General features: G+C 48.8%; 186 protein-coding genes across 186 annotated transcripts; 89 read left to right on the top strand and 97 right to left on the bottom strand.

Annotated features, from left to right (window-relative positions):
- Positions 1 to 807: 807 nt before the first annotated feature.
- Positions 808 to 2,203, bottom strand: N7477_001429 (RNA-binding protein; the record flags this gene model as incomplete). The annotated part of the gene is made up of 4 exons (XM_056963092.1): positions 808 to 1,585; positions 1,641 to 1,784; positions 1,848 to 1,952; positions 2,016 to 2,203. 4 exons carry the CDS (start codon positions 2,201 to 2,203, stop codon positions 808 to 810), a joined length of 1,215 nt encoding a protein of 404 aa, XP_056826011.1.
- A 3,075-nt stretch (positions 2,204 to 5,278) lies between these two features.
- Positions 5,279 to 6,097, bottom strand: N7477_001428 (uncharacterized protein; the record flags this gene model as incomplete). Its single annotated transcript, XM_056963091.1, has 1 exon — positions 5,279 to 6,097. The coding sequence occupies one exon, from the start codon at positions 6,095 to 6,097 to the stop codon at positions 5,279 to 5,281; it is 819 nt and encodes a 272-aa protein (XP_056826010.1).
- An 809-nt stretch (positions 6,098 to 6,906) lies between these two features.
- N7477_001427 (putative ribosomal small subunit assembly protein) lies at positions 6,907 to 7,833 on the bottom strand (the record flags this gene model as incomplete). The annotated part of the gene is made up of 1 exon (XM_056963090.1): positions 6,907 to 7,833. One exon carries the CDS (start codon positions 7,831 to 7,833, stop codon positions 6,907 to 6,909), a length of 927 nt encoding a protein of 308 aa, XP_056826009.1.
- A 645-nt stretch (positions 7,834 to 8,478) lies between these two features.
- N7477_001426 (recombinase DMC1) lies at positions 8,479 to 9,070 on the bottom strand (the record flags this gene model as incomplete). The annotated part of the gene is made up of 2 exons (XM_056963089.1): positions 8,479 to 8,944; positions 8,994 to 9,070. The coding sequence occupies 2 exons, from the start codon at positions 9,068 to 9,070 to the stop codon at positions 8,479 to 8,481; spliced, it is 543 nt and encodes a 180-aa protein (XP_056826008.1).
- A 1,118-nt stretch (positions 9,071 to 10,188) lies between these two features.
- gisB (putative zinc knuckle nucleic acid binding protein) lies at positions 10,189 to 11,204 on the bottom strand (the record flags this gene model as incomplete). Its single annotated transcript, XM_056963088.1, has 3 exons — positions 10,189 to 10,653; positions 10,707 to 10,825; positions 11,153 to 11,204. The coding sequence occupies 3 exons, from the start codon at positions 11,202 to 11,204 to the stop codon at positions 10,189 to 10,191; spliced, it is 636 nt and encodes a 211-aa protein (XP_056826007.1).
- Positions 11,205 to 12,052: 848 nt separating this feature from the next.
- N7477_001424 (UDP-N-acetylglucosamine diphosphorylase) lies at positions 12,053 to 13,689 on the bottom strand (the record flags this gene model as incomplete). The annotated part of the gene is made up of 4 exons (XM_056963087.1): positions 12,053 to 12,124; positions 12,175 to 12,522; positions 12,566 to 12,910; positions 12,964 to 13,689. 4 exons carry the CDS (start codon positions 13,687 to 13,689, stop codon positions 12,053 to 12,055), a joined length of 1,491 nt encoding a protein of 496 aa, XP_056826006.1.
- Positions 13,690 to 14,062: 373 nt separating this feature from the next.
- Positions 14,063 to 15,572, bottom strand: N7477_001423 (PPIL4 family peptidylprolyl isomerase; the record flags this gene model as incomplete). The annotated part of the gene is made up of 4 exons (XM_056963086.1): positions 14,063 to 14,443; positions 14,493 to 14,689; positions 14,743 to 15,443; positions 15,499 to 15,572. 4 exons carry the CDS (start codon positions 15,570 to 15,572, stop codon positions 14,063 to 14,065), a joined length of 1,353 nt encoding a protein of 450 aa, XP_056826005.1.
- Positions 15,573 to 17,584: 2,012 nt separating this feature from the next.
- On the top strand, positions 17,585 to 19,107 carry N7477_001422 (uncharacterized protein; the record flags this gene model as incomplete). The annotated part of the gene is made up of 3 exons (XM_056963085.1): positions 17,585 to 17,767; positions 17,815 to 17,922; positions 17,977 to 19,107. 3 exons carry the CDS (start codon positions 17,585 to 17,587, stop codon positions 19,105 to 19,107), a joined length of 1,422 nt encoding a protein of 473 aa, XP_056826004.1.
- A 2,544-nt stretch (positions 19,108 to 21,651) lies between these two features.
- N7477_001421 (40S ribosomal eS24 domain-containing protein) lies at positions 21,652 to 22,083 on the bottom strand (the record flags this gene model as incomplete). Its single annotated transcript, XM_056963084.1, has 2 exons — positions 21,652 to 21,823; positions 22,007 to 22,083. The coding sequence occupies 2 exons, from the start codon at positions 22,081 to 22,083 to the stop codon at positions 21,652 to 21,654; spliced, it is 249 nt and encodes an 82-aa protein (XP_056826003.1).
- A 247-nt stretch (positions 22,084 to 22,330) lies between these two features.
- N7477_001420 (protein-lysine N-methyltransferase) lies at positions 22,331 to 23,534 on the top strand (the record flags this gene model as incomplete). Its single annotated transcript, XM_056963083.1, has 3 exons — positions 22,331 to 22,561; positions 22,633 to 23,184; positions 23,280 to 23,534. 3 exons carry the CDS (start codon positions 22,331 to 22,333, stop codon positions 23,532 to 23,534), a joined length of 1,038 nt encoding a protein of 345 aa, XP_056826002.1.
- Positions 23,535 to 23,936: 402 nt separating this feature from the next.
- N7477_001419 (uncharacterized protein) lies at positions 23,937 to 26,646 on the bottom strand (the record flags this gene model as incomplete). The annotated part of the gene is made up of 2 exons (XM_056963082.1): positions 23,937 to 26,129; positions 26,479 to 26,646. 2 exons carry the CDS (start codon positions 26,644 to 26,646, stop codon positions 23,937 to 23,939), a joined length of 2,361 nt encoding a protein of 786 aa, XP_056826001.1.
- Positions 26,647 to 27,387: 741 nt separating this feature from the next.
- Positions 27,388 to 29,674, bottom strand: N7477_001418 (uncharacterized protein; the record flags this gene model as incomplete). Its single annotated transcript, XM_056963081.1, has 5 exons — positions 27,388 to 27,518; positions 27,585 to 28,082; positions 28,129 to 28,375; positions 28,436 to 28,850; positions 28,911 to 29,674. 5 exons carry the CDS (start codon positions 29,672 to 29,674, stop codon positions 27,388 to 27,390), a joined length of 2,055 nt encoding a protein of 684 aa, XP_056826000.1.
- Positions 29,675 to 30,483: 809 nt separating this feature from the next.
- Positions 30,484 to 31,337, bottom strand: N7477_001417 (uncharacterized protein; the record flags this gene model as incomplete). Its single annotated transcript, XM_056963080.1, has 3 exons — positions 30,484 to 30,892; positions 30,942 to 31,080; positions 31,136 to 31,337. 3 exons carry the CDS (start codon positions 31,335 to 31,337, stop codon positions 30,484 to 30,486), a joined length of 750 nt encoding a protein of 249 aa, XP_056825999.1.
- An 895-nt stretch (positions 31,338 to 32,232) lies between these two features.
- N7477_001416 (J domain-containing protein) lies at positions 32,233 to 33,423 on the bottom strand (the record flags this gene model as incomplete). Its single annotated transcript, XM_056963079.1, has 3 exons — positions 32,233 to 32,718; positions 32,797 to 33,321; positions 33,379 to 33,423. The coding sequence occupies 3 exons, from the start codon at positions 33,421 to 33,423 to the stop codon at positions 32,233 to 32,235; spliced, it is 1,056 nt and encodes a 351-aa protein (XP_056825998.1).
- A 223-nt stretch (positions 33,424 to 33,646) lies between these two features.
- N7477_001415 (DNA-directed RNA polymerase I subunit RPA43) lies at positions 33,647 to 34,801 on the top strand (the record flags this gene model as incomplete). The annotated part of the gene is made up of 1 exon (XM_056963078.1): positions 33,647 to 34,801. The coding sequence occupies one exon, from the start codon at positions 33,647 to 33,649 to the stop codon at positions 34,799 to 34,801; it is 1,155 nt and encodes a 384-aa protein (XP_056825997.1).
- Positions 34,802 to 34,940: 139 nt separating this feature from the next.
- On the bottom strand, positions 34,941 to 36,738 carry nfr1 (putative AIF-like mitochondrial oxidoreductase (Nfrl); the record flags this gene model as incomplete). The annotated part of the gene is made up of 4 exons (XM_056963077.1): positions 34,941 to 36,156; positions 36,238 to 36,358; positions 36,515 to 36,610; positions 36,669 to 36,738. 4 exons carry the CDS (start codon positions 36,736 to 36,738, stop codon positions 34,941 to 34,943), a joined length of 1,503 nt encoding a protein of 500 aa, XP_056825996.1.
- A 725-nt stretch (positions 36,739 to 37,463) lies between these two features.
- Positions 37,464 to 41,511, bottom strand: N7477_001413 (uncharacterized protein; the record flags this gene model as incomplete). Its single annotated transcript, XM_056963076.1, has 3 exons — positions 37,464 to 38,637; positions 38,686 to 41,097; positions 41,171 to 41,511. 3 exons carry the CDS (start codon positions 41,509 to 41,511, stop codon positions 37,464 to 37,466), a joined length of 3,927 nt encoding a protein of 1,308 aa, XP_056825995.1.
- Positions 41,512 to 42,264: 753 nt separating this feature from the next.
- Positions 42,265 to 46,632, bottom strand: N7477_001412 (arrestin (or S-antigen), N-terminal domain protein; the record flags this gene model as incomplete). The annotated part of the gene is made up of 8 exons (XM_056963075.1): positions 42,265 to 42,954; positions 43,003 to 43,566; positions 43,617 to 43,829; positions 43,883 to 43,996; positions 44,047 to 44,338; positions 45,970 to 46,245; positions 46,296 to 46,425; positions 46,566 to 46,632. The coding sequence occupies 8 exons, from the start codon at positions 46,630 to 46,632 to the stop codon at positions 42,265 to 42,267; spliced, it is 2,346 nt and encodes a 781-aa protein (XP_056825994.1).
- A 30-nt stretch (positions 46,633 to 46,662) lies between these two features.
- On the bottom strand, positions 46,663 to 47,258 carry N7477_001411 (triglyceride lipase; the record flags this gene model as incomplete). Its single annotated transcript, XM_056963074.1, has 2 exons — positions 46,663 to 47,015; positions 47,072 to 47,258. The coding sequence occupies 2 exons, from the start codon at positions 47,256 to 47,258 to the stop codon at positions 46,663 to 46,665; spliced, it is 540 nt and encodes a 179-aa protein (XP_056825993.1).
- Positions 47,259 to 47,686: 428 nt separating this feature from the next.
- N7477_001410 (uncharacterized protein) lies at positions 47,687 to 48,528 on the bottom strand (the record flags this gene model as incomplete). The annotated part of the gene is made up of 6 exons (XM_056963073.1): positions 47,687 to 47,854; positions 47,951 to 48,051; positions 48,105 to 48,113; positions 48,173 to 48,206; positions 48,261 to 48,299; positions 48,499 to 48,528. The coding sequence occupies 6 exons, from the start codon at positions 48,526 to 48,528 to the stop codon at positions 47,687 to 47,689; spliced, it is 381 nt and encodes a 126-aa protein (XP_056825992.1).
- A 62-nt stretch (positions 48,529 to 48,590) lies between these two features.
- On the top strand, positions 48,591 to 48,932 carry N7477_001409 (protein PET117; the record flags this gene model as incomplete). The annotated part of the gene is made up of 2 exons (XM_056963072.1): positions 48,591 to 48,686; positions 48,747 to 48,932. The coding sequence occupies 2 exons, from the start codon at positions 48,591 to 48,593 to the stop codon at positions 48,930 to 48,932; spliced, it is 282 nt and encodes a 93-aa protein (XP_056825991.1).
- Positions 48,933 to 50,478: 1,546 nt separating this feature from the next.
- Positions 50,479 to 52,227, top strand: N7477_001408 (indoleamine 2,3-dioxygenase family protein; the record flags this gene model as incomplete). Its single annotated transcript, XM_056963071.1, has 5 exons — positions 50,479 to 50,972; positions 51,060 to 51,376; positions 51,451 to 51,611; positions 51,657 to 51,959; positions 52,012 to 52,227. The coding sequence occupies 5 exons, from the start codon at positions 50,479 to 50,481 to the stop codon at positions 52,225 to 52,227; spliced, it is 1,491 nt and encodes a 496-aa protein (XP_056825990.1).
- Positions 52,228 to 52,436: 209 nt separating this feature from the next.
- N7477_001407 (uncharacterized protein) lies at positions 52,437 to 53,837 on the bottom strand (the record flags this gene model as incomplete). Its single annotated transcript, XM_056963070.1, has 4 exons — positions 52,437 to 52,709; positions 52,760 to 52,951; positions 53,022 to 53,457; positions 53,569 to 53,837. The coding sequence occupies 4 exons, from the start codon at positions 53,835 to 53,837 to the stop codon at positions 52,437 to 52,439; spliced, it is 1,170 nt and encodes a 389-aa protein (XP_056825989.1).
- A 596-nt stretch (positions 53,838 to 54,433) lies between these two features.
- N7477_001406 (Leucine Rich Repeat domain protein) lies at positions 54,434 to 56,355 on the bottom strand (the record flags this gene model as incomplete). The annotated part of the gene is made up of 7 exons (XM_056963069.1): positions 54,434 to 55,114; positions 55,164 to 55,634; positions 55,690 to 55,702; positions 55,750 to 55,874; positions 55,922 to 56,032; positions 56,081 to 56,215; positions 56,266 to 56,355. 7 exons carry the CDS (start codon positions 56,353 to 56,355, stop codon positions 54,434 to 54,436), a joined length of 1,626 nt encoding a protein of 541 aa, XP_056825988.1.
- A 247-nt stretch (positions 56,356 to 56,602) lies between these two features.
- Positions 56,603 to 58,414, top strand: N7477_001405 (uncharacterized protein; the record flags this gene model as incomplete). Its single annotated transcript, XM_056963068.1, has 4 exons — positions 56,603 to 56,782; positions 56,832 to 56,912; positions 56,978 to 58,162; positions 58,211 to 58,414. The coding sequence occupies 4 exons, from the start codon at positions 56,603 to 56,605 to the stop codon at positions 58,412 to 58,414; spliced, it is 1,650 nt and encodes a 549-aa protein (XP_056825987.1).
- A 332-nt stretch (positions 58,415 to 58,746) lies between these two features.
- N7477_001404 (NAD(P)-dependent alcohol dehydrogenase) lies at positions 58,747 to 59,854 on the top strand (the record flags this gene model as incomplete). Its single annotated transcript, XM_056963067.1, has 2 exons — positions 58,747 to 58,779; positions 58,832 to 59,854. The coding sequence occupies 2 exons, from the start codon at positions 58,747 to 58,749 to the stop codon at positions 59,852 to 59,854; spliced, it is 1,056 nt and encodes a 351-aa protein (XP_056825986.1).
- A 1,045-nt stretch (positions 59,855 to 60,899) lies between these two features.
- Positions 60,900 to 61,500, top strand: N7477_001403 (uncharacterized protein; the record flags this gene model as incomplete). The annotated part of the gene is given in 2 exon segments (XM_056963066.1): positions 60,900 to 61,065; positions 61,076 to 61,500. The coding sequence occupies 2 exon segments, from the start codon at positions 60,900 to 60,902 to the stop codon at positions 61,498 to 61,500; spliced, it is 591 nt and encodes a 196-aa protein (XP_056825985.1).
- A 591-nt stretch (positions 61,501 to 62,091) lies between these two features.
- On the top strand, positions 62,092 to 63,380 carry N7477_001402 (Zn(II)2Cys6 transcription factor domain-containing protein; the record flags this gene model as incomplete). The annotated part of the gene is made up of 2 exons (XM_056963065.1): positions 62,092 to 62,160; positions 62,220 to 63,380. 2 exons carry the CDS (start codon positions 62,092 to 62,094, stop codon positions 63,378 to 63,380), a joined length of 1,230 nt encoding a protein of 409 aa, XP_056825984.1.
- Positions 63,381 to 63,483: 103 nt separating this feature from the next.
- N7477_001401 (RTA1 domain-containing protein) lies at positions 63,484 to 64,452 on the bottom strand (the record flags this gene model as incomplete). The annotated part of the gene is made up of 3 exons (XM_056963064.1): positions 63,484 to 63,944; positions 63,995 to 64,243; positions 64,293 to 64,452. The coding sequence occupies 3 exons, from the start codon at positions 64,450 to 64,452 to the stop codon at positions 63,484 to 63,486; spliced, it is 870 nt and encodes a 289-aa protein (XP_056825983.1).
- A 1,270-nt stretch (positions 64,453 to 65,722) lies between these two features.
- N7477_001400 (putative nuclear pore complex subunit Nup85) lies at positions 65,723 to 69,218 on the top strand (the record flags this gene model as incomplete). The annotated part of the gene is made up of 4 exons (XM_056963063.1): positions 65,723 to 68,086; positions 68,130 to 68,195; positions 68,245 to 68,750; positions 68,798 to 69,218. The coding sequence occupies 4 exons, from the start codon at positions 65,723 to 65,725 to the stop codon at positions 69,216 to 69,218; spliced, it is 3,357 nt and encodes a 1,118-aa protein (XP_056825982.1).
- Positions 69,219 to 73,485: 4,267 nt separating this feature from the next.
- On the top strand, positions 73,486 to 74,607 carry N7477_001399 (uncharacterized protein; the record flags this gene model as incomplete). The annotated part of the gene is made up of 3 exons (XM_056963062.1): positions 73,486 to 73,597; positions 73,652 to 73,941; positions 74,017 to 74,607. 3 exons carry the CDS (start codon positions 73,486 to 73,488, stop codon positions 74,605 to 74,607), a joined length of 993 nt encoding a protein of 330 aa, XP_056825981.1.
- Positions 74,608 to 76,177: 1,570 nt separating this feature from the next.
- N7477_001398 (uncharacterized protein) lies at positions 76,178 to 77,834 on the top strand (the record flags this gene model as incomplete). The annotated part of the gene is made up of 4 exons (XM_056963061.1): positions 76,178 to 77,107; positions 77,172 to 77,297; positions 77,357 to 77,474; positions 77,503 to 77,834. The coding sequence occupies 4 exons, from the start codon at positions 76,178 to 76,180 to the stop codon at positions 77,832 to 77,834; spliced, it is 1,506 nt and encodes a 501-aa protein (XP_056825980.1).
- Positions 77,835 to 79,548: 1,714 nt separating this feature from the next.
- N7477_001397 (endo-1,4-beta-xylanase) lies at positions 79,549 to 80,702 on the bottom strand (the record flags this gene model as incomplete). The annotated part of the gene is made up of 2 exons (XM_056963060.1): positions 79,549 to 80,403; positions 80,466 to 80,702. 2 exons carry the CDS (start codon positions 80,700 to 80,702, stop codon positions 79,549 to 79,551), a joined length of 1,092 nt encoding a protein of 363 aa, XP_056825979.1.
- A 1,581-nt stretch (positions 80,703 to 82,283) lies between these two features.
- On the bottom strand, positions 82,284 to 83,068 carry esdC (GTP-binding protein EsdC; the record flags this gene model as incomplete). Its single annotated transcript, XM_056963059.1, has 2 exons — positions 82,284 to 82,469; positions 82,499 to 83,068. 2 exons carry the CDS (start codon positions 83,066 to 83,068, stop codon positions 82,284 to 82,286), a joined length of 756 nt encoding a protein of 251 aa, XP_056825978.1.
- Positions 83,069 to 84,972: 1,904 nt separating this feature from the next.
- N7477_001395 (DNA-directed RNA polymerase II subunit RPB2) lies at positions 84,973 to 88,790 on the bottom strand (the record flags this gene model as incomplete). Its single annotated transcript, XM_056963058.1, has 3 exons — positions 84,973 to 85,135; positions 85,187 to 88,625; positions 88,682 to 88,790. 3 exons carry the CDS (start codon positions 88,788 to 88,790, stop codon positions 84,973 to 84,975), a joined length of 3,711 nt encoding a protein of 1,236 aa, XP_056825977.1.
- A 744-nt stretch (positions 88,791 to 89,534) lies between these two features.
- N7477_001394 (beta-catenin-like protein 1) lies at positions 89,535 to 91,693 on the bottom strand (the record flags this gene model as incomplete). The annotated part of the gene is made up of 8 exons (XM_056963057.1): positions 89,535 to 89,617; positions 89,664 to 90,066; positions 90,114 to 90,628; positions 90,676 to 90,769; positions 90,816 to 91,050; positions 91,103 to 91,209; positions 91,267 to 91,620; positions 91,667 to 91,693. The coding sequence occupies 8 exons, from the start codon at positions 91,691 to 91,693 to the stop codon at positions 89,535 to 89,537; spliced, it is 1,818 nt and encodes a 605-aa protein (XP_056825976.1).
- A 283-nt stretch (positions 91,694 to 91,976) lies between these two features.
- N7477_001393 (uncharacterized protein) lies at positions 91,977 to 92,406 on the top strand (the record flags this gene model as incomplete). Its single annotated transcript, XM_056963056.1, has 4 exons — positions 91,977 to 92,010; positions 92,052 to 92,101; positions 92,156 to 92,206; positions 92,275 to 92,406. 4 exons carry the CDS (start codon positions 91,977 to 91,979, stop codon positions 92,404 to 92,406), a joined length of 267 nt encoding a protein of 88 aa, XP_056825975.1.
- Positions 92,407 to 93,750: 1,344 nt separating this feature from the next.
- Positions 93,751 to 96,046, top strand: N7477_001392 (transcription factor domain-containing protein; the record flags this gene model as incomplete). The annotated part of the gene is made up of 2 exons (XM_056963055.1): positions 93,751 to 94,338; positions 94,391 to 96,046. 2 exons carry the CDS (start codon positions 93,751 to 93,753, stop codon positions 96,044 to 96,046), a joined length of 2,244 nt encoding a protein of 747 aa, XP_056825974.1.
- Positions 96,047 to 96,318: 272 nt separating this feature from the next.
- N7477_001391 (nicotinate phosphoribosyltransferase) lies at positions 96,319 to 97,993 on the bottom strand (the record flags this gene model as incomplete). Its single annotated transcript, XM_056963054.1, has 5 exons — positions 96,319 to 96,539; positions 96,596 to 97,028; positions 97,080 to 97,699; positions 97,750 to 97,833; positions 97,885 to 97,993. 5 exons carry the CDS (start codon positions 97,991 to 97,993, stop codon positions 96,319 to 96,321), a joined length of 1,467 nt encoding a protein of 488 aa, XP_056825973.1.
- A 1,441-nt stretch (positions 97,994 to 99,434) lies between these two features.
- On the top strand, positions 99,435 to 100,680 carry N7477_001390 (putative PHD finger domain protein; the record flags this gene model as incomplete). The annotated part of the gene is made up of 2 exons (XM_056963053.1): positions 99,435 to 99,866; positions 99,955 to 100,680. The coding sequence occupies 2 exons, from the start codon at positions 99,435 to 99,437 to the stop codon at positions 100,678 to 100,680; spliced, it is 1,158 nt and encodes a 385-aa protein (XP_056825972.1).
- A 1,172-nt stretch (positions 100,681 to 101,852) lies between these two features.
- N7477_001389 (RPC34 RNA polymerase subunit family protein) lies at positions 101,853 to 102,917 on the bottom strand (the record flags this gene model as incomplete). Its single annotated transcript, XM_056963052.1, has 1 exon — positions 101,853 to 102,917. One exon carries the CDS (start codon positions 102,915 to 102,917, stop codon positions 101,853 to 101,855), a length of 1,065 nt encoding a protein of 354 aa, XP_056825971.1.
- A 383-nt stretch (positions 102,918 to 103,300) lies between these two features.
- sti1 (Hsp90 cochaperone STI1) lies at positions 103,301 to 105,153 on the top strand (the record flags this gene model as incomplete). Its single annotated transcript, XM_056963051.1, has 4 exons — positions 103,301 to 103,365; positions 103,416 to 103,609; positions 103,660 to 104,948; positions 105,001 to 105,153. 4 exons carry the CDS (start codon positions 103,301 to 103,303, stop codon positions 105,151 to 105,153), a joined length of 1,701 nt encoding a protein of 566 aa, XP_056825970.1.
- A 1,702-nt stretch (positions 105,154 to 106,855) lies between these two features.
- Positions 106,856 to 111,500, top strand: N7477_001387 (uncharacterized protein; the record flags this gene model as incomplete). Its single annotated transcript, XM_056963050.1, has 4 exons — positions 106,856 to 107,062; positions 107,116 to 107,178; positions 107,230 to 110,915; positions 110,969 to 111,500. The coding sequence occupies 4 exons, from the start codon at positions 106,856 to 106,858 to the stop codon at positions 111,498 to 111,500; spliced, it is 4,488 nt and encodes a 1,495-aa protein (XP_056825969.1).
- A 1,682-nt stretch (positions 111,501 to 113,182) lies between these two features.
- Positions 113,183 to 114,206, bottom strand: N7477_001386 (uncharacterized protein; the record flags this gene model as incomplete). Its single annotated transcript, XM_056963049.1, has 3 exons — positions 113,183 to 113,614; positions 113,909 to 114,034; positions 114,153 to 114,206. The coding sequence occupies 3 exons, from the start codon at positions 114,204 to 114,206 to the stop codon at positions 113,183 to 113,185; spliced, it is 612 nt and encodes a 203-aa protein (XP_056825968.1).
- Positions 114,126 to 116,011, top strand: ugp1 (UTP glucose-1-phosphate uridylyltransferase; the record flags this gene model as incomplete). Its single annotated transcript, XM_056963048.1, has 3 exons — positions 114,126 to 114,227; positions 114,547 to 115,072; positions 115,110 to 116,011. The coding sequence occupies 3 exons, from the start codon at positions 114,126 to 114,128 to the stop codon at positions 116,009 to 116,011; spliced, it is 1,530 nt and encodes a 509-aa protein (XP_056825967.1).
- A 1,205-nt stretch (positions 116,012 to 117,216) lies between these two features.
- N7477_001384 (Zn(II)2Cys6 transcription factor) lies at positions 117,217 to 119,572 on the top strand (the record flags this gene model as incomplete). The annotated part of the gene is made up of 5 exons (XM_056963047.1): positions 117,217 to 118,012; positions 118,086 to 118,218; positions 118,268 to 118,444; positions 118,510 to 118,854; positions 118,909 to 119,572. 5 exons carry the CDS (start codon positions 117,217 to 117,219, stop codon positions 119,570 to 119,572), a joined length of 2,115 nt encoding a protein of 704 aa, XP_056825966.1.
- Positions 119,573 to 120,063: 491 nt separating this feature from the next.
- N7477_001383 (uncharacterized protein) lies at positions 120,064 to 122,611 on the top strand (the record flags this gene model as incomplete). Its single annotated transcript, XM_056963046.1, has 2 exons — positions 120,064 to 120,544; positions 120,765 to 122,611. The coding sequence occupies 2 exons, from the start codon at positions 120,064 to 120,066 to the stop codon at positions 122,609 to 122,611; spliced, it is 2,328 nt and encodes a 775-aa protein (XP_056825965.1).
- A 972-nt stretch (positions 122,612 to 123,583) lies between these two features.
- On the bottom strand, positions 123,584 to 126,163 carry N7477_001382 (uncharacterized protein; the record flags this gene model as incomplete). The annotated part of the gene is made up of 1 exon (XM_056963045.1): positions 123,584 to 126,163. One exon carries the CDS (start codon positions 126,161 to 126,163, stop codon positions 123,584 to 123,586), a length of 2,580 nt encoding a protein of 859 aa, XP_056825964.1.
- Positions 126,164 to 126,835: 672 nt separating this feature from the next.
- N7477_001381 (TDT family transporter) lies at positions 126,836 to 128,114 on the bottom strand (the record flags this gene model as incomplete). The annotated part of the gene is made up of 5 exons (XM_056963044.1): positions 126,836 to 126,982; positions 127,104 to 127,153; positions 127,234 to 127,319; positions 127,375 to 127,671; positions 127,723 to 128,114. The coding sequence occupies 5 exons, from the start codon at positions 128,112 to 128,114 to the stop codon at positions 126,836 to 126,838; spliced, it is 972 nt and encodes a 323-aa protein (XP_056825963.1).
- Positions 128,115 to 129,014: 900 nt separating this feature from the next.
- On the bottom strand, positions 129,015 to 129,353 carry N7477_001380 (uncharacterized protein; the record flags this gene model as incomplete). The annotated part of the gene is made up of 2 exons (XM_056963043.1): positions 129,015 to 129,280; positions 129,338 to 129,353. The coding sequence occupies 2 exons, from the start codon at positions 129,351 to 129,353 to the stop codon at positions 129,015 to 129,017; spliced, it is 282 nt and encodes a 93-aa protein (XP_056825962.1).
- A 793-nt stretch (positions 129,354 to 130,146) lies between these two features.
- On the bottom strand, positions 130,147 to 131,744 carry N7477_001379 (putative sugar transporter; the record flags this gene model as incomplete). Its single annotated transcript, XM_056963042.1, has 2 exons — positions 130,147 to 130,970; positions 131,018 to 131,744. The coding sequence occupies 2 exons, from the start codon at positions 131,742 to 131,744 to the stop codon at positions 130,147 to 130,149; spliced, it is 1,551 nt and encodes a 516-aa protein (XP_056825961.1).
- A 432-nt stretch (positions 131,745 to 132,176) lies between these two features.
- Positions 132,177 to 133,617, bottom strand: rhgB (putative extracellular rhamnogalacturonase; the record flags this gene model as incomplete). The annotated part of the gene is made up of 3 exons (XM_056963041.1): positions 132,177 to 132,652; positions 132,706 to 132,907; positions 132,955 to 133,617. 3 exons carry the CDS (start codon positions 133,615 to 133,617, stop codon positions 132,177 to 132,179), a joined length of 1,341 nt encoding a protein of 446 aa, XP_056825960.1.
- A 1,045-nt stretch (positions 133,618 to 134,662) lies between these two features.
- Positions 134,663 to 135,096, bottom strand: N7477_001377 (uncharacterized protein; the record flags this gene model as incomplete). The annotated part of the gene is made up of 2 exons (XM_056963040.1): positions 134,663 to 135,021; positions 135,075 to 135,096. The coding sequence occupies 2 exons, from the start codon at positions 135,094 to 135,096 to the stop codon at positions 134,663 to 134,665; spliced, it is 381 nt and encodes a 126-aa protein (XP_056825959.1).
- A 422-nt stretch (positions 135,097 to 135,518) lies between these two features.
- On the bottom strand, positions 135,519 to 137,166 carry N7477_001376 (uncharacterized protein; the record flags this gene model as incomplete). The annotated part of the gene is made up of 2 exons (XM_056963039.1): positions 135,519 to 135,951; positions 135,983 to 137,166. 2 exons carry the CDS (start codon positions 137,164 to 137,166, stop codon positions 135,519 to 135,521), a joined length of 1,617 nt encoding a protein of 538 aa, XP_056825958.1.
- Positions 137,167 to 140,728: 3,562 nt separating this feature from the next.
- N7477_001375 (uncharacterized protein) lies at positions 140,729 to 142,117 on the top strand (the record flags this gene model as incomplete). Its single annotated transcript, XM_056963038.1, has 2 exons — positions 140,729 to 140,766; positions 140,824 to 142,117. 2 exons carry the CDS (start codon positions 140,729 to 140,731, stop codon positions 142,115 to 142,117), a joined length of 1,332 nt encoding a protein of 443 aa, XP_056825957.1.
- A 606-nt stretch (positions 142,118 to 142,723) lies between these two features.
- N7477_001374 (pirin family protein) lies at positions 142,724 to 143,642 on the top strand (the record flags this gene model as incomplete). Its single annotated transcript, XM_056963037.1, has 2 exons — positions 142,724 to 143,072; positions 143,128 to 143,642. 2 exons carry the CDS (start codon positions 142,724 to 142,726, stop codon positions 143,640 to 143,642), a joined length of 864 nt encoding a protein of 287 aa, XP_056825956.1.
- A 130-nt stretch (positions 143,643 to 143,772) lies between these two features.
- Positions 143,773 to 145,709, bottom strand: N7477_001373 (cytochrome P450; the record flags this gene model as incomplete). The annotated part of the gene is made up of 7 exons (XM_056963036.1): positions 143,773 to 144,157; positions 144,221 to 144,492; positions 144,552 to 144,796; positions 144,855 to 145,006; positions 145,068 to 145,259; positions 145,319 to 145,451; positions 145,514 to 145,709. 7 exons carry the CDS (start codon positions 145,707 to 145,709, stop codon positions 143,773 to 143,775), a joined length of 1,575 nt encoding a protein of 524 aa, XP_056825955.1.
- A 1,065-nt stretch (positions 145,710 to 146,774) lies between these two features.
- Positions 146,775 to 148,879, bottom strand: N7477_001372 (uncharacterized protein; the record flags this gene model as incomplete). The annotated part of the gene is made up of 4 exons (XM_056963035.1): positions 146,775 to 147,155; positions 147,224 to 147,669; positions 147,726 to 148,551; positions 148,607 to 148,879. 4 exons carry the CDS (start codon positions 148,877 to 148,879, stop codon positions 146,775 to 146,777), a joined length of 1,926 nt encoding a protein of 641 aa, XP_056825954.1.
- A 4,444-nt stretch (positions 148,880 to 153,323) lies between these two features.
- N7477_001371 (inorganic phosphate transporter) lies at positions 153,324 to 155,060 on the top strand (the record flags this gene model as incomplete). Its single annotated transcript, XM_056963034.1, has 1 exon — positions 153,324 to 155,060. One exon carries the CDS (start codon positions 153,324 to 153,326, stop codon positions 155,058 to 155,060), a length of 1,737 nt encoding a protein of 578 aa, XP_056825953.1.
- Positions 155,061 to 156,258: 1,198 nt separating this feature from the next.
- N7477_001370 (polysaccharide lyase family 20 protein) lies at positions 156,259 to 157,017 on the top strand (the record flags this gene model as incomplete). Its single annotated transcript, XM_056963033.1, has 1 exon — positions 156,259 to 157,017. One exon carries the CDS (start codon positions 156,259 to 156,261, stop codon positions 157,015 to 157,017), a length of 759 nt encoding a protein of 252 aa, XP_056825952.1.
- A 1,766-nt stretch (positions 157,018 to 158,783) lies between these two features.
- N7477_001369 (uncharacterized protein) lies at positions 158,784 to 160,293 on the top strand (the record flags this gene model as incomplete). Its single annotated transcript, XM_056963032.1, has 5 exons — positions 158,784 to 158,981; positions 159,024 to 159,293; positions 159,357 to 159,537; positions 159,587 to 160,182; positions 160,258 to 160,293. 5 exons carry the CDS (start codon positions 158,784 to 158,786, stop codon positions 160,291 to 160,293), a joined length of 1,281 nt encoding a protein of 426 aa, XP_056825951.1.
- A 652-nt stretch (positions 160,294 to 160,945) lies between these two features.
- N7477_001368 (potassium transporter) lies at positions 160,946 to 163,838 on the bottom strand (the record flags this gene model as incomplete). Its single annotated transcript, XM_056963031.1, has 10 exons — positions 160,946 to 161,878; positions 161,932 to 162,078; positions 162,135 to 162,290; positions 162,349 to 162,400; positions 162,454 to 162,620; positions 162,693 to 162,861; positions 162,909 to 162,954; positions 163,012 to 163,186; positions 163,245 to 163,466; positions 163,629 to 163,838. The coding sequence occupies 10 exons, from the start codon at positions 163,836 to 163,838 to the stop codon at positions 160,946 to 160,948; spliced, it is 2,277 nt and encodes a 758-aa protein (XP_056825950.1).
- A 924-nt stretch (positions 163,839 to 164,762) lies between these two features.
- N7477_001367 (kinase-like domain-containing protein) lies at positions 164,763 to 166,324 on the top strand (the record flags this gene model as incomplete). The annotated part of the gene is made up of 3 exons (XM_056963030.1): positions 164,763 to 166,049; positions 166,118 to 166,238; positions 166,311 to 166,324. The coding sequence occupies 3 exons, from the start codon at positions 164,763 to 164,765 to the stop codon at positions 166,322 to 166,324; spliced, it is 1,422 nt and encodes a 473-aa protein (XP_056825949.1).
- A 1,367-nt stretch (positions 166,325 to 167,691) lies between these two features.
- Positions 167,692 to 168,330, bottom strand: N7477_001366 (uncharacterized protein; the record flags this gene model as incomplete). Its single annotated transcript, XM_056963029.1, has 1 exon — positions 167,692 to 168,330. The coding sequence occupies one exon, from the start codon at positions 168,328 to 168,330 to the stop codon at positions 167,692 to 167,694; it is 639 nt and encodes a 212-aa protein (XP_056825948.1).
- Positions 168,331 to 169,301: 971 nt separating this feature from the next.
- On the bottom strand, positions 169,302 to 170,846 carry N7477_001365 (sugar porter family MFS transporter; the record flags this gene model as incomplete). The annotated part of the gene is made up of 1 exon (XM_056963028.1): positions 169,302 to 170,846. The coding sequence occupies one exon, from the start codon at positions 170,844 to 170,846 to the stop codon at positions 169,302 to 169,304; it is 1,545 nt and encodes a 514-aa protein (XP_056825947.1).
- Positions 170,847 to 172,629: 1,783 nt separating this feature from the next.
- mfs56 (uncharacterized protein) lies at positions 172,630 to 174,727 on the bottom strand (the record flags this gene model as incomplete). The annotated part of the gene is made up of 3 exons (XM_056963027.1): positions 172,630 to 173,234; positions 173,299 to 174,216; positions 174,304 to 174,727. The coding sequence occupies 3 exons, from the start codon at positions 174,725 to 174,727 to the stop codon at positions 172,630 to 172,632; spliced, it is 1,947 nt and encodes a 648-aa protein (XP_056825946.1).
- Positions 174,728 to 175,231: 504 nt separating this feature from the next.
- Positions 175,232 to 178,256, bottom strand: N7477_001363 (aromatic acid exporter family protein; the record flags this gene model as incomplete). The annotated part of the gene is made up of 4 exons (XM_056963026.1): positions 175,232 to 176,335; positions 176,399 to 176,430; positions 176,489 to 176,590; positions 176,657 to 178,256. The coding sequence occupies 4 exons, from the start codon at positions 178,254 to 178,256 to the stop codon at positions 175,232 to 175,234; spliced, it is 2,838 nt and encodes a 945-aa protein (XP_056825945.1).
- Positions 178,257 to 181,004: 2,748 nt separating this feature from the next.
- Positions 181,005 to 182,452, top strand: N7477_001362 (uncharacterized protein; the record flags this gene model as incomplete). Its single annotated transcript, XM_056963025.1, has 3 exons — positions 181,005 to 181,024; positions 181,226 to 181,775; positions 181,799 to 182,452. 3 exons carry the CDS (start codon positions 181,005 to 181,007, stop codon positions 182,450 to 182,452), a joined length of 1,224 nt encoding a protein of 407 aa, XP_056825944.1.
- A 1,891-nt stretch (positions 182,453 to 184,343) lies between these two features.
- N7477_001361 (uncharacterized protein) lies at positions 184,344 to 186,211 on the top strand (the record flags this gene model as incomplete). Its single annotated transcript, XM_056963024.1, has 3 exons — positions 184,344 to 184,346; positions 184,414 to 185,450; positions 185,530 to 186,211. 3 exons carry the CDS (start codon positions 184,344 to 184,346, stop codon positions 186,209 to 186,211), a joined length of 1,722 nt encoding a protein of 573 aa, XP_056825943.1.
- A 4,529-nt stretch (positions 186,212 to 190,740) lies between these two features.
- Positions 190,741 to 191,625, top strand: N7477_001360 (uncharacterized protein; the record flags this gene model as incomplete). The annotated part of the gene is made up of 3 exons (XM_056963023.1): positions 190,741 to 190,770; positions 191,140 to 191,460; positions 191,515 to 191,625. 3 exons carry the CDS (start codon positions 190,741 to 190,743, stop codon positions 191,623 to 191,625), a joined length of 462 nt encoding a protein of 153 aa, XP_056825942.1.
- Positions 191,626 to 191,987: 362 nt separating this feature from the next.
- On the bottom strand, positions 191,988 to 193,031 carry N7477_001359 (phosphotransferase family protein; the record flags this gene model as incomplete). Its single annotated transcript, XM_056963022.1, has 2 exons — positions 191,988 to 192,421; positions 192,488 to 193,031. 2 exons carry the CDS (start codon positions 193,029 to 193,031, stop codon positions 191,988 to 191,990), a joined length of 978 nt encoding a protein of 325 aa, XP_056825941.1.
- Positions 193,032 to 206,648: 13,617 nt separating this feature from the next.
- On the top strand, positions 206,649 to 208,868 carry N7477_001358 (putative cholinesterase; the record flags this gene model as incomplete). Its single annotated transcript, XM_056963021.1, has 1 exon — positions 206,649 to 208,868. The coding sequence occupies one exon, from the start codon at positions 206,649 to 206,651 to the stop codon at positions 208,866 to 208,868; it is 2,220 nt and encodes a 739-aa protein (XP_056825940.1).
- A 111-nt stretch (positions 208,869 to 208,979) lies between these two features.
- On the bottom strand, positions 208,980 to 209,808 carry N7477_001357 (uncharacterized protein; the record flags this gene model as incomplete). The annotated part of the gene is made up of 2 exons (XM_056963020.1): positions 208,980 to 209,747; positions 209,773 to 209,808. 2 exons carry the CDS (start codon positions 209,806 to 209,808, stop codon positions 208,980 to 208,982), a joined length of 804 nt encoding a protein of 267 aa, XP_056825939.1.
- A 5-nt stretch (positions 209,809 to 209,813) lies between these two features.
- On the bottom strand, positions 209,814 to 210,345 carry N7477_001356 (Zn(II)2Cys6 transcription factor domain-containing protein; the record flags this gene model as incomplete). Its single annotated transcript, XM_056963019.1, has 2 exons — positions 209,814 to 210,218; positions 210,301 to 210,345. 2 exons carry the CDS (start codon positions 210,343 to 210,345, stop codon positions 209,814 to 209,816), a joined length of 450 nt encoding a protein of 149 aa, XP_056825938.1.
- Positions 210,346 to 212,323: 1,978 nt separating this feature from the next.
- Positions 212,324 to 213,838, bottom strand: N7477_001355 (uncharacterized protein; the record flags this gene model as incomplete). Its single annotated transcript, XM_056963018.1, has 3 exons — positions 212,324 to 212,571; positions 212,640 to 213,579; positions 213,638 to 213,838. 3 exons carry the CDS (start codon positions 213,836 to 213,838, stop codon positions 212,324 to 212,326), a joined length of 1,389 nt encoding a protein of 462 aa, XP_056825937.1.
- Positions 213,839 to 220,196: 6,358 nt separating this feature from the next.
- N7477_001354 (cupin domain-containing protein) lies at positions 220,197 to 220,808 on the top strand (the record flags this gene model as incomplete). Its single annotated transcript, XM_056963017.1, has 1 exon — positions 220,197 to 220,808. One exon carries the CDS (start codon positions 220,197 to 220,199, stop codon positions 220,806 to 220,808), a length of 612 nt encoding a protein of 203 aa, XP_056825936.1.
- A 535-nt stretch (positions 220,809 to 221,343) lies between these two features.
- N7477_001353 (zinc-dependent alcohol dehydrogenase) lies at positions 221,344 to 222,915 on the bottom strand (the record flags this gene model as incomplete). Its single annotated transcript, XM_056963016.1, has 5 exons — positions 221,344 to 221,622; positions 221,675 to 222,255; positions 222,321 to 222,548; positions 222,622 to 222,717; positions 222,804 to 222,915. 5 exons carry the CDS (start codon positions 222,913 to 222,915, stop codon positions 221,344 to 221,346), a joined length of 1,296 nt encoding a protein of 431 aa, XP_056825935.1.
- A 2,165-nt stretch (positions 222,916 to 225,080) lies between these two features.
- On the bottom strand, positions 225,081 to 225,620 carry N7477_001352 (Rho-GDP dissociation inhibitor; the record flags this gene model as incomplete). The annotated part of the gene is made up of 3 exons (XM_056963015.1): positions 225,081 to 225,208; positions 225,266 to 225,314; positions 225,366 to 225,620. The coding sequence occupies 3 exons, from the start codon at positions 225,618 to 225,620 to the stop codon at positions 225,081 to 225,083; spliced, it is 432 nt and encodes a 143-aa protein (XP_056825934.1).
- A 596-nt stretch (positions 225,621 to 226,216) lies between these two features.
- Positions 226,217 to 228,511, bottom strand: N7477_001351 (acyclic terpene utilization AtuA family protein; the record flags this gene model as incomplete). Its single annotated transcript, XM_056963014.1, has 7 exons — positions 226,217 to 226,716; positions 226,878 to 227,017; positions 227,082 to 227,285; positions 227,381 to 228,018; positions 228,095 to 228,273; positions 228,335 to 228,409; positions 228,469 to 228,511. The coding sequence occupies 7 exons, from the start codon at positions 228,509 to 228,511 to the stop codon at positions 226,217 to 226,219; spliced, it is 1,779 nt and encodes a 592-aa protein (XP_056825933.1).
- An 824-nt stretch (positions 228,512 to 229,335) lies between these two features.
- N7477_001350 (CoA-transferase family III) lies at positions 229,336 to 231,131 on the top strand (the record flags this gene model as incomplete). The annotated part of the gene is made up of 2 exons (XM_056963013.1): positions 229,336 to 230,280; positions 230,322 to 231,131. 2 exons carry the CDS (start codon positions 229,336 to 229,338, stop codon positions 231,129 to 231,131), a joined length of 1,755 nt encoding a protein of 584 aa, XP_056825932.1.
- Positions 231,132 to 231,336: 205 nt separating this feature from the next.
- N7477_001349 (fungal specific transcription factor domain-containing protein) lies at positions 231,337 to 233,544 on the bottom strand (the record flags this gene model as incomplete). Its single annotated transcript, XM_056963012.1, has 4 exons — positions 231,337 to 231,799; positions 231,857 to 233,060; positions 233,113 to 233,396; positions 233,483 to 233,544. 4 exons carry the CDS (start codon positions 233,542 to 233,544, stop codon positions 231,337 to 231,339), a joined length of 2,013 nt encoding a protein of 670 aa, XP_056825931.1.
- A 4,607-nt stretch (positions 233,545 to 238,151) lies between these two features.
- Positions 238,152 to 240,062, top strand: N7477_001348 (sugar porter family MFS transporter; the record flags this gene model as incomplete). Its single annotated transcript, XM_056963011.1, has 7 exons — positions 238,152 to 238,275; positions 238,332 to 238,385; positions 238,441 to 238,676; positions 238,737 to 238,854; positions 238,909 to 238,999; positions 239,065 to 239,350; positions 239,403 to 240,062. The coding sequence occupies 7 exons, from the start codon at positions 238,152 to 238,154 to the stop codon at positions 240,060 to 240,062; spliced, it is 1,569 nt and encodes a 522-aa protein (XP_056825930.1).
- A 1,341-nt stretch (positions 240,063 to 241,403) lies between these two features.
- On the bottom strand, positions 241,404 to 242,118 carry N7477_001347 (glycoside hydrolase family 11 protein; the record flags this gene model as incomplete). The annotated part of the gene is made up of 2 exons (XM_056963010.1): positions 241,404 to 241,803; positions 241,862 to 242,118. 2 exons carry the CDS (start codon positions 242,116 to 242,118, stop codon positions 241,404 to 241,406), a joined length of 657 nt encoding a protein of 218 aa, XP_056825929.1.
- Positions 242,119 to 242,901: 783 nt separating this feature from the next.
- Positions 242,902 to 244,244, bottom strand: N7477_001346 (NAD(P)/FAD-dependent oxidoreductase; the record flags this gene model as incomplete). Its single annotated transcript, XM_056963009.1, has 2 exons — positions 242,902 to 243,839; positions 243,893 to 244,244. 2 exons carry the CDS (start codon positions 244,242 to 244,244, stop codon positions 242,902 to 242,904), a joined length of 1,290 nt encoding a protein of 429 aa, XP_056825928.1.
- A 622-nt stretch (positions 244,245 to 244,866) lies between these two features.
- Positions 244,867 to 245,383, bottom strand: N7477_001345 (uncharacterized protein; the record flags this gene model as incomplete). Its single annotated transcript, XM_056963008.1, has 2 exons — positions 244,867 to 245,218; positions 245,283 to 245,383. 2 exons carry the CDS (start codon positions 245,381 to 245,383, stop codon positions 244,867 to 244,869), a joined length of 453 nt encoding a protein of 150 aa, XP_056825927.1.
- A 4,762-nt stretch (positions 245,384 to 250,145) lies between these two features.
- On the top strand, positions 250,146 to 250,817 carry N7477_001344 (uncharacterized protein; the record flags this gene model as incomplete). The annotated part of the gene is made up of 3 exons (XM_056963007.1): positions 250,146 to 250,304; positions 250,352 to 250,680; positions 250,736 to 250,817. The coding sequence occupies 3 exons, from the start codon at positions 250,146 to 250,148 to the stop codon at positions 250,815 to 250,817; spliced, it is 570 nt and encodes a 189-aa protein (XP_056825926.1).
- A 304-nt stretch (positions 250,818 to 251,121) lies between these two features.
- Positions 251,122 to 251,415, bottom strand: N7477_001343 (MoaD/ThiS family protein; the record flags this gene model as incomplete). Its single annotated transcript, XM_056963006.1, has 1 exon — positions 251,122 to 251,415. The coding sequence occupies one exon, from the start codon at positions 251,413 to 251,415 to the stop codon at positions 251,122 to 251,124; it is 294 nt and encodes a 97-aa protein (XP_056825925.1).
- A 289-nt stretch (positions 251,416 to 251,704) lies between these two features.
- On the bottom strand, positions 251,705 to 252,937 carry N7477_001342 (cystathionine gamma-synthase; the record flags this gene model as incomplete). Its single annotated transcript, XM_056963005.1, has 2 exons — positions 251,705 to 252,748; positions 252,794 to 252,937. 2 exons carry the CDS (start codon positions 252,935 to 252,937, stop codon positions 251,705 to 251,707), a joined length of 1,188 nt encoding a protein of 395 aa, XP_056825924.1.
- Positions 252,938 to 253,243: 306 nt separating this feature from the next.
- N7477_001341 (uncharacterized protein) lies at positions 253,244 to 256,996 on the bottom strand (the record flags this gene model as incomplete). Its single annotated transcript, XM_056963004.1, is given in 5 exon segments — positions 253,244 to 253,317; positions 253,368 to 253,766; positions 253,817 to 254,014; positions 254,072 to 256,747; positions 256,765 to 256,996. The coding sequence occupies 5 exon segments, from the start codon at positions 256,994 to 256,996 to the stop codon at positions 253,244 to 253,246; spliced, it is 3,579 nt and encodes a 1,192-aa protein (XP_056825923.1).
- A 3,834-nt stretch (positions 256,997 to 260,830) lies between these two features.
- N7477_001340 (uncharacterized protein) lies at positions 260,831 to 264,262 on the top strand (the record flags this gene model as incomplete). The annotated part of the gene is made up of 2 exons (XM_056963003.1): positions 260,831 to 261,378; positions 261,433 to 264,262. The coding sequence occupies 2 exons, from the start codon at positions 260,831 to 260,833 to the stop codon at positions 264,260 to 264,262; spliced, it is 3,378 nt and encodes a 1,125-aa protein (XP_056825922.1).
- A 1,003-nt stretch (positions 264,263 to 265,265) lies between these two features.
- N7477_001339 (phosphatidylinositol-3-phosphate-binding ubiquitin-protein ligase) lies at positions 265,266 to 267,122 on the top strand (the record flags this gene model as incomplete). The annotated part of the gene is made up of 1 exon (XM_056963002.1): positions 265,266 to 267,122. One exon carries the CDS (start codon positions 265,266 to 265,268, stop codon positions 267,120 to 267,122), a length of 1,857 nt encoding a protein of 618 aa, XP_056825921.1.
- Positions 267,123 to 267,851: 729 nt separating this feature from the next.
- On the top strand, positions 267,852 to 270,302 carry N7477_001338 (putative C6 transcription factor (War1); the record flags this gene model as incomplete). Its single annotated transcript, XM_056963001.1, has 5 exons — positions 267,852 to 268,007; positions 268,076 to 268,409; positions 268,474 to 268,993; positions 269,040 to 269,323; positions 269,371 to 270,302. The coding sequence occupies 5 exons, from the start codon at positions 267,852 to 267,854 to the stop codon at positions 270,300 to 270,302; spliced, it is 2,226 nt and encodes a 741-aa protein (XP_056825920.1).
- Positions 270,303 to 272,365: 2,063 nt separating this feature from the next.
- N7477_001337 (uncharacterized protein) lies at positions 272,366 to 274,466 on the bottom strand (the record flags this gene model as incomplete). The annotated part of the gene is made up of 7 exons (XM_056963000.1): positions 272,366 to 272,502; positions 272,556 to 272,762; positions 272,844 to 273,302; positions 273,361 to 273,628; positions 273,676 to 274,029; positions 274,096 to 274,227; positions 274,392 to 274,466. Coding segments are annotated over 7 exons (1,632 nt in total), but the record flags the coding sequence as incomplete, so codon positions are not given.
- Positions 274,467 to 274,546: 80 nt separating this feature from the next.
- On the top strand, positions 274,547 to 274,960 carry N7477_001336 (uncharacterized protein; the record flags this gene model as incomplete). Its single annotated transcript, XM_056962999.1, has 2 exons — positions 274,547 to 274,645; positions 274,709 to 274,960. The coding sequence occupies 2 exons, from the start codon at positions 274,547 to 274,549 to the stop codon at positions 274,958 to 274,960; spliced, it is 351 nt and encodes a 116-aa protein (XP_056825918.1).
- A 1,193-nt stretch (positions 274,961 to 276,153) lies between these two features.
- N7477_001335 (putative MFS transporter Fmp42) lies at positions 276,154 to 278,328 on the top strand (the record flags this gene model as incomplete). Its single annotated transcript, XM_056962998.1, has 3 exons — positions 276,154 to 276,529; positions 276,649 to 276,775; positions 276,825 to 278,328. The coding sequence occupies 3 exons, from the start codon at positions 276,154 to 276,156 to the stop codon at positions 278,326 to 278,328; spliced, it is 2,007 nt and encodes a 668-aa protein (XP_056825917.1).
- Positions 278,329 to 283,908: 5,580 nt separating this feature from the next.
- N7477_001334 (uncharacterized protein) lies at positions 283,909 to 285,820 on the bottom strand (the record flags this gene model as incomplete). Its single annotated transcript, XM_056962997.1, is given in 4 exon segments — positions 283,909 to 284,114; positions 284,134 to 284,645; positions 284,706 to 285,198; positions 285,280 to 285,820. The coding sequence occupies 4 exon segments, from the start codon at positions 285,818 to 285,820 to the stop codon at positions 283,909 to 283,911; spliced, it is 1,752 nt and encodes a 583-aa protein (XP_056825916.1).
- Positions 285,821 to 286,555: 735 nt separating this feature from the next.
- Positions 286,556 to 288,445, bottom strand: N7477_001333 (putative acetamidase; the record flags this gene model as incomplete). Its single annotated transcript, XM_056962996.1, has 4 exons — positions 286,556 to 287,379; positions 287,427 to 287,897; positions 287,953 to 288,356; positions 288,405 to 288,445. 4 exons carry the CDS (start codon positions 288,443 to 288,445, stop codon positions 286,556 to 286,558), a joined length of 1,740 nt encoding a protein of 579 aa, XP_056825915.1.
- A 900-nt stretch (positions 288,446 to 289,345) lies between these two features.
- N7477_001332 (uncharacterized protein) lies at positions 289,346 to 289,660 on the bottom strand (the record flags this gene model as incomplete). The annotated part of the gene is made up of 2 exons (XM_056962995.1): positions 289,346 to 289,502; positions 289,551 to 289,660. The coding sequence occupies 2 exons, from the start codon at positions 289,658 to 289,660 to the stop codon at positions 289,346 to 289,348; spliced, it is 267 nt and encodes an 88-aa protein (XP_056825914.1).
- Positions 289,661 to 291,753: 2,093 nt separating this feature from the next.
- N7477_001331 (fungal specific transcription factor domain-containing protein) lies at positions 291,754 to 294,292 on the top strand (the record flags this gene model as incomplete). The annotated part of the gene is made up of 7 exons (XM_056962994.1): positions 291,754 to 291,770; positions 291,812 to 291,963; positions 292,189 to 292,255; positions 292,322 to 292,334; positions 292,514 to 292,544; positions 292,792 to 293,069; positions 293,117 to 294,292. The coding sequence occupies 7 exons, from the start codon at positions 291,754 to 291,756 to the stop codon at positions 294,290 to 294,292; spliced, it is 1,734 nt and encodes a 577-aa protein (XP_056825913.1).
- A 438-nt stretch (positions 294,293 to 294,730) lies between these two features.
- N7477_001330 (uncharacterized protein) lies at positions 294,731 to 296,321 on the top strand (the record flags this gene model as incomplete). Its single annotated transcript, XM_056962993.1, has 2 exons — positions 294,731 to 294,829; positions 294,885 to 296,321. The coding sequence occupies 2 exons, from the start codon at positions 294,731 to 294,733 to the stop codon at positions 296,319 to 296,321; spliced, it is 1,536 nt and encodes a 511-aa protein (XP_056825912.1).
- A 494-nt stretch (positions 296,322 to 296,815) lies between these two features.
- Positions 296,816 to 297,948, bottom strand: N7477_001329 (NmrA-like family protein; the record flags this gene model as incomplete). Its single annotated transcript, XM_056962992.1, has 4 exons — positions 296,816 to 297,227; positions 297,298 to 297,372; positions 297,436 to 297,669; positions 297,737 to 297,948. The coding sequence occupies 4 exons, from the start codon at positions 297,946 to 297,948 to the stop codon at positions 296,816 to 296,818; spliced, it is 933 nt and encodes a 310-aa protein (XP_056825911.1).
- A 991-nt stretch (positions 297,949 to 298,939) lies between these two features.
- On the bottom strand, positions 298,940 to 300,840 carry N7477_001328 (uncharacterized protein; the record flags this gene model as incomplete). The annotated part of the gene is made up of 4 exons (XM_056962991.1): positions 298,940 to 299,165; positions 299,918 to 299,942; positions 300,183 to 300,280; positions 300,332 to 300,840. The coding sequence occupies 4 exons, from the start codon at positions 300,838 to 300,840 to the stop codon at positions 298,940 to 298,942; spliced, it is 858 nt and encodes a 285-aa protein (XP_056825910.1).
- A 1,046-nt stretch (positions 300,841 to 301,886) lies between these two features.
- On the top strand, positions 301,887 to 303,729 carry N7477_001327 (ferric reductase family protein; the record flags this gene model as incomplete). The annotated part of the gene is made up of 2 exons (XM_056962990.1): positions 301,887 to 302,620; positions 302,685 to 303,729. 2 exons carry the CDS (start codon positions 301,887 to 301,889, stop codon positions 303,727 to 303,729), a joined length of 1,779 nt encoding a protein of 592 aa, XP_056825909.1.
- A 588-nt stretch (positions 303,730 to 304,317) lies between these two features.
- Positions 304,318 to 306,017, bottom strand: N7477_001326 (FAD-binding oxidoreductase; the record flags this gene model as incomplete). The annotated part of the gene is made up of 6 exons (XM_056962989.1): positions 304,318 to 304,644; positions 304,705 to 304,827; positions 304,863 to 304,899; positions 304,947 to 305,310; positions 305,364 to 305,477; positions 305,525 to 306,017. The coding sequence occupies 6 exons, from the start codon at positions 306,015 to 306,017 to the stop codon at positions 304,318 to 304,320; spliced, it is 1,458 nt and encodes a 485-aa protein (XP_056825908.1).
- Positions 306,018 to 308,169: 2,152 nt separating this feature from the next.
- N7477_001325 (exoribonuclease II) lies at positions 308,170 to 311,255 on the top strand (the record flags this gene model as incomplete). The annotated part of the gene is made up of 2 exons (XM_056962988.1): positions 308,170 to 308,181; positions 308,235 to 311,255. 2 exons carry the CDS (start codon positions 308,170 to 308,172, stop codon positions 311,253 to 311,255), a joined length of 3,033 nt encoding a protein of 1,010 aa, XP_056825907.1.
- A 1,338-nt stretch (positions 311,256 to 312,593) lies between these two features.
- N7477_001324 (acyl-CoA synthetase) lies at positions 312,594 to 314,557 on the bottom strand (the record flags this gene model as incomplete). The annotated part of the gene is made up of 5 exons (XM_056962987.1): positions 312,594 to 312,634; positions 312,712 to 312,938; positions 312,990 to 313,870; positions 313,921 to 314,219; positions 314,272 to 314,557. 5 exons carry the CDS (start codon positions 314,555 to 314,557, stop codon positions 312,594 to 312,596), a joined length of 1,734 nt encoding a protein of 577 aa, XP_056825906.1.
- A 284-nt stretch (positions 314,558 to 314,841) lies between these two features.
- N7477_001323 (uncharacterized protein) lies at positions 314,842 to 315,093 on the top strand (the record flags this gene model as incomplete). Its single annotated transcript, XM_056962986.1, has 2 exons — positions 314,842 to 314,883; positions 314,950 to 315,093. 2 exons carry the CDS (start codon positions 314,842 to 314,844, stop codon positions 315,091 to 315,093), a joined length of 186 nt encoding a protein of 61 aa, XP_056825905.1.
- Positions 315,094 to 315,901: 808 nt separating this feature from the next.
- On the bottom strand, positions 315,902 to 317,116 carry N7477_001322 (syntaxin; the record flags this gene model as incomplete). The annotated part of the gene is given in 6 exon segments (XM_056962985.1): positions 315,902 to 315,963; positions 316,022 to 316,301; positions 316,357 to 316,542; positions 316,557 to 316,825; positions 316,894 to 317,059; positions 317,111 to 317,116. The coding sequence occupies 6 exon segments, from the start codon at positions 317,114 to 317,116 to the stop codon at positions 315,902 to 315,904; spliced, it is 969 nt and encodes a 322-aa protein (XP_056825904.1).
- Positions 317,117 to 320,029: 2,913 nt separating this feature from the next.
- Positions 320,030 to 321,938, bottom strand: N7477_001321 (peptide MFS transporter; the record flags this gene model as incomplete). The annotated part of the gene is given in 6 exon segments (XM_056962984.1): positions 320,030 to 320,374; positions 320,386 to 320,946; positions 320,961 to 321,433; positions 321,491 to 321,755; positions 321,791 to 321,824; positions 321,850 to 321,938. 6 exon segments carry the CDS (start codon positions 321,936 to 321,938, stop codon positions 320,030 to 320,032), a joined length of 1,767 nt encoding a protein of 588 aa, XP_056825903.1.
- Positions 321,939 to 326,312: 4,374 nt separating this feature from the next.
- Positions 326,313 to 327,415, bottom strand: xanG (cytochrome P450 monooxygenase xanG; the record flags this gene model as incomplete). Its single annotated transcript, XM_056962983.1, has 2 exons — positions 326,313 to 326,762; positions 326,813 to 327,415. 2 exons carry the CDS (start codon positions 327,413 to 327,415, stop codon positions 326,313 to 326,315), a joined length of 1,053 nt encoding a protein of 350 aa, XP_056825902.1.
- Positions 327,416 to 328,606: 1,191 nt separating this feature from the next.
- N7477_001319 (eukaryotic translation initiation factor 4E) lies at positions 328,607 to 329,428 on the bottom strand (the record flags this gene model as incomplete). Its single annotated transcript, XM_056962982.1, has 3 exons — positions 328,607 to 329,074; positions 329,134 to 329,205; positions 329,267 to 329,428. 3 exons carry the CDS (start codon positions 329,426 to 329,428, stop codon positions 328,607 to 328,609), a joined length of 702 nt encoding a protein of 233 aa, XP_056825901.1.
- A 596-nt stretch (positions 329,429 to 330,024) lies between these two features.
- N7477_001318 (Mpv17/PMP22 family protein) lies at positions 330,025 to 330,790 on the bottom strand (the record flags this gene model as incomplete). Its single annotated transcript, XM_056962981.1, has 5 exons — positions 330,025 to 330,068; positions 330,122 to 330,427; positions 330,489 to 330,594; positions 330,647 to 330,701; positions 330,780 to 330,790. The coding sequence occupies 5 exons, from the start codon at positions 330,788 to 330,790 to the stop codon at positions 330,025 to 330,027; spliced, it is 522 nt and encodes a 173-aa protein (XP_056825900.1).
- Positions 330,791 to 331,332: 542 nt separating this feature from the next.
- Positions 331,333 to 332,300, top strand: N7477_001317 (40S ribosomal protein uS5; the record flags this gene model as incomplete). The annotated part of the gene is made up of 3 exons (XM_056962980.1): positions 331,333 to 331,596; positions 331,728 to 331,985; positions 332,043 to 332,300. The coding sequence occupies 3 exons, from the start codon at positions 331,333 to 331,335 to the stop codon at positions 332,298 to 332,300; spliced, it is 780 nt and encodes a 259-aa protein (XP_056825899.1).
- A 911-nt stretch (positions 332,301 to 333,211) lies between these two features.
- Positions 333,212 to 334,385, top strand: N7477_001316 (uncharacterized protein; the record flags this gene model as incomplete). Its single annotated transcript, XM_056962979.1, has 2 exons — positions 333,212 to 333,915; positions 333,959 to 334,385. The coding sequence occupies 2 exons, from the start codon at positions 333,212 to 333,214 to the stop codon at positions 334,383 to 334,385; spliced, it is 1,131 nt and encodes a 376-aa protein (XP_056825898.1).
- A 417-nt stretch (positions 334,386 to 334,802) lies between these two features.
- Positions 334,803 to 335,916, bottom strand: N7477_001315 (Opsin; the record flags this gene model as incomplete). Its single annotated transcript, XM_056962978.1, has 6 exons — positions 334,803 to 334,881; positions 334,933 to 335,067; positions 335,133 to 335,461; positions 335,520 to 335,621; positions 335,671 to 335,737; positions 335,789 to 335,916. The coding sequence occupies 6 exons, from the start codon at positions 335,914 to 335,916 to the stop codon at positions 334,803 to 334,805; spliced, it is 840 nt and encodes a 279-aa protein (XP_056825897.1).
- A 335-nt stretch (positions 335,917 to 336,251) lies between these two features.
- Positions 336,252 to 339,257, bottom strand: N7477_001314 (isoleucine--tRNA ligase ISM1; the record flags this gene model as incomplete). The annotated part of the gene is made up of 1 exon (XM_056962977.1): positions 336,252 to 339,257. One exon carries the CDS (start codon positions 339,255 to 339,257, stop codon positions 336,252 to 336,254), a length of 3,006 nt encoding a protein of 1,001 aa, XP_056825896.1.
- Positions 339,258 to 339,892: 635 nt separating this feature from the next.
- N7477_001313 (UPF0183 domain protein) lies at positions 339,893 to 341,458 on the bottom strand (the record flags this gene model as incomplete). The annotated part of the gene is made up of 2 exons (XM_056962976.1): positions 339,893 to 341,352; positions 341,401 to 341,458. 2 exons carry the CDS (start codon positions 341,456 to 341,458, stop codon positions 339,893 to 339,895), a joined length of 1,518 nt encoding a protein of 505 aa, XP_056825895.1.
- Positions 341,459 to 341,707: 249 nt separating this feature from the next.
- On the top strand, positions 341,708 to 345,359 carry N7477_001312 (putative kinesin family protein (BimC); the record flags this gene model as incomplete). The annotated part of the gene is given in 4 exon segments (XM_056962975.1): positions 341,708 to 342,163; positions 342,217 to 344,364; positions 344,408 to 344,896; positions 344,916 to 345,359. 4 exon segments carry the CDS (start codon positions 341,708 to 341,710, stop codon positions 345,357 to 345,359), a joined length of 3,537 nt encoding a protein of 1,178 aa, XP_056825894.1.
- A 363-nt stretch (positions 345,360 to 345,722) lies between these two features.
- N7477_001311 (uncharacterized protein) lies at positions 345,723 to 346,665 on the bottom strand (the record flags this gene model as incomplete). Its single annotated transcript, XM_056962974.1, has 2 exons — positions 345,723 to 345,836; positions 345,877 to 346,665. The coding sequence occupies 2 exons, from the start codon at positions 346,663 to 346,665 to the stop codon at positions 345,723 to 345,725; spliced, it is 903 nt and encodes a 300-aa protein (XP_056825893.1).
- A 799-nt stretch (positions 346,666 to 347,464) lies between these two features.
- N7477_001310 (anaphase promoting complex subunit 11) lies at positions 347,465 to 347,711 on the bottom strand (the record flags this gene model as incomplete). The annotated part of the gene is made up of 2 exons (XM_056962973.1): positions 347,465 to 347,520; positions 347,570 to 347,711. The coding sequence occupies 2 exons, from the start codon at positions 347,709 to 347,711 to the stop codon at positions 347,465 to 347,467; spliced, it is 198 nt and encodes a 65-aa protein (XP_056825892.1).
- Positions 347,712 to 347,845: 134 nt separating this feature from the next.
- Positions 347,846 to 348,928, top strand: N7477_001309 (sulfurtransferase; the record flags this gene model as incomplete). The annotated part of the gene is made up of 3 exons (XM_056962972.1): positions 347,846 to 348,020; positions 348,067 to 348,805; positions 348,871 to 348,928. 3 exons carry the CDS (start codon positions 347,846 to 347,848, stop codon positions 348,926 to 348,928), a joined length of 972 nt encoding a protein of 323 aa, XP_056825891.1.
- A 433-nt stretch (positions 348,929 to 349,361) lies between these two features.
- Positions 349,362 to 350,753, top strand: N7477_001308 (uncharacterized protein; the record flags this gene model as incomplete). The annotated part of the gene is made up of 2 exons (XM_056962971.1): positions 349,362 to 349,482; positions 349,570 to 350,753. The coding sequence occupies 2 exons, from the start codon at positions 349,362 to 349,364 to the stop codon at positions 350,751 to 350,753; spliced, it is 1,305 nt and encodes a 434-aa protein (XP_056825890.1).
- A 632-nt stretch (positions 350,754 to 351,385) lies between these two features.
- On the top strand, positions 351,386 to 351,944 carry N7477_001307 (RPEL repeat-containing protein; the record flags this gene model as incomplete). The annotated part of the gene is made up of 3 exons (XM_056962970.1): positions 351,386 to 351,516; positions 351,573 to 351,673; positions 351,772 to 351,944. The coding sequence occupies 3 exons, from the start codon at positions 351,386 to 351,388 to the stop codon at positions 351,942 to 351,944; spliced, it is 405 nt and encodes a 134-aa protein (XP_056825889.1).
- A 1,163-nt stretch (positions 351,945 to 353,107) lies between these two features.
- Positions 353,108 to 353,657, top strand: N7477_001306 (uncharacterized protein; the record flags this gene model as incomplete). Its single annotated transcript, XM_056962969.1, has 2 exons — positions 353,108 to 353,110; positions 353,163 to 353,657. 2 exons carry the CDS (start codon positions 353,108 to 353,110, stop codon positions 353,655 to 353,657), a joined length of 498 nt encoding a protein of 165 aa, XP_056825888.1.
- Positions 353,658 to 353,800: 143 nt separating this feature from the next.
- On the bottom strand, positions 353,801 to 354,702 carry N7477_001305 (translin family protein; the record flags this gene model as incomplete). Its single annotated transcript, XM_056962968.1, has 2 exons — positions 353,801 to 354,446; positions 354,506 to 354,702. The coding sequence occupies 2 exons, from the start codon at positions 354,700 to 354,702 to the stop codon at positions 353,801 to 353,803; spliced, it is 843 nt and encodes a 280-aa protein (XP_056825887.1).
- A 298-nt stretch (positions 354,703 to 355,000) lies between these two features.
- On the bottom strand, positions 355,001 to 356,205 carry N7477_001304 (zinc-dependent alcohol dehydrogenase; the record flags this gene model as incomplete). Its single annotated transcript, XM_056962967.1, has 3 exons — positions 355,001 to 355,185; positions 355,260 to 355,987; positions 356,051 to 356,205. 3 exons carry the CDS (start codon positions 356,203 to 356,205, stop codon positions 355,001 to 355,003), a joined length of 1,068 nt encoding a protein of 355 aa, XP_056825886.1.
- Positions 356,206 to 357,524: 1,319 nt separating this feature from the next.
- Positions 357,525 to 357,950, top strand: N7477_001303 (uncharacterized protein; the record flags this gene model as incomplete). The annotated part of the gene is made up of 1 exon (XM_056962966.1): positions 357,525 to 357,950. One exon carries the CDS (start codon positions 357,525 to 357,527, stop codon positions 357,948 to 357,950), a length of 426 nt encoding a protein of 141 aa, XP_056825885.1.
- Positions 357,951 to 360,126: 2,176 nt separating this feature from the next.
- Positions 360,127 to 360,543, top strand: N7477_001302 (uncharacterized protein; the record flags this gene model as incomplete). Its single annotated transcript, XM_056962965.1, has 1 exon — positions 360,127 to 360,543. The coding sequence occupies one exon, from the start codon at positions 360,127 to 360,129 to the stop codon at positions 360,541 to 360,543; it is 417 nt and encodes a 138-aa protein (XP_056825884.1).
- Positions 360,544 to 361,831: 1,288 nt separating this feature from the next.
- Positions 361,832 to 363,456, bottom strand: N7477_001301 (DUF895 domain membrane protein; the record flags this gene model as incomplete). Its single annotated transcript, XM_056962964.1, has 3 exons — positions 361,832 to 362,126; positions 362,179 to 363,125; positions 363,181 to 363,456. The coding sequence occupies 3 exons, from the start codon at positions 363,454 to 363,456 to the stop codon at positions 361,832 to 361,834; spliced, it is 1,518 nt and encodes a 505-aa protein (XP_056825883.1).
- Positions 363,457 to 364,457: 1,001 nt separating this feature from the next.
- On the bottom strand, positions 364,458 to 367,088 carry N7477_001300 (beta-mannosidase; the record flags this gene model as incomplete). Its single annotated transcript, XM_056962963.1, has 3 exons — positions 364,458 to 365,910; positions 365,958 to 366,911; positions 366,967 to 367,088. The coding sequence occupies 3 exons, from the start codon at positions 367,086 to 367,088 to the stop codon at positions 364,458 to 364,460; spliced, it is 2,529 nt and encodes an 842-aa protein (XP_056825882.1).
- Positions 367,089 to 368,891: 1,803 nt separating this feature from the next.
- Positions 368,892 to 371,275, top strand: N7477_001299 (uncharacterized protein; the record flags this gene model as incomplete). The annotated part of the gene is made up of 3 exons (XM_056962962.1): positions 368,892 to 369,118; positions 369,166 to 370,249; positions 370,298 to 371,275. 3 exons carry the CDS (start codon positions 368,892 to 368,894, stop codon positions 371,273 to 371,275), a joined length of 2,289 nt encoding a protein of 762 aa, XP_056825881.1.
- A 557-nt stretch (positions 371,276 to 371,832) lies between these two features.
- On the top strand, positions 371,833 to 373,211 carry N7477_001298 (glycosylphosphatidylinositol-alpha 1,4 mannosyltransferase I; the record flags this gene model as incomplete). Its single annotated transcript, XM_056962961.1, has 3 exons — positions 371,833 to 372,819; positions 372,874 to 372,981; positions 373,035 to 373,211. 3 exons carry the CDS (start codon positions 371,833 to 371,835, stop codon positions 373,209 to 373,211), a joined length of 1,272 nt encoding a protein of 423 aa, XP_056825880.1.
- Positions 373,212 to 373,412: 201 nt separating this feature from the next.
- N7477_001297 (DNA damage response protein RcaA) lies at positions 373,413 to 375,748 on the bottom strand (the record flags this gene model as incomplete). The annotated part of the gene is made up of 5 exons (XM_056962960.1): positions 373,413 to 375,213; positions 375,265 to 375,416; positions 375,465 to 375,544; positions 375,600 to 375,662; positions 375,712 to 375,748. 5 exons carry the CDS (start codon positions 375,746 to 375,748, stop codon positions 373,413 to 373,415), a joined length of 2,133 nt encoding a protein of 710 aa, XP_056825879.1.
- Positions 375,749 to 375,883: 135 nt separating this feature from the next.
- N7477_001296 (Y-family DNA polymerase) lies at positions 375,884 to 377,774 on the top strand (the record flags this gene model as incomplete). The annotated part of the gene is made up of 3 exons (XM_056962959.1): positions 375,884 to 376,033; positions 376,091 to 377,215; positions 377,247 to 377,774. 3 exons carry the CDS (start codon positions 375,884 to 375,886, stop codon positions 377,772 to 377,774), a joined length of 1,803 nt encoding a protein of 600 aa, XP_056825878.1.
- Positions 377,775 to 378,336: 562 nt separating this feature from the next.
- Positions 378,337 to 380,174, top strand: N7477_001295 (uncharacterized protein; the record flags this gene model as incomplete). The annotated part of the gene is made up of 2 exons (XM_056962958.1): positions 378,337 to 378,924; positions 378,972 to 380,174. 2 exons carry the CDS (start codon positions 378,337 to 378,339, stop codon positions 380,172 to 380,174), a joined length of 1,791 nt encoding a protein of 596 aa, XP_056825877.1.
- Positions 380,175 to 381,121: 947 nt separating this feature from the next.
- On the top strand, positions 381,122 to 382,395 carry N7477_001294 (iron-containing alcohol dehydrogenase; the record flags this gene model as incomplete). The annotated part of the gene is made up of 2 exons (XM_056962957.1): positions 381,122 to 381,973; positions 382,021 to 382,395. The coding sequence occupies 2 exons, from the start codon at positions 381,122 to 381,124 to the stop codon at positions 382,393 to 382,395; spliced, it is 1,227 nt and encodes a 408-aa protein (XP_056825876.1).
- Positions 382,396 to 382,427: 32 nt separating this feature from the next.
- On the bottom strand, positions 382,428 to 383,827 carry N7477_001293 (uncharacterized protein; the record flags this gene model as incomplete). Its single annotated transcript, XM_056962956.1, has 2 exons — positions 382,428 to 383,322; positions 383,493 to 383,827. Coding segments are annotated over 2 exons (1,230 nt in total), but the record flags the coding sequence as incomplete, so codon positions are not given.
- A 1,035-nt stretch (positions 383,828 to 384,862) lies between these two features.
- Positions 384,863 to 386,031, bottom strand: N7477_001292 (uncharacterized protein; the record flags this gene model as incomplete). Its single annotated transcript, XM_056962955.1, has 5 exons — positions 384,863 to 385,502; positions 385,552 to 385,630; positions 385,696 to 385,766; positions 385,827 to 385,849; positions 385,900 to 386,031. The coding sequence occupies 5 exons, from the start codon at positions 386,029 to 386,031 to the stop codon at positions 384,863 to 384,865; spliced, it is 945 nt and encodes a 314-aa protein (XP_056825874.1).
- Positions 386,032 to 386,672: 641 nt separating this feature from the next.
- On the bottom strand, positions 386,673 to 387,087 carry N7477_001291 (uncharacterized protein; the record flags this gene model as incomplete). The annotated part of the gene is made up of 3 exons (XM_056962954.1): positions 386,673 to 386,732; positions 386,784 to 386,875; positions 386,931 to 387,087. 3 exons carry the CDS (start codon positions 387,085 to 387,087, stop codon positions 386,673 to 386,675), a joined length of 309 nt encoding a protein of 102 aa, XP_056825873.1.
- A 1,456-nt stretch (positions 387,088 to 388,543) lies between these two features.
- On the top strand, positions 388,544 to 390,711 carry N7477_001290 (uncharacterized protein; the record flags this gene model as incomplete). The annotated part of the gene is made up of 6 exons (XM_056962953.1): positions 388,544 to 388,791; positions 388,844 to 389,088; positions 389,143 to 389,273; positions 389,531 to 389,658; positions 389,723 to 390,112; positions 390,165 to 390,711. The coding sequence occupies 6 exons, from the start codon at positions 388,544 to 388,546 to the stop codon at positions 390,709 to 390,711; spliced, it is 1,689 nt and encodes a 562-aa protein (XP_056825872.1).
- A 732-nt stretch (positions 390,712 to 391,443) lies between these two features.
- On the bottom strand, positions 391,444 to 391,895 carry N7477_001289 (uncharacterized protein; the record flags this gene model as incomplete). Its single annotated transcript, XM_056962952.1, has 2 exons — positions 391,444 to 391,500; positions 391,662 to 391,895. 2 exons carry the CDS (start codon positions 391,893 to 391,895, stop codon positions 391,444 to 391,446), a joined length of 291 nt encoding a protein of 96 aa, XP_056825871.1.
- Positions 391,896 to 393,481: 1,586 nt separating this feature from the next.
- Positions 393,482 to 394,317, top strand: N7477_001288 (MARVEL domain-containing protein; the record flags this gene model as incomplete). The annotated part of the gene is made up of 2 exons (XM_056962951.1): positions 393,482 to 393,921; positions 393,987 to 394,317. Coding segments are annotated over 2 exons (771 nt in total), but the record flags the coding sequence as incomplete, so codon positions are not given.
- Positions 394,318 to 394,722: 405 nt separating this feature from the next.
- Positions 394,723 to 396,422, bottom strand: N7477_001287 (DnaJ domain protein; the record flags this gene model as incomplete). Its single annotated transcript, XM_056962950.1, has 5 exons — positions 394,723 to 394,893; positions 394,978 to 396,012; positions 396,049 to 396,168; positions 396,223 to 396,266; positions 396,317 to 396,422. The coding sequence occupies 5 exons, from the start codon at positions 396,420 to 396,422 to the stop codon at positions 394,723 to 394,725; spliced, it is 1,476 nt and encodes a 491-aa protein (XP_056825869.1).
- Positions 396,423 to 396,704: 282 nt separating this feature from the next.
- Positions 396,705 to 398,320, top strand: erg9 (bifunctional farnesyl-diphosphate farnesyltransferase/squalene synthase; the record flags this gene model as incomplete). The annotated part of the gene is made up of 4 exons (XM_056962949.1): positions 396,705 to 396,772; positions 396,858 to 397,917; positions 397,971 to 398,153; positions 398,201 to 398,320. 4 exons carry the CDS (start codon positions 396,705 to 396,707, stop codon positions 398,318 to 398,320), a joined length of 1,431 nt encoding a protein of 476 aa, XP_056825868.1.
- A 927-nt stretch (positions 398,321 to 399,247) lies between these two features.
- N7477_001285 (hemerythrin domain-containing protein) lies at positions 399,248 to 399,844 on the top strand (the record flags this gene model as incomplete). The annotated part of the gene is made up of 2 exons (XM_056962948.1): positions 399,248 to 399,358; positions 399,413 to 399,844. 2 exons carry the CDS (start codon positions 399,248 to 399,250, stop codon positions 399,842 to 399,844), a joined length of 543 nt encoding a protein of 180 aa, XP_056825867.1.
- Positions 399,845 to 400,952: 1,108 nt separating this feature from the next.
- N7477_001284 (uncharacterized protein) lies at positions 400,953 to 401,222 on the top strand (the record flags this gene model as incomplete). The annotated part of the gene is made up of 1 exon (XM_056962947.1): positions 400,953 to 401,222. The coding sequence occupies one exon, from the start codon at positions 400,953 to 400,955 to the stop codon at positions 401,220 to 401,222; it is 270 nt and encodes an 89-aa protein (XP_056825866.1).
- A 53-nt stretch (positions 401,223 to 401,275) lies between these two features.
- Positions 401,276 to 402,262, top strand: N7477_001283 (A4/G1 family peptidase; the record flags this gene model as incomplete). Its single annotated transcript, XM_056962946.1, has 1 exon — positions 401,276 to 402,262. The coding sequence occupies one exon, from the start codon at positions 401,276 to 401,278 to the stop codon at positions 402,260 to 402,262; it is 987 nt and encodes a 328-aa protein (XP_056825865.1).
- A 238-nt stretch (positions 402,263 to 402,500) lies between these two features.
- N7477_001282 (FAD-binding domain-containing protein) lies at positions 402,501 to 403,002 on the bottom strand (the record flags this gene model as incomplete). The annotated part of the gene is made up of 2 exons (XM_056962945.1): positions 402,501 to 402,766; positions 402,813 to 403,002. 2 exons carry the CDS (start codon positions 403,000 to 403,002, stop codon positions 402,501 to 402,503), a joined length of 456 nt encoding a protein of 151 aa, XP_056825864.1.
- Positions 403,003 to 403,506: 504 nt separating this feature from the next.
- On the top strand, positions 403,507 to 403,783 carry N7477_001281 (aliphatic nitrilase; the record flags this gene model as incomplete). Its single annotated transcript, XM_056962944.1, has 2 exons — positions 403,507 to 403,516; positions 403,545 to 403,783. The coding sequence occupies 2 exons, from the start codon at positions 403,507 to 403,509 to the stop codon at positions 403,781 to 403,783; spliced, it is 249 nt and encodes an 82-aa protein (XP_056825863.1).
- A 139-nt stretch (positions 403,784 to 403,922) lies between these two features.
- N7477_001280 (uncharacterized protein) lies at positions 403,923 to 404,685 on the top strand (the record flags this gene model as incomplete). The annotated part of the gene is made up of 2 exons (XM_056962943.1): positions 403,923 to 404,292; positions 404,348 to 404,685. 2 exons carry the CDS (start codon positions 403,923 to 403,925, stop codon positions 404,683 to 404,685), a joined length of 708 nt encoding a protein of 235 aa, XP_056825862.1.
- A 1,504-nt stretch (positions 404,686 to 406,189) lies between these two features.
- N7477_001279 (uncharacterized protein) lies at positions 406,190 to 406,708 on the top strand (the record flags this gene model as incomplete). Its single annotated transcript, XM_056962942.1, has 3 exons — positions 406,190 to 406,339; positions 406,408 to 406,546; positions 406,596 to 406,708. 3 exons carry the CDS (start codon positions 406,190 to 406,192, stop codon positions 406,706 to 406,708), a joined length of 402 nt encoding a protein of 133 aa, XP_056825861.1.
- A 1,117-nt stretch (positions 406,709 to 407,825) lies between these two features.
- N7477_001278 (uncharacterized protein) lies at positions 407,826 to 409,564 on the top strand (the record flags this gene model as incomplete). Its single annotated transcript, XM_056962941.1, has 2 exons — positions 407,826 to 408,281; positions 408,386 to 409,564. The coding sequence occupies 2 exons, from the start codon at positions 407,826 to 407,828 to the stop codon at positions 409,562 to 409,564; spliced, it is 1,635 nt and encodes a 544-aa protein (XP_056825860.1).
- A 1,366-nt stretch (positions 409,565 to 410,930) lies between these two features.
- N7477_001277 (GNAT family N-acetyltransferase) lies at positions 410,931 to 411,482 on the top strand (the record flags this gene model as incomplete). The annotated part of the gene is made up of 1 exon (XM_056962940.1): positions 410,931 to 411,482. The coding sequence occupies one exon, from the start codon at positions 410,931 to 410,933 to the stop codon at positions 411,480 to 411,482; it is 552 nt and encodes a 183-aa protein (XP_056825859.1).
- Positions 411,483 to 412,186: 704 nt separating this feature from the next.
- On the top strand, positions 412,187 to 413,691 carry N7477_001276 (uncharacterized protein; the record flags this gene model as incomplete). The annotated part of the gene is made up of 6 exons (XM_056962939.1): positions 412,187 to 412,282; positions 412,539 to 412,613; positions 412,663 to 412,848; positions 412,904 to 413,162; positions 413,216 to 413,296; positions 413,459 to 413,691. The coding sequence occupies 6 exons, from the start codon at positions 412,187 to 412,189 to the stop codon at positions 413,689 to 413,691; spliced, it is 930 nt and encodes a 309-aa protein (XP_056825858.1).
- A 588-nt stretch (positions 413,692 to 414,279) lies between these two features.
- N7477_001275 (LipA and NB-ARC domain protein) lies at positions 414,280 to 416,094 on the top strand (the record flags this gene model as incomplete). The annotated part of the gene is made up of 1 exon (XM_056962938.1): positions 414,280 to 416,094. The coding sequence occupies one exon, from the start codon at positions 414,280 to 414,282 to the stop codon at positions 416,092 to 416,094; it is 1,815 nt and encodes a 604-aa protein (XP_056825857.1).
- A 357-nt stretch (positions 416,095 to 416,451) lies between these two features.
- N7477_001274 (TauD/TfdA dioxygenase family protein) lies at positions 416,452 to 417,680 on the bottom strand (the record flags this gene model as incomplete). Its single annotated transcript, XM_056962937.1, has 3 exons — positions 416,452 to 416,881; positions 416,948 to 417,527; positions 417,578 to 417,680. 3 exons carry the CDS (start codon positions 417,678 to 417,680, stop codon positions 416,452 to 416,454), a joined length of 1,113 nt encoding a protein of 370 aa, XP_056825856.1.
- A 388-nt stretch (positions 417,681 to 418,068) lies between these two features.
- On the bottom strand, positions 418,069 to 419,764 carry N7477_001273 (proline permease PrnB; the record flags this gene model as incomplete). Its single annotated transcript, XM_056962936.1, has 2 exons — positions 418,069 to 419,519; positions 419,587 to 419,764. The coding sequence occupies 2 exons, from the start codon at positions 419,762 to 419,764 to the stop codon at positions 418,069 to 418,071; spliced, it is 1,629 nt and encodes a 542-aa protein (XP_056825855.1).
- Positions 419,765 to 422,743: 2,979 nt separating this feature from the next.
- On the top strand, positions 422,744 to 423,809 carry N7477_001272 (uncharacterized protein; the record flags this gene model as incomplete). The annotated part of the gene is given in 3 exon segments (XM_056962935.1): positions 422,744 to 423,229; positions 423,240 to 423,593; positions 423,612 to 423,809. The coding sequence occupies 3 exon segments, from the start codon at positions 422,744 to 422,746 to the stop codon at positions 423,807 to 423,809; spliced, it is 1,038 nt and encodes a 345-aa protein (XP_056825854.1).
- A 1,033-nt stretch (positions 423,810 to 424,842) lies between these two features.
- On the top strand, positions 424,843 to 426,673 carry N7477_001271 (putative amino acid permease; the record flags this gene model as incomplete). Its single annotated transcript, XM_056962934.1, has 4 exons — positions 424,843 to 425,451; positions 425,521 to 425,720; positions 425,778 to 426,358; positions 426,414 to 426,673. The coding sequence occupies 4 exons, from the start codon at positions 424,843 to 424,845 to the stop codon at positions 426,671 to 426,673; spliced, it is 1,650 nt and encodes a 549-aa protein (XP_056825853.1).
- A 1,853-nt stretch (positions 426,674 to 428,526) lies between these two features.
- Positions 428,527 to 430,005, bottom strand: N7477_001270 (uncharacterized protein; the record flags this gene model as incomplete). Its single annotated transcript, XM_056962933.1, has 1 exon — positions 428,527 to 430,005. The coding sequence occupies one exon, from the start codon at positions 430,003 to 430,005 to the stop codon at positions 428,527 to 428,529; it is 1,479 nt and encodes a 492-aa protein (XP_056825852.1).
- Positions 430,006 to 432,216: 2,211 nt separating this feature from the next.
- Positions 432,217 to 433,932, top strand: N7477_001269 (sugar porter family MFS transporter; the record flags this gene model as incomplete). The annotated part of the gene is made up of 1 exon (XM_056962932.1): positions 432,217 to 433,932. One exon carries the CDS (start codon positions 432,217 to 432,219, stop codon positions 433,930 to 433,932), a length of 1,716 nt encoding a protein of 571 aa, XP_056825851.1.
- A 1,338-nt stretch (positions 433,933 to 435,270) lies between these two features.
- On the top strand, positions 435,271 to 435,886 carry N7477_001268 (uncharacterized protein; the record flags this gene model as incomplete). The annotated part of the gene is made up of 3 exons (XM_056962931.1): positions 435,271 to 435,524; positions 435,560 to 435,661; positions 435,757 to 435,886. 3 exons carry the CDS (start codon positions 435,271 to 435,273, stop codon positions 435,884 to 435,886), a joined length of 486 nt encoding a protein of 161 aa, XP_056825850.1.
- Positions 435,887 to 436,846: 960 nt separating this feature from the next.
- Positions 436,847 to 437,659, bottom strand: N7477_001267 (alpha/beta hydrolase; the record flags this gene model as incomplete). Its single annotated transcript, XM_056962930.1, has 1 exon — positions 436,847 to 437,659. The coding sequence occupies one exon, from the start codon at positions 437,657 to 437,659 to the stop codon at positions 436,847 to 436,849; it is 813 nt and encodes a 270-aa protein (XP_056825849.1).
- A 2,100-nt stretch (positions 437,660 to 439,759) lies between these two features.
- On the top strand, positions 439,760 to 442,292 carry tcsB (putative sensor histidine kinase/response regulator TcsB/Sln1; the record flags this gene model as incomplete). Its single annotated transcript, XM_056962929.1, has 3 exons — positions 439,760 to 439,778; positions 439,871 to 440,436; positions 440,535 to 442,292. 3 exons carry the CDS (start codon positions 439,760 to 439,762, stop codon positions 442,290 to 442,292), a joined length of 2,343 nt encoding a protein of 780 aa, XP_056825848.1.
- Positions 442,293 to 442,304: 12 nt separating this feature from the next.
- N7477_001265 (Two-component system protein B) lies at positions 442,305 to 442,907 on the top strand (the record flags this gene model as incomplete). Its single annotated transcript, XM_056962928.1, has 1 exon — positions 442,305 to 442,907. The coding sequence occupies one exon, from the start codon at positions 442,305 to 442,307 to the stop codon at positions 442,905 to 442,907; it is 603 nt and encodes a 200-aa protein (XP_056825847.1).
- Positions 442,908 to 450,388: 7,481 nt separating this feature from the next.
- N7477_001264 (metallo-beta-lactamase domain protein) lies at positions 450,389 to 450,919 on the bottom strand (the record flags this gene model as incomplete). The annotated part of the gene is made up of 1 exon (XM_056962927.1): positions 450,389 to 450,919. The coding sequence occupies one exon, from the start codon at positions 450,917 to 450,919 to the stop codon at positions 450,389 to 450,391; it is 531 nt and encodes a 176-aa protein (XP_056825846.1).
- Positions 450,920 to 453,652: 2,733 nt separating this feature from the next.
- N7477_001263 (uncharacterized protein) lies at positions 453,653 to 454,139 on the bottom strand (the record flags this gene model as incomplete). The annotated part of the gene is made up of 3 exons (XM_056962926.1): positions 453,653 to 453,763; positions 453,960 to 454,031; positions 454,131 to 454,139. 3 exons carry the CDS (start codon positions 454,137 to 454,139, stop codon positions 453,653 to 453,655), a joined length of 192 nt encoding a protein of 63 aa, XP_056825845.1.
- Positions 454,140 to 455,399: 1,260 nt separating this feature from the next.
- N7477_001262 (aromatic prenyltransferase) lies at positions 455,400 to 456,521 on the top strand (the record flags this gene model as incomplete). The annotated part of the gene is made up of 1 exon (XM_056962925.1): positions 455,400 to 456,521. One exon carries the CDS (start codon positions 455,400 to 455,402, stop codon positions 456,519 to 456,521), a length of 1,122 nt encoding a protein of 373 aa, XP_056825844.1.
- Positions 456,522 to 456,979: 458 nt separating this feature from the next.
- N7477_001261 (acetyl-CoA synthetase-like protein) lies at positions 456,980 to 464,047 on the bottom strand (the record flags this gene model as incomplete). The annotated part of the gene is made up of 1 exon (XM_056962924.1): positions 456,980 to 464,047. One exon carries the CDS (start codon positions 464,045 to 464,047, stop codon positions 456,980 to 456,982), a length of 7,068 nt encoding a protein of 2,355 aa, XP_056825843.1.
- A 775-nt stretch (positions 464,048 to 464,822) lies between these two features.
- N7477_001260 (gibberellin 20-oxidase) lies at positions 464,823 to 465,993 on the top strand (the record flags this gene model as incomplete). The annotated part of the gene is made up of 3 exons (XM_056962923.1): positions 464,823 to 465,032; positions 465,114 to 465,269; positions 465,322 to 465,993. 3 exons carry the CDS (start codon positions 464,823 to 464,825, stop codon positions 465,991 to 465,993), a joined length of 1,038 nt encoding a protein of 345 aa, XP_056825842.1.
- Positions 465,994 to 466,306: 313 nt separating this feature from the next.
- N7477_001259 (pyrroline-5-carboxylate reductase family protein) lies at positions 466,307 to 467,314 on the bottom strand (the record flags this gene model as incomplete). Its single annotated transcript, XM_056962922.1, has 2 exons — positions 466,307 to 467,088; positions 467,119 to 467,314. 2 exons carry the CDS (start codon positions 467,312 to 467,314, stop codon positions 466,307 to 466,309), a joined length of 978 nt encoding a protein of 325 aa, XP_056825841.1.
- Positions 467,315 to 468,875: 1,561 nt separating this feature from the next.
- N7477_001258 (NAD(P)-binding protein) lies at positions 468,876 to 469,673 on the top strand (the record flags this gene model as incomplete). The annotated part of the gene is made up of 1 exon (XM_056962921.1): positions 468,876 to 469,673. The coding sequence occupies one exon, from the start codon at positions 468,876 to 468,878 to the stop codon at positions 469,671 to 469,673; it is 798 nt and encodes a 265-aa protein (XP_056825840.1).
- Positions 469,674 to 471,740: 2,067 nt separating this feature from the next.
- N7477_001257 (NmrA/HSCARG family protein) lies at positions 471,741 to 473,014 on the top strand (the record flags this gene model as incomplete). Its single annotated transcript, XM_056962920.1, has 5 exons — positions 471,741 to 471,786; positions 471,841 to 472,091; positions 472,125 to 472,278; positions 472,332 to 472,664; positions 472,749 to 473,014. The coding sequence occupies 5 exons, from the start codon at positions 471,741 to 471,743 to the stop codon at positions 473,012 to 473,014; spliced, it is 1,050 nt and encodes a 349-aa protein (XP_056825839.1).
- Positions 473,015 to 473,988: 974 nt separating this feature from the next.
- On the top strand, positions 473,989 to 475,959 carry N7477_001256 (FAD-binding oxidoreductase; the record flags this gene model as incomplete). Its single annotated transcript, XM_056962919.1, has 3 exons — positions 473,989 to 474,265; positions 474,333 to 474,865; positions 474,937 to 475,959. 3 exons carry the CDS (start codon positions 473,989 to 473,991, stop codon positions 475,957 to 475,959), a joined length of 1,833 nt encoding a protein of 610 aa, XP_056825838.1.
- Positions 475,960 to 476,982: 1,023 nt separating this feature from the next.
- On the bottom strand, positions 476,983 to 478,371 carry N7477_001255 (Aromatic prenyltransferase DMATS type; the record flags this gene model as incomplete). Its single annotated transcript, XM_056962918.1, has 1 exon — positions 476,983 to 478,371. One exon carries the CDS (start codon positions 478,369 to 478,371, stop codon positions 476,983 to 476,985), a length of 1,389 nt encoding a protein of 462 aa, XP_056825837.1.
- Positions 478,372 to 481,283: 2,912 nt separating this feature from the next.
- N7477_001254 (DMATS type aromatic prenyltransferase) lies at positions 481,284 to 482,643 on the top strand (the record flags this gene model as incomplete). The annotated part of the gene is made up of 3 exons (XM_056962917.1): positions 481,284 to 482,231; positions 482,283 to 482,470; positions 482,538 to 482,643. 3 exons carry the CDS (start codon positions 481,284 to 481,286, stop codon positions 482,641 to 482,643), a joined length of 1,242 nt encoding a protein of 413 aa, XP_056825836.1.
- A 932-nt stretch (positions 482,644 to 483,575) lies between these two features.
- Positions 483,576 to 485,070, bottom strand: N7477_001253 (FAD-dependent oxidoreductase; the record flags this gene model as incomplete). The annotated part of the gene is made up of 4 exons (XM_056962916.1): positions 483,576 to 484,056; positions 484,095 to 484,219; positions 484,269 to 484,873; positions 484,935 to 485,070. 4 exons carry the CDS (start codon positions 485,068 to 485,070, stop codon positions 483,576 to 483,578), a joined length of 1,347 nt encoding a protein of 448 aa, XP_056825835.1.
- Positions 485,071 to 485,944: 874 nt separating this feature from the next.
- N7477_001252 (sterol methyltransferase family protein) lies at positions 485,945 to 487,111 on the top strand (the record flags this gene model as incomplete). The annotated part of the gene is made up of 3 exons (XM_056962915.1): positions 485,945 to 486,040; positions 486,101 to 486,135; positions 486,199 to 487,111. 3 exons carry the CDS (start codon positions 485,945 to 485,947, stop codon positions 487,109 to 487,111), a joined length of 1,044 nt encoding a protein of 347 aa, XP_056825834.1.
- Positions 487,112 to 495,324: 8,213 nt separating this feature from the next.
- N7477_001251 (cytochrome P450) lies at positions 495,325 to 497,364 on the top strand (the record flags this gene model as incomplete). Its single annotated transcript, XM_056962914.1, has 9 exons — positions 495,325 to 495,577; positions 495,638 to 495,701; positions 495,752 to 496,013; positions 496,085 to 496,199; positions 496,252 to 496,343; positions 496,393 to 496,506; positions 496,791 to 496,901; positions 496,958 to 497,118; positions 497,187 to 497,364. 9 exons carry the CDS (start codon positions 495,325 to 495,327, stop codon positions 497,362 to 497,364), a joined length of 1,350 nt encoding a protein of 449 aa, XP_056825833.1.
- A 569-nt stretch (positions 497,365 to 497,933) lies between these two features.
- Positions 497,934 to 499,750, top strand: N7477_001250 (cytochrome P450; the record flags this gene model as incomplete). Its single annotated transcript, XM_056962913.1, has 4 exons — positions 497,934 to 498,531; positions 498,585 to 498,703; positions 498,758 to 499,104; positions 499,162 to 499,750. The coding sequence occupies 4 exons, from the start codon at positions 497,934 to 497,936 to the stop codon at positions 499,748 to 499,750; spliced, it is 1,653 nt and encodes a 550-aa protein (XP_056825832.1).
- Positions 499,751 to 505,241: 5,491 nt separating this feature from the next.
- On the top strand, positions 505,242 to 506,275 carry N7477_001249 (cytochrome P450; the record flags this gene model as incomplete). Its single annotated transcript, XM_056962912.1, has 2 exons — positions 505,242 to 505,776; positions 505,854 to 506,275. The coding sequence occupies 2 exons, from the start codon at positions 505,242 to 505,244 to the stop codon at positions 506,273 to 506,275; spliced, it is 957 nt and encodes a 318-aa protein (XP_056825831.1).
- Positions 506,276 to 520,141: 13,866 nt separating this feature from the next.
- Positions 520,142 to 521,484, bottom strand: N7477_001248 (uncharacterized protein; the record flags this gene model as incomplete). The annotated part of the gene is made up of 6 exons (XM_056962911.1): positions 520,142 to 520,307; positions 520,360 to 520,466; positions 520,515 to 520,568; positions 520,628 to 521,253; positions 521,313 to 521,339; positions 521,397 to 521,484. 6 exons carry the CDS (start codon positions 521,482 to 521,484, stop codon positions 520,142 to 520,144), a joined length of 1,068 nt encoding a protein of 355 aa, XP_056825830.1.
- A 44-nt stretch (positions 521,485 to 521,528) lies between these two features.
- On the bottom strand, positions 521,529 to 522,054 carry N7477_001247 (FAD linked oxidase domain containing protein; the record flags this gene model as incomplete). Its single annotated transcript, XM_056962910.1, has 2 exons — positions 521,529 to 521,918; positions 521,986 to 522,054. The coding sequence occupies 2 exons, from the start codon at positions 522,052 to 522,054 to the stop codon at positions 521,529 to 521,531; spliced, it is 459 nt and encodes a 152-aa protein (XP_056825829.1).
- Positions 522,055 to 524,249: 2,195 nt separating this feature from the next.
- N7477_001246 (uncharacterized protein) lies at positions 524,250 to 524,690 on the bottom strand (the record flags this gene model as incomplete). The annotated part of the gene is made up of 2 exons (XM_056962909.1): positions 524,250 to 524,500; positions 524,579 to 524,690. 2 exons carry the CDS (start codon positions 524,688 to 524,690, stop codon positions 524,250 to 524,252), a joined length of 363 nt encoding a protein of 120 aa, XP_056825828.1.
- Positions 524,691 to 525,719: 1,029 nt separating this feature from the next.
- Positions 525,720 to 526,658, top strand: N7477_001245 (uncharacterized protein; the record flags this gene model as incomplete). The annotated part of the gene is made up of 3 exons (XM_056962908.1): positions 525,720 to 526,065; positions 526,152 to 526,399; positions 526,467 to 526,658. 3 exons carry the CDS (start codon positions 525,720 to 525,722, stop codon positions 526,656 to 526,658), a joined length of 786 nt encoding a protein of 261 aa, XP_056825827.1.
- A 7,429-nt stretch (positions 526,659 to 534,087) lies between these two features.
- Positions 534,088 to 534,415, top strand: N7477_001244 (uncharacterized protein; the record flags this gene model as incomplete). Its single annotated transcript, XM_056962907.1, has 2 exons — positions 534,088 to 534,201; positions 534,242 to 534,415. 2 exons carry the CDS (start codon positions 534,088 to 534,090, stop codon positions 534,413 to 534,415), a joined length of 288 nt encoding a protein of 95 aa, XP_056825826.1.
- Positions 534,416 to 540,603: the final 6,188 nt, after the last annotated feature.

The following is a 540,603-nucleotide window of genomic DNA, read 5'->3' as shown; positions in this document are numbered from 1 at the left end:
CAAACTCAGCGAAAGGGGGGAATCATCCGGCAAAACGCCTCCAGAGCGCACCTCGGCCAAGAATTACAGTACGGGCCTCTCTCCGTTTCTCTCGGAACCAGAAACAAACATCAGCTACACGCATAAGCATCGCCGGCTCATCATCTTCATCAAAACCCAAACATGACAAAGAGGTGTTGTACATTCTAGCAACCAAAAGAAAGAACAACACAACTCAGCGAACATAAAATTCAATTTGGCTTGCTCGATGTGACGGAACAAAGGAAAGGGGAAAGTGGAACTTTTCGCAGAATGCCTGCCCAAGGAGTATAGAGTAAAGAAGAAACGCATGAACAGTACGGACTTTCGTTACACGCGAACAGGACCCCCTAGGGCCGGGAGGAATCGTGAAAAAGAAAATAACAGCATAGCATAAGTGTTTGGAGAGGGACGTTGAGATAAAGAAAAAGAGGAAGCAGATACGATGGGGTAGGTGGAATACAGAAAGTTAAAAAGTGTTCGGGGAAAAGAAAAAAAGGAAAAAAATCCGGGTGAACATAAAGGGGGGAAAGAAAAATTGGGAGCTCAGATCTTGCTAAGATAAAAGCGCTCAGGGAAATGCGTAGCACAGGGACGTAGGAGAAAGATGCTCATCAAGAGCTATAGAGGAGCGCTCAGACTCGGCAAAAGGGAACTCAGGAATAGCAAATTTGTCATGACACAAAGGACCCATCATTGGAATGACGCAAACAACTCCTGCTGGTGCTTTCAATCAAAGGAACGCTTACTGGAGAGAGAAGAAATGAGTCAGCCGACCGAGCCTGTAACTCAAGAGTGTTCGGGGGCCGGGCTGCCGGGGTGGCTGCTAACCTTCATCGGGGCAAACCCGCCATACTGGTGGGCCGGGGCATGCCCATGGAGGGGTACATGGGAGGAGGCGGGGGAGCCGGGCGATAAGGGCTGCCAGCGGGACCAGAGTTGTTCTGGGAACGACCCCAGCTCAAACGCACGCGAGAGTTGCCGATGGGGTATCCCTGCATCTGGTTGATGGCCATCTCGGCAGCGTGGCGCTGGACGAACTGGACGAAGCCGCAGCCCTTTCCAGGGGGGGATCTTGACGTAGGTGATCTCACCGAAGCCCTGGAAGAAAGAGCGGAGCTCATCCTCGGTCACGTAGCCCGACAGACCACCGACGAAGACGGTGGTGTTGTTGGGGTCGGTGAACTGGTTCATGGGCTGAGGAGCACCGTAGAAGCCCATGGGGGGACCGCCCATCGGGGGGTACATGCCGGCAGGGCCGGGCATGCCCATGTTGGCAGCACCAACACCGGGACCCTTGTTCTTGGGGGTGGCAGTGGAGATGCGCATGGGGCGGTTGCCGCAGTAGACACCCTGCATTTCGGTGAGAGCACGCTGCTGGTCGTTCTCATCAGAGAAGCGAACGAAACCGTAGCCACGGGACATGCCGCTGATGGGATCGGTCATGATCTTGGCGGACTTGCACGAGGGGAAGCGGCTCTGGAAGAGCGAGACAAGGACATATTCGTTGACCTCGGGGCCGAGGTCACCAACGAAGATGGAGTACTCAGGACCACGGTCGTCGCGGCTAAGAAGAGTCAATATCAAGCTGTGTCAAAATTTCATGGCTAATTGTTTCTCACCTGCGGTCAGCGAGGCCGCCACCGGTAGCCCAGTTCAGCTTGAAGACCCGATTGGTGTTGGGCATGGGGGTGCCGTTCAGGGAGAGAGCCTTCGCAGCAGCGGCCGGGGAGGAGAAATCGACGAAGCAGTATCCAGCATTGCTCCTACTACCAACATTAGGACCTAGGTGTCTCGTATTGGGGGTGGGAGAAATGGTCTAGTCTTACCCAGAGAACTTGTCGCGGATCATCTTGACGTTGACCTGCTCGCCCATCTGGAACCACAGGTTGCGAATGAAGTTCTCGTCAATCCAGGGCTCAAGCTCACCCATCCTGGAATTAGGAGATTAGCATTCGCAGACGGAGACTACCGGATCGGGTCAAGAGAAGACGTACCAGAGGGTGGTCTTGCCATCAGCACCCTGCTGGGGAACGGGGGCACCAGCATTGGGCTCACCAGGAGCGGGACCCTGGAAACCAGCGCCCTCAGCGGTGCCAGCCATAGCAGTGTCGGCGGGAGCCGGAGCACCGGCAGCGGCGGCAGCGTCCTGGTTGGGGAAAGAATCAAAGTTCTGGAAAGACATCTTGAAAGCGAAATTCGAAAAAGTCGACGTAAGAATATAAAACGGTCTGCGACTGAAACTTCGTGGAGTCGTTAAAAAAAGACCGTAAGATCAAGCACACGTCGTGATGAATCCAGGAACAAAGGACGTGAAAGTTATCTGTGCCGAACCAGAGAGAGCGTTAGAATTTCTTTGTTCTTGGATTATAGCGCAAGCTAAATGAAAAAAAAAAATGAACGAAAGTCCGTGAATGACGCCTCGAAATGCAGAGTGGAGTGGGGAAAGAGATCGTGGACACGAGAGCCGAAGAGATTTGGGGGCCGAGCGAAGGCGGAATGAAGCGATTTCAGGCAGAGATCGCTAGATGGATATCGGGCGCGTGGAAGTGCCGGGAATCGCCAAGATCAATTTTCCTGGGAGGAAAAACAGCGCAGTTGATCAGGGACGGAGAGAGTCGTCGCTGGGACAGGTAGGGGAGGAGACAGGGCGATCGAAAGCAAGTTGCGCGTGAAGCGATGGGTCCGATGCGCCGGCCGTTTCCGTCTTCCCAGCGTCCCAGCGTCTCAGTGCCCCATCGATTGCGACCGTCCACCACGCAACACTCCACTCGCAGCCCACTCAACCGATGCGACCGCGACAGGTTTTCCGATCAGGGCGAAGGGCGTTGATGGACGAGGTGGAAGCCCGGGGGAGCAACAGCGAGGATGGGGCGGCGCGACCATCCGATGTGAACCCGAAAAAGCTGGATTCACCCGACGGATCTCGATCTCGATCTCCTTCTCATTCTCTCGAGCGCATGATATCGCTCATCGTTGGGCGAAGGCATCGATGACGATGCGCAATGAAGGGCAGGGCGGGGGGGAAGGAGGAGGGTGGGCGACTCACCAGGAAACAGAAGCTCGATAAACTAAAACAGAGCGTCTGAAAAAGCACAACTCCCGATGCGCAAGAACGAAATCCGCAAACCGTGGGAACAATAGGAAAGGGGAAGAGTGTAGGAGGGGGAAAGCGATGAAGAATGAAATCTCAGATTCTGATGAGGGGGGAAGACTGAGTGGGCTCGTCTGGTACGCCGTGATACGGCGTATGGTATTGCTGTTATTTTACATGATCTCACATATGCGGGGATTCGTCTTACTCTGTTCCAGGATCTCGGGATTACCATCAGAGTATGTATTATTGATTTGAAGTCTAGCTAGTGCTTTGCTATATTGCTGTTTCATCTAGTAGAAGTTGGAGATGCCGATCTAGGGTACAATTTGAGCCGTCTACCTCTGGACCTTAGGTATATGTCGTCGACCTAAGACCGAGGAATCTAAGGCAAGGTGCCTAAAAGGGAGGAGCAAGGACCTGCCGCCTTCCTTGCAATGTGACTCGTCCAAAGAGCGCCCGTAGGCCTTATCGGTGCGATCGAGATGAATCTTAGCAGAGCGTTCCTAGCTCCCAGGCAGGGACTCTCCTAGGGTCTCGGGCACTTAGTGATTCAGTGATGCATACCTATCCTCGGTGCCGAGATTCGAATTCATTACTTACACGAACCTAATGACGACGCGGACCGGAAAACCTGCAGACAAACGGCTCAAGCTCCACATGCCATTCTGTATGGAGTACAGAGCACAGAGCACAGAGTTCAGCGTACTCAGTCTTCATCCCCAAGTTATAGTCGTACATGACCTGCATCTTCTGGAAGCAAGGCGCTTCTCAGATCCATGTCCTTTCGCCCAAGGCAAGGGATCGATACGTCACCCGCGTCACGTAAACCAGAACCATGGGACCGTGGTTTAGCAGTATTAGGTTGGGCTGGTTGGGCTCGTATCGCAATTACGCACAGATTCCCGAGCTGTTTAACTCCGGATTTCTCGCTTGGGACGCGTTTTCGGGTTTTCAGGTTTGCAAGGGATCTACTGCCTAGCCTAGTCCTAGTCCATCCGGTACGTTTGCCCTGCCCTTTCCACCCTAGTGATATCGTAATTGAAGGCGGACCTGGCCTGTACTCGAGCTCTTATACTCCATAATTTGTACTTGGTATTCCGGACCTCCGTACTCTACACTTCTGAAGTAACCTATGTGGATAGCCGACCCTGCAGCATTCAGCACCCAGCACTGCAGCACTGCAGCTGGTGCAATCAACGCGCTCGCTCAACTTGGGCATATTAATAATGACGCGAACCATGGAACACAGCTTCGCAGCCCACCATGCCCTACTCACACGCAGTGCACCTCTAACCGTCCGCTGAATCTCACCATAACACTGGCAAAGAAAATGGGAAACTGGAAACACAAGAAAAACATGAGCAAAGCTAGCAGAAACAGGAATTCAGAATACATTCAGCTTGTAGGTGGCTCAGGCGCGAGGCTGAGTCCCCAAGCCAGGCTCCACATTCAGGGCTCGCATCCACACTAGTTTGCGACCTTCTATCCAAAGAGCGCGCTGGAACTCGCTTCTCTCAATACACAGTATTTTGCATACAACGGTCCTGGTGCATACTGCTTCTTACATGTAACTTTACTCTTTGTACCTGATTGCACCCCACTGCGTTCTTTTTTTGGGCAGTGCCTTACCTTTTCCTTTTCTAGAAGGTTCGTGGTGGACCCTAAGTGTATCCAGATCGGATAATACTAGATTCACATGGATTCATAATCAATGCATTGCTCTGGGTCCCGTGTCCTAGATTTTTCCCAGAACTGAACATGACCAAACCAAGTTTGTGGGCTTACTCGCACCTGTGCTAAAACTAAAATTGAAGACTAAAACTAAAGTATCCTAGGATGTCTCGTAAGCTAGCTCCGAGCTGCATTCCTGCAGTAATTAGCTACCGTATCCTCGGAACCAGGGCTAACTCATACACATCCGTTAAATCCATCCCCACCGGCAGATATACTTCACACCTCATATATCCCGAATCCCTGGATAATTCCAGGAAAAGGAATCCGTATCCCCACGCATGCTAGGTTAATATAAAAATAAAAAGACCTCACATTCTCATTCTCATACCTCATGACTCAGACAAGTCAAACTACAACCCGTCCCCCATACCATATTCATCGCCCCTTCCCCAAAATATTCAATTATCCCAAATCGAAATCAACCCAGAATCAACCCAGCCCCTCCCCTTCCCCTTCTAATAACATAAGCACCCCATCATAAACCCTCGCAACATCCTCCAACCAAGGCTGCTCCTCCTCCTCATCCTCCTCATCCGGCAACATCCCAAATACCGTATTCCTAGTCGTCTCCGCTAAACTTCGAATCCTAACCTTCTGCGTCTGCGTCACGAACTGCCTGTGGTCCCGAGCACCAGGAATCTCCTCATTCGTAAGCGGATGGCGCCCTGTGCACAAGGCGACGAAGACGGAGTCGAATTTGTGAAGGATTTCTAGAGTCGGGTAGGGATCGAAGGGGTATGTTTTGAGGGATTTTTCAAGAAGGCCTGCTAGGGTGAGAAGGGCTTCTGTTTGGATTGATGCTATATTCCATATTCGGATTGGGTTAGATGAAGTGTTCAATGGTACTGGTGGTAATGGGTGGGGGAATTGTGCTGGGCTGGACATACGCGTCGCCGAGACCCATAACATGTCAATCAGAGTATTGATATCATAAGCTAATTCTTCAAAACTCTTGTAGCGGCGTTCGGCGGGAGCTAAGTCTGTGTCTGTGTCGATGCCCATTTCGGCTTTCATTTGGCGGTAGGTGATCCGGTCTAGGCCGGCGGTTAGGCGGCCGCGAAGTTGAGTTTCTTCTTCTGAGCCGGGGGTTGCTGGGTGGTCTCTTTGCCTTGGAAGAGAAAGAGTTGGTGTCCATGGGACATGAGATATGTTGTTTTGGGGCTGGGTTTGGCTTTGGCGTTGACTGGGTTGGGAGAGGACGTCTTCAAATTCGACGTTTGAGTCGGAGTCCGGGTCGGCGCTGGGCATTTTGATGTATTTTTGTGGGTAGCGATAGGTGTGAAGATTTCGAGGTCCGTAAGATGAAGTATTTTGATGCTTTTGTAGAGCTTGGAGAGTCGATAGAGAAGAATCCTCGAGCTATTTAAAGCTGGAAGGTGTGAGAGATATTGCCGAATGTCATCACCTTGAAGCTTCGGAGTGGGGTATCTCTAAATCGACGTTAAGGTGGGGCAGTCACGGTTTGTATGCAGCTAAATGCAGACTTTAAAATTGTTGAACATCCACATTCATTGAAGCTCAGAATGTACAGAGAGATGATTTAGTGGGATGTCATGCCAAGCCTTGGTCTGTGCGGGGCCCGACAGTTCATGGACTTGTGTTATTTCACGACTATGTCAGGAATCTATACGTGTGTGAAAAACTGGATTTGAATGTGTAATACACTTTGATATCTCCCACCGTATCTGTGTTTTACGCCAACAGATAGGCAATACAATAACTCATCACTGAATCAATGTCAAAATCATCAGCATCCGCCTTCAAATCAATGCAAGACTCCAACAAAACCGACTCCATTCAGAAGGTGAGAAGATTATTTTAATGCTGGTGTTTGATGGCATGGCAGACAGCGAACAAAGCGCGTCTCGCTACACTGGCCCCAGCTCGTTCATCCCGGAAGACAAGGGTCCAAAAGAAAAACAGAACCAAACTTACTGCAAAAAGGACTTTTCAGAACAGTCCAGCAGAACTCCCAAAACGCCATGCTGATGCGGTATCTCACTCTGGCTGTAAATGTAAAAAGGAACTAGTTAGCACAATCCCGAAATCCGCTCATCTCAAGAGGAAAAGAAAAAACTCACGCGAATCTTTCCCCTCCGATCCCTCATATCCCTCAACTTCCTCTTATCCTCATCGAATCTCCTCAGCAATTGGTTCTGCCTCTCCTTCCTCTTCTCCCTAGACTGGAAGCGATAGAAGTCCTCCAAGCCCGCCGCCTTCTTCTTCTGCCTCTCAACCAACTCCTTCATCTCATCCTCCCTGGCAATAGAGTTAAGCTTAGGCCCATGCACAACAGTGACGAAGCCATCCTCGTCCGGCTCCGCAAGACGCTTCGTCTCCTCCCTCTTGCGCGCCTCGGACACCGCCTCGAAGACGGTCATGAACTCATTGACTGTACGCAAGAGTGTTGCGCGGTCTGGGTACCGCAAGCGCTCGTGTGCGATGTATCGCTGAAGTCCGAGAGGTGGGACACGGTCTGAGGGGAGACCTTCGCCCCAGACGATGGAAGTTCCTTTTCTAGCAGCCTTTGAGGCTGCCTTCAAGCTTGATTCCATGGAAGGGACATCGGGGAAGAAGACGATAGCGTGAGCCCCAGATTTTTGAAGTTCTCGGTTCCATGTTGATGGGAGCCAGATATTTTCTAGTTGGGACTGGAGGTCGTCGGCCGTAATGCGCTTCCGTTTCTTATGGCGGTGGGCGAGGTTGGAGTCGGTGACGACGGTATTCTTTTTCACGGGAACATCTTCGAAGGAGACTCGCTCGACACGGCCGGCGGAGAGCTGAGTGCCGAAGAGATGGCGGATGTGGGCTTCTGTTGCGTCGATGGGCACGTTGACGAGGAAGAGGCAGCGAGACGAGTCCGGGGTTGGGACTCTGGGCTCGTGGGGGCGGAGGTAAACGTAGTGGGTCGCTGGTATTTTGTCGGAGGGGAGCTGAAGTGGGAGGGTGGTATACCCGGGGACTTCCACTGTGACTTTCTTCATTCTTGGGGGTGGTTGTTGGATTGCGGAGTCCGTCGAACTTTTTTGAAGTTTTGCGCTTAGCGTGAAATTCTGCCGCATGTCGTGGGCGGCTCTGTAGGCGGTGGAGTGCTCTGAATGTATTAGGGCTTGGAATGGGCTCAAATGTCGTATGAATGCGATGTAAAATCTGCTGAATCTAACTCTACACCTGTATTAATATATGATGGGCGATGCCTATAAATTGGTGGTACTATCGTTCCGAAAATTCCCTTCATTGTCGGTCATTCAGCTCAGACTTTATCAGGATCACTGATGCCCCCGTTGGTAATGATATAAGTGGCCTCACGTTCAGGACAGTCTGCGACATAATCAGTACAAGCAATACGGTAGACAAGGGAGCTTACCAGGCGAATCCTGGATTTTAGCCACGCGCTCCTCCCCCGGCCTTTGCGAAGCAACACCCGGGTCGTCGACGCATGAGCAAGAACATGTCCACCAACAGGCTTGCGCCCATCAGCACCAGCAAAAAGCGCACTAGCACCAGGATCACTTTGAACCTGGTTTGTCTGCGACAAATTAGCAACCCAACCAGCATAATCATCGGGTAAACATACCATCAGAACACAGACATTGAACTCTACATGCAAGTCAGCTCATATCCAAAACTCAAAGATTCCTTCTCAAAGCAGCAAGAAATGTTTCACCTTCAGCCATATGCGCCAGCTTCATCAAAAACTGATTGAGCTTCTGCTGTCTCTCGGCAAGTTCGCCACGTCCACAATAATCAACCCGGAAACAGTTCATAATACTGTCGATCACCAGTAGTCGATAATCACCAGCGGCAAACTCGCGACTGAGTAAATTGAGCAATTCAAGTTGGTGCTCGCTGTTCAGAGCTCGAGCATATGCAATATTCTCCTGCGCGGTGTCAGGATCCACGCCGTAGCGTTCGGCGATTTGGGCGATTCGTTCAGGGCGAAAGGTTCCTTCTGTGTCGATGTAGGCTACTTTTCCGTCCGCGCCTCCCAGGGATTTGGGAAGTTGAGCGACGACAGCCATTGTGTGGGAGAGTTGAGTTTTGCCACAGCGAAATTCGCCGAAGACTTCACTGATGCTCATGCTTTGGAAGCCTCTGGTTTTGTCAGTAAGCTGGATGAACGGAAAGAGAAAAAACTACGCACCCATTGAGGATAGAGTCGAATTGCTTGCTGCCGGTTGAAATGCGAACCACTTTTTTGCGCTGATGGTGAAGTTCCATGGCAGTCATGAAACCTGACGCTGAAGGCTGTATGAACTGATTAGATCGGACGACGAGAGTTGGGGGTTGAATGGGTATACCAGGCACTTCTGGATTGCTTCTTTGACTTTCTCAACTTTAACCTCGCTGAAGCCCTTGATCTTCAGCAGCGTCCTTCGGGTCGCACCATGGACAGACTGTTTTGGTTAGGTGGGTGATACCAACAAAGTGACTGATGCTCACAGCGACAGTGTAGAAGCCATTGGCTTTGAGCTTGGTGATATCGGCTGCACCGATGCCGTGAGATTGGATGGTATCGATGTCGACGATGAAGTCCTGTGCATTGCAGTTAGTTGATGTCTTGAAGGCTCATATTGAACGATGTACATCAACAGTAAACTCGTCGCCAGTGTCTGACCCAGCCATGGTCAAGGTGATGATTTGAGATGGGAAGGCGAAAGAGGAAGATGGGACAAGTCACTGGCGGGATCAAAACACAGCAATGTAGCAAGACAGCAACATTACATCACAAGCTACAAGCTACAAATACATCTACAAAACACACAGTATTCGGAAGTAAGATTTGCGTTTTCATGTTCTCAGCACCGAGGAATCTTCCCATCGGACGGCCCCATCCAACACACTTCAATCCAATTTCTCTCTGCAACCACTCAACCTCACCACCATCATCTCTCGTCTCCTCTCTCCTCGGCCTGGAAAACCGCAATCAAGAGTAGAAATTCATCAATTCGAGAAAGATCATCCATGGGAGATCCAATAGACAAGACGCCAATCATGAGACTTGCTCATCAAGTCAAGGGGGGGCTAGGGCTTCGTGAATCGAAATGGAAACTTTTCTGTTTCGTCGTATACAAACATATGAAAATAATGAAAATAAAACAAGGCCATGACACGGGAATTTGGTCAAATATATGCAAAGGAAAGGAAAAGGAAGGGTGCAGAGACTCCGGAGAGAAGAAAGAACCAATCCCACCCTCACCCCCAAGGGCGAGGGGAGAAGACGGGGAGGAGGTGGATTTCGAAAGTGACCGTAATACAGAATGGAAGAAATGGACTCCGGACATTCCATGGAAATGACACGGTGGTGAGACAGTAGGATATATTCTCAAACAAGTCGCTTAAGCGACAGCAGTGGTAGGAGCCGCAGCCGGGATGGGAGCAGTCTCGGCAGGAGTCTCGACAGTAGCAGCAGCAGCAGCCGCCTCAACAGGAACGGCACCGGGGACGGCCGCATCAGCGACGACATCAACAGTGGGAGTAGCGACCGCCTCAGCGGAGTTGGTAGGGCAGTCACGGGAGATGTGACCGGCCTCGGCGCACTTGTAGCAGACCTTGCCAGCGGAGCTCAAGGGGCCACCGTTGGGCGCGGTGCAGTCACGGGAGATATGACCGAGCTTACCGCAGGCATAGCACTTCATAGCCTGAGCCTGGCAGTCACGGGCGAAGTGGTTGGGGCCACCGCACTTGTAGCAAGTAGCGGCACGGGGGTAGCCTTGGAAGCCGCCACGGAAACCACCCTGGAAGCCACCGCGGTGGCCAGTGGGACGGCCAGCGCCGGGGGCAGCGGGGTTGGTGCAGTTGCGCTGGATAAATCAGTATCAGGGAAACACATTATGGAAGTAGATCGTCCACGTACAGCAAGGTGGCCAGGCTGGCTACAGTTGTAGCAGCGGCCGTTGGCACCACCGTTCAGGCGCAAGGTGGGGCAGTCAGCCTGGACGTGGCCGACGCCCTGGCAGTTGTAGCACTGCTTAGCTGCGTGATGTTAGGAAGAAGCGTTAAAGACGGGCGAGAGTGCCTTACTCTCGGTGGTACGGGGAAGAGGGCAAGCGCTAGACTCATGTCCTGTTTTGAATGTATGAGACACGTTGATCGGCGACGTAGAGGTGTAAATAGACATTAGAATTGGAGGCGAACATACCAGGCTGCTTGCCTATGAAATCACCGTTAGTATTCGTCTTCACAATGGGTCAAAAGAATCACTCACAGTTGTAGCAGAGACGCTCAGAAGACGAGCAGACCTCTACGTCAGTTAGCGGGACCAATTCCAGTATCCAAAAAAAAAACAGATGCAGAACTAACCGGCATAGTGGCCAATGTTGCCACACTTGTAGCACGCACGACGGGACAACATCATCACGAACCTACCGCATTGTTAGTCCTCGGTTCAATCCCAAGCCCGATACCTGCCCAAGCTCGAACAACCCCGCCCCGAACAGAATCCCTCATGCCGCGTCTCGCCACAAATTATTTCCGTTGACTCGCAAATCAGGAAATTTTCCAGAATCAAGTGGTGTGGTCGCAGACTCGGCAGCGCGGGATGGAGGGGAACTGTCGACGATCCGCGGGGTTTCGAGGTTGGAGGTTGAAGGCTGGAATTTGCAGCTGGTCGCAGGCACAGTCGTCAAGGTTCTCACACGTACACTTAGTCAAATCAAATCTTTAAATCTTGTCAGCGAGGCTTAAAATGAGAACCTTGGAGAAATAATGCACGATGTTCACAGCCCACCAAAGAAAAAAAGGCCGCCGGAAAAAGTGGGACGCAGATGAAAATCAACGCACACAACGCAGGAACTTGACTTACCCTCAACAGACACAAACACACACACACACACACCTGAAGACGAAGATGGAGAAGAGCAAAAGAATCCAGAAACCAGCTAAAGAGAAAGTGGGTGCGAACTCGTCAAAAGTTTAGCTCCCGGGCTTTTCCGTATTGCGTAAGGTTGCTGATTCACCGGCCATGTGAAGCTTTGAGTGTCAAGCTGTCAATGTCTTGAATTTAGCTATATCTATAATGTACATTGCGTTTGGCTGCCTTCTTCTCTAGGATGAACCAATTGCTGCCCCTTCATTCCACGTCAAAAGCTACTCGGCTATGTCGATGCAACCTCGCAGATCAAAATGCTTTCATTTCGTCCTTCCAATATCTCTTTAGTACAAGCGCATAAAAATGGACAACAAAATAATCTAGGTTCGCTTTTACTCTTCCCTCTCCAAGATGGCGGGGGCCTTGATCTCCCGTCCCTTGAGGAATTCGAGGTTCTCTCCGCCCTGGTTTTGTTAGTCTTGAATAAGAGAAGACAGGGTTGAGGTTCACTTACGTAGCTGATCAGAGGAGACACCTCAACACCAAACGCCTCAGCCTCAGTAATGACAATGCCGCCAGCAGCCTCGACCCATCGCTGTCCGAGCTTCATAATGTCGTCACGGCTGGTATCGGGGTCATCCTCGCCCGTGCCGCGGGCATTCTTCAACGGGGAGAACTCCTCCTCGCGACGAACTTCAATGCTAGCAAACTTGTCTAGAGGAGTCATGGGGAAGACATCGAAGACGAATTGTTCAAGCTTAATTCCATTAGGCTTCTCAGGCTTGACAGCCTCGCCGTTGTCAGGGTTGACACAGCCAATCTTCTTGCGAGCGACGTGGTGGGGGAGCTTGTGAGCGAAGTTCTCAATGAGACTCGAGGAAGCGGAAAGAGTAGTAGTGGTTGACGATGTTGGCGGCGCGGAACTTGAGAACATCAGGCTGCTTAGGGTCCTTGGCTTCGGCGGTTTCCTTGTCGATCTCGGAATACTCTACGACATCAGGCTTGCCGTTCTTCTGGACGATCAAACCGACGGACTCGGTGGCGTTGCGCTTGCGCACGACCTTGGTGGCGATGTCGACGTCCTTCGCGGCTGAGAAACCCATGAAGACAGGGTCGGCAACCTTCACGAGGCAGTTGTCCACGCCGTACAGGTGGATGTGCTGAATTCCGCGGCGGCGCATGTCCTCACGGGCACCGGAGGTGATGAGGGCCTGGTAGATACCACCGTTTCCATCGGGAGCGACGGCGACCTGTGATTGTTAGCTTGCGTTTCCGGTTGGGGAAATGAAAATATCGCACGTACCTTGCTCTTGCTCTCGAGCATGATCTTGCCTTCATTGGAGATACAGGGGAGCACACCCTGCTCGAAAATGAAGACATTGCTCTTATCCAGACCGAAGTAATTCTTCTCGGCGAAGTATTCCTCAGTGGGCTTGCGGGTAGGACCGCTAGTCATGACATACCAGGGGATGGTGGCAGACTGACCACCATGGGCCTTAGCAGCGAGCTCCTGGAGCTTCAGGATACGCTCAGCCTGGAGTTGGAAGAGAGACTTCTCGCTCAGCAGACCAATGTCGTAGCAACCCTTGGGGGCGGAGCTACCCAGACGGGTACCCTGACCACCAGCCATCAGCACGACGGCGACCTTGTTCTCTGCGACTTGCTTGAGGCCAGCATCGTACCAGCGCTTAATATCGGCGGGGTCAGAGTCGAGGATGGAGGCGGTTGCGGATTCGGGCAGGGGCTCGACGGTGGCAGCGGCGGCTACCTCGGTCTTGGGCGGGTTGAGGGCGGTCTCGGCCAGCTCGTTAATGCGGACGGGATCGAAGTTGGTGAGCTGGTGGAAGAGCCGGGACTTCTCAGCGGTGGGCAATTCATCGATGAAGGCAAAGACCTGGCCCTGGTTGGCGTCATTGTACTTCTTCTGAAGCTGCTGGAACTCCTCGGCTGAGGGCTCGCGGGGAGCTTCCTCGGCGGAGCCCGAAAACTTGTTGATCAAGTTGGAGACGGTTTCTCTGATTGCCGCCATTGTGAATTGAGTGTTTGGGAAAAAGGTGGGGGGGGTTGGGCAGGAGAATAGAAAATGAGGGGGAGGGAAATGTAAATAAAGCGCGGGGTGAAGCTGAAGCTCTACACCGTAAGTTGAGGAATGCAAGTCGCACCCGCATATTATTTTTAGTCTTTTTAGCCCGACCACAAATCAGAAAACTGGAGACGAGCACTAGTCTTGGTCAGTGAGACCTGACCACTCATTAACATGATCTGACTCTTGTGCCCCGCTAGCGGAGCCTGATCCGGATTTACTAGGTTTTGCTACGATTTGGAGACAGGATTGGTACATGGCACATGTTGTATGCTACGTAAAATAAATACACTATATCCTTTTCATCATCATGAAACATTCATCGCCGATCCCTATCGCGCCGGTCCCGTTGTCGGTCTCGGTCACGCCGTGAGTCTCTTCGAGGACTCCGACTGTGTGACCGCCGACGATACCTATCCCGCTCGCCACGAGGACTGCGACTACCTCGTCGATCACGATGTGAGTCTCGGCGAGGACTGCGCTGGATGGGAGGAGGGCCTGACGAGTGGGTTCTCTGCTTCTCCTTCTCTTTGCGCTTGTCGAACATCATCCCGTAGGAACCGTCGTCCTCCTCCACTCGATCGTAATCAGAGTCTCGGTACTGACGTTTCTGCTCAAGATCTGCGACACCACCGAAGCCACCTCGTTGCTTGCGCTTGGTGACAGTGGCATTGCGCCAGCTTTCGGATAATTTAGAGACCTGGACTGGGGTCAGCTTAGCATGGAGAGGGAAGAGGGGTATGACGTACACTCTGTGAGAAGTCGACGTGGATGCGGTGGTCGTCGATCAGCACTCCTTGCATTTTAAAGTAGGCTTGTTCGCAGTCTTTCTGGTTTTCGAACTCGATAAACGCGTACTGCAGGCTGTCACCGGTGCGCTTGTCGCGAATGACCTCACACGACAGAATGGCACCGAAGCGGCTGAAGATGAGGTTGAGGTCCTCGTCTGATGAGCATTAGTAATGTCGCTAGTGCGTAAGCTGTAGAGAGAAAGCCTACCTTGCGTAACCGGGTTCAGTTTACAGACGAACAGCACGTTTTCCGGAGGCTTGACATCGGCGAATGGAAGGTCACCAACCATCTCCAGAGTCAAAGCTTGGGCGCGAGCCTCGCGCTCCCGGCGCAATTTCTCCATAGCCTCTTCATCCATGTCATCGTCCAGATCTTCATCATCTGCGATGCGTACCGTATCCAATTGCGCCTTGGAGGGCACAGGGCTCTCGGGCGGTTCCACCAGACCAGCTGGATCCTCGAACGGATCATCCAGCACGACTGTATGACGGATACGGATATCCTTCAGGGGTCGACCGCGATCATCGATGAAAGCGCTATTGATCTTCTCCAAGACATCGAATCCCTCAACGACCTTGCCAAAGATCGCCGCCTTCCCATCCAGATAGTCCAGATTATCTCCGAGCGTGATCAAAAATTGGCTACCGGCAAGGCGCTGGTCCGGATCGTTGGTCGCAGGCACCGTCGCCATACTCACGGTGCCGCGCTCGGTATGCTTGAGTTTGGGGTGTATCTCCACGGGGAATGTCCTCTTCGCAGGGCCGTCGAGGACTCCCCAGACAGAGGAGCCGCCATCGCTTCCTGGGGCATCGGGGCCCAGAGGATCGCCAGTCTGGAAGGAGAAGTTCTTTTGGACGCTGTGTACGGGAGAGAAATTGTAGTACTTGAGTTTGCACAACTTCAAGAAGCTAAGAAGGGTGAGTAAAGGTGTAGGTGGACTGGACTGGAAGGCGTACTTTTCACAGGCGCGGGGGGGAATCATCGACGAGCAAGTCGATCACAATGTCGCCCAGAGAGGTTTCGAGTAGGGCGCTCATCTTGAGGTGTGCGACTTCAATCGCTGGGCTGATGTCGCAGCTTTGCGCGAGTCAAGATCCGAGCTCGGACCAATCAGATGTCTTAGGGAAGCTGAACTTTGGACCTTTGGAGTTCAGGTTTTATTCCTTGTTGTTCTTCGCCTTTCTTTCTCTTTTTTCCCCTTTGCTTTTCTTGCTTTTTCCTATTCTCCATTTGTCCCACCAGCAGCCTTCAGGAGGATTTAAGGAGGGTTCCCGGATGATCGTTCCGGGCGCTGGTGTAACTTGACTTGCCAATATGGCGGCATATCTTCCGAGTGTCAGGTCTCTCTCTCTCTCTCGATCTGTGTTTGATTCTCCCCCTTTTACTTCCTGACACGAGGGCTCGCCTTGACCTGTCGTACGAAAACGGGGAAGGCAACGGGCGGACTCCTGCAGCGGGCAGAGCTTGCTGTTTTTTTTCTATACACGTGGATCCTTGAGAAGTCTGGTCTTGATCAGGATCGCGAGTCATGGAGGATATTGTTATGCATGGAATGTATTTGAGACTGTCTGTGTCTGCCCCGGCGTGGAGAGTCTAGGTTCCCAGGAGCTCCGGAGGATCAGAAGACGTCAGGGTTAGACGAGAAGGTGTAAACGTGTATTCAATCTCTACGTACCGGCGTTCACACTATGGCCTACTAAGCCCGTGAGATCCAAATGTCATGCATCTTTGGTCCTCCGATTCGCCCTCGTTGCAGATCTCAACTCCGAATCCCCAATAGTTCGCTGGGTTTTCTTTTTCCCCTTCCCCTTTCGATCTACCTGCAGCGCGCTAAAAAAGGCGCCCAAACCGGACCTCATCCATGTTGTCGATCAGGGCGCAACCTTAGCACGATCCTGGTCGGAATTGCTTTTCCAGGGCGCGCTTTGCGGGGCAAAGATCTCGGCGCTTGTTGATCAAAATGACAGGTTGACACCTGCCATTCTTTTCTTTTTTTTCCCCGGCTCTTCCTAGTCTTTGAGAACCGTTGAGACATGGTGGTCTGAGACAGGTCGTTTGCACTATTGACCGAGGAGAATACCCAGCTATCGACACAGAATACAGATTACCGGGCACAGGACGGATATAGACACAGACGTACACACATATATACACACACACACACAAATATACACACGTACAGAGAGCCACACAGAACGCACAGAACGCACAGACAGGAAGGCACACAGACACATAGATAGGTCCAGACCTAAGCCTCAACGTTGTTCTGCTTGCAGGACATGGCACCAATCCAAGTTTCGACCCAGCCTGATGATAGAGCAAACATCACTCGAACGGCCCACCAAACGATCCACCAGATTGCAGTGCCGGATCGACGCCAGGGCCTGGCGACAAACGTACGCGGCAGGCTTCCATTGCCTACTGTTCCTGGATCTCGGTCCAAGCACGCCCCGGTATAGCCCTAGTACAGCTAGACAGCTAGACCGCCAGCCTCCAAGTCCAAGCCCAAGCCCAAGTCCATGTCAACGTCCAAGGGAAAAAGAGAGATGGGGTTGGCTGAAACATTCCTGGCTCTTTGGCTGGACTTTTCTTCATGGTCATGTCCCGTGTGACGTTACTTTGTGAAACAACGTCTCGAAAAGGCCGGGTCCTGCTGGTCTTGCCTCAGGAAATCTGAATAGGATGCACTACGGTTCCGTGCATATCATTTCCCCTGGGTACACCAAGCAGAAAGGAAGTGTTCGAACGGCTTTGGGTACGGTTTTCCCCGGGGTTTTACGGGGAAAAGGCCTCCCTATTGTAGATGGAAACAAAACATATAAATTACGAAATTACTAAAAAGGGGGGGGGGGAAAGATGAGGGCAATCACACCGATTGTTACCATGATGTGGCCATAAATCGAACCCTACCGCCAGAGACATTCTTTCTCTTTCACTTGTTTCGCCTCCAATCCTCAAAATGACTGGGAACATCTAAGATCTGCTCAAAAAGTCTAGTCAATCGACCCCGGTGTGAAGTGGACTTGAGCGTGCTGACATTCTGCCAGTCATGGATTTCTTCTACTCCACAAAACAGTCCGGCTTTGAGTCCCGAGACTCTTCCCAATACATCTCCCGCTCCATGTGCGGTATGGCTCAAAATGAGCTGGCTGACCGGTCTGCCGGTTGTATCAGCCCTGCGGCCGACGACAGCAAGTTGCGCAATCCTCAGCGACGTCGTGTTCCGGTTGCAGTATGTACCTCTCTTTCACGATCTTAAGCCTCCTCTAACGAGTATAGTGTCGCCGGTGTCGAAAGAGAAAGATCAAGTGCAGTGGCGACACCGGCGATGGCCAGGGTTGCTCTAATTGCCGCGGTGCCGGCAATACGGACTGCCAATTCCTACGAGTAAGTTCGCCTTCAGATTATTTACTGTAGCGCTATAGACTTATTCCATTCAAGGTCCAGTCAGAGAGTCTGGGTACCTTCAGCCAGTTCCCTTATCCTTCCCCAGGAGCAGCGATAGCATCATCTCATCTTGGAGGCATCTTTACACCTCAAGCTACCAGAAAGTCTATGCTTCCGATGGGCTCACCTCAAACTCGTATGACTGGGTTTCCACGGACCCCAGAATTTGACCTGGCTGATTCTCACGTCTTTTCGCGGCCGATAGGCGTGGATTCGATTCCCTACGAGAACGAGCAATCGGTCAACTACAGCCAGTCTCCAGCGTACATGCTCCCCAACGCACCATCAGGGTCGAACATCGACTATGGAACGGCGCCATGGAACCCTAAAATCTGGGATTCTATTTTCAGCAGGCAAAACAATGGAGTCATATACCCAGATCCGGAGACTAACGACTCTCTCAATCAATCTCCCTATTCCTACATGATTCCCAGTCAAGGAATATCGTCGACCGATATTTCTCAGCCCAATTCTGCTGCCATGCCTGTGGTTTCTTCAGCAGAAGGTCCTGGGACGGATCGGACACTTCCAACTCCAACTTGCTCCAGTAATGCAGCAACTCTGAACATTCTTTCACCCGAGCCAAATCTAGTCCAACTCTCTGAGTACAAGGGCAATTATTGGAACCAGCGTGGTGGCACCTCGCCTGACTCACGAATACCCGCCCATACCGTCCCCAGCAACGCACCCAAGTGCACAACCAGCACAGCTCCGAATCTCCTTTTCACCTACGTGCCTATGCCAACAACAACCGACGAAAGAACACCCACTTTATCCACCCCAGCAACAGGCTCCTCCTCATCAACCAGCGCCACGTCATTTACTGGCCTAGATCTCGTCGATCACGAATACAGAAGTATACCTGACGACCGCCATTTATCGCACAAACACAGCGCCGGCCAACGTCTCGCTATGTTAAACGAGTGCACACCCGACATCTACGGCTACAGCAGCGAGAAGAAACCCCGCGACTCAGCAACCCTAATGAACGGCCTCTCCTACCAGCGTGTACGGCATCCAGACACCTCGGGCCCTTTCTCATTCAACATCCTCCCAGATACACTGCCAGAGTATCACCGCGTGGTCGAGAATGTCCATAGGCCCCCCCATCTCACCGCTGGGTAACCATGGCGCTTACTAGTTGACTATGGTAGAGCGGAGTCCATTCCACACCCGTACATTCTCCTGATACGGATATCGACATGTAGACCCCTGTATGCTTCGGGGGGGAATCCGGACCGGCTGAACGATTGGTCCTGCCGCAGCTTGACTAATGTATTTGGGGGCACTTCGTGCTCATGCGGCTTGTTTCCTATTTGCTTTTTTGCCTTTCGCCTTTTACCCTTTAGCATTTGTTCGTTTTCTGCTCTTGTCTACTCCTGTCCCGGTCCGCGGCTCTTTTTGTCTTTTTCTTTCTTCTTGTGCATGTGCTTCAAGTGAGAGTCCCTGTTTCTACCATTTGATTCCCCCTTTGAATCTCCATATTTATTATTTGCTTGCTACGTGCTTGTGTCTTACAAGCCTCGGTCCAAATTTATTTACCGTGCTTGATATGTCTTTACTTGGCTCGGCGGCGGATATCTTTCTATGTTTGACGCAATTGTCAATTCTACTCGAATCACCTAATACCCGGGTCACGTCTCCAATTCCTATACCTCTCATATCCATTCCATACGCTACCTTTGCGCATGTATACGACAATTTCCATGATTGACCATCGTCCTGATCTCTATCCCCTAATATTCATTTCATCTTCCAGAATCTCGCTATCATATCCAGATGAAATATCCCTATCCTAATATCGAGAGGGTCTGCCTCACCGGCCGGTTATTTTTTGATTTGCGGTAATTTGAAATATACTTTGAAGGGATCAGGGTCCCAGGATTGTACTAGCATAAGCGAGAACAAGAAAAACGCGTTGAACAAGTGAGAGCTGAGAGATCCCGAGCATCTTTCATTTTCCAGATCAAACCTCTTCGAGTGGTCACCAATCTCACTCTGCTCTTGAGCGTTCCTCAAAGGTAGATTTGGAGGTAGATAGTCTAAAATGAGGTTCTGTCTATGCCTTTCTTCTTTCCTTATCTCTAGCATCGGGACACCCCATCAGAATCTAGTGTCTAACGTCTCGTGTGCCGATAAGCGGTTCTAAGGCGTGGTCACTCGAAGGGCTATGTCATGGTATATCCGGACGAAGATTAGGTGCATATAGCTTAATACAGAAAATCACGCTCGAAAGAATGATACCTTGTTATATCAAATCATATATAGCAGTCTCAGTCGGCCAAGTCCGAAGGAGGTGGACATAGAGTTTGAGCTGAGTTTCTAACAAACCCAAACTAAACCCAATATATATGACCCATCACCTCTAATCAACCCCAACCACCTTTGAAACGTTCAGTCATTCAAGTTATCACCTTTGCCTATCAGCACGTGTAGAGAGTACAAGACATCAGAATCTCTGTGTAATCCTTTTCTAATTGATCCTGCACAATCTCGACCCCCACACCGGTCTTTGAAGCGGACTCTGCATCTTGTACGTCACGCGCAACTTTCTTGTCTAGAACTCTATCGCTGCAGATGAATATCTTCCGGTGAGGATCCTGGTAAATGTTGAAATAAGTTGAAATAACGTGAAGTGATACTTGGTACTTTGATATTTTGGTATTGGTCTTCGATCTGGATATAATTAACTCTATGAGAGAAATATATGGGAACTTGAATGTACTATGTCAGTATGATAAAGAATATAGATTGGACGTGGGAGATGTATAAAGTCCCAACCCAGTAAACCCTAAGATAGGCTTCGAATCGAGTTGAAAAGAGGCGTGTTGAATGGCTGTATGAGCTATCTCAAGAGATAGACTTGTCTCAATCAGTCTTAGCTTGGGTGTGTCTATGCAGACTCCATATGTCACTGGGTGAAAGATTAGTGCTTGGTTCTTAGTTAGGTGATCGTTAGACAGCGTACGCAAACTACAAACTACCCAAGGGATCTAGACTACGAGAAATCCCCCACCTGTGCGTACGATCCCCGTACGCACAGGTGGGGGATGAAGCACCCAGCACCAGCTACTTCCATTGCTTCTTGTGGACAAGGCAGATAATGCCATCGGTTGAGGTACCCGTCGACACAAGGAAGGCAAGGACTACATCTACACCTCTCAAATGACAGAAACAAAAATATGTATTTCATACCCGGGCAACAGCCGAAGCCCGGATTCTCATATCCCTTTTGATCCACGACGCCTTTGGGGAATCATCGATGGATGCAAGATCCTAACAAAGGCGGTTTCAGTTTCAACCACCTCCAGGAAAGATGGCCGAGTCCGAACAATTTTTGAAGTTTTTGTTTCTGTGTCAGGCAGGCCACCCTTCCCCACACCACCCATTCCAGAAGAAACCGGAACTGAAATAGATGGGCCACCGGACCACCGTCATCGCCATAATCATTACAGGTGAGACGTTTAGTCCTTGGACTTCTTGGGGCCCTTGGTCTTGGCAGTACCGCGGAACTTCTTGGAGCGGTTCTTCCGTTGCTTGCCTGTGTGGTTGTTAGACTTGTCCTAGATGAATGCAATATGAAGGGAGACGCACGCTGCTGGCGGGAAGCCTTCTCGATCTTGTCGGCGACACCGATACGGACGAGGCGGTAGTGGGGCTCGAACTTCTTCAGGGCCTCGCGGAGTCGTAGACGAGGGCGAAGCCGGTGGACTTGCCACCACCGTACTGTGTGCGGAAACCGAAGACGGAGACCTGGTCCTTGTTGGACTTGTACAGGTCGGCCAACTTCTCGCGGAGCTCATCCTTGGAGACGTTGGGGCGGTTGGGGTGGAGGACGTCCCTGGAAAAACAGAGATGTCAGTCGCGCGGTCATTAATTCGGTGTGTATATGTGTAGATGAGTGTTTGAGAATGCGATCGTGGTGGTCGTGTGTCGGAAAATGGTGTTTGTGTGCTCGGAGTCCAATTCTCAAAATCCTCCTCAAAAATGTCGCGAATCGAGGGGAATGGAAGGGGAAGCTTACACGACCATCTGCTTACGGGCAAGCAGAGGGTTGCGGATGAACTTGCGAGTCCGCAGAGTAACGGGAGTGTCGGCCATTTTGGTGGTGAGTGGTGATGCAAGAAAGGGAAGGGAGTGAATGTCGACTTTCAATTTTCGTGCGGTGCGCTCGGCTACGCGGTGCCACTAGCCCCGTTTGGGAAGGCTGACCTAAGTGATTAGTCAACTATCATTTAGATTGACACCTGAGGAAAGAGGCTTATTGAATCTTATCGATAAGAGATAGCGCTTCCTTATCGTCTCAAATTATCTTCAAGTCTTTCCCATCGACTGCGTGGGGTTAGCCATGGCGGACTCAATTCGCACACTAGCTGTGCAGTACTTCCAGCTAGTTGATCCGCCCAACCTGGCACTACCACCGGGCAATGTTCTCGTTCACCCAGCCGTACAGCAAGCCATATACGAGCAAATGTTCGACGAAACGCTCACCCCACTCCCGCCAGTCACGTACCGGACAAGAGTCTTGAAGCAGATCATCGCGCGAATTGAAGAAGCGATCACAGACCCAGAAAAAGATGTATGCCAAACCCTCTCCTATAGTTACAAGATAATGCCAAACGAAATTGAAACCCCGACTAACATACTCAGGAAATACTCGATAGCCTAATGGAAAGCTGGGGCAACCTAGTAATCCTCCCCAAACCCTCCGCCCTCGAACAAGCCCAACAACTATCCTCAATAAAATACACCGCGCCTATACAACCCCAAAACTCAACCTCAGCCACCAACGAACGAACAATCAACATCCTCGAATCCCGAGGCCTCATCCTCTCCGGCGGCACAACAGGAAATAGAACCTGGGAAGCAGCCCTCCACCTAGGCTCATTCCTCTCCACACCAACCGGAATGGCCCTAATCCACGACAAACGAGTAATCGAGCTCGGTGCGGGAACAGGGTTTCTCTCTCTTTTCTGCGCGCGTCATCTAGGCGTGAAGGGCGTTGTTGCAACAGATCGCGAGCTATTCCTTATTGAAAATATGCGCGCGTGCGCGAGACTCAATCGCACGGATGAAGATGGTGATATACCCTTTTACCCGGCAATTTGGGATTGGGGAACAACCCTTGAAAAGACAGAGGAAATGAATTCAATGACTGGAGGCGGGAAGTTGGAATTTGATGTTGCGCTTGGAGCTGATTTGGTATTTTCCCTTTTCACATTCACTCCCTTATCCCCATACTCCATCTCATGTAAGTTTTTTTGGTCGATAATGGCGATGCTAATTTCAAAATTCAGATCTACGATACAGACCTCGTCCCCCTTCTAATCTCAACCGTCCAAGACCTATTCTCGAATTACGGGGTCAGTCAATTTATTATTGCTGCGACGTTGCGGAATGAGAATACATTCCGGACCTTCCTTGATGCGTGCGAAGGAAATGCATTCAAGGTTGAGATGTTGCCGTTTGAGTCTACTGCGTCGGAGGAACAGACTGGGTTTTTCCATTCGACGAGTATTCCGATTCATACGTATTTGATTTCGAGGGCGTGAGCTGGAAAAGATGGGAAGGAGGTGTGATTTTGTAGACGAATACCCAGTTGAATTGATTCTTGAGCTGCTTGTACCTGGTATTGGATACTCTTCTGGGTAGATATATCTATGGAAACAAATAGAAAGACCACAACCGTAAAGGAGGGTTTAGAGCTAGTTGCCAGGTGGTCAGAAGATAATCAAATGGGTCTATACAGTGTTTATTGATGTGTGACGGCTTTGGATTCATCGCTGCCGCTCTGCGTAGATACGGACCATATAATGATGAAGAAAGAACATTTGGATTATTGTTATTTTTGATACATACAAAACCCGACAGCCTGTGTCGTACAGCTGGTGAACTCAAAGGAAACCAACGAATGTGGGTATCATGGATTGCGAATCAAGACATCATGCTCGCAGCTATACAGACCAATAGAGGTCGAACTGAATGAGGGGTATAATGCAAGGGAAAACAGGGATAGTAGCCTGTGTTCTATGTGCAGGATCGAGAATCACTCGGCGAGAGTTTCCCCTTAAAAGTTCTTCATCTACGCCTTGTGGATGGATGCGGATGGGAGGTTGAGGCGGAGGGCGAAGGCCCATTATGGGACCTTTTTGGTTCACGCCTGGATAGCGGAAACGGAGAGGATTGTGGGTTGGATTTGCCTTGAGGGTTGGAGTTGATGATCTAGGCGCTATATCCGTAGTAGGAGCCGGCGCTGGCGCTGGCGTTGTTGTCGGTATTGAATCAGAACCAACGTCAGATTCGGGAGGATGGATTTCGTCTGAAGTTGGAGCCATGCCCCAACGACCGAGGACCCAGCCTCCGACGCGGCGGCTCAGGGTTGCTGGTTTGCGCGGACCTAGGGTTGCAGTGGAGCTTGTGCTGTTGCTATCTGCTGATGCAATGGAAGCGGACTCCGAAGTAAGATTGTTTCCCGCGGCCATGGAAGCTAGCAACGAGCGAGAGGACTGATCAGGTGCTCTTGCGCGGTCTGCGATGATGATCGGAGCGGAGAGGACGGGTGGAGTCGAGAGCAGCTCGATACTGGGAGAGACGATGCGTTGGGGGATGCGCATGCCGGGGTGCCAGTCACCCATGCGTGATCGGCGGTTTGTGGGTGTGTGTATGTCCATGCCTGCTACTGAGAGAAGACTGTCGTGGGACGCGGACTTTCGGAGACTATATTGCATTTGCAAGTCGAAGACATTTTCAGAGTGGTCTGTGATGGCCTGGGAGTAGTCCCCTGTTGGGGACGATTCTGATTCTTCGGGGATAGAGGGATGATGGTTGATGCTCTCGCCTAAATTGAGGAAGCCTGAACGGTCGTTTTGGTCTTCATTCAAGAGACTCAAATTATCTGGTGGATCCATCATGGGACGGGTTGGCAAGTCGAAGGCTTTGAAGTTGCGCGCTGCCATTAGAGGTGAAGAGAAGACGGTGCTTTCAGGGCTGGTAGGTTGGGAGAATTCGGATCCACGGTCAATGCGGTCGAAGATGGATGATGATTGGAATGCGGATTGCGGAGAACTTGCTAATGAGCTTGCTGGAGGTGTTTGCAGGGACCAGCGGCGAGATTGCGGTGGGATCGAGACGGATGTTTGGGACAAAATAGTGTTCATAGATGAGCCAGAGGACTGAGAGCGATGAATGGAGCGACGGGGGGAGTTTCCCATAGCAGAATGTAGAGCTACAGGGCTTCCGAGAAGAGGACGTCTCTTCTTCACGCGTCGGTTGAGTGTAGCTTTGTCCTTTTTCGAAGATGTTGGTGGGTGATAGTGGTGATGGATATGGAACTCCTGTGACACACGGCGTTCCTTTAAATCTTCCTCTTTCGATTCCAGTTCTTCGCTCAGGGTCGTGGATGCAGAGAACTCGTTTCCATCTTCACCAATACCGGCCAGCGGTTGGTGATACATGACTTGATCCCGAAGATTTTGGACCTCGTTATTCGAACTCTCAAGCATTTCCCGCAACTCCATGATTCCGACCTGCAGATTCGCATTGTCCTGCAGGATATCCTTGACGAAGCGCGAGACCACATTGGTTCCCGGATTCCCCGATGCAGCAGCCGCGCCTTTTAGACGTCCAGCCGCATTGTCCAGTTCGCGCTCAACGATTCTCTTGCGCTCCATACGCTCCACAACCTCCTCATGCCTCTGACGCTCTTGCCTCGCCTCAGCCTCGATGCGCTCCACCTGATCCTCAAGATCTCTCAGAGTAACTTGCGCATTTCTCCATCTTTGCATAGCGCTCTTCTCATCCTCCTGCACGTTGGCCAAACTCTGCTGCAATCTCTCCTGTTCCGTTTCCATGAGCACAATCTGCGCCTCCAAATCCGCCGCTCTGGCGGCAGCAACAGTCAACACCCTCAACTCAGCTTGCGTATTTTCCAGCATAGCCGTAAGTGACTTGATAGTCTCATCGGACTCAGTCACCGACATATTAAGACCCTCGAGCTGCTCAAGTAACGCGCGATTCTCTTCAACAATACGCGTATTCTCCGCCTGGACAGCATGTTTCTCGCGTTCCAGCATATCGACGCTGTCCAGGAGACTTTGGCGGTCTTTTTCCGCCTCGGCCATGTAACTCTCATGACGGTGCAGCAGAGCCTGTAATGAAAACGTCAGCGACGAGGAGCCTAGACAATCTTCCTTCGGAGCATAATCGACACAAGTAAAGGCCATCACGGACGCCAAAGCAGCGAGTAAGGACGGGCGAGTCCATAGAAAAGTCAGGCATAGGTGGCCCAAGAATGGTGTAGAGCAGAGAAACAAAGCATGGGAGGAGAGATCAAGAGAGCGCCATAACCCAGATTCGACCCAGAGCCCAGGAATGACAAGAAAAAAGAAAAAGAAGATAAATCAGACATGCAGCTCTCAGCTCAGCCATCTCCCATACCGCCGATCCCCAAAATGAATACATCATACATAAAAAAGAAAAGAAAAAGCTCCAACATACCTGACCAAGTCTAGCAGCATTAGCAAGATCCTTCTCCAACCCCATCAGCGCAACATTATTATGCTCTAGCAGCGCACAGTCATCCCTGCCGCAACAGCAGCGCAGTGAGGGCGTGTTTTCGCTCTCATGCGCTGGAATGCTGGGGAACAAGTCCCGATCGGTATCCATGACGGGAATGTGACCCCCTGGAAAAAGGGGGTTTCTTGCATCCGATAGCAGTCCGCCTTGTTTACTGTACTTGACTGGGGCGGGGATGCAGTGTACAAGTCGCAAGACGGGGAAGTCCCGGCGTTTGGGCAGTTTGGGCAGCTGATTAGTGTAAAGTGCTCTGGGATCGGACCTCGGATGAGTAGCCTGCTTATGTAAGGCACACAGATTTCCTGATAGGGAGGTGGCGGAGGCTATAGATTGAAAGAGGAGGATAATAAGAGTGACCGTTAGATGAAGGAATCGAGAGGAGAGTAGTGAAGGGTGATATTTCCAGCCTTACTCGAATATTGAATGTGGCGAGGATCATCTCGGGTTAGAGCATTCTAAGTATCCCTTCAGGTACAAAGTACGAGGGATCCAATCTGTACCCAACCTTATTCGCGACCCGACCTGATAAGAAATCGACATCTATTTTTATTGGTAAGACTCACCAGTTGGTCTCAATTTCTGAAGTCTGATTGGCATCTCTACTACATTGTTGACTCGCTGTGCAGAAGTAGACGGCAAATTAATCAAGTACGCTAGAGCATTGGTGGGCTGGGTACAAATCAAACATTCTGGCTATCACGCAAGAAAGTAAGGAAGAGAATTAAAAGAGAATCAAATGGACTCAATGCATTCAAAACCCCAGATATCAAAGATAGTAAAACCCCCCCCCAGCGCCGATGGAACCGAGCCGCAAACCGCAACCCTCAAGCCTCAAAGCAAAATGTCATTTCGAACATTGATGAACGCCCCAGCGCCGCCGTCTTCACTGATCTCGTTTACTAGGACCTCTGTTTGCTGGTATAAACGCTCTAGAGCCGCAGAAGATGATTTTCCTAATGAGACTGTACACCGGTAGATTAGTTATCCATCCTATCCTTGGAATAGTGGAAACTAGCGTCAGAACATACCTAAAATCGCCGAGTTCAACTCCTCAGCAACAGCGACTCTCCCCGAGGGATCAAGATAATGACCATGTACCGAGCGCTTCGGATCAGAGTATGCAACCAGTGAAAAGATATCGTCCAGCATCTTCTTATCACCGCCATCCTCATCAGACGGATAATCCATCCTTAATTGCTGACCGTACTGCACCGCCTCGGTGAGTAGTTCATTGATCCGCGCTGTGGTCTCAGGCTCCTCGGTATCCATGCCATCTGCGCCCCAGGTTCCGTCATCGAGTTCCATTTCCTGATCGAAGACGGCATGCTCGTCGGGGATGCTTTGGGAGGAGCGTTTGTTTGGTTCCGGCGCGGAGAGCTCATTGTAGCGGCGCATTACTTCGAGAAATTTGCGGCAGCGGAGCTTGAAGTGGATGTGGGGGTAGTCTTCAAGGACGTTGGCGTAATAGGCTTTGGTGTGTTTGAGAGCTTTGTCAATGTCGCCATCAAGGATGGCGGCGCGGATTTCTGGGTGTGTTAGTGCTTGGTCTTCCACTTGTGGAGGAGAGCTTACTGTTACGGTTGATCGCTTCTCGGTCCTCTTCCACTTCGTATTTCTTCAGTGGTTCTTGCTGGCCATTTTGCAGCGCTGCTGTTTCGGTGGCAACCTCTTCGGCGAATGCACGCGCAGTCTCCACGTAGCCATCATGGGCGAGAAATTGAGCAACGAGTTCCTGAAGAAGTGTTGACTCAACCAGCGGGGGTTGTAAATCATCGGTGCTGGTGTTGTTGATCTCAGCCTGTATCGACGCTCTTTCTTGCTAGGAGGTTGTTAGCTTCACGTCAAAATGAAAATCCACAGAAAGTTCATCATCACATACCCTGACCATGCCGTCGATATCGAACACAAATGGTTCCTGTCCAAAGTTCGCTTTCAAATGTACGGGCGGCTGCTTCTTCATACCGACCGACGGATAGAGCTTCACATTGCGCAGATCATGAAAAGCGTTGCCTTTTGCTGTCAGTTCTCCTTCTGAAATTCGGGGGTTGCGAATGACGGGGTGCATACCCAAAAAGACGCCGTTCTTGGTAAAGAAAGCTGATCCGGTGGAGAAGTTGACTCCACATCCGACGGTATCTCCAACACCAAAAGTTGGCCCATATGAACGACCCTGTCCCTGACTCTCGCCAAAAAACGACTTGCCGTCGTCGCCGTGATAGGCCCAGGATTCCTGCTCCCAGCCAGGGAGTCTCTCAACGGAAGCTTTGGTACTCGAGAATCCGATACCGATCATTCTGGTTCATCGTCAGCATAATCTTCAAACTACCGGCAAATACATAATCATTCCAACATACCCCTCTTTCGGCTTCGACTCGATCTTTATCTCAAAGTAGTATATACCACATTGTGGCGGCATGGGATTATCCGCCCTTAGCGCCGCAGCTTCATGGTCGTGTTTGTGGACCGGGCCCGTGTATCGCACGTCGAGAGCATCATTCGATAGCTCCAACCCAGCATATTTATCCGATGAACTCCACTGACTCGGCAGAGGTGTGAGGGGGTCTGCTGTGGGGGGAGGCTCCTTCTCGATGATCTCGTAGGTCATGCCACGATGGGACGGGGCCATGCGGGGAAGATGAACATTGCTAGACGAGGTGGAGAGGGGCGGATTAGAAGCGGAAGTTGTGGAGGAGGTCTCGCGCTGCTGAGCTAGCTTAGCTCGATGAGCGGCGTCGAGGCGATGGATGTAGCGAGAGTTGCGAAGGTAGGAGGGGGTGAAAAAGGTCGGACCATCGGTCAAGCCGAGCGGGTTGTATTCGATCGGGCGCAGGTAGCTCGCATACTTGCGTGAGTATGGAGGCAGGGCATCGGGCGATGAGTTGGATCTCCAGACTGGGTTGAGCTGCATGTCTGAATCGAAGCCCCGGTGAAACCGGCCGTCGGGCAGAGAGGGCGGCGGGTAGGAAGATACGGGGTTCGAGTTGATTAGATGGGAGAAAGAGCTAGAGATCGGGGGAGAGAAAGCGGTGCCCGAGACGACGGAGGCGTAGGAGGAGCGGCCCTGGCCGGAGGTGTATGGAGCTCCTCGAGCTCCACCGGGGACAGGAACGTCGGCCATGTCGGTCACACCCTGAATTCACGACTTACCAAGGCGAAAATGAATCTTGGACTTTTTCTTTCTTTGGATTTCCTGAGAGGTTTGCTGACGTTGCGTGACAAGCGGGTCATCTGGTGACCGGAAGCAGCGAAAGGCCGCAACAGCCACGATCACAATCACGATCAACCGCGAAAGCTGCGGAAAATCAAAATGAATTGAAAGCAGAGAAAAACAACCGTTGAGCTTGACTGCGGGGAAAATCCGGGTGCAAGAAAAGGAGGGGAGATTGTCACGAGGGCCCCTCCCCAATGTGTCTATGAACTTGATTTCACTGCTTTCCACTGTTGATTCAAATCCATCTGCGTAATGTACGTATCTTTGGATAATTTTGCATTACATTGGCCTCGATTAGCGAGTACTCGAGCAGCAAGCCCTTATCATAGTTGACACCTAACTACGGAGCTTGTCACAAGACAGAACCATTTGTTATGCAGCGCTATGGTACCATCCACAGCAACCCAGATCCAGTCCAATAGAGAATAAAAACGTATCCGAGCCCAAACCCCAAACTATAATACAAAGAGTGCCCAAAATCCTGCCAAAGAAATGCCCGATAGCTTCCAGCTTCGGAACATGCGAGCCCAGACCCTCACACCAAAAGCCATATCACTTCCAAGACGCCGCTCCATAATCCAAAACCGAAACAAAGTATGCTCGTAGAGAGAGGGAAAAGATAAACCAAAAATAGGAACAAGAGAGCTGAAACCACCAAGAGAAAAGAAAAGAAACAAAGGAGGCGGAAAAACTAATGTACAACCTCCCCGGTGCCCTTATGCAGCCATAGCGATGGCAGGCGAAGAAGGCCCGACAATATTTGATGGAGCAGGTGTGCTATCTCCATCACCCGAATTGCTCTTCTCACTGGGAACGGCACTGCTGCCATTGAGGGTATCGGTACCCGGAGCAGTGAGTCCAGCCTTGGTGTCACTATCTCCGCTCTCCAGGACATCAACCTTGGACTCGACAGACTCGGACTTGCTGAAGCTGTGACCGCGCCATGAAGGCAGCTGCCAGAGAATACCGGTAAAACTTCTTAACTTCAAAGGCTGACGCTCCCATTTGCGACAGGGGGCACCAGTACGGTCGAGAGCGCGAAGCCCGGCATTGATAGCGCCAGTGTTGGCCTTGGGACCTAGTCGAGTCGCAGCCGCGACCTTGGCAGCATCGCCACCTTCTTCCCTGTGGTATGTTAGTATTGTTCTTGTTCTCGATTGACGAGGCAGCTTACAGTCGCGGCTTCTTCTTGGGCCCGGGTCTACCCCTAGCTCGCGAGCTAGGCTCAGTCTGTCCGTTTGCCCGCTTATTACCAGGCTTAGGACCGGGAACTCCCTTCCGACGTGGGGTGTCAGCTGGAGTAGTCCCAGCTGCTGGAGTCGAGTTTGCATCGGCGTTGGAGTCATTGTCGGCAGAGGAAGGGCGGACGGCCGGTACTTCGGTTGATGAGGCCGGGGAGAAGCGTTCGACACCCTTGGCCGGGGGGGGATAGGTGCGAGAGTTTGTTGTCGGTGGCATTGTCCATGAAGGACTGCAGCATGTCTGGGGACAGCTTCAGGGTGACGACTAGCGAGCTGGGAGGATTTTTGGAGCCCTTAGAGCGACCGTTGGGGGTTGAGCCAGCGGGCATGATGGCGGAGCGACGGGGCGCGATGTTGGCCTTGAAGAGAGAATCTCAATCTCGGAAGGGATTAAAGATGGTAAGGCGTAAGGGCGGCGATCGTGACGTGGTCCACCGCCCGGGCTATTTTCAGCTGTATGTAGATGGGTTCGAATTCACGAGGCTGAAGTGATGATGATGATCACGGAGGGAGGGGAAGAAGGAAGGGAGCAAGATGGGGGAATGTGGAACGGGGACACGGGAAGGGGGGAAAGGGAAAGGGACAGTGGATTTCATCTCGTTTAATTTTCTGGATAGCGAAAGGTTCTTGAGAGAGACACAGGAGGTGCGATGTGGTGAGGCCTCGCGTTGTTACCGTATCGGTATTTACCCTCATTGCCTGCGCCATCGGGCGTGGGTTACCGTATTGATACGTCCTCAACAGTGAAACCCGACTTTTGCTTCATTCTATCCCGATGAGATCTTTACTCTGTTATTTTTGTTTATTGATCCTATTATACTCCGGATAATACTCCCTTTTTTTCCCCCATTCTTGAGCATCTCTTGATATTCAATCCTCTATTCAAGTCGTGGAAGTGGACAAGCCCAACTTATTCCCTGGTCCGTGGATGGATCTCATTCCTGACTCCGCCGAATCCCGAAATGGCTCACTAGTGGTTCCCGGACAGTTTCGCAATAGCCTGATCAAAGCCTGTATGGGCCATACGCCCGCCTTACACTCGTCACAAAGACCTTGCAAGTGACCCAACGCGCCACTTCGGGGGCGAGATGCGAGATGAGAATAGTGTGACGCCTGACGGCTCTACACGGATTTGATCATCCGAGAGTCCTCCGGTCGAATCATTGAAGCACGGCAATGTATATTTCGGTACAAAGTCTAATCTACGAGGTCAAAAACTCAGCCCTACTCAGCCTTCTCCATCTTGCGCCGTTCTGCGACCTGCGCGACGGCGCGCTGTACCTCAGGACTCGATCGCACTCCGCCCAGGATCAGCCCCTCTTTCATCCCGCGGCGTAGCGCAGACACACTCTCGCGATCGCCTCGGAACGGCGCCAGGCCGACTCCCAGCATCCGCGTGGCCTCGAAGTCGGCCTGCCGCGTTCCTGCAACTAGTTGGCCCATTCGTTGCATGGTCTGTAGCGAGATCTTGTCTTCACCGGCGGCAGTGCGGGCGCTCGGCGGCGCAACCTGGGAGATGAAGATGTGAAGTAGAATGGATGCACGACGGGCTAGAGTCAGTGTCTGGAAGGGAAGAAGGTGGAAAGCTGGCTGGGGCATCCAGGCCCATAGCCATGTGGGGAGGTAGGCTGCAGGCATGAAGGCAGCCTGGGGATGGGTGATAAGAGCAAGTTCAAGGGTCAACATGGCGGCAAAGGTATAGAAACGCCACTGTAGAGAATGTCACTGTTAATGCTTGTTCTCAAAGTAGCCGAATCACTCAGGAAGTATGAAGCCGGGATCACTCACGTAGCGTCCCCAGTTGGCCCACCACAGCCAATTTAACACCAGCATGGTCACGAAACCTCCGATATAGTGCGGGACCAGAGACCGAGTAAAAGATACGGTGATGAAGTCGCGCATAGTCTTCTGGTCACCCCAATTGAGCATGTCTGGCCCAAAGCGGTCGTATGCAAATCGCTTCACTGGGTTCGCCAGTGTTTCCTGAGCTTGGCGCAGGTACATGAAATAAGCATCCGCGCCGTTGTCCACGCCAATTTTGTCAGGGTGGTGTTGGGCAGCTAGTCGGCGGAACTTTGACTTGATCGTGCGCTCGTCGGCGAAGGGTGATACTCCCAGTGCTTGGTAGAAGTCTCCCGCAAGTTGCACTTGGTGGAAGGTTTCGTACAGAGTGTAGAGAAGGTAACTTGTGACCACAAAGATAAAGATACGGCGACGGTGGACATCGTGTCGCGGGGTTCCTGGCATTGGACGAGGCTCGCCGGCACGGATGGTAATGCCATAGTAAACAGTCTGGAGGATCGCGGTTGCGTACTAAAATGTGTTAGCACAAACTTTCAGGAGAACCGTCCACATCAGGGGTCCACTTACATTGGGCAGAACAGCCCACCCGATGTAAGGGAGCACCGAGGCCATGGCAGTTGACCTCCTAAATTCACCAACTCCCAAAGTGTCTGAGATGCCAAGCTGGCTGAGGATCGCCCCAAACCCCGGCGGTTAACGGCGTCACCGCCCTTTCTTACCGCCTTCCTTTCACAGCGCAAAATGAAGAAGAAAAAAAGTTCTCGAAGTCTTCGAACCATAAAAAAAAGATCAACCATCCACCTTAAATACAGCTCCGCGGAGCCCCAATTGCGCCATGGCCGTCGACGCAATGGATATTGATACATCACCCCGGACAATAGACGAGCGCAAACGCAAGTCTAAGATCAAGGACGCCTCACCAACGAAAAAGCGCAAGGCCGAGAAGAGCAAGAAAGATGAATCCACGACGGCCTCAACCTCGAACTTCGAGTCCCCATTCTCTCTCACTACAGCTACATTGTACCTTCCGCTTTCGCCCATCTCCATCTCGGCCTCCCATGCGCAGAATTCACTCGTGGCAGAGCACCTCTCGCCGCTGCTCTTGACCTACTACCCACCATTGAAAGGTATCGTCATGGCTTTCTCCCAGGTCTCTATCGCCAGTCATCCACCATCATCCAAGCCGCGCCACTCAGGCGACCCGAACCCAAAGCCTTTGACGCTCGCCAAAACCGCCGATGAATACGGCGTGCTCTACGTCTATCTGACAGCAACCTTCCTCGTCTTCCGTCCCCGACGAGGCCAGATCCTCGACGGCTGGGTGAATGTTCAGTCGGAGGGATTCCTTGGCGCCGTCGTCTTCAATTTGTTCTCCGTGGGCATTGAACGCAAACGCCTCCCGACAAACTGGCGCTGGGTTCCGCCGGGCGAAGACGGCGAAGTACCCGAATCTGCTGGGAACGGAAACATGACCACAGATGATGAGTCTGGCACTCAGCGCGCACCACCAGGCTTTGACGCCGCCAAGGAACAATTCCAGCCCGCCCCACTGGCTGCCGACGAGCTGGATATTGACGGCGCAGACGAGGACGAGGAGGCTGCAGGTCACTTCCAGTCTGTATCTGGGCACAAGGTGCGCGGAAATGTGAAATTCCGTGTTGTGGATATTGATGTCATTCCTGGCTCGGAACGGGAGCGCGGGTTCATCAGTATCGAGGGGACGATGCTCACCCCGGAGGAAGAGGAGAACTTGGTGCAGGCCGAGAACAAGGGCCAGTCATTGCCTCCTTCGTTCCTAAACACTCCCGTTACAAAAACTACTCGGGTGATCCCCATTTCGAAAGAGCCGAGTGCGGCGAACTTTTCAAAGGCGGAGCTCGAGCCAGAGGTGACAGCCAAGAAGGAGAAGAAAGAGAAGAAGGAGAAAAAGGAGAAAAAGGAAAAGAAAGAGACAAAGGAAAAGAAGTCCAAGTCCAAGAAGGAGAAATAGAGGCTGTATGCATATCTTTTCGTGTTTCATTCGGCGGGCGTTCGGACTATATAAGAATTCCTTCAATCAACGTGTACATGCAATGTCCATTTGTCATTCTATTGCTTCCAATCCATATTAAAGACTTCAATCTTGAATCTTAGATCTTCAGAACATCAACACCGCTCTGTACCTCCTTCTTCCCAACCATCTTCCCCTCTCTCATCAACTCCGCACACTTCACCATAATCGGATCCATGCCCATGGTAGCAACCGCAACCACCGTCTCTCCCTTGGTGTAATAAGCCGTGAATTTCCCACTCTCAGGCTGCACCAGCACCACATCATCAAACCCGTTCCCGGTATTTCCACAATACCTCATCTGGCCTCCAACCGCACTCCAGAACACGGGAATAAAGTCCTTGACACCCACGCTCCTCACATCGTTCCGTTGCGCATGAGCAATGGCCCGGCCAACACTGCGTCCGGCATTCTGAGCGACATTCCAGTGTTCGATGCGCACCGGTTTGCCCTCTCCTCCAGGCCCGTTGTAAGGATAAGTCGCAATATCACCAATGGCAAAGATATCATCATGTCCACGAAGAAGGAAGTACTCATCCGTCGCCACCGACCCATCTTCCTCGAGCGCAATCCCACTCCCTTTCAAATAATCCGTAGCAGGTCTCACCCCAACACCTAAGATCACCACATCCGCCGGAAGAACCGTACCATCTTTCAAGTGAACCGCACCAACATCTTTCCCGCCCTCACTCGCCGTAGCCTTATCAACCGAAGCACCCAGTTTGAAGACAACACCATTCTTCTCCAGATTCTCCTGGAAGATCTTCCCAACTTGCGCACCCATGATCCGTTCCATGGGAACGTTCTCCATCCCAACAACAGTCACATCGTATTCCTTGCCTCGCAAAGCATTCCCGACTTCCATGCCAATGAACGAGCTTCCAATGACAACAACCTTGGGCTTCTCCTTCTTTTCCAGAGCAGAGAGGATCTCCTGTACATTATCCACACTACGCAATGTAAACACATTCCCCAGATCGAAGCCAGGAAGCGGAAGTCTGCGCGGGATTCCACCCGTCGCGAGCACGAGTTTCGTATACGGGATACTCTTTCCGGATTTGGTCGATACAGATTTCGACTCCAGATTGATCGATGTGACTTCGTCGACGAGAGTGGTGATCCCGGCGTCGGCGAACCATTGTTCTGGGCGGAGAGTTATCTTTGACGCGTCGGGGATGAGAGCTTTGGAGAGCTTTGGGCGGTCGATGGGGATTGATTCTTTGGAGATGCTTGTGATATTGCCTGAGAATTTCAGGGCACGGAGAGTTTGAAGGGTCGAGATTGTGCCGGAGCCTCTGATTTGGATGTTAGATTGTGTTTCAAATTCATGGCCATATACTATAATGGATATATGGGAATGGGGATAAAAGACGAACCCTCCAATAATGACGACCTTCTCCTCACTAGAAACAGAACACTTTCCAACGGGGTTCCGGTGTCCGGATTTAATATCATTCTCTGTACCGAGAATATAGACAGCGCCGTTCTTTTCTGGACCTCGAATTTGGTGAGTGAGTTCAGGGCTGGCGCGTCTTCGACGTCGCCGGTTGAGATATTGTAGCAGGCTATTTTTTTTTAACATCAAAGGTTAGTTATCGTACTCTTGCGTCCTCCTTTCGTAAACGGGGTAAAAAAACCCCCCATGAAACATACCACCGTGCCAGGGACAAGTCAGTCGACCATTAGCTCCAACAACGCCGTTCTTCAACGGAGCACCGTAGTGCGAGCACTTAGGGGTAAGGGCGTGGACTTTGCCATCGTAGTTTACAAGAAGGACTTTTCCATCCTGGACGCCTTCAACCTCAACCTCGATCTTGTCGTTGGGGGGCGAGGGAGGAGAGGGAAGTGAAGTCCTTGAGTTTGAATTCTTGGGACATTGTCGAGATGGTTCTGGTTCTTGTGCTTGTTTGGAATGTTGGACGTGGTAGATTTGAGGGAATCAATGAGCGGGTTACACTGTGGAAAGGTGCTCTGGGTTGGATGGGATTGACTCTGGCGATGGAGCTAGGAAGACGGAAATGGGCACAGCAAGAACACGGGCATGGATTAGCGGAGCGACAGCCACACCGACAAGTCCGGACTCGTGAGACGGTGATTGGTAAAGCTGGACGTGGACGTGGACGTGGCAGGGAGCGGGGGAGTGTGAGGGGCATTGGGATGCTATGGGAGGGGGGTGCATATCAACAGGAATGAAATAGTGGGAATGGGTTTAGGGTATGACTGATACGGCATTCAACCTTAGAAAATATCATACGAGTCTGCTAGCCAGGGCAATTGGGATCGGGTTTCATTCGATTTCACTCGATTTCACGATATACTTCGGTGACATCACGGTGAGACCAAGAGGCCAATCAGAAACCCCGGATGGTCACCAAAATCCTGCATTCTACTTGGTCCGCTGAGCTATGCAGCGACCTTGGCCTAGGCCGATCGGATGGGTTCGATCTTCGATCCCACTTGGAGTGATGATGTAGTTCGGATGCTTTGGTAGAAATATAGCGAGTGTACATAGGTGATATCCCGGCGTGACGCCTAGATAAGGTACAAAAGAATGACTAGTAAATACAGGGCTTGTATAGCCCAAATAGATAAGAGGAAGAGTTTAGAACTTCCGCGACAATCGCTTCTTCTTCTTCTTCTTGCTCGCTTTGTTGATCTCGGGACTGACGCTCACTTCTACGCGCTGCATCGTGTCCGTTGAAGCGCGAGTTGGTCGGTCCGATGTCTGTGGGGGATTGTCGTCCCCGTCGGCTATGGATAACCCGGTCACGTCGATCTTGGTCTTGCGAGTCGATTGGCTTGTTCCTGCCGAAGGGCTGGTCAGGTCGATGACTTCTGACAATTGTGAGCCGTTGGGCAGAGGCGAAGAGACGGGTTTCTTGGAGCGTGTCGAGGCAGCAGGTGCTTCGGAGGCCTCTATGCTGGCTTTCTGAGACCGAGATCGCTGGGCACTGGGGGGCGGCATGCGTGAGGAGTGTGAGGAGCGCGAGCTGGATGGAGGGGATGGTTGGGTCAGATGGAGGCTTTGCTCACTGTGGACCAGGCTATCATGGTCCTCGAGGTCCTCATCTTCCTTGTCGTGGTCTGTGTTGTCCTGGTCTGGATTTCTGCTTCTTAGCATGCCCAAAAGACTTTCCCAGGAGGCTGGTCCCTTGGGCGTGCCAGTCATGGGATGCTTCGGGCTGGAAGCGGTGCTGCGAGCGGGTGTCGACTTTCCCGAGTGACTTTTCGCTAGTGGGACCACGGACAACAGCGAGTCAGTGCCGCCAGATCCATTTGCAACGAACAGCGGCTCGTCAAAAACCTGGCGATTCTGCTGCTGGCTTTGAGGAGGGTATGGGGAGACAGATTGGTTGGCAGATAGAAATGACAGAGCCGAGTAGTCCGGATTGGGATTCTCCAAAACAGACGGTTCTTGTTCGATCAGAGTATGGCCGTCGAGGTTCACTTCGTCATTGCGGCGATTGAAACGACCGCTTAGCCTTGTCCCGGGAGAAGAGAACGCGGAATGAAAGCCAGAGAAGGAAGGCGAAGGCACAGCAGGTGTATCACTGTGCTCGTCATCCGCATCCAGACCTTGCATGTGTAGGCCTTGCGAGCGTAAAAGTCGACCATCGCCAGGGGTCTGGACCAAGGGCACGTCTGACCTCGCCGGCGACCCAACCTGACTAGCGGCGGTCACGAGCGTGACAAAAGTGGTTTCGTCCAGTTCCATATCAGCTGGATCGGGAGCGACGCCCTGGGCATTCGGCATGGAGTCCGCGACTACGGAAACACTTTGAATGGGTAAGCGCATGAAATCCAGACCGTTTCAGTTCACTGACATGCTACCTTCTGGCGCGTCTTGGTCCCCCGTGTCCTCATCGATAACTTGAGGCGCCGGTCGTAGAAGCTTCGGATCGCTCAGCTCTGCAAATGCAAGCTCGCGATAGCCATCATCCTCCTCCTCGTCAAATCCTGGCATCTCGAATCCGGCGTACTCGCGGGGCTCATCATCCTCGTCGACGGGTGCTTTGGGTCGTCGATCGCGGATTGCAAGTCGCACATTGATCGTCCCATTACCCATGATTTCGTGAACCTCGGCGACTCGGTATTCAGACATGCGGGGCTGCCAGTTCGTCGCCTTGGACATATCCAGTTGTCGGAAGGCGATGATTGCTCCGACCTTTACTTCAGATTCAAGCAAGTCTTTAACAGACGCCGGATCCTCAGGCAGAGCCGGGAGGTCAGAAGCGGCCGTTGTGTCGTTCTCTGCATTGGCAGGTTCGTCATCATAGTTGAGTTCCATGCCCTCCTCGTAGGCAGGCCAGTCGTAGTTTGCTTTTTCATACTCTTCCTCTTCTGGATATTCATCTTCGTGGTAGACTTGAATTCTCTGCTTTCTCTTCCGCTTCTTTCCCCAGCCATTTCGCTGGCGAATGAGCGTATCCGCATTCTTGTCCCATCGGTTCTCGAAGGGGAATGGAGGTGAAGTCAACTCGATATCATCGAAAATACATTCGGTAGCTTTGATGATCAGCTTGTTCTCCCAGTCAACTTCCGAGTCACTTTCCTCCTCTTCCCCTTCCTCTTCAGCTGGTTGCGCCTCTGCGTTCTGTCGTCCGGAATTGACTTTGGTAAACTGGGCCGCTAACTTTCGTCGCGTTGCCTCTTCGTCCTCCTTGGTCTTGGGTGTGCGCACCCCAAGAGATCCGAAAAGCAAACGCTTGGAACTGGCGACGTCCAGCTTCCGTCGAGCAGGAGCTTCTTTTGAAGATTTCACTTCAGGTGCTTCGTCTTCTTCAGGAGCAGGCTCTTCAGGCGCAGCTTTCGCTTCCGCTTCAGGCATACTCGTATCAGCAGTTTGAGGTGGAGCATTCTCTTTCTCGGAATGATCATCCACATCCACACCACCAGAAGCAATATCCCGGAGCAACTTCTGTCGCTTGGCTTCGAATTCCCGCTGCTCCTGCTCCTTTTTGGAAATTTTAGTCGATGCTGTGGACAGAACACTCAGCTCGTCAGGTAAAGGTAGATGAGCACCTCCATGCCAGCCTCCATGAGTCTCCTCCCATTCACGCAAAGCATTGAAGTCTGCAGAGGCAGGCAATACACCAAGCTCCTTAAGTTTAGAGAGACGGCGGCGCAACTTGCAGCGCGCATTGCTCTTCTTAGTCCGTACAGAGCCTTTGCCGGGAGCATTAACAATGGGAACATGTGCTGGTGTTGATGTTTCTTCGCCTCCAGACTCAGACTCAGACTCGGACTCGGACTCGGACTCAGACTCGGATGACGAATCATCGGAGCTGGAGTCGGAGCTGGAATCTTCCACTTCGGAAGTATGATGTAGCTTAGTTTCCACGTGCATCGTCCCCTTTTTGGGAGCTGTGTCATTTTTCGCTTCGTTAGTCTCCACATCCTCATCGGATGAGTCTTCTTCCTCTGATGATGTTTCGCTCGGGTCGCTGTAGTCACTTGAGGGGGCTGAGCCTGATTCGGAGTCGGATGTTACGGCAATAGCTTCTTCAGGCTGTTTTGTTTTCATAGCTTCTGACACAGGTTGACCTCCGTTGAATCGTACAGCCTTCGAGACTCTCGGAGAAGAGTCATCTCCACGGGACCGCTTGCTAGAGAGAGACGATGCTCCCACAAGCGACCCCGAGGAATTTGGTCTCTTGTCAGCAGACGAAGGCCTCTTTGCAATTAAACTGGAACGCAGTGCAGGACCACTGGAAGCTTGCGCCTGTGCCTGATTCCTGATATCAATGAATTGAGAGTCGGGCTCCTCAAAGTCTGCCTTCAAGGCCTTGAGCTCAGTATCCAGGTCATCTTCTTCGGGATCGGGGTCCGATGTGTCTTCTCCGCTGTCTGAGCCATCCGAATGATCGATGTGATGCCTGATGACAGTTCCCATTTCAGAGATATCATTATCTGCGGGTAGAACAGAAAGTTCTTTTCCAAAGCCAGTTTCACCGGGCGGAAGCCACTCTCCATCGCCCTCCTCGTCGGCATTAGCATTAGCGTTGTTGCCTCCGTAGTGCAATGTAGAGTCAGGCCCAAAGTCCCAATTAGAGGAGAAAATAGTCCGACGTTTCTTTCTTGGGGGAATGGTAATTGCTGGGCGGGAGGATGTACCCCGCTTCAGATACGGAGACCCAAATGCAACACCATCAATGAGATGCTTGCCATCGGCCGTAATCTGGTCTCGCCCGCACAGTCGGCGTGCACGAAGATCTGCTAGTTGAAGAGCTCGGATACTATAATGCAAGTTAGTCACTGCCCCATATTCACCAAAGTGAACGAGCATCGCGTTGGACCAGGAACACCTACACAACCTCGTCTCCATCACGAAGTAATCCGTCAACCTCCATGAAGTGTAAACACTCCGATCCAGCAACCTCAACCACGTAGTCCTCCAAGCCCCACTGACCCCCGATTTCAGGATCGAACATGCTGGGTTCTGTCTCGAGCGGTACGACCTCATTTACATCCTCGAGGAGTTGCGCGACTGTGTATCCACCATTCGAAAAAGCAAGATTCGGGGTGCGGGTCGAGGCAATGGCCGCCGCAGACGCAGCGCCGTGAGTGCCATATTCCGTGGAAGAGTCGGTGGTCCAGAGAATGCGCGTGGCTGGTAGGCCGTGGCGCGAGATTATAAGGTGAAGGCGCATTGTGCCACGAGGTCGGGTATGTGCGTTATATCATCGAGTCAGGAGGTAGAGGTGAATTTTAGAAATTGGTGTTGGTTGCGCGTGATGTTTTGCAGCTTCTTACAGAAGCGGTGTGGGGTTATTGGGGGTGACACCTCACAATAGAAACGCGCAGGGATATTCAATATGATGGAAGATATTGAAAGATTGTGGAAAGCGTCATACGGGGTGAATGGACAAGACTAGAGTTCGAGCAACTTCCTCGTGCAGCTCCGAAGAACTGAGCTCGGCGTGAAGTTCGCGCTAACCATCTTGGGACGTATGCCTCAGGCGCTACTGATCGGCGCTAAATCGATCTATATTATAATATCCATCATTGTGGACTTGCGAGCGCTTCTCTCTTACTCTATTCAGTCTTTCCTCTGTCACTGGGGATCATCCACATGAAATTGAAAGGTTTATTTGAAGATTGTTAACCTTTGCTGCTAGTGATTCTATCATGATGGCTAGAGGGTTGCTGAGCTGAGCAAAAGGTAAGACCGCCTTCGTAATGTATTATGTAGTTCCTGTTCACAGGATGATCCTCGAACACAGAACCAAAGGACCAAAGGCTTCAAGATGTAGAAGGGTATGAAGGATGCAATTGACGGCAATGGTGCGAGCAACTTTGACCGTAATAGCTGTACGGACCCACTGGGGTGCTTAGGCTCGACCAGTCGAGTCGCAGCTTTCTTAGTCCTATGCAGCATAACAATGATGATGCCAAACTCAGATTTATCTGTCTGCGCTTCGGGGAACTGGCTTTCGACTAGGTACGCCCAGATTCATAGGACGCATATTTGCATGTGACGGCTGGCGATTTACAATCTGAATCCTAGGCTGGTTATCCGCGACTTGTTGGTATTGCGGAGGGCTTTCTTCGTCAACTGGGTTCCGAGAAACTTTCATGATACTTTGGGCTTGTCTGACGGGCGAGGTAGGAGGAGATCCGGATATAGATTCGGGCGGAGTGGTGGGCAACATGTCAAAGGACTCAGAGGACGAGCGGCGTCCCCGTCCACGTTCCCGGGGTAGCGTAGAACCTTCTGCCGCACGGCCATCCTCATGGACCTTATCCGCTTGGACTGGGGATTTAGCATCAGTTCCTGGTTCCACTGTGCTGGCGTCTGGTGGGTGATACTCGCGGCGTGGTCCATCTACCGGGCTTAAGTTATCTGCCATAGCATCCTCGTAGCTGGGAGGGGCGTCATCATATGTGGGCCCAGCTTGAGCTGCGTTTGGGGCTCCGGATGGTCGGGGCGGGATGGCGGGTCTGTTGTTTGTGTCCGGTGAAATTGTTGCTGGTTGTTTGGGAGGGGTTGATTGTGATGCTGCTGCGGCGATGGCTTCCAAAAGGGCCTTAGGGGGAGCGATTCCAGAGTAGACCTTGACTGGCATTCGCAAGGGAAGAACAATGAGCTGGGGCTGCAAAAGTTAGTACATTGTAGGTGAGGACGGTACCTCAAGCGTTACCTTCATATTATAAGCGCTGCCGTGGGTCATGCCGACTCGAACTTCCAACTCATAAGCTCTCTCAATGTTGCAGGTTTCAAATGAGGGGGCCACGGAGTTGGGTAGAGGTACAGTGGCCCATAGCTTCGGATCAAGGGCCCATTCAGTACCCACTGGATCTTCTGGCCTGCCTAGTGGTATTGCCATATTGCTACGACTCATAACGACCCAAGAGGTGCTTTCCTGCCGAGTAAAATCATGCGCCAGGATCTTGGTGTAAGCTATGAGCTCAATTTGCAGCATTTGAAGGAAGATGATGTCCGGTGTATCTGTCAGCTTTTTGACCATGAGACGGAGTGGGACAGGTTCGTTGCAGGTGAGAATAGAAGGATTTGGGAGTCGAGCATCCACAGACACTCGCGGAGGTTCCGAAGTATCCCGGAACGCGTTAGTGCCTCTTGTGAAGATACCCTTTTTCCGGCTCTCCATAGGCTTGGAGAACTGATGTTGCCGTCGAGCATAGGTTTCTTCGTTGGGATCCCCTGTGCGAGGAGGTTCAATGGGAAGGAAGTTGATTGGCACAATCTATAGGAATTAGTCAAATTGGTACAGAATGCGCTTGTATGGAAACTCACAGCTCGAATATTTTCTTTGTAGAATTGTGGCCTAATGACTGTGGCCTTTACAAAGTATTTGATGTCAGCCATTCCAGGGAATCCACCAAATGATGGAGGAAGGGTCTTCTTGACGTGGCGGTTGCTTTCGCGAGCCATCTCCACCTTCAACCCACTGAAGTTGAGGTTGGTGAGCATGCTGTTACTGGGGTTGCATGCATTATTGAAAGGAAACTGAATGAATGTAAGAATAGGAGTGGTGGTACATCTCAAAGGCAATGATTTACCTTGAACTCAAATGGGTATTCATATGATCCAGCGGCGAAGGTGTAGGATGATGCGGGCGACCCGGATTGCATGACAGCCGCCGTGGGAAAGACGGTTGCAACTTTGTAAAGGATCTTTATAGTTTAGTACCTGTCTAGAAAAACCATCCAGCCTTCTATCTCACCTTGTGCACCTCCAGCTCTGTGATTTTCTTTTCTGAGTGCACATTGTGTGGGTTGCGAGGTCCAGACAGCCTGGTACGGCTCTCACCTTCCAGCTTGACCTGGATACCTCCAATCGCAGCTTCAGTAGGCAAATGTAAGATGACCCTGCCTGAAAGGAAGTCGAGATTTGTGTAATGGGTGTGTCGGCTGTCTAGCACGATCGTCGCGGACATGGCGGCGAGCGCCCGGGGCCCCTTCCCTTTTTCTTTCCGAGGTGGTCGGCACGGGTCGTCGATCGGCTGACTGGAGCTTCTGAGCCGGTCGCGAAGGTGTTCAAGCCCACTAGACGCGTATTCGGAGGGCTAAAAGGGACGAGGACTGGGATGTCGGAGGGGGTCAATGATGCGGAACAAATGCGAGGGGAGCCGGGAATGACGTTTTTCGGGCCGCAGGAACAACTGACCCCAACGCTCTCTTTGTATGCAAGCTTCCTAGCTACTCAATTCAAGACTCCAAGCTGCGCCTCAATGCGCTCAGCCACATTAATTTTCCTGAATCGAATCTGGACCCTGGCAACGCGAAAAAGTACAGGATTTCTCTGGATCCCATCAGTAGCTCTTCAATCCGGATCGCCTTATAGAAAGAGCATGGCCTCCGAATACCGATTGCAAAAGCGTTCTAGTCATTTCCAATGTCTACGCTAGTTCACGACCCGCATTCAGCCCTATCTGAACATTGAAAACCTGGAAAATCGGCACATGGGCTTGATAAACTGGGTCTCCAGGCACCAGAATTTCCGCGCCATCCGTAGTTGGCCTACGCCTATGACCGCCTCAATTGCGCCCCATCTAAAATAAAACATCCTTGAATATCGAAGATGTCATTACATCCCCCTTGACGAGAAAGAGGAGTCCGATTTTTATCCCTGCGTCTCTGAACCCGGGGTAAATTTCATTTGGTCTGTGCAGGGCGATCTTTGCTCTGTTGTGACCACTGTCATTTCGGCTCAGATAAAGATCGGATCCGAGAGCCCCTCTCCCGTGTCAAATGATACACATTAAACGACAAGTTACCAGGTGATTGAAAATGACTTTAGAATTGAATTTTGATGGGTTCGATTCTGCTATTCACCAAAGCCTAGAACTCAATATGTGTTCTCGAAGTAGGCACAATGGATGACTTGAAAGCCTAACGCGGAACCCTAGCTAATTGGTCTATATACTCGGATCGACATGCGTACATTTCGACAACGCCCTTGAATTGAGCTTAATATCTGCCTCATATAACTTTCTATATATAGCACTCCTAAGATGATGATGATACGAAGAGGTCCTTGCACTGTAATTTAGTGTTTTCTGAAAATTTTTCTCTGCACTCTCTGCAGCACAAGAAAGAATTTTTCTAAGACTCTTCTCATTCTCTTCCCATAACATCCTTCAAATCGCGTTACAAACATTATTGGATCAATGGGCTGGCCCATTCCGAGCTCGTGGAATTTTGGCAGTCGTCCTAAAGGAAGAGGCAGCGAGGTATGGTTCACAGAAGTTGGCCTCAGCAGAGTGGGAGGAAGAGACGGGTCGAAGAGAGAACATGGTAAAAGACGATGTGCGGCCGCTCTTACGCCGTCTCTATCATTGAAAGAAGTATCAAATGTGCCAACATCATACCCTTCGTGCGCAATTGTTCCCGTACCCGGATGCACCGACTTTGCTTCCACAATAGCTCAGGACACCTTTGATTCATCTACCCTCATTCACATGATACTAGATACACGCCTTCCAATTCCTTTGCTTCACCCTTGTATATACATGGCTGTCTATCATCTAGTTATTCACAGAGTCGATCGATTCCACGAAGAGCAACTATCAAAGTCCCTCCTTCGACAACATATCTGCATCATAAGTTGTCAGTCAGCCCAACACCGAAAACCACGATGGCCTCACTCACCAGCAATATCCAAATAGAATGCAATCGCATTGAATTTCCTCGGATTCCCTAACAGATCCCCTGCCAGAAACTTCAACCGATTCGTCCAGTTAATCAAATCCAAATGACTAACTCCCTCCAGCGTCCCCTTATACCCACGGTCTCCCCCCCACCGACTACTAGCGACACTGACCAAGCCATCATTCGGACCTTCCATTTGGGCTAAAATCTTGTGAGATAGTCGGAAGACGGACCAGATACTTGGCTGTACGGCTGCGCCGTAGGAAAAGTATCTGCCCCGATGTGTTAGAAACAGACTCAACAACGAAGACTTTGAACGTACCGAACTCCATCCACGTCGGGTGTGTTTGGGTTGAATGTCTCGGACATGTACTTTCTGGTCAGTTGGGAGAAGGCGCCTGTTTCAACTTTCATTCGGTTCAGGGTATAGTAGACCTGTGGGAGACGATCGGCTGAGATTCGTAAGCTTTAGATCCAAGTATTTTAGACTGTGAACAAACCTCCGATCTGATCTAAGACGTAGTCCGCCACGTATGATCCTATTTCAACATCAGCAAATACACTGTGAGTAACAGTCACCGGGCTGACAAACCTCGATGCGGAGTTGCGATGGTAGTCAAAGACAATACTTTGAACTGTGGTTGCAATTTGCTGATCATGTATCTAGAGTCAAGGCCACTAGATTTCCGTCAGATCTTGCATCGGGCGCGGGCGAGTTTCTCATAATGCCTCACCCCTAGCCATGTGTCAGTGACTGAAGATTTTTTGAATGGTCTATCAGGGGATCTCACCATGCTATGAGCAATGATATTAACATCTCTTCCCCGCGCTCCGGACTCAATATCCCGCGCCAGTTCTTCTGCACGCTCTTCTATCGTCGAAGATGGGGGCACGGAAGCTGTAATGACCTCGATGCCTTGTGCTGAAAGTGCCTCTCGAATTCCGCGCCAATATTGCACGCCAGGGAGGTACGGACCCGCTAAGCGCAGTTCATCGAATCCGAGGAGACCATGTGCAAGAACGATGGGGTGTTTAGGTGCGGCTGGAAAATGTGAGTAGATATACGAAATAGCTGAGATGGTAAAGTTCAACACGAACCATATTTGTCTCGAATCACCGAGTATTCATCGCGGATGACTCTGCCATGCTCTTCCAAACGCGGCTCGAGGATGGAACTTGGATTGCGCGAGGTTGCGCAGAAGGTTCGACGTGCCGTGGAAAAGTAATTGACTTGGAAATTTACTGGAGCCCTGCTTATCCTAAGGATAGCACCTGCATATCCCATCGTCGCTGGTGCGCAACGCGGTCATGACTGGAACAGAATGACGCAACGGGAAACATTCAGCTGGGTGCCTCAGGCTCCTAATCCCGGGGTATCTCCATCTTGCGTCGGTCTAGACTTATACAATACGTCTCGCCGGGGGAAGCATATATCCGATTTAGCTCCTTCAGAGATGGCCTGAGGTACCCTGAGTGTGGATTTGAGGCCGAGCAATAGCTAGGTCAACCAGATTACTGTCCTTCAAGCCTTACTCCTTCATGGACCTCTGAATCGCACCGATATGCTGTACGTAATGAAATTTCATTCTATGCAAAGCTCGCCCAGGACCCTGGAGTGAAACTCATATTTGACGTCGAAGCAATGGATATCGATGAAGAGCCACGAAAGTAAATCTTTATAGTGACAACCGAAGAAAAGCAGAAACCAAAACTCTATGCAGCAATCTTCTCGGGCACTTCAGGCTTGACATCAGTTGTAGCCTTGATCAAGTCTGAAACAACCTTTTCACCATGCTTCTTGCCAGCAGCCTGAATCTCCTTCAGCTTCGCTTCGGCCTCCTCATTCGCCTCGTCCTCGGACTTTTTGAAACCGCTCGAGTGCTGGAGTAACGTCAGCGGTTAGATCACAGAGAAGTTCCGACCAGGAACAGCGTCCCCCAGATATATCACTCTTGATCCTTTGGGAGTGGGTCTCACCTCAGCCTCGAACTTCTTGTATTCCTCTTCCTTCTGATTGCGGTACTCCTCAATCTCCTTCTGAGCCTCAGCCTTGGCGTCCCTTATCCGCTTGGTGCGGTCTGTCACAGAATAATTAGGTCATATATCGGTGATCGGGGAGTCTAAATCGTACATTCGCGCGCTGTAGAAGGCATGTGTCAGTAACGGCTCCACCAGACAGGGACAGATCAAGACACCTACCTTGTTGAACAATCTTCTGTGCCTCTCTCTCGGCCTGTAATCCTTATCAGTTCCAGCTGAGCAGATCCTACCACCCATTGAGACGTACATCGAGGAGGGTCTGAATACCCGCGGAGTTCTGAGCCGACTGAACAACCTTCGATCTTAGCAACTGAAACACATCCCGGAGGACCAGAAGACAGCAATCTCACCATTTTGTCTCGAGAACCCTCTTCAAGTCTGGTGAATCGTGGGGAACAAATAGATTGTGAGGGGAGGCCGGAGCTCGAGCTCGATCAGCCACGCATGACCCCCCAAGGCGGTGGGGCTATTCTGCCAGAACCCACCGCGTCGATAACCCGATAATCCGCCCCCATTTTCAACTTACTCTTTTGTTGCAGTTGCGGTCTTCAATTGTACCGGTCGTTTGTCGTTTATCATGTCTCGCGCATCTAAGCTGACTCTGGCGGCCACTGGGCTGGGTACCGCGGGAATCATCTACTTCGTGCACTGGGCGCAGGAAAATGACAGGGCAGTATGTGCCGAATTACCTTGTCTTTCTAGAAATGTTTGCTAACAGTTCGATGTGTCACAGGCTATGCACAGAGGGGTTGAACGCGATATGGAAAAACAGCGCATCCGAGCAGAGCGCCAGGCCGATTTCGAGATACAGAAACGCCTCGAAGAGGAATACCTCAAGCTTCAGACCGTAACGGCTATCGACACTCCGAGTTCCACGGGAAAGTCTTCAGGAGGCAATAATCCAGTGAATGGCTCATAGCACAAATGCAAATCCGAAAGCTGCCCGCTTCTCGAGGTGGCCACCTGGATTGCCTATATGCATATTTGGTGGGTTGATCCATGCTGAGAATCGCCCTCAGTGATTATTTGCTAATGACTACATAGGAGTTTGATATCTTCTGCGAAGCATGTGTATAAAGATGGCGTCATGTACGATATTCCTTGATGTATTATAAACAACAACTCGCCTCTATCCTCGATCGAAGGACTTATATCCGAAGACATGATTCTTATATTGACGGTGACATTTGTGCCAAGCTACTTGACTGGGAGCTCTGCGAATGTTTCCATGGCGCTTTTGTTGCTTGAAAGGAGACAGATGACGGTCTGAGCGACAAACCCTTGTTTCCTGAGATGTACATACCTGCTCAGGTTTCTGAATTAGGCCGCCATGACGGAAGCAGAAGATTGGCCGGTACTTGACATCGAGGATATACCACTGTAGTCAAAGCTTGGAGTAGCTCGATGTATATATTGTCGAACATTATACCTAACGTAACAATTCAATAGGGATGAGATTACGCATACTTAGTTGCACCACAAGGGCAAGGAGAAACAAAAAAGGGTCGATATCAACAGCATTGATAGAACTTCAATATGCAATCTTCGGGCAAAACCAATATTTGAAGCTCTGTACTACTTCTGTGGTCAAACCACCAGGTCGTACACTGCACAGATTATACCGAATCCGCCCGATGCACCCATCCAAGGCCGGCTACAATCGGAGGCCGGCTGAATTCCGGCCTCTGGACGCTAAGAAAGCCTATCTATGCCTTATCGTCCAATCAAAACTCAGTATATGAGCGCCAAATCTTGGCACTGGGTAAAATATAGAGGCTACAAAAGCACCTCGATGAAGAAAAGCATGTCTAATAGACCTTATCACCCGAATGGATGATAAAAATCGCCTCTCCAGGAATCAAGAGATCTACTCTGGGGTATTGATTAGTTCCCTAGGGTTCCGGTCCTTGTGGAAGGACGACTGCTAATCTCTGGAGACTGCTGGAAAAGGCTTAGCGCGTCCCCGTGACCGTTGGCTGCCCTCGCCGACTGGGCGGTTGTATAGAGCATCGCGAGATGTTGATGATGCTTAAATCTCTTATATTGACTCGGGGTATCTCTATGGGGCTCCCGAGTCAATTAAAGTATTTTGCAGAACCTTGAAGTCAAGCTAGATCGCCGATATCACCGGATCCACGCTATGTTGCGTTCTCTTTCGTAATGGTGGGAATGAGGCCGGAATTGATACCGGCCTCTGAGTATTATAAGAATCTGCTCCAAACCCGCCCAAATCCTCGAGCGATCTGTTCTCCTTTCATCTCCAGAGAAGCCTGAAATACTCCCTCCTCTTTTTTGGCCCATACACTTTCCTTTCTTAGTTCCCGACTTAGCCTTTTGACTTGGTCTAAGCCTTGATCACCCTACACAGCAAGCCTTCCCCTACCTGTGGCACGTACTCTCAACCTCCTACTTGAACATCTGCTCCATCCCTATCCTTTATCACTTGCCCATCGTTGTCTACCATCATGACTCGAACCCAGGTGCCCTACCCTTCCCCTACCACCCTGAAGAAGTTCCCTCATGTCCATGATGACCCGTCGTCCATGTCCCATGGCCTGGACCCCTTCACTATCACTACCTCCACTGGCTTTATGCCTTATGCTACTGCCCCTAGTGAGCTTCCTGAAGCCTTCAAGCCTCTTCAGTCTCTAGTGGAACGTCTTCCTGTCCTCAAGCTTGATGGGACACCTGGTCTGCTGGCGACGTATGAGCTTGGCCCTGTCGTCGACAATGACTTCCCTGACCTGACTGATGAGGTTAAGAAGCTGGTCCTACCTGATGGCACCCCCGATAAGTTCAACATCGCTGCCGTCTTCCGAGACTACACCTTCGTAGCCTCGTCGTACCTGCTTGAGCCCTGCTGGGAGAGCTGGAACAACAGCGCGGACAAGGGATACGGACTTGGTCGGGACTTCTTGCCCAAGTGTGTTGCTCGTCCTATGTACCTCTGTGCTCAGATGTAAGTACATCATACATCTCCTTTCTCATGCTTTGATCATACAAATTTGGATTTGTATTGTTGTTGGACCGCGCTAACACAACCTAGTCTGGACCTCCCTCCATTCATGTCTTATGCTGCCTCGTATGCTCTCTTCAACTATACCCTTGCTGATCCCTCTAAGGGCTTGGACGAGTACTCCAACCTGCGTTTGATCCGTGGTTTCGAGCGTGGTCTTGATCCCAAGAGTTCCGAAGCCGGCTTTATCCTGACTCACGTTGACATGGTCAAGGAGACTGGTGCACTCATCAGTGGGGCTCTGCGCGTGGTTGATAACATTGAGCAGAACGGCCGTCGTGAGGATATTAACGATGGCTTCCGTGAGATCCTCAATGCCATGGAGAAGATCGAAGCTTCGATGGAGAGTATGTTGTCCCTTTACCTGTTCAACCCCGAATCCACTTCTTCACCTGATTGAACCAAGCTCACAATCTCATAGCCATGTGGGGAAACTCTAAGCCAGCCGAGTATCTCTCTTTCCGCGTCTTCATCTTCGGCATCACAAACCAATCCATGTTCCCCAAAGGTGTGGTCTACGACGGCTGCGAAGACAACAAGCCTCTCCACTTCCGTGGCGAGAGTGGTGCCAACGACAGTATCGTACGTATATGACTACCCATCACCTATCAAAATCTAACCTTATAGATCCCCCTTCTCGATCATCTCTGCGAGATCCCCATGCCCTCGACCCCTCTCACCAAAATCCTTCACGAGTTCCGTGCCTACCGACCCCTTCCGCACCGCGAGTTCCTCACCTACATCCGCGAAAAGTCAGAGGAACTCGGTGTCCAGAAATATTCATGCCAAGACTCCGAGACGGCTGTCCTCTTCCTTAAGACTCTGAACCATGTTCGTAGCTTCCGCTGGCGTCATTGGCTATTCGCACGCGAGTACATTATCCGCCGCACCCCTCATCCTACTGCTACTGGTGGAAGTCCCATTGTTACTGTGAGTGTTCCGATCTCGCTATCGTTCATCGTACACAGGCTGACAGGTTCAGTGGCTCCCCAACCAATTGTCAGCAGTTATGGACCTCATGGTTACCATCTATGATAATCACCTCGCGCCTAAAGAGGGTGTTACCATTGTTGATGGTCATGAAGACCTGATCGCCTCACACCGTAAGCAGGTTGAACCTATGATGGAGCTTGTGCGGGATCAGAAGGAGAAGTTGGCCAAGGAAGTTGAGCGTTGGTGCAAGGAGCGTGGAGTCTGAAAGGTGCTTCCTCATTTCGTTTCGTTCATAGAGTACCCACGACTTTCTTTTCTCTCAAATGAAATGAACTATTTCAGCTTCTCGAAACCGCTGATCTTAAATCAATATCGCATTGTCAAGTCCAGAAGCCAATTGATGGGTATAGATTGTTCCATGCATACGTTTGTTAAACATTACATACCAGAATCATCAGAGCATTTTCAGTCAGTTCAGTACAAAGCGTGACTTTGAACCATGGCCGCGTCGCCTTCAACGTCCACAGCTGGCTTGGTTCCCCTCAGCTGATCAATGTGATCTTTCAAACCCTTGTTGAAGTTGAGAATACACATAATCGAGTTGATGATTGTGCAGGCCATCAACAAGATAGCTATTGAGGAGAACAGGCCCAAAGAGACTTTGTAGGATCCCAGCCCATCGGTGCTGTTGGTATACAATTTGTACAGCGTATTTATCTCACTAGCAATGAGACCGCAGATGAAGATCTATGGACGTTGAGCCTGAGACTTGTCCATAAAGGGCAATAGAGACTTACTACAGGAATCGACATGGATTTAGTCTTTTCATTTCGAGCGAATCTTGCAGCCAAAAAGAGTGCCAGGATAGCAATGGGTACCATGGCGGCGTTAATTATGAAATCATCATCGATGTGACCCATGGCGAGAAGGAGTTGAAGTTGACTTCCGAAGATGAAGAAAAAGTCAAATTTCAGCAAGGCGATGTATACCTAAAATTGTTCAATCATTCGTCTAACCCGCCCAACAAGGATCGCTCACACCGCAAGGATCTGGACTCACCTGATAAACATAATACCTCCGATTCATCTGCAAATCGGCACTGATGTTTTTATAAATCGACCACGAGAATTCCGCCCGCAATTTCCACGTCACTCCCATCATGATAATCGCCGCAACTCCCAATATCATCGGAACAAGCATTAGCTCGATATGATAATGATCGAACAGATCCAGACTGATTGTACTATTGGTCGCAAGACTCTTGATCGTCTTTTTCACTTCCCAGATTTGGATAATCCCATAGGTAAACAGTCCCAGATTACAAATGCATAATCCGACCAGCTGGAAGGTATTTTTGCGTCGCAAGGCATCGTAGGAGAGACCAAGTTCGTAGAGGAGAGCGAAAATGTATAATCCGAGAAAAGAGCGAAGCCGTAACGAGCCATCATCTGAGCCGAGATTGGAGAGGTGATCTGATATACTGATGAAGACCCATCTATCCAAAGGAAAAACGTTGAATTAGTTTTGATTCTCTGTTGATTTGGGTTTGTTGGTATCATTCATGATGATTCTCCGGGAAAAGGTTGGGCTGTGCGGGGAATCGTACGACTCGATTGCAACCGTAGCGATCGTCTCGATGATCACCGTTGTGAAGAACGTGCGCGTCCATAGCGTATTCGGAAAATACACCCTCGACCTGCGCTGTCCAGCCGCCGCGCGCAAGTTCTCATTCAAGGTTGCATCTAGAACGGGTGATTCAGGACGCGAAAAGTCGTCGAGTTCAATGTATCGGCCTGATTGAGGCAGTGGGGGTTTGGCATTGGGATCGTTATCAAAGGTAGTGCGCGCGATCACCGAGGACACCGTGTCTCGCATTGTCAATTAGAGGGTCTGTACCCCGGTGGAAGACATCGAGAGAATGAGGGAGAGGGAGAGAAGGCGAGGTCAAGTTCAAACTATAGTCAATAATGGCCGATAGTCTCATTTCCCATCGGCCATCTATCAAGACGATTAACCTTATTGGCGACGGCACGCAGAAAAGCAGTGTGGAACCTCAAGGCGCGAATTGGGGCGCAGACCGCACTAGAAGAAGCCACAGCTCGAAATTAAATGGATCGTCAAGGATCGGAGTTACTTATTTCGAAACTAGTCTTGGCGGGCCAGGCACACCACGTTAATTTTGGGCAATTCGTGCGTATTTTCTTTCCATTTGACGCTAGTTGGCACTATTATGGAGACCCGAAAAGAATACGAAAGTCCCGAAGATAGCGTGTCCACGCGTATGCTATTTACGCTAGCAGAGCGGGTCTACCCCCTTTATTCTTCGTCAGGGCTGAAAGATAAATTTGGAACTTCGTCGACACTGGGGTAAATACTACTTTTTCAGAGGCCACATTAATCTAGGCGATCGGTGATAGGGATGCATATTAAAATGAGATCTTGATGTCATTTAATTAGTGCGGATCTTGCAACTATGTTATCACCTCTAATTCTCTTTCGCGTCCATAAGCCACAGCATCGGACGATACATCTTCACAGCCGCCGACAAGCAGCCGATCGAGCTTGACTCCATCGGTGGTAGTTCTAGCATCGGCGCACATTCGGATTGTGACCCCACTGATGCGCGTGTGAGAAACGTTTAGGACTTTTACATCAGGGGCGATTCCCAGGATGTATCGCACAAAAGCATCATTAACATCGCGCATATGAGAGATACTCAGTTCAGAGAGCTTGAAGTTGGGATTATGATGTTTCATCGCCAGGATGGCTTTCAGGTCGGCGGCAGACACATTGAAGCACTGGTCAATGAACACGGTCTGGATCGGTGCTAGTGTACCGATGAGGAATGTGGCGAGAATTTCCCCAGTGACAAACCCCGCATCGAGGAAAATAACGGTGTTCAGATTTGGTAAATTATTATCCAAGGCATCCAAAACTATAGGCGTCGATTTCCCTCCCACGATGCGGAGGCACTCCAGACTGGTGGGCAGGTGGACAAACGTGTCCCGCTCGATACATAGCCCGCTAAGGTCGAGACGGCGGAGTGGTGGATAGAACCCCTCATAGTGTTGCATGAAGATTTGCTGGTACCGTGGTGGGTTCCAGTCAAGTCGGAGCTCTTCCAGGTTCGGGTAGGCGCGAGGTTCAATGTCCTGGGTACTTGTTAGCGTTGTAAACAGCACGGACCGATCGAATGCTTACCACAAGGAGGTTAGGCAGAAGCACGCCGGGCACAGTCATGGGTGGGGTTGGAATCTGCTGAGTGGCCAATGTGATGCTCTTGAGGTTGGAGAGACTCTTCGGCCAGTGTCCACCTTCAATAAAAGCTAATGTGGAGGGCCTCACGTTCCACAGGGCAATGCGCTCGAGGCGGGGGAGCTCAATTAGGAGTCTGCCGAAATTATCGTGCGTTACCGATATGTCAGGCGACAGAGTAAGATTCTTTAATTGTTTGTGACCTTTGAACTTTTGGAAGAAATCCTTGAAGTCGTAGTCAACCCACAATTCGAGATGTTCAATGCGCGGACATCTGCTCAAGAATTCCATGGTTTTAGGCGTAGATGGAGTGGCTAGGTTCTTGATGATGGCACGAGTGAGCATAGCCTTTGAGCGACGGATGTATGATCGGACTGCTGTCCATGGCACTTTGCCTCGCGCTCCAGACAAGTCGATCTCCATCCATAGGGTGGGTCATGGAGCCAAAGAAACGCTCCCAGTCTTTACATACCCGCAGGATCGCCCTAACGAAGATGAGCTTACGAAATTCTTGAGGGTCAATCGTACTGACACGATGTTTTTGAAAGTGAAGTGTTGAATCACCATAGCCGCGATTTCAAGAGGAAGCATGGTGAAGGGATCATTCCGATTGAGCATCATGCGATCGTGGAGCTTCTTGTGTAAAAGCTCCATCATCTACAGGATCAATAAATGATCGGGACGACCATGGGACAAAAACGAACCTCTCGACGCGGATGTTTGCGCGGGAGAACCTTCAAACCATATGCGTAGATCTCCAACGCCTTTTCTGGCTTTCCTTCTAAAAGTAGAACTTTGGCACAGCGCAGATAACCCTGAAGATGGTCAGATCCGTCATGAGAGATGAGTGACGAGCAGCTTACTCGGTCATCATCTTTGCCTTTCTTAATCATATGTTTCGCATCACGGCGTGCCAGATCATACTGTTCAAGCTTACAGTATGTAGCAGCACGGTTATCAAGAATACCGATCGCATCGGCATCTTTCACGTTCAACGCCTTAGTCGGTGATTAGCTACCATTTCGGGTTAGGATGATTGATGGACTACCTCGCCAAAGGCTTCGATAGCAGCCTTGAAGTCACCCTTCTGGTATAACTTTTGGCCTCGTTGATGAGGGCCAGAGATAGGAAGCGGCATGGTCTCCTGCCATCGACTCAGCTTTGCCGAACCGATGTTGACCGCGGTCAAGGCACGGTACGTGTTTATTGCGGTTGGCCTGAGGCGAATAGTGTCTTGTTACCGCCTTGACATTGTGCCGTTAATCACCGCTCACAGTAATATTGTTCTGCCGAACTGGTCTCAACGCCCCGACGTAGCGGGCCATGTTTACTTTCTTCCGCTTTGGTTTGGATCTTCGGACACTGCGACAGCTCCACAACACGACATGGAGGCGCAGAACTTGCAAGCCGCTTCGACTTATGTCAATAATATCTTGCTGGCGCGGGGATTACTGAAGACAGGTCATCCGATTGACTTTGCGCAGCCTGAAAATGAAGATGGGGGGACTGAAGCTACCATGGCGCGGATTATCAACCTGGTTAATGACCTCGTTTTGAGGAGAGACGTACGTCGTCTCTATTCTGCTTGTCGCATTGATTCTCAACCATTTATAGCGCGAATCCGAACACCGTGAAAACCTGGCGACAACTATTCGCACGCTGCGCGCGAACGAGTCGGAGCAGACCATGGAAATTGTATGTGCATGTCGACAGGTCTTCATACCTTCCAAGGCCACTGACTCATGAATATTTTTCTCTAGGGAAAACTCAAGACAAAAGCGTCAGAGCTGAGTCGTTCTCTCGCTCTCGCAGAAGCTCAGGAGCGAAATCTCAAAACCAACATGGCTAAAGCCGAATCGACCATCCGAGGACTGAAGGAACAAGTCCAGCGCCTGAAGACCACTGTACAAACAGTTCGCGCGCAATGCGCCAACGATATCCGGAAACGTGATCTCGAAATGCAGAGACTCAAGTCGCATCTAGCTGAGCGACAACGGGGGAAGCGGGAGGGGTTGGGTGTCACGACTATCAACATCAATCCCGGCGCAGACCGGTCACGCTTCGGGGCGAGTGGTGGAGATCATATCAACGATCCCGGATACAGTTTGAAGCAGGAGACGACTGATTTCTTGACAGAGCTATGTCAAAATTTGAGTGACGAAAATGATACCCTTATTGAGCTTGCCCGAAACACTATTGGGACGTTGAAGGAGCTACAAGGTCTACCGCATGCTGAACCGGAGCATGAGGAGGATGAGGTGTCCGGGTTGTCCATAAGCCTAGGACCAAAGATGTCGGGGCCCGTGTCTACGCTTCCTACGTCTTGTGAAGAGCTGTCTAGTAACATGGAAACGGTACTGGAGCACCTGCGCACACTACTCACCAACCCTTCTTTCGTGCCGTTAGAAGAGGTTGAAGTTCGAGACGAAGAAATTAAGTCCTTGCGTGAAAGCTGGGAGAAGATGGAAAAGCGGTGGAAGCAAGCTGTTGCCATGATGGATGGATGGCAACAGCGTCTAGCAGATGGCGGAGACGGTGTGCGCATGGAGGAGTTGAAGCGAGGCATGAATCTTGATCTAAGCTTCACTTCCAACGATGAGGCAAGCATGCTCAGCAGGGCTTCAAACATCTCGCCTATCCTGGAAGACCAGGAAGAGACGAGCGATGCCAAGGAACAAGTCACCGAGGAGCCAGAGGTCCCACAGACCCGATCAAAGCTTCGTAAGCTGCCCAAGCGCTCTGAACGGGCTCTGCAAGAGCGCAGCGACAACGCCCGGCCCAAGCGACTCCGCAAAGTATCCTTTACGCCGGGTCTGCAAGGATCACCATGCGAACCCACCCCCAACAAGACAGAAGATGAAACGCTTCTGATCAAAGCCTACAAAGCCAATACCGTGGCCCGCAGACCGTCACGACGAAAGACAGATTCCAAGCCCACTCGCCAGGTAGGGAAAGTCCTAATTTCCAGTGTGATCGAATATTAACTCATCTAGGCCGATGGCGCTGAACCACGAATGAGCGTCCGTCAGAAACTAGCCGCAGCCGAAGACGAGGCTCGCGATGCCGCACAATCACTCAAAGAAAAGGAAACGCGCAAGCGCAGCAGATCCGAGAAGTCATCGAGCCGATCGGGCGGTCGACGTCGGAGCACACTCACCAGCGACGAACTAGATGATCTCATGGGAATGTCTCGATGAGGGATAAAGAGGCTCATGTGAATACTGTATATACCGAGCGAGCATTGTAAATATGGAGTGGGCTCTATGGTAGATTTAGCTGTAATGCATAATTTCGGTGTTGCCATAAACCATGAAGATGATGGGTGAAAACGAACCTCGGCTCAGTCGGTTCTCCGCATATTTCAAATGTTAACGCAAGCTCCACCCCAAGCTTGCCGTGGTCCTTTCGATATCGAGAAGATTTTCAATCACCGTAACTCTTCCATACCAATTCCAAAGCCTCCCATAACTATCCAACCTCCAACTCAAAACTCTCCCATCTCCGCACCCAACATATCAACACTACCACAATGACGTCCCCAGCAAAAGAATTCCACGGCTGGGTCGCCCACGACTCTACAAGCCCCCCTAACATACACAACATTCACTCCCAAGCCATTCACCCCGACTGACATCGAGATCCGCATCACGCACTGCGGAATCTGCGGCACAGACGTCCACACTCTTCGCTCCGGCTGGGCACCAACAGACTACCCCTGCGTCGTCGGCCACGAAATAATCGGCTACGTCGAGCGCATTGGCTCGTCCGTCCCAACACTTCCCTCTTCGCCCGCATCCCGATCTATCAAAGTAGGTGATCGCGTCGGGGTCGGCGCGCAGAGCATGTCCTGTCTCAAGGCCGATTGTGAGGCATGCGCAGATGGACAGGAAAGTTACTGTGCGCGCATGACGGCGACTTATAATAGTCGGTATGCGGATAAGTCAAAATCCTATGGTGGGTTTGCGGAGCGGTGGCGCGGTCCTGCGCATTTCGTGGTGAAGATTCCTGAGTCGTTGCCTTCTGCTCAGGCTGCGCCGTTGCTATGTGGTGGTGTTACGGTGTATGCGCCTTTGAGAAAGTATGGCGCTGGGCCTGGGAAGAGTGTTGGGATTGTGGGGATCGGGGGGTTAGGACATATGGGTGTGTTGTTTGCGAAAGCGCTAGGTGCGGATCGGGTAGTTGCGATATCGCGATCCAGCTCGAAGAAGAAGGATGCTGTTGAGGGCCTTGGGGCGGATGGATTCATTGCCACTGGTGAGGATAAGGGGTGGGCGAAGAAGTATTCGCGGACCCTGGATGTGATTATTTGTACTGTTTCTGGGCCGGATATGCCGTTGGCGGGGTATTTGAGGTTGTTGAAGAGGGATGGGGTGTTTGTGCAGGTTGGAGCCCCGGAGGATGCTTTGCCGCCGTTGATGGCGTTTTCGTTGATTCAAAAGGGAGTCAAGATTACGGGGTCGAGTATTGGGAGTCCGGAGGATTTGAGGATGATGTTGAAGTTGGCGGAGGAGAAGAAGGTTTTGCCATGGATTCAGGAGAGAAGGATGGGAGATGTCAATCAGGCGTTGGTTGATATGCATGAGGGGAAGGCGAGGTATCGATATGTTTTGAAGAACGGGGAACAAGCGAAGCTGTAGATAGGATACTGGTTGTATATGGAATTGACTGTCTCTTGTACAGTTTTGATTTACACTGGGAGCTATTCAAGATATGAGGACGCAAGAAGAGAGAGGTTGAAGTAAGATCGAGGACCTTGGGAGTAGTTTTAGTACATCGAACCATTAAGCTCCTAAACAAAGCTCAATGATGGGGCCGTCGCCAGCTTCCATCTTCCTGCATCTCCCTCCTATTTTTTCAACCCCAGGAATAGATGTAATGAAAACTGCATAAGATTTGGCTGGGCCACGATCAAGATCATTCTCGTTTACGGCCAATTGGACCTTGTGGTTTTTTTTTTCCCCCCATGTTTGGCAATTCTTACTAGCATCATAAACTGTTAGGTTTGTCCGCTGCGCATCAAACATATTTGTACCTCTATGAAGGAATTCTTCACTCTATGTCCCGCAACGACGAATGTCACAGTCACCACTTCCTCTAAGCCTCAGGATTGGTTGCATTCTATTTCGGTGAAGACCAATTCGGGTATTCTCCATTGCAAGTCTACTTTGACCGAGACCCATCTATACTCCACCACGTGACCGTAAGGTTTAGCTCACTGTAACCTTGGTCTTGGCTGATGGAGAAGACAAGGTTGAGTGACCATCAAAATCATCGCCAGAATAGTTAGACCCACTCAGAATATCACCATACAGATCTCCAATGCTGAAGAAGCATCTACAAGGGGTCCCAATCAGAGAGCATCCGTACGGACCTGGCACGTGACCGTGACACTGTATTTGGGGGCCGCGCGAGTGATTGGCCCAGCACCGTGCACTGCCTTCCAGATGTGCTGAATTTGGGGCCATGCGGCGTATTGCGCCCGGTTCAAAACAATTCTGGTCCAGTGAAATGTATCGCCTCAGGCCTCTGAGCCTTGCGATGATCACTTGGTTTGTCGGTGCGTCTGACGTGTGCCCCATCTGACATCCGTCAGGACAATATATATAAAGTCCCCAGCGTTGCGGTAGACTGAATGCAAAGTAAGCATTTTCAAAGCAGAATCAGTTCGAAGGATTACACACGATGACTCCCCACCCACGCGTCTCAGCCCAATACCACATTGCCCATAGTGTCTGGCGGCATGACTACGAGGTCTCAGGGTCGCATGTTTTCCACGTGGATAACTCTAGTCTCCGACCGGGCAAGCCAGACCTGACGTTCCACGCCGGCCTGGACACAAACGCCCCCCGTCGCGGGAGTTTGCAAATTCCGACACTTTTCTTCCGACACCGAAATCGGGCTAGGCGACCCGAGCAAGCCAGGAATCAGTTGGGAGCGTATGAGCCGAGAAAGCCTGCGTAAAGTCCAATACGCCTTCGGGCTAAATTGTGGTGACGGCCGGCATCACCGCTTTACATGGAAAAAGACTAGTTCGCTAGGCGGCAGCCATTCTGGAAACCTAAAGCTGGTCGACGAGTCGAGTGGGAATGTGGTCGCCGTCTTTTCCTCGGGTGGATCCTTCTCGATGAAGACGGGCCAGCTAGACATTTATACGGATTATGGTGAACGATTCGCGATCATGGTGCTCATCTCAGGCATTGCGCTCCGCGAGAAGTTGAGACGGGCGAAGAACGCTTCTGGGAACAGCGTGGGCTCCGCGGGGGCCGCAGGTGGGGGCTGTTAGCCAAGAGCCAAGCATTTGAACCCTGAGAACTAATACGAAGTAACGAGACACGAACGTGGGGAATATGTAGCGGTATGGAATATAGCGTCTGTTAGGACTTGGCGTACTGTATTGTTTGTTTGTTTTTTACTTCTCTTGGGTGATACCGGCCCAGTGTTAGCCAATCTTCACTGCAGTTTGAACCTATTTCAGAGTGGATCCAACCCTAAGAGCTAATGAAAAAGCTTGGGAGTCGGCTAGCTCCGGCGCGGACCTTTGACCGGACCCTGCATACCAAGCCTTTGGTGCGAGGCAGTGCAAGCGATGCAAGACAATGTTTCAGACCATACAAGCTTCGCAGTTTGATCGACAGGGTTCATTAGGTCATCCACGGTGCCTGTGCCCCTCGGGGAGTATATCGTGTTGTGAATGCTGTTGCCTACGCATGGTCGACTTTGGGGCCATTGGGCGAAATTTTTCTAGTTTCCGTACCTTAATTTCCGTTTCTTATTTTCTTATTATTGCTTGGTGCCGAGCCTTATTCCGAGCCTCTTCTATTCAGGCTTTCTCGGCCATGAATATGAAGTTCGTTTCGGTTTCGGTTTCGTGACTATGGCGCTCCGACGACCGCACCGGAAATCCCGGCACGGGTGCATGGAATGCAAGCGGAGACGAGTCAAGGTGTGTTTTTTTTCCCCATCAACTCATAGGGCTGAGTTCGGTGTTGATATTGATGGCAGTGCGACGAGGCCAGGCCGACCTGCTCCAACTGCCAAAAACGACATGCGGAGTGTGAGTATGGTTCGTCCAGCTCCTTGCTCTGGGCTAATGAAGAGCCCTCGGGGAGATTATCGTCGCGTGCCTCGGGGTCGGACAGTGGACTGCACGGTGACCTTTCACTGGGAAGCCCCGGCTCCGATTCATTGGGATTATTAGGGAGACTGAGCGGCGATAGCTCGACCCCCGCTGCTCCCACCGCGTTGAATCTGCATGATCTCGAGCTGATGATGCAATGGTGCAATGCGACGTTCTACACGCTCTCTCGGAATGAGCGCACAGATGCAATCTGGCGAAAAGCAGTCCCGGAAGAAGGCCTTCGGCATCCATTCCTGATGCATGGTATTCTGGCTCTGTCTTCTCTGCATTTGGCGAGGACCGCGCCCGAGGCTTCGGGGCGGGCTGCGTACCTCAATCGTGCGGTGGCGCACCAAAACCAAGCATTGTCGCTGTTTCGCGAGCTTTTGGGCGATATTAATGAAGGAAATGCTAAAGCGATGTTTGCATTCGCCGGCATCGTCGTCGTCTACACTTTTGGCTTCCCCCATACACCTGATGTGCACGATCCATGGACCTGTGTGGACGACCTGTACCAGGTTCTCGTCTTGACCCGAGGTGTTTCACAAGTCATTCGATCTCCAGCCGACTTCCTCAGCCACGGATCCTTTGCACCAATTCTCCAAGTTGACGAAAACCCCGCGCCATTACCAGACGACGCGACCACAGCAATCCGACGCCTCCACGAAGCCAACGAGATATGTCGCGCCCGCGACCCACACCACGAGACAGACGCCTACACCGTAACAATCGACAATATCGCCGAAATGTTGAGCTGGGCTTATGGCGGCACGACCTCGACAGTCATCGCGGGCAGATGGGCCATCAAGCTGCCGCCACGGTTCTTGGACCTGCTACGCGAGCGGGAACCATTGGCACTCGTAATGTTAGCGCATTATGGCGTGCTTTTACAGCATCTGGAGCATCGTTGGTGCTTTGAAGAGTGGTGTGTGCGGGTTGCAAAAGCCGTGTGGGCGATTTTGGACGATCAGTGGAGACCGCTGGTTCATTGGGCGATGGGAAGGATCCTCGGCGAAAATTACCTCGAGCAGATTGACACCCTGTGATGGAAACGATGGGATACGATAGTCTCGCAAAAAATCCCCCCAAAATTCATTTGTTTTGGAAATTGCAGGCTAAATGTCATTAGCGAGGCCCGTCACACACGCTCTACACCAACATCGATCCGTCGGAGATGCTCAACCCGCCTTTTGTCGTCATGACATGTCCCCGACCAAGGAGACAGTTGACCTCGCTTGGATGAATCACAATGAAAATCACCATAAGAACAAACATCAACAATCCATCGAAAACATAAATAAATACCTCGTTACTCATGAGGGTCCCATCGGTACCCTGGGCGTACTCGACAACACGAACAACGGACCGAACGAGCACCAAGATGGACGACGTGTGCAAGGCATACATGTGTTTCCGCCAAGGCGTATGATCAGCCGCAATTACTGCACTCGGATGCGAGATCAACCTGCTCTGGAACACCAGGGTGCTGATCAGGAAGAACCCGAAGAAGAGGATCTGCACAATCAATCCGCCAACAATCACATTCTGCCCAGTATTGGAGGGTTTATAACTTCCAGAGTCACTCGAGCCGCTGACCATAATCCCGGCCCCTATCGACATGAATCAGCAAACATCTCACCATGAGATCTGGGAAGCATACCAGAAGCCTGCATCAAGAAACTCAACACATCCCCGCCCACAAAGATCTTCGTCATCCAATTCACTCTCACGAGGGCAAATCGCTCCCCCTTCACAAGGACAATAACTCTTCCAAGCTCCATATAGATACTCGCCGCAAATAGCGCTGGTGCGATCAGCAGCAATGTGCTCTGGATGATATACGGCCCTGTTGTCCAATTGGGTGATTGTTGCGCGGACATGGCACGTCCAATATACCCGACCGTTTCGACTGATATTGTTAGATGACCTCTTCTCAAAAGTTGGGGTTATGCACGTACAGTATCCGCCGAGAACGAGCGGGATGAAGAACCATGTGCGCGTGCGAAAGAGATGGTATGTGTGGAGTAGGGTAACAATAGCGAAGAGGATTATGAAGAGGACTGCGGCGCCCATTGAGGGGTAATACTGGTATGCTATCCAGCCATCGTGGGAAGACATTGTGTCTGTTTGCGTGCTGTCACTTGCTCTTGAGCCTGAGTTGGAAGCTAGAAAGGGATTCACAAGGAAATGAGATGTATAGCAGAGAAAACAATATAAAGGCAGACCAGCAGCTAGCCTGCTTAAATAATTAAACAAGCCTTCTCCAACATAACAATTCCCTCGAGTACTTCAACGCCTGAAATGAGAAAAGGCAACATCATTCCCTATCTGACCAATCCCTTTCGCATCTCCAATGCCACTTGCATGATTCCTTAGTGGATCTCGTATATCTCGTAACTAGCAACAGAACGGGTATAACCTTATTTATCTTCCACCAATCAGGATCCTTGTCGTGGACAGGGATCTATAGATCGATGGCCACTTGGTGTAAAACTGGGGCAAAAGGGGATTTAGTCGTTAGGCATCTGCTTTCTACATCTTATTCGTGTTGCGCTCTGCTTTAGGCTAGTGGCATTGGTGGGTCCTAATAATAGAACGAGTGCGCTCAGTTAGTTCACTATTGTTGTGCATCTCTTTCGATATTTCCTCGATCTTGATTACAGATTTTCTTACCCAAGACTTTCCTTTCTGTATATACCTGTAAGCACGAGTAGCGCGTTCTTATTAGGCATAGGTCAGAACAGTGTACATGAACTCATCTACAAAACCCTGTCTCTTCAGAGAATATCATACTTGAGACTGCTCAATACGAAGGTTGTATGTTTAGAGGAGCGAAGGAAACCCTCCCGCTCCATGTGATCACTGATAATAGAAGAAAAGTTGACTTCTTCATTCAAGATAGCTCCGTGGAAGCGAATCCCCGATTCCTTTGCTACCTGGAAACTCCTTCAAAACCACCGCAGCATATACACCAATATCTACGTGAACTTGAACGAATAGTGCACGAAATGAATGGATGAATTGAAAAATTGAGGGTTTCTTATCGTTTGGTTTCCTTTAATATCTTCGTTGGCATCTTTCCTGATCGATTGAATTTGAGCCTCGACACCTGAAGATGAAGGCGATAAGTATCAAACCACGTGACCTATATTTTCACGGGCTTCTCACGCGTCGACGAGTGAAATTCAGCGATTGCAAAACACCGAGCGCTTCGGTGGACAACTTCGCCTGACCTTACCGCATTGTCATTCATTTCTTCTCCATCGACTTGTGCCTTGTTTTGACTCCCCTTTGGGCAATTGCTGCCTCTGATCTTCAGTTGCGGCCCAAACTTGCGCTCTCTTTCCGACGCCATTGATTCACCACTCCGGCAACAACAACCGCCGAAATGACTTTCAAAGTCCCATACGATTCAAGCCCGCCGTCAACACCGGACAAGGGGAAGTCACAATGGAGTCATCTCTCTACAACCCCCGCCGGTCCTCCGCCTTCGGAAGGCGACTCCTTCACTCCCCAAGGACATCCGAACTCGAAGCTTTTCAACAGCTCTCAGATCGAGTCGCACTCGAATCAACCAGGCTTCAATAACTCCCTCTTCACCAAATCCGGCGGGTTCAACACAAATGACAGCATCTTCGGTTCCTCTTTCGGGTCTGAGTTTGCCCAGTCCAAACCAGCCAAGGCGGCCCCCAGGTCCTTCGTTGCATCCCAGTCTCACTTCGGCTCGACCAATGGAGGCGGATTCGCGCAGTCCACGAATTTCGGGCAGTCCAACGGCTTTGGACAATCAGGCGTAAGCCGATACGAGGAAGAATACGAAGAGGGGGAAGAGGAGAGGGAACCGGAAGAGGAGCTTGAAGAGGAGGAGGATGCTGAGGGGGATATGGACATGAGCAGTCGTGAACCCTCGACCCGTCTCAGCTTCCTAGATTCCAATTTCGGAAATCCGCTCCCAGCACAGCCTTCGGCGCTCGGCCAGCGCAAGCCAATTTACACGAACCCTACGGATGCGAAGCGACCGAAACTCGACGAGCGCTGGGCGCAGCAATCGCCGATTCGCAAGACCAAGCTCTCCCCGAAAAAGTCCTCTGCCATGCCTTCCATCCTGCATCAGCTTGCTGTTCGATCCCGCCAGGCTGCTGTCGACGAACCGGCTGACATGATTATCAACACAGAGGATACGCTCGGCCGAATGCATGACGAGCTTAGAGACATCCAGTACACACATCTCGATCTTGATCTCATCCTTTCATATACTGCGAACAAGTTGGCAGCGACTTGGGATATTTGTGCGGATCGCAGTGGGATTGTGCGGCCATATGGCTCTGGAGCCAGCATTGGTCCCGAAAAAATGGCTCCTAATCTCGTCAAGGCAAGCTTCTTGGCCTCTTTGATGCTGCAAATTCATCATCCGGGCCGTGCGTCTAACCCCATCGCCACTGCCTCTAACCCGGCTGCTCGAACCGGACACAACAGTATGGTCAAAGCCATGCAAAGATCTGTCGTGGCCACCCCATTGCCTCAGATTCTGCTCGACTGGTTGAACGGTAATCATGCATCCCAAGCTAATGACTTGCAAGCACTGCGCTACGTCGAGCCCAACCCGACAGCCTCCACAAACTTCTGGGATATTATCAATTCCGCTGTCCTTCGCGGCCGCTTTGCGGAGGCTGCCGAGATTCTTCGATCTGCCGATTTCAACTATGCGCGATCGGCGCTCGAGGACGGCCTACCACAGCCGGGCTACCGTGGTATTCAATTACAAAATATCCAGCGCTGCGTGAACAAGGCGCTTTCAGTGCTGGATTCTTGCCCGGGCTTCCAAGATGACGACTGGGACATAACCGGTCCTGACTGGAACCACTACCGCAAGCAGGTGCTTGCTGCGGTCAATGACCTAGAGGACTTTGCCGAGGGCGAGGAGAAGGATCAGCCAGTTCCTCTATTGCAAGAGAACCGTGGCTTCCAGGCCGTCAACTTTGGTCTTTCGAACTTCGGACAGAAGCCAATCTCCTTCAGCCAATCTGCGCGCATGGCCGAGAGTCGTGTCCCGTGGAGCATCTACCAGAGCTTGCGCTCTCTATACCGCATTATTCTCGGTGACCCGGCCACTATCAAGGCCCAGTCTCAAGATTGGGTCGAGGCGACTATCGGTCTGACTGCCTGGTGGGATGGTGAGGATGATGAAGGGACACCTGGAATCGACTTCCGCACCAGCACATCGAGCAACGACTTCAGGCGCTCACGCGGATCTCGAAGCCAAATTCGTTCCGTGGATCGCAACACTCGCGATGCCTATCTTCGACGCCTGGATCTTGCTTTCGGTAGCGCAACCAACGAGCCATCTGACAACACGGGATTCCGGGTGAACACCATGAACAGCGTTGAAGTTGGTCTGGCCAATGTGTTTGAGGGTAATGTGCAGGGTGTTGTCGAGTTGATGCAAACCTGGTCGCAGTGCGTTGCTTCTGCTGTTACAGAAGTTGCCTGCCTTGGTGGCTGGTTCACCTCTGCGGAGACGTCGAAGAAGATGCCTGGTTTGAGTGAAAAAGACTTGATGGTGTTATCCTACGGCCAGGACAACGGGCCGATTACTCACAAGCTCAACCGAGTTGATATCATACGTGATTATGCCTTTGGTTTGAATGACCGGGGATCGATCGAGAATGAGACCGGCACCCGAGAGGGCTGGGAAATGGCTTTAGAAGTATTGAGTCGTCTTGATGATGCTAGCGCGACGAAAAAAAGCCGTGTCTGAGATTGTGGACAAGCTACCGCTGGATGATGTGGCACAGATGGACAAGTTGGTCATGCTGTGCTCGGACTTGGGACTGGAGGAGACGGGACGAAAGATCTCCGAGGTATGCTTTTTCTACGAAGCCGATAGAAAACATGTGCTAATGATCTCAGCGATTTGGTGACTCGAATGCAGCCAAATCCGATAGTTTTGGCCTTGCGCTCATCTGCTATGCGCGTGCTCACAACCGCCGCAAAGTCAAGTCCGTCGTGGATCTTTTGATTTCCTACAGCTTAGTCCACTCTCGCGCATACCCTGCGACGGCCGACTTGGACGCCAACCTTCGTTCTTTGATCAAAGATCCCAAAGCGTGTTTGACATCCATTGCATCCATTGATGAAGACGCCGCTGCAATTCTTCAGTTCTACCTCAGTGGTTACGCAACGTTGCGTCGGTACTACGAGATCCGTGACGAGGCCTTGGACCTAGAGGAAGGCCAGCAACCCCGATTCAAGCCTCTTGCCCGACGTCGCGCCGCCGCCAAAGCGCTCACAGCTGTGGTGAGCAGCGCCGCTGACAACATCTACGGCGGTCTCTTCGATCCCAGCCGCGACTCCGCTGTCCAAGTTGACGGACTCCTCGCACTTCTGGGCGAGACCCTCATCTTCGTCAACCGTAAGTACGATCCGACATGCGCTTGGAATCCACGTATTGACGGCTGCCCAGAACCTACCTCCACCCTCACTGTCTCCCAACAATTCACGATTCTCTCCGCAATCGAGGATTTAGAAACAGTGACCCCCCTGTCTTCGCGCAATGCGAAGAATGCTTCCGCTCCACCCTGCTCGGCTACAACCACCTCCCCGAAGGCGCCGCTCTCTCCCCAAATACCATCCTCAAGAAATCCATCTCCAACCTCTCAGCCTCAACTTTCTCCCTTATCGGAAACGAGCTTTTATCAGGTCCCACCTCAGCTGGCAGCTCAGGTGTCCTTGTCCCTCGACCCGGTGACAAGGACTCGGGCCGAGCTCGGGGATGGGACTGGCGTGCCGGTCTGCCGGAGAGTACCAGGGGTGAGGATGTGTTGCGGATGCTTCGATTGGGTCTGGCTAAGGGTTTGAGCTTTGGGTCGTTGGGGGCCGTGTAGAAAGTCGAGCTGAAATGGGTCTCAGGGCTTGTATGATTAGCGGAATTTTTTGAGACCTTAGCATTAGCATAATGTCTGTTCAGGAATCCTGAATCGGGTTTGAACGTTGCACCTGCGGTCGAGGTGTAGATCGTCATTGAGGTCACGGACTGCGGATGATCAAGGATCGTCAGTCTGTATCTGTCATTAGACTCCAGTCTCTAAACTCTATGGTAATCGGCTAAGGCCATCAACATGTCTACTTGGTGTGTTGAAGTGAAGACACTCGTTCGTGATAAGAATCATCTCATGAAATGTAAAGATAGAACCATATGAACTACTCGGCCCTGTTTCATAGTTCAACCTTCCCTGTTTGTGCCCCAGTGGATCTCAGCCCTACGGGCCCCAGTCGCCAAGGTTCATCTCGTGCGTCAGCAGCTGAACGTGGGAGCCTAATCTCCACCAGAATCTCCCACGAACACTGAGCCTCCCCAAAGGACACCGCCAGATATCGATATGAATCACTCCAGAAACCAGAACTCGCTATAGTCAAGCAGCGAAGCAAGACGGTGTAGAAAAGAGTGACAATGAGGCGCAGTAGCGGGAATACAACGCCCCGATCCCTATCATTCAATCCGACTGGACTCTTTCGTCGAAGTGGAACCCTCAGCCTCGCACCAGCCCCTCACCGAATCCCACGTCTTTCCAAAGCTCCTTCTTTCCCGCTTGTTCTCTTCCGTCGTTGAGCCTCTGACGTGAGGTAACATGACCGGAAACTATGGACCAGGACTATAATTATGACTATGATTTTTGACCTCCCACTGGCACTCACTCACACTAACCTAATCAGTTCAAGCTTTAAGAACCGGGACCTCCAAAAATCAAAGCTTCCGCCTCCAAATGAAGACTACGGATCAGGCCCAAGTGGATCGACATAGCTCGTATTGGTTGAAGTCTTTTCGGTGATTTCCGTAGATTTCTGCCTGGGGCTCCCATAGGGCTGGACATTTGCGGGATGCCTTGCAGCTGCTTGTGGATCTGCAATTCCTCATGGCCCAGGACAATGAGGGGTCCTCTCTCATTCCGTTTTTTGTTTATATATCGACCCGGCCCAGGGCTTTTCCTCTTCAGCACTTCAGCGCCCTTCATTTCCATTGCATTCACACGGGCTGGATCTCGCTCTTTTTCTTCTTTTTGTCTGCTTTAAACCCCCCCCCCCTTCATTTTCACCAATCCACCATTGGATTTCCATTTCCAGCTCACAAGCGCATTACCAGTTCCATTGCTTCACCATCAACTCGATCACTACCATTACCACTATACCAATCTCATTCTCAATCTCATTCTCATACTCGTACTCACGCACTCCTTGAAGGAGAAAAGAGAAAAGATATTCGAAATGTGCTACAAAGTCGTCGAACGCTACTCCGTCTGCAAATGCATCTACCACCAACACTCCATCGACCCTTGTTCCGCATACGGTCAACGCGGCCACGCCGTGCAGGAAAAGACCGTGCTTGTGGGCTATGCGTGCTCAAGGCATTCTGCTAGGGGGGTCGACATCTTCGCCTGACGCTGGTCGTTGGCCGGATTCCGGGTATGAGAGTTCCAAGTCTTATCGCTAGACGGTGATTGAGGACTCAATGCCTGGAGGGGGTGAGTCGGTTGGATAGTTCTCTGGAATACAACTTGACTTGACTTGATTTGGCTTGACTATGGATTGAGGGTTCTGGCATGGATAATGGGTGAATATAAGGATCTCCCCTTGATGGAGAGTCCAGAATCAGGGCGGGATATGCTTATGTTCTCTTCTTGATGAAGAATAGGACGGTGAACTGATTTGATGGTACGATTGATGGATTACGAGAATGGGCGACGTCTGAAATGTCAAACTGCGGTCTCTGCCGGGCGCAGGGGCCGTGAGATGGAATGATGTGGTTCTCTGGTAGACCTACGAGTGATGGAGACAGTGTATACTACGTGGACCTTTCACTCCGGAGTGTGTGTTCTTTTGTTTTTGCGTTTCGTGGACTGGTTCTGCGTCTTTGCATGTGAGCGCGGAGTACATTGTTAGTTTAATATGATATTTTTGGTATTTGTTACAGATTCTTATTGGAGACTTGACGATGTAGATTCTCTTTCCATTGGAGCCTTGATTACTTTCCCAAATCTTTTCGTTGTTAGTGGTATTGAATTTTGTCAGTTTTCAGGTTTTACATGTAAAGTACGGTGGTTTTCGAAATCAAGTACATATTGACACACTTGCAACTTCTTTCACGTCCTACCGACGGATATTTTGAAAATGGTTCAGGGGAAGATGAGATCTGATAATCACTAATAGGTATAGGGAGACAACCATCCTGCAATTTCTACTTTCCCGCAATGCAAAGCGCTACATTTGAACATCGCCAATGAAGCGATGACGCACTCTTCAACATCTCTATCTTGAACACTATCTGTATCTCGAATGGGAATTATATGCACAAAGTTCAAGACCGAGCTTCCTACTTAAACACCCCATTTATCAAAAGTTGAGGTTCGATAAAGTGCAAAACTACAGCATCTCAACCATTCAGAATATGTTGGCTCAGTCAACCACAATAAAAAGCACTGATGCTTGTGGGAGGTATCATCTCCTTCGATCCTTGAATTAATGTTATAGAGATGAGAGGGTTGCTAGAACGTAACACTGCTGTATCCAAAACCCTCCATCGTCTCCTAATTTATTAAATGGAACCGGCACGCACTTCCCGTCACAGTCCGTCCTGTCACAATTAAGCCGGTCCTTGCAGCCGTCACCTTTGAGACACCACTTGCAGTCACCATCGTTTCGGCACCATTCACCCCGTTTATTTCCCCAGCCCCTCGCGCCAAATTTACTTACGCATAGACGCGGACAGCCATTTGAGCCATCACAGAAGCAAGACGCGTCGCCACAATGACATTCTGCATCATTAGAACAGGGCTCACCGTGCCCAGCTTTTTTTGCCCACGCGAAGACCACTGATATGGCCGTGATATATAAGACGGGAAAACGCATGATTTGTTGCGTGCTTGTGCTGATTCATTATCAAATGATGACAGTTGTAGAGAAGTGATTAGTGACTTACATAGGATATTAATTTCTTCGCTGTCGTCTAGGTATGTGGGATGGAATAGGAATGTCTAACTACCGGTTCCTAGCAGACGACTATATAGGAATGGTTTAGGATGCAAGCATAATGGGCAACTGGAGGAGCTGCGATTAGATGATTCATTACAAGTCGAGGGTTTCTGGTCAGATAATGATGAGTGCGTGATCACGATTGAAAGCTTACGACAGGCGCTTGACAGTCTTTTGCCGCACAGAAATTGCCAGGTACCATGGCATGCGCATATGGTGATTAGACATGAGCGTCATGTGTCATGGGCTGGGCGACATAGGAAGCACCGAGGATGTAGCGCCTTTCTCTAATGATTAATCAAAGCCGGTAGTAGAACAAAAAAAAGTTAGAGATCAGATGTCGCATGCTTGTCAATTCAGAAGATTAAAGCAGCTATATTGGGCTAGTCCTTCACTAAACATACCTCGTCATTTCAGATCGCCAATTCTAGATTGTCGTAGCCGTAGATCTCTTACCAATCAAAACATGGGTCCGACGAGCAAGCCAGATATCCTGACGTCCATTCAAGCGTAGCTCGTGACCTCATAAGGTATTTCCGCTTTCGGATAAATCTGGTGGAGACATTGCAGAACAAAGCCAGCGGGTGGACGTCTCGGACGGAACTACGTTGACCCTCGTCGTCAGATTACTCATCTTTCGTCTCCTGATCAAGTCGAGGAACCCGCATAGAGAACACACAGCGTGAGTCCGACGACCTTGACCGGATCAAGCCAGTGGTTCTGTGGGACAGGCTTGCCCAGAGAATCCGGAAATTAAGAAGATCAGTCAAGCAGTTAGACACTAAGCATGATTGGGAATAAACATTCCTGGGGTTTGGGTTGATGATCACCGACTTGACATGTAACCAGGATCGCCCTCGCTCTAATATGTACTTGATCAACCAGCGATACTCAAACATCATGAAACTCTTCTGCGCACACCAATCTCATTGATAAGAAATTGAAATGACGAGTTAGGATTCCCCACAATGCTTCAACAATTCACTTCACCAACACATTTCCCACATGGCACCCACTCGACCCGCCCGGAAAAGCCGAGCCCAGATCTGGGGAATTGCCGGCTATAAATTTCCCCCACATCCCATTGACCTCAGCACAAATTGACTCCGACATAGAATCACCACCATGTCTCTTAATCCCATCACAGTCCTCTACAAAGAGATCAATGGCAGCAAAATCAACACTGACATTTACCTGCCTGCGACCGCATCTTCAGAGAAGAAGCTATACCCCGTTAGTGAGTTCACACCTGCATTACATCCCTAAATAATACCAATACTGACCGGAACAGTAATCAATATCCATGGCGGCGCTTTCATGCTAGGCCATTCTCGCATGGTATCCATGCCGCAGATCACTGATTGCCTTGAGCGCGGCTGGATCGTACTGGTCCCTAACCACCGACTATGCCCTGGTGTGAACTTGCTCGAGGGACCAATGCAGGATATCCGAGACCTGCTCGCGTGGGTGTATGATGGACATCTCGACGCGGTTCTACAACAACAAGGTCCGTACGGCGCAGACTTGGACAATATCGCAGCATTCGGAACGTCAAGTGGTGGGCATTTGGCGATGTCGTTGGTATGTTACCCTTCTCACGCTCAAGTCGCCCAGCTATTCTCTTGGGTCAAAGTCAGGAAGAACTAACAAAGTAAGGGCTGGAATACTCCCAAATCACCCAAAGCAATCCTTTCATTCTATGGCGCCGTGCATTTCACTCACCCATTCTGGAAAACGCAACTCCCTCACGTGCAGGCCAAATTACCACCTCACCTCGATCCATCATTCTTGAACAAGATCTACGATGAGATCCCCATCCCAACTGACAGTTCCGTTTCACTGGAGGGACAATCCGAGTCAGGCGTCTCAAAGGGCCCGGACTTCTCCCGTCCCCGCGACGCATTCGCTTTCACGCAGATCGCGTCCGGCAATGTCTTGTCTGCCATCTACCCGGACTCGGAGACGAAGGATCCAACTTTCAAATCTGTGGATCCGCTGCAGAATGTTGCCTCGAAGTTCCCGCCGACTTATATTGTGCACGGGATGGCTGATACCATGGTGCCGATTGATTTGAGTCGTGAGCTTTTTGCTAAATTGAAGAAAGAGGGTGTCAAGTGTGGGATGACGGAGGTTCCGGATGAAGAGCATACTTTTGCTAATATTATGAAGGTTGGATCGAGGACTTGGTGGTTGCAGAGGAAGGGATTTGATTTCTTGGAGGATATTATTGGGCCGGGGCCTCAATGATTGTCTGGTGATAAGAGACATGTCATAGTCATATTTGCATTATCTCAAGCAGGGATTCACTGGCTTTGCTGCGTGTCTTGTGTGAAGGGGGTTGCAGCGAAAACAATCTCTCGTGGGGGTTAGGACAGCGACGAGGCGAAGCTGTGAGGTTTTCGGATCTGACCTAGACAGCGCTGTTGTGTAGAGCTGAATGAGACAAAGTCCGTTGATAGTATATTGATTCAAATGTATTATGTGAAATTTACGAATTTGCTTGGTGCAATACAAGCATCGTAAGTCAGAGTGTGGGGTACAGGGGGGCAGCACCTACGAGGAGTGAATGCGCGAGGTCAGAACCAAATTGGGTCTCCGACTTCCTCTCAAACTTTTTCTTCTCTTCGATTTGCTATATCCTTCGTATCTAGGCTTGTGCCCTTTTTATGACTCTTAGGGTAACACCTGAGAGCTGGAAGCGCTTTGAATTTTTCAGTATCCACGAAGCCTGTTTGGAAATTTCCCCGACCCGAACAGTCGAGCCAATTTTCAATCGTTCCACTGACCCCCACCTTCCCCGTCATGAAGACTGCCAACGCGTCCAAAAGTCTCTTCACCCGAACTCGAAGTCGAAGTCAGGTAGCCATGGAAAATAAATGGCTCGGGTGTCTATGTGCAGGGAACCTTCATTTATTTCCTGCACTCAGGGGAAATTCAATGTATTGATCTGTAGGAGAAGCTACAATTTGAATCAAAGAGGCCCGCGGGCAAAGGCGGTCAGGCTGCACACTGTACACCGCCTTTGCCGGCAAATGTGGCCCCCGCGAAACTAAGTGCCTCGCCCCGGTCCCTGTCCTGGAAATCCCACGTTAATTCTAACTCTGGTCAACACGAGCGTAATTCTCCTACCCCGGCTAGATGAGTAGATCTTTCCCCAATAGCTCTCACTAGTATCAGTACATATAATTCACCAGTCATTTTTTTCTTTTTTTTTTTCTTTAATCTCGGGGACCATCGAATTTCACTGTTGTGGGCGCGGGTGCCCGAGCCAAATATCCCTAGGGCGGGCCGAGAGCATACCACCATACAACCCGCCAACCATCCGGATAAACCATCGCTAGCTCTATACCTGTGAATGCACAGGCCAACACATGACGGTCTTCTCCGCGTCCCCGGAATGACCTAATTTCAGAATGCCGTTGCCAGGTGCCGGCGGAATGTTTCTGAATACATGATCCGGCGCACACGGGGGTCTCCTCCTCCTCGTGATCCCGAACCCGACCGCCCTGACGCCATGAATCGGACCGACTAGCCAAACAGCAGCCAATGCCAGAACCGAGAGTGGGAAAGAAAAAGCCTGCCATGTCTCAACCCCGACCTACCCCGACTGCCAAGGGGGAAAACCCCACTGGGGAACCCGCTTCTTAGGGTATTTCTCGCGTGGGGGTCACCCAATTCCGGAGCGAGGACAAAGTGCGCTTAGTAGTGTGGGGGTAAATCGTGCAACTTTGGTCATAAAAATGCAAAACCCTCTTTTTTATTTCCCCGGAATTTCTCTCTCGAGAAAGTGGCCTGGTTGAAAGAGACAGTCCTCACAATGGCGGACGATATCTCACGAAACACAAAAGATATGGGGATCGAGATTGAGAAGGAGAGGGTCGAGAATCTCGAGCACGTGGCTGAACAACACAATCTCCTGCCTCACATTGATCCGGCTCGTCGAATCGTGGTCGAGAAGAGTCTGAAGCGCAAGCTTGATGCTCGCTGCAGTCTGTTCGTGTTGATCTATATCATGAATTACCTCGACCGCAACAACATCTCTGCCGCCCGTTTGAAGGGACTGCAAACTGACCTCAACCTCACCGACAATCAGTACTCGACATGTCTGAGTATTCTGTACGTTGGCTACATTCTGATGCAGGTGCCTTCCAACATGTTCATCAACCGTATCTCGCGGCCATCATGGTACATTTCCATCGCAATGACCCTCTGGGGTATTGTTTCTACGTGTTCCGGATTCGCGAAGAGCTTCGGCGACATGGTGGGTATTCGCTTCCTGTTGGGTTTCGTCGAGGCGGCTTTCCTTCCTGGTGCCCTCCTCATTCTCTCCAAGTGGTACACTCGCAAGGAGCTGACCACTCGAAACGCCATCTTGTTCTGTGGTAACCTGATTTCGAACGCCTTCTCGTCGCTGGTAGCTGCTGGAGTCTTGTCCAACATGCAAGGCGTCTTGGGCCACGCAGCCTGGCGCTGGCTGTTCTGGATTGAAGGTTCCATCACCATGGTCATTGCCATCTCCTCTGGCTTTATCTTGCCTGACTTGCCCACCAACTCGAGCGGCTTCACCGAAGAAGAGCGTCTCGTTGCTCAGCTTCGTATCATTGAGGATGTTGGCGAGGCCGATACGGATGATGAAGAACAGAGTCCCTTCAGTGGCCTGATGATGGCCCTGAAAGATTTCAAGATCTACATTATGATGCTGGCTATCACTGCCTACGTCGTGGGATTGTCATTCAACGCCTTCTTCGTAAGTTTCATCCTCTGCTTCAACGAAAGTATGTCTCAGTGTTACTAATTTCTTCCCTTTATAGCCCACTCTCACCGGCACCCTGGGCTTCGGCTACGTCCCGACTCTGCTCATGAGTGCTCCGCCGTGGGTCTTCTCCTGCATCTTCTCCTTGATCATCGCCTGGCATGCCGATAGAACCCAAGAAAAGGTCACTATAGACCCATCACCCATAACCCAGCCAGCAAATCCAGCTAACAACACACCTAGATCTGGCACATTTACGGTCCAATCTTCATGGGTCTCGTCGGCTTCATCATTAGCATGTCAACCCTGAACGTAGCAGCCCGCTACGTCGCCCTCTTCTTGCAGGCAGGATCCTACGCAGGTTTCATCGTCTTCTATTCCTGGATCAGTTCCTCCTTCCCTCGCCCCCGCCAAACGAGCCGTCGCTCTGGCACTCATCAACGCCTTCAGTCAACTGGGTAACGTTGCCGGTTCATATGTCTGGAACCTGTCCGACAACGGCTACCGCAAGAGTTACGGAATCGTGACGGCCATGTACGGTTTCGCCATTATCGGATTCTGGATCTTCCGCATGATTCTCGTCAACTTGAATAAGAAACTTGAGAAGAGTGAGGCTGAGTGGGATGCTGGACATACCGATGCCCAGACTGGCGCTACTGTCGTCATGGAGAGTGCTGATGAGTCGCTGCGTATGCGCAAGGGCTTCAGATATCTGGTCTAATTTGCGAAATTGCTCTGATCAGGTTGTTTCCCCAGCAAGGACTTGGCGTTTGTTCCAATGCTGTTTGCTTTGATGATGGTGGCCGAAAATGAGGTCTCCGGCTCACTTGGCAAGCATGTACATATGGGAGTAGCGATGACGAGTCGGTAATCCCATGTTATCTCTTCTCTTCTCAGAAATGACAGTCACGAGATGATGAAAAGTAATTTACCATCCATAAACCCTCGTAGGTTCCGTTCACGAGTATCACGCAAGAAATGGAGATCGACATATTTTTCCCAGTCTTGAGGGATCGTGCCTATTGATAGCTATACAGTAATCTAAGTCTTGAATAAGGAACAGAAACGTCGAAGATCGTAAGGTGCAGTAACAGGAGAAACAGGAGACTCAATCGAGCGCCAGGGAGGGAGAATTAATTCATTACCGATATGGCTGAAGGTATTCCACAGCAAGCTCGCCACTCCCTGAACACTATTGTAAATACAATAATTTTATTGTTTATATCTCACCACTACCTTAATTATTCCAATCGCCTTTTGTTTAGAGATAGTATTATACCATATCTTTTATAAACTTAAGAGCTTTACGCATTAGAATAGAATGGTTCTATTTATCGATACCGCGAGTGTAATTTTTAGTAAAGCGATATAAAAGCGAAGTACTTCCTACGATATTCATAATCCTCACTAAACATTAAATCCCCGTTAGCTACAGGCAAAATTCGAAGTTCAAATACGAAAGGATTATTAAGATGTGAGGTTAAGAATCATTGTATTTACCATGGTGTTTGGCGGTGGCGAGCTTGGTGTGAATTACGTTAGAGGGACTCAAGAACTCTGGCTTTTGAATTGCTTGATCAATTGCCAGGGTAAATCACGAAGCACAGTTTGTGAGGAAAATATACAATCCATCGCACGTCATACAGTAGGATATTTAGCATCATGATTCCGGTAGATACAAGTAAAGATAACACCATGGATTTTTCTCAACATCGGGATCTGGCGTAGTATTTAAAAGTATTTTTTCGGGCGAAATGAATTGATGCGACTAAGAATAGATGTTGTCAACACGACGAAGACATGCTTGTCGAGCAGATCGAGAATGTATATTGCGACAAGTCTAAGGGCCCCTACAACGGTACAATACCTTGTGTAAGCTTCGACCTCAAAGTCTAGCTCCGTTGTCCCAGTGTTTGAATATGATCGATAACGATACTTCATTTCGAGTATAGGCAGAGCTGCAAAAAGCCAGCGCTACCACGATAAAGGGAGATGCAACTTTCCATATTGATCGGATATTGATGGCAATGATATTTTTTTTTCATCTCAGTCATCGCCTCTAGTCGACACGATTCAAATGCGCTCTTCCCATTCGCGCTTCTAGTGCTGAAAGTTTGATCCGTTGACAGAGCAGGCTGTAATACCAGTTGACCAGAGCCACCTGGCATTTGTTGCAGCGTTGTTGCTTTCCAGGCACTGTAGCAATTACGTGATGCAGTACGGAGAGCTCTCTTGATTGGGCCATAGAAAAGTCATTATAATAATCCCCTGTTCCATCCATTGCGAGAAGCTCAGCCTGTTGAAAAACAAATTTGTAAGAAAATACTACGATCGAAAAATCCTTTTAAAGCGACTTCTCATCCACTTCTCGTATTGTTTGCTAGAAGAGAGTGTTTTTTCCACTTTGCTCAATCTATCGCCGACGGGCAATCAATTCAGCATACACTGCAAGCTTTTCCCTGCAGGGCCTCTGCAACCGCATAATAAGCCGGCTTAGCCTGCAGAGTGCTGTTAAAGAGATCAGCAGCACCCTGACCCCCAAATGTGCCCGGCACCCAAGAATAAGCATCATCAAAGTCCCAAACAACCACACCAATACAACGGGGTCCAGCCTGCATGCAACTGGTGACACTGGTATAGTAATCAGCGGCCTGTTGCTGCTGAACACTTTCAGTGTAGAAAGGAGCCTCGGCAACGCGAACATCGAGCTCAGTCACAGCAACATCCAAGTTAGCCTTGATGTAAGCTTTCTTGGTGGAAAGCTGATCAGCAAGGGAAGGTGTCTCGCCAACAATAAAATGCGACTCAAGACCAACACCATCAATCCGGATTCCACGCTTGCGTAGATTACTGACGAGGCCGAGAACGGCATCTGCTTTGGTTCCGGGGTTCTCAATACCGTAGTCGTTGTAATAGAGCTTCACGTCATGGGCGCCAATCTCCGCCAGAGCCTGCTGAGCATACTGGAAGGCGAGGTAGAAATAGTCCTCTCCAATGGTATCGTACCAGACACTCGAGGAAAATGACCCATCGCCATTCAGGGCCTCGTTGACCACATCCCATGAATAGCAGCGTCGACCATAGTGCTGAACAGTCTTGTAGATATGGTTCTTCATCACCTTCTTGAGAGCTTCGGCTGTCCAAGTTGTCGATGTAACAAAGTCTGAAAGCTCGCTCACCCAGACTAAATTGTGGCAGCGTACACGAGCATTGTACTTCTCAGCCACATGTAGGAAGGCGTCTCCCTCGGTGAAATTGAACACGTTCTGCTCGGGCTCTGTGTACATGAACTATATTATGACACACGCTTGTAAGCCAGTATCGATACACAGATTATGACTCAATCACTTACCTTCATGGCATTGGCGGGCGTAATCTCGCCAAAGTTCTTCTGCAAGACATTCAAGTACGCAGGGTCAGTCGTCTCGCCTGTTCCAGGGATATCGGCCGCGGTGCCAAACCACAGCTTCCCATGGTGCTGTGCCAGGGAATTGAGGTCAATGTCGTCTTGGGGTTGGGGATGAGATTGGTGAGGAGCTGCGTGGCTAAGGCAGGCAAGAAGAGCCGTGGCAGCAATGACCGCGTGCATTCTGGCAAGGTTCTATAAAGTGGAGATTGGCTAGAGAAGAGTGTTTATCTAAATATGCCAAAATACCACAGTATTTAAATGCTTGAATCTAGAAAAAAAGGGTTCCCCGCAAAAACAAGCAGTCGGCAGTCCCAATCTGTGGAGTTAATTTCCCCACAGCCTGGGTCATGAGCTCTTCATCGCTTGCTGGGATGGACAATGCTTTCAGGCAAAAAGGGTCGGAGGATCAGGCTATATTCGATTGGAGAAAGGATCAGGGGACTGCACTAATTTCTATACCCTGAGCCAGAGAGACCACCTAGCCGTCGGTTGCGAGTCTCCGAACTTACACAGGACAAATTCACAGAGTTTCCTTTTAGGCTAAAATATAGATAATGAAAAGTCAGAGCGGTTGTCCGAGGTCTAATAGCAATTGCTGAGGAGTTGAAATTAGTGACCTGCCTAAAATAATGGGAGACAGACCGAGAGGGGTGTTTAGAAGCGATTGGTCTCGGCCAATTCGGTAGCGGACTGCAATTTGGCAGCAAATTCACCTAATTCATTTCCAGGATAGCGCCTGTGCTGAACGCTTGCGAACTATGACAAACTTGGAGAAGCGATGGTCCTTAGCGCATGACTGATATGGGGAACTTTTCCCCGCCTGAAGGTACATCTCGGCTATGCCTGAATTCTCCCAGGCACGACAGCCGACCTGCAAAGCACCCCCAACCCCGGTAGTTCCTGAATATCATTATATAGTTTAGAGTAATGGATTGCGCGTGTATATAGTACGTTAGCCTTTGAAAGATACTGTGCATGTAGAAAAGTTAGATCGTGAACTATTGAAGAAGGTACTTTGAGCTTCTTCTTTCCCATGTCTGTGACCTCAGTTTCTCTCGCATTAATGCAATGCACACACTGCATCATATGATGGTCAGCCATAGTCCTTATACTTGTACAGAGACAACTATCATTCTTTTCTACAAGGCAAAAGGTGTGTAATGGAGGGGTCCATATCTACACCTATATTTTGATCATTGTTTACAGCTCGAAAATGGATATTGCACCAAGAATTCAGGTCATTTCTCATTTCACATGCTAACCACCCACGCTAAGTACAGCACGGATTGAATTCAAGGATGAAAGATACCACAAGGCTGCATACCAACCCGGTGGAAGGGATCTGCAGAGCGGCATTGTCCTTATGGCTTGCACCTGCGAGATGCACAGGCAGATACAAGATAAGCTGGTCATCCACCCGGACTGAGTCCTTATCCCAAGGATTCGGGGGTCACAACTCAGGGCGGATAGTTGTCTGGTGCATCGGAGGGTCCATCGATGTCTAAATCTCCTGCTCTCCCCTTCACCACCACCACTCAACACCGAATTATCGTCCCCGCCCAGCCGTAGCGCAAAGCCTTTTCACCAACGGCAGAGGGCTGTTTTTGTTGTTTTGTATGTTATTTTGAAAGCAAAAGCAAGGATGCATGATGGCCGGTGTTATTTCCTGCGACCAAGACGAAGACCGGGCATGTTTGAATATCCGAATATGTTCCTTTCCGAAGGTAAGTTGGACAGGAGCAAATCCGGGCCGAGAACCATCTAGCGACGGACGACGATACCCTGGCGGCGGACACCGCTGCGGGCACGACGGTACTCCTCATCACTATCCTCAGACTCGGAGCATGAGGCATCCGAGGACTCAGTGACGTAGCCGCAGCGGCTGCCGCCACAGTCGAGCTTGACGCGGTCTCCCTTGCGGGTGATGCCGTAGCGTTCACAGCGGCACTGCACGGGGGGGGTCGCTCATGGATGACAGAGACGAGGGCGAAGTTGAGCCAGAGGAGCGCGAAGACAGCGATGAACCGGCGGAGCTGGGTGGGGAGTTGCTGTAGGGAGTACTCGTCAGATAGACGGGAGCCGGCGAAGCGGCGGGTCAGGTCATCGACAGTAGGAGCGAACTCGGCTTCACGGAGCTGGCGGGAAGCGTAGGGCTTGGACGGCTTGGGGTGCTGGATCTTGGAAGGCGAAAGAGCGCGGCCAGTGGCGACGTTGGTCGAACCACGGCGGGACTTGTGGGAGCTGCGCTCGGATTTGCCGCCTGGCACGTCCAGGATGTTGAGCTTGCGGCCAGTGGTAGGCTCGACGGTGTACTCGACGGCGGGGTCGTGGCTGACGTGGTACCCATCCATGATGTAGTAGTACCAGTAGCGGGCGCCGAGCTGGAGCATCGAAGTTTGGAAGCGGAACTTGCCATTCCAAGCACCGGGCTTCTCTTCGGCGGAGAGGGGCAGCTGGCGAGAGTAATTGTCCCAGGATCCGACGAGGTGGACAGTCTTGACGTTGGACGAGGTCCGCAGGGAGAACTTGAGTTGAACTGCGGCCATTGTGATAAAAGATGCGAATCACAGAAAACAAAAATAAAGTTTGTCGTAGACGTATAGCGTAAAGCGTAAAGAGTAAATTGGTGATAACAACTGAAACTACCCGAGTTCAATTGTCAGATTGTATGATTCACTCTTGAAGATGGAAACCAGTTCCACGACAACGAGAATATAAAGAATATATCCGAGCGAGATTAGATTAAGAAGATTTGTTGATAGAGCTGAAACAGCAAGGCAGACGTCGACCGGCGACGAAATAAGGCTGTAGTTGGAAAGTAGTCGAGTTGAAATCCGAGCAAGGCTGAATAACACAAAGAGCGCAGCTCGTAAGTGTTCAGAAAGGGTTTTGTGGGTGTTTGAGTTGTAAGAAGGTGAATTAAGAATAGTATAGTTGGAAAGAATAAAAGAACCTAGCAACCAGTGCTTAGGATTCGACTCGAAAGGGCAGCTCTAACAAACAAACGCTCGCTGAAGAAAAGAAAGAGAAAGTGCGCCTGGGCGGTTATGGCCAGTTTTAAGGGAATCAGATCGATCAGCGCTGCAGAATCGTGTTGGTTGTTGCCGTGGGCGCATATTCTTGGTCCATTATTGGCTATGAGGTGTGTCGCGCAGTGACGGGCTGCTTTGCTAGTCTCCCGCCAATGATCATCCCGGATTTGACGCTCGCGGTGAGACCGGATGAGGGTGGGTGATCGAATCAGCTTGGATCATGGGCTTCTGTCAAAGTGGTCGGATGCGACCTGCAGTCGACCTGCAGAGTCTGGGTTCTGGACAATGCCTGGTGCAGGGCCACTGCATTGTCCATGGGACGTCATGTCGTGGGATACTTCCAGGTGGAAGGGTGTTGGCCGGGCTTGTTGGAAACGTTGGGTCAACGACAGACTGCATCGAAGCAAAGCAAAGCTTGAGAGTCAAGGCACAAAACTCCATCTTGATTATTAGAATACCCCGCGCACAGCCCTGGAGTTGGCCGCGGGAGGATCCTGACGACCCCGCAAGATAAAGTGCCGGGACGTTCCCAACTCCGTCAGCATCGTCGAATCTCGCGAGGTCAATGCAAAGCCGGGAGCCGGACTTGCAGAGCTACTGAGGCTCTTGCGTTATTCATGGCATGCGCAGCCGGGGCTTCCAAGCTCACGCGGGTCATAACACTGGTTGGGGTGATGATTGGCGTAGCGGAAATGCCCCCGGAAGGTAGAAGACGTGTACGAATATGATCGGTCAAGGAATCTGTCCGGGCTGATGCGTGGCACAGATTGTATCGAAGTCTTGATAGAATCCCTGTTGTGGAGTGGAGGTGTGCAGGGGAGAGATAGACTACAGTGCGATCCATGGTTGGTTTTTCAGCCGAACCAACTTTCTACGGGATCCTTGACATTTGATTCTCTCTTCCCTCGACTTGGGAGCTATAGACCTCTTTGATATGTTCTCGGTACGAAAGAATGTCTTGATACAACACTCAAGTCAAATCATGTTCGACCGGCTTGTCCATGTATGTGCACTGACAGATGCTCTGAGCTGGCCTTGTCTGACAAGTACTAAAAGTCCTCGATGTTGTTCGTTAAATTATGGGCTATAGAAGTGTTAGTTGAGTGGTCAAGGTCTCGTCGACATATCGATTGGAGCGCTGACTACAATGTACAAATTATGATGGATTGAGTATGCAAGGACTGGGTCATTGGATTCCTAGCAGACGTCGTCGGCACTCGATGACTGGGATCGGACAAACACTCTTCTCTTACTCTACACAGCCAGCTGTTCTGAGTTACCAATGGATCATGAATACAAAGAAAGAATTCACTATGTATGACTATTTCTGTATCACCAGACGAAAGATGCTCTCAGATCCCCGACGCCGCAAAAGTCCAACGACGCATTTTTCAGCAAATCATTAAAATACAAAAAGATCACCGCACCGACACGCCGGACCGGTCGGTAAACATCCTCGCGGCAATGTTCATCGAGGCCAGCTCCTGGAACAAAAGCTTGGCGGCGTATGGAATGTGCACCTGCGAAATCCGGTGCTTATTGTTGCAGAGGCGGCACTCGAATAGGCCCTTCTTCAGTTTTCTGAAAGGAGTCAGTATTTTGAATTCACTCGCGGAAGGGAAGGGGACTCACGCAATAGGGGTCATCAGGCCGCAGTCGTCACAAATATGCACGCGGAAAGGATCGGACACGTCGAACAGACGCTCCTTCAAGAAAGCACTGGCTCCGTGGGCGATCATGCAATCACGTTCCATCTCTCCGAAACGGAGACCACCGTCACGAGCACGACCTTCCACGGGCTGGCGGGTCAGGATCTGCGTTGGGCCACGGGCACGCGCGTGGATCTTGTCGTCGACCATGTGGCGCAGACGCTGATAGTAGGTCGGGCCCAGGAAAACCTGTGCCACCATCTTGCGACCGGTGTATCCGTTGTACATGACCTCGAATCCACGGGACTGGTAGCCGTGCTCGCGGAGCAGACGGGAGACGGAATCGACTGTCACGTCGGTGAAGGGGGTGGCATCACCTTCGAATCCACGCAGCGAAGAAACCTTACTCAGTTGACACTCGATCAAGTGAGCAATTGTCATACGAGAGGGAATGGCGTGCGGGTTGATAATCAGATCAGGGACAATACCCTCGCGAGTGAAGGGCATGTCCTCCTGACGATAGGTGATACCGATGGTACCCTTCTGACCGTGACGAGAAGCGAACTTATCACCGATCTGGGGAATCTTGGTGGTACGCATGCGAACCTTGACGAACTTGAGCTCGTCACCACCAGTGGAGACCAACACCTGATCCACGATACCACTCTCAGTGCTGCGAAGAGGCGTAGAAACATCAATTTTGGTGTGAGCCTTAGTACGCTGTCCAAGCTCTTCGGCCTCGGGAGCCAAAGGTGCAGTCTTGCCGATGATGATATCCTCACCAGACACACGGACACCAGGGGCAATGATACCGTCATCATCAAGCTTGTCGTATGTCCCCTTGCGCATGCCAATGGTATCAGATCGCATTGGCTTCTCGAAGCGCTCCACAACTGTCAAGCCAACCATCTTCTCTGAGTCTGTGTATGTGCGGTAGAAGAGACTGCGGAACAGACCACGGTCGATACTGCTCTGGTTCATAATGACGGAATCTTCCTGGTTGTAGCCAGAGTAACAGGAGATAGCCACAATGGCGTTCTGACCGGCGGGCAACTCACGGAAACGCAAGAATTCCATTGATCGAGTTGTTGCGAGAGGCTTCTGAGGGTAGTAAAGAATGTTCATCATGGTCTCCATACGCTGTGCAAAATTCGTCAAGAAGACACCCATGGCTTGTTTACCCATGGCAGACTGGTAGGTGTTACGAGGAGACTGGTTGTGATCCGGGAAAGGAATAATACTGGCACAGACACCGAGAATCATACTGGGATGAATCTCGCAATGTGTCCATGTGTGTGCCCGCTGACTGAGAATAGAACGGACTCGCTTGTTGGGGTCATCCGAATCGGTCTCAGGCAGCGCGTAGCCGGCCTGGAGCTGCTTGGAAATTTCCAAGTCTTCAGGCGTCATGACAATCATGATGGTCTCTTCTTCCTCGGCGTCCACCAACTCCACAGCTCCGGAGCGGACCAAGCCCTCCCATCCGAAATAGCGCTCACGGCGATCTTCCGCGTCCATATCTGCCGGCAATTCTTTGTCCTGCTCGAGCTTTCGGATGTGCTCCTTATTGAGAACCAACGATCCAGCATTTTCACTCTTGGGATCATTGTCAATGGTGAAAAGAGGTCGACACACACGACCAGTATCCGTGAAAATCTTGAACTCTCGGTCACGAATGTCACGAACCAAGCTGACCTCGTGAGAGATCATGTTTCGACGGCGCAAAGACATCATGGTGGTGACAAGATGCGACGGATCGCGATGAATACCGACCCAAACACCATTGACGAAGACCTTGGTAGCGTTGGGTGTGACTTGGGGCTCAAACTCTTCAAGAACCTCCATATTACGCTGAATCATGAAGTCAATGATGGGCTCACTGGGCGTACCTACAGTAATGTAGCACATGAGGGCCAAATTCTTGACAAGACCACAAGCTTGACCTTCAGGAGTTTCAGCAGGGCACACAAGACCCCAGTGGGTGTTGTGAAGCTGTCGCGGCTTGGCGATCTTTCCATCTCTGCCAATGGGTGTATTGGTACGACGCAAATGTGACAAGGTCGAGGCATAAGTGTATCGACTCAGCACTTGAGACACACCGGCCTTGGCGCTGGCCGCCTTCTTCTGCTCGCCCCAGTTACCCGTTGCTAGCGCATACTTTAGACCACTTGTGAGGGTAGCGGCCTTGATACCCATGTTCAAGTAGATCTCTCTGTTGGTCTCAACACATCGCTGCACGTAGCGCTGCAAGTCACGAGTGACTCGGGTGAACAGAACTCGGAACAGACCCGCCAAGAGGGGTCCAGCGAGATCCAAACGCTTCTTGCCGAAATGATCACGATCGTCGACATCGCGGCGACCGAGAGCACACTGAAGAAGACGGTGCACCATGTAGCCAAGGAAGAAGGCTTTGCGAGTCTCACTGCCCTCGCTTTGTGAGATATGCGGCAACAACTCCTTCTGCATGATCTCCCGTGCGTAACGCACACGGCGCTCGTGGTTCAAATTCGACTGAGAGGATCCACGCTTAGCGATAAAGTCCAGGGCAACCTCACGATCTTGGATGACGAAGCCCTCCTCAATACACGGCTTCAACATCTCCAGCATCGGCGTATCGTTCTTATCATAGCAAATATGATTAAGAATGTCCTCGTCAGACACAACACCCAAAGCACGGAAGACAACGACGATAGGAATGTCGGTCTTGACGTAGGGCAGAGTTGAACGGATGGTAGGGCCGAAGCCGCCCTTGGCGCTGTCACCCTTGGCGAAGAGCTTGAGCGCAAGCTGCGACAGAAGTCGCGATCCCTTCTCGACTGCACTTCGAATTTCAGCAACGTAAGGTGTTGGGCTTGGGGGTGCCTTCTTGAAGACCTGAACGATGTTTCCGGCACTTCGCTCCTGTGCAATCAACACCTTCTCACTTCCGTTGATGACGAAGTAACCACCAGAGTCGTAGGGGCACTCATTCCAGGCGTAAAGGTCCTGCTCAGGCAAATCCTTCAAGATACAGTATTTGGACTTGAGCATGATGGGCATCTTGCCAATGAACACAGGTTCCTCCTTCTGCTGCTCCATGGGAAGCTCCTTCTGCTCCCACTGGAGGTATGTGCCACGGGTCTTGGGGTCCGCATCAAGATCGCCTTCTGCGTCCTCCGGGTCGGCAACCAGACGCTCTCGTCCTTCCATGATTTTTTTTGTGACGCCAAGGTAAAGGGGACTCGCATAGGTAAGGTTTCGGAGACGTGCCTCTTGCGGCAACATGATTGTGGTCGCTCCATCACCTTCTGTGACGGATGGTCGTGAAAGCATGACAGTTCCGAATTTCAGCTCGTAGCGGCGGACAACGATCGGCTCGACTTCGTCTTCGGCGGGGGGAGCGTTTGGTCGAGAACCACTTGTCCTTGTTCCTCCACCAGTTCCTGCATCGTTGAAGAAATGAATTCATCGAAGGAGTCGAGCTGCTGAGAGACGAGACCCTTGCTGTCGAAGAAAGAAGATATCACGGTCCAGCAGTCTTCCGAGGTAATTCCCTCATCGCCATCGTCGTAAAACTCATCTTCGTAGGCTTCGTCGTATTCAGCCATGTTTAAATTTGTCGAGGGCCCAGAAAGGAGCCCAGGTGCGAGTGTGAAAGAAGAAGAGGCTCCTCAGGTAGCGCAAGGCGCGTCGGCTGCGGAAAAGCGTGAGAAATACCCGCGCTGCAACACCCGCCCGTCAGAGACTGGAGAATCAGTATCTGCAGTCTGCACAGGCAAGTGAGGGGCAACCTGAGGGGTCCGGTAGGATGTGAAAGAGGCCCAGCGATTGCAGGATGAAGGGACTGATCTCCGAGGATCTTGATGCTTCAGCGCCATGAGGTGCGCTAGCCCGATGAGTAGATCACGTGCGATGCGTGGATAAAAGTCACGTGACATCATGCGACATGGACTGGCCGGAGTGACCCAATGTTGAGGACCCAAGGGACCATCCCAAAGGCTGTACTAATGAAAGCAGACGCTCTGATTGCTGGCCGCTGAGATTATTGTCGGGGGATCTTGTGAGGTATAGTTGTCAAATGCGTGAGCGACTAAGATGTTGAGACTGCAATGTATATTTTTGAAATACGCACATCTGCATGTGAACGCCACCACAACAAGCGTTGTCGATCGACGCACCAACATGATCAGAATTACGGACGCCGGCTGTGAAGGCTTCTCTATTACGCTGCATGGACGTCTTTAATCTGCAATCAGATAGTCTACCGTAGCGCAATCAAGAGTACTAGAAGATCCACGAAGTCTGTGCTTCAATGTATTACATTGCTGGCCACGATTGAGCCTGTCAGGCAATCACAAGAATTGCAGCAAGGTGCTTAGCATGTCCTTGAAATCTTTCTGGCCTTCTTCCTCCCCTTCAAGTCCATCGAGTTGTTCTATATCGGTCAGCATTGTGTGTTCTGTGGTGAGAATGTAACTTACCTTGCAAGGTACCCTTCACCAAAGACAAATCCTCATCCCGATCTGCCAGAAGCGAGACAACCTTTTTCTTAGCACCATCATCCTCGGCGATAAGCCATGCAAGGATGATATCGATCGTCTGCAGTGAGAACAGACCAGCGTCAAACCTCCGCGACAACCATTCACCAGCCATGAGTTCCTGATCCTCCGACGAAAAGCCCTCGCGTTCTTTCGCAATAGCCTGCTCAACCGGCGAGATACGAGCAGCATATTCCCGTCGAAGCTTGATAAGCTTCTCGATCTTCTCATAGTCCTTCTCCATAAACTTGGCCAGAGTCCTAATCCGCGCCGCAGAACCACCAGGCAAAAGTCGAAGAAGCGAGGCAAAGATGCCCAAAAGGTGCTCGATGCTTTCAGACTCTTGCTGCGAGCTGTAAGCAGATGTCCGGTGAGTATAGGGTTTGATATTACCTTTTTCATGAACATTCCGAATACTGTTCTCAAGCCTGCTGCTTCGATCAATCTTTCACAAGCCGGAGCACCTCCAGCTCCACCAAATGCGTGATCGAGAACGCGAAGAGCACGTGGCTTGCTGAACTTGCCTTCTTTGAGCATGATCAAGCCCAGTTCGATGCCCTCTGCTTCGATGAACTTTTCTTTGCCTAAATCTTCATCGACGAGGCAAACTAAGGAGGCGAAAAGGTTCTCTACATATTCCTCCTCGTCTGAGTCCCTCTCAGGATCACGTTTCCGGTATGCGCTGAGGAGCTGGAGAATGATGTCGACACCCTCGAGACCGATGAACTTCTCCCGGTTCTTGGAGGAAGATTGCAGGAGAATGGCCAAAATCTCGGCGGCATACTGCTTGTTTTGGCCTACGGGTGATTCTTTCTTTTGGATGCGTGTCAAGATCCAATGTAAGACTGAAGCGTCTTGCCCTATCTTCTCCGCGAGCGGGTTCTGCGAGGAGAGATTTTCTAGGACACCTGCATCGGATTAGCATTGAAGAAGCTTTGATTGAAATTTCACATACTTAGCACATAATAAACACCGGCACGATCAGTCTCTGAACTCTCATCCAGACGACCGAGATTTTGCGTCAAAAGTTCGATGAGATCGGCATCCATCTGGATATTTTAGTATTCAGTCAACATACGCACCAGTAGCACTCACCATAGCATTAACTAGGCTATCCCATTGCCCCTGCTCAGCTTCCACGTCTTCGTCAGTCAGCTCACTGATGATCTGAATGGCATCAATCGCAATATCCGCATTTTCGTGGGATAGCAACGATATTAAAGAGCCCACGCATCCCATCTTCGCGAATTCCTCATAGAGCTCAGGGTGCTCCGACAGAATTGAGAGTCCTTTGATCTCGGTGTCCAAATCGGCCTCGGATGCCATGAATCTAGCGCAATCAGTCAGTGTTTAATAATTTGTGTTCAATTTGATCGACGTACTTTTGTGGATCGCCTTCAAACTTCCCACGAAGCTCTGCATTCTTAGAAATCTTTCTCTCGAAGTTGAGCGCAAACCGGCGCACCCAAGCAGCGTCGAACTTCTCAGGCTGTGATTAAGCATTCCATCAGCACGAGGACTTTCCAAGCTTCTCAGGAACACATACCGCAGTCTCTTCCTCTTCATTTTGATCGATGTATTGCATAGCATCGGCAGTCTTCTGTTCCATGCCTCCGCCAAAGAAACGTCCTTCCTCGTCATCTGGTATATCCTCTTCACCAAAGTCGGGCGGCAGATCAGGACCAGCTTCTCCATCATCCTCAATGTCTTCCTCTTCCATGGGTTCCTTCCCTTTCGTCCTCACTTCGCCATTGGTGCCCAGCTTGGCCGCTTTGTATAGCTCATCTGGTCTTGTCAGTACGTTGCGTCGGGCGCGTTCGTGTGCGCGGGATGAATTGGACGCACTAGGATCATGGACGGGCTCGAATTTGCGCTTGGAACTTCCTGCCGTGGACGGTTTCTGGCTTGTCAGAATACGTACTTGCTTATGGTCTCCGGGGACTTACCTTGAAGAGCTCGTCGACGCTCGTCATGGCTGCGACGTGAGAATCTTATGAAATGATGGCGTCGCCCAGCCCAATTTGGAAAGACAACTTCAGAAGGAGAGATAAAATTGTGAAAGTGAGAAGCAAGGACTATTCACGAAGACGAAGTCGCATTGCCTGCGCGCAAATATGGTACGGGTGACGCTGCACGCCAAGAGTGCAGTGACGCCAAGCGGTGACCGGCCGCAGATTTCTCGATTCTCCGATTCTTCAACATCATCTACCTCTTTTACAATCTATCCTACCAACTACTTTCTTATCAACCGCTACAATGGCCCCCAACCGTGTTGTCGTCTCCAGCAATGGTCGCCCCCAGAAGGGTTTCATGAGCACCATCTACGATGAGGCTACCTCCCCGAGAATACCACCATCGTCCGCAGCCTCCTGATCTTCGGTGTACGTCTATCTAAACTCTTTCGATTGTATTGCCATGATACTAACATTTAATAGGCCGGTGTCGCGTTTCTCCACAGCAGCCTCGGCGAGTTCCTTCTTTCCTCCGTAAGTCGCGCCTCCCAACACAGTACACTGTCCCATTGAACGGATGAATTGGAACTGACTCGATGCAGCATGTAAACCGACTCCATACGCCTCAAATCGACTCGAACCATTTCTTTGGAACATGCGAAGCATACTGGCGTCGGTCTAGGGAACATGTTGGTAGATACGTCTCGTCCGATGCTTTCGATATCTCTGTATAATAGTTTGGGCATGCGCATCGCAGCAGCCCGGGTGGTTTGTTATGAATACCAAGAATTTTGACATTATCTTTGGAAACGGTTCTCTAAGACCCTGGTATCCTCGTTCCTGGTATGGCAGCGTCGAGTCATGACCAGGCCACACGAAGGGAAAACGTACGGACTGAAGCGACAGATAGACGGACAGGCGATATCCAGGAGTATACTGTCCACGAGCTCCGGGCTTCTATGCATTGTTTGGACTGGTGGTCATGTAGCCTGACATTGGTACACAAGGTCGCCAGGCGTGCACGACGACAGCGACACGCAGCAGTCAAAATCACGCGCCACAATACGCTGCGCTACATTAGGAGTGAGAGAGCATGTCCCCATCCAAGCTAGAGTTGAGCAGGTGCAAGAGCCTGATGATCTCATGAAGGACTTTACATTGATGACAAACCGAGCTGAGGAAGGAGAGAGGAAGAAGATGAAGCGATTAGGAAATCGAGGGGCCTTGTGTAGAGAATTTTGCAGACCTAGGTGCCTGGATCTCCTTGAATCTTTGTTTTTGAGACGGTCTTGTCATTTTATAGCCAGGCGTTCCATTCTCACATCAGGAAGGATAGTTTTATTCAAGGCGCTGAATTTTCCATTCTTTCTGTCCCTCATCCTTTGCCGTAGCAATTATTTGAGATATCTTTCCAGAGATGTTGAGATTCAGTCTCATGGCATCCGCCTCGTGAGACAGTTTTCTCGACAGAGAGACCTAGCCGGCGATCAAGACTCCCTTGTAATTTGGTCCGACTGTAGAAACCGAGTGTAAACCTGAAGTGTACAGTGACAGTCGTAGGGCCGAATCAATTGACGCTCTAGAGTTAAAGTAAGTCTCCTGTTCCAGCAATCAAATTTCGCGTATCTACCCCATGATGCAGTGCTGAAGGCAGTATCGAAGCAGCATCAGCTGGTGGTGAGGGTTAATTCCGTATAGTAGTGCACAAATAAACAAGGTCCTTTTCAACCCCTCCAAGGCTCGATTTTGTAGCTGGCGGTGGATGACCGCATATATACACAACCTGGGCTACTTTTCGGGATGGACCTCACCTGGGCTATCTCAATATTGAATCTCAAGCCGGATAAGCGTATGTGCCAGGTCAGGATGAAGGTATCCCCGCTAGGCCGAAAGGTTGTTGGTAAGCCTCCACAGAATACCCCACACCCCAGACCGAACACCGCCTTGGGATGAACCCGCATTCTCACTGCCGTTGACATGATCCGCTCTGTCGATCTCTAATCAGCCTAAGTCGCGTTCCGGTGTCAAGACTCACTGTCATCAAACTTCCTACCCCCAATGCAGGCCTCTGCGTAGCCATGCCTCTCTCTCCCTCTGGCAATACGCTGGCCTTGAAGCGCAAGTTGCAACAAGCGGGGCCTGCGACAAAGCGACATCATCTCCAAGGCTACGACCCGCAGGCCCCATGGCTATCAGAGACCAAACCGCCAAGTGGCTGGCGTACGCTTGGCGACCAGGCTCTTCAGAACTCGTTGCCCATAGCCAATATGGTCTCCGCCGTTCAGGATCTAATCGATCCGGATTTTGATCCGTTGACTGCCCTGTTAGACGAGGAGCCCCGGTTTTTGAAGCCACTGCCAGATCGCATATGCTCTGAAGACCTCGAATTCTTGCGCTTTCGTGGTGCGCTGTCCATTCCAGAGACTGGTCTGCGCAATGAGCTGCTGCGGTCGTACATTCAATGGGTGCACAGTTTCTTGCCCGTGTTGAATCTACAAGAGTTTCTACGATGCGTGGCGGAGAATGATCCAAATGGAAACGTCAGCGTTCTTCTTTTTCAGGCGGTTATGTTTGTTGGGACGGCTTTTATCGACCTGAAGCACTTGCAAGCCGCAGGGTACTCGACAAGGAAAAGTGCACGCAATGCCTTTTTCACTCGATTAAGAGTATAAAGTGATCCCTTCTCTTTTGACGACCTCTGTGCTAACCGCTCTGTAGCTTCTTTACTCCTTTGAATGCGAAGACGATCGTATTGTTATTGTCCAATCCCTGTTATTGATGACCTACTGGTCCGACCCCGAAAACAGCCCACAGCGGGATATCTGGGATTGGATTGGAGTGTGCAATACGCAAGCTCACTCTATCGGTCTAAACACCGACCCTGTCTCGAGCGATATGGATAGTCGGACTCGACGATTACGAAGCCGTCTATGGTGGTGCCTGTACTCCCGAGACCGTTTGATCGCCATGGGAATGCGACGCCCACTACAAGTGAACGAGGGGACAAGCAACGTGCCATTGCCTAAGTTGGAGGATTTTGACTTTGAGCCGTTCTCCCCTTCTGCGGTGGCTCTCTTCCGCTGTCGACAACTGGAAGATGTGTCGCATCAGAAGCGCCTGGCCACCATGTTCATCGAGAAAGCGAAGCTTTGCCAGTGCATTGGTCGGGTACTTTTTGCGCAGTATGCACCATCACAGCGTCAGTTCGGTGCCACTGACCGCACCACTGTAACTTTGATTCCTCGACAAGCCTCCGAGTCCGAGTTCATACGATGCACTCAAAAACTAGACTCGTGGCTGAGTGGTCTTCCGAAAGATGCCCAATTTATCCCGCAATCAAAAATCAATTTCGGCGATGGCGAGGATGTGCTACTTCTCCACGGCGCTATGCTTCGCATGCTATTCCATGCAACCACAAGCGCGCTGCACAGACCCTGGGCAGCCGGCTCAAAAGACCAGTCCAAATCTCGGTTGGAGATGCGCGATACAGCTCGCACTAAGATGCAAGACGCCGCCGCTGGCATTACACACATCATTCAAGGCCTCAACCAGCTTAACCTCACACGTTTCCTCCCCCAATCTGGCGTGACAGTAATTCTCCCAGCCGCAGTCGCCCACCTGTCAAACTCGATGTCCGACAATCCTGCCGTCCGCGAAAGCAGCATCTCCAACTTCCATCGCTGCATTCAAGTCCTCCACTGCCTGAAAGACATCTACCCAGCCGCCAACATCGAATTCGCCAACCTCGAAGCCGCCACCAAAGCCCAGTCCGCCAACTGCAACTCCAACACATTCTTCCAAATTATGCAATATAACTTTGCACCACCCACACCACCCACACCACTCACAAACATCAACACTCGAAACAAAAGCTCAGACTCTATGATCTCACCCCGCCCCGGGGCGGAATCCCATTCCACAACCTCCATCACGGAGTACCAAGATCACCGCAAACAAAGCACCTATGAAAGCCCCTCGAACACAAACCCATCTCGCCGCCCCTTCCCAAACGACTTCGACGACCACTTCGCCGAAACCACATCCGCCGAAAACCCATTCAACTTCTTCACCTTCGACTTTGACACTTTCCCGAACATTTCCAGTACCCCGGAACCAGCCCTCTCGCCCTCAAATGACATAGATAGCATTGACTGGACACAAGCCTTGTTCCGAGGACATCTCCCTGAGCTCGATAAGGATTCCCCCTTCGAGACGAAACAAAGCTCGCAGCAGGAACAGGAGCAAGAGCAGGATCCCTTTGATTTTGCCTTGAAGGATGATGACAATGGAATGGGGCATACTACGGCGCATCATGATATCACGGGTGACTTGGATCGAGATTTGGGATTTCAGACTGGGGATGAAATGTTCTAATCAAGGATGGGTGTAACACTTGATATTTGTGAGATGCAATTTGATGTGAAATTTAGCGTCAATCGAAATTGTACGATAAGAATCCCTTCCACTGGGCTGGAATTTGACGATGAAGGAGTATGAGTAGTAAATCCGAGACAGATCTTCCTTGCTATTGTCTACTTCTATTATGGATATCATTGCTATCATCTGCTCTCTATCGATCAACCAGAGCGACCTTTTCTAAAATACCTCCCCGTGCTCGTATTTCGTCAAGCAATGAACGGCACAGACTATGCCTTCTGCGCCCAGCGGTTCTGCTCATCGCCCTGTTCCCAATCTCTCTCCGTGTATCCAAGTACCTTCTTGACCTCCGCGACCTTCTCGGAGTCTCCGGTGTTCTTGCCCAGGTTATCACTCAGCTTGACAGCCGGGCTCCCATTCGCAGTTGAGATCTTGATGACAATGTTGAGGGGTTTGGACTTTTCGCCGTTCGATTTGTTCGTGAAGTCATCTATATGAATTAGATTTTGCCTGACCTAGAATGAGAAAGAATTTGGTGGAACTCACTTGTAAAGAATGTGCCCACGCCAAATGTAGGAGTAAGGTGTGCCTCCTCAGCAATCGTCTTGTATTCCAGACAGTGCTCGATATTCAACGAATCGGAGAACACGACAACCTTCTTGTCTGTGATACCTTCGCGATCGTAGAAGTCACGCACCATCTTAACGAAATACGTAGGGTCGCCTGAGTCCTGTCGCACGCCGGTGTATACCTGGGCGTACGTCTTGGTGGGGTGGCTGCCGCCGGTGGTGACAGGTGCGGCGATCGGGTTTTGCGCAGTGGTCAGACTCTGTGGTGAAGTTTCCACAGTTGTGTTGGCTCCAGATGGCGCAACAGTCACCGCGCCCACGCCCGCGCTTGTGTACTCTGGGACGGGCTTGCGGAAGGCATCAAGGAAAGCGGGTGTACCGAAAGTATCGGTGAGGGCAACGCCGAGGACCTGGTTCCAGATTAGCTTAATAATTGAAATATGCGCGAGGCACAAACATACCCCCTCTCCGAAGCAGCCAAGCCAGTATCGTAAAGCCAGCTCGTTTGCATTCTTGTAGTCATCCGTAATGGCCGCGATGGTCATGTACCACTCGTGCGCAACCGTTCCAACAGCATTGGTGCCGTACTTCATAGCAAAATGCACGTTGCTTGTTCCGGACAACACACCCTTCCACCCCTTCTGCTTTCCATGCTCGGCGGCACGCGTTAAGCCCTTCATGACCAGATCGTGGGTGTGGTAATCTCGTCGGCGGCGCGATCCAAACTCCGAAAAGACACATCCATGCTCTAGAAGCTCACAGCCTTTGCGATAAGCTTTCTCTTCCTGGCCCTCATAGTCCCAGTCTTTGTCCGAGAACATGAAATAGGCCTGGCTGGTTAATGCCAGCAGCGGGATCTCGTAGAGGATGGTGTCAAGCCACAGACCCTTGACAACGTATGACACGTCACCCTCGTCAACGTCGCTACCCGTGTCTTGCGTGGGAGTGAATTTGATCTCAATTTGCTCGGAGGGCTTGAGCTGAAAGGTTTCGAGGAAGGTGAGATAGGCTTCATTGAGGTAAGGGCATTTCTTGCGAAGCCAGTCGCGTTCTTCGGAGGTGACACGGATATTGGAGAGCTCTACGTATATCAGCACAGCTCATATAGAGCTAGATAATGGAGTCCTGTACTATCCATCTGTTGCAGAAGCCATTTGTATGCCCCGCGTCGCAACTTCATGTGCGGGGTTCGATTCGTGAAGCTGTACGTCACATCTACCAGAAATTAGCTTCACGCGCGTCAATGTCCAGATGTTGTTTACTTACAGACATCCGGGAAATACTTCAGAACCGCGCATTGCATCGTCAATTTGTAGAGATCAGTATCTAGAAGGGAGGAGATGCCCTCTGGTAGCGGGGTAGCTTCGTTGCCCATGGTGGTAGTCGACCGGAAGCACCGCTCAGTGGGCGAGATGTCAATTAGAATATTCTGAAGTCAAGGACAATGCCGGTCAATTCCGACAATTTGAGAGGGCGAGGTGAGTCCGCTCCAAGGTTTTCTTTCTGCGCAATTGTTAGACGAGGACAAAACCGAGATGGCTGTTTGCACCGTTTGCAGATGTTGGGAAGTGTATATAATTTGATCTCCCAGGTACGTTGTAGGATATGGACGTAGCTGTCTGGATGCAGTGACGCAAAAGCGATGGACACTTACGCAGTATTCTATAATGTTTTCCTAAGGATCAACGAATAGCCGCTCGCAATATACGCTCAGAGTCAAAGACCAAATCGGCTACGGACTGGGTTGGCCTCACCCCGCCATGACGCGTGTCATTTGCTCGGGAGTAAATACCTTATTCATTCAGATTAGTATTACTTGCAAGCCTGGATAGAGTAAAACTTTGCAGTTGATCCTATGTACACAGCTGAAGTTTGCCCGCCTAGGGTGCTTTCAAAGGTCGGGGTTAAAACGTGAAGCACACATGAGACTATGGTCATGACCTATGACATTATGGTCCTCAAACAGTATTTAGCTGGATGACAAATGCTTTTCGATAAATAAAATTGGAAAATAAAGAGCGTACGAGTGGGGAAGAAGAGATTACAAGGAGCGACGTCCAGAAGCAGATGCAGGCTGATGTGGCTACAGCTCGGCCATAACGATAACCTCCGAGAGCCACGGTATTGAACTCTTCATTTATTTCTTGGAACTCTCTTGAGCATCTCTCACGCACTTCTCGCTTCGTTCTCTGTTCCTTTCCTAATGAACCCTTGTAACTGACATTCTGTTCGAGGGGACAAGTCAAGCCCGTCTATTTAGACCCGTTCATGGTCTTTTTTTTCACACCAAAACGTAGCAATGTGATAGATTATTCCTAAAGCCACCGAAATCAAATCATACTTCGAGAAATCCGTTCATGAACTTCGCCGCTCAACCCAAGTGTTGCCTGCTGAAGGTACCTACGGGACAGTAACCTGGTACTTTGCTAATTTCCGAGCCTCTTCTATTGAATTTATTTATTGCAGCTTTCATCATATTTGAATACTTTTCTCATTAGAATAACCTGGTACGGGCATCTCAAACCTCCAATATCTAGCAGGCAAGGGTGCCACCCTGACTCAGCAGGCATGGCTGACTCAGCGGGAGATCAACGTCGCCCGTCCTGCGATTGACCCTGCGCCCGAAGTCTGAGTACGAAAAGAGCCCACAGACTCCAGCCGCGGAGCTTATCGCAGAAGAAAGCGGCTTAGAGAGGGACACAAGGCCCTTCGCAGGAAATACACGCAAATCCGACCGTACTCCATCCCGCGGCCGAGTTCCGCGACCCCGGCCCCAAAAAGCAAAGCGTCTGAAGAAAGCCGTATCCCCTGTGATAATGGCGCATGGCGCGGAGGATTGCGCAACTGTGCTAGAACAGTTTGTGCACGACGTGGCTAATTTGCCTCTCGAGATCAACCACTTGATGGAGGAGATCCAGGCCAAGGACAAGCTCATGCAGGAGTGCCGCGCCATCATCAACTCGCGCGACGGAAGCATCCAGAAGTTCATCAAACTCAACGGCAGCTTGACTCCAAATCCGAAGGAAGAGCAGTATAGCAAGGCGGTCTTGCAGAATCTCGACCGGTGCGAGGCTCTCCAAAGCGAGAAGATCCAGCTCAGTGAGAAAGCATGCGTGCTCCTCGACCGGCAAGTGAAGCGACTTGACGTGCGCATTCGGGACCTGCAGAATGAAGGTCTCCTCTCAACCGAACCGCCGCTTCCCTCACTTTTCGACAAAAATAGTCAGACGTACCGCGATCCGCCGAAGGTATTCTTTCCAGACTCCAACTCGAGCGAGTCTACTTCCTACTCTACACCTCTCAACCCGACTTCCGGCAACACAAACCCTATCCTAGCTGCTGCCCAGCGCCTCGCTCAGCAGTCAACCCCCCCGCGCCTCAGGTCTCTCTGCTCTGACAGCCCAACAAGCCGTCCGGAACTCCGCTCCAGCCACACCAACGGGCTCCGCCGCTATGCACCTCCAACAACGACAGCGCGAGTCCTCTGCCAGTGCAGTGGATAGCAAGCGCCGCCGCCTAAATCCATCTCTCAGCACCCTCCCTGCAGCATCCTCAAATCTCCGACAATCATCTCTGGGACCTGGAACCCCCAAAGCCGGTACTCCTGGCGTCAGCCGCGCAGGAAGCGCAGGTCCACGCTCTACCGGCATCGTTAAGAAAGCGTTGACTAAGAAAGTCGCACCTCATCACCAAATTAAGAAGATCAAAGCCTCAAATAAAGCCAGCAAGCGTTCCTCAAGTGGAAGCCGGCTCAAGAAGAAATCGCCTAATGGCGACGGCGACGAAGATGACGATTCCATGCTCAGTAGTGCTGACATGTCGGACTCGGATAAGAGCGGCGCGGAGGATGATGAGGATATGGATGATGACGATGACGATGAGGAGGGTGCTGAGGATACCAAGGTTTATTGTACTTGTCGTACGGTTAGCCATGGGGATATGGTGGCTTGTGACAATGATAGTTGTCCATATGAGTGGTTCCACTGGAAATGCGTGGGCTTGTCACGGGAACCGGTTGGGACGTGGTATTGTGATGAGTGCCGGAAGACGTTAGGGAAATAGTCTTGATTCTTGACTTTCCCTATCTCCTCTTCTCTCTTCCAGCTCATAATTTCCCTCACACGTTCCTATTTGCCCTTATATCTGTCTTTTATCTCATGTTAGGCGTCGACATGGTGTTGGTTCGGTTGATATACCCAGGCGAATATGAAACTCAAGGATTTATCGTTATTTAATCCATTCAATACTCAATGAATCTCTAAACTGTTGTGTAAGCAAGCCGTATGCTTGGGAAGACCGATTGGAAGAGTGCGATTTGGAGACCTTAGCCTCAGCCTCAGCCTCGAGGAACCGAGTATCCGATCAAATGGTCTTCCACATTTGAAATCTTTATCTAGCAAGTACTACGTAGCTATAACGACTACAGTCTCTCCATATGAACCGACTATCAATCTTAGGACCTCTTGTATATAGCCTTCAACGATTAGAAGTACAACTTCCACGTACTTTCCGATGCTGACACTGTCTCCATAAGGTATATTGTATGACCATCAGGTCTAGTAGATCCTGTTTTGCGTCCTGTGCACCGACAGAAGATCAGGTGTTGAGGTACATAATGACTGTGGTGAGTTTCGACTGCTTATTTTGACAAAAACTCTGTGCCCTAGAAGCCTTTTACTTGCCTAAGTGGTAACTTTTTACTGTCACTTTAGTCACAGGCTGTGTATTTCAGTGGATTCACTCTCATTTTTAATATCTCATACTATAGGTCAGTCTACGACCCAATGGGGACAATTGACCCAGACTGGATGTGCGTTTTTGGCTGATCCTGATACTGTCTTTCCGCTCCTGTCCAATTTGATACATTGACGATTCAGGGTAGGCAGTGACACTGTTTTTCAGAAGAACTGTGTATTCATCTATCTGAGACACGTCTTCCAAAATGTCATACTTTTCGTGCTCGCCAGAATGTCACATTGTCCAACTTCCATATACGAGATAGACATACAGCAACTGGGCAGCCAAAATCAAAAGTTACAACGCCATCGCTATGCACAAATCCCTTTTTGTGATCCACCATCGTCCATGCAAACATGAGCACATTTCATGCCGGTATCAGGTCATAGGGACACGAGAGCGGGAGAAGCTCCCGTGACCCAGGCTTGACAAAGTCCAGTTTCAAATCCCGCGCAGCTGTAGCATGCAAGGACGTTGAAACCTAGACCAATGTACAATCAGAAGGCGAGGTTCTTTTCCATCCACGGATCGAAGTACTCGCATGTTTCGGGGCTGATGGCACCACCCGGTGAGCAGAGTCGGAAGCTGGGGCAGGGTCCGCAAGGAGAGTCGGTCATGCCGTTGCTTTTTCCAGGTTCAGTGACTTGGACGGGCTCGTCACCTTCGGCGGGCTTGCGGGACTGCTTTTCCTTGACGGCCTCTGGGTTTTTGACGGATTTGTAGGCAGTGCCGTTCTTGAGGTTCAGCTCGACGAGCTTCTTGTCGAAGCAGAGCATCTGGAGGAGTTGAACGATGCTCTCCTCACCCAGACGCACTGGGGTGATACCGGATTCGTTGACGGCGTTGGTGATCGTCTGCACGGTCGGGTAGCCCTCATAGTTGAATGGGTAGGGTATATAGGTCTTTTCGGTGGCTTCGGACTTGACCTCGGCCTTACCGGTGGCGGTCTTGATGCGCTTAGCGGTGCGACCGCGGTCAGCCGGAACTTCGTACCAGCTCTTCCGGCTAACAGTATACTCGATGTAACCCGCGACACTATTAATGAAGTTGGCGTCGAGCACGCCGTCGGTAAACCAGGCGCCGCCCGTGATGTCTTCGCTTGGGGCTAGGCCTGCCAGCATATACATCTTGCGGGTGGGGAATTTCACATTATGCACGCTTTTGATGTAGTTCTTGCCCTCGAGCGACTTCAAGCATCGATCGAGGATCGATTTGTGCAGGTTTGTGCGAGTTTGGATGGCACGCACCCAGATGCCCGATCGGGCGGTGGAGTGGATGACATTGTACACTAGCCCCTCGTCGGCGCTGAGATTTTGGAGTTTGTCGGCATCTTCCCGGGAAATGAGCTTCCATGCAAGTCGCTCATTCCTGTCCTGATGCAGTCGCAGTAATTTCTGATCGACCAGTTGCTGGGTGCACTTGAGGAGGAGTTGCGGGTCATTCTTGGGGATGATGTTGAGGTTTAGGAAATCTGCCTGGTAGAAGAGGTGGTTGGTGTCATAGGATTCCAGGCAAGCATCGTAGAGCTGCGAGGCGAGCTCGCCGATTTGAGGCTCGGCCATGGTTGGAGAAGGATTGGAAAGACTATGTTAGGTCGAGGGGAGAGGATCATAGAAGGGAGGAGAGGTCATGACCGACTCAGGCTGCAATAGCAGGGGGTGAGGAGGTTAGAGAGGCATGGTCGGCTTTGTTCGTCGCCGTTGAGTCAGAAAATGAAGTTCGAGTGTGTTTTTTGTCGACTTTTTCGCAGCGGGGAGGCCGAAAGAGGTTTAGTGCAAGCGGAGCTTAAGTGTCACGCTGCGCCTGCCTCAGGCATGAATATGGTCTGCCGCGGAAATTTCGAGAAGCTCGCGGACGTCGGAGCTCATAACCTCATAATCTCAGGTCCTGGCTCATTGATTCTTACAAGACCACCAATTGATTTTTTTGCATATTCTCATCCATCATGTCTGACGCTTTGAAGGCTGAAGGCAACAAGGCCTTTGCGGCCAAGGACTACCCTACTGCCATGTATGTTGCTACCCCACTTTATTCTGATGGTGATGCTAATGAGAGTCTAGTGAGAAATTCACCGAGGCTATTGCTGTCGACTCCGAGAACCACATCCTCTACTCTAACCGTTCTGCCGTGTACGCTGCCCAAGCCGAATACCAAAAAGCCCTTGAGGATGCCGAGAAGTCCATCAGCATCAAGCCGGACTGGTCGAAGGGCCATCTTCGCAAGGGAGCTGCCTACCGCGGCTTGCAAGATTGGTGTAAGTGCAAGAATATACGCTGACTTGATTTGTGGCTAACGGGCTGGTAGTGGCCGCTTATGATGCATACGAGGAGGCACTGAAGCTGGAGCCAGGCAACGCCCAGGCCAAGTCCGGTCTGGATGCCGTCCAGCGAGCCATCCAGGCAGAGGCTACGGCTGATGGTGTCCAGGGTGACCCCATGGGCGGTCTCGGTGGCATGTTCAACGACCCCGGCATGTATGAGAAGCTAGCGAACAACCCCAAGACCGCGCCTCTGCTTGCCGACCCCGACTTTATGGCGAAGCTCAAGAAGATCCAGTCAAACCCCAACAGCGTTGGCGAGGAAATCCGTGACCCCCGCTTTTTGCAGGTTATGAGTGTGCTTCTGGGTATCGATATGAGCTTCGGCCAGGATGGTCCCTCCGGACAGGATACACCCATGCCCGATGCGAAGCCCGCGCCGCCTAAGAAGGAGCCTACCCCCGAGGCCGAACCCGAGGACGAGGAGGCTGTTGCCAAGCGCAAGGCTCAGGAGGCTGGTGATGCCGAGAAGAAGATTGGAAACGACTTTTACAAGAAGAAGCAGTTCGACCAGGCTATCGAGCACTACGAGAAGGCTTGGGAATTGAACAAGGATGTCACTTACTTGAACAACGTTGGTGCGGCCAAGTTCGAGAAGGGCGATTACGAGGGTGCCATTGAGGTCTGTCAGAAGGCCGTCGACGAGGGACGTGACCTGCGCGCCGACTTCAAGATCATTGCCAAATCCTACGCTCGCATTGGTAGCGCCTATGAAAAGATGGGCGACCTCACCAAGGCCATCGAGTCCTACAACAAGTCGCTCATGGAGCACCGCACACCCGACGCCCTGGCCAAGCTGCGCAATGCGGAGAAGATCAAGGACAAGGCCGAGAAGGATGCGTACCTCGACCCCGAAGAAGCCGAGAAGGCTCGTTTGCTCGGCCAGGAGAAGTATAAGGAAGCCGACTGGCCCGGTGCCGTGGAAGCCTTCACCGAGATGGTCAAGCGCGCGCCCAACGACCCCCGTGGCTACTCCAACCGTGCCGCAGCCCTCATCAAGCTTATGGCCTTCCCCGGTGCCGTGCAAGACTGCGACGAGGCTATCAAGCGCGATCCCAAGTTCTTCCGCGCGTACATGCGCAAGGGCCAGGCTCTGATCGCGATGAAGGAGTATAACCGCGCTTTGGACACCTTCACCGAAGCCGCCGAGCACGACGACGGTACCAATGCCCGCGAGATCGAGCAGCAACAGCAGAAGTGCTTGGATGCACAGTTCAGTGCCCGCGCTGGCGAGACTGAGCAGCAGACTATGGAGCGCATCCAGAATGACCCCGAGGTGAGTCGACCTAATTGAATCATGTATTAAACGACGTACTAATCATTCTCAGATCATGTCCGTCCTTCAGGACCCCGTCATGCAGAGCATTCTGCAGCAGGCCAAGAGCGACCCGGCTGCGCTGCAGGAGCACATGAAGAACCCGCAGGTGCGGATCAAGATCCAGAAGCTGATGGCTGCTGGAGTGATCCGTCTGGGCCGGTAAAGGCTCATTTTTACGAGATTGAAGATGTGACGAGCTGTGCTGCAGATTCTGTTTTCTAAAATATTGAGTTTTAGCATGTATCTCAATTGCCGATATGACTTCGAATATTAATGTGTTTCGTCCACATATTTCAGATCTCAAGTGCTTTAGACCCCTCGGGCCTCCGAAGGTTTGTACCTCTTTAGATCAGAGGCCACTGAGTAAAATGCAATTGAAACACATTTCAATTATGCTTTAAGATAGATATATATATACCTGAGAACCTGTGCGAAGCATAATTCCCCTTATATGAATACTTTTGGGATACCTTGTCATACACCTACTTTGTACCTCAATGCAAAGACACAAGTCCACATTCCGATGTTGGAAGTGACCATTGGGAGGGTCAAAGCAAAACCCTCCACAGACAGAAATTTTACCAACTCGCTCCCCACCGTCGGCCCACAAGGTCACACAACGCGAACACGCCAATTGGCAGATCTGCATGATGTACTGGAGCGGGGCGGGAAAGTCAAGGCAATCATGTTCACTGGCTCTCTAACATGCGTAGAAGAACTTCCAGCATCGCGTAGTGTATATGACAGGTCAAATTCAGACCGGCCCAAGATGGAACTCAATTCTACAAGTCAAGCGCCGATGACTGCAGTTTCACAGCTGATATCACAGCGCTAGAGAACTTTGGTGGAGAATTGACGACTAGCACCGGTTTTTCCGCAAGTTTGGGCCGATCGGGCAATCGGGCGGGGGTGCTGACACGTGTATGGGAGTATAATGTAGCCTTGAGGGCTGGATCTGGGCTTGCGATAGCTACGGGTGCATGGATCTTGTCAGTAATTACCTCCCCCCTAGATTTTACCCCAGACTCTTGAATTTAGGGGGTAATTAGACTCGGTCCGAACCTAGGGGTTGAACAAGAGGGAAATGAACATGGTAGGGCTGGTTTTCGCTATTTCCCCTGTCCAGCCACAGCTCCACCGAGAAAAGTGGACGCGAAAGCCCGATGTGACCGCGATCCCTAATCCAGAATTGGAACTGTGGCGGTGCTACACTATTGATTCGAGTGGGTTTTTCCCTCCTTTTTTCCCCCCTCAGATAAGATTACCATCAGTACAAACTGAATACCGATGTACCTGAGTAGGGTTGCTGCAGGCAGTGTCCTTGAGAATTAGTGATTTGTAGTACATACTGGTAAGCTGAATCCCAAGAGGTAGAACCGAGACACGGTAACCACGATCGGTATTAGCTCCGAGTACGTCACTGATCTGCGATCCGAGCTGATCGCTCCCTTTTCCTTCATTTTCTCCAAGCAGAGTAGGCTCCAGTGTATTACTAGGGCCTAAGCCATAGATGAGCTCCATAGCTCCCTGTATGGTGTATTACCGAGCCCAGCCACAGGTGCCTCGCTCTTGACGCAAGCGGCTGGGATTCGTTGTCTGAGCTGCCCCAACCGCCGCTCTCTCTCCTCTCCTCTTTTTCTCTCCCATCTTGTACGACTTCACCCTGGCATTCTTTTCAATCCCGGGTCTCGACGACCGTATGTGTTCAGTATCATTCCCTCCTCCTTTCTCACGAACCTCGTACCCGGTTCCGATCAGTGGGTCCCTCGGCTCAACCGCTCTGACGTTTGCCTAGTTTCCTCAGCACCAACCGACTCACGAACCACACATCCAGAGGCCCAGCGTGACCCTCGCCGACGGCCAACATGGCGTCCGTCGCCGCGGAGAAGACCGAGTTAAAGGAAAAGGGCATCATTGAGGCTGCGACTGACCTGGCCCAAGACCCCGAATCCAAGGTCAATCCCGACACAGTGGAAGAGAAATTGGTGGAGGAAACTCGAGAGGCTGGTGTACCTGCCTACCAATTCGATCCGGATGCCTCGCCAGAGGACAAGGCGGCCGCAGCGCAATCAGTATGTCATCCTGGAGAGATCGTCAGATCGCACACTAACCATGACCGAACTAGCGGCTGCCGCCTGGTTTCCACCACGACAAGAAGCCCAAGGGCATGGCCGTCATCACAGACCAGGTAGGAGTGGTCTGCGCCTGTAGCGATTCCATTTGACTGACCCGTAAGTAGGATGGTGGTAAAGCAGACTATGACCTCCCGCCCCCGAAATCGGCTACGGCGCTGCTGGCCGAGGATGCCAATGCCAATGGTGGTCTGAGTGCCCCGCAAATAGAAGAGGATATGAGGTGGGCGCGCGACCGTACTGGTTGGGCACCTAAGTTCGTAACCGAAAAGACAGCGGCCGACGATGAAGAGGGTACTTTGCTCGATCACCAGACTTTCTTAGAGGGTCGTTTGCCTGACAAATTCTTTGGTGATTGGTATCATAATGCCGCGGTCATTGTCTTTGCGTGCTTGGGCTCGTGGCTGATCGCTGCTTTGGGTGGTGGTGTCGGCTGGGTGCTTTTGATCATGGCAGCTTGCAGTACCTACTACCGTACATCAATTCGCCGAGTGCGTCGCAATTTCCGTGATGATATCCTCCGAGAGATGTCCAAGGCGCGCCTGGAGACCGACACCGAAAGTCTCGAGTGGATCAACAGCTTCCTCGTCAAGTTCTGGCCCATCTACGCTCCGGTTCTGTGTGACACCATCATCAGCTCCGTAGACCAGGTTCTGAGTACCTCGACTCCCGCGTTCCTGGATAGCTTGCGCCTGAAGACCTTCATCCTCGGTACTAAGCCTCCCCGCCTAGAGCACGTTAAGACATACCCAAAGACCGAACCAGACACTGTAATCATGGACTGGAAGTTTAGCTTCACCCCTAACGATACCATGGATTTGACCGCGCGTCAGCTGAAGAACAAGATCAATCCCAAGATCGTGCTTGAAGTCCGACTTGGTAAGGGTGTTGTCAGCAAAGGTCTGGATGTCATTGTCGAGGATATGGCTTGTTCTGGCTTGATGCGCGTCAAGGTCAAGCTGCAAATTCCCTTCCCTCACATCGAGCGCGTGGACGTCTGCTTCCTGGACAAGCCTGAGATCGACTATGTCTGCAAGCCCCTCGGTGGTGACACTCTGGGTTTCGATATCAACTTCATTCCGGGTCTGGAGAATTTCATCAAGGAGCAGATTCACAACAATCTGCAGCCTATGATGTACGACCCTAATGTGTTCCCGATTGAGATTGCCAAGATGCTGGCCGGAAACCCAGTTGACCAGGCTATTGGTGTCGTTGCAGTTACGCTGCACGGTGCTCAGCAGCTGAAGAATGCCGACAAATTTGCTGGTACTCCTGATCCGTATGCTGTCGTCTCTCTTAACAACCGCACTGAGCTCGGACGCACCAAGGTTGTTCACGACAACGACAGCCCCCGCTGGAACGAGACTATCTATGTTATCATCACTTCCTTCGCAGATGCCCTCACTATTACTCCCTATGATTGGAATGAGTACCGCAAGGACAAGGAGCTTGGAGTTGCCTCATTTGGCTTGGACAAGCTGGAGCAAGAACCTTTTCACGAGGGCCTTTACCTTGAAGTTAACGCTAGTGGCCGTCACCGCGGTGCCATCCACGCTGATATCCGCTTCTTCCCTGTGCTTGAAGGTCGCAAACTCGAAAATGGACAAACTGAGCCCGCGCCCGAGATGAACACCGGTATCGCACAATTCACCATCGAACAGGCTAAGGACCTGGACGGAAGCAAGAGTATGGTCGGCAAATTGAACCCCTACGGTGTTCTGCTTCTCAACGGCAAGGAAATTCACATTACCAACAAGCTGAAGCGCACAAACAATCCCATTTTCCAGAATGCTTCTAAGGAGTTCCTGGTTACCGACCGCAAGAATGCACGTCTGGGTCTCATTATCAAGGATGACCGTGATTTGATGGCCGATCCTATCATTGGCCGGTACCAGATCAAGATGACTGATATGCTCAAGATGATGGAACAAGGCAAGCAATGGTTCCACCTCCACGGAGCCAAAGAGGGTCGCGCCAAGCTGACCTTGAACTGGAAGCCCGTTGCCTTGGGTGCTCTTGCCGGGGGCGCTGGCTTTGTTGATCCCATCGGTGTGATGCGCTTCCACTTCAAGGGTGCCAAGGACTTACGCAACCTCGAATCCATGGGCAAGTCGGACCCTTACGCCCGCGTTCTCCTCTCTGGCGTTACTCGCGGCCGCACCGTCACTTTCCGTAGCAACCTTAACCCTGAGTGGGATGAGGTTGTCTACGTGCCTATCCGTAGTGCTCGGGAGAAGCTGTCTGTCGAGGTCATGGATGAGGAGACTATCAACAAGGATCGTTCGCTTGGCTGGGTTGAGTTAAACGCCGCTGACTTTGTGCATGAGACCGAAACTGGCGAATATGAGATCGATGACGAGAAGCAGGTTCTCAGCAGTGCTCTGAGTACGAGTGGAACTGGTTCTAAGAAGGGTACGATCAATTACACAGTCTCGTTCTTCCCCGCCATCCCCGTTGTCAATCCCGAGGATGAGGTTGAGGAGGAAGAGGAGATCGAAGGCACTGGTACTGAGACCGATGGTGCCCCACGCAAGAGCATGCACTCCAAATCCGCCAGTATTGATTCCAAGGCCTCGAAAGCCTCGAAGGCTTCTAAGGCCCTTTCAAACGGCGTTCCCAACGGCACCAACGGCGAGAGCTCTGGCCGTGCTAGTATCGAGACTACTGCTTCTCGTCCTCCTACTCGTGACTCCGATGCCACTTCTGTGCGCTCGGTCAAGTCTATCCCCAAGACTTACATCAGTGCTGAGGACCTTCCCAAGTACGAGTCTGGATTCATCGTGTTCAAGTTCCACGACGGCCAGCTGGCTCACTCCAACGTGCAGCTCGAGGTCTTGATGGACGACTATATGTTCCCTGCCTACACCTCGGCCAAAATTCACTCGACTACTCTGAATAACACCGACATTGGCGAGGCATTTGTTCGTGAGCTTGAGTTCTCCAAGATTACCCTACGCCTAGTCAACAAGGACAATCGCAAGGACAACAAAGAGGATAACATTGTCGCCAAGTTGACTGGTGATACTCTGCCCACGCTCCAGCGCATCTTGTACACTCCCACTGAACTCATACTTCGCTCGAACACCGGCCAGGTGAGCAAGGTCACCGTCAGCGGTCGCTACATCCCCGTCCGAATGAAGTTGGATCCCAAGGAAAGCATCAGCAACATGGGTTCCCTTCGCGTGGACATTCTCGACGCTGCCGACCTGCCATCTGCCGACCGCAACGGCTACTCGGATCCCTTCTGCAAGTTCCGCTTCGGTGAAGACGGCGACGTCGTCTTCAAAACCAAGGTGCAGAAGAAGACCCTGCACCCTGCCTGGAACGAGTTCTTCGAGACCCCCATTAAGACCCGTATCGATGCTCGCTTCCATGTCGATGTCTACGACTGGGACTTTGGAGACTCAGCCGATTGGCTTGGATCTGCTAAAATTGACCTGGAGGACCTCGAGCCTTTCGTCGGCAAAGAAGTCACTTTGCCCCTAGACGGAAAGTCTGGAGTGATCCGCTTGAAGCTTCTCTTCAAGCCCAGCTACGTCGTCCGCTCCCGGCAGGGCTCATCGACTTTCTCCGGCACTTTCGCAGTGCCCGGTAAGATCGTTGGTGCGCCAGTCAAGGGCGTCGGTTTCGTCGGCGGCAACGTCGTTCGTGGCGCCTCCTTCCTGAAGCACGGCGTGATGCGCATAGGCAAGAAAGACAAGCACGGCGACGACGCAGCCTCTATCGCCCCGTCCATCGTAGAGGAGAGCCCGAAAGCCGAACGCAATGGCAGCCTTGCCCCCGCCCACCTCTTGTCGATGGCGACTCTTCCCCGTCCACCCCCAAGGAACACTCTCGCAACCGCAGCACAGCATCCACGTATGGCGACCGCCTTGGCGCAATCGGCACAACAGGCCGTGGCGACGTGGGTACCGCGAATATTACCATCGTCTCGGCATCAGGCTTCCCAGCCAGCTCGAACTTGCGCATCGTCGTCCGCATGGCTGGATCGAAGGGCTGGAAAGAAGTCCACAAGACCAAGCCTCACAAGGGTTCCGATGTTACATTCGACGACTCCTTCAGGGTACCCCATGCTACCGCAGACGCGCAGTTCCAGATCCGCGTCTTCGATCACTCTACCTTCGGCTCAGATGGTAAGCTAGGCCAAGCGCCTTTCTTTGTCGCGGACCAGGCCGATGCCGCCGACCAGGATAAGACTATTCCTGTCGGTGGGGGCTCTGTTGTTATTCGATCCAACTTTGCTCCCTCTGAGTCTTCGCTCCGTCCGTCGACCTCGCATTCTACCGCCGGTGGCGGTGGTGATGATGGTGCGGACAGTCCCGCTAGTAAGAGGCGCAGTTTCTTGAGTAAGCGGAACCCTAGCGGGTCGCATGCTTAAGTTGCTTCCTTCAGTTTGAGCAGAGGGGGGACAGTGAGGATAGGATGGTATATGAAAAAGACCCATGATTGTTTACTGCTTTGCGATGTGATATCCTTTTCTCTGCGTTGAATTTGTGTTGCTGTTTTAATTCTCCTTGAGAGGTTACATTTCTAGATGCACAGTGTTTGTAGACTCTTGTCTAATGAATTGCTTTTAAACTGTTATTCCTTCAAGCATTGAACTACGAGCGCAAAATAAGATACAAAATAGCAGTATTTTCAAGACCCGATCGCGAAACCCTCCCTTTGAGTGTAGAATCTAGGTCCACAACCCTTCGGTCCCATCTGACAAGTTCTCGAAAGTAAAGAAAGTGAACATTTCTTGGGTGCAAGGGCAACTCTCATCCTGTCTAGAGCCACGATGAATTATGACCTGGACCCAAGGACCCATGGATTTAATCCGATGAAGTTATACATCCGCCTCGATAGTGAATAATGTAACGATCCCACTCGGAAACCAACCCGCGTCCACCTGTGCGTGTAGCCTCTACAAACATACGCCAGTCTTTAAACCAACAATGTCCACCAAACTCCCAATTAAGCCCCATCCAAGCTCCATCTACTAGAGTGATGCCATTCACATCAATTGGCATGAATAACCCCATTTGAAACCTGAGTCTCCAATTCAATAGTATGTTTCACGAATAACGGATTCCAATCCCCTAAAGGCATCCCCCTGACCCATCAAGACTATATGAGTCTCTATTTACCACCAGCGGACCCTCCCCCTGAATCTATCCATAGACCCGGCTTGACAGGTACATGGATATAGGGCTAGGCACCTCAAGGAACCACACCTTAACGAATCCCGTGCAAGACGGGCCCCAGAGCGGGTAATCGGGTACCCGGGTACCAAGTGGACATTCCACGGGGCTGGGTGAGTTCAGATACGCGTGTCTCCGTGTCAGAGAAATAGGGGTCCAGTAACCCTCGTGGAACGAACTTTGTTGCCTGCACTGCCCCCTTGAGATGATCTGCGCGCCGAAGCTTAGTCCTGGACGGAGTACTGAGTGCCGTGTGCGAGCGGGTCTGAGATGCTCGGGTCTTCTCTCATGGTTTTTGCGCTTACGATGTGGGTTTGGTGTGTTGGACTTTTTTTTTTTTGTATTTTCGTATTTAACACTGAATGTTTGTAGTTTGGATTCTATGTTCTGTAGATTTACATTACTGGGGTCGGTGTTAGCACTTAGGATGACGTTGATATGTAAGGGTCATGGTTGACAGAAAGGAGTATTTTGATATGAGATTGTCTATCCCAGACGGGAAGATTAGGAGCTATTTTGGTCGGCTTCGGTTCGGTGGAGGCTAATTTGCGTGGTGGGCCGAATAGGGCTTGGCGGGGATCTTGGAACTTGATTTTCTCGCATGAAGAGACTTGGTTTTGGTTGAGGTCGTATTGGGGGTTGCCCTTGTTTGTCAACGTGTTACTCATGTCCCGCACAATTACCTGAGTAGTACTCTCTCCATGGACTGTGGTACCTGAACACAGTGTTTTTTTCAAATGTACCGGTACCAGGTGAGATACACCCCAAGGTCCCTTGTACATCTCCTTAGTAAGGTGCACAGCTACAGCTTCCTTTCTCTCTCTCTCTCCAACTGGAACTGGGGATGGCCGCACGACATGATATTATTAGCCCGCATCTACAGATAGCGTTCCGGGCAAAGCGTCCCGAGCACGAATCGGTATGCAACGACGTCCACAATGGCGACGGTGGTGGGGCCGGCGGCGTCGCCTACCCACTGTGAAAAAGGGGGCCGAGTCCAGATTCTCTGTGTTGACCAGTCATTCTGGAATCTGCGTGGAATCCGGGCGATTCCCCACGGGCGAGTATTCAGCCAGGACCCCTGTGGGAGTTTGGGAGGGAATTGGGTTGAACGGGGATTCTCCGGTGGAGAGACATTGTCTCTGACCGAGGAAAGCTCACCGAGAATCAAGGTCGAGGGGAAGGTGGTGGGGGGTGGGGGGGAAGAGAAGAGAGACAGAGAGAGCTCCCCGACCGCTCCAAAGTTGCACGGGCCGTGATAGATGTCCGTGTTGACAGCTGCGGGACTGGGACTAGAAGTAGGACCAGACTGGAAATGGAATTGAAATTCAATTCGGAATTGGACTTTAGGAAATAGGGATAAATTGGGAAGAATTAGGGACAGTCGAAGAATAGGGACGCACGACGTAGACGGAGACGGAGACACGATAACATAACGGGGTGAGACACGTCCAGGTTCTGAACACCAAGAGGAATGCGATAAATATCACGTTACTCCCCCACCTCCCTTTCCTCGTTCTTCTTTCTTGGATCTATGATCATTTCTTTGTGATCTTCAGCTTTGGTGAGTACAGTATTTTCCCCTTCCAAGTATTGCATGTACCTTTCCCTTGTTCCCCTCAATGGCCCCTCCGCAAGTCCGAATGACGGAAGCTTGTCGAGCATGCACACGGTAGAGTGGCTTTCCACCCGAACTGATCGACACAAGCTGTGGCGACCCCTCCTTCTCCTGTTTTTCTGGAGCTAGCCACGTTTCCTTTTATTCCTGGCTTTCCCTAACTTTCTCTCAGTGAAAAAAATAATCCTATCGATCCTTCACAATGGCCTCCAAGGCTCTTCCTACACACCTCCGCGCCCCTGCGAACGAGGCCTCCGCCGGTTCCTTCGGGGGCAAGCACCATGGCAAGTCCCAGTCTCACATGGTAAGTGACCACAATATGAAGATAGAGAGGGGGGGAGGGGGGAAAAAGAGAAGGGGGGGATGTGAGATGTGAGATGTGAAAAGACGAGATATGAAATGAGACCTGGTGCGGCTTTGTTTCCCGTATTTATCGAGCTGGTGTTTACGGGTCGCTCCTTCTGAAGCTGGTTGCGCCCTTTGGGCTGGCTCTTATCGCGGCTTGCATCTCTGCCATGATCAACATCATCGCCCTCTTCGCTTTGCCTGCTTTGCTCGCTTTTTGATTTCATGATCTCTACTTTATGGCGTCCACCAGTTCCTCGCTAATGAAACACCTGCAGGCCTTCGAGAATGCCTCTACCAGTGTGGCTGCCTCGCAGATGCGCAATGCGCTGAACGCCCTCTCTGACACCGTCACCGACCCCTCCGAGAAGAAGCGCTTCGAGGCTGAGATGGACAACTTCTTCGCTCTGTTCCGTCGTTTCCTCAACGACAAGGCCAAGGGCAATGCCGTCAACTGGGAGCGCATCGCCCCTCCCCAGCCCTCGCAGGTCGTCGGCTACGACGAGCTCGGTGCTGACGCCTCTGTCGAGTTCCTGAACAAACTCGCCGTCGTCAAGCTCAACGGTGGTCTCGGTACCTCCATGGGCTGTGTTGGCCCCAAGTCCGTCATCGAGGTCCGTGAGGGTATGTCCTTCCTGGATTTGTCCGTTCGTCAGATCGAGCACCTCAACCGCAGCTTCAACGTCAACGTTCCCTTCGTCCTCATGAACTCCTTCAACACCGACCAGGACACTCAGTCTATCATCAAGAAGTACGAGGGTCACAATGTCGACATCATCACCTTCAACCAGTCCCGCTACCCCCGTATCATCAAGGACTCCCTCCTCCCCGCCCCCAAGAGCTTCGACTCTCCCCTTCAGGACTGGTATCCCCCCCGGTCACGGTGACGTTTTCGAGTCTCTGTACAACTCTGGTACTCTCGATAAGCTGATCGAGCGTGGCATCGAGTACATTTTCCTGTCCAACGCCGACAACCTCGGTGCCGTTGTGGATCTCCGCATTCTCCAGCACATGGTGGACTCCAACGCCGAGTACATCATGGAGTTGACTGATAAGACCAAGGCGGATGTCAAGGGTGGTACCATCATTGACCAGGATGGCAAGGTCCGCCTGCTCGAGATCGCCCAGGTGCCCAAGGAGCACGTCAACGAGTTCAAGTCTATCAAGAAGTTCAAGTACTTCAACACCAACAACATCTGGATGAACATCCGCGCTGTCAAGCGTGTTGTGGAGGAGAATGAGCTCGAGATGGAGATCATTGCCAACGAGAAGTCCATCCCCGCTGATAAGAAGGGTGAGGCCGATCAGGCTATCTACCAGCTTGAGACTGCTGTCGGTGCCGCTATCCGTCACTTCAAGAACGCTCACGGTGTCAACGTGCCCCGTCGCCGCTTCTTGCCCGTCAAGACTTGCTCCGATCTGATGGTTGTCAAGTCTGATCTTTACCGCCTCGAGCACGGCCAGCTGGTCATGGACCCCAACCGCTTCGGTGGTGTCCCCGTCATCAAGCTTGGCTCCGACTTCAAGAAGGTCTCTGACTTCCAGAAGCGCATTGCCAGCATTCCTCGCATCGTCGAGTTGGACCACCTGACTGTGACCGGTCCCGTCAACCTCGGCCGCAACGTGACCCTCAAGGGTACCGTCATTATCGTGGCCACCGAGGGCAGCACCATCGATATTCCCCCGGGTTCCGTCCTGGAGAACTGTGTTGTGCAGGGTAGCCTGAGAATCCTGGAGCACTAGACGACAGTGTCACGGACAAATTGATCAGGGTATGTTGTCGTTCTGGGAGGTGCATTCGTGGCTACGGAACCCTATGGAGTATGCAAAAGATGTGCTTGTATTACATTACAATAATCCAGCGTCTGTTCTTTCTTTCTTCGGCTGCATTGGGAATCGCGGTCTTTTCTTCCAAGTACTATCGTTATCCAGGTATCCGAGTCAATGCAACCCGTTCGTATCCAATTGCGTGCTCACACGTGTGCCCAGTATATTCAGATGTTATTAAAATGTCGCATATCGAGTTTTTTAAATATCGTAATGCCTAATGTTGCTCCAATAATGCTCCACGCACTCCATGTCCACATGTATCGACGAGGCAAGCCCAACTAACAACCCAGAAAGGCAAATTGACGCGTCACGTGCCCGGATGTTATCTCCGTCGACACAATACAACTTCCACTTCGCCAAAACCGGTTCCTTTCCTCAATTCTCGCAAACTAGCGTACAACCTAACACTTGTGCATTGACCAGACGCTCAAAACATTCGGCCACTAAAAGGGACCTATCTTGTCCCGGCAGTGCCCTCATCCTGGCATCAGCCCCGTCAGGTAGCTCAACAGCCCCATACTATCAACACTATAGGCGGAACTTTGTTCCTGATGAGCTCCTGATGACTGCTACCAACGTCATACGCCTCATGAGGCAATGCTTCGCAGTGTGGCTGTTAGTGTCAGGGGCATTGACTCCCGCAGGTCGAGGCATATAACCTAGCCCTGCGGACCCTGTGCATGTCAATCGATTATTCCTCATACTTCTGTTCTGCTCTGCTATGCATCTGTCCCCTTCTTTCAGCGCTCTCGCATTACTCAGGTGCTCACCAGTCCCCGAACTCTCATACGGTAGGTCTTGAAAGGCCCATAGATTAATCAAACAACGTTAGAATAACGCGGTCCAAACCCTCGCCGCCGCCTTCAAGTGCTGGGGGCGTCGATATCACAGTCCCACCTTGAGGCAGTCCACGTTCCAACGCCGCAAATCACGACTCGGTTATCATTGCCGCCGTCGTCATTGCCTGCATGTAGCCACCATAGCAATATAACCCACATCTGCATCTCATCCAACCAACTCCCTTACATCCATTCCAGTACATACAACACAAATACCCTTGGACATATCCCTCCAGTTGGCAGTTTGAAAAGATCCCCGACATACCAAACAGAAGGATAATGACCGAACAACGCACCATTCCCCCATCCTCCCCTCCCCCAGAAAGCCCTTCCAATTCCCACTATACCAAACCAGGCTCAACCTCCTCCTCTTCCTCCTCAAACCATCTCCAAAAACGCGTCTCCACAGCCTGTCTAGCATGCAAAAAATCAAAACGCAAATGCTCCGGCTCTGCACCCTGTGCAAACTGCACTGCATTCCATCGAACCTGCATATTCGACGAATCTCTCGACCAGCGCCGCCGCGTCGCCGCAAAACGAACAGCAGATGAACTCTCCTACCATCGCGATCTCCTAAATGATCTCTTCGAACTCATCAGATCAGCCGACGAGCCGAAATCTCTCACCTTACTTGATCTCATCCGAAGGAATGCACCGCTCAGTGAATTGCGTTCGTATATCGATGGCACTTTATCGGCTCTCGGCTCGAGGAACGGTGATCCCGAAACGTTGGCGAAACTCGAAGATGTGAGGAGTGTTATTAATGTTGAGGATCCGGTGCCTGCGTTTCGTAGTAAAGTTATGGATATTCATTATCTTTGCGATGAGGCTACTATCAAGGTTCCTGCGTGGCCTTGGACGAGTGTTAGTGGGGATGACGAGCTTGTAAGTCATCTTGTTAGTCTTTATTTTACGTGGGATCATCCTGTCAATGCGTTTATTGATGAGGCGATTTTCTTGAGACATATGGTTGCTAGGGATGTGGGGAGTTTGTTTTGTACTCCGTTTCTGGTTAATGCGCTGTTGAGTAATGCTTGTGTGAGTCTCTCCTCTCTTCGCTTGGCTTCGGTGGTTCGTTTTTAGGTGTGGAGACGAGGGTGGTGGTAATGGTGAAGGCTGATTGATACAGTATTACTCGGAGTTTTCAGAGGCATATGTCGTTCCGGGTGATATCTCATCGAAGGGGTGTGCATTCCTTGCTGAAGCAGAACGTTTGAAGAGGGAGCTGCCGGAGCAGCCGACTATAGCTTCGTTGCAGGGCACGTTGCTCATGTATGGAAGGTTTGTTTGACTGTTCAGCTCAAATTCGCGCCAGGGGCTGATTGAGTAGATACGCAATGTCCCGCAATGACGATCTCGGGTATATCACACTCCACGAGGCCATTCGCATGGGCGAGGCTTTAGGCTTGGTTGGTGATAGGGGCCCGCGCATTGACCCAAAGCAGTTGTCAAGAGACATGGACTCTTCGTGCAGAAGGATGGCTTGGGGCTTGTTTAATATCGATACGTGAGCTTACCATCAACGCCTTCCGTTGTCGCTTCCAGGCGTGATGCTTATACTGATTGGAATAGCACGGTCCACACTGGTTTTCTGCGGCCCTGTCATATTTCGCAAGTCAACCTGCCTCGCCTGGAACGCAATCGGGCGGAAGATCAAAGTGTTTGGAGACCTTATCCCACACATCGTGAAACACGTCCCTCGTTTCTAAGTCTTTACTTCGAGGAGGCGTGCAACTTGTCCATAATTGCGCGTGACATCTCACGCAGTATGTTTGCAGATGAACAGCGCAATTTGAATGAAGGCGAGCATCGGCAGAGCCGGCAGATGCTCTATGAGCGTTTGAATCAATGGAATGAGCTTTTGCCTGACGCATTTGAGGATAGATGCAAGCCGCCACCGTATATTATTCTTTTGAAGTGAGTTAATCTATGACATTAATCTAAATATACGAATGCTGATTTTAATGTTAGAATGCGTCATCATACTCTGACTATTCACTTGTTCAGCTGCAATTATAATCCAAACTCCGCCAATGGAGGACCCCGGAATCCCAAAAGTGCTCCCAGACACACTCCTGACTTCAACTACAATGCGTGGGAAATTGCACAGTCTGCAGCTCGCAATATTGCAGCACTTACACGCCTCATCCGGCGCGAATACGGCGTTAGTCGCGCGCATCATTTCGCAATGTACGCAATCAATGTTGCGCTATTTACGATGTTAGAGTCAGAATCCTGCGACCTCCTTGATACAGACTTTCTTTCGCTTACAAGCGCATTCTCCGTCGTGGCCAGTCGATCGGCACTAGGCCGCAACCTGTTCCATATCTTCCGACAATCCATTCGAGCTAAGACCCAGGGAGATGGAATCCGTGACTCGGACTCTGTTACCGACGATCTTAAGAATCTATTCGACGAGGAGACCTCGAATGAAGGCCATAGCCGGTATGATGAGTATGCAAATGGACTTGAGAAGCTCAATCAGAAGGAGAAGTATAATGGCATTGGGAAGGGCGCTCAAAGTCTCCAGAACTACGCTGGCCTGGGCCTATCAGACATGCTCGATCGCTATGAAAGCCTGAGTCTAGGCAAAGATGATGTTCTCTCTGAGCGACACCGCCTATCTGATTGTTAAGTACATACATGGCATTCCTGAGAAGCTGCGACCCTACCGGGTCATCATCACAACATAAGAAAAAAATTGGCGATTCTACTTCTATGGAGCATCTAACTATTCAGATTTACCAGTGACAGGTTGACGATGTTAATAATCTCGATTTGCCTCTTCTTTGCCTCCTACTTGATGGGTTGGTTGAGGTCCACGGGACTGACGTCAAAACTGGTCCCACGACCCACCACCCGCACGCCGGTGGCAAGTCAGATTCCACTATCTCTTCTCCGCACGGTAATCGCTATGGATCTTTACCAGACTTGGAAAGGAATACTGCATCTTGTCAGGTTCTAAGCAAGTTTGAACCGGTCGCTATGAGCTCATTGGTGGTGGTCGCCCTGGTCCGGACCTTGATGCCCCCCATTAGAAGCTACTGCCGTTCCCGTTGAACTTCATTCTCAGACTCCATTCGACTACGTTCAGGATTCTGCGACGAACACGGAATCGTTAGCCTCATGAACCCATCCAATACATTGGGAGATTCGACGCCCGACACCAACATCTCGGCGCCTTCCAACAACTCAGGCCCGGTATGGCTTTCTTCAATGAGTTCCATGTCGCCGCCGGCGCCGGAGAATATGTATGGCCAAAACGCATTCTACCCTCCGATGCCTGCCAATCCTGCATGGGAGAACCCTCCCGCGTCCCCTAGATCGGCGGGTCTGGCAGATGCGACAATGCACAAGGTCGCCATTCCCCGTCTTGCAGCTCCTATTAGTTCCCGTGGACGACGTCGTTCAGCACGGGCGTGCGAGGCTTGTCGGACAAGGAAAACAAAATGCGACGGTGCCCGACCAACGTGTGGGCAGTGTGCTTATCACAAAAACCGCTGCACTTACGAGGATGTGAAGCGCGTTCGCGATCAGAAGATGCTTGATGTCTTGGCGCGGAGAGTCGATCGGTACGAAACATTGTTGCGCAGCCTTGAGGGAGAGAGTGATCCAGTCACGACGCGTAGAATTCGAAAGGCGCTGAAGGTATGTTCATTCAATAAATGCTGAAGATCTTTTCAGCTTGTCGTCCTCTGTATCGATTGGCAGTCCGTGTTAATGTGAATTCTCAATCTAGGCCAAAGATGGTAAATGCTCAAAGAAGAGTGTCGACAATTCTGACTCGGATTCTTCCGTTGGCTCCCTCGAAGATGTGGACCTTGTAGATGAGGATATCAATCGAAATGAAAACACTCGTGCGGCAGGGTACTTTGGCAAGAACTCTGAGATTACATGGATGCAACGCCTGGAAGATGGAGTGGAGAATGATAGTCGACAGCAATCTGTGGCGACCTCACAGTCCGAGGATACCAGTGAAACGCTATCTCGCCCGCAAGAGACTACGGCCCGAGAGATTCCAATGGCAATGATGAACTATCATCTCGATAATATGGATATACCCATTATTGAGGATGTCGATCCCCTCGCCGTGCCGCCACGTGAGGTTGCTGATGGATACTTCCACGCGTATATGGCTTTCGTTCACCCCATTTTCAGCGCCGTTCGAAAACCAGCCTTTACATCCCAATATCGCCAATTCTTTGATCGATCGGCCAAACCGCCAAGGAAGTGGTTGGGTATTCTCAACATGATATTTGCGATCGGGTGTCGATATTTTAAACTCATGAATTTGACCAATGCTTCCAGTGAGAATGACCTAGTCTTCTTGTCGCGAGCTTGGAAGCTGGGCATGCAGAGCAATGTTCTTCTTGAGCATACTGATCTTCAGCAAATCCAGCTGGAGTTCCTCATTGCGGTTTACCTCCTTTGCCTAGGACAAGTCAACAGGGCTTCTACGTTTTCCGGCTTGGCCCTTCGATCTGCACTATCCCTGGGCATTAACCTCCGTTTGACAGATGACCGCACCCATAATGCTTCCAAAGAAGCGCGATGTCGCCTATGGTGGTCCATCTACTGCCTAGAGAACCTTCTTACCTCAATGCATGGCCGAGCCTCCGGCGTTGGCGAAGGAGTCTGCTCTGTACCCCTTCCCATCCCAGTTGAAGAGGAATACTTTGAGAAGCCCGACGTCCAGCGCCTTTTCCACGACTACCAAGCCCGCGACGACCATCTCCGCGCGACAATATTTGAGACACCAACCAATCACATCCCTCAACCTGCCGCAACAAGCTGGATTTCACAATGCAGTCCATCCCCCTCCCTCTTCTTCTACTACCTCGTCGACCTAGCCCTAATCTCTCAATCGGTCATCAACAAAATCTACAGCATTGAGGGCATCCGCGAAGGAACTTCCCAAATAGAATATCGCCTTCAAAAATACGCAACCCTGATGGACCGCTGGCTCGCCAAACTCCCCTCAAATTACCAATTCACCATTCCCTCCTCCGGTCCCTGGCACCTCAACCACCCAAAACTAGACGACACCTCCGCTCCCTATGTTCGTGAATGCGTCTGTCTAGCAATGTCCTACTTCTCCTCCCGAATCGCCCTCTGCCGCCCATGTCTCTCACACAGCCATTCCCAAAACCCAGGCGACTCCCGCACAAAACTTCGCTCAGAAATGGCTACACAATGTCTCCAAGCCGCATGTGCTCTCATCTCAATTCTTCCCGAAACACCCAATATCTCTTGGCTCGCCCGCGTCGCGCCATGGTGGAGTGTACTTCATTTCCTAATGCAAGCCACAACTGCACTTCTCCTCGGCCTTTCTCACGCCTCCGTTACAGATTACTCTACATCCACGTCTCCCATGTCCGTCCCTTTGAACGAAATTGATCTCAAGGCAGCCATCGTCGAGACTCGCAAGGTCTTCTTCTGGATCCATGCTATGGCTGTCGTGGATCCGGCGGCCAGACGGGCTTTCTTACTCGTTGAGAGCGTTATGAGGAGGATTGCAGGTTCTTTGAATGTGGATTTGAAGGACTGGCCTTCTTCAAACAATTTGGCAACGTTTAGTGCCGAGGGACGGGGAGGATGGATGGGTTGGATGAATTGGTTGATTTTGAGGGGTCGGGGTCGTTTGGGGACGGATTATGATGAAATTGGCAAATGATAAATGATGTATGAAAAGGTGGAATGGTGTTTCGGTTTCTGCTTTGACTTGTTATGGGGGGGTTTTTTTTCGTTACATGCTCTGTCTGGCTGCTGTGCCATGTATTATATGTCATGCTTGATGTCTGATGATCAACGATTTCGTACAGTAAACTTTCTCGGGCTTGTCCTCTTGTGTTGATAAAAATTGCGTTTTCGTGCGTCTTAAGTTTGGAAATTACTAGAACGTATCGTGCTCCGATGGAAATCTTGTTGGATTATAGGAGAGTGCTTAGCTAATAGGTTGAAATATTCTCTTTCACCGTCTGGACAAGCCCTACGTCCAGAACAATATCATTTTAATATTCTCACAGGAGTCACCATGTGGACGGTTATATGTACTGGCTCGTTATAATGTCCTGTCCACGCAGTCATCTTCTTGGGAAAATTTACACCTACGCAGTAGATAGATCATTCGACTGATTATTGAATGACGACGTCCGCAATCAAGAAAGATATCCAGAAGGACGTGTCCATTGTAGTAGCTTATACTCAATTGATCTACAGTCTCAAACTTTCAGACCATCGAGACAAATTTGAAACTCAGAGACCTCGTGAGTGAGACCGGAGTCTTTACCAATGGTCCGGCCTTCAGTGATCAGACGTTGGGACTCCATTTTTGAAGAACAAAGTACTCAATGTTTTTCTTCATGACGCATTTATGTGCAAAGGGTAGGCACTGGATTCAACAGGTCTTGCTCAATTAGAGTATGTACTATAACATTAATGTATATAACGTCCCTCTTGGCTAAAATGAAGCTTAACAAAGAGCAAAATGCCCAGAAAATGCCAACCTAAACGCTCGAAACTTAATAGCAGCAGTAACACAATTCATATTAACACATATGAACAAGAAATTCAATGCTCAGCCACGATTTCCATCGAAGATGAATGAGAACGCCGAAAAACCCAGAGAACATGCTATTGACATTGCTCAGCTTGGCTGGGGTTGGAGCTGGACTTGGAATGTGTGCTGGTGCTGATGCTGGGGTGCAGGTGGTGGTGGTGCGCGACCCTGCTGGACGGGTGTCCTTTGGCCCGGATGGGGTTGGGCCTGCTGGGTTTGAGGTTGAGGGTGTCCGTGGATAGATTGCGGGTGTTGCAGTTGTTGCATTGGTGGCATTTGCATGAAGTGAGGGTGTTGCGGGTGTTGAGAGCGTGGTGCGTGAGGTGGGAGGTGTTGATGCATCGGCATGTGTGGCATGGACATCGGCTGATTTGGCTGTGGGGGAAGCTGGCCTTGTTGTGCCATATGGTGGCCGGGTTGAGGGGAGAGATGTTGGCTTGATTGCGGTGTCATATGCTGACCGTGTGAGGGCATGTGGTGGCCCTGTTGCTGCTGCATCGGTTGGGCTTGCTGTGGGCGAGCTTGAGTTTGCGGGAGTGGCTGGCTCTGCGGTGGCAGATGCTGTCCTTGAGGATATGGAGGTGTCGGGCAAGGACGCTTTCGTGGTTCGTTGTCAGCCGGTGCTGCGCGCTTCTGACCCATGTCGGTGTCCATTTTGTCATCAGGGAATTTGTTCTCCACCGGGGCTTGATCACCACCTGCAGCTGCCGCTGCCGCGGCGGCAGCTGCAGCGGCAACGTCTGCTTTGCGAGGCCTCCCTCGTGGCCGACCGGTGCCAGTTGGCTTTTTGGCTGTCGAGGGCTTCTTCGGCTTCGGTGGGGGCAGAGGTTGACCGGTAGCTTGGGCCCATGCGATTTGATCCGCCTTGCGAGGACGACCACGCTTCCGCTTCATCGGCAATGGAGTGCCATCTGGACCAATTATAGGAGTTTGAATGCTCGGAGCAGTCGGGGTCATATTTGGCGTAAAGGATGCTTGTCCTGGTTGACCAGAAGGAATCGGTTGACCATTTGCCGCCGCCTGCGCAGCCGCAGCAGCTTGCCTGGCGGCAACTTCCTCCTTCCTCGGCCGTCCACGTTTTCGCTTTGGAAGCGGTGTTACCGGTTGCTCACCGCCGGTCACCATGGCATCAGTCACCTGTGGTTGTGCCTGCCCATTTGACTGCACAGGGGTGGTGAGTGGTACGGTGGAAGGAGCGCTCTGAATATGAGTCTGTCCCACGGGAGGTTGAACTTGAGCTGCAACTTGGGGTGTGGGCTGAGACTTTGCAGCCCCAGGAGGTCGACCTTTGGGCTTGGACATCTTCTTCAGAGCAGGACTCTGCTCTTCGCTTTTAACGGTCCCAGTCGATGCTTGGGTGGTCACAGATGCCCTTTGCGGCTCAGCTGAAGGTTGTGAAGGTGGCTGATAGTGCTGGAACTGCGCTTGTGGTTGAGGGAACTGGGGCTGTTGAGAAGTTTGTGAAAATTGAGGGAGCTGGGGAGTATATTGGTTTTGAGCCTGGGGCTGCGGATGATATTGGTGGAACTGGGTTTGGGTATGTTGCAAGAAAGGAGAATGTTGCTGCTGATATGGATGATGTGCTTGAGCTGCTTGTAGCTTTTGCATTCTTTGCTGCTTCAAATGTTGCTCAAGACGCTGCTGTTCCATGTGTTGCTGCTCCAGTCGCTGCTGTTCCATACGTTGTTGCTGTTGCTGTTGCTGTTCAAGGCGCTGCTGCTCTAGGCGTTCCTGCTCCAGGCGCTCTTGCTCAAGACGCTGCTGTTCAAGTCGCTTGTGTTGCTCGGCCTTTTGCTGCTCCTCTATTCGCTTCTGTTGTTCCAGTTTTTGCTGCTCGGCTTGCTTTTGCTGCTCTATACGCTGTTGCTCGAGACGTTGCTGCTCCATGCGCTGTTGCTCCAGTCGTTGCTGTTCCATACGCTGTTGCTGTTGCTGTTGCTGTTGGAGCTTCTGCTGCTCGAGCCTTTGCTGATGCATGCGCTCCTGTTGTTGCTGGAACTGCTGATGTTGCCTTTGCTGCAACTGCTGATGAGTCTGTTGAGGAGACTGCGGCTGTGACTGAGGTTGGCGTTGCTGATAAATAGCATTCATAGACGGACTAGCCATGGAGGGGCTGCCAGAGGAATGATTCTCTCTCTGATGAACTCCGACCCGAGGCAGGCCATTCAACGACTGCTGTGGCGAGGGCATATTCATGCCATGCTGATGAGGCACACCCGTCGGTGGACTCATTCCAGGCTGTCTTTGTAAATGAGCCATGGGATTATAGCTGCGCTGTAAGTTCTGCAGCGCCATCGGGTCTTGGTTTCTAGCTATCAAGTCCGGAGAGCTCTGCGGTGGAAATTGACCAGGAAACTGTGCAAAGCTAGTAGTTGTCGGATACCCTGCTAAAGGACCCGAGGTCGGCGCCATCTTGCGCAGATCGGGTGACTGCGATGCAAAATGTTGCTGCGGTTGCGCTCTGAATAGCGGCTTATTCCCTGGAAATGGACTGCCATGTTGCGGCAAATTCGGTGCCGCGGCCAGCGACGGCGACGGTACATGCTGGCGCGGGCCACCCAACGGATGTTGCGCTTGAGTAGTTTGCTGCTGCTGCTGCTGCTGTTGCTGCTGCTGTTGAGGTTGCTGTTGCCCGGGGTGAAATGGTTGACCCCCGTATGGCATCATTTTCAATGATGTGATGTAGCTTTTGCCGTAAGCGGTAGCAGATTAGAAGCGCTCTCTCGTTCACGAGCGCATTCACCCCAAGCGCAAGCGAGCGCCGTTAGATGGAAATTTGGACTCTAGAAAATTCAATCTAGTTATCTAGCCACCAGTCGCGTGGCGAACGATTTCACGGTCTAAAAGTCCACGACCGGCTGGAGCGCGCCGCGTGTTTTTGTTTGTTCCGAGTCACCCAGGCGCCAAGGCAGCCAGGCACCAAGGCAACAAGACAGCAGGCAAAATCCCAAAGCGGCTTAGCGGCGGGAATAGAGTACCGCCGATTCCGAGGTCAGCGCAGGAGAAAAATCGCCAGGCGCACACGAAAGAGGGATTCAGGGGGGGGAAGACACGCTGGAACGATCGGGCGATGCGCTCTAGCAGAGTCCAAGGTCCCGAACGAAAGCCCTCTGGGAGATGGAAGGGCACAGAGGCGGTCGATCAGGGACCAAAGTGGATGTCGCCTGGGCTGGATCTCTCGATGGGAGGAAAAAATAATAAAAAAAAAAAATAAAATAAAATAAAATAATTTCGCGTTCTCCACATCACGTGAATCTGGGGTTTGCCACGTCTATACAGCACTTTTGATTCATTCTAATTTTCACGCTAGTGCTTCAATCTATTGATTCTGCTATTGAGTCAAGCTGCCTTTCCGGCATCCTTGTTTTCTTCCGTCACCCGAAGATCCCCTAGACACGGCGCATGGAACAGCTTTCCCGAGATAGCGCCTTTCAAAGTACCAACACTCACAATGATCCACAGCACAACCACAAACACAGAAAGTATCTAAAAATCAGCCATTGCATCATCAGAGTATTCAGGGAAAAGAACTTACTGTCCCTAACACTTTAAAAAAATCTCGAAGGCAGCTCTATTCCCATTTGGACGGTACTTGCTGCGAACACACCGAGCGGGAAAGTAAATCCCCACCACCCAATATTAAAAGGGAAAGTCCTACTGTACGCGATCGAAGCAGATGCAAAGAAAAGCCATACTAAACCAAACGACCACAGAATGAGAGCGACCAAAAAACCCACAGTATAGAAAGTCGCCCCGGAGGACTCTTCCAATGTATGAGTTTTGGGGAAATATATCTCGCGCGCACTGGCCCAGCTTCATCGCTCTAAGTGAAATTAGCAAAGCCAAACCATTGCTCATGGTATCAAAAAATCACATACCCATATCCACCTTGTCCCAGAGGACCTAGAGGCAGAAACACACTAACAATGACCGCCTTGGGAGGCAGCTTGTGAAGCGTCAGACGCAGGAGATAAATCACCATAACCATCATAGCTAACGGCAACCCAATACCCCAAAGTACGTAGCTAACAATGACCGTCCACAAAGCATACTGCTCATTGGGTAGTACACCGGCGACGACAGCCCCGGACGATGCAGCCACAATACAACTCACGATGGGTAGAAGCCACACCGCCGTCATCGAGGATAGAGGTCTTTCATTTCCATGGGCCATTCTACGCTTATTAGCAGAACGGTTCTCAGAAGCTCAGAACAGGGCCACTCACAGTAGAAACGGCAAATAAAACGCCGTCGTCACCGACACAACAGCGTCGAAAATCCACAATCCCCAAGCGAAATACCTCGTCCATTCACCCCACGCTGGGACACAGACGAAGACTATCATGTTGATGATCGTAGCTAGGCCCATGGGGAAAGTTCCTATGAACATAGATTGAACGGGATGCTTGATCATCACAGGGAAGATCTCTGGGTACAGTGTGTACCGTAGGATACTGATGATGCAGCCTGTGCTGAAAAGAAGGACATTGAGCACGAAGACTATTATTGAGAGATAGTACAACCAGTCTCCATTGTACGGGAGGTTGTGAAGGAGAATTGAGACGATGCCTGTGCCCATTGTTACGGAGAACCAACTGTATAGAGGGTCAGTGAGCATTCTTGGGTTGTAGGAGGGGGACGAACGATGGAGTGAAATTACGGACTACTCTCCTCCAGCCATGGTCGTGTTTTGAAGTTGTGGGTGCTGGCTCTGGTTCGTTAGAGGGTTGAGGGCGAGGAGATGTTGTTTGTGGCGGTGATGGTGAAATTGATGGTGACTTCGTCGGTGAATTTAATGGTGGACTTGATGATTGGGTCTGGCGCGTGCTGGTCGCCATGTTAATTGAACCCTCTGCGCTCGTGGGATACAGAGCCATGTAAAATACCGAGGCACATGGGCAGCAGATGAGGCAAGCATTATATATCGAGATGAAGTATGACTCGATGATGTCGGCCGAGATCACGGGATCCGGCAAGCAATTTTTGGACAAATCCTTTTCGGGACGCGCCTCAAACTCCACATTCCAGGAAAAGAGTCGTGAGCTCCATTCGACATTTTTAATTGGCTGTGCCAGTTAGTTATTGTCCCAATTGCGAATCTGACGTCGGTCGAGATTCGGTTTCCCGAGCTGCGTGATTATGGCACTAGCTTATATTCTGGCCTCCGACAAACTTCAATATTATGAGCAGAATCTTGGGAAGGGATTCAACACTCGGGTTTAATTCCAAAAATTGCCAAATCATTCATATGTTTCTTTTAAGCCTCAAATATACTCCTTGCTTCTGCGGGGCGTTGAATAGTGCGATCGGATCCATTTCATTCCTGGAACCATTAGGTGACGATTGAAGTATATTATCTATTTCTGCGTGGATAGGAGTCGACTTACTTCTATAATCTAGTATAGATCGTCTATGACACAAGGACACGGTCACTAGTATAAGCCCCAAAGTAACGTGCATTGAGTTCAACTATATACGAACATCACAGCATTAATCCATAATCAGACATTCCAAATCTTTACAATCCAAGCGGGTTCTGTGCAGTTTGCTCCTTCCCACCATATGACTCTTGCTTGTCACCCGAGGTTGCGCCCGAGGCACTCTCGCCAGCACCCTTGGTAACATTGCCCAGTCCTTCAGTAGTACCTGAGACGGTATCTCCGAGGCCGGAGGTCGCGCCGCCGACCGTGTTACCGAGTCCACCGACTGCGCCGCCGACCGTGTTGGTTACGCCGCCGACTGTCTTGCCCAGAGTGTCGCCCACGCCGCCGAGAAGACCGCCGCCTATGGAAATAGGGATTAGATTGTTCTGGGTTGGTGGTACAGATCATGAGGACTCACTGCCTTGCTGAGACATGTTGTGATTATATGTAGATGGTGTGGTTGTTTGTATTTGTCAAGCGAGACTTGACAGGTAGATCAGGTTGGAAGTTTTTGGAAGTTCAAGATCAAGAATGAGGATGGACAGTATTTTGAAGATGAAGTGAAACTCGACGTAGCAAAAGCACCATTCCTTAAATACTCTCTACCCCAGCAAACAACAAAACCGGTTCTAGCAATGATCTAATGAGTGCGACCCAAGTGACACGCGCCACACTGTCATATGAAGTACGCACCCCGTCCACCGTACCGTCGAATCATATTCCACAATTCACCTGTCATCCTTAGCACCAGCCACCGAATGGACCCATTCTCTGTGTTCTGACGTACGTATCCACGACGTTGATCTCATCACTGTGGCACAGTCGTGCTAATTGGGTAGTTGTTCTCTGCTGATCGCGGAGGTGGCGTCGTGGCGATGCGGCGTCCGGTTTGATGATTGAACTTGCTTATATTGATGAGGGGCTGAACTGTATGTGATCGAGATGATTTCGTGCATGACGTCCGAGCTGCGGTATGGGTTTCTTTGGGAAGGAAATGATGTCATTCACTGTGGACGGTGGATCGTGACGGGGTTGATAAAGTGTTTTATATTAAATGGGTGGGGCGTAGGTCTGGGCTCTACGCCGTAGGTGCTACACTATTGGGGTACGATAACGGACATAGTATGGGTGAATTAGGTGACTCCTCTCTTTCTATGTCTATGGAAAGATCGAGGCTCATTGCCTGATTTGATTGTGATTGTTTGCCAGATCGAGAGTTCAGATCGATTAGAGACTTGCTTGGCCTCGGGACTCGTAGGGCATCAAGAGGACTAGGATAGCCGCCCCCAGGAACAATACCCCACTGACATAGACTGGAACAGCGGTTTCAAGGTTCGCAAACATGGCGATGACGGGTGCCATGATGCCAAAGATTCGATTGGCGGATGCAGTCAATGCGTTGCCCGTGCCGCGGTCTTTAGTGAGGAAGATCTCGGGTGTGTAGGCGTACAATACGGAGTACATGAGAGTGCTCATGAAATTATAAGCGCAGTTCCATCCCAAAAGAGCGTTGGATGTGGTGGCTCGCGTGGATAAAAGCAAGAAGACTCCAGTAAGTGCAGTTGAACTGGAGAGAGCGCCCTTTCGTCCGAATCTGGGTAGCTCAACGAGGAAAGCACCGAGGAGGCAGCCGGGTATCCCCATCACAGCGATGATTAGTGAGTTTCGGTAGGTGATGTATGTGGACCCGTCGCCAAACTCTGCACCGCGTGACTGTTGGATGTATGGCAGGAACGCGTTGTAGAGCGGGAATCCCAGTCCGACAAAGGCCCACACGAGAATAATCAGAGTCGTGGAATAGGCCCGCTGAGGCGTATCGAACAGTGCGCGAACGTGATCCAAGCTCAGCTTCTCCAATCTCTGGCGGACGATATCGGCAGCGGTCAACCCCCGACTTCCCTGGTCAATATCATTCAGGTCATCCAGTGTCAACGAGGAAGCCCTCCCGTTCCTCCTCGCAACTTCATGCACAACCTTGACAGCCTCCACGTTCCTTCCCTTTCCCATAAGATACTTCGGCGACTCATAGATAGTGAAGAACATAAATCGTCCTACAAACATAGCCATAGCCAACCCACCCATTGCAACGAGAAAGTACCTCCACCCCATATTCCTCGCCTTGGTACATCCCTCCTCCCTGCACAAGACAAGTTCCCAAGCAAAGGCCACGCCACCAAATTGGCCAGCAACTGTGCAAAAGCCCAATCCACCGACAAAACAGTCAGAAGGTACTGATGCGAGCCAGGCAGAAACTCCAGGAAAATCGCCGAATCTACAGGCAAATTGCCTCCAACGCCAATCGACCACAACGCCGCCAATGCACAAATTGCTCCGAATCCAGGCGATGCCGCCGCAGCAAGACCAAATACTGCAGTGATTCCAATCGTGAGATTAAACGCCCACCGACGTCCAAATACATCACATCCGAACCCCCAGAATATCGCACCGATTAGTAATCCGATATTCTGCGCCAGCGTGAGCAACGCAGGACGCGAGACGGAGAATTCGTAGGATATCGGAGGCAGAATCAGCGATGTGATAATCGGCCAGAGGTTATCGCTTGCCCAGCCGAATCCGATCACGATGAATAGCTGCCACTGGTACCGGCCCATACCGATCTCTTGGATCGCGCAGTTCAAGACTTCCGCCTTGGCCCGGTATCGAGCGTCGGGGCTGGTAACCGGGCTACCTAGGTCATCGGCCGCTGTTTGGTCTGGGGATTTCGGAACAGACATGTTGGGATCGTGATCGTGGTGATCTTGATCTTTGAGGGGGAGGAGGGGGAGAGATGATTCGGCCTCCATGTTATATGCTTGCGAATTCATGGGGTTGCAATGGGGGCGCTTGCGCGATCAATGTCGCGATAGTGCATTAGTGGACTGTGGTAGATGATGCGATTGGTAAGGCGTGCGACAAACTCTATGGTGGTGTATCGGGTGTGTTTGTTTGGCGCTCGTTAATGGCGTGATCGACGCCTCCCGCCGCGTCAGGATGGGGATCGTGGGGAACCAGGGTCCAGCACTGTATCGAGTCCCCACACTTCGATAGGTGCTTAATTAGGTATGTGCTCGTCTTGAAAACGGTGCTGACAAGGGATGCTGTGTAATTGCTATTTACTGTCTGGGGAAGTTCGAAGGGATAAACAAAAAGAGGCGGGATGTCACATGACGTCAGTTCCGACGCAAGACACATGACATGTTCAAGTATCACGATATCTAACAAATAGAACACCCGGCTCAAATCCATCAATACACTATCTAAGCAGAAGTCGACTGCGCACTAGCCAGCGAGCTATAAGGAGTCGCACCAGGGTAGAATGATGTGGGAATCGCGGGAATCGGAATGGGCATATCCGTTCCAAACGCAGTCGCCAGATCCGACGCCATAGTCGCAGCCGAGTATCCCGATGGAGCAGCAGTCACAGTCATGGAGGTCGTGTACGTGGTGTAGTCGTTGCCGGAGTCGAGGCACGCGCCGTCGCCATACGCGTTCTCGCACGAGTACCACTGCGAATCACCTTCCTCAGTCCACATAGCAAAGTCCTCGATCGTGACCTCGGTACATGGGGCTCCGCTGGCACAGTTCACCTTGATGGGGCCGCGCTGGGCACCATTGGCTTCAGTGCCTTTCCAGTTGCTGATTGTGATGTTATTGAGTTGGACACCGTCGCCGGCGACGGTGCTCATGCTGGACCAGGCTTGGTCAATGTCGAGGGAGTAGGCGTTGCCGTGACCTGGTCTGTTTAATTTGTGTTTGTGATTCTGTTGGAGTGAGCAGGGTACATACCGATGAAGTTCTCGAGCAGGAGGTTGGAGACAGTGCCGGAGCCGCCGTTGCTCTTGACCATGTACATCTGATTCGAAGACCAGGTGTAGACATTACGGTAGACGACATCAGAAATATCCGTGTCAGCTCCCAGCGAGCCCATGGCACAGCCACCGCTCCAGTTGCAGTAGATGTTCTCTACAAGGATGTTCTTGGATGGACTCTGCGGGGAGTTAGCTGGTAACTCATGTATCGAAACGCTATACTGACCTTGACAGTAACACACTCATCCTTGTTGGTGACCATGACATCGTGAACCCAGATGTTAGTCGACCAGACATCAATACCATCCAAACCACCTGAGTTACCACCACGAATAGCCATGTTATAAACCTCTCCATTCTCACAAGTATCCATCGAAAAGTGGAAAGCCGGCGCATCCACGAGCGCAAGATCGTGAACCGAAAAATCCGTTACCTCATACATTCGCAGTATGCGCGGTCCACTCAGTGATCCCTCGCGATGGAATTCATACCCCCAGCCCTGCACGGCGCCCTCCGAGGTCGAACTGAACAGTTCAAAGTCGGTAGTATGCTCGATGAAAATCATGTTCCCTCCATCGGTACCAGTACGGTAGATGATTCCGTCTATGCGGATTGCCGTGCTGCTGCCGCCGGTCAGAGTGACCCAGGTGTCGAGGGCGTAGTCACCGGATGGGATGTAGACTACACCGTTGGTCTTGCAGGCCGCCCATGCGGAGGTGATAGCGGGACCAATATCGGTTGAGTTGTCGGCTACACCGCCGTAGTCCAGAACGGAGCAGATCTTGGAGGCGGCTTTAGTTGCGTAGCTGGTCGTTGGGCCTACAGTGCCGGAAAGTTGAGCACTTGCGAGCAATGGCGCCAGGCCGATTGCTAGAAGAGAAAAGAACATGGTGAAAATATACAAATAAAAGAGAAGAGAAGAGAAGAGAATAAGTGGATTAAAGAAAGAAAAGAACAGGAACAAAAACCCCGTTTGACATGGGAATGGTTATTATATCCCAATTTCTTAGCGTAGAGACTCGAAACTCCGGGGTGAGACCATGCCAATCCTCTCAAGCCCCAAGTCGAAGAGAAACACACGAACTCCCTCGTCACGCCGCGCGTCGGCAGACCACAATCGCTCCGGCGGGGCGTCCGGCAATTGGAAAATGTCTTAGAAGAAGGTTGAGATTGGAGGATTAAAGAGGGCCCGAAGAAGTGTCTGGTGTTGATTGATCGGCACACCTAGTACGACCCGTGCGTTCCGTGTGTCTATGGGTTCGGTCCGCCGTTTCCTTGGCGGGCGCTAAGTCTTGTCTCCATCTTTCTCTAACTGCTACTTAGAAACTCCCTGAATTGTATCGGGTTGGGTGCTCGGCAGGTGTAGAGTGCGTTGATTGAAGCTCTTCTTGGTAGGCGGTTTATTTAGTCCGATGTACTCCATTCACGGAATTGAACAGTACATGGGATGGCACTACTACATGATTTGGGTGGTTTTTTGAGACCTGCTGCCACGAAGCTTGTCGATCGTAGCTTAGTCGTGAGGGCTTGAGCACACTGCCGTTCTGGTCGGGACATCTTGCACCAAGCTATGAGTTCTTCCTAGCCAAAGTATGATTCCCCGCTGGAGCCACGGCCGATGCAACAGTAACCCCGGCTTTGGATGATATTTTTCCGTGCAGATCGGCGGCGTTGGGTTGCTTATTCGCTAAGCCGCTGATCACAGCCACGAGATCACGCTACATTGACCGGGCAGTCGTAATTGGGCCGAAAGATATATCTACAAAGAGAAAAGCAATTCTCAAAAAGTCTGATATTGCATCCCATGGACTGAGAAAATCTAGCTAAAGACTTCGGCAGCAAACAGCGGAGACACAAGCGCAACACACCCTAAAGGCATTACGCAAGCAAATGCTCCACTCCATATCGATACAATACAATCTCAAGCCTCGAGCTTAGATCATCAGGCGCTCAACCTGGTTCTTCAAGTTGCGGATGGTGGCAGTCAGGTCGGAAGCCTCGTTGGTGGTGATGCTGCAAGCGATCACGGGGCGGGAGACACCGGTGGCACGGCCGAGAGCCATCTTGCTGGGGACGTAGACGTAGGGAACGTTCTTGTCCTCGCACAGCAGGGGCAAGTGCAGAATGATGGGCAGAGGGGTGGTATCGGCGGCCAGGATGACAATCTCGGAGGTACCGCGGTTGAGGGTCTTGGTGGTCTCGTTGGCACCCTTCTTCAGCTGGCGGTAGTGGCTGGCCTGCTGGACAAGGTCAAGCAGGGACTGGGCGAGGGTCTCATCGGCGATGGGCCAGGCTGAGATGTTGGTTAGCTTGGTTCTTCCATGGTGCGAAGGGTAGAGGACTCACCAGCGGAAGCGTCTTCGGCCATTTTTAGAGATGTTCAGAAACCGGATCTTTGAGATAAGATATGGCTCACGCAAAGGATCACAGCCGTGTAGACAGCGGAAATAAATGGATGGGTATGAGGTGGATGAATTTTGCGGAGGAAAATTTCTCAGATGGGGATAGGCGCGGCTGACCGCTTCAGTTTTGCCGGGTTGAAGGTTCTTCAGTCGGGGGCCGCCGACCGCCTTTTCATTCCTTTTCCCTAAAAATTGGAGTGTGCCTCTGTCTGTGCCTCAGGCATGCAGGCAGCATAGCGCTACGTTGAATTGGGATCTTTGCGGTAATCTATATCATCGCTATTTATGCATGGCACTTATGCCGCCGAGATCAACTCGGTCAATGTACAGAATTGGTTCTATAACTTGGTACACTTACTCGTGTCGACCATTCCAATCATGCAAAACCTTACGCGACCTGAGTACTGAGAATAGTGCTAGCAAGTCTGGACCGAGCTCGCAGAGCAGGTCCGTACTTGAACAAGGCATAAGGGATAATGGTGAGAAGGGTAGCAATGAGAGCCAATAGCAAACCAGCCCATTGGCTGCCCATGTTGTGGAAGAATTGGGATGCAAACAAGGGCGACACGGCACCGAGGGTGTTACGCATGAAACCCTGACCGGCAATAGCAGAAGAAGCATTGTCGCCGTAGCAGTCAGCAGTATAACTGTAGCATGACTCGAAGATGAAGAAGATGCCGAGGCCAATGAGGACAAGGCCGACAACAGGGCCGAACCAGAAGAGGTCCTTGTACTGGGTGAAGCTGTAGATGAACAGACCGACGGGCAGCCAGACGGCGCCGCACATGGCACCGTAAAGACGGGCCTCGGGGGCGGGACTCCTGGTTGGGGTCGTTGATGACAGATTTGTACTTCCTGATCTGAAGGAAGTTCAGACCGAAGCCCAGGGTGGTACCGATACACAGAGCGATGTAGGGCAAGCCAGAGACGCCCTCACCCCAGCCCTTCTTTTCCTGGTAGGTAATTGGAATGACAGAGAGGAAGAGGAAGGTCAGGAACCAGGCGAAACTGATCCAAAGACCAAAGGCGAACACGACGGGCTCGGTGAACAACATCTTAATGGCCTTGACGGATGAATTGTGAAGCATCTTCTTGATACCGGGGGCTTCCAGGTCGTTGTGGGTGACGAAGCGGTCGTCACCGGTGGACTCCCGAATCATCTTTGCGCGCTTCTTGAGAGTCACACCTCCACGGGTCTCACGGAGGAAAATGGCAATGACAATGACAAGAGGGATGTTTGCAAGACCCTGAATACCCTCAACCCAACGCCAGCCCAGAGCCTGGTCAATGAAGCCGGCGTATATGGGAGCAGCGACGGTACCGAAGATGGCGATGAATGAGAAGGAAGCCATAGGGATGGCACGGTGTGCCGGGGTGTACATGTCACCGAAGGTACCACCGACAAGGATAGTACCGACACAACCGAACAGACCGAGCAGAGCACGACAGACGAGAATGGTGGCAATGTTCTTGCCCAGGGAAAGACCGATGAACATGAGAGCGAAGCAGACATAAGCACCGACATAGACAACCCGCCGGCCAGCCAGCTCACAGAAAGGTGCTAAGAAAAGAGGTGCAAGAGCACAGGTGAAGTTGAAGGTGAAAAGACCCAATTGTCCCAGTTCAGTCGAGACACCAAGATCATCCACCATCCGTGAAATTCCAGAGCTGTAGGCTGTTGTGGCGAGACCAATGAACAAGGTCATCAGGCAGAGCAGCAAACTGATGAAAGCCTTATATTTGGAGTTCCAGTTGAAAGGATTCTCCTTGTCGCCCTCGGCGAATTCCAAGACGATCAAGTTCTGTCCGTCATGTTGGGTGGGCTTGGTAACCGTAAGAGGAAGGTCAAAGTCCACCTCTTGGAGGAGCTGGCTGTCAAGTTCCTGGTTGTGCTCGGCTTCGTATAATGATTCACGATATTTGCCGCCAATGATCCAACCCTTTTGTTGGCTCTCCTGGTGAGCGATAGAGGCTTCTGAAGTATTCTCAGCGTGAGAAGCCATAATAGGCTCTTGTTGTTGTTGTTTCGACTTCATTATGAACATGTGATGGGAGGTGGAAGGGGCCAAGAAAAAAAAAAACAAGAAACCTTGAAGAAGAATCTGACAATATGGGAGAACCCCATTCCATATAAATGAGGCACAGGCTCAGGGCCTGTCGTCATCCGCAAATCTTCGGGCTTGCGAGTATGGGGACTACGGAGCTATGGGTCTCCGGTCTCAAGGCATGGGGGTTAGTCTGGTCCGGCTCCAGTCTTCTCAACGTGTTCCTGGCCGTCTCATTTGATCAGCCTGACTTTTCAAGTGGAGGTCGAGAGGAAGCATTTCACACCGCACATAGCGCTTTGTATACTGGCTGCTGTGGCCTCTTAGATCTTCAAACCAAAGCCTAAAGTCCATATACAATTACTATGAAGGCACAACTACCCCAGCATTTCTGGAGTCAGTTCATCCCGGTGGCTTCGTGGCTGGGAGTAGCCGGTGCCTCATCGTCATCCAGAGCTGTTGTGCTTGCCCGAATACGGATATGGCCCGATACAAAACCAGCCTCAGTCGCATGAATTTTTGTGGACCACGAAAATGCTGGCGAATTGTAGGCGCCAATGAGGGCGCCACCTAGCAAAGCAAAAGCCAGTCTCGGTCAAAGACCGCAGTTTATCGGGGCTTGTTGAGGTGTTGATAACACCGAAAAGGTCCCGAGTAGGTCCCGACCCTGCTTTGTCCGACGCCGAGTCGGCATGCCTTGGTTCGGCCCCACCGGGCTAAATCGACCGGCAAGCCATGCTCGATCGGGTTCTCCATTGCGCTGGAATAAAAACGCCATGTTCTATTCTAGTCCATGATTTCAAAGAAAAGGATGACCGTATTCTATACTGTTGCTCATTTGAGCCTCAGATAGTCTTTGAGTCGGGCGGGTGGTTCGTGCAAAATGCAAATGGACCGCCACTATTTCCCCGTTGGGTGACCGGGCGATCGACCGTCGGTAGATCCTCGGGATGTCCACCGAACAGGCGTCGAATCATGATGGATGATGATCGATACGGTGTCTCCTGCACTCGTCAGGTACTACGAGTGTGGATTTGCTCTGCCCACTGATACATACCCCAATGAGGCAGTTCGGGTTTCCATCATGCATTTCATCATGCATTTCATCACAGTAATGACGAGCAGGGCGCAAAAAGTCGCTCATAGGAACAGCGAACGGCATTGTCAACACAGATACTATCCATCATGTTGCTTTACGATCGGTGTATCCCTACTGGGCTAGGCAGCTGCTCATCAATGGGGCTACGTTGCACGGGAGGTCGGGATCTTTCAAGGTCCATTTGTTCTAGAAGCCGTTGTATTTTAACAGAGCGAGACACTCAACCTACCTTTGTAAGAGTAGCTTTTCGGCTTTGAGTGCCGTGCCTGGCTCGTGGTCTTTTTGTCCACTTTCTCAAAACAAATTTTGTCAAGGTTCAGCGAAACCAGCGATCTTCCGATGGTCTGATCGGCGGTTAACCTTCCTTACCCGCGAGTGGTTCCGACTTCTCCATCGCGTCCGATTGGTCGATCTGCAGAACAAATTGTTTTCATTCTTTCGAGACCAGCTACACATGTTACTGTGTGCTGAATTATGTAGAGGTCGCTAACATGTCCACTCTATAAATCCGTGTATACTTAACATTTGCATGCTCAGCTGAAGTACTATCACATGCCTGCCGGCCCACAGTCCCACATGTATGTACCCAGTACACCACAAGGAGCGTCACCCTAGAAGGTAGACAAATGAAAAGGGGAAAGGCCCTGCTGTGGATGAATCTCAATGAGCCTGGCAACCAGCACAAGTTATGCAGACCGTCCGCCAGCTCACTTTAAAAGCCGCATGCCGCTTGGAAATTTGGTACAGAATTCAAATCAGTAAGCATAGGGCGGATGCCGTCCAGAACACCTGGGTGTTTTTTAACTAGCCATCAATCAGACTCCCGCGACAGATGCTGACTTGACTCGGTTCCTCAAATGCAAGACCCTCTCACCTGTGAATGTTACTAGCTATGAAAGGGGACCAGGTTCATGTTGGACAGCAATGGTCGTACGGAACAACGAAAGCCGCACGGCCTGCAGACGTCGCTCTGTATATTTACGGTAACTTCCGAGATGAGGAAGCTCAGATTTGTTTGCCCTCCCACCTAGATACGCATTTGAGAGCACTGGTGAGTAAAGGGTAGAATGAAGTGTCGAATGTGGCGAGTGATGAAATAATCGTGATGAAACTTGAGGAGAACCTCAATGTCAAGCTCGATTCCTTGCAGACAGTACCTCATTGAATTCAGTATGGTATAGTCGCGTAGCACTCCTAACGCAACACCCCTGGGGCTTGGCACCGGATAGGTTTAAACCAACCCACGTTTGGTTCCACTCCTTTGATTTCATACCCCTCCCAATTTTTACCGCGAACTCTTGATCTGGGCATCTTCAACGGCCGACTGTCAAGCATGTGCCGTACTATATAAGCGAAAGGTACACTCGAGCATAGAATGCATAGGCGGAATGTCAGAGTAGAATACTACTGACCAGTTCAAAAATTTCTTTTGACTTACAGGTCAGCGCAAACCTCCTGTTTTTTATAAAAAGGCACCGGTGCCCTCTTTCAGGTGTCTGGACAGCTGCTGCATGATCTCAGGTTAGCGTAACTGCCCTGTTTAGAGTTGCATTGAAAGTGTTGTATGTGGAGAGTCGTGTTGTCGACGGTGCTGGCGACTAGGAAAATACAGTACAAGCAACCTATTATTGAGAATGCCTTGATTGAATTTTTCAAAGATATTTAAGTGATCTTGAATGCGGATTATGCGTGATCATAGGAATGATTGTGCGCAGATGTGCTAATGACAAGCTGGGGATATAATCGTCTCGCATCCATGTTTCATGATAGATTGTAAAATTCTGTCGAATGTGTCCGTCATTCCACTGGTACTTTCATTCTCAAGATCAAGAAGCTTGCAATGCAAAAGCCCGTCACGGCGAGCATCAAGTTCTCTGGCTCATTTTAGAACAACCCCGCAGCTAAGAATATCCTGATCTGAGGAGGTTATGTAACAAATCAGGTTGTGGTGCCCTATGACATCATCAGCCGGATATTCGGCGAGTCCCCAGATTTCTCCTACAGGCGAAAATTGGCAATTGACGATCGCAGTTACGACCATTCGATCAATTGATGCTTTTGATGAGAAGTTAAAATCTTCATTTCTTGTGCCACTAGTTCCAAGGCCGGCAAGTAGATCATCAGCAACTGACTTGACCGTAGTGAAACGTGGTCGTGGTCGTACCTGGACAAACCTTGCTATTTTCGTATTCAGTGGCTGCAGTACCCGAAACTTAGGCGCTTTTGCTCTACTGAATCCCCGCGCGTCACAATGACGCAAGGTATCAATCCTGATACATAATTCGATCTGCTGCCAAGTGCTGCCAAGAGGATTGTCACTGTCAAGCTTTCTCATTTCCCCAATTTAACCTATTACAGAAGACGTTGAAGATACCTAGAGGTCTCTTCGCTACTTCCAGACACTAGTATCATCGCTCAACCCCAAATCTACAAGAATAGAAGCCATCATCAAAGATGTCTTTCAAGAATGATGATTCCCACCACCTCCACAAGTAAGCATCAATTGCAAAATGAAACTGCTCGCAATATTCTAACATTCAATCTATCAGAATTGGAGGCTGGATGCATCCAGACTATTCTGCCCACCAGGAATGGCTGGGCGGTATCATCAAGCATGTCGATAGCAAAGAACATACTCTGCACCCAGTGCTGAAAGAGTTCCAAGACTTGATTGAAAGTAATACCCGAGTCTATGCGCTCATCGAAGGCATGCTCAGAGAAGTCCCTCGCAAGAAGCCCTACCACACAGATCCGACTGGTCATCCCGAGATTCGTGACTACCACCACTTCCTCCGCGTCCTCAATCACCTCCTCACCACCGCACCCTCATGGACCGACAAAGCTCACCGCGTCGGCCTAGTTGGTCTGCCTATCAATGCCGTCTTGGACTGGCCTATGGGTACGCCAAGTGGTTACGCAGCATTCCTGGACCCCGAAATCAACGCAATGCTCAAGAAGGTCCTCAATGCGTGGGGTGAATACTTGCGTTCTCCAGCTTCCGCTGAAGTCTTGAATTCATCTTCTCTGGGATGGTTCGGCGAGACTGGATACCACGACCTGACGACCGTTGCAAAGATTGGCCCATCGGCCGCTGGGAACCTCGAGTTCCATGATATGTTCCAGTGTGACCCGTCAGCACCACACTATGGTTTCAAGTCCTGGGACGATTTCTTCACACGACTGTGGCGTGACGGCATGCGCCCGGTCGCGGAGCCTGACAACGGCCGCGTTATCGCCAACGCTTGCGAGTCTAAGCCGTATAGGGTCGCTCACAATGTCAAGGCTCGCGATCGATTCTGGATCAAGAGTCAGCCTTACTCTGTTCTTGATATGCTTGGACATGACCCTCTGGCTGAGCAATTTGTGGGTGGAACTATCTACCAGGCTTTCCTCAGTGCATTGAGCTATCACCGCTGGCATGCGCCCGTTACCGGAAAAGTGGTTAAAGCCTATGTGGTTGAAGGCACGTACTATTCCGAGCCGTTGTTCGAAGGCGTTGGAAACCCGACTGCTCGAACTGAAGATATTCGTCCTGAAGGCCAGACTATCTCGCAGTCGTATATTACTGCGACTGCTACGCGTGCCTTGATCTTTATTGAAGCAGATGAGCCTGCTATTGGCCTGATGGCATTCATTGGTGTTGGCATGGCGGAGGTCTCGACCTGTGATATCACTGTCAAGGAAGGCGATCATGTCAAAAAGGGTGATCAGATTGGTATGTTCCACTTTGGTGGATCGACTCATTGCTTGCTCTTCCGTAAGGGTGTCGATATTTCTGGATTCCCCGAGCCTGGCATGGATGAAAATATGCCTGTTCGCAGCAAGTTGGCCACTGTTGCATAGGATGTAAGTTTATCAATGCTTGTGGTCTTACAAATTTCGAATGTGTATAAGCATATCAGTAGTGTATGAACGGCTGGCGCAATTCACATACAAATAGGAAGTTTCTCTGTTATGTATGCCCTTTCTCACGCCCGTTAAAATTGTCTTTCGGAAGGGACCGTCGGCAATGAAATATAATACGCAAGTTCTATCATCTCCAGATTTACAGAAGTAGCTTAAATAGGAAGAAAACCTAGTCCAGTCAAGTTTCAATCAGCACGACTGATCTGTAGCGGAATCTTGGGAATCTAAAGCTAGGAATATTCTTAGAAAGAGGCGTCCGTATCCATTCTGGAAAATTCACCAATCGCAGGGCGTATTTTGCTGCTTAGAAAAAGAAAGTCAGCAGTGCATCAGCACGCTAAGCCTAAACAGGCAAAGCGTGACATTCATGATCCATCGATAATAATCGCATAATCTTCTCCAACCATTCAAGATTTTAGATCCCAGGCTATATAAACCCCCAATCTTCCTGCAATTCAGAGAAAACCCAAGAATAAATTGTCATACTTTGATCTTCAGACTTCTGCGATTCTCAGCCACACGAAAGACAGCAACAACACAGCAATGACAAACCCACTTTCCCACGCCAAGATCGTTCTCCGCCGCTCCAGCGAGCGCGGATATGCCGAACACGGCGGCTGGCTCAAATCCTTCCACACCTTCAGCTTCGCCAACTATTATGACCACCGCTTCCAAAATTTTGGAAGTCTTCGAGTCCTCAATGAAGACCGCGTCTCAGCACGGAATGGCTTCCCAACTCACCCCCACCGCGACGCCGAGATCTTCAGCTACATCCTGAGCGGCGAGCTGACGCACCGCGACAGCATGATCAAGAAGGGCTCTGAAGGCGCACAGGGCAAGGACTTCTTTCGTATGAAGCGGGGCGACGTCCAATTCACTACTGGTGGAACCGGTAAGTTTCTCTTCTTATCCTCGTACTAATAGATCAATGCTGACGTCAAGACAAGGAATCGCTCACTCCGAGCAGAATGAGTCTACAAAGCCGGTGCATTTCCTTCAGATTTGGGCTTTGCCTTGGAAGCAGGGACTCAAGCCTCAGTATCACACTATGACTTTTAGTGAGGAGGACAAGCGCAAGGCTTTCGTGCCTATCTTGTCGCCTCTTGCTGCGGGCCCTGAGGCTACTCCGGCGCAGGAAGAAGCTGCTACGCCTAAGATTCCCAATACCATTCCTATTCACGCGGACTTTGTGATGGGTGCAGGTATCATCGAGCCTAACTCTACTTTCAAGTGGAATGTTGGCGCAGGAGATGTCGTCAACTCGAAAAAGAAGCGCAATGTTTATATCCATCTGCCTATGACCAAGCAGGGTAAGATGAGGATTAAGCTTAACGGCAGTGAAGATGCCATCTTGGAGGAGGGTGATGGTGCTTTCGTCACTGGTGTGAATGCTGGTGATGCGCTCCGTGTGGAGAGTATTGGTGAGGTCGAGGCAGAGGTCATTGTTCTGGACAGTGATTAAGTGGATAAATTTATAGTTCATATTGCGTTTTAGAGATATGAAATAATGACAAGGCGTTTGGGCTTGCCTGCTTGAAAATCACTTGACCGTCCCGTCTATCACGACTTTTGTAGTAAGTGTAGAGGACTCATCAATATCCAACTTTTTGCAATTCTGCCGCATCACTTTCCTCCCAAGGATGTTCTTGCTCCACTGACAAGATGAGAGCTTCGATCTCCGAGCTTCGCGGCTCAATATCACACTGGAAAGGCGAGGCATGGCTAATGACTCCAGGTTCGAATTGCGGGATCGTAACCTCCACGCCACCTTGCCGAGCTCTGCTGATATTGAATGCAGCAAGTGACTGAGCCACGCTCAGGAAAAGTGTATTGTCAGCTAAGAATCGACCAGGACACACGCGGCGTCCGAATCCGAAGACGAGCGCGTGAGGGTCTGGCGCGGGTGTTTCGCCGAGATATCGCTCGGGCTGGAATGCCATGGGGTCGGGGTACACCTCAGGATCGTGCATCGTGGCCCTTTACGTTATTAGATTCGAATATTGATGGGGGGTGGGCGAATTTCCTATTTGAGGAACATACCAGATGTTGGCGAGAATAATCGATCCCTTCGGGATGAAGTATTTTCCGTAGGTGTCATCTGCTGTCGACATGTGTGGAAGACCCATTGGCGCGACTGGATGCCATCGTAAAACTTCCTTTACCATAGCGTTGACATATGGCAAGTTCCCGCGATGTTCTATGCTGGGAAGCGTATTTGGTCCAAGCACACGGTCAATTTCCTCTTGGGCTTTGCGCTGGACGTCAGGGAACAGCGCCATGGCAAGGTAGAAGCAGTTGATAGAAGAGACAGTCTAGTTGAGTTAGTATCAATTTCTTCATGGGGTCAAATTGAAGAACAAAAGCAACTCACGGTGTCCGCACCGCCAGTGTAAAGTGACGCGGCAGTCCATTTCGCAACTAGCTCTTTCTCGGATCCTGACTCGGGGAACCCAGCCTGAAGGATTTTGCCGAGGTACGATGGCTTGGATTTTCTATGTTCAATCTGTTGTTTCACAAAATCATAGGGTCGGTCAGCAATGCGTCCGAGATGTTCTCTCCAAAGATTTGCGGTTCGCTTGAAGCCAGCGCCTGGGAACCAGCTGGGGACATATTTCACTGTGATCATCAGCCAAGGCGTTTTTTCTCTTTGTGACGAGAAATCACAAAGACATACGGGCGGGAATCAAATCCACCATCCATGCTCCCGGTACTGAAGCCTGACCGAATTCGTCCATGGCTTCATTAGTGATGTGAACCAAATGATCCCGACCGAAAGGCTCAACTCGGTAACCGTAGGCAATATTGAGAATCACTGCTCCAGCCTCACTATGTTGAACAAAATTAGAAATTCGTCACTTTCAAACTCTTCGATTTGAGTGTAGCTTACGTCTGAATATGCTGCAAAAGATTCGCGGGATCTTTCAGCACACGAAAGAGGAATCGTCGAGCTTCCACATCTTGCAAGGCATTAAACTGTGTAACTGCCGACTCCGAGCCAAAACTCGGTTGAATTGCTTTGCGATAAGCGCGGAACCGGTCGGTATAGCCTTGGAATGCGAGACCATCTTCCCATCCTACCCTAGTGACGAGGGGAAATATAAGTAATGTCATTTTATTTTGCACGAGCTTCCAACTTACATCTCTGACGCGAAGGTCATCCTGGGTCGAGAAGAGTAAATTGAAGATCTCTTGACCAGCAAATCTAGTGCGATTTTGGAGTCATTCACAATCACGATCGTTTGTCCCAGTACCGTGATCGAGCTGATCGGACCTGCGAATATGCTAGCAATTCGAAACGGCGCGACAAGAAAATGAGGGAATTGGTAGACTCACCATAGCCAGATTTGTGCTTCAGCCAGTGTACCCAATCTTGTTCTCCCTTTGGCGGGAGATCCTTGATGTTGCCGACGACAGGCAGCGGCGAAGGCCCTGGTGGCAATGGCCCACAGGCCTTTTTCCGCCTCGTGTCAAGAAGAACATACAGGGCAGCGATCCCGAATGTTAACGTCAGCAGCAAGAGAAGGTTCATGGTGAAAGATAACAGGGGATCCGCGTAAGAGCCCTGGCGGGGAAAGACATTAATATAAGTGGGCTCAATTTTGACCGTATTTTCATGAATCCCATTTGCCAATCAGTCTTGTTCTCTTTCAAGTTTAGACTTATCGTATTCGTCCCAATTAAGAAATTGTTGCGGAGTCGCACAGACAATACCGCCCATGAAACTTCTGCATTCCCATGCACTCTTAAGCTCTAGGCGTCCTAAGTATGCAAGCCAAGAAACCCCACTCCAGCCACCTCTGCACGCTTTAACCTATTCGCTACATATCCCGTCCCATGGAACCTAGTTTGACTTTCTACGAAACGAGTAAAGTGGAACACACTAGCTTGTGTCACCCTCCACATCGTCTGGTTTAACTGAGCACTTTCTGCATGCTGACTTGCTTGCGCTAGGCTGTATTTTGCCCTGATCGGCGATTTTAGCATTGTGCGAGGCACCGGACGATCACTGGTACAGATATCCTGGTGGAGGCATTTAATTTGGTATTGGAGGATAAGGCAAACGCTCCTAAGGTAGCTGTCAATGGTGTTCCGAACGATCTCCAGTGGCTGAAAAACTACACTTCCCACGGGGCCAAAAGTTCAAACTCCCTCAGTTTGTCGTTTGGATGGCTATTTGAAATTCTCTTTGGGTTTGTGGAGCTCCTGGAGCAATGACGACCAGCGGCGCTTATCATTTTCGCTCATTTCTCTGTATTATTTCAGAACGCCCCCAAGTTCTGGTGGAATGAGCCTATTCCAGCGAAGATTGTAAAAGCTATCGCCGCAGTTCTTCCCCTGGAATACCATAAGTGGATTGAATTGCCAATGCGAGAAGTATTGGGTGCCGACGATTAGTTATGCAACTCATGGAGTATATTTTGTGAGGGTTGCAATGGAGCTGTTTATTCTTTATAAGCGTGATTCATACCAGCGGAGCTTAGCTTTCGGGCTTTCCTTAACGCCCAAAAACTTTTATTTCGGTGGGTATTTACTTCTACCCCAAGATGATCAGCGTTAAATGCAGTAGGTTTGGTGACATTGAATGACAAGCAAATTAGGTACCCCACATACGGATATCTTTTGCACCACTCTTTTTCTTGATATCTTTGATGAGATCATCGATTCGGGTGAACCAGGCGATGAGATTGTGGTCGAGCCCAGCGATAATCATACCGACCACCTCGCCATTAGGTGTACACAGCAGGCTTCCTGAATCACCGGCCATCGCCGCATGACCTCCGGTAGCCTGAGTGATGCTGTATTTCAGAGTGTGCTGTCCATTGTCAATTTTGGCTATTTTAAGCCCATTATACATGACCGTATTGCGCCCAGACCGATACCCTTGGAATTCGAGCCAAGTGGATAATTCCTCATCACTAAGGCGAGAGAGTACTTCTGACGAAGCGATTTCCTTAAGAGCTAGATCGCCCTCGAGCTATAAATTGTGAGTCTGCAAGAAGGCTGATCTTAATGATCTCGGGACTATGAGGGCAGGTTACTTACCTCATTAGAGGGGCTTCGTTTCTTAACGTCCACCATGATAAGCGCCCAATCAAGATTAGTCGGATGACTTTTGTCATCGAGCGTATGGAGCTTCTTTGATCTGAACCCTGACGCAAGCCTGACACATCCAAGGCTATTGCCAGAATTCTGAAAGAATCCCTGGATGTCATTGATTTTCTTCTCATGGTTCATGACAGCGGAGTGAAGTTTCTGCCAAGCCATTTTCTTGGGCTCCGTCAGCTCGGTGTCGAACAGATCATTATTTTTCAAGACCAGCCCGTGTTGGTAGAGCGGATTGAGCTTCTGGTAATCGATAAATTCTTGATGCTTCTTGATCTGCTCTTGTTTGGCGTGCCGACTTGGATGGCTTATTTTGAGATACTGCTGTGACATGCTTGAATCTCTATTGGACATGGAGAGACCACGACTTCGCCAATTCAGGACAGCTGTCAACTTAATTAGTATTTGTTCCCCCAGAGAGTTTATCTCGAATGAAGCTCACCTGCACGCTCCTGGCCTGTGAGATCCTTATCGCATGGATTGATAACATGAAAACATGTCAAGGCGAAGCAGTGCCACTTCAGTGTTGCTGGGTGCTGAAGCTCGATGAACCCACCAAGTGTTCCAGATCCCGCATCGTTGCTGCTGTGAGCGATAGGCCCTCCAGCCATCGCTTTACTTTTTAAGAGCTCCTCTTGGAACCCACTTCCTTTGCGGAAATCCGCAAGAGGCAAGGTTCTGTCTTTGACAATCTCAACCGCGACCATAGGTAGGTTTGAGCGCTTTAAAATACCCGCAATTCTATCCCTTGTTCTTCGCCAATCTTTCTTGCTGTTGATGTCTGCGATGACTAGAACTGTGACAGGGTTTTCGTTGCCAGAATTTCTACCGCGTCTGTAACACCCGATAAGTTTCATGTCGGTCAGGTCGACATCTCTCAGGATGCGATCAAGTACAGAATCCCACTTATTGAACATGGGGTCTGACTTCAGGACTGGGAGTGTTTTCGGTGGATTGAGGGCCTGGGGGTCGACGATCTCCACGGAGACTTGCGCGAAATTCTCATACCGCAGTAAAAAGTAAATTTGGCGAGCAGTCTGGAGCCAGAGGTCATCCACGACGTGACGCGTGGCTAGGACTACGATAGTCGGGACAGGCTCGGGCTCTGGGTTGAATCTCGACTGCCGTAAAGAAAGTGTGACTGGGTGATCCCAGGGCCCAGCTTCGATAAGACTGATGTTTCTGTTGCGGAGTATCTTGTAGACACGATCGTAGATCGTCTGTTCTCCGGAGACTTTATGCTCCAGCAACGCATGAAGTGGATTTGTCTCGGGGAGAAATTTTGAGGAGAGTGGGATGGAGCAGAGGTAGGGCCCCCCCAACTCGAAGATCTTCATTCGAAAACCCATCTTCTGCAATTTTCCCCTCGTCGTCACTGCTTCCGAGTGATCGTCGCTTTCGGCCGTCGGTGCCAGGCTTTCCCGCCTCGTCGTTCAAGGCTCTGGGAAGGTTCTTCTTGCTATTGTGGCGCTGCAAACTGACCATGTCTGCTCCCATTTCGTTGAGAACAGTCCGAGAAACAATAGGAGAAGCGTAGGCGAGCTCGAAGTTGGAGCCCCGCGAGTTAGAGCGGGTGAGAAGAGCCGTCGTTGACATATCGGAGTCGCTGAAGAAAAGAAGGAAGATAAGAGTAAAGTGAATGGGAGTCAGTGAAACACGGAAAATTCACTGCTGTGAGGAGAGAAGACACTTGTGAGCTGAATGAATGTCAGCAAGAATGAGAATCTCACTGACGCAAAGTGAGAAAAGGATTGGGAGGTAGATAGACACCAGTGAATGACCGAAAGTCCCTGATGCTACGAGAAAGGGTATGTGCCAGAGTGAAAAGTAGAAGAAGAGAAGAAGAAGTGAATAAAAAGAGATTAGAAGAGAAGAAGAAGAGAAGAAGCAGAGAATAAGAAGAAAATAAGAAGAGAATGGAAGCGGAGTAATTAGAAGCAGATAAAAAAGAAGCAAATGAAGTAGAAGTAGAGAAGGAAGGACGACACCCCAAAGAGGTTTAGTACCAGCGATCGAGTTCTCAGTTCAGGGTCATCATCGCAGCGCCTGGGCCTCAGGCAACAACGGTTAATCTATGTTTTTGCTTTAATTGTCTTGAGAATCAAACGTCACCTACTCAAAAACAAGAGGCAGGTAAGATAGGTAGGAGGATAAGGGGAAAGGGGATATTGGATAATAAATGTGAACATGCATAGGCACGGACTGTGGAAGTGAAGAGATTATGCGAAGCTATAAAGTCGCCAAATCCAAAGTGATATAGATTTTGGCCGCTATAGTCCCCTCCGCTTAGGGCTTCCCGGCCTCAGATAATTACAATTCTCTTTGTTACTGCTTCGTTTACTTCACCTTACCTTACCTCACTACCTTAATTGCGAACATACTCCATACAACTCTGAGACCTACATTCCCCTGACCGCTCTATTTGCACTGGCAGCCTACAAATCGCCGGTTTTATCACACGTCGTTTTGAAAAGTAAATCGGTTGAATCTCAATTAAAATTGAATCATGAATATTCCTTCGTTCACTTACAGTACATACGACCATAGGGTGTGGAGAACAGGGCTTCCCGTCCGCTCAGCCGTACTTAAGCCACACGCCGGCAGGTTAGTAGTTGGGTGGGTGACCACCAGCGAATCCCTGCTGTTGTATGTTTTTTTTTTTTTTTTTTTTTTAAATTTTGGTGCAGGAAGTGCCCTTACCGCCCAATCCAGGTGAATAAATATGTCTTTTTTGAAACTGTGCCCTTCGCACTTCAAACTGATACTAGTGAAGGGCTTTTGCAGGGAAACAGGGCGGTGGGAGGTCTGAATCGTCTCGAGTTGATCTGATGGAGATTGCCCCATCCCTCCGCGCCTCCGACCTGCAGGTATCCTCGAGGACTTGGACCTGGTCGGTCTTCTCTCCATGCTGGAGGATTCCCGGTTCTTCCGAGGACCAGGCTTTTGATCCTCCCTCGATGGCCTTTGTAGGCCCTAGATTGTTTTCTCGTTCCCCCGATGTCTTGTTCCTCGCACAGATCCACAGTTGAACTCTGCTCTCCTGTTCTGATTCCTTTTGAGCTTACTTATTCATGCCATCATAATCTTGTGTTATACTGCAGCAAACAAGACATGAAGTACTTATGTCGCCAAAAGTTTGCTTGCCTCTATGAAATTAGATGAATCCAAGGTTGACCGAGCAAATTCATGAGATGGGAATGATGGCGCATCTTAGTCGAGTATGTTGTTATCGAAGTTGCGGCCACCATCTGGGATTGAACCTACCTCGTGTAAATATGATGCATTTCTCACAAATATTGACTGTAGTGTGACTAGAATGGTCAAATTCAGTGTTTTCAGAAGAGAAGATAATAGTATTAGAGCTAGGCTTGAGCTTTCAGCGAGACGGGCTGGGAAGCGGCCGTTGGGTAAGCTCAAATTGAGCTTGATGTTTATAAGCAACCTGAGAACTCATCAATGGCAGAAGTTGCCGACCGCCCCTCCTCTTCTCAGCCATGTAAAATGTCAACGATGGTACAAGCCTGCGACGGTCACCAACAAGTTCATTGCAAACGAGAAGCTTATCCTCCTCTTCAAGGACTAGGATCACATTATAGAGAGTAGACTCAGCGCATGTCGTAGATTTAATCTGAGTAATCTGTCTAGCGATGAGGTGCCACGGCAGTTTTTTAGGCGGAGCAGTGCATTTTTTCTTGCCTATTCGTGAAGCAAATAAGGAAAAGGTCAGATGAAAGGCCATGAGTGAATTGCTGAGGCTATAGGGTTTGTATGAGGAGGCAAGGCTGTACAGATGATGCTTATCGGACATAACTATATTTTCCTGCCGGTACAGATGGCTTCGAGAATCATGCCCCAGGATTCTGAAGTGTTAAGTCGCGTGTGGAAAGTGTAAGAGTATGCAATACTATTGCAGGAAGATGTCATGGTAGTGGTGTGGGTGATGAGGAGGTGAGACAAGGACTGATCTAGTAGATGACGGATACAATTCACTCTAGCCTCGTCTAATCAAAACGAGCACCAAGCTGTAATCGTCGCGGGCATCCTGTCATTGATATCTGTCGGCACAAATACCGCGGTGAATCGGAGATATAATAAAGTACCTATGCACACTCTGCTTTTGCGTCAACACTTACGAAACAGTTGTTCGAGAAGGTCAGCTCTCAAAAAATCGCACTATGGTTTCAACTTCCTCCAAGACAACATCATCAGAGCGCGACGAGCTCGAGGTTTTTGTTTTGACGCCAAGTACTTGTTATTTCAATAAAACACACATTCAAAAACCGGGTGACGATTACGAGAATTGTGTCTATGAAGTCAACCCATTCAGTCGCCTGGCTTTGCAAAATTCTTTGCCTCCATTGCTTAATGGAAGCGCTGCTTCGCAGAGTACCTACCGGCAAATGTGGAACGATCCATTACAAGCCCTTTATGGTACCGCGGGTACTTTCACGGAGATTGAAGCTACATTCGAATCCTTGGCACTTTCGCTCACAAACAATGCACGGACAAAGATCTGTAACTCAAAAGTTGAAGGGACAGCTTGGATAAATCAATCTTTTGTTCACGTTAGATGGCAGTGGCTGGCTCTTCCCGTGACTTTATTGGGTCTTGGTCTTAGTCTCCCTGGTTGTCACTGTGATGAAGACAAAAAACCAGTACACTTGGAAGTCCTCTCCTTTGGCATAATTATTTTCCAACTTATCTACAGAAGATAGCCCCTTCATGGAGTCGGACCCAACTCTGAGAACTATGAATCAGAATGCGAAGAACTTAAGAGTTTGCTTAGAGACCTCCTCTGACGGCATCATTCTCAAGCCGGTTTCACACTCCGAGTGAGTTCGTGTACCTTTGGACACGGCCAAGATCTAATTTCATGTGTGCCCACATGTTTTGCGCCAAGAGCTCTAAATCAAATAAATGGAGTCGTTGGGAGGCCTGGGCGCAAAGGGAGGGCAGGCGATAAACAAGTTGAGAATTCGGGTACGGGTTCTTCGGCTCACTGATAGTTATAGTTCCCTTTCTACGCATAGCCTACTAGTTTAGACTTCGATAGCTGAATCTTACGATGTTCAAATTTTTCGCTTCTTGTCTTTTTCAAGGATTGCCCGTCGTGGCGCGATCATCGCACTGACACTTCTAGCCCAGTAGGAGTAGAATACGAGTGGGCCAAATGCGACCTACAGAGGCCATCTGGAATATGATTAATCATGTGGCCATGGCATGAAGAGAGCCCATCCTCAATCCTTAATTTGCTTGTTCAGATGACTATTCAAACCCTTTGCATTACCCGGATTAGAAATCATTGACCCAGAAAACCCAGGAAAGCCCGTCTTCAATGAAGTCGAATTCAATGGAAAGTGACTCCGAGCAATGTCAAATTGATAGTGCCCGAGAAATAAGTCAGAATAATGGTGATTCGGAAAGTGGCAAAAGAAAAGATGGTCGCTTGCCGCGCCCGAAGCCATCATATGCGTATTCTAGACCGATAGCGGAACCACAGCCGAGCGAGCAGTGCTGTCCGCCGAGCGGACCAAGACCTCCAAGATCTTGGCGCCAAGCTGTGAACTGACGATAAAAACCCGTTTCTCATGCAATGACAGTGTGTCTGTCAGGAACGTGCCCACGAGGCTTCTTTTATTGGCCCCGGTACTTAGCTTCTGATTCTATCATCGCCTGATATCGAGCTCAGTCCGCCCTTGGCATCCAGTCTCGGTGATAAGTTCTCCGTATTTTCATAGGGAACATATGATGCCATGCAATCGTTCTCAACCAGTCACTGTGCAATGCCACAGGCACGATACTGCAGGTAGCTTTACCATAGGGCGAGGCTCCTTTGACGTCCGGCCGAATGCCCAGGCGATGGATCGGGCCAAGTTCAGAAGTGGTCCTTCGTCCTAGATGAGTCTGAGCAATGAACATGACTTGCCGGGGCCTTATAAAGTGAATAGTTTTAGTTTGTGAAAATGTCGCTCAGCTTGTTTTTACCACCCAAGTCTCATTCATCTCTTTTTCTCCTCACTTCCGTGAGGTAGTCGTCAACATGGTTCCCGCCGCTACCGCCAAGTACGACTGGATCCTTGCACTTACCACGATCGCCTTCATCTTCAGTGCGTTTGGAAATGGAGCTAATGATGTCGCCAACTCGTATGCGACGTCTGTCGCGGCACAGACGCTGAACATGGCCACGGCCGGTGTCTTGGCAGCAATCACAGAGTTCGTGGGCGCTGTCGCCATGGGTTCCCGGGTCACCGCTACAATCAAGAACGGGATCATCGGTATTGACCGTTTCGAGGGCAAGCCTGGTGCTCTCATGCTGGCCATGGGTTGTGCCGAGATTGGCAGCGCGACATGGTTGATGTTTGCTACCAGCGTAGGCTTCCCGGTGTCGACGACCCAGACTGTTGTGGGTGCTCTCATCGGTGTTGGCTTCGCATCTCAAGCCTCGATCAATTGGGGTTGGCAGAAGGGTAGTGTGTCGCAAGTGGCCGCGTCTTGGGGAATTGCTCCTCTCATTGCGGCTGCATTCTCCGCCATCATCTTCGGCACTCTCAAATATGGCGTCCTTGAGCGACGCGATTCATTCAAATGGGCTATGCGCTTGATTCCCTTATACTTGGCCCTTACAGGTGCTATCTTGGCTCTTTTTATCGTTGTGGAGGCGCCCACCGCTCCATCTCTGGAAGAATTTGGTGCCGGCAAGGCGGCTGGAATCATCCTCGGTGTCTTCTTTGGATGTCTCCTCATCGCCTATGTATTCTTCATCCCATACTTCAATCGCCGTCTCGCCAAGAATGACACCCGCGTCAAGTTCTACCATATCCCCTTGGGTCCTCTTCTCATGAGGGAGAATCCGCCTCTCTATTTCCCCAGCAAGAGCGACTCGGCCGTGATCAACTATTACGAAGACTCATATGGCGAAGTGTTGGCAGGGCAGAAAGACCTTTCCAAACAAGGACCAACCGCGAACGCGGATTCAGTTTTGTCATCTCCCGAAATAACAGCGAAATCTCACTCCGAGCGACCGGATGATGATGAAGAGAAGAAACTAGACACTGCGCCCATCCAGGATATCAAGCCGCGGAAAAAGCATATTGAGCCGACAGAGCGATTCATCGACCCTGTTCGCGATCTACCTTGGATCAATCCGCAAAAGTGGTGGGGTTATACCAAGTGGCTGCTCCTGCAGGGAGTGACAAGGGATGTTGTCACCCATGACTCGCCTGCCCTCCGCGCTATTCATGCCCGCGCCCACCGTTATGATGACCGCGTGGAGCATCTTTGGACATACTGCCAAGTTGTATCCGCCATGATGATGTCCATTGCTCATGGTTCCAACGATGTCGCTAACGCCGTGGGCCCTTGGGCTGCTGTCTACAGCACGTTCCACGCCGGTGTTGTCGAGACAAAGGCACCAACCCCAGTCTGGTTTCTCGTTGTCGCGGGCCTACTCCTTGGCATCGGTTTTTGGTTCTATGGGTATCACATCGTGCGCGCTCTCGGCAACAAGATTACTCAGATGTCACCGACACGTGGATTCAGTGTTGAGCTTGGTGCGGCCATCACTGTACTCTTGGCTTCGCGTCTTGGGCTGCCTGTCTCCACCACGCAATGTCTGACTGGTGCCTCTATGGGTGTGGCGCTGATGAACTATGACCTTGGAGCTGTCAACTGGAGACAGTTAGGTTGGATCTTTGGTGGCTGGGTTCTGACTCTCCCATGTGCGGGCCTAGTCGCTGGATTAATCTGTCTGATGGCATTGAACGCGCCTCACTTGTGATAGGCCACTCATGACGCCTAGACTGTTCTATAGCATTCTAACTCTTGTATATACCAGGTCGTTTTGATCGCATTCAAATCAAATTGTACAATGTCACTTGCCTCTACGAGCTATGTTTATAATTTGGACCTGGAGTAGTGTAGGTTTTAGTGGTGGAAGATCCCGCGCAAGAACCAGGAATTATTCTGTCTTGGCGCTCTAGTACCGTCTGGGTATCTCTTGAGCCCTCTTGCATAATAAACGAAACACCGGTGTGTCTCGTCGGCTAAAACTTCCTTCGCGGTCATCATAACTGCATATTCCCTTTTCGGCCCCCAATTGCCATGAAACAAGGGGACTTCCGACATATCGAAGTGGAGCGCGGATGCTTAATTCGGTTACTGGTCGAGACGTCTTAGATGTATGCAGGCTTAAGATAGAGCTTCAAGATGCGGGGCAAAGAGGGTTGCATTACTGCACAGCGCAAACACAAACGTCAGTTGGTCGAAGTCACCTCGGACGAAGAAACGATTGTATTGGTTCCTTTGAGAAATTGATCCCGGAGACTCTATTGCCCCCACTTACAACACAATGTTTCACCATCATTCGATTCTCAACTGGACCTAGCTCACCGATCGTCATGATACGAAACAGTGGCATTTGAGATGGAATTGATTGCGACAAGCGATGACACTACATATTGCGACCCCGCTTCTCCACTGGCGAGAAGAACTCAGCCGAGGGCAACCCCACCCCGCAATGCCGCAAGTATGAGAAAAAGAAAACGCAAGCAATTTGATGATTCGAACACTATTCTTAGATTCAGAATCAATGTTCTCCCTTGTTTGCATATTTCAGCAGCCACAAGCTTAGTGCAATCAACTAAGATATGTTTTGGACTGTATTCAATCTCTCACGTCAGACAGTGGACCCTTTGGAGCTAGATAGATCAACTCTTGAGCCACTGATGTGAATAGATGATACCACCTTCTTTTACTGCATGAACTCCATTATTACGAGATTGAATTTATCACATCAAACGCCAAGACTATTTTGAAATTCCACGGCGAATTGGGGGGGGGCGATATAAAAGGAAGGGGTTTGATCCGTTCCCCATGAAGCAGATCAATCAAACTTCTCATAAAACACAGCAACCTGCTCGGCTTTTTCCCAGAATCTTCACAAAAATCAATCTGCTCCTTTCTGACCTAGCATCAATATGCTGGCTAAATCTCTTGTCACGGCTGTGTTGACCCTTGGTCTCTCAGCCCAGGCTACTCAGCTGTTCAGGAACACCGGGACAACCTCAGGCTGGGATTCTACCAACCAGGAGCACAAGGGAACTGTGCAACAGGTTACCAACATGGTCTATGAGGGAACTACTGCCCTGAAGATGACCCAAATTTACGACTCGAGTTATACTGGACGTTACCATTCCGAGGTCGTCAAGAACAACGTTTACAAACGTGGAGATACCGGGTTCTATGGGTTTGCCTTTCGTCTTCAAGAAGACTGGCAATTCTCTCTAGCTCAGACTTACAACATCGCTCAGTTCATTGCCGACTTCTCCGATACCGGCTGCGATGATTACATGCCTTCAAGCATGGTCTGGTTGGAAGGTAACCAGCTTTACTCTCGAGTCAAACAGGGCACCATTTGCGCCCAAAAGATCCAAACCTTCTCGAATCTTGCAATTGTCACCCCGGGTGTTTGGCATCGGGTTGAGATCCAGGCTAGTTGGCAGACTGATGGTACTGGTTACTATAAGTTGTGGTTCGATGGTGCTAAGGTTCTGGAGCAATACAATATTGACACCACTATTGAGGACGATCGTTATTTCCAGTTCCGCGTTGGTCTTTATGCCAACGGGTGGCATGATGATAAAGGAATGAAGGGAACTCAGGGAACTCGCCAAGTGTGGTATGATCAGATCGCTGCGGGATCTACCTTTGCCGATGCCAACCCCTCTGGGTGGTGAGCGTCGAGATAGCGGTTGAACAATTCATGTGCTTGTCGTGTCAAATAGAGTTGGAGTATGCTTTGATGATTTGAATCATGATGAAAAGAGTATGTTTCGCTTCTATGCCCTGTTCATATTTGTTCAAGTTCATTTAGAGAAGAAATTCCACAGATCCAGCGTCAAGAAGTGTTCTCGCTGACTCTTTTAGCGGATGACCCAATTATAGCCGTTGTGCTTACGTTGTTTGGATTTTTCCCCAAAGTTCACGAGGTGAAAGCTTAGGTGTCATTCGGCACAACTAGACTCACGTTCGTGTGACTTTCCCACCTGCCAGCTGTAAGATTTCGAAACTATAGATTCAGCGCCAGTATTTTGGATATCCGTATGCGATCAGAGCCCTCACAGCTTTACAATATTTGCACCAAGGCACTGATTGACCGAATACGCATTTCTGATGGTTATATGTCTGAGTTTGTCTGTCTCGATATTGAGAGGTGGAAGGTGGGTCCCCCCCAATGCACGGTCCAACAAGTAACACCTCCACACTTCCATCAAGTGATCTTTGGAAGAAGACTTCGAAAAGAACCATCGTCCGAAGCTCGCTATTTGGGGTTCACGGCTCAGTCCTAGCAAATCGACTACTGGGAGGCAGTATGTGGCAGTTCACTAGGTCCCATGGTCCAGAAATGGGCGATTCTTCAGACGCCCTTCGGTCGGGCCAAAGCGCCGACCGAGCCGGAACATTCCTACACACATAGCCCCAAGAAAGCGATTGTAGGCTCCTGAATCCGTCACACGAAGTTGCGGACTGCCATATCTATCATCCAACAACCCTGGTATCTCGTGATATGTGCTTTCGTTCTTTTTCCATGAAACTCGACGGTCACGTACTTTTATCTCTTTGATCACTCTCGTGAGCCTCTAAAATTGTCATGGGCTGAACCATGTTGCAACTACAATTCCCTCTTATCGGACGCAACCGACACACTGAATTGTAGCACATGAGCACCTTCCAATGAAACACAGACCCACACGGCATCCGGCAACCGGCAACCGGACGGAGCTTCTAGAAAGGGGAAAAGCATCAGCCACCATGTACCTCGGCAATAGCGCAATAATGTTCTACATCAACAAGACCGTTCGACATCTGCACCGGACACACGTGCGTAATACCAGTCATTCCGGCTTAGATCAATCCGCCACTAGATATCACGGCATTCTGAAAATACGATTGAGCGAGTCAACTGCTTGCCACTTGCGACCAATCGGCAAATCCAGCGACATTATCACCGAAACTAAGATCCATAAGGCAGCATTGGCGTTGCCCGGTAAAATGCTTGATCCCCGGGAGAAAGCTTGGTTGTGTTCGCTTGCAGGATTGATATGCGGGGCGTTCTCAGGGACCCACGTGGCTGGCCAGTCAAGTGGCGTGAGGGGAAAACGTGGTCCAGGGCGGCACGGCCCACATCTTTAAGCCACCAATTGTACTCACTGTATTATAGCCTTCCAATCTAAAATGTATGCCCCTTGCAGGCACGAGCCCCCGTGGGAAGCGGCCAGTCAAATGTACAATGAACGTGGCGTGCTGCACAAGGTGACCTGCAAGGTGGAGAATGTACTAGATGATAGATAGGCAGCTCTCATCGGAGTTAATATATCGGAATGCACGTTTTCCCGACCAGTCGTCATCTTCGCGTGGAGTATAAGACAGTCTACAATTGCCCCAGGATCATCTCTTTTCTTTCTTGATCTATCACTGTGCTAGACAAGCAAATAGAGACGCCATGTTCACGAAACAGACTCTCGCCGCCGTCGTTGGCGCCCTGTCGCTGGCGTCTGCCAGCACCATCCCCGCCTCGGCGTCGATGCCCAGTTTGGCGGAGATTGAGAAGGCTGCCGCTACCGCGTTGCCCTACTCTCCCGTTTCCAACGTGAAGGGTCTGGCCTTTGATCGTTTCCACCAGATCTGGTTCGAGAACCAGGTGAGTCAATTAAACTACTATGCGAAGGTCGAATTCTAATAGGTGAGAAAAAAAAAGGACTATAAAACCGCTGCTGCAGACAAGAACTTCGAGAAGATTGCGAAGGAGGGTATCCTTCTGACCAACTACTTTGCTACCACCCATCCTTCGCAGCCCAACTACGTTGCCTCTGCTAGTGGTGACAACTTTGGTATGGACAATGACAACTTTGTCCAAATCCCAGCCAATGTGTCTACCATTGCCGATCTGTTCGATACCAAGAAGATTGCGTGGGGCCAGTACCAGCAGGCTCTTCCTTACGCCGGTTACCAGGTGAGTTACTGAGATCTGTAGAGACACAAGTCCTTTGAATGACGACGACTAAACAATCTATAGGGTTACAACTTCTCCAACCAGGTGACGTACAAGAACAACTACATGCGCAAGCACGACCCTCTCATGATTTTCGAGTCGGTCACGAACGATGCCGTCCGTCCTCGTCAGATCAAGAACTTCACTTCATTCTACGATGACCTGAAGCACGAGCGCCTGCCCCAGTACTCCTTCATTACTCCTAGTAAGTTTTGCAAACATAGTATTTTTGAAATGCGAGCTAACAGTCCAAGACATGACCAACGATTGCCACGACACCGACATCACCGCCGGTGGTGATTTCCTCGTCGACTTCCTTCCCCCTCTCCTGGAAAACGAGTACTTCACCAAGGACACTCTTGTCCTAGTTACATTCGACGAGACCGGCAACTACACCGAGCCCAACCGTGTGTTCAGCATTCTCCTCGGTGGCGCTATCCCCGAACACCTGAAGGGAACCACCGACGATACTTTCTACACCCACTACTCCATCATTGCCTCCCTTAGCGCCAACTGGGGTCTGCCCTCCCTCGGCCGCTGGGATTGTGGTGCTAACATCCTGAGCCTCGTTGCCGAGAAGACCGGATTCGTCAACTGGGAGGTCGATCTTACTGCTGTTCCCAACCTGCTCAACGAGACCTACCCCGGTCCTTTGTCTGCTAACGACTACTCCGATTACGAGCCTTTCTGGCCTATTCCTGCCACCCAGGAGCAGTGTAATGCTGGTCACGGCGTTGTTGACATTGTCAAGGAGACCTATGATCGCCGCATGCCTTCTTATAACTACATCAGCCCCGTTCCCTACGATATTCGCAGTGGATACAACACTGGTATTAAGTACTGGCGTACTGTAAGTCACCTTCTTTTCGTTCCATATCTTTATCATGATTCTAGCCATGAATGCATTTGCTGACCCATTCTATAGAAGGACGGCAAGAAGGAGACTGGTATTACCAACTAGATATTACAAATGCTCAATCTTGGGGAGAGCCCTTTAAGCTCCATGCGAAAGCGATGTACAAGCGGAGATGTCAATGACTGCTTTGAATTCCGTCGTGGAGGGCGAACAAGTATCCGAAATAATTTGTAATCAATAGTTTCTTGTAAAATGTACCCTGGTTTTTGGTGTCCAACAGCCCCACTGTAAGACACGTCTCGGTGGAGCCCATGACGACCCAGTCATCTCTTCTTTCTCTGTAGGAGTGAGAATGGTAACCTAAATATGTGATATTGAGGAGTTCGGCCAAATTCAAGAAGCTGAAAGTTGAGTATCTTATGGAATGTCACTATCTTATTTCTCCCGCAATCATAAACACTTGCTGGTCCGGAAAACACAGCCAGTATTTTGAAATAATTTAATTCCTTTCCGGCTACCATGGATTTTGCAGGAATTTCACAATGAGGAAAATATCAAAGCCTGCACAATATGACAGGGATAGACAAAAGTAGGCGAATTTTCGAAGAGCTTGAAGCATTGTTTTCAGAACTTTGCGAGTAGAGAATATGTATGGAGAATTCAGCATATCATATAAGCATTCTATGCATCGGAATGGTTAATATGCAAATTTTCTAAACTCCATATCCCCATGATAGGCATAAAAGTGAACCGTGAATTAAATCTCCTTCACGAAGCCCACTTCCACAAGACGATCGCTATCGACCTTCATCTGTTGGATCTTAGTTCGACTAGAGTCCCGCACCCACAAGAATAACCAGAGAATTATCTTGCGAATGAAGTTTGTGCGTTGCGCAATCTTCAATTGCTCTTTGCCGACGATGTAGATGACCTGAGACTTCCAGGCGCCTAGCAAGGTGATCATTTCCTCTGACTCACCAGCTCTTTCATTATCACGATGATCCGCGGATAGATAGGCGCGAATCAGGTCCAGAACAAGGACGGCCAAGTCGGGTGTGATGATTTCGTCAGTGTAGCCGTGTCGAACCATCAGGCGGTAGCAGTTTGGAATTGGCTTTTTCCCCGGTCCGCTGCCATATGTGAAACAACGGGTGACGGTGTATCGCTCATTGGGAGCGACAGATGGGACTGAGAGTGGTCGTAGGTGCAGAAAGACTGTTACCTCGGGCATGGCGCTGAACTTCTGCAAGAAGTGGAGGAATACAATGGGGGTGTTGCCTGGAGTGCCTGACTTGTCGAAGAAAATACCTAGGCCGGCGATGGTTGAGATGCATGAGCCTCCAAACGATTCCTGCAACTGGAGCCCTGTATCTTTCAACATGGTGGTTTGGGATATAAGCGCGTTGTCAGATTCTTCGGCGGACCATTGCTCTTCTTTGCCGTAGCGCCACAACGTGAAAACACAAGTGATAACAACGGCTAGCATCAGGGTAAACCATGCGCCGTGCGGCACCTTACTCAGGGCGGCGGAAAGGAACATGCCGTCCCAGAGAGCGAAGACGACGAAAACAGGTAGGACGAGATAGATTGGTAGTCGCCACACGATGAGCGCCACCACAGTAACCATGCACGTAGTCAGGAATGAGACGAGAATCACGCAGGCTCCATAGGCCTCACCCAAGGCTGTGGTCTTGGATATAATGTTAGTGTATGGTAATCAATGAGTGAATGGAGTTTACAAACATTGTTATAGACAGCTGTCACAATCACAGTACCAATCATCATAAGCCAGTTGGCCATGGGAATGTAAACCTGTCCGTGGAAGGTTTTGGATGTGTGATAGACTCTAATTTGGGGGAAATATGATAATTTCATGATTTGAGCCAGCAACTGTGCATATGTTAGTCAGATTTATGCTTTGTTCAGTTAATAGATTCAATAATTACCTGGAACGAACCGGTGATCACCGCTTGGCTGGCAACGACGCAGGCCAGAACTGCCATTACAAGACTGGGGTAAAGCATTCCCGGAGGGACTGTGAGGAAGAAAGGGTTGGCATATGCGCTGGGAACAACACTGATGTGTGCACCTTGCCCGATGTACTATGAGAGGTATAAGCAAGATGTAAATGATTCATCAAAAGTGAAAGTTGAAGCTTACCGAGACCATCAAGCATGGGTAAACAAAGAACAGCCAAGACATGCGAACTGCTCTGTAAGGATTCAGCGACGGATCTTTCCACGCATGTAGGGAGAATGTTCTTACCTTTGGCTGAATGCTCCCAGATCAGCGAAGAGAGTTTCGACTCCCGTGAATGCCAGCAGGATACCACCAAGCTGCAACCAGCCTGATCGCCCGTTACGGACCAAGAAAGACCCGGCAAAATATGGAGAGAAAGCCTTTAGAATAGACGCGTCGTACATAGCGAGGTTCTGTAGTGAAGAAAGTCAATGTCAGCCTGACTTCCGTCCTCACGTCAAACTTGCGTGACTGCATCGACATACGTAGATTCCGAAGGTCAGGTTGAAAATCATCCAGACGATGACTATCGGCGCAAATGTGCTGGCAATCTTGCTAGTCCCGAAGGGTTGGACGAGAAAGACGAGGACGAGGATGGCACAGGAGACACCCGTAACCGTTGACGAAGAGATGTTCGGATTCACAACCGTAATCCTATTTTCCATTAGTCATGATCTATGATGTGGCAAGCATTGACCTACCCTTGAATGGCTCCAAGAATGGACTGTGCTGGAGTAAGAACGCCATCTGAAACAAGTTAGCCATGATGAATCCATAGATATAATGCTGGTACGAGGTACGCACCGGCAAGCAATAGTGATACTCCAAATGCGCCCACAATCTTCAAGAGCCATTTCATGAATTTGCTTCGCTCCAGAAAATTTCTTGTCATCTGGTTAGGCTTCTGCAGATCGTCCGTGTTGAAACGTTGCATCGGAATCAGATTAGTGTGGCGGGGGTCGAATCGGACCAGATGAGCCTTGGAAACGTGTAAGCCACATATCCGTAATGAGTATAGGAAAGACGGAAGATCGCACATAACGGGAGAGAAGAGAGTACAACGCAAAGGTTCCTCCTTCGCCTTCATCATCTGCGGATAAGACAATGCACACGTATTTGGTGGTCACCATGATGGTCAGAGCCCAGATAACGAGGGACACGGCGCCCAGAATGTCCGCCTTGCTTGGTTCGCTGGTGAAGGTTGACGAGTAGACGTAAAGAGGGCTAGTACCAATATCGCCGTAGATCACTCCCAGGGACTGGTAAGCAAGCCTTTATCAATCGTATGTCAGCATTGGCCAGCATTGAGCTTGCTTGAAAGGATAGTTTACCATGCAAGTGGCCAGCCTCTGAAGATCTGCAATAAAAATGGCTCAGTCAGACGCTGCCGCTGAGTTCAGACGACCAATGGAGTCTCTCACCTGCTTCTTGCGAAAGTCTCTCTCGTCGGTGTTCATCTCTGAGACCGATGCCAACTCCATGTCGGGAGTCTTGGACTTCGTAGGAACCGCTCCCTGGGGAATGCCCATCTGCTGCATGGTGCGAGAAGAGTAAACCCCACTCGGGTGAGAGCCCTGGTGGACGTCTTTCCCGTTATCGTCTGTGTTCTCGGTATCAGTGGACGCAGGCATGGTTGGCAAAAACCGTTTGGCGCGAGGACAGGAGCAGGACAGGGAAGGTGAGAGAAAATCCCGACTTGAGCGGCCTTTCCCTTAAATATGAGTGATATCTGTCAAAATTGTGGGATCGCTTCAAGGTTCTGGGAAACATGGTAGAATTTTCCTATCACAATAAAATTGGATAAACCAAAGCTCGAGATTTGACACATGGATGCCCTACGCCAATCGCGTCTCCTGCAGGTTGCTCGTGGTATGATAAGTGGGATGCTTCTGATACGAGATCGAAAATACCGCAAGATCTCAGCGCGGTTAATTTCTGAGGCTGAAGCCTGCGCTGATATAGCTCCGGACAGGAAGGAAACGTAGAGCCCAAAATCTCCTGCCCTCCTTTCTGTGCTTTGGTAGGACGAGTGACCATATTGAATCATATTGTGAATATTTGATCTACTTGCAACCTGTTCAGATGTCTCAATTTTTTTCTACCTTAGGGATCCTTTTTGTTTGGGAAAATTTGAGTGAGTGGTGAGTGAGCAACTAAGCCACGGCCAAAGAGTGGGGAAGTTGTACGAGGCAATTATTTCCTCCACAGAACCCGGCGCCACGCGAGAAACATGCGATTGCAAATTGAATTGGCCATGCATCTGCAATCAACCGGGTTAGCCAGTGATCGATAGCCCATTTTATTAATGACTTTTTCCTGCGCAAGCTATTCGACGCGGGGTGACGATTGTTACGAAGTCACGTGGTCTGACTTCTGGTGACGTCGTACATCGTGACTCGTCGACCACTTCATCCCACCATCCCATTTTTAGAGTATCTTCCGCTTACATTCATGGCAAGAGACATTCCGGGCGTGAAACTTTGCTTTTATCTCTCTCTTTCCAGCGGGTGCAGCATATTCCGATGGTCATCGTATCATTAACGCAAGAACAGACCATGCAGGAAAGCTCCCCAAGTCCACATCAGCATTACCCGTTCGAAAACGTCCGGTCACCAAGTCCCTCGTCATCACATCATGCACATCATGTTAGGAGAGATGATGGTAGAGAGATACAAGATGTCAGCGGTCTTCGTATCGCCGACGGACTGACTAGGAGACTATCAGGGTGGGGTTTCTTGGCACCAGAATGCGAGGGACGTTCTCAGACGCGAAATAGCTTCTCAGATCAAGGTTCCCCAGGCCTTTCCACCGCATCCATTTCAAAGGGATACTTTCAAGATTCCTCAAAGCCCGCGCAAGCCCAAAAGATCGCGACAGAAACCAGCCAATCAGAGCGGGCATCATTCACGGAAGAATATGGGAAATTCATTAAAGTGCTTCATTACGACATCACCAGCACCGTGCAACTCTACGAGAAGAAGGCACCCATGCCGGTCTCGGAATTGTCAAAACCTCGACAAGGATCCACATTCACCAGGTTAAGACGTGCATCCATGCCCAAACCAATGATAAGAGAACTCTACGCAGTAAAGATGTTTCACCACACCAAACCAATATCGAAAAATGGATCCCCTGACTCCGGAGATGGAAGTGAACAATTCTCGCTGTCTCACCCTAACATTCTTTCTATCATCGACATTCTCTACAATAAGCAAGGAAATCTTTGTCTTGTCATGCCCTATTGTACTGGCGGTAACCTGCACAATGTTCTTGAACAAGAAGCAAAATCCAAAGCAGATCTTACACTCGGAGAGATAAATTGCCTCGGAGTCCAGATCCTGCGCGCGATTGCCTTCTTACACGAACGCGGAATCGCCCATGGAGACCTGCAGCCTCAACACATTCTCCTCACAGCCCGGGGCGCCGCGAAAGTGGGTGGTTTCGGAGAAGACGAAGACGCCGTGCGAGAACTGACTCATTATTCTCACCATGACAACCGGAGGGGATCTCGCTCGGGATCCAGTTCCGGAAAAGCACCGACATCCAACTCGAAGCTGCGTCTATGCGTCCGAAGGAGCGTGTCGGAACTCAGTACTCCTTACCTTCCCCCCGAGAGATTCTCCAGTCGTCGGGATTCTGTGCGTCAGGGATATACACATCAGCAACTTTACGATATCAGGGCGGGAGATATGTGGGCATGTGGTATGATCTACATGATCCTGAGGTCTGGCCGGCTTCCCTGGCGCAGTGCCAGGGGAGTTAATCCTGACAAGTCGTATGCGGAATATCTTCACTGGCGCTTGAAAGAGGATGGATTTGCTCCTATTCAAGTCCTCGAAACTGTAAGTTCTTGTCTCATCCCAAATATCGCAGCGGGAAAAAGAATAGCTAATCTGACAATTTTGAACAGCATTGTCGCAATGTCATTTATGCCATGCTACATCCTGATCCAAATTTAAGGATAACTGCAGAGGAGGTTTTAAGGTCCGAGTGGGTTCTTGGAACTGCGGTCTGTGAGGTTGGGGAGATGGGTTTGTAATTAATGAGTCGCGATCAACCTTAACGTCTCGCGACATTTAATATGTGATTTAACAAGCTTATAGGTGTTTCCTTTTGACAGTACTCTCAATTTATCCTCTCAGATTCTTTGTAAAATAGCAGCCTCTGTTCAATCCGTTTCCGACCTGGATGATCGACGATCCACACCGCGTGGGGGATATTTCTCGACCAGCTGGCTTGCCGATAGAGACGAATAATTTTGCCTAGGGGACTGAAATGGAACATAGTAGATCTCGTGGCTTTGTAATGGCTTGTTGAATCCCTTCCATTGAATGAATAGATGGACTCCCATTCGAGGAACTGCCGGTAGTGTTACGATCAACTGCGCAGAAATTGTTCAATAGAGATGAGATATCATATCTGACTAAAGCTCATAGCGCTAGAGCGCTGAACCTACGCTGCCCGTGGATCAGTAGAGTTGTACATCTGGGCATGCGACAGCATTAGTTGACGATCAGACAATGGCATATTTGAGTCGACAATGGATTTCGAAGCAGCATGGCTGCGAAATTCCAGACACAGCGGTTGACAGAAAGAGATTGATCAAGGTTACATTGTGTTTACGTGATATTTACAACAAGCATCCAAGCCGTAAATGCCATAATATGAAGCCACATGGAGCCCATTATCACTTGTGGACATTCCAGTGAATCTCGACCTCGAGCACCCCATCTCCAACAGACATGAGAATTACACCATACTGAGAGTCTCCGGGCAATGAGGTCTGCGGCCTTAGAGACAAGAAACACTAGAAAGAGTCAACGAGTGCTTGCGACGGGGAACATCCGGATGGCTCACAAAGCGCTGTCAAAGACCAAGCCACCATCCAACTCAAACACTCTCCATGTTGAAACCCTCGGAGTCGGCACGAAGCGAGACCCCAGACAATGAGCGAGGGATCTGTCAAGTGTCAGTCAGTTTCCTGGCAATAGAGTGTGCGACTCGCCTTGAGATCCAATCAAGGCGGCGACACGTGCGAAACCTGACGTGTGAATAGCCAAGAGAAATGGATCAGCCCGCAGGGTGATGGGAGTTCTGAAACTCCCATCTAAAGAATGAAGACAAGATATGAATGACAACAATAAATCAAGGGACAATAAGAGAATAGTGAAAAACAAAGCAAAAACCAACAGCGGAAGAGATATAGGCAGCAATGGAAGAATAGACAACAAACGGAACAGGAAAAGCCGAGCAACGCAAGACAATGGCAAAGGGGCATGATGACAGGGGAAGTAAAAGCCGCTCAGAGAAGGGGAATTTTTACGGGTTCTCGGGGATAGACTCAAGTGACTGGGCACCGGGGCAAACACAAAGGCCACCAAATAGGCCGAGCAAAGGGCCAACCAAGGGCCAACTGGGGAGGAAATCGGGAAAACAAACCACAAAGAAGGAACCAGGATGGGGTAGCAGGCAGACAGGCCGGCCTCACAGGAAATTGTAGCGGACAAGAGCCAGAACACCAACGACAGCCACGATCGCCGAACCCAGGAAGACTCGACCAATGCCCCAACCATTGTCGAGGCGACTGGTGGACTCATCGGAGTCCTTATCACTCTCCTCTGGGAAGGTTCCGGGAATCGCAGGCACTGGAGGGGCAGCGGGAGAAGAAGACTCCCTGCGAGCGATTCGTCGAGTCTTTGCCTCGCGCCGGGCGCGATGAGGATCTGGAACCATCCACCGACTAACTGCATGCACAGTCTTGCCACCAAAGTGAACGCGACGTCCAGCAGCATTGGGTGCAGGGACCACAGAGTTCTTGAGAATCCCGCGGGGAGGTAGGGGAGAGAGAGAGGCACGGCCAGAGGAGGACTTACCCAGACCACGATTGCCAGAGCGCAGGGACAGGTACGCCTCTTCGTCGAGACGACGCGCACGAGCAACAGCCGCACTGACGCGGATACGCTCAAAAATGGGAAGCTGATGCTTCAAGTCCTTGTCTGTGTAGATCTTAGCGCGCTGGGAGAGGGGAGAGGATAAACCTGAGTGACTCGGCGCTGGCACCGGACGGCTGTAGGGCAGAGGCAGCCGGGCAGACCGAGGAGAGGGAAGGAAGACGCGAGACATCACAAGTGATGCTCTCGGGAAAGGGGAAGAAAGTAGAACACCAATGGAAGAATAACAAATCGCGATGAACAAAGCTCAAAGCTAGCACGTAAAACAGCCAAATGGTATGGAGAGAGAATAGAAGAAGAAACATGAAAACAAACCAGCGAAGGCTATATACCCATCACTCGCGTGGCAACCATGGTTTGATCATGGTATTCCTGACAACAGTATAGAGCTGGGGAGTTGGGAAGGAGCGTCCTGATGCCATCGAGACGCGTTGGGGCGTCTCAGATATCACGACACGGAAGGCACGATGTTTGCGCAAACAATCCAAGTGCCATCAACGTCATCAAATCACCAAAGCCTTTAGTCATCCGGTATCATGGCATCATTTTTGAAACACAGACAATGCTGTGAGCGATATCAAAGCTTGACAGGAGGAGAGAGCAGCTTAGTGCGCATTTACCGCTGATGTGAAACGATTCGAGACGCCATCGCATAATAGGCAAGATTTTGCGCATATCAAGTACGACTCGCAATGCACCGGTCTCACATTCTGGAATCTGCATGCCGCAAATAATGACCCATTTCAAAAAATTTCAGACTGATGGCTATCAGGAACTCTGCCCCGAAGATAGTGGCATGGATATGCGGACGGCCCGCGAAAGCTCAACTATCTGTACGGAGGCTGAACAACCTGAACAGTCTATTTGAACTGACAAGAACTCAACCCGCTGTCTCATTTGGCCCCTTCAAGTCCTGTAGTTCTCTGCAGGTCAATTTCCACTCCTGCCCAAGCGAATCGATCTTAGTTTCGCCTCCAGGGGGCCTTTAATTTGGAGAGAATACAACGAGGTAATACATGAAATATTGATCATGAAACAAATCTTCGGATCACTATTCCTAATCAAGATCATAGGGGGAAAATAAATTCAACAAATCGACTCCATAAATGTACATAAACTTCGTGAAGAAACTCATACAATATTCTAAATATCCTCCTTCTGCTCACTGCCCGCCTTCTCTTCATTCTTCATCCAGACATCAACCTCGGCGGCTTCACCCTGCGGCAGATGGCGCGCCATGGAAACGATAGACCACGGCGTCGGCGCATCGCGGAAGACATGGTTCAGAGCCTCAAGGTTCCGGTTCATAGTCTCCGGGTAGAAGAAATACACCGCGAATGGAATGCACGCTGAGATGACAGCATACATGATATAGTATTGATATCCAATCGTGTCCAGCGCGACCGGCGTGATCATCACGACAACAAAGTTCCATAGCCAGTGGTTGGCGGTGGAGACGGCGGACATGGCGACGCGAAGACGCATGGGTGCGACTTCGGTACAGTAGAGGAAGTTTCCGCCAAGGAAGCCGACGGGGTAGAAGGAGTTAAACAGGAAGATGAAGACGGCTGAGACGACTGAGGCGGTGTGGTTCTCACCGAAGCTGGTCGTGATGGCTAGGACCATCATGCATACTGACATGCCCGCACCGCTGATCATGAAGATCTTTCGGCGGCCAAGTCGATCGATGGCGAAGAAGGCGATGAAGCTGCACATGAACTTCCAAGTCATCGCGCAGGAGGCGAGGATGCGGGAGAGGTCACTTGTCATGTGCAGGTTTTCTTCGAAGATGGTGGAGACGTAGGTGGAGATGAGGTTACCTCCGCACATTTGTTGGAAGAATTGGAGGGACACGCAGATGCAGAAGCGGTAGAGGAGGCGTTCATCGTCGACTTTGTTGGGGTTGAAGAGGTCGAGGAGGGAGGCACTGTCGACGGAGACTTCGAGGGAGGTCTCGATACCGGAGATCTCGGCGCGGACGGCTTCGTCGTCGTCGGAGAGGCCCTTGTATGCAGCGAGACTGTGGGTTGCTGCTTCGACACGACCGACGGTCATAAGCCAACGGGGTGACTCAGGGAGCAGGAAGACAGAGCCCAGAAGGATGATGGAGAACAGGAATGAGACGACGAGGGGAAGGCGCCATTGCAAGCTGCCGTCGATCTTGCTCAAACCGAAATCAATCCAATTGCACAAGGCATAACCCAAGCAGATACAAATACCATCAACGATGACATGTTGTCCTCGGTGTTTGGCGGATGTGCATTCAGACTGCCACACAGGGACTGCGACACTCAGCTGTCCTACACCCAGACCCAGAATGACACGACCGACAACAAATTGCGGAAGTCCAAAAGCAGCAACCTGAAGCACCTGTCCGATGACAGTCAAGACACCACCAAGAAAAATGGTCCATCGTCGACCAAGACGATCCCCGAGTCCTGTACAAGACAAAGCTCCGATCAGGGCACCCAACTGGAAAGACGCAATGACAGCACCCTTGGCAGTCGAGTTTGTTGACTTCACCGCACCTGTTGTGTTGATGGTATCGATCTCGGGAAAGACCTCAACCCAGCTCTGCAGTGTAGCCAAGGGGCCCAAGCCAGACTGGTTATATCCGAAAATAATAAAAGCGGGCGCAACAATGAGAAGCGCCTGCGCCACACGGAGAGCCTTGCCTCGGAACAACATGGCTGGCTGGACAGTATACCGAGAGTCACAATGGATCCAGAAAAAAAGATGAAAGAAAGAAAGAGACTAGCTAGAGGGATGCTCTCTGGGATTTATATTCACCGCACTACTCCCCAGCTCAAGGACCCCATGATAGTCGTGGAGACCCCGCGCGAGAATTCTGATCGCTCGTAGAGAGTGGGGGCTTTAATCACAGGTTGGTTGCATCTATCCAACTAGCTCTTCAGGATTTGCATATTAAGCGTATTCCTCCACTGACTTTGCTGTTTTCGCCCATCTCAATTGGGGTAGGTTAGGGTTTGGGTCCGGTGGATGACGCTGCCGTGTCTCGCCTTGCCTGTACACCGGCAAGGATCCACGGACGGGGGCGAGAGACGAGGGAATGTCATGGGCTGATTGGAGTCTTCCTCTCAGGAGGGAATGCCGATGATCGCACGAACCTCGTAGCCTTGCTCCAGTTGGAAGTATGCTTGGGCCCGATCTCGTCCTGTTCTCCCGAGTATCTAGCCTCGTTGCTTACTTGTTCTTTCAACGAGTATTTCAAGGTACATTTTCCTCGAAACAGCACTCTCGGCACTTTGAAATTGAGCTTGGGCGAAGCATGTATTTTCCGGATTTGCCAAGAGGGCATTTGGTCTTAGCTAGAACAAGACGTCGGTGATCTTTCCCTGGTCGGCCATCTTTTCCTACTCGGGCCGAGCGCCGCAGCCCGTCTGTTGTTTTCTTCGGGACTAGAATGTTTGGGGTATGGAACACCATGCCTTCAAACAAATCGGACCCCCAATTCACTGGCGCGATGATTTCAAAGACCATATACCAACCCTGTGTTCCATGCAGCCAAGAAACATCGGATCTCGCCTGGTCGTACAAACTGACGGGGTATTCGGGGTTTCGCGTGGGAGGCCCTCCTTGGCAGGGACTCGTCTTGCGTCAAGTCGATCGGCCCGGCGCACTGAGCCTATGAGCAGCGGAGCCTAGGTCTGAGCCTAATTGTCGAGGCTTATTTGGATTCGTTCCACGACGACTCCACTGCCAAGATGCAGGCCAAGCTATCCACTTTCATCCTGTTAGCCAACACGGGGGTTGTCCGGGGCGCAGGAGGCCAACTATGCCAAGACGTGCGTGGAGGGGCGTGGGATGGAAACTCTCTCCGCGCTCCACCCTTCGGGCATCTTCCGAACGTTTGATTGTGGAAGACGGGATTTTCTACTTAACCCGCTTATAGCCCGGCAATCGGAGGGGAAACGGTCGGGGAAGATGCGCGGGATCCTTACTTTTCTTCAACCGTATTATGCAGCGAATTGACTTCGTGCTGGGGAACACGTTGTCATATCTTTGAGACTTGTTATTCAACGTGACCCTCCAATTGGCCTCTTCGCAAGATTGTCAAGATTCTAACGAAGGCTTAGCCACGGAGAGATCTCGGTCAAGTTTCGGATGCAGGTGAATCTTCACCGACTGACCGGTAACCTTGTGCGCCAAAGTGGCGGACAGAGCCTCTAGCGGCCCCATTTATACTCGCATCCATAAGAAATCTCCGAGATCGTACGAACTTGGTTGTGTTCTGGCGCGATATACATCACCATTCGGGTGTCTCGGTGTCGACTTCACCCCCGTTACTCTAACGCCGGCTGGTGATTCCAGCAAATTAATATTAATGGTCTAGCCAAAACAAGCTGGGAAATTTTGGTTCTACCATTTGACCATAGAATTGCTAAAATCAGATAAGCTCATCTGAAGGCGTCTCATTGGTCATCAGTACTGTCCACAAGAATGAATAACTTTATTCAGTCCTGTCGATACCCATCGCGGACAAACCTATCTCAGCATCCTCCTTTCTTTCTGTAGTAAGTCCATCCCTCTGTTCCCGGATTCTTTCTTCTTTCTTCAGATCCCTCCGCAACAATAGATTCCAAAGGTAAGGCCGTGTAGCAATCTCATGCCCTCCTTCCTTCAGAATCCAAACATTTCCAAGGAAGGTCGTAAGCACCACAACGAGCCACATCACAGGGATCATCGCAATGAATGCCCACTTAATGCCATCTCTCGCATCAGACTCTTCAACGCCACTCTTATTGGTGAAGACTGTAGTCATGATAGTGAGGCCGATCAAACCACCAAATGGAATGGCGAAGGACGCAAGACACGAAATCTGCGCCGTCATGGCGGGAAAATAGGCCAAGCCATGAAGCGAGGCTGGGTTCATACGCATCCCAACGCCATGACCAACTAATGCCATCATGCCGTAGATCACGCTTGTTTTTCCTACATGGACAGCCCAGGCGAGGACCGAAATTCCGACCGCGGAAGTTAAACTCCCAAGCATGAGTGCTGGGAAAGTTTGGCGAGGCCAGACGTTGGATGAGAACATAGCCATGTAAGCGCCAGCTGTTTACCGGTTAGCATCTTTCCTGCTTACCATAATGGCGAATGTTGAGAGGTTCACACATACCAGCTAAGCCAGGTAAAAAATATAACAGCGCAAGACCAGAATGACCAGAGCTCTTTCCTTCCACAAGCGCAAAGTACAAATCCATAAAATACATGATTGCAAACATACCAACGCCAATGGAGAAGTTGATCAAGAACAGCAGACCAATATCACGCTCTTGCAATAACTCCCACGGAATCATAGCTTTTTGGCGCGGAAACGCTTTCGCAATAGCCGATCCAGGTATCATGAGATGTTCATACACAACCCAGCCAATTGCCAAAACAGCCCCGATAACGAGCGGAGCAAGTACAGCAGCCGAATCCCAAGTATAAGTACCCCCAGCCCAAGTGAAAGCCAGAATCAACAATCCGAATCCCCAAAGGAAAAGCAGCTGGCCGCCGTAATCGAGAGTCGACATCCTAGCCTTAAACCGTCCCCACCTTGAGGTAATGTCCACACCATCTACCATGGTGATGGGTTGCGGACCTTGCAAATCTTTTCTCAGAATGATGACGATGATGACCATAGCTATAACCGCAATTGGTAGATTGATCGCAAAACACCATCTCCACGAAGCCTGCGTCAGATAGCCACCAATCACAGGACCGATGCTGAACCCGATGCCTGAAACAAGCGCAAAGATAGTCCAATTGAGTGCGTACTCGGCGAGTGAGACGCGGTCGGCTAGAATGGTTCGGATGGACATGTTCACGCCTGCCGCGCCAACACCTTGGAGGGCACGACCGAGGAGGAGGACTGGAAAGGAAGACGTCGGGGCGCCGGTGCAAATCGCTGACCCGATCATCATGATAGAAATTGCAGATTGAAGGACGTAGTGGCGACCGAAGAGATCAGTCAGTTGGGCCCAGATGAATAGGAAGGCGGCAGAGGTCAGGTTAAACACGGAAATGATCCAGTTGAGTTGTTTCACTTGGTCTGTCATGTGGTCAGTCGCGTTATTTGAAATCGTGTGATTCGGACAAATTATGTGGCCGAGGTGAAAGGTGGGATGGAGGGGCATACTAAAGTCTTCGGCGATATATGGCAATGCTGAGGCCACGATGGTCGTGTCCAGAGCTTGCAAACAAAAGGGGCTGAAGAGGCCAAGAATGATCTTCCATCTGTAGGTTGTTCTTCTCTTGCTCTCGGCAAGTTCCTCTGAGGTAAGTATCTTTTTTACCTTCTGCTCTTTCAGTTCGCCACTTTTAGATAGGGCAACTACGTCTTTGGTTCGTTCGACTGGTATATCGTGAGTTTGCACGGCACGAAGTGGTATCGGCTCAGCATGCTGGGCGGGTGTAGCATCAAGTGGAATAACGTCGCTTGCATTGTGTGCTGGGATCGTTTGGCCTTCCTCTCTTTGCGAAATATCCGTATGAGCCAAACCCGGAGCCTCATGCCGCTTTCTCTCGTTCCGCTTCTTAATCTGTTTGTAGATCAAGATCATTTTTCAGAGATGCGCGATTTCAGAGTCAAGACGAGTGAGAACATAACATTTAGAGAAACCTAGCACTGGGGGTTTGGCTTATTATATACGTCTTCGCATCCATAAGAGGAATGCAAATTGCACGCCAAGCATTCGCCCAAAGTGGAGACTTCGTGTTCATCTTAAACATCGCGAAATCTGACCTAGTTAGGTTTAGCGTGGCCAGCGAGCCGCAGTCGTTTCCTAATCTGGATACCTTTTCGTTATCGAGGAACCGATAAGACGTCGGGGTCTGCCGTACAGAGTCAGCCGTGCGAGAAGGATACTGGTAATTTTGTTTCTTACGTTGATGGACCTGTCCATGGGTTCCATGGGTTCATTGATCGCGTCAAACGGAGGAGCTTTACTGTGGTCCCCATTCACAAAATAAAATTCTTAATCAGTATGGGCTGTACCAACTGTTGAGGAACTTGTAGGCGTTGGTGCCTGGGGAATCGGTTCTTTCATCTTGCCAAGTCTCAAGTATCATACAGGCGACCTCTCCTCTCGCCATGAATTCACAATAGGGCTTTCTCCAAGAACCCCCTTTAGCACAAGCAGTATGTCATCAACAGTGGACAAGAATTTCAGGTAGGAGCTGACTGCTACGCAGTAGCGACGATAGTCTTCATTGCGCACCAAGGCCGTACTAAACTCTGCCTTACGGTGCTCAGCATGCCAGGCTACGTAACATCGAGTCAGTAGAGGGGCGGGTAAACGTTCTGGTAGAGGATCTCCCGTCTTCAACGACTGATTGATCACTCCAAGAACGGCCATGACGGAGTCAATGATGGTGTCGTCCATAATGCCGACATTTTGGGTAAGACGGTGCTGTAGTTCTACAGGGAGCGATCCCGTCAGAGCAAGCAGCCGGCCCAGGCATTGGTTCATATCTTGACAGAGCTCTTGTATTTGAAGAAATGTCCCCTGGTCGAACGGGCCGAGAGTGATTTCGAATTTCAACAGGTTAATCGACCCTTGCAAGGCGAGCAGTGTCTCAGCCAAATCAAGAGATATCTTCTCCGCCACGATGCTGACAGGGCTCGGGTCATCTGCTCGGCCCCAATGGGAAAGCAGCAGGGCATAGTGGTCTGATAAGTTGCGAATAGTGTTGAACAGCGTCTTGCGGACGTGTCGACTGGCTGAGGGAGGTTTGGGAAAGATCTGAACAACAAATGCAGCGACTAATCCGAGTAAAACAGTCACTAATCGTTTGTAAAATGCTGCGTAGCCGTACCCCGGCAGTCCATATTGTTGAATATGTGTGTCGTCGTAACTAAACCCAATCACCAGCACGTAAGTCGCGCCACTCATGACAGCGCATGGCAGTAGTGCCGGTGGGAGGAACAGTCGCCACCACACCAGAATCAATGTCATCGCTGCGGTAATGGCAGATAATCCGTACGCGTTACCAGTACCACTGCCCGACCCAATGTACCATGCCACCATACCCATCACGCCACCAAGTATGGTACCAGCTGTTCGACTTACAACTGAGAAAGTAAAGTCCGCCATGTAGATGACCACAGCTATTTGCGCTGTGATTGTGCCCCAGATGCCTTTTTCGCGGTAAAAAAAATCCTGCAGTCGCTGGCAGAGACGCCGGAATAGAAGTCGCAATCGTGACCACCACCATGCGAATGGCATACATACCTCCTGTATCGGTGAGCCAATGCCAGCTGCGCCTAATGATCTGGCTTAGCCGGCTTTGACGATGCGTTACTACAACACCATGGCTTATACGAAGCTGATGGTGTGCTTCTTTGACCTGGTCATCCAGTGTCTTGGGATCATCGCCCGTGCCCATAGGTAAGCCTGACAGAGGAGGGCTCTGGTGTCCGTTGACTAGCCAAGATATGGCATAGCGAATACCAGTCGGATACCATATACGGTGCTTGATGCGTGTCTTACACAATTCCAGGATCCGAGCTAGAAGGTTTTCTGTGGCCGTGGCTGCTCCAAGGATTCTTTCTTCGGCTACCATGCCCAGGACTAGGGCACGAAGGTCATATGGACCCTGAAGCTCCTCAGATTTGAGATTGCCGTTTTCATCGAAGAGATCCTTGTGGCTCTCTATCAGCCCCTCTGTAGACTCACTAGCGCAGATCTTCTTCTCAGAACGCAATCGACCAAGAATCTCCTCTCCACGAGAAGCCGCCTGGTCAAATTCCTCGGCCGGGTGTCGACGGAACCATCGACGAGTGTTGACTAAACGGATACATTCAGCGACCAAGTTAATAGCTTCCGAGGATACCTGTAACAAATCCGCGCTGGACTTGTTGAGGGCCTGAGTGGTATTGGATCGGATTTCTCCCATCTCCGGGGCTTGTAGGGCATGCATCATATCGAGTCCATCTCGCGGCTGTCGGTTTCCAACTCCAGAAGCGTAACTTTTTGATTCTGTACCTGCATCATCTGTTTCATCCCCTGGACCCGATTTCGTCATGCTGATCTTGTCATGAGCTCGTTGACGAGCGATATGAAAGTCGAGAAGAGCGATCTGAGCAAGCATCATCTGCCGCACAGGGTCAAGAAGACTCCGGATATCTTCAACACCCCATCGACCACGGGAAATGTCCAATGGAAGAAAAGCCATCATTGGTTTCATAGCCTTGAATGACTCAATGAGTTTCGCTTTGGAGCTTTTCATCTGGGTGAGATCTATCGGCTTTTCAGCTAATCCATCCCGCGTGCATTGAAATGGGAATTGTCCCATGAGAACTATTTTCTCCATTTGAGACAGAATCGCGTATGATGTTGACTGCGGAAATAGCAGTAAATTGCACGCGAACCCGAGAGCGATTCCTATAGCACCAGGCTCAACAAGAACTTTGGCGACTTCCCAGTTCCATGATGGGAGGGTTGGACCGAAGAGCAAGAATAAGTCCATGATAATGATGCCGAATATTTCCGCGAGGACGAACTTCTGGTTGACCACCCGCAGTCGTGCCATCACGTACACGAAGACGCAGCTCAACACATAGAAAACAACAGTGACTCGAGCATCAAACATGAAACCATTGTGGATGAGTTCTTCCGCAATTGTGAGAGGATTTTGCCCAGTTTGCTTGGCTTGTGAGACGGCCTCTTCCTGTAGTTGAAGCAGTCGGGCCATAGTTTGTGAAGCTGGGCGGGCGGCTAAGGCGGCTTTCATGGTAATGAGTCCCCATGCCCAGGCAAGACACATACCAAATAAGAGAGATAAAGCTGCTAAGAGGTAGATGATCAATATGCTGCTGGGGGGCACGATGTATAGCAACAGTGCGCCAAAGAATGTAGCGATTCCAATGCTGCGCAAGGCCGGGCCGATAAACATTAACAGGGATGCCACCCAAATAGCTACCCAGCAGCGAAGTAATATTTTCAGGTCGTGTTTGTTGAAGTGGTCCAGCCAAGCTGGTAGCTTGACCCGGCGGCGTTGAGCAGAAGCCTCCACGCTGCCGTTTGCTCTACCATTCCTATCCTTCCCATTGCCATTGGGTTCCCTGTCTGCGGAGATTTTCGTCGGCATATTTGTCTAAAAGAGCTGTACGATGCCACAGTAGAGCTTTTCAAATGCTCATAATCGCTCATGTGGAGAATAATAAGTGGTGGGGTTGAGCATTACTGTGGTTGGCCGTCGACGCAAGTGAATGCTGTCATCGTTGGAGACTTTGTCCCGTCATTGGCCAAGCAACCATCAACGACAGCATCAATTGACAGCGACATTGAGGATCAATGAATTACTCCAGATTAGAAGGAATCGATGACTGAAGTGACGAAAATGTTTCATAGCAACATATTTGATTATTCACAGCTCGGTGATTTTGTCGGATGCCTCGGCATCAAGGTATCCAGCGCTTACTTGATAATTTATGTCTTGAGAACATGGGTTGATTCTCATTGGAACATTATGTCTCTCGTATTCACTTATTTAGCCTAGGATGCTGCAACGCGAGCGCGCCGATCACCCGATTTTAGCCAGATGGGATTCGCCCCACCCAGTCGTCGACCACCCACAGACTTGTTTAGCCGAGTTAGGTGATGAAATCGGCGGATTATCAATTCACCCAGCACACGGAGTCCTTGGTACACCAATAACCCTTCCATTTGGATGTTTTTGCCTCCAATATCGTGGTTCGTGGCTTGATCTAGCCTTGTGACCTTCTCCATTCCCATGTCTGGACGGCCGAACTTTCCGTTACATAACTTATCACCTGCCCTACAAAGCATGAACTCTTCTAAATTGGGCTTTGTGGTGTTTATGAACAGTGGTTTGAGATGCCGACTTCTTTGGAGCCGGGGCTTGGCTCTCTCGATGGATCTAGACCTTCTAGGACTGAACCAAACACACACCATGGTCATGTGAGCCCAGCGCGAAGTAGATTTACAATCATAATTCCTTCCGTAGCCTTGGATTCTCAGTTAACAAGGCGATAATTTCTCACCTCATTGCATACTCTCTGTCGAGGATTCTTCAAACAAGTCTTCTGGGAGTAATGGCTGTTGCAATACCTACCAAAGGTCGACAACTTCAACCTTCTCTCTCAAATAGTATGCTTTCTCCGTCGCGTGCGACTTTAGAAAGCATTATTTCCGGCAAATCACCGCAGCCGTACACATTCGATGCTTTTCTGGACTTTTTAATCCAGAACCATTCTGAAGAGACGTTAAACTTCATCTCCGAGGCACAGGCGTACCCGGGCATATACGGGGCGCACTGGGCCTCTTCCGACAACAGCACCATCATTCAAGACCCTGTTGTTGTCGGGAGACAATGGAAGTCCATCATGGGCACCTATATCCTGCCCGGGTCTCCCTGCGAAATCAATCTGCCAGGTCATATTCGTGAATCACTTCTGGCAATCTTGGATGTCACCATCTTACCACCCAGTCCAGATCGACTGGACTCTGCCCTTGACCATGCCTATGAAATCCTCACACACGATGCTTTGATTCCTTTCATGAGAAGCTTTCATCCGGGTGATAACCGGCAGCCAGTCTCAGAATCTCGATCCAGTTCGACAACATACTATGGAAGTTTTTTTCACACGTTTTCTGGCAAATCCAGTTCACCCGACCAGAACAAATTGTATGCTCACTCCAGTTCGATTTGGTCATCACCGCTCACACGATACTACAGGCCTCTCCCAGGCGAGTGTTCAACGGAAGATACTCCTGAAATCCAGCCCTCGAAAGGCTTCCGAGTATCACCATCATTGTATAATTTCTCCTGGGTTAAATATGTTGGCGGATCTGGATACTCTAGAGCTCATAGCTCGTGATTCAATATAAAGCGCATGATTTGAGGATGTGCAATAAGGACTCACCAAGGACCGCACGCTCTTTCTATCGACATTGAAAGATGAGATAGCCTCGCAACCCGCAGACCTCCAATCCATCTCGGAAGCAGGTGGGAGTTGTTTGAATTTTCGAGAGCCTTCTGTTGTTTATTCCACTTGAGAATATCTTCACAACCGCTTACATCGTCCTGCAAATTCACAGAACGTTATCATTGATCCCTAGCCGATCGCCCAGTGGAAAGTGGCAGTTCAATGATCAACAAGTACATTGTAGGTGGCTCATTCCTGTATGATACGTCGGGCTCGAATGTTTCATCTGTTCTTGCTTGGAGTACTGCACCCGGTTGACGGCTTCATCTCGTGCGAAATCGGGTTGCAGTCCATCGCATTTGGTGGTGCGAGGTGGACTCTGGCCCGTGTTCTGATTCCGTCGCAGGAAGGACTCACGACGCCCTCGGGGCAAATTCTCGGCGAGCCGAGGTATCTCAGATACTGATGCCATTCAGTTCGTTGTTCCGGCGTCGCTCGGAGGCTGTTGCAACGCGACGCTTTGAACTCGGTAGATACTTATGCTGATGGACAAATGGGCCCGATAACAATAGGTCCTGTCACTAGGTTATTTGGCATGAGGGAGTCTAGCAAACACCTTGTCATTTTACAATAGAGTGAATAGGAATCAATTGAACGCTTAGTGTCAAAGGTTGACTTCGATCCATCCAGAAGTTCTATTTTATCTAACAAGATTCACGGATCCAAGGTTCCAGAATATGTCTCAACAGCCAGCCTGGCGCGACCGGGGACATCACCGATTCTAAAGACCTAGAAGCTTTCAGAGCCACATGACACCATGAATGCAGATATCTAAAGGCGATTTAACGTCCTTCCGAGGTAGTTCGAGGATGCGCAAAAAAGAGTGAAAGTAAGAACCGCTTAACTCCAATGCGGCTCTGCACCTGAGACAAAAAGCCTTGGCGGCCATGTCTTTGCTGACAGCCTCGTAACTTCTGCTTTTCTTTTACCTACCTCTGTTCATTCACAATCTTCAGACTAAAGATGGGTCGCCTCACTGACGAACCCTCGGCGTCCTCATCAGTCTCGCTCCACACCATTGACAACGATGACCTACCGCCCCCCCCTACACCGACGAGCCAGAATTTCTCTCCGCTCCCGCTCCACTGCCCACATCCCAACCTCTAAGACTCAGCGACTCAGCCTATCACGTCCCCGGTGCCAGAAACTTCACAGTAGCTGATGCTCGCATCGTGACCTACGCTCGGGAGCTGTCCCAGAATAGCGATGAGCTCTTCCGTGTGATTCGCAGGCAGATGAAACTGCCCGTGCGTCCGCTGCTTGGAATCCAGGGGACACATACCGAGTCGAGTGACGATGGCAAGAAAAAGAGTTCTAATACTGTGACGGACTTTTGCTTCCATCTTGACCTCGCGGAGACTATGTTGCGGGGTTGGGATGGACCGCTCGATGTAAATTGGATGCAGACCGAGGTTGTCAAGGACGGTGACGAGCAAAAGGCGTTTCGGGGTGGAATTGTTCAATCGCGTCGGTACAAACCTCGCAAGACACGTGCTAAGGGTATTTCGCTCGACGAGAGCGATGCCGCGCTGCTGGAGTCGGAAGCAGATGTCTTGGACGGGGTCGAGGAGGACGGTGCGGTTCTTTCGGAACAAGAGGAGGATCTCAAGATGTGGTGTGAGCGATTTTGCAATGATCCTGCACCTGTCAAATCGTATGTAATTCTGTGTTCCCTTTTCAGAACATCCTTGCTAAGTTTGGCCAAAGATTCACCATGACCCGAGAGCTCCATGGCTTCGACTTCAAGTCGATGCGCAATGTTCTTGCTTCTCATATTCGGGAACTGAACTACCGTGGCTCGACAAATTTCTGGTTGAAGAAGGGATACAGCTCTGTCACAATGTACTCACCGCATTGGATTAATAGACTACGAAGTAACAGCTTTGTCTGGTGGATCTGCGTTATCCTCCAGCTCTGGATTATTACCTGGCCAGTCATTTGGTTGATGGAGAAGCGATACGAAGTCGTCCGCTCCCAGTGGAACGCATCGCTTGATGCTGGCTCTGAGACCGGATTAATCAAGTGCTACGCCCAAGGTCGAGACGAGACACAGCTAGGAGAGTTCTGGGCCGCGGCAGTCAAGCAGGCTGCGTGGACTCGAAGACAAGGACAAGGAGCCTTGTTGACCAGGAACGATGCTGACCGATTGCAAGGAATGAGAAATGAGCAGATCTTGCGTATCCAGACCTGTGAATCTGAAGCTGAGCGACAGCGCCGCGAGCGCGTTCACAGCGGCCAAGGCGGACTCATGGACAGTGTCGTCGGCCTAGTCAGAGGCGTCTCGGAGGCCTCACAGGACTATAGATTGACGATGGGATGGGGAGCCAATACCTAGGCTCTTGTGGTTCATTTAAAATGGATACACCGGTGTTCATTGCTTTGTTTTATATCACGCGCTAGTCTTTCTCCAGATTCTGCATAAACAGCGTCCCATATTGTGACAAGTCAATTGCCCGCTACAGCCTCAGGTGTCAACAGCAAGATTCGAAGACGCAAATACGTATGTCGCACGCACTTGATCCATTTGACTGGGTTGTCCCCCTCCCATGCAACTCATAGCTCTCCCGATTCATTAGCATTTGTACATGCTAAAACAGGGACGGCTCGATAGCAGTCTGTCAGCGTAGACTATACAGCACTAACATAAAGACACATATTCACACACTTACGTGTAGAGAGTATGCTTTAAAGGTTATCGCGGTAGTATAATACAAACGATAATCACCCAAATATAGATATAGTCTTATTTTATCTCTTATTCTATAGTAATAATGGTGACGGTAAAACTGCCGCCTCAGGAAGTGATCGGCTCCCGGAGCATAGGGTAAGTTAGTCACCCCGCCGCCCTAAGCTGCTCACTAAGTAACCCTAAGCGGCTCCCTAAACGACCCTAAGTTACTCCCTAAGTAGCCTAATCGCTCACTTAGGCCGACCGGCCTATTCGATCTTATTCTACCTCTCCGTTATTTTATATACTCCGATAATAACCGCACTGCTACCTACTCGTGCTCCTAGGAGCGGAGCTAGGAAATAATATATTCTCGCGGTACTATAGTAACTTTCGGCTCGGTCTTCGAACTTTCAGCTAATCGACTTAATTAACGTGGTCGGTAAGCGAGTGAGCCATGTAAGCGAGTGAGCCACCCAACCACTTTTTCTCTATATCTTGACACTTTTATCAACCACAACGCCTTTATATTAATTAATCTCTAGCTTTACATGAATTCCTCTTATGTCCGATCTGTCCGCAATTAGTACATTGGGGTGGACGCCGCGTCTTCGGTGCTAGTGTGTCCCGCGGTAATAGGCTTAGTGGAGCTAGTATTGCTTAAAGGGGGCGCCTTATAAGCTTCCTCGAGCTCTAATGCTTCTCGTACGGATAGACTGTTATCGTAGGCTATAACACCGAGCTTCGAAGACGCCAAATCCTTTGCGCTGAAAAATCCAGCTGTTGAGCTGTCACAACTTCAAGCAGTTTTCCAGATAGCAGACCGCCTAGAAGGCTGACTTTTTCTTCTTCTGATCAGCCTTCAAGAACAATTTTATTATCCTTTTTGACTTACCCCTTTTTAGCATGGCCCGGGGTCTCATGAAGGTTATATCCTTGGGCCACCAGGTAGGGATTTCGGTCCCCGAGTAGTTGATTTCCGGTCAACTATCCTAATCCAGCCTTCTGACAGGTCAACACAAATATCGTACGGGAGAGAAGAAAGCCACTTTTCATAGCAATTTTGCGGTTTATCGAACTCACCGTGAGGATCATACCGAGATGAAGGCGGATTTGGAATAGGCGTTGAACTTGGTTGCGTATCTTGGAGCCGCAAGGCGTCTAATACCCATACAGATCTTACGCGCACTCTGCTATTCCTGCAAAATACAATCCACCCTTCCACGCGATAAAATAACTCTGCTCTACGAGCGAGCCCAAGCGATCACATATTGCCTCGTTGACTATGAATTCAGGGATGACTGCCAAGTGCTTTCGCCTGAAATCGAGTCCTCGGATCATAATGGTCTACATGCTAACTCATCTGAGCCAGCTTGCATCAGTAGTTTTCAATAATTCCGACCTACGAGAATCACCTTGGCTAACTCTTGTCGCTTTTGTAGATCCCTCTTTGCTAGAGATGAATGTGAACGCACAAGACACTGGTATGACAACATTTGTTCAGACCCGGACACTTTTTAACAGAGAGGATATAGTGAATCAACCACCCTCATTGCAAATGGTAAACTCTAGCCCCCCCACAGAGACTGGACCTCTTATGTTTTGACCGAATACTGACTCTGTCGCAGAAACAGCAAACGAAACCCCGGCCGATTCACGTCCTCTCACCCCCACCTGATGGTCATACCCCCAATGAGTTTGACTGGGCACTCCGAGAATACACAGGCTCGAACGCATCAAATCCTTCGCTCAGTCTCACCCAAGGTTCCTGCGATCTTACCAAAGAAAGTGAACTATCCATACCGCCTTCGAGGGGAGGATACGACAACCAAGAGACGCCGGGCATGGATATTGATGAAGGTCATTCCATGGCTAGTCCTTCAAAAACTCCATCACCCGCCTGCGACCGCGCCGAAGGGATGAATTCCGGCAGATCAGATGGACTTGCACCTCATGAATCTCCAACTGGCACCATACAAGAATGTGTGGATGAAATGGAAGTCACGGAGATTGAAGGAGATGCACATCAAGATCTTGCGGACAACAACGTTAACGCTGACCATCCAGCTTCTGAAAGTCTCACACACACTCCGAAGCCCCTCCCAAGTCTCTTCTATCCCACTCTTGATTCCAATCCACGAGACACGCCGACGCCAATGAGCAGAAGAGCGGTGAGAATGGCCGAGGCGAAAGTAAGAGGAAGATCCCCCAGCATTCAATCTACCAACAATATCCAAAGCCACCAATGCCGGTCAAAATTGCACTCAATGGCGGAAGATGCCCCTGACGACACCGATTCTGATACCCCTTATAAGTCACCTGCAAGCGACGGAAATTTCAGAGAGCCTGACTACGAGTCCGATTGTGTGGCTCCCAACAATATCCAGAATGGACAATCCCTGCCGAAGATGCAGCCGACGGTCGAAGATGCCCCCGATGATACTGAAGGCAATTTTGGAGATTCTGACATCGAGTCCGCCATAGACGGGGCTCTCGGATTTTTGCAGGGCATTCCTTCCGGTAATGAGAAGTGTCCATCCAGTGACGAGAATGTCATGAGTCTTAAGCCAAACTGGAGCGCATCGGGCTCGACAAATTCATCCATCAATGACCTACCTGAGCTGCCTTGTGAAGAAAGCGCAAATAGGTCCACCATATTTTTGGGGTCCGAGATCAATCAAAACGCTGCATCTAAAAAGAAAGTTCTCTTCTGCAATTGAACCTGACTCGATTCAACCCTCAAGGAATCTCAGACCTCTTGGCAAGGGAAGGGATGGAAATCAAGATTACAACGACTCGACCTCAGAGGATGTTCGCGAGACCTCAACTTCGGAAGGAATCTCACGATGTTCAACGGAGGATATTGTTCACTCCAAGACAAGGGCTCCATATAATTCAAAGGAGGATAAATGGGAAGGTCGCTTTTCTTGCCATCCTGACCTATCCGCCCTTCCACCAGGAAAGAAAGATGACATTGAAAGACAGTGCAGACGCATTCTATGTCCTGATCTACCTGATTTCTTGGGACAGCATACGAAGTCTTGGATATCCTCCGGATTTTGGCGTTCTCCGTCACTCGACGTTTCTCGCCATGCTCATTACACTCCAACCAACGCGAAAGGTTTCGCAATCTGGAGATATGTAGAGGCCATGCAGGCAGACGAGGGGACATACTATCTCAAATCCCGGCTTGCGGATATTATGCTCTACTTGGAGTACGTCGGAGAGCTTGATCGACAAAAAGAAGCCGACCACCCAGGCCGGACTGCGAAAATCCGGGCCGCAAACATCATATACCGCACAGGATCTCTTCCGAAAGCAGTTGCGGACAAGACTCGCAAGACTTTCCATGAGCACAAGTTAGTTGGTGAGGCGTTGGTGGTGGTGTGGATGCTACATGGGGCGTGGATTATTCCTCTTGTGTAGCCAAGAAACGGGCAAGAAGATGTAAAGTCTCTCGAGTTTCCTGCATGCGTGTCTTCCGCTGATGAATTCACAGACAAAGCAAATCCTTTCCGCAGGACGCCTTCATTTTGTATGTTCTGTTCAACTGCCAAAATCTTCTAGCTTGCTGCAGCAAATTCGATCACTTAGTGAACGGGCTTTTGATTGGCGGTGAATTCCCCATACAGCTAAGCAAGAAAGAAGTGCAGCTATGGATTCGTGAAACCAAAACTGGTAACCAGGAAAGCATATCCACAGCTTGCTGGCAGCCCTGGAGTACCAATGCTGTCGCGAGCAAGGCGTCGGATTTTCTTTCTGCTCGGTCGAACGGTCTAGAGCACACAAGCTGACCTCAAAGGCTCTCAGTATCCCACTAATTATTTCGAGTGAATGCAGTGATTGAGTTCCCCACGATCATGCAAATATTATCAACCCTTATTGACACGACCGTGGTCTATCTATTGATGAGAGCCGAAACTCTTCAAACATTTGAATCCACTGGCTCCACAAGGGTGGGAACATATTTCAAATACTGAACTGTGACTTGCTTGGCCAAATCTCAGCGCTGGGGCGTCGTCCCAAGCCTAGCTTCAAAACCTGGGTATAAAATATAAGGAATCGTCTTACTTTATGAAGCTAGACCTCTCTTTGTGCAGAGACATTCCTTTGCTGTCCATTCGGCGTAGACGGGTGCGTTACAAATGTGTCTAATGTGACCCTCTTATAGAGACAAAGACATAAGCCATTTATCAGACTTACATTTTCTTCCCTCTTCAGAACCTTCCAGTAAGGCCGACGCGCTACAGAACGCGTTGCCTACCTTGGCCTGGAACTTCTGTAGCAGATTTCTCAGATTAGGACGGTCCGACAGGACGTGCGACGAAGGTGACTGCCATTTTTTAATTCTTTCATTCCCTCTCCCACTGGGTAAAGATCCCTCGTCGATTGAAGCTCTTTCCCATGATAATCAAGGGAAGAATGGGTAGTTTTGCCCAGAACGTGTGCCTCTTTGGCCAACCTACTGTATCTGCTGTGTCATTCCCGGGTGCCTGTTATGTCCTGACATTCATTGGGGACGGATCGCGGTGCTGTGGGTCTTAGTGTCTGGCGCTGTTTGTAGGATGGCATGAATGATCTGTTGCCCGGATTTGTTCCCCAGATTCTGCATGGCTGCAATCCTGACATATTATTACTGGGGATGGTGGCGAACCTCACTCGTACGCCGGCTGATCTCCGACGTTGGAGGGCGATCTTGTGTATGATATCGATGGCAAGCAGAATCCCAGTTGGCTCGGCGGCATGGAGACCATCGGTCCACAGGCCCGGCCTGTGTCTGCAAGGACTCGGTTACTTTGAGTCAATTATCGAGCGCTACGACTGTAACACCCAGGTAGCCTTGACGAACCGGCGCGTTTGAGTACACAACAATGTCCAAGGTAGACCGCGTAGTCTCCACCCGTTCCATTGCAATTTTGCCATTCGGTTCTCAATGGTAACGGGATCGGGTCAATCCTTTCCCATTCTTGCGGCCTCTCCAGGCTCATTGTCCTCAAAGCCTCCACGAGCGGGAACCGAGCGAACGAGCCAAGATTGTTCCGTCCTTATTGGGCTCAAAGCAAGGCGTTCCATATGGATGTTTCCGCGGCAGGGTGTGGAGTCTGATAACGGTGCTCTGTGAGCGGTGACGGAGGCGAAGATGGGGTGGCAGTACGCGCGCTTCAACGTCTGAGGGACGTGTCCACTGTCCGCAAGGCACAGAGGACAAAGATGAGCGCTGTTCGCTTAATGGTACGCGTGTGTCTCAGTGGTCGTACCACACTGTCGCTTCTTGCACGTGTTCCTTTCACCGCAGCTCTTGGTCGAAGATCATGCCCAAGGGTTTGGCGGTTGTGGATGATTTGATAGCATTGCCGTTCATGACGATCTGACCCCGACATTTTTTCTTTCTCTTTCTGGTGATGTGGATGAGTTTGGTCTTCTCGGCTGCGAAACAGGATTCAGACCTCTCCAAAACCAAGCTTCGATCCGTGGAATGTACTTGCATTGGATTTTGTCCAAGTTCTCTTCGGCGGCCCAGCCGACCCGCCAGCGGGAGTATTTTCCGTAAACTTTCAGAGCTTCGAGATTTAAAAAACCAAGTCAATTTTCTAGTCTCTCTGATGAGATCATGAGCACGACCTGATGAAAAGAGGCAGCATTTGAGAATGAAGCGGTAGTAAGGGGCTGAAAATATCTGGGCGCTTAGCCAAACATCTAGCTTGTCTAGCCCACCGAGACGCTAATTTTAAGGAACGGAAATATCTGGGCGCTTAGCTAAATGCCTCACCCATCTTTTAACTACTGCCTAAGCATCTGTAAGCGCCTTGTGAGGTTGAGCGTCTCTCGGAATGAGCATTATTCAAAACAACACAGGTTTCAGCTTGAGTGGTCCATATGACAAGGCTAGTATAGGCGTTATCCCGAAAATGTTTGCAGAGAATGTGTGACAAGCAGATATCAACTTCTTTGCCCTGAAACCGCGCGCCTAGCTATCTCTTACGGGGCCTTTCTCCAGCTAATAGCCCTTTTTTAATTCGAAAGAGTAGTGATATTGAAGCACTGCCATCTCTTTAAGGCCTGTGTTACTTCTGAGCAAAACATCAACATGCCTTATCATCAAACATAGATCACTATAGGCTCCTCGTAGTCATGGGCACTGCAAAACTAACATATATAGATATCAGTACTATCAGTACCATATAGCGGCGAGAAGAGTGGAAATGACGCCATCGCATTGAAAGCTTGAAGATGAGGTGTTCCCAATTCGTGCGTCATCCATGTATGCTTGGGTATTTTGATGTGGTACTGCCTCTTCAAAATTGGCCCTCGGCGATGACGGTCAAGTTTATGTAGCAAAGGACAGGCACCTCCGTGATCAGGATCCTGAGTTTCTGGCAATAAATCTGTCTCTCCCCAAAACTTCTCTATTCCAAAGAGGATATATTCGTTCATAAGAATGCGAAACTAGTGTGGCCCCATAACCGCCAAACCCGATTTTCCTTTATTTTTTGCGCGCGTCTGGTCCAATCATTCTAGGGTATCACCTAGACTGACTGTGGAAAGAATCAAGCACACGGCGGCACGGTTAGTGCCAGAGTCGATTCTAAAATTAATTCCGATGATTAGGAGTTTCAAGCTGTACCAGTTCATGTACCTTCACTTTGCGTATGGTCTCAGGGTTGCATCCTATAATTTTCGTATGCACTATGATATAACTCAATAACTAATATAGGGGTTCTCAAGCCATCTCATCACTTTTTTCAGACGTCTTTGGTTCTATTATGCGAGAACATCTACTTTATGTCTTCGTCTCAACTCTGATTCTTCCCGCGTGAATATCCAACCTACCACATCCTTTAACGTTTTCCTCCTACCGTCTATTGTCCGATATCCCTCAAAACCTCAAACTGCATTATCGACTTTGTTAGGATTTTTCATTCGACAAGCTTACGACGATGGAGCCTGGCAATTACTTCACCATAATGCGCGAACCCCATGACGACGAGCAATACGTGATGACAGCTTATGAAAGGCATTCAAGCCGTTGCACTAAATGTGTCAATCCCCTTAAAATACAAGGACTGGGCCAGTCACTGTGTGAGCGTGGCGATAAGTATGCCCGCGATGTCGCAGACTATCTCTTTGCCCAGAACGGAAAGCACTTTTCTGTTGTTGCAAGAGAGAAAGGAAGGCTTATTCAGATTAAGACTCCTCCCAATGCATTTGCGGTCCGCAGCCTGCTGGCGGCTATTGAAGATGGCCTTAACCTCTACTCCCGAAAAGCTATTACCGGCGCTCATCCCTACCCTATTCACCCTCGGCACCCTGCTATAAACCAAATACAACCAAAAAGTCAGCCGCTAGTCTTGAAAACATACGAGATAATTGAGAGGAAGCCGCAATCAGCCCAACCCGTGTCCTGGCATCGTTCGCTATGTATTATCGATCGTACAGGCCGGTTAGAGCGCCAGAGAGAACACTCACGCACCTACCTGCTATATTCTAAGGAACGCGTATGAGGAATACGGCCTTCAAACTTGGATCAGATCAGCACTTAAATTAATTCTTTGTCCGGGAGAAATTCAAAATTTGCTACTATTCCGCTCCGTACCTCCGAAAATATGTGTCATTCATAGCTACTGAACTTATAAAGCATAGAAGCTCATCATTTACGTTGACATCACGGGCTGCTAGATTCGTAATAGAAATACTCTTACTTTGAGCGGTGCTGCAGACCTGTATCCCAAAACACTTACCGTGGATGACATATAGTTTTGAATCATCCATATCGGAATTTAAGATCAATACCAGCTAATACGAACAAGCTAGATGGAGAGTTCGAGGGGTCTTACTGTTAGGCGACGTACCATATTCAACTATACGCATGGGATAATGCCCGCCGATCAGCTTCCCCACTTCCAACCGATCAACCAACCAACTTATGTCTTTTTGCGCTCGCATAAAATGCAACTATGCCGTGGGTTTTAGGCTGGCGGCAAGCTGTATGGGGCCGTTAACCGCTTTCAATTTGGGCTAAATTTGGTCACGATGTTTCAAAGCAAGTATAGTACAGCGTCTAAGATCAATTTCCCGTGCTTCATGCTATCACTTCGTGGCCTCGCTTTTACTAAATCTGCCGGCGCGTAACTGATATACCATCCGATATCGCCGACCCATCACCTTTACAGATCCTAGATATAAATTGATCGGACAGTTCGATCTGATTGTGATTCCCATCACTCTTTTCCTTTTACGAGGTCGAATTCACTCCAATATTCTCTCTGCGCTTTTTGGCTCACGCAAAAACACATCTTTAAAATTCTCTTTTATCGCAGACTACATCAGAAACAATGCCCCGCACCTCCATCTAGCCATATTCTCGAACGGTGCGCGGCCCCGCCCATTATGCTGTTTTCGTCCCTACGGGTGATGCGGGTAACGAAGGGAAACTTATCCATGTCACCGGGACTACAGCCACCGGATTCTTCCGGGAGTTCAAGCGCAATTACGACTTCAGTGTGACCCAACGCAAGCACCATATTATACCTCTGGCACAAGTCGACGAGCGGTTTATTACTGATACTGTGGGTAATGGACAGCCGGGAGTCGACACAACGGCGCGTGATCGACTGGAGTCGGTCGCCACAGTTGTTCAGCCTCCTGGCCGCAGTCCCAACCCTTTCGACCCATCGGTATGTAAACCTACTTTATTATAATGGCCATCTCTAACAGAGCTTCTGCCATAGGCTCCTAATTGCCAAGATTGGCTGCAAAATTACGTCCAAAAGCTTGTCGAGGAAGGTTTCATTGGTGGCAGCGCCATCTCCGTTGTCCAAAATGCTCCAAAGCTACTGTGATTCAGGCGGCCCCGGGATTTCGTCGCGTCTGCGATGTGGATTCCTTGCTCTCTTGATTTTCTTCGAGCTCTCCGCTTTCCGTGGTTACTTGTTGTTTACTTTCGACGTCGTTATTCTATTTCAAATTAAGAAAAGACATCAATAGTTCATGGAGCCATAGTAGAGCTGTTCAACACACCATTCATGCTTACTAAATCGGTACCGCATTTATCAGTAATATTAAGCTTTTTGTTTCGGGGGCTGCTCGTTGACTTACACACATGTGATGCTATACGCACGATTCACCAGTTATATATAAAGCCTCGAAGCAATCCTATGCTTTGCATGACTATAAAACCTAATAATATAACGCTACCTTAATCTTAACACCCCATGGCCATTGTGTAGTAGTCCCATGGATCCCAAGTGCTGGTAAACTGACACAAAATCATTGGCAAGTATATTTTGGACCATTCGTCATTCCTATCAGCAGTATACTGTGCTTTTCTGGCCTCCCAGTATGCAGGTAGCCAGCCTGACTGTTCCCAATCGACGATTGCAAGAACATGATAGGGCTCAGAGCGTGTTATCAAGATGTTGCTGCGGTGGAGATCGCCATGCGTAAACTTGATGGCACTATCATCAGGCAGATCCTGACGGAACGGTTCGATTGGAACAGAATATGGATCGAGCATTGGCTTTCGATATAGGAAAGTGAACCAGTCATGAAAGTTCTGAACGGTATTGAACGGCCCTGCTTCGGACATGGACTCGACGTGAAATGCTCTATCATAGAGTGGAGCTCGTACAATGTTACCTGTACGCGGAAAAAAAGTCAGACAATGCAATTCAGGAAAAGCAAAGTCTTTCAAGAGAGCCCTACCTATGAATGGATCTGCTGGATTCTGTTCAAGTTGCCGAATGTTGTTGTAGATTGTCCGAAGCTCACAACAGACCGAAACACGGTCATTAGGTCCCAGCATATCCCACCCTTGCTCCAGAGTTTGCGCATGCAAATACTCCATATAAATAAATATTTCGTCGCCATCCTCCCGCCACCCGTATACCTCTGGAACCAGAACATGCTCTTTGAGGAGTTGGCCTATAGCATAGAGGCACTGGCCCTCTGAAATTTTCACAGCACCTCCCCATTTGACAAACAGTCCTAGATCCTTGAATATCACAGGTGGTGGTCGCACATGAGGGCCGACCATCGAGAAGGTTTTTCTATTGTCTGGATGGACTCCTGCGAGATGTTGAGCTTTGGCTTGCATGCGGACTTCTTCCGGAGAAGGCAGGTTGGTGAAGTTCTTGAAGAATTGAGAATCTTTCACGTCGAAATTGGGGGATTTTGGTATCATCAGAGGCGTCAATAATATGCGTTCTTGTTGGATGGGTACCCCGCATTTCGAACCGCGTGGCAGCATATTGACCATAGGAAAAGCCGAGAGATAAGGAAGCGTGTTCAAATTGAAATTGATGTTGAGTCGGCAGTTGTTGGCGTTGTTCGTTTGAAATCACCACGCATCACAACGGGAAAGGGAGCATCGAGGATGTGGAAGGGAAAGTCGCCTTACGATTTGGTTTGCAGTGTTTGCAATACATGATCCCTTCCCGTGCCAGCCTTTCGTGGGTCGTGAGGGCTGGCACGGTTACCGCAGCTCAAATGGGATAGATCAGCAGGGTAGCCAGGCCGTCGTGACAGAGCCCATATAGCAGGCAGAATCAGGCAAATGAATCAATCATTTGCGGATTTGGGTCGACTAACCACAATTCCCCTTCGTGTCTCGCGGTGTCGGTGAAATTTCCCTCGGTAGGGCTCCGAAAGGAATATGAATGATATGAATTGAATAGTTATTCATATTCGCGAAATTCATGAATATATGAATAATTCATATTTATTCATATACTGAGTCAGCATACATTACCGTTTATTTTGTTACATCTCAGTACAGCAACCAAAATTCATGAACTCAACTTGCGTTACAAATATGTGAATGGCTTTGTTCCTACATACACAAGGAAATACAACGAAGGAATTCACCATTTCAGATTTCAAGTAAATTGTAGAGACATGATTGTTGATTTCACGTGTTCTGGAGGCGACCCCTCAAGGTGAAAATATAGCGAAGCTCATCTAAGTGCTAATAAATAGTTGGATCCCTAACTTTCAGAGCACGATAAAATCCCCTGTATTCTTCTCCGAGATCTACTTCACCAAATAAACCCGTTCCATCCACGAATTCTAGGATATAGGTCAAAATCACTATCCAGTAGGTTTCATAAACAGTGTTATAATCTCGGCAGAGTAGAAGGATCAAAGCCTCGCAAAACCTCACAGCATGCGGGATCCGCACAAATGAAAGTTCCAGAGGGAACCGTCCTCGACTATGACCTGGAACTGCTGATAGAAGGGAAGGATCCGAGGCACTAAGAATACCCGAGGACTTCTTGAAGTGATAAAACCCAGCATCCTCAAATTCTAAAAGTATATCTAATTTATGATACAGAGAAATCACAAGCTCCTTATCAATGTGCAGATGCCCAGAAGGAGGCAGAGTATGAGATTTATATATAAATGGGCAGCCCAGGCCTTACTTGCAATAAAGGAATCCGGATTCCTTCAGAGAGGATAAGGCAGTGGCTACATACCCGTCGGGGATAACGAAAGCCACATCCTGCGTAAATTTAGTTAATGACCCAAAATGGAATCACAGAATACCGACGTCAATGATTGAGGGGACCCTATAGACAGTTAACAAATAGTTGCCCCAAAGCAGGTTTAGTATACCGGCGGAGTTTAGAATTCGATATATCATTGCGACAAATTCATTGCCAATCGAGCCAGCTTCAGGCTGAGGGTCAGTCATGGTTGTAATAAATCAGAGATCATACAACTGCTGGCTTATGTGTAAAGGGCGCATGAGGCGAGTTTTTAGGGTATGTAGCTCATCAGGTCATCAGGTCACCTGGTGACCTGATGACCTGATGACCCACATTTGGTTATACCCGGTGATTACTAGTAATTACTAGTAGTTTATACCTTAAACTGAAAATTCTGAAACTCCTATATTTGTTATGTATTGGAATATAGACCAATGCTACATAGAAAGATCTATCCTTATATTCAACATATAAGACCAGATTGCATTGATCACGTGACCAGATTTTTCTTCTATCAAAATGATGTTTTGACCACTTCTGATTCTGGTCCGCGGCCCTCCCCCAAACGATAGGCGGGACCATTTTCCTTTAGAGGTAAATGGTCCGCCTTCAGGTATGAATGGTCCGTTCCTTCGGGGGTGCCTTCGGGCATGCCTTGCCCGCGGACTTCGACTATGGTCTTCGGACCTCGGTGAACAGACTTCGACCCTCGGTCCCCTTAAGGATAGGCGGACCACTTTCCCTTAGGGGTAAAATGGTCCACCTTTGGGCATGTATAGCCTGATCCTGCGGGGGCGCTTTCGTGGTGGCTTAGACCGTCGATCCTTGATATCATTCTTTTCGCTTCTCTTCGGTTCCCTTCTTTGCCACCTTCATTATGTTGCTGCCTAGTGTTTGTACGTTATTTGTATGTTATTCTAGACGTCATTTCTAGGCTATCCTAGCCTATAAATACGTCCTTCTTTTCTAGCAGATAGAATCAAGTCAGTTCTACTTTCCTGAAGTCAGTTCTACTTTCCTGAAGTCAGTTCTACTTTCCTGAAGTCAGTTCTACTTTCCTGAAGTCAGTTCTACTCTCCTTAAGTCATTGTCCACTTTCCAAAGTCATCTCTACCTTCTTCTATCCTTCTTCCTTTGATCCTCAGGACTGTGGTTCTGCCTTCGTTTAGGCTACATCTGCTTATAGTCTATCCTACGACCTTTGACCTTCTACCTTTGTCTGGCACCGACTGACCTCGTCGGACTAAGGTTGATCCCACGGACTTAAGGGGCCACGATCTGCTTCGTGGTAGCTTTACCCTTATATCCCAACAATAACTAATAGGAATAAAAAATTAATAAAATTATAGATATTTAACTATATTATCGGAAGCTTTAATATAAGGCTTAGTAGATCGGAATTAAGGACAATAACTAATATCCTATAAGTAATTTTAAAAATACTCTAAATAAGCTAATAGCTTTTTATAAGCGTTATTTAGCCTTACCTAGACCGCCTATATAGTTATTAATATAATTAGACGCTACTTTAAATAATTACTTTATAAATAATTATCTAGATAATAGAAAATTAGAGCCTTAAGGCGAGCCTCTTTAAAAAGGGGGACTATATAACATGTAACTATCTTATAGCCTAAGGAAGGCCTAAGGGGGAATATAGTCTAGAAGGAGCTATAGGTCTAACCTAATTAGGTATAGAAGTAGTTTTGTTTCGTAGTGACTCGTTTCCCTCTTTCTCTCTTCTTCTTCTTCTTCAGTTTAGTTGCTTCTGTTAATGATACACGAATTCTTCTTCGTCCTAGTCGGTAACAATACCTAGATATTAGAGAGAATAGATAATAACGGTATACCTAATTTTCTATCCTAAGTACCCTAAGTAAAGAGTAAGCTAATCCCTAAGTAACTATAAGTACTTAGAGGAGCGCTCCCTAAGCACTTAGTAAGTATACTATAAAAGTAGATCGAAGCAGATTACGCATTACTTTAATAACTAATATTCTAGTAAATAGGACGCTTAAAACGGCGTCAAAAGTAGCCTTTTTCGGCGCCCAATTTACCGTCACTTAGCGTTAGGGTGTAGAGGTATAATATATACTTTTTGAATTTTAGGTTCTCCTACCATATACAAGCCTTTTTTGGTTCATTCAAGGTCTTCTCTGCCCTGCTGAAACCTTAAGGCTCGGCAATCCAGACAAAAAAATATATCTAGGAGGGGCAACCCCATTCCAGGAATGGCTAGCGGGGTAGGGCCAGTTCAATTCCATACAAAGAAGGAAAAGCGGTGTGAAGGTGCCCAATATGCCCTTCAATAGCAAGCTCTCCGCAGAAATGAAACTAAAGGTACTTGTCTTTCTCCATTCCCCATCGTGAACCGTTTATTTTTCCTCTTCGAAATGAGCTCAGCTCCTTGCGCAGCTTGTAGCTGGACCACTGATCGCCAAAACCATTCCAACTATCACAGCTATTTCAAACTATTCTATGAAGCAGGCGACCGAGGCGTCTAGTCGTTAGGCTCAAAATTGATATTGAAAGACCGAGGTTCTAGCCTTCCGACCTTCGAAGTGCCGAATATTCAATTCGTCCAGGAACAGATATCTATCCCTGTTCCCGCCGTTGTGGAGTCTTGGAAGGCAATCACACCCTTATATTGATGCGACGCATCCCCGGCGAACCCCTCAATGAAGCTTGGCCGAAGCTTTCCGTGGATGAAAAAGAGAGGGTAGCAAAGCAGACCGCTAAGCATCTACAATAACTCCGCACGCTCCAGTCTAATAAAATTCAATCTCTTGGTGGCCGTCCGATATTTTCTAACTTCCTGTTTAAAGATAACGATCATAAGACTCCTCACGGTCCTCTGGTATCCAATAATAATCTTTGGGATAATATAGAACGTGGATTAAAAGATAAAATCCCTGAAGCTATACGAATACGGCTTTGACATTATATACCTTCCGCTACGCCTTATACCTTCACGTATAGAGACCTCACTAATTTAAATATTATTATTAAGAATAGCTACCTTACTAATATAATTTATTGGGAGATGTCTGGATTCTTCCCGGTATAGTGGGAATATACGTGTACCTCGATTCCTAATAGCGAGGAGGACAGGGAGTGGAAGGTGTGACGCATGAATGTCTTGTGGCCTGAGAGAGGCCTGAGGGGGAACGTGATCTGGAAGGAGCCGTGGGTCTACCCGATTCGGGATAGAAGTGGGTTTGTTTCGTAGATACTCATTTCCCTCTTTCTCTCTTCTTTTTCTTCTCTAGTTTAGTTGCTTCTATTAATGATACACGAATTCTTCTTCGTCTTGGTCGGTAATATATAACTAAACTTATCTTTTCTCTTTCTCGTCGCCTCTGGGTGTAGTCTAGATATCAGATACTTCGCTATCGCTATCTCGCCCCACTAGTGACACCCTTTAACGAATCGGAACCGAGCGAACGAACCCCGAACCGAACCTTTGCCGAACGCTATAACGGAACGACGTTATAGTTAAAGGAACCGACACTTATACGAAGTCTAAGTCGCGTGACCGACGTGGGAGACGTATCGTACTAACTAAGAACCTTCTCTCTGAGGAGGGGGATAATAAGGAGAATATCTAAGAGAAGCTCGCTAAGGAATAGGAGCTACCTAAGTTCTTAATCCTATCTTAGAACCTATTAAGATATTATAATACGATTAGCTTTAAGATCGATAACCTAGAGGCTAAGGACCTTATTTACTAGGAGTTTTACTCTAAGGATTAGTTCCGAAAGAAAGTCTAAGAGGATATAGATAGTCTATAGAAATAATTAATCTAGCGCGAGACCTATTAGACCTAACGAGACCTATAGATCTCTAGAGATATATATTTAGTATAACTTTTACGGACTAATAATAGGTAACTTAAGGCTACTATTATTAATCTAACCTAAGAGCGAGATAAGGCTATTACCTACCGAGATCTTATAGTTAGCGAATAGAATAACCTTATTTTTTAGCTCCTTTAATCCTTAGCGCTAAGCCCTTAAAATACTCTAAATTATCGAGACCCCTAAGTCCCTAAAGCCTAAGGCTATCTATTAGCTAAAATACCTAATACTCCTATATTAGATAATAGTAAGATAGTTCGATTTAATACCTAGGCTATAATAATTAAATATAAGCTAGCTACGAACGCTAATTATTATCTTACTGCTAAATATTATATAATCTATATTATAAGCTATTACGAAGGGAAGGCACTCCTTTATATTTACCCTTATCTAAAAGAAGATACCTTAAACCCTTATTAGGACGCCCTAGATATTATAGAGTACCTAAAGGGCGTCTTTTAGAACCCGAACCGTACTACTAAGGCTTATTAGGAATATTAGCGTCTAATAATAAAGCTAAGGGATAACTTCTACGATTTCCTCGCTAAATTTATTTATCTTACCGAAGAAATAAATTAATTAGAGGATCGCTAAAAGCGAGACCTTTATAATAAGTTACCGAACTTACTATAAACCTAGATAATATTACTTATAGATAAGACTTCTGTTAATTTTAATAAGTTTATCCGTACCTATTAGAGCGCCTGTGGGAGATCCAGTGGGAGATCAAATAGGAGATCAAGTTTTTTATCCTTTGATGAATAAAAGAATATTTCCTTAATAGGAAACCTCAGGGTATGATATGATGATTGAAGAAGAATTATATTTTTCTTGTAGAGAATTGCGGACATATTTATATCCAATCAACAATATTCTAGGCCTATATTAGACTTGCATTATTTTAAGTCTAGGCCTGTCTTGCTTTGAAATCAATCATAGTCTAGGCATCATTTTTAGTTGTCAAGGCATCATTAATAGTCTAGACCTATTGTCAAGGCATCATTGATACATTAATAGTCTAGACCTATGTCAAGGTATCATCAATAGTCTATCCATAGAACACCTTTTAATAGACCTATTATAATTAGGTGGCTTTTCGTATTTACCTGACCAATTATAAAGATCATAGTCTTCTTGGATGACTAAAGGTAATGCTGACAGTCCTTGATAATGCTGACAAAGGTAATGCTGACAGTCCTTGAATATGCTGACAGCGCCGCTTATAATATTACCCTTTAATTTAAGACTAAGGAGTCCCGTAAACTAACTACCCTCTTTAGAGCCACTATAGGAGCCCTAGCTAATATAACCTATTCCTATATCTTATAGTTATTATTCGTAAAGCGCGAGAGTATAGGCGCCGCTCTATATAAGCTACTATTAGTTAATAAATATAATACTTTAATAAAGGAAGGTCACTACTTTAATTACCGTAAGTAAGGGTATATAACTCGCGAGTGCCTAAAGAAGAATACTATCTCTATAATCGCTACTACTAAACTTTAGGCACTTAAATAGCCGCCTAACCCCCCTTAGGATAATTAATCGGGAAAAGTTTAAACCTAGAAGAAGTCTCCTTTTTAGGTAATAAGAAGTTATTATTTTATTCTCTAGATTTAACTAAATTATTTAGATTAAGCGAAAGTCTTAGTTTTACCGCTTAGATAGCCTATAATAGATATTCTCTTTTAATTTTAGTACTTAGTAATACTAAAGTAAATAATTATATCTATATTAATTTATCCCTCGCGATATAGGCCGTGAAGGTATTTAGCCTATATACTCTACCCTTACCTTACCTAATCCCGACTAAGGGCTATAATAGATACCTAGGAAAATTAATTACTTATACCCTTGAATTAACCCTAATTCTTAATAGCCGGAGACTCCTCCGCCTACCTATATTAATTACTAATCTCGGATAATATAACCTAATTCTTAGGCAGATATAGTTTAAGGAGTTTAGCGTTCTCTTAGACTACTAAAAAGGATAACTTATCTAGCCTAAGGAGCCTAATCTTAAGGATAACGTAACTATAAAGATATTTATTATTCTCCTATAGGCTATTCTAAGAAGACTAAAGCTAGATTCTTAATACTAAGAGGACGCTAACCGATAAAATAGGCTATTTTATGACTTCCCCTAACCGTAGATAGCCAGAAAGCTTCTTCTATTTAGGGGTAACTAAGTCTGTGACCTAGAGCCTTTATAGTAATTATAAAAATCTTAAGAACGCTATATTAGTCCCTTAGATATAGTTATACTTATCGGAGGTACTAGATTTTATTAATATATTAGGAAGGAAGATAATAAGATCTTCTTTACTTCTCTTTATAAGATTAACTATATCTTAGAAGAGAAGCGAGATACCTAATAATAGGCTAAAGACTAAGAGATACAGAGTATAATCCTAGAGGAGTACTATAAGTATACCGATATTTTCTTAAAATAGGATTTAAATACCTTACCGCTATACCGAGGTATAACCGATTATTAGATCCTTTTTAATAAGGGAATAACGCCCAGATACTACCCTCTTTATAAGTAGTCCGAGAAAGAACTCTAGGCGATAAAAGTCTATATTATCTAGAACTTTACTTAGGGCTTTATTATACTTAGTAAGGCCTCTTACGTATCTCTTATCCTAATAGTTAGGAAAGCTAATAGTAGTCTATAGCTCTATATAGATTATTAGAAGCTTAACGTACTTATAAAGAAAGACCGTTACCCTTTATTACTTATCGATAAGATTCTCTAACGGCTTAGGAAGGCTAAGATACTTACGAGACTCGATATTTATTAAGGGTTCTATCGAATCCGGATATATCCTAACTCAGAGGACCTTACTACCTTTTAAATACGTTATAGATCCTTTAAGTATAAGGTAATACCCTTTAGCGTTATAAATAGGCCTACTATATTCCAGAGATTTATTAATAAGACACTAAGCGATTACTTAGACGATATCGCTATTATATTTATTAATAATATCCTAATTTATAGCGAGATAATTAAAGAATATATTTAGTATATAAAGAAGGTCCTATAATAACTCTATAAGGCCGGCCTATAGGCGAGCCTAGGTAAGTATGAGTTCTATTAGTAAAGTACCTATTTCCTAGGGTTTATTATTAGTACCGAAGGGGTCTATATAGATTTTACTAAGACTACTATTATTCGAGATTAGTAATAATCTACGATAGTTCGCGGTATACGATCGTTCCTTAGCTTCTGCGATTTTTATCGGAGGTTCGTTAAGAACTATAGCTAAATCGCGAAATTATTAAACCGCCTAATAGAAAATAATATACCCTTTAAATAGAGTAAGGCCTACGAAAGTGCCTTCTGGGGACTTAAGGAGAAGCTCACTTTAGCCCTAATCCTAGTATATTATAACCTAATCGCTCTGACTAAGATTAAGACTAATATATCTAATAGATATATTAGTAGAGTGATATCCTAATTATAACTTAATAGATATTAGTACCTAGTAAGCTTCTATTCGAAGAAGCTCGATTAAGCCTAATAGTAGTATAATATATATAATTATAAAATACTCGTAATTATCCTTATACTTAAGGAGTAGAGGGCAGAGCTTAAAGGCCTTTAGCGAGAAGATTAATTTAATATCTTCTCCGATTATTAAGCCCTATAATATTTTATAACTACTAAGAAACTAAATTCGTATTAGGCTCGCTAGGCTAAGTTCTTATCCTAATTCCACTTCTTAATCTATTACTTTATAGGGAAGCGGAATATTATCGTAGATACCCTCTCCTAAAAAGATCCTAATTTAGGAAATAAATAAGAATAGATTCTTCTCCCTCGGTTATATCTTAAGTATAGCGTATACCCTAAGGACCGTGACGACCCTACCCCTACCCTAATTAGTATCTCCGAATATATTTTAATAGCTACTAGTAGCTCTAATATTATTACCTAAGTAACCCTTATAAACTAATAATATAAGAGTCTCGAGAAATACTAAGAATTAATAAGAACTAATCTAGATAGACCTTAAAAACTATAAGATAGGCTACTATTAAATATAGGTCGCTTAGTAATACTAGATAATAGGGACTTATAGGCCTAGTTACTTAATAAGATCTATCGGTAGCCCTTAATAGCGTATCCTAGATAGGATAAGACAAAGGCTCTCTTATCTATATAGTATTTCTGGCCTAGATAGTCTACTAATATTAAATATTATATAGATAACTATCTAATCTATAAATATATAAAGACGTAGAGAGACTAGCCCCTAGGTCTATTATAATCTCTTCCCCTACTAGACTATCTATAATAATATATTATAATAGATTTCCGATCGTTCCCTAAAGATAAGTGGGGTTTCGATATAATATTTATAGTAATTAACCGATAAAGTAAGTGGCTAGTCTCCCTTCTATATTATAAGATAATTAAAGCTTTAGAGATAGCCCGATTATTTATCTCTAATATTATATAGTACTTTAGCCTACTAAACTTAATTATATTAGACTAGGGAGGCTAGTTTATCTTAGAATTCTAGACAGAGATCTACTAAGTCCTAAGAATTAAGCGTAAGCTATCGATAGTATATTACCCTTAGATAGATAGCTAGAGCGAGATTATAAACTAATATATAATATAGCGACTTTATATATTAGTAAATTAACGCTAGGATAACTAATCTAACTAGCTTCCGATAATAGATTTTACCACTATAGCTCTATAGTAGGATTCTACTAAGAGGTCTCCCTTCTTTATCGAGCGAGGATATAAGCCCTAAATATCCTTTAACTAAGACGTACCTACGGAACTATCTATATCGCCTTAGTTAACTAAGTGGGCTACTTATTACTACTAGTTATAATAAGACGCTACCTATAATAACTAATATTTTCTTTAGTGATCGTGCTCGTATATATCTTTATTAATTGCGATTCTACTGAGATATATTTTAAACTATTTAAAGCACTCTTTCAGAAGATCGCAGAGGTAGCTCGGTCTCCGATCTAATAGTATTATATCTATCGGAATAGGATCTAGGCGATTATTATAGATATATATACTAAGTAAGTAAGTAGTAAGTACCTATAGTGACTGGTTACTCTATATAATAATCGGTTATATTAATAGGCTTTGGGCACTATCTTATAATAATCGATCTAACCCGGATATAGTAATAATATATATAGTCTATCTTCTTATATTACTAGGTGCACTTCTAACGAAATCTGAATCGGTTCCGCAGAGCTCCTAATTATTACCTAATAAAATTAATTCTTACTGTTCCCTCCTAAGAGGGCTATATAAGGATCCTAAATGGTCTTAAAGGCTCCTTAATACCTAGTATTATTAGTTAGGCTATATATAAGATCTATCTATAGATTCTTTTAGGTCTAAACCCCGCCTTCTCACTAATACCTACTAGTTACTTTAAGAAGGTTCTAAAACATACATATTGGAATATAGACCAATGCTACATAGAAAGATCTATCCTTATATTCAACATATAAGATCAGCATTGGCCTTCTATCAAAATGATATTTTGACCACTACTGATTCTGGTCCGCGGCCCTCTCCCGAATGATAGGCAGGACCATTTTCCTTCAGAGGTAAATGGTCCGCCTTCAGGCATGAATGGTCCGTTCCTTCGGAGGTGCCTTCGGGCATATCTTGCCTGCGGACTTCGACCATGGTCTTCGAACCTCGGTGAACAGACTTCGACCCTCAGTCCCCTCAAGGATAGGCGGACCACTTTCCCTTAGGGATAAAATGGTCCACCTTTGGGTATGCATAACCAGATACTGCGGGGAAGCTTTCGGGGTGGCTGAAACCGTCGATCCTTGACATCATTCTTTTGGCTTTTCTTCGGTTCCCTTCTTTGCCACCTTTATTATGTTGCTGTCTAGTATTTGTATGTTATTCTAGACGTCATTTCTAGGCTATTTTAGCCTATAAATATGTCCTTCTTTTCTAGCAGAAAGAATCAAGTCAGTTCTACTTTCCAAAAGTCATCTCTACCTTCTTCCTTTGATCCTCAGGACTGTGGTTCTGCCTTCGTTTAGGCTATATCTGCTTATAGTCTATCCTACGACCTTTGACCTTCTACCTTTGTCTGGCACCGACTGACCCAGCCGGACTAAGGTTGATCCCACGGACTTAAGGGGCCACGATCTGCTTCGTGGTAGCTTTCCCCTTATATCCCAACACATACTAATCTTACTAAAGGACTATATGCTATAACTAATCGGAGTAGTATTTAAATTTAACTTCGCCTAGTAATTTAGGAGTAAGTTATTTTATCTTTAGTATTTCTTAGTAACTAATAGTAGCTTCTAGGTCTCACTAATTAGATCTTCGGTCTTTTAAGGATCTCTATCGCTATTCTCGCTTTAGTATATGTCTAACTTATATAGTTATAATACTAACTTCTCGCTCTGCGACTCGTCCGCGATAAGGTATAACTAGCTACTATTATATATTTCTGATATTAACTAATAGTGACTAGTCACGCTACTAGAGAATCTTAAGATTAATACTTAAACCTTACTACAGATATTAGTTTTAGTAAGACCTATAACTACTACTTTACGGAAGAGAAAGATAAATTAGTTATCACTTAAAGGTATTTTATCCTTTAGGGAGCCTCCAGATATATCTATTACTTACCGGTAATAACTAGGATATTATCTTCTAAATAATATAGATAGTCCTCTAAGCAGAGCTAATATTACTAGTAACGATTACTTTTTACTATATAAGATCGATTTAGGGACTCACTAGTTAAGTCTATAGACTTAGTCTAGCTTACCGCCTCTTCCTTTGCCTTTATAATTACGCTAGGTTAGCTTAATATTAGTGCCTAGTGACTATTAGTTAAGATTAGTTTTATAGGCTTTTACTAGCGATATAATAACCCTTTAAGCTTATTCCTAGGGTAGCTTACTATTAGTATCTAGTAATTATTAGTTATTAGCTACCCCAGAGAACGATAATCTAGACACCTTTATAGGTATAATTAATAAGAGGTTAAGCTAGATAAGAAGTGAGCTAGGTTATGTTATAAAGGAATTTTTCCGATCTCGCAGAAGATAAAGCTAATTCTACTTAGCGGAACTAGTTCTCTGTGAAAAGAACCTAGTAATATAAGGAGCTTTAAGTAACTACTTTCACTTTATTATATATTTCTACTAGTTATACTTACTTCCTTTCTTAATATATTTAAGATTCTTACCCCCTTACTAGCCTTATATTTATCCTTTAGGTAATTATTAGTAGTCTGATATATTAGTCGCTACTAGGAGTTACCAGTGACTACCTATTATCCTTATAAGTAATAAGAAGAATCTAGAATAAAACTTTTACTAATTATATTATAACTAGATTTAGAGACATTAATATTAAGATATATATTATTCAGAATAGGGTATATACGATAAAAGATAGATTTTAAAATTTCAATCTAAACTAGTAGCTTTAAGATAGTACCGAGATTTCCAGGCTATGTCTGCTTCTATCCTCTTACTACCAGTCATACCCAGTAATAGGTTATTAGGTCATTAGGTCACTCACATTTTTGATAAATTATAAAAATATCTATTTATCTAGTCACTACTGGTAGTGACTACGAAAAGCTCATCAGGTCAAAAAAGTGGGTCCAATTTCGACCTGATAAGCTTTTCGTGATCACATAACAAAAGTGGGAGTTTCAAAATTTTCAATTTACGGTGTAAACTACCAGTAATTACTGGTAATTACTGGGCATAACCAAATTGACCTGATGAGCTACACGCCTCTCGATTAGCTTAAGGTGTTGCGTAAAAGGAAGGGCACAGCTACAAAGACGACTATCACAGATTCGTCCGGCTATGCCAGGCATGTATGGTAAGTATATAACAGTCTGATCAATTTCCCTTCAAGTCTGAGGCCGAAGGTCTTCCCTGTATCTTGAGGCTCTCTGACCGAACCTGGGAGCCTTGGAGCCTTGAAACCTAAGATTTCAGGGTCTTTCGGCCAAGTACCTGCCCCCGCATTTACGCCAATGCCCCTAGACCGAGCTAATTTGGCCAAGAACAGTCTGCAGCTGATTAGAACTCAATTGTTTTTACCAGCTCAGCATAACTTAATCAGTTATGGGAAGGATTGAAGGAATCATCACAATATTCTAAGCAAGGAAGGCAATTCATAGCCCTGTGTGAAAACCACAGAGAGGTCAAGACTCTCTTGGTCGGCAAAATGCTCCCATTGACTAGGTCAATGGGAACGCCCAACGCGAACAGACGGGCGTTGAAGCGTATCTGCTGTCCACTCGGACTTTCAAGAGGGTCGCGGCGCTTCCCCCGCTTTGATCCAGCAACAGCCACGGCCAAATGAGGAAACATCTCCAGTGATTCTGGTCCGTCAATTGGCCATATTCCCCTAAGCGACAGCCAGCCATCAATGACAGGACGATATGAAGATATTTAAGCGACTGAAACCCCAGAAGTCGCTTCAAGCCCTCTCCGCCATCCATTTCCACCACAGTATTCAAGATGCGGTTTCAGCGAGCAGCAATACTTTCATTCGCTGGATCTGCTCTTGGATCACCAACGAAACACAGTGTACCCTGTATCAACACTCTCGGTAGTGTGCAGGTCTTACACTATAACAACCTGGGCCCCCAGAACAATGGCACGTCAGCTGTTCTCGTGTATGATGAGTTGAGCCACAAGGATGCCGCAGCACGATGTGCAGAAATCGGCGAGAAACTTCACCCATGGTCATCTACCGTGTCTCTTCAGCAGACACAGCTTCTTTATGAGCTTGATTATTTGACTTTCTCCAATGCACTAGGTGCCGATGCTCTCATTTGGGTATCAACTGAGCCAGACCACGGCAAGCAGTGTCAGGCGCTTTCAATTCCACACAGGAAGCTACTGAACATTCCTTGCAATGTTCGACTCCACTCGCTGTGTTCCTCAACACCTCCCCCGTCGACAGATCTTGACAGACGCCCGAGAGAGTCGAGCAAGCTCACCGTTGAGTCGCAAGGCTACAGCATGACTGGCTATCGCGATGCCCGCTCTTTCCGATTCCTCGGAATTCCATTCGCAAATCCACCGATCGGTCATCTACGCTTTGCACCTCCACAAGCTTACTCGGGCCCAGAGATCATCGATGCGACCAGATTAAGCGATTCTTGCATTCAATCAATGTCCAGTTACGGGACAGACGGCAGCGTGGGTATTTCTGAGGATTGCCTCTATCTCAACGTATATACACCTGTTTTACCCTCTTCAAGAGGCCAAAGAACCGCACTACGTCCGGTCGCGGTCTATCTATATGGTGGCGCCTTCACCAAGGGGAGTGCAGCCATGATTGACTATGACGGTGGTAATTTTGCCAGTCGTAGCGATGTTATTATCGTCACTCTCAATTACCGTGTCGGTGCACTGGGGTATCTTTCTACTGGGGACTTGACCACGGGAAGCTATGGGACTCGTGACCAGATCATGGCATTAGAATGGGTTCAAAGACACATTGAGGATTTCGGAGGCGATCCATCTCATGTTACACTTTTCGGACAGTCCGCTGGTGGTCAGAGTACTGTGGCTCTGCTGTCATCTTCTGCTGCAAAGGGTCTTTTCTCCGGCGCGCTCATTCAATCTGCGCCACTGGATTCCCCCTGGTTCCCTCGAAAGCTTTACTCGAAATACATCGCACCGGCAGTTGCCCAAGCAGTTGGGTGCAATGATACGAGCTCGGAGCAAGCTCTTCTCAAATGTCTTCGGGCTGTTCCCGCTACGAATTATCTCGATAACTCCACTGCATTTGGAGAAGCTACTGCTAGCATTACCGCAAGCATCGCAGATCACTACTATCACAACACAAAAATGCTCTCAGGAACTGAACCATTCATGCCCATGGTTGACGATTCAGGATCTGGCGTGATTGACGATCAATTCTTTGAGCTGCTGGCCAAAAACAAGCTTCCCATTCATGTTCCAACAATTTTCACCAACGTGCACGATGAAGCAGCTCTGTACACTGATGGGGAAGTCTCAAACCTTGGATCCTCACAGCTTGCACTGGATGCCTTGCTTCAATTGGCATTTGGCGCTGAGCTAGCCCCTAAGATGATTTCCTCTGGTGCATTTCAAGTCAATACCTCAGATCCAGATGGTGTTCGTAACGCTGCTTCTGATGCCGTCACGGCCAGCGAGTGGACCTGTGCCCAAGGATATCTTCTCAATAAGACACACTCTGCCTTCCCTGCCCTTTATGAGATGGTCATTACCGACGGACATATCCAAACCAACGTGGGCGTTCCAGCGATCTGTTCTCCGAACAATGACTATAACGCGTCTTGTCACTCTTCTGACGTGTTGCTCGCGTGGGGCACCTTGAACTCCAAGACCAAGTACGTCGCTCCTTACTACGATGATCAGGATATTCGACACTCTCAGCTCTTACACGATATATTTGGCGCTTTCTTCCGCACCCGCAATCCTAATCCCAATCTTGACTTCTTGAAAGTTCGCGGGCCTGCATATGCGACTACCCTTGCTATTTTTGCCGGTGGACAAGTGATAAACCCCTCGCATGGGGAACAGCACAATGGCCTTTCAATTGAGCAGTATCAACCTCAAGATCGGAATTTGACCTTGCTAGGCTTCCCGCCGTCTCATATTGCCAACTTCGAATATTCAAATAAGTGTGCTGTCTTCCACGACTATGGGTTTACTTTCCAACGCGCAGAGCTCACAGACTAAGGGCGTTTCCGAGGCTTTGCAGGCAATATTGTACAAACTGACAGAGTTTACTTTGCACTCAAATAGATTCAATTCGACTGAGATTATCTGTACATGGTCGCTGACTCGAGTCTAAATTAATATGCTGTTTTCGGTTATAGATTCCAGCTGATAGCCACATTCCTTCGCAGGGAGCTGCAAAAGTCGCAATATCCTTGGATCAGGATGGTGCTCCAAAAACATGCATATAGCCATGCACTCGCCTCGAATCCTTCCTTCGATCCATGGCTGTAAATCTGCTAAAGAGCACATGAGCCCCATCCACTGCGCCAATATGACCAGAGCAGGTGGATCCCTTTTTCGTAAAAGCGAAAGAAACTCGCATTCCAATCGACCCATGAAAGAGGTACAATGTCCAGCATTTGGCACCGTTCTTTCCAATTCGAAAAGTCGGGTCAAAATTCTAAGAGGGCTGTAATAAACATTCGTGTTCTCTGTAGAGAGCTCGTCAATGCCACAGACATCTGCCAGATCAGGATCGAGGCCTTCCCGTCCCTGTTTCACGCCTTCGAAGATTTGGCGCTCCTCGTTGTTCAAATACGCGAATGCATTCCCCCAGATGCTGCCGGGTATGTATGGCTTGGCGAGATTCAAAATACATTGAAGACCGCTTTGTAGGGCGAGCCAATTCATGGCCTCGGGTTGATTGGTGAGGACCCATGATTCTGCGGGGTGGAAATGCTCGGGACATATTGTCATCGATCCCATCAACATGCATGACGATAACAAGGCGTCCACGTTAGCTTGGTTAACCTTCGAGGATAATTCCGCTTGATAGAGCTGTAGAGCGCGCTGCCAGAAATAGGACTCGGCGATCGATCGCTCTTTGGTCGGGAGAGACTCGATTCAGGTGAAGCATGGCTACACCGAGGATCGTGTACATAAGATATGGTGTCTGCATTTTGATCAACAGGAAGTCGTTAACTCAAAAGTGATTTTTGGGAAAGTTACAGTGAATGACACGCGTATCATGTCCGTTCTCATTACGTCTTGGATAACAGGTTGGGCGATGGTCTCTGTTGAACATCGGACAAAATGTTGAAACGCAATACTACTTATTGGATGTGTTGAGCCCGGTTCGGTGAAGGCGTAAGGCGACCATTTGGGGTCAAGGCTCAAGGTCCTCTCGACATTATTCATGACATTGTCAAGTGAGAAGGAGAAACACGTGGTACTCGGATCGCTCGGGGTCAATGAGATTGCAACACTCTTCTCGGTGCTCTTATTGAGGAAGCCATCCGACTCTGAGGGGTAGTGACATAGCACCCTTCTCTTTTGACATCTCTCACAATGTGGCTTTTGTTCATCGCACTATCCTAGACGTTAGTCTTACTCCGGTTAAATGCAGGCGTCACCATTTAGACCTTGACTCTTCGTTTCTTGCATATTAGACAGCCAGCTCGAGATTTTTGGTGTGCTCGCCTTGCATGAAATACATGCTCTTGATTTTTTCCAGGCAAGGCTATCCGGAACACACTTTGAAGGTGGCGGCTCGTCAAGCCGGCTTCAGCAAGAGGACTGTCAAAAGGCGTGTGTCCGGAGGCTCCACTTTTCGGATGACATCGATTCAAGCGTCAGTCCTGGACTTTGCGATGATTTTTGGCACGTATTCTCAATCCGATGATTGTTTACATGTCATCAAAGTTGAAGGTGCAATCCGTAGACGATCATGTGCCCGGGTACGAAGTGGGTCACGTGCTGGCCCCGTGTCTCATCATGGCCATGATGTGGACAAGGATTGATGTTTTCAGCACTATTCATAATATTCGTATTGATTGGGATGTAGGGTAACATTCACGCAGTATCTCAATTTCGCCGATGAGAGTTTTCAACGTCTCTCGACGTGCACACGTGAGTTTTATTTATACACAGGGACTTCATGTATTCAACGCCCAGCTAGATCTAACGTATTCCACGGCAACTTAATAAGGCGCTTTGCTAATACTTTATGCTTCGAAAGCTATTTGATATTACTTAGTGTTTTAGGGCAATAGATACTTAATCGGCTTAATAGTCGGTCTGGTGATATAGGCGGACGAAGCTAAATATTAAGCCTATTAATAACTTCTGCTATATTTAGAGGAATTAAACCGGTCGCTTTAAATACATTTTAAATGCTTCTAGCCTGAAATACGTCTTCGCGTGCGCGTGGGTAGGCTACAAGGAAATCAAGCTTATCGATATAGTTTATACCTATACGCGTCTGTTAGTCTACTAGGCGACCGTATAACCGCTTAAGAACTGCGAAACAGCCTATATCTAGCGGTTATAATAGATGCGAGCTATACGGTGGTATATATATTGGGATAACGTTATACTCAGTGCATACGCGGTCGAATTTAGGCGTAAGGTAGCTTCTATAACTATTAAGAATTAATAGCCTATACCGACTACGTATCCGGCTTACGGTTAAGGGAATAAAAAGCTTTTAAAGCTATCGAAGCCTAATATCATCAGATATCTATCTATTCGGAGAAACCTTAAAGCGTTAGTCCCTTAGGGTATCGTGGAACTATAATTTAATATAGCGCTTGCCTTTAAATATAATTAATAGCGGTAAAGCCTAGCCTAAAGTATTAACTGCTTTCACTGCCGTTACCTATTCACGATTACCTAGCTATAAGACAGATCTACGGCTATAGTATTTAGCCCTAGTAACTACCTTTGCGGTAGAAACGAGGCCTATTACGAAGCCTATTTTATCGAAATTATAGATATTATTAGGCGGAATACTATAGCGCGTAATAGTGTCCCTAATAAGCTTAAACCACTTATTTAATACCCTTAGATCCTCCTGCTCTGCGCGTGAATAGTTATATCGACGCGAGAAACGTATTTAAATATTAGGTGTGCGCTTAATATAGCTTCTAACCCAATTCACGCTGACCGTATTAGATCCGGTTGCCGCGAGGAGAATATTAGCCATTCTGCGTACCATAGTATGCCTCGGGGCTGCACCGCGGTCGTCCATAGACAGAATCCACTAGGTAAGCGTATCCTCGTCTAAATAGGTTATCTTATAGGTATAGGCGCGTGTGGTAGCCTTTGAACTGCAGCCATTGATCCGGTCGCGTACGGTCGACCGCGGCACATTATAGACGCGTGCAGCGGCAGCAATAGAGGGAAGATCTTTATTCTGAGTAGCCTGAATTGCAAGCTCAATCCTACCTTCTCGTTGGATAGAATCCTGCTTCTTTTCAGACCGTATTAGTGGCATAGTGGGGGATTCAAAGTGGTGGGTGGTGCATGGGGACGCGAATATTGATGGGGTGGCGGGTTTGCAGTGGTGGCGGGTTTGCCGTGGAATACGTTATAAGATTTTTGAATGTCGGTATCCGAGCTAACGATTGAATTTCAAACTGATATACAGGGCGTTTTGAGTTGCTCATTTGAAATGAAAAGCACCTACCCAAACGCTAGTCTTCCAAGTTGCGCAGCTCTCCCTCAATGACATCCCAAGCCCGAGGCAGCAGTGTTCCCATGAACCAATAGTTCTCCGCGTGATCTTTTCCGAGCATCACAAAGATGTTCAGCCCCTCGAAATTATTGTCGAGAGTTTCGTTGAAATAGTTCACCATTGTCCCGAGGGCGTTTGTTCGGTTTTCTGTCGTCTCACCCTGGGTAATAACCGCCGGAGCAAAGTTGGCTGCCTTCATCAACTCCGCTTTGATGACATTGTTGAAAACCACGGCAACGCTATCCGAGTTTCCAAATAGGACCCTTGGGCCCTACCTGCCTCGATATCTGTCATCGCAGCTTTCAAGAATTTGCGAAGTTGTTGTTCTGTTCCTTGTTCCGCAACATGTTGGCGATGACCAAGTGCAATTGGCCCAAGTGGACCTTTGGCAATCGGTGAAGAAAAGAATGCGTATGTCCCCAATACCATGTTCTGGAGGAAGACTCCCGTTGATTGAAGCAGCAATGGGATTCGGAAGCGAAGGTTGAGAAGACTCATAACAACAACGGAACGCGAGTGTGGCTCAGATAATGCGATGGCACGTGTCGCCCAGGCTGTGAGTATGTCGCTCTCGCTCATAAAAGGAGCGGGATCCGCTCCTGAAGCGAGTGTAGCGACTTCTTGCCGTGTACGGGTTTTGAGTTTCTCGTACGAAGTTTTGGGAAGGAAAATGACTCGGCGTTCTCGAGAGCCATTGCGAATCATGTCCCATAATGACCGTAATTGGAAGACAATCAGGCTGAGGCCCGTCAATCGGCTCTTTTCCAGAATAAACTCATCATCGTCATCGGCCGTGACCGCTGGATGTTGTAGAATATCTTCGCGTGCGCCCAGAACAGTTGGTACCTCGTCTTCGCGACCGGCTAAAACTGATGACCATGCAGCCAGAAGCGCTCGACCGCTCATGACATCCATCAAGACATGTGGCCATACTAAAGCGGCGATGGTGGCATCACGAAATGAAGTGACATGAAGAAATATCGGGGCGATGTCTCTCTGACTAACTTCCTCGAATGTGGGAAAGGCGGCCCGAGCAATGAATGGTCGGAAAGTGCTCGGAATCGGGTGAATGGATGGGCGATCTGTTTCCTTCGGGAAATTCTTAGCAACAGGATGGTCTTGTATTCTCATATCATACGTCGCATGCGAGAACGACACATTCTCTCTTTTCGCGGCAGACGAATTTTGGACGTGGATCTCCCAGGTTTTCTTGCTCTGTTACGCATTAGCAGGCTTAGGCCCCTAGCGGCCTTGGGATTTGCTCATCTTGCACCTTGCGGCGTATACGCCCACCAAGCTTTCTCCAGTCTCCTATATCGAGCAATCTGGAAAGGGAATCATGCAATTTTTGAGCATCAAGGGCGTCATTAAATCGCATTACCCAGTTCACCCAAGTGGGGTTGTTGTCCAGCGCGTGTAAAGGGTAAACATCTTCATCTGCGAAGGCGGACTGTTTCTCATTCTCAGTATCCATTTTGACGAGTATAATAATGGATTCTCCAAATCAGAGAAGGTGGGAGGGCTCAGGGGTTATTTTGTAAAGCAGAAAACTTAGCTTCGAGGCTGATCCGGACGATCGCTGGGGCCATTATTGGGTAATTTTAAATTGGAGACCAGGACGTTGAATGTGCTTCTGATACTATTGGGCTGTCAAAGTTCGACACGTTCGACTGCGGACCCATTATTGAGTCTATTGCCAGGATCACGTCACAGTGGATCTGCACCGGCCGAGCTTCAGTCGCTGAGTTGGTTAAGGGCCAATCTGGGTGGAGATCTACATTTTGTGAAGTCTGTTCCAACGGTCAAGTCTATCTGAACCGGTCGCGGCTTGCAGCCAATGTGTGAGATTTTGTCCGCGTTTAACATAGAAATCCTCAGTCCCAGACCCCTGCTATCCTGACACCATTTTCGAAGTGATATGAAACACCTCAATTTTGGACCGTTGGCCCACGGATTCATGTCGGAGAGGCTGATAACGCCAAAAGCCGACCAGCTCGGCCAGGGTTTCCCACCCTGAAAAATGAACCCCGACTGGGAGCTACTGTACTCTACCTTTATTCAGGGGAAATATTCTCACAACAAGACGTGGGGAAAAAGTCCGCAAGAATATTTGACAGTCGGTTGGTGTTCATTTTTTGTTATGGAGTAGATAAACTGTCCTCTCTATGGTAATCGTGACTAGCTAAGAAAATTGCCGGTCGCTTGCGATAAGTAAACAGAACTAGAAATCGTACAGATCTGTGCAGCAGTACCGCAAGTTACCCGGGAAGACGAGATAGTGGTCATCCTAGCCTTAAATTTTAAGCTCCGATAGCATTGAGTCGGAACTATCATGTGATTGTCCCCTTTTTCGTCGATATAGCAATGACTCATGCAATTTTGAAGATTCACTGTGTATCCTGATCTCCTAGAAAAATTGCTCAGAAATACAATCAGATTGTACTTAGCAATCATTCTACGGTACAAAGAAGATTATTAGACAGGAAAAATTTACCAATATTGACATGACAGCGTCCTGGCGATTGTTGCTCGCTGATAGCGCCACGAAAACCCTTGTATTCCGATGAAGGGGAAACTTCACAGTTTTGCCTAAGCCTTTTTCACTAGCATCACACAAAAATCATCTGAGTGTCCATACAAATTAAGTTAGTGTAGTTGGACAGCTAAGGCATCACACAGAATAGGCGATCTGGTGCAGCGTGGTCCACTTGGGCCGTTCAAATGGGCTTTACATAATATGTCTAATCTGTCTCGACCGCGAAACCACCCTCAATGTTGCGAATTTTGTCCCTCAGAAACTGCCGTTTGTCACCTCCACTGAAACAATGTATTACTGTAACGTTCGTTGGCAATTCTCAAGGGGTTTGAGTTTCAAATCACCGCTCCCACTTAAGCACGCATGAACCGCATCGCGCATCCTTCTCTTGGGGGGCTCATTGACGTGCGCTTACCATCTTTGGCTCTCTATTGAGAACATCAAAGTTTCACCTTCTTGAAGGATGAATCGAAAAGCCGAATAGTTATCTGGCGAAGAGTTCTCGAAAGTCGCATAGGAAGTCTCGTCTTGGCTGTGGGAACTGTAAAGGTCGCAGAATAAAAGTATGTTTAGATTCCAACCAGAGGGGATCTGGCCCTTGAAGACGGATCTTCATATTCGTACAAACTTGGCATACATGAGTCAAATTCAACTAACGGCCTTGCAGTGTGATGAGGTAAAGCCTCAATGTGGACATTGTCTCCGCCACTCCATCATATGCGATTGCAGTTTGCAGCAGCAACCTCTATTGCAAAAACAATCAGAAGCTTCACGCGAGGACTTACAAGAAAAGCATTGCATCAAACAGTGCCCTCGGAGTTGGAGTATCAGTACCGCTTTATATCCTCCTCTACGGCGAATTTCACACCCCCTAAGAGGAAACATGAAAGACAGCCTCGACAAAATGATACTACAAGTCCGACTTCGACCGTCTGTGAATCTCCATGTACCGCCATATCGGAACGGCCTTTTCAGTTTAGCGGGGAGGACATGAAATTGTTTCATCACTACATGACCACCACATCTATGACATTTGCGGACGACGAAGCAAGTCGTCACATGATGCAATCAACGCTTCCATAGCTGGGGTTCAAATTTAATTATGTTTTTCGCTTGCTTCTAGCTTTCTCTGGCTATCAACATTGCTCACCTGAAACGAAAGCAACAACAGCAGCGAGAGCAGGAGCTTGTGTCCGGCGCAGAGTCTCCGGAAATTCTCGATTAACACCCAAGCAGACTATCATTACACGATTGCTCTTTCCAAACTTAGTGCTGCGATTCCTACGCTCAACGAGACGACTTGTCATGCCGTCTATACATGTGCGGTATTTATTTGCTTCTGTTCGTTCGGGAAAGGGCCGCAAGCGGGGCAATATCTCGGCTTCAGCGATGATGGCACTGCAGAATGGTTGAACTTATTAGGAGGAGTCCGGTCCATTGTCCAGTATTCACAAGATGCGCTCTCTGTGAATCCAGTTGTATCTGAGGATTCCGTTGCAAGTTTAGATCAGCATCTTTGCGAGCCTCTTGAAAATCAGGAGTATGGCCACAACGGGTGGAGAAGTTGCCTTAATCAGCTCCAGAAACTGGTTCTCGGGGAATTCAGCGTTGGCGACCCTAAATATCAAATCTATTCAGAGGCACTAGATGGCCTTGTGGTGACATTTGACAAAGTCTATGACAGGAAAGATATCAGCAGAGGGGACAAATGGGCGCAATCTTTCCGCTGGCTTTACGCGCTCCCAGATGTATTTGTATCGGATCTCCAAGAACGGATGTCGCTTGCTCTACTTCTGTTCTCCCCTTTCGTGGTATTGTTCAGGGAACTGGACTCTTATTGGTTTGTATGCGGATGGCCAGAACACATAGTGGGTGGCATCTATCGTCATCTGAACGTGGAGCAACGCAAATGGATACAGTGGCAGATGGAGCAGGTCGGATGGAAACCGCCGGACAAATTTGATTGAGCGTAGATTGTGCCTAAGATGAATTTTGATCCGACCCATGGCTCATCGTCACGTTCAGACAGCATGGATCTATTTTTTACCGCCGTAACTAGTGCAACGTAACGACGATCTATGATTCCCTGTTTCTGACTGCAAAGTGTGCTTGAATTGCACCTCATCACTAGGCTGTGCGAGGTACAATCTTGGAAAGGAGGTTCTTCGCAACTTGTGGTCCATTTCTTCATAACCATATATGAATTGTGTAGACTGTATCATGTGCGTGCAGACAAGCTAGCTGATATCCGAGTTCCATTCAACAAAATTTTCATCAGTCGTCGGGCTTGAGCGCAGACATTACAAGGAGGATAGAGAGTGTGCCCTGGGCTCTGCAAGAGCATCCAACTGTATGCCTTTGAAGACGGCAACCTAAAATGTCATTTTTCGATGCCCATTGAGATGTCGCAGGGGTCCCTCTGAAATTGCGAGTCTGTCAAAATGGGAGAGGTAACTCTGCAGGTGAAGCTAAACTTGAGCCAGTAGGCTTTCTCTCGTAACTACTCCTAGTTACTGCTATAGCTAGTCGTGTTGCACGAATCTTTTGGTTTAATCAAGATTTCCCAGTTCGCGTTTTTTTTTTTGTTCTCTGTATTTGATCTCACATATGTCTAGGTAAGTTTTTTACGTGGATCCTCGCAGGTGGGATAGTCGCTCGACGTAGGGCTACAAGATCAAGAGCCGCCCTGAGTCTAAGATATTTACAATTGAAGATGCCATGAATCACTCGATTGTCATCAGCGTCATCGGATTCGCCGCCGACGGCCACGCTCTGATTGAAAAGTTCGACAACATCGTCACAGTGTAGAAGTATCAACATAGGAGGAATATCAGCCTACGCGCCTGTGCACATCGTGTCTTAACTCTACTCTATAAGAAGCGCTTCTTCCCTTACCAACTACAAACTATGGTCCCGGAACTGGATGCGAATAAGACTGAAGTGGTCTAATACTATTACTCTGCAGGGTGTATTAAAACAAGATTACATTGTACAGCTGGGGAGGCAAGTAGCCTGGTGCTGCCATAGTTTGACAGTCAAGTGCCGAGATTGCAGCCGCTCGACCGGCAGGTTGCGGAAGGGTTGGTCAGGGATGCACATCAAAGTCCGACGGAGAGGCATATTGAAGTCGATGATTATTTACAGATAATGGTTGTTACAAAAGGAGGTGTTGAAGAGCGCGTTCTTGATTCGAGAAGGACTAGCCCGATTTGTTTTGATGAGCTTTCGTTCCGCATTCGTTATTTCTCCAAATTGCAATTATTAGGTTGTGATCTTCACATTGCCAGATCTCAGACACATCTCTTCCGCCTTTCATTATTTATGAGTAGCCAAGACCTATCTACACTTTAGAACAGGGGCTTCTTCCAGGGGAGAGTTTTATGTTCAAACATAGATGTTCAGGGCTGTCGTGCTGGTTTAAATGCCATATAGATAAAATTAATCTGCAAATTAGTACATACGACCATAGGGTGTGGAGAACAGGGCTTCCCGTCCGCTCAGCCGTACTTAAGCCACACGCCGGCAGGTTAGTAGTTGGGTGGGTGACCACCAGCGAATCCCTGCTGTTGTATGTTTTTGTTTTGTGTTTTGTGTTTCCTGGTTCATTGAATTATTCATTGAATTTTTTCCATTCGTTTCTAGCCATTGTCAGTGTCTGACTCAGGGGCAGACTTGATTATAGATTTAGCCCAAGGTTCAGATACCGAACCTTGACAGTCCAAACTTCCGTCGAACTCTCAAATTCCGGTATTGTTGAGACCCTGTAATTGAGGGGAAACCACAAGGGCCTTGACATCTGCGAAGGCCCAGTTCTCGATCCTTACCCTCCTTAGTATGGTCTTTTTCTATGGGTGATCCAGACTGGCAGACTGCAGGACTCCACCTTGGCATCATCAATAGTCTTGCCTTCATTTGTGGACCACTTCTCAGTAGCGGAATCATTATGGGTATGACCTGGAGATGTTGAAGCTTCCCTCTATTGCCATTGGTGACGATGTGAACTGACTGCATCAACCCAATTATGTCTGTCCCCACCTTCATCAGCCTCTTCATGGCCAGACGAAAGCCACCGAAAACATCTGAGACAACTTGGAAGGAGAATGTGGCACGACTGGACTTGCCTGCTTTCATTTTTTTCACCTCGATCCTGTGTTTGATCCTGGCCCTGCTTTGGGTGGCAAGAAATACTCATGGGAGAACGCCCGGATCATAGTTCTTTCCATTCTCTTTGGGGCTTTCACCAGCTTTTATGATGATGCAAGCCAGAAAGGAAGACGATGCTTTAGTTCCCATGATTATTCTGAGGAGAAGAAGTATCGCCTTTCGCAACCCGTTCATTATTCAAACCTCCAATGTTGTCCAAAGCTAGTGATTCAGATTTCGAATAAGTTTTATCAATACGGTGGGAAACATCCATATTTTTTCATACCGCTTTACTCAAAAATATACTTGCGGTATCAACAAATACATTATCCTCTAAGAGCGCAGAGTGATTAATTCATCGCAAGAAACATTATTTCGTAAGTGAGACACAGTATACCGCTGTAAAAATGCGCTAAATTTATGGGATTGGTGAGAGATGAGAGTTTCATGTATTTTCTGTACGGTGTTCGTGGGGGTGTGGGCCGGTATCACGTTACCAGAACGCTCGATTTGAACCGACCAATACGCCAAAATTACCGATAGTCTCCTTACTGTATGCATCCATGTTTCATACCTGTATGAGCAAACCAGTGGACTGGAACGGGCAAATGAATTCAATTTCCTCACAAGGCCTTCGAGAGACTCGATTATCTCGCAAAGTTTTCTTTTCTTTGCCACTCACATGGTCCACTGATGCAATACGGTAATGCTGCTTTCACGACTTTGCTAAAGACGCGAACTCCCGTGTTATAGCAATGCTGTATATTGCTCACTCCATTCATGATGTGCTCATGAATCGATTGTTCAAACAATACCATTAGTATCTCAAGATGGCAGAATGGTGATCGGTTCTTCTATTCTTCAGGTAAAAGTCTGTCTTCTAAAAAGACGCATCTGTTCCTTGGGTCTTCAGACCATGGTAAAGTGATCTGTGATGGATTGAAAGTCACAATGACATCTTCATCCTCTGTCGAGACATTGATCCACGATTGACTGAATGATTCTGCGATGATTTCAATTCTTTGTCATATGCCTCTTAGAAATCATGATATAAAATGTCGAGCGTTGCTGGGATCGATTTCACTATAGAATGATCTATTGCCGATTGATATCCTCAGAATTCGACTAGTGATTTCTCGATATTGATCTCATCATGTCAACAGGACAGAGACAGCCCACACCACTCCGTCGGATCATAACCACACATGATCCTAAAAGCGGCCGAGCTGTCTTTAGCGACGCAGTTGGGGGCTCGGTATCGTTCACTGGATTTCCAGTTCCCCCGGCAAACCCCCCAACGTCGGATTATGCACTAGCCTATAACACAACTACATTTCCTGTGCAAGGGTTGTCCCCTCCAACTTCTGCAACCCCGGAATCCAAAGCCAATCTTGATATCAAGCACTATCAATCTCAGCTTTCGGATCCGTCGCCTTTGAATCCGCCAAACGGCACCTCCTGCACGATTATTGAGGTACCTCCGGGAGCAACGGTTCCGATGCACCGAACCACTACCCTGGACTATGGCGTCATAATTGATGGGTCTACAGAATTGATCCTTGATTCTGGGGAAAAAACATTGATGGGAAAGGGTGATGTATTCGTTCAACGAGGCACAGCTCATTCCTGGCGGAATACGACCGAAAAGCATGACAACTCTGGTATTCTACGCGTCTTTTTCGTGTTTCAACCTATCGAACAAGTGCGATTAGAAGGCGGAAAGGCCATCGGTCAGGACTTGACTTTGTCTCTGCATCAGGCCTAAAAGTTACGGCAGGGGCGTAACGCTTGAACCGCTCCACAAAAGTTAGCTACTTCTAAATCCAAAGCTCTTGAGAGATACAATTTCTCTGATTCCAACGTCCCCAAAATTTTCTTAAGTACATCTAATTCTCTTATTACATTGGGGAAGCAACGCATATCTCTCCTTGGGCATGGAACTTTGTTCTTGTGGGTTAATACCATGACAAACCTTCTCAGAAGCGAGACATAAGAAGGGAGACCAGATTCATGATGTATAAATGCTATATAGAAATCTTGAATAAGTGTGGAATGGTATCTCATGTGAAGTTATTATTGAATAAGACGAAACTCATACGTGATGTTTCATGGCACGCCACGTCAATTACAGGCAAATATTTCAGATAATTTTCATGTCATCTTTCACTGCCATATGACTTGGACAAGTATAATCTTTTCTCAATTTTGTTGCTTGAGCGGCGACATCAGTTTGATACTTCAAATATTAAAACAACGTGAAACATTAAGATTTTTGGGGAACTTTTCGCCCTGAACGAAGCTCAGAGTACTGTCAACGCAGGAGCACCTGGCGATGGAGGCGCTGAAAACTTTGTCTCGATAAAAACCTTCTGCATACCCGGGTTGCGCTTATTGAACAAGTCATAGACTGTCTCCATGTCCTCGAGCTTATATCTATGAGTGACCATATGCAGGGGGTGGATCTTGTCCTGCTGAATGTATTCCAGGAGCTGCTTCCAGTATTTTTGCACAGGAGCTTGTCCATTGCCAGCGAGATGAATTCCGGTCTCCATCAGGGAACCGATATTGAAATGATTGCACTGTATTGCCTCGTCAGTGGAATTGTCTCGTCGTGGGAAAGGCATCACACACATAACCAGCATATACACCCGTAACACCACAACGCCCGAACCCACGAACAGAGACAATCATCTCGTTCAGTAGCTCGGATGTATCCGTTTCCAAACCGAGTAATCTTTCGAAGTAATGAGCCCATCCTTTCGAGTACTCGCCTGCAGCGCACTCCAGAGCCACATCAGGGCCACGGCCGCCGCACATTTTCTTCAGAGTTGTGGCAACAGACTCGCCCTTAGCGAGATTTGTATACTCAATTGTCTCGAGATTCGGTAAAATCTTCCTGACAAAGTCTAGTCGCCATTTTCCAAGCCCTCCATCAATAAGTATGACCCTCTTAGCACCATTGAAGAAGCTAAATTCAGCTGCCATTTGCCCAATTGGGCCAGCTCCCCAGATTGCGACAGTGTCACCCTCTTCAACCCCAGTGTCAACAACAGCGTTCCAAGATGTTCCCAGCACGTCAGAAAGATAAAGGCCCTTTTCATCCGGAACGTCGTCAGGCAGATGAAGGAGGTTTACGTCACCGTATGGGACGCGAACAAATTCCGCTTGACCACCGGCAAAGCCTCCAGTGAAGTGGGAGTATCCAAACATGCCTAAGACAAGCTTTAGCATAGTACACCCATTACCATCAATATAACCGATTAGAGAAGAGACATACCAGCTGTGCGACGCCCATATAGCTGACATGCAGCTTCGCTCGAATTTGTCCTCTCACACATTGAGGACAATTTCTTCTTGCAATAATAACAATCCCCACAGGCAATTTGAAAGGACGCCACGACGCGATCACCTACTTTAACTTTCTTTACCGCTGGCCCCACGCTTGCGACCACACCGCAGAACTCGTGACCAAGAATATCACCTTTCTGAAGATCTGGGATAGCCTCTAGAAATTGAGAAAGACACCGCATTAGCAGATCCGCGAAGATCTAATGCGATGTTAAATAATCATGACATACCATGGAATAGGTGCAAGTCACTCCCACAAATGGTGCTGCCCGTCACTTTAAGGATGACATCGCCTTCATCGATGATCTTAGGGCGAGCCGTCTCCACTAATTATTCATGTATGAGCAGCAATCTTCAATAATCTTGAGACGGTCAAAGTGAAGTAAAGGTCGTGGGTTGCAGCTTTACTGACCAACTTTCACCGAATTCTTTGCTTGCCAGGTTAAGGCTTTCATTGTGTGGCTTAAGTCTCCGTATCCCCGAGCCTCATAGTTACTGACATCTGTGGTGATCGAGGCAGACATACTTTGTTTTTTCAATGTAATGTTTTATCTTCGTTTTGGTACTTGATTTTCAGCGGGATTCGTTCTTGACAGAATTGAAAGTGGAAGGATATATACCGCTCATCAGGCAGCGACGTATCTCTGGGCTTTCTTGACATCATGCTTTTGTCCCGGGGTCTCCGTATTTACATCACCATGATCGTATCTCGGCCAAGCCGGTGAAACAAAGCCGTGAGTCGAGATTACGAATCTCATGCTGGCGTCATTCACGTCGCAAGCCACTCAGATGTAAGTGAAATGCTTCGCCTTTTGCGTGGTTTTGGACTGGTGGGGCCCCCATGACTAACGTAATTCACAAGCCATACGCCGCCCCCGAATACCATAGTAATTGCGATAAATTACATCTTTGAAAATCACCACCCTAGATAATTATTTAGAGGCCTCGATATAACATTCTAATCGAATCCACTTACCTTGAAGTAATTTTTCTATATTAAGAAACATCACCTTAAGTTAAAAGCTCGCTACTGACACCGCTAGTATAATTTCCGGTTTTTTCGGTAATTTACGGTAAAGCGGCGTAAAATTTGATCGTTCCTTATAAGATTGATTTGGCTTACTATGATACCGATATTACAGCTGTATAGATTTAAGTCAGTCCTGAATAATTAATGGTCTTTGAGATATAGATACGTGATTTATCGCAATTACTATAGTGTTTGGGTGGCGGATGGCTTATGATGGCGGATGGCTTGTGGATTACGTTACCATACTTTGAATTCATAGGTGTGACTAGACTTATGAAGGCCCATGGGACTGAAACACCTCCTGCTATTCCGGTAAGCTCACTTGTGGTTGACTTTCAATAACGTTAGTACCAAAGATGTTTTCAAAGGTGGGTGCGTAGAGATTTACTTGTATTAATCCTTCTGGTAATACCCAATCAGATGCAATTTGATCACTCTGTGTACAATCGAAAGCAACTTGAAGAAGCACGAATGGGTGACGAGGTCCAAGAGCGGACAAATTGCATGTTGATAAATAGGGTTCGGGAAAGATCGGACAGCTTTCGGTAGTGATATTTGCTCCGAGATACTCGATACGAAGCTAAGTGCTTCAATCTTTTCGGTATCACTCTTTTGACACACTAGAGCGGGTCTAGGAATAAAAGGCTGCCTTTTCGTTTCATTTTCTTTGCAATCACTCTGCAAATCTGACAAATATGGTTCAACATTCGCTTACGGCACAAATCGCAATACGGGTGGTTGCTGCAACCGCATCCGCAACTGTAATTTTGCAGCTTCGATTTTCACTTCCACTTTTCTGCCCGTAACGGTAGTACGAGTGCTAACTCACTCATCGTGATCGGCTCCCCTCGAACTGATTGTATCTGAAATGTTTGTAACATACCAAGCCGCATGATCATTCTTAGCGTTCACCAACAATTCTTGATAGGTTTCAATACCTGAAGCATAGCCCGTTCATCGTAAGCATCGCTGAAATAATCTAGTTCTTTGTCGGGAATTATGAAGACCAAATAAGTCTATAATAAAATTGTGGGGGAGAGAAATAAGGTTCAGCAGTCGAAATTTCGCAGGCTTGGTTTGGAGTAATGGGAAACCTCTCACTCTGCGTAGCTGCCAAGGGTAATTATTGTATGTAGCTAGACTCACAAGCGGAATTTGATCTGTGCCAAGGTTCATATTGGCTATGAAGACTCAGCACAGTATTGGCCACATTACAGCAATAAGTGCACCATTTTGACTAGGCTAGCCTGGTAGTATTCATAGACACCGTGATTTAAAGGTCCTCAGATGGCTACTTTCACCGAAGTGAAAGATCCTGTCTACGGAATCTATAGTGTGCCCATCTTCCTCACGCCGTTAACGCGACGCCAAAGCGGCGCTCGCCCAATCCTCACCCGATCAACCGTCATAGGTAGTACGCCGGCGAGTTTGTTTCTTTCTTAATCTTTCATCTTACATTGCGGTCATATATGACGCTTGCAATTTCCACTAATTGATGAGACATCCCAGTTTAGCACCTTCTATTACATCTTGCCACGACCCAATCGTACCTAATTCATCACAAACAGAAGTACCATCAACTTGTCAATATGAACCATCAACAATGCATCTCTTGGTCAGCTCACCTTCACTATCGTGAATAACATAAGTGATGCTCCTTTACCAGTCTTCTGTGACTTCGTAAGCCCACTGGACGTCAAGATAGTTGTTTCTTCCGTCCGCAAATGAAGAAGTCACATCATATCTTCCGAAAACCCCCATACCAGAAGGAGCTTCTTCACCACCAACTAGTAGACAGGTATTAGTTCCATTGGAGGTCAGAACTAACATTTTTGATCACTCACATGTCACTTCAAAGTCGGGCTGGCCTTCTAAGACAGGTGCGTAAGAGCCCTGTTGGCCTTGTCAGTCGCGTCCCAGCTAGACAATACCTTTGCTACTCACCATCAAAGTGTCGCTTTTTTCGATCAACACACCCCGACGCTTCTTTTCCTCCAGATATTTCAGGCCAGTGATAACATCGAATCGCACTCTAAAGACAATTTTCATTTGGTAGATGGCACCCTCCTTGATCTTGATGGGGTGTTCTGATAGCTTCTTGCGCGAGTCTGGAGTAGACACATCAAGAGTGATATCTTCGCGCCCCTCAATCTCAAGGACGATAGCTGAGATGACGACGTTCCTTTTGTCGACTGCCATCTTTATTCGTTCAGGTGAAGAGGGGACAAGTAGTGAATTTTGATAGTGAATTTTGCCGAAGGTTGAATCGTTGAAAGCTCATTTGGTGTGGCTCTAGTAGTTAGGCGGTGTATCCTTGGTGGAGCACTTTGCCATCTTGCGTGGAGAGTCATGTGACCGTATCTGCTAGGCGGTGTAGTTTCAGCCAAACCTGTAGGATCCACTTCGATTCTCCTAACATCGACCCATGAGCATCCCGCGCTATTTGCAGCTATGCGATATCCGATATCCAGCCTGTGTTACCACAATGCTTCATAAAGATAGAACTTTTAATTTGGCATATAGCCTGCTTTTTGTGCTAGAACAAATTCCTCGAAAAGATCTTCAAACTGAGCAACATGAGAATCAGCAATAACAGACACAGCGTTGTCGACAAGTTGCCGGACACCGTCCAAATAGACTGACCCTACCTACCAAGGGGGCCAGTAGATTGTCAGCTGTGACTACATTCATAGATCGTGAAAGAATCTGTGTAGTAGATAAGCAGGTGTAACCCAGACTTATCATGGATTCAACTCTTTGCACAGGGGGCGGTTAATATTGATTCGTATTTTGGACTACTGAGAAGGCTTGACATTCAACTCCTTCAAAATCTCAACAGGGACATCAACAAATTTATCCCGGACATAATCCAAGAAGCCCTTCCCAAAACCATCGAGGCGGCTAGAACTGCTCACACCACGGCCCAAAATCCCGTAAATAACAAAGTGCACTGCCTGGATATGAGGAAACTCAACCCGCTCGATGAAGAAGCTCTCATGCCAGACTTTACCAAGGAGCTGGCGCATACAGTCTCTGGTCATGTAATTTCGAAGCCAGGGCCAGTGGTCAGGATTATTGGGGAAGAAACCCACGTTAAGATTCCCTCCCTTGTCACCCGACCGACCTAGAGCGATATCCCCCAGCCGTACTTTTTTAGTGTCACCGGAGAATTTCTGGGAATCTTCTGGGTCATAGTTGCGCCGGACGCCGAATTCTTCGTATCGGGGTGGGTGTCCGGTTCGGAACGAGGAGATCTTATCAAGTTCGTCGATGAAGTTGATTGTCTCATTGATCTCTGATTGTTTGATCATTGCAGGATAGTAGGCAAGGAATGGCCGGGAATGGCAGTTCGCATATCCAACGACGCGTGGAAACCTTTGGTACAAAACCCGTTGTAAGTCTTCGTTATCTCTTGGAGGATAAAGGATGTAGGAATGCAATGAATTTCGCGCATACCAGAGAAATGTTTCAATGAGATGTTTCCCATTGCTTTTGCCACGGCAGCTACTGCCCCTTCATTTCGAGAAGTAATGAAAACTCGGAGATAGGTAGTGCTTTCTAGCTGAGAGCTCGGGTTTTGAGCGGGGACTCCAACTCTAATTTGTGTCAACATTTCGCTTAGGTCTATTTAAATAATTTCAAATGTGCTCAGCTGCTTACCTTTGGAACTCCAATGTTTCCAGATCGTCCATGGTCTCTGCTGGAATAAAGTGCCTGAGTTGCCTTTCTAGAAGATCCCACTTCGTGGAAGTACCATATCCAGTCGCATTGAGAAGAAGCTGGGCTTCATATCCTCCTTGATAGAAGACCGCACACTTTGTAGTTGACGGCGGTGGTGATCCTCTAATGCCGGATACGGATACGCTGTAGATTTACTTAGTCAGTCCAATTGGCCTAGCACGGAGGAAATTTCTGAAAAGCTTGCAAAGGACCAGATCTTCCCTTCAGAAATCACCTACCGATCTTCTCCCGCTTGTTCCACACGCGCGTCAGCGATATGGGCGCTAACGTCGCTGTTGAGGTACACGTCACCCTGCAACTCGTACAAGAATTGACAGCGAATGGTATCCACGTTGATAAATCCATCTGTCCCTGGATGTTTAGCTATCACACATGTGCCATCGGAAGCGATCTCAGCGATTGGAAAGCCGGGGGCAACAAGCTTGTCCAGGTCATATTTATCGAAGCCCGCAAAATTGCCCCCAGTCGCATAAGCTGAGCATTCAATGAGATGCCCTGCGATCAAAGATCCTGCGAGTTCATCATAATTCATTTCAGACCAGTTATGCCAGAACCAAGCGGCAGCAATAACGGGGCTGGCATCAGCCACGCGGCCACAGATGATAATGTCAGCTCCTCGTCGTAGACCATCGACAATCCCTCGAGCTCCGAGATATGCATGTGCAGAGACCATGGGGACAGGGTCTCCACCATTATTGAGAAACGCATAAGTGAGCTCCGCTGGCATCGTGGCGGTGTTGTTGGAATCGAAGTGGCGCAGTTCCTCTTTTGTGGTGGGCATATTGGGACCAAGAGTTGGATATAGATCATCGCCGGAGAGATACGCAACGCGAATATTGAGCTTCTTTTCTGAGATCTGATCGACTTAGAGATTCAGTCAGTGGAAATTGGGTTGTCATCGAATGTCGATCAAGAAAGGACCATTCACTGACCAATCCCTCCACCTTGAACGCAAGGGCCTTGGGATCCAGAGCACCGCCATTAATCACCACTCTGATGCCCTTTTGTGCAATAACATCGATCGTTTGTCGAAGGCCATCCCAGGCAGTAGGCTCATAACCTGGGTGTTTTCCATTCCTCCATGCCTCGGCGTTATTGGCCAGATTGACCTCTAAATGGGTCTTGATCAGCCTTTAGTTCAACATGAGATATAGAGGGCGAATTGAAATTACCGGCAAGATAATCGCCAGTGATGAAATCAACATCGCCCAGGGTAGCCTGGCGGTACATTTCGAACGCTGGATCGCCTGTCATGAAGGTTGAATGAGCATCCCAGAGCCATAGATCGTAAGTTTTCGCTACATACCATGATAGCCGGAGCAGTTGGCGACTTTCACAGGTCGTGTCATTATGGGGCGTGGCATTTTTATGATGGAGAGTCCGATTGCGGTTTGAAGTAGGATATAAAAAATCCAATGATGAGTATAACAGCTGGATTGGTAAAGTAATATCCTTGAAAAAGCCTTGGAAACTGCCCAGATAATGTCCAAAACAAATTGCATGAGCTAACTTAGTCTTATACGTTTATATGTACACGATTCGGATCGAAGAATCCCGTGGGCAGGGACCACGGACGTCTTTCCAAGCGGGGTCGTGGCGCTTCAATGTGGCTCTCCACCCGAGAAATCCGCCGAGGTTGGCTAAACTACTTTAGCGTGAGATCAGAAGGCTCTATGACGATGACCCGAATAAACTCGTCAAGCAACTCAAGAGATAGAATGAAACGATAGGAAATAAAGAGAAGAAGTTCTAAGGTTATGAGAAAGACTGAGACTGAGCTTGGTATCACGTGAGACAGAAATTTCAGCAAAGCTTGCCTTAGAAGGATAAAAACTCGTAAGCATTAATACTTTCCGTGCTAGCTGATTGATCGGGTTTCTCGGATGCCCAATTCATCAGACCGAGGCGTAAGCAAGGCTTATTTTGAGGTCTCTGCGTGGGGAAATCGGGAGGTGAACAGGTGAATCCGTGGCCCACGGAAAAGTTGGCTCCACGGGCCGTGGGGGCCAAAAGTGAATGAAGATCCCAATTGTAAACATTCCTCTTCTTGAGTTCTTTTCATCCGCACCTTGGAATCTTGGTTGGTCCGAGATATACATTTAACACGAGGATCTGATCCACATTCTTGCTCTCGCTCGCGCTCTCGCCCCAGTCGCAATCCGTTCGGTTCACCATGTCCGTTCCCCACGAAACGATTCCCGGCACAGATGTGTACGGCCCAGGCACATTTGTCGACAAAGAAGTTCTACCGGTACCTGAAGACGCCAAACGAGTCTTTGAGTTCCTCGCCTCGCAAACACCTGGTTTTACCAAAAACAAGGCCGCATGGGACACAGTTCATTTCGAAGGACAAGCCAAGCCCATGATCCCCGGCCCTATCAAGTCCGGAGTGACAGCATCGGCTCTTCATGGCATGGCTGGTCTAGTCGCCAACGAGCTGCTCGAGCTTCGTGATGGAAAGCCCGCCACGGAGAGCAGTGTCACGGTAGATACTGACCACGCCGGAATTTGGCTGGGCTCGGTGTTCACCACGTATATCAAAGGCAAAGACATGTCTGAATGGGCACGATCGGGAAAGATGGAGTCCTTGTTTCCCACGGATTATGAGCATGGCGTCTTCCACGGTATCGCGGGCCGGACCACAGCGATCTACCAGACAAAAGATCCCAAAGTTTGGTATCAGTTGCATGGCTCATTAGATGCCAAGAGAACTCTTGAATCCATGGGAATTGACACGAGTGTGACTTTCGAAAAGCCGAGCCAGTATTATGACTATATCCAATGGCATATCATTCAGTGGAGTCCGGACGAGCTGGAGATGCACAACGTGCGCCATGGCTTGTGTGGAAGTATTTGCTACTCGCCAGAAGGGTGGAGAAAGACGGAGATGGGAAAGAGACTGAACAGCCACCCCTTGGTCAATGTCGCCGAGCAGACATATACCAAATCGACACCTGCGGTACCTCTTGCTAAGAATACGTCTGACTGTCGGCCTCTTGCTGGCATCAAAGTCTTGGAGATGGTTCGAATTATTGCCGGTCCGCAGATCGGCGTTTCGCTGGCCTCTTACGGAGCCGATGTCATTCGTGTGAACTGCAGCAGACTGGTCGACCTGAATGTAAGTTGCACCCTGCCCGGTCTACTACATGATTATATCAGATGTCTGACTCTGCACCGATCCAGGTCCTGCAGCTCGTCTTGAATGCAGGAAAGCGCACTATTGATCTTGACATAACTAAGCCGGAAGATATGGCTCGTCTTCACGAGCTTCTTGCCGATGTCGATATCTTTATCCAGGGATTCCGAATGGAATCTTTGAAAAGAAAGGGCCTCGGCCTACACGACCTTCTGGAAATGGCTGCCAAGAGAAACAAGGGAATAATCTATGTGGACGAAAACGCTTACGGACCGGATGGACCTTTCCATACACGCCCTGGCTGGCAGCAGATTGGAGATGCTGCATCTGGTAGTTCCTATGTCATGGGTAGATCCCAGGGACTTCCAGAAGGAAAGAGTGTGTTGCCACCTCTCCCGGTTTCCGACATGATTACTGGCATTGTTGGCGCGTTGGCAGCCATGATGGCTGTACGCGACCGCGCGATAAAGGGTGGCTCATACCATGTGACTAGTTCCCTCGTTGCTGCGGACACTATTTCGCTACAGCAAGAGATTGGATTGTACCCGCTGCATGTAGTTGAAGACACTGCCAAGCGTCTTGCTTTCCCAGACACTACCCCGGATCAGTATGTCTCGGAGGTTCTGGTCTCGGTCGTAAATGGATGGAAAAAAGCGCTCCCTGGTTATTTGGACGAAGATTCAAAATTCATGATGACCTTTGAAGGGGGATTCTGGGGACGTCAATCAATACTGAAGCCAGTTGCCCGACTTGGCGATGAGAAATCAACAGCGAAGTGGACAACGCCTCCTGTGCCACACTGCTATCATGATCGCTCAACGACCTGGCTGTAAATATACAAGCCATGCGAGATGCAGGGCGACGTGAGTCGCCAGGGCTAGACCAATGGAAATTTGTGTTGATAGAGATATCTAGTCGTGACGTGAATGGAAGAAGTTTGCTTATCATTTCCTAGACATTTCCGAGACCTTGATGGGAACGTCGTCGTTGAGAGAATTATTCAGATGATGTAAAGACCTTTCATGGAGATTTGTTCCTTCATCCTCTGTTCGTTTCGGGAGAGACAGGCAGGCCAATAAAAATATCCTGCCAATTCCAAAATGGAGGAATTGACCATTGCGTGTTAACAGCATCCGGATCAATGTCAGTGAGAAGGTCAACTTCGTTGTGCAAAATGGTATTATCACCGTGGTCAGTAGGCAATTGCTGTTCAGACAGCCCGGTATCTGGGCTAGAGACATTTCTATGGACACCAGTAGCCGATCTGAGACCATCGCTCCGTGTTTGGTGGATGGCGCGCCTGGCAGAGCTCTCTAGATCGGAACACACGCTCAGAATAAAATCGACAAACGTGCCTGGTTCTCCGGATGAAACATCTTTGAGGAATGATGTGACTTCATGAGCCATGGAAAGATCATGATTGGAATTGTGATGGGTAGAATTGAGGCGTATTTCAGATGTCAATGCCACAGATGCGGTGGCGAAGAAATACAGCACGTTCCTTGTGAGATACATGTTAGCGGACATCTCTGGAAGTAGCCACTCTTTCTTGACTCACCACTTGTAATTCAATCCCAGCAGGCGAACATATGGCAGCAAAGCCAGCGCAGAGCGGGCCGAATCAATACAGCGTAAGCGAAGCGCTACTATCTCCTTGTCAACCTCTGACTGACTGTCACCAGATGCGTTAGCGGAAGAAGTAACCAAAGATAATTGGCGGAGATTTGCGTAGCAACAATGGTATGCAAGGTTCAGTCGAAAGAGATGTTGCCTAGAATGAAAGGGTTCTGAAGCAAATATATTCTTCGGTCGGAAAAGATCGGGAATTGAGCTTCTCCATAGCAAAAGGGCGTCTTCGCAGGCCTTGGCCGATTTGAAGGCTATCTCTTTGGGTTGCTGGGTAACAGCCACGGTTTGAAGATGACGATATACAAGCCTTTGCACTGTTGCAAACTGAGCCCACGCGCGAAAGAAGTTCATTCTGGTCCCGTTGATGGAGATGATACCTTTACCATCGTGAGGTGACTCGGATGGCAATGGTGTGTTGTAGTCCTCCATGTCCTGAACTGGTGGGCGTCCAACTCGGAGGGAAATATCAGCATCCAGAATGAATGAAATCCAGAATACTCTTCTTCGTTCTTCAATCTCGGCTTTGGTGAAGCCAGAGGTCGTGTTTCTGTGCAGTCCAATGGAGTGCGACAGCCGCATTGCTGATGCTGCGAGCATAAACAGGGCTTGTGCATTAGGAGTCCCCTGAAAGTAAAGAGCCAGCCCTAGTAGTCCTTGTACAGCAAGTAGATCTGCATTACGCAAGAAAAGGTCTACGAGCACGTTCAAGGCGTTTTTGATATGACCCAGTGACTTCTGTAGATCGGTGCTCGCGTCAGATGATGCTTGTGCCCTCTCTCTGTAAGACAATGCGAGCACGACGTTGAGCAAGACCCATGATGAAGGACTCTCATCTGGATTCCAAGAAAAGTGCCTCTCTACCAGGCGCATGAGAGATGTATCGTCGACTAGCGGAATCGTGCGATTGAAGTTATCAAGAAAGAAAGCCACCAGGCTCAGTGTAGCTTCCTTTGATGGTAAGGCCTGAGTTATACGCTGTTCATAAGCATTCTGGAGAATTCGAGGAACCCAGTTCGTCAACGGCCATTGTATAGCACTGCGTCGGGCCGCGTGTACCCAGCCGAGCCTTGGGTGTTTCGCTTCCGATCGGTTTACTTCTTGAGAACAAGGCACACCAAATCCAGAAGACGCTCCTGCATTGCCAAGTTACAATTTGAATGTCATGTTTCATTTCTAGAAACTTACCGAAGAAGCGCATTTTCCCGTCCCGCGCTCGAAGAACATAAGATGGCTGGTCGGAAGTGTCCTGGCCTGCCTGGGAAGCTTCATCATCAGGCGGCTGAGCATACACAAGATTAGTCTCATCTTCACCAGGTTCAGAATTATTAATTTCGGTGTCTCTAAGTGGACCTGTGCCAGGAGACTGAAAGTCCTGAACACTTTGTCGAGGAAATTTTTCTCCCCGGCTCAGCCGCTGCAATTGATCGTCCATGAATTTGACGCGTTGCTCCAGTTCCTCCACATATGCCCTAAGTAAGAACCACTTGGTCTCAGCTTTCTTAAAGAACAATTGTAGAGTCACATAAAAAGAAAGCGAAGTTCAAAATTGACACACCTATTGGTCCGCCTAGATGTTGTCCCACTGTTGTCAAAGCCGCACGGGAGCTTGAATATCATACACGATGAGCAAATCGGCCGTTTTCCATCACATTTGACTTTCTTTCGTCGGCAGGTATTGCATGCCTGAACTGGGTTTAAATCACGACGCACAACGATAATCCTCTGCTGGGTTCTCACTGACCTTAGCCGGACGCGATTTTTCGACACGGGAACATGGTTGTTCCTCCATGTCAAAGTTGTTCTTTTTTCTGATGCAACGAAAGTAATTTGTGCCAAGTCTGAAGGGCTATTAATTATGCGTGGACCGATAAAGGCGGAGGTACGCGGCAAGCCTGGCTTCTTCATAAAATCCCGATTGGTAGGGGCCGCCGGCTTTCAAAAAAGGGAGATTGGTTTCGGAGGACCGTTGCTTGGGACGACGGCCACATTGAATATAGCCAACCGCTGAAAGCGATGGATCGCCCGACAATCGCGTGGATCAACGCGACATCCGCCAGGAGAAGAGACATCACGTGAAGATGTCCGCATCGGATCAGCCAATCAGATGTCCTTTCGAGGGTTCCATTATAATGCCCTCTTCAGTAGAAGTAGGAGTAGTAATCTTAGATATCGTTCTCCTAGAAAAAGCTCGCTTTAAAAACAAGCTGCTATGCGGGGGAAGGCCTCTGCAGTAGCCATCTTTCAAGATATATCTCAGAAGACCAACACAAAGGAGTTAGCAAATGGTCAATGAAACCAGGGTTCCGCTACATATTTTGACAAAAATATGCTCGTCGTGCTCAAACTCATGTCAAACTAGAATAGCCTGTGAGAAATTTTTAAGGTGTGGCAACACTGGGCACAAATTCAGTCCTTAATAACACATCCAGTTTGTGAAGTCATCCCAAGATGATCCGAACGCACTTCAGTTACCTAGATACTACAGCGTTCTGCTTTCAAGCCCTTAAGGACAATTAAAAGCCATTTGGAGATAAAGATATTTCAATATTAATCTCCAGGGCGATTTTGGTAATCGTGAAATTCGGTGTATGACGCCAAATAATCAATTGGTTGGTATTTTAGAACTGCGTGACATAGACGCCATGAGCTAAAGTTGGTTCGCTCGATACTAGTCCGTACGTGTTACGGCATACGTATACAGGGTGGATCGAAATCAGTTTCACCACTTGCACACCGAGATTCTTTCTCGAACCCTCTTTCGAAATACGCTATACCTATTACAGTTAGCCCTCTTCTTGGCAGTATTCCAGTACAATTGTAAATAACAGGACCAAAATAGCTTCCGTCTTAGGCTTGTATGGCCTTCGGGGCTTCTAGGATGTTGAAATTGCAAACAAGGCAAGTTTTGACTGACAGGTCAAAAGGGATGCATAGCTTCTACAACGACAGAATTTCAGTATTTGCATCCTATTAGGCCAAACTCAAGGTTTGGAATGAAAGAAGACCCAGCAACTTCTTATCTCAAGCATCCCTTTCCTGACAACTTTGTAGAAATACTCGCTGAAGTACGTCACTCAGTATTTCTCTTTCTGAACCTTGATATGAATGGGCCTCCATCGTAAAACTCTCAAAGACTTTATAAACCCTAATCAACCAGGATGGATACTCTGACCAAGTTCCCATGTCTTTCACGTATACCCCTGAAGAGATATGTTCAATGCGAACTTGGCAGGGATGACTTTTTAATAATGAAAAGTTCTCTAGGCGACGGTAAATATTGGAATGTGAAGGACCTCATCTTTGATCATCTTTCACTTCCACTTACTCTCAATCAATTGAATCCACTGCAAGATTTCGCCCGCTACATCCTGGCGTAAGCTTTGATTCGAGAACATTGAACCTAGTATAATGTCGTGAAGAGCGTCGTACCTTGTGCCCCAATCCTCTCTCTTATTTGAGCCGGAGAATCGGCGATCGTTTCACTGATATCCATTCCGAGGGCGAAGACGTTTGCCAGACTAGTAAATATTGGAAGTTCAAAAAAGTCAAGTTGCTTTCAAGATTGCTCCGGGTTTTACTTGACATAGGTAAGCAAAAGGATCTCAGTGATGCGCCGCATTCCATCAAATCGTCACCGAGGAATGCATGGCTACCCAACGAGCTTACTGTCTTAGGCAATCCTAGCACATGTTCAAGCGTCATTGGCAATGACCCCTGACCCTTGTTAATGCCAGCGCACGCAATTGCATCTTGCATAGAATCGGATGCGCCACTGATACCCGCTCTGAAGACCATAAGCCAATAATGCTTGGTCGAGTAGATGCAATGACTGTGACCCTCTTACTCCGCTTGCTACTTCCCGCGGAAATGGAGGAAACATTCGACGATCTACGCGTCTGAAAATTCTGTCGACCAAACAAGGTTGCTTGTAAGTTAGAGAGTACAGTTAGATACATTGAGACGGATGGATAATATGCCTGGTTAGTTGGCAGAATTCTCGGGCGCTTCGAAGGGCACATGTGTCGATAGATGATTGTTCAGCCGTGATCGCTTGTGCTTTAATCCGCCTGCAAGTGCGAATCATAGAGGCGGTGTTAAGAGGCAGACAGAAAAAGTATAGGGGGAGATTTTTGCATTTCAGCGGCTTCGGCCATTCAATATGTAGTGAGGCAGTTGGCAGGCCTCACGGCTTGTATCACGGCCTAATGGAGAGTTTTTGCAGCATGATGAAAACAGTCCGTGGGAGCGTCAAAATGCTGATGATACAGCCTGCTTACGGGAGCAAGCGTTAAAAAGGAGGTTATAGGTTTCGATTGTATTGCTATTTCATCTAGTTTACAGAGTAAGCTATCATGTGATACCTCCTTACAATACAATTCGATAACCTGAAACACGCTAAAGCAAATAGAGACCGGTGTATCTCGAAATATGGTTTTAGAAAGAACCTATGTGTGTAAAGTGGTGATACTAATTCCGATCCATCCTGTACAATGCTACTGTCCGGATTTCTAATCCGGCCGCAATTCGGCGCGGGTTTTTCTCTGGAATTCTTGCGACATGCACATGCCACGTGAGGATGACTGCACTTATAACGAGGGGATTCCGTTTGTGCGTTCCCGACAAGCTTAATCCACTCCATGTCACGAGATGAAATGCATCAACGATGGTAGAGCGTGATATAGAAAGACGATCATCTCGAACGCTATCACATGATCAATTCGAGCGTTTCAAGACGGCGTCGGTCACCGCTATTTGATGTCAGGCAATGTATTTGAGGTTGCGAACATTGTCATCAAGGCTTACTCTGTATATTCATCCATCACTGAGGTTGTACCGTGGCTCTGTGTAAATGCTGGGAAGTTGGTTAAGCGGTCACGTTCAATTATCGTTCACCTTAGCCGGGCTGAGCAACCTATGCAGTCTACGCGCTGCCCCCGAAAGATTTTCACCCCGATTGTCACTTTAATAACTGAGCACTCTCCCTTTTCAATTCTAGACGTGCGATGTCCAAAAATTCTCGTCCAGTTTTTACCCGGGCGGCACCCATCTATTACTGGATCCGAATAAGCCACACCGCCAGCAGGTTAAGTAGTTAGCTGGGTGATCACAAGCGAACCTCTGCTTTGGTGTGTTTTTTTTCTTATTCAAGCTTTCTATCTTCAAGTTTTGCCGTTTGCCATCTGCCCTTCAGGCCGCTGTGGGTAACAGCCGTGACTGGGCCCCAGCTCGCACCTGCACCCTCCTCCTCACCCCAGTCCGTCGCCACCTAACTAGGTCCATGCCAAGTGGCGCCGACCTTTTCGTTTAATAAATTATTCTTCCCGTAATGATCATTCCACTTTGGTGTTAGTACCAGTAATCATGTGTCTTGCCAATGTGAAATGGCCTGCGTGATGTTGCTCATCCATGACCTTCTCAGTCCTAGAGAGTATTGCTACTCACAAAAATGTTCTTTGTGAAATGCGCTTCTCTCACTAAGTGGAGCTGAGCCTCGGTAGAGTCTTTGATCAGGTAAATCCGGGGAAGCGAGCTCTCATGTGAGGCTAGCGTCGAAATACGGGGTCTCGGTCCCCAGGGGGCCCCGCTAGCGTACAAGGACGGGTTTCGGTCCAAGACACCGAGCCTTCTTACTGGCTACCCGCAACAAGGTCGTAGGAATGACAAGGAAGAGTCTCTGAACCTGCCGTGTCATTCCCGAACTCTGCTTGAGAGCCAATCGCCTCTAGATGCCATTCCACTCGAATCCCTGTCGCTCATGTCTTGTGTACTCTCTAGCCTCACCAAGGATCAGAAGTCACCGCCGCCACTAACACTTATTTCGTTGCGTTTTCGCAGTACTGGTGATATGGTATGTTTAGGCTAAATATGTCCTGCCAGAGTAAGTACTCGTGCCAATTCAAAATGGAAGAACTCTATCCCCGGACTTGGCTCCTTGTCGCACTAGGCGGGAGAGAGCTTAGTGAAGCCATCTGTAGTCCTACTCCCCGCCTTCCCCATTCAATGGATCGGGGTAATTGGCAAACACTGGGGTTCAATTTATCCAATTTTGCCGCCAAAGATAGACGAGTCTGTCAAACTGGCTGTCCATGGGCTTAGCTTTAATGTTCAAATACCTCTCATTCCCGGCACCAAAGGCCTCCAACTCATGAAGGATCGAAGCATTTTGACTTGTCCTTGATCTTGAATTTGGTAAGCTGCTACTATCCCAGAACGATCGCCTCACGATGGGTAAAGACACCTTCGAACTCGGTGGCCAGCAATGGCCGAAGGTGACTTGGTGGAAGATGAAGGGGATGCGTTTCGTGTATCTCACATTATGGGCGGCAATGATCACTTCTGCGACCAACGGTGAGCTTCTTGCGTCTCCGATCGATGATTTGAAGTCACTCGCTCATATATCACAGGATATGACGGTTCCCTGATGAACGGCTTGGAAGCCATGGATTCTTGGAATGAATGTAAGCGTTGTATTTTCACCAATTTCTGTGCTATTCTAATGTTGTACCGGACTAGCCTACAACCACCCGACCGGATCTACACTTGGTCTTCTCGCCGCTGCCATGTCGATCGGATCTATGCTTTCCATTCCCGTCGTGCCCTATGTGGCCGATGTCTTTGGTAGACGCGCTGGAGTGGTGACTGGATGCGTGATCATGCTGTGCGGTGTAGCCCTCATATCTATCGGCTATCATATTGCCCTTTTTGTGGTTGGACGTATCATCCTTGGGTTTGGTTTGGGCATTGCACAGGTGAGTCAAGATGCAGCTGCCAATACCGATTTTCAGAAGCTAACGGAAATCCACGAATAGGAATGTTCACCATTATTGGTCACTGAGCTGGTTCACCCTCAGCACCGAGCCGTTTACTCCTCAATTTATAACTCACTCTGGTATGTGGGTTCGTTGATTGGCGCTTGTGTCGCGCTGGGTAAGTTTCTTCGAACGATCATTTCATTTACCAACATCTGATGGATTATACTAGGAACGAATCACATTCACAATAGCGAGTGGTCTTGGAGAGTCCCTTGTCTTCTACAGGGCATTCCTTCTATCTGTCAATTGGTTTTCATCTGGTAGGTAGCCTTTGGCCCACTAAATTATTGAATCTTCGCTAAATCATGATGTTTCACTCGGACAGGAGTGTACCCGAGTCGCCTCGATGGTTGATCTCAAAGGGAAGACACGAAGAAGCCAAGAAGATTCTGGCTTATGTTCACGCTCAGGGTGATGAGGATGACGCTTTGGTAAATGTCGAGTACGATGAGATTCAGCAGACTATTGCACTCGAGAAAGAATTCGAAGGAAACAACTGGTCCGAGTTCTGGTCGACTCCCGGTAATCGCCACCGCTTGATTATTCTCGTTTCGATTGGTTTCTTCTCCCAGTGGTCTGGCAACGGAATCGTCTCCTACTTCTTACCTCAGGTGAGTTTGGGGAATTTTTGATTGGGTATCAAATAAATGCTAACAAGTCTAGGTTCTGAAACTCATTGGTATCACAAACAGCAACACCGTGCTCACCATCAATCTGGTTTTGAGTGCTGTCAATGTCGTTTCAGCTACAGGCATCTGTTTCTTCGTTGATAAACTCGGTCGCCGAAAGCTATTCCTTACTAGCAGTGTCGCTATGCTGGCTTGCTACACTTCGACCACCATCGCCTTGGCTCGCTTTACCGAGACCACAAGTGGTAAAAACAGCGCAGCAGCTAACGCCTTCCTCGTTTTCATGTTCCTCTACTACATTTCCTACAATATCGGATACTCTGGTTTGTTGGTGTCCTATTCTTCTGAAATTCTGCCTTATCGTCTACGTGCCAAAGGATTGACTATCATGTTCTTGTGTGTGGACATGTCCTTGTGGTTCAACCAATACGTCAACCCTATTGCACTTCTGAAGATCGGCTGGAAGTACTACATTGTGTACTGTGTCTTCCTCGTCTTTGAAATCTTCATTGTTTGGAAGTTCTACCCTGAGACTAAGCAGATCCCTCTTGAAGAGATTGTGAAGATGTTTGATGGAGATAAGGCTATCCTTGGTGGAGCTGCCGCATCAGAGAAAGTCAACCAGCTTACCACGCGCAATGACTCTGTGGCATATGATGGAGAGAAGGCTATCACTACACAGGTTGAACTGTGATAATGGAGGCTCTAGACGTCACTGTTGACACCTCTCACTGGGCAGGAATGGGGGCGTTCCGATGGATGCATGCAATTCAAATTTTGCAACGATAATTTTGATTCTAAATTAGGATGACAGGCTGTTTGATAATTTTAATTGAGCTCAGTTCGAATGCTCTCTGTCCAAATCCAAGGATGACACAGCATCTGAGTGCTGATAATATAGTCTGTAAACAAATGGCACCTTGACTACCTTATTCTTAACTGATCACAACCCTGTCGGAATATTGCAATACCGAGATCGACCTGATGACTGATCCTTATGAGTACAATGATAGGATATTGTCAGAGGAGAAGAGGGCTATCTATGTTATAAACACTCTCCGCGACCATAGCATGGTGTTCAAATGCGTGTAGAAGATATCCCTCTAAAGACTTCTTGGTCCTGTTAATATTGCTGACTCTTTCTTTTACGGTGGCGAAATTGCCACTGGACACATTCACATTTGTATAGCTTATATAGGAGTGGTGTGGAAAGAGTCTTATAGGCAAAAGAACTGAGTCATCATGGATCAGAGTTGGGTGACGTCGGTTCACAAGACATACCGGTAATTTATTGGATGCTGTCAATTAGCATAGTGCTGGCGAATTGTACGAGATAGGCGCAAGGCTGTTTGTAGTCAAATCCGGCGCTCGAACAATTGGTTTTTGGTAGAACCAAAGAAGAGGCTAGCAGGGTCGTGCGGGCAGTGAGACTTCGATACGCCTGTCCATGTCTTTCGGATCCAACCGGTATTCTTCTTCGCTGCGTATTTGATAGCAGGCGGAGGTGTGTTAAATCCAGAATTCAGCGCGATTCACGCAATCAAAAAGGGCGGGCGCGTAATCTCGACAACTGGGTGGTCAACACAGCAGTCATACGATCGGGCTTCGCAATATCAAGTTAGATGTGAGCTTCAGGTGAACCGGTAGCTTCTTCGGGGGACCAGCAGAACAAATAGGTAGTCGAAGATTGTGACGGGATCTTTTAAAGCTTCAAGGGGCGAGGCAGTGATAGGCGTTGTAAGTCACCATGCATGTGAGTTAGCCCAGTCAGGTCGGATTCATTATGATAGAAAAATATAACACCAAATCATCGTCATAAATTAGAGTTTATGCCCAGGGCGCTCTATTTCACTGGAGTATGAGGCACGTGGTTTAAAGCAACGCAACAGATTGGTTGAAATTCAAATTGTGGATACGATAGCAAAGAAGAACAGAAAGCTATGGAGATGATAGACCAAGCAGTCACAAAAGAACGAACGGCCGTCTGGCAGCGAATTTGCACCTTAAATATGTGCTCCTTGGAAAACCACCACGTCTAGGAGACGGTAATGGCTGCAGATCCGCTGCTCTCGTATCCTTCGGTAGACACAATCTGGTAATTGAAGCTACCCAAGTTCATGCCAAGCGCAGCCCAAGCTTTGAAGTGGTTGGCAGTGGTCACAGTACCGCTGGATCTCTTGTTTCGGCGAATGGACCAGTACTGGTTGAAAGTTGCCGTGCCGGAGATAGAGGGCTGGTTGACCTGCTGGTGCTCGTAGATATCATACACTGAGCCATCACTGGTGACAGTACCCTTGTAGGTCATAGAGCTGCCTGGGTTGTACGTGCCGTAGTTTTCCATGATGTAGTACTCGACGAGTGGACCAGTAGTCCAGCCGTAGACGGAGAGATATGCGTTTCCAGATGGGTTGAATGAACCGGAGAAGTTGATGTTCCTGGATTTCAAACGAGTTTAATTGGGTCATGGAAGAATCTCGGGCGTAAGTTTCTTACCGGGCGCTTCCAGTGCTCCAGCCTTTGCCGGAAGTAAAGTCTCCGCAGTTGGTCCAGCTCACGCTATACTCACCACCCGCACCATTGGTATAATCAACGGTACCACCACCGTTGGTCCAGAAAGAGTAGTAGTAGCCATTGTTGGTTCCTGTTTGGCTGGTGGTAATGGTTTGGCGTTTGTCGTGGTAGTCGCCTGGCAGCGCCAGAACACCGGCAATGGTGGACAAAGCCAGGAAGATGCTCTTTGAAAAGATCATAATCAAAGTTCAGGTGCTTTGGCAGATAATGCTTGAGTGATGGTTGTCTTGGATGCTCGAAGAAGCTTTAGCACTGACCTGGGAGGAAATATGAAGGCATATTTATATCGATGAGCTACTTCGGCGACATTACCTTGTTGCATCTATTGAGCCGAAAGACCCAGAAGGGACTGTCACGCACTGAGTGGATTTAACCGATGTTTCATGTTAGGTTGGTGTTAGGCCCCGCAATTGTCTTAATTCGGGTAGATGTGTGATCAAGCGTATGGGAAGGAAAGCTTGGAGTTTCGGCGTGTATCAGAGATCAGCCAATTCGAGTCGGCTCAAGAGAAGACATTTGGAGGTGGACTTGATGTTCGATGGGTAAATAAAGCTTGATGAAGTTTAGCGCATAGCCTGAAATGGCTAAATATGATGAGCCTGAAGAATCCTGCAGAGTTCAGCCAAAATGCGGGGAACTTCGTCCTAAACAATGTCAAGTCAGGAAAAATGATCAGACTTGATGTGGTCCTGAGCTCAGCTCACTATACGGGCTACCTTGAGGGCTTGAAGGACTTCTTCTGACAGTGACGGGAGTGCCTCGAGGAGGGTCGCACCCTGAATCCACATCACCATCAGGGTCAAGTGGAGTTGCGCTATGCTCTACGGCACACTATGTTTCAGGTTTCAGGGCTGTAACAAAGTGGACTACTCCTCAAAGCTGCAATATCGAGACTTCGTACAATTGTCTAAACTATTTGTGCTACCCGGTGCTTATTCCGTGCAGTGTTCTGGGTCTGCCCATTAACCGCCGAGTGCCTTGTATGTTTGTTCAACGTCATTACCCATCTGAGATTCAAGATGCTCAATCTGCCGGCGATAGAATTCCTCGTCCCCTCCCGCCGCCGCCACCATGCTTTTAGGCACTTCTTCGAGATATTCTTGTTTGGACATAGAGACGTGCGCATTGACAGCGGCTCGTTTGGCCGACCACATGGCGTGATATGCATTGGTGGAGCCGTCGTTGTTGGCATCACCGACCACGTAGAGACCACCAACACTGGACTCCATGCTGGGCTTGACCTTGACAGACTTTCCATCCATCTCCAAGCGCAACTGCTTGTGAAGGCTGGATGTCTGGGCAGTAGGTACAGAAATGAGCATTCCATTAGTGACCAGCGGGTTCGGGCTGCCGCCGTTCAAGTGCACGCGGTACTCGTCATCCTTCGGCTCCATGTTCGCCGTAGTACGTTCGATCTTGGTGATTTCGTTTTCTCGGATGGGGATCTTGTAAGTGTTCTTGATGACTGTCTCCCAGCCTGGCCAGCGTGCTTCCGCTTCATCTCTGTCCTCTTTTGTAAGGGGTCCCCCGGTCACGATGGTTATATCGGTCGTCAACTTCCTGATATTCAGAGCGGATCCAATGGCACTGGCAAGCTTGCCATACACAACCATTTTGCGGTTCTTGTAGTCGTGGCCATCACACCAGGGACACCAGAAGACACCTCTACCAAAGGCCTCTGCAAAGCCGGGCTTATTGGGTATGACGTCCTTGATACCAGTGGCCAGAATAACTCTCTTGGCTGTGACCTTGCCGCCTTTGTCGTCATATACGCGGAATCCTTTTTCAAGAGGAATGATCCCGGTAACCTTCTTCTTGCGAGTTGCCCAAAATGAATAATCGGGGTAGAGCTCGTCTATTTGCTGTCGGACAGCCGTTCGAAACTTCAAAGGTACTTGGCCTAGACGGAGTCAGCTCATCAAACCTTATCACGTTATCGGATCATGTACTTACCATCTTGGCCTAGGACGTCGTGCATGTATCGCGTCTGCTCATTTCGATACTCTTGCGAATCATACAGAAGGGATGTGCGGGCAACCCTGGCGAGAGACATCGACGCAGCCAGACCACCCGGGCCACCTCCAACGATGACAACGTCGTAATCCCATTCTATAGGATTCCACTCGTCTAGCGCGGTATAATCTGTCATGTTGAACCCGACATCATCGGCAGCAAGATCCTCAGTCTGCTCAGCGACAGAACTCTCAGGGTATTGCGCAATGGGCTTCTGAGGGACCGTCAAAGCGGAAACAATAGGAAGGGAAAGAAGGCAGAAATGCCGGACAGAAAAGCTGAGCTGCACCATCTCGCCAAAGGAGCACACGAATAACCCACAGCTTCTGTGTCGATCGACTGCGGGTGCAGCATCGCTATTTATGTTGCCAAAGAGCCAGAGCTTGTTGATCAATCACATTTTTAGACTGTTGATCTTTTACCTCGTCGCTTCATTTTGGGAAGGGCATCGTCATACGCCACGACGAATCCTCCTGTGATCGCCACTGCCATGGAGCCCAACAATGCCTCTACCCCTCTTGTCGGACAGCTTCAATTCGTGGGTCGAAAGGGCCGCGACCCACATGTTCGACTTGTTTTGCAGATCTGTGCAAACTCCTGCAGCTCGTGCAGTTCAGGCCAATAGTGGTGCGCGGATACAATAGCTCGGGTCACTTCAGCCAGCCACGCTCTCATGGTGATCCGACGAAAGTGGAGCTGGAGCTGATTTTCACAGTGATCTTCTGATGATTTTCACGCTAACTCGTCCTTCATGTACCATCAGGGACGGCAAAAGTCCAATAGTGATTCGAGTCATGAATTGATTGATGATGGAATTTTAAACAGAACAGCGAAGGAAATGAAATGCTTATATGTACGTACAGACGCAATAATTGCCGAAGAGACCTCTAAATCAAGTCCATGTCATACCTCTTTTAGCGAAATGAGGTGGGTTTGTCGTTCCCCGTCAAATTACGCTCATCGGTTTCCGGATATTTGAGTGTCGCCTGAGAGCTTTGGTAAGACGGGAGCTCATAGAGATCGTCAAACGCGTCAACCTTCGTCGGCCCCAGCTCGTGCCCCGCAGAAGAGGCTCCGCGTGCATACGGACCATCGTTCATGGGTGGCCGATGCTCGTACGGGCTGTCCATTGTTCGGTGGGTCTGTGCTGGCGCAAAATTCCGCTGCCTTGACGATATGGGTATATCGTTGGGGTCATCACGCAGCAGCCTTTTCCGGCCTCTGAAATGAAGAAAAATACAGACGGAAACAGCGACCACCACGATGCTGCGATCGAGTCAGAACACATCTGGCTCCGAGGCTCCTTCGTCGATAGTCAATGTTCACTTACACGCATGTAATGGCGGCTGGCACACCGTAAGTCAGCACGTTACTAGTGGGCTTGTTGTCGTCGTCTCTCGTCACTAATGACCAGGCCTCGGCAAGCTTCATCTTCTTTTTTTTGTCGTTTCGATTTGCGCGGAGTGGTCACGATCAAAATGTTCCCCGGATGGTTCAAGGGGTTGCGTTTCTGGCAACAAAAGAAGCTAACAATCACGCGTCAAAATACCGGTCGGGCGCGTTGCGAGTACACAAGGGATCGCGGGCAATTCACAGAGATGTTTCAGAACGAGAAATCGGGATGAAAATGATGATCTCTACCCGTGCAAGATATTGGAGATGGATCGTGAATGCTCTTCGATTGCGAGGTAATCTAATGTCCGTTTTCTTCTGCCTAGCTAAAAGGGGGCGTCCCAGGAGACCTGGGGGCGTCAGGAAATCCGTATCCAGGAGTAGTAAGCGGTATTCTGCTTTCTAGCTATAAATGGCCCCCCTCTATCCCAGGATCGGTTAGACATTGAGTGGATTGTGAACTCCACAGTCATCTCCTTCGCGAAGTGCGAATAATCTGACTTGTCGAAATCCACTCGAATTCACCATCTTTGAGGGCTAGCAAGTGGAAATCAAGCAATCACTATTCTCAAGGACCCCTAGCAGAGCAATCGTGCTATATAGGAGACTTGATTGGTATGATGAAAGTTTCATTGCGATACTGTGCTGTACTTGATGGCAAATTTTGATTCACCAGAGTTTCAGAGCCTCGCGCTTCACTCTTGAGATCTACAGTCTTCTAAGTGGGGCGCTCTTGCTTCGTCTTTTCAACTTTTATTCTTCTGTCTTGAGTATGTACAAAGTATGCTTCTCAACCTGACGCACTCCTTCATTTGCTGTCTTCTGGTGGGTAAAGTTCACATTGTGGGGAGTGAAGGTGGACCATCATCCCAGGTCTCTCTTGGCGTGGTACCTGTGTGGTTTCAGATCCTTACCGCGGGGGAAATTTCAGGGACAGCATCATCCCGTTTCCCCCTTTCTTCGGACCCAAATTAATATTGTCACGTGAATAAACATCACCTGACCGTCATGCGCGGGAGTGGCATCACATGACCACACTGGATAAACATGGGATGCAGAAGTGGCTGTCTTCCTACCGTAGTTCTCTCTCCAGACTTTGCTTGACACCAGACCCACACACCTGTGGATTCTTTGCCTTGCCCCGGGAGCCACTCTATCTTCTCCTCTCTAGGCTTCGTGAATTTGAGCGGTCCAGTGGATCTCACCTCCCGCTACCTTTATCTTATTTCGACCTCGAGTCGGTTGGCGTCTCCGTGGAGTAGATTGGAGTGGAAGTTGCTCAGTATTTCATCCGACTTGAAGGAATCCTGCCACTTGTGCTTAAATGGACCATACTTGAACCGAGAAAAAGAAGACTATGAATAAGCGTTAGTGAGTGAAGCCTGGAGATCGTGTATGGCAGATAAGAGATGATAAGCAGAACGATATCGATTGCATTGTTCTGTATGTAAGCCTCATGACAGTCACATACGGTAACTGATTTGACCTAGACAGCTTCGGTCCCACAGATTGCTAATGCAACCCATTGAATCTCAGCTGGTCACTAAGTCGATAGAGGAGCTCGTATAACCCAAGCTGATGAATGTCTCGTAATTCCAGTAGTCAGCCTGTGTGCCCTGTCCATTCACAGTCGCATTGCCAAAGAATTTAGCCGTCCAGTACGAGCTGCCTCGAGTGTACTTCTTCCATGCCGCGAGTCCGGTCTGTAAATTTTTCTTTCGGCTCGCGAATGTGTTGTCAAACTGCGCTTGAAAGGACCCATTCTCCGATATAAACAGGAATTTTACCATCTCCGGGCGCGGCCAGGGCACCCTCGCAAATATTGAGTCAGATATGCCGCGCTTGCTCCACGGCCCGCAAAATAGTAATGGTGTACATCAAAGACCAAGTTCGTTCCAGCAGTGAAATCGGGCGACCAATATGCTTCACATTTGAAGCTTCCTTGGAAAATGACAGGTATCTGAGGATTGTTTGGTTTTCCCGACGACTTGATTTATGTATTTCTGCACCCATTAGGCGCCGCTATCGGTAAGGTAGTAGGGGCTACCGAAGGGCGTGATGTCTGGCACATTGACAGGCTCATTGAATGACTCGATGATAAAAGATTCTGGAAATTATAATTTTTGACGAATCTGATAACTGCTACGCTGGGCTGGTAGGCGTGGTTACCACTGCTACTGTAGCCCCGACCATCGTCTCCCAGCCGCCATATCTCTGGGAATACAATGCTGGCTTGATCATGACCTGTGGAGTTATCGGTGCATTACTGGGACTTATTGCAACAAATCTAACCGCTGACCGGATCATTGCCACCAAAAAGACGCTGCGTGGTAAAGTCTTCGCTGGACCAGAGGCACGTCTTCCTGTTGCGATTCCAGGCTTGATACTAGCTACAAGTGGTATTTGAAATTTTGGGTTCTGTGCACATATTCCTGGCCCGCCACATACGTAGGTTTGGATGTAATTTGGGATTGGCATGCTTCGTTTTGCTCTGATGCAAGCACCATCCATTGGCTTGAATTACGTGAGTGAAAAATCGCGTTCTGTTTCCAGAAATCAAATTTGCTAATAGTTTGACCCGCTTCTACTAGCCTAGCTCATTGACGCTTAGATCACGCTTTCAGCGTACTGCTTCGAAGCAGTGACTTGCATGAGAGCTATAATGAGCTTTTCGTAGACGTTCTTTGCAGGCGAATGAGTCGTAAGTTCTGGCTCAGCTTTTCCATTTGATGTATTCGGACCGCTTGTGTGAACTTCTTCCTTGCTCGTCGCCCCTGTCTGGTTTTGGCGAAGAAAAATCAGGAATACTACGGCAGCATGGGTCGCAGTGCCTCTCTTTTAAACTACGAATGGTTTTCATAAGTTCTCATCTGTCTACGGAATGAGTTTCCTCGGGCATAGTTGGTTCATATGTTGTATCCACAGACCAAGTCCTTTCAAGTAGTTCAAACATTTTTATCCCTCTGCCAGCACTTGTGAGTACAATCCATCTCGAAGGGCTTTCACATTCATGGAACAAAAGTCATTGGGCTGCATCCAGCGCCATCATCTCCGCCAGAACCGTCGCAGCACATGGCATCTTTGAATTCACTTGCACATATTCCAAGGAAGTTGCTTGCATCAGTGGGCTCGTGTTTGGCTGTCGCGTTAGGGGTTGTTAGCTTTGCTGACTAGAACTAGGCGAGAGAATAGAAGGAAAGTAGGAACGGGAAAGAATGCTGTTCCAATGTGGCAACAAGGAAGGACAGAACGTACGAGCTGTACAGTCGAGCTTTCCTCCCAATTTGGCAAGAAGGTTCAAGGAACAACATTGGGGCTTGCCATCTGTGCAGATACTGGCAGCCAAAGTAGAGCCGGCGAAGAGAGCGACGACGGCGTTGATTAATCTCATCTTGTGATGGTTAATCGTGGTAAAGTGGAAGCAATGCCTGATGGAGAGGAGTTGGTGAGGCTGTGTAGACATAGGCTACTTTATATCACTGGTTGTTGTTTTGCTTAATCTTGGGAGCGTCCCATTTACGCAAGGGGGCGTACAAAAAGGGGGCTCCGTCTACCACCTCAATTTGTGCCGTTTCCAGCTCAATGAAACTCTGGGCTGCTGATTCGTCCATTGCTACTGTAATTAGCCTTGCAGACGAAGCACACTAGGTGGCTAAGTTGGGACAAGGTGGTTAAGTTGGGACAAGGTGGCCTTGGGTTCATTTGTCCAAACATCACGATACATATTAGCGGGGTGGGGACACGAATTAAAGGCTATCTAGGTTTTTGAAAAGCATTGCAAGAGACGAACAGACAAGTAAGCAACTAGAAATGACAAGGGAATCAATTTCACTGCAATTTGATCCAACTCAAGGTACAACATGGATCTGTTCCCTTGTGGGTCCTCTTTGGCTGGACCCAGATAGTAGATGATATCCCCAATCTTGCAAGTAGCCTAGGAGAAACAATCTCAAGAAAAAAAAAAAGGATTGACTACTTAGAGAGGCCAGGATCTAGTGGGACTGGTCAAGGAGAAAGCTATCACTAGTCCTCTACCTAGAACAGCATCCTGTTGTTGACAGCCTGAAAAGTCAGGCCTCAATAAATTCCAACCACTGACATTATAAAAAGCAAACTGATGAAACATGATCGACCACGCAGTAGCCATTCCAATAAGGCCCAGTCCCATAATAGTACCCCCGTAGCCGCCTGCATCAGATCCGACGATGGCTTGGGATCGTTAGGTCGAGAGACGCCCGGGGGGTTTTAAAGGCCCCTCCAAGCGCCGGAGTGGGTCCTCAACGCCGCCATACATCTCGCCTACAATCATTGACCACTACTTCGGAAAGCTCTCAGAGCTTCGTGCATCTAAGCTGTCGCATCTACAGATAGTTTTATGGAGGGGCTCAGGTATTTCAACTGACTTGATTCGTGGCACGGGGCGGTTAGAGTCTAGACATTCCCTGACAACGGGATGAATGAGGCTGAGATGGCGTTTGGGGTGGTCTAGACTTGGTGCTGCTAATTTGGTATGATCTAGAACTGCTATTTTCTTTGTTTGTTGGCGGTTATAGTCTTTGTCTATATAAAGGTGAACTGTGTTTTTGATGGTTCTGCAGGATTTCACCACGGTTACTACTTGTTTACTTTCATTCAGACCTTTTCTTTAAGTTTTTCTTTCAGTTTTCTTATCTACTCCCCTTCACTGAAATTGAACCACTGGACTATATTCTAAGGCATCATTCACTTGCACTCAATTCATTTAGCGACTTTCGGCTTTCGTCACTCACGTTCATTCTACTCACGACATTGTCCACACAACATGCCTCGCTACGGAGCTCTCGGTGCGACTTTTCAACTGGCGCGGCTGTTCCAGGCTGTCTCGCTTATTGCCGTCATCGGCATGACAGCCAAATTCATCGCATCGATCGTCTCGAACAACGCCACACCACCGAATATTCTCATCGGGACAATCAGCGTTGTGAGTTCACATCATCCACTTATTTATCTCACTTCTAATGAACATAGACTTGCATCGCAGTCATCTACTGTATCATCACAATTATTCTCTTTATGGATAACATCCTCCCTTTCCTCGCCTGCGCCGCCCTTGACCTGCTCCTCCTAATTGGATTCATCGTCGTCGCTGTGGTAATGGGAAAGCCCTTATCCTACCTGACGTGCACACCTTTGGCCAATTTAGGATACAAAGATGCCACGGCTTATGCATTCTCGTCCCATCTGGATAGTTACATCGCCACTATCAGCAGGAAGATTGATTACGAGGCCTGGATCGGGGCGTCCAAGGCTATTTGTCTGGAGACGAAGGCTATTTGGGGGCTTAGTATTGCCCTTTGGTGAGTCCCATCTTTGTCACTTCCTAGGATGAGCGAAAGCTAATATGTACAAAAGTATTCTGTTTTTCTTCTCTACGATCTGCAGTATCTGTCTGTGGCGCCAGAAGAAGGCTCTCGCTGCTTCCGAGGAGAAGTGATCGGCGTTATTCTTTGGAAATACAATTTATTAGCGCGCCTTGTATGATTGGGAAACAATGTCCTTTTGAAAAGGTGGAGGATTTAATGAATATTGGATATGGGTGACATGGGCGAGAATGGCAGAGGCTATTTGGTCACCCCTCAGCACACCAATGGTCTGATTTCGGCGTTCGGCGTCTTGATCAAGAAAAAGTAAAACTCCCAAAATATATCGAGAATGGTATACAATCATTTGCGTCATGGGCAAGTTTTCCCCATTTGAAACAGTAAGGAAATGACATTGACTCTGGTCGGAGGACATGATCACCCCGAGCTGACAGGCGGGATGATGGCGACCTCCGCTCCAGACTGGATTAATCGGTTGGGCTCATCGTCGAGGTCAACATATTCTCCATCGACGCTGATACCAGAGCTACGCAAGATAGCATCGTTGATGCCGGGGTATCGCTTTTCAAGAAGTGGGAATAAATCCGAGAATGTGGTTGGTGCGGGCAGACGCTCTGTGTTCTTGGCGGTGTATTGGGACGCCGAGGCGAAATAGAGAATTGTGAAGGACTCCGAGCTAACTGCACCTCCTGTGGTTGATGCGGAGGTCATTTTTGGGACGGTAATGAGGTCTGAAGGGGGTTGAGGATCAAGTTGATTTTCAGCGAGGTTCGAATTGTGTCGAGGGCGGGGTTCGCCGATATGATTTGGCGGCTTATACTTGCCTTTTATAACTAACACACGATGCATAGCCAAATAAACAAGGATCACAATTCATCATATGTTAAATATTCCACAATTTCAATTACATTGACTAGCTTCGTTATTACGAAATCGCAAAAACGCTTTCTTGTATTTCAATCTAATTCTACACTGACTCTATACCTACTGATTAAGTCTCTCACAGCCCAGCCAACTCTTTGAAAGCCTGAACGAAATCACCCTTCAGATCCTCCCAATTCTCTAACCCAATACTAACCCTCAACAACCTCCGATCAACAGTCATATCAGATAATGTCCTCCACTCAATCAAGCTCTCCACCCCACCCAGGCTAGTAGCATGCTGGAACAAATGCAATTTACTCGGCAAAGTCCTAGCCACCATCTCTTCCTTCATCGTGATGGAAAACACAGGCCCAAATCCATTAGGCATCTGCGTCTTCAACCACTCTTCCTGCGGCTGCAAACTCGCGTGAAATACTTCGTCCAAAACAGCCTGGACGGCTGCTTCGTCGGATGCTGGTGCTGGAGAGGGAGTGTGCAGTGCATTGTGAAGCCAAGAGACTAGCCGTGCGGTATTATCGCTCTGTCGGGTGACGCGCACTTCGAGAGTTCGGAGACTGCGAACGCCGAGCCAGGATTCCATGTTTCCCATTACTGACCCGAGGAAGACGCGGTCGGAGAGGAGTTGTTTGTACCATTCCTTGGACTGGGTGGCCAAGACACCACAGAGAATATCACTGTGTCCGCCGAAGTATTTGGAGCCAGAGTGCATGACGAGATCGGCGCCGTGGAGGAATGGGTCTTGGAGAGTTGGTGGGGCGAAGGTTGAGTCGACGATGAGGAAGGCGCCGCGCGCGTGGGCTTTCTCAGCGTATGCGGATATATTGAATGCAGTTCCTTTGGGGTTGATGGGTGTTTCGAGAAGAATTACATCGCCTTTTGAGAGGTCCGAGGCGGCGCAGTCTAGAGGGAGTTTTTGTAGACCGGTGCAGCGGGTGAAGAGGGCAATGACGCCGTGGCAGCCATGGTAGCCTTCGCCGATGGAGATACGTCGCGGGTTGAGGAGAGTGAGAGCTGCGTGAAGGGCGGATAGGCCTGAGGAGTAGCTTACTGCGTCGCCGTGGAGGATGGAAGAGAGGATGGCTTCGAAGCGTGATGGGTTGGGTGCGGAGGCGCGGGAATATATGTGGGATGATGGGTTGGAGGCGGCCAGGGTGCCGGACTACAGAGATCAGAGAAGGCTCGCACGGAATACAGAGAGGCATACAGGTGCATCAGCCGCGGGGATTAAGGCAGCTGGATCATCGGGATATCGAAAGGTGGTGGCCAAGTGCATGGGTGGAGCAACGTCGGTGACAACGTTCAACGCGTCATCCGCGTGAAGTGAAAGTGTAGAAATACCGTTGGACATAATTGAGGTATCGCTATGTTCTCTAAATTGTATGCACAAAGGTTGGAACTTATAGTACAACCAGAAGTTGAGTGAAGTTTGGAAGAGAAAAAGGGGGCACGTAACGGGTCACGTGGTGTGGGGAAGCCGATCTCGCTTGGGTAATATTGGGGAGATGAAAGTGAAGATTGGGGTGGATGAGAATATCGATAAGATGGATGAGAATGATGAAATGGGGCATGACATGAGAATCGGGGATGGGATGGGATGGAGTGAGAGGTGAGAAGGAAGAGGTGAGAAGGGGGAAGGGGGAAGAAGAGGTTGTTTTTATCGGCGGAGAGATGCCATTCTGGATGGTTCTCGCACAGATCCAGGCAAAGCCACCTTGAAACTTGAACGGTCTGTACAACGATTAGCCAGATATCGCCAGATATGATCGGATAGGACTTACCAGCTTCCGTATCAAAGGCAATAGCGATGTCGTCGTGTTCAATCGGATACTCGGGCATATCCAGACACACGAAATCGGATGATGGGTCATCATCTTTCTTCGGGAGGGCAAATTTGGCATCAACAATACGAATACCGAATTTGCCAGAGCGATTAAAAGTCTCAACATGGTCGGTACCTTTGAGCACAAAGTTCATGCATGTGCCATGATGGAAGTCTGCGAAGAAGGCGAGTATCTGGGTGACCTTTTCATGACGCACGATCTGGATGCGGGCCAGACTGGCTTCCCACTTCTTGTAGATAGGTACCACCATGCGGCGGCGGGATATTGTGAATGAAGAGGCGATGCCATCGTAGATAACCCGGAAGCCGGTGACAGCCTGTTCGAACGCATGAAGATCTATACTGGTCAGTAGGGTTCACCTATGCAATGAGAGACAAGGTACTAACGCTCCATCGATGCGAAGTCTAACCGGCGAACCATCGGTTTAGCTGTGATTTTCTGCAAGAAGCCAGTGACCTGCTCGGGCATCTCCGAAGGAACCAGATTGTCCGCCAACGAAACGGTCAGATCCTGCTGTGGCGAACGGAATAGGCTCATGCCAGTCTTCTTATGAACATCCAATGCGATTTTGAGTTCCCCAGGCCCTGCAATGGTTAACAAAAACTCGACCATGATCAAAGTTACGGAACGGGGCAACTCACCTAAATTGATGCGATCGGTAACAGAACCCCACTCAGTAGCAACGAACGCTCTCAAGCTTTCAGACAAGATGGTCGGACCGTAGCCATGCTCCACATAGGCATGTTCCTGGTCGATGACGGACACGTTGCCGGCTGGGAACTGCAACTGCGTTGTTGCTGTCCGGCCACTGCCGGAATCGCCGGGCTGCTCGATGGTATACGACCGGAGAGGAATCTCAGGGGTTTTTGTTTCTCCCTCCCGTGGCAGCATCCCGAGAAGCACAGAGTGCATCTGTGTGCGCTCATCTACTTCATGGAAGGTCATCAACATCGACCGTGTACGACCGTCCTCGGTGACCTTGAGAAGAAGAGCTGGGGCCCCGTCCTCTCCTCGCAAAAGACCGAACACAATAGGCGTACCGCAGCCCAGGGTATGGCGGACATTACTGAGAGTCTTCACTTTGGGACTTGTCAGTACGGTCAAGCGGAACCCACGATGGGCATTCCGAGTGCCAGTACCTTCGGTAATGCTCACTGTTCGCTCGAACAAACGAATGCGACAACGTTCCAAAGCTTCCGCGGGGAATGCCTTTGGCGTGCCTGGGTCCATGTATTGGAAGACTTTCAAAGTGTTCTCAAAAATCACCGACTCACCAGCTTCGGGCTCAAGGCTTGCTTCAGACTTTTGGGTATACTTCACGATATTCCACAGAGTCTTGAAGTCCTCATCTTTGAACTTGACATCCAACTCAAATCCACGTGGCAACTTGACCCGCATGGAATTCGATCGGACCCCCCACTCGACGTCCTCCCAGGTAGGTCCCTGTTTGCGATCGGACTGAATGAGGACATTCACGAGCTGACTTTGACTCGTAATCGCCGCATGAACGTACCAGTCTGATCGCTCTCGAATGATTGTCAATGCACACGGCATGGCATACTGCTCGCCTTCGTCGTCGCCGGAACTTACACTCGCCTGAACGAACAATGTTCCGTAGCTAAAGTTCCGACTGGTGTCACCAAGAGGCATCATGGACACCATGCTTGGTGATTTAGAAGGTTTGCCCGCCAGCATTGATCTCGTTGCACTGCCAGACAACACCGCAGAGACATCAGGTGCAAAGAAGGGGTATCGAATCCAGACACTGGTGTCAAGCTGGCTGGGAGAGTTTTCGTCGCGGAGAATAATGGAGAGAATGTTATTTCGTTTGATAGACATTGAGAGTGAGCGGAGGTGGTTCATAGTGACCTGATGCAAGCTGAGAAGGTCCACCATCTCCTTGTCACCGGTTGTGCTGGCAACTGCCAACACAGCATCCACACTCATGGATCCATATTTCGCCACTTCGTAATGTGTAGGTACAATATTCTCGTTGATCCACAGGGCTTTTCCAAGATCAATAACAGCCTGCTTGGCGTACGCGGGTGGTGCTGTTGACCGAGAGCGAGCAAACCCCTCCAAACGCGTCTTGCCCCTCAAGTACCACCATATCGCGGCTCGAATCCATTCCATCAAAGCAGTTTCAATTAACGGCTTGACACTCTCGGCAGACATTTGAAGAAGACCGTCGTATCGAGCGATATAGTCTTTAAACTCGGCAAACGCGGTATCTCCAACCTGATTGGCAATTTTGCGCAATGAGAACTTGGGCGGCTGCGGGCTTCGGGATGGCTCTCGACTCGTTTGGGTGGACGGTGTCGGTAGCTGGCTGATCGGTAGAGTTTCACGGCTGGCCTGGCTGACCTGGCTCCCCGAAGAAGCCAGTTGATTTCTTGACTGAGGTTCATGGGTGGGAACCGGCGGTCCTGCTGATGTCTTGGCCGGACTGCCTGGTGTAAGGCTGGGAGGCATGCGAGGGTCGATGGGACTCAGACTGGCATTAGCTGGGGCGTGGCGTACGGCCGGGCTCGTGGGTTTGCGAAGCGATTGCACAATCGACGTAACTGATGGTGCATCTTGTGAAGCGGGTGTCTCATAGACCGAGTTTTGAAGACTTCGCGGACTGCGAGGGCTATGCGACGGCAGGGGTTCAGGGCTGGAGATACTGTCGTCGTCATCGGTCGGAGATGCGCCATCCTCGTAGCGATTGTGTAACGCACGCGCTTCCTCCACCTGCATCTGCTTGCGCACCCTCTCTGCAAATGAATGGGAGTCAGGAGACTCTCGAAAGGATATACGAGATCCAGGTTTGCTGATGTGTCGGGTATTGAGGAAGTCTGCTTCTTGCGGGTCTTGGACAAGCGGGGGCCGGTGCGCACTGGGGCTCACACGTTGGTCCGCGCGCCCAGATCGTCCATCACCATCGGCCAGCGAGGTGTTGACTCGGAGTGTTGGTAGTTGCTCCCGAGACGGGTTGGGTGAGCGCATCGAGGGTAGTCGTCGTGGTTGTGAGGATTGTGTAGCTTGTTTCTCGCGCGTGCGCTGCAGGGATCGTGAGATCTCAACCGTGGGGACCTCCGACTCGTCGCCTCCTTCTCCGATCGTCTCGGGCGCACGATCTGAGAAGCCGACCCGCAGTCCTTTGCCTTTGCGGGGCTTGAGAATTGTACGCGCACGCTTGACTTGGACATTGTCGTCGGCGAAGTTGAAAGCGGAGTAGTTCTCGTCCGATGGCGGGTTCACTGGTAAAGCGGGCTGCGGGGCAGAGATAGGGGTTGGAGCAGGAGCCGGAGCAGGGCAGGGAGATCCGTAACGTCCTGCGACGAAGGAATACGCTGTGTGGACACGGTTGGAGGGGCATCTCTAGGGTCAGCCTTTTGAGCTGTTGCGGTCGCAAGGAAGTCCTGAATCTGTTTGTCGGGGGTGGAGCGACTGGACTTGTCTTTGTTGAAGAACTTCTCTTTCCACAGTGATTTCTTTTCTTTCAGGGACTTGACGTGCTTGATCTGTTGAGGCTGGGACTGAGGCTGCTCAGCCAAAAATGCGAAGGGGTCATCGGGAGGCATGTCGAAGGTGGGATGTGAGGGTCGTCAACATCGCACGTCCACAGTTCAGATGGACACTAGTTCCAAAGTTCCAGCTCCGTGGAATAGATCCCCCTCCCCCGGTGGTGAAAGGGTTCAGATCGACAGGGGGTTCAGAAAGTTGTAGGCGGGGAAGGGGATGTGTAGATAAGGAGGCGGTTAGTGCAAATGCTACTTTCAAAGTAGGTGAGGCGCGATTGCCTATTGTCAAGAATGAGATCGACTCAGGAGAAAGCGGCCAGCACAAGAGTCGTAATGTAAACTCTAACGATTAAACAGAGCCGTCTGGGGATGTGTGGATCAAGGAGAATGCCTCAAATTGCGTTTGGTATAAGGGGGGGGGAGGTGGATGTGGAGCAGAGTCCTGTCACTTTGTCACTGTAACACGGTATCACGAGAATAGTATGGGGACTAACCATCCTAGGTCCTTGTCTATCGTGTCCCGAAGCTAGTCCCCTGTCTACTTTGACCTCGAATTTCCGCTTAGAGTACCACTCGGTGATCTCCTTGCAGCAGCATCTAAGCCACCCTGTCACCAAACTCACCCAACTTCCCCCACTGCAGATGCTCCACCTCTACTGCCTTCACCAATAATCAGCTGCAACAAGGCGGGTCGCATTATGAAACTCCGCTAAACTAAACTCGTTCAACACAGAGGGGCAGTGGGTCGTCGCTGACGAGGTCCCTGGGTCTTGATTTGGTCTCAGACTTGCCTGGAGTATTATGAGCTTTTGCCAATCCAGATGGACACCAGTTTTACACGTGTACTGTGGCTGTATAAGGCGCCTGTGCACACTGCCTACGTCTATAGGCTTAACGACACGGAATATACAATTTCCACCGGGGTCTCTAGCTCAAACCCGAGCCTAAGAAAAAAGCCCGCGCTAATCTGGCAGTTGATCGGATGTCCCATTCTTACGGCTTCCCCTTTCCGTCCATCCGACGCAGGGGATGTCGGCATGTAATCCCTATGAAGGCATATCCCATGTCCTATCTGAGCATGAGATTGACTTGTTTCCAACGTTACCGCCACATTGCCGAATACCCGGGGAGCTTACTCTCCGCCTCAGGACAGGCGTCGTACACCAAGAGGAGATCCTAGTATGATCTTCAGCTAAGGCCACCTGGCGCTCCATGCTCGTTATATCCACTGTTCGTCGGGGATATTTCATCGATTCCAGTCGGATGTGGTCTTAATTACGCGCCAGACAGTCTATAATTAATCATCCAGCTGAGACAAAGCGAACCACCCCCACCTGCCCACCCTCTAAATTTATCCTTTTGAAATTATAGGCGCATCTATTGGGACCGCACGAACAGTGCGCCTCCATGCAGGTCATAATCTGCCAGTGTAATCTCTGCATGCTAGCCCTACCCATTTAAACTTGCGAACACCACCACATAGATTTCGTACAAGAGTTACGCCCATACACGGGTTCGCCTTGCCACAGCGGATATAAACCCAGGATGTATCCACCATGACCCGAGTCTAGCATCGCTAAGCGTCTCCTACAGCGCCCAGGATATATTTCCAAATCGCATGGAAGGCATTGCAGACCAAGTCATTGTAGAGACTCGTGGAGACTCGTATTGACTCGCAGCGAAATGGGACAATGCTTTCCACTATAGCCACAGAGATGCACTGTATATTCATCCCGCATCTTCAAGACAATCACAATTCTAAACTACCACCAGGTGAATGTACCCGCCTGAACTCGACGTTACAATTCACGCTGCATCTTTGCCACCGTTCTAAGGGCAGCGATACCATCTCACTTTTCAAGTTATAGCCGTCAACGTACATAGAGCAACACTGGGCCCAATACCCACACTCATCACAGCGGTAGACCGAAAGTAATATGAATCATCTGGCCCACGATATGCCCGAGACCTGCATTTCGGAACCATGCGAGACCCATGCCGAAGTCGCGCATCCAGTGTCTTTGTTCTCCCAACATAAGAATATACACCCGCACCAACCAGAGCTCGAAACTTCACATCTCCGACCTTACATCTTACGTCCCAACTAAACCACAAGGGTCAAACACATAAATATACAAATATTACCTTATGTTTTTACCTTGACTGCACTCTAGAATTATGCCAAACCTCCACTAACATCGCCCTGACCTGATATGCACCACAAACCACGGAACAAGCCCACAAACCCGCCGCCTCGAACCATACAGCCGCTTGCCAAGTTATAGATACAGGGTCCTTCCGAAATCGACGCCGCACGGTTTGTTTCACAAGTGATGAGACTCACGCTATAGCGATTGCGCAATAGCCGGACCAAGCATCTCGAATAATTGTCTCTCGCCTCGGCATAGACGACCTTCGGATCTCATCGCGTACTTAGTCCGAAGCAGCGGGCGACGTATACACGCGCAGGAGAGGGGGGTGTATCACATGTTCGTGCGTCGTTGAATTGGTTAGAATACCGGTGTCTGGGTCTGGAGCTGCATAGGGAAGACGCTCTGGCGGCCATGAAAGCAGAGAACCTGAGAGATAGATCTGTTCACCATGTCCAGCTTCATGAACCAGATTCTGCATAGGAATCACGAGAGTGTGAGGGACGAGCCGTTCAATCCCCTTCGGTTCACATTTGTTGAGATGTGATGGGGAAGAGAAGGGGAGGTGATGAGGGTCTTGGATCCAAGGAAGACGGTTTGATTTAAGGAAGAAGGTAGTATACAGGACGGCTATGATCGTGGCTCAGATGTGCCGGGCGCTGATCCGGCCAAGTGGATGCGTCCCATCCATAGCGCCAACGGGATTCTGTAAGAAGACGATGGCTGGTCCAGGTCTAAATAGTGCTAAAATGCGTGAACACACCCAGAGATTTCCCATGAATAAGGCACGTCATATCTCAATATGGAGAATGCCCTTATGTTGGTGCCAAGTTGAAACCGCCGTCTTGTACAGCAGTAGCCCTCTGTGGCTTGCCCTAGCAGGACCCTGCGTACCGGTATAGCCGTGTTCGGAGGGGTCCCAGCCACATCCCCCACAGTGAGACACTGAAAGACAGAAAAGGCTCTTAGCCTTGCTATTGGGTTGAACCATGGTTATTTTCTCGGGCCGTGTCTCAAGAACAAGTTGTTATCCTGATCGGCGAGCTTTCAGGTGGAATCCCGTGGATAAGGGAACACCGAGTGAGACAGCGTTGGCGTGAAACAGAATTGAAGATTTTATTCAGCTACTGAGCACCTAGGTGTCGTCAATTTTCAATTGCTAGGGTCAGGGCCAAGGTTGGGATATAATTGAAACGATTGCAGAGCGCAGAGCGCAGATGTAGCAAGGGAGAAAGTATGAGGTTGATCGGTTACTATTTCCGGATACTCTCGACGGTACGATTCGTTCCTTGCTTTGAAGATTAATTGCACATAGCATAATTATGATTAAACCATTCTTTGATTTTAGGTCATTCAAGTATGCAATTACTAGTCTCTTCATTGCACAATGTCCCTAGGTGTGTCTGTATAGCTGCAGTTCCTAAGTAGCGCTAATAATAACAACTCCACCGGGGCGCAGCAAAAACACTCCTTGTGCCTAACTCACCCGACACTTGTCACTCTAGCACCGACACGAACCTAGTCTCCCCTCCCTATTCGACTTGCGTACCTCACGTTTCTCTCCCCTCTTCCAACCTGCCGACTCGGATCTGCTCTTCCTCCCACCCACCCTCCAGTCCCCTATCCGCTCCTCGGACGCGACCTGGGCCGAACAATATTGACATCTACACAACGTGGATTCGATTACTCGCTACGGGGGCTGACCTCCCCCAGGAGGTCATCCCGGATACCCGAGACAGACGAGATGCGTCACAACTCGACGTGTACGCCTGGGAAACAGGCCCAAGCGAACTCGTATTGTCCGCGCGGCCTCTCTGTTTCCCACCGGCCGCGAAAAGCCTCCACCACACGGTTGACGCTGGGATGGTGGATTGCTCTGGTTTGTTTGCTCTGGACGGCGCCAGCAGCAGCGGTGCTGCTAGAATTTGACAACTGCCTGAGCAAATCGATCCTCGACTCCAACCCTGCGTCTCTCCAATACGTGCCTCTCGATGTCGCCGTTAGATACAACCTGAGCGACCCTTTACATCCGTTGAATGTAACAGTTTATGGGAATGTGACCGGCACGGCCGACCAAACATCGGACTATCCCTCATGGAACTCCTCGTCATGGAGTAATCCGAACGACACCCTCGGCAAGATCGTGGATTTAAGCGCTTCAAACAACAAGTACAGCACGCTACTAACCTCGTTGGACGTGCTGAGCTTTTCGGCTTTTTCTAATGCCTCGCGATTTTGCGAGTCTGTCACCCAGGGCGAGTGCCCGCTGGGCCCAGTCTTCAACTACAATTTGTGAGTGGAATCATGCCTTGCACTTGATCTCTACCTAACGCGATTTTTCTGTAGGACTGATTTGAGCACCTTGCGCGCCTTCTCTGTCCAGCATGACATGCTTTCGACATATCGCTTTTCTACCATCACCCCGACGCTAGTCATCCGATCTGGCGACGCCGATGCTGCTGAGATAGGTTGCATAACGATACCGATCACACCGGACTTTGGCGCAACCCTCAGAAATGCCTTGACTTTTGTGCCACTGGTTATCTTGATTTTGGTTGGAGTCGCAACGGTGACTGCTGCTATGTATAGTCCTTGGGGAACCACAGATCCCTTCCGGTGGACGAGCAACTACGGGCGCGACGAGGATGTTCTTCGACTGGTGACCCCCGGATTTGCGGATTGCCTGCAGTATTTGCAGTACGTCGTGCTGACAGGGGCTCTGTCCTTGGACTACCCTGGGTACTTCCAACCAGCCGTGAGCCAGGGTTCTTGGTCTGTCCTCATGTTCAATCAGAGCTTTGTCCATCCCGGTGCAGGGTATAATCCAGTCGTGGATGGTGTCTATGCGGTCAACGCGACCTACGGACTCGAGCGCATGAATCAATTGGTGGGAATGGCCACCGCGCGCGACATTTGGCCGGGCATGATGGTCTGGCTACTTGTTATTTTGATCTGCATCACGGTCCTAACCCAGATTGGATTTGGGATACGCTGGCTCCTACGCGAGCTGGCGCATAGTACAGAACAGGATCTGCGCTCGAAGAACATGCCTTTCACCGTTGGCAACATCATTCGCGTTGTGTTTAACTACCTGCTTCTCCCAATTATCTCGCTCTCTTTCTTCCAGTTGGTCATTGCTAGTGGGTCTCCAGCTTACAGCGTTGCTTTGGCGGCACTCGTCATCGTGATCTTAATATGCTTCTCCATCTGGATGGTTCGTATCATTGCATCGACTCGTCCCAAGTCTCATCTCTTCGACGACTTACCAACAGTGCTCTTATATGGGCCGTTATACAACACCTACTGCGACGATGCAGCGGCATTCGCCATGGTTCCGATCCTCCTAAACTTTGCCCGTGGCGTGGCCATCGGAGCTTTACAGCCTTCTGGAATTGCTCAGGTTGTCTTGTTGGCAGTTTGTGAGGTTGTCTCCGTGCTCACTCTCGTAGCATTCCGCCCATTTCCCACACCAACGCACATGAACCTTTATCATGGCGTGTTCTCCATCATCCGATTCCTGACCATCATTCTGAGTATTGTGTTTGTTCCATCTCTCGCGGTCTCGACCGCCACCCGTGGATGGGTTGGTTATGTGATTCTCGTGCTGCATGCCTTGGTCTTAATCTTTGGATTCTTCCTAAACGCTCTCCAAACATTGATTGAAGTTTTGGCGAGACTCGCTGGTGCCGGTGGTGCCACTCGTGGTGGCTTGGTCAAGGTTCTTGGCATGCGGCAGCTGTCAAGACGGGCTCCGAATCGCGATATTACCCGCCAGAGCCTTGGATCAGAGGCAGCCATGCTCGCACACGTTGACGATCGTATGTCATCTCAGTTTGACGGGTCCCGTCCGCGCAGTCTATCGGGCAGCTCTGCCTTGCTGCTGAACCGTGCTACGGCTAGCGAAGGGCGTGCCAGTGCAGTGCTGGAGTATGCCAGCTCTCAAGGTGGAACACACAGCCGAGCAGCTAGTGGCGGACTATATACGCCGTCACCCACCGCGTATACCGGAGCTGGCTTCCCTGGTGACTCACCGAATAGCAGCACCTTCATCGGTGCGCATCCTCGGGATCCGTACTATAGACCGCCCCGACCAGGGCGTCGAGCGTCATCCCAGCTGAATTCCCCGATCGAGCCTTCATCTAAGGGGAAGAGAAGCTCAAGGAGTTTCATGAAGTCTAGTCGGGCTAACACGAACGAGGACGTGGAAAGTGCACCGCCAATGTCGGGTCGAGGTACGCCGACGCCGGCTTATTTGCCTGCTCCCAAGGATGATCTTGAATTGGAGGATCCTCGGAAGCGCAAGGACTACGCCGTACGCGAGGTGGACTTCTATTATCGTGTGCGTGGTCCTCCACTCTCGCATACCGGCACTCGCAAGCTGAAAACGGGTCCCGCAGACCCCACAGGTCCTGTTTCTTCTGCCACAGGCTGGTTCCGCAATATGTTCCAAGGCAAAACCAAGGATAAAGGAAAGGGATTCGAGGTCGTCCGAAGTGCTCGGGCACCACCTCCCGGTCTTTTCCCGGAGGGCGACTACAACGAGGAGCCATATCACGACGATCCCGAAGATGCAGCGGCTGGTGGCCACTCTCGTCAGAATTCCAGCGGAGAGGAGCCATACAGATACTCCGAAGAGGACGTGGAAGGCCCACGGTCCAGCGACGCCCGTGCCCCTGTTCTACCCCAAGTGAACTCGGTCGGAAGCATCGAGCTCCCCAGCCGAGTTGGGTCGCGCCGCACTCAAGCACAAGAGGGCTCAGAAGAGCTCGCCGCACCCCTTCCAATCGTCACCGAAACAACCTCTCCCCAAGCAAAGTCCGGCTCTGATCCTATCTCCCCAGACGAAGACCACCTCCGACCTTCCTCCCCCGCCACAGCCCGCCTCCCATTCAGTGGCAGCAGCTCAACATCCCGCGAACGAGGCCAATCCCTCGCCTCAACATCTGGCTCCCAGAGTTCTTCACACCGAGTTGGCCGCGAGACTCGAACAGACCACCCAGATCGCCCTTCAAGCATGGGCTATGTCCCATCCCATCGGACACAAGACAAGATCATCCACGGCAGTCGAGAATCCTCTTGGATCGGCAGTGCCGCCGAACTAGTCGACGATGCAGAGCACGGGAACGGGCACGAGCACGAGATTGGACAGGGGAACACAGAGCAACCCGACTCCTAAATGTATCTTCGCCCTGACCCAAACGTCTTCTCTACCTCCTATCTCCTCTACCACCGGTAGTGTACATTCAATATATCGTGTTTCACCACTCGCACATGCAACAAGTATCTTTCGATCGGATCGACGCCGTAACGAATCTCTTTGGTACTTGTTGTGTCTAAAAATTTGCTTGGCGTTCATTTTCTTGAATGTCCCAGCGTTGTTTGCTTGGTACTTGATGATACCGGTTTCTACTTACGCTGGTCTCAATGGAGTGGTTAATAATTTCTTGCTATTATTTGAACCAGGATTGCAGATGCCTCTTCTGTGTTGGAGATGTGTTATGGTATCTTAATAGTATGCGTAATATAGCTTGGTGGATATATTCTGGTCAAATCATGAATTGAGAGCTGGGTTTGAAATGATCAACGACCTTGTGAACAGATACTACACATAATTATCATGATCCTGGAAACGTGAAAGCCAAAAAGGCAAACAATCTCGGCCAGGGATTTTGCCACTCCCGACTGAGATTACGCCTCACACCGCCTTCAAGGCCCAAGGCCCCACTGATAAGGCGAACCGGACCCAAACTTCACCTTCTTACATGACCCCGGCCTTGGTGACGGCTGTCTCTCCAGTCAGTTGCCCCTGTCAAGCGCTCACCGAAAACGTATAGAATTTTGATCGAATCACTGCGTGATTTGTCGTCGTCGCGCCAGCAGCTTTTTGTTTCTACCTCTTTCTCCAGCCGATAAGCGGTCACGAGACCCTCCAGCATCTTCTGCCTCTGAGCGATCTCTCCCTTAATCGTCACTTTCGTGTCCGATACGCTATATATCCGCCATATACCCCTGTCACACATCGCCGAAGGACCGCAAATATATCGCCACCGCGTATGAAGATCATAACCGCCGAAGACTTCATGACAAATTAGACACTGGATGCTCGGGACCGGTTCTCGATGCCAATAAAAGAACAAGGAGATCGGATCGCATCGACGGCATATACACAGGGATCCATGATGTCTGGCTCCAATTCTGCATCATTACCGACCCACACGACAGGTCCCTTCTCCGCCGACGAGAGTGTTGGTTCCCAAATTCGTGAATATAATGAAGACTTGAGCGCTGGACGCCAGTCGGATCTTGAAGTTGCAGACGATCGAAACTTTCAAGGTGGGGAAAATTCAGGGGCTGTAAATCTCCGTGGAGGCACACAGGATATGGAGGAAGAGTCGGAATTTTCCAGACCAACGGGCCACCCCGATGTGGCGTCATCAAGGGCAGGACCCATGATTGATCTCACCAGACCGATGCCTTCACACCCAGCAAGACACCGTAAGCGACGGATGGTAAGTCTTGGCGAGAATCCACGTCTGCAACGTACTCGCTCCGGAGAAGCACCCTCTCGCGAGGGCAATCCTCAAGAGGCGATCCCACATCGATCAATATCAATGATTGTCCCGTCCTCAAGGGCTGCCTCTTCCACCGTTGGGTCCTCTTATGCCACAGCAATCGACATAACATCTTCTCCGCCTGATCAAGGCCACGATGCTTCGCTCTCGCGCGAGGAACCAGGTCACCCACACCATTCAGCTGAAGGGACTCCTCTTGGCGCGGGAAATGCAGGGTCACCAATGTCTTCGAGGCGGGCATCAAGACAGTCTGTCTTGACAAACCGGGATATGTCTGATTTCTTCGGACATGGTCCAGAGTTGTCAGCAGGGCAAAGGAGCACCAGTCAATACGATGAGAACCTTGAAAGGGAAACAGAGTTACCCAGGTGGCAGCCTGATTCAGAAGTCACGGAGTGCCCGATATGCGGCACAGTATTTAAGCTCTGGTATCGGAAACATCATTGCCGGAAGTGCGGGCGCGTCGTTTGTGCTGCTTGCTCTCCACATCGGATTACCATCCCCAGGCAGTACATTGTGCGTCCACCCGACTCTTCTTCAATGCCCACGTCTCCGCCAATACCTCTACCCCGCCAAATTGTTGATCTTACTGGAGAAGAGCCTGTGTCTTCATCACTTATAAATCCTGCTCTGGGGGGTGGTGAGGAAGTACGACTCTGCAACCCCTGCGTCCCCGACCCAAATCCTCATCCATTAAATTACACGCCTGTACGGCCTCACGGTCACCGGTCGACCCAGTCACTCTCTTCTACGATGCTTCCGCTCTCTGCGCATCATTTTGCTATACGTCCAGTAAGTCGGTGTTGTTTCTTCGAGCCGATACATCAAGCTCACAATCCTTGCAGGACGACACTCGCCAGGAACGACGCCCGAGTGAATCGTACCGCCGTCTATCGCTGCGCCAGGAACTTGTTCACGATAGCCGTCATCCCTACCCCTACGATCAGGGTCGAGTTCATGAGGATGAGATTCGCCGGGGCAGTCGTCGATTCACCGGCCCCCCCTGCCATGCACGTTTCTGGTGCCGCTCGGCCTGCACCAGCACAAAGCACCTCCACCAGGAGAGCCCCTCCTCCTGTAAGCGAGCGCGACCTATGCCCGATATGCGGCGCCCTCTTCCCTCCTCTCAGCGCCGACGCACCACCTGCGTCTCGAGAGGCCCATATTGTGCAATGTATCGAAAGCCGTGTCTCACCCGCCCCACAGGATTCCTCGGCATTGAGTCCTTCGGTGTTGAGTCCGTCCCCCGCCTCTGCAGTCGCCCGTATGGTCACATTCATAGCCACGGAGAAGGATTGTCTTAGCGGACCCAGTGAACCGGCAGAGTGCTCGATCTGTATGGAGGACTATGAGGTTGGCCAGGACCTTGTCCGTCTTGAGTGCCTGTGCAAATTTCACAGGGGATGTATCGTTGACTGGTTCAAGCGGAAGCCGGAGTGCCCATTGCATAAGGTGTCCTCCTAATCTGACATAGTATTTGATCAAATCTTGTTTGTCATCTTGTACCCCACAAGTGCATTCACTTGGAGAGATTCTATTTCTTTTGTTCCATACGCCGAGCGGCGCTGGTGAGGAAATTTCTTTTGCTCTGTGCACTACTTGCTTATGATGTAATGATGAAATGAACCTAGCATAATTAATTGAAATCCGTCTTTACATTCTGACTCGGCGTTAATTCGAAAAGAGGCCAAAGTGAAGAAATAGAAAGACGTTACAGAACTCATTTCGACATCTCCCCGCTTGGAACCAAAATGTTGCGATATCACCTTTGTTGCGGCAGATCACGTGCTGTGCTGACGAGACCCATCGTCGCCCGCCTCAAACGAACTGCGACGTCAAAGAATATCGAATTTCCAGGGACTAGTCGATTCCCTTAGCCAAGAGCTTGATTAAATCTGGCTCGCGTGTTGTCTGAGTGCCGCTTACGATCAGACTGCAGCAGCCACGCGCAGTACAACTAAACACAACTTCACATCGGCAGTCGGTGCTTGCAACCACCGTGCTCCGTTCGGGCTTGCGAAGCACACACCATCACTTCGAAGGTCTCATTTACACGTTAGGTACAGCCTCTCCGCTATGGAATATCTGCATCCAATGGCTCCAATACCCAAGAAATTAACATTCCGCAGCCCAGCGACCGGTCCTGCTGGAGTTTTGACGTGACCGGCGATTGCATTTGCCGATCCGACCGCAATGTCCGACTACCCGGAGCCACCATCGCACATGGCCATGCATTCCCAACGGGATGATTCCCCGGTAATCGGGCCGAGTTCTCCATGGGGTCACATCCTACTGCCACCTCCACCGAACCTGAAGATCATCACGTGGATCTCAAACGGTCTCGGGCTTGTGAGCCTTGTCGTCAGCTCAAGGTACGGTGTGATCCCGACCTAAGTAACCTTGATGCACCATGTAAGCGATGCGCCAAGGCGCGTCGCACATGTATTGTGACGGCGCCGACTCGAAAACGCCAGAAAAAGACGGATAGCCGGGTCACGGAGCTCGAGCGCAAGATTGATGCCCTGACTGCGACACTACAGCAATCACATAATAATGCATTCGCCATGGCACCCCCGGTGCAACAGTCCCGATCTCCTCGGGAAGAGCCTGTCCCAGGGCGATGGCTCTCGGGAGAATTCCACGTGGCGGGCAATAAGCGCAGCCACGATGAGCTCTTGGCGTCGCAGTATATCCGTTCTGATAGTCCATCTACAGAGCAAATACACAAGCCTTCGGCCTCTAAATGGCGTGGTCCTTTTTCTGGCGAGACTGCACCGCCGAAAAGTTGAGGCAGCGAATGAATTCGCGGATATAGTTGACAAGGGACTCATTGATATTCAAACGGCCAATCTTGCCTTCGATTACTACGTCAATAAACTCGCAGTAGAGATGCCCATGGTGGTCTTTCGTCCTGGAACAACAATGGAAGATGTGCGCCGCGACAGACCTATTTTGTTCCTGGCGATCATTGCTACTGCGGTTGGCAAATTCAACAAAGATGCCCAGCTCCCACTCTTGACTGAGACTTACAAAGTGATGGCGGATCGCGTCATTGTCAAGGGTGAGAAGTCTCTCGAACTAATCCAGGCAATCTTGGTCTCCGCAATCTGGTACATGCCACCGGACAATCTTGAGGAACTCAAATTTTATCAGCTCATCCACCTAGCCGTGGTCTTAGCTATGGACATTGGCCTAAATCGTCGGACTCAGGGTGATCTTAAACCCTTCGTGCGTCTCAGAGAACTTCTAATCAAGAAGCCCCAGGGTCCGAATGTCGATCTTAGTGGACCTGAGGCGAGACGAACCTGGGTGGGGTGTTATTTCCTGGCCGTTCAGTGAGTCTTTTGTGTTGGGTTTTCTGGAAGTTTCTAACGTGATAAGGGTGACCACCGCTTTGAGGAGAACCCATCTGGTCAGGTGGCATCCATATATGGACGATTGTCTTCATATTTTGGAAAACCACCCCGACGCCTTGCCATCGGACCGGCAAGTTATCTGGTGGGCCAAACTTGGGTTCATCATGGAGGAGGCAGGAGTGCAGCTATCGAGCGATGATCCTGACTCCACGACCTCCTTCTCAGACAGCAAAACAAGATACACAATCAAGGCTTTCAATAATCAGCTGACACAATGGAAGAAGGACATCCCAGTGGAGCTGTTCACCAGTAAGTCATCTTTTCGTCGACTTTGCCTCATTTCCTGACATGTACAGTCCCTCTGGCACATACGTACTATGTTATCAATCTTTTTGTCCACGAAAGTGCCATGAGTATCGACTGCAAGGACAGTGTCATTTCCAATTCCCCGGAGAATGGTGACTTGCCTGCCTCGGCTATGGCCCCGCTTATCGATGCTCTCACTACATGCATCAAATCAATCCATCAAAGCTTGGACGCCATACTTTCAGTCGACCCGCAGCGCCTCATTTGTCTGCCGACTGTATCTTTGGCCCGAACATCGTACCCGGTTGTCAGCTTGATTAAGATTTACTCACTCTTGACCGCGAGTGAAACGCGGATTGGACAAGTCATCGACATGCAAAGCCTGAAGCTCGAATGGTACCTTGAAAAAGTTATCAACCATTATCGCGCTGCTGCCGCTCTTGACGGCGGCCGGGCCCCAGCCAAATTCGGAAATATCATCATGATGCTGCGAAACTGGTTTGTCAAGAAGAAGGAGAACGGACCGGCACTGCGCGAGATCTTCGGAACCGAGATGCGCTCGGACACACCAAGCGATAAGCCAACACCGCAGCAAACCCAGTTGAAACAAGGCGCAACACCCCTCGATCTTCTCAGCGAAGTTGCAACAGGGAACCGATCCGGTCGAGCTCAATTGAACGGCTCATTCACGCATCGTCCACCTTCCGGTCAGGGATCATTCTACTCACCAGCGACGCTGAATCAGAACATCTCAAATTCAACGACACCAAGAGGCACCACCTACGGCCAAGCGGAAGTACCCACAACGTCCTGGTCAACACCGTCCTTCACATCCTCCATTACTGGGCCCACCGATCCAAACATCGGAAGCCACGCCTACTATCAGCCCTTCACAACAGACCGCGGAACACCCAATACAGCGCCGCCAATGGTGGGCGGTCCTTACGCAGACGTGTCAGTCAACATGCCCTCGACCAGATGAGTGTACAGAACGGACTAGGCATGGAAGAAACATTTGATCCAGACAACCTATTTGCATTGGGAACCATGATGGACGAGGGATTGTTTACATTCCCCCCGGCTTTTGATGGGAATACCTGGTTCTAGACGGTCGGTAAATTGGCTTTTGTTACTCTTTCTTCTCTTTCTTATTATACCCCTGACATCAATTATGTCAGTCGTGCATTCAAAAACCTTCCTCCATTACATCCATCAAGTTCCATCTCATGATGCAATCTAATCTCGAAGTCTCGATATCTCACACAACCCTCTAAAATAAACATCTAGATCAATCGAAAATTCTTTGAGTTCTTCCTCTATCCAATCGAAGAGGGTAACACTCAGTCTGCTCTGCACTCCCAGGCTCTTTGAGCTCCTACATACAAGCCAAAGAAGAATTCTCTCCGTCGTGCATTTCAAGATATTCGGCTACTATCAAGTAAAGAAGCCCCTGGGGCGGCGAAAGCTGATGGGCACATCTGCTCTGCGTTCTGCATATTAGATACATTTGGCGCATGGTCAGTATGTCCAGGCAATAAAAAGCGTTCAGGCGCAATCCAATTAAATTGCTCAAGTCTTTCAATCTTTCGATGCAAGGTTTTCAGTGTCCATGAATCTTTGAAAAAATCCAAAAAACAATGGAACAGTCTAAGAGCGGTCCACGGGTATCACATGCAGGAGATCAATTGCCAAAGCTGTTGAGGGCCTGACATCCACTTCCCGATCATAGCCACCGCGAGAAGACCAGTGGACGCCTTCAGTCCACTTCTGTAGGTTTTGTAGGAGTCACCGGGGAGGGTGTAATGATCATTCCGATATTCAATGGAGCAGACTATGTTTCCGCGATGGTCAATGGGTTATGTACACGAGTATTTGATAAGAGTGGGCTTGAGAGTGGGCTTTTGAACCGTAGAAATGTCCGAGATCAGTCAGCCCTGGAAGGTCTTGAGATCCTCCGGACATATATCAAAACAGCGACAAACATTGATCTCGATATTACCGGCAGAATAATAGTGGAGAATGACATTTATTCCTTGGTCACCCTGTATCTCCCCGAGAGCTGTCACTCTTCTTCTCTAATTGGATCATGAAAAATCTCTGGTCTGTCTGCCCAATGCCTGTACCGTTGCCCCACATGTAAGCACTGAGATTTTATCCCGCGATGGCGCTAACGGGCGGGCCAGGTCCACTTATGAGAATACATCCACCTTTCAGTACTTTTTTTGGGCGAAGGCAAGGGGGCTAACCCTGGGCGTGCCGTTTTGCCGTAACAAGTGAGTCTGGGCTCCTCAAAAATCATCCTCAGTCGGCCTACCGAGAAAAGTTACCCTTCTACTCTGATCAAATCTGAGCGCCGGGACTATGACAACTCCACTGCCCAAGCATAGCTTCTTGCCCATCGGGGTTGTTCGCTGTACCGATTTTCGCGTGAAATCCAATGGCGTGATACTTCAGTTTTCTACTGTCGAGTATGGGAAAACCGTTGGGGTACTTATCAGACGAAGGTGAAGATGCGATATCTCAGAGAAAGGTTAAACTTTCGGTATTCGAGGATATAGAAGTGCTCATCTGTATTGATGCCGGGCTATTGGGCATGAGATAGCTTCAGACCGTGAGGACTATCAGCGCAGGAGTTTTCTAGATAGATAACAGATACCGTATTGCTTGTTTGAAAGTCAGTGGGAGTTCAGAACTCTCCAGTCGACACTGCGAACACACATTTGGATCTGGGAATTAGTGGACTGTCGTGACAAAGACCAGAAACCATCCAAGTAACCAAGGAAGTCGAGGTACTGGTAGAAAGCAAAGACGAAAGGAGAGTTCTTAAGAATAACATCATGCTCTCAGCCCTATGAATGACCATCAATCACCCTGATGAATGTGAATTGAAATCGACCATGGTTCGACCCCTAGTTGGCCGAAATCACCGAATAACTCATGAACAGGACAAGACTTTCAAATAAAAAGACATCAAACGACCTTGGAAACTTTTGATTGAATTATTGTATTCTTGTCTCTATTGATTGAAACATGGGTATATTCTATTCACCTGGGACTTCTCTGCCACGTTTGCAAAATCCGTTGCTCTACATAAGCCCACGGCCATCCATTATCTCGTTCTGTGCGGCGAAGGAGGTCGAAAAGTAAGTTTTGTGCCTGGGGATCATCCACCCACGAGCTACCTGTAAATCAAAGGATTAGTATAGATCGAGGAAAGTCAAGCATACTGACTTACAAGCACATAATGCATGACAAGCCATAATGCGTAAAGATGGTTCATCATCTGCCGAAAGTGCAATGCCCCATAGATAATTCAAATTATCTGTAATCCGCTCCTTGACACTCATATGATGCTCCGCGGCCATTAATCTCCGATCGTATACTTCGAACTCGCGAATCAGCAATAACGCCTTCGCAAGGCAAATGTTCTGCATAGCCGTAGCTGATCAAAGCTCTCATTAGTACCACTCCTATTTTTCCGAAACCCCCCCCCCTCTCCTCCCAAGAAGCGAAGAAAACTCACAATGCCATAGAGTAGTATACCAAACTACAGGAAACGGCTTCCCTCTTCGAGGCTCAGGCGGCGAAACATGCAACGGCGTAAAAGTCTCTGGCCTCGTCGCCTCCCATTCCACGATTCTTTGCTTCAGTGCATTCTCCCTTGCACCAATGTCCGGACCATACCGACCAGAAACATTGTAGCAGAATTCCACAGTCTCAGCGAGAAGCCAGATAGCGCGATTGACCCAGTCGCGCTCGGTGCACGGCTTGGCGACCCACCAATGGCGGAGTCGGTCGTCAAATGGCGCGAAAGTCAGCCGAAGACATTTCTGGTACGTAAGTGCGAATTGGATGTCTTGGATGACAAAGACCCAGAATGATGCCGATGCGAGGCCACTAGATATAGCGCAGTCCACGTGCGAACTGATGTATACGGAGCCGGCGAGGAGATGGCGCTGTGGGTCGTTGGAGGGAGTGTGGGCTATTTTGTTATGTCAGCGGAGAACTGGGGCTGAGCTGGGCTGGACTGCGCTACGCACAGGAGATCTGTTCGAAAAAGCGGAGAATGACGGTGGAGCTTAGGAGGATGTCGATGCCGATTTCGAACTCGGGCCTGTCGAGCACCGGGAGCATGATTGAGACGCAGCGCTCATGATAACTATCTGCAACGTCAGGAGGGATGGTGTTTGTCGTTCTGGAAAGATGGCATGCTGATACGGCCAGGCAGGCGTATAACAGTAGAGGGGACGAACTGGCTCGTCCCGCGACATCTGCACAAAAGTGTCGTTCGGGATCGCCCGCGTCAAGCTGGGCTATTGTTAGGCGCGCGGTCTGTTCGCAGGAAGAATACTTACCCAGGGTGCTATGTGGATTTGAAAATGTCGGAGGAGATAAGCTTCAGTTGCGCTCGCGAGGCGAGGCTGGCCCGGTGTGGTGCTAGATGATTGAGGTGAGTTTGCCGAGTTAGACCGGGTCCCGGTCTGAGCGTCTGCGACATAAAGTGGGAGTTTGGTGCTTGAGCTAGTTAGAGAAGGGTCCATGGTCGACGAGGCTGTCGAACGAGCTTCCGACGGTGACCTGGAGAGAGATTTGAGGCTTGTAGCCGATACGACATGATACTCTGATGCGGTCTGGTCGGTTTCATCTTTGAAAGAATCTGGCAAGGGTGAGCTGATATGAATTTTTTCATCTTCACGCCCTGGGGTCGCCTACATTCGGAGGATGTTTCAACCCAGACCTGGTCATTCGGAAAGGTCAAGTCGCTCTCCCCGTACCTCGGGGGCCCTTGCCCCGTAGAGACGGATTCTGGCCATGCCGAAAGGAGACTTCCTCAGATTTGCCCGGGGCGGGTACGCACTCGCGACCAGATCGCTGGCAGCGTAGACATCTTGTTCCTGATTTGTCACCTACAGGATGAAGGTTAGACCCGAATGTTGTCAGACGATGAGCACTCTCCTACATTTCAGATGGCGCAAACGACATGTAAGGCTAAACAGGGTCAGTTTCTTCTTAAAGCTTTTCAGGCCTCAAGATTAAATCAGAAGCCCGATGATATGGGAGAAATACGAACCATCCCCTCATTACGCAGTCTGGCGAGCAAAACAACTAAGTCAAGAACAAAGTCGGCATCCCAGGCCCGAGCATGCTAGATATAGGCAATAACGATTCATAAAGCTCGAGGAGTAATCAACAAGAGGCGGAGACTCAGTGAAGTGGGGTCTGCGTATGGATCACGATTGGTACACGGCAGATCATCATGAGGCCAACGCAGAGTTTTTGGGGTACCAGGCCATCGCAATTTGGAGATTTAGCACAGTGGAGCGGGTGAGCGAGTGTCGAATGTACTGGAACGTCATTTGGTATTGGCCAATGCTGATACCTGGACAGGCTAAACGGCCTGAGAGGGCTCCTCATATTTTCTCGACGCCAGGTGCAACGCTCCCCACAAGCCCCGTTTTGACAGTGTCTTGCTGGATTTGGTTGGATGGCACGTACCCCCACGCGCGCACAACAGAGTTTGGCTTCCACACTACCCTGATCAAAACCGATCTTTGCCCGAAGGAGCCAGATCTGGGATGTGTTCTGGCCGAGATGTTGCGGCTTCCTCCGGATATTCGGCAGGCAAGAACAAGCGAGTAATACTGGAACAGCGGGCTATACGGTCAAGAACGAGAACTGGCTTCTGTTGTCCGACAAGAGCCTCACCCCTTCTTTTTCCTCCTCCTAGCGTCCCTTGGTATTTCGGTGAGCGTAGTGATAATCTGTGGTATGGGATTCCCCAGCAATCCTGCGTGTATGCATAAAGCATATTTAGAACCTGGGCCCAATAATGCAGGAGTGGGACGGCAGGAGTCCCCACGGGTGTTAAGCCGGACATATCCGCTAGCGAGATCCGAGGGCTGTCGTTCAGTCTCTAAACTTTCAAACAAATTAAAGTACAAACACTAGCGTTAGCATCCCTCAGCATCCACCGTACCTGAAGCCGTCACGGCTGCCGTTATTTGAGCCATGTGGCGGAGACGCTCATCAAACTCAAAAGGAGCTTGAAACCCGGCATAAGGGAAATCTTCATGACTGGATAGGACTATAGGATCGGCGACACCGGGATCTGCTCCGTCCCTGACAAATCCCGCACGGAGGGTGGAGTGCATAGAAGGGAAAAAAAAAAAATTCGGCACTGTCCGCGATTTCGGATCTCATTTCACTGGACCCGTGGATGGCGTTTGGATCCGTCGAACCCTGCAGATCTTGGAGAGCCGTGCTCACGATGCCGACGCCGTGATTCGTAAGTCGGCAGACAAGACGCGTCTGCGGATCCTCAGCCGGGTAGACCACCGGAGCAAATGCCAGACCTGTGTGTGTTCGTCCGTGGTTGATGTGGGGAGACTAGATGCCGAGGATTCCAGCTGCCTGTTTGAGCGAAGTCTACCGAGTAGGTTTCGCAAAATGCCTCCCAATTCGGATGACACAGGGGTATCAGGGGCATCCGAACCAGGAACTTAAATGACATGAAGATCACCAGCCAGAACGAGGAGATTGCATTTTGCCGGTGGTGATCGGATATAGAGGAAGATAGATCCAGGCACCTTTCCTTGTTCGGTTAAGCAGCTAAACTCGGCTCCGAGGTGATCGGGTTACATAATCATCCCAGCGGGAGCTCGCATCATGTGACCTGCTTATCGCATTTGTAATGACGTGACGAGATAAGAAACAGGGATTCGGATAGCACTTGACTGACCCCGTCTTAGTGCAAAGAGTGCTCGAACAGCTTCTGTTGTGGACAGCGCGCAGGTATCGTGATATCTTCATCATGTGCTGATCTTGATATTGAGATGTCTCTTCCTCGTATCTCCTTCCTGGAAGGTTGGGATCGTTACCCAGGCCCCATCGGTGGTCGAGACGCCTCAGCTCCATCAGATACTGAATCAGAGTACGATCTGCCAGAACCATCTCCGCAGTCCTCCTCGTTCCCTTCAACGTATAGCCGGCTTAATTTCAATCCGTATGCGGGGCCAGGCTGGAACGAGAGCGCTGACGATCGAGATGATCACCCCTCCTTGCTTGGATCCCTTCTCTCTCCAACGGCGACGCGGGAGAGTCGAGTGGAGCCCCCAAGTGCCGACCTTGGCTCTGGCTCTGGTCCAGGGTCCAAAATTTCCTGGTCGGTTGCGAGACCTGCTTATGAAGTGAGCCCCGCTAAGCGCATCGGTATGCCGAACTTTTTTTTTTGATTTGTTCTAATGTCTTTTGGTTTGGTTGTGTGGGTCTTCGGGGGAGCTAACGTCTTGCAGTCCAGGTGTGTCTTGCTGTAATCTATTGTTTTCTAGCTGCGGGAATTGTCTTTGGATTTGCAGCCATTAAGCCCGTTTTGATTCGCGAGAATGTATATCGCAACCTCTGCTCGCAGGCCGAGCTCGAGGAGGATGTGGATGTCTGCTATGGTCAGGAGATTAGGTAAGTCTATCCACGTCTCGGACGAGAATCACCACTGACAAGACGATAGGTTGAACCTCATGTTCACCATTGCCGCTGTGGCAACCAATGTCTCTGCCCTTCCCGTAGGAACCATTCTAGATGCGTATGGTCCTCGCGTATGTGGCCTCATTGGCAGTTTGTGTCTCGCTCTTGGAGCTGTACTTTTTGCGTTCGCCGGCCAATTGCCCTTTGATGGGTACATTCCGGGATATCTACTACTTTCTCTCGGTGGCCCATTTGTGTTTATCTCATCATTCCAACTGTCGAACACATTCCCCACGCGATCAGGACTGATCCTCTCCATGCTTACGGGGGCCTTTGATGCCTCTAGCGCTTTGTTCTTGGGATTCAGACTTCTGAGTGAACACACCGAGGGCTACATATCAAGCCAGAAGTTCTTCATCGCCTACCTAATCGTTCCGATATTCATTGCCACCGTCCAGATTACAGTGATGCCCAAGAAATCCTACAAAACAGCCGGCGAGCTAGTTCAAGAAGCTTCAGCACATGTCGCCGACGAAATGGCTGATCGCGTAGATGGTACAAATGAAGATGCCGAGCGCGAACGGATTGACCGTCGCGCCCAGCGCCAGAGCATCGTAAACCAGATCCAAGGCCTTCTAGATGATGGCACAGCATCAACCCGATCTGGCGGGATCAACGACTCTGCCTTCCAATCCCCAAATATTCAATCACCGCGCCTCGAGCCCACTGAACCATCTCAGCCTGCATCTATACCCGCTAACACACCGAACACCCACACAAGCGGCGTCTGGGGTGTTCTCCACGGCAGAAGCGCCCTTCAACAACTCTGCACGCCCTGGTTCCTACTGATCACCCTATTTACTGTCCTCATGATGCTCCGAATAAACTACTTCGTCGCTTCTCTCCGCCAACAATATAATTATCTCCTTGACCCACTCTTGGCCCGCCAAATCAATACAGCCTTTGACATCCTCCTCCCCGTTGGCGGCCTCCTCTCAATCCCATTTATCGGCACGTTCCTTGACACCTTCAAAACCCGCACCGTCCTCACTATCCTCGTGGTAACGGCTACCGCAATCGGTGTTTTGGGGTGTATACCGAATAGCGCGGGAGCTGCATATGGAAATATTATGCTTTTCGTTCTCTATCGGCCATTCTATTATACCGCTGTGTCAGATTACTCGGCGAAAGTCTTTGGTTTCCAGACGTTTGGCAAGGTATATGGACTGATCATCTGTCTTGCTGGTGTTGGAAACTTTGCGCAGGCTGGTTTGGACACGTTGACACTGAAGGTTTTCGGTGGTGATCCTGTACCGGTCAATGTTGTTTTGACTCTCTCGGTCACTGCTGTGGGTGGTGCGTTGGTTGCCTTTGTCTCTTGGAAGACGGCTGTTTTGGCGAAGATGGGAAGTGGGCCAGAAATGAGGCCAAGTTTGATTGGGAACGGGAATGGGAACGGGGTTCATCCAGAGGGTGTGATGGCGAGAGACTGGGAGACGAGACCGCTTCTTTCGAATGAGAATGAACGGAGAGCTTATGGGTCCTGAGTTTGGGCAAGCTGGGTGGAAGGGGGATCCTGGTGATGAGTATATTAACATGTTATGACTAAACAAGAATTGCAAAGAAGCTGTGGCATGACAGAACTTGCTGTTGATAACGAATTCAACGCCCCTCAGAGATTGCCTCCTTGAAGACCCAACCGCTCTGCCCGAAAACTCTCGTTCATACTCCAGCAGTATGAAGTTGAGAAGAGGAGAGAAATAGACAAGAAAGCGATGGATTGCACCTATGAAGAAGGTAGAAGAGAAGAAGGTGTAATCTATGTTGAAAGGAAGCCAAAAGGCAAAGGGAGTGAAACTAAACAGGAAATACGAAAAAGTCATTATCCTCAAAAAGCTCGGGGTGCATGTTTAGGCGGACAATGTGTATTTCCAGGTCTTTTCCTTGGTATCTCCTCATCTAATCTACCCGTCCCGATTACCTCCTCATGTTTGTATCTCCTCGGAATACGTGGCTTGTATCTTAGCCTGATCAACTAACAGTAGAGGCTTCGCTAGTATTCTAAAGAGCTAACCTGGCACATGAGGGTCTACTCTATACCATGGCATTCGATATCGATCATGGAAAGAATGTTCGTTTCTGGCAGTATTCGGCGCAAGTGTTGAGCTGAACTGAGGCCAGATCTACTAGACACTAATCAAACACCAACCTTCAAGTTTGACCCGAGGCATCATGAAGTATGTCGAGCTAATCTTGATCAAGCTCCAAACTTTGCCTGCGCGTTTTCATTCTATAGAAAATAGTGACGCACCCTTGCCCTATCTGCAGTATGTAGCAAGTTCAAGTCTCATGCTACGCTGTTACCCTGATCCTGGCACGTGTTTACAGCTTTCTCTGGCACTCCTAAATTGGGGAAATGAAAGTAGGTTAATGTTCAAATTAGAGCACCATTGAAGTCCGAAAAGAGCATATGCAAGAGGAAATTAGAGACCTTTAGATTGAAAATGGCAAAGGTGTGAGCTACGACAAGAGAAGCAAAAGCTTCGAGCGGAGGCTGACAGGATCGACAAAGGACGGCAGGTCCCAACCATCCACATTTGGCCGATATCCCCGGTGCTACTGGGGCCCTGTCCTGGCCTATCCACTTCGGTGGGGACGGCGGCTTAAGTTCCCCCTCACATGTTTGAGTAAATAGTCTAGAGAAAAGTCTTGTTAATTCATAGGCTTCGTTCTGTTCCTGTGGTTCGACGTCCCTACAAATCAATTTTTGAGAGCTCACAGGCTGTGTAATATACTGCATGCTATGGCAGTTATCCGAACATGTTCAATATCAAAATGATGAGCCGCCTCGCTGCCCCACCAAAAAGGGGGCGGAAATTAATACACCTGAAGTAGCAAAGCAGCGCGTGTCCCGAGCCGAGATTGCCAATACATCTAAATGCGGCTCTGGTGATGGGAGCAGGCTGAGTACGCGTCGCGCAGCTCGTCGTACTTGTATCCATTTAGTCTAATTGTTCATTGGCCTTCCGCAATTCCTGATTTTTCCCTTCATTGCTTCTAGCAATGCAAGCAACTTGAATGATGGAATTGTATGCGGTGAGGTGGCTTGTTAAAATATAGCATGTAAAGGGCGGTCCTCCGGAATCTTATTTTTTGAAGAGATCCATTTATGCTATGCTACATTTCTCATGTTTATTTGGTTGGTAGCACATCTTCCTGACTTCTTCTCTGCGCCCTTTCAAAAGCTAAAACGGCTGTCTCTATCACTAGTCTCCTTGAAAGTCGGAAAGCCGCCTTAGGCTATATCTAACTCAATTAAGACGAAAAAAAAAAGCCGGTATTCAGAACAGCCGATGTCTGAGAAATGTTTCGAAGCGTGCATTGAGGGCTAGGCACATTATTCACTTTGGTCAGAGCCCTTGATGGTTCGACGCGTATCGCAAACCATTTCCACATGGCGACGACTGAGTTTAACCATTCATACTTTCCACGGCTTCATAAATAGGCCAAATATTACTGTTTTCAATTAAGCGCGCCTGCCCGTGTCACAACTTCCTGAACTTACAGAAATAAAGGCTATCGCTGAACTGGAATATAGCGGCAAATCACATTTGAAAACGAATCTGTTCACATCAAATTGGGGACATTACCCATCTTCACCGCATCCTTGCTTCAGCCTCCATAATCTCTAGGCCCATAGCTTCATCTCTCTCGTCATTCATCTTCCATCCTCAGAGAATCAATAACTGCGCTCGCGATGATGCCCGACCCCTCAATTGCCACAAGAGGCGTCAGACTGTAATTGAAGACTTTTCAAGAGACATAAAGCACAGATTGGGGCTGAAAACCCGAGGTACGTGATATCTACATGCAGTTCAAAATTTGTAGAGAGTATTTGATCGACCCTCGATTGTACAAAGAAGCAGAAACGGAGTTTGTGCCAACATGACAGCCAGGAAAGGGCGTGTAAAGAAAGAGAAACTGAAAAATGAGTCTAAGTTGTTGTGTATGCTTGTAACCTGTGTAGAGCCCTCTAAATCAGAGCAGAATGTGACTTCGATTGACCGTACAACATTAGATGTCGGAAACATGGGGCTAGACGCAAATATACGATCAACAATTTGTCGCCAGCTACACAAAGGCTATGTGCTATGCCCTGTCTATCCCCGAGATACTATATCCCAGTCTATCTGCCCAACCTTTGCACCATCGGAAAAATTGCGACCAAGAACATCATGCTCGGTTCTTTTAACTAGAAAAATCTGAATGGCGTCTCTTACCTTGGCCAACTCTGTGGTGAGATCGCACATGTTGCTGAAGATTATCCGTTCGACAATATGCCACATTGCAGCTGTGACATTTTATTTTCCTGGGAAAAGATGTGTCGACTTAATGTGTCTCCAGAGAGACATTCGTGGTGAACCCACCATCGTAAGGGCATCCAACCCAACCACACCTCAATTGAGTGGGAGAACCACTATACAGGAGCATTAAATCAATTGAATATGCAATAGAGCGTCAGTTTTATTAGACTTACTTCAGTCCATTCCTTGGAGATTGTTCAAAAGTCCCATGATCCTCACGTTGCTTTTGATCAACGAAATGTCCGGCGAAATGGCCACCGCATGCTTGATGTATTCTATCTGAGGAAAGCCAGTGGAGAGGCGTTTTGGGTCAAGACCATTTTTGACGAAGGCAACGCACAGACTGTTGTGACCGAATGTCTCGTTCACGACTGAATATCCAACAGTATTATGCTCATCGCCCAATAAGGTAGACGGCTGGATAGGGCATGGAAATATAATGAAGGGCCTCTTTAACGTGATTGTGGAGAGTAGTTGATGTCCGATTGGACTTTGAGGCGAGGTAACATCGTCAATTGTGGCCAAAATACTGGTATCTGGCGTGTAGTAGGAGGCACACAATGAGTCTGAAGAATGAATCTCCTCTGCATGTGGATGAAAGGCCGGATCGATGTGATTCCATTGAGGCCAACTCATTCCAACTACTTCGTCTACTTCACTGTAAACAGATGGTAGAGAGAGCGAACAAGTTGTGTAAAAGAATGGTGACAATGACTGATGCTTGGCTCCGGATTGGAAACGGAATGGACGGAGGGAACTTGAAAGATATCTATACTTCAGAGTCCCCTATAAATCTAAATGATCTCATTTGAGAGGATTCCAGGTGGCGGTCAGCATCAAGGCTATTATGAAGGGCGAGGAAATTCCGATCGGTCTCTCAAAATTCATCCTGTATGGCAGGGATCACTTCCATCGAAATGAGGACCGCCAAAGGGATCGCTGGACCGTGCTTTCCATCAAAATGGAATCAAAAACAAAGGTTCAAGACCTTGATGGATATAGGAGACTTCTATTGGTGCAATTGGTCTCTTTAGAGAGGTGACGTTGAAGAATAAGGCAAACTAGGGAAGCCGGTCGCCGTTGGACAGGTCTGGACTAGGGCCATCAACTCTCGCAATACTTGTGTCCAGGTCCACTTTGACGGAGTCCGTAGCTCAGAGGCATCACACGATCGTCCAAGCAATCAGAGGCATGAATTTATGACCGGTGGGGACTTTGCAGCTTGTTCGTTGACTAGCCCGCGGATGTCGCAGAAACTAGCAGATCTTTTCCCTGACATAGTAAATCGCTAACGTCTCCGGCTCCATCGTTTCCTTCTATCGTTTCCCTCTATCGTTTCTATTTCCCTCAATTGTGTGCCTCTATTTTTTCCTCCATCATTTCTCTCTACCGTTTGCCTCCATTCAGAATGTGTTTAGAGGACAGGATTTTTAGGTATGGTAAACTACGGGAGGTAGGTGCGTTGCCTGCGGAAATACACACTCTATAGATACCTGCCCCACACGGATTTTTTGTACACATCTTGAGCTGTATAGGTAGCAATGAATTTCATATGCTTCACACACTCATATCTGATGTTGGGAACTCGTAAAGCCACTCAAAATAGCATGAATTGGACCAGAGACCACGGCAAAACTCGCAATCATGAACAATCCATGGTAGGGAGGAAGCAATATCGTCTAGCAGACGTTCGCGCTTGAAATGAAGATAGTATTCTTGTTAGAGACGCTCCAGACTCCAGATCTACGTAAATTTTGTGCAGATATGCCGATACTTGCATAGATTATTCGCTGAGCAAGGTGAGTGAACCAGAATCCTAACATATGAAATAAATTCGCATGATCTTTTAAATATAAAATATCAAAGGACTATTCATAATAGCTTTTTGTGACTGTAAGTTTAAATGATGTGAGGAATCAATGCACTGAAGCATCCCATTATATTAACGCGGGGGACGCCCACTGGCGGTCCTTTGGATTTCTATTTAATACCGCTCACACAGTAGATAAATATTCATCCTTGAGACCCCGATCAACAGCAAATCACGGTCAGAATGGCTTGGAAGGTATAGCCAGCGGAGATACACTTAGGCAGCTATTGAGTCTTACGAACCTAACTCTGACAAGCCCAACTCTGACAAAGTCAACAGCAGAAAACTAGACGAATTGGATACCCAGCCAATCGAATACTGATGTCTCATGACCCATCATCGAATATAGATATGCTTGTCAACATCCCTTCTTATTCAGCGATATTCTTACACAACATTCTATACCACCGGCCGGATATTACTACCTTTCATAATTCGACTACGACTTGGTGATAAATGCTCTAAGATAGACAATCAATTGCAACTAGACATCAATAGGTAATTATGTTTTCCGAGTTCATATATGCATTAAATCTAATGTATTTAAGCAACCTATACCCTTCAATATTTGGGGTGGCCTGGTTTGCATCACATAGATTGGAGGTTATGTACCGAGAGTAAATCCAAATACTAATCGTAGTCCAAGTGCTTTAGAGTTAGGATCAAGATCCAGATCAAATCAAGATTCGATCAAGCTCGGAATGGTAGAAAGACTTCGTTGGGAAGTCAGAGATCTGCAGCGCACGAATGTGCGACGCGTCTCTTTCGGCGTCTTTCAGAGCTGGGATGTGCCAAGAAAATACTATTGATGTGCGCAGGCCTCGCGATCGCTGTAGTCGCGCGGCGCTTGTGGTGGGTTGAGACATGATCTTGTGGACCGTCATTTTGTCGGGTCATTCGATAGGTCTCAATGTCGGGCTTGTGCTCGCTTCAAGCCATAGGATTTGACCGGCTTCGTCGCAGGCCATATCATACCAGAGCATCATGTCCAGAGTACTTCTGATTTGGGACCAGGTGCTTAGCCCGCTTCGTCGAGCGGTTTCAGCGAGTGCCGAGACGAAGAATGGTCGTTCGGGTGTATCTGTTGCCGCAATACCACCTAGTGTCAGCGCCCAAACTAGGGGGGATTCGGTTGCGCGGGGCGGACCACATGGCAGAAGCGGTGGGTAGACAAAGTTGAGCCTGGATTTGCTTTGCCAAATTTCCGAGAGGCGTGTTTTGCGCGGGAATTGGGAATATGACACCGACGCCGAAAATTAATGCGGTAAGTCGGCAGATCTCGTACGTAGTTGCTTCAGTGGGATGTGGGAATGAGTTGAGAATGTCGGAGGCTGGTAGGAGAGATAGGAGAGTGTGCTGGGTGAGATTTCGCTGGTCGACAAGCAATGGGTGGTCATAGCCGTTGACTAGACTGGCTCGGACGATGTTGATATATGTGAAGGCGGCTTGGAAGGCTTCTGCCATACTAGGGGTGATGCCGATATCTTGGAGTCGGCCGAAGCCATGCTCAATGTCTGACGGTCCGAACCCTAATAATTCCTGTAGAGTGATGCCGTTGCGAGACACGTCGAGAGGCCAGAAGGCGAATCCTGGGTGAGTGCAGAAGACCGAGGCAGTGAAAATGTCCGAGCTATGAATGTCAGGAGGTGCTCCCAGGAGGTGCTCCCATCAGAGAGATGATAGAACGTACAAGGTGATTGTAGGGGGTAGCCCCGTGAACTGGATATTCTCCAAGCCACCACGAAGCTTGATCATCTGGACCAGGCCACTAATGTGGATCAAGTTCGGCGGCAGACACCCATATACGTCAATCCATTGCAAGCGTTGAAAAGGCGGATTGAACGGCGTCTTCTGATGTCGCTGGCGTCTAGTGTTTTCGGGCTGATGATGCGCCATACAGATAACGCTCAAGAGCACGGCGTCACTCGCGGCCCGCGAAGGATCCCTTACGGCTTGATTGATTAACTTGATCGCCTCCATTTCACACAGCTGTAGTATGCGCTCATGTTTCGGGCCCCAGGCGTTCCTCGGCACCCAATTATTTAACCATTGGACACGCTGATGGCATAAAGAGCCGAACATGAACGCTGTAAACAGAGCGGGGTCGGATAGCGAAAGCGGGAACCAAGACTCTCCCGCTTCTTTCAAATTTGCGCGGGTCGGCACAAGGCCTGGCCAGAGGACTGTTAAGCCTAAGAAGAAAAAGATAATCTGTCAGTTCCAACTGTATGCACAGACCCGGGTGGGTTTCCGGTATTCCTCACAGTATTGCTCGCTGAGATTGACGACCTCGGGCGAGAAAGAAGACGGATATGTGCTGAAAGGATCCATGACGCCAGTGATGGGAGGCTCAATGCGGACCGTTTCCCAAGAATGGGCGGGCTCGCTCGGGGTCGCGGTCACGGAGCTATTGTCATCACTACTATCGCTACTGTCGCTCGCGTGCGACGGAGGGAAGGGCGAGCTCTCCCATTGACGCCGACGGTCTTGGAAGCGGGGAAGACCTGGCCCGATGGTATCTGCGCAATGGGGAGAATAGGTTGGACGCGACACGAGGGTGTAGGATGAGGGGCCGGCATGATCACTGGATAGCGGCGAGATAGAGTCGCGGACGGGGCGAGGAGTGCGACGAGTGGCTTCGAGGGCAGTTGAACGGTCCTTGGTCTGGTCGGAGATCCAGCGGCCGACGTGGGCTCGTACGAGGCGTTGCGCTTTCAGGCGTTCGGTCTCCGAGGCGGGGCGGGCGTTGACAAAGTGGATGCCGTCCTTTTTGCGGGAGGTGTTCGGTTTCTTGCGGGACGCCATGCTCCCAAGTGATTATCACCGAGGCAGGTGCAACATCCTTGGAGGGGGGGGGGGGGAGAAGAGATGGGGTATGGGTTCGTTTCAGGACCACGGATAAGCGTTAGGGTGAAGGCCGGAAGGTTAAGCAATAGATGGAGATAAAAAAAAAAAGTACCAAGTTCCAGAAGAAAGGCCAAGGGAGGATGAATGAACGCAACCAAAAAAAGCCCCGTGACTGGAGCTAAGAGTTAAAATGACTTGCAGTTGGTGGAGTTCCCTTTTTGCGCTTGGCACCTTTTGGACTTGGCTTGGACCTCTCGCTCTGACGAGACACGTCCCATCCCCCGTCTCCAACTCTCCAAGCGAGCTACGAGCTACGAGTTTACGAGCTACGCGCTAACCCCCAGTGATCAGCGTCCCGACATACTGGGAGCTGACAGTTCATTCGCGACCAAAGGATTCCCTGAAACAGGATCCCAAGAAGCTCAGGCCCCAGAGGAAAAGTTCAGGCTGGCACTGGTGGACCACTAACCTAACATGCCATGACACTGCCGATCGCTGGGCCAGACACTAGGTAATGTCATTGACTCGGTTCGTAATTTTGCAGGGCCCCGCCCTCGAGTAACTCAACATTCCGACTGGAGAATGTTCTAGATCGAGTTGAAGAATTACGATGGTGCTAACGGTAAATTTCAGTACTAGGCCTCTTTAAACTCACTAGCCTGGGAATGATAAACACTAGGGGGGAAAAAATGATCAGTCAATCTCCAAAAGGCTGTACTTGGCGGTCTCCCCAGTCTGCGGATCTCGGTACGCCTCCAGCGCCTTCTCCACCACAGCCATGTATCCAAGAACCTGTTCCTCCTGCCACCGGCGCCCAACAATCTGCACGGCAGTAGGCAGACCCGCCATTTTGGACGAGTCGTAATGTTTCCACGCCCCACGAGCGATCGCATGGTTAGCACCAAGCCGCTGAAGTGTCGTCTTATACGGAGACACGAGCGCGTCACGGATGCGATCTACGTGGCCAACGGGCATGACGCCAGCGGAGTAATCAAGCAGGTTCCAGAGGAAAGTATACCCGCACGAAGAAACAGCGTCATGCATGGCTTTATGGGGGAGGGCTGGGGTGGCATTGGCCGGACAGAGGATGAAGTCGAATTGTTGCGGTTTCGCGTCCCACCATTCGTGCCAGGTTGCGCGGTAAGATTCGCGCTGCGCTGTCAGGGGCCAGAGTTGGGCGGCGGTTTTGGGGCCGAAGGAGCGGATGAGTGTTGCGAGGATGGTGTCGCGCTTGATGTAGCGGACGTAAAGGTAGTAGAGGTAGCGGAGTGGGCCGGGAAGATGGGCGAGGCGGGAGAGCTGGATGGCGCCTGGGTCTGAGGGCTCGAAGCTACGGAGATTGGCATTAAAGTGATGGCAGCCGTCCGAATTGAGGAGCTGGGAGGCCAGGTCGAGGCCTTTGAAGGGGTCGGCGTTGGCGGGAGGTGTGATCTCAGTCACGGTATGGCCGGCTTCGGTGAGTGCGGCGACGGTAGTGGACAATGCCCGTTCGATGGCCGGAGTGGGAGGAACGACACCTGAAGATGTTAGTCAAGGTCCTGAGATGAGTGGAGATCAGACGTACCATCGTTGCTCATCAGACCGATACGGAGAGGCTTGCTCTGCGCCTCAACCTCAAGATCGTCTCTCCAGGAGATGGGATGAACCGTATAATCATACTTCCAAGGCTGCATGCCGATAATGACCTTGGTGAAATACGTGAGGTCATTCAGCGTACGAGCCATAGGACTAAACACGCTGGGAATGCCTTCCTGGCCAGCCATACTAGTACTGACGCCGACCTTGGGCCATCGACCGGTACTGCAACGAAGCGAGTAAACCCCGCTCCAAGCAGCAGGAACACGAACAGAGCCAGCAACATCGGACCCAATACCAATGCGACCACCCTGAGCAAGTAAAGCGCCTTCCCCACCAGTCGAGCCACCTGGAGAATACTCAGGGACATGAGGATTGAGACAGTGTCCCCAGAGCCCATTAGCAGACTCAAACGAAAGCAGCGTGATAGGCAACGCGGTCTTTGCATAAGGAACAGCCCCTGTACTAATTCAGCAACGAACACAACTCCGAGCCAAGTATAAGAGTGAACAAACCAGCATCCTTCAACATCCGAACCATCGGACCATCTTCTGCAAATGGCTTCCCGGCAAGCTTCGAATATCCGAGTGTTGTGTCAAAGCCCTTCACCTGCACTGAATCTTTCAAAGAAACCGGGATGCCCGCTAATGGGCCCCTGAGGTTGACTTCACTTTCCAACCACTTCTCCGCCTCCGGTAACAACAGTTCAGTAATACAATTGGTACGCTCCTGGGCGCGCTTAGCGACCTTTCCATACGTGCGCAGCACGGTCAGTGGTGAGATCCTCTCATTCTGAATATCAAAGACGAGCTCTTCGATGGGCTGGTCGATGATCTTCTTATCGGCTTCTGTTATGGCGAGGTGGTAGGGGTCTGGAAGGCTGGCGAATCGGGCGACGCGCTCGGCCTGTTTCTGGGCGCTTTTCTTTGATTAGTTGATCTAGGACCACAAGGAGGGAAGTAAGTACCGTGCGCGCCGGTAGGCGAAGTAGTCAAATGGAGGAAACATGATTGTTTGTTGGAGAGATGGGAGTACGGGGTAGAAGCCTTTTATCTGTGCGGGGATGTGGAGAATGCGATAAACTGGGTCCGAGGCTACCCTTAAGTGGTTGGAGCGGTGTTTAGTCCGCCTGTTATCTCCAATTCTTCGCCTCTAGGATGAGACCGCGATTAGTCTGTACTATAATTTGAGATATCGCGTGGCCCTCGCATTCTGTCTGTGTATCTAGGCCCTTGCACGACAGATTGCTGGCCTTGGGGCCCAGTTGGCCAATACGAACCCATTCAGCAGGTCAACCCGTCGATAACCTGATACAACCGAAGTGCGGTCGGATGCCTGATAGGTACTTAAATGAAGAAATGAATGTTTGAGAAGAGAACAATCGACCGTAGCATAACAGACTACCCAGAATCAAGCCAAATCGACGTACGAAGCTTTACCTTTGAGGTAGAAGAATGAACATGCCAATGCGTGAGCAAGGCTGTCAAAGCTAAGTAAAATTCTAGCGAACATCATCACTCTCATTTCAATTTGCAAGTTTCAATCCTGAAACAGATGACTCCACTGACTCTCTTTTGCTTTGATAGAGCTTCCATAGCAGTTAAACCAAATCAAGATCAGATAGATGGTCCGCTCCGGGGGTAATCGCCCTTGAAAATCCAGGATCGTACGTGAGTCGCTACAGCATGTACCGTGTAGCCTATATTTGGCTAAAATGAAGTCATGTAATGAATGTATGTTTGATTCTTGTATGTTTGATTCTTGTCTTGCCAGCTACATAGACTATCTACTAACGCTGATAAAGCCGCCCTGGAGGCGCGGCGGGTATATCTCCAGATTTTCAAAAGCTCATGAACGCCACATAACCCCCATCGAATGCAATGACACGCCGAAGAGCCTGGCGCTGACTCACGGTTCAGGAGTCTGAAGCCAGTTGTGCTTGGCGAGCCACCAGACGATCACACCGCCGACGACAATCAGGATGATGAATATGAAAATGACAAAGCCCCAGATGAGCGAGCGTTTGCTTTTTTGGCGTTCTCGCTCGAGCCAGTTGTCGGCTTGTCTGTATACTGTTAGATGATGTGTGTGAAGTGAAGAGCGATGCGTTTACCTTTTCTGCATCGATTCCAGGTCGAGTGTGCTTGCGCTCTTGGCTACCTCATCTAAATGAACTGCTGTGCTGAAGCGTTTCCAGAAATATGGATCGCGGACGAGAGCCATGTCGGATCGATGTTTTGATGATGTGCAAGGGGCGACAAAAATAGATCTGATGCCCCTTGGGAGGTAGACGCGTGTGCGGCGAGGAAGGCGGGTAGGCCGCGAGGGGGCCTTCGAAGAGGACTGTTGAGGAGAGCAGGCGACAACGACGAGCGAGAGAGATTGTATGAGTTTAAGTCTGCGAGGGAACCAGCGTAAAAGGATTTGCGGAAGTCGACTTGCACTTAACTGACCAGATATGAGGCGCGCTTGATCAGATGCCGCGTAAGGAATTCCACTTCACCAGACGACCGGGAGCTGGGCGGATAATGCAGCCCATAGTTGACAATACCTTGTTTTTCCAGCCGGACTGTGATATGCGAAGGGGGCCATGGACCAATGCCTTGCGTGGGTAAAATGGATTGTCCTCATGGATTGATTGCCCTGGCGACGGGGCGACCAATGATGGAGGATGAAACACCGTTGAATTGTCTTTCGAGTTACAGGCATGTCAATTCGGAATGCAGGGATGAGACTGTGGATGTTCTATGTGGCCGAGGGTCCATGCCGGCTGGATTGGGGCCGATGTGAATGCTCGATGGTGTGGAATGTCGATCGTGATATCCGCAGATAGGACTCGGGACAGGCACTGGAGATGATCGCGCATCATTACTAGTCTAGATGCGTGGGATGCAAATATGGACTCGAGATTGAGTTCACAGATCTTGCTTTGGTGGTGAATCGATTTTTGGTATATAAGATCACTGGGACCTGAGTGGTAGATACTTGCTCGAGCATCAACTTTTTGGACATGATGGAGTGAAGTGAAGTTTCTGAAAAGGACAATGAGGATTTGTTTGCTCTCCTCCATCTTCCCTTAAAAACTGCTCGAATGAGGGAACAAGGGCATCAAATCACTCGTGGGCTCAGAGCCACTCCATACACCGCTTTTCCAGAAGTTGACATATTCCTTTTCGATTGACTTGATCGCCGCGCAATACCTGGGGGGCATGGCTTCCGGCGCGGTAAGTTTCATGGGTGGCCACGAGAATGAAATGTGCCAGCACCATCGGGAAGTGTCCGCAACTGCATACTCAGGCTGTTAGCAACTTTGTGCTTGCTAATAGACCGGAGCTTACTGCCCAATGTGACCGGTGTCTCATATAGGAAGGCAATAACTGGATGTATTTGCACTGGTCTAACACAAGTGTCATGAGGAAATTGTAATTTTTCATTTGATGCGCTGCTCAATGATTATGATAGGAAATTGTCAACAATTATCTCGACTTCAGTTCCAACGAATGATAGTCTCTAGATTGAGTATTATACAAAAGCTTGTTCACGACATTTGACCCAGATTATAAGGCACATATCTGCAGTGGCGCAGCCAAGGGGAGACTGATACCCCTGCTAGCGTTCCTATGCATACTCAAGAAAAGAGCCGCCTTTAACACGTAAACCCTTGAGATAAAGCAAGAATGGAAAGTCGGCGGGTACAGACGGCTACTCACTAACTCTGCCACGAGATCAGCCGAGGCCGTATAGATCACACGACCGTGATTGATCTGAAACGACCATTCTAGCTCCAGTTCCATTGAAGATAGGGGCACAGTAGCCGACCAGAGTGCCTGCCGAGGGCTCCACGTTGAAGCATCCTGTAGATCGGGGAATTCATGCCAAGGCTCGAGTCCGTAAAAGGTCAATGCTTTCAGTTTGAATTCAGTTGATAGATGGGTGGGTGGTAATTGGCCTTTGTGCGTGGGCACAAACCGCAAGTTGATCTTGAGTGGAGTCGATGCGTCTTTTGGTTGGAGGCTGTCCAACTGGATCGCAGGCGGCTGGACTGCCGATGCGACCAATGCACCAAGACTCGAACGAAGCATGCCTCTATTTGTATCCTTTTTTACTTGAAGTTGATAATGTCTGCTTTGTGAAATGAGGAGCGCCGCGCTTTCTTGTCGCACGGGGAGGATATGAACAGGGTAGATTGCTTCTCGTGCCTTTATCGCTTGGCGCCCCTTTAGAGCATCGCTATCCCATACTTCAAACTTGATGGCATAAGTGACTTTGGCTGCTTCAGGTGACATATCATCACCGACATTCACTACTCGAGAGACATGTCCAAGACTCGCAGGTAGTTGAAGGTGTTCATGCTGGATCTGAACATTGGCACAGTCATGGTGACACATTTGAACTGGCAGCTGTCGAGGAACGACAGTTAAATGGTACCTCGTACGTTCTTTCTGGCTCGAGCGTGTCTGAAAGACTATCGAACACTGGAAAGTCCATCCGAAGGAATGGTTTTTCGAGTACATTTGTCGATACGGGTACGTGAGTGTACATCGGCAAGATAAAATTTCGCCGATGTGCCGACCATCTCCCCACCCTCGTCAAGTGAACCGAGCACATCATCTGTAAATATTCCAGACTCTCGCCAAAATGAAGGCATTCACATCGAAAGTGCCGAGCGAGTCGGTAATCAAGCGACAGAAAAAAAAAGTCCATCGCGTGCGTATCCGGCCCACTCGCTAGTGCTCTACTAATGTCGTCAGTTGTCGCCGATGTCATACCCACAAAATCAAATGCTCCGGAGGCCAGCCCTGCTCCAAATGTCGGAGTGTAGGGTGTGCTGCCGAGTGTATATATGTCAATCGGGACCGACAGATTAAGGTCCATGAAAGGTAGGCGCATTGCCGCGGTATGCAGTCCTTGGCTCACAAGACCCAAGCTACCTCCAGGAACTTGCCGCTGAAAATGAACGGTTGCGCGAACAATTATCTCAATCACCGGGATTAGTGACTGTGGAAGATACTTGCCATCCTGAAGGTAATTTTCATTTTGCCACATATGCGATCAGTATGCTAAACACATGCACAGGTGTTCCAGACGCTGTACCAGATACAGACACGTACGTTCAAAATCCTATGCTTGGACAGCGCGGATGGTTCCAACCATATGATCCATCTAGGCCCCCAATTCATCTTGGCGAAGCCGCATGCACAGCGTTCGCAACGCGACTCCGACAGGTACTTACTAAAAGCAAGTCCACCTCTCACATGCCTCGCGTGCAGTATACGCCCGAGGCAACGCTGATGAAGATCCGCAATCCAGCAATACAATGGCCCACTTTACCACAGGCTGACTACTCATCCAAGTTGTCTTCAATCAAGTGAGCCGGGTTTATCATGTGATGCTCCGCAAATCGACGGTGGAGGAGCTGGAGAATGCCTATCGGCAGGCTGATTTTGATGATCCCGTGTTCACCTACAAATTCTTCGCTTTATTTGCACTAGGAGAGGTGTACTCGGCCCGTTCAAATTCTAGTCTTGAGTGTGACGTTCCTGGTGCTGCGTATTATGTAAATGCGCTGATGTTGATTCCTATCTTGCCTGAGCGACCGAGTTTGACACATATTGAAGCTTTGCTGTTGCTGGTAAGAGTCTCCCATGTAAAGCACAATTCTTGAAGCTAACATCACAGTCACTGTACTCCTACTTCTTGAATCGTCGATATTCTGGCTTCTTACTCGTTGGTAGTGCTATGCGCCTCGGCTTGACCCTGGGGCTGCACCACGATATTCCAGAATCTCAATGTCCTGATCCAGTCGATCGTCAGCACCGAATTCGACTCTGGTGGGGAATCTATGTCTTCGATCGCATGTTCGGCTCCAAGGTTGGCCATCCGATCCAGATCGCTGATGATGATATCTTCGTCGAGATGCCCTCTGATGTCCCAACCGAGGATCGAGATGAACCATTTTCCGACACTCAATTTCTCGTTGCAAGCATTAATCTTGCGAGAATGACAGGACATGTGATTGAGAAATTATACAGCCGCAAGAAACAGCCTGACTCGTTTCTCCAGCGGGAGCAAAAGTTGCTCATCGCCTTGAAGGAATGGTCACAAGGTCTACCGCCACATATCCGATTGAATCGGGAGGGACATACCCCAAAGAATGTAGTATCCTTGCACCTTCAATTGAACCAGTGCATCATGTTGGCGACTCGACCTATCCTCCTCCACACACTAATGCTACATCGATCCTCCAAGCCCAACGGTGACAAAGATACTCCGCAGACAAATACCCAGACGCTCAAGACACTTGGCGATGCATGCATCCACGCTGCAAGGCACACGCACTCGCTTATTGTGGAAGAATGGACCAACGGGTCCATGCCCATCTACGGCTACTTCTATGCGCACTATCTCTTTTCCAGCGCCCTCATCATGGTAATCTCCAGCGAGATTCATGCCGACAACTGCAGCGACTTTGCCCTCTTTGAAACTGCGACCGAAATTCTGCGTTCGATGAGCGACCATGGAAACCTAGCAGCCACCGAGTTTCACGATAACCTTGAATGCGTGCGACAGTGTATCAACAAAGAACGAGGCTCACAAGCCCGCAACTCCCTTCCCAGTAGGGTCTATTTGAATTCCACCGAATCGTTATCCCTTTTGACCGAACCAGCTGCAAGATCGAGTGAGATCGGGCTTCCAGAAGGTTTTTTACCGCCCGATGACATGGGATTCCTGGGACAGAACATGGAGGAGTTCCTGACGTTACCGGACGTGGATTTTGGGCCACTGGACCCGGGGATGCCGATCAATGCAGATACAGCGTACCTGTGGCCAAAATACTCGTTGTGGACTGCATAGTACATGTGCATGAGGGTGGGGTGGTACTGTGTGCTGGTATCATGATGTAGTGTCAGCCTAGCGCTCGTACCAGCTGGTACCTGATGACGAGTCCAACATCAGAGGGTGGTGCCACGCGCGAGTGCACCACTTGCGATCGAGGTCACTTGAAATGAGTCCGGTAGCCATCAGAATTGTATATAGGTCATCTTATCACCATTTTTTTGTTTCCATTTATCCTCATATTCTATTTCAGTTCTGCTTCAAAAAGAAAAAGTTCCAAAGTCAGCTGTGAATAAACTTGTTGCGAACCCGTGGATCAAACTCCCCCGCAGTGGGTCAACGTGTGCCTGACCGCCCCCCGATTTGCCTGACGCTGCCTGTTCGTCGATCAGGTTTGACTTGCGATTCTTTGCATCCTGCACATCTTGCACCTCAGGACTGTGACCCCATGGTGCCATGGCATCTACTTCAACCCACTGGGGAACCCTCATCAACCCAGACAAGAGCCCTGCACCTCTACTTGAGCAGCTATGTTTGGGCATCGCACAGCTGATGGTAAGCACGTAACATATTCGCATGTCTCACACAACTGACTTTTGACCCTGAATAGCCTTCTTTTGATTCAAATGGCACCTCAGATTTGACACCCGATCGGTTAGCCGCATTCTACCGTAAGGTTGGCGGCAATTATGACCCACTATTCCTCGCAACTAAGGCCCAGTCGCTATCCTTCATCTACCAGTCACTGGGATGCTTTCATAGCCTTCAACCTTCGACAAACCCGTATGAACCGCCATCTATCCCGTCACTTCTACCGAATGGCTTTGTGCGGTGGCAGACAATTCAGATTTTAATGGACCCGGACGAGCACTCGCGGTTCCTGCAAGAAGCAGTCAAACAGTGGGATATTGTCGACGCCCAAGGACAAATCTTTCCTAAAGAGATACCCCGAGACGCCTTTCCCTCAGAACCCGACCCGGAGATGACGCAGTGGCATGAGGGCGTGTGTCGACGACTAGAGTACGACTATGTCAAACGGAATGTCCAACATCATTCACCTCCGAATTTTGGGGCTTACCCTCACTACCATTTCAGCGGCAAGGATCCGCTTCCCGACGAGGAGGATTACTTCGCGCGGAATCCCCGCAGGTCGAACACTCGGCGCCAAAGTCATTATGATGCAGAACGATCTAGTGGTCGGCGTCATCATCACAGGCGGCTCAGCGCAGAGTATCCTGCGTCCAGCTCCCGCAGGCATGAGCCAGCATATGCTCCACGTCCTGATGGCGGTAGATCAGGCGGGACATCACCAAGAGAACTTTCACCCACTGGGTTTGCCGAACATTCACGCCATTCTCAAGGCCGAGACCGGCCATCTGGGTACACACGGGACACAGAGGATGTACCCGATGACCTGGACTTTTCAGATAATTCAACGCGCCACGAAGATAACGACCTAAGACCCCGAGCCAGGCACAGCTCTCGCCATCACAATCTTTCACCTCCAACAGACTCCCGGGCACGCCGCCATTCACACGACGCCTACATACGCAAACCGGCGCGAGAACTCTCCCCATCCTCGAAAAGACGCTATGAAAGCTACGACAGACGCTCCACAAAACCCAGCAAAATGACCTCCGACAGACACCGCGAGGTCCGCTCACAATCCCGGCCCCCAGGTGTCCAATTCCGTAACTACATTTTCGATCCAGCCCAAGCCCCAGCTCCAGCTACAGCTCCAGCCCCAGACCCACCACAATACGCCGTGCCCCCACCTCCGCCACGAGGCCCACCCCGCCACCGGTACGATGCCTATTTAGCCGAAGACGGCAGAAGAGGTAGTTATAGCGGCGGCAGCACAGGCGGAAGTCGACCTAATAGTGGAGGAAGCGGATCTGAGAAACCAAGATCGTATAGTAGTGCAGGGCTTTATCCTCGCACCGGTAGATGGACTAGTCCGCAACGTAGCTCGGCCGCGAAAAGGTACATTCCGACAAGGGTGGCAGAGGATCCGGGATATATACCTTCCCCGCGGAGGGCGATATGATTGATGATTTACGAAAGCGTTCAATTCTTTGCTTTTCTTCATAGTTTCCCTTTCAGGCGTTCACTCGCATGTGAGCATTTCTACTTTTCATTCTCCTGTGATGCTTGGAGATTTTGGATTGTACTTTTTTTTTTTGCACTGGGCTTGGTACTAGCGAGTATATTACGATTTTATGATCAATGAACCATGTCGGGAAAAAGCTATTGCCTATCTAGCCCGACAATTACAAGATGACTCTGTATCTTTATAGCCTGATGATCAAACTTTTCAAGATCTCGAGGAAGTAGTTTGGAAGTATCGCTAAGGGCCAGCGGTACATGACGCTGAAGTCGGGGTGATGTTTGGTAGCTATCTCCGGGGTGACCTTGAATATATGAATGGGATCTCAGATTTTGAAATGTGCTCCTTAGCTTTTTGTCATGTTTGAATCAACAGATCAGAAACAAGTCTTTGGTATTAAATATCAATCGTTGACTTAAAGGAAGGATCCAATATCAATAAAACATCTTGTCCACTGCTGCCATAAAGGCCGGCGACCCTTCACGATAAGCGACCAAGTCATCATTAATAATCAACTCCTCCAATCTCTTTTTCTTGTAACCTTTAATCTCCCAGACGTCGGACCCAATCAACTCCTGTATCTTTCCAGCTCCCCAGATCCTGCGACAATACCATGCATTCGCAAGGGGCTGTCCTTTCTCCAGGCGGTCTTGCATTTGCCGAGCTACTTCTTCTAAGCTGTGTCGAAAGATGGTCGGGGCAGTGTTGTATCGTTTTACCAGAGCGTTTGCAACATCGCTACCCGTGGCCTGGATCTCGGATAGACCGAAGACCTTATTCTCTAGCTCAGAGATGGGTGTCGTGGCGAAGATGGCTGCGTATGCGGCTGCGACGTATTCTCTCGTGCTGCAAGTCCAGATATTAGAGAACATTCTTACTGGAAGGTTGTATGAACTTGGAATAGCATATGACCTACCAAATATTCACGATTTGGTGTTCGCTGTCCCCACTGAATACAATTCGATTGTTGAGTACATCGACTCCAAGCATACTGAAATTCATAAATGTTAGTTTTGATTTCCATGGTAGACTTGGCACGATAAACGATATTTACCCAGTATTTAGGAATGACTCTGCGAAGAGGCCGGGAAGAATAATGGTTGTCGCGATGCCTGCCTTTTTTGCCGCTTGCTCCACTTCGAATTTCTGTTGATTGATGGGAACTCGCAGGCCTTGTTCATCGCAACGGAAAGCAAGGTCTGAAGGGACGAATAGCTTGACGGTGGTTTGAGGAATGGCTTTCACGAGCCCATGTTGCCGAGGAACACCTTCTTGGCCGACCAGTGAGCTTTTGGGTGGTCAGCAATCAGAATTTCCCAACAGTTCCGGGGTAAGTAGGATGGCGAAAGGCTTACATGACGATATCAACATCTTGTAATGCGGCCTCCACAGCCTGTTGGTCTTCCACATCTACAGCGACTGACTTGACACCTTCAGGAAGATCACTGACGTCGGAGCTCGGACGATAAAGGACCTTGACCGGGGCACCGGACTGCACCAGGGCGGCAAAGATAGCAGAGCTGGCCCAGCCCCGATGTCCGTAAATAGCGATTCGATTATAGGTCATTTCGTATGTTGATCTATGCGCGCAAGCGATGATGATATTTGCTGTCTGATTGTAATGGGTCTAACTTCCATGGGGGGGGCGCTCATCTCTTATACTTAAAACGAAGAAGATGCAAAAGGGCGCTGCGGTGTTTGCCTAGATTGTAAAAGCGCCGTTCAAAACAGATAAAAGATGTCACCCGCCACTATTTCTAGATTTTAATCGTTTCAACGAGATCTTCGCCAATGAAAATGAGCGGTATCGATACAAGCCTTGCTAAGACACTGTGTTTGAATAATTTGGGCTGTTTGGATACTGTTTGTTGTGTTTGAAACGCCACAGTTGAAGTGTCTCCGTTTATGGTTGACTCCAGCCCAGTGACCCACGACGGGTGCCCGTTCGGCGTTCGGCGTATATCACCGTTTCTAGATTCCCCAGGCTACCCCTAGGTCCGTGCTGATAATCTTACATGTCCGTGTCCTCTCAGCTTTACCTTTCGTCCACAATGAACTAGGTGCTAGCCTGCTATCATTGGCCACATTTAGGATCCACAGATCATCTTTTACGGGTGAGCCCGTAGTGTTCCACCGGATCCGTGCCTCTGACAACTGCTACTACAGTCCTTAAAGGCTTAAAGTCTCCAGTGAGTATCATCAAATCGGAGGTGAAAGAATTCTCCCACTTTCCGTGTGATCTCCGATTCTGGTCGCGGTTATCTATTATTGGAAGGCTTTATTCTACTCAAGATGCAAGTATTGGCACATAAAGGCCAGCTCTACTGATTTGAAAGGTCTTTAATTCTTACATATACATACACTGGCTAGACTGGAGAGAACCTCTATATTCTAGTCTAGATAAGAAAAATCGTCTAATTTCCCGGCGACACCTTATCTGGGACGACAACAACATACAGGAGAAAGAAAGAATCAAACTGGAAGGAAAGGCTTAAAAGAAAAGACAAAAAGACTGTTGACACCCGAGTGTCCACCTAAGGAAGAAGATACCTAGTAGATTAGAGTTTGTTTGCTGCCGTTCTAAGGATATCCTCGAACTCCTTGGTGGCATCTTGTGGTACCTCAAACGTCTGAATCACAGCATGCAACCCATTCTTCTTAATCCAGTCTTTAATTGACTTGGCCTCGGCTTGCGCAGCCGCCTGCCAGTGGGAGACATTGGCGGTTCGGGTAGCGCCTGGTTTCCCATCGGGTCTGGTATCGGGCACCTGACGGGTGTCATCGCTAGGGCGAAATGAAACCCGATGTTTTTCAAATCCCGTTGAGAAGTCAGGAATTTAGACTTGTCGACCATCAGAGGCTCGGTTCGGACTACATAAGCCTCTGTCCTTCCAAACAGACATCTGGTCACTTGGATGCTCTTTATGGAATATCGTAGGACCAAAACTCACTTTTTGACGGCCTGTTGCGACCGAAGATAGCATTACTTGTGAGCAAGTTGATGGACTTGGTATACAGCCCCCAGAATGGTGGTTTCAATGGGAGGGGCGAAACAGTAGATTCACCGAAATTGGGAACCCAAAAAATCGGGACCCTTTTCGGTCGTGGGATGACAGGTTCGAACAAGATATGCAGGAGCCTCGGCAGAGGGAAGTAAGGTCGCGTATTGAACCAGCCGAGACGGATGCTATCTCCAAGATGCTAAAGTCGATGCTTACATTCAGGCCTGAGGAACGCCCTACTGCGAAGCAGATTCTCGAGTGTGAATGGGTGGTCAAATGGGCTTTGCCTGAGTACGAGAAGAGTGGAAAGATATGATTACAGCTATTTGTGGCCTTATTTGACCTACTTCTCCCATGGCATTCTCCATCTTCAGTCATTCTCTCTGACAACAGCAAAGCACTTCCTTTGTAAGAGTTATCTGGGTACTGCCTCATGCTTCTATCGTCTATATGCGAATTGACAATCAAGATCGATTATCTCGTAAGTCCGACTTTCTTGGACCATTGAGATGGTGACGATAGAGTTATACTTACTTCCGTATCTTGAGCTTGTTTGCTACTGAGAATCTAAAAGTTTTTGGGAACGTGGAATAATTTCCTTGGGGACAGGAGGCCAAATGACTAGAAAACCATACCACGTTCGAGAGGGTACGATTTTTGAAGCGAATCAATATAGATACACATGTATTACATGTATAACCTTTAGATATACGCAAATTCGTCTTGTGTCCTTCTGTTATATGCGATATATTATACCCTCGATCGATGCGAGTTTGCTAAATACAATGTATCCACTCACTCTGGGCTGCCACACTGCCCATGATGAAAGTTCCAAGCCAAATTCCACCCAAAACAGACAGGAAGTATCCGAGGTTCATCGTCATTACCGCGATCATCCTGTGGTACGTTAGTGTCGATAATTTTTCTCAAAGATATAGTCAAACTCACAGTAGATATGCAACTCCAGCAATGACCATCTCACACGTAGCTCGCCCAGCGGCAGGGTTAACCCGCCACCTGGACCAACGATTGCCGAGCTCTTGCATACTCAGGTGAACACCAGACATGTGCTTTGTCTGAGTATCAGGCTTTCCATCAATTGTGGCGTGTTGCAAGCCGTCCGTCCATAATCGCCCCTCGAGAACAGGTCGAATGGCAATGAGAACGCGGAGAATCACGGCGAGAACAATCAAGAAGATACAGGTGCCAGCGTATTGACCTTTTGAGGTTGGTGTCCAGTCTTCCGAGAAAAGGGGTGTCTTGAATGAGGTGAAGAAGGTCATGATCATCTCAGACATGGACATTGTCATTGATGAGTCGGACATGCCAGACATGCCAGACATGCCAGACATGCTGGAAGTGGCAGTTGAGGAGGCCATGGACATTGTCATGGACATGGTGCCCGTTGACGTCGCTGTCGCCATTGACATTGATGTTGTCATATCACTCATGTCCATTTTGGCGGGTGAAAAGGGGAAGACTTGGAATTGCCCCTATTCGTTCAGCTGAGATGCGCAAATCGAGTAATTACTGCGTCCAGCCAAGTCGAGGTATCACCCCATAAATATGCCGCAATGGAAACAAAAGAAAGACGGTCACACGAGAAGAAGAGCCTGACCATAAAGTATTCTATCAATTCACGACAAAGGCCCCCACCCTATGAACAGGGAAGTGATGACTACATTCACCACTGGAACATGCGGGTCGGTTTCGGCAATCCCCACATCTAGCAAACCAATTTACCAGCACACCACCCAGCCTGCTCATATTAGCTCTCTCGGGCATACTATACCTTATTCTACCTGGCTTTGCGCTGATTTCTGACTCGAGCTATGGGGCCGAATGGGCTGATATCCCACGCAAGGCCACGATGCGTCCAGTTTCGATGCTCGGATCGCGTGTGCATATCCAGAGTTGGCGATTCGGGATCTTGATTGGTAACACGCGGGAGGGGCCGACACGGGAAGATCCACTGGCAAATGCACGCAAATGTGCTCACCTTAAACCCGCGTGGACCGCGCGTGGCTTTTGTATCTTGGACCAACTGTCATGACTTCGCCCTGACTATCATGAACAGAATAATAGAGGCTACTGAGTCATCTGTGACACATGAGGATAATTGGATCCAGATCAAAGAGCTGTATCGCGAGGATGAGGATGAAATCTGCAACGCAGACTACAGATCGTGCGAGTTTCTTAGACAAGAGTAAAGAAAGAAGTATGAGGCCGGAGCTTTGACACGCCCAGAACTGATGGCTCTAAGAAGCTACATGGGTCGAAATGAGCGCGTTGGAGCAAGATAAAAGCGGCTGGATTTGCGCAATTTCAGAGTGGATCTTTTCCGATCAAGGAAGCTCAAGCGCGTTGCTGCCCCGGGTATATGGCTGCTATTTATTAATACTGCCCATCTCGGTGGTCTGCAATTGATATCACTAGACTTGACTTCTGCATCTTTCTGTACACAACCCTGTCGTGAGAGGACTCCGACACCGTCTACTTCACCATGGGAATGTTACCATGGCTGGACCAGCCGGTCATGCTGCACTCTAACCGCAACCCGGGGACGTGCACGATGACTGCCGAGCAATGTGCTTACAAGACTGCATACTGGAGGTTTTGGTACCAAGCAGACCATCGCTTCTCGTTGCCAACCGTGGCATTTTTCATGGTGGCCATTGGCATCTTCACGATCGCCCACATCTTGACCCTCATCTTTCCAAAAAGTTTTCAAAAAAACCCACTCTGGTCACGTCTGGTTGCGTTGGCTCGATTCCTGTCTTACAAAAGCTGGAGGATAGCAGGATGGAACACAAATTCACTTGGTGTGATCCTCCTCGGAGGTGCAGGTCTCGTCTACTTCCTGTCAATGACTCTCGGACCAAAGCCTTATTACTGGCCTAATACCAAGGAGATCAGCTATGGTAGCTCTCCTCCTATCGCTACCCGCACTGGCTTCTTGGCTCTTGCCTGTATGCCATTCTTGATCGTCCTCGGTGCCAAGGCTAACCCGATCACTGCGTTGACGGGGGTCTCTCACGAGAAGCTGAATGTCTGGCACAACTGGGTTGCTTGGGCTATGTTTGTTCTTGCCTTGATCCACACCTTTCCTTTCATTGTGGTGCATATTCGCAAGGGTGACATTCGCGCGCAGTGGAATGATGGCGGTGTCTGGGTCACTGGAGTCGTTGCCATCATTGCGCAAGCTTGGCTGACGTTCATGTCTATCCCGTGGATTCGGTACGTACCTACTGACCTACTGATTTTACGGGTTGTCAAGCGGCATTCTGACTATGGATTTTAGCAATCGCTACTACGAATTCTTCAAATCGACCCACCTCTTCATGGCCCTCGTTTTCGTCATCTTTTTCTTCTTCCACTGCGACTTCCGTATGTCTTCATGGGACTACTTTATCGCCACCGCGGTGTTGTATACTCTTTGTTGGCTATACGCCCAGTGCAAGACCTACTTTGAGCACGGGATTCGAAACAAAGCTCGACTTACCGCCGAATCGAACGATACCCTTCGCATTACCATTGATACAACCATGGAATGGGGACCTGGACAACACATCTTCCTTCGATTCTTGACGTGTGGTGCGCACGCTCTTACCGCGCACCCGTTCACCATCTGCTCTGTCCCCCAGCTCGGACGGAAGAACACACTGGTCTTCTATGTCAAGGCACGTGGTGGAGTCACGGGTCGGCTTATGGCCATGGCTAGGAAGACCCCCAACGTGCAGGTCCCAGTTCTGATGGACGGTCCGTACGGTGGCATCCCAGCTGGAAAGCTGGATGATTTTGACAAGAATCTCATCATTGGCGGAGGTGCTGGTGCGGGTCTGACATTGTCCATGGTGGAAGATTTTGTTCGATTTCCAAACACAGGCGAAAAGAGACAGTTGAAGGTCATTGTTGCGACCCGTGATCCTGGCATGCGTGCTTGGTATATGCGTGCCTTGGAAAATATCGCCGAGCGGCAGTCCTGCGAATCAGTTGTTTCGGGACTATCAATCCACATTCACGAGACCTTTACTATAAACGCTCGCTCGGAGACTGAGACTAAGGAACTGGAGGTCAAAAATCAAAGTGTTGAGTCTCAGGAATGCAATCCACTTACAGCGGAGATCTTTGGAATTCAGGTTTACACTGGGCGCCCCGATTTACCAGCATCCATGCGCCAGATGGCAAGTCAAGAGGGTATCTCTGTTGGCGTTGTCGTATGTGGACCTTCGTCTATGACTCACGATGTTAATCATGCTGCTTCAGAAGTACAAAGCCAGATTCTTGGGAGGAAGGCAGGCATTGCTCGGGAGTTGTGGCTTCATACCGAGAGCTTTTCTTATTAAGTAGTATATACCCCATTGTAGATCTCAAATCAGATTCTCAAAGTGCTGTTTTATCAAAACCAAGCGTATGGGATGATCAGAAGTTCGGTGGGCGCTTTCCTTGAGTCAGCGCCGCTCCGATCCAGAGACTAGTGCCGCACATACTATTTTGGTTTGGCTACAGGATCGACCGGGACAATTCTGCTTAATTTTATCAAACTGGGCTGGATGAACAATTGGCGAACTCGAAATACCGTAGGACAAGCACAGTCGCAATCAACTTTTTTTTCTTTCCTCGAGCGCTATTGCTGAGTTCGTCCCTTTCCATGGCGGCAAGGGTCCAGTAAGATGCCGTTGGAAGATGTCTACAAATCGGCAGGTTCGCCTCTAGAATTGCTGCCGGGACTTGATGCCGATTTATCGGAGCACTATTATACTACGACTGCGATGTCTTATGTTAATTCCCCCCCAAATATGACTTGATATGTACGAATGAGATGACAACCTGGCAAAATTGCAATCATTCATTTTATTAGACATTGAATTATGATAAGTATGTACCAGAAACGATATTCACGAAGCAAGTCATGTGTCTGCTTTGATGCCTCCCTACTCCTCGAGACGCCACCCACCACTAGTCCGCTTCTGGAAGAATCCATCAGGATCATAGCGCAAGCGAGCTTCAAGCGCATACTGCTTAGACTCGGGCTTGATACGGCCCCAGTAGTCCTGTCGGAAGTAGGCATCATTCATGAAAATCGGTCGGTAGACGTCCGGAAGAAGACCCTCGTCAATGTTTTTTTGTACCAGATTGCCCATGCCACCGTACAAGTTTTGGTTGGCTTGATCGATCTTCTCGTCGTCTGCGGCAAAGGTATATGAAAAGTCTAGCTCGATGAAAATGTAGTTTGTGTCGGTTGGGACGGAGAGAAGATCCTATGCTTTGTTAGTTTTGGGGGGGTTTTTTTCTGGCTAATCGGTAATAGAGCAACTTACACCACCGCGCTCAACGGCTTTCTGAGAGAAAATCTTCGGCACTGGCTGGAAGGCGATCGACCCAAGCACTCCAGGGACTTCGAGGATAGACCCGGTCACATTGTACCAGTGGTCGTAATAGTCCTGCAGCACGGAGGAGCCAACAGCTTTGCAGGGACGGGAGTGGTTTCGGTGGCAATTGTGTAGCGTTGGCCACTATTGAGGTTAGCATTGCTCGGGACAAATGTGTTGGATAATCTTACTGGAGGATGAAGAAATCATTGTTCTTCAATAGGTCATAGTAGCTATTCCAGGTCTTGGCCGTGGAGGTGTGAGCAATCGCAGTGAATTCATCGAACACACCCACCGGAGGCTCAGGCCCATCGTAGAAGAGGAACATGATCCAGAAGTCGATGATTGCCCCACGCTCGGAGGTCAAAATAATGGCAGCCTTCTCATCCGGATAGTCGTCAACAAAGTTTCGCAGAGCCTCCAACACCTTGGGAGTCTTGTCGGCAGTGAAGACGTAGTTGCCGCCCCAGACCTGACCGATAGGATGTGTCTGCATAGTGTATGCGGTGACAACACCGAGGTTGTTGCCACCACCTTTCAATGAGTGGTAAAGATCTATATGGGATTAACTCTGTCACATTTGGCTGGCCCTCTCAAGTATCACTTACCGACATTCTCTTTCTCATTAGCATCAACAATTGTGCCGTTGGCCAGAACGACCTGGTAGTTGGCCACATTATTCGCAGCCCATCCGTACTGGGTACTCAAGAAGCTCATCCCGCCTGGCCACGTTAGAATCAGACAAAAGCCTTCTTTGGGGTTGACATACATCCGAGCATGTATCCTCCAATACCAACACCGCCAAGCCGGCCACCGACAACAGCACGGCCGGTACCATCCAAACCCTTCTGCGCATCCTCCCAGGACAGACCGGGTCCAATGACCGCAGTTTCATCGTCGGGGTTGTAGAAAACCTGGTCAAGGTTCTTCGTCGAAACAAGCAGACCATCCTGAATACTGGCGAAACCATTGTTAGGCATGTGTCCCCCAGACTTGACGGCAAAGAGCGTATCGAAATTATGCAACTCGGTGATGACATGCGACATTTCTTCGGCACTAGCTGGGGCCGCAATGCACGTTGGCTTCAGATCGCCGCATGCTGCTGACCAGTACTTGGTCAGATCACTCGAATAATCCAGCGTTAGGGGGTACTCGATATCAATCCCAGCTTGCTCGAGCGTCGAGCAAATATTAGCGTGGGTCGCAGGCGCGAGCGTAGCAATGACTAGCGCCAGGGCGCGCCAGCTAGGGCTGGGAATCATGGTAGAGGAAGAGCGACTGGTATAGGATGCAAGAAAGAAAAGAAGAGATGAACCAACCCAAATCCTTAGTATGAGACTCGAACCTATGATAAAAAAAAAACCGATTGGACTGGAACAGAATGCCTCAATTCAGGATCACTTTAAGAAGAGGAACCACAAGAGATTTATATAGTCATGCTGAAGGCGCTTTTGAAAGAATCGGACAATATCCATCAAGCCACTGCCTCTCCTGGTGGAGCCGGAAGGATGGAGCTGGACAAGCCACTACTGTATCGGGCTTCTGCAAAGACCTTCTTAATGCACATACCGCAATTCCCCGCGCGGCTATGGAGCATCTGGCAGTCTATTTCCGTAGCTTAGCTGCCAATCAAGCAATGCAGGATTGATGGCTCTCCCCATCTCGTCTTTTTCTAAGCATTAGTGGGGTCGTTAGGCTCTGATGTGAGGGGCACATGGCGAGGCGGATGGTTTACTGGAGACCTCGGGTTCCTTGTCGGGGGGAATCCCTACTCGAGTGGAACCACTCGGACAAAATTCTGTTCTAACCGAGAGAGTTTGTTTGCTGTCGATCTTAGGAATATGCATTACAGAAAGCAAGCTCTTGGTGGCATGGGAGCTTCTCTACCCGAACCGAGAGACAGTTACCGGGCGATCGCCATTTTGGGCAATAGCGCAGATGGTATCTTTGCGCCAGGAAAGGGGCTTGGAATTGGCATGTCACTGGGCACAACGAAGAATCGTGGTGAAGGATCCGCAGGAAGTCCAAGCACTTTGATCGCGATGTTCATGCTATGGCGTCTTCTTGAGTGAGCCTTATTCGGGCAAAGGCTTGACGCACATGAATCATTGTGAAGGAATATAAGGAACAAAATCAGGGCAATCGTTGAAAAGGTCGTCGCACCAGATGCAGCATTAAACACACTGGACTCTTGTTGTGATCGAGAGCGGAGAGACATAGATTGACAGGGTCCCACGCTCTGGTAAGCTTACACAGTGGGCCGTGCGGGGATGCCCCTGAACAGTTCCTGGAAGAGGGCAAGCCACCGCCGCGCCTAGACAAATGCCTTCGCTTAGACCAGTTCAGCAATGATGTGCGCTGAACATCAACTTATTAGGCTCTTGGGCCGGTATCTCCGGCATGATCGCCCTGCCGGAGCAAACTAGAGAAAGAATACTCCGGACAGGCAGATCCGAGTGTGGGGTTTCTTCTCACATGAAGCCGTGTACGGTACCGAGGTGACCGATCGCTTTTCCAGACGAGAACGCGAGCACTACCTAGGATGAGACGCTCATAGAAGAAGGGTCCGAAGAGGTAGTCAATGGGAAAACTCCTCAGATCTGAGATATTGACGGGGCAGTGGGCCCGCGAATTGGAGATTGTCTTGGCTTGCCCATATTTGAAAATCTTACGACGGGTGGAAACCATGGATGTATGTGATGCCTAGGCAAAAGTACTCAATGGAAGTACGAAAGAAAATGTAGTAGATGTGTCGACTGATGGGGCTTCGCAAACCAGCACCAGTCACGAGACAATCGAGCTAAGAGCTAAAACGACACAAATACAGCAACGATCGCTGCTCGGAAGAGCTGCGAGAGATGGCACTTTGGTCTGCCACATCAGCGAAGTCTCCTACTGTACATGGATCAAGGGCCAAATGTAAGCCACTGGATCTCGGGGCTTATTGAATCTTGGCGTATACCGTGTGATCCGAAACGTATTCCAAAAACCTCACTGCGACCTGAAAATTGAGACTCGCTTGAGCTATGGCCATCAAGCATGCACCCATCTCAGGCTTCGCAAGGAGGTAAATCAAATGAAACAAACGTCTTCCTCCGGATCTGGTCGCGTGAGGACAAGTCACGAGACCGAGCTGAGCTGAGACCGCCTTAGGCGGTGTGTGGTTGTGCCAGTCAAATGATCCAAGTTTCGCGATGTTCGCCAGTCGTGGTTTAACTGACAACCACGAGTATGGTATTTCCGAGGACGGGGTTGCTTCGAAGCCTGTCCATTGCGAGACAGCTTTGCGTGCGATGTGCTGTACGGCAGAGACAAGCAAAATGCCTGCTTCCCGCTCCTGTGGCTCGCATGCCACAGCTTGCACGGCGCTCGCTATCCACCACGAGAACTCTGAGGTCACTTATCGCCCATGAAATGGAAATTGAGGTATGTTTTGCCGTCAATGAAGCTATTGGGGCTATCTGATGAGGTTTTTTTAGGATCCCGCCGCTAGAGACCCGCCGACTGCGGAAGAGCTGGAGTTGGCTCGCCTGAACGCCGAGTATGAGAAGACCCAGGACATACGACAATACCTGAGGCAATGGCAAGCAACTGTTCCTCAGATCCTGGATTCGGTTCAAGACCCAGGGCTTAACACTCCTGTCAACGTTCTTTCTGGCACCATGAACGGCCGTAACTCCGAGGAAGGCTACCGAACTTCTCAATTAATGGAGCAAACCGATCTTGACGTATCGGAGGAATTTGAGGGTGACCATCTGGAACCTGGTGATATGCTTTGCTTGATGAAGGGAGATGGCACATCTTCCTTGGCCATATACGTGCAGTCTGTCAACAGACAGAGGCAATTCTATACCGATCGTGGATTGTGGCGTATTTGCCCTGCCGGTGAATTGGATTATGTCGTGAAGGGATTTGCTCCCCTTGAGTTGCTTGAGCCTCTTAAAACGTATCTACCAACTGAACTCGTTCGTCCCATTTCCGACCTCCAACTTGTTGCGGAGGGTGGCATCCCGAGACCAATCGGGGCGCCACTCCTGGAAATGATGGGCAATTTCTCTGATCATGTGGCGGATTTCACATTGGAGAACGCCCAACGTTTGGACAAAATATACGAAATTGTGGCCGATGACCAGGAATTCCAACGACTGACCCTTGATGAATTGACGACGAGGGCTTTGGACATCGATGAAACGGAACTGACAGCCGTCAATCTCTACGCCGTTCATCAAGCGGTACGCAATCACCCTTTTCTCATGGAAAAGGACTCAACCTCCTTGTTCTGCAGCCTGTACATGGTGGAGCCGAAAAGAATCGCCAGAATTGTTGGGACAGTCACGACATGGGTCCACGAACACCAAAACATTCTGATTGAGGAGCTCGCATCATCTAAGACCGCATCTAAGTTTGGTCATCCGCTGCAGTTGTTCATCCAAAAGGCACAGCGACTTATTCGCTCGAGCCGAAAACTTCGTTCGCCAACAATCATGTCTAGCGTGGGACCCACAACTCAGCAATTTGAGCCCGGCGAGGATGGCAAGCCGATGCTGTACCGTGAAGTCTTAACAGAAAAATTTACGGACAATGATCGCATCATTCTAGAGTACTTGCAATTGTTTGCGATTCCATCGGTGATTATGCCGTCGGGGACCTTGCGATCTGCAGCATCGCACATTATGCGCGCAACGGGCATGTACAATACCCTCGGCCTCAGTGAGGCATCAAGCCGCCTCTTCCTGCAGGAGATTGGTGTCATTTCTCCGTGGGAGAACCTCGGCCTTCTCGATCAGAGTCTGCTCCTTCCGGGTCACGGCATGTCCCTTTTTGAGGATATGAGATGGGAAGAGATCGAGGAGACTTGCCAGAATCTTTCTCTCACAGACTCGATGCAAAGCCTTCGGAAGGACTGGGGTGGTTTGCCAGTCTACTGTATAGACGATGTTCATGCTCAAGAAATTGACGATGGCGTTTCTTTGGAACGGATCTCCGGCTCGAATGACACTTTCTGGATTCGCATCCATGTCGCTAATCCAACAGCTTTCCTGCGCCACGACGACCCTATCATGGAGTATGCGGGCTCTCGGTGGTTCACCACCTATGCTCCAGAGCGTACCTACCCCATCTTCCCGAGCTCTTTTACACAAAAAAACTTCAGTCTGTCAGCTGGCCGGCCGACCTTGACATTCAGCGCGAAAATGAACCTACAAGGCGAGATTCTCGACACCGAAGTGACAAACGGAATTGTCCGTAATGTGATCAATATTACACACAACAAACTACGTGAGCTCTTCAAACCTGACGGAAAGGAGTCACAAAAATCATTACAAGTCGGCGGTACTCCCATCGAACAGCCTCTAGCTGCCGATCGAGTCATACGCGATACCCTTACACCAGAAGATCAAGACACTTTCTCGACTCTTCGCAACCTAATGCTAGGCTTCCGGACCCAGCGCCAGAAGAACGGCGCGATGGATATGCAACGCTTAAAACCCAACCCGTCCGTTTCCGTCCAAATGGGCACAATTCCTGCAAAGCCATATGAGATGCAGATCACAGCGGGCAAGACCTTCATCGGTGACCCTAGGATTCAACTTCGTATTCAAAACTTTGACTCCCACGAAGTCCCGGACGAATCTAAAGAAAATCTCGTCTCTCTACTCATGAATCTAGCTGGCCACATCGCGGGTCAATTCTGCGCTACTCGCAATATCCCTGCTGTCTTCGATGGAACTTGGTATGACCCGGAATACAGACGTGTTACACGCGACAACATCGCTGAGTTCGGCGGCAAGAAATTCTTCCAGTACGCCATGCCAAAGGCTCTGTCCAAGTCTAGTCCCGTCAAGCACCATTTCCTGGGCATAGATGCATATGTCAAGAGCACGAGTCCGTTACGTCGTTTCACCGATGTGATTTCCCATTACCAAATCGAGGCGGCTTTGCGTTTTGAGCATGAGAACGGTCGCCAGTTTAATGCTGCCATCGACTTGCCAGATGAGCCCGAGCTTTCAGCCGAACTTGAAGATGAATCTGAACTTGTGCAGTCAGAGTCGCAAGCCGAACCAGCCGCTCGAAAACAATCTTCTCAGCCACTCCCTTACACGCAAACCGATTTGGACAACATCATCCACTTCGCTCAGCCCTTAAAAACACGTCTCAATGAAATCTCCTCCTTCTCACACCAACACTGGGCCTGCATGCTCCTCTTCCGCGCCTTCTACTTCGCCGAATGCGAACTCCCACCTTCATTCCCTGTCGTCTTGCGCACGCCGCGACTTACCAGGCTCACGCCTGACGACGGCCTTGTCTACTCGGGCTTCATCACAAATTTGGGTGTTAGATGTACGGTCACCATTCCGGATCATTGTCCGGGTCGAGAAGAAATGGACGTCTTCGGTGTGGTTGAGGCTACTCTTTTGGCAGTTGACATGGCGAGACTGGAGGTGAAGATGGAGGCGACTAAGTTAATCAGTCCTTTCGAAAGAAGGGGCGAGTGGGCTTAGGCTTGTCTCGTGATATGGCTCTGCCTTTTGTACTATATGTATTATAAACGATATATCGAAAGATCTTCACCGAATACCTTATGCCAGGCGTGAGATCACTTTACACCCAAGTCTACATTGAAATGTCTCGGATCGTACCCTTCAATCCGAATCACGGGGTCAAAGAATCTTCAGCCCTGGAGCTAGGCCTTGTTTTATTAATTGTCGTAGTATCTTCAAGCTGATCTTCTTACAGATTCTTCGAACTATGCTCTGCTTAAATCCAATGTATGAGACTCATTCCTGGTCTTCGCTGGACAAGAAGTCATGCCTGATTACACCATCCGTTTCTCCTCTAGTAATCAGAGGTGGTCACGAATGACAAATTTCCACTCCTTCGCCACCATGTATACCACTAGCAGGCTGGAGGCGAAAAGAAGACCGCATGTTGCTACTATAAATACGACACTGATCCAGAGTGACATGTTCATTGTCCAATTATTACTTCCAGCATCATTTCCCACCGATGTGACGATCTGCAATCCGCTCAAAATCACAGACACAAACAGCTAAAACAAACAAATTTGGCGCATAGAATCGTGCAAAGTGTGCTGCGTACTGGTAGTCGACTCTTTAAAAATGTGACCTGCCCAGAAGTATTGGGGCATAACGGTTCAATCGGATCAGTCGTATTTCGCCATAGGCATAGTCAAAGCTGCTAGTTTGTCTCCTCGATACTGGTACTGTCCATATCAATTCAAGAGATGACTTCGGCGCCACATCGCTATCCAATGCCGCCCGAGGTGGACACGAGACCGTAGTTCGGATTCTTCTCGACACTGGCAAGGTAGAGGTTGACTCAAGAGACGACGGGGGCTTAACACCACTATCGTGGGCCGCCTGGTGTGGACGCAAGTCCGTAGTGAAAACAGGCAAGGTGAATGTCAACTCTCTGACCAAGGGGGGCCAGACTCCGCTAATGATTGCCGTATGATACAACCACAGAAACATTTTAAAGATGCTCCTCAATACGGGCAAGGTTATTGTGAATTCTGACGTTGTTCTCACTTCTTATGATCTATCTGTACTCGACGGGACCGATGAGTAAACGAATGAAACTACCTAGAGTCCATACTTCAGCTTCTTAGAATATCCAACTTGGGTTATCCCCTGTCTCTTGCTGCATTTGCTGCATTTGTTCTCGTTGATTTTGTTTTTAGCTCTTCTGGGCCGATGATCGTGGATATGAACCATGCAAATTTTTGTTACATTTGTTTTTATCATGATACAAGATTTTGATTTCTGAAGAAAACTTGGGAGCCAGGTTCTGTAGGAGAATGACCCAACATAAGCTGGTTTCTAAAAATCGAATACCTGCTTGACAAGAGCCTTCTTGTTCACTGTTCAACATTAGCAAGGCAAATCCCTAACGCAAAGCAAATCCAGGTAGAAAATAGAAACTAGAATTATAACTCACCCTTGCCCATTGCATTCCTTGGAATCGCATCCAAAACCTTCATTTCCTGTGGAATCTTGTACGAAGCCAATCGATCCTTCAATGCACGTCGCATATCCATCGGTCCCCATACCTTGCCATTTCGTCCCGTACTCGCCGCATCAGGACTAAGGACGACCACCGCAGCGACCTTTTGACCCCATTGTTCCGAGGGAAGACCCACGACAGCAGCTTCTGTGATCTGAGGTCTGGTAACAAGTCAGTAAGTCTCGATGACCCCTAAGCTCAGGAAAACATACAGAGAAAGCATCTCCCTCTCAACCTCCAACGCGCTGACCTTCTCTCCGCCCGTCTTGATAATATCTACACTCTTCCGACCCTGAATGAAATACATGGGACCCTTCGCCCACTCACCACTAGATCCAGATCCGGCTCCCTCGACGACCCGTCTAGTCGCGACATCGCCAGTCTTGAACCACGGTTTCCCGCCGTCGTCGGCCGGGACAAAGCTCTCAGCCGTGGCTTTCGCATTGCCCCAGTAGCTGTGGAAGATCGTTTCACCGCGGAGTTGGATCTCGCCTTCGCGAGTGCTGTCTAGTGGGATGACTTCGTCTGTTTCTGTGTCGACTAGTCGCGCTTGTACACCTGGTAAGGGCCAGCCTACGCTGCCATCAATGCGGTCCTTCGGGTCGAGGCCACAGCTTATGGCCATTCCTACTTCGGTCATACCGAAGCGTTCGAGGAGGACGTTGCCGGTGCTAAGAGTGGTCCATTTTGTTTTGGTGGGGGTTGGGAGGGCTGCAGAGCCGGAGATGTTAAGGCGGAGATTTGATGGGGAGATTCCTTGTTTGGCGCCTTGTTGAATGTCTGGTGGCAGGGTGGTGAAGGATGTCATTAAGCGGTTGTAGACTGTTGGAACGGCCGTGAAGAAGGTGATTTTTGGTTTGGATTCGCTTGTGAACGGGGCGGCGAGGCGGCGCCAGACTTGATCTGGGTTGAATGGGTACATGAATTCAACGGAAGAACCAGCGAATATCGGGGTTAGAACTGCGTTGACCACGCCATGGATGTGGTGGAGTGGAAGTAGGTGGAGTAGTCGGTCTTGGGGTGTGTAGTTCCATGCTTTGAGGAGAGAACTTGCTTGTGCCGTAATTGCAGAGTCGGGGATGAGTACTCCTTTCTGTGGAGTGTTAGCACAGTTTCTTATTATCTGATTCATTTTGCACCTACCGGTCGATTTGTAGTCCCGGATGTGTACAGCATCAATCCCCCAGAGACAGGCTGCTTCAAGTCCTCTAATTGAACAGACTCATTCTCAGCACCTTCCTTGAGCTTATGTCGGATATCAAACAATGGTTCCCTCTGCAGCCCAGCCTTGAGGACCTGTTCTGCCTTGTTGGCATATTTCTCCGTCGCGAGGAGCAACTTCGCCTCCGAGTTATCCAGAATATACTGGAGTTCACCAGTTGGAAATGACGGCGACAAAGGCAAAGCAATGGCGTTGCTTGCGAAAATAGCCAGCATAGTCACTTTAGCCCATTAGACTCTATCTGACAGGTCCAGCGACGCGAGGACACATACCTACGTAGTCATAGCTATTCTCCGCTAGGAACGCGACCCGCTCCCCAGCCAGCTTGCCCGTAGTCTTGTGTTCAAGCTGCTCCTTCGCGCAGAGAATATCGCCGATGAGATTCCCGTATGTGAACGAGCGCTTGCTTAAGCTGTGAACAACAGCTAGACTGGCCGGGTCGTGGTTTTGCAAAGCTCGGAAGATCGGGATATTCGGAAGCGTCGAGAGGAGTCTCGCGCGCGCAGCCAGGCGTGGAAGCTGCAGGCGCGGTCGCAGCCGCCAAATCAAACCGGACATTTGGATAAATTTGAAGCTTTGGGTTATGGCGAATGTCTCATAGCTCGAATGGAGGCGCAATGGGTCGATGTCATGCGGATGAAGTTCCGCGGAAAGCTCGACTTTGCGACTCCGCTTTTCTCCAACGCTTATTCTCCTCTATACCCTATACTCTCTATACCCTCGTTCTATACTCCTCGTCCTCTTTTCGAAAATCCTACTCCGGCCGCATCTCGGCATCTCCAATGCTCACTCGCGCTCTCCCCGGCCTCCTCCCGCGCCGCCTGTTCTCCGTCTCCGCGAAAATGGCCTCCGCAACCCCGATGGAAGATCTGATGCGCGACAAGGTCCGTCTAAACCGAGACCACACTCCTACCGCTTGAAATGTCTCTCACATCTTTTACTTTCAATAGCTCGCTACCGCTTTCCACCCCTCTACCCTCATCATCCGCAATGACTCCCACAAGCACGCGCACCACAAAGCAATGGAGGGTGTCGCATCGAAGGAGACCCATTTCCAGTGCGTCTTCGTCCGAGATTCACGAGTCCAGAACTGATTACTACCAGTGTCACGATAACCTCCGATGCCTTTGAGAAGAAGATGCAGCCCGCGAGACACCGTATGGTCTATGCCTTGTTGAAGGAGGAGATGAGTCAAGAGGGGGGGCATCCACGCGCTGCAGCTGAAGACTCAGACGCCCGCGGAAGAAACGAGGCAAAAGGAGAGGGAGTCGCAAGCTTGACTGCATTACACGAAATGTTCCTTTTAGGACTTGGACTTGAGGCTGGAGTGGTGGGGACATGTCCACATGCGATGTGGATGTAGGATACATGATTAGAAATGCCCGACTTGCGAAGTCGGGATTGGATACCCTATTCAAAATAAATGTTCAATTGCTGAACAAATTATACCCATGACTATACGATACACGATATGTCTGACTATCCAGGGATACCATGACTCCAAGGTGAAAGCTGCACTTGTATAGCAGGCAGAAAGAATCGATTATTAGACAAATTACATAGATTCAGTGCCCGGGCATCAGCTATTGCCGAGAACAACAGGTCACCCCCAAAAAACCAAACAATCTAGTATATACATCCATGCACGATCGCGCATGGAGGCACAGCACAGCGAGCAGAATCATCATGACCGGAGGTCGTGGATGCTGTACACAATCCCGGACAAGTTGAGACAAAGGAGATAGCGGATCGAGCACTGCTTTTACACGAAAGAGAAAGAGAGAGAGAAAAAAATTATGACATGCGAGAGGGTGGTATAGAAACGAGGGGGGAAACGGGGAAAGGTACAGGAATATGAGAAGGTCGTACAAAAGGGAACGGGGGGTAATGGGGGTGCAGTGCTTATTTCTTGTTGCCTTCCGTGACTCCGACGGCGACACCGACAACGATAGCGATGATAATGACTGGCGTTGGTTAGTTCGGAACGCTCGGATAGGAGGGGGAAAGGATGTTGCCACGTACTGACGATGATCAACGCATACCACTTCCACCGCCGCGCGTTGCGGGCGCTGGTGATGGCACTGTCCAGCTTGCTGTTGGCCTGTTGCACGTTGCGGTGTGTCTCCTCGGCGCCCTGGTTGATCTGTTGAACGGCGGGTTCTTGCTGGTGGATCAACTCGGCGACCTCTTGGTAGAGCTGACCAAGCTGGACCATGTCCTGTTCGATCTTGCGGATTGCAGCGGATCGCTGCATAGTAGCCTGGCGAGCATCGTTGGCCTGGCGGGATCGAGTACCGGGAACCTATTTCGAATGATTAGCCTAGCCCGCGTAGTGAAGTCCTAGAACCAAAGCATACCATGAAGGCCTGCTCTTGACCAGCCAAAACGTTCTGCACACCCTGCTCGAGCTCCTCGGGGGTAGCCTCGGGGTTGGCGATCGCATAACGACGACGGACCTGCTCCTCCAGCTTCTTGCGGAAGTCGGACTGGGTGCGCTGGTACTGCTCAATCTCACGGCGGAGGTTGCGGTTGACGTTCTCGACCTGGCCCGAGACACGAGAGGGTCACCGGAGCCGGGAGTCTCCTTAATGCGCTTGAACTGGTCGCGCAGGTAGCGCAGAGCGGTGTTGATCTCGTCCTCGATGTAGTCGACGGTCTGGCGCGTTTGCTGGTCCTCCTTGCCGGTGGCAGACTCCAAAAGCGCGTTCTGCGCGGATGCCAACTGGCCCTCGCGCTTGGTGCGCAGCTCGTTGATCGCATCGTTCATCTCCTTGCACTTGTTGAGGATCGCGGTCGGGCCGCCGGATTCCTGCATGTTGGACATTTCTGAGAGGGCAAGAGTCAGCGCGTATTCCCAGGGGTCACATCGGCGGGATTGATGGGAATAGACTCACCATATCCGCCATTGCCCTGCTCAGCATCTCCAGATTGCTCATACCCACCGCCATAGCCATACGGCTGCTGTTGCGACGGTTGTTGCTGGGCGTAGGGGTTTTGCTGGGCGCCATAAGGGTTGTACTGGCCGTAGCCGCCTGAAGCATTATCCCCCAAGGCCTGATACTGGGTGTGGTTAGAAGAATACTAGACATGTCATCGAGGGCAAGAACTCACACTCATGATGAAGATTGGGTTTCGAGATTATTGAAAGGGGTCAGTTGAAGAGGATTGAAGGGTGAGACGGGAAAGGTGGAGTGAACGGAAAGCGCTGGCGGTGGCAGGGGCAGAATGTTCCAACTGTCACAATACGAGATAGTCAGGGGGGGGGGGGAAACACCAAAATTAGGAATCTAGTAGTAAATAAGGAGAGATCAATTTGAAACCTAGTTTCGAGTTGCTAGGGTTAAACTATTTTCTCCCAGCCTCCTTGCAAGGTGGACCTTTGAGTAGGGTCAAATTGTGGCTGATACTGCGACCGTTACTATTTATTGAGCGTTGCGATCGGCGAGGGTGGAGTGCGTGGAAGGGTTCAGCCTGGTATCGGTACTTCAGCAAGTGTGCAAGTCTCCATGTCTAAACAAGTAGTGGTACTAGTGGCGATTGCAGTCTGCACGTCATGATTGCAGGTTACAATGGAAAACATCTGCTGTGAGTAAACTCAATTGATGGAATAGATCTGCCTAAAACCTTGGTCCTCGCTTTTATTCTCCGCTGTCAAAAAAGTCTCCTGCCTGTTCACTTGTAAGTACCCCGTGAGTTCACCATGAGCTCACTACTCTATTAGCGCTGCTAAGATTACAGACTGGGCCTGTGCTGTCGATCAGAGCCAATCAGTCTGCTCAATGTGCGATCGCGGTGTCCTTGGCACAAATCCTCACGATGTACCTATAGTACTAGGGACTATGGATGTGATGATCCAGTGGTAGATGGATTAGAGCTACTCAGCTCAATCCCACAATCAAATAAGTATTCAAACGGAAGTATACGAACACAAAGCAGATAGTCACCCTAATCTCAAGACCTTTCTCAATACAATGTAGCATTCTAGTCTAAAGCCTTTGCCTCACACGTCTTGCAATACATCCCAACCCCTGCAATCCACTCCCGATGCGACCCAATCTCTTATGTGCGCCCTTGATTAAAGACAAAAATAGCATCAGCATCTTTCACAGTACTGAGCCGATGCGCCACAGCGATAGTATTCCGATTTCTATCTATGGCCGCAGCTAGCGCATCATGCACAACCCACTCACTCTTCGGATCAAGTGTGCTAGTAGCCCCACCTAGTCACAGTTTGGGACTTCGAACCAGTGCTCTCACAACCGCGATACGCAGTCTTTGGCCACCGGGTAACTGAGATCCTTCAAAATCTAACGGATGCCAATACGCCGTCGGGAAACGAGGAGACGAAATCCCATGTATTAGCTGCGCGAAGAGCGGACTCGATCCTGTCATCGAATAACGTGGAGTCCTGGTGTGGTGTCGTTTTTGTCTAGACCAGAAGTAACATCCTTGCGACTCAAGATGGGGAACTAGATTCGTTCCTTTAGGGACGAGGGCGATGACGTTGCGGTAGAGACGTGGTTTGAGGGTTGATAGAGTCGAGGGAGCCGCTTGAGGAATCGCAGAATTGCTCGAAAAGGGCTACCACTGTACCATATTCTGATGCACTGACAAGGGCCATGAGTTGTGCCTTACATAACTCAGAGCCACCAGTTCCGAAATGGTAATATGCGACCCCTTGGCTCAGCGCCGGCTTGAGCTAGTCGCAACAAACGTTGCGAATGATGAGACGGTGGTCGTAGGTGGGGAGTGTATTGTAGTAAATGTATGAAAGAATGAAAGGACCGAGTCCAAGGAGGAAAGAGCACAGAGCTAGTATGGAGACGTCTGAGCGAAGGGTAGCTGCAGAGGATTTCGATGTTGTGAAGCCGGTGATAGCTGTGACGAACGAGCCTAGGATAGCTGGAAAGCTATGCCAGCACCAAACGCGATGGATGCTAGAAATGCGACGGCTTTCAGTGAGAGTTCCCAAGGTCCGGCGAATTTGGAGATTCGTCTGTTGGCGGCAAAAGAGCCTTCAGATACGTCTGATGCTGGCGCTGCGGCTGTCTCTTTGTTTTTTCTAATTCCATCCTCCATGCTCGTGGTTGCCGGTTGATTGTAGTCAAATTATTGTATTGTGACGACAGCGAAGGATCATTTTCTTGAGTAAACTACTCCTTTTTTAACGAGACTGGCGTGATACAGCACACGGAAATAAGACTAGGTCATATTGTGCAGAGCAGCTCTAATTCATATGCCTGAGACCAGTTCCATAGTCTCGGACCGCCGTGCGATATCTGTATCATCTTCAAGCCTATTGTAGGCCCCTAGAGGACAATGCCAATACCGCGACACTCGGCTCCAGAACAGCAGGTCCCTCGGCTTCCGTTATTGATCATGAAGCTATGAACGGGACGAAGATCTAGTTGGTGAACCCTAGGGGATGCGAAGCGACAATTAGCAAAGCTTGTCTTGAGACCATTGGGGGATGGTGACGGATAGCTTGGCATCAAGCTGCTGTGTCTGCGGACTCCGGGACTTCTACAGCTCTAACCCTGTTTTGCCCACCATGCATCACGTGTTGTGTTCTTCATAAGTCATGAAATATCACGTCTCTGCTTGTTCAGAAACATGTCAACTGGTTCGAAGTGGGCAAAAACGGTAAATGGCTTCCCACATCAAACAGAGCAAACCAAATTTCCAGAAGCACGTGAATTTTTCAAATGCCTACGTTCGTAGTCTGATACGTTGCTATCAATCCTTGTGTTCTTGTTAGGCTTAGTGTCACCGTCTCGTCAGAGTGCATTCCATATACTTTTTTTGATCAGGCTATGAAACTTTGAGATGGAAGACATCGGGATATTGGAATGAAGAATATAGAATAAAGATAATAATCTATTCACAGGTAATAAATATATACATACTAGAGATTAATTACTCGTAATCTCGTCTCACATCTGCTCCGTCACAGGAAGATCCTGCTCCCTTATGCAGTACATGTATCAATACAAATCATGGCCTAATGCAATGTTGTCTAATGCACACGATCTAATGCTTATGCTGCGCATGGTCAACAGCATCAACGGGCTCAGTAGCATGAGGCGCGACGGTCTCAGCGACGAGATCGTCATCCGCATCCAACGCATTCATATCATCCTCGACGGCGTTGAGATGGTGGAAGACGAGCCAGAAGATGATACCGCATGCGAAGGACGCACAGGCCAGACCGACGAACATCCAGAGGATGGCAGGGTCGAACGCGGCGGGGGTGAGGGCTTCGGCGAGGGCGGAGCCGAACGCGTTGGTGAGGAGGTACATCGACTGGACGAAGGACTTCATCGACGGGGGAGCCTTGGTGTAGGCGTATTCGAGACCGGAGACGGAGGCGAAAATCTCAGAGATACCAATGAAAACGTAGCCGGGGTCTGGATGGCGATGTGCACTCTGTTGCCACTGGCTGAGCCATCGACGAGGAGGGCATCACAGCCGGGGTGGTCGTAGCAGGGTCCGGCGGAGTAGATGAGATGCTGCACGATAGCGGCGTACATCATTGCGAGCGAGGCGACAACGAAACCGAGGGAAATACGGGTAATGGGGCGGAAGGGAATCCTCAAACGGCGCATCAGGGGGTAGACCACGCTCTCAAGCAGGGGAATGAAGACGATGATGGAGATCGGGTCAAAGTTCTGCATGAGATCGTTGGGAATGCCGTGGCCTTCCATTTGACCGGCCTGAGTGACGAAGTTGCCAGAGAACTGGCCGTAGACGACCCAGTAGATAGGGTAGAAGGCGAAGACGCGGCAGGCGATGAGGGCGCGCTTGAGCTCGTCAATGAAGTGGTCGTCCCAGGGCAGAGTGACTTGGTTGCCGCTGCGCTCGGCTTGCCAGCTGGGCTTGGCAGCGTCCATGTTACGATTCTTGACCATAATCCAGAGGGCCTTGAAGGCATCTGTGATGATGGAACCCTGCGGGGACGGACGACGTAGTACTTGCGGCCGATGATGAGAACACCAGTACCGGCGGCGAACATGCAGAGACACAGCAGGTAGCCAGACCAGAAGCCGATGTACAACTCCATATAGGGAGTGGCCAGCAGAGAGAGAGAACCGATGTTGATACAGCCGTAGAAGATCATGTAGATGCGCTGAATGGTCAGGGCCGGATCAATGATCACGCGCTCGCCCTTGGGAAGAGTCTTGAGGGCCATCTTCTTGCGCTTGTACTGGTCGGCGATCAAAGGAGCCACGTTGGACTTGATACCACCAGTTCCCAGACCAATGACCAGAATAGCCACGACGAAGCCACCCAGACCGGCTCCGTGCTCCAGAGCAGTAGGAATGGAAGTGCAGACCAGGATCAAAAGACCAACCAGGTAGATACAGCAGAACCAAACGATAGTCTTGTACTTGCCAAGGTACTGATCGGCCACAATGGCACCAAGGATGGGAGTCACTGCGGATCACTGTCAATGTCGGTCGAGAGGCATACTTTGGTGTGAGTTAAGCTTACCATAGCACCAGAATTGGAAGAAAGTGGTCAGACCAGTCGCACCCTGGTGGCCCATGCCCAGAGCACCACGGCCCTGGCTGCCGTCCAGCGGGCGCAGGACGTAGTTTTGGAACAGACCAGACATACCGTAGTAGGTGAACCGCTCGCACAACTCGACCACGGCCACCAGCCAGGCGGAGAGGGGCAGGTTCTCGGCGATGTGACGCAGAGTACGCTTCTCATCCTCGGTGGGCTCCCCTCCGTCGGGGGTGACGGAGCCATACTCCTTGTCAATGAAATGTCGTCCTTCTCGTGGTTCACGACGATGTGTTCGACAGGGGATTCATTGTGGGGCCTGGATGAATGTCAGCATAATTGACCAGATGGCTGTGCACTGCATCAACAGCGGCTGCATCATGATCTTGTGGAGCGCATACTGGGTAAGCTCAACCTCGCGATCGGCCGACATGATTCAGATTCTCTTGTGGACGGAGAGAAAGAGAAAGAGCGGGCTGGGCTAACACTATATAGGGCAAGGAATATTACCACACACCCGAGGTCCGGTGGAGATTCTTATCGGAGCGTGGACCGAAAAAAAAAAACCGGAGGCCTTCTCGGTACAAAACAAACTAGACCGAATGACTGAGATACGAATCCACTCGAGATAAAAGAAGAAAAGCCGAAATAACGACTGTTCGCGGCTTGTCCCAGCCGTGGATGCGATCGGCGCTGTCTGCCTCGCCACGCCAAATCAGCGCGTGCACATTGGAAAAGAGACCCAATGTAACCCCAGAACGGGAGACGGCAGCGACGAAGCGCATGGCAAGCTAAGGATGCCAAGCGAAAGATGCCAAGACGCATTGATATGGTTGCTCACGCGAGGGACGAGGGACTAGAGACTAGAAGCTCGCGATGGATCAATCAGAGGCCGTTCCCGCCGTCGATTGTGGAGAGAAATCTGGAGACCCGCGGCTCTCCACCCAGATCCAGCGAATCAGGCCACCAGGGCCCGTCGGTGAATGCCGTGTTGAGATTGAAAAAAAAATTTCCCAAGTTGTATAACTGCAGTCGGACTGAGCGCCGGAGACGGTTCGCCACGAGGAAATCCGCTGCGTGTCCACCATGCTGACAGGTGCCGGAGTTCCCCCTCCGGACTCCGTCTTTCGCGAGTCGGGATCTTGGTTCCTGGCCGGGCTTTGGTGTTTGTTGTTTCCCTGTATGCCAAGGGAACACAATAGAGACGAACGAAAAGTCAGAACATTGTGGTGGCGATAGATTCGTGCCTGGTTCGAACACGGAATCGAACTCGGAATCGAAATCGACGGGTGCGCATTCCCCGACCACTCACGCCTCAACCGCGTTCGGTGTTACTGGTGTCTGGAATCTGCCATCTGCAATCTGTCGCAGTCCGATCATAAGATTAATTTGTCATGAACCTCATCCCGTATTTTCACGATCCTGATTCGTAGTCCACACACTCCCCAGACTCATCCATAATGTGATCAGGTAATTCCGCTGATAGCACCCCAGTCTCCCCTTTCGCCCCCATTGCAACGTTGGGGAATGTCCCCGCGATGCTTATCAGTGCTTCGTGCTTTGACTTTCGGCAATGTCTCAAGGGCTCCATGTCTCATGAGAGATGAGACTCAGGAGTCCGGTCTGATTCCTCGGGGTCTTTCTGTTTCGTCCAGTGCCCTGGTTGGATCCTTCACTTCGCGGGGAAGACGATCATTGTGTACATATCCTGCAGCAGCCGGGGATACCCAACCAAGGCGAACGATCATACATGTCCAGCGTGTGTATTACCGCGCATCACCGCGCATCGCGATCCGGGGTAATTATTCTCTCGTAACAGCGTGGCGGGAAATTGCTTTGTAGACAGGGAAGGTGGAGTCTGGCGCTGGCGCGCCCGGGTGCCAAGACTGAGCCAGCGATAAGCTGGTTTGGACTTGTCGTGTGAATTGGTCATGGAGGTCGAAGATGAAGATGAGTCACATCTCGAGGATATCAGTCCTGTGTGGAGGGAGAAAAAAACAAAGAGCCCATGATCCAGGCAGGAAGAGAAGCAGAAAACACCGAAAATCAAGATAACCAAGACCCGGCCGCGTCTGCTGGGGGGAAACGCCCATAAATAAAGAGCCTCGTCGTATCGGGCTCCGACTTCGCTTGCCCTATGTCCATCGTGGTCAGGGCTGTGTGGACAAATGAGGATGGAGGCCGAGAGTTCCACCAAATCCCCGACGTATCCTGTGCTGTTCCCCGCGCTGCTCGGGGCCTATTCGGGTCGCTAGTCCCAACCAAGGGCGCGAGCCCAAGCCCTTGGCTGCTCCTGCCAGCAACTCATACTTTTTATCGTGAGGCTAACCAAGAAGTTCCAAGAGATTGGCATTTCGTGGCATCTTGTGGCATCTCGTTTACGAATGCGTTGATACTTCCGACACCGGGACTGCGCGGATTGTGGCTCGAGAGTACGCGCGTACCGAATCCATCCCCAACTAAGCCTTTTATTAAAGTTGCCTGAAGCTCTTGGCACTCGACCAACGCTCAGGCAACACTCAGACAACACTCAGGCACTTGAACTGTCGGCTATCCCTCGTAAGCCGAAGTCGCCCATCTCTACATCTGTTATTGCGACATCGTCGTCCACTCATGATCTTCGCGGTGGATCTGCAATTCCGGGGGCTGTTCGGTTGTTCCCCGAGTCTGGAGCCACTCACGCATCCGCCATTACTGTCAGGCACTGGTTGAACCATCTTCTCCGAGGCGCACTTGGTCCGTCGGAGAACGGATTTATTGCCTTTTCGAGAGTTAGTGTTCGCATTCGACTCCTATCGTGACCCGTTCTAGGTACAGGCTTCACCTTTCGCCCTTATACCCTTCACCCTTCACTTTCCAGTGCAGTCATCTTGATCGGCCAGGCCCGGTCATCTGGCTCCGTCCATCCGTATTCCATCACTCGGGAGACGTGTGTCGCTATCTCGGTGTTGAGGAGGTGGTAGACCAGGAAGAAGGCTGCGTCTAGGCTGCAGCTAATTTCCCCAAAACTTATTGCTTGTAGGCGGGTTCCATGCACATACCCACCGTCCACGAAGCGTCGAGACAGGATGTGTGTCGGTGGTTTAGTCTCCGTGGACTCGGAAACAGAGATCTCGTAGGTGGTCCAGTACGTGGTGGTGTGTCGTCACGGTGACTCCGGGGAGAATCCCGGCTGCAGCGAGTAGGATGGCACCCGTACAGATCGAGAAGAGAATCGTGAACCGCTCGAGCTTGCGAATGTGCGGGTCAGCTCTATCTCGGGGTCTTCATTATCCACGAGCGTCTCAACGATGGGCACTGCTCTTCTCAGGTATGACGAGGATATCGTCTTCCGTGGTTCGATTCAGCGCATCTGCTAGAAGGAGATCCGCCTTGATTGCGAGTCAGCTCGCTGCTTGAATCAAAACGTTCTCGGCTACTATTTTCAATTGTAAACACCTAATCCGGGTCATCTTTGACTCTAATTGTGCGAAATATGGGAGAGTTTATCTCCATAGGCTCCGTAAAAACGAAAAGATCAAACCCCTCAAAAAGAAGAACGGTCCACCTTATAGTACTTTACTTGAACCATCATCAAGGGTTCCAGTCCCCTCTTGAGCCGTCTACCGAGTATTGTGACTTAGCGGGGACAATTGATGCCCGGTCAATATAGAGACATCTCTGCACGTACGCATATGAAATAGTGGAATGCATATGAAATAGTGGAATGGATGGAGGAATGATGAAAAAAGCAGCTGGACGAGCTATTGACGATCCTCTAATTTTGGTTCTGGAAGCTATTGGCCTTGGAAACAACCGTGGGCCTGTATTAGGGGTGGAGCAAACAGATCATATTAGAACTAAGCACAAGATCACAAGCATCTAATTTGGAGTGAGGTCAAAAGTATTTGAGCTTGCTATGACACACTCGAAGAATAAGCAACACTATAGCAATGTAGATCATAAATTATAGAACATGAAAAGGGGGTATTATTATAAGATCAGAGCAAATATCAAGCCAGCAGACATATGCCCATAATCGAGGAAACGAGGTCAAGAAATTACCACATTCAAAGTGAACGCCATTTAAAAATAAGAACTATTAGAGAAGAGTATTAAAGCATCAAACATGTGTGACCCCGCAACCCACCTTCACCCGCCGAGGAAAGAATGTCAATCTCCCCCTCTGGAAAGCCATCGTCAGAGATGATCGGTTACACATTTTCAAGCTGGAATACACTCCGTTGCCCACGGAGGAAATCTCGCTCCAACCTTATTCCTTCACCGGTCCCTGGTCGGTCTCTATACCCTCATGCGCTCGAAGAACAGCCCTGAGACCCAGCGGAGCCATGATGCCGCCCTGTGTCATGTCAGTCGATCTCTTCAACGCATTCAGACTCATTCCCATCCAGGGAACAAATTTGAGCTAAACTCACCGAAGTCAACTTCAACTCATACTCGGGATGTACATCCCACTCAACCCTCCTAACAAGCTCAAACAATAATACCTTCATCTGCAACATTGCAAACCCCTGTCCCAAACACTTCCTCGAATGCGCATTAAAGGCTATAAAATAACACGCCGTCGTCTTACTCCTTACCGCAGCTTGAATACTCTTCACATCTGTTCCCCACCGCTCAGGTCTGAATTCCCTTGCGTCGGGTCCCCAGATCTCGGTATCCGTGTGCACGCCGTATGCATTCCATCCTACCCAGGTGTGGCTTGGGATGGGGATAGTACCGCCCAGAGTACTTGGGGATGTGGTGACACGGTTGATGAGTTGGGAGACGGGGGGAAACAGACGGAGAAGTTCGAGGATGGTGGATGTTAGGTAGGGAAGGGAGTTGAGGAGGTCGGGGGTGGGGAGGTCATGTTTGTAGAGAGGATTTCGGAGCGGAGGGTTGATTGAACTGTTTTGTGGGTGCCCAGGACGTAGATGGTTGAGTTGAGGAGTTGTTGCGCGTTTTCGTGGGCGGTTAGGAAGGTTACTTTTAGATTGGCGCGGTATTGCTCGAATGTGATTTTATTTTCTTTGAGCGCTCGGTCGAGGAGGTCGACTACTTGTTCGCCGTCGGTGGAGGTGGTGTGGGTTCGGCGCTGGACGGTTGAGACCAAGAGGTCGCCAAATTCTTGCATGATGGCGAATGCTGCACGGCGTTGGGGAAAGATGGTCGGGTATTTGTCTAGGTCGGGAAAGTTGAAGAACAAGGGCTTGAAGAGGGACTTTTTAATGATTGTTTGAAGACTTTCGAGACGTTGCCCTGGTCTTTCCAATGCCTGTGCTTGTTAGTCTCCATGTGGCAATCATGATCAGTGACAAGACATACCTCAAGGTCAACATTCATGAAACTGATGCCCATGCAGCTGAGTGCCCATCGCTGTATAATTGGATTCACCAAAACACCCTTCTCCCCCTGCTTCTCCTGCTCCTCCAGCAGAATATCCACAAAAAGTTTTGATTTCTGCAACAATGGCCCTGACTTCGTAATCCGCCTCTGTAATCCAGGCTTCATAATGGAAGTATAAAGTTTCCAGTTCTCCCCATGCGCATTGATAATGTTATCGCCCACTAGCGCAGCAATAACACTCCAGGGAATCTTCTTCTGACTTCCAGCTTTGGCGTACACGTCCTCATGTCGGAACATGTCCACTAAAAACTGTGGTCGTGTGGCGAGGACGTTCCAGCGTCCCGCGAACCAAATTCTCACAGCCCCGTGTTTTTCGAGGGGAGTGCGCAGCCATCGGTCGAAAATGGCGTCTTGGCCCATGTCGCTCCATAGGCCTAGAAGTGAGATATAGATTGGGACGATTGGGATGTTCTTGGGCAGGTCGGATGGGATTCGGATGTACCAGTATAGTACCAGAAGGGCTGTGAGGAGGAGTGCGGGGATGCCGCGGGCCCAGGTGAAGATTGTGGTCCATTCGATCATTGTGATGATGCTGGTGATGTACCTTGAGATGTGACGAAGCTCTCCGGGACCTTGATTCAGTGGTTGATCTAGCGGTATGGTCAAAAATAGCTCAGTAGCGGGGACCATGGCATTTAGATTCCACCGCGAATAATCGCTAACATCAGCATGAGCTTGTTTGATGACAATGCTGACTATCACTACTTGCCCCCCGAGTGAATCACAAGGCGACCTGGTTCCCGCTGGAGACACAGACTGGTCAGCACGCGACTGAGAACGTGTACTACCGGTAGTGTGTACACTCAGATTTGTCCACGTGAATGAAGTTTCCTATGTATATCATTGATCATTGATGTAAAAGCTCGAGACTAGGTCGATGTCAATCCCGTTGGGGTGTTAGATGATGATTTCTCGACATAAGACGACTTTGGGTTCGGAGTAGAAAAACGATCTGCAAATTAACATAGATCTGGTCTTGTACTTGGGTTGGATGATGATGGATGCTTCCGAGGCTGTAAGCATCACAATTCTAAGTATAAATACTTTGTTTGCACAGGTAAAGTGTCAGATGGCTGGCAACTATTCATGGAACAGGGCATTAGAAGATATTAATCGAGGCTCAGGCTCCTTGACATCCTTCATATGTATGAATGTATCTAAAAGTACATAAATGATAAGTCTTGTGGCAATGCGTGGGGGCTAAAGTCCGGACGTCTCTATGATCATGGAGTGTCCCATCTGGGTGCAACTTCTAGAAATATATCATGCCGATCTCGCGTCAAAATACCAACCATTAATCGCACGTCGTTCCTTGACTCAACTCAAGAAAATCACACATTTGGACCATTCGATATATAAAATACAAAGCAGAAATGAACCCAACTTTTATCTACTCAGGGGTGACACATCTGAACTTCCTCCAGGCTGGACCCAGGATCGCATCTTTCTCAGCCCTCAAGGTTCCAGGTTATTGGTTTCATAAATCGTCGGTAATATGATGTACCTCTAAAAATGAAAATACCATACAGACAAGACCAGGCAAAGCCCGGTGCCACGACATGCCTCATAAAATGCGTTGTTGGGTAAGATACATGTCGCAAGCAATCAGGTCGTCACTGCAAATGCAGCAAAGCTAAGGGACTGGGAATCAACTTTTCTCCCACGACCGCACGGGTCTCTCCTCCATCATTCCATGCTCCATTCTTCGTTACTCTAGACGGTGTACTTGGCCTTGGCGCGAGTGCTGCCGCTGTGTGCGCTGTCTGTGTGGCCCGAGAACTCCACCACGTCCGCCTCGTTGAGTCGGAGCACTTCCTTGAATCGCGCGCCAATTGCCTCCAAGATTTCCTTGCCCTGCGCCGGTGTGCGAGTGTTCTTGTCGCCTGGGATGCTCTTGCCCACAGTACGTGTCCACAGGCCCACACGGTAGAAGCCCTTGCGCACGTTCACCACAACACCCATGACTTCGTTGTCATCGTCGGTCTCGAGCGTCTCTCCGATGGCGGCGAGTTGTGCGTGCAGCCAGAGGTCGTCGATCGGGACGGAGCGCTTGTCCTTGAATTGGTACGACCATTTGCCGCCGTGCTTGTTTTGAGGGTCCTCCCACTCTGGTCGTACGCCCTTCTTGAAGAGGTGATAGTCGGCTTTGAGGCCCAGTTCGGAGGTGGGTGTGATGTTGTTCTAGATGAGAAATGTGTTAGCTGGGTAGATGCGATTGGTGGTGGGGTGGAGTTTCGTACGTAGATGCCCCAGAATTCTTCGACGGAGCTGAAAGTCACCACTTCCTTGAGGAGATCATTCCAGTTGTCACCCTGTAGAGCCTTATTGTCAGCGCTGAATCTACGCATACCACCTGGTTACAGCGACACTCACCTTTCCGCTGGGGGGCTTGGTGAACCACAGTGTCCACTCGTGCATGAGCGGGTGCTTCACATTGAAGTTCTCGGGGTTGTGGAAGACGGTGACAGCCTCGTCGGAGGCGGGCGCGGTGTTCTCATCAGTCACAGGGTGACCGTTCTCTGCCACAGCCGCCATTGTGGGTGTTGATGGGAGAGGATGAAAGGGGAAGAAGGGTGAGTTGAAGGCGGTGTTGAAGATGATCGGAGGGGAAAACTTTCGGGGCGGTAGGCGCGCGGGTCCGAAGTGCGAACAAAGAGAGATTCTCTGAATGAGAGTGAGAAATGGGTGATATCTGCTCCAGGCAGAAGACAGGTGAAAGGGTTGACTCGAGAAAAAGACCCGAGATCGAGTTGTTCGAGTTGAGATTTGACGTTATTGCGGGAGCGCAAAAAACTGCTTTGCCTCATTTGGGTCGGGCCGATTCCAGCCCTAACACTACAAGGTATGTCTTATGAGTGGAAGTACCCTTTCTATGCACCATTGTCTTGAATTTGAAGTCGTTGAAAAGAAAATTTCTTGATTCATACCACGCGTCTTTAATGATATGTCGAAAAATCTTCAGAATTTGAAGTTTAGAAAAAAAAAAACCCAGGAACCCGAAATAACAGAGAGGATTCAGAACAACCAGTGTATAATCCAGGAATCAAACCAAAGCGACCGAAAATCTAAGAGAAATGCCAATGGTATCGCAAAACGCACAGATGACTATAGTGACAATGATCATCTATTACTTATTCTTCACCGCTGTTCATCAAGCTAAGGAAGCAGTTCCAACCTATTTAACGTTAGTGATTAAATGGGATATTGAAGAAATGAAGCGAAACTCACCCAAGCTGACCACGTTCACAACTAGAACACGCAGCTCCAGGGGGACAAAGGCAAAGTTGGCACCCTGCACGAACGGCCAAACGAACAAGTTCGCCTTGTAGGCAGGGCCAAACGAAGACTTCAACTTCTCCGTTGGGCTGGTACCCTCCATAATCGCCATAGAAGACAAGAAGCAGGTCAGCTGCACAGGTGCGAACAGAAACTGGTCGCATGCGACTCGGGCGATCGTGGTTGTCGCGGTGCTATTGAGGACAACGTGTCGCTGGAGGATACCGAACCACTTAGTGGCTACGGGGCCAAAGACAGCTGGAACGTGAGGGTTAGTACTGAATAGGTGACTGCAGTTATTGAATGCAATTCTGCATACCTCCGCCGTATAAGGCCATGCGCCCAGTGCGGCTAAAGTCGTGCTTCTCAAGACCCCGGCGATCGACCGCCTGCTGAGCAAGGACATCACCACTGCCAAATAGCACCTTTAATGTGTTAGATCGGAGAGATATTTGATATCACGGGAGGAGAACATACGGCACTGGTGATGCTCGCGGTGAGGATGGGCCGCTTGGCCAACTTGCTCTGGTACCTGAGTCGCGGTCAGTGTTTTGATTCCCCCTGGATAACCTGGACGGTCCTGCGAATGGAGAAAAATGGGCCCACTTACCAGCGCAACATGATAAAAAAATGACTGAATAGGAACCGCAGAAAGGAGGGAAGGAACTGCAAGGTCAGAGCTGAGGTCCGCTCATCTTTAAATTGCGGAGTCGAAATGCCAGAGGGCGCTTCCCTGCTAGGAAATGCACCCGCCGAGCGGAAAACCCCATCAGGCTTGAATTGGATGTGACATCATAGGTCGATCTATTCGAATCAAGCGGGGGAGGTAGTGAATTAAAAAACGGCATTGTACGGATCAAGAAATATGTTGAAACTCAAGAGATGATGATCTTGTATTTAGAATGTAAAGGTACTGAAGTACTGTCCCTGTAGAACTAAAGCTACGACATGATGATCCGGTGGAGAAATCACGTGATCAGAACACCGAGTCGTGGGCACGTGCCGTCCCAATCTGGTAGTTAGGGCAAAGGGCAGCCACTAGGGCTGGTCACTCGCTTAGCCCACCCGAATTTTCGGCCCAAACAAGTGTATCGAAGGCAGTCTCCGACGACATCGACACATCCCTAACGACAACTCAACCCCGTCGCCCTACAACATCCAAAATGGCTGACGCTGCTCCCCGTGGACGTGGAGGTTTCGGTTCCCGCGGTGACCGCGGTGGTGACCGCCGTGGTCGTGGCCGTGGCCGTGGCCGCCGTGGTGGAAAGCAGGAGGAGAAGGAGTGGCAGCCCGTCACCAAGCTCGGTCGTCTTGTGAAGGCCGGCAAGATCACCAGCATGGAGCAGATCTACCTCCACTCTCTGCCCGTCAAGGAGTACCAGATTGTGGACTTCTTCCTGCCCAAGCTCAAGGATGAGGTTATGAAGGTACGACTTTGCAAAGGAATCGTCAATTGGGATTGGAATCGAACTTCGGATTGCGATTGGCGAACCCAATGCGCACAATTGCGCATGAAATTGAATACAGGATGAGTCGCTGACTCGCTTTCAACCTACAGATCAAGCCCGTCCAGAAGCAGACCCGTGCCGGTCAGCGTACCCGCTTCAAGGCCATTGTCCTCATCGGTGACTCTGAGGGCCACATCGGTCTCGGTATCAAGACCTCCAAGGAAGTCGCCACTGCCATCCGTGCCGCTATCACCATTGCCAAGCTCGCTGTTCTGCCCGTCCGTCGCGGTTACTGGGGTACCAACCTTGGTGAGCCTCACTCTCTGCCCGTTAAGCAGTCCGGAAAGTGTGGTTCCGTCTCCGTCCGTGTATGTATACCTTGAGAAAACAGAGCCGACGACCTTCCCGCTAATTTTTGGATTTAGCTCATCCCCGCTCCCCGCGGTACCGGCCTTGTCGCCTCCCCCGCCGTCAAGCGTCTCCTCCAGCTCGCTGGTGTCCAGGACGCCTACACCTCCTCTTCCGGCTCCACCAAGACCCTCGAGAACACCCTCAAGGCCACCTTCGTCGCTGTTGTCAACACCTACGGCTTCCTCACCCCCAACCTCTGGCAGGAGACTAAGCTCATCCGCAGCCCTCTGGAGGAGTTCGGTGATGTCCTGCGCCAGGGCAAGAAGTACTAGGTTTTTTGACGCACGCATGATTTAGTTCCGAGTTTCTTTACCCCTTCAATGTCTGCTGGGAGTGACAGTGGCTGTTGATTCCCCATTCGGTCGACGTGGGTGTCCATGGATGTATTTTCGGGAAGGGAAAACAAAAATAGCGAATCCGCTCCTACCAGCCACATGTGCTCTGGAATCTGCGTAGTATGTATTCATTGTAGTTTGGGCTGGGATTTGTGATTTGTGATCAGCCGCATAGACGACCCACGGCTGTACGAGATGGCAGTCTCTACTATACGAAGCATACCAGTACAATCTTCAAGTTACTGAAACGTCATACCAGATTCAATTTGATCTCCGTTCTGAACACTCATGGACTATACAGCCTAGGAGCGACCTGTGTGTCGAGGCAGCTCCTGCCTAGAAAGGCAAGCACGAGCTGCTTCGACTTTATGCTCTTGTTGCTCTCCTACTCAACGAGCGACATTGGTGATATCTGTCTACTTTCATCACACAGCTCTCACTCAACTTTCTTGTCGATACTCTACGATGGACCAGTTCCCAGAGCACTGGAAAACCGCACTCATGGGACAGGAATTCTGGGCAACAGCGTGTCTGAACGATGTGATAGTCGAACCTCAGCCCCGACCTCAACCTCGATCTCGGGGTATTCGCTCTGCCCTTCACATCGCAATCGGTGCGCCACCGTTGCTTGGAATTAGCTTACTATTCTTGTCATTGACACCTTTTCAGATCCCCGGATCCAGGACCTATCCAAACGCTTCCCATTCAACCAAGATCTAGTCATGGATCAAACTCCCCACGCCCCAGAAAAGGAATCATTCAAAGAACTTCCGGCGGTTCCAACAAGTCCATTCATGGAAGCTTCGCCGGGTTCTTCCATCACTCCAAGGAAAGAACATCATCGCAGCATGAGCGCCGAATCCTCAACTCCAACCCTAGTCCCAAGTACACCTCGCCGCTTCGGGTCATTGACTCATTCGCCACGTCTACGTGATCTGGCTCGTCGGGCACGCTTACTGGAGAAGAAGTCTGCGCCCGTTACTCCTGTCGGTCCGCGGTTCTGGTCCGTTAAGACGTCTACGCCTAGTACTCCAGCTCCGAGATGGATGCTACCTTTACCGCGGAAGGTCCCCGAGACTCCGATGACGAGCGTGAAGACTGTGGAGGTTCCTGAGTCACCGACGCCTTCGCCTCGGCTGCCTTGTCGAGTTAGTTCTTCTTTTGATGCTAATGTCGGGACACCAAAAAAGCCACTCGTTAACTTTCGGGGTGGTGCATCCTGGCTTTCTCTTCCACGGGACAAGTCGAAGTTGGGCTTGGATTTGTTTTCCCCTTGTGCACAGGGTCAAGAGGATATCAACTGTCTTGATCTGATGGAGTTGAAACCGCTTTGTCACTTTCGTTGGTTACGGTCGCTGAAGCTTGTTGGGATGATGCAGTCTTATCAGACATACATCTGGCAGGCTGCTTGGTTGAACTTGGGTCTTGATGAGCTGGAGCTCGGGATGGTGCTAAAGCCGGAGATACTGAGTGTGACTCACGGTCGTCAGTGGGATCTCGTCGAAGAAGGATGGACAATGAATGAGAAGCAGACTGGTGATCCTGTGTACCAGTAGGTTGACTCTACCAAGGTATGATAATGCTAACAGTGTTAGCGGGCATCTCGGTAACGGTGAACTCCACCCAAGAATTGGCTACGGCGAATATCTCGACAAACACAGTATTGAAAAAGCCAAGTTGCTCGCCTTGACGTTGGACCGTACCAGTCACCGCCTCACGATTAAGAGCCTCACTCTTTCCGGATTTGTCGTCGACGCTGACCCTTTCCTGCAATGGTTCGATCCCCAGCGTTTGCGCAGCATTTACTTCAAAGGTGAGTGCATCGATGCTGGATTCTGGCTACCCCCTGCTATGCAGAGGGTGATTGTTCGATGCCCGCGCAATGTCGATCTCGAACCTATGCCTGTTGGGATCCTCACGCTGAATTTGCGGAAGGACCTGATGGTTGTGGAAATGAAAGATGGAAAGAAGGTCTATGAGATAGTGTTAGGTGACTCGGAAATTGTGATGGGTCGGCAGTGATTCGACACTTATATAAGACATATGACATTAGTCATTACCAGTCTTGCTTGATGGACACCGTGACAGAACCGAGAATCGGACTAATGATGATACGTTTTTTTTTTATTGAGATGAGATACGATAGCACCAGTTGATTAATGAATATGCTACATGCAAAAGGAAAGTTCAGTGCCCGGCTTCGTGCATTCTGGGGCACGCGATAACGAAGAAATTCAAATTGCAACCGAAAGTGAGAAGGAGTGAGGGTTGGGGTCAGAGATTGTAGATCAGGGAAGAAAAAATATCTCGAGATCGAAGTTCGAATGCCGAGAACGAGAAAGACGCGGATCCAGATACCCAGATATCCAGGATGAGCAATCGATTCGGGTATGCCATTTTGTCCATACAGGCAGGAGGCTCGCCGAATCCATGATCCGACTACGCGCCCTCTTCATCTGCCAGACGAATGTTACCCTCGCCGCCGATGCCGTGGGCCCAGAAGCCAGTCAAGGCAGTACTGTATCCAGTTAGTCTCGCATCATGAATAGAGAGGAACGGGGTCACGTACAGTCCAGACGAAGTGTCATGGGTCAGCAACAGCCAATAGCCCACGATACCTTGGGTGAAGATATCCAGGATGGCGAACAGAACCGTCTCGGTATCGACGCTAACCTTCAGAGCGAGGGATCCAGCCGCAATAGTGCTGTGATGGGTTAGTATTGGTATACTTCACACACCGTGTAAGGAAGGCAAGGAATAGAGACATACATCGGGAATAAGGCAAACATCACCAACGAAGCACCCGAGAAAGCACCAAAGAACCGTCTGAAGGGCGCATCCTTGGTCTGCGCTGCGCGCTGAGCCTGGAATCCGGCATGATTCAGAACAGTCAGGTATCCAATACACGAAAGGGTCAACCAGGCCCATCTCGCCTTGGTGTGTCCGGCGAACGTGCCCAGGAGTCCGGCAGCCAGCATAACATAGTTAGCTGCGATGGCGGCGAGGAGGTTCGCACCGGGCAGACCTGAGATCAAGGCGAAGTTGGTGAAGAGCAGGGGGGGTGCTAATTGCCCAGTTAATGTAGCGGAGCCAGAGAACTTGGCGGAGAGTGGTGGTATGGGTATTTGGGACGTGTTTGTTGTGATGGTGGATCACATCTTCTTTGAACGCAATGCCCTGGCCCGTGGAGAGGGCAAGGTAGGTGATGAAGGAGATGGTGGTGATCAAAGCGCTGGTGGTGTGAAGGACCCGCTTGGGCTATTTAAGGTTAGCTCCGGCCGCAGATCGCGGGGTTGACTGCACTTACCAAGGGGGCTCGGGCGGCGAGGAAGTAGAAGACGACGGAGGAGATGGCCATGAGAGCCGTGACTACCCTGTGCAAGGTGTGAGACTTGATCTGGATGCCTTTTGAGATGGCTTCTTACCACAGAGTACGCTTCCCGGTGTCGCCGAGCTCCTGGACCAGTGGAGATCCGGGGACCACCGTGGGGATGGGCGCGATGCCCGTGCTGGTCGGCAGAGCCGGGAAATTGTCGAAGTCTGGAACCATCATGATGATTTTTTTTGATGGAGATAAGAAGAGGGAGAGTTGAGGAATGAGAAGCTCGGAAGTTCAGAAACTGGAAGCTTAAAGAGGTGTCAAAGTGTGTGTTTTTGGAAATCAGGATTTGGGCGGGATGACGATGCGTCATCGCCACAACAGGAAGCAACCGATTACTTGTTTGGATGAAACACCAAATGGTACGATCTCGTGCGAGGGTGATTGGCTTGGACAAATTGAAAGATGAACAAGATGAGAGATGAGAGATCGGAGATCAGCAAAATAGTTCAAAATATTGGTATGGTACAGAAGTGTGAGGATATAGTATGGTTACAGATAGAATACAGCTACACCGACAGTGGTTGAGAATCAAGCTCCGACACCACTTCTTCGCATCGTTGGCAAATATCCGCCTCGCTTCCTACCGGAACTGCATACCGCCAGCATCGCCCACATTTGGATGCCTGTGGCGCGTACACATACACAGTGCCTGTGCCATCCGGGAGCTCGCACTCTTGCTCGTACTGCCATTCCGCCTCGTCGATCTGCGGGACGGACGCGCCGGGTGCGCCGATAGTTACGGAGGACACGACAAACAAGTCCGGTAGCTCAGAAAGGTGCTCGTGGAAGGTGGTAGAGGTCCTTGTGTCGCCAGGAAGAATCAAGTGCACAAAGGATTGCAGCGATGAGCCAAGTTGCTTCTTTCGCCGAGCTTGTTCTTGCAGGTTCTTGATGACCGAGTGTACGGCAGTGATCTCAAGGTGTCTGGTGTCAAGCGAAGGATCGTGCCATTCGGGAGCGGGGGTGGAGACAACTCGTTGCAAGGGGTGGGGTTGGTGCGAGCGGATGGCCTCAGGCGTGTGTTCCCAGGTTTCCTCCACAAGAAGCGGGGTGATGGGGGCGAGAACTTCCTGGAGGTGTGTAAAGATGTAGAACAGGGTGGTTTGAACGGCTCGTCGACTGATGCTGTTCTCGCCCAGTGTGTAAAGTCGATCCTTGATGGCTTCCATGTAAAATGCCGAGAACTGGAGATTGGCCCACTGGTTCAGAGTGCTGACGGCCTTGTAGAACTCGAAATTGTCACAAGTCTTCTGCGTCGTCTGCACCAGGTCTGACAGGTGCTTCAGTGCAATTCGGTCCACCAACTGCAGCTCCTGGTACGGCACAGCATGTCTGGGCTGGAAGTCCCCTAGGGAGCCAAGAAGCAGCTTGAATGTCACTCGTAGCTTGTGGAGACTGGTGTGGACGGTCTGGAGAACTTGCTTTCCAATCACCACATCGCGCGTGTAGTCACTGCTAGCAGCCCACAGCCGAAGTACATCCGGGCCCAGGGCGTCGTAGGTCGGTCCCTCGGTTTCGGCTTGTTTCTTAGCTTTGCCCTTGCGAGGCGGGAGAGGAGGTAGTAGATTGCCGTCCATGATAGTCTGCGGAGCAATAGTGTTGCCAATCGACTTGCTCATCTTGCGCCCATTCTCGTCAAGGGTAAAGCCGTGGGTAATGAGGTTTTTGAAAGGAGCACTGACACCGTCAGTCTTCCCAGAGGCAAGCTGGTGGGCAATATAGGTCAGGAGGCCAGACTGGAACCAGCCGCGGTGCTGGTCACTTCCCTCCAGGTACACGTCGGCCAGGTGGGTTCGGCCTTCCTGGGCAATGTCAATCTCCGCCCAGCTGGTGCCACTGTCAAACCAGACGTCCATAGTGTCTGTTCCGCGTCGGTATCCGGCAGAGTCATCACGAAGAGATGGAAGGACCCAAGCGGAATCATCGGCACTATCAGTCCACCAGGCATCGATGCCCCGCTCTTCAATTGTAGACATGATATGTGACACACTTTCCTTGGTGAGAACCGCCTCACCTGTCGTCCGATGATAGATGGCGGGAATCGGGACACCCCAAGCGCGCTGTCGCGAGATGCACCATTCACTGCGGTTTTTGACAAAGTTCTCCAATCGGGTCTTGCCCGCCTCCGGAACAAAGCGAACATTCTCCAGAGATTTAAGGGCTTCAGCCCGGATATCACCCACATCGGCAAACCATTGTTCGGTGGCGCGGACGATGATCGGCTGCTTGGAGCGCCAGTCATAGGGATACTTGTGCTCATATGTGTGCTGGGCAAGGAGTTGACCGCGAGCCTCAGCATATTCAAGGACAGCTTTGTTGCCATCTCCTAATACAGACTTGCCAGTCAAGCGGGTAGGGTCATGTGGCATCGCCTTTTCTGTGAACTTGCCATCGTCGTTCACGGGTGCAAAGACATCGATGCCACGCTTCAGACATGCTTCGTAGTCCTCCATACCATGACCGGGCGCACAGTGAACCAATCCAGTTCCCGAGTCTGCGGTCACAAAACCCGCACCAATGATCGGCTGGGGCTTGGCTTCTGGGCCCTTGAAGAGGGCTCGGTAGGTGGTCTTTTCGGCCAGTTCCGATCCTAGGATTGAGGGAATGATGACGGAAAGCTCCTCCCCTCCCAACTGGGACTGAAGATATTCGAGCCGAGACTGGGAGACAAGCAAAAGTCCGTGTGTCTCCGACTGCACGATGGCATACTCGAGCGAGTCACTCACCGCGATGGCGGCATTGGCAGGCAAAGTCCACGGCGTGGTGGTCCAAATAACCACGCTCACCTCCTGCCCCGCGATCAATGGATCCTGAGCTAAGTGCGCCGGAATATCAACAAGTGGAAACTTCACCAGGGCCGCCGTCGACACATGATTCTCCTTGTATTCCAACTCCGCCTCCGCAAGCGCAGTCCCCGACGACGGCGACCAGTACACAGGCTTGAATTTACGATAGATGAGACCGTGGTCAACCATCTCCCGAAACACTCCAAGCTGCCGCATCTCAAACGCCTTGTCCATCGTCTTCCAATGGCCCTCCCAATCCGCCATCACGCCGAACCCTTTGAATTCCTTCATCTGCCCCTTCACCGTCTGGCGCGCGAGCTGCCTCGCAGACTTCCGAATAACCGCCGGACTCATTGAATCCTCTGCGACGCCGGTCTTTTGTAACCCCTGCAGCGCCTTCAGCTCGATCGGCAGCCCATGACAATCCCATCCCGGCACATAACGCACGCGCTTTCCTCGACCCAATTGGATGCGATTGATAATATCCTTGAGAATCTTGTTCAGCGCATGGCCGACGTGCAGTTCACCGTTTGCATAGGGTGGTCCATCGTGTAGGACGAAGGGCTTTGAGGCGGGTCGTTCGCGCTGTTGCCAGGCGTAGAGCTCGTCGGTGCTGCGCCTAAGATATTTGGTTCGGTCTGCCAGCGACACGCGCGGCGGGAATGTGGACTTTGGGAGCTTGAGAGTTGGCGTCCAACTTCGGGACAGCAGTTGCGTCTGTCGCATTATTCCTGCATATCCTCTATGGTTGAGGTCAGATTGTTAATTTTAAGAACTGCCGCTGTTGCCGTTTTACCAAATTTACGCGGTGGGGCCGTGCGATATTGGTAAGATTTCGTTTCACGCGGTAATCAGCTTTGAGCTCACCGTTTGAAAGAAAGTATTACTTTGTAAGACAAGCGCAGGGTTTCAAGGCAGAAACTTGGCATTCCTCTCTCTATTTCTTAGTCAATAGTCTTGCAATGAAACTGGGTGAGATGTACATATAAGAGGTGGCAGACATATATTCGACTAGTGGAGACATAACACAGCCTTGTCAATCTTGAAGGCTTTCGACCAATGACCACTAAAGCATGTAAAACATGGGAAAAAACCATATGCTTGTCGTGCGAGTTGAGCCAACATCCTCAGGAGTGCTAATAATTATTGAGAGAGAGCCCAGAACAAGATTAAAGAACCCGGAGAAAAAAAGCCTTGTACCACTTAGATGATGGTTTGTTGTGTAGATTACTCATCATATTGTAGCCCTGTTCTAACCCAAAAATCATGAGATGCATGTGAAATGTATACCGAAACTCCAAATCGCTCATGTCGCAGGTAAATGAACCCAGAATCTCCAGATGCCCCTATGGCCCCTTACATTAATAGACGGTCAAGCAGCTCACAGCGCCATTCTTCAGCACCTCGAACAGCAGTCCCGGAAACCCGAAGAGCTCGGTATTTCCTAACCCGCCATCGTGACCATCACCACCCGCTCGCGGTCCTTTGGACGTGGTCTCTTCCCAGCCGCCGAGGAACTCCACGCTACTCTCGGGACTATCGCCCCAGCCGCGGTTGAGAACCATCGGCCGTTGCATAGCGCGTTCTTCACTCGCATTTGCGTATGACCCTTTCCACATGCTACGTAGTTGTGAGGATATCTCGTCGTACGGTGACTCGGAAGTCAGACCGTTGCCGGACTGGTCAAGGTGGATAGCCCAGCGGCTTCGGCGATGACGGTTGAACGGGTAAGACCCGGGCACGTTGCCATGCAAGATAATCTTGGTTACGGTCAGTGGTGATACTGATGGCTGGGGCGATGAGTCTGGTAGTTCAGAGGTTGGAAACGCCGGACCCGGCGCGGTGGGATGTGAGATGAAGGCGTCAAAGCCGTGGTGGAAGTAGTTGAAGAAGCATTCTGAGGGCAATGAAGCCGGGTCACTGATGCTCGACGACAAGGTTTCTTCGTCCGAATCATCTGTCACGCTGTTGTTGGAGGAGTGATCAGTGTCTGTGATGTCCATACCTCGACCGGGCGATGGGCTTAGGTGCAGTGCGTCGCCACCTGCGGCTCGATGGATGGAAATGCGTCGGTCATTCTTACGATATATGGCATCCGGAGGGCCGAATTCTGCAATTAAATCCTGGGGCGTAGTCTCTCCTAGGTTGATCTGCAACGGCGCACTCATCCGTCTGGTTACTTCTAGTTTTCCGGATCCGAAGATGTGGAACTCTTCAATCTCGTCGGCAAATGAGTCGCGTGCTTTGCTCACCACTGCCAGAGAGCGTGGGTATTGAGGCTGTTGAGTGAATAGCTTTGCTCGGGCCTCTGGCCATGAGGATCCTTGGAAGATGGCCATGGAGGTAGCTGACAAAGCAGCGGAGGATGAGAGCAGTGCTACAAAGTCGCAATGCTCGGACCAGGCGGAGTGTTGAAGAGGGAAGGAAAAAGCTATTCCCGGGTAGGACAGGACGTAGGTGCCGTATGGTGACTGTTCCGCCGGCGGGACGTATTCACCTGGGTACGACGGACCAAATAGGCGGTTGTAGACATGTCGGAAACTAGGTCCTTGGGAAGACATGGTTGGCTCGGTGGACTTGCCACTCTTGAGAACATCCTGGTTCTTATAGACTAGGTCCGCCTTGGAAAAGTCCAGTACCTCAATCAGACGGAGTCTCTGGTCTGGACCATCAAATCGTAGCCGTAAGCCGTTGGACGGTAAGTTCAACACCACAGGTTTGCGGAGCGGATCACAGGAGGAGTATGCGAGATCGATGGAAGGATATGTTTGGGGATGAGATTTGACTCTTGTCAAGATATTGTGCAGCGACGCGCCCAGTGCTAAAGCAGCTGTTAGCTAACCCCGCGCGAAGATCATCGATGACATACTGATATTGCCTAGGCCTTTGCCTGGGGATATCTGAACTGGTGCAGCTCGGCCAGTCATCTTGAGTTCACCTTCATGCGATATAATGTATGTCGCAAGCGGGTTGGAAAGGCCTTCGAGGAATAGAGGGAAATAGAAGGCAAGATAAGGAGATCACACGCGGGGAAACTATGACGCTGAGTCAGGTGCGAGGGGAAGCGTGACGGGTCACGTGCGATTTGTTTTTGTTTTGCCCGATCCACTTATCGCTCACCTTTACTTGCATGCACGGATCTGCTTTCCACCTTACCTGTCTTCAAATTGCACATCATGGCTGGCCCACCTCGGCCTGCCTCTGCTATTCCAGCAGCTGCAAGAAGGACGACTTTGCGCCAACCAACCCGACGCGCCGGCTCTACTATTTCCGAAAGAGTTGCCTCGCCCGCAGTTACCGGGAGACCGACTACCACTGCTGCGACACGTGCGATCAAACCAAGTCCGGAGCAATCCGCGATCGCAAAGCGAAAGGAGAGAGATTATGAGCGCGAGATCAACGAAGACACCAGCATCCATGTCGTCGTTCGATGCCGTGGTCGCAACCAGCGTGAAATCAAGGAGAACAGTGGCGTGGTGCTATCTACTGAGGGTGTTGCCGGAAAAAGTGTTGACTTGTCAATGGGACCAAATGCGATCTCCAACAAGACCTACGCATTCGATAAGGTTTTCTCTCCAGGGGCCGATCAAGTAATTGTTTACGACGAGGTGGTTGTACCCATATTGAACGAGGTGAGTTGGTTATTTGTCATCTACTCCGGAGCGTGAGAACTAACAAATCATAGATGCTCGCTGGATTTAATTGTACGATCTTCGCATATGGACAGACCGGAACTGGAAAGACCTATACCATGTCGGGAGACATGACCGACACCCTAGGAATATTGTCCGACGACGCTGGTATCATTCCGCGCACGCTATACTCCCTATTCCACAAACTCGAAGACACCGAAAGCACAGTCAAGTGCTCCTTCATCGAACTTTACAACGAAGAGCTGCGCGATCTGCTGTCCGCTGACGACAACACGAAACTCAAGATCTTCGAGAACGAAAAGAAGGGCCATGCGGCTACCATGGTTCAAGGAATGGAGGAAACATACATTGATTCGGCTTCGTCTGGTATTAAGTTGTTGCAGCTGGGCAGTCACCGACGCCAGGTCGCCGCAACCAAGTGCAACGACCTCAGTTCCCGCAGCCACACCATTTTCACCATTACTGTCCTTACGAAACGCCTTACCGATTCCGGCGAGGAATATGTCAGCTCTGGGAAGTTAAACTTGGTGGATTTGGCTGGTAGCGAGAACATCGGTCGAAGTGGCGCAGAGAACAAGCGAGCCGCCGAGGCGGGCCTGATCAACAAGAGTTTGTTGACATTGGGACGTGTGATTAACGCGCTGGTGGACAAAAGCGCTCACATCCCGTACCGGGAGTCGAAGCTCACTCGTCTCCTGCAAGACTCACTAGGTGGCCGAACGAAGACGTGCATCATCGCCACAGTCTCGCCATCAAAGAGCAACTTGGAGGAGACAATTTCGACCCTTGACTATGCATTCCGGGCCAAAAACATCCGCAACAAGCCTCAGATCAACTCTCTTGTATCGAAGAACAAGCTTCTTCGCGATATCGGCATGGAAATTGAGAAGTTGAAGAGTGATCTCATTGCTACCCGCCAACGCAATGGTGTCTACTTGACCCCGCATGCTTATGAGGAGATGACCATGGAGAGTGAGTCCCGGCGTATCGTCAGCGAGGAACAGCGAGCCAAGATCGAGTCCATGGAGGCAAGTCTTCGCCACAAAGTGCAAGAGTTGTTCACCCTCACTAGCAATTTCAACACCTTGAAGCAGGACAACGAGGACACCAGGCATAAGCTGACAGATACCCGTGGTGTGCTGGAGAAAACGGAGAAGAACCTCAAGAATACAACTGAACAACTCGACGAGGAGACACTTGTACGGAAAGCCCATCAAGAAACCGAAAGCAGACTGCGTGAAATTGGAGCAGAGATTTTGACCACTCTGGATCACACCGTCGCTGATGTTAATGGCCTGCATGCTAAGATTGATCGTAAGGACAACTTGGACTTGGATAATCTCGAAACATGGCAGTCATCCACGGGAGAAGTGAGTGAAGTCACTCAGCAGATTGATGCACGCCTGGCGACTTTCCAGGCTCAGCACGCTAAGCTGCTGGAGAGCATGTCGGGCCGCATTGGTCGGTTCGTTGACTCTGAGCTCAGCACAGTTCAGTCTGCTCGATCTCAGCTGCAAGAATTTGGCTCTTCCTTTGATAGGGTCGAATCCGAGGCCAAGTCTCAAACTTCGGGTGCTCACGATGAAATGAATGAAGTTCTAGAAGAGATCAAGGTACTCCGTGAGGTTGTCAAGGCCAAGGTTGGCGAGGGTCTCAATGGTCTCTCCGCCGCCGCCGCTCGCATCTCTAAGGAGGTCATTGGCGAATTCTCCGAATTCCACTCCCAGCTGCACACATCTTATAGCACCCTTGGCAAAGATTTCAAGGGCATGTTCGAAAACATGGTGTCACATCTGGACCAGCAGAAATCAGAAATCCACAAGCTGCGTCTTGAGCTGCAGGAAGCCAACCGTCAGTCAGTCGAGGCTAACCGCAAGGCTTCTCAAAACCTTGCCCAGGTTATGGAAGAGGAGCATGCGAATGCTCAATCCGAGCGTGACAACCTGATGTCTCAGATTCGCACCCTGCTAGATGAGTCGAGCTCTCGGCAGTCGAGTCGGCTCAAAGGCAAGGTCGATAATCTTCGACAAGATATCATCGCGTCTGGTGACTCCCTTGAACATGCGACTGTGCAGTACGATCGACATATCGATGAATGGATCTTCAAGGAGGAGCAGTTTGCCAAGGATGTCACTGCATCCCGGGATGAGATAAGCACCAAGATGCAAAATGACTGGGAGGTAGGACTTTCCTGTTCTCTATTTTGAAAGCCAAAGCTGACAGCAACAGACCTTCGATCAACGCAATGCTTCCATCCAGCGAGTTACGGAATCGGTACACCAAGAGACTGTGCTTATCGTGGATGCTCAAGTGGACGACATGAGCAAGCAAATGGAGGCCCTTGACGATTTCGTTGCAAAGGCCCGGTCTCACAATGGCCACTTCCACGAATCAAGTATGGGCAACCTGGACACCATTTCAAAGACCGTTCGTGAGTCTCGCCTCGCCATGCAAGCCCAGCTGGATGGCTTTGGTGAGCGCATTGGCCGACTCCAAAATGAAACCAGCATTCACACCGAGGAGCTTGATCAGTCGACTGCACTCCTTGAGGAGGAAGTCCGCCGGCCGCTTATCGGTCTCCGTGCCCATATTCAAAATCACCCCATGAAAGAGTACCTTCCGACTGGCGTCACTCCTCAGAAGCGCCGATATGAATATCCCTCAGATCTTCCTCGAACCGAATCTCACGAGGGTCTCCGAAAAAGGCACCGGGTTTCCAAGCAGTTCACAGCTCTCCCATTCAGTGAAGAACCCCTGCCACCCCCTCTCCCTGAAACCCCCCGCTGGCGCCTCTCCCTCAAAATCCTATGTTTACAGCGATGCCGCGGAAGAGGTAACTCACCCCTCGTCCTCATCCGCGCCCACCCCCAACACAGGTCTTAGGGAAGTCGATGTAAACGTCGCCAGACCAGTCGGATGTGATGACGACGGTGATACGTCTTCCAAACCCGAAACCCCTGCCGCGCCCCCAATCCTAGCCCTCAACGAGACCCCTGGGAAAGATGAGCCCGAGCAGCCCCCTCTCAAGCGACGCCGCTCCGCATCCATCAACCCCATCGAGAGCAAACTACCTCAGAAGATGCTCTCCAAGAAGATGGCCGGCATGATGGAGGGCCGTGAGAACGTGCCCCCTCCCACTGGCCGTCGATACCTTCGCACCCGTCCTTCGGACTAAACACACCATTTTGTTTTTGAAAAATTTCCCCGTGTCATTTGATACCCAATATCGCTGGTCTTTCCCCCCTGTCGACCGGAGTTTCTGGTGAAACCCGTGTGGGATTGTCATTCCCTTCTATTTTTCTTGTGTTGGAGTCTTGGACTTGGTCTTTGGCGTTGAGATCGACGTGGTAGATAAACTTATTCTTACGGCCTTAGGTCTTAATTTGATTGCATCGCATCTGACATAGAATGTTGGGAAACAAAAGTAAAATAAGCCGTGGTATCCCGGAAGAGTGTCAAATATTGACTGAACGCCATGCATCGAATCTCAAAATCGCTTCATAAGTCATAGAGCCATCAGGCAGACTTGGGATGAAACTCAAGTCTCCTGGTTTCCTTTCTCGTCCTCTTCGTCTTCATTCGCCTCACCAGCTTCCTCTTTCGCCCTCTGATCATAATGGATATCCGCAGCTTCAATGACCATCTGCAACTCCTGCATCCTTTTCGCAAATTGATCCATCATATCCTCCAACCTCTGCGTCCCCCTCTCCCGTCCAATTTCCCCAGCCAACCCCCCCTGTCCCACGGATCTTCAACATCAACCCATGTCCCGCATCCCCGGGATTCCCATTCCCATTCTCGAAAGTCGGCGCAGCTACCACCTCGCTACTGAGTACCTGCCACCCAGGTGAAAAACTCTTGGCACTAGTTACCCGAAATTGCGGATTTGACCCTGGTGGTTGGCCTGATGATCTAGAGTGTGTTTTCTGCTCGCCGATCCCCAGACTTGCGATAGAGGCCGGATTTTGGGTTACTGCTGCAGAATTTAGGTCTGAGCTTGGGGTCGTGCTAGGCACGCGCTCGACGTCTAGAACGATGTAGTTCTCGCGGACGCCTGGGACAGGCGGGGGAAGGAGTGTTGAACCTTCGGGATCGTTTGACTTGGGACCATCTTTGTGCAGGTGTGCCTGTGCCCCTTCTAGACTGCGGAGTGCGGCTTCCGTTACGATGTCTGTGTCGTCGTCCGAGAAGATATAGTGCACTGTTGGGTGGTGGTAGTCTGATGTGTGGGCGTCTTCGACTAGGGTGAAGAATGGTTGGAATGAGTTTCGCGCGTGTTGCGAGCTGGAGGCGTCTGAGGAAGCTGGGTTGATGGGGTTGTCGTGTGGAGGTGAGGCGTGTACTTCCCCCGGATGCAGCTCTGAAGCTGTTGGTGGCTCCTCGGATCCACCATACTGATCGGAAGGTTGTGGGACGCCCCCGGCCTGGTCGCGCAGGTTTCGAAGAGAGGGTTTAGGCGAGAGGGGTGTATTGGTCGACATCTCCGCTGCATCATTGTTGAGGTCAATCAGGTCAACGGTTATGTCGACCTTAGCTCTTATCGATAAGACTGGACCACGTGATGCTTGCTATGTTGGGGTATAGTCTCGACAAAGAATCGAAGCCAACCGCTTGTGTCGTTTAGATATGGCATTCGATAATGATTTAAGTGGTAGAGATTGGGTGACGTGATTTTAGATGGACATTGAGCAATGTGGTGGTGCATATTCGCCATCGCTCCACAGCATTTACTAAGTAGATTGTGTACCTGACTTGGAAGTCTTTCCCGAATTGGGAGCTTTCTAAGCTGAAGATGGGCGAAACCTTGTGATGATGGTAACGACGGAAGGGCTGACTAGAGCATTGCAATAATTAATCACAGGTGCTTCCTAATGTCGAGGTTTGACCATCATAGCTCTAGTGCTGAAGACGTGTATATTCCAGTACTGAATAACGAAGTGCTCTGGATCTAGAAACAGACAAGAGCAAAGCGGAGTATGTCCGCCAAAACAAAAACGCTATTGTTGGCCCATTAAATGCGGCTTTTGAGCAATACTGCAGGGGTATCCTTGAACCAATCCATTGAACGCCAAAATATGCAAGATGGGAGCATCACTCTCCTCCGTCTGTTTCCACTCAAATTCTGAAAAACGGACACTTTCGTAAGCAATGGTCATACAACCCGTATAATCCAAAAGGAAGTGGTTATCATACTCTGGCGACACATCGGACACAGTCCTTTGGAAGATTCTTGTTGGATCCAGGTCATAAGACAATGCTTTCCACTGTTAGTCCCGAGCACTAGTCGGTACGCGTCGATCTCACCATATGAAATGAGTGGCCGCATTTGCCCAGTACTGTATGTAATTAGTCCGGAGCTCGGGGATCGGAAACGCGTCGACTCACGGAGCGCGCAGTCATCACCGGGGAATTTGCAGGTTGGACAGGTGCCGTCGAACTGAACGCGACAAATACCACAGACCTCATCCTCGGGCATATCCCAGTGCCAGGTAGCGATGGCGTTCCATTCTTTTAGCGTGACCTTCATCTTGTCGTCTTAAAGGATAAAAAGTGGAAAGTGGAAGGTTGAGCGGTGACTGATAAGCCTTTTGTTTATCGTTTATCACATGAGCTTCTCCGCACCCTCATCGGTGTCTCTTGCACTACAATCCGGCTGCGAATATGGCTTCCATGGCTTTTCGCTCAGTGGCTTTGCCTACTCGAGTGTTCCGTGCCAATATGTCCAAGTTTCCTGGCCACCGCAATATCTCCTTCTCCTCGTACTTGGTGACCCCTAACCAGCTTAATGAGGCTCTCAAGAAGAACCCCCCCGAGCAAGATCTCTACTTCGCCCCGGGTGATTCCCCTCTGTGCCGCCTGGTTTATGCCTAATGACCCGGAAGGTCGTACGGGAATGGACTCTTTCCGCAAGTCCCGCATCCCCCAGTCTCGCTTCTTCGACATTGATGCCGTCAAAGATCATGACTCGCCTTATCCGCATATGCTGCCCACATGCGAAGCATTTGCGGAAGCCATGAGTGATTTGGGTATTCGTCGTGATGACGAAGTTGTCGTCTACGATACCGCCGAGCTGGGTATCTTCAGTGCTCCACGCGTGGGCTGGACCTTGCGCGTGTTCGGCCACCCCAACGTGCACATTCTTAACAACTATCGTCTTTGGGTGAAAGAAGGTCTTCCGACCGAGAGTGGTGAGCCGCCATCTATTGAAAAGTGCAAGTACCCGGTCCCCACCTACGATGCGAGGTTGGTCATTTCCTTCCGTGAGATGAAGGAGCTCGCGATGGACTACGGCAAGGAGGGCGCCGAAGAGATCGAAATCCTGGATGCTCGCTCATACGGTCGCTGGGCTGGTACTGATCCTGAACCTCGACCTGGTCTTTCGTCGGGCCATTTGCCGGGCTCCAAGAGCATGCCGTTCCAGGAATTGCTCGACCCGGAGACAAAGACTTATCGCTCCCCGGAGGAACTGCGCAAAATATTCGAGGATCGGAAGATCAACCCGGAGCTCTCGATTATCAGCTCCTGCGGTACTGGTGTGACTGCCACTATCATTGAGACAGCCCTGGGTGAGGCGGAGTATGGAAGCCCAAACCTGCGTCGAGTATATGACGGCAGCTGGACGTGAGTGATACCAATTCGAGACCATTTGACACCTTGATGAATAAATGGAACTAACTATTCTTTAGTGAGTGGGCACAGCGGGTCAAGGAATCCGATGGTCTCATCAAGAAGGTGAAGCAATAAAGAACGCAGAGTTGGATACCCAATACCACGATGGCAGGCAGATCGACACCACTATTCTCTTCCCCCTTTTGTCTCGTATCTCTCTTAGCTAGATACGCATAGAAGTATCTGTATATCTCATATATCATCTCTGACTCCCGGTCCGTACCTGGCGAGGCCCAGGGTACCCGCTTAGTCAGACCTCAGAACGACTTCAATTTCGACATCCAACGTTGTACGCTGTGCGCAACAAAGATGCTTATATTATTTCATTGTTCTCTGGCTCTTTTCTGTGAGTGCTCCGCGTTATACCGAGCGCCGGCTCGCCCCCACATTCCCGTCAAATCTCCTTCGCTCCCTGCTGACCTCACCTCCTCCAGTGGTTCACACATCATCCCCGGTCTAGGGCATCCAGGCCCTCCGACTCCCTCTGCGAGACACTCTTTTACTCGTCATGTCGACTGGACGTAAAACCTTCCACTGCGCCGTGGACGAGACGGCTTTGACCACCAATATCAGCGAAATCAAGAAATGGACCACTAGCGGGGCCATCGATCTTATTGTCCCTCTTTACAGTAGGTGCACACTTGGGCAGAAAGAGAGAGAAGGGGGAGAGAAATATTGTCCCTTCGTCTGAAAAATCTAACCGTTTCTCTTTTCAGCCCTTGAACGCCTCCATGCCTTGAAGCGGGCGGGGTCGCAAATCGCCATCAATGCTCGCGAGGCCGTCCGCTTCCTTGACCGCGTCACCTCTGGAAAAGACCACATCGTCGCCGACCGTGTCTCCCTTCAAGGCCCGATGGAACAGTACGAACGCTGGGAGGAAGCCGAGAAATTCTTTCTGCCGGAATTCGAAGAGGAGCCCGAGGTGCTCGAAGAGACCGCTTCTCCCGATCCCGCGACCGAATCTCCCAATCACCGCGCCTCCGAATCAGATGATCTGTCGCAGATGCTGCTGAGCAAACTGAATTTCAAGAAAGAAACCGAGGCGGCTTCTATCACCTCGGTCGGCTCTCCCAGCGGGCCCAGATCGCGCACGTCCTCCCGCAGTTCGCGCACCAGCCCTGAATGCGCCCAGCATGAGAACGGCAGTACTGGCAAGTCTGAGAAGAAGGGACACCAGCGTAATTCCTCTGCTTCTACGATTCCTGTGGTTCCTCCTGTGCTGCGCCCGTTGCTGAGTGCGCTGCTGTGGCGGTTGCACAGCGGCCCGGATGGGGAGAATTCTGCCAAAAGCTGTATCCTGGTGACGAACGATCGCGCGACCCAGGTATGGGCTCAGAAGTTCGGTATCGGTGTGAAGAACATCGTCCAGCTGCGTACAGCGATTCAATACGAAGAGCGCGAATATAAGAACCGCTGTAAATACGTTGAGAAGACTCAGACTCAGACCCAGACCCAGGCTACCGAGCCCAAGACTCTGTTGGCCTACGAGGATGAGAGTGACGAGGATGAGCTGGTGTTTGTCCCCCGCGGCCGTGGCAGCGGAGGTGGAAACAACAGAGGCTCTTCTCGTGGTGCACGGGGTGGATCTTCTCGCAAGACCGCTGTTCCGAAGGCTACAAAGACTACAAAGGCTCCTAAAGCTACCAAAGCTATTCCCGCGATTCCCGAGACCAAGACCCAGGTCCCGATCGAGGTCCCCACGCAGCCCATCGACCCAGATTCCTTCAGCCGTTCCCTCGGCGCAAACAAGACCCCCACGGTGGATTTGAGTTCGCCGCAAGGTGCTGGCCGCGGTATGTCGTCGGCCTCGCGTCGCCCGGCTAGCTCCCGCCGTGGAGGATCTACTCGTGGTGCGTCGCGTGGCAGCGGCCGAGGGCGAGGCAAGCTTTGGGTTCCCTGATATGGCGTGGAGGTCTGCTAGTACCGTCTAAGGACATGGCGCTTGGCAGACCAGTGTAACTCCATGCATCCAGAACCCGGATTCGTCTCTTTTCCTTCTTCAGGACGAGCATTGCGCGAGGGGAAGTGCTGCGACAGGGTGTTTCCTCTCTCTCCCCTTACCCCGAACCCCACTGAGCCCCCGGCATCAACCCCAGACCGCGGCTGACCGATTCCCGGCGATGAATCTATCACGATTCCATTTGATCGCGGCTGGTGGTTACTCCTACTCTACTTCGGGCTACCCCTCGGTACCTGGACAAAGTAGATGCTCTGGGACCCCGTGAGAAAGTTGCTTTTGGCGCGGCCCCGTGTCTGGTAGATTTCTCATCTACTTAATTCATCTGATATTATCTATTGAACTTTGTTTAAATGAATGAAATGAAGTAAATGTAAAACACGAGTTCGTGTCAAGTGTTTCAAGAGTTCCTCGCGTGACCTCCCGCGGGACGTCATTTGACTTTCACGTAACTGATCTTCCACCTCTGAACTTCCCAACTCCAGAATTGCAAGACTACAGCACGACACAGTTCAAGTACTGCCCATATCATTCCTTTAACCCTAGATTCAACATTGAAACATCAATCTTTCACCATGGCCGTCGACGAAAGCCCCATCGCCGCCCACCCCGAGCGCCGCAACTCGCTAGAGAAGCACCTCCAGACCCGCCCGGATGTGCAGGATCTCAAAGACCGCAACATCCTACTCGACACGAACGTCGCTCCGTACGTTCTTTGATTTTCCAGCTTGTCCGTCTACGGTTCCGAACTAACCGCCACAGTGGCATCCAAGCTGCGCGCCAGGAACTCGCCCGCCAACGAGCTACCGACGACCTGAAGAACAAATTGGACAAGCGGCCCGATCGGGACGAGCTCATTGAGCGTGAGCCTTACAGGAACTCCCATTTCTACACCGCTACCTCTACGCCTTTCGCGTGCTAGATCCCCACACGTGCTAGATCCCCAGCTGACATTCTTAAGGCAACATCCTTCCGGCAACCAACGCTGCCCCGGCGATTCAAGCTCAAGCTCGAGACCTCGAGCGCCATATGCTGGCTGATAACCTCGAACACAAGATTCAGAACCGGCCTGAGCCCGAAAAACTCATTTCACAGGGCATCTTGTCCGAGGATGAGGACCCCCGCTCGTCCTGATCGGGCTCGGAATTGTGATTGTGATGAGTCAGTCGAGGCCTGTCTTTTCGAGCCCTTTACCTTGATTACGACCGAATCGAATGATATAATGAAGGCGTTTCGACTGCGTTGCTTATTGATACTCATTGATTCTCAATGTCACTCTTTCAATGTGGACTTTTGACGTTTGGGCCAATGCGGGGTGGTGATGTCACTGTGACGCTTTGTCTGTTAGTATGCCTAGGAAACGGATGCTTTCTAAACTTTTTCTAGATCTGGTGCATGAAGAGTATATATGTAAAATTGTAGAATACTGTACATGGTACATTGTACATTGTACATTGTAGACGGGAGAAGGCAGATGGGGTTGATCTACGTGGGGGTCTTCCCCGCAAGATGAGGCTATCGGTGGATTGTGGATTGTGGATAGGCATAGATACACGCTGTTCAAGTCTACTTGAAGACGTCGCACCTTGACAATTACCCTGCAAGAGACTATACAAGAGAGTGTGCAAGAGAGTGCAATAAGACAACAAGCTCCACAATTTCAAAACAATATACCGTTTCTGTGTGCGAAACATGTAATTGATTCGTGGGACAAAATTAGAGGCCGTCATCAGCGTCGGACATCCCCCAAATAACGTATCTGCTCACGTTTTCGTTCCTGGCAAGTTCGTTATGTGAAGAGATGAATAGAGGGTTGCCAAAAAAGAACAGCCTTAGTGACTGAGCAGTAAAATTCCAGTTCAAGCAAGATGTCGAGATCCTCGTCAAGTCCTCCAACCACTCGAGTATAGGCTTACCTCATGAGCTAACCTCCCCACCATCGGATATCTGGACCTTCGCTGGTAGCATTCAGGAGATTTCCGGCCAAAGAGCTTCCATTGAAGCGTTTCCCCCCCCACTTGACGGACCGTGTCACCATGGCGCGTGTCGAGGGGTGGAATTGAATTGAAGTTCGTTAAGATACAAGGGAGAATGAAAGACAGAAATGATTGATCTTTTGAACATCGATAGGATCGCAGATGCGATATGCATTTATAGATATTGTTAAACCGGAATCGGCCCGGGAGACTCAAACCGCTTTTGCTGAGTTCGGCAATTTGCGCGCCCGAGCCTCACCCTCAAATTCGAAAGCTTAGCTCGTGTGCTCGACGAAAAATCGACCACAAGAAAGTTACAAGATGGTAAACCACTCTTCCAACAAACTCGAAATAATATCAACTTACAAAATCTCAGTCGAGACCAAACGCCGGCGCCCTAGCCGTCACCCTTTTCCTCACCACAGCCGCGATCGCCTACGCGCGAACAGGAACCGTCCAACAGTCCCTCGAATCCCTCCCCGCAAACACTTCCCTAGTGATCGCTCTCTTCTCTTTCCTAGGCGGTGCCATGGAATCCATTCGCTCAAAGTCGCCCGCTGCGTTTCTCCTCGGCCACATCTTTAGCGCGGTCTACATCCTTAGCTTTGCGCGCCTCCGCGCAGGCCAGCCCTCTGGTGCCGAGATTGGACTATTTGGATCTTTTGCTTTAGCTGGTATTCCGATTTTGGCGGATGCAGGGTGGCATCTGGTTCCTAAGGAATTGGGATACGTGGGGGGTTATGGGGTTGCGGTGTTTGCGAATGCGTATGGGGGTGTTGGGCTGGCTGTGACTTTGCTCTTTTCGCTGGTGCTTTTGGCCTTTAGGGATGAAATTAGACAGATACGGAATCGGGTGGATGAGCACATGTGAGGGGTGAAGCATTGACTTGTAGGTATATGAATATAATGATCCCCAGTTGTAAACTCATTTGGCCTGAGAATTTGGCGTTGGTATCACCCATTTCGCGTATGCACCTAGCAAGGCATCTAGGTTTCATTGCGTGTATAGTCATCTCAATGAGTTTCAACCTCCATTGGCGCAGACAAATCCGGCGTCCATCCACTCGGACGCTCGCTGCCACGAACGAGGATTCCATATGCCGCCCGCTCTACCTTTTCCACACTGTTTTGCATAACTTCGACCTTCTTGTGGAGATCGCGCAGCATGTGATACTTTCGTGGAACACTCAGCGCCTCGAATCGTGCCCGCATGGCCCGGAGATCCACCACGATCCCAGCCTGTTCAGGCGAGAGACTTGGCGCTTGCGGTTCTGCTGACTCCTGGGTCTCCTGTGTGGCAGTCGCGTTGCCCGAGCTCAGCTGCAGGACTGCGAAGCGCATCATTTCACCGGTCAGGTCAAAGAGTCCCATCACGTAGTCTTCTTCGGTCACCATGATTCCAGCCGGTACACGTGTCGTCACCTCGGCGTGTGTGATCAGTGTTTGTGTGCGGAGGTAGTGATCGAATGAGATCGCTTCAATGAATTCCTGAATTGCACCGCCAATTTGGCGCTGGTAGCGCCAGGAGTTGATTCCCGCGACATCGGAGACGATCGAGGTGAAGAGCTTGTCGATGGTGTCGAGGCGGGTTTGGTTTTCTTGGGCGATCTTGGGAGGGATGGGTTGGTTGATGGCGCGGACTCGTTGGAGGGCGAAGATACTGCGTGGGAAGCTATTTTAGAGTCTATCGCGTTGTATTCAGGGTGTGCGGACGCTCACTTCTTTTTGCTAAGTGCAGTGATGTCCCGGCTCACTTTGATGATCCGCTCGCGGCGGTCATGATGCTCGTCCAGCTCGTTGCGGAAGTTCTCAAAAATGGATTGGAAGATGCCCACAGGCTCGGCGGAAGCCATACTGGCATCGGACTTGGTATGCAGACCGAGAGGCTGGCCTTCCCAGGATCGTTTGGTGCCCATCGAGGAGATGGAGTTGGAGGGTTTGCACCGATAAGATAACATGAATTCATGACGATCAAATCTGAATCGAAATCTGAATAGAAACCTGAACAGAAACCTGAACAGAAACCTTGAGCTAAAGTCATAGGCCCTTTCACTAATGCAATTAATGAAACCAGTTATGTATAATCCAAAATTAAACTTGGTTGACAAACAAGACTCGAGGAAAATTAAATGGCTCTTGAATAATTAGACACGCCCCATCACACCCTCATCTCAGCAACGCCTAGCTCTAACAATCTGCTTTTCTTTATTTTTCCTAATTAGGGATTCTCACAACTGCTCTGCCAACGATGGCATCATCCATAATCTTATTGATGAGATTGGGAGCTGCTTCAAAATCAAAAATCTCAATCGCTGGCGTGATCACTCCCTGGACGGCGAGTTGCAACAACTCCGCCATCTGCTCCTCTGTACCGACCGAAGAGCCTTTGATCGTGAGCGCTATATAGAGTCAGCATTTTTTTTTTCTCTTTGAAGAACTTCTGCAGTCCATGAAATTGAAAAAAAGAACATACCTCGAGCAGCACACAATGTTGCAGAAATGGGAATCTCGATATCATTACGTGGAAGACCTACGCAGATGATATGGCCCATATTTCTGACCAGCGTCGGGGCAGTTTGAAGTGCCTCTCGCGTGCCAGGTACCACCACTGTTGCATGGGCACCCTCGCCCGTCAACTCGAGGACTCGTGCCGCGACGTCTTCCGTCTTAAAGTCAATAAAAGCTTCAGCACCAGACTCTAGGCTGAGCTTCCTCTTAGCATCGCCACTATCGACTGCAATCACTCGAAGCTTTCTGACTCGCGCTGCGATCTGCACGCCTATATGGCCGAGGCCACCACCGGACCCGGAGATCACGACCCAGTCGCCGGGTTGAAGCTCGTTGTCGAGATGGCCCAGTGCGCCTGCCATGGTTAATCCGGCGCAAAGAAGTGGTGCTGCGACTTCATCAGACACCCCTTCTGGGACCATCGTAATAAATCTGGCATCAGCGATTGCGTATTGCTGTAATGTGCCTGGAACATGGCGGCTGGTGTTGAGCTGCTTCGCGCAGTTGTTGGCAAAGCCCCGCTGACAGACGGAGCATTTGGTGCAAGCGTTGTAAAGCCACTTGATCCCGACGCGCTTTCCCAGTAAAGAAGCAGAGACATTGTCGCCTGTTTGGACAACGGTGCCGATGCCTTCGTGACCGATGATGGAGTTATACGCGCCCCAGGCTAGCACAGCGCGGACTTCCGAGTGGCTTCGATTCGAAGGTCACATTAACGATACGAATGAAACATCAAGATGTGATCTGGAAACTCACCATATACCAGTACATTTCAACTTGACGAGAATCTCGTTGGAACCAGGATTTCCCACGGGGATGTCATGTTGAAGGACAACTTTGAAACACTCACCAGGGTTCTGCACCACGGCCGCTTGCTGAGAGTGAGGAATGAGTTGAGAGATTGATTCCATTTTATGGACTTTGATAGGGAACCATCGTGAGCAGCGATTTAAGCGACGCTAATATTTATGGTCGCGCTTGTTAGTGAATGCCGAACTAGCTACCCGAAACGTGGAGGCGGTCGAGTCTTACCCGTGGCCCGGCTACGGGCATGAACAGCCAGAGCTTATGAGCGGTATAGGCTATTATCAATGTTAAAGATTACGTACTTTGTCATCGATTATTAGAGAATCTGAGGTAGAAATTGCGGCGTAATTCTGGGAAGTCGCGCTGCAGGGCTTTGGGTCATTGTCATGGTCAAATTTATTTTTCTCCCCCGAACGGTTCTATTCGCAGAGGGAGCTTCCGCTCAAAGACTTTCACGCTCGTGATGTGGCTGAGCTGTGTGTTGTGGGGACGTCACTCATGATTTATCGCAATCGACAAGACACTATAATATAGGCATCAATTGTTATCAGTGGCGAAGGGGCCTGCGTGATCAAATCACAGCAACGAGGGCAAAAGAAATGTCAAGACTACAATTCAGACCCTTTCCGCCCACGCCCCGAAATGATCTGATCTGATTGATCGAGGAATGGGATTGTACATAGCGCTAGACAACTGGCTTCTCTCCCAACCCTGTCGCACGTATTCCCTGTCGCAGAGATTTTCATTGGCTTTGAAGTGCCCAGACCTCGCCCCTATTCCCATGCATCATGACACTGTGTCAAGGAACTCGCGTCGTACCTCGAAGCCAGGCTCTACGGGATGGTCCGTCCCAATGACGAGCGGAGGTCGATGCAGCCTACTATTCTGAGCCAAGGCGATGCGAATCAGTTCCAACGTCATTGACGCCTAATTGGCGTGTCCACAAGATCATATTCGTTCTCACTCCACGCTTATGTACTCTGGAATCCTCGAGAAAAACATATGAATGTATGAAATTCACCGATTGGAAATGTCGAGGACCCATTCCACTCATCCTTTGCATCACAAGATTAGCAAAACGCCTTGGTATCCACATCACTAGCGCCGTTGTCGCAAACTTTGTCGCATAGTCGCATAGTCGCATAGTCGCACTGTCGCAGTATGCTCATAGTCTTGTAGTCGCATAGTCGCACTGTCGCAGTATGCTCATAGTCTTGTAGTCGCATAGTCGCACTGTCGCAGTATGCTCATAGTCTTGTAGTCGCATAGTCGCACTGTCGCAATATGCTCATCTCATCTGAGCTTGGCGCTGCATTTAAATACCCTGTCCCGGCAGCCTTGCTTCTCGCTACTCCTCGATTATATTGCAGCAGTTCACTCAGAACAGCATTACAATAGGCTTTCAAAAGTCGCTTTCTACACAATGCTCTGGCAACCAATTGATATGTACTCTGCAACATGGAGCTTGCCTGAAGAAGAGAACAACTATACCTGGGACTATTCTGACCTCTTTGTTGATGTTGACGATGCTCTGCCCATTCCTTTGCCTGACGATCCTTGGTTCGCTCAATCTATGTCGCAAATGTTTGAATCCGAAGCTACTCAGCCCACTCAACCACACCAAAGTGGCGCTCGCTCGATCGATCACGAGGCCATCAGGCATACTCGAGCAAAGCAAAATGGGGAACGAAGATCTTCTGTCCAATTCTCCTGCGCGAATGCCAATGAGACCTCCGGGTCCTGTGCACCCGCTTCGTCGGGCGACTTCAATGTCTTGGCCCAAAAGAGCAGCGGGTATCCCAAGCACAATTTGAGCCACAATGATGGCCATCCGAACAAGGAACAGTAAACAACTTCAAGCACATACTCATGATGAAGAATGAAGACTAGACTCTGACCACCAATTCTCTTGCTAGAAGACTCATCGGCCCATTGCAATGTGGCTGGATAAATTGCAAAGAAGAACGTCCATTCGCGAACCTTGGAACTCTCAGGCGACATGTCGACACGCAGCATCTTGCTCCACGCTCATTCAAGTGTTCAAGATGCGGGATGCTTTTTAACCGAAAAGACAATTTGAGGGTTCATTCGAGAGGAATGCATTAAGACCGCGTTGAAGCTCTACATGTTTTGGATAATTGTTTTGCGGATGTGTCATACAAGGAAATGTTTAGATGCTTTGGTATAGCTAGTCAGTATTAAGGAGTTGCTACCTGCTGCCCTGATCGAGATAGATCTAGGGAATGGGGTGTCCCTGAAAAAAAAAAGGATCCATATTCTTTTCACTGAAGGAAGCATGATTTGTAGACTTCGAGCATTCTTGCAGACTCCAAGATATCAATTATGAGTCACCATTCTGCAAGAACCTGATCGAGACCGAAGAGAGGCCTCAATTCAGCCAGATATACAGCGGAGAGAAAACTTGACTCTCAAGCGTCATTATAGTACACAAGAAACTGGGCTTACAAAATCAGAAGAGGATTGTGATGACAGGATTAGAAATTTGAGGTTCAGATGGTAACTGCGAGAACTGCGAGAACTGGGAGAAATGGGAGAAATGGGAGAAATGGGAGAAATGGGAGAAACATACTACTTTTTAATAAACATACTCCATTTTCTAAAAAAATTGCTAGCACCAAACGGTCGCGTCTCAAGAGAAAAAAAAATAAAAAATAAAAAATAAAATAAAAAATAAAATAAAAAAAATGAGAATTTTAAAAAGTAGGGAACACGGATTATGGACTTGTCTATGAAGGGCCCGTTCACTATGATTAATCAATTGAGGCTACAAAAGCGGTGTGCGCTGTGTCGTGTGCCGCTGACCTACTTGCCTGTCACTACCGCGATGCTGACGAGCACCCACTCAAATTCGACGAGAACAAAGCAGGCCGAGAGAGGAATTTACAGAGCCCAGGCAGGGCCTGGTGCGATTCAAGAAAGTGAAAGTTCCAGAATTCTTAGCCCATCATTGACCGCGCTTATTTCATTTTTCGCCTCCAAACTAAGACCGAGGAGCTCTGATGAGAATATCAGGCCTGAAAATAGCCCCTATAGCCCACCTTTGAAGAATTGCACACCCAGGTCCGTTGCGGAAAGAAGAAAGAGTCCATATTCAATACTGCCGCACTACTGATTCTTGATAGGACAAATTTTCCAGGCGGGTAAGAGAAAGAACAACCGAAAATGAATATCAGAATGAATAGAATAAAGGTCAAAAAAAATAATGTACCTTCAAACCTTTCGAGTATTTCCAAGATCATATTTACGGTAACTCCGATCGGGAGGGGTTTTTGATCTGGTGAGGTACCTGGCCTTTCTCCTTCTCTCCTGGTGTCTCCCGGTGTCTCTCTGTCGCGACAGCGGATTACGGACCAGGTTTCTGGCCATATCTATTGCTTTACGGTCCAGGTTGGATGAGTCAGCCAGGGCGGTGGGAACATAGGGGTTTTGTATCCACATAGTCCCGGTTCGAACTTAGTATCATTACCAATCTTATAAGTTATTTTACACTTCCTTACGGTCCAGGTTTCCGTACCTTACGAGTCGTACTTCTTGTGTTGTTTTATACCAGTCTGTGAGATTGTGTTTTATCTACTACAGGGGACGCTTGTGGGGACGCTTGTGAGGTTCCGATCGTTCCGATCGGAAGGCAAAGCTCGAGGCCAGGCACAGCCCGATCCCATGCCCAGTGCGAGCCAATGATGTCCTATATTTTTTTCTTCTGCCCAGGCAAAGCGAGTTCCAAGTTATCTGTCGAGTACCGGTGCAAAGAAATGAGTGTTCACGTGCTTTTGTCCTGTCAATTGGTTCTGGTTGCGTCGTTGCGTGCATCGGATGGCTTTCCCGGGCCCCGGGTGCCCACAAGAGATGGTGGACAAAGTACCATCCTGGGCAATCGCTAGGAAGGCTTTTTGTATAAATGATTTATCATTGAGAGAGCCTTGGATCCCAAAGAGCAGCTCGTCTTCTTTCACTCTCTTCTGACTATTGAGGTCCCTTGTAGGACTTGGTGTTAGGCTCTCAACATGCCATGGCCGCAAAAGAAGGAGTATATGTGGCACGACGACTGGAAAATGCTACCAGAAGAGGAAATCAACGAATGGGATGATCTTGAACTCATTGATACTGTTCAAGGCCCATTTTCGACATCCTTCTCTGCAGAATCAGCGTTTCCCCAACACTTTGTCCAAATTCATGAGTCCAGCTCATTCCAGGCAATACAATCGAGCCAGCTTCACATCAATTTGATCAACTATGACTGCATTAAATACAATCAAGCCACGGAAAACGTCATCCATTACACTCCATCCGACCCAATCTATGTGGATATGAAGCCCGAGTGCAGTGCATCTACTCCGACAGAAACGTACAATCGGTCGACAAAATCGGACACTCAGCATGCATTGTCTGATAATGCTAGCCGTCCAAAGGATACTGAGTGAGTAAAAAGAAGAGCTCTTCATGTATAGCACACATTGGTCTCTGACAGAAGCTGCATCGGCTAGTGCTTCCTTTCGTCCTCTGAAATGCACGTGGCCAGACTGCCCGTACAAGTCTACTTTCTCCAGCAAGGGAGCTCTCACGCGGCACGAAAAATGGATGCATCTCAATCGACGCTCATTTAAATGCCCTGAAGCTGGATGTGGCATGGCCTTCAATCGAAATGATAATTTGAAACAGCATTTGCGAGGCAGACACTGGGATACTACTTGAATCGAAGACGGAAATTCATTTGCAAGGTTAAATGGCAACTGGTCTCTACAAATGTACGTAGTTGAATGAGGTTGAATGAATTCGAAAAAAAAATTGTTGGAGCGTTCTCGATTCTGACGCCAGCGCAATGAAACGCTTGAGCATGCCGTCAAAATGGGGCTAGTAGTCCAGAAATGCAGACATTGGCCAAGCACAGGAATCTAGAACTGGAATGCAAGAAGATCGTTCAGAACCCGCAAGGGGAAGTATATATGAATGCTGAGTCATCAAGTAAATGATACTCGTTCTTTAATCTCTTGCATCTCTAGGAAGCGAAAGCCCCTATCTCACCTTGTGTACAGCTGATTTCTGGGTATTCTTGCGAGTGAAGCTGGCGTGGCCTTGTTCAGTCAATCATGCGCCATCTCACCATCTCCCGACGAAGACTGCCAGATTCATATTGAGTAGAATCTACTGTGGGACCTGTGAGACGGAGGGACCGATCGATTCCAGGGCCATCATTGGTGCCTCTGGTCCTCTCCGGCCCATTAAACAGCCCATTCAATATTCCCGATCCAGATAGCTCCCTTACTGTTTTGTCGGGTTTTTCGTGACCCGCTGTCAACTCCGGCACACTGGTTCCTTCTTGCGCGGATGTTGGGGTTCTTATATGGCAGTCCGGTGGAACGGGTGGATGGGTGACATTTAGGACATGCTCTCAGCTAACTTTTGATATTTGGAATGCATAAAGAAGAACGGCCTAAGCCAGTAGATCGACCGGAACTGATTAGATCAGGAGAAGCTCGATTAGAAGTAATGGATTAAAATTTACACTGCCAGAAACCCCAATTATGGCCTGAGTGCACGTCATAAACTACTAGGCATCGTAGCAACCCAGACAGCGCTGTGGTGAAAATAACCATGCCTCTGATTCTCCACCACTAAATCCAAGTGAACGAACCAGCGTCCCCATCCAAGCAATCATTATCAATGTAACAGATGGTATCTCATAAAGAAAGCAAACTTCACCAGCGGAAACTAAACACCCGATTTTTCAGGGTGGTCAGCAGGAAGAACATCCGCAATGGTCTCATCAGTTCCTGCCAGATCCTCATGAACATCGACGTGGTCGCGGATCTTCATGAAGATGACTGGAGCAGCGACGACGAGGGATGCGGCCAGAAGCACCCAGTTGCTGATGAATTCCTTCTCAAAGGAAAGTTTGCGGGCGTCGAGGTTATTGACGATGGCTGCCCCGCAGGATTGAATTCCCTTGTAGAAACCGACATAATTGGCGGAGCGACGGCCCGAGTTGGAGAGGGCGCCCATGAACCTGATTGAAGTTAGTCTCATCCAACATCAGTGACACGGAGAAAGAAACCTACCAGTAGATACTAGCCTGCCAGGCAGCATCGTAGAATCCGTAGAACATATAGAGGAACATAGGACCGGCGTAGCCAGAGTCAGACCAGTCGAAGGCCTTCCAGTCGGGGTTGAGCTTGATGTTGACGGTGTCACGAGTGTATCCTTTCTCGAAAGCATAGCCGCCACCCCAGATCGCGAAAGTGAGCACGAAAAGAACGCTCCAAGAGATCTTGGCGCGGACAGAACGGCTCACACCCTGAACATCGAGAAGGAATCCCCAGATAGCAGCAGCGATAATCTGAGCGAGCCAGTAAAGAAGACTGTTCAGTGCCTTGGTGCGGGTATCGAAGTAAGCTCCATTCACAGCGTTCTGCTGGTAGACGTAGAACCAGTTGGAAACGAAGAACATCGGGAACAGCAGGATGACGAAGGGCTCGAATCGGAGAGTTTCCCACAGACCCGCGAGCTCGGACTGCCAGCTTGGGTTCTTCATGAGAATGACACGGCTACCATCTTCACGAACAATGTCACCGGCGTTGCAAAGGAACATGGCGAGGAAGGCTCCGAAGGCCATCAGGACAATGAAGCCGATGTAAGTACCGTCCGAGACTGTCGAGTTGGTCTTGATGTTGATGTTTTCGCCGAGAGGAATCAAACTACCGATCACCGCACCCATGTTGAAGATTCCCCAGAAGATGGCGAAGTACTTGCCCTTTTGCTTTTCGTTGGGATAAGAAATCATAATCGTGCCCTGCGCGGTCCATAGAAGACCGGCGCAGATACCCAGCCAAGCACCGGCGAAAAGGTTGAATCCGGGGACACTCTTGTGGACGGAGACCAGCAGACTGATTGCATAGAGACAGTATCCCGTACCACCGAAGGCCAGGGTCCATTTCACACCGAGCTTATTGACGAAGGTTCCTCCAAAGATACCGAAGACTGCGAATGCACTGTATAAAGCGGTGTTCTACATGAAGTCAGCCTCTGTGTTACCGCGCGCCATCAACTTCAGGGGCATTCACCATGTTGTCGGCCAATGTGGCATCGGTCTTTCCACCACCTCCCAATCCACCGAGCGCGTTGAACATTCCAGGACACATGAAACAGACAAAGGCGACCATTAGAAGCTGCACCTTCGGCGACGCGTACCACGGGATATTACGACCGAAAACACGACGCTGTCTATACTTCCACCCGGTGGGCAATGCGGGGGTGCCGAAGTTGCCATTGCCATTGTCATACTCGACCGGAGCAACATGCTCATCGGTGGTCCTGGCGATCTCTTTATCGGCAGACATAATGATTCAGATACTGGAAGTAGACAGGCTCCGCTGCTAGGAGAGGAAGGGAAAAAACAGTTTGAGGGGAAAGACAAAGATTTTATTCTATTCTCAGCCGCTAGCCGGGGGGTGTCAGCTCGAAGCTGCGTGAGTGAAACCTGATCGTTCAACTGTACCATCGGGATGGCAGCCAAGCTAGCGCGATTGAATCTCATCCAATAAAATGGCTATTATCTCCGCCATTTAGAGGTCCAACCCGCTAGTGGCTTGATAAGGGGACATGTTAGATACGTTAGATGGGTAAGATCGGTTCGATAGGGGACGTGCGAAAGTAAGGCCTCCTCGTGACTGCGCATCAACATAGGCTTAGTGTGAGCGGGGGCACACTTGTGATTCATCCCGTAATGCTACTAACCCCGGAAACCTCCTCACGCCAGGGCACGGCACGCCTAGGAAAGGGTTCGAGACGAGGATAACACGATGAAGTCCGATGTTTAGTCTAGAAACATATCCAAGTATTCCAAGGAAGATTGTCGGCCCCCACAGGTCGAAGATAAGACATTGCCACGCGCAAGACCGACAGATGAGACCAAACAGAGCACAATAGACAGCTCAAACAGCTTTGAAAGGGTACAATCAGATGCGAAATTGGGAGTCACCATTAATGCTACCTTAGCATGACACTGGCAGGATACAGGGGCACCCTTTCATTACACATCAGCGAATACGGGGCCGGTTGGCGCTAAAAGGCTGGCCGAGGCGACGCTTATCTGCACAAGATGTAACATCCACTTTGATGCTGTCTCAAGCTGCGTGCGCCACAATTCTACTAGGAGACTAAGTGCGGTGAAAGCTCAGACGTGGACTTTCTCTCTATCTCTCTCTCTCCCTCTCTCTATCCAGATTATCGGATCGCATCCTGGGGTCACATTCATTCTCTAACATGCAATATAAGCGACGAGAATTGTCAATCACAGTGATAAGCTTTTGTGCTTGGCCTATGCGCTGCGCCGCACGTCTCACTCCAAGACACCACAGGCTTCTTGTCCCAGGTAACGGTACTTGAACGATCGGTTCCCCAAGCCCGTGACAATCACAGTTTGCGCATCGCCCGGCACGATATCTATCGCGTTGTCACTGATTCGAACGCCCTCCTGCTCTTCGATAACCAGAGCCTTGACCGGCTTCCGCGCATGAATCTCCACACATGCTTGATCCGAGTCGCGGTGCACCTGGATTTCAAGGCCTCGATCCGATAGATCGAGGTACTTCAATGGCTGCGGCCAGTCTACATCACGCGCAACGACCTTGTTATCCACCCACAGCCGCGCGGCAAGGACATGTGGTTCGTCGGTCGTGTGGTCAATCGACCCCGTTATCACATCCGTAGTTCCGTTAGCCTGAATCGTGACATCGCGTGCAATCGGAGATCGGATGTCGCGTCCCGTGGTCACCGATAAGAACCGTAGCTCGATGCTGCCCTGGAGGACATGTGGCTGGCTGCTGACTACCCAGAGTTCATACTTGCTAGCTTGCGGAGGTTGGGCGTGGGCTACACTCCAATCATGATGCTCGCGTCGGACGCCGACTGCGATCGGGTTGAGGACTCGCTTCACGGCGTAGTAGGCTGGTTTGGGTTTCAAGAAGTAGTCCACAATTGCCCAGGAGATGGTCGGCCAGCAATCGTTGAGTTGCCAGAGTAGAGCTCCGCCGCAGTGTCGCTCGTCCCCCCATTGCCGTCGCCAGCCTCGATAGCCGAACATCATTGTCTCTGCCTGCACGACCTGCGTGAGATAGATGTATGTTTCGAGGTCCGTAGCGGTCCGCAGATTTTCCACCATGTAAGTTGCCAGCCGTCGCTCATGGCCATCAGCTTTGTTGTGGAAATCCATCACATGAGACTGTGGAAACATGTCTGCTGGGTTTTCGACAAAGTGCTCGATTGTTGACAAGTGAGGGAATGCTTCCATGCCAAACTCACTGTTGAATCGTCCGCCAAGAGTGTCGAATATCTGGTATTTCTCTTGTGTGCCATGCCAGACATTCCACTGATGCATGTCCCCAACAGTCGGGTCGGAAGAGATCTTTCCATCGCCCCATGGGCTTCCCGGATGATAAAATGTTCCGGGAGCATGCTCAGCGACAACCTCCGGCAGTAGCTTCTCGTAGATGTAGCGTGCCGGAAAGTCCGTCTTTAGCCAGCTCTCAGGATCCTTATCCTCGAAGTCATAAGTCAGACCCTCGGATTCTTGCACCTGATAGTCCTCATTGTTACCGACCCAGATCACAATTGACGGATGGTGTCGGAGGCGTTGAACGTTGAATACTGTCTCCTGCTGGATTGATTCGAGAATCTGAGGCGAGGTTGGATAATTGCCGCAGCCAAACATGAAGTCCTGCCAGACCATCACGCCGAGCTCGTCGCAAGCTTCATAAAAGGAGTCGTCTTCGTAGATTCCACCACCCCAGACCCTCGATAAAGTCAGCTTGGTTCCAAAAAGAAACACTTTTCTCCTCACCGAATCATATTCTGCCGGCCTTCCACCATCAGCTCAATCCATTTGCGGTATCGCGCTGCACTAATACTCGGCAATAAACTGTCGGCGGGAATCCAACATGATCCGCCGCAGAAGATATCCATCCCGTTGATTCGGAAGAAAAATGATTTGCCATGCTTGTCCGGCTGTTGGATAATTTCCGCCGTTCTGATACCAATTTTCTTGTCAACTTGATCGACCGTTTCGCCATTACGCAGAAGTGTGACAGAGACCTCGTATAGAGTCTGTTCGCCATATCCATGGGGCCACCAGAGCTCAGGGCGGTTCACACGGAATGTGACTGAAGCATTTTGGTCGGCCGAGACAGGAACGTCCTGCTGTGCAATTTCAATACCCTTTAATTTCAACGAAAATCGAGCTAGATAGTCCCCAGTAGTCACTGTCTCGACCTTAGCGACCGAGGTGATCTCGGCAGTCTGATGATCCACAGCCAGTTGGATTTGTGGCCAAAGATCAACAATTCGAGCAGTGTATACTTCCAACCGCACAGCACGCCAAATGCCCGCAGTCATCAAGACAGGACCCCAGTCCCAACCCCAGTGATATTGTGCTTTGCGTACTGCTAGGCGAGACGGGTCACCATTAAAGCCCACCCACTTGTGTTTTTGGTCTTGGCTTCGAAGCTCACGAGCCCTTAGCAAGGCACAGTCGAACTCGATTTCCAGAGTGTGCTCGCTCCCGGCTTCTGAGGCCCTGGCGAGATTGACCCGGTGACCGACGAACATGTTGTCGCTCTTGAGAATCGTCTGACCATCGAGCTTAACCGTAGCGAATGTATCGAGGCCCTCGAAAACTAGGTCAATCGCCGAGCCTTCAGGGACGTCCGGTCTCTGGAATGTGTTCTTGTAAACCCATGACTTTTCATTCACCCAGCGGGCTTTCAATTCATTGAAGCCGATGAATGGGTCTTCCAGTCTATGTCTAATTTAGAGCTATTCAGTCTACTTTAGTTCGGAGTGAAAACACATACTTCTGGTTTGCGATGAGATCCTGCTGCACCACGGAGGGCACCGCCGGGACTGGCATCCAGTCTTCGGCATCGCGGTCCCTGAAAGTCCACCCGGTAGTTAGCGACTGCTTAAAGAGCTCCATTGTGGCAGAGATGAATGAATTGCTGCACCTTCCAGCGAAGGGCCGACTTATAAGAGGGAAGGAAGCAGCTTATCGATAAGCTTCCCCACGCGCCTTCCTCTTTGGGCACGGAGGATGATAGTCACGTGACATGAAACCCTCAGAATTCAGGCAAATACCGGGACTGGATCGGGCACTTTAAGACAGGGAGCCTCAGGTACGGAATTACTTTTCTTCATGAATTTTCCAAAAGGCTGATGATCAAGTCATGGACCAGGTTCAATGAAGTCTATGCGCACAGGGAGAATCAGAGGCACGGTTGGCCCCCACATTCCCTATTTGGGCACGGAGCAACACCCGCTCAGCTTCTGGCGGTGCAACTAACCCGCCCCATGGGGATTCACTGTTCTCCCCAGACTCACCGAGTGAAACTTTACTTCGGCATCAATCGCCTATGCACAATTTTCATTTAACATCGGCCCACTTGCTCGTGATGAAGTCCGCTAGCCAACTTCCGCTTATCTTGCGAGACTCGCCCCATAACCCGAACCAATGGCTTCCATCGCCCCCCCCCGAATTCGGGAGCCCACGACGTTCCATTCATGGGCCTTCTCATCAAAGATACATGCGCTCCAGTCTTGGCATCACAAGCCCTTCCCAATTCCAATCCAAGTGCCCCAGGTTTTATGGAACTGAACTGCCGGCATACACGCATATTCCATGCCTTACTTGGATCCATTCGGCTCTTCTGTTTCTCCACTCAACATTGAAATTTATATTCCAGACTTGAAGGACAAGTCCGGCTTCGAAGTATTTGGGTTAAGTTCACACCCGTGTCTCCACGTTCTCGGGCCCTTACTCGAAAGAGACATCGTGCCCGCGTCAGGGTCTTGGTATTAATAGTCCCCGAGGTGGCGACCGGGTCGCTGCCAGGCACTTCTTGCCCCGCCTGATTCGACCGTGCGAGGTGGGATGACTCGCTCCATAAATGGCCGTCCTCGCTTCGTCTCGAGAATGAAACCGGTGAGCATCGCTCGGGAGGGCCCAACAAGAGGAAGAAGGTTCCGTATAACCCAGTTGCATTGAGTAGTAGATGTTTGAGCCGTGCTGAAGAAACATCTGGGGATCGGACCAAAGGAAGAAGTCAGCGAAGAATTGAATCTCCTGGATACTCCCCGGTTGATCGTCCGTCCTCCTGCAGGGCTCGCTTCAACATGAATCCATGTCATACTAGCAAGCGAGTCTGAAGGGCCATTAGCCACTTTGGGGGACTTGCCCCCTCTCTGGAGAAATTGAATCTGACGCCCTGGCGCGTGAAGGGTGGCGTAAACAGAGCGAGCGGCGCTCGTAATTCGATGCAGTTTCACCACCCTGGACTGGCGCGTGGCACCCCTCGGTAAGCAGACCTGCGACTCGCGAGTATTCCAACCCTCATTTAAATCCTGGTCATAAGTAGCCTGTGCTAGTGACGCACATTAGGCACCGATGCCAATAAGCTAGAACCATTAATCCCGCACATCCAATAAGCGAGGCCCCATGGGAGCAAAGGGTGTGTTCTCCGAAATGCGGGGGAGTTTTAGGCCGATCAGGCTATTCTTCACCCTAGCTTGTCTTCTTTCCCCTTGACTTTTTTCTTTTATTGAGTTTGAACGCTCCACCTGTGTAGATAGATGATCGCCTGTCCTAGCTGTGACTAACCCGACTTGCACTATTGCACTGTGCTTGAATCTTACGACTCTCTCACCAACTTCATTCCTCGTTTATTGACACGACAACTCGCGAAATATGTGATTTCTGACTGGTTCTCATTCTCATAGCCTCGCCATGTTCCACACCTTTGAAGGGTTTGAGAATTCAGGGCCAGCAACGCCTGCCCGAAGACCGAGCAGTGAGAGGCGCGAGTCAGTGAGCCGCAGAGTCACTACTCTACGTGCGTGTACATCTTGTCGTCATCGCAAGATCAAATGTGATGGTGAGAAACCATGTGAGGCTTGCCGGTGGTACAAGAAAGCAGACCAATGTCATTATTCTGATCCACGCCCTTCAAGAAGGTATGTTTGTCCCGCCTAGTGATCTGAGCGTGGCTAACATGTCGTAGACATGTCGAGAAATTGTCCACAACCTTGGATGAATATCGTAGTGTGCTGGAGAAGCTGTTCCCAGACGTGGCCCCTGAGTCTCTCGTCAATCTCAGCAGAGAGAAATTGCTCGAGCTGACGACCGGCTCAGTATCATACTCACTGGCAAATGCGCATCCTGCATCGCCTGCGACTTCGGGCTCAGTGGAGGCTCATGTGTCTCCACAATCCAACGAGGATGATAACCTCGAATCTTTGCAAAGTATGCCCGAGGACTTGGATAACATTCGACAGCCCAGCGCCACCGATCTTATCGTGGGTGTCTCCGACGATGTGAACGCCCTGTCCCTCTCTGCTCGACCTTCTTCGTCTTATCTGGGTGTATCGTCCATTCAGGCCGTTCTCAAAGTCATTGTCTGGCTTGATCCGGGGGCTGCGGCCTACTTCGCTCGGACACCCACAAGTCAACCGGCTGACAGTGGTGTTGACTACAATACGCAGAATGCATGGAATCAACCGCCAGTAACACCGCCGCACCCTTCCATCCCTTCGACAGAGATGCAAATGCTTGATGCCTATTTCCTGTATTTCCAAGCTTTTGCCCCGATGATCGATGAAAAATTGTTCCGTGACACATACATCTCCGGCCGACGCAGAGATGACCACTGGCTTGCCCTCTTGAATATTGTTCTTGCTTTGGGAAGCATTGCCGCCTCGGGACCGGATGATACGACTCATCAAACATACTTCATACGGTGCAAGAGCCACTTGAGCATCAGTTCCCTTGGTAGCTCAAATCTAGAGACCGTCCAAGCACTGGGACTGATTGGGGGTTGGTATTGCCACTACATCAGCCAACCGAACCTGGCATACTCGCTCATGGGCGCTGCGCTCCGAATGGCAGTTGGACTGGGTCTGCACAAGGAGTTCGCAGAAGCACGACAATCGCCAAATTCCGCAAGACTGGCCTCAATAGACCTGAAGCGTCGGGTGTGGTGGTCTCTTTTCTGCATGGATACCTGGGGAGGCATGACACTCGGTCGCCCTAGTATGGGCCGCTTTGGTCCAAACATTACTGTGAAATCACCCAATTGCCGAGACAAGGTAAGTTAATCAGGACCAATAATCAGATTTCATTGCTTACTTTCAAAGGATAACGTTCTAGAGATTCTCCCATTGGTGGAAAACATTCGCTTTGCCAAAATCGTGACCCAGGTTCAAGAATTGTTAGCAGCAGCGCCTCTAGTGAAACATCAGGAGATGTCTCATGCAGATACACAACTTCTCGATTGGTGGGAAAATCTCCCACCGGTTCTTAAAGATCACGAGCCTTGCTCGGAGTCCGTCAGTACCGTCCGAACAGTCATGCGATGGCGATATTTCAATCAGCGCATGCTTCTTTATCGCCCTACCCTTCTGAGCTACGCAATGCGACGCGTCCCGTATATTGCGTTGCGATCAGAAGAGCGCACGGCAATCGAAAAGTGTCGCGAGGTTGCCGAGCTGTCTATCCAAAACATTGCTTGTACTGCGCAACTCAACCAGCTTTGTGGCTGGAACGCTGTCTGGTGGACTTTTCAAGCATCTTTGGTGCCGCTGGTTGGCCTTTTTCTCAATGACCCCACGGCCGATGATCCCCGTGCTTCAATCGAGTCCTGCCAAGCACAAGTGGAGACTGCCATGACGATTCTCGCTCGCATGCAATCATATGGACATACTGCGAAGCGTTCTCTTGATGCTATTTCATGCATATACGAAGCCAGTAAACGAGGTCAAGATCTCACTACTTTTACCTCTACATCTGGCCTTTCTGCAAGCCTATATTCCGCTAGCCGGGATATGACCTTGTTCTCGCCTCCTGAGCCGGCCTGCATGGGGATGCATCCAGGAGATAATGGTATTGCAGATCCCTTATCAGCACAGCCAGTCGATGACTCCGGTCATTACTTATGGGAATATCTCAGCTGGAGCGACAATAATATGTGGCCGGGACTGACAGACCTTGAGAGCCGCGGCGAGGCCATGCCGCTGTTTACGCCCGATCATCAAAAGGGTCCCAAGTTTGGAAACCAACCATGTTTTGAGCCAATGCCGGATTCTTACTTTATCAATCCTCCCCTTTACTATTAAATGCTTCGCTTCTACAATTGTTGTCGACTTGTTGGGTCTGGCCGAGTTTTGCATCTGTACTCAGCGTTGGAACCGGGAATGATGCATAGTGTACATTTTAAGAAGGTATCAGAAGGGATATGTCTAGCTCTCTGATTGAATATACGCCATTCGAATTATTATGATCATATCTCCTCAGGTATTAGAGATACTAGTCACAATGTCATTGCTGCATAGATTTGTCACTCCAAAACAGCGTACGTCTTAGAGCGGCAAGCGAATGGCCCAAAGGGGGTTATAATCACGCTTACTCAGCACAACGTTCAATCTCGGCGCTTCATTGGAAATGAAACCTGTAAACATCGCGAATTGGCGAGTTAAAAGTATGGAACGCTAAGCAAATTAGGATATGGTCTTCTCACAAAAGTTATTAGCCTTGCCAGTTGTCAACTTACCCGCGTCATCTCTTCCTTTCAGCCGACGGGGGCTAATTTTCTCCTGAAAGCGGGAGACATCGAAAAGGGAGCTTCAGGACAGTTCACGTCGAACACACTGCTTCATCAGCCTATTTCATCAGCATGGGTATTTTTGACTCTGCAACGCGCGTTTTCGTTGTCGCCACGGCGCTACGCTTCGTCTTGCTTGTCTACGGCGGCTGGCAGGATGCCAATTCCGCTGTGAAATACACCGACATCGACTACATGGTGTTTACTGATGCGGCCCGCTACGTCTCCAAGGGTACAACGCCTTATGCGAGAGATACCTATCGCTACACGCCGCTTTTAGCGTGGATGCTTCTTCCGACAGCTTGGGAGGGTGCGGCCCCCTGGTCCACCTTGACTTTTGCATTTGGCAAGGCGCTTTTTGCCTTAGCCGATGTGCTTGCTGGGTGGTTGGTTGTTCAGTTGTTGAGGCAATTTTATGATTTTCCAGCCGAGCGTGCGCTGCGATATGTCGCCTCAGTGTGGTTGTGGAATCCTATGGTTGCTAACATTAGTACCCGTGGAAGCTCGGAGGGGCTTCTTGGCGTGCTTGTTGCCGCGTTATTGTGGGCGACGTTGACACGGAGAGCTATTTTGGCGGGTGTGATTCTTGGTCTTGCTGTTCATTTCAAGATCTACCCTTTCATCTATGGAGTGTCTATCCTCTGGTGGTGGGATGCTCAGCGCGATGGTGCCCCTCTTGCTACGAAGACCGACATGTTTTCTCGAATCACAGGCTTCATTACTGCTTCTCGAGTCAAATTGACTATGGCGGCTCTTGTCACCTTTGTCATCTTGAACATGGTCATGTATAGTCAATATGGCATGCCGTTCCTCCACCACACCTTCTTCCACCACCTCACGCGCATCGACCATCGTCACAACTTCTCCCCTTATAGTACTTTGCTATACCTCACATCCGCAGACGTTGTGACTTTCCATTTCGAGACAGTTGCATTTTTGCCCCAGCTACTGCTTGCTGTGGTTGCCCTCCCCATAGTGTTGGCAAAGAAGAGCTTGACGACCGCCATGCTTGCCCAAACATTTGCATTCGTCACTTTCAACAAAGTCTGCACTAGTCAGGTAACCTGGTACTTTCCCTTGAAGCTCAATATGCATCGCTAATCCCGAAAAAAGTACTTCATTTGGTACTTGATTCTTCTCCCATTCTACCTACCCTCTTCCTTGCTCATCCGCAAGCCCAGGTTGGGTATCGCGGCTGCAGTTTTCTGGATCCTTGGACAGGTAACTACCTCCCTTGTGTTCGTTCGCATCCTCTCAACTCACAAATTTCCTAGGCTTTCTGGCTCTTCCAAGGCTACAACCTTGAGTTCCTCGGCCTTTCATCCTTCGTCCCCGGACTCTTCCTTGCATCTGTGATTTTCTTCGGCGTCAATGTCTGGATTCTGGGTATTATCGTGAATGATGGAGGCGCATCCGAGGACAGTAATGACTCGCTTAAAATGAAGCAGTGAACATTGTGGAGGCATAGAGCCAATGTACGATAATAGAAATCAAGTGTTCAACAAAGACTACAAGTCCCATGAAGAGATATTGAAGAGGCATTGAAGTGGCATTGAAGAGGTATTCTTGATGCTGATGAGGGTATCGATGCGGAAGTACAAATCCACGCTGGGAAAAAAATAGATGCCAGGGCGAAACATAGTGCCTGGATGCTAGCGCTTCCTTCTGAATCGGAAGCGGAGCTCCTCATCGCTATCCGAATCATTCGTCTGTATTTGCCGCGGTCGTTTCTGGCTGCGAGCAAGAGACAAGCTTGACTGCGATGGAGTTGGGTCTGTATTTACCGAGGCTGGTACCGAAAGTTCTGATCGTGACACAGCTGATACAGCTCGCTCTTCTCGGAGAAGACTTGATTCTTCAATTTCGGCAGCCTGACTGACCTCGGGAGTTTTTATCTTGCTTTTGCTGACCCATTGGTACTCACCGATCCCGATGTCCTTGCGTGTCACTTCTTCCAATGGGACTATCACGGTTTGAATTCGCTGGCGCGTACGCTGCGAATCGCCTGTCCGTCGGAAACGCTTGAAGTTCTTGCGACCATTCCATTTCTCGTCCCATCTCTCGGTAACTTCGCTTTCGCGGGCAGGTGGCTTGCGCAAAGGGACATCCATCTCCTCGATGATGGCAAGATTCTTCAGCTCCTCAATATTTACATCCTGGGATCCAAGTGTATGCCCCGTTGCCTGGCGCTGTTTTTCTTCTTCTTCCTCCCGATGCTTGCGTGCTTCCTCTAGCAGATCCATCTTGTGACGCTTTGGCTTGGGGGCCTCTGTTTTGACACGGGTGGCCCTGCCGGCGCGCTGATCCTCCCCCATCTCTTCGCGCCGGCGTTTCATTGCACGTGCGCCGGGCAACATTTCAGACACCATGTCATATCCGACTTCCTCTTCGACCGTACCAAGGGGTTGAGCCAGGTGAGAATCCTCCGGCTCCATATCCATTGGCTGACTCTCAGTGACATCGTCGGCCTCCGGTGTATGAGTAGGGATGGTGTTCATGTCGAAGCCATCATCAAAAGTCTTCATTTTACTCACAAAGGGGCGCACTCGAGCCCCTCTTGATCTTGACCTTGATCTTGACCTTGATCTTGACCTTGATCTTGACCTTGACCTTGACCTTGATATTTCCGGTAATCTTGCAGAAGTTGGCTCGGTTTCGCGTGGCGTAGCAGCTACAGGGGCTGAAATCGGTGTTTCCTCGCGCGGAAGAGGGCGACAAAGTGGGGAAGCATCATTCCCAAGAATCGCATCTAAAAATTCCCTTTGCTCAATGACGCGTCGGTCAATCGCCAGTGCAACCTCATTGCCCAGCTCAATAGACCATTGCTCATACTCCCCCTTCGAGCGAAAGCGTACGAGAACAACACCCTCCGGTGCCCCACGGCCTGTGTAGCCCACGGCTTGCTTCATGAATTGGATGATATCTGACGCGGTGGTCGCGCCATCTTTGACTTCATATAATAACGCCTTCCCTTGGCCATTGTTGATGGCTGCCTGCAGGTTGGCAAATTGGGCAGCATCGCCAAAAACGAAAGTGTATCCCTCGAAAACATTGACTCGGGACGGGTTAGGGGCAAAGGCTCCTGCAGAGCGGCTTGTGGGTTCATTGCCAGCAGGTGGGAGATGTTGCATCGGCTCCGGCCACGACGCATCGAAATCTATCTCCAACGGCGATAACGACTCTTCATTTTCGAGATCGCTCGGCGAGGCGGCATAGACCAGTGCGTCGATGTAGGAGTTCTGCACAATATATTTGCCATTGATGAGCGCCTGGAGACCTTTTGCGGTATTACGCTTGCTTTGGACCACGTGTGTTGTGTGACCAACGAGGTAATCGATCACGGTCTTGATGTCGAGAGCTTCGAGTCGTGAACGGACTTTGGCTAGAGGGTCCTGGGATCTCATTTCTTTGGAAGAGAAAGAGAAACTTAATACCACTGGCTCCCATTTTAGTCTATGGAAGCGATGTGAGCCCATACCCCGCACGAGCACGCGAAAAACCTACCGAAGAGTGTCAGGAGCTCGACCCAACTGAATCGTGTGCTCATCCCCATTCAATACACGTTCAAGACCTTTGATTTGTTCTCCATCCACTGTTGTTCCGCGAGATGATCCGAGATCAGTAATTCGAACCTGGGTTCGTGCGTGCGTGCGAGTCTGGTGCTCATTAGAAACAAATTAGGATGGTCGAATGCGATGTCATACCCCATCACCTTCCTTCACCTCGAGGACTTGAATCACGATATGTTTACGTGAGATGGTTTTATGGTTGACCGCATGAAGGACTGGTAGATTATCAATAAGCAGGTGGGATCTAGAAGCGTCGCAGGCCGAACATACCACCATCCTGCTTGATTCGACCGAAAAGATACTTCTTACCGGGTCGCAGCCACACGCGCTTCCCTTTGAAATGTCAGTTGTAGACTCTAGAGAACTTGCGATCTGAACTCACCGCCCAAGAATTCCCCCGTCGAGTCGAGAATCCACATTGAGGAAGTTGAAAACCGAAGGTTGCGCCGTCCGCACGTGAACCGCTCAACGCGTGTGCACGTGACTTGGCGTTTCGTTCGCGGCTTCTGCCTAAGCCTCAACTGTACTCTCTACTTTCCTCATGGCTCGAAGGAATGGCTACTCCGGATGGTCCGGTCGATAACAATGACGATAAAAAAGATCGGTCTGACCTGGCGGGCGAGGATGACTTCGAGACACTGAAATATCAGCTCTTGGGACCCTCTTTAACCAAAGCGGGTCAAGATGCCGTGGATCAGCAAAAGGTGCCGGCGGAATGACGATTTTTCCTTTCGTGCCTGGATAGCTAATGTCGAGTTCAGGTTTCAGAGATTATCTATAATGCCTCAAAAGGCTCCAAGTTCTTCAATCATGAGCAGGAACGAGATCGCAATCTTACAGTGAAGATTGAGCGCATTCTGAAGGCAAAAGCCCGGCTGGAGAAGCTCGACTTGAGTCAGGATTTACGACGCGCAGACGAGTACCTCGCGGAGTTGGAACTCAGTCGCGATCTTTCCCAATATGTCATTCATGTCGACTGCGATGCATTCTTTGCGGCAGTCGAAGAACTCGATCGGCCGGAGCTGAAAACTGTTCCTATGGCCGTCGGCAAAGGTGTATTAACAACGTGCAACTATGAAGCTCGTAAGTTTGGAGTTCGCAGTGGCATGGCGTCGTTCGTGGCGAAAAAGCTGTGTCCCAATCTGGTCCTTCTCCCCCAGAACTACGACAAATATGTTGCCAAGGCCACCGAGATTCGCGCCATCATGGCAGAGTATGACCCGCTTTTCGAGACTGCCAGTGTCGATGAAGCCTACTTGAATATTACGGCCTATTGTGACGAAAATCAAATGGACCCAGAGGAGGCAGTGCAAAACATGCGCGCGCGAATCCTTGAGGAGACAAAGGTATCTGTCTCCGCCGGCATTGCTGCCAATGCGAAAATTGCCAAGATTGCGTCCAACCAGAATAAACCGAACGGGCAGTTCCGAGTTGCGAATACGCGAGAGGCAGTCATGGTATTTATGCGGACTTTACCGGTTCGGAAAGTCAATGGCGTTGGCCGTGTCTTTGAACGAGAGCTAGGCTCCATCGGTATTGTGACGTGTGGAGACATCTATCCACACCGTGCCTTGTTGACCAAATTATTCGGCGAAAAGGCCTTCCAATTTCTGGCGCAGTGCTATCTCGGCCTGGGGCGTACAAACATCCAACCCATCGAGGCTAGCGAACGGAAGAGTGTGAGCACAGAGACAACTTTTCATGCAATTGACGACAAGGAAGAGCTCCGAGCTAAACTTCGTTGGGCAGCAGACGAGATGGAAAAGGATTTGGCCCGCACCCAGTTCAAAGGCCGCACCCTTTGTTTAAAGGTGAAACTTCACACGTTTGAGGTGTTGACCCGCCAAACGTCTCCACCACGCGCTGTCTCCCCTAGCGAAAGATCTGTATGCGTTTGCTTTACCCATGCTGGCCAAGCTGGAGAAGGAGATTCCAGGAATGAAGTTGCGGCTTCTAGGTCTTCGATGCTCAAACCTAGTCAGCACCAAAAAACCTGGCATCAACTTTTTCGGCATCGCGACACAGCCCGCACCTGGTTCTGTGCCAACAACGAAGACGCGGATTCAGAGAGACGATTATGAGATCGGACCGGAAGAAGCGTTTGAGTCGGCAGCCCGACAAGAGGTCCAAGATGAGATGAACGACCTGGAAAAGCTAAGCCAAGAGACCGCTCATTTATCTGATGAAGGAGAGTCCATCAGTGCTATCGACCCTGACAGTCCACCTGCTCAGTGGGAGTGTCCTATTTGTGGTCGGCCGCAAGTAGCGGATGACCGGGTATTTAACGACCATATGGACTTTTGTCTCTCCCGCCAGACCATCCGTGAGGTTGTCGATGATACTTCACAGGAGGAAGCATCAATATTTGCCAGGCGCAAGAGAAAACCCACTCAGACGAGCACTGTCGACAGTAATGCCCGACAGAAACGACTTTTCTTCCAATGACCGAGGACCCGACTAACTCTGCTGAAGCACCGATCGCTTCCGAAAAACCGGTACAACGTCAAACACTGACCGGGCAGATGCTCCGTGTGGCTCAGGTTCACGGAGACTTGGCACTCGCGTAGTTATCATTGTTTTGCTGCATCTCGAGGCCGAGGGTCCGTGATCGACAAACCAATGAATTAGATACCAAGTGGAGCATGGAGATGCCTGTCAACGCCCTGCATCAGTCTCGCGCGATGTCAGAATAGTAGACTCATGATACGAGCCAGATCCTTGCATCTCAATAGTTATTCTTGCTTGTTTTTAGTAGAAAAATCACACATCTACTTGAGTCGAGCGCCATGTTTACTCGGAATTCCCACGTTGCGGTGAACGAACGCCCTAAACCGTATTTGGGCCGAATGTTTTCGAGTCCCTCGCCTCCCACCTTCACACTTCTCTCCACATCTAAACAGACCACTCCCAGTCTCCTTGTCTCGTCTCTGTCCCGAGAGAGACCTCATTGTGGTGTCACCATGCTCACGAGCCTGCGGTGCCTCGTAATGCCCGCTTCCGCGCAACTATGACATCCGATAAACAAAACAATGGCTATCCCGCCAAACCGTTTACGCCCACCCTCTCCGCGGCCTTTCACCGCAACAAGAAAACTCCTTTAACCCCGAAGCTGGCCAGTCCGAGTCCAGGTCACCCCGCTACTCGTCGTCTCGCACAGCCTGATCACCCCTATTCAACACCGACCAAAGATGAGATCACCGCCGTACCTTCCACCTTACTTAGCGCCAATGTCACCCCTCGATCGGGCTCCCGTACCACACGACGCGACACAGCGTTCGCCTCGCCCACAAACACTCCTCTGGCTCCATCCCCGCAGACTCCATATTCTCAGCCTACCGTGGGCCTGGGACTTCAAGGAGCACGGAGAACGGAGCGGAGCCCGGCTCGCGGGGTGAAGCCAGAGCAGTCAAGGAGTTTGCGAGCCAAAACTTTGACTGCAGAAGGAGCCCAAGTCTCGCGTCCCAACTCCTTCTCTGACATGGCAGCTGCATCCCCTATGTTCTTCCATGCCTCCGACGCACGATCAACTGCTTCCTCCGATTTGGAGACGTCCCGCCCTCGGCCGGGGCAGGGGCCGGTCCCGACAACAGCCCAGGTAGGATGTCTCCGGCCTCAAGCTTCATGTATGCAAATGGAGACCAGGAGCGACAGGTTGCAGATGACTCGTATTTCCTGAGCAATAGCAAACGCCGTTCAGGGGGATTACCTCGTCCGACACCGGCTAGATCAGCTGTGTCTCCCTCCCCGCGATTGATAAAATCGCCCCGACCATCAGATGCTACATCTCCACTCTCCGACGATACACATTCGCAAACCAGTCTCAACCCAGACATCAACTTTGACCATGTTCTACAGCGTTTCGGTTCGACTTCAAGCATCAATCCCGATAGACCACACCACCCGTCTATCGGCCGGCATACGAAATCAGCAAGTATTGATTCGGCCAGCAATATTTCTTTCTCGCATGAAGGACTTCGTGCCAGTCCAATTATCGTGTCCCACGACTTGATTGATGGTACGGCACCCGTGATGTCGGATCAAATACCCACCCTTCGCCCACGCATCTTCAGCAACGGTTCTTCTGTTTCCACAAACCCACCCATGTCGGTTCCTATGAGCCCCGGGAAATCCGAAGTCGGCGAAGGCGCGTTAAATGCTCGTACGGAGCGCAAGATTCTGGATTTGGAGATCAGCAACTCATCACTGCTTGCCATCAATCGAACTCTAGAGCGTGAAATGCGCAATCACAAGGCTGAGCTTCGACGATTCCGACGCCTCAGCCGATCTGGCCGTTTGTCTATGGCACCTTCGGCCCGTTCGTTCTCCGGTATTGCATTGTCTACAACCAGTGAAATGGAAGAAGGAATCAGCGAAATATCCTCCATCAGATCTCCGGATGACATGTCTGACTTCAGTGACGACGACTCAATCGCTGATGAAGGCATTCTGAGTCCAGATTCGCTCGCAGAGCACGATGCGAAACACCGGGCTCACGACGAGAAACGATTTATGGTTGACCTTGCCCGGCACCAAGAGCTTCTGGTCGACAGTCAGAAAATGAACCAAAGCCTTAAACGATGCCTCGGATGGACTGAAGAACTTATCAAGGAAGGTCAGAAGGCCCTTGAGTATAGTGTACATGTCCAGGACATTGAATTGGGCGGACGAGTCTTATCTCCTGAAGAACTTGGTGAAGTTGGCGAGAGTGGACGGGCTTTGCTTAGCCCATCTACTGAATTTGCTGCTTTCCCTCCTCACGACACACCGTCCAATTCTTACTTTGACTTTGACGCAGCAACACTCCCTCTACCCTCGTCTCCCGGTGGGACTGATGTAATCTTCTAATCTTCCATTCATTTGTAACTTTTGCCAAATACCCATTGTTCAGATCTGTTGTTGCTACTATACCTTGATACATTGCTGCATTTGGTTTACCTCTCTCGCTATTATTCCCCCCCTTTGTACCACATCTGTCCTTGATGGCTTCTTTTCATTGGGTTCGAACTCTCCATCGATGATGACTTATAGATCTTGCAAGGCTGGGCTGATTTCGGCTGAAATACTTTGACTCTGTGATTGATACCCGACATGCACCATTTGTCTGCTTTCGTACTTATACTTTTCGGTCAAATGTCATAGCCCTTGAGGCTATCTATGCTACTGGTGTATCTATTGAATACCAGACTCCTTGGTCTTGATATATGTAACATCAGGACGATTCATTGCACTTTGCATCTCCGCAAGGTGCACTGCATCTCAAGAACCTTTTGCTCCATACAGGGCCTTTGTGAATATTGACGTCGGATATCGGCCTGAAGCCACAGCACATGATAACCTCGAGTCGGCCAGAGTGACGGAAACATCAAGTTGACTGGTGCCAGTATGGTCATGACCTGATGCTCGTGGACGGAAAAAGCCGACTCATTCAGCTGAAGTAACACCAGGGCAGATCCGTGTCCAGTGCTGTTGACCGGGATGCACAACTGTTCCAATGCCCCTCGTCAAAGATAACCGTTGGTGATTCTCGGTTGCTGGTCAGAGCCTCGAGAATTTTACTGGATTGATCAGTCCGACGACTATTTAGTTGAGCTATCGATAAGGCAGTTTGTGTTGCAGTATATCTTGCACACTTCCGTTAAATGATCTGCCAAACCCTTGACTTGCTTGGCGGTATTATTTACAAAACAGGGAATAGCAGGCACCCGGGCCCCGACCGAGCGACCAGGACGATGATATAAAGCCTGTTCCTCCTCGAATACCTGCAACGCATCTCAACAATAGCAACTGCCAATATGCCCGAAACTGTGCGCCCGGCTTTTGATGGCCGTGACGGTCCTCAACTGTCATATGGCATCGATTTTCCCACCGCAGCCGCCCGACATGTTACGAACACATTTATGGCATCAAGAGTATATGTGATCTGTTCCGGCTCTATAGCACGCAACACTGATGCTCAGGAACTACTGGTTGCTGCACTGGGCCCCGAGAAGATTGCCGGTCAGCGGATCGGCATGAAACCCCATACACAATGGTCCGAAGTCCTGGAAATAATCGTCGACGCACGCAAAGTGCAGGCAGATCTTCTTCTTACACTGGGCGCCGGAAGCCTGACTGATGGGGCCAAGATTGTTGCATTTGCACTCGCGAATAATGCAAGCACGCCGGATGAGCTCAAGGCCCTTGCGGAGGGCCCGGACAAGCGTACCGGTCTTGTCGAATCTATGGTGCCCATCATCTCTATCCCGACGTCATTATCCGCTGGGGAGTACTCTGACTACGCTGGCGGGACTGAGGACAAAACACATCGCAAATATATGTTTTATCCCCCGTTACGTGGCCCCGACCTCGTCATTCTTGACCCTCGATTGGTGGAGACGACACCCGATTCTATTTGGCTCAGTACCGGCGTCCGCGCTGTCGATCATTGTGTCGAGACGTTATGTGCCGTCGGAATAACTAACCCAGAATCTGATAAACTCGCGCGAGGTACCCTCGGCGGCTTGGTGTCGGGGCTTCTACGGTGCAAAAGAAACCGCGCAGACTATGACGCTTCTTTGCAGTGCCAGCTTGGGTCAGTTGATGCTATGGCCGCATGTCTTAGCATATCATTCAAGCTTGGAGCGAGTCACGGCATTGGACATCAGGTATGGTATTCTTCAGGTTGCTTTCCGGGTAGGCTAACACATGATAGCTCGGTCCTCTCGGCGTGGGTCACGGAGAAACCAGCTGTATCTGCCTCCCAGCCGTATGCAAATACAATGCCGCACATAATGCAAACAACGAACGCCAGGCTAGCTTGCGGGACTTGATGATTCAGGATCCGATTATCGCTGAAGTCCTGCGTGAACGCCTGAATGATCTTGCTGCTGCTGATCTTGGGGATATTCTAGATGCCGTTATCCGAGAGCTCGGTTTACCTCGGTCGCTGGCGGATGTAGGCATCGGCCGCGACAAGTTGGACATGCTAGCCGAACATAGTTTGCATGATCCGCTGTGCCAGTCGAACCCTGTGCCATTGACGGAGAAGTCGCAGGTGTTGGAGATTCTCGACATGGTGGTGGGATAGATTGTGATAACGAAAAAGAGGACTTCAATTAGCTAAAACTTTGTGAAAATTCGCGGTAGACTCCAACAAATTACGGGAATGGGCACTGTCCCAGTCTTTGCTGTCGAAGATTGGCCTTGATCACCTCCAACCTTTCTGCCTTTGCCCTCGAAATACTTTGGACCCAGGTCAGGCGAGTAGTAGCCCTGGGGGTAATACTTGTCGCCATCATCACCTGGCAGTGGATGTTCCATAGCCCATTTAAACCAAGCCACTGGACCCCAACGATTCCAGATCGTGGGCTGAACATAAAAAGGTGCACCTTCGTAGTATGTGACGTAGTTCCTACCATGCTCGTTGGGCTTTTCGGTAAAGACATCCAGACGTATGAAGCTTGGACGAGGCAAAGCTAGATAGCGCAAAAAGGCTCTGCGCAATTGAAAAATTAAGACGAATGTGATCCTGAAAAAAGCAGGAGGACTTTCCATCATCATTGCGTTTCGAAGACGTTCATCCATGAGGAATGAAACAAGGTAGATGCCCAGTGGCTTCATAAACTCTGGCAGATTGTACACCAGCACATCTATGGTCTTGTCGGCGACCTCTTTATTGCGAGGATGTGGCTTCATGTGTTGCAACTCGTAGGAGTGGCTCCATTCGCTGATTTCTTCCAACCAGTGAATCCCATCCTGGAATTCAGTCTTACTAGAAGGGAGCTTCTCATAGCTGATGCTCAGCGCATCCCCCAAGCTTTTCCAGTACGTACCAACGGCACAGCGCTCCATCTCAGTCATCTCGCGCCATTCATAAAGCTTGACGAACCGGATGGGTTCAGTTGCGAACAGACTCAAGGTGTACAACATGTCGTCTTCTAGAATCTTTCCGCTGTCTCGGTATCCCTTGTGTAGAAATTTGGTTCGCGCAATGGCAGTCTGCGCTCGTTCTGAGCTAGGTTCGAATGCCATGAACTCACCAATCAATGTACCAGTATCGGCATATCATTTGAAAGAAGTTGCGGAATCTGAGAACTGGGAGGTTTTCAGAAGCAGGGTTGATATTGTTGGAATTCCATAGGTCTATGGTACTATCTATTAGTTTTCTTGCTCATTTTAACAGACTGCGAAATTCGAACCCGGAAAAGAGCAAAATGGATTGACTTGAGGACTATGAACGGATACTCCATCTCCATTATTGTCTTCTGGATGGCAAACGCATCGTGATCTGTCATCTTTCCCATCGAGGCTCGGTTTCTATAAGGAAAATTATTGTGGAGAATGCGACGCCTTTGGAACCGCAGTGATGATGCAAGGATGAGATACGCAGCGAGTCCCAAAAGGCCGTAAAGAAGGCCTTCCTGCAGCGATATTTGAGATAAGCGGTTCATAGTTGGAGTTTCTAGCGTGAACGATATCGAGATATGCCACACCAGGGAAAAGAAAGTTATGTAGCTTCGACTTCAAAAAGGAAAGAGCACGATTTGATGAAGATGTACTCTGGTGCTCCCAGTGCAACGGTGATCTTTTATACATGAATGTTCTATCCTTAGACGCGTTCTTTCTTCCGAGAATCATGGGCCATAATTGAGTAGTGTTGATTCTTCCCCCTCTCATTCGTCTCACGGTACACTTGTCCCCGAGGCATCTGTCCGAAAGAGCCAGAAACTGAGGAAAGTGAATGCCCGAGCGCGGGCCACTACTTCCCTACAATGCGTGCACAATATGAGCTAGTGACGATGTATCTTGTCGATCATCAACAAAACAGTCGTCCGTATGAGCAATTTGGATACATTTCAATCAGCAACAATGTATTCGGCGGGTCAGTCTTGTGAGATAAACGTGGCGTGAGCCCCCAACCGAGGTCATGCATCGCGACGCATAAGCGACTTTATGGACACATAGTGGCTCTTGCAAATCACTGGGATAATTATGCCGGATTATCGAATCATAGTCGGTATAAGGATTGCCCAGGGTCAACTTCCTCGACATCTAAGGGCGGAGCTCAGCTGCCCGACATCGTACGACTGACTCGAACGATCACAACTCGGGAAAAGAGCAGGTTCGTGCGGGGAAATCGGCATGTATTGGGCACAGAGGAGCTGGGGATCGCCGCTGACAATGTGTCTTCATTTGGAGTCACTGCGGTTGGTTCGTTGTTTGTTGAGTCCCACTTCAAATGAAGATAATCAAGCATTGCGGGGATGTTGCATTTCCCTCGTAGTTTTCTTTCCCAGTATAGCATCTACAATTCTATTAAATGACCAATCTGAGATCAAGGAAATCCTAATTGAGAATCTGAGAGAAGAGAGAAGAGATGAAAGTACAATCTTGAAGGTAAATTCTAGCTGAGACATCCAGACACTCGTGGATCCACGGCTAGGCTGATGCCCAAGTGTACAGATATACTATCCTGTTCCTCGTAACGTACCGACGAAGCGTGCGATGGAACATGTCAGAAGCTCGTCGCCAGAGATAGCAAATTCCAACCACATTCAAGCTGTCGCGATAGTTTGCTTGATAGTCGCTTTGTCCTTGTGCTTGATGTATGGAATGCCCGTCAACTTGAAAGCCCGCTCGCTAAGGTCTGGGTCATTGACCGGCTTATTACGATTGTGTGGATCATCTTTTCCATCCCGCTGAGCGACATTGGATCCAGTATGCTTTGCATTGGGCCAATGGGTGGTCCCGACACGTCGATCAAAGGCGTCCTTCTTTCGCAGAAGATCATCCTGCGAGGCATCTGCGACCGGCATGAAGCATGTGTAAACTGCCAATTGGGGCCGGGTTTTCTTGGGGCTGAGATTGTAGTGCGGTGTGCGCGAGTCCCAGAGCAAGAGATCTCCCAGTTCAGCGCACACCTTCTCCCAAGTGCATCCGTGGTCTTCGAGCCACTTCATGCCTCGCTCGGTGAAACCATACCACTCAGGTGTCCAAGCTGGGATTCTTTCTTCGTCTGCCATCTCACGATGGAACTGCTCGGATAGAAGGTGGCCACCTCGGCAGACGATCAAACCTCCGTCCTCTGGCCCGTTGGGCAGCATATTTACGAGGCCTTGTATGCAGCGGACGCCATGCTTCTCCGGATTCTGGTCCTGGTGCGGCCAAGGCTCGTTGGGTGCAATATCTGTCCGGCTACATCATGGTCAGTTTTCATTATCCCAGAAAGACGCTATGTACCTACTTAGGAAACTGGAAGTTGATAGCATCAAAAGATACAATGAGGTCTTCATCGTCATAAATCTTCTCAAAAGCTCCGACGACTCCGGGCTCGCTTCGTATTCCCCATACAAAATCTCGTGTGGGAGGCCGTAATGAAGACACATACCCTTCTCGTTGATTAGAGGAAGCTTGTCCTTGTGAACGGTCGAAGGATCATTGCGGTCGTAGTCCAGATTGCTGAATAGAGCATTAGCTATGGAACCTTTCAAGGGTCCTCTTTGTCTGAACGTAACGTACAAGTTCTCCAGCCACGAATGCATCTCACCAGCATATTTTAGGGCCCTTTCATAAGGTATAGTGTGCCCTTTACAATCGCGAAGCCGTCACGAGTCAATTCATCGCGGAAATCACCGAAGTGCTGATCTATGCCGTCGACACGCATTCGACCAAAGCCGTGCAAGTTCGGATTAGCCACCTGGGTCACCGTAGCTGTGACAGACATTTTCAGACTGGGATGCACACAATAGGTGGTCAAGTTGAAGAAAAAGGTGTATGTATGGCAGAAACCCGGGCGGCATTTATAATTCGTGACAACTTTTCACGTTCACATATCCACGAGACCAAACCGATGGCCCTAATTTTCTCACGCTAGATCACCACCTTGAACGAAACCATGTCTTCGATTGGCTCCAGAGCTTCAAAAATCCGTGGAGGAACCCCCCTCCACTATCCGGAAAGTGGGCGGGTGGGGATTCGAAACGATGGACATTGGGCATGTGGAGGTGTGGAGGGAAATTTTTGGTGTTTGTGCTTCTCAAAATTTCCAAGTACATGCAGAAAATTAAGATTGGTACCGTGTGCCATACAAATTTTCCATTTATCAGGTGCTTGCTTGAGCATGAATTGAACCAACCCCGAAGGCCGGCAGATATGTCTAGCGGGAAATGCAAGCATGATGTTTTTCTTCCGCTCGGACGACCGAGTAAAAAGGATTTTTGAAAATTTGAAGTCTCTCGAGAAAATAGACCGTGTCAAATCGATTGCCATTGACGTTGTTCTATTTGTGGCTCTAAACATTCAAGCATATGTAGTACTTAATCTTCGTTGCTCCCCGAGCCTCCAGTTTCCCATATCTAATCCGATTTACTGTGACTCGGGGAGCACACACGTAGGATTAATATTGGGGCTCAATTCTTCCACCAGCTTCAATGTGTTCAGCTTCAGGACGTGTCTGTCTTTTGGATCAATACTTACCGGATCGCAGCATGCCTCGTGCTCATCAGCGTCGCACGGACTGTAGGTTTGGCTTCCATCCGCGGCTTCAAACAACTTCGTTGCAGATTTGCCTTGAATACAATTGTTAGCGAATCAAGAGGTAAAAACAAGTTCTCAATGACATACAGCTTTCGCCGGTGTACAGAAACGTGAGCAAAATGTCTTGGTTCAGGACCTTGCAGCATAAGCCAGGAAGCCCTGCAGGAATTGGGTTGATCGGCTTGATGCAAGTGAAATTGCAATGAGCGGCGGTAGCGAAGGCGACTAAAGGTAAAAGCTTCATGTTGTCCCGAAGAAGTGGTAGCTGGGGGGGTCAGGCGTTCCCACAAGATCTCCAGCCCCTGCGCGAGAGCGATAGTTACGTAACCAGGTTTGCCAGTGGAGACGATCCGGTTGAAAAGAGTATGCATGTGCAGGCGAAGACCCCAGGCTGGCTGATATGGCCTCGATGAATGACTCTTCCAACATTGTATTCTTCAGGAGAGTCTGTTGTAAGCCATAGACGACCCTTGGAGTAATTCCTTTGCGGTATTTTGTTCTGCTGGAAGCTACGTCCTCCTCCCATGGCCATTCTCTATGTTGCATATCGAATTCTCCAAATGTCAAGAGTGCACCAGAGGTAATCGGCCAGGTTCAATATGGGAAAGCGAGAAGAAGGATTTACAGCACTCCTTTATCGTATGCGCAGATGTTGGAAATTAATAGACTTCTGGATAGTCTAGCGAACGCAAAGCGACATATGCCTTGGATGCCGTTGAACATATAGGCCATATTTTGTTTTGATTGATTGTGGCAAAACAATGTATATAGCCTTTACAAAAGACCAAAAATAATCAAGCTAGCGCGCATCGGAAAGCGCAAGTGGCCCGCAAAAGAACGCTTTCCGATCGCCCCGGTTCCCCGCATATAAATCGATGCTTTACCCCAGCTTCACGCATCTCGCGCTCGCGATGCCTACCGTGGCCCCACACCGTTCCCCCGCCACTCATCACCAATGTCCGCAATGTGACAAGGCCTACGAGCGTCCGGACCATCTCGCGCGTCCTTTGGATTCTCGTGAGTGGCCGAGGAGACTGAGGATTTCTGATGCTAATTATGGGTGAATTTCAGATCGCAACGAACGCGTATTTCAGTGTCCGAGATGTGAAAGAGGGTTCAATCGCAGGTAAAGTTTCAAGCACCCGCCGGGTCTCCACTTCATTAACGAAGACCAGGGATGTGCTGCAGAGACACCAAACGGTTCATGAGAAAGAGGCTGCAAATGGAAAGGCATCGGCTCGCAGGATTAAATATCGTGCCATTGCAGCGTGTGAAGCTTGCGCGACCGCGAAATTGAGCTGTGACAACGAAAGGCCTTGTAAAGTATGCCAATATAGGTGAGCCCATCATTAACACAGCTGACGCTTACCTAGCGATGTCGAGGGAAGCAAATACAGTGTGTTTCACAGACAGCTAGGACCGCGCGTCAGACAAGCACTCGAATCTCACATCCATCATCTATATCTCCACATACGTCAAATCCCAATAATCAGATGTGAAATGGTCTATTCGCCGGAACCCCAGACTCGGCTCTCTCTAATTATAACATGCCTTCCGGACCAGTTTCGTACTCAGGCAGTGCTCAGGACTCATACGATTCCAACCTCGCGCAAGATATTTCACTTGATACATTTCTTCCTCAGGCGAACTGACAGGCATACAAACCTCTCAATAGCTTCCCAGCTTTCTTTGAGCAAGTAATGTTACCAGGATTAGAATCCGAAGATGTTTTTCAAGAAACGCAGCAACCACGAGTTTTTGACTTCATGCATGATACTGACTTTGCAATGAGTGATAATGATTTGTTTGGAACGGAGTTCATTCCAGATCTGGACAGGATCCTCGATACCATGGGACCATTTCCCGAGCTCGAGGATCAGCAACAATCTCCTCAAGATGATCAAGACTCTGCGCGTCGGCGAGCGGCCGCCTTTCAGCGCTCTCTTTGGTCGGTGAACCTCTCACAGTGCCTTCATGGCCCACTAAACCTTTTGCTGTAGGTTGTGGATACAGGAAAAGAACCAACACGCTTTCAGCGATGAGGGGAAGATCCCTCTGCGGGATAGCGATAGTATCCCGACAGCACATCAGTCTCGTCTAGACGCGCTTCAAATACCGGGAAATCTGTTCCAAAATGCGCGAGACGATATTTTCAAGTTGGTTTTGAGGACTGCCGGATCAAGACTCTCTGTTTCTGCTTTCCCGTCTGCGGGCTACCTCGATAACTTGATCAAAATTGGGGTTGGTAAGAGAACGGAGACTGATGCGTGAATTCATCCCCAAACATTCTATGATCAAGAATATCAGCAATTACGCCCGGAATTTCTTACCGCTTTGGTGGCCGCGGGGTGTGTCTGCTGCGGTCTCCCTTCCATCAACAAGACGGGAATAATTCTTCAGGAGATCACTCGAGTTGGACTGGCGCAATTAGTGAGTCCTCTGCGAGTCCCGTGAGATGTGAACCATTGGAGATCTTACATCTGACTCGCGTGTTTTCTAGGTAGAGGATGACAATAGTGTGATACGTGATCTTCAGTACTTGCAAGCTTCAATGCTGTGGTTAGACATTGGCATATCTTGTGGCTACACCAGAAAAATGCAAATCGCCGAGAGCTATTTGCAACCACTGTCTACTGTAATCCTCAGGATCCCCGACTTGAATTACCTTTGCGGCTAACAATTCAAAGGCACTTCGAAGGGCAATGGCATTCGCCAAGTCAGCCTACAACCCCATCTCACCACATTGCGCCAGGGATGACCTAGAATCGCTGCAGAAGACCTGGCATTACTGGGTGCGACAGGAGTCATTGAAGCGGTATTTCACTTCAAGTCCAAGATTCGATGTTTTGTAAGCTAACTGTCAAGTCAATCGTCAACAGACTAGTCTATCATCTCTTTGGTCACGACGTGGAAGTTGCCATGTCGATGAACAGGTCCGCTCTTATCTCATACACAGAATTGACGTTGCCTTTGCCCGCAGCTCGGGATCTATGGCTGGCCCAATCTGCCCAAGAATGGAAACAGATTTGGACAAGTCGATATGACATGGCAAGAGAATCCGAAATGAGCTTACGAGATTTGCTGTCGGATCCATCATTAATCAACCATGTTTGCCCTCAGCTCGATTTGGCGATTGCTCGATCTGCCCTGCTTCATGGTCTAGCTATCCAGGTGTGGGAGTTTCGTCAGCAAAATTTGTTATCCCAAGGATCACAGTCAGTGTCGCGTGCTACAGCCCGTCTATGGCTTCAGAGCAGAAAGGAGGATCTGTATGCACCGAAATTCCCCCCATTTATGATTAAATTGCTGATCACATCGTAGCTACACAACGCTTAGGACCACCCAAAATGATTCGCCAGACCAACCACGTACCAACACTCTAATGCACGAGTTCGTCATGATGTACCTTCATATAGATGTGGACGCAATCCAGCGCTTTGTAGGTAGGATGGGAGAACTGGAAGCCCGGCGCGCATACCCAGGTCTTCGAGATTGGAGCCATACAAAAGAAGCCAGGGTGGCCATTTGGCATGCAGGTCAAGTTTTCAAAGCAGCGCGAGCCGTCAAAGCATATCAACTTCGGGGACTTGACTACTTGGCTGTCTACCATGCCGCACTCGTTTTATGGGTCTATGGGTTACTGCAATGTGGCGAGACGAGAAAAGTTGAGGTTGATACACCGATGAGCGAGGGTGATACCGTGTCTCGAGTTGCTTTGGATTCATCCGAGGACCAATTGGTCAAGGCTTTTTTGGCTCGCGGCAATGGACGGCCTGGATTGACCATGTACCACCACGATGGAAACGGAGTGGATCCGAAGACATTCTGCGAACTTAGAATTGCTAGGTCGATAATGCCCTTTCAATGAGAGTTAGTTTTCTGACTCGACAATCCCAGGAAACTACTTGATCCTCCCACTGGGCCTTGTATATGGTCGCCGACCGGCGGCTATCATATCTATCATAGTGCTTCTGGTTGCAACCATGTGCCGTCTCGCAAACATTTGAACAGCATCTTGGCTTGCGTATACTCCAAGGCTTAGCGACGGGGGCCACAGAGTCGGTCAGTGGATACGTCAGGGTGAACAAGAGCCAGCAACTGACAATAGGCAATCATAGCTTCTCCCATTAATGCTTTCTGAGGTCACATTCGTTCACCAAAGAGGTATGGTCTTTGGTCTTTACTGGACAACGCAGAATGTAGTGACCAGTTGTCTGAACCTGGCTTCGTCGTACGAGGCCGCAGCTTTAGGATAGCGCTGGTTCTACTGGGTCTATGTGATTGCTGTCGGTGCCGGCCTCGTGATCGTTCTGTTCGGGTGTTTAGAGACTCGATATCATCGTGGCGCCCGGGTTGTCAACGGGCAGGTGGTTGTTACAGATCAGTTCGGTGTCACGTATGTTCTTTCCGGCTCTCAGGCTCAGGATTACCTGCGGGCACTCGAGTCAAATGACGAGAACCTCCCAGAAGATAGCAGGCCAAAGAAGATGTACCTTGAAGATGCTGCGGCCCTATGAGACACCGGCAAAGAACCCACTACGAGTGGTATTGATGGCTTGGTATTTCACATGGTCCAAGGCTTCGGTTCGCCAGGTATTCTTTACGCCACCTTGTTGGCTTCAGTCGTCCTCGGTTCGACTATCGGGATGTCATTAACCTATGACACTGTTCTTCAGTCATATGGTTGGCCTGCCAAAAATGTCGGGTTGATAAATCTAGGCGGTGTATTTTGGTGGCTTCGGCGGAATGTTGTACGCAGGTGTGTTTGGTGATTGGTGCATCCTACGCATGGCTAGACGCTCGGGGGGGAGTACATACCCCAGAACACAGACTGATACTGCTGATCTTGCCTGGGTTCTTGACGGTGGCCTCTCTTCTACTGTACGGCTTCACTGCAGAAGGAGGCTCAACCTGGGCAGGGCCATACATGGGATGGACTTTGCTCCAGGTCTCTTTCGTCTCCGTGCTGATATTATCGACTTCCTTCGCCGCTGAAGTGTGGGAGAAGAATCCTGGCCCTGCGCTTGTGGCTGTCGTTGGCACGAAGAACATTATTGCCTTTGGAGTAAGCTATGGTCTGACCCCGAGGGTTCAAAGATTTAGCTACCAGGCAGCAACGGGAATATTGGCAGGAGTGGCAGGTGGCATCTTCCTACTCGGTATCCCGGTGTACTTCTTCAACCCTAAGGTGAGTTCACTTGATGTACATCGTAACCAACTTGAAAAGATGCTTACAAGACAAAAGTGGCGACAATTCATGCAAAGGGCAGAGAAAAGAAACTTGCGGCTTTGATCTTGCTCATTTGTGTATTGCGGGAGATAGACAAGAGATAGAAACAGTCGTGCAATGCCGCTAAATTCATCAGTAAAGTGTTTGCATCAGATAAAGTCAGGGAGACAATCGAAGAAACTCCTATGGAAAACCGTGGACTCTGTTGACTCTTCTCTGCCTTTTTACAAGGGGACCCAGTGAGGCAGACTCAATTCGAGAAAAGATTGACCAAAGTCCAATCTCGGAGAGGCTTATCGTGCGACGAAGTCAATGCAATCAAGTCTACGGACTGGGAGGTTGAACCAGAAATGCCTTGAGGCTTCAAAGTCTTGATGGGAAATGGCAGCAAAGATAGTCCGGAACAAGGTGCAGCCCTATCGGAGGCGCAATTAAGTCCGATACCTTTCGGCTGTCACGGCCAAACCTCGGGTGGGTTGAGCCTAACCGTTTGTACGTGATCGAAAGAGCTAAAACCGATTCAGGGTGTGCTGGTCACTTGTTCAGGAAATATTAGCCTGTTGATGCCTTAAAAAGGACGATCCACCGCTGATCTTTCGGTGAAATGCGAGATCCATAGACAAACTGATCCGTGCTGAAGCTGCAAATCGAACAAACAAGCCTAAACTCCGAGTAAGGACGGTCCTTATGACGATCCGTAAGCACTAGCAGAATCCTTCTTGAAGCCTGAATTTCTCATCCTCGTAATTGAACCCTGAACATGTTGGCACGCGATCTGAATGCGAGGGGTGGAGCATCGTGAAGTCTTGGTAGGGTCAAGGCATGGAATACCCCGTGTTATGCTAGGTGCTCAGTGACAAGGGGCTCGGATGATTCATCACATCCACGAAGTGCACACTGCATCGCTATGCATATCATGGAATAGCTCGGAGAATAGTGTGAAGACCTTGCCGATGAACCTCCCCAAGCTTCCATCCTGAATCCTTGAACCTATTGGATCCCTGCTCAACAAGCCCATATGACCATAAGCCCCCTTGGCGCCCCAGGTTCGTTTCTTCAGCTTCAGGTCCATAATTATACCGGGGCGAAACACCACTCGCTTACCTTGCACCGATTTGGGTCAGGGCCAGCGCCATTTCGACGTGGCCGCTCGTATTTCACACGGGCGACTGGAGTGTTTTCATTTAGGTGACACCGGGTAGCCGGTCTCTCGCACAGTAAGGCTGATCCCTGGCTTCTTTTTTCGGATTGTCGTGATCGAGTCAAGTTTGGAGCCGCACGTGGGAAATGTCAATAGAAATATAGAAGCTGCAAGGGCGCCCCCCCTTTGCTGCCGCAGTCTGTCACCTTATACCTAGGTAGTCTCTTGTTCCTTTTTCCCCAGCCCTGAGGTTTTTCGTCTATAACCATGCTGGCGCTCCATATTGCCCTGTATGCCATCATCGGCACCTGTTTCACCTTCTCCGTGATCGAGCTAGGACTGTGTGCCTATGTGGTTGCTGTCTACACTGGTCGTCGTACAGAATCCTACTATGATTTTGTCACGGGTAACGAAGTCTCGCAGACTGTCCACGTCAGTACCCCGGGCATCTTGGCTTTCCTCGTCTTCTCTGCCGTCTGGTCTATGCTGGTCTCTGTGGTTGGCCTGGGCTTGCCTTGGCTCCTCACTAGCAAGGGCAAGGCCACGGCCACATTGAACCGCATCCTGGGCATCATCTTTGCCGTTCTCTATGGTGTCACTGGGGTGTTCTGGCTGGCCTGCTTTGCCGATATCGCGGCCAATCTCGATGGTGTTACCAGCTACAATGACTACTTGAATGCTGTGATTGCGTTTGCGGTCCTGCTATGGTGAGTTTCTTCTTTCCCAGAATCTCTACTCGTGAGACATAACTAATATCGGGTCGATCTTCTAGGCTTCTCTTCATGGCCCTTTTCATCTTGTCAATTCTGGCACTTTGCGGCGTACTCTTTTCCGACTGGCTCGGTTACCAGTCTCTGCGCAATACTGAGGAAGTCGGCGCACCACAAGAGGTTCGGGAAGCCGGTCTTGCTGCCCATGACGCTACGGCTCATGATGTGCATACCAGTACGGTTCCGGTCCCTCCTCCGTCAGAATTGTCAATTCGTGATCGTGATGCTGAGGCCATGCATAATCAGACCATGAGTAGCGCTCATAGCGTCTCGTCGCCATCGGGAATCAACAGCGTCGAGCTTAGCGGTGATAGCGCCGTGCACACGTCCCAAGTGAGCCACGCCTAGAGAATTGATCAAAAAGGCATCGGCCGACTGTCCCCGTTAAGGATATGTGTGTGATGCTAATGGAGTAATGGGGGAGATGCATCGAGCGCAGTGAATACCCTGGGAATCTTGCAAACATTTGAATGTCTAATAATGCGTATCAAACCATCTTTGCAAGCCTTAGCGAACAATATTGTTATGAGCGAAGAAGAAGGAAGTTCTCGCTAGTCGTTGGGGAGACCCAGGTATTTCGGGCAATCTATGGTTCGAATTATGCGTAGTGTTCACGCAACATGGCCAGGTCGCTTGAACAAAGGGGATCTATTATCCCCGTATCGCAGTGGAAAGCAAACATATATGTCCAGACAAAAGAAGACTGAGAGAAAAGAACTAACACATTGGGAGAGGTGCTCAAGCAGTAGGCCGCTCCTCGGTGTGCTCATGCTCCTCGGAGTCGTGGTGGCCGTGCTTGGACTTCTTCTTTTCCTTCTTCTTCTCGTCCTTGCCCTTCTTTGACATAGCCTCAGCCATCAATTGTTCAAATGCCATGTAGTCACCCTCCTCTTCGGGATCGCGTGCAGCCTACAATTGGAGAATTAGCCTATGCGAACAACAGGAAAAGGGGGGGGGAAGGGGGAGGACGCGGTAGCTTATGCGTAATCGTACCTTAGCGTAGATGTTTCCTGCGATGACCAGCGCATGAGCGCGCTCGACGCGCTTCTCCAGACGAATTCGCTTGTCGCCCAGGACCTGATCACAAACCTCTCGCAGGACACTCTGGATTTCAAATTTGCTGCCACGCCAAGCGGCAGCGAGAATTTTGCCGGTCACCTTCTTCTCATATTCTGCCTTCTTCTCGTCCGTCCAATCCTCGCCGCCGCGCTCTTCCAGTTTGGCCATTTCCTCCATGGTCATCTGAGCGTCAATGGCGGTGGAAATGGTGGTCCAGGTCTCCTTGGCGAGAGTGCCCTTGTCCTTCAGACGCGAGAAGAAGCCGGAAATACCGAGGAACTTCTGCGATTTGAGGAAAGAAGTACCCTTTTGCGTGTATGTGGCACCGACGGCGTGCAGGATCTCCAAACCGAAGGACTCCATCTTCAGGTTCTCAACCTCCAGACGAATCTTCTCCTCAAAAGCATGCGTAACATCCTTGCCCTTGTCGGTCTCGGTCCAGACACTCAGGCGATCAACCAGCTTGTTAGCTAGGGTGTTGACACGCTCCTCGCGGGCCTTTCTCCGCTCCTCCTCAAATGCGTTAAGGCGCTGCTGCTGCTCCTTGGACAGGCCCTTCTTCTTCTCCTTCTTGCGCAGCTCCTTCTCCTCCTGCGACAGACCAGCTGCCTCCATGCGCGCCTCCTCCTCAGACTTGTCCATGAGAGCTTGTTGGCCCATGTATCGTCGGGGCGTGCTGGCACCCGAGCTCTGGCCAGAGGCTGTGGAAGCTTGAGCCTGAGCCTTCCCAAGATCGGCGGCGGCTCCCTCGGTGTTCGCGTGTTCTGCGCTCGCAGCCTTTACCTCCTCGTCATGAATGTTGAGCTTCTCTTCGGCCGACGCGGCGAGCTCCTCCTCTTCCATCTGTTCCATCGTGATATCCATGGTCGCAGTCAGGTCTTTCATAAGAGAAATCTCGCCGATGAGGTCAACGAACGCCTCGCCGCCGAAAATCATGCTGAAGAATTCAGACGGGTCCTCTGTGCTTGCCTGTTAGCCAGAATGCTCTGATCATGATGCGCGAACCGGAACCATCCGCAAGGTCGACGAACCGAAACCTCCACCGGGGACAGACTCCTCTTTGCCGAATTTATCATATCGCTTTCGTAGGTCTTCATTGCTGAGAACTTGGTAGGCTTCGCCGATCTAGACACGATATTAGTTCGAGGCAGCGATGTTTACTGCGGACGGCGCGCATACCGCCTGGAACCGTTCATGTGCGGTCTCGTCACCGGGATTCTTGTCTTTCGAGAAGCGTTAGTTATTGAAAATCTTCATGATGCAGTCCGCCTACCGGGATGAGTGGTGATCGCAAGCTTGCGGTAAGCCTTCTTGATCTCAAGCTCGGTAGCAGTCGGCGCGACGCCCAAGGCGTCGTAATAAGTGGTATCAGCGACCATAATGTGAAGCTACAGAGCTAAGGATGCTCTGACACGGTCCAAGAAACCCGGAAGAGCCGTGTTGAATGAAGACAGGTGGGATGACAAGAGAGAAGGCACTTTTTTGATTCCCCGCCATATGACGCCGTGTAGGGAATGGTCGGGTCACGTGGCGAAGTCTCTTAATTTCCTCGAGTTCGCCCCCTTTTCCTCTTCTTCCCCGAGGCTCTGCAACTTCATTTCTGGTCTGTTTCTTTCTTTCCCTACCTTCTTCGGGCCCTTGAGTGTCCGAGTTTGTACGAGATGGGTTTCATTGGAACTGCCACTTACCTTGCCCTGCACCCGTTGCAATTGAGAGCAATCGTCCAGTGGTACGTGTCCCCGCAGAGCCCGGAGCTGCCCTTGCTTGTTTTTTGAGCTCTATCACATCTCGGACTAACTTCGTCGGTTCTAAAGGAAGGTCTGGCACAACCCTCCTCACGAACGCGACGCCAAAAATGACACCGAGACCCAGAAGCAATGCTTCAAGTTCTTGGACCTGACCAGCCGTAGCTTCAGCGCCGTGATCAAGGAGCTTCACCCTGAGCTGCTGCTGCCTATCTGTGTCTTCTATCTCGTCCTCCGTGGTCTGGATACCATCGAGGATGACACCTCCATCCCGTTCGCGACCAAGGAGCCGCTTCTTCGGAATTTCAAGGATATCTTGACGGAAGATGGCTGGAACTTCACTGGTAATCGCCCGGAGGAGAAGGATCGGGAACTGCTGGTTCAGTTCCATAATGTCGTCGCCGAATTCAAGAACATGAAGCCTGCCTACCAGGCCATCATCAAGGACATTACAGACAAGATGGGTAACGGTATGGCGGACTACTGCGCCAAGGCCGAGAAGGACGAGGCGAGCGTGAAGACCATTGAGGAATATGATCTTTACTGCTACTATGTCGCCGGTCTGGTCGGAGAGGGCCTCACCCGACTGTTCGTCGAGGCCGAGTTTGGCAACCCTGCTCTTCTCAAGCGTCCCAAGCTTCACAAGTCCATGGGTCTCTTCCTGCAGAAGACCAACATCATCCGTGATATTCGGGAGGACTTTGATGACAACCGGCGATTCTGGCCCCAGGAGATCTGGTCGAAGCACGTTGATAACTTTGAGGATCTTTTCAAGCCCGAGTACAAGGAGGCGGCGCTTAACTGCAACTCCGAGATGGTTCTAAACGCTTTGGAACACGCCGAAGAGTGTCTGTTCTACCTGGCTGGTCTACGTGAACAGAGTGTGTTCAACTTCTGCGCCATTCCTCAATCGATGGCGATTGCCACAATGGAGCTTTGCTTCCGCAATTACGACATCTTCGAGCGCAACGTCAAGATCACCAAGGGTCAAGCATGTGAATTGATGATGGAGTCGACCCAGAACCTTGCCGTTTTGTGTCAGACGTTCCGAAAATTAACTCGCGCAATCCACAAAAAGAATACTCCCAAGGACCCCAACTTCCTGAAGATTAGCATTGTCTGCGGCAAGGTAAGGCAAAATGCGCCTGTCATGTGTCAAGATACTAAATATATGCCATATAGATCGAGAAGTTCATCGAGACTATCTTCCCAAGTCAAAATCCGGAGGATGCTCATCGCCGCGTGACCGGCGAGATCACCGCCGAGCAGGCCAAGAAACGGGAAGAGGATGCTGAGAACAAATCCGACATCTACTTCCTCATGGGTCTCATGGGAGTCATTATCTTCTTCGTCGCCGGTGTGATGGTATGCCCGCCTCAATTTTTCCCGAAATCCCAGATTAACTTTCATAGATGTTTGCGGCATGGATGCTAGGTGCTCGATTCGACCTGGCCTGGAAAGAGATTACCTCAGGCAACTTGAGGCCTCCCAGCTATTACAAAGAGCAGGCTACTCTCCGCGGCGAGCTCTGATTGACCTTTTTCTCACTACACGGCGTCACGACACTTACTGCTTAATCTTCGATTCCCCGTCCGGTGGACTCTTGTTTTATTATTTCCCCATTCCATCCGCACCACCGGTGCCTCGATGTGTATTGATAATAATATACCATTCTTTCGTCCCATTACGGCACACTATACTTAATCCACCGCGAGAGTCTCTTCAGCAAGTCCATATTGGCAAGCACGGATGTCAAATTGCGATCCAGCCCTTCCATGGCTGAGGTTGTGCCGAAGAAGTGCTGACATCAACGGAGATTCGTCTCTTTGTCCAGTGAGTACTAGATTTGTGTCCAACGATTAAGTTCGAGGTGGCACACGTCCATTGAAGATCTGGGATATCCGTAGATCATTACGTCTTTAGGTGCGAATATGTAAATATATATCAATTTCGATTTGTTCCACATAATATTATTTTCGCCTGTTTTGAAACTCTCGGTCATAGATATGATTGCTTGCAGAAGGTAGAAAGCGTATTTCCGGACAGTGTGCCCCTGATGGCACACAGAACTGCAATCTAGGAGCGGTGCGTAATGTGTATGGCGGCCGTTTTCATGATCATGTCCAGAGACTTTCTTATCATCGCTGGCTCCTACGCTTTCCATGCTGACCAAATGCTTTGCAATCCCGGCCCAGTTGATCACGGGAAATTCATTTGAAAATGGTTGCCGCGATCCACCAGTCTATTCACCGAATCAGAAATCTCTGCTTTCTCATCAATTCCAGTCCTCTCAGGCAGAGTAACTCTTGCAAGTCGCCTATTCTTGACCTGCTCTCACGCTGACTCGGCAGTGATTCTCGCTTGACTGCCGTCCCATGCGCTTGCCAGTTATTGTGCCCCCAGTATTCCGGGCTCCTCTCTCTGCTCGTCTGTACTCGTGTTCAAGGTCTTTCAGCGTCATGGGTAACAAGAAGACTGCCCCGTGTGAGGGTTCTAGCGGAACCTTGCCCCCTCTGTCTGCCACCGACTTCCGGGCCTACAACCGCCTGTCGGAACAGATGGACGCTTTTGTAAGTCGTGGCATTCTCAAGCCCCGCCCGTAATTAGCACTAAGTCCGACTCAGCACAATCACTTCCGTTTGGCATGGAACCAGCTCTATGATGCTTGTTCGAGTACCGGGAAACGGCCTAGTGGTCTCTCCGCCCGTCAAATGATCATGATGGGTCTCCAATTTTGCTCCCAGCTCGACTTTCACCACTCCATTGAAGAGCAGCACATCTTCCCCGTGCTTGCGAAGAAAATGCCAGAGTTTCGCAAAGAGCTTGAGCTGCTCACCCAGCACAAGCAGATTCATGCAGGCCTGGAAAAACTCGAGGCTTACCTCGAGAAATGTCGTTCTGGCGAGGAAGATATGCGCCGCGAAGAGATCAAGCGACTGATGGACGAATTCGGAAAGGTGCTCTGGCAGCATTTGGACCAAGAAGTCGAGACTTTGAAGGCTGATAATATGCGCCAATACTGGACTGTCGAGGAGATGCGCCGTCTTCCTATGTGAAGCTTCCTTTGTTCATTGCAATTTCAATACCCCAATTCATCTTACACCACACCTTTCCACACACTCTTCAGGATCTTCTACTCTTATTGTTCTCATTTGTTCAAAGTCAAAGGCCATCTGCTGCAAACCCTACGCGACGTCACTCTGTTCGCGAGCATTGATCTGGATCCAAATGACTTGATTCGAAACGGTATATCATGCTGAAACACCGCCCATGATGATCAGGCCGGCATTGGAAGTGACACCCCCGTTCCCTCCTTTGTGCCCATATCGGTCACTGATAGTGGACCTTGATTGAAATCTTATGATCGCGTTATTCTTACAGCTTCACGTCGCGGTCCCATGATGATTGCCACGGGACAGAAACTTGCCGACTTTGTGATCATCGCTGCGACGACTAGAATTCACAGCTGAGGGTGCCGTGATGAAGGCAGGAAGTCTTGACCATTGGGGGCCCTCTGACACGCCTTTAATCGTCCTGAACTTGCCGCGCCATGCTTGTGTTGCTGAACCCGTAGCAAAATCTCGAATCGAGGACGGTTCAAGGCTACATTTTCGAGCCAAGAAATCCTTAACGCATTCGACTGTTTTCAGCATTCCCCTTTCGGAACTTGTCCAACCATACTGGGTGTTGACCATCTCGGGAATGCTGGCCTGACCCCTGAGTCCCTAGATTCGCATGAACGTTATGCCTGTTTTCCCACACACCCGCTTTTGTCCACGAGTCCGCCGCAAACACATTTCGCGGCTGATCACTTTCTAGATGCCTTCTGTCCCGATCCATCTTTAGTAGTATATGCAGAAGGTCATCAATGATATTGAAGTTACCAATATCCTGATTTATGATATCATTGCTGTGCGTGAGCACCATTTGGTTGACGATCATGTTTCATGGTCTGTTTGTTTTTTTTGTATCATGTCACTCGCGCCATCTCTAGGGATCAAAAACACCCTTTTCTACTTATCGTGGAGCCTTATGCGAGGTTTGCAGGACAATTGTCTTTCTTTTGCTAAATCCCGGGGTTTCCCCGACCATTGCTGGATCTTCTGGCCTGCATAGAGCGAGACTTGGCGATCTTCAACCTATCCGTCGCGGTTCCGTGAACAAATGCCACAGTCCCTGGAGAATGCATCTGTCACTCAGACGCGCAAGCCACTCATCGCATCGTCCGCTGTCTCCACTCAGTCGCCTGATGGTCGCGGAAATGTGCCAAATCCCGCCCAGCAGGCCACGCTGGTGGGCAGTCTTGAAACGATCGTGATCAACACTGGGCGAGTACCAGCGCGGCGACGTCGTCTGGTCTGGATTCCTCAGCATGACAGCTTGGCTGCTTTGCTCGGTCTCCGCCTCCCCCGCTGTGTGGGCCTTAGACAATGACCGATAAGCTCTTAGGATCGGTCAGGACACACCACCACAAGATCCACTTCCCCATGCGGCTTCGTCGTCGCATGCGACCTTTTGCATGCAATGATATAAGACTGAAGTACCAGCCTGATGCTTGTGATTTTGTCTCTCGTCTCGCCGCCTTTTCGATCGCTGCTATCATATCCTGTTCCGGACTCTTGTATCGCTCTTCCACTTTCAATATGAAGCTTGCCATCGCCTCACTCGCTACCGCCATGTTGGCTAGTACTGCTCTTGCAGCCCCTCGACCTGGTCTTGCTGAGCGCCTTAAGCAGCGTGGTGTTTTGCAGCGCTCGTCTCAGCCCGCTAGCAGGTTTGACAACTCCGACGAGAAGAATGGCATTCTTCTCAAGGAGGGCTCCGATGATGCCAAAGTCCAGTACAGCAGTAACTGGGCCGGTGTCGTGCGCGAGTCGCCCCCTGCCAGTGCCACCTACACTGCTGTTTCGGCCACGTTCACTGTGCCCGAACCCACAGCCACTGACAACTCGGGCGACTTGCAAGCTGCCTCCGTCTGGGTTGGCATTGACGGTGATACCTACTCCCAGGCCATTCTGCAGACTGGCATCGACAGCTACATCCAGAACGGCGAGATGAGCTATGATGCTTGGTACGAATGGTACCCTAACAGCGCCGTGAACTTCGACATAAGTGTGTCTGCTGGCGATGTCATTGTCGCTTCCGTCAAATCTTCTTCGTCCAGCAAAGGTGTTGCCATCATTGAGAACAAGTCTTCCGGCGAGACTGCGACGAAGACCATTACGGCGCCTTCTTCAGATGCCACTCTGGGTGGACAGAACGCCGAATGGATTGTTGAGGACTTCAATTCTGGCGACTCCCAGATTCCATTTGCCGACTTTGGCACTGTGACTTTTACAGGTGCTCAAGCCGAAACTGCTCGTGGCTCTTATGGTGTCAACAATGCTGCGGTGCTTGACCTTCAGCAGGGCGGGAAGCTACTTGCCGATGTCAAGATCGAGAGTGATACCGAGTTCACTGTCACTTATCAATGAACTTGCGGCCTTTAGGCAGCAGGCTGTCTGCCGGTTGTTTATAGCAATGAGCATTGCTTTCTGGAGTTGATGGATGGGCGTTTCTGAGATCACGTAACTGGGACTGGTTGTCTATCTGGGTCAACTTATCGTGTTATGGGCTTAATAGAATTAAATTATACCTGAATGTCTCAATATATCAATATTATCAATTTTCTTATTCATCATGTCCATTGCTCCTGGCCCCTCATGCTATCTGCTATCCAAGCTGGATCACTGTATGCTTGAAAACATTCCCACCATCATGTTTCTGCTTGACCCCTTTTGGATCATCGTAGCGGCTGCCGTAGGTCAGTCTTAAGTCCAGATCATCCATGGGTGTCCATGGAGGGTCAGTTGACAGCACGACATTTTTGGGATTTGTGCTTCTCAAGGCCGCCACAGATTTCTGAGCCCACACGAGGTTCCTCTGAAGCTTCTCTGCCGATGCAGCCATTGAGAAAATCTCAACAGTAAAGTGCGGGACTTGATTAATTGCTCAAGAAGGGCCTCGGAGCATTGGCAAAAAGACCGTGAGCACCGAAGATGGCTTCAGGGCTATCGGGCTGCAGCGTTGCGTGCTCGGCCATCACATCCAGGACCTCAGGGAAATGGCTGATGCAAACGCAGTGAATGCGTTGAGCCATAGGCGTTCCTGCGGACTGCGGGGTAGCGTAGTGAATATAGGTGTTTTCCGAAAGATACTTGGTCAGCTTTTCCATCTTGGTTTCGTGATCAAAGGCCAAACCTAACTGACTTGAATTCCGAGGGTGATTTGTCAGTGAGCACGGAGGTGAGGCGGGAAGGACGGTTCATCGTGTTTAGTGATGTTGACAATGGCTTAGTTGTCCGACCTGACTGCGCCCGTATTATGTGCAGCAGCATCTCGTCTCGCTCAAATGAATGCGATCTCGCTCGCCATACTACTCCAGGACACCCAGTCTCATTGAATCGTTACTGTTCCTTGCTCTTATTGTTCCATCGCTTCTACCCTCCTCTGAATCCTACTTCAAGTGCGGGGAGACCTTAATAAAACTTGGCAATCTCTCGCGCGCAAAATATTGATAGACTACACCTGGGCAGCCATCCTTATCGTCGCTTTACAACACGTAATTGGGATTCGTAATACTAGTGGCAGATTACCGTTGGACGAACAACTTAGCGGCGGAAGGGAGGTTCCGCGCGGATAGGATTCTCATGTGAAGCATGTGAAGTGCCTCTTCAAAATGAGCCCAAGTACGAGTAGTTGCAAATTGATTTTTAGGCATCTTCCAAAACTCTCACAACGCGGAAATAATTCTCTGGGCATTTCTCCGCACTCATATGGAGTCGACGTCCTTATTCCAAGTACGGGTTGCTGTCACTCAGGCAGAGCCCATATGGCTTGATCTCGATGCTACGGTTGAGAAGACCTGCAGACTCATCGCGGAGGCTGCTGCCAATGGTGCTCAAATAGTGACATTCCCCGAATGCTGGGTGCCTGGCTATCCTGCCTGGATTTAGTATGTCCTAGTCGCGTTAAAGTGACTCTCAAATCCGGACTATTTAATACTGAGAAACGAGGGAACACAGGTCACGGCCGGTTGACACGAAATTAACAGTACGATACATACAAAATTCGCTCAAACTTGACTCTCCTCAAATGACGAAAGTCACGGAATGTGCGGCTGAGCACAAAATCGTGGTGGTGCTCGGATTCTCCGAAAACGTCAACGACTCTCTCTATATCTCTCAAGCTATTATCGATGCAGATGGAGTGATACGTGTGTCACGCAAGAAAATGAAGGCAACTCACATGGAGCGGACGATATTTGGTGACTCCCTTGCAGACTGCCTTGAAAGCGTCGCTGATACAGCGGCTGGCCGAGTCGGAGCCTTGTCGTGTTGGGAGCATATCCAGCCATTACTGAAGTACCACACTTATTCCCAGCGGGAACAGATTCACGTGGCTGCATGGCCACCTATCTTCCAGGATGATGACAAAGATGTTCTCTTTTCGATGTCTCGTGGCGGTAAGATTCCTTCTCCCTCAGAGCGAGCGACATGAATGGACTCACGAAAATCTAGGCACCACCGCGATTGCACAAACGTACGCGGTTGAGTCGCAGTCATTCGTTCTTCACACGACTGCTGTTCTCAGCCAGCGCGGCATTGACTTGATGAACACACAGGATGGATCGATAATGAACAGGCCAGGAGGCGGCGGATCAGCGATATTTGGGCCAGATGGCCGTCAATTGACCACTGATCATCCCGAAACTGAAGAGACCATTCTTTACGCCACGCTGGATCTGAACAAAATTCTCCAGTGCCGAGCATTTGTCGATGTTTGTGGCCACTATAGCCGGCCAGATCTTCTGTGGCTAGGGGCCGATAAAGAGCTCAAGCGTCATGTACGATCGTAGTGATTTACTGCGTCTCCACAGAGCGTCTTCATTGTATACTTTAACAGATGTGAGACCATGCAGATTTATACAAAGGCAAGACTGAAATTGTTTGTGATAGTGCTTAATTCATTAGGTAGGCGGTAAGGATTGGCATTGAACGATGTAAAGCCCGTCGGGAGAATCGCAGTCATCTCCACTCTGTTAGCGGCGGAACCGTAGAAGCCGCGCTGATAAGCCAATTTGACACTTGTCTTGCCTTTATCGAGGAAGATGAGCCGAGCCTTTCATCGCCATGACGGATTTTACTTCTACTGCCGGTGAATCTTGTACTTCGCGTTCGCTGCAAGGAATTTCCTGAGCGTGTTTGTCCCAAGTATTCAGGATCCTATCGCCCTTCGGACTCTCCCCGCTGCGCCTCCCGACCCCAATCCGTCCGCTTTGGCCATCTGGTAGCATGGCTACACCAGGACACTCCACCAGAGTTCGGATTGCGTGTGAGACGTGTCGCAAAAGGAAACGGGAGGTGAGGTTCCGAACACTTGTGACCGGTCATTCTTTGATAGGATGGCCCGTTGCAGTGCGATGGAGTTCACCCCTGTTGCTTTGGGTGTCTGAGTCGAAATATTGAATGCCGGTATGATATAAACAAAGCACCAAGGTCTGGAAATCGAGTCTCCCGGATTTTTCGTTTAGTGCTGACTGCCGAGCAGGCAAAGACGCGATCCAGGATACGTGACTGGGCTGGAAGATCAACTTGAGCTTCTGAAGGATGAGCTGCGCCGCTTGGGAAATTTAAAATCCAGCTCCCAAGGTGCGAGATCAGAACCGGAACCGGGCCCGAAACCTCCACCAGACCAAAGAGACCTGGATGATGGCTCCGATCGGGGAGAAGACGGTGCTGTTGCCACATTTGAGGAATCTTCGCGGAAGGCTACTCCAATTCAAGATGTGAGTTCCCTAATATGGCGCATGAGTATCGAAGATACCGGAGAACCGGCATTTATCGGTCCTTCAGGAAACGAATGTTTCCCTGTTACGCCAAAGAGGCCCCTTGGACGCGCTTCAAACTCTGAAAGATCGACCAAAAGAAGTCATGATCCGTCAACAGACACTCACCGGAGGCGCAATGAAGCGCAACTTACAAAGGAGCTACTTGATCTGTTCGTTGATTTCATCAATCCGATTCATTTTTTTCTGGACCAGGATACCATTCGCGAGATACGAGCGGATGACGTAAAGTCAGAACTGAGCCGGGTTAAGCATGCAGTCATGGCTGCTGCGTCTCTTTTAGCCGATGATGAAGACAGCCGAGATTTTGGAAATGATGTAGCTTCTGCTGTTGAGTCTGTTGCATTACCGGCTTGCCGACAGTACCCCTCGTTCAGGTCCTGGCTATTATGTGCTGGCGCGAGCTTGGTCTGGAGAACCATAATATGGCCTGGATGTATAATTGTCTGTTGTCCGATAATGCTCTTCCTTTTCTCTTCTTTGTTGTTGACACTGCCTAGGTATGTGCGCTAGCATGACTTTGCATCTTGGGCTTCCAGTCAGCTCCCTTCATGCGCTCGTAAACTCCGCGAATGAAGTCAGTAATGCGGCCAAGAACATGACTCGCAATAGTGTCCGTATATCGACTGCTTGGTCTTCGCTCTTGATTGATAGGCAAGTTATGGTCTGTTGAAGCTGCCCCTCCTCGACGAAGCCTAATTCTAGGCAATAGAATTGCGACCTCACTTTTAGTGCGAAACTGTATGTTACCATGGCGGAGGGTCCGAGCAGCTTCATACATCGATGCCATTGCCGCGCCAAGCCTATGTGATCTGGTCTTCGACTCACATTGTCGGCTGTGGTTTGTTCATGATCAGTGGATGGACAAGATGTGAGATGTCTTCTCCGCCAAAACCGACTGACATTTAACGTGAATGCAGTTATTCATTCGATTTTGATGATTGAGGAAGCTCAGAACAGCATCAACTTCTCCTGGGCGCCCGTGAGCAAATTCTTTCGTTCCAGCGGAATCTTGATAATCGTGTTCAACTAAGTTCGAACAACTCATCCCCTGCGGTTATTGTTCTTCACATGACATACAACATGTCCCAAATTTTGATACACCGACCCTTTCTCAGGCTCTCTGCCGAGAATAGTACGTTTCTCTCTCTGTACGAGCCATGTCTACTGCAGCGATTTCTATGTCAAGATTGATTCTTGTCTTTGAGAGGGTTGCACGGTTAGACAGAGCACCACCGTTTGTACCTCATAGTATCATGACTGCTGCTGTCACCCATCTTTTAAATGCAACATCGACACAACCAACGGTCAGGAGTCAGTCAATCAGACATTTAAGAACATGTTTCAGTGCCCTAATGACCATGTCAAACCGGTGGATCAAGGCAAGGAGGTTCGTCTCATCTCTTCAAGACCTGGCTCAAAGATGGAGTATTATGCAAGCCTTGCCTTTGCATGCGTTTCCAGTGAGGTCTCCTGCAGACTTTCAGAACTTGGCGGATACGCCTCATGAGCCCACGCCTGGAATATTGCACAATGAGCCCCAACACGATCAGAATTTAGGAAATGACGAAGACTTTTCGTGGTTTGATGTGAACCAAATGAACCTGGCGTCTTATCAAGCTGAACTTGTGAATTTGTGTATGCCCAATGAATTAGATTCTTGGGTGATGGACACTCAGAACGATGCCAATTACTTATGCAATATCTAGTCAGTATTGGAATATCAGAATCAAAGTCATTTGAGAGACCTGGTAGATTTTCATTGTGCCATGTATCTTCATCATTGCTCCTCATTGGTGTCATCCCCAGTTGTGTTATCATAACCGGAAGGAAGCAAGCCGCGGTCCAAAGGGCTCTAGCCGTCGTCTCCTGGTCAAGTGGCAGCTTCCAAAATATTGAAATACAGAGTGACGGACCAATTGGCGACCAGGGACTACGTTTTTGGGGTTGATCCCTTTATCTCCCAGCGGCGGGAAGGCGGGAAGCCGCCCCGATTGAGCACTCCTAAGTTCAACTCCCATCATCTTATCTCTTCCCCATCATGTTGCCAGCTTATGTCGTTCCTTGTGTTCCTTGGGTCGTAGAGTAGACGCTAGGGGTGAGTGATATGATCAAGAACACAAATACCTCCTGATTGCCTCAGATCAAATATGGTCTCTCAACATTCTCTTCCAAGACAACAGTACTCACAGCACATTTCGAACACTTGGGCGAACATGGCATTCGGTGTTCTAGAGTCCAAATTGGATTCATGTCCATCAGGGTCTACCAACATCCAAAGTGACTTGAGTAATGCTGGAATGGAATCGCACATGGAGCGGGTACCACGGCCGTCTGACTCGCCCTTGGATCCTCTGAATTGGCCCCGAGCTCGAAAGGAATTACTGTTTGCTACCATAGTCCTCGGATCATGCGCCACAGGGTCACTAGGTCCTGTTTTGGTTCCTGGCTTTACAGCCGTGGCCCATGAGCTACAAGTCAGTGTCGGACATATAACCCTTCTCAACGGCGCTCTGGTCATGGCTCTAGGTGTAAGCGCATACCTTTGCTCTTCCTCTACTGCTATATTTGGGAAGCGCCTCGTCTATATATTTACCACTTTATTGGTATGTATCGCGTCCTGTTGGGCTGCTGCTTCTGCTTCTTGTAATTCCCTCTTAGGCTCTCGTATTGTTCAAGGTATGGCATTCTCCATCCCTACTTGTGTGAGGATATGAAAGCTAACAGCTCGACTAAAGGCTTAGGAATGGGCGGATTCTTTGCCTTGGCCGGCACAGCGTCTATAAACGAGGTGTTCTTTGTTCATGAGCGTGGGCTACGCGTTGGTCTCTGGAACTTTGGTGTCATCACCTCAGTAAATCTTACACCTGTGATAAGTGGATATGTTATCTCCAATTTGTCATGGAGATGGAGCTTTTGGCTTGAGGCAATCATGTTTGGAGTTGTACTCATGGCGGTATTTGCCCTTTTTCCTGAGACAACATTCGAACGAGCTAGCGTTTCCTCGGTTCATCCGGAATCTGCGGCCTTGGAAAATAAAGGAAATCAGGTCTCTATGGGCTCTGCCAGTTCCCCGGATCTGCAGCTTGTTGTGTGGCGATCTATACTACGTCTTCAACTGGTGCAGGTACCAGGGACTAGGGATTTTTTGACAAATATCGTCCAGCCTCTGGCTCTGCTGCTTCATCCGATCGTGATTCGCGGTTCTCTGATGTGGGCAGTCACTTTCACCTGGACCATTCTTCTGGGGGCTGTTGTTTCCCAGATTTTCACCCCGTTTCCATACGGCATGGACACCATTGCGGTCGGCAACTTGTCTGGCATCGCACCTTTCATAGGATCAGCCTTGGGAACTGTGATAGGTGGCTATGTCTGTGACTTTTGTGCGGTATATCTGGCGAACCATAATGATGGATATTACGAGCCTGAATTTCGTCTCATCGTCATCCTTCCAGCTACCATCACCATGGCCATTGGCACCTTTGGACTCGGTGCGGCTATTCACAATGCACTCCCCGCCACTGTCTGCGGTGTTTTCATGGCCATCATCAACTTTGCTGTTGGCCTCGGGTGTACTGCTATCGTGGGATATACCAATGATGCTTGCGGTCATAGGACCAGTGACGTATTCGGTATCGCCATGGTGAGCACAACCTACCCAAAAGTCCTTCCCCTGCCTCACGTACTAAGTTTTGTCATAGGTCGTGAAAAGCGCCTTCACTTTGGCCTTTCTTTTGTTTTCAATGATTATTGTACAAACTATGGCCCGCTCATCTTTTTTTCGACTTTTGGTGCTCTTACAGTCGGCATCATGCTTACTAGTCTTCCAATGTATTGTTTTGGAAAGAGAATTCGAGCTTGGGCAGACCGCCGCAACATTTTGCATTAGGAATCAAAATCCTGGATTCAGAATGAAATTTTCAAATCACACGATAAAATCTCTAACTTATCGATCAGCGGAATTCTAACTGAGATTTGGCATTGTTCTTATCTCCATCTTTTGCCATAATATTCTCCTCGGTGAATAAAGAAATCTTTCCCTTGATATTTGTACTGGTTGTAAGTCATTCCGTACCAGCTCCGTAATCGCTGAGCTTTGGTATTATTGTTCTTGGGATTAGAGAACCTCAGTTCTCAATATGACTCGATGGGTGCCCAAATACGGAATTGAAGAACAGGAGCTCGGCAGCCTATTGAGTTGACCAATTCTCCCTCTCTGACCCTGGGAGATGTAGCTAGCTCCCACTGCGTCGGTCGTCAACAGATCAATGATCCCATCCACAGCAACATGCTTGTGCGCTGCATGTGAATTTTCCAATCTTCACTGATTTAAACAACGGCGGGGGTTTTCCTACAGGGTACCAATTTCAAAGGGCATGGGATTTCACTTGTTCCCTGTTTCCGCAAATTGCCAGTCTATTCCAGGCAGCCTAGTATCTCACCATTCATTTTCCATCAGGCCACAAATAATCTGCGAGGAATTCCCCGAAATATACCCGAGGATGGGTACAGAGGAAGCCTATCATGAACTGATCACATTTCCTGAATGTTGAATGTTGGCTAGAATCAGCGAGGTCGACCTTTGGAACGAAGAACAACGGATCATTGACGAACCAATGCAACAGAACTACTCCCGTTATCTCTCTGGTTCTGCAGCGGGAGGCTTCAACAAGGTCGTTCCTTTGTGACTAAGGGCTGACTGTGGGGTTATCGTGCAACCATCATTCGAGCAAGGGTCTGGGATAAGTGAAAAGAAGAAAATTGTGCGGGTGTCATTAACCCAACGGATCTCAGTAAGTCAAAGCACGGAGCTTTTTTTTAAAGACGAACGAGACGCGCTTTTCGCGGATCGGGTGATGACTGGGAGGAGATACGCTAAGCTGTGAAAGACGCGCACAGCTGGCTGAGAAAATTGCCCAGAGTCTAACGAAGAGCCCCTTTGCTATTTCTGGTATCTAAGCTTATCTGGGTAAAGTTGACGTGCGTCTTGGGGTGGGAGGCATGGAATCACCAGGGGAAGTAATCCAGGCGATGCCGGTATAATAACGGGCAAAAGAGACTTCGTGAGCCATTGGGGACCGATGATATCCGAGATTCAAGTATTTGAGTCGGTTGAGATGGAATTTACCGACATCGGGACGAGACCCGACGCGCGTGTGGGGTTAAGTCAGGGTTCCTGGTATTTTTGAGTCATCGCCCCTGATCTTCATATCTTTGAACGCTTATATCCATTTCCGTTGTAGGAATCATTCAGAATGGCAGTTCATATTGAGGCGGCGCAATTTCCTCGTGATTCGGAGGCTGTTCATGCCTTGTTCTCGAGCTACTCGTCGTCATTGGGAATCGACCTCACGTTCCAGTCTTTTCAACGTGAGCTTGACTCTTTGCCCGGCAAATATTCCGAGCCTCAAGGAGGTATCATCCTGGTCGCACGAGCCATAATCGGTCATGCTAGTCATGTTTCTACATTGCACTCGGGGGCCGGGCTAGCTCAAAGCCCGAAGGTCCAGGTCTCCCCTGCCGTCGGATGCGTCGCGTTAAGGCGAAACCCGGGTAATTGGTGTGAGATGAAACGCTTGTATGTGGTCGAAGATGCACGAGGCTTGAAGCTAGGTGACAAATTAGTCGAGGCCATCGTTGCACAAGCCAAAGCTTTTAGCTACCGGGGCATTCGCTTGGACACACTACCCGATATGACTATCGCCCAACGACTTTATCATCGGCACGGATTCGTGAAGATTGAACCTTACTACGATACGCCTATTGAAGGTACTATATTTATGGGGTTTGAATTCGCCCGTTCATGAGTATCATTCGTCACCTCATGGTACGGGGAAGTATCGGCCGATACCTGATCAGGGTACTTGTACATTGCTTAGGGAGACACGGAACTCTTAGTGCGACATCGCAACCCAACAATTTGTCCGACCAGTCTAGTGTGCTGTCAGTCTATGTACTACTAGCAGGTCATTGTGAACTGACCGTTTCACTCTGAAAAGAAGCGACCCCACCCCATTCATTTCATCAATTTCAAACTTGAAATAAATGTTATCGAGTATAAACAAAGTTCCTGGATATAGAGCTTAGATATTGAATATCTGACTTAGCTTTGACTCAGCATCTACCTTGACTTCTGCAGTGAGACTTTAGATCAACAATTCTCCGTGTTGCGGTTTTGAATCCAAAGTGTGAAATTGAGACGCTAGTTCTGGCCATCTTTCTAGCAGGTACAGTGCCATAGAGCGGGTCTTAATGCAAGAAATCGGTCAATTCTTACCCATCATTAGAGAGTCACGAATGACAAACCGTATTGATGGATCTAGATTCCACAAGGGCTCGGTAATGCTCGGGGTTTGACCTTTCCACTGTCCGAGCTGCAATGTGTCTGATCACATGTGCAAATATGCCGTTCGAAAAAAGCAAAATTATAAGATTAAATTGCGATGAAGTTTAAATCAGAAACTCAAAGAATTTGAAAACAGCCTCGAAAGCATTCCATGTCAAGCGAATCATGACCGACCAGCCTTTGAAAGTTCTTGTCGTGGGTGCGGGCATTGCCGGGCTTTCTGTGGCTATTGCGCTTGGGAAACAAGGCCATCGAGTTGTCGTAAGTAGTCCAGCGCAAGAAATCGAATTGTAGACAATCAAGGAAGAAGCTAATCAAGAGATGCATCTGCGCCTTTAGATTCTTGAAAAGTCTCATTTCCTCAGGGAGGCCGGAGCTGCAATTCACTTGCCCCCAAACGCTACGGCATTATTGGAGTGGATGGGAGTCGATCCGGCGTCTTTCGGGGGTGTTCTACTGAGAAAGGTGGGGTTTTCGAAATTGAAGAAATCTTTGGCTCACTCAGCGCTTCTTATAGATCAATCGATACGACACTGAGGGCGACTTGAAGTATCAAAGGGATTTTGAGCCCGTCAGGTGCAATTGGCAGGCCGTGGGTGGTTACGTTATTCTACGAAATGGGTTGGTTAATTTTCTCCTAGGGATGGTACCTTGTCCACCGAGTTGGCCTCCATAACGCTTTGACGAAGCGTGCGCTTGAAACTGCCACTCTCCATACAGGATGTACAATCATGCGAATCGATCTCGATGTGCGACGTCCATCAATCGCACTCGACGATGGGCGCCGGTTTGAAGCAGATCTTCTGCTTGGGGCTGACGGATTGCACGTAGGTTATACTTCAGCGATGACTTATTTAGAGATCCACCTCACCACCTCCATAGTCTCAGCTCCGCAGCACGATTGCCCCGATGGCGCCTCCTCCGTTCCGAGCGGGCAAGAGATGCTATCGCTGGACTATTCCAACAGCTGATCTGAGGACAGATGAGTTGACTCAGGGCTATTTTCAAGAGCCAGGGGTGTTCAGAGAGTTCGAAGGTCCAACCCGTCGCTTGGTCGCTTATCCATGCTCCGACAATAACGTCGTCAATCTTAGCGCGTTCATCTCCACTAATCCGAACCAGGAAGCCCATCGGGATGAGGGTGAGCGACTCAATCTCGATGTCATATATGCTGGCTTATACTGGTGTCACTAGGCTGGCAGACCCGCGCGGACAAAGCAGTTGTCGTCGATGCCTTCTCCCAATTTGGCACTGGAATCAGAAAGTTGATTGACAGTGCGCCAGAACAAATCAAAACATGGGACATGTATGATATGCAGACTTTGCCCACCTGGGCCCTGAGGTCACACTGCACTACTGGGCGATGCCGCGCATCCATTTCAGCCATGTATGCATACTCACATCTTCGTAGTCAACCGCCTAACTGACTTGAGACAGATATGGGCCAAGGTGGTGCAATGGCTATCGAAGATGCGGTCTCCATCGCCATGCTGCTTCCATTTGGCACGAAGCCACACGACATTCCAGAACGCCTTGAGCTTTACCAGTCCTCGCGCCGGCCACGAGTTGAAATGATTCTGAACTTCACCCGTTGGAATGGTCGCGACGATGGACGAATTTCACGTGTGTTCTCCTTCCACTCGGTACCCACGGACCCTGTTGACAAGTAGTAGCTGCTGAAATGGTGAAGTTTATGGGAATCTGCGTCTCGTACAACGAGATGGAGAATTGTAAAAGGCTGCTGGAGACTCTATAAATTTCACTTCAAAAATGTCATGCACCGTATCCCTTCATGCCCGTCGATCTTCTCAAATCGTGGGTCCTCTAGAAGAATGCGAGAGTGGTTCTACGAGTATCACAATCGTACAATGGCCTGACTTCTTTGGCGGGTGGGCACTTATCGGAAATAGATCTGTCCTGTCGACTTCCCCTTCGCTATTCTCACGCATTCCGGTTGAGTATTGGTAGCCATTGATATATTACTTACATGGTACCGAGTATTTGTAATCGGAGGGGGGAACCTGGCCACCCAAGAAACTACGCAGTAACGATATCGCAACGTAACTCTGCTTCAATTTCAAGTACTTGCCTCAAGTACTTGCCAAATGGAAGGGAAGCGTCACGTCAAGATAAATGTTTTGTCGCCGGTCCACGGTACAATGCTTGATGCCTCAGGTGTCTCGATGACTGATCACGGCCATGGCAGCTTATCGGCGTTGACGCGGCTTGATTCCTCTGCGATTAGCTATGCGTAGACCATGGAGTCTGCAAATCTGCAGCCCGGATCGTCGGATCAATTCCGGATCAGGCGAAAGCCCTTGTCAAACCCGAATCTGCGTGGGACTGCGAATGCCGATCCTCAGCTGTCTCACGCCACAAGCTCCCCTGCTCTAGTACCACTGTCGTCATTGCGGCCCCCGTCGTATACTGATCTTTATGGACCAGCACCCCAAACACCCCAACCACCCCAACCTGGTTCTCTTCAAAGGCCTCGAACAGCGGGTGCCTCGTCAACATCAACGACACCACCTCCTCCATCCCCGTCACCGGTCCAGAAAGCATATGGCGAAGCCCGTCATTTTCTCGGTGGTCTCATTAATCATCCAGCCGAGTCTAATAAGCATTTCACAATATTACGACACTCTCATGGCTTAGTGTTCTACCGTGGTAACACTACATCGGTCGCTGTATCCATATTCTCGGATGCCCCTTTGCCATTTGATCGTACAATATGGTTACAGAGCAAAGGATGGTCGGGAAACACCGGAATGCGTACGAAAGCGCTGCTGCATCTCAACAATAGCTGGCTTGATGTCACACCGGGAATGCCCATCCGAGCGGATCAAGTAAACCCGGATGATGAACGCGCCTGGCAGCGCGATATCAAAAAGTTCCGCAAAAAGGCACCAACCCGGCCTCGAGAGACACATCAATTGCGCGAAACGGCTGTCGTGCGAATTCCTGCCGAGGCTGGTGATGGCTATTTTCAACTGGTCCTTTGTCAGGGACAAAAAAAGAAAGTTCTCTGCCACAGCCCGGTTTTTCGAGTCATCTCAACGTCAGCCAATCCACATTCCCTCCGGGGCGCCAGTTTGAGTACACTACCTTTAGAGGTCGGAGCAATGGTAGTCAGTCTCTATGCGCAGACGGCTGCGCAGACAGTAGCTGCGCCTGCTGCTGCGGTAGTCTCGGCTAAGGTGAATCCCTACCGCCCGTCGTGGGTGACACAAACTGCGGTTCAGAAAGCCTACTCTGCTAGTGGAGTCAAACATAGAGTGGCTGGAGTATTGAACCCGTCCGTCGGGTCTGGTCAGAGATCTGCGGCCGGTCAGGGCCCATCGCCAGTTGTCGTTGATGAAATGTCGTCTGTTCACGATGGGCCACAATCGCCTTTTCCAATGAACTTCAAGGCCCGTGGGGAGTTGGCGCACACTCCATATCATAACAGTCCAAGCGAAACTACGAAGTTGGCTCTGACGAAGGTTCCGGACTGGGTTTCCGAGCAGCTGCGGGGATATTTCTTTGGCTGGGCACGTTTCGAAACAAACACAACCAAGGATGCTGCTCAAGGGCCATGGTGTCCTATCGTCCTCTCAGTCCGCAACTTAGATCCTCTGCGGGTATCAAGGGTCGACATGACACAGATCGTACGGCGGACGGTGACTCTTCGTCTCTTGGGCGAAGTTCCCGTCCAGACGACCAAGCTCGAGATTCGAATCATGGGATATCTTCGAGATGACATTCCACCCCCGACTGGAAGTAATAGCCAAGAGCTTGCGAACGCACAGGCTGCTGCAGAGGAGGCAGCACTTTTAGCCGACATATATGATGTATCCGTGGTGCAGAACACGTTGGCCCATCCGGCCTGGGCGCCAGATGTGCCAAGCGGCGCCGGAAATCAACGGCAAGGCACCGCTTGGGCTGATAAAACTCGAGAAGGATATGCCGCTGCGAGAGCCCGTGGTCTGAAATGGGTAGAGCAGGTGCCTTTGCATCGACTTGGGGTTCGGTCAGCTACAGATGAGTGGAGAGAGAGACAAGTTGCAGTAGATGGATTCTATATTGTTCGGTGAAATCATCTCAGCGTGCTTGGACTTTCTTCTCTTGATACTTGTGCTTTTTCGAACTACATGATATACACACATAGTTTGTACTCTAGTGAAAATTTTATTATCATTTTGAAGCACAGCCCATGTGACTCTATTCATGGCGATGAAATGCTGCTACTGGTATTAGACTGCCGCCTAGTTGACTATTCAGGCGATACCCAGCTCCATGTTTGTTGTCAATTCAACGAAGTTGGGTTATCTTCCCAAACGAGTATTCTATCTTGAAAATCCGAGTCATTGAAATAAGCCAAAAGCACCATATCCTGTGTGTCCTGTCTCATCGCTAAGTATTATCAAAATTCAATCATCTCGGTGGCGGCCTCAAGGTCCCACAGGAGGCTCTGAGGCAGCCAGGTTGCACTGGCGGAATAGGCGCACCTCATCCGGCTTAAAGGCGCCCACGACAGAATGCAACACACCTCGGTTGTTGAAGAGCACCAGATCACCGTTCTCCCAGTCATGCGGATACACATATTGGGGGCTGATCGCCGGCCTCTGCAACTTGTAGATGATTTCACGCACGCGCTCCAGGTCATCAATCACGGTGCCGTCGGCGCAATGAATCCGGCGGATGGCGGACGGGTGCACCTGCATCGCCAGTTTACCGGTAACAGGGTTTTTCCAAAGCATGGGAAGAATCATGATCTTCTCCTTGTCAATGGGAGGCAGTTCTGACTCGGGTAACTCGAGTCCTTCTGAATGCAGACCGAGGCCAGTGGACCTTGAGTGGGCAGGGCTCATCCAGATATAGCTAATCACGACTGGTCAGCGCATTTGCCACATTTTCTACAACTTTGGCGAGCAAAGAGTGACTCACGGGTGAGGTGCATATTCAATCTTGCTCGTCCGTACAAACTCCTGGTCCTCTGGCGATAGACCCTCGTACATCTGCTGGCCGCTAACGAAAGCGGTCGTGCCGAGCGGGACATCCATGGTCTCGTCGGTTCCATCATCATACAGAAGTGTCTGGTGGCGACCCTTTGGTACATTGACCGCCAACAGCGTTGTCACCTGGGGCGGATATAGATCATAGAGGGCCGCATCAATGTGCCAGCGATAGAATCGCGTGAAGTCGTAATCTTTGTCGTCAGGAATGTGGTCCTTGTGAAAAGTTCGGTGATGGGGATGTTTCAGCTGGATATTCTCCAGCCCTTCGTACGAAGGAACGAAGCCATTTCCGATCACTTGCACTTGTGGCTGGTGGGGAATGGTTTTCAGATCGGGATGGAGGATGCTTCGCTTGGCGTCAATCGTCTTGCCGTGGCCATAGCTCTCTGCCGCGGGGTCGAAACGCTTAGTTAGCTCGTATTGCGCTTTGGGGGAGAGCTTGTGCTGGTTCTTGAACACGATGACGTGATGACGATACAGCGCGTCGCGAACGGTGGCAAACTGCTCGTCTACCAGATCTTAGCCAACAATCTTCAAGGTGGCATCTTCAAACACGAACCAGTCAACGTCTCCAGATCGATGCTATCGATCTGAGCACCAAAGTCAATCTTGGAGCCCGCCGGGGGCTCCAGCGGTCGGACGGTCGGGTTGAGCACGGCCATGGTCGAATTTCCGGATCGGCCCAAACAGCTCGGGCCGGGGGTAAGCTTCTTAAGTGTATTCGGTACCGAAGTATACAGCGTACCTTTGCTGATACAAGGTCTCCAAGATGAATCGGTTGACGGCAATCACCGGGGCAAGAGAAGAAGTCTTAAGGAAATGATTTGCCCCAGAAGCCTCGCTTCTCTGCTATCGCATGCGGGCGAGTGCGGAGATCTTTCGATAAGATAAGTTTTGAGGGCGAGCGGGTGAGATTGATAATTGATGAGGATCTAAGGGACTAAGTGCCGGTCTAGGGCTGAACAAGGTTGATTTGACAATGAAATGGGGTTATTTGTCTCAATCACTAGTCACAAATTATTGGAAAGGCAGCTTAATTGCCCAATTAGTTCACCAGATCTTCCACCACGGTCCGCGCGGCCTCTCTGGCAACTCGGCCTCAATGATCTCCTGAAGCCCCGTCTGCATATCAACTTCTTCTGGACGCCACGCCCATGGATCATTCCAGTACATTGCTCGGTGACCAAAGTACAGCACCAAAAAGGCGGGAATGCCGATATACGCGGTGAAGAAATTGCTCACAGACCACTCGGAAGGGAAAAAGACAGTAAAACCGTTGATCAGCAACATCAAAGTTGAACCAGCCATGCCAAAGTAAGCTCCGTATGGCTGGATTCGGGAACGATATGGCATTTCGATACCTTGCGCATTAACTGCTTTGCGGAATCGGAAGAAAACGACGCAACAGCAAATCCAGGAGATGAAACCCGAAGTGTTGGTAAAGTTGACGAACCAGTTGAACACGATGGAGCTCGAGTTGCCTACCGACAAGTAGGCCAGTGCTGAGAAGCAGGCCGATGCAGCCACGGCATAATATGGCACGCCCCATCGGTTGCAAGACTTGAAGACGCTAGGTGCATTGCCCGACACAGCCAGTGAATATAAGGATCGTGATGACATGTATAGGAATGAGTTGCCGGCGGACCAGGCGGAAGTCAACACTGCCGCGTTAACGATGTGATCCAGGACTGGAATTCCGGCGTTCTGGATGCCCACCACAAATGGAGACGAGTTCACAGTCCCGTCGCCGGTCGTCAGCCGCGAAGCGTTGGACGGGCAGATGACGCCAATGGCCAGCACTCCAAAGATATAGAAGAACACGAGACGGTAAATGTATCGTCGGGCGGCACGAGGCACATTGCGACGCGGCGACTCCATCTCTCCACCACTGATGATGATCAACTCGGGGGCGAAAATGAAAGCAATTGCGCTGGAGACTGTGCATTTCAGCAGACCAACGAATCGTCCTGCGTCTCCTGGTACCAAATACTGATTGAAGGCACCGGGATGCTTCCAGTAATGGAAGCCCAGCAATTGTCGATTGGGTCCTCCGCCCCAGAAAAGAATGAAAGACACCATCAGCAGTCCGATCAACGTGATGATCTTAACGCCAGAGAACCAAAACTCGGATTCGCCATAGAATTTCACGGGCAGGAAGTTCAAGGCGATGATCACAACCATCATGATCGAAATCCAAACCGCAATGTTGATGGTCCCGTGCGGGTCCCAGTACCCAATGACCAGTCCAGCGGCCGTGATCTCGTATGGAACCAGAATTCCAAGCGAGTACCAATACAAGTATCCCATCGAGAATCCCAAACTTCTCGAGACATACCGGAAGCCGTGATAGCTCATCGTGCCACCATGGACAGGGAGGTAGGCACCGATTTCTGCGATCGCAGTTACTAGACCATACACCATGGCGGAGATGAAGATGTATCCAATCAGCAAAGAGGCAGGGCCGCCGGTGGCGAGCGACTGGCCTGATGACACAAAAAGACCTATTTGAGATTGACGTGAGTCATAAGCGTCCCAGCAGAACAGCCGCCACTTGGGGAGACAGCTTACCAGTTCCGATCGTGCCACCTAAGGCCATGAGCTGAACATGGCGATTCTTCAGACCACGCTGAGTGGTAGCATAGCGATCGTCTAGAAGATCTGCTTCAACTAGCGTTCTCACATTCCGACCTTTTTCGGTGAGCGGGGAATGGTCGGCCATGGAAGAGGTTTGTTCGACCGTCGCCATTTTGTGTGAACACCAAATATGAATATGGAAGACTAAACCTGCTTCAAGTGGGTTGCCGGTCAGAGACGAGCATCTTTAAAGCTTTCAAGGTGCTGACAAGACCTGCTGTCGGCAAACCCTGTGCAAAGGCCCTGAGCCAACAGGCGACGGTCAAATGCGGGCTTTCTTACCCATGACTGGTCAGGGGCCCCGTGATAAGCTAACCGATGTGAAGGCCAAGCCACTAATAGTCTGGGGTAGAAGACGAGGCTCTAGCGTCGGGCGAAGAAAAGATAAGGCCGAGGTTTTTCATCCTACTTTCTCGCAATCTCTTCTCTTTAACCTAGCCCAGAAGTTTGGCATCTCTCAAAATGTTGCACGTGTGTTTGAACTGTTGAACAGGACCTTGTTCCGGTCCTAACTACTCACCAAGCGCGCGTGATTCTAACTGTGCATCCCTGAGCTTTTGTACGACACGGTCGCTGGAAACAAGTGCCCTTATCTCTATGCTATCCAGAGAACACATGTCACTCGTTGTACTCAGATAACCATCCTCCAGCTCGAAGGTTGTCAGCCACACCGGCAGCTGCCGGTAGACCGGAATTGGCTTTGAAGATTTGAGAAGCCGGAAAGCCTCACTAGACGACCCTTTCTGACAACAGGCTCAGCACCGGTCCGGCCACCGGTCCGGCAATGTATGAAGTGCCTAGCAATTTAGCTCCTCTCGCGTAGGCCTGGGGGCGACGCCCGAAAGCTTTCTGTCTTATCAGCACGCGACAAATATGCAGGGATTATAGCTAGCACATGGAAGAAACAGCGAGCCGGATGGGATACTTGCCACTACGCCTGAGACGGGATAGACTCTAGCGATCGCCAATGACATTGCGTTACCGTACAAGGTATCAGCGGACCAGCTACGGGTTAGGCCTAGACGGGAAATGCTTGCTATCAGGCGTCCAAGCTAGACTTGAAGTGGAATAGCTACGTTCCACAAATTTTCATATGTCAATTACTGGTCAGCGAAGTCGAGATTAAAATCGCATTGGACTTCGAACTCGAACATCGTAAACAAAATATACCGGAAAAGTATAGTGACTCTGGGGGCTCCGCGGACATCATTTGGCTAGGGTCGCATGCCCGTAACCTCCCCGTGAACAGTGCTGAAAAAAGATAAAATGATACTAGACAAGGCCTCTTCTTGGATTTGCTCAGCTTCAAGCATAGAAGACTGTGGGAGACAGTTCATCTAGTCTGAGGCCACATGTATATCATGTTGCGCGGAGGAATATGCCAAACAAGTAGTGGCCATAGGTTGAGTCGCCGTGAACTATCAAAGAATGTCTCGATGTAGCAGATGTCGCTACAGCAGATTTGATCAAGACATTCTTCACATATGGCACTCAACAGCCGAACTTTTTGTCCCAGTGCAATGGCCTGGCACTGCCAGGATCAATTTCAATCGCACTCCCCTCTCTCGCAGCAGTCACGTTGGTGCAGGCAAGATCCTGCACGAAGTCGACAGAGAAACTCATTCACCCGTCCACTGGGCGTATGATTCTTCTATTTCGTCTCAATAGGGAGCCATCTGCCAGGTGGCTCAGAACTTGGTCATTTTGAAAATCCTGGAACAGCTGGATTCGCGTGCAGTGAGATAAAATACCTCTAGAAGATCTTGAGAATATTGCTAGAGCTTTATTGATTCGGTTTGGGTTGTTTTGGTCCTCCTCGTCTGCAAGGTTCTTGGGGTGATTGATATTGGCATTGAGCTTGGCCGTGCGGGAATCTTGTCACGCGTTTCTCATTTCGTCTTTATATTGGTTGGTCGACTCCTTTGCACCTTTGTAATTTACGGAAATGTCATTGGCTTGAGCTCATCAAGGATAGAGCTAGACTAGCAGATTCAAATATCCTGGTGCCTGGGCTTCTGGTGGCTTGCCGTTATCGTCAAGCGTGGTAAAATTCTTGGGGAGGCCAATTCGGAGGGCCTTTTAGCGGGAAACACAGAAACATTTAAAAGGCATTCGGATATTTCCCCCCAATACTTCAGGGATCATCGTGAAAGATATTGCTGAAAACTCACGAAGTTCAGAAGAGTCTATTATCTTCGTGGCTCACTTAGATTGAAGGAGTGGGATATTTTCGGATTTTTGTAGCTAAGCCTACGCTCATTACGGTTTAGCTAATCTCTTAGAGAATGTACTCTGATTGCAGCTGATCTAGGGGACGGGGCAGCCTCAAGAGTTTATGATTGTTCGTCATTTGTCTCGCAAGGGTCTTAGGAACCATTCATTCCTCTCCTGATCTGTCTAGATTATGTATTGCTATTCTCAAAAACTCTCGTTCATGACAAATTTCCTCATTGTTGAGATAGGCGTATCAATCCAGTGCAGACCAAGGGAGCATTCGAAATTCTGTGATGCGTACTTTGGTTCCATCGACTTTTGAGGAACCAGTTCAAAGTAACCTTGTAGTCTCGTCATTAAGGAACTTCAGGCTTATAGAGTGAATCTATTTGTACTAATCTGGCTATATCTGAAGGCTCAATGGATTTGGTCCGTGATAAGTTTGAGGGGCCATATACGCACGTGTTGAGAGGCAGATATTGGTTCACATCACCTGGGCCATTGAATTTGAAGTCAGAAACGGATCCCCGATCCATGCTATGTCTCCCTTTCACTTCATTCAATGTTGAGGCTTAAATACGGAGTAACTCTTACCCCCACTTCCCCGCCATGGACCGCCACTCCCGTGTACTACATGGGTCTGGGATCGGTCGATCGCGGATGAGCTCGGGCACTCCACTTGGATGTTCGCTGTTGTCGCCGAGCTTGCTTTCATCGCATATTCCTCGATGCAAGTTGGCTAGGGCTCCCAAAGATCTGACGCATTTAAACAGCCGCCTCGGACATTGCCTGTGCTAGAAACATCCATGGTGAAATTGGCTTACAAGTCTAGCAGAATCTACGACCACTCAGGAAACAATTAACTGGCACAGCAACCATGAAGGCTCTGATCTACACCGGCTCAGAAAAATTGGAAGTTATGTATCGCTGGATCGGCCATCTAGGCGGCATCGACGCCGTCGTACGCGTACTGCACGCGTCTATCTGCGGCACGGGCCTTCATGTCCTCAAAAACGACGTCCCCGATGCACACCCCGTGCTTCTCCTCGGTCGCGAGGGAGTAGGTGTCGTCTCTTCGATCGATTCGGCTGTTCAGAGGTTGCAACTTGGCGATCGAGAGCTGATCTCCCGTATAACATCGTCCGATGCGTGCCAGTACTGCCAGCGAGTTATCTCGGCGCACTGTCGCACGGGAGGCCGGCAGTTGAGAAAGAATATCGATGGAACTCAAGCCGAGTGTGTTCGAGTCCCCCATGCAGCGCTCTCATTGCATCCCTCGCCTGCGTCCATCGACCCCAAGGCTGCCGTGGCCTTGTCCGATGCCTTAGCCACCGGACTGGAACACGGTGTTCCCAGCTCAAACGTTCAATCAGGGATTCCATGAAGATTACATGTGCAGAGCTCGTTGGGGATTTGCGATTCTTCTCACTGCGCAACTCTCGATGCCGTCGTCTATCGTCAGGGTCGACCTCGGCGAGACACGTCATGAGATGGCCCGCAAGTTTAGCGCTCACGCTACTGTCAGCTCATCCAACCTCGTTACTCAGCAAAGACACATGGATATGACGCAAGGAGAGGGCTTTGAATCATTTATCGAAGCGGTCGGCATCCCTGCGGCTTTTGCAATGTGCCATCATTTCGTCGCCGTGGGCGGCTGGATTGCAAACGTAGGCGCACGCGGGACTAGCGTGGGCCTGCAACTAGAATACTGTGGGATCGAAATATTAGTGAGCGACGGAGACTAGCCGAAAACCCCGAGTAGGAATGGTAAGGCTGATATGCTAGGTATCCACATGTCGCTAGTGAACGTGACAAGCACGCCGCGCCTCCTACGTCTGATGGAGTCCGGAATGTTGAATATCGGCTCCATGCGGACCCATCGTACATATTTCCTAAACCTCAACCATCTCCCGGAGCGATGCACGAAAGCCTCTACAACGTAGAATACAATCAGGTCGGCATCAGGCCATCATGCCCTGAAATTCGCCATTGATTTTGTGTGCGATAGCCAACAAGTCCGGCCTCCACACTGGGGATAGACGGGATCACATCTGACGCATCGGGTTCGGGATTTACTTTATATGTCGTGCACAGTCTCAAACGCTATGCCGGACACAATCCTAAATGCAATTTACCTTCCTCTCATTTTCAGTCCCCCTTTTCACAAGCATATGGCCCCAACACGAGTGGGGTGACACTTATGTAGCATTCGCGGGATGGCTACTCCTAGCGTCGGACGCCGATTATACACCGGCATCCTCCAGGATTGATTGTTAGTGGTGCCTAGAGAGAGGTGAGTGGCCTTGTGCCTAGAATTGTGGTTTGTTCCAGTTCTTTCCATTTCCGAGTTCGCTGGGGATTCGGGTACGGAACCTCGGACCACAAGTAGAGGGCAGCGCCCCTGACATCATAGTTCCCCGGAGTGCAGTGGCGCCTTTGCAGCACGCGGATGGAAAAGTATAAAAAAAAAAAATCGAACAGGGGATATGATCGCTGCAGGGCAAGGCATCAGATAACTCAAAATAACTCAAATCATTCCGATCACTCGTTGTTGCGAGATGTTCCATCATTTTGACGGATAGGGCCGATCTGCTCCGGTCACTGGAGATGAAACCACCGACTCCACCACCAATCATGATTTCCTGAAGTCTGAGCCGAAAATCTCGAGTTGCCACTCCCAAGCCTGGTCTGATTGGCGTTTCCCCAATTGCCTTTCGACGTTAAACCCAACCTAGGTTTGAAGCGAAATCCTATTCTCCTTGGGGCGTTGCGTTCTACTCCACTTTTTGTCCTTTTTTTTTTTTTGCCCGGTTCATTGGGTATGATATTGGTCTCGTTGCGCCTCTAACTGCCTTCTTACCTGTCTTTATTCTTCCTTTTCTCTCCTTCTACCTTTGATTCTATTTTCCTCACGTGCCGGCACAATACCCCGTGGTATGCACACCGTTCGTTCAAGCTCCTAAATCTATAATCGTGATGGCTATCGAGGAGGCACTGCGACGCCCGTCGAGGGCCTCTGTTGGGCGCTCAGAAACAGGACCCGACACAGACAAGGCGGACCGCGGGTTGGAGGACTTGGGATATACCCCAGAACTGGCGCGTAACCGTTCCATCTGGCAGGTCACCTTCATGTGCTTCATCCTGTCGTCTGTTCCCTACGGCTTGTCGACTACGCTATATTATCCCCTCGCTGCCGGTGGCCCCGCCAATATCATTTGGGGATGGGTCCTCGTCTCGTTCCTGATCTTGTGCGTCGGCATCTCCCTCGCGGAAATCACCTCGGTTTATCCCACGGCTGGTGGTGTCTACTACCAAACATTCGTCCTCTCACCACTATGGTGTCGTCGCGTTGCATCGTGGATTTGCGGCTGGTCATACGTTGCTGGAAATATTACCATCACCCTCGCCGTCAATTTTGGAACAGCTTTGCTTTTCATCGCTTGCCTCAACGTGTTTGAATATGCCGATGGAACCGGCATCACCGATAATTTCCAGGCGTATCAGACCTTCTTGATCTTCTTGGCGATTACCCTTCTCACTCACGCCATCTCCGCCTTTGGAAATAAGTGGCTGCCCTGGCTCGAGGTTTGTGAAATATTCCCCCTCTTCTCACGTGCCCTCTTGCCTAATTTGATACTCACAATTTGCGCTCAGACTTTTGCCATCTTTTGGACTATCGCTGGCTTGGTCGCCATTGTCGTATGTTTGTTAGCTGTTGCAAAGGAAGGTCGTCATTCGGGTGCCTGGGTCTTTGGTCACTTTGAGCCGCAGGCCGGCTGGCCAGCTGGCTGGTCCTTCTTTATCGGACTCTTGCAAGCCGCCTATGCCACCTCGGCCACTGGCATGATTGTCTCGTAAGTGATGTGGTTGCTCGTGGATGTGAGAAGAAGTTTGTATTGACATTCATATAGTCTTTGCGAAGAGGTTCAGGAGCCCGCCATCATGGTCCCCAAGGCCATGGTTGGCACGGTGATCATCAACACGATCGCCGGTCTCATCTTCTTAATCCCTGTATGCTTCGTTCTCCCTGATGTGACGATGCTAATCAATCTGGCTTCTGGTCAGCCCACGCCAGTGATTTTCAAGCACGCGCTCGGCAGCTCAGTTGGGGCCTTCTGCCTCATGATTCCTTTGCTTGTTCTCGGCCTCATCTGCGGTGTTGGATGTGTGACGGCTACCTCGCGCTGTACCTGGGCCTTTGCTCGTGATGGTGGTATTCCCGGTTCTGACTGGTGGAAAACAGTCAACAAGAAGCTTGAAATTCCACTGAACGCTCTGGGATTGGGTATGGCGGTCGAGATCGTACTAGGACTCATCTATTTCGGTTCAACCGCTGCTTATAACGCCTTTTCGGGTGTCGGGGTCATCTTCCTGACCACAAGTTATGCGTGCCCGATCGCTGTCTCGCTGTTCTTCCGCCGTCGTGAGGACATCAAGAACGGTAGTTTCAACTTCGGAACCTTTGGTGCGATCGCCAATGTGATCGCTCTCGGTATGTTTTGTTTCCTCTCATCCGGTCGCCCTCTTTTTGCTTATGATATGAACAGCCTGGAGTCTCCTCGCCATCCCCTTGTTCTGCATGCCGACTCTCGAGACCGTCACTCTGCAAGATATGAACTATGCATCGGTAGTATTCGTTGGATTTGTTTCCATTGCTGCCGTTTGGTACATTGTTTGGGGATATCAGAACTACCGTGGCCCGCCTACCGATGCAGTTGAAAACGATAGCGACTCCCCCCTCAGTGCCCGAAGCAACCGCCGAGCTCCCCAAGCTCATTTTCGAAACCAACAGCAAGGCCCAGGCTGAGGTCGATAGCAAATTCTGCGCTGAAGTCGAAAGCGATTAAGCCCATGCTCCCCTGATACCGCGATTGCGCCGCGCCTCCGGATGCGAATTGTTCTGTAGTTCAGCCCTCTGCGAAACCTCAGTTGATGCCCGCCAACCTCCCTACCTCTCGCCCTCTTACCTCCCCTGCGAACTCAACATTTGCCCTCGCGAATGAATACCCCCATCGCATGTTTTCTATAGTAAATCTTCACTTGGGGCGAGGCCCCTCGATGTACATATGCATATTTATGTCCTTTTCCATTGTGCAATTATATACCACTCGTTGCTTTCGGGCCACGGAGAATTCTCATCTCTTCCCTACTTCTTAGTTGGAACTATCTGGTAGGATGTCTGCATTATCCTCGATTTTGCACGACTCCGCCCTACGATTAACTACCTGGCTTGGAAAGCGATTTTGAAAACGAATCACTCGCCACGAAGGGCACTCCCTGACGAATGGCCGTTGAATAGTCTCACGAGGAATGTAGTCTGAACAGGGCGCCATCTGTTCTTTGTGAAAAGCAGTGCGCGAGTATGTCCAGAGTATGTCCAAGTTTTACGCCTCAGGGCGTTGATAGCTGAGTTGTCCTGTGGGTCTATACCGGATTCCACACCACACAGCCGCCTCCGGGAGATTTCAATTGAACTATTCCTTGTCCTACGCGGGACCATCGACTCCAGATCGTCCGCTCCTGGCTGTCGCGATGCAGAGGATGTGAGCCGAGGTCCATAAGCTTTCTACAACAGGTACAAAGGTGACCCTTGGTCGAACTGGGGTAATGTGTTCTTCGGGGGTCTCATTACGAATGATCGTTGCCAAAGCCAGGTCATGACGCTCGTCCCATACCCGATACTCGACCGGCACAGCCAGTCCATTTTAATAGAGAAGCCAGTTCCGACGCTCGACGTTCCATTCGCGGCTTGTCTCGCCAAAGCAGTGTGCACTGGTCAGAATCCATCCACGCGATCGACGCATACCGCGGAGCCAGCCTCATGTTGGGCGAAGATAAGTGTTGATGCTCATGCTCGTACTGTTTGCCAGCCGACTTTGAAGCTTTTTTCCATTGTTAGAGAAGCCGATGCTCGCAATTGATGCTTTTCTTTAGTGCAAGTTGCAAATCAGCCCCTGGAAGCCCTGGGAGCCGCGACTTGGTTCGGGCAATCGCGGGCTCTGCAGGGATCGAGTCTAACACGTCAAAATGGACCGGCTCATCTATCTCCTGGAATCCAAGAACCTTCTTCTCATACACCGGAGTCTCCTTGGACGCCGGTCGCAGGTGTCGCATCCTTCACCTTGAAGCCTTCCTGCTCGTTGGTTTTACCCACCGATTCTTATGAGCCCACGCGACCGGGCTCGGTCCTGATAACGTAAGCACAATCCCAGAAAAGCAAATTGAATCCGCATTTTGGTCCAAAATGCACGGGGATTGAATTAGTAGGTTGGCTTGCTCACGATTTTTGCGCGGGAGCTTTTAGTGCTTGAGTGATCGTGATTAAGGCATGTTGAGCAGGCTCCTAGGTTGCAGAGGTACCGTGCAACACTGCAACACCTGCCTATCACCCGATGTGCTCACCCTTGAAGCCCATGAGCAAACTTAATCTCCACACAACTAGATTCGCCCAAACTGGGTTCTTGTGGATGACAATTGACTCTTTCTATACTTTCGATTGGAATCTTTTCCGGGCTGTCACTCGAGATTGCTGTCCGCATAGGTAGTCACACTCGGGGGGGAAATATATATTGTGATAATTCCAATTCCAAACTGCTAGCTATCCGCGATTGTGTAACATGACACATGAATCCCTTCACCTTCATTGTGTGACCGTGTTCTTCATCCAATCGCAGCGACATGATCAGTCACCAAACATACAAAGTCACTCGTGCCATAGTAGATAGTATTTCCATCATCAGGCGACTCGCCAGTGCTCAGGGTGTCGCCATATTGCCAATACAAGTCTGCCGCGATGCCAGTTGTCTGGAGGGCCGTCTGCTGCCAGGGAGCTTCTACACTGCAGTGATTAGACGTAACACCGTACTCTTCCAACAAACATGGCTTTCCAGCTGCAGCGCATGCTGCACCATGCGCTGTGATCCAGCCGTTACCCCATGCGTCGGTGGTCCCCCCCTTTAGAAAAATTAGGTTAGCCTTGAACCCCTTAACAATTGGAGGAGTCATACAGCTGTCTGGATATAGATGCAACGTGCCAAAGTCGATGGTGTCGATTGCGAGGTTCATGGTGAAGTTGAGACCCTCACTCACGGTGTATGGGTAGCTGCCATCAGACTCGACATCAAGCCCGAATCCCTCTGTGCGACTCGGGTTAGCTAACAGAGACCGGGAGAATGAAGGATCCAACTGACCATCTCCAATGCACACCATGTGCTTAGAATCGAGAGACTTGATATACGCACTGGTCGACTTGACCCAGTTGTAGATGATGGAAGTATCACAGCCGTTGCAGCGGGGCTCGTTCGCCAACTCCCATGCAAAGACGGCCGGAGAGTCATTGTAGCGAGCCACGACCGCTGCGATGTAGTTTCGATATGCACTCTGAGCCTCCGCATTAGTGTACCAACTCGTTTGCGAACCCCCGAATGCCGTTACGTAGGCGGCCATTCCTCCATAGTCGGACCAATTATTTACGAAATTGATGATCAGTTTCACATTGCGCTTTTCGGCAGATGCGACTACGTAGTCCAATCGTTGTAGACCATCGGCACCTGTATTGATGGTTGCAGTGCCGTCTGCAAGGAGCTGATAATAGACCGTCCCCGCGGATGGAACAGAGTTCACGTCGTTGAACCCCCAAACGCGCAGGATGCGCAAGCCAGATTCATTCATGTGATCCAGCACCAGATCAACGTCGTCGTCATCCGTGAGAAAACCGATCCAGTACGAGTTGGAACCGGCATAGTAGCCAGTTTCTCCATCGATTGTAAAGTTGAGTCCGTTAGTGGTAGAGAAGGCAGTCGAAGAGGCACCAGCCGATGTAGTGGAAGTTGACGAGCTGGTCGATTTGCTTGAAGTTTTCGACGCACTGGTGGTAGTCGTCAATACCTTGGTAGTCAGAGTAGTTGTAGTCGTCGTGGCGGTGCCTAGGAGATCGCAACGCTCAATATCGAACCCATGACATCCGGTTCGCGAGTACTCACCTTGAAGACACTGGCTGTACCAGTCATTTTGGTACTGACAAACCCATCCCGCCACGCAAGCGGTGGAACCGGTGTAGCCAGTACCGCCACATTGACCGTAGGGCGCTACTTGTGCCGCAGCCAAGCCAGCTAGAACCAAAAATGCGAGTCGCTGCATTATGTCTGGTGTTCGACCGGAATCATGGACGATCTACGACACTGAGCCTATTTATTGGGGCACAAGCCTGAAGATCGAATGGAATCACGGAGTCGGGTCATGTTCCGTTCTACATTTGGCGATGAATTTGATTGAAAAACAGCGGGGGCCACATGGTATGCATGTCACTCCGTGTTGTTTAGGGTATAGAGGTGGGGAAGCGCGGGAAAGGTGACGGTTTAATTGCGGAGACATACCCATGCTATTTGATTACCTCTCTTTGTATGGCCAATAGAGTCGTGAAGGGTGCACGGTGAATCTGTAAGAGTCAAGGGGGGTTTCTTCAGAGATGGCGATGGCGCACGTCCGACGATCGGGAGAAAGCGACCGTGCGGGGAAGCCATGGTCTCGAGGTTCCGAGGCATTTCGATCCGCGTTCATCAACAGCCGGAACAAGAAATGTTCTAGAATACGTCGAAGGACCGGGAAAAGCAGAGCCGAGAGCTCATCCCGGGATGACTGCTTATTAATGATTGCTTGGTAGCGAACTCATAAGCTTGCTCGCGTCAGATCTCGATCTTGGCAGAGGAGCCTCGATTCGGCCGTGACCCTCTTCTGAGACTTCGTGGCCTGGATCCTGTCAGGGACGAGTCCCGATGAAAACCCGGTCTGTGGCCCGGCCGATGGCTCCATCTGTGGGAGACCGGGAACATCTGCCAATAACAGGCCCGGCATTATCCGAAGTCCAAATTTTTTTTTTTTGCAGTAAAGTCAGATGACCCGGGAACCTCCACACGCCGTAATCCACGTGTGTTGGAAATCGACGTGGAGAATCCAATCTCCTTGGATAAGACCTTCTCCGCGATGTGTCAGCATCCCCGGGAAGTGCGCCGCGAGGGACGATGTTCGACAGACTCTGCTTGTCCCTGACGGGTTGGGCGTCTCCTTTTTCCGAATGGTCGTCTTGGATTCTTTTTGCTTTTACTTGTATTATTCTTTATTCCTATTTCCACTAGCGCCTCTTTTGCTTGAATTCACCAGTCCCCCAAAAGTGCAAATCACCCGCGATCGCGTGGACGGGTCATGAAGATGATCCCGGTCATGGTGCTGTGCAGATTCTTCTTCAGTGACGTACTAGGAACCGTGAGGCGGCTGTGGCGGCGCCACGGACGGGAAGTGAAATATCGTCAGTTTCGCCTGTGCCGGTTATGATGAATGACATTCGGGACCTGGCCGAGTGGATTCCAACCAATTACAGGACACAAGAAAAGGGGGGAAAAACTCTGCGCGATGTAGGCGACGTAGAGACCCTGGAAACACGTGTCGAAGTCACTCCGCGGACTCCGCATTTCCTCCTCCCCCCCCCCACCCGTAGATTTTTGCGGCCTTCCTTATCTGGAGATGGCTGCTTCCGGGGCAGTTTCACCGGGATACGTATACGGCATGGATTGTGGGCAAACCGTCTGGAGGGCCTGGGGTTCGGAAGACCCGGCTCCTTGTTGGTGACACCCCACCAACTTCTCCAGAATATCCTGCATCATTGATTCAACACCGTATGATCGTCGAGTTGAAGTAAATTTTTCCCTCGCGACAATAGAGGTATATCAGTCTATATCAGTCTATGTAGTGAACGGACGGGGGAACGAGATGATCTCGGCCCTGATCAACGGCGACACCGTCAATGCCGAGTCAAGCACGTCTCTCGGGGTCGGCTCGGCCAGTCCCCGAGTTTTGCCACCGAGTGATTCGGACCTCAAAACTGGGCAACTCGGCTATCCGTCTGACTGGTGAACCGCAGCCGATCCCCCTCTTGGAACCAGCTCTGGCTGGCTCATTCCCCTGCTTCGGGTGGGGTTCGTTCGGGTGGTGAGCGAGTCGGCGTCTAGCATATGGGTTTGACAATCGTACGACTCTCCGAGGCACTTGTCGTTGCGCGCGTGGTTTCTCTCCACAGAGTCTCTCCACTTTCCCCCCCAGACGAAGAGTTGGAGCTGTGTTTCGCCTGGGTCTGTGGGAATACAAAAAGGCTCTCTGTCCTCCAGATCCCGGCTTTCTTTTTTCGATTTCCACTGTGGACATTGACCCTTCTCTATTGACCATCTTTTTCTTCATATTGGCAGGGGTTGACTATCCTTCTTCAGCCTTGGCTTTATTACGTATCAAGGTTCTCTGACCAGAGAGGGAAAAAAAAAGAAAAGAAAAAGATTCACCTCCCCCCCGATCTCTTTCATTATGGGTGTTAAATCAACCTCCCATCACGGGGAGTCTGTCACAGCTCCGGCTCACCACTCGAGTACCGATACCTCCTCCCAGAACAGCCCCAAGCAGGAGCCCATGATGCCGGCTGGTGTCGATACGCCTATCCCCCTCATCACCCTGCGGTCCCTCGCCATGGCTCTTTTCGTCTCGATGGGTGGCCTGCTCTTTGGTTTTGATACCGGTCAGATTTCTGGTTTCCAGGAGATGAGCAACTACCTGCAGCGTTATGGTTCAGAGACTGCGAGCGGCGATTATGTCTTCAGTAACACCCGTGCCGGTCTCATTGTCGGTCTGCTCTCCATCGGTACTTTGATTGGCGCCCTGGTGGGCGCCCCGATGGCTGATATCCTGGGTCGCAAGTGGTCGATCAGTGTTTGGTCCTGCATTCTCATCGTGGGTCTTATCGTTCAGATCACCTCTCCCTCCGGACACTGGTGGCAGATGGTCATTGGTCGTTGGGTGACTGGTCTGGGCGTTGGTGGTTGCTCCCTAGTGGTCCCCATGTACCAAGGCGAGAGTGCGCCTCGTCACATTCGTGGTGCGATGATCAGTTGCTACCAGCTGTTCGTCACCCTTGGTATCTTCCTGGCATATCTCATCAACTTGGGTACCCACACCCTCGAGGGCACAGCCCAGTGGCGGATTACCCTCGGCCTGACCTTCCTCTTCGCCCTGATTCTCGGTGGCGGCATGGCCTTCTTCCCTGAGAGCCCTCGTTACGAGTTCCGCCATGGCAAGGTTGACAGCGCCCGCAGCACCTTGGCCAAGCTGTACGGGATCCCGGAGAACCACGTCCGCATCATTGAAGAAATGAATGAGATCCGTGAACAGTTCGAGGCCGAGACGGAGGGCCAGAAGTGGCATGAGTTTATCACCGCGCCCCGCATGTTCTATCGTATCGTTTTGGGTATGGCTCTGCAGACTTTGCAGCAGCTCTCTGGCGCCAACTACTTCTTCTACTATGTAAGCTCCAACACCCCCCCTGATTCCGAATGTTTCGACAACACCATTGCTAACGCTTTCTTTCAGGGCACCACTATCTTCCAAGGTGCTGGTATCTCGGACAGCTTCATAACTCAGGTCATCCTGGGAGCCGTCAACTTCGGCACTACATTCGGTGGTCTGTACGTGGTGGAGAACTTTGGTCGCCGCAAGTCGCTTATCTTTGGTGCTCTCTGGATGTTCGTCATGTTCATGATCTTCGCCTCGCTGGGTCACTTTGTGCTGGACGTTAAGCACCCGGAGAACACCCCCGGTGCCGGCAAGGGTATGATCGTTGTGACCTGCCTGTTCATTACCGCCTTTGCCATGACCTGGGGCCCTATGATTTGGGCCATTGTCGCCGAGCTATTCCCCTCCAAGTACCGTGCGAAGGGTATGGCGTTGGCCACTGCCTCCAACTGGGCTTGGAACTTCCTCCTCAGTTTCTTCACCCCCTTCATCACGAGTGACATTGACTTCGCCTATGGCTACGTCTTTGCTGGCTGCCTCTTCGTTGCCGCTCTGGTCGTTTATTTCTTCGTCATCGAGGGCAAGGGTCGTACTCTGGAGGAGCTGGACTTCATGTACGTCAACAAGGTGGCTCCATGGAAGAGCAGCTCGTACCAAATCCCCCAACACGAGTGGCTTGAAGAGGAGAGCCCCAACGGGCGCAAAGAGCGACAGATGTACCATGCCGAGAACGCATAAGCGTCGCCAATGCACCTTTCGCAATTTGTTTACCTTCTCCGAATCCGGTTAATTCTTATTTGTTTGTATTTTTATGAGATATGTCGATCATGATGCACGAATCCTGCGCGATCGACAAATGCCTTGGGATTTGGAGTAACGAGTTGCATTGTTTTGACGGACAACCCGTCGGGGTATACATTTAGCATTTATCACACGATCCATTGAATTAGAATTTGATAAATCAATACATCACTACATCTGGCTAGTCTCTTTTCTCTCTAATTGTGGTAGTCGCTGGGTGGGATATTCAAGATCTCGGCGCAGAGGGTCATAGTAGCTTCGTCGCGACGCAGACAGTCGACTCGTTGCAATTACCAAATATTTTTTGTTGCAGACAACTATCCTAACGTTGAACGGCTCTACTTCTTACTGTCCAGGATTGAAGTACGAACGCGACCCTGCATTATTAGAAAAAAAATAAAAAAAAAAAAGAAGGGACGAAAGCTGTAGATTGAAAGCTACGAGAAAAGAAAAAGAGTAGAATGTGCGATCTGTGCAGGAAGCCAGAGAAGGCAGAGGCGGTGAGAAACAAACCAAAAGGGCCTTGACCTAGCAATGACCGTGCTGGGTAAAAGGTGTGTTCCGATGACTGGTGTCTTAGCAACGATCGTTAGTTAACGAACCCAACCACGCGATTGTTTTGCGGATTTTGGCACTATGCAGATCATGGAGCCCGAAATTATATTGATAATTTTGATCATGGGGTAACATGCCCGGCAATGAACTTGTAGCAACGCCCGGCTTGGTCTGTACTTTGTGTTTCAACTATCACAACAGAAAAAAAGTCCAACGTGTTTATACTAAAGGTGAAGAAAGATCCCAAGCTTAGACTTGAGGTAACCCTTTCCGAGATGATTCTTTCTACTACTACGGTATAACGCTAGATTCAATGTCATTACAATTGTTGCTAGATTTTCAGGGCAGTCGCTATGTTAGAAATCCCATTTTGAGGAATTTTGAGTTTGATTTCCCCACCCCCCTAATGATTGACGCCGTGAGGAGGATGGCTGCGCCAACCAATTTACAAGTAAAAGTTTAGTGGAACGTCCTTCAAGTGCCCACCCACGAAGAATCTTGTAGCAGCTGCGTGCATACATGATTGTACGTGCTGCAAAATTGCTTTGCTTTGACCAATCGCTTATCTTCTCTCGGCTTTACTCCGGAAGGGGAAACCGGGGGATAAGCTATCGTTAAGTCCGATAGCCATTGAATGAATCACAAGTCTGGCCAGCGCCCATGTCAAAGATAAGGAAACCCTTCCCTTCTTCCTCTACCTTGAAATCCGGAGCAAAAAAAATGGTTGAGATGCAATCACAGTCCTATAGATGTCTCGCCAGGGCGAAATGCTGCCCCTTGGAAGTGGTTTCGGCCACAAGGCCAACTGAGCTCAGCTCCAATGAAATTCTGATTCGCATCAAGTCTATCGCAATCAATCCAGCCGACTTTAAGATGATCGATCAGGGCCACAGGGCCACTACCTGGCCTCTTGTGCCAGGTCTAGATGGAGCTGGTGTTGTGGAGGGCCTTGGAAGCGATGTCAAAAATCTCACGTTCGGGGACAGAGTGCTGGCCCTTTTCACCCCAGGGGAGGAAGGTCCGCTTCATATCAGACATATGCCGTGGTGAAAGAGAAGGATGTGGCCAAGATCCCTACATGGTGGACATTTGAAGAGGCTTCAACACTTGGGTAAGTCGCTAGAATCACCATTAAATCCGTCCTTGACATCGCATCACTCCTTTTGGTGGTCGTGAAAATGCAGGTTTAACCAATTCTATTCGCAGGGTCTCCTATTTGACAGCTATGATGGCTCTTGGGATTGGTCTGAAGACTCCGTTGCCGTTTCTGAAAGGTGGCCCAATAACAGGATTCAAGCCCTCGTCTGTTCTCATTCTTGGTGGCAGCTCTGCCTAGGGGCCGCCACAACCCAACTGCTTCGGCTAGTATTCCCTGGTTGCTTAATCCTCGCCACAAGCTCTCCTAGACACCATGAATATATCAGAACCGTACTGGGAGCCGATGGTGCCTTTGATAGAGGCTCTTCATCATTGGTTGAAGACATAAAGTCAGGAACCCCAGGTTCTCGAGGAGTGGATGCGATAGTTGACGCGGTTGGCGCTGGCGCTACACAAAGAAATGTGTTCGACACATTTGACCCAAGCGGGTCCAAGAAATATGCGCAGGTGTGGACCGGTGACGAAGAAATTGATGCCCCTAGCGGTGTAGAATCCATTCTGTTCAGAGGCCGAGACCTTCCAAATCTGCCAGGCAATGAGAACATCATGGAATCATTGCACAAATTGCTCGAGGAAAAGAGATACAAGTTACCCCTTCCGGTGCATACAGTGGGTCACGGATTTGATGTAGTTGAGCGAGGCCTGAACATGATGCGACAGGGTGTGAGCGGACAAAAATTAGTAGTCACTGTGTAGTTTACATAGGCAAGCTCTATTTTTTGAGCATTGATGCCACCAAGCCCCCCCGAACAGTGTGCCAATGTACATGAGTGCGCTTTGTTGAGAAACTTTGGAACTTTGCTGTGCCCGACTGGGACAGACTCCATCGATGACGGTATGCGTATTCATTGAACAGCGGACAGGAAGACTCAACACGCACTAGAGCCAAACAATCGGGCAATACTAATAAGTCGAGTGATGAAGATTAACTTGATTTAAGATGGTACCGCTTTCCTGTACAGTAATTCTTGAAATCGGCTATACTTCCAATACGAATTCCATCTTGGCTTGCCCAGTGAAGCACTGTGAAAGCCAATCAATCTTCCGTGGTTATTAATTGTAGGAAGCGAAAATCAACCTGCAATTGCCAAAACAACAATTCTCTTTTGGATGAGCTATGTTCCACTATGAGTCAACTTCACTGGCCATAGATCAAATTACTCAGCCAAACGCTTCTCGCCAATTTCGCCCGCCGACTAATTGGAGCATCGGGCACAAATACATCAAATCCATGCCAGCAGCCCGGCCACACATGTAATTCGGTGGATACACCGGCCTTCCATAGTGCAGATGCATAGTCTACATCTTCGTCTCGAAAAGGATCAGCCTCGCCAACATCGATAAATGTTGGTGGTAGACCACCAAGATCCTTGGCGTGCGACGGAACAGAGTACATAGTAGCATGCTCGCGATTCACACCCAAGGCATAATTGCAGGCGTCGATGCTGTTTGATTTAGTCCATGGAGGAATGTCCCCGAATTGCTGCATTGAACCAGTTGCATTGCTGTCATCAAGCCAGGGGTACATCAGCAATTGGCCATGTACCCTCGGCCCTGAGAGATCGCGTGCTAGCAAAACCACACCAGCAGCGAGATTTCCGCCAGCCGAACCACCGCAGACTATGATTTGAGCCTGGCTGATACCCAGTTCCTGTGCGTTCTCACTCATCCACACAAGTGCCGCGTAGCTATCATGCAGCTGTGCTGGCTGCGGATGCTCAGGGGCAAGGCGGTATTCTGCAGAGACGAGAACCACACCGAACTCTTCGACCCAGCCTAGCACACTTGCAAGTCCCATGAAGCGGTTTCCGCTGCAATGCCCGCCACCATGGATGTGTAATACTCCGGGGGCTAGTTGTCCAGGTTTTCGCTGGGTCTTCGGGCGGAAAACCGATGCTCTCATGGGACCCTGTCGGTCCGGGAATTTCTCGCTCTTCGTGAAAGATGACATTTTCCTTTCCTCGAATTGTGTCTTCCAGTGAGAAATTCAGCAATTTCCGACGAATGGCGAGATTTTCTGCTGAACCGATCTCTTCGTTTGGAGGGAATTGATTGAAAACTTCAGTCAGGTCGGAATGAAGGGGCGGACGGCGAAGACCAAGTGACATGATTGGAGATTTCTTTTCAGCGAGCTACTCTCAGTGAAAGATAAGGTCTGAATGTATTGCAAAGACTTTCTGAAAGGTGTTGGTTGGGACAAGAGGATATGGCTCTTCTGAAATAAAGAGCCGCTGCATTCGTGATTGCTAATGCTTGAATTTCTTAGGCAAAGAAGTCGCCGAGGCTAGTTAACTACAATTCTCATGTCTGGCCGCCGGGGAGACTTTACATAACCACAGCTGAGTGTCCGATTATGGATTTCTCCGAGACGGATAGATTTTTTATGATAAGCGCCAAGGAAGCTAGCTAACTAGCGATGGAACGGTACATAAGGGCAGGCGAAGAATTCCGTCCACAGCACGATCAGGTCAGAATATAGCCTTATTCGAGATAGTGTGCTTGAAATGGGGCACTCAGAAACTAAGAAAGAAAATGGAGGCAGAATGGATTTCGAAGACCACTGGAAAAGCGGACTCTTCTCTTCATGGGTCAGTACAAGTACACTAGTCTGTGGTACAACCAGGGGTGTAGGAGAAGGCCGCGCTGCATGAAAGGGGAAGATTAGTATGAGACTGGCTGGAGGTAGAAAAGCATGCAGACGAGCTTGCCAAATCGCTCTACGTCGCGATTCTGGATGGTGCATTAGTACATCATATTATAACGATGACTCACAATGGCAATACTTTGAATACGACGTGACTTCTGCTGGAGCTGTAAAGCGGTGAGCTATACTGGATTAGCGCTCTTCGAATTTAGTTCCGAGAGTCAAGTCATGAGATATTGGCGGTATGACCGATTTTGACAAATACTGTATGCAAATCTCCCAGGCAATTGAAACCCCCGTGGAGCATGTAGCCAAGATATAGGAGGATATCAAGTAAGAGTAGGAGGACGAAAGCCATATATTAGCTGCTAAGCAATTCCTACGGTCTTTCGCGAGAAATGAGGTGGGATGTGTCAGAATATGTGGACCACATTCGCCTCGAGTATAAGGAGCGAAATAGTCTGACCGAGAGAATATGCGACAAGGTTTGGAACTTTGCACCCAGACAATGCCTCTACTGTTATATATAGCGCTCGGCCCTGGTTGGGCGTAGACAGATTGAGACAAAGGGAGTTCCACGAAACATGTATCTGGGTAGCAATAATCTGCCGGGAGGCACCGCCCATACCAGCCGTGCATGCCGAGGCCGGGGCAAAAATGGGGGCGAACTTGATAATTTACAACCTATGGAAAGCAAATGAAGTTAAATGTTGGGCCAGAATAAGTCCCACCCTAGTTCATCAATAGAACAAATCATGAATCATGAATCATGAATCATAAATCCAGAATCCTGTCAGCGCAATGGAAAGCATCAGATGGACTGTAAATAACCCCCGCACTGTTTCGGATGTCAATGGCAAAACTTGGAAAAGTTGGCAGGGCCAACCTGGGACCTATAAGGAGGACGATCAATGGTGCACCAGGGTCGGCAAAATTCTCCCGCACAAATCCGCGGTTCAACGCGCGGCTTCCAGACCCCTGCGCTCAGCATCCCGTTTGGTCTAGTCCAATCTATGGTCTAGTCCAATGTGCTCCGGCCCCGGGACCCTTTTCGCCTAGACTCTGGCTTTTGCCCCCCGTGTGAAACCAAGGATTGTTCCGGTTCTGTACTCGTTTAATCCAAGGTTCTTGCCGCATGGTTCCTGGAGATTGAAAAAAAATCGAAAAAACAATGCTCATTTCCATTCGCCCCCTCCGTCCAGTTTCATCGTGAAGCTTCCATTCTCTCCATGAATCGTTCTTCATGAGTCGTGAGACGATCATCGCGGTCGGATGCGCGTTCCTATCGCCGTGCAGCTCGGGCTGCTAGTCCTGTTGACAACTCTCGTGGGCATCGTGGTTCTCGCCGTGGCAACAGTAAGAAATCGCGTCTCTCCAAACGGTCGGTAGGATCGGCATACTGACCAAATGACTAGTGGACCACAACGTACGACTTTGTCGTGGATGTCAAGTACGCGTCGCTGTCACTCCAGAACTGCTACCTTTCAGATTTCCCCGCATGCTGACCATCACCAAGAGCCGAGAGCCTAGAGCTTGTCGCGACGATCAAAGCCAGCCAGATCGCCTCTAATTTAGATCTCCTCGAAGTCACCAGCAAAACCATCTCCACGCGTCTATTAGTCCAGGCCGCCCTACGTCGCTATTATGAAGGAAATACATCCGCGAGTAATTGGGCGAGTTCGATCACGGACGTTCAATCGGCCCTCGGGGGCAGAGGGTATCTTGATCTCTATCAGGCAATTCTCTTTGCCAGGAGCGGGGAGGTGACCCAGGAGAGGCTGCTCAGTGTGACCAGTGCCACTGTTCCAGAGATAGTTCTTCCATACACCCACACCAATGGAAGTAAGGTACTCCTGGGATCGGATGATGGGGGTTACCCTCCGTCGCTCTACCCCAACCTCACCTACACGAAATCGGCCAGCGACAACTCAATCACCGTCCATGCCTTTCCCGACTATCCCCTCGGATTGACATCTGCCTTGCTTCTTGGGCCACTGAGAGTCAACGACTCCTTCTCTTCTCGTCTCGTTGACGCTCCCCATTATCAACAATACGTCGGACACCGACCTGCTTGGTTTTATGACGTGAGTGAGGGCATTTTTCGATCGCAAGGCGTCAGGGGTTCCATGGAAAGTCATACTAATAAAGTTATAGCATCGTTGCCAGTGCGGCAAACGTCCAGAGCGTTATTACCTCTCGAGATGGGCTTGGGAACACGGGCCAGATTCTTCTGATCGGCCCTTCCCGCGCGGAGAACACGTTTGCTTCCTCTGCCCAGCCTGCTACGGCCACCACGCCCCCCAAAGCCGCAGCGCTTGCTCAAGCGGAAGTCCATTATGTGTTCGAGCCCACACCTTTACCTGGACAAAGTGGTCGGCACCGTGGAATCTCCACCGATACGTCATGGCCGCTTTCGAAGTATAAAATGGCTCTGAAGCTGATGCTCGAGTCGTATGAGAACGAGAACAAGTCCATTAGTGAGCTTTCTACCACCAATGAGGAGGGATACAATGTTGCCGTGGGTGCCGTTAGGCCTGCGAGCTCATTGGTTCAATGGATTCTGATCGTGGAAGAGACGCACAATGAGGCGTTCAGCCCGGTGGCTCGACTCCGGAAAATCATTCTTGCTTGTGTTTTTGGAACAGCGGGACTGATCATTCTCATGGTGCCTATATTGACGCATTTCGCGGTGGCCCCGATCCGCAGGCTACGTGCGGCAGCCCAAAAGTCAGTGAAACCGGAGATCCCTGCACCGCTTTCTAATCCCCAGCTCGAGAAACGAGATTCTCAAACCACCGACGACGTCGGAGGGACTTTAGGTTCGATGGAAGAACAGGTCAATGAAAAGGGTCGGCCTGCCATTTGGGCGAAGCGCCTTCGGGCTCCGCTTCATAGACTAAACAGCTCAGCCAACGTTCGCGACGAGGGCAGTCCTCGCCTGTTCCAGATTCCGGGAAGAGTCAAAGAACGCAATCATTGTGTGACAGACGAGCTGACGGAACTGACAAAGACATTCAATGAAATGTCGGATGAACTGACGATTCAATACACCCGTTTGGAGGAACGGGTCGCCGAACGAACTCGAGAGCTGGAGAAAGCAAAATTGGCCGCAGAAACTGCCAACGAAAGCAAAACTTTGTTCATTGCCAACATTTCTCATGAGCTCAAGACACCCTTGAATGGAATCCTCGGAATGTGTGCTGTGTGCATGGGAGAGGATGACCTCTCTCGCATAAAGAAATCGCTTCAAGTTGTCTACCAATCCGGAGATCTACTTCTCCATCTGCTCAATGATCTGTTGACATTCAGTAAGAATCAAATTGAGCAAGCCATTCAGCTGGAGGAGAAAGAGTTCAAACTCTCCGATATCCGCTCTCAGATTGCGATCATTTTCCAAAACCAGGTCCATGAGAAACAAATCGACTTCAGTGTCACCTGTATGTCCGTCGACAACTCGCAGCACGCCCATGTCAATTTGTGCCTCGATGAAGGTGCCGAAGGGACAACTTCAGCCTCTCACCCCGAAGCCGGGAATCTCATGAACATGGTCCTCTGGGGAGATCAGCACCGAATTCTTCAGGTGCTGATCAACCTGGTCAGCAACAGTCTCAAGTTTACGCCCGAAAACGGCAGGGTCCAGGTTCGTATTCGATGTGTCGAAGATGAAACTGGCTCCACAGCCCCCATAGCCGCAAGGCGAACATCGCGCTTGCCAGCGCTTAACCGACCAAACACCCAGAGCTCTACAGAAACCACTGCGGAGCCCAGGCAAAGCTTATCAGATGGAAGACAGCTCATGTTCTATTTCGAGGTGGAAGACAACGGGCCTGGTATACCTGCGCACTTGCATCGGCGTATCTTTGACCCGTTCGTGCAAGGAGACTTAGGATTGAATCGCAAATATGGCGGCACTGGCCTGGGTCTGAGTATCTGCGCTTAATTGTCTCGAATTATGGGCGGTGCCATCGTTCTCGAGAGCGAAGAAGGCAGAGGGTCTACCTTTACATTGCGCATACCGTTGACATTCGTCAAGCAGGCGCCTCCTAGTACCCTATTTTCAAGCTCTCCGGGATCAAGAACACCAAGTGTTTTGTCGTTGGAGGAACTCTCTCACGCTACGAGGACTCCGTCTAACCATGGGTCTCTCAGGAGTGAGCAAGTTGCCCCTGGTTTTGAAAAATCCGACATTCAACCTCGATTAGTTGGTCTGAGCCAGCCATTTTTCACCCCAACGATCCCTTCCTCGCCTTCGTCATCTCCTTCAAAACATCTTATGCCGAGCAACGGACAGGTGCAAGAGGACGGCCCAAAGAAAATTCGCGTCTTGGTCGCCGAGGACAATAGTGTCAATCAAGAAGTGGTTCGACGGTACGACTTACCGAATCCTACTTTGAATATGCGAATACTAACTTGTCATAGAATGCTTGCCCTTGAAGAAGTTTACGATGTGACAATGGTCAAGGACGGCCAGGAGGCATTTGACACGGTCAAGGCAAATATGGAAAAGGGCCAAGTCTTTGACCTTATCTTTATGGATATTCAGGTATCTATATGACACCAAAGTTCCTTTCTGAAAAAGAGACTAACAGATATAGATGCCAAACCTTGATGGCCTTCAAAGTACACGACTTATTCGAGAGATAGGATACTCGGCACCCATTGTCGCACTTAGTGCCTTTGCAGAAGAGAGCAACATCAAAGATTGCATGGACTCTGGAATGGATATGTTCATCAGGTTAGTGTTCCACACGTTCAACGTGACTACCAAGGATGCTGACAACTTCACTTAGCAAACCCATTCGACGACCTGCTTTGAAACAAGTGCTGAACAAGTTTGCGACTATTCCTGAGGAACCCGAGATCGGGCCATGCGAGTAACATGGCTCGGATTGCATGTATACATAGCCTAGTTTTTAATCCGAGCATTCATCATTCAATTTGTCTTGAATCTTTCAACTTCATTGAAGGGCAGTGTTATATCTGCCTCCACGCCTTAGGACCCTGCCCTAGAGTGACTGTTTCCATGTCGCCGCCAGTCTCAAATACTGGGATCGGCCTTCCCAAGGCCGGGAACTAGCGGGCTGACGGACTGGTCAAAGAAAGAATGATCAATCGTTGGGCTTCCCACGTTCGCAGGCTAAAATACAGATTTCAAGGATATCCGTTCTTCCCCACAAGTGATGGAGGAACCAGGTGATCGCAAGTGGGTGCAGAGGTCGCTGCAAGAGTCACGTGACTTTTTCGGCAGATTTGGCCCGTGCTCATCGTAAGTATGTAATATTGTAGGGTATGCCCTAGTAACCCGGTAATTCACCCACATAAATTATTAGTCTCTTTCTATTATTATCCTAATTACCATAGAACGCGTAATAGATTTGACCTAGCGGGCCTATGAGGATCGTACCCTCACTAAGCTTATATAGATTAATTCTGAACCTAATACGGAATTAGCGAGCGAGTATATTAATGAGTTTGAAGACTGGCAAGAATTCTAAGTAGCAATTCCTGACCCAGATAAGGTGAATATATATATTGACGATAACTAGATCTAAATTAGTTTTAAACTAATTTATTTATAGCTAGTTTATATTCTAACACTATTAACCTTTTATCCGACCTACCCTATATTAGCTGCAATTATTAAGTATATACCTTTACTTTCAGAGTATCTAGAAACTTATAAGGAAGGGTTTGCCTATATCGTAAATATTAAGAAATCTAGACCGAATAAGCTACGAGCTATAATAAAATCTATTAGTAAATAACTAGTTATTAACTATTAATAAATTACTTACTAACTAATTATTAGATATAGTACGCTATAGGTAGGTATAGGTCGAGAGAATTTATATATTCTATATTCCTTAGCTACTAAACAGAGCGAAAACGCTTTAAGTATAATAGTATTAAGTGCTATGAGTTTCTTAATCCTAAACTCTTATATTTAGCCTATATAAAGGCTAATAAAGATCTATAAACTCTAATTATAAATATACGTAAAGAGATAGCGGAGTCCTCGCTTATAGAGGGCTATAGAGACCTATAACGTATTAATATTAGGTAAGCTTATTAATTCTAAATTAGTTCTAAACTAATTATAAACTAATAAAAAATCTCTATATAGGTTATATAACGTAACCAAAAAAAAATTTATTCGAGGTATCGCTTATAAATTCGCTCGCTAAGGTTATCGGCCTATATTTCGCTACTATAATTATAAAGTAAGTCTTATTTCTACTAATTTCTAATTAGTTACTAACTAGCTATTAGAATATAGCTAGAGTGCCTAGCTATTATATAGGCTACGCGAATTTAATATAAGAGAACTATTAGGAATACTTCTATATTTCTCTTATTTCGAAAGAGAGATTACTTAATATAGAACTTTTACAGAAGCTTCTAGCCTCTACTTATTAGCCTAGACCACTAATATATAGAGTGATTAAATCGGCGAATTTAAGAAGGCCACTATATAGTAAGATTTACTTCTTAACTAATAATTATTTAATTACTAACTAATTCTAGGTATTATCTATCCTTAGGGTTAGGGTAATATCTAGCACTATAATATTTATAATATAATATTCTAGATCTTTATCCCGCTTCTCCTTAAGAGATACCTATATACTATCTTTTACTCTCGCGGAATATATTCTTATTTACTACCGCCACTAACAAAAGCTCTATAGATAATTATTAGCGAGGTCCTTAATCTAATCTATAAGAATCTAGACCCGGACCTTAAGCTAAGTAAGTTTAAATAAGAACTAGTTACTAACTAGTTACTAATTAGTTATAGGTATATTTTTACGTAGTCCTACGCTTCGTAAATTCTATAAGTAGTATTAATATAATACGCTATTATAGATCTACTCTAGCTTTGCTAAGATTAATAAGGTTTTAGTATTACTCTAGAAATAATAAGCGCTTAGTTACCCCTTTAGTAAGGGTATAGCTAGCCTACGCTATTAAATAGAAGTTAAACCTAAATTAAAGGTAAATTAACTAATATAAAACTAATTTTTAATTAGTCACTAACTAGTTATCTTTAGGAATATATTCGCGAGATCTATAAAATTTCGGAAGGGACCTTTATCTTTTATATTTTTGCGAAGTAGCTCTAATTTATAGTAACGCTTAATACTATTAAGGTTAATATATCCTATAAGCGAGTGAAGGGGGATATTAATAAGGTGATCTTCGCTATAATACTCACGAACTATAATAAAAGTAAGTAAGGTTACTATTAACTAATTTATAATTAGTTACTTATTAGTTTAAACTAATTATAACGCTCTGTTATATTTTTACTAACTAAGAGAACTCTATAAGGTATAAATTTATTTTCCGGATAGTCTTTAAACTTATATTAAGGTTAATAGGGAGACCTATTAGGTTTCACTACCTATATAGTGAAGGTATTAAGGTAATTATTAGCGATATATATCTAAAGTAGATCCTCGGTAAGTTAACTAATTAATCTTTAGTTACGAACTAGTTACTAACTAATATAAAGGCTTAGGTATATTCCTTTAGGACTAAGATACCGAGTATTATAGGCGATCTCTAGCTTAGTACCTTACGCGAATTATAATCTTTTGCGCTATTTACTTTATATAAATAGTATTAAAGATCTACCCAAATTAACCTAATAGCTCCTATATAGAACACCATAAGCGGCTAAATAGGTTACTACTATATAAGACCGAATATAATTACTATAAGCTACTAGATCTTATTAAAGGTAAATAACTCGCCTAAATTAGTTTATAATTAATTACTAACTAGTTATTAGAGTACGAGCCAGACCTTAAATTTTAGGTTCGATATAAGAGATACCTAGTTATTATAGTAGGGCTATATTAGGTATACTTAGGTATTAGCCCTAAATTCTTTTTAAGGTTCTGGCTATATAAGAATATAGTCGAGCAAAGCTATAATAAGTCCTATACCCTTAGAACTTATGATTCGTTATTAGGTACTATAATAAAGTATATATTAGTTTTAAACTAATTCTAAATTAGTTACTAACTAAATATTATAGGTTATTATACCTTAATTAATAGGATTTAGACTAACTTAAGACTTAAAAGAAGTTTAGTATTTATTATCGCTATTAAGCTAATAATATCGAAGCCCGCTTTAGAAGGAATCTCTAGCGCGAAGTTAGAAAAAAAGAAAAAGCGAAAAACTAGGCTAGTTAACACAGAGAAGCATAGATATAGTTTAATATTAATAATTAAATCCTCCTTAAGGCCTTATCTTTAGGCTACGTAGTTAATATTAGACGTCAGTTAAGGTTATTTACGCTACGGTAATTAAGCTTTAGAGCGACTATACGGAGCTATTCTCGGTATATATTAAATTAGTTTAAAATTAGCTTAAAACTATTTACTAACTAATTTTATAGAATATCTATAAGCCTTAGTCTCCGGCGTATAGCTATAATAAACTTATAGAATTAAGACTATCTAAATAACCTTTAAGAGCTCGAAATTCGGCAGAAATACTAAGAGATTAAGGATACTTAAGAAAAAAGATAACTAAGGCGCTAATAGTTAGAGCTTAAGACTAAAGAATAAGAAATTAGGCTTACGAAGATAGAACTAAAAAGGTAGCTAATTAAGGTATAGCTAGCCTAGATTAAAGAAGGAAACTAATTTAGAATTAGTTACGCTTTACGAACCTTTATTAAAGAAAAATTTAATTTAGAATTAGTTCTAAACTAATATTATTAACCTTATATCCTTAGCCCTAAGCTTACTTCCGCTAGAACTAATTTAAGACTAATTTCTCTACTTAGCTATAGGAGTTTCCTATACCTTATCTTCTCTATCTTTATCTTTATTTTCTTCCTCGATATTAATAAAGTATTTAAAGAAATTATAGCCCGAACGCTAGGTCTTATAATAATAAACTAAAGGTAAAAAGTTAGTTTTAAATTAATTTAAAGATAGATAAGAGGATTAAAACTTATATTTAATAGCCTTCTTAGCTTTATAAGATTTATATAAGCTAGTTTTACCTATTTTATAAAGTATCTCGCGTATTTTAGTTATATTAACCTATTCTTAGTATTAGAAACTAGTTCTATATTAATTTATAAGGGACTTACTTTACTATTACGCTTAAGGGGAAGAGAAGGATAATACTTAATATTATTAGTATATTATTATTCGTAATAAATATATAGAGGCTAGTAGAAGTTATCTAAAATAAATTAGTTTAGAATTAGTTTAGAATTAAATTAGTTTAGAATTAGATAACTTACTAATAGCTTTAAGTATTACGGTAGCAGAAGTTCGACTACCTCGACTATTAGTTATCGAATTATTACTACCTATTGTTGGGATATAAGGGTAAAGCTACCACGAAGCAGATCGTGGCCCCTTAAGTCCGTGGGATCAACCTTAGTCTGACTAGGTCAGTCGGTGCAGACAAAGGTAGAAGGTCAAAGGTCGTAGGATAGACTATAAGCAGATATAGCCTAAACGAAGGCAGAACCACAGTCCTGAGGATCAAAGGAAGAAGGTAGAGATAACTTTGGAAAGTAGAACTGACTTCAGGAAAGTAGAAATGACTTGATTCTATCTGCTAGACAAGAAGGACGTATTTATAGGCTAGGATAGCCTAGAAATGACGTCTAGAATAACATACAAATGACGTACAAACACTAGGCAGCAACATAATGAAGGTGGCAAAGAAGGGAACCGAAGAGAAGCGAAAAGAATGATATCAAGGATCGACGGTCTAAGCCACCCTGAAGGCATCCCCGTAGGATCAGGCTATGCATGCCTAAAGGTGGACCATTTTACCCCTAAGGGAAAGTGGTCCGCCTATCCTTAAGGGGACCGAGGGTCGAAGTCTGTTCACCGGGGTCCGAAGACCATGGTCGAAGTCCGCGGGCAAGGCATGCCCGAAAGCACCCCCGAAGGAACGGACCATTCATGCCTGAAGGCGGACCATTTACCCCTAAAGGAAAGTGGTCCCGCCTATCGTTCGGGGGAGGGCCGCGGACCAGAATCAGAAGTGGTCAAAACATCATTTTGATAGAAGAAAAATCTGGTCACGTGATCAATGCAATCTGGTCTTATATGTTGAATATAAGGATAGATCTTTCTATGTAGCATTGGTCTATATTCCAATACCTATATATTTTTAGGTAATATAATACTTTAATTTATTAGTATTTTAGAAGATAACCTAGGAACTAGTTAGAAACTAGTTTTAACGTCCCTTATTTTAACTTATAGGATAGAGGTAGCCCGGGAAGCGACACTAAAGCTCTCCGGGGAAGACAATCCAGTGACTATCTACCTAGAAAAGAGTTAGAACTAGTTATAAACTAATAAATATAACACTTATATCCTTAGTTATATCACGCCAGGCACCAGAAATATTAAGCTTAGTCTTACTTAGGTAAAATTTGTAGGCAGGCTATATAGCGTCAGTTTCTATCACTTTTCTATCACTTTTCTATCATTTCTTATCGGGATTTAACCACTTACATTATCTTTGAGGGTTTCTATATTAAATATAGGCTTTAAAAGTGGAAATTTAGTTGTAAACCAGTTAGAATAAAGGTTGTGTGGGTAGATAAATTAGTATAGAATGAGTTGAAGGTGAAGAAGTGGTATGGTAAGGTAAGAGATACGGATAGATTTATATTTTTCCGAAAAGTGGGGGCCGAAGTCATGTGACACTTGCAGTCACCTAGACACTCCCTTGCGGTCACCTATATGCACCAAGTGATGTACTTTGCTTGAGTGGTTCCTCAGGATTCAAAAGGTGGCACAACATTGGAGTCATTAGGGTTGAATGTGCCACACGCAAAGATACTACCCAAAGTGAGCTGGAGCTTTGGGGAAGATGAAGCATTTTCATAAACGGCCAAATACCAGCCACAGAGGCTGTTAACCCGAGCAAGTGCATCTCAATTCTCATCATGTCTTTGTGCCAGCAATGCCACAAATAGTACGGCCGTTGATAGATATGTATGAGGACTGGATGAACATCCACAATGTTTTCATTGTCGGGTAGCCATAGAAGAGGGGGGTGGGAGGGGGGGGGGGGGGGAGATTCCTTGATACCTATTGGCAGTCCGCCAGTAAGCAAAAGATTCTGATTATCGCGTGCCTTTGACGACTGTTCATCCAATAGTGAATTGTCGACTAGGGTTGTATACGAGATGGTGTCGCGTCTTGAGTGATGTCACTTGAAAGTTCCATATAAGCCGCATATTTGTGCTTCAGGTGAGATCCACAATATAGCACTTAATTTCGTGAGAGACCTATGGGTTTTGAACAATATGTGGTGTTCAATTGACAAGAATTACGGATTCCAGGATTTACGGGGCCAAATGAAGGGTTGATAATTGTCTGTGTCTTCTTGACACATGGCACTGGCGAGTGACTCATGCTAGCCAAATATTCATCTCGTCAGCTCTACAATAGGTCCTTAATCACTGCAACTTTACATCTTATTGTCATACTGCTATCAATGCAACGAGAGTATAAAGTGGAAGGGTTCTGGGATATTCTTATTGCCGCGTTCACTGTCTGGCCCTCTCGCTTCTGTATCTCGTCTTCTTGCATTCACGAAAAACGAACATGGCGCAATGCCTAAAATACGTAACCATTCAAACTTTTGAGAGTCCGCTCATTCACTGCATGATGCCTGTTCTCCTCCCAAGGCTGCCCACCTTCGCCAAATTGATTTGACAAGTGACCTAAGAAGAAATCCAGATTCTCTTGACACTGCGGGAACGCATTCTTGAAGTATTCAAAAAGTTCGTGAACTTCCAATTTGGTGGAAGCGTATGTCACTTTCTCCCCAAACGTGCTAAGGTACTTCTTGGTATGGTCAAGATCAGCCAGAGTATCCAAGTCCCATCCTGCTTCTACATGACCAGGGATAAGTTTCACAGTCTGAAGGGCCGTAACAAGTTCCAAGGTTTGCATCCATGCTTGGAGTAAAGCAGGCGTTTCAACCTCTTTACGATGGGCTTCAATTGCGCGGAGAAAACGGGATATGAACTTACCAAACGTGCGTGCTTCTTCCATAGACTGTGTCCCCACAGATGACTGTTCTCTCAGTCGGCATCCAGAACACCGTGTGATCAGCAGAATCGCCCTGCAGCGGGCCCAATAGGACTACAGGGCTATCTGGGTTATCTTGTAACATAAAGAAGCTAAAGTTGAATGCTTCCGGCTTTTGAGGGGTCTCTGGGACATTATCTTTTCCAAAGATCGTTGGCCAGTATTTCACTTTATCATCGTACTCGCGGTTGATTCCAGCGAGCACGTACGGCGCGGCGTAAAATTTGGCGGTTGAAAATGTGTCAAGAATAGGATTTGCTGAGAAGAAGTGATCGGGGTGGTGATGAGTCACAAACACCGCTTTGAGAGGGACATGGGTTGTGGCTTGTACCCAAGCAATGACGGCCCGGGCATCAGGAACCAAAAGCGGAGGGTCAATCAAAACGGCCTCTTTAGCACCCACGATCAAAGTCGTGATACTGGAGAGGCCCTTGACGGAGGAAGAATGGTGGTAGGTCTGAAGAGGCATTGTCCGTGGGTCCGTTCTTTCAAGGGAAGGACACGGCAGGTCAGAAAAGGTGGATTGGTCCGATGGATAAGTCAATTTCGAGAGAATATTGTCATCCAGCGGGGCAGATGGAACATCCATGTAAATCAGCTAGTGTAGTAGAGAACCGGTGACATAATGGCATATGCACACTGTGGCCTTAGGCATGATGAATGCCTGAAACGCACAATGCACCTTCAAAGACAGAGTCGGAGATAGATTAAGCAAGTATCTAATTCAATTCCGGTTGTCACCACAATTCTCAATTCATGATGCAGCATTACAAATAGTCCCTATGGCCTCGATAGGACATCGGTACGGCCTCATTCAGACGGATCACTACGCCGACCAGGGAGTGTTTGTGTGTGTGTGTGTGTGTGTGTGTGTGTGTGCTGTGTGTGTTGTCCAGTCTACATTGTCAGACAGCCATCGAGCCGTCCCCATTTCAGTAGTCATTTCAGAAAGACCCACATCTAGGACCCCGCCAACTGAATTGCGTCAACATTTCCCCGCTTCATAGGTGGCGGAAATTATCCCACGATCGGAAAATCTCAATGGACTCCTGAAAACATGCATTCACTCTTCAAGATTGTTGCTTTCATGTAAGCACTTGTAACTTTTGCAGTAAGACTCGAATCTGAAAGACAAATTCGGATCTACTTGTCAAATTACCGATTGGTTGTGCCGGAATCGCTGTGCAGCTAATGATAGAGGCGGACTAAGGGGAAAGCCAGTGGTTTCAATAGCAGGTGGTGAAACATTAATCTGCAAATTTCGTAGCATATATTCAAGCCAAGCCACTTACTAGATGTGGAGTGGAAAAGAACAGGAGCGAAGCAGCAGAGCGTATCATGGAGGTGACGTTTGGACAAGGCACAGGAATGGTTTAGATTGTATGAAATGGGTACAAGTTGACTGATACACGAGTGTTGAGAAAACGCGATTGGAAAAACACGACGCATGATGTTAACATCATGGCCAGTCACGCGATGTACATTTGGCTACGCTGGGATAATGCTTGACGCCCGCAGAAGCCCAAGGGGGAAGGCGTGGGTGGCCTACATCGCAAGGTATAATGCCAAATACAGAAGAATATTCGAATCTGAAGTGTTCGGGGAAGCTTCGAGTCAGGCCTAGGACGTTGCCTGCTAGGCATAAAGTATAGTCAGCAAATCACTTCTGCGAAAAAGCTGATTCCTGGTATGTCTCACACAGATGAATCTTAATCAATGTATGGAAGGTTTGTCCTTATCACTTAAGGAACTTAATGCCCCAGAAGTCGAGGACCCCTTGGAGGTGGTCCATTTCTGAGGATGTCTCATGTCATTTACATTTACGCAAAACCTTCAGGTCCTAAGAAATCGTCCGCATGTCGTCAAGTCTCCATATAATTTGCATGACGCAGACTCACGGAAGCACGTTTTTAAAATTACTTTCAATAGTGGTTCAGGTTTGCTCAGGTCAATCCGCGGGGTCGCTTCCAATCATTTATGAAGTGGTATTGACTGGCACCTGGGGAAAACGGAACAACAAATTTAGTCACTCCATTTGAATGGCAGGCTGGGTAATGAAGAAGAGAAGATAGATTGATACTTGCTTCAGATAGTACCAATCTTTTCCCCAACTAGTATCACAGAAGAGACATGCGGAGCTACCAATGCTGCAATTGGTGTAGCTTTGATATGAAGGCCTCACAATACCTTCAGTGCCACTAACGAGGGCATCTATAGTTTTTATTCGAGCCCCATTTTGAAGAGAACTATTGCTGCCGGCTTGACTATGTGTATTCATATGAATTTACGGGAATCCCAGCAAGAATGTTGAACTATAAAGCTAGGCAAAGGTCGCTTGATTTGACACGAAGCAAAGCAAGGTCTTCTTCAGAATCTATGCTGAAACACTCCAAGTCGTCAGTTTTGATCTTAGTCTGGCGCTAGGCTGATAAAAAAGACACGTCAGCCAATTGACAACATCGCATCAGAGAAAAAGAGATCGTTTTGCCAAGTTTGTTGCTCTATTCAGCATTGTAGCATTTTTTGTTGCTGCCCCTGCGCCTGGACCGGAGCCTGCTTCGTGGCCCTTGGTGGAAGTTGATCGCAAGAACTTCATCTAACGTCACGTTTCAGGCCAGGGTCTTAAGATGACCAGACGAGCTGAAGAGGCGCAACAAAGTGCCAGAAATGACGAATGGAGACGTTCTGGACGGGAATATGAAGGAGATTGGGGTCCCCCAGGTTGGGATTATGGCGGGAGATGGGTACGCGGATGGTAAATCCTCAGAAAGATTGGGCTGGATGCGGAATCTGGACTTCGTAACAGATTGATCTGATCGGGCCGTGATTCATAGGAAGATCTGAATGTCATCCTTCTGTAGTGAATGGAATCACTGGTCGTAACAAGCATGTGTGCGATGAATGCCCGACAAAATGATTATTATGATGAGATAATCTCAGTCGTACAAGACAGACTTAACTTCAGATGGGAAAGACTTGCAAATGATTGGGTCGACAGCACTGGGAAAGGGGGTCAGGGTAAGCGAAATCTTGAATCTGAATTATGATGTCCAAATGATACAATGGAAAGACCACAGCTTCTGCGCGGCTCTTTCATGAGGTCAAATTCTCAGATCCAGTTCTCAGGTTGCTCGCTGTCCAGAAACTCCGTGACCAATGCGATTTCTTTAACTTCACGTCCTGTACAGAAGGTGCGCCCCAATCAGACGCTGACACCGGGGAAACAATCGGCAAGGCCCTTTTTGTGCTTGTTGGAGGCATGCTCGAGGAGACTACAATGGTTGCGCGGAGATGTGTGAGTAAATTGGGCGCGCTGAAAAGGGATGAGATCGAGGGTTGTAATATGAAACGTACGCCGGTGCTTTGGTTGTCTGAAGGAACGTCTGCCTGCAAACTTGGCATTGGATGTTCATAGCTTTTTCATTCTAGACAGAGACACAAATCTTAGCGACATGCGATCGGCAACATCTAGGGAGGAGGCTTTGGAATTTGATGTCCAGGGAACGTACTGATTTGGTCTGTGACTTGGCAGCTTTCGCATCCTTTTGGTTGCGCTCGCGCTTCATCGAGGCTTTAGCTCCCTGTGAGGTATTGTCAGTCCACTAGCGCGTAAGCTTGATGGTCCGCGACGGAGCGCAAACGGCGCGACATCATATCGCCATTGTCGGGGTAGGTCTTACGTTACCCATTGTGATGATTTGGTTGTCAGTTCAGATGTTTGATGTACAAGTCTGTGGGTGCGCAGGTGAAGAAGCGAAAGTTTGACAAACTAAAAAAAAATTGGAGGGGTGGCAATGTCAAAGAGGCCCGGCCGAGTTGGTGATAGCGCGGCAATTTCACTCCGCCTTTCCAGCGGCCGGCAAGCTGGAGTCACGGCATATCTCAGGCGCTCTATTTGCAAGAATACGATATCATTGATTGTGCTTGCCCCTCGTCTAAAGCTATTTATTCTCGGGGCTTATGTAACATGGTGCCCGTACGGCCGGCGCAGACCCCGACGAAGGCCGTACGTGCAGAGGACGGACTAAGATATTCCCGTAGGTCGTAGGCCTGAGGTGGCAGCGACTGAGCCCCAGAAAGATGGTTTTCTTTCCCACAACAGTTGGCTGTTTGATACTAAATTAAAGGCTTGATGCCAGCTCTATCGACTATATATCCGGCGATGTCCAACTGGGTAAGGGACAGGTGATCTCTCGGCGGGCCCGGTCGTAATTGAAGAGACCAGTGGTAGCAACACGAAAGTTTACACATTTCAGAGCATTTAAAGAGGACCGAAATGGTGAAACTCCTGCTTGAGATATATTTCATAAAGTAAGGGTAATGTGCACGTTGTTTTGTGTGAGCGTTATCTGCATCTTACCGTTAATAAGGTCTGCGTCAATCTCAGTAGACAGCGGTGAGCACGTAAAATGTCAGACACCAGGATATCGGGACTCAATGGCTGGGCGGTGATGGCACCGCTCGGTTCTGGAGTAATTTCTACTTGACAAGTTTTCCCAAAAGTACACGCATTTTTAGGGGGTAGGACGCCGACGAGTACAGATAGTATCTCCTCACCAGACTAGTTTTGGCTCTTTGATTGTTTATGTTGGCTAATAATAGATGTCGTGTCCAATCAGAGCCGTGTGACGATGTTGGGATAATGCTTATTGAGCAACGCACCGCCCCCACTCGAGATATCCTTTGCATCAACTCGGCTTAAACGAAAAGGAATGCTGTCTGTGCCAATTTTAAGCCCTAAGTATGCAACTCAAGTATGTAAGGAGGAAGAGCAGGATTTTCACCGCATTTTGTTACATTTGCTTTCTGGCTGGAGCAGCTCTATCCTGTCCTGAAAATTCCTTTCCCTCGATATACCTCTCTCTATCGTGAGACTTGCTCGAGTTACGGCTCCTTAGATACACCCTTATTCTCTTGTCAAGATAGAGGTCTTCATCGACAGAGTAAGGATGGGGTCTATCGATGTTCCGAGCCCCTATACGAAAATAGGGCAATATCTGTCTTTTCGAAATCGTGACCACTTCAACTGGTGGCAACAGAAAGGGCCAATTCTTTCTCACATGCTTGAGGCCTGCCACTATGGGGTCCATGAACAATATCAATATCTGACACTCTTCTATGCTCATCTAATTCCGGCATTAGGAGCCTTTACTGAGCCATCGGTCGGTCAGAAAGGGAACACCCTTCTATCTGGAGCAGGAAGACTCGAATTGAGCCGCACTTTTACGGCTGATGAATCCTCCTTGCGCATTGCATTCGAGCCTACCAGCTTTCTGGCGTCTGACAAAGGGACAGATCCACTGAATCGCGTCCCGCTTACTCGTCTCTTGAGCGTCCTGGGCCAGCTCAGTGGCATTTCTCTGGGTACTGATAGGTACCACGCCCTTGCAGATCAGCTCACTACTTCTGACGATGACGAAGAAAAGTTGCTAAATGAACCAAAGCTCACGGAGCAGCTGCAAGGCCTGCCCTCTCGCACTCAAAATATTCTGGCCCTTGACTTGGTGAATGGACATGTCAAGCCTGAATTATACTTCCATCCACAAATGAAGGCATTAGCGTCCGGTGCGCTGGTGGAAGATCTCTTGTTCAATGCACTACGTTCCGCCGATTCCGTCGGGCATCTTCAAAAAGCCATTGAACTAGCCAAGCAATTTGTGCAAGCAGCTCCGAAAACGACGCGCCCGCAGTTCATCTCCTACCAGATGGAGAGATCCCGCTGCAGCGCAGCAAAGCTCTTTCTCACGGAAAGCGTGATAAATTGGGATCAGATTTCTGGTCTCTGGACATATGCCCAGCCAGACAACTTCCAACTACAACAGAATCGGGCCTTGCGTGTCCTTTGGGAGAGTCTTAATGTGGTTGAGGGTGATCGTGGCCCTGACGAATTCCCTATCATGATGGTCCTGGGTTTGTTCGCTGAGAATCCATTCGTGAGACCCCAGATAGCCTTCCCCGTGGTTGGCATGACCGAAGAGGCTATTGCAGGGAGCATTGGGCGTTTCTTTGACAATATGGGATGGGAGAATCACTCCCAATCCTACCTTGATGGTCTGCACTCATACTTGTAAGTCTCTCTGAGATGCCTTATATTCTTGATGTCAGAAGGGGCAAAGTTAATATGGAGATAGTCCAAATGAGGATCTGCATCAGCCATTGGGCAAACAGGCGTGGGTTGCGCTCTCCGTGTTTGACATTGGAAATCCAGCTCTCACCGTATTCTACTACTGACAAGTGACTTGAATACTTCAGAGCATATCAAAGGCTTCACACGTTGTGATTGTTTGAAAGTGCTCAGCTAGTTTGGATTGTTGAACGTGCTCTTCGGATAATTTGTGAGTACAAGGCGACAATGGCTACTAGATTAGGTCAATCTTTAATTTGCGAACATTGAACAAGAAAAAACGCAAGTTATCTTTGTTTCTTTTGCACGATTAGTCAGGTATGCATTGAGTATTAGATTTTAGTCTGACAAAGTGACAACGAAGAAACAGAATTCCATAGAACAACTTGTAGAGGGGAAAAGGAATCAAGAGGTGATAGTATCGTTGCCCGAAGCAATTTTGTTGCGCCGTTTGAACAGCATTGTAGAGGTAGCCAGGTCCTCAATTGACGCCAGGTATTCGGCATTGCGTACGACGGCCTGGCGAATCATATTTGTCAAAGAAGGCGGCTGATATATAGGCACAGGCAAGGGATCAGTAGGCGCAACCCCCAGGCAGCCTCCAGAGGCGCGAAGGAAGCCCATCAGCGGCCACAGCGGATGAGACGTGCCGACCTCGTCGACCTGCCGCTCAACTGTGTCCATCCACTCTTGTGAGGAGCATGGAATCAGATCTCTTCCGAGCCCCAAACTGATCGCTTGCCAGAAATCTGGCATGCTTAGCCCGTCACCTAGGCTGACAGTTTTTGCAGCGAGTGCCAGAGGGTTTCCATTGTCATTGACGCTTTGAGGTGACGGACGAGCATGGAGTGTTTCATGGATGATCAAGCTTGCAACCCAGTCGACTGCCGCCACAAAGAGCCAATTCTTAGACTCGTCCGCGTTGTAACTGCAAGTAGTCATTGCAGTCGCCACCACACGCCAGAGGAGGTCATCCCCATTGGCGACTGCATTATTGACAGGCCCGATCAAAAAGCCAGGCCGCACAATGGTCAGGAAGTGCGCCCTGTTTCTCGCTGAAAATGCTTTGATCAGCTGTTCTGAGGCAAATTTTGTTTGTGTATACCCATCAGTAAGTTCAATCGGAGGAAAGAGCTCGTGGCCATTTGACATGCCTGCGTAATCGACAGTGTCCGTTGTTGCGAGGGTAGCATCACCAGGTATCAGCGCAGAGATATAAGTCAAGGCGATAGGTGTTGGAGAGTGATTGAGACATTGCAGTATGTCGAATGTACTACGAACATTTGCAGCCTCTAAAGTGCCATAATCGTAGCCCCAGTGGATGACCGCTCCGCAGTGAACGATTGCGTCAACTGCACCACTTGAAGGTCCTTGACTGCTTTCGGTGCCGGAAAGTGTTGCCCAGTGTGCATCAGCAAGACCTAGGTGAGGCTGGCAGAGATCGCCAGGCCACGCTTGAATGAGACGTCGGCAGTCGTCCCTCCACCACCTGGCAAGTCGTGCCGCCTGAATGATGCGCGCGAGCCCCTTTCGTGGACAGGGCGCCCGCACCAACACATAGACCGTGCTAACGTCATTTTTGAGCAGGAGCTGGTGAAGGATATGTGTCCCAAGAAACCCAGTAGCCCCAGTGAGGAAAACACGTTTCCCTGATGGCCGAGGATGTATCGTATGTTGAGAATATTGGCAGGTAGACAGGTCGTTGATTCGATGTATCATACACTGCACTCTGTCCCACCAGCCAGGGGATGAGAGAGCTTTCTCCGGGACTGAGTTGGATGACCGATTGATCATCTCTGCCACCATCCTGACGGTCAAAGAACTGTCAAAGAGTTTCGTCATGGCGATGGAGCAATGGAAGCTTCGAGAGGCGAACTGGGACAGGGCCATGATATCAATGGAGTCTAGACCAACACGGGACAAGACAATATTGCGACCAACAATCTCAGCTGCCATTGTTTCATGGCCAGTTTTACGTTGTAGAAGTTCACCAATGTGATTGGACAATGCCCACGCAACTGGGTCATCTGTGTGATCTAACAGCCCTGTGCTCGTGTTCTCATCGCGATTCAGTGATCCTAGATCGTGTAGATCGATCGGGCTTAACTTATTGGCCATGTTCAGGAGAGCACGTCGGTTAACTTTGCCTGATATCGTCAAGGGAATCTTCGGCAGCTGCAGATATAGCTCGGGAACCATGACTGGATTGAATTTTTGTCGCATTTCTTGTTGCACACGAGTTGCTCGAAGCTTGAAGTCGTCACTATGAGATTGGAAGGCTACATTTGATGACCCATTCATGTTGGAGGGACCCGGTTCTTTGGCGGCCACCGATGGAATGTGGGCCATGGCCACCAAGCACGGTGGCATATCTGAATCAGCAGGCTGCAGAATCGCAGCAATCCCGCTGGTATCAGTCCCGAAGAAACGCAAGACGTGGCGTTCGACTTCCGCCAGGTCCAGACGTTGCCCATGAAGCTTCGTGTGTTGATTCGTGCGACCCAGGAAAGTGAAGGTCCCATCCAAGTTGCGACGGACCAGATCACCCGTGCGATACATACGCGAGGCTCGCCGGTATTTGAATCGTGGTGCCCACGAGGGCGGCGACAGGAAGCACTCAGTCGACTTTGTAGGGTTATTCAGGTACTCACGACCGACGATGGGGCCCTGAAGGATCAGCTCGCCAATTGTGTTGATTGGCATACGCCTAGTGACATCTTCTTTGTCAACTACCCATAGGATTGCTCCCATACCTTTCCCGATCAGTCGAGCGTCAGCGTCATTGGACGTGATGCGCTGGGCTGCAGCCCCTGTACAGCATTCGGTCGGTCCATAGCCACAGTAGAGATGTACACGACTGCACCACTGCTTGATCTGGCCTGGGAGCATGGACTCGCCTACGGCAACAACAGTACATAGGCTTGGTACGTCCTCGGGGGTCAACAACCGCAGCACAGAAGGCGTGATGCATAGCCAGCTGGCCCGATATTTCTGAATGATGCGGCCCAGGTCCTGTGCGATTTCGGATTCCGAAGGAATGCACACACAACCACCGCTAGCGAGCACCGTAAGGATTTCCACTGCAAATGAGTCAAAAGCGTAAGAGGAAAGCTGCAATACTCGGGAACTGGAAGTTATCTCCAATTTACTTTGCTGTGCTACAATGGCTGAAGCGTAGGAGGCGTGCTCGATCAACACTGCTTTGGGCTCACCAGTTGAACCGGAAGTAAAGGCAGCGTACAGGAGATCGCGAGGACTGGGTTTTGGCATGGATGAAATGGTCCTCATTGAAACGGCGTGGGAGGCCAGCGCTTCGGTAGACAGCGAAATCCAAGGTCCGTCAGATACAGTCGATGCCAGATTCTGCAGTTTTCTTGACGTGATTCCCACAGTTCCTGAAATGGCACGGCATATTCTTACGTTACGCTCGTGGGGTTGATTGGGGTCCAGAAGGACAAAGGCGACACCCAACTTGGCCACTGCGAGCATTGAGAGGGGTACCCAGTACGACCTCTCGAGCAAGATAGGAATAAATTGAATGTCTTCACTGACAACAAGCGGTAGTAACCACTGCGCCAGTTGGTGCGCACTGGATTGTAATTCTGCATAAGAGAGATCCCCATCCCAGGCAGAAACCGCACACTCGGATGGATGATGGGTCACCTGAGCCTCGACCAGATCAACAATTGTAGAATCTAAGCAGGCGGGCATGCTCGTGAGACAGGTAGAAAGCATTTCAGAGTCACGATTAGAGATGAGATCCAGTTGCGCAATAGTTTGACTTTGGGTGTGGCTGTCATCGATTTGCTTGAGTAAGTGGCTTAATTGACACAACATGAGCTCTGCCTGATCACGGGGAACGGCGGCTTCGTCGACCAGCATTTCAAACTTCCATAATGTCTCCGATGGTGTCACTTGAAGGATAATCGCATATCCGGGGAAGCTATTCGAGGAACCAACGCATACTTCAACTGGGCCAAAAATAGGGGACTCGGGGATCATGTCATCGGCTTGTATGACGAGTAAATTTTGGAACTTGCAAGCCGTACTGGGACCGTGACCCATCATCTGAATCCGTTGCAAGCCTGTGTGCTCGAAATGAATCATTCTCTTCATGTTGTCTTGAACTTGCGCCAGAGACTCCTCTAATGTGGACTCGCGCCGGATGGTCGTCCGCACAGGGAGTGTGGCAATGGTAGGACCGAGTACTGATCCGAGATCGACGCCAAGTCCGCGGCGACCGTCGACGACCGTGCCGAAAACAACATCTGACGAGTCTGTGTATAAGCTGATTAACAGCGCCCAGGCGAGACGAATTTTGGCGGACGGGCTACTAGTATGTTTCGAAGAGTTTGCCTTGGCTCGAGATCCCTCATAAACGACCGAGCTGCTTGTGCGCGGGATATACTGCGGCGATGGAAGGGCAGGAAAAGTATTGGTGTGCAAGTCGGCCATCTCCTTTTGCCAGAATTCACGAACTTTCTTCTCGTCGTCTAGATTGTGCTGTTCCAAATGGTGAATGAAGCCGACGAACGCAGATGGAAATAATAATTCCGACCTATACGCCTTCTCCGCTTGCTTTATACACGCATGAAGCGTGAAAGCGTCGTAGACAGAGTGATGCAATGTCACAGCCAGCTTCACAGGCTGTCCTTTGGCTTCCGAGTCGTGGATGAGTGTCAGCCGAACTAGCGGCGACCCCAAGCCCATTGGAAGAGCCCGGTCTTTCTCGTAAAATTGAGACTCAGAGCTCGCCGATTGCCATTGCATCTTCAGTTCAGGGCTCACCACAACCTGGTAAGTACGACCATCAATCGCCTGGATGATGCGAGTCCGGAGAACGCTGGTCGCTTGTACCACATTTTGCCAGGCCTGTTGAGCCAAATCCACGCGACAGTCCGCCGGGAGCGAGAAGAGAACCCGATCAACATATGCGTCGCCGCCGTGAATTTCAGTGACTGCCAGAAGGCCCTCTTGTAGTGGAGATGTCGGATAGATGTCCTGAATATCCTCCTCCTGGATCCTGCATTCCTTGCTGGCTAACCGGCGCAAATTGGTAAAGACACGTGCATCGTCTATCCCGATCAATGAGAATGGCGGGTGGCCCTCTGCTGGCGTCACTGCATCAATTGGCTTCGCCTCCTTCGCGACGGTTCGAAGGCTACATTCTATATCTAGTAGACGTTCTGTATGAAGACGCAGGTTGTACGCCAAGAGAGCACGGGTGAGACGAATGGCAGTCGTAGAATCGCCACCCAGTTGCGGGAAACTAGCCCTCAAGTCAATCGAAGACGCTGAGATCCGACAGACACTCACGATAGCCTCGACTAAGGCGTCTTCATGGGGTGTCATTGGTAATGAGTCCGCTTCTGTCAGGCAAAGAGACCGATCCCCTCCTAACCACTCCATGAGCCGCGAAGAAGAGAATTGCTGGAAGCACTGACAGAGTCGGCGACGGTCCACCTTATCGGTAGCTGTTCGAGGGAAAGATTTCACCGGGATGATCAGGGAAGGCACCATGTATTGAGGTAGGTAAGGGCGCAAAAGCGACTGGTAGTGGTGGCTCAGAGCCCACGATCCGGACTCGAGCGTTGTCATACTCTCCCAGGGCCGCTGTGAACTCCAATCAATTGCGAATCCAGAGGGGTCGACGAGAAATTCTACGAGGGCCATCGCACTAGCGTCATCATGGAACTTGACTGCACTGACGACAAAGTCGACATGCGGCTCCAATTGTCGGAGTTGCAGCTCGACAGCATCGACATCAACGCGCTGGCCCCGGATTTTGACGACAGTATCCCTGCGACTGACATAGCGAAGGGTGCCTTCCACATTATAGTGACACAAATCGCCCGTCCTGAAAAAGCGACCTTGGACGGGAATGTCTGTGAAACGGTGACGCCAGCGAGGAGCATCAATGAAAACCTGTCGCGTACGTGCAGGGTCGTTGAGATAGCCATCTGCGACGACAGCGCCCTCGATGATTACCTCACCCACTGTGCCAATGGGTGCCAGGGAGTCACTGTCATCGGGAATCGTAATCCAAGCGATGCAGCCGGCCGCCGTGCCAAAAGTTCCTGGTGTCCACCCGCTCGTCGGTGAAATCCGGCCAGCCCCCGCAGGTCCAACCTCGGCCGGTCCCCAGAGGTTGAAAATACTCAAATGGCTCTCCCACTGACGAGCCAGGTCCACAGGGATTGCCCTCCCCCCAAGGGTAAGAGTCCTTAACGTTGGGAAATCAGACGGTTCAAAGTTCTTGAGGGTGGTCGGGGTGAAAAACGCCCACGTCACACGGTGCTGCTGAAGAAACTCAGGCATGCTATTCAAGCGTTGAGTTTCGGACGGAATGCAAAGGCAGGCCCCGCGTGTCAAAGCCTGCCATGTCTCGATGATGCTCATATCAAAAGCGTACGATGAGAATTGCAGCACACGTGATTCAGATGTAATTTGAAGCCTTTCGCCCACATAGTGACCCGCCGTGGCTATCGCTCGATGACTGAGGACAATGCCCTTGGGCACACCGGTACTGCCTGACGAGAAGACGAGGAAGGCTACATCGTCCGGACTGGCGATGGGGAATTGAGTGAACCCTGGCTGCTGCGTCGTCGAAGATGATGTGGAGCTGTACAAATCCTCCGAGATGATGAGCACCGGAGAATCACAAATCTGACGCAATAATGGTTCCTGTGCTCGTGATGAAAGAACGATCGCAGGGTTGGACTGATGTAGAATGCGTTTGATGAGATCCATCGGGTGGCTGATACAGATGCATACTGCAGTGGCACGAACCTTTGCCACTGCGAGCATCGCGACGGCCATCCATTGAGATTTCTCAAATATTAGGGGAATTACCATGCCAGGCTGTATATTGTGTGCAAGCAGGCGTCCCGCTGACTGAATGGCAAGTTCATCAAGTTCCCCGTAGGTGAGCTCGCCGTCCCACGCCGATACAGCCAATCGTCCAGGATCCGAACGAACCTGAGTCGCGACCAGGTCTTGAAAGCACGCATCGATGATGGCCGGAGGATCATGGTTCCAATCCATCAGTTGAATTTCATCCGCCACACTTAGCAAAGAGAGCTCGCTGATGCTTGCCTGCAGACCTCTGAGATGGCTCACAAGTTCCTTGTAGATGTGTGCGAACTGTTGGGCGATGCGCTGCGCGGCTTCTCTGTCCACCAACATCGGGTCATGTACCACTTCACAAAACCAGGAAATATCGGTCTTGCTTGGCTGGAAGACGACGCGTAAGTGCAAAGCCTCGCTATCATGAATCGGGGGAAAGAACTCTTCTGTCACAGAGTGATCGGATGGTACGCATTGCATCAGCAAGCTGGCTGTCCGTTCTCCGAGATTTGAAGCGACATTGGGCCTATCATTGATTCCCTCACTTTCCCCCGGGATACGCTTGATTCGCCGCAGGAACTCTGCCATTTGACGTTCCAAGGATAGTATTTCAGACGTCGGTGCCATGTCCGCTATGGCGTTTGCGGATGGCACACGTGCACACCCCATTTCACTTAGCAAGACGCCATTCAATGGCATTGTTGTTGATCCATGATATAAGCTGGCCAGGAGTGACCAGCTGATCAGGCAATACTCCTGAGATAAAGATGATGCCAACGGGAGTCGCGTAGTTTGACCTTGATGCGCCGAGTGTAGGTTCGTCGATTTAGACGTGATTGGGGTAAAAAGTGACGGGCAAGGTACTGAGACTCGAACCCAAGGTTGCTTCGCCATCTAGAAAGGTTCGTAGTTAGTTGAAATTCCGGTCACTCAAGGTGTCGGGCGGAAGATTCATCCATCAACGTGGGCCCTCGCGGAAGTCCTCACACCTTCAACACAGTAGGCCTTTTGCGGCTTGTCCGAGCAGGGGAACCAAATATACTGCGGAGAACCATCTACGATACAGGATGAGTATTCCAGAGACTACTACCGGCTACTGATTGAATCTCGCGCTGCAAGGGACACACAATTGTGATGAAGATTCAGCTAGCTACGGCCAGTTCTTCAAGTTCATTCTTTCGAGGGCCCCTTGCAGAGCTTGCAAAACTTGCAGAAGTAGGATCAACGAATTCCAAACGAAGACCTTGCGTGATTTGAATGCGCCATCTTCTTCAGTGAATGCAAAGAATGCACGACTCCATTTGGAGTAAATTGCCTATTCTTTTTAGATATAATTGGCCTTGACAGCGACAGGATGAAGAGCAATGTACCGACTGTAACACGCGCTTGACCTCAGTTCACCATGTCCAAAACCAGTGAGGTGAAGGTAACCGAAGTCCGGCTGGAGGACCCGCTGCCCAGTGTCGTCGACGCCTCCCGGTTTTCTTCAGGGACGTCAACCGAGCAACGGGCGTTCGCTATCGAACTGGCTGAATCCGTTCGCCGCTGCGGGTTTGTGAAGGTCATCAAACATGGTCTGTCCGACGAGCTCATCGACGAGCTCTTTGCGTGGGTAAGTGACAATTCACTTTCTGCCGGAGAGGGGAGCCACATCGCCGGAATATCGTAGTGTCAAAGCTCACGTATTGTTCAGAACGAGCGCTTTTTTGCAATCAAGCCTGAGCAAAAGCTGGCCGTCGCCAACCCGCCTGGACCAGCGCCGCAGCGTGGATGGAGTTGTGTGGGCGCCGAGAAAACCTCGCGCCTCTTCAGCAGAGGGCAGGCCTCTATTGATCTGACTGACGCGCGGGTACATGCCACAGTGATCCCAACCTTGTCAGAACCATCATTTTCGCTAATAGAAGATTCAGGAACACTTTGATGCCGGTTCCCCCAGTGACACCAAATGGCCCTCGCGTTGGCCAAGTGAGGCGGTGATCCCAGGCTTTAAGGCTTTCATGGAAGAATTCTACGTCCGATCTCATCAAGCTGCGCTACTCATCCTACAAGCTCTTGAGATGGGACTGGATCTTCCTGCAGGAGTATTAAAATCTCGCTGCGGCGGATTCGCGAGTGAACTTCGCCTGAACAGCTACCCCGAGATCGATATCCAGGAGCTACGCCGCGGCAAGATCAGTCGCATCCATCCGCATGCCGATCTGGGTGTCATTACCTGCCTTTTCCAAGATGGACTTGGAGGTCTGGAGCTAGAAGATCGATCTCATTCCGGCTCGTTCTTGCCTGTCAAGCCAGGTGCTCGTTCGGAAATGGTGGTCAACATCAGCGAGACCTTTCAGCTATGGACAAATGATGTCATTACCGCGGGTATCCATCAGGTCACGGTTCCGCCAAAGATGAAGACCCGCACTGAAGGTCGGATCCCCGCTCGGCGTTCTTGCGCATTCTTTCTCAAAGCTGACGGAGATGCGTCTGTCGCGCCTTTACCTCAATTCGTAACGAAGGAGCGACCAGCTGCCTACTCAGAGATGAGCGCATTGGAATATCATCAAAAGCGTTTAGCCACCGCATATTAGATGCCCTCGTGGCCCCATGCCAATATAAATGTCAGGTACTGGGATTACGAACAGATCAATTACTAGAGCACGTAGATTGACATCGGTGACTAGGCTGTGTTGCAATAGTAGAGCTGACTGGGGCTCGACATTTTACGTCTATGAAGTTGAAAGATAAATAAGAGATATATTTATTTGATAGATTCGAGAGATGAAGCTATAGATCTAGATATCATCAAGGGTACGGTGAAGAGGGGCACTATCCTGAATTCAATGCGAACAATGTCGCCTTCAAGGACTTATTCATACAAGGCTCTAGAGTGCAATACTATTCTCAGCTTGAAGAGTCAGCTCGGGAGATCTTCATGCCTGTCGTTTTGTCCTCGCCATTGGCACCGACACTTGGTGCGAGTGCGGCCGTGGCTTTTGCGGTGATGGCAGCGCAAGTCTGAAGTGTTTGAACAACCTTTTCCTTTTCTAATACCGCTAGTCCAGCGGCAGTCGCTCCACCCTTTGTGGCTACTTGTGCGACCAAGTCAGACGGAGATTTTGACTGCTGCAGAAGGGCGGCCGTGCCCCGAGCTGCCTGTGCCGTAATTGCCAAGGCCACATCCAATGGCAGCTGTTGCGCAGTGTTGTCGCTATTACTATGTTGTTCTGCAACTCCCTGGGCCAGACCTTCGATCATCTGAGCAAAGAAGGCCAGAGACGATGCGCTTAACGCGGACGCGACATTCATTTGGCATTCCGGGAGCCACTGCACCACGCCTACTGATGCGAAAAGGTCGGTCACTGCGCGCCGGCTCTCTGCGTCGTCTGTGCCATTGTCGGTGGTGGATAGAAGGGTGATGGATTCGCCGACCTCCATTGCAACACTGCAGACGGCACGCACGACGGGCCCCGTCCAGAAGTGTAATGCCTCTACGATGAGACCTGGCGATACGCCCCCCATCAGGCTGACCAGGATCCGACGCGGGTCATGAAGCACGCCCTGCAAATCATGCACCAGCTCGCCGAGGCTGGAATGTTTGCACCCAAGCAGGACGATGTCTGCTTGCTCGGCGACATTGCGATTCTGATCTTGTTGCAGGATCGAGACCGGCGGGATCGCCCGTTCTCTTAGCAAGGGGAGACTCGCTCACGGACTAGTTGCGCGGTCCGTGCCGATCGGACCGTAACCTTCAGCTCTCGCATTCTCACCGACCCGGGTTGGCCCGCGGCCGAACGGAGCAGGCCAAGCAGCATGGCTTGCCCCAATTTCCCTGATTATAATGATCAGCGACGTCCAGTGCAAGCGGAATCCTTGCCATGGGTTCATATCAGGGACGCTAAATGAATACATGACGGTGAGACCTTACCGCATCCCAGAATTGCTACACTCGGGTGTTCGATAGCGGACGTGAGTGTCATTTTCATATACAGGAAAAGAAGGGGAAAATATGTAAATAAACGCATAGGGGGTTGTATTGCATTGTCATGCCTATATATAATAGACATAGTTGGCTAGGGTCGTCTTCCATTAGGTGCTCGGACTCCCTTCTACGCACGGGGCTGGGCACGTGTAAACATGTCAGCGAATTACCCATCCGAGCGGGGCTTTGAAGCTTTTGAAGCTACATTCTCACAACTCATGCGTAATGTCCGGTTGCTTAGCAATGTACGAATACCCCTTTGTGAGTTAGAAGTAGATGACCGATCACATAATTATCATCGCTCATGATTAGGTCTAGACCGGTATTTTTGCGGCCTGTCAATGCCTTCATTCTTACAATTTTTTCCTTCTTCACGTGGACGCACAATCAACAGCCACCGACAAAAGCGTAACAAAATTGACCATTGAATCGGTAAGCTGTGGGACTTCCGAGCAATGTATCTCCCCTTTCGCAGGTGATCAGGGCGCCAGTGAGACCGTCGTCCACTGTTTCCAAGTATCTCTAGGTCTTACACGATAGCCGAGGCCTACTATCACTTAACATGATTTTGGGGGTTGGGGCGGGGGGGGGGGTGAAGAATCTTCCCTATCGCACCCATTAAGTAGTACTCGACAATGTACGCTTTCATCGGCGCTCAATGACAGCTACGAGTCCCAAGATCACAAATCAACGATGATAATGTGGGGTACAATGTCTACCGTCGATCAAGCAGTGATGATCGCCATGGGGCTCGTTTTAAGGGATCTCGATTGCGCTGGGCAAGTGGAATCAAGGATTTGGTGCCCTTCGAACAGCCTTCTCGCTTTCTGATCACATCTGCTTACCAGTGGCATTGCGTACAGATCCTGGTCGTTGCCTGTTTCTCTGACCTATGGCAACGAATTCTGGTGCCACTTGTGGTCCAGCATCTTCAAATGTGCCGGATCCGTATCATGTTCCAAGAAATTGCGGTGAACCTGTACCTCAAGCTTTTGAAAGAATATGCATTGTCTGACAGCTTCCGTCACCGAAATAACTATGACCATTAATCTAATTTACGTGATCTTAACTAGTCGTTGTGGTCCACTACTAGACACTGGTATCAACGTGACGTTTACGTGCTAATGCAAGGCGTGCGATAATTTGTCAACATCTTGTTAAGATACGGGATAGTGCTAGGTTACAAGGGGCTGTCATGTTGGCAGTCCTATCGGTAAGCGCCCCCTAGACAGAATGAAGAAAAAACGAGAAAGATGAAGGCTTCGCCTGCAGAAAGCATCGGAAGAGCCGACCACATTTCCCTCACCGCATGGATGACTGGAAGAATGAGGCAAGGTAAGGGGTCCAAGGAGCAACTCCTCGCAAGTCTTAACTCGCGACGTCCAAAACCCAGCTGTCTTGTACTTTTTGAATACTAAGTCATGAACACCTCAGGATTAGCGACTCAAAATTCAACAAACATCGTCGGTTAATCGACCAAATCAATTCGCAATGACACCCGCTCCAGCACAACACACAGATCAGCTCCATGGCTCCCGGATACTCGTTATAGGGGGAACATCGGGCATCGGTTATGCCGTGAGTGCAGCCGCACTTCATCATGGCGCAGTAGTGACCATCGTGGGATCGAATATCCGCAAGCTCAAGGATTCCATCGCCCGGCTGAAAGCCTCGTTCCCATCCACAGACCACGATAACATTATCGCAGTCCAATGTGACCTCAGCAACCCCGACACGGTCGAGCATGATGTCGAGAAGGCTCTCCATCTGGCCGCTGGAGAATCCAAGATAAATCACATTGTGATCACCGCAGCGGACATGACCGCTCCACCTCCCTTGGCGGACCTCACAGTTGACTCTGTGCAGCGGCCGGGCATTATTCGACTGGTCGCCCCATTGATGGTAGCAAAGCATCTTCCGAAATATATGGACAAATGCCCTCAGAGTTCGCTCACCCTAACTAGTGGTGCCCACTGTTTGAGACCAGACCCTGGCTGGACAGTCATCTCAGGGTATTGCGGTGCGGTTGAAGCTATATCGAGAGGATTGGCCATCGATTTGAAGCCACTGCGGGTGAACGTTGTGGCCCCAGGAGCAGTTCTCACAGACGCCGTTAAGGATATCCTCGGGGATGCATATGACGCCGCGGTGGAAATGGCGGAGGCAAAGTCGACGGTGGGACAAACTGGGTCTCCGGAATGCGTTGCCCAAGCATATATTTACCTAATGAAGGATCACTATGCTTCGGGATCGGTTGTCTCAACGAACGGTGGCATGCTCCTTGTCTAGGTCATGTGTTGATCGCTTGATAAGCACCATCTGAATATCTGAAATCATTCATCCTCTTTCTGTTATCTTGAGTCTTGACTTACGTCAAATGCTGAGTCAAGAAACAAGAATTTGTTTGGAAAAGGAATCCCAATTTGACAGTATTCACCAGTGTTGATTGTTTGCTTGAAGTTCTCTCATGATTGATGGCCATCGCCGCACTCGAAGCTGTGATCAAGACTGTCTTGGTTTTAATTACATGCAACTGGCTAGAGTCATTCCCCCATATCGCTCATCTTTTTCGAAACACTTAGTTCTCACCCCGTCCTTTGTGCACCAACTCTCAATTATCCAGCTTATATTTGGATTTCTTGAATTTCTTAGTTTATAGGAAAGCCTTGACCATCAACAGAGATGGTATATGTCATTGTGCCATCTTTCTCAGACAGTCGCGAAATAGGCCGAGCCTGACGAATTTAAAAGTAGATCGATCATTCCAGTTGCTGCAACCTAGCGTTGTCCCATAATCCCTTCAAGGGCTCTTCATCTGTATGAAGGGATTGGGCGTATGAAAATTGTCTGGCCTTGAGATAATAAGATCATGTACCTTGTAGGCGCTTTTTGGAGATAAAGTAATAGGACCCTGGGCTTGAGACAAATAGGAAGCTGGTGGAATCGCAAAGTATTTCGGGTCTGCATATACTGGATATGAGGGCAACCTAGATTTGAAAAGGGACTGTCTGGTGAAAGGGCTACGTGCTGTACGTTGATATCTTTGGTCAAGAATCAGCCACTTTGTGAAAGACTCAAAGGGTAGCTGGCCCGCCTCGGCGTGATTCATCTTTGCTCAATTCGAGTCCGCTAATTCTTCAACTTTGACCTCTGAAGTGTACATCTAAAATAAAACTCATCTTCGAAATAAGTCTTGGAAACCCTATCTATCGCTCCGAAGTCTAAGATATAGATAAATGGATAGGTTGAATTCATGTGAGGCATGTTCAATCAAGGACACACGCAGCTTCGAATGAATTCTTTGACGGATGACATGTTTTTTCCCATTGTCGAGATGAGCCTCTTCAGGGCCCGCTGGGAACCAAAGAAACTGACATGGTTGATCTCTTATTGTACATAAGAAAGGCCACATTAATCGCTTTGAAATCGAACAATCGCCAATAACTACTTCAATATATTACATACATGCGGCACAGATACATCTCTAATCACGCAGACTAAAGCCTCTGGATGTCAGTGCCTCCGCAATCGGCTTAACAAAATTGACTGAGCTCGAGAACATGCGTTCTTTGTCGAGAATTCAACGGTCTGTAATACTGTTGAGCTTTTTTGGACCTTAATATGTTAATTTAGAAGTCAAAATTATGAAGAGCTGGCATGAACATATGCAAATCAAATGAGATATTGCAAGTCTTAACCTATGAACTATGTCCTCCTCCTAATTGTAGTGATATTGTACATTAGATGAGGACTGAAGAGTTTTATTTTTTTTTAGCCACTTTGAAACACAGCATCGAACATGTACCAACTACTGGAATAAAAGAGCTGACGGCTTCAGTCAGGTGATTCGCTCTCTTTGGACTACTTTTCGAAGCGAGGTCGTATTCCCGGGTCATGAGAGCAGTATTGTGGAATCAATACACAGCCCCACAATTCCTGACGGTCATGGGACTCATTGCAGGAAGCAAGCATATCACATGCAAGGAAAACTGCTGTGGCCCGCAGCAACGAGCGTGCTTATGTTCAGCTTGTTCCTTGCTGTCTTGTGCTCGCCATGATATGGAACTGAGCCATCATTTAGTGCTTGCAGATGAATCGTAGCGTTATGCAGTATTTGAGGGCAAGCTTTGCGCATCAGACAGCGCAACAACATGAAAGTCGGTCTGAATAAGTTCAGAGCCCAGGTCAATGCCGGTGCATGCATGTTCATTTGCGGTGAGAGTGAGGATAACATCACGTCCCCGGCCCATGTTATATAAGTTGCCCATGGGATAAATCTAGACCGGGACGTAGAAGTCAAGATTTATTCATCATCCAATTAGGACAAAACCCTCGTCTTATCCTCACCTGCGAACTATGACCATCCAAGCGAAGAAAATTGTGACGATATTTGGAGGGACTGGTAAGAAGCTTGTGATACTTGAAAAAGCTCACAGTAATTAGCTGACCGATACAGGAAACCAGGGCAGTAGTGTGGCACGTTCCTTGCTGGCACATAAAGAGAAGATCTTTCACGTTCGTGTAGTCACGAGGGACCCTCAATCAGACAAAGCGGAAGCTATCGCGTCGCTCGGAGTGGAATTAGTTCAAGCAGATGGACTCAACTCTCGTGAAATGACAAATGCCTTTGCTGGCAGTTGGGGGGTTTTTATCAACACCAATTCTGATGATGAGGTAATGTCACAATGGAAAGTCGCATGCTCAGTAGTAAGAGTGCTTGCTTAATTTGTGCGCGAACAGGCTTTAAAGTCACTGGATGGTCCTAGTGACTATGACCTTGGCGTATCGGTCATCGATTCTGCAAAGAAAGCAGGTGTTCAACATGTGGTTTACAGCTCCGGACCTTCCATCACGAGCGCTACGAAAGGCAGAATGCATCTTGAAGGCTTCGAGAGTAGGTAGATCCTATCCCAGCCCATTTTTTAAAGTACTAATTGATGTTTGAAGCCAAGTACCACGTCGAGCAATATGGGCGTAAGAAAGGGTTCACGAGCTTCACCCCAATTCTATGCGCCTCCTTTATGGAGTGTTTTTTCTACGATCCATTCGTGGATGCCTTCGGTGGGTTTCCTTGGAACCCCGACCCAGAAACAGGAGAAGTGGTCTTCCGCACTCCGGCCTACGGGGGAAAAGGCGATATGCCCTGGATCAGTTGTGAGGATGACCTCGGAGACATCGTGCATGGTATCTTTTTGAACCCGTTCAGATACGACCAGATATTGGTTCAGGCCACGAGCCAGCAGATTACAATGTCTGATGTGGCAGCTTCATATACACAAGGTACGCCGCTCTTCCCCCTTTCTTTTCCCAATAATGTCCATTGGTGGTGGTGTCTCTCATGTAACTAAAATTTGCTTCTTACAGCCACTGGCATTCCTGCTCGGTACGAGGAACTGCCATCCTGGTCTAGTATCAAGCCCAATGGGACAAGGTGCCGAGCCGAAACGCGCCAAATGTTCTGGTACATGAAGTATTGCGGTGGCCGCTGGTTTGCAGAACACGAGAGCGACATGTCTACCGCGGTCGCATTGAAGAAATCAGCAATGTTGTCTCGGGGCCAGGAGGGGGGTCTTGTTACATTTCAGGCTTGGTTTAAGAAGGCGCAAGTCCTGAGAGACCGAAATGTATGATTCTCCCGAGATTGAAGCGGCAACCTGTGCACTCGTCTCAAAGTTTTGGTATCAGGCATGTAGGGATTAAATTATCGTGAACCTTTGAGACATCAGTATCACTGCTTTGCTTCATCGAGAATTAACATAATAATGGCACTCTTTACACTTTCTCGGCTGAGCTGATAGTTGACTGTCGTCAACGGAAGAATTTGAGTGTGGCATCCCCGATCTCCGACTGCGGTTGAACGAAAGATAACGGCCCATATTCATAAGGGGCTGGAGGTCGAAATTGCCATATGAAATGTGCGGGAATGGTTTGCAAACGCCAATTCGCAACCCACGTAGAAGTTCAGCAGCCCCTCGGCAGACTGAGTTATTCCTCTGATACTCAGTCAGCTCCCTTTCTCCGCTCCAATAACTGGAGTGTACTCTATACCATATTGCCGAGTTGTCTCAAACACAGTCAGTTGGAAGAGATGGGGCTGTTTACAGTGAAGCTCTGATACACTACGGCCCGATCTGCGTTAGCCAGACCATTGTACTAGTATGCTGTAACCTACTCACGATCATTTGCAAATTTACAAATACTCTGATTTTCGCGTCCAAACAGTCGACGCACAAGTGATTCTCGCTTTGCTGGATTTATAGCAAATTTATGGTTATGTGTTCCAAGACATTTAAGTTCATGGTAATAATTGCAGGCTGGGAATGAAACCAGTATCTTGCATGAACAGATCAACCCCCCTTACACATACCGTCACGTTGGCTGATGATATCCTCTGGGGGCTCACTGCGACCTGGACCCCCTTGCAGGTCTACCGCATCATCAGCAATCCTACCGTAGGAGAGACAGATGTGCAGGCGAGGCCGGGGATGCTCTCTCGATATTACATAGTTCGCTACTCCACTTCCTTGTCTCGTCATTCAACGTGACCTTCAAAGTCAAGATCCGACTAAACGTCAACTGTAGCCCATAAGCCTGAATTCCTTCCATGATGGCGTTCCGGCTAGCCGGGTTATTCCTGGTTCTCGCCCTCGGCTTGGGACGTCACTTTTCCAACGAGCAGGAGCCCCGATGTCGGTGTGGTCCGGACGATGATTGCTGGCCATCCCCCACGGCGTGGAATCAACTTAATGAGACCATTAATGGTCATCTGACGCAGCTACGCCCAGTTGGTGCTGTGTGCCACGAGAAGCATTTCTCAAACAGCTCCTGTAGTGAGCTCATCCAACACTATCGCAACACCACATGGCGCGTCAACAATCCCGGTAAATTGGCCATACCCCGGAATCTGAAAAGTGGCTTTTGCTCATACTCATTGCGTCTTGTTCGCAGCCGCGCTGCAGGTAGACACCTGGGAACATTCGCGTTCACTGAAGCAGAGTTGCCACGCCCAACACCTGCCGGGACACGGTGAATGCCGCCAGGGCCGCGTCGCACACTACTCAGCCTACGTCGATTCCGTATGGGCAGTGCAGCAGGTGATTCAATTTGCCACCACCCATCGCCTGCGACTGGCCATTCGCAACACCGGTCACGATCTGGCAGGACGTTCATCAGCTCCAAACTCACTGCAACTTCATACCGCTGGTCTTAAGGGCATTAATTATGTGGAATCCTTCACTCCTCAAGCTCCAGCCGGTCAACCAGTGCTTGCAGAAGGTCCTGCGGTGACCGTAGGGGCAGGGGTCCTCACAGGAGAGCTTTACTCGGCGGCCGCAGAAGCAGGATATACCGTAGTAGGAGGAAGCTGCAGTACGGTTGGAATTGCGGGTGGCTGGATGCAAGGTGGTGGCTATGGGATTTTGACCCCATCACGAGGCCTGGGGGTCGACAATGTTTTGGAGATTGGGATTGTAACAGCGCAGGTATGTGGCTAGCCGGTCTCTATCTCCGATCTGACTGCCTTGCAATTTTTCTCACAAGCTGTTCATTCTAGGGAGCCTATGTCATCGCGAACCAGTACCAAAACCAGGATCTCTTTTGGGCTGTTCGTGGAGGCGGCGGGGGCACATTCGGGGTCATTGTGAACGTTACATTTCGCACCTACCCAGATTCTCCCGTGAGGGTTTCGAAACTGAATGTAATCAGTCCCAATGGGCTGAGTTCAGCCTTCTGGGACGCCGTAACGGATTTAATCCACGCCATTCCTGTCCTGGTGGATCGCGGCGACGCTGTCCAAGCCATTGTGATCCCTATCATGCCTGGCAACGCGACATTTCTCTCCATCGAGTCTTACCTCATCAACGAGACGTATGTCGGCGGTCTCAATGTTCTTCAGGAGCTACGCGGAGGTATTGAAGCCCGCGGTCTATCAGTGGAGTCGTCCGAAGAGTCCTTCGATCGGTTGTCTGCGTATCTTGCGATTCCCAAAGGTTTGGACCAGGCCGGCATGGGGATGATGACGGCTTCACGATTAGTTTCGCGAGAGCTAATGGAGTCGACTCAGGGGCCTTTGCTGATTAGCCAGACGCTCGCCCAGCTTACTTACGAGCCCGGAAATGTGTTCAGCCTAGACGGAATGGTCGGTGGACCAGCTGTACGATTCAAAGACACAGCGAACCGCGCAACCCATCCATCCTGGCAATCTGCGGTGATGTCCCTAACTCTGGGCCACAGCCTACCATCAGCCCCAGATTGGACCGCCTACAGCCGTGCCCAGCGCGAACTAGCGATGACGCAGCTACCGGCGCTTCATGCCCTCGAACAGGGGACGATGGGCGGGTACCTGGGAGTTCCGTTCCCGTACGAAAGCGACCCTTCTCAGGTGTTCTGGGGATCCCATTATGATCGACTTCTGACACTCAAAGGGCGTTGGGACCCCGATGATCTGTTCATGACTCGATTGGGGGTGGGCTCGGAGCGGTGGGATGAGGAAGGCATGTGTCGAGTTGGTCGGAGGCAGGCTTCACGGTGGCTGTATTCCAACCTTGTAGATCGCGTCAAATTATGGACAGCGTAGGCTATATCTAGTCATTCGCTAAACTAGATTATTTCATGGAGCTAGCGGGGCACTCTTGGATCTGGCAGGTTGGCCTTCAACATAGCAATCTCATGACATGCTTGCAATTCACCAACTGAACTCTGACTGACATTGAACTCGTCGATCAATCTGTCAGTGCGAAGTTCTACAACTTTAGCTTCACGTGGCAAGTTGCTTCTGAGTCGAAGAATTTTGACGTTCAAAACTCAATCAAAGCCCTGATTGGTACCTGGACTGACTATTTTGTCCAAGATTACCTACAGCGGTAAATAGAGAGCACGTCCTTCCTCACTAGCCGTGAGTGGGTGGGTGTGTGTGACCCAGTGTGTTTTGCCAGATAGCCATCGAGCCGTTCGCACTTCACTATGCACATTCTTGATAGTTACGCGAAAGAAAGCAACATGTGCGCGTTGATAGCTTGGCTCGATACGTAACAAGACATAACATCGGTCGCACCACTTAATCGTGCCGTCCCCTTACAAACTTGATTTCCTTTCTTTTTGAGTTCACCTGTGATATGCGAGAGGCAGATGCATCTTATGCGCTGTCGAAACCCTGATCACATCTCAGCGACTTTTTGATATCAATGAAGATTGAACTATCCATTTGAAGGTGTGTTTCGCTCAACGTATGCTCGGAAGTTCTATGTCATCGATGGACTTTGAAATACCTTGATGCGAATATACGTCTTGCGGTCAACGCACAAGTCGTGAATATTGTACCAAGCGTTTCGATTCATACAATCTCAGTCACGTTTCGATGGTTTCTACTATACTCGACCAGGAGTGCGAAAACCATGATTGAGACATGGCTTTTGTTGGTACTATAGACAGAATGAATGTAGGGTTCTATCTCGTCTGTGGAGTTCGAGTGAAATGTGGATAGTGGTCTGGGAGAAATTAGACATAGTCCGCAATGATCAAGATTTTCATTCTGCTTCAAATTGACTAAAAAACTTCAATTGAATAGGTCAAACGGTGCGTGAAAGGCCGCTTGAAGATATTAATTGTTGTCCTCTAGTTTTGACCATGGATACTCATCAGAGGAATGGTAGTATACACTCAGGTAAACCCCCGTCGCCTCCGTGTATGCGAATGAAATCCACGATGTCAGGCGAGCGGTTTTGCTAAGGTCTCTTTCGGGACTATCACAGTTAGCAGTCTGATTCATTCCACAGAGGATGGGGAAAGTAGAGAGGTCATACAAATAGTGCTGCACTGTCGCCTCGTAATTGTCACCATACTTGGAGAGCCCGATACGGGACAAGAAATGAGCCAGGCCACCAATGACGTCTTGGTCACTCTCGCCGTGGATTGGAAAATAGAACTTCGTGAGAGGGATAGCCTCGCCAGCTTTCATCTCGTAATTCCATACCATGGGGGTTGCGGTGGAGTCTTCGCCGTCATCAAAGCCACCGTTAAATTCACGATGCCCTTCGGACAACTTGGTCAGCTCCCAAAGCTCCTTGAGATACTTAAGACCCTGTTGAATAACAGTCGAGTTGGCTCGCCCACCTAGGGTCCATATTTCCTCTACCTTGGACCAGACAACGCTATTGTGAGAGCTATAGAGCTTGAGGCGCGATCGAGCGGGATCAACACAGTCAAAGGACCAGAAAGCAAACTGGCTGTATCCATTTGACTCTTCCAAATACGAGTTCACCATATCAAATGCGGAAATGGGGCCCATTTGCGCCGCGAGAGGCTGGATTGACTCAGCTATGAAGTTCCCAAACCCTTTTTTATTGAGAGTGCATTTGATAGCGGGAAATGTGTAACCCTTGACTGAAATCGCTTTTTCCTTCAGATCAAACCCAAAAGCAGCCTGGGAGGTTAGATCGCTTCCTTCAATCTTCTTCTCCTTGAGAAGCTCTTTCTCTTGGCCATTGACAGTATGAGTATCCAGGAAATATCGGAACAGTGACGGGTCGAATCCAGGTATATTCAGTATTTCAAGCTGGTTCAAGAGACCAACAACTGGTAATTGGTTGTAGGGGTCAATATCTGTTCCCGACGCCGCAGTGACCGGTTCGAATCCGATGCGAACCACAGGGTCGACGTCTCCCCGTTGTTGGTAGTTGACGCTGAACTCTAGTGGCAGTCCACTGCGGGTAATTGCGCTGCGAAATTGATATGGGTAGGGACCCAGAAGCGGTATCAGGACCTGGATGTAAAATTTCAGAGCCTCTAGGCGCCGGGCAGGGTTATAGCCCGCCGAAGCTAAGATTTTGTCGAACAGTCGGCCGGTCTTCTCCCACCAGACTCTCTGGTGACTATCAGTGAAGACATAGTATCGGTCCAGTACGTTGAAAGTTGCGCAATTGGGGGAAGTGAAAGGTTCTTTTGCCAGCGTGTCTTTGGACGCATAGCCCTCAGCCTTTTCAATGGTCATGGTGATTCGAAACTGTGAAGATGAATAGAAGGATCAACTTATCATCGATGTTGCTTTTGCCTTGACATAAACCTTTTTCTGGGCACAAATGCTATTTGAACAGGTCAAGATTATGACAAACTTTCTCTACGGGTCCCGGGATGCATCTCATCGACGAAGCGAGCAGGACCACGTAACAGAATGACTACTTGACCGCCATTTCTGTCCCAAGACGATTGATTATCTGCATTTACTTGCTTTGCTGCTTCGTGTGGCTCAGGGTTGTACAGCGTCTTGCAAGTTGCGGGGCCATCTAAGGCAAGGGGCAATGCAAAAAGATAGATGCTCACGCCATGGGAAAATACGCAGTCAATCACACTGTGCATTGCACCAACAGCGCCGGGAATTACGCTGCTATGACTTTGGCGAGTTGATGGGTGTGCATCCTAGATGGCTAGGCTTTCTAATTGCCACATTCTATCAATGTACGGATAATGACTTGATTACCTCGACGCTCGTTTTGGACAAATTGGATACGTCATATGTACACTATGAGTGAAATTCGCCTCTCAGTTTCCTCTTCAAGCCGACAGCAACCCCCAGTGCTATCCAACTCGCGCCGGCGGCGGACGATTTTTCTACAAGTTGCATACACGCCTGCCTCATGCTGTAGCATGCCCGCTTAACACTTCGGAGACTTGGTCCGTGAAATTATGCAGATGGCTGGCGAAGATAGCAGGTATGATGTACTGGATGCGGCCTATTCGCTCGAGACTCTGAATATTTTCGAGTAGCGAGTTTGGCATGATGTCTGCGGGCATGATGTCTGCGGGCATGATGATATATGGTTGGTTTTCGCGCCGTTGGCCGCAAATTGTAGAGCATGACCACTGTAAGGGATTGAGAACGCAGGTATCAATGAGTAAGGATGCGCTGCACTGTGCAGTTAGATATACAAACTTCGTAAGCTTGGTCTACACCTTCCGCGTGCGAGTATATTACCCTTGAATGTGAATGATGATGCAGCGCTACACTGGGGCAACATCAACAATGCCAAAGAGCCAATGCGTCTAACGGAACATGATCTGTATGTTACACCTAAGCCCCTTCGACAGAACCTCACGATGACTAGATGGTTTGTCATTGGCAGTTTCAATTGATTCCCAGTTTCCTTCCACATCGTGCGAGGAGTACAAGACATGCATCAAGTAAAAATGTAGGGTCTTGTACCTAGGGAACCTTGAATTCTTTAAGGAGCGGCTACAAAGCGGTGAAGTAATGCGATTGAGACGCAATGACCTATCGACACGGGTACGCTGGATGCGCATGACACTGCTGTTGAGTGAGCGTCGCCGCACCCCGGATCGCCTGAGTAGTCATCTCGGATGCTACTCCCTCGGGAAGCCGGTGGCCATCGCTGCTAGATTTGTCGTAGTCATCATCACTGTCACTTCCATAACCCAAGCCAGCGCAGATTTCATCTTGGCGAAAACTTGGCGAAAATGCCACCTGGGAGGAATTGAGCGCAGACGCAGTGTGCACGTGCATCCCCGCTAACCACATCACAACCCCCCCCCAAAAGCCAATAGAGCGGTGGCGAGGTCAAAACATTTGGTATACTCCGCCCAGGGTTCCGTCTCGGAGATTATGGCAGCTCATTCGTAAAGAGCAGCTACATCACTGCATACGGCCCATGTAATCAGCCAACCCTGCTCAATGCCATTGTTTCTATTCACCTGGTGCGCAATTCTGTAGCCCGAGACGCCTGACTAAGCTTACCAGCATTCTGGGTCTGGACCTTGAGATGTGCAAGGACTGTACCTCATGCTATCTCATGCCTTGCAGATCACACAAGAAGTCGAATGGATCGGCATGATTGCAGCCGACAAAAATGTATCGACGTCTCAAGCGACGGCGTGCTTCCGCTCTTTTGGGTAGATTTCAATGTGAGGAACGTTCAGTGGGGGCTGAAAAGGCTCGTGCGCTTGTGCAAGCGCTCCACTGTGGCTTCCGAACGGACCGTAACCTTGAAGCACGGTGTATGCTAAGGTATTTATGTGGATACCACCAGACTTAGACACTAAGCCTAATGTGGAAGACGGTCTCCCAAGTTTGGCGTCGGCTTTTTCAATTGTCGTGTTCAATTATTTCCTGCCTTGATTTTAGCGATTTGGACAGGTCTATCATTGGCGGTGGTGGCTGCGATGGCGGCAAGGAGGCTATGCAGGACTGCTTGCCGGATTTTGCGCGCGGGGTTTCAGCTGGGCCAGCTGGGTCAGCTCCTGTGTAATGGGGCTGCAACTGGTATTTGTGTCGTATTAGACCTAAGTAAAACATTCTTAAGGCGCTTGATTTCATTGGCTGACCGTATAATGGTATCCATGATGTCGTTGGATTGCACTAGGGGATTGTTCACCGATGCTTTACAGAGGGAATATGTAGAGATCATGATCACTGTGTATTGGTGTCACTTTAAAATGCCGCTCGAGGGATTATGCCCATTTAGAGAATATTGGGCAGTTTGCCCTAACGGCACACAAGCACATGCAGTCTAAACGCAATCATTTATGACCGACAAATTGAAACTGGTGCTTCGTGACAAGTCATTGTGCCAAATCAAGTTAGGTCCAGAAATTCTTTTAAATTTGTCTCTTAGCCACAATGGTTTCTCGTTTTAATGTGCATGCAGATCGATCACCGTTCTCTTGCAGAAAATACAAGTGGGAGGCCCTGCACCCCTTGCATGCAAAAGCACGTGAATGTTGAGTCGATTCCAGACATATCCTTGGTAGAATGACAATTGTGATTGCTTTGAAATATCTAGCCAAGTCCCGCCTTTTTCCTACGGGAAAATACGTTTCGCGAGAGTGCTTGAATTTCTTGCGTGTATATTATCTAGTGGGAGCTGAACACCGTCATTATTTTCTATCGAGATGACCGTCTTGACTGGATCGAAACCTCCCTGCGGGGCAAGTTCACAGAAACCTCAGAGCACAGAACCAGAGATATACTGTTCCCTAACAGCATCCCTCGACTTCAGCAACGACGCAGAAGAAAAATGGTGGACACGAACAGCTCCTCTGCTTTCCAGAATCCTCGATGCAGCCGGGTACACGCTTCCCCAGCAATGCCAGTTCCTGACCCTCTACAACACACTTATGATCCCGAACTTCGGGCCTTATCCTCATGTATGGCACTCCTCGATAACGCACTCTGGGCTTCCTGTGGAGTTTAGCGTCAATTATCAGCCCGACAAGCAGCCAACCGTGCGTATTGGTTTCGAACCTGCCTCGTCCATTTCGGGCACTACACGGGACCCTTACAATATGATCACCGTGTCAAATGTCCTGAACAAAATGTCCGGGCTCAACTTCAAGGGCTTTGACCCATCTCTGTTCCACCATTTGATCGGCTCACTTACCCTCTCGAAGAAGGAAAGTGATCTGCTCCAGGGCGCGAAGCTTGAAGGCTCCAAGTTCAAGACGCAGGTGGCTTTTGGGCTGGATCTCAAAGGTGACGCCGTGACAGTCAAAACTTATCTTTATCCTGCGTTGAAGTGCAAGACCACGGGACTCGCATTTGACAAACTTCTGGAGAACGCCCTCTCTAAGCATCAGAATGTGCACGATTTTTCTCGGGTGCTCTCAGTTGTCAATGAGTACATGGAGGAGGGGCAGTGTTATAATCAGTACTCATTCGTTGGATTTGACTGCGTGGACTCTTCAAAGTCCCGAGTGAAGATCTATGGGGCTTTGCTAGATATATCTTGGAAGAAAGTGGAGGAGGTGTGGACACTTGGCGGACGACTGGCGAAAAGTGAAACCAACAAAAAGGGTATTGGGTATATGCGGGCCCTTTGGGAGTACCTGACACCCGGAAAGGTGAGATCATAAACCGGTAGCCGCGGCTCGTGTGACTGACAAGGTGGTTAGGAACGACGCCCTGTGGGAATCTGGAATTACGAGCTTTTACCCGGAAGTGGAGAGCCGATGCCCAAGTTCTACGTGGACATGCATGGCGAGAATGATTGTCAAAATGCGCTGGGCATATCAAGGTTCCTGCACCATATTGGCTTGACGACAAAAGCTGAAGGCTTCATCAGAGAAATCCGGGAATATTTGTACGGCATCCTTGCCCTTTGTTGCAAACATTGTAACGTGGCCTTCGCTAACCAAAACTCCATGCAGCCCCGGTCTGAACCTTGAGGAAACAACTGAAGTGATTCAGTATGTATCATTTGCCTGGAGTAAAGATGGACCTTATTTTAGTGTTTATTACCTATCGTCCTACTGAACCGGCAGGTTAGAGAATCGATCAATGGACCATGGTCAGTAGCTCTTACGTGGCTCATATTAGTCATACATTCAGTGACCCGCCATGATTGTCGGCCCTTGCGGGATGAACCTAGCCTCTTTTTTCTGCGCGAGTGACTGCTAGGAAGGTCACCTAGCTTGGCGGTGAAAAAGGATGACAGATGAAGCTTTATATGCCCGAGGTGTCTCATGTACATCCTGATATATGTATCTTCGGTTGTCTAAAGTACAAGATAACTACTGATCTTTTCTGATTCCTTCGCTCTTCAGCTTCGATACTCATTTTTTTGCTTCACTATAAATCTTGAGTCACTCTTGCGACGACAGCTTGTGTATGTGTTCGCTGAGTCTGCGTGATCAGAATGCTATGTCGTCCCTCTTCCCTGAAAAGTCCTGGTCCACTGACCAATTGGCTTGATTCTTGACGAAATTATGAAGGTTTAAGATGAGGAAGCCTTTGTCATCGTTTATGCCGGATTGGCACTGTTGTAGATTAGCTAGAACCTGACCGCTACTTGACTTACATCGCCCTCTTGTGAAAGTGGCCCATTCTACCCATAGACCTGGTAATAGATCTCTCGGACAAATTATTGGAATGGTGAAGTGAAGTAGTGTCTCAGCTTGATTCTGATCTTTGTGAATGTGGTGTCAACATCTGTCTTAGTCTAGCTGTGCTCCAGGGGTGCTCTCATAATTCCACTCTACTTCCCGATCCAACATACATCAATCACCGCCATTCGCACCCAATCTTCCCGGCTGAGATAGCATGTCATCCTAACAGGCTCATACAGCTGTGGGAAGCGAACTTCATTGCTCTTTCGGACAGCCGGACACAGAGACGGATTAGGACATTGTTCACTGATCTACGCCCTTACTACGAAGTGTAACCTTTGGCTCTAATGTAGTGTACCACTAAGCTTTATAGACTGGCTTTTTCAAGTGCTCTTGACCCACAACATTCCGAATCCCCAATTGTGCACGTAAATCGTCTGGCAGGTTCGTGGCGTGATACTCTCTTCCCATATGGACTGCCTTTACCACTGTTTCGAACTCCTGCTCAGTGTAAGCCTGGCTGTCGTGGCCATAGATCCACGTCTCGAGCGGAAGAGAGGCAATGTTTTGTTCGTCTGGCTCATAGGCATCCCAGTCTTGATTCCGCCAGCCTTCATTCACGCGATGGCTTATCAGCTGTACAGCCGAGGCTCGAGCATAGCGTATCCTTTCAGTGACGCGGAGAGCTAAGGAGACTTGTTTTCTTCCGGCCAGAGACAAAGTAGTAGCTAGGACGTTTGCGTCTTCTATTCCCTGAGACGCGCCCTGCCCTGCTGCAGGGAGAGGGGGTGCGCCGCGTCCCCAATAACAATCAGTCGACCATTGCTGGATACCCAATGATCTAAGGGGTTATGATTCAATAATGGGTAGTTAATAAACTTTTGAGGCTGGGTATGTCGAATCACGGACCAGAGGCGCTGCCCAATGGGCCAGAACTTGATCAGGTTCAGCATCTCGTTGGGGTCGGCAGGGGAGGTCCAGACATCTTGGAGGTCTCTTGTATCCTACAGACTTCGTCAGTTTAGATCTTATGTATGGGACAGAGTATCATACCTGATGAATGCAGAACCAAGAAAAGAATTTCCCTTTATTGCACGACTGCAGAGCAATTTGCGCGCCAGAAAGGAAGAAGACATCAAATCGATCAGCCTCTTGAACTCCTTCAAACACCCAGCTCGCTTCGGAGTCACCCTTGAGTTTCTCCGTATCTACCAGAGCCCGAAAAGCAGCGTACCCAGACGGACGAGGCTCAACAGGTTGCGGCATGATCGTCTTCCGCATTTTGCTGTGCACACCGTCGCTGCAAATGATACAGTCACCTTGTAGTCTTCGTCGCTCGCCAGCTCGGGAAATGATGACAGCACTGGCGCCATCTTCGTCTTCGAAAGGGTCACAAACTTCCACGCCGAGGCTTATTTGGACCCCGATCTTGAGCGCGTGCTCATACATGACTCGGATGAGCTCTGACCGCGGGAGGAGGTAATTTGGTCGCTTGCAGACTTCGGATAGGTCCTGTCGGATGATCGCACGGCCGGAAGAGTTATGTATATTTATTTCCTTGGACGACACCATCCAAGGTCGAAGAGTTTCGTGGATAGCACCAGCGCCCCATCGTTCGATGATGCGCGTTGCGTTGCTTTGTAGACCAATACAGTCTCCTACACAAAGGTTCGTCGTAATATTAGCTTCCACTACCAAGTTTGCGGGCGGGAACCTTACCAATGGGCTTCAGTATATCGCTTTTGTCAAAGGCCTGGACACTATGGCCCTTCTCTCGACACTCGATCGCTGCGGCAAGTCCGACGATTCCCAGGCCGACAATGATCACTTGGACTTCTTCACACAAGGAGCCCATTTTCGGAAATTTTTGGGGGTGTCAATTTCTGTGCTGAAGTTTCCAGTCAGAATTGATGCGGTGCTTGGAATGATGGAGAAGAGGTCCAAACAATCGTTTCTAAAATCTCGTATGACCTGAGGGCCACTACTGTACGTGACCAAGTTGTTTAGAATGTAATTGATTCAAACAGGCTTACGAGACCGGAATTACTGTAAGTATGACTGTCATTTGACCGATATTGACTAGCCTTCGCAATGTTCTGCTAGAGACTGGTATATACGTGATGAATGCGTGGTAATGCAACGCGAATGATATTTTATAAAACATTGGCCAGGTACAGTATGTTGAGGCAGCAAGGAGGAAACAATGTCAGCTCCACAGCCTTGCATTCCATTTCGAGCGCACTCTTGATCTTTGCCATTCTTATATCAAAAAGCAACGTGATATTGCAGAATTCCTCTCCCGAAATGTGGCAGTGAGGGAGGTTCACCTCCTTTGATGGGAGCAACTCGACGCAAGCCACGCTCGATCTGGGATACTACAACGATGCGTCTATGCGTCGATGGTTCGTGACTCAACGAGAGTCGGTGAGCATCATGTGTTTTACATGGATCATGTATACAGGTTGCCTTAGTACCTTACTGAGAACTCCTGCAAGGTTGTGATGCAGCTTGCTGGGTACTTCAGGTAATAAAATATGCATCATTATAAATAACTTCCTGTGTAACAAGGGACAACAGGCGTAATGAAGGAGGAAACAGGCAAGGGACTCCGAGACTGCTCGATCGAGACGGTCTTTTGAAATTTCACTAGTCCATTGCCTATTACATATAATGCCATTACTTTTTCTCCGTCTGTACCTAAGGTAACGCCGTTTACGGACATCATGATCATGAGTCAAATGAATCAAGATGCGGAAGACTATTTCCGCGTGTGGAAGCCTGAGGAAGCGAAGTCAGATCATCAAGAAAATCCCGTAGAACTCGACGTAAGTGACCAAGAGTGAATTGAGGTGAAACTATGATCAAGGCCATTGACTTTTGTCAAGCGACGGAAAGCTGCTCAGGATGCTCTGGCTGTCCAGTTGGTTCCCCTCTCCGGCTCTGCAGAAGACGCCAGCCACTAACGCTACTTCACTGGATGAAGATACTACAACCTGGTGACTTCGATCTTTCAAAAGTCCGGCCGCATGTGCGGACACCTCTGCCGTCTCTCCCCGAATGAACCCATGGCTCAGTCCCTGGTCCGCCATGAACACTATCTCGCCCACCGCGTGAACATGCAAGAGGGCGAACGAATTCTTGACGTGGGATGCGGCATCGGTAATCCAGCACGGTCAATTGCACGATTCACCGGAGCGAACATCATAGGTCTGAACATCAACGCGCAGCAACTTCGGCAGGCGCGTCAGTTGACTCAGGAAGCCGGGCTAGGCTACCAGGTTAACTTCGTCGAGCAGAACTTCCTCAAGATGGATTTCGCAGATAACACATTCGACGGGGCATACGCCATTGAGTCGACTTGCTACGCTCCCGACCTTGTGGAGGTCTACAGCGAGATCTTCCGCGTGATGAAACCAGGCGCCAGATTTGGAGTGTACGAAGCTCTCCTAACGGACAAATACGACAACAACAACCCCATCCACCGGGAGGTGAAATCTAACATCGAGCGCGGCGGCGGTTTAGCTAGGATCCACACTTCAGCTGAGGCTATTGCCGCGATGAAAGCTGTTGGCTTCGAGGTGCTTGCGATTGACGACCTCGGTGCTCGGCCCGACCAAATCCCGTGGGAGACGCAGCTGTCTGACCCGCGTCTGGAGAAGCAGGGGCTGTTGTCATTTGTGCTGTTGAGCATTTTCTTTGCGGCGAGGGCTTCGCCGCTTGTTAATAGGGGCTTGCAGGCTCTTGTTGGAAAGCTGGAGCAGATGACGGTTTTTCCTGCGGGTTCCCAGAAAGTTGTGGATCTTGTGGTGACAATTCTGGATGGGATGTACCGTGGCGGGGAATTGGGGATTTTTTCACCGATGTTTTTGATCATAGCAAGGAAGCCAGAGGCATAGTCAGTAGTTAGAAAGATGTGTTGGCATTAGACTACTCTACTATCTCAGAGGGGATGATATGAGCCTCGTGGTGATCTATCTCCGTTGGACTATGCATCACACAAATAAGGAATGCAGGCACTGAACGTTTTGTTACCATGCCTCGATTGTACCTAAACCCAGCCTTCAATTATTATAAAGGTACCTACAGCGTTTCCTCATGATAGAAAAGCAAATTGGACTTCTTTTCAAGGTTACCAGTGAAATGTGGGAGCAGTACGGTCTGATGAACTTTCTCTGATAGGGGCTTCTGAAATAGTGGTAATTGCTACCAACGTATGGGATAGTGAAGGAGTGATGGGGATTTACTAGCAATAGACGAATGGTTCTTCCAACTGGCTCATTTCTATAATGGTCACTGCTTTCTATCTAGTAACAAACTATCCATGACAAATTTTCGAGTGAGGAAAACCCATGAAGACGTAGCACAATTATTGCCCAGGGGCATTCTTTTGGCTCCCCCAATATGCAAATGGCGGAGTTCATGGGCTTGCTCGCAAAAACAACCCATGGACAATGTCAATGCATATTTGCGGGGCTTTGGAAATATTCGGAGTCTTGGCAGAAAACCACTCAAAAAACTTCGCTCCCATGATACAAAGGGCGTTCCAGCCACAAGAAGATAAAAATATGTGCTGTAGCAGCTTTATTAACAACTTTGGGCTACGGCAGCGCCACCAACGGAAACGAGCTGGCTAAATCCGCAGCCACAATGCAATCACAATCTTGGGTTCCACCAGGGCGGGGTGTGATGGATAGTACTGGCTACAAGACATTTTCCGAATTGATTAGGCGCAATAACAATGAATAAAGCGGCGCCTAGATCTTAACGAACAGAGCGGATGGCGTTGCAGTTGCCATATCGTCCTGCGGTAGCGAGCCCCGCGCGGCTACGAGCGGTAGTGACAAGGGCTGATGCAGACGAGAGACTGAAAATCGTTTCGTTTGGGGCATTCAATATGGAAATCAGCTTGTACACATCCTCCAGCCGATACAGGCGATGACGGTTCCCACGTAAATCAATAGCATGTAGTCTCCCATGATGTTGCCGGCGAAACCGCCGATCGAGATACACATGCCTATCGCGGCAATTGTGGGGATATATGACGCCCGCTTTCATGGCTGAACTTTACGGCCTACATCCTCATTGAGGCAAACATTGCGTCGGTAGTCAATGTTCCTAGAGATGAGAGAGGTTTGGTAGACTTATGTAAGATGGCATCATATAACGTGGTCGGTAAGCGAGTGACGCATGTAAGCGAGTGACGCACCCGCCCACTTTTCCGCATCTCCGCGCGTCTATCTATCTTCTATCAACCACCATGCCTCCAATTTGCGTCGGATCAAGCCAGGATTCTATCCAGCAAGAGGGCCGTTTATCAATTGCTATATAAGCTATTCAAAATACGGAAAATACGTCTATACGCGAGACGGCACGTCGTTTTAATATACCTAAAGCTACGCTCCGCCGTCGACTACGCGGTATTACAAACCGCGCTGAATCTCGCGTAAATGGTCATGAAGAGGATATACTCCAGTAACGGATATTATCGCTTAATCTACGCGGTGTAGCCCCTACGCAAGCTCACGTACGAGAAATAGCGAATATTCTACTTACGAAGCGCGGTTCTACCCCTATCCAGACTGTCGGCGAAAAATAGGTATATAACTTCACCTAGCGCTATCCAGAGCTCAAAGCTCGCTTTTCTCGACAATATAATTATTAGCGGGCCGAATAAGAGGATCCAAAGATTATTCGTGCGTGGTTTAACCTCGTATAAGCCACAATTTAGTAATACGGTATCCTACTAAACGATATCTATAACTTTAACGAGACTGGCTTCGCGATAGGCCTCTATATAGCCCAAAAAGTAATTACCCTATCAGAATACTATAGTCGGAGATTAGTTTTATAGCCAGGAAACCGCGAGTAGGTTACTATAATTAAGTTAATTAATACCTCGGGGTAGGCGCTTCCACTAACGCTTATTTTTAAAGGTAAGCTATATAATTAAGTATAGTTTAAAGACCTTCTACTTAACTGGCGCTTCGAAGTTAGTATAAATAGATAGATAACCGACGAGATAGGCCTTCGCTGGCTTCAAAAATAATTTATTCCGTTAATAAATTATCGTAGGCGTAGAAGATATCGACTTTTAGTCCTCGACGGACACAGAAGTTATTTAACGCCAGAGTTCGATCAAATCTGCGCGGATTATAATATTATCCTAATCTATATACTACCGTATTTCTCGTATCTACTTTAGCCTCTTAATATCGGATATTTCGCTGTTTAAAGCGTTCGTACGGTAATTTAATCGACCAGAAGATATAGCTCGGGATTAACTATATTAATAAACTTAATTTCCTTTTTATATATCTATAAGCTCGCGTCGATATATATAAATTAAATATAATATAGAATAGCTTCCGAGTAGTAGGATTAGTACTAATTAATCCTTAATAAGTGCTATTAAAGCTAAATATTTAACTTCGGACGCCGACACCTCCTATAAGCCGCGGTAGTCAATTAAGCGCGTTTTACCTATATACGCCCGCGAATATCGATAAGCTTTTAAAGTAAGTATCCTTAATTAAAGCTTTCTTAAAGCGACGCTTAAAAAGTCCGCTATCGCCTTCGCAAATCGCGTTAAACTAGCTTATTAAAGGCTATCAGATCGCAATATAAAACGGTATACTTCTCGAGTAAGAAAATAAGTAGTTACGTGCCGTAAACGCTACGTAAAAGCAAAAGCGTGCTCGTAAGAATAGATAGATAGCCCACAATAATAGTCTATCCGTACGAGAAGTATTAGAGCTCGAAGAAGCTTATAAGGAGCCCTCGTAGGCAATACTAGCTCCACTAAGCCTACTACCGCGGGATATATAAGTACCGAAGACGCGGCGTCCACTCCAATACACTAATTGCGGACAGATCGGACATAAAAGGAATATATATAAAGCTAGAGATCAATTAATATAAAGGCGTTCTAGTTAATAAAAGTGTTAAGATATAGAGAAAAAGTGGGCGGGTGCGTCACTCGCTTACATGCGTCACTCGCTTACTGACCACGTTAGTTAGCACGGAGCAGAAATGTGCAGTGCTGCTGCGCAGCTGAATCATCTTTGTTATTAGCTTGAGCAGCACCGTCGCCTTCTTCTGCTTCCATCAATAGATAGTAGCCCACCGTGCTAGCCACACCTCGGAAAAAATTAATTAGAAAGTGATCCAGGGAACATTCAATGATACTTTTGAAGCGACCACACTATTGGTGAACAAAAGACAATAGCCGGTCCAAAGATTGGCAGACCTACGAGATTAATATTGGAATAACAGTGGACAGTGGCCCTAAGATATCAATGATCGCGCTAACTGTCTCTTACGGCGAGAAAATTGCACCGCTAGCTATGAAATTACCCCACCCGGTAGCTTAATGTAGAGCACCATCTCTAGGTGAGACGGTTTGTGAGCGCCCCGCCAATCTTGAAGACCATTCGGGCCTCTACCCCTAGGGCAAGACCCAAAGGAAATTCCCAGCGGGCCAACAACATCGGAGATCTCAGCTATTCCTGTTCTCAAAGCGTTGAATAATTCGCGTTTCTCAAGCAGCACTGTCTAATCCATGATCAAGACAGCGCCGCAAAAGCCCCCTCCACCATCGAGCCCTGGAATCGTGCGGAGAGGAAGCAATACGGTTGACGTTGGAGCAAGACTAGAGGTGGAAGACCTAGGTCTAACAGGAGGAAACGCCGCGATGGATACGCATCTCGAAGAATATTGCGGGTACAGCCTTCCGAGTAGCAGTTCCATGGACCAGATCTTGAGAAAGAAGACACTGCCGTAACATTCGAGGCCACCTACGGGTTTGAAGTCCTGCAAACTTTCGGTATGGCTGTTGCAAGAATATTACTCTCCTGCGGCAAGATCTGCTTGTGCTTGCAGGAACAGTGAAGTCCATTGGGACATAAATCTAGTGGCCCTGAACATATCGGTACACAAAGCTGTTGTCAACTAAGCATTTATCCAAATGCGGTAAATAGGGCTCTAGAACGTGCGAGCCGCCTCGCCAGTCTTGGAGCACTCGTTTGTTCGTCAGACGATGACATAGACCTCTAAGGATCAATTGTTTATGTTAATCTGCTCAAATGCTCATTCCAGAGTTAGTTTTGAGTCCATGCAAAGCGACCGGCTTGTTGTATAACGGCACAAGACGTCGGTAATAATGTGAAATGAAAGGACACCAAGGCAAGCTTTGGCATAGCAGTGAGTGTACTAGTGAAAGGAAGCATTTCATCGTCTTGCGTGGTTCTGCTTTCCTCTCGAAACACTCGAGTAGAGCTGAGCCCCTTTTGGGATTTTCTTTCCCTCTCAACAGAAGTCTATTACGTCTCTTATATCATCTTTTAATCATGTCGACCAGACATCGGAAGATTCCGCGATGCGCCATCCGAGACTTCTCAGTCTCTCCCTGTGAATGATTCGACCAAGAATCCCCGAGGTCAGTATAAACATTGTGACCATTCTCCGTGAATGGCCCCTTCACCCGCGAGGGGCTAAAAGACAGAAAGTCATGAGGCATATAGTGCTCACATGCTCGTGCAATATAGGCCAAGGAAATGATAGAGTGCTTCTTCAATTTTCAAGTTGTCGGACGTGCTTGGGTTATGACGTGCTTCACACCTATATAGCATACATGATAGATGGAACATCTCCTGTTCGTACTTGACCCATGAATTTCTATTACCTAACTAATCACAACCCATCCCACTACATGATGGCTCAACTATTTGCTCTAGCATAAGTTGAGTCATGCTGCGCTGGCTGCTGTATCTTTCGCACGAAGCCTCGCCGCTTGTTGCGCAATTAGATCCTGAAATGGGAACGGCTCGATGGCTGTCTGGCGATGCAGACTGGATAACACACACATACACACTACCTGCCTGGTGTAGAGGACGCTAGATGAGGCCGTACTGATACCCTATTGCGGCCGTACGGGATAATCTTAATACTATATTATAAATAGAAGAAATAGGGTAAATCCTAAATACATTAGGTAGATAACTTATCTATCTATAGGTGTATCTTAAAGATAAATTATATACTATAGATATTAAATTATGCCTAAGGCTATATATAGGCTTATTAGGTTATTAGTTCTCTTACTATATATTATCCCTCCCTATAAAATTAACTATCTGATAGTTAAGTGTAATTAATTTAGAATATAATAAAAGTAAAGAAAGATAGGACTACAATATTTATTCCCTATCGCTATAAATATTATATCTCTTTTTTATTATTATTATTCATCGGAGATATAATTTTTAGATTAGGGGGACTAATATATAATCTTAATACCTTATAATAAAAAAAAGAGTCCTTCCTAAATATTAGCTTCTTTACCTTAATTATATCTCTAAATAATTAGGTATATATTTATTATACCTTTTTTCTCTATAAGATAATATAAGCGGTTACTATAGCTTTATTCGGTCCGAAGAGAATATCTAACTTAGCTAATATATTAAGGTCTATTTAGCGACTATAACTAACTAATGTAGTGGGAGAACTGGTGACATAATGAGCCTATGTGTGGCCTCAGGCATGATTTAATGTCTGCAGTGCATAGTACATCTCCAGACACACTTAGAGAGAGAAAAGTCATCTACCTAATTCATTCAGGATTCACCTAATTTCTTCTATCTATAATGCAGCATTAAGATTATCCCGCACGGCCGCAACAGGGTATCAGTACGGCCTCATCCAGCATCCTCTACACCAGACAGGCAGTGTGTGTGTGTGTGTTGTCCACTCTGCATCGCCAGACAGCCATCGAGCCGTTCCCATTTCAATATATATATACTACCTACTTAGTATAGAGGACGCTAGTTAAGGCTATACTGATACCCTATTACGGCCGTACGAAATAAACTTAATACTATATTATAAATAGAAGAAATAGGGTGAATCCTGAATAAATTAGGTAGATAACTTGTCTATCTCTAAGTGTGTCTTGAAGATACACTATGCACTGCAGACATTGAATGATGCCTGAGGCCACACATAGGCTTATTAGGTCACCAGTTCTCCCACTACAATCCTCAATTAACCCTCAGTATGCCGTAGCATGGAGGAATTTGTCTATCACAGGATCAGCACACTAGTGCTTACATGATTTTTTTTTGCAGGAAGTAAGTTCCTTAGATCGACAGTACGGGCCTTAAAAGGAAGGATGTGAAAGTGTGCAGTGCTGCATGAACTAGAATTCCTAACGTGAACATATTTGCCGCCTTCTTGAGATATGGTTTGTATTTAAGGTGTTGTGTGACACTTACATGGGACAAAAGGGTTGTGGCTGGCGTCGTGGCTGGCGTAAGACGAAATGCGAGTCTTAGAAACGGGCAATTTGCAGCTGCAACATTAAACCTCGAACAAGGCGATCATATGAAATTCTTGCGATTGATTTTCTGCCACTGAACTCAAATATCTACCGGGCGTGGTTCTGCCATACTCCATGCAAAGACCGTCTACATCAGTCGATGCGATATCCATCTCGAGTTGGGCTGTATTTACTCCGCTTGCTGCTTGTTCACTTACCGCTTGTTCAATGAGGATTTATCCTCTACCGATCGACCCTATCACCTTTATTCCCGACGACTTCTGGATTGACATCTGAATCTCCATCCTGGACAACGTGCAACCCTTGCTCCCCACTCATGAACACGGCAGTGGCGGAAGCCATGGAGATGAGTCTAGTAAATGGAGTTAGAACTCCGCAAATTCGGCATACGTTTGAGCGGCCGGGATACTCACTTTGCCGCAGATTATTGGCGGTCCATCAGTTATCCAATCCGGGGGGCGTTCTCGCTTCAACAACATGCGTAGGGACACTAACTAGTATGGAGGCGTAGCGTTGGCGTTGTTGGATATGGCCGATGCGTGGCCGTGTGTATTGCTAGAATACCAGATATAGTGATGAGTCTGTGAAGAGGACTATGCAAGATTGACTGCCATAGGAATGAGTAGAAGCAATTCTGAAGAACGGTCACTGTATTTGGCCACTGTGTTGTACGTACTGAAGGAGTATTGAAAACGCTAGAACAGCATTCACAGGTCTCTATTCCGGCTTCTTGGTTTTGTTTGCTCGACTCGTCAAGATAAATTTCAACGTAATTCATAGGGATTAGCAGATGAATTGTAGATTAAAAATTGATTTTACCATGATTTGATCCAGAAGAGTGAAGCAAAGTCCTGATCGAAAGGTTTACCACTCCGAAAAAAAGTTTTTTCTATGGGTCTACAGTAGCACTAAGCAAGCATTTATTACATGTCACGCAAAGCGCCTTACTCTGGGGGTTCGGTCCCTGAAAGCACTAGTGATCCTTAAATTACCAAAGAGGGTTTACTAAGCACCTGCGATCCTCAGTCGGTAGATGATGTGAAGGTCACAAATAGCCCTTGGAACCATAAAAGGCTATGAAACGTACCGAAAAGCCTTCTGAGAATTGTTGTGTTTAAACTGCTTGTATAGAATTACGTAAACAAGGATTTATGCACCTGTCTACCCCTTGCACACAATGTGTAGGTAAAATAAAGATGCCATTTAACACTAGATACGCGATCCATGGTCATCAGACACACTGCGACCCATGGTGAGGTTAGGTGAGGTTCTTTTAATTGTATCAATCCGTATATCCGTCATGGGATGAAGGAAGCATAATTAAACTTGAATTCTCCACGAAGAAGTCCAGGCATGTGGAAGCACTCCGCATTGTGAAGCAAGGGACGGTCGGTATGTAATGTTGGTGACCAAGACTTTCTTCAAAACTTACCACACCATGCAGGAACATGCAGCCGGCACGCATATTCTAGCCGAGCACTGGTACATTGGAATGACTACTCAAGAACATGTGACTGAATGAAATAAGTACAGTAATTTGGGGCGTAAGTCCATTGGGCTCTGTAGCTTTATAAAATATTTTGGTTACCTGCAAAACGGTAGGCTGCTATCCTGCATTAACACCAAGGACACCCATCGTTTGTCTAAGGCCCCCAGTCTACACTAATCCTCCCAACCTCCAAGTTTGTGGGACAAGAGGGCAAAGTCTTGTCAAAGGAACCTTGATGAGCTTCACCCTTACAATCGATTGCTGAACCATCACCTCTGCGAGCGATGGACCGCCACCAGATTGACCTGATACAATTGGTACGTAACCCGACCAGCTCAAGCGCGGTACTGCGATCATTCCTTCTGGCATTTATCTTGTACGCGTTCTCCATCGTCGTCAACAGATTATTCTTTCAACCCCTCAGCAAAGTGCCGGGGCCCAAGTTAGCTGCATTGACCAAGTGGTACGGCTTCTACTACAATGTCGTTCGTGACGGCCAGTACTGTCTATCTTTTCCTTCACTTCACAAAAAATACGGTATGTCGAAGGTTGATCTTGTCGGTATCGGTTGGGGCTTAATGCGCGTTCGTTTCATAGATTCACCAGTCATCAGAATCGGGCCCAATGCTGTCCACGTCAATGACCCGAATTTCTATCAGGAGTGAGTCAGTGCATCGAACACATGTGAACACGCAGCTAACGCGTTCACAGGATGTTCTCCATGACGACGAAGTACTACAAAGAGCCCGAGTTTTACAAAGCCCTCGGAGCAGAAGGGGCAATGGCCTCAATCCTAGACCCCAAGAACCACCGCATGTACAGGAACCACCTGCGACCTCTTTTCGCCAGCCGAGCCGTGGATAGAGTAGTCCCTTGTTTGCGTCTCGAGCTCGAGAAGGCAACATGCATCTTTGAAATGCATCGTAAACATGATCGTCCGTTGAACATACAGGCACTATATCGCTCTTTCACGGTATATATTCCTCTGGAAGGACTGGCCTGTCCCGCAAATGTTAGTACTAACGATTTATTGTATGTATCTAGTCGGATATGGTATGCGAGCTGCTTTTTTGCGAAACCCCGAATTTCATCGGTGAGGGCAATGGGTATCATCCATTCGTTGCGGCGCTGGATCGTTTTACTGCGTTTTCCTGGCTCGGTATGAGATTAATGACGCTTATATTAGGAAGAGGTACTAATCAGGCTGACAGTGGTCTATTTCCCTTGGATCAAGTCGATCCAGTTCCACCTACCCTTTGGCCTAGGCGACAAACTGGCCCCTGAATTCAACGAGTTCAAACGAGTGAGTACCTTCCCTGTGTTAAGGTATTCTATTCACTGACTGGCACGAGCAATGTAAAACCTGGGAGGCAGAATCCCATTTCAAACGCGAGTCAGGCGCTCAGGTAGAACGAAAGAATCTGTTCGACTACTACGCAGAGTTGGACGCTGGTCCTGAGACCGCTGTAAGCGGCGTGGCTCAGCCAGTCGAGGATGCTTTCAATTTCTTGACGGCAGGCACGGAGTCAACGGCATATACACTATCTGCTACAGCATTCCATATCTTGAATAACCCGCATGTGTTCAGAAAGCTCCGCGAGGAGCTGGATGCTTCGATAGAGTTCATACGGGATGACTTCAATGCGAAGCAGATTCAGGCTCTACCCTGACCTGGTATATTTCCTTACCCGGACTCTAGAATTCTGCTTTTGGTTTGCTGTCCTTTGCTGACTATAAAACTACCCAACAGGGAGCCGTGCTCAAAGAAACCATGCGACTATCAACCGCGGTGCCCGGCAACCTTCCCCGGCTAGTGCCCCCTGGGGGGGTCACAGTTGGATCTGTCTATCTACCTGAGGGCGTATGTCTTACCTTATCTTCTCGTAACAATGCTGTACGGGGACTGACCTCTAGCAGACTGTTGTATCCTCCAGTCATCTATCGATTATCCACAATGAAACCATTTTCTACGACCCCTACGAGTTTAAACCCGAGCGTTGGCTGGGTGATGAGGGTAAGGAGCTCGAGAAATGGCATGTCGGATTTAGCCGGGGCCCTCGGCGGTGCATTGGGAGCAGGTGAGTCGATATGCTAGGCTCAGTGGCATATTATTTGTTATTGGGGGCAAGCACTAACAAGATCGCAGCCTTGCATACCTGGAGCTATCTTGTGTTACAGCATACGTATTTTCGCGATTCAAAATGACGCTGTTTGAGACGAATGAGAGCAGCATGCAGTGGGTAGACCGAATTAGTGCGCGCAATAAGAAGGATGTCCAAGTGAGGATATTGGCTGATCGGTGGGGGAGGAGGCACATTCCATAGCCAGTAGCACCTTGTGCAAGGAGTAGGTGGAACAAGCCGATAGTATTCAACTTGGAACAATAGCAAGGCCCAGAGTGTGTCTTGTACAACCTGGAACTACAGCCTTTTTGGAGTTCGTTGTCGACCCCAGGACAAAACTTTGAAGCTCAATTTACACTCTCGATGCCGTAAGCTGAGCTGCACTTGCTGGGTCTCACCGACACTGAATATTACGAGGCGGTTTTCATATGACCCGCAGCTCATCCCTTTCGTGCATGTGCTGGATATTTCTTGCGGTGTAAAACGAGGGAATGCAGACGACCCTTGCAGCGGATCTGCCGTGCTGTGCTCTTCCATTGTCCACGGAAGCTTGGTAATACAAATATTGTGCAATGATCATCGGACCTGTTGATGAACGTGCTCACCATTGCCTTTTCCCTAATATCCTTTCCTATCCCAACATATAGACTTCACGTATACCCCGAGTGCAAACCAAACCTCCCTCGTGCACATCATCTATGAGCATTTTCTAATCTCACGTCTGGAATATGGAACCTCATCATGACGGGCATATTCTAAGAGTGCTACCAATGCTTGCCTCGAACGAAAACTTCCTACGACTGATGACCGCCTTCGTGGCCGGAATAGCTGCACATATCACCATATTCCGGCGGGGAGAATGGGATGTCGCTGCCACCAAGATCCCAGTCGGTCTATGTCTACTGCAGAGCTGCCTATTCGGCTACTACCTCTTCGTCCACGACCCTTCAACCCCAATCTACACTGCCCTATGGCTGGTAGGCCAGATCACCCTGGGCCTCCTAGCCGGAATCAGTGTTAGTATTCTCTCCTACCGCGCTTTTTTCCACCGACTCAACAGTTTCCCTGGTCCATTCCTCGCTCGCCTTTCCATGTGGTACGTCACCAGTCTTTATGCCAGGAACCCGGATGCCTTCAATACCGTGCGTGGGCTTCATCAGCACTACGGCGATTTCGTGCGCACAGGGCCGACAGAGCTCTCAGTGAACCACCCGGAGGCCCTGCACGCTGTCCACTCGGGCCGATCGGAGTGTACGAAGGGGCCATGGTATAGTATGCTCCACCCGTTCATCTCGCTATTTGCAATTAGAGACAAGGCGGAACATAGCCGACGCCGGAAGCCTTGGGAGCTTGCATTTCGACCGAATGGTAGATGGTTCCAATACATCATTTCCTTGTATGGCCGCGCTAACAATAGATAGCGGTTCTGGAGTACGTGCCTGCGCTAGAGGAGGGCACAACTGAGCTCTTGGAACAGGTTGAAAGGCGCAAGGGGCAGTCCATGGATATGACTTACTGGATCAATTTATTTACATTTGATGTAAGAGCCCGCCTCGCTACACCAGCCAAGTCATTCAACTAATGGATCCGGTAGTTGACCGGCCGAATAGCCTTCAGTCAAGAATACAACTGCGTCAAAGACAACAAGAAGCATCCCATCATGGAGATCAACGACTCGTCAAACCTAATCACCGGCGTCGTGAGCCACGTCGTTTGGCTCATCTCGTTCATCAAGGCGACACCGGGCTTGAACGCGAATATGAAGGCCCTCATCGGGTTTTCTGAAGAGCAGGTTCAGAATCGACAGAAAATGCAGACGTACGGGCAGCGGGACGTGTTTTCGTGGCTTTGGGAGGACTTTATGGAGCAGGGATGGAGACGCCACAGTCAAGACTTGATCTGGTGGCCGATGCATCCCTTGTCATCTTCGCAGGCAGGTTAGTATAGCCCTTCCCCTACAATCTCCCCTGGTCAATAGACCCTGACATTTTTCTCCAGTGGAACGGTCGCCGTCACAATCATCGGCTCCCTCTACTTCCTCACCTCCACCTCCCCATACTACCTCACCCAAATTCGACAAGAGCTGAACGCCCTAGACGAAATCAACTCGCACACCATCTCCAAAGTCCAGACCCTCAACGCCGTCATCAACGAAACCCTGCGCCTCCACTACCCTGCCCTCTCCGGCTTCCAACGCCAAACACCCCCAGAAGGTATCCACGTCGGAGGACGGTTCATTCCGGGAAATACCAACATCAAGATCCCTTTTTACACTCTCTTCCGGGATGAGCGCAATTTTTCGGAACCGGAGAAGTTTATCCCTGAGCGCTGGACTACAAAAAAGGACTTGGTGAAGAATCCCGAGGCCTTCGCGCCGTTTTTGCTGGGGCCGTATAATTGTCTCGGCAAGAGTTTGGCGCTTATGCAGGTGAGACATGTGCTCGTGGAGTTGATACGGCGTTATGAAATCGTGCTTGCGCCCGGTGCAGATCCGGAGAAGTATTGGAGAATGAGAACGGATGGGTTTGTGATGGGCTTGGCGCCGTTGGAATTGGCATTTACGGAGAGGGAAGTGGCTGGGGTCTAAGTAGATAGTTGTACATTCAGTAGTTCAACTACTCTGACCCTAGATGGGCGTGGTTGTGCGCTCTGACTGCCATACGAATGGGAGGTTTTTCTTGCGCGCATGCCACCTTGTTTATGTTTCTTGCCATGTAAACCAATGTAACGCCAAGAATATTAAGAGCGGCAACTTGAGCAATTCCCAATGTAAGGGGCACCAGGCTCAGTGACTCTGCAAATTCAACTGGACAAAGGGTGGAAGCAAACATCACGCACTGATCGAACAATTTGTCCCTGTCCTAGTCAAGGTCAGGGCGAAAGGATGAAGGTTAGATAAAGCCACATCGACGACGAACCGCCAACAGTTGAAGATAAAAGCTACCACGGTAATTAGGCAACCGATTAGGTCTTTACAAGAGGCTCTGCTAGTCGGTAAAGTGCAAGAAGCAAGTTTCAGCTCACTAGAACGTTGTGTGTCTCTTGAAGGTTTGTTTTGGCCTGATTTTTCTCAAAGGAGCCGTGTATTTTGGGACGTTTGTCTAAAAGAGAGACCGCGAGATGAACAAATCCTTTCCACAACTTTTGTCTCTCAAAGAGGCCCTCGTCATCTCGTGAGTGCCTAGGAGTGGACTTAGACTACTCACATTAATTCATCAATTTTTCACATATTTTCATCTTCACTTATCCGACAATTTATGAGTCCCTTTTTCTGATTCCAGTGATCTGATAGAAGCTGGCGCCCCCCCTGGTCATCATAATCCTCATCGTCCTCATAGCCGTGATTTTATAACCGCCGTCCTCTCGTGGGGGTAGGGCAGTCATTCCTACCCGTTTAATCAAGGCTTTTATCAATGCTTTGCCCTTACATTAGGGCTTTGCTCGATACTGGCTAATCTTATCGTATCAATTAAGATCACCGGCTTCACCGAGCCTAAGCTCACCGACCTCGTTTCTGCCCTTGTAGGCGAGATTAATTATACTTCTCGGGCTGCTAGCCTGCGCCGGTCATTCGACGCTCGCAATAGACAGTAAAACAAGCTCCTCATCCGTGAATACGCACGCTCTACCTTCGCCGACCCTCAAACCCCTACTACAACAGCCTAATCATCAATTTAATCTATCCACGCATCTATACCTGCCGACGCCTACCTGCCAACGCCATCAGGATACGACGAGCTACGCGAAATAATATGTATCCCGCTATGCATTCGCCGCATTTGACCACGTAACGCGTCTATTCATTATCAACCGACGGTATCGTCCGTCTGTACAGACCTCTGTCTACACAGCCCCGATTAAGCTACACAAATATGCTTTGACGGAACCCACCCATACTCACCCAGCCAGGAATAGCTTCAACTGGATTGAGGAATAGTTATCCTTCATACGGATATCTCCTAGGCGCATATGCTTAGAGTTAAAAGAACCCCACCTAAAAACGTTAATGCTATGGTCATGGGGGACGTTTGTAATCTCACTTAGCCTACTTCTCCTATAGAATTACTTTATCACGCTTCTATATATCTACACCTTCAGTTATGCTCTCTGACGAATGTAGATTTAGGAATTTAACACACTCAACTTGTATCCGAACAACTGTTAGAGCGGTTCCATCAGCAGTCGGTAGGTTTCCTCGGGTTATTTTAAGGGAAATGATGCTCAAACGCAACGTTAGCAGGACAGCAGATTAAGCCGCGTTCGAGGTGACGCGGCCACCGCCCCAGACATTAATACCGATATCCTCTCTCAGTTCAGAATACTAACCTAATAGGATCATTGCTGCGCGGGAAGCTCCACTAGAAGCAGTAAAAGCTTCGTTGATGCAAAGATTGAAGCAAAAAAAAAACATCGACACGCCGGCTGGATCTGGCCCGAGGCCCTAGGCGAGATATACCGACACGAATGACAACATTCGGGGTGTACTTGGATTAGCACACCACATTCTTATAATGAAAATATTTAGTTATTCAAGCTCCAGCTACCACTTTTCAAAAAAAGGGGCTCAAGGGCGACAGGCACATTACGAGGGAAGCGAAAAGGCATCGAGATGAGGCGGAAGGCATCCCGCCTCAAGATTCGCCCAGACCGGAACCCCTCGAGAGAGGTTCTCCTGTTCACATTGAACGGGGGAAGGCTCGATAACAGGCTAGCAATGTAATCCAGACGTTACCCATATAGAAACACTTACACAATGACTCCCATGCCTCGTCAGAGTTGGGTCATAAGGTTTTCCCGATAGATAAACTCTGTATGGCACCTAATGTCATTTCAGGAATCAAAGATTTGTGGTGAGGACTGGATGAATGAGTAGTTGTCTGATCTATCTCCCACTCCCTGATAAAGGGTAGTATGTGCCATAGGCATCTATGATGCCTTAGGTCACATTATTATTCTCACATGTTCTCCCACTACATCGTGTCGTTCTATGTAGTGGAAAGCCTCTGCACCACTTCCGACCTGCGGCTCACCCGCCCCACGGCCACTGCTAGGTCTCACGCAGGTCCGGAGCCGGTTCCTGGCAGGGACCGAGAGGACCCATCAGATCACACTGATACCGAAACTTATAGGGACTGGTATAAATTTGCAAGTCTTAGAGGTAGGTCTGCAATGAGGAGTTTTTTATCGTCTCGACTATTACAGCACTTTCGGGTCCGAGTGGGTTTGACATGAACCACGACTCCATGCTAGCCACAGCTCGTCGAAGAGATATGTATTAAGTTCGAATCTCTCAGAAGCACATTCTGTGATATGATAGATCTAGCTGTGAAATTGACACCTCCAAGATCTATGTCATCGCGACCAATTACCCATACTCTCAGTCCGCTGTTTGCCATTGAGACATCGCCGTATGCTTTCTTATACTCAGATTTCCAACTTTCTGTACGACGCTGCTATCAACCAAACATTGGCCGACAATTTTTCATCCTCAGCGGCGGAGGAACTTGAGAACATCTAATAGCCTTTCACTGGCTCCTGAAGAATCGTGGAAATCGCTAAAATCTTAAATATCGCATAGACGATTCGGACCCAAATGCAAAAAGATTATGTCATTTTTGAGTCCAAATTTTCGCACGAGCATATGGCGTATTAGGAAATAACAGTACAAGTCGAGTGCTGAATGGTGATAGACGGCCTTTCAGTTGGTTGATAAAATTGCACTACGCCGAGGGTGGGAAGCACCTCGATAGATTCAAAACATCATCAACAATCGCCTTAAAGCCTTATGCAGGCTTGCTTGACCCTATTCGATTACCTTTAATATAGAAAGCACGGTATAAATGCAAGAAGCAGACACAGCAAGTCTAGGTCCTATAGAAAGGGTAAATGAATCACGTCCAATCAAAATGTTTCCTGGATCTCAACCAGAAAAGTCTTGTTATTTTCATCTAGCCTCAAATGATTGACAACGGCTTATTTCAGGAAACAAATGTAAAAGATTATCGCTTACTGTAATAACAGAATCGCTGACTGCATGAAGGAGCGGTCTGTCGGATGACCAAGGCTTTTGTCATATATAAGACTATTTAAGGGCAGGATAAGCAAGAGAAACCCACTTTCTCTTTTGAATTACCCCTATGTGTTCTCCTCCCTTATGGATCTAACTCCTTGGGCCCGTGTGTTTTACCAAGTCTGCGTGGTCAGACAGCCATCGAGTCATTCCCACTTCAAAACTTCCAACCGCTTTTAGACAGTGGAAAACTCTGTATTTCAAGTTCTCCCTAAACAATGTCCGATACAGGTTTGGAGATCCGTAGCTGCCTTCAGCCAGATTTTTTTGGCGATGGCTTCGTGACGCTGTAGCGGGTAATCAAGGCTCATGGCCACGTAAGCTTAAAAGTGCGCAGTTCTACATGCCCCAGAATGTTGGACTAGTCCAATTTAGCACATATTCATGGCTTTGCCGTCTATTATGACAAACTCCTTGCTTTTGAAGCCTCATTTAGATCTTTCACAGGTGTCTCCAAATGACTTGCCCTTTCAGCTACTTAAGGAAATACAGGTACTCAATCGCATCTTCAGTATAGTTACGCATAATTCAACCAGTAATCAGCTCTTAAATGAGCACTAGAAGAGTCACTTCTTTCTACTGGCGCCATTGTAGTACTTAGGGTTCTTTCGTTCGTGTCTAGTGCATGCCGCATGTGATTCATCCTTCTCTGAAGCAGTTGTTGGGACACATATCAGGCTATGGTCGTGTAACGTATCTGGATTCAAGGGGCTTTCAGTTATTCTTCTTTTCCATTTTTTTTTTCCATTGGCAGCTCTATTGGTGAAACCCTAAAATACCCACCATTCCCCAAGAAATTACCTGCGGAAAGATCAGGAACATGAACACTCGAAACCGTTCCTTCTCTTAATGTCACGGTTCTTTCATCCTCTTAAATGCAGATCGCTGCTCCATCATTTGGAGATTTAATTGAAGAAAAGAACTCACTACAACGCCTTTTCCTCCTTTGACTCATTCCTTCAAGAAATCGCAACACCAGTGGCCAAAGCCGAATTCTTGATTTTGAAACATTCCGCTGGGCAAGTCCAGCTTCCACTCAATTCGTCGTCTTCTAATCATGTAAATTCCAGATCCCATACTTCGTAACGTCACTTCCATACCTGGCTCGTTCCGATCTTATCTTGAAGTTGACGAGAGAGGGGTATCGACTTCTTGTGCTTCATACTCGATCTGTTGTCTTACAACGCTTCGCGGATTGTCACGCCAGATTACTTGTCAATGTTTTTCATCCAAAAAAACATGTCAGTATGGTATTACTTGGCCATATTCACCGCGATGTGGCTGGTTTATCAATATCTGAAGCCTATTCCAAAGGTCCCCGGACTTCCGGTAATCAATCGTGCAGACCGCTGGGACTTTTTCTCGATCAAAATGAAGCGACGTTTCTTGAATCATGCCAGCTCACTCATGAGAGAAGGCTTTGAACAGGTAAGTTGCATTGGGACATTTCTCCGTTACTTGGAATGCGTTTCTCAGAGCTTGCAGTCACCGAGCGGATTTACGATCATGTCTGTAAATGGGCCTAAATTGGTCCTATCCCCAGACTATGCAGATGAGATCAAGAATGACTCACGGTTTTCCTTGGAGGACGCTGGACTGAGGGTAAGCAATCATTATCTTTCTGATTGAGTGTGCGAAGGTGAGTCAGCCTCAAATGCTTATGTCTCAAAATAGGACTATCCCCGCAGTATTGACTGCTTGGAGCCTATCAGTGGTGGAAATTTGCAGGTACTTAGGGGATGCATAGCGAGGATTACAAGAAATCTCGGTAATAACTGGGCCGTGAGTATCGATAGTGTCCATGTGTGCTAATACTGTGGGATTGGAAGCCTCCTTGACTGCGCCTCTATCGGACGAGACAAGAAAATCGTTCCAAGATCATTGGACAGACAACCCCGGTTGGTACTATTATCCTGGGCTGACTGACAGGCCCTCATAACGCGGCCGCTGGCTAATTCACGTGATACTAGACTGGCATCCTGTCCCACTAGGTAGCGGCTTACAAAGGATGGTATTGCGGATCTCCGGTCGCGCCTTTCTGGGGCCGGAGGTTTGCGGCGACACAAGATGGATTGATGCAACTATGGGATATCTGGAAATGGGGGTTAGAACTGCTTTCGTCCTCCAGGTCTTTCCTCGTTTCCTATTTCCGCTGCAAAGATGGTTCCCTCTGTGTCGGAAGGTCCGAAAGCATATTGACATGACAGGAACGATTCTCCGTCCCTTAATTGACAGCCGTCGTGCAGACAGAAAGTCAGCACAGGATGCCATTAGTTGGTTTGATGAAGCAGCCGCTGGAGAGCCGTACAACCCTGTGTTTTCTCAGCTCTCGCTCTCCTTCGCATCAACTCACACCACCGCTGATACAATGACCAAAGTCATAATTCACCTCGCTGAAAATCCAGCTGTCGTTATAGACCTTCGGAAGGAAGTTATCGACGCAATAGCTAAAAATGATGGATTGACAAAGTCCGCTCTATCTCAAATGAGACTATTGGACAGTATTTTGAAGGAATCCCAGCGGCTGGAACCTTTGGCATCAGGTATTCCCCACGCTTTCCGTTTTGTTCGAATATTGTACTCTAACAGCTTGCTGATATGATCTTCCTTCCGTGAGCAGCAACGATGAACCGGGTGACATGTGAAGACGTGACCCTTTCGAATGGCCTATGGATTCCACGGAACATGTATGTGTTGGTGTCGGGGCATCGCATGAGGGATCCTACCCTATACCCGGACCCGGGTAAATTTGACGCATACCGGTTCGTCAAGATGCGCGAGAGCGGCAATAGAAAAAGTGATTGTGCATACACAGCAGCGACGGTGGACCACATGGGATTTGGCTACGGGAAGCACTCTTGCCCTGGCCGATTCTTTGCCGCCCATGAGGTAAAGATTATTCTGTGCCACTTGATCTTGAAGTATGACATCAAATTACCCGAGGATCAAGCACGTACGTATTTGCTTGCCGGATTCTTCACATCCGCTGGACCCAGGAACAAGCTTCTTGTTCGCAGGCGCGTCGAGGAAATTGCACTATAAAGCTTACTGCTTGCTCGGTAGTAGCGAAAGCAATCTCTATATCATCAAATAGACTGAGGAGTTCAGTGCGCTTCTTTATCCGATCAATAGCTTAACATACTGACCCCCGCGTACCTATACTCTAGTTGTGAGTGGTGCGAGGGGCTCCCCTATTTCTCCGCCTCCGTATTGGCCTCTACCCTATTGTCAATCGTAGTGACCACCTTACTATAATTCTTCGCCCGATCATTAGCCCGGCGTGCGTGCTTCCGCGCCACTACGTACGTGTCTATTCGCGGTCGGCCTATCCCATGGGGGTAATTGTGTCAGCATGAATATCCCCCGGCATGAAGGAGAATGTGTTATTCCGTATGTTTGTTGGATTTACATATCTGTTCCGATAACGTGGTCGGTAAGCGAGTGAGCCATGTAAGCGAGTGAGCCACCTAACCACTTTTTCTACACTCTACATATATTAAGTAATGTAGTGGGAGAACTGGTGACATAATGAGCCTATGTGTGGCCTCAGGCATGATTTAATGTCTGCAGTGCATAGTACATCTCCAGACACACTTGGAGAGAGACAAGTCATCTACCTAATTCATTCAGGATTCACCCAATTTCTTCTATTCATAATGCAGTATTAAGATTATCTAGCAAGGCCGCAACAGGGTATCAGCACGGCCTCGTCCAGCGTCCTCTACACCAGACAGGCAGTGTGTGTGTGTGTATGTTGTCCAGTCTGTATCGCCAGACAGCCATCGAGCCGTTCCCATTTTATATTGGCGTCCCCAAGAAGGCTCTTTTGTTAAGGTATATCACTATACAAAGAAACATATACCTAAAGGGTGGGGATCGCGTTTGACCCTGAAGACTATAAGACTGTCTGAGACCTTAAGCGGGAGACTATATTCACCAGCGATTATAACGGCATATATTCGGTGCGGATAGCCGAGAGTAACTAGCCGAGATATAGTGCTCCCCTAAATATACTTAGTTCCTATAAGGAATACTATCGGACTAATATATAGGAGATACGGCGGTACTTCAGATATTACTAAAGATATAGCCTATCTAATTAAATATAGTAGCCGAGTAGGGATACCTAGGTATCCAATAGCTATAGTACTCTACCACACAGATAATATTAATATAAATAATTCTATATTATAAATTATAAGAAGAGGAAGCGGCCTTAATAAGAAAAAAGGAAGAAGAAAAAGAATTATTAAAGAGATATAATTAAAAGTAAAGCGCATAGAGTTAGCATTTCTTTTTGGCCGAAAAGCTATCTCTTTTCTATAAGTAAGTAATAGCGTATAATATATAAGGTATAATAGCTCCTAAGCTATCGGACCCTAAGGGTATTCTAACCTTTATAGATTACTATAAACCTATACTAAAAAGATCTGAATTAACCCTAAGTAGTGATAATTATATAGATAATATAGATTATAAGTACTAGCCACTATTATCCTTAGCTAAACCGCCTAGTAAGGTATAGGCTATACCTTATCCTTATATAGTTTAAGTACCTTATTTCTTTATATTACTAGCTCTAGGATCCCTAGGAGCACTATACTTTAATAAGACTAATATCTCCGAGTTCCTAGAGAAGCTATAGAATATATATTTTAGATATAGCGTTAAAAGCGATAAAGATATTATAGGTATATTATCTTAGTATTACGCGAAGGTCACTAAGTCTTAGGTAAAGAGATAAGACTCCTAGCTAAGAAAGGACTAAAATATCTTTAAGGAAGCCTTCTTAGAGCACTTCTATAATAACGATAGCGAGTAATAAAGGTATATAAAGATATACCTTTAATCCCTTATATAGGTTAAGCGGATAATATAGGATAATATTCGCTTATATCTTAATAAGTTCGATAATATCTCTAGCCGTATCTACTTAAAAGGCGAGATTAGCGATATAGATAAGGTAAGTCTCCTTATCTAAGGACTTTTATAGTAGCTTAAGGAGAAGATTATTAGAAGGTATTCTCGTAAGTAGTTACCGAGAGAGACACTAATTACTTATTCGGAGGTATATATAGTAATTAGGTTATATATTAGAGAGAAAACTAATATTTAGAGAATTCTTTCGACTATTAAATCTTCTCTAAGTAACCCTAAGCGTAACTAATAACTTTATCCCCTATAGTAGTCGCTTACTACTATTATAAAGCCTTAGGAAAATTATTAACCGACCGTTAGTTAGGTCTAGCGTTAGGATAAATAGGATAGGAAGCTTAGAGAAATATAATTATAGATAGAGGCACTTACTCTTAAGCTATAGGCTAGCTAAGATATAAGGAATAACGTTTAGTACGAGCCTAATAGAAAAAACCCTTCGAATAGCCTCGGCGCTAATCCTTTAATAAAATACTAAATATATAAAGGTACCTACTTCTCTTGACTAAATTAATATCTATCTATTCGCGATATATAAAGCTATAGTATTATATATTATAATACTATAAATCAGATAGTTTTAGGCACTATTAAATAACTAGGCCCGAGACTATATATAATCCTAGGATAATTAAACTAAGAAGCCTTCTAAGCGTAATATAATAACTAAAAGAAATAAGAGTCGTATAGAGTATTCGTGTAGCTAACTAATAATATCGCTTATATTACTCTTCCTGCTCCTACTTATCTTATAAACCTAAATATACCTATCCACTTTATTATTATTACGCTTCTTAGTACTACGCCTATATAGGAGAAGCTCGAGGAAAGCGAGGATAAGGAAGTAATTATCTTATTTAGTGCTATTAACGCTATTAAAGGCTATCCTATAAAGCGCCGTAGAGACTAGGATATTACTAGAATAAGGAACTCCTAGACTAACAGATTCTAACTATATATTACTAATACTAATAATAATAATATAATATAAGACAGATAGCCTAAAGAGACTTAAACTATATAGCCTTAGTAGGAAGCTACTCCGCTATATAGCTATATTCCGAGAAGAGTCCGCGGCCCTATTAACCTAGATATTACGTAGCGAAGATCTTAGCTTTCGGATATTATAATATAAAAGATATAGGAAACCGAGATTACCCTTATAATCGGTAAGCTCGCTAGGTCTACTCCGAAGATATACGCTAAAATAGATAAAGGTATTAGTATAGATATTATTAACTAATATATTAATAAGGTACTCTCGTAAGTATATACTTAGTCGAACTTCGTAGATATCTCTCTCTCGAAGGAAGTAAAAGGTAAGATTAACTAAATTATAAGAGATATTACTAAGTATTATTAGGAGATAGGTAGTCCTATCAATATAAAAGATTTAGCCGCGAAAGTAAGCTACTAGAATACCTAGATAGCAGATATCTCGCCCGTATCTTCTCCTTATAAATACTTTAGAGACCTCCTATTTATAATAGTTTCTATCGGCGGATAAGTAGTTAAGGTATATATTAATATTAGATTGTTAGTTAATATTATCTGTAGAGATATCACCTAATCTATATAAGCGTAGATACGGCTAAAGCTAAGGCTAAAGCTCGTTCCTATTAATAGCGATAAGTTCGTAGTTAGTGCTTATATTAAGAATCTGCTAATTAATATCGGTAATATTATAACTAAGTTATATATTATAGTTAGGGATAGTTATACGAACGATCTCTTACTTAGTAGGATATAGGCGAAAGACGCACTACTATAAATCTCTGAGAAAGGTAATAGGAGGGTTATCTGCACGATATCGAGCTAAGACAGAAGGAAGCGCGTTAGCTTTAAAGTGTATTATTCACGGAATAGGGGATCCTTCTATAAAGACTAACTTTAGCCCAAAGAATATAAGACTTTTGGTTTAAAAGCCTAAATAGGTATTTAGTAGCCGCCTTAATACCTATCTCTATCCTAGCGGCCGAGTCTACCGAGACTATTTATTTAATAGTACTATCGAATACTATAAATATAATAATCACTAAAGAAGAAATAATAAAAATACACAGAAAGTAAGAAAATACAAAAATATAGCGATAAGAGAAGAAGAATTATATAGGGGAGACAAATTATAGGGTAAATAATTTTTTGGCCAAAAAGATCTCTCCTTATCTTAGTGCCTTACAGATCTAATATCTAATAGATCTTTATTATTGCCAGAAGACTATAGCTAATATTACCTATTTTAATAAAGTTAAGTACCGTATATCCTTTTCGGACTTTATTATATTAGAGCTAGGATTCCCTAAGATAAGACTACCTAATACCCTTCGATCGAGGAACTATATCGCCTACCGCGCGTAAGTTAATACCCTTTATAAGAGGAAAGTAAATAAGATATACCTAATTAATTTATCTGATTCCGATAAGTCGATCCCCGTTAGTAACCCTAACTAATAAAGGATATATCTCGAAAAGTACTATATAAAGTACCGTATCGCTAATACTTCCTCTGAATTCAATAACTTACTATAACCTTATATAGTAACTATTATAAGAGGGGCTAGGCTCACGCCTAAGAGAGAGGAAATACTACTTATTAATATAGCTTTTCTCCCTAGAGAGAGACTGTTACTATATAAGCTATTATTTAAGAGGGAAAGGGGTACTTATATAGTCTTAGGAATATATAAGTCGTATTCGTAAAGAAGTTATACTGGCCTAGCGTATTAAGACTATACCCTATAAAGCTTAGTAGTATCCTAACTTTAAGATTCCCTATACTCTCGCGCCCTTTATTAATAAGATACTCCGAGAAAGACTATAAAAGGGTGTCCTCGAGCTATACGATAGTCCGTACAGAAATCTATAGTTCTTAGTAAAAAAAAAAGGCGTAGGTAAGTATTAGTTAATTAATACTATAATACTAATTAATAAGGTTATAAAGCGAGATATAAATATGCCCCCAGACGTTAATAAGTTCGCTAAAGAATTTATAGGACTTATACTAGCCTCTTTAGTTAACCTCTATTCCGGATATAATTAGATTACCCTCACAGAAGAAAATAGGGACCTCACTACTATTTAAATCCCGCTAGGCCTTTTACGATAGACTACTATTCTATAAGGCACGGCTAATTTAGTGCTATAATTCTAAAGAGTGATATTATAGATCTTATATTTAATTTTTAGTGTTATTACTAGATTATTTCTGGACGACGTTACGGTTAAAGGGCCGCGTCCCTAATATAATAATAAGTTTATATTACTAAGAATACGTAGGTTTATCCTTAAGTACCTCTAGAATCTTAACGAGACTTTATATCTTCTTAAGCTAGTTAGTACTGCTATCTTAGCGGAAAAATCTTAATTCGCTATATTAGGTATTAAAGTTATTAGCTAGGTCTGCGATATTAATAGGCGCCGCGCTATAGAGAGTAAGGTAGCGAAGCTTATTAACTAGCTAACCCCGTTAACTAAAGATAAACTGCGCTCTTTTATTAGACTAGCTATCTACTTCTATATTTTAGTGGCTGGGTTTTAGATTATTATAGATAGCCTATACACCTGCCTAAGGAAGAATACCCTATTCTAGTAGAGGGCGAAGTAGTAGTCCGCTTTCGATTAAGTTAAAGAAGTACTCTCTATATTCCCTACTATATTATCTATTAACTATAACTTTAAGCCTCTAATAATTATTACCGTAATAGATATATCTAGAAAGGGTTAAGGCGCTATCCTAATATAAGAATGAGATAGTATTAGGAAACCCGCGCGGTATAAATTAGGTGTATAGATAGAGACGTAGCTTACCTACGATACGGGCAAATTAGAATATCGCGCTATACTAATAGTATTGAAGAAGTTCCGATATTAGCTATATAGTATCTACTTTATATTAGAAACAGACGCGAAAATATTAGTGTCCTAACTGAATCGCCCTATAGCCGACCTACTTAGTATATTAGTGACTTAGTGGATAGTATAGATCCGTCTCTTTGACTTCGACGTTAAGTATATATTAGGGAGGAAGAATAGCGCGGCAGATAGGCTTTTAAGGCGTCCTACTACCGAAGAAGAAATTAGGCAATAATAGTAAGAGATTAATATTAATAACTTTATTAATACGGAAGTGTCCTACTTATAGGCGAGCTGTTTCCTAGCGCGTGCCACTATTATAATAGATAAGGATAAGGATAAGGATAATAACCTTATCGCTAACGCTATAGTTCTGCCTCTTAGAGAGGGTTATTCGACCAAATTATAAGATATCGCGCGGTACCTAATTACACTAAGAAGACCGCCGGAAATATCTCGCAGTTAATTCTATTACTTTAAGAAACGCTATATAAAGTTTATTTACTAAGATAGCTACCTCTTCTATCGATAGAAGGGAAGAATAGAGATCTTACGATATATTCTCAATAATAAGGAAGACTAACAGAATATACTATATAGCGTATATATAGATTTATCCTATAAAGGTCGAGAAGCCACTTACGTATTATTAAAGTATCGATACTATTAGCCACGAATATTTAAAGACACCGCTATATTTATTAGAACCTACATCGAATACTAAGCACGAGACCTAATACAGATATACGAGCCCGCTATCACCCCGAAGAACCTAAGGCTATTTAATAAGTGGTTTATTAATACTACCCGTATACCAGATAAGGATAGCTTTAAATCTATCGTCTAAAGGCGAGAGTTAGTTAGCGGCTAGGTAGAAGCACGAGTCCTCACTAGCGTAGATTCTGAAGTAATCCAGAGTTTTATCTATAAAGATATTATCTACCGCTATAGGTATCTAAGAGAGATTATTATAGATAATAGACCTAAAAACCGCAGTAAGACACTAAAATTCCTTAAAGACCGCGGTATTAAGAAGGTCACTATTTTAGTATATTATCCTAGCTTAAATAGTCTTATTAAGCGTTCTATAAGAATATTAAAGGACGCACGCTCTAAGATAACCGGCGGATATCTAATAGGAGATATTTCCACCTAGATAAACCGATAGAGACCTTATTTCTATACTATATTAATAGTAGACTAAGTGATTATTAATATTACTACCGGAATTAGCGTATACTATTTCCTATTTAGGGTATATATAGTCTTACCGGTTAAACTAGAGATACCTATATAGAGTATATTACTATAGGAGACTATCTAGGATAGACCGAGTCTTATTATAATACGCGTACGATAGATCGAAAGACGAGAGAAGGATATTAAGGAAGCTATCCTGCGAATAAACCGCCTTAAGGAGAATAATATAGGATACTTTAACGACCACTATCTTACTTATAATACTCCCCTTAAGAAAGATAACTATATCTTACTATATAATAGTTAAAGGTCTTTAGATATAATATCTATTTAGAAGCTCCGCTTTCGATAGCTTAGCCTATACTAGATTAAGTCTATTAAAGGAAATAGATCCTACTCTATTAGGGAACTTAACGGTACTATCTTATACTATATCGGAGATAAGAATACGGATATAATTAATAGCGACAGACTCAAAAGATTCTACCCTCGTGGAATAGGAGATTCTGATAGGATATAGGATATTATATAGACTAGCTACCTTCGGAAGCGAAGACTAGTTAGTCGACTAAGAGTAGTATAATAACTCTTTTATCCTACTATATAAACGATTATTCTACCGATATTACGAGATACTTTTTCGGCCGAAAAGATCCTTCGCCTAAGGCACCAAAATACCTCACACCTTATACTTATTTATATCGCCAAGAGACGGCTCTCCTATTATAATAAGGAGGGGAAGGATACTTATTACTATTAGTTATTACCGATTAAATGCTTATTACTACGATTTTCCTTTATTTATTATAATTTTATTGCTAATTTAAAAAGACTATACAGCAAATCCCCTATAAAGCATTAGAATATAAAATACTAAAAGCCCTAAACTTCACTTTAAAAACCTTACTTTGCAAAACCTCTCTTTCTAACCCCCTACCACACCCTCGTATACCTCCGTATACCTTCGCATACGAATTCTAATCGATATAGATAACGATAACCTCCTAAGAGATATCGAGGTACATAGATAGCCTATTAATAATATCGAGAATACCCTCTAGCTTCTTCGAAGCTATAAGTAACTTTAGGCGTATAAGCTCGTATCTTAACTATTCGATAGGCTACTTATAAACTATAGTTATACGGAGCGTACTATTAATTTACTATATTAGTATATTAATAAGGAAGAACTATAGAGAGGCTTAGAAGAGTATAAGGAGTTCCAGAGAAGGTAGTCTAAAGGCTAAAGGATATAAGCACGACGCGCCTAAAATAAGCAGTATCTTATTGCGAATAAGCTAAAAGCTATCAAAGTATAGGGAGAATAGTAAGCGAATGCCTTCTTCGGTTACTTAACTACTTATTCGATAATAGAGCTAGCGAGTAGGTTTATCACTACTGGCCTTAGCTACGATTACGTCCGCCTCTCTATTAATAATAAAGTTCTCTCTCGCTTATTATCGCTAGGTAAAGGTATCCGAAGCACTAAAGGAGTTATTTAAGGGGATCTTTTAAAGGCCCTCCTCCGGAAGTATACCTTAGCCCTTAGATAAGAGGATCTTCTTCAGTGTAGACTATAACTAGACTAAGATAGGTACTACTACGAAGTAGGCTTCGGCCAGGATCTACCCGCTATCGAACCGGGAGGCTAGACTGCTCTTTTAGGATAGTTTATTTCTATTATTATAGTTAAGACAGAGGATAAGACCGATACTAATACTAAAGCGATAGATAACCGTAATCCTAAGAGTATTATACCCGATAATATATAGGATATAGCGATATAGCTTAAAGAGTTAGATAAGGAATATATAGCCGACTTAATATCTATTAGCGACTCATTTAGTGTAGTCTCTAATCTTTCTGTGGCCTAGTTATTTCCTAATAACTACTTATTAGAAAGTAATAAGGAATATAACCCCTTATAGGAGAGAAAGGAGACTACTAAATATAGTTATACCGCTTAAAGAGTAGCTATAAATAAGACTTTGGCCCTTCTTACAGACACTACGAATAGATAAAAGTTAGTAGCACTTAGGCGTATTAGGAAGCTGTCCCTTCCGGAACTAGATTTAACCTTTACTGAGGATATAATCTATCTACCTTATACGAAGAGAGTGTTTAAATTATTCGATATACGTAGTGCTAGTAAGGACTATATAGCACTAGCGGTACGAATTAATTTTATTTACTGATATACTAAGGACTAAGATATTATAATAAAGGAGAACCGGATATAGTTTCTATTAGATACCGATAAGTTATAGTTAGATTTCTACCGCTTTAAGTATTAGGCTAATCCTCCTATTATCGCCGACTATCGTAAGATAACCTAGTTATCCTTCGAAAGCCTCTATTATAGGGTATCTCCTACTCCCGACCTTACGACGCCTATACCTATTACGTTAAAGTTATAAATATAAGAGCGAGGGAGTATAGTTATTCTATAGTTATTTAGCTAGTTAAAGGAGGACTTCGATAGGTATTACCTAGGTGGCCTTCTTACTCTCGTATATAAGGAGATAGATATATATAACTATCACTATTTACCTTATATAGGTAAGCCTCGCCTTAGGTAGTTAAGGAATATATAGTACGGTATTATTTAATAGCTTATCCGTTAGGATCTAGCATACTATATATACTATATTTCTTCTGGCCAGACCACGCTTACCGACTAATCTCCTTCCTATATTACGTAAAGAGTACTATACCTAAGGAACAGACTTATTTTAGGTATATTAATATAAATCTAAATAACTTAGTGCAAACTAAATAAGGCAGCGTAATCCTATAGGGCAGTCTAATATTAGATAATAAAGATAAATAGAACTATACTAAGATTCTGCCTAGTATATATCGCTATATTTAGAAGTAGTAGGCTCTTATACGGGATAGGACGAACACTACGGATAGCTTCGTGCAGAAGATTAATAATTAGCTTTAGACCCCAGAAGATACTAAGCGATATAGTACTAACTAAGTGAAAGAGATCTATATAGCTAGTGATATCCGAGTTAGTTTACTTAGTATCCCCTATAGGTTAATAGGCGCCATAACTAAGAGGCAGAGAAATATTTTACTATAGTTTATATATATTAGAGATAATTACTTAACTCTAGATATTCCAGAGTCCGGTATATAAAAAGAAGTATCTACGGTATACCGAGACCTCACGTAAGCTCTAAGAACTCTATTAGGGCTTACGAGCAGTATATATAGCTATTTGCAGTATATATTCCCTATAGCGCCACGATTCCGCGGGGAAGGTTTAATCTCTAAATACTTAGTTAGTCGTAGCCGCTAGACAGACCCTAATATATTAGCTAAGTTAGATATCCTCTTCGGACCGGATAAAGCTATAATAACCGCCTATATTATTTTATAGAGGAAGAAGGCGCAGCTAATATATATCTAATTATTTAGAGATATAACTAAGGCGGAGAAGCTAGTATTCGGGAAAGATTCCTTCTTCCACCGTAAGGTATTAAGGCTATATATTAGTCCCCCCTAATCCAGAAGTTACACCTCCGGAGGATAATAATAATAAGGAAGAGATATAATATCCGCGGCGATAGGGAATAGGTATTCTAGTCCTATCTTTCTTTACTTTTATTAAAGTGGCTTAGGCATTCTAAATTGACTGCGCTTAACCACGGGACGGTTAATTTTATAGGGAGGGGTGGTATATAGTGGGAGAACTGGTGATATAATAAGCCTATATATGGCCTTAGGCATAATTTAATATCTGCAGTGCATAGTATATCTCCAGACACACTTAGAGAGAGATAAGTTATCTACCTAATTCATTCAGGATTCACCCAATTTCTTCTATTTATGATACAGTATTAAGATTATCCAGCAAGGCCGCAACAGGGCATCAGCACGGCCTCGTCCAGCGTCCTCTACACCAGACAGGCAGTGTGTGTGTGTGTGTGTTGTCCAGTCTGCATCGCCAGACAGCCATCGAGCCGTTCCCATTTCAGTAACTATAACATCTTTTATATTAACTAATCTCTAGCTTTATATATATTTCTTTTATATCTGATTTATCCGTAATTAGTGCATCGCGGTGGACGCCGCGTCTTTAGTGCCTATATATCCCACGGTAGTAAGCTTAGTAAAGCTAGTATTACCTATAAGGGCTCCTTATAAGTTTTCTTAAGCTATAATATCTCTTATACGGATGGACTATTATTATAGGCTATCTATTTAGTTATATAAGTACGCTCTTGCCTTTAAGTAGCGTTTACGGTACGTAGCTACTTATTTTCTTACTTAAAGAGGATACTATTTTATATTATAATCTAATAGCCTTTAATAAGCTAGTTTAATATAGTTTATAAAGGTAAAGACAGACTTTTTAAGCGTCGCTTTAAGAGCGCTTAATTAAAAATACTTACTTTAAAAGCTTATCGATATTCGCGGGTATATAAGGGTAGAAAGTGCTTAATTAATTATTATAGCTTATAAGAGATGTTAGTGTCCGAAGTTAAATATTTAGTTTTAATAATATTTATTGAGGATTAATTAATGTTAATCCTATTACTTAAAAGCTATTTTATATTATACTTATTTTATATATATCGATATAAGCTTATAAATAAAATTTTATTAATATAACTAATCCTAAGCTATATCTTTTAGTTAGTTAAATTACTATATAATCGCTTTAAAATAATAAAATATCTAATATTAAGAGGCTAAAGTAAATATAAGGAATATAGCGATAAATAGATTAGGATAATCTTATAATCTATATAAATTTAATTAAACTCTAATATTAAATAACTTTTATATTTATTAAGGACTAGAAATTAATATCTTTTATATATATAATAATTTATAAATAGAATAAATTATTTTTAAAGTTAGCGAAGACCTATCTTATTAGTTATTTATCTATTTATATTGACTTCGAAGCGCTAGTTAGATAAAAGGTCTTTAAATTATACTTAATTATATTATTTATTTTTAAAGATAAGTCTTAGCGGAAGCGCTTATCCTAAGGCGTTAACTAACTTAATTATAGTTATTTACTTATAGTTTCTTAGCTATAAAATTAATCTCTAGCTATAATATTCTAATTAAATAATTATCTTTTAGGCTATATAGAGGCCTATTACGAAGCTAGTCTTATTAAAGTTATAGATATTATTTAGTAGGATATTATATTACTAAATTATAGCTTATATAAGATTAAACTATATATAAACAATCTTTAGATCCTCTTATTTTACTTATTAATAATTATATTATTAAGAAAAGTAAGCTTTAAGCTCTAAATAATATTAAGTAAAGTTATATATCTATTTTACGCTAATAGTCTAAATAAGTGTAGGACCGCGCTTTATAAGTAAAATATTTACTATTTCTTATATATAAGCTTATATAAGGGCTATATCACATAAATCTAATAATAATATCTATTATTAAAGTATATTCTCTTCGATTTAGGTTATTTTATAACTATCTACGTGAGATTTAGCGTATTTTATAGTACTACGAAGCTAACGCGTAAGCGTATAATAATTAACTTAAAATCAATCTGTAGCCTTCCGAATAGTGCTAATTTCTTTATTTTTAATAGCCTATATAGTAAGTAAGAGGCGACCTTCTTATTCGATATAATCTTAGCTTGATCTGACATATTTTGGAGGCATAGTGATTAATAGAAGATAGATTATTGTGGGTAGACGCGAAAAAGTGGTTGGGTGGCTCACTCGCTTACCGACCACGTTATAAATTTGTTGCCATATAGATTAGATAATAGAAGAGTTTTTAACAGTATTAATAATTCAACCGCCTTCCCCTTCTAAGAGTTATAAGCCCGGTTCGTATAATATAAGCTTTATATATCGAATATCAAGCCTATCCACTTACAATAAGTATTGAATTATCTTCCCCGAGATACTACATTAGCGTTAAGTAAGCTAAAACTACAGAGATAGCCTCCGCACTCTCTACCTATATGGGTAAAAAGTTAAAAGGTCTACCGTAGTAGCGTATATAGATTTAATAAGTCTAAGACTATATAGAAGATATCTTTATATAGAATTTATATAATCCGAAGCTCGCTATTGATAAGCTCTAGGAACGGTTACTAAAATTAAAATAATCTAGATATTTTATAAATAGTAGGAATAAGGAGAAAAAAGACTACTGAGATAGGCTAAATATCTTTAAGATCTAATATAATTAGTAGAAGACGTAGTTAAAAGGATTCATATTAGTTAATGTAGTGGGAGAACCGGTGATATAATAGCCTATGCGTGGCCTCAGGCATCATTCAATGTCTGCAGTGCATAGTGTATCTTCAAGACACACTTGGAGATAGACAAGTCATCTACCCAATTCATTCATGTTCACCCAATTTCTTCTATTCATGATGCAGCATTAAGGTTATTCCGTACGGCCGCAACAGGGCATCAGCACGGCCTCATCCAGCGTCCTCTACACCAGACAGGCAGTGTGTGTGTGTGTATTGTCCAGTCTGCATCGCCAGACAGCCATCGAGCCGTTCCCATTTCATTAATTAATATATCGCTAGCTACCTTATTCAAGAGTACTATCGGGGTCCTGACAATTACGTTAACCTCTTTCGGAATTTTAGACTATCTATACCCGCCAAAGGATAGTAACTTTAAACCCCTCTATAATAGATAACAATATTCTAATTAAATATATTTTATCTCAAGCACTTTCGCTTATAGGGAAAAATATAATTTAATTTCGCTTAAATAAGCGTATAGTCTGTGCCGGTTTTTGCCTACTAGAATACCTTCCTAAGCCGTTGAGCACGTAGACAGCACCGGAGATGAAGCAAGCGCGTCTAATCAAGGCACTAGTCCGAACTTTCATTGGAGAGATATAATCAAACACACGCTGGCTAGTTCCGAAGCCCGAGCCCCTCCTTGTAACTTAGCTCCGGTTTGGTGCCGCATGATGTCGCTTTATTCTTATTTTGCATTCTTTGTTCTTCATAAAGAATCCTTCACTGACATCGGTCTCATCAGTGTGTACTCTTTCTAGGTCAAATAGCCTAAACAGCGTAGCAAGCGTTTTGAGCATTTCCATCCAGGCGAAACTAGTACCAAAGTTAAGACTCAAAGTCGATCAAAGGAAATTGGGGAACATACTTCCGACCAATGCAAGCGCGGGGCCCAATAGAAAATGGAATAAAATAGTCCATCAACACCGTGGAGTCTTCCTCTAGCCAGCGCCCTAGCCTGAATTCCTCGGGGTCCTGACAGAGCATTAGCTAGTGTAAAAATGAACTGACCTACGCAATTACCGTGAATTTCTTGCCGTTGTAGTGGACATTGATTGTAGGCACGCTGACGAGTGTCTTTTTTCTCGCAAGTTAGCGATACACTTGACTCTTAGGAATCACACATCTAGACATACCCCAGCTGGAATGAATTTTCCGGCGATAATCCGTCCACCTTCAGGAGTGACTCGCTCTAGTCCTGTAGCACTCGTAGGCTTGACTCGCATGGTTTCTCTCAGTACGGCGTTTAGTACCGGAAGCTTTTCCACCGAGGCAAAATCGGCAACCCATTCTGAGAGATCGTCGCTGGGGAAGGTCTCGTCTAATTCTTTCTGCAGGCGCTCTTGTATCTCTGGACGCCTAGAAACTATGTCAACCACGTTTGTCATAGTGGTACTAGTAGTGTCACTACCTCCCACGATGAAGGAGATAGATTCCGCGATGATTTCCTGTTCTGGTAACGGCTCTCCAGTCTCGGGGTCTTTTGCGTTGAAAAGGAAACTGAGGATATCCTTGCGCTTTGTCTGCAGACACTTCCGTTTCAAATACGCGTTGTGTCCTATAATGCCGAGCGACTTTGTTCCACGTAATCCTTGCGACCAAAAGGTATCAAAAGGACAGTACTTCAAAAGAGACCTTATTGGCTTCGGAACGTGACCAAGTGCATTCAATACCTCTCCGCGTGAGTCGATTGCCTGTATCAAATTGAGATAGTCTTCCTCTCGGTCGAGGAAACCAAATGGCGCCCCGAAAGCAAAATCCCCTGGGAACGCCCGAAATAATTAGAAAGAGGAATATAAGCGCAAAACTAGTATTGCGTACCAATTGCATCAAATGCCAGAAAGTTTGCTACATATGTTTAGCTTCTTTGCGCATATCAGAATCATCTTAAGGGGAACAACTCACAGTACTCATTGAAGTCCACAGTCGTGGTTTTGAATGATTCAAGTCGGCGTCGAAAGCAGTTCATCAACTTGCGAATGTTTTCAGCCATATTTGGCTCGAATTCTTTCAGATTTCTGGTGGAAAATGCAGGATTCATGATCTTCTTTTTCCGCTGGTGGATTTGCAAGTCCCTTGTATTGAACAGAACAGGTTCCACCTGGTGAAAGGGTAAATGCTTATTGGTAAGCTGTTTGCCTTTTCGCAATACTCAGAGGCATACTTATCTTCATAGAATGGTCCTTTTGTAAACCCTGATTTGTGGCCATATATTTCTTGCACGGCATCTGGATCGGCTATTGATATATGATTTGGAGCAATGCGAACGAAGTCACCGTGTTTCTTATGTTGGTCAAGAATGGCCTTGGATCGTTTTCCTTTGCGACATTGTGTGACAATCCATATAGAGGAAAATTTGGCGGAAAGTGGACCGGGATAGCTTCTTAATTGACCAAGACAAAACACGTAAAGACAGCTCACGGCCAACTACGCGTAGTTAAGGATTGAAATAGTGAGAAGCCAAACGAAATGCACAATTCAAAGATTGGCTTACCACAGTAGCGACGACGGCAGTAAACCAAATTGGTTCAGACCCTTTACAGAATGTGTAGACTGTCTGCATGTCGGTATAGACTCGGAATGATCGGTATGTTCTCAGAAAAGAAAAATTTTTAATGGCCGGTTTGAAGCAAGACACCTTACCTCCATTAATGTAACAACCACTTGCGCCGTACGTTTAGGAAAAGGGGAAAAGACGGGGATGAGCCGGAAAGGGAACAGAGTCTGGATGCCGGATTCCCTAGATTCTTGAAATTCCCCGCACATTGACTCCACATGCGGGGGACGTAGGCTCATCAGCTTGCGCCACAATTTCCACTTAGTCATCTTGTAACCCGAAACCTGAACTGAAAGATCTACCGTGTAACTGCCGGCTATGTGACGCATGAATGTCTTGTGGCCTGAGAGAGGCCTGAGGGGGAACGTGATCTGGAAGGAGCCGTGGGTCTAACCCGATTCGGGATAGAAGTGGGTTTGTTTCGTAGATACTTGTTTCCCTCTTTCTCTCTTCTTCTTCTTCTCCAGTTTAGTTGCTTCTGTTAATGATACACGAATTCTTCTTCGTCTTGGTCGGTAACAGGCTATATGTTGACGCCATTTGTGCTGAAATTTATCTACTCGATCACATGCCCTAGTTCCATCTTCACCGAACATGATCCTTGTGCCGTGGGGCGGTATGACGAAGGAATATTGTCTAATTGGGTTGAGCAGACTCCCAACAACAATGCAATTTGGTCCCAATATTGCAGGGTGCACACCTGAGATCTAGACTCAATCTGCTTGAACCTTTGAACCTTGAGTTGTATCCAATATTAGCCAGGGACGTGATATATGGTAGTGTGATGCGATGGTCATCAACAGCATCTTTCGATAAACAATCGAAGTGAGGATGGTACTATTAAAAATCTAATTGTAATGACAATTTGCAAAAACAGGGCATTCCAATAGCGCCCATTTCAAAACAGACAACGTGATTACATAGCTTCATATAATATCCAGTTTATGAAGGCGTGCCTCTAGAAGCTCTTCTTCAACCACTGTGTTTATACGTTGCAATAGCCGCGCAGACCTACTAAGCCCCAATCCGTACCTATACCACTCTGCTTAGTACGAAAGTACTAATAATGCTTATTAGGATATAGCGCTAAATAATCTTAAGATTACAGTTCTTCTCAATAATATTCTCTTTAATCTTTATTTAAATTATTAATAAAAAATATATAGAGGCTATACCGACCTCGATTACGGCCTAGCTTAATAGCTTTCCCTACTCTATTATTAGGGTCTTGGCGAATATATTAGTATTAGTATTAATTGTGTCTGCGTAAGCTAACAGAGCGACGCGACGCTCCGCGAAGGTCATCCTAGACTACTTCTTAAAGGCGTCGCGGGTAGATTCCATAGCGCGGTTAAGATCTTTATATATCGCGACGGAGACCGTAGGGTTAGGCTTAGAGTTTATAGGATTAACGCTATAGCGGGTAATAAAAGTTAAGGTAAGTTCATTATTAATAATATTATGAAAGGTCTATTAGCGAATTATTAGTGCTCTATTCGGGTTTCACGTTCTGGTTACGTGACACTTACAGTCAAGTCCAGGGAACCACCCCTGGCAGTGTCGACGGTCATTTTGAATATTTCAGCAAGAATAATAATTCTACAATTCCACACAGAAAGCGTCGGCTGGATTTGTAAGAAAGAGATTCACAGAAGATGGGTAGTTCCACTATTTCTCTAGCGGAGGGAGGCCTATTAGCGCTCAACTGCATTTTATAGTCGAAGCGGCTCATCGTTAAGTCTTCTTTCATTGCCGCGAAGAAGTCCCGAGTCAAGGTACCTAGGACAGAATATCGAATAACCAGATCTAGGAACAGCTAAAGAACCTACCAGAGAAGAGCCGATTTCGATTCTCTAGGTTTCCCTATGATTGGGATCGAATCAAGAGTCTATAATTGGTCGGTGCGGGGTAAATTCGACTCGCGGTAGCGCAGAGAGCTGATCTGCCGTGCAGGGAAATGCGGGGACCCCAGGCCATGATCCGTGGAATTACAAAGCCGATCGTTCCCCGATCGCTCCCCGGGGAATGGAGACGTTCTTCAGTTGAGCAATCGAAAGTTTTGGCCCTTGAACTCAGTAGGAAGTGTGCCGCGAGTTCGATCCGCGTCAAGTTTATTTTTATTCATATTCTCAGCTACGTCTTTTTCCGCTACAAGGCTACCCGAATAGAAGCATCCTTCATTAATTAGTTGGCAGAAGCAATTAGGCCGTAGTGGATGGCATGATTATCCTCGTGTTTAGTCCGCTCGCGTCGCGGTACCAAATTTGCAGAGTCATCCGCACAAAATGCAGCACAGCCTCTTGAGTCATAAACGATTTGGGCTTGAAAGGCCTGTCCGTCCTTGACTGCGGTCGTTCGTACTCCCGGCATAGCCTCGCGTTCTTTTTGACAATGCTACTAATAGCCTCATCGAGCTGATACCCCTTCCTCTTATACAGCGCCTGTATGCCCGCTATTGCAGTGCATAGTGAAGTTAGGGGTTGATTTAAGAATCGCGTATGCTGAAAGCCCTAGCCGTGTATCGACTTACCAAAGTCATACTGGAACACACCACCCTCGCTATCACGAGGCGCACTGACCACAACATCGCCCAGACGAACCTCATGCTTATCACTTAGTACACCGCTGCCGATGCCGACCATAAGGCCTATTCTGACGTTGGGGAAGCTGTTCAGTATCTACTGGCCGCACATAAGCCACGTACTAAATGCCTCTGCTCGCCAAGGTTTCGAGGGAGTTTCAGAAAAGCCATGCTTCGCCAATGGAATCTCGTCGGAACTGGGCGATCACTTAAAATTCAAACCTCCGAGCAGGGTTTCGAAACCATACAATTATTTGAAGACGCTTTCTCTGTTTCTCTTGTGCAGCTTTGGCTTTTTGGGTTCGGACATTTTGTTCATCAACAAAGCCGGGCAAGAAAATCTAGGCAATCTTTTGGATGTTCTACCGAGTGCCTCAATCTGAGCAAGCTGGCCATCTTAGCTGAGCGAGTAGGTTTTCAGTCTCACCAAATCAACGTGCTTCAAACAAGAATCTAGGACAAAACATGGCACAAGGGTACTTTAAGTCTCTATGTCGGGAAGAATTCTACAATTTTGACGAGCGTAGGGTGCAATCAATGTAGAACAGATTTCAAAGCTTTCTATGCAATCTCCCCAGGTATCTGAAGAGGGCATCGGCTCGGGGCAATTCACAACGAATGAAATAGAGTCAGGCCAGCCGCAGATTCAACGCACCGACGCGGGATCAGTACTGTATCGTAGTCTAGACTTTGGCTTTGATTATAAAGGCTGATAGCTTGTCTGTCTCCATTGGTCTCATTCCAGCCACTCCAGTTGCTAGCTGTTCTGGGCTTGTGTTATTCCGTCTGGCTATTGGTTGGGCTCTTCCACGCTTAGGCATTCAGGCTCACACCGCCAGCTTGAAGCAGATGCTACTCCGCTTCGTTCAGGACGCCACAACGAAGGACTAATTCATCTCTGCATCCCAGTGCCCGGGTGCTCAAGCCTCTGGGGAGCGGTCACTCCGGGTAGGATAATATCTCCTTCCCGCCAGTCGCTTCGGAAAAAGGCAATCTTCTTGAATTCCCATCCTGCCTTTTTCGCATCCCTTCAGTGCTTCCCTCAGTCAATATCAAACATCCAGCAGTCTATATCTCAAGCTCTCAGATCATGGACAAAGACACAGGCGACAAGATCCACCCCTCTGCCTCGGCCACGCAAGTGAGCCCCCAAACCACTCCCGCTAAGGAGCCTCTCCTAGGCCACGACTCTGAGATGGACAATCGCAAAGCCCTCCGCGACGCCCGCCGCACCAAGCAGATTCAAATCCTGCGTATTGTGCAGAGCATGCTGTCTGCCTTGCTCTCCCTCGCTATCGCCATCTTCCAGGGCAAGGTGTACTGGACTTACCAGAACACCAAGTCCGATGCCGAGGCGTGGCCATCTAAGCCCAATTTCGTCCCAACGCTCCTAATGTTCAGCGTCGCGCTTGCGGCGCTGGTGTTTGACGGGTCTAGTAAGTGTTTCCGTCTTTCCTTGATCTCACCCCCGAAAGTCGTCCGAGGCTCCGGGAAGGTTAGCTGACATGCCCAACCCCGACAGTGCTAGTTGCGTATATGGCACCCGGCAGCAAATTCTCGAGATGGGCGGTTATGGTTGGCGGCGCCGCTCATTACATCGTGACCTCAAGCAAGACGGTTGGCTACGCCATCTCATCGATTATCTCCATGACGAGTTACAACTATGGCAACGACTCGGGCACACACACGGACTTGTGGAGCTATACTTGCACGGACCATGCAGCCAACATGGACTCCTTGATCCAGGCCTCCTCGAACTGTACTACTCAGGTACGTTTCTTGCAACTCTTGTCGGGTGTCGCTCGAAGGCTCTTGCTGACTGAGGTTTGACTTGTAGTGGGCATCCTGGGGCTTCGCTCTGGGGCAGCTCTTCATCGAGGCCATAGGATGGGTCATATCCGCTCTGGCCTTTCGCCAGGGCGAGAAGAAGTTGAGCGAACAGGCTGTGGATGAGAGATTCACGGCGTACAGCGCAGATGTCAACGGCCAATTGAACGACGTCACGCCGCAGTTTGATTTCAAGTCTTGATGGCCACGATGAGAGGGTTCGCGGCATGGTGCCATTAAGGCATACACGGAAAGGGGATAGCACCTTGGGATAGAGGGGTACTCCATTTTGATTTTCGGTTTGTACCTAAGAGTAAAGGACTCTACCACCTTCCCGCCCACACCACCTTCCCGCCCACCCAAGCACCTACTTCTATATTTATGAAGCAATTAAGTAACCACAACGCCTTTATATTCAATTTAAATCTTCTCTGTATAGAAATTAGCCCTATAGCCAGGCCTTCTATATACGTTATATATATATTAACGTCTGTTAGTCTGACTATCGGTGGTTAAAGCCTTCTGGGTAGGCATTATAGAGACTACCCTATTATCTTCTATATTATTTAATAGACTAATACCTTACTTATAGGCTTTAGGTATAAATATACCTTTAGCGCGTTTTATCTGCTGTTTAGATAGAGATCTTTTCTGTATTTATTTCTTATTCGTAGCGCGTTAATCTCTGACTTCCGTCTCTAATATAAAGTATATATTATCGTTTCGTATACTTTATATATTTAATTAATAATATCTTAAGTAGGTATTAGTAGGCTTTTTAACCGATATTTTAATAGCTTCTTAGCTAATTTAGTATACTTTAAGAGCTAGGTAATATCCTTAATGTCTTAGGGTAATAATTACTTAATTTAGAAGTAGGTCGTTCCTTATTTAGTATAGATAACCGAATTAAAAAATTAAGCTTCGATGGCGCTAGTTGTAGATCTAATAGTACGATACCGGTTACTTTAAAGATATTTATATTAGTTTTAACCTAGAAGGTATCTAGTAGGCAAAAACCGGCACAAAAGATACGCTTATATAAGCGAAACTAGGTTATATTATAATTTTCCCTACAAGTAAAAGTGCTTCAGATATTATATTTTAAATCAGAATATTTTTATCTATTTTATTGAATTTTATAGGGGGGGTTTAAAGTTGCTCTCCTTGAGCGGGTATGGATAGTCCAAAATTCCGAAAGAGGTTAGCGTTTAGTCCGAAATTCCCAAAGGGGATATAGTCCGAAATGCATAGGATCGGCTTGGTCGAAAATGCATAAGGTCAGACCTGTATTTTGGACCAACCCGACCCGGTGTATTTTGGACTAACCCGACCCTATGCATTTTGGACTAACCCAACCTAACCCGACTATATATATTTTGGACTAACCTGACCCTATATATTTCTTATTACGTCTATCTCCCTTTTTTTCGATTACTATTCCTTATATTTTATCTTTATCGCCTTAATATAGAATTTAATAAATAGTAATTAGGAGCCTTATTTTCTCGAACCCTATCTCCGCTATATATCGCGTCGGTAGGGTTCATTTTCAAAAAAAACTGCTAATATCGTGCGGGTGTAGGTTCGGAGAAACACTTTATCCGCTTAGCCTCCGTGGCGAAGCGTAATACCCGTAAGCGTATTAAGGAGAGATAGAAAAAATAATAGGAGAGGGAGAAGACGTGCATATAGGTGACCGCAAGGGAGTGTCTAGGTGACTGCAAGTGTCACATGACTTCGGCCCCCACTTTTCGGAAAAACATAAATCCATCCGCATCTCTTACCTTACTATACCACTTCTTCACCTTCAACTCATTCTATACTAATTTATCTACCCACACAACCTTTATTCTAACTGGTTTACAACTAAATTTCCACTTTCAAAGCCCATATTTAATATGGAAACCCTCAAAGATAATGTAAGTGGTCAAATCCCGATAAGAAATAATAGAAAAGTGATAGAAAAGTGATAGAAACTGACGCTATATAGCCTGCCTACAAATTTTACCTAAGTAAGACTAAGCTTAATATTTCTGGTGCCTAGTGTGATATGACTAAGGATGTGAGTGTTATATTTACTAGTTTATAACTAGTTCTAACTCTTTTCTAGGCAGATAGTCACTGGATTGTCTTCCCCGGAGAGCTTTAGTGTCGCTTCCCGGGCTGCCTCTATCCTATAAGTTAAAATAAGGGACGTTAAAACTAGTTTCTAACTAGTTCCTAGGTTGTCTTCTAAAACACTAATAAATTAAAGTATTATATTACCCAAAAATATATAGGTAGTAATAATTCGATGACTAATAGTTGAGGTGGTCGAACTTCTGCTACCGTAATACTCAAAGCTATTAGTAAGTTATCTAATTCTAAACTAGTTTGATTCTAAACTAATTCTAAACTAATTTATTTTAGATAACTTCTACTAGTCTCTGTATATTCGTTACGAATAATAGTATACTAGTGATATCGAGTATCGTCCTTCTCTTCCCCTTAAGCGTGATAGTAAAGTGAGTCCCTTATAAACTAATATAGAATTAGTTTCTAACACTAAGAATAGGTTAATATAACTAGAATACGCGAGATACTTTATGAAATAGGCAAAACTGGCTTATATAAATCTTATAAAGCTAAGAAGGCCGTTAAATATAAGTTTTAATCCTCTTATCTATCTTTAAACTAGTTTAAAACTAACTTTTTACCTTTAGTTTATTATTATAAGACCTAGCGTTCGGGCTATGATTTCTTTGAATACTTTACTAATATCGAGAAAGAAGATAAAGATAAAGATAGAGAAAATAAGGTATAGGGAACTCCTATAGCTAAGTAGAGGAATTAGTCTTAAACTAGTTCTGGCGGAAGTGAGCTTAGGCTAAGGATATAAGGTTAATAATACTAGTTTAGAACTAGTTCTAAATTAAATTTTTCTTTAATAAAGGTTCGTAAAGCGTAACTAATTCTAAACTAGTTTCCTCCTTTAATCTAGGCTAGCTATACCTTAATTAGCTACCTTTCTAGTTCTATCTTCGTAAGCCTAATTTCTCGTTCTTTGGTCTTAAGCTCTAACTATTAGCGCCTTAGTTATCTTTCTTCTTAAGTATCCTTAATCTCTTAGCGTTTCTGCCGAATTTCGAGCTCTCGAAGGTCGTTTAGATAGTCTTAATTCTGTAAGTTTATCATAGTTATACGCCGGAGACTAAGGCTTACAGATATTCTATAAAATTAGTTAGTAAATAGTTTTAAGCTAGTTTTAAACTAATTTAATATATACCGAGAACGGCTCCGTGTAGTCGCTCTAGAGCTTAATCGCCGTAGCGTAGATAACCTTAACTAACGTCTAATATTAACTATATAGCCTAAAGATAAGGCCTTAAGGAGGATTTAATCGTTAATATTAAACTATATCTGTGCTTCTCTGTGTTAACTGGCCTGGTTTTCCGCTTTTTTTCTTTTTCTAATTTCGCGTTAGAGATTCCTTCTAAAGCGGGCTTCGATATTATTAGCTTAATAGCGGTAATAAATACTAAACTTCTCTTGAGTCTTAAGTTAGTCTAAATCCTATCCCATGGGGGTTGGTGGGATGCATTGCATACCAGTTAGGGTTTCCGCTTTACTATGGGAGAAAAATGGCGCTAGTGAGTGCATACCAGTTGGACTTCTTGAGTGCATCCCAGTTGAAAATATCGGTCGGATAATCCTCAAAACTTCAAAAGTTCTAAACTAGCGATCGCTTTATACCCGGTTTCAATTTGAAGATCGTACGATTAAAAGAAGAGGTAGTTACAGGGATTAGAAATTTGGACCTTTTTTTTAATGGGGTGCGCTTTGGCCACTCGTACGATACTTAGTCACCCTTAGGCTAGGAGTTTATATAAGCTTTCTGTAACCCTAAAACCCTACTACTTTCTTAAAGAAGGCCTTCTAGTAGTTATACTTAGTATACTAATAAGAATAATAGATAATAGAACGGGGAAGTCACCTTATTGCAGTCGATAATAGGCTCTATAGACTCGGACAATAGGATGGAGGCAGTCACCTCATTGCAGTCGACAATAGGCTCAATAGACTCGTACAATAGGACGGAGGCAGTCACCTCATTACTGTCGTACAATGGGACGGAGGCAGTCATCTCATTGTCATCGACAATGGGCTCAATGGTCTCGTACAATGGGACTGAGGCAGTCACCTCAATGTGGTCAATGGTCTTGGACAATGAGGCTCAGGCAGTCACCTCAATGTGGTCAATGGTCTTGGACAATTGGTGTTGGACAATGAGGCTCAGGCAGTCACCTGAATGTGGTCAATGGTCTTGGACAATTGGTGTTGGACAATAAGGCTCAGGCAGTCACCTGAATGTGGTCAATAGTCTTGGACAATGGGGCTCAGGCAGTCACCTCAATACAAACGCACAATGTGCTCAATAGTCATGGACAATGGGGCTCAGGCAGTCACCTTAATGTGCTCAATGGTCTTGGACAATTGGTCTTGGATAATGTGGCTCAGGCAGTCACCTCAATACAAACGCACAATGTGCTCAATAGTCTTGGACAATAGGTCTTGGACAATTGGTGTTGGACAATGAGGCTCAGGCAGTCACCTCAATGTGGTCAATGGTCTTGGACAATGAGGCTCAGGCAGTCACCTGAATGTGGTCAATGGTCTTGGACAATTGGTGTTGGACAATGAGGCTCAGGCAGTCACCTGAATGTGGTCAATGGGGTTGGACAATGAGGCTCAGGCAGTCACTTGAATGTGGTCAATGGTCTTGGACAATTGGTGTTGGACAATGAGGCTCAGGCAGTCACCTGAATGTGGTCAATGGGGTTGGACAATGAGGCTCAGGCAGTCACTTGAATGTGGTCAATGGTCTTGGACAATTGGTGTTGGACAATGAGGCTCAGGCAGTCACCTGAATGTGGTCAATGGTCTTAGACAATAAGGCTCAGGCAGTCACCTCAATACAAACGCACAATGTGCTCAATAGTCTTGGACAATAGGTCTTGGACAATTGGTGTTGGACAATGAGGCTCAGGCAGTCACCTGAATGTGGTCAATGGTCTTGGACAATGAGGCTCAGGCAGTCACCTTAATATAAACGCACAATGTGCTCAATAGTCTTGGACAATGGTCTTGGACAATTGGTGTTGGACAATGAGGCTCAGGCAGTCACCTGAATGTGGTCAATGGTGTTGGATAATGAGGCTCAGGCAGTCACCTGAATGTGGTCAATGGTCTTGGACAATAGGTCTTGGACAATTGGTGTTGGACAATGAGGCTTAGGCAGTCACCTCAATGTGGTCAATGGTCTTGGACAATGAGGCTCAGGTAGTCACCTGAATGTGGTCAATGGTCTTGGACAATTGGTGTTGGATAATGAGGCTCAGGCAGTCACCTGAATGTGGTCAATGGTCTTGGACAATAGGGCTCAGGCAGTCACCTCAATACAAACGCACAATGTGCTCAATGGTCTTGGACAATTGGTCTTGGACAATGTGGCTCAGGCAAACACCTCAATACAAACGCACAATGTGCTTAATAGACTGGGACAATAGACGTACTTCGGATCAATGTACAATCCTGAATATAAAATCTTCGAACTTACCTTCCTTCATATCTCTCTTCCCCGACCACTTTTGCACTCTGATAATTACTATTTTTATTTGCACTTTTTTTTCCTGAAATCCCTGATTGCCTCGCCCTGTGGAGGCCCCCCCCTTATTCTCTCTTCCCTTAACGTACAATTACGTTAAGATGCGCTCCTTATACGAACCCCAATAATCATATAAAGTCAAACTAATTCTGTTCCAGTTCCTCTTCTGTCTCTCGCCGTGGTCGAGGCCGCGGTGGCCGTGGTGGTGGTGATCGTGGTGGTGGTGGTGGTGGTGGTAATCGTGGTTCGTTGTACGTATCCTTCTGATCCTTAGACAATATCCTTAATACTGACTGTTATACAGCGGAGATCGGGAGCCTTAGGCTCCCCGCGCCGGCGAAGGTATCCCGAACTTTGGTCCTAGGGAGTGGAGGAGGTAAGTCATAACTTAATCTCCGCACTCTTAGCGATCAATAGCTAATGTACGATGTCTACTAGCTGGCCCTTCCCCTATACCGACGAAGACGGATACCCTCGCCTCCCTCGTACATACGCTAAAGGCATTTAGTCTCTTATTTAGTACACGGAACGACTAGGCGGTGACCAGGGGCAGCTATAACTACCAGTGGGTGGTGATAAGCTTGCCCGGATATGCATAACTCCGGCGCAGCTTACGATCCTTTGGGAACGCGGATGCCCTATCTAGTATATACGAGGCAACATTAATAGGTAGCAAATCGTCTCCTAGCGACCCTCGTATATTAATGCGCTGCTAATCTAGTCCCGTAGCAATCAACTTATTTAGCCCTGCGATACCTACGTGGACCGGTGCAAACCCTTTCCGCAGTGTATCCGTCTCTCGGGTCAGTTTAGCGGCTCTTATGGTAACTGTAAGTGGCGTGATCACGCCTCTCGGTGCTCTATATAAGATAGAGAGCCCCGCAATACCACACGGCTATGGCCACGTAACCCGCCTCGTCCTTTGCCTGCGCCGGAATCTGTTACCCTATCGGACGACCGGAGAGTTATCTAGGCGGCCCCACGGCCGTCCCGTCGGGGTTATTAGCGTCCGCGTGTGGACAGCGATATCGAAGAGATCTCTGTAGTAGATCTGACCTTAGATAAGGACTGCGGTCGTGAGAACGCGCTACGCCAACTTCCTTAGGGTGTGTACTAGATATATAAGGATAAGGCCTAAGGATTATATAATACTAGTGACTAGGGAATACAGATAGCCTTTTTAGCTAGTAAGAGAAATAGTCACAATACTATATAAATTTTCTTTTACTTCACTTTCTTTATAAGTAAATAGAATTACTAGAAATATTATTAGAATATAAATATTTATTAGTATAGTCTTAATATTTAGAAGTCTTAGGGGTTTTAATTCTTTTATTATATACTTAATATATAATTAAAATATCTTATATAGGTCGTTAATATAAAAATAAACTTATATAAGCTAAAATTCTAGGTCTTACTTAGCTAGGTACCCCTTAGCGAATTCCTACTTACCTTTTCCCCTTTTATTAATAGACGAATTGCTCTTATTCGTACAAACCTTATAGCGATATCTATATTAAGGATCCGCGAAACCTTGTTATATAATGGCTCCCCCTACCGCTACGGAGTTATTTCTCCGAATCCCTAAGTATTCAGTGATTATATATTGCTAGTGTCAGTACGCCGTCCGTCCCACTTAGGTCGTCTTTTATCTAACCTATACGCCTTATCGTACGACTCTCGCCGATACCCGGTAGGTATAAGCGGCTATTAGGGAGTGGGACAAGGTTAAGGAGAATATTAATTAGTTATACTTTCCTAAGTGGGTCGACCAGCCTATCGAAGGCCTCGCGATATATACCGATAGTATCTTATATACCCGAGTCTAAGGCTATGACTATATTTGCCGCAGTAAAGAGAGTATTCGAAAGTATTGGCGTACAAAGTATTATTAGTCGCCGTATAGTTACTATTAAGGCCACTAGCAGTCCCGGCTTTATGACCTTACCTAGGTCGCGATTCACGACGCTACCTAAGCGGTATGCTGCTAGCGGTTCTTTACCACGAAGTTTGGTTCCCACTATATCCACGTGCGCCGGCCCGGCCCGTCGTACGAGCCTATAGAGCCTCCGCCGTACCCTACCGTAGTCTAAGGGTTAGTAAACTAGCTCGAACAGTGTTTTACTGTGTCCTAGGCTAGCGACGAGACCGTCGTACAAGCCGGCGAGCTAGATAAGGCTAACCCGTGGTTACGGCGGACGCAGTGGGCCCAGTATTTGCAAGGGATCCCCGTACGACTATTATCCGAGGCTATCGCCACACCCGATCCGGATACCGAGGGCCCCGAGGGTATCGTATATGCCATTTAGGACGCTATAGATCGGGTCGCCCGCGTGAGCCAGCGTGTCACCAAGCAATACGGCCATTTAATCCGGATCGAGGCCGCGCGGACTAAGAAGGACCAGAGCCCGCACCAACCATTACAGGCGTATATAGATATAGATAATATTATACGACACGTGGAGCTATAGCAGCGGGTGTTAATGTTTTTTGCTCGTACGCAGCAGCCGCATAAATGGCGTAGCCCCCGATACCGGTTTATATCGCGGTAGCAACGCGCGTGGCAGGCATTATAGCGTTATACCCAGTCCACGGCCCAGGGCGCCGACCCGGCCACCCGTGGTCGTACGAACGATGATCCCGAGCTATACCAGTTCACGCCCATTGAATAAGCATACATCGACTTTTGCATCGAGTTATTGAATCAGCGCGTGGGCGCCGAGGAGTACGAGTATGCGTTAGTATGTGCATTAGCCGTATTAGGGCGCAGCCGGGACGGTTAGCAGACGCCCGAGTCGTACCCCCCTATTTTGTCCAAGATAATCAAGATTGCGCGGTTATGGTATTATATAAGGCATTCTAGTAGGCAAAAACCGGCACAAACGATAGGCTTATATAAGCGAAACTAGGTTATATTATATTTTTCCCTATAAGTAAAAGTGCTTCAGATATTATATATTAAATCAGAATATTTTTATCTATTTTATTGAATTTTATAGGGGGGTTTAAAGTTGCTCTCCTTGAGCGGGTATGGATGGTCCAAAATTCCGAAAGAGGTTAGCGTTTGGTCCGAAATTCCTAAAGGGGATATGGTCCGAAATGCATAGGATCGGCTTGGTCGAAAATGCACAAGGTTAGACCTATATTTTGGACTAACCCGACCCTATGCATTTCGGACTAACCCAACCTTATGCATTTTGGACCAACCCGACCTAACCCGACTATATGTATTTTGGACTAACCCGACCCTATATATTTCTTATTACGCCTATCTCCCTTTTTTTCGATTACTATTCCTTATATTTTATCTTTATCGCCTTAATATAGAATTTGATAAATAGCAATTAGGAGCCTTATTTTCTCGAACCCTATCTCCGCTATATATCGCGTTAGTAGGGTTCATTTTCAAAAAAAACTGCTAGTATCGTGCGGGTACAGGTTCGGAGAAACACTTTGTCCGCCTGGCCTCCGCGGCGAAGCGTAACACCCGTAAGCGCATTAAGGAGAGATAGAAGAAATAATAGGAGAGGGAGAAGATAGGCCGGCCGACGAAGTGCCTTATTAAGGCGCCGACGCGGAAGGTCTTAGAGCTATATAAGGGGCTATCGAAGCTATACGTATCTATCCTTATCCAAATAAGGTCGATACGCATTGGACTAGGTCACTTCTTATACGAAATTAAAGAAAGGAATCAGACCGCTATTATTGCGAGTAAGGATCTCAAACGCCGAGATATATCTTACTCTAATACCCGCTATATAGTGATCTGCGAAGAATTATACTTAATAAGGTCGCTCGCACCGACCTTAGCAACACTATAAATTACGATGCTATTATGTCCTACCCGCGCGCGGCCCGCTACGCTATTACGATAATATATTAAATAGGTCTCTTAGGACAATTCCGATATATCGAGCCAGAACCAGACGACGGCCATAAATAAATTAGCCTTATAGCTATAGGAAGGTTATAAAGACGCTACGTATACACTACCGAACAATAAGACCGGGCCACCGAGAATAGTTAGGCCACTAAAATAATTATTAATTCACTACGCACCGTAATTAACTGAGAACCGAAGCACTTAGTATTCTTCTTTATTAGGGGAATAGAGAACTAACACTAAAGAGGCGGGAGTATATAGCGGGGATAAGGGGACACAGAAGAAGTGAAAGACTATAGGTATTATCTTTTGGGTTTGACTTTTATATAGGCTCGATTATATATAGGATATAGATATTCTGACACTCTTTTCTGTGCCGGCCTCTTATAGAGGCCGGTTTTCCTTTATATATACTATTTACTATAAGCCGCGCGTCTGGAGTTACGGATAATAAGTTCTGCTTCGGATTTGGACGAAGCGCCTATATAGCCTTAACGACGCTAGTTAGGCTCGATCAGGTTAATAGAATTTGAATTAAATTGAATTAAAGTCATTAGTATCGTAATCTAAGGCTATTATAAAGTCTGCGGTAGATATAAGTGTAAGCGGCTTTAGAGGGGATAGGGTCGACTTAGTCGAGTTAGTCGGAAATACATAAGGTCGAACTTAGTCGAAACTATATAGGATTAACTTAGTCGAAAATATATAGGATCGACTTAGTCGGAAATATATAGGATTAGCTTAGTCGGAAATATATAGGGTCGACTTGGTCGGAAATATATAAGGTTAGGTCTGCATTTTGGACTAACCTGACCCTATATATTTTCGACTAACCCGACCCTGTGCATTTTTGACTAAGGCTACCCTCTGTATTTGCGACCAAGGCTACCCTCTGTATTTTAAACTATACTCAGCTTCTATGTTTTCCCTACGCACTATAGGTATCCTAGTAAATACACGATATTATTTACGTACTACCTTATTTAATAATTTCTTTGAACTCCCTATTATCTATAGATTTAGTGTGTGGTAAAGGGTATAAGTTCACGACTCTCTTAGGCCCACTCTTAAGATATATCTTCTCTAGTGACTTATATATATTACCCCTTATATTTACTTTATTAACTACTAACGCTATCTTCAATAAACGTCTGCATATTCATAATATATATAATATATAATCTATATAAAGTAGGCTATTTACTGATACCTATCAAAAATATATAAGGTTTGATAGGTGTCAGTAAATATAGCCTTAGTGGTTTATAACGGCCATTAATAGCCTTAAAGGGGGTGAGGGAATACTGATAGCTATCGAACCTTATTAACCTAATACGTTTAATGGCCGTTAGCAAATAGCAAAGGCCACCTATTACTTCTAGAGACTATTATATTAAATATTATCTTATTAGTATCTACTTTGAGATAAACTAAGCTCCCGCACTTCCTTCTTTCTCTCCCTTACTATCTCTCGCTATCGCCTTACCTCGCTAAACTTCTCTCTAGAGAAATACTCTAAATCTAGCTCTACTAAGGTTTTCTCGATCTATTAAGAGAATTCCTCCTATGCGACCGCCCGTTTCTCCGCGATATAATTATAATCCTCTCGACCTTCGAAGACCCTCCCCTCGAGGACTAGCTTCTTCTTATTCCGTAAATCCTTTATCTAGGTATCGTACTTCTATATTCGATTAAGCGCCTTTTAAGTATAAACCCCGCGCTCCTAATATCGCTAGGCCTGCTAACGGGCCTATCGCTATTTATTATAGAGCGAGTTATGGTCAGTAAGCTCCTTAAGCTCCTTAAGCTCCTTATCTTTAATCACTAAGCGCTGTAAGCCGTCTGTCAATAACGCGTCGTATAACGCACGATCTTCGGTAGCTAGCTTTCGCCTAAGCGAGTCGCTATAGTTAGTAATAAGCTATAGTTACTTAATAAGATTCTCGGGGCTCTACGTAGCTCGCTAGGTAAGCTACCGAAATATATAACGAGGAGAGAAGTTCGCGTAGATCCACTAAGAAATCTCCCTATCCTCGTTAAGCGCTAGGATTAGCGGCCTATCGTCCTTAGCACTATCTTAGATATCTTCTAATACCCACTCTGAGATTAAGCCAGTTAGCAGCGATAGTAGGATTAGCTTAACGCGATACCTAGGTAGGAGGGTTATAGTAAACGCCGCTTCGCTCCTCTCCTACCCTACCCGAGGTAGCGTAGGGAGGTCTGCCTATATCTAACGGTACTTAACCTACCTACTAATAGTATACCCTATAAGATCCTAGCCTAGGTACTAGAGAAGCGTAAGATAGGACGTATACCAGAGGGGGAGCCGATTCCCTATACCCTTAGGCCAGAAGTCGCGTTCGGTCGGATTAGGGAGCACCTAATACGTACGTACAAAGGTTATATAGACTAACTCGCGCTACTCCTGCGCTACCTAGTAGGAGTAGGTCGCGACGATCGCATTAAAGCTACGGCGGAAGAGTTCCCGATATAGCTTCGTATTTTAGTGCGTCCGTTAGATTAGCTCCCCCTATCGACTATCGCTATCCTAACCCTAAAGTACCGCGAATATTATATCGATATACCGGATATAGGTCCCCTTAGGCCTAAGTGGGTATATATATCTCTCGAGCTATCCGTCTAATAATATATCGCGAAAGGTTTATATCGTGAGGGGTCGCTAGCCTTTAAGCGCCTTAGCGGTATAAGGCCTACGAAGGCGTTAGACTACCGATAGGCGTTAGAATACTTCCTAACAGAAGGTAGTAAGGCAGAGATTAGCTAACAGATCGAGGATTTTACGAGACCTTATACGGTACCTACGATCCGTCTCGAGCTAGCGGAATATATTATAGAGAAAGACTTAGTCGTCTAAGGTATGCCGTACCGACTAATACCGTAAGTAATAGGCTCTAAGGAGGGATAGGAGACGGATAGCTAGCCTAAGCTAGTACGGTTCTTAGAAGAGTATTAATTCCTAGTTAAACTTATCTAAGAACTAGGTATAGCTATACCGCTCTATTATCTTACCCTATCTAAGACCTTTAATCCTCTTACTGACCTCCTCGCCCTTAGCGGGAGGCTACTCTCGCTCGCTAATCTATAACTCCCGGTAGTACGAGGGGGAGGCGCCTTAGCCGCTAAATCCGTAGTATAAGGCGTGGATTATCACTATCGCCACCCGCGAATACTCCTAGTAAAGATACCGGGCGGGGCAGAGACTATAGACGAGTTCGATAGCTAGGTAAAGGCAGTTCAAATTTTACCGAAGCTAAGTAAGCGCGTTATCGGTGCGGTAGTAATAGAATAACTATAGCGTTCGAGGTTAGATATAGTGCTTATCCTCCTCCCGTGCCGCTATCTTATTATCTAAGGCCTTAAGTAACTCCGCTATAACTTAGTATTCCTCTCGGGCGCTATAGGAGTAGCCCTAAGCCCCCTTAAGCGCTATATAGTATTACGCCTTAGTATAGAGATACCCGCGGAGTAGGGTCGCATAGGAGTGCGCGTAGGTACCTCCCGTATACTATAAGACCCGGACTAAGGTAGCTAGTAGTGCGAGGGTATCTAGCGCTAGGTTCCCGAACGGGTATACCTTCCCGACCGCAAAGATCTCCTTAGAGGTATTATAGAGTTATATATAGAGGAGACCGGCCTATTAAAGAGCGCACTAGGGTTTTAGCTCAATAGTAAGGCTCCCTATATCACGGAGAAGCGTCTAGGGCTAGAATTATAACCGTACTAGTTTTCTCGATCGCGATATATAGCTAGTCGGGGTCTACGTAGATAGGACCTAGTCGATTCGCGCTATTAATAGTACCGGCGCTATCGGGGGCTATATATCGGGAATTACCTCTGTCGCTACTGAGAATATCGGGGGCTACGAATTGGGAATCACCTTAGTTAGCACTAAGGATATCTGCGTTAAAGGAATTCCTTCGGATTCCGCTAAGGGAGGCCACGTAAAAGAGGTCTCTAGGGTAATATTAAGCTTAACTAGCCACCCCTTAAACCGACTTAGGTAATATCGTCGCTATATTAGCTTAAGCGCCTCTTAAGGAATCTTATTAGGGAGGCAAATCTCTTATATTATATTAAAAAAGGAGCTTATTAGGAACTAATTATTAACCGCGGAGTGCCAGAGACAGTTCTAGCCTTATATTATCTCCGACCACGAATACTAGCGGGTCTCCCCCTTTTAGGTTCTTCGATATAAGGAGTAGCCTTACCTAACTATATTTATTCGCTATATAGAGACCTAGAGCGAGTCGTTCTTAGATTACGCCCTATATCCTAGTTAGGTTTTTAGGTAGGAGAAAGTGAGTAAGTAGCTAGATTTGTGGGAGCTAGCCACCCGACCCTATAGCCCCTTCTATCACGGCGGCAGAACCCCAGAGAATCGCTTCTTATCTACTCCCTAGTAAGCGAGTTATAGTTTCGGGCGGTAATATCTGGCGTAAGGCTAAAAGCAATAAATAGTCTATCTATTCGCAGTACTCGTTATTACTTAATACTTACGAGGTACGCTAAGGATAGTATAGCCTTAGGAATAGTACGAATAGCTCTATAGCCTCAAAGCTACGGAGCCGCCTTAGCGGTAGGTACGGGATATAA

This window comes from Penicillium maclennaniae, assembly GCF_028827695.1.
Source record: "Penicillium maclennaniae strain IBT 15551 chromosome Unknown utg000002l:1.0-2354659.0:1.0-2356205.0, whole genome shotgun sequence".
NCBI classification, from domain to species: Eukaryota; Fungi; Ascomycota; class Eurotiomycetes; order Eurotiales; family Aspergillaceae; genus Penicillium; species Penicillium maclennaniae.
The sequence above is the reverse complement of the archived record's forward strand: the minus strand, read 5'-3'. Positions and strand labels throughout refer to the sequence as shown.